This window comes from Topomyia yanbarensis, chromosome 2, assembly GCF_030247195.1.
Source record: "Topomyia yanbarensis strain Yona2022 chromosome 2, ASM3024719v1, whole genome shotgun sequence".
Classification (NCBI taxonomy): Eukaryota; Metazoa; Arthropoda; class Insecta; order Diptera; family Culicidae; genus Topomyia; species Topomyia yanbarensis.
This window is the reverse complement of record NC_080671.1, coordinates 101413145-101989860: the sequence shown is the minus strand read 5'-3', so window position 1 is coordinate 101989860 and position 576716 is coordinate 101413145. Positions and strand designations below refer to the sequence as shown.

General features: G+C 38.7%; 3 protein-coding genes across 6 annotated transcripts; 2 read left to right on the top strand and 1 right to left on the bottom strand.

The window, feature by feature from the left end:
- Positions 1–23493: 23493 nt before the first annotated feature.
- On the bottom strand, positions 23494–27274 carry LOC131679029 (protein arginine N-methyltransferase 9-like). The gene is made up of 2 exons (XM_058959550.1): positions 26701–27274; positions 23494–25614 (listed from the first exon to the last, which is right to left on the bottom strand). Exons 1-2 carry the CDS (start codon positions 27015–27017, stop codon positions 23655–23657), a joined length of 2277 nt encoding a protein of 758 aa, XP_058815533.1. The 5' UTR covers positions 27018–27274; the 3' UTR covers positions 23494–23654.
- Positions 27275–38964: 11690 nt separating this feature from the next.
- Positions 38965–83876, top strand: LOC131679028 (polycomb protein Sfmbt). Its single transcript, XM_058959549.1, has 8 exons — positions 38965–39296; positions 60894–61051; positions 61434–62190; positions 80059–80557; positions 80622–81478; positions 81539–81978; positions 82049–82355; positions 82425–83876. Exons 1-8 carry the CDS (start codon positions 39290–39292, stop codon positions 83156–83158), a joined length of 3759 nt encoding a protein of 1252 aa, XP_058815532.1. The 5' UTR covers positions 38965–39289; the 3' UTR covers positions 83159–83876.
- A 12098-nt stretch (positions 83877–95974) lies between these two features.
- LOC131679030 (uncharacterized) lies at positions 95975–569750 on the top strand. 4 transcript variants are annotated; one of them, XM_058959554.1, is made up of 4 exons: positions 95975–96116; positions 97020–97495; positions 266090–266306; positions 550202–569750. In XM_058959554.1, the coding sequence occupies exons 2-4, from the start codon at positions 97422–97424 to the stop codon at positions 551798–551800; spliced, it is 1890 nt and encodes a 629-aa protein (XP_058815537.1). In that variant the 5' UTR covers positions 95975–96116; positions 97020–97421; the 3' UTR covers positions 551801–569750. The 4 variants fall into 4 exon arrangements, with proteins under 4 accessions (XP_058815537.1, XP_058815536.1, XP_058815535.1 ...); XM_058959553.1 differs by having other exon boundaries at positions 95975–96166; XM_058959552.1 differs by having other exon boundaries at positions 95975–96331.
- The last annotated feature ends 6966 nt before the right edge of the window (positions 569751–576716 follow it).

Genomic DNA, 576716 nt, shown 5'->3' with positions numbered 1-576716 from the left:
AGGTAATTTAAAATAACAGCTTTATTCTGTGCGGCGTATGATGTGACTTTCCTGAGGCGCCAGGATGATGACAAAGGAAAATCATATGTTTCCCGAGTCGACTCACGTAATCGGGTTAGGAAAGTTACATACGGGTTAGAATGATGTGAGATTTGTAGTCACACGTATGAGTATTTTGAACGCAGTATGATTATTGGGATATATTATGTTATATTCAATATTCCTTATAGTACATGACATGACGTGACATGACGTGACATGACGCGACATGACATGACGTGACATGACGTGACGTGACGTAATTTCGGAAGAGATGCCGAGTAGGGGTAAGATGTCGCACATTCTGTATGTCGTATATGGGGTCACTTTTGTGCGCTAAAGGGTTATTGTGAGTTTGTCTTTCGAGGCGTTACAACACTGGATATGTAAAATAATTTTTATTAATGGCTCAGGAAGGTTTTATTAATGAAAATATGCAACCAGTTTCTCATGTTCTAGAGAGAATCAATCATGACAATGGAACTAGACTTAGATATAAACCTGCTGTCAGGAGTCTAAGGTTACATCTGAGAGTTTCATTTAAAGCTCATAACTTCTATAACGTATAATCATCTTTTTGTTTCACTTGTTTCCTTTCAGTCAGTCATCAACTGAACGAAAATAACCATTCTGCCACGCTCCAATCTATTTATACTTAAATACTAAAACTAGGAAATAATCACATATATTTTTTTCTCGACATAATCTTCTAAGGACAATGAAAGTTTAAAGCACAGGTGCATGCTAATGCTGATTTTATTTTTGGATCGCGGTCGCTCTAGGTTCGCTCTGAAATTCGTTTGGAGAAGAGCGAGTAAAGGCGCTTTAACCTAGGCTTAATGAGCCAGGGCAAGGTGTAAGTACCTCTGTCCCATCCCGAAGGACCAAAGAAGTGACATTAACCTTCTTAGCAAAGTCACTCCCAACGTTTTATTCTAATCCCCTATAAACTGAAACGGTCGGTACGGTTGTCCTCGTTTCTTCCTCATTCAAGTTTTAAAATGATTCGTTGGTTGAATTGTTCATTAAATGAATAATTCAATTGCCGTATAATATTGAAACATCTTCAAACCCAACTCTGCACAGTAGGCCTGGCCGTTTTAATATTTGCGACATATTGTAATATGCTTCAAATATTAATGTTGACAAGAAAAACACTAAAGAATATCTGCAGTGTTTTCCAGGATGCTTTTCAATACCGGCTGTGTAAGGGTTAGAAGAGAGTTGTTGATAATGTCATTTTAAACAATTTTTTTTGAAATATGAAATTTACATGTAGTGTAGTCGACTCCTGTACGAGACTGATGTGTTTCTCCGCCGGGCCTTCAAAATTGTGTAATTTGCGCTGATACGTACATATTAAGTGATCGAAGTGAAGTTATTAGTCAATCGGGAAATATTGTTAAATTATCAGTTGTTTTATAGAGATTCTTTTCAACGTAACACCGAAAAAAGTCATTTGCAACCTTTGCCTCTACTAGTCTATTATAGACAATAGGAACGAAACACTTCTCACTACCAAAGCCGCCCAGATGATTTGCAGAAAATGCGGCGTATGTATTACAGCGGTCGAGCACAGTATTGCGTGTGGTGGTTTCTGCTCAGACCGATACACAGATATTTTGAGCGATGTTTGTTATATCCAAGCGTTTCGTGATAAGCGTGAACTGCTGTCCGACGCTGCTGCGATTATTCCTATTCGTGCCCCGTCTATTGCTTTTCATTCACAATCCCAGACGGAAGATTCAGCATTGCTCGAGGAGCTTTGTAAATTGAAAAAGCAAATTGAAGATATTCAACAAACTGTTGCAGACATTTCTCGCTCGCACACTGATCTACGCACACGAGAGGACTCTTTTTCCGTTCAATCATCTCCATTATCGTCGACGAGACTGCTGAAAGGCACTGGAAATGGATATAACTATGGTCACTCATCAACGTCGAGTCCTTCTTTATGTTGGTTGTTCTTTACAAGAGTCAAAAATTCTACGAGTGAAAGAGATAGCTCCAATATGGCTGCTTTCGCACTTGGACCTACCGCAGTAGTAGTGAAAAAGTTAGTACCAGATTGGAAGGAAGAAACTTTGATGCCTTTTATTTCGTTCAAAGTGGGAATAGACGCTATACTAAAACACTACGCCCATCAACCTGGCCACGGGAAATTTGTTTCCGCGAATTTCACGATTATTATGGAGTTTGGAGTCCGAACGATGCACGTTAAAACAAATGTGATAAGAAACTACCAATTTTGTAAACTATTCTGTGGAGTTAACTGTTATATATTGTTTGTTTTGTGCGCCTTTGTTAACCCTTACAGTACCAGGTTAAAATTTTTCTGAAAATTGTTTAAATTTTGCTCTCATTTCGTCAATTTTTGACCGAATTGGATGGAACTGGCTTTAAAAGATCTGGAGTTTAGTCCAGTTTCTATGTACCGAATAGCGTTCAAATCCGTAGACCGGTTGCGGAATTAATCCGAATTCCCGTGGGGTATATCCGGCATCCCAGTGGGGTGACGAACGAGTTTTGAAGAAATATACCATAACTTTAAGTAATTGTGTTTTGAAATGTGCTACATATGACTATTTCCCATTGATCCTTCACAATGGACATGAATTGGACCAATCTTGGCCACCGGAGAACTGTTCCGGGAAAACCTAAGAAAATGTATATATTTTTCTACCATTCCAGCGATTTGGGTTCATAGCTTTATACGAAATACGAAGTTCTTCAAATTATACGGTTCTGCAGCTCCCTCAAGCTATGACAATTCCGGCACCGGTTCCGGACGGATGGACATTTGACGCCATTTTGAAAACCAAGATGGCGGCTTCCGGTTACCATAAAACAGTGAAAACCACCATCAATATGGGTGTTATTTGAAAGAGGACGGTCAGCAAAAGCCGTAAATTGATAATTGACGCCATTTTGAAAACAAAGATGGTGGTTTCCGGTTACCACAAAACAGTGAAAAGCATCATCAATATGGCTATCATTCGAAAGAGAGTGGTCAATAGAAGACAGAAATAGATTTTTGACGCCATTCTCAAAACCAAGATGGCGGCTTCCGCACAGTGTTTTAAAACGTCGTCGTCGTTCAAAATTAATAGCATCTAAACCGTTAACTTTAGAAGTATAGTTTGTTCGGAGAAGTTGTTGCCCGCATCTCCAAAAGTATATCGTTTAGTGATTAATTCACTTAAAAGTGATATACGAAATTTATTTTCTGAACTAATTAAGATAGAGACTTTGTGTTTTCGGCAAAGTTGTAGCAAATATTACTACAAAAGAAGTGGAGGACACCATATATCTAGCTTTAATAGTTTGCAAGTTATGGAACATTGTATATGGAAAACCCCTTAAAATGATTTTTTTCATGATAACTTTTTAAGATATTCTCCTACCTTCTTGGAATCTTTCACAAAGTTGTTTGCGGTATCGAAACACATATTTTTGCTGAACTTAGTTACTTCCTATCTGTTGCATTTAAAAAGGTATTCTAAATTTTGCTATATTTTTGGGGTAACTTCCACCTTAAATACCTCGTTAAGGAGCAAAAAGGAGCAAAGAACATCATAACATTCTGAAAGTACTAGCTTTTTACTTTCATATAGTGGCCCGATTGTTAGTCGACGCGATTCTCCCCGAGTGTTATGTTCAAAACAATATGCCATCGCAGTGATATAAAATGAAATATTGAAGCGCACTGCGACAAGCAGCTTTATCTTTTTATTCTAAATTGCATAGAACACGTTTACCAATAACATGCAATGTATAAAACATGCCTTTCTAAAATCAAAGAGTAGATTTGGATGTGTCTAATAATGTCGAAATGTTTGTTTATAAATTAGACAAACATTTTTTTTTAATAATCGTTTTCTCTGTTTTCTTCAGCGCTTTCTTTTTCCGCCAGAAGATCTTTGGCGTCTTCTGAAAATCGTTTTATACTTTTTTTGGCCATTCTCGAGGATCAGTCAAGACGGAATCCACATTGTGAACAGGTGGTGTTTATCAAGCTCCACTATAAATGTCACGAAGGACATGAATAAACTCCAAAGCACTAATTAAAATTGTTGCAAACCTGCTGGTCGGATTTTCGTCATTTTTTCAAGCTTGAGTTTCACTTGACATACTACTCCAACACACGCTAGGATACGTTTCGTACATTGATCATGATTGTGGTCAAAGATAAATTTTTTGCACATAGTATGTTATCGATGAATATGTTTTATGTAATTTACCATCAAAAGAGCTGCATATCGCAGTGCGCTTGAATATTTCATTTTAAACCACTGCGATGGCATATTGTTTTGAACATAACACTCGGGGAGAATCGCGTCGACTAACAATCGGGCCACTATATAAAAGTAAAAAGGTAGTACTTTCAGAATGTTATAATGTTGTTTGCTCCTTAACGAGTTATTTAAGGTGAAAGTTACCCCAAAAATATCGCGAAATTAAGAATATCTTTTTAAATTCAACAGATAGAAAGTAACTAATTTCGGAAAAAATATGTGTTTCGATACCGCAAACAACTTTGTGGAAGATTCCAAGAAGGTAGGAGAATATCTTAAAAAGTTATCATGAAAAATATTCATTTTAAGGGGTCTTCCATATAAAATGTTCCATAACTTGCAAACTATTAAAGCTAGATATATGGTGTCTTCAGCAATTTCTTGTGAAGTAACATTTGCTACAACTTTGCCTAAGACACAAAGTCTCTATCTTAATTAGTTCAGAAAATGAATTTCGTATATCACTTTTAGGTGAATTAATCACTAAACGATATATTTCTGGAGATGCGCAATCATAAGGGCAACAACTTCTCCGAACAAACTATACTTCTAAAGTTAACGGTTTAGACGCTATTAATTTTGAGCACGAAAACGACGTTTTAAAACACTGTGTTCCGGTTATCACAAAGCAATGCAAACCACCATCAATAATGGTGTCATTGTACAGAGCTGGTGGTCAGCAAAAGCCGGAAATTGGTTTTTTGACGCCAATTCGAAAACCAAAATGGCGGCTTCCGGTTACCACAAAACAGTGAAAACCACCACCAATATGGGTTTTATTTGAAAGAGGATGGTCAGCAAAAGCCGGAAATTGATAATTGACGCCATTTTAAAAACCAATATGGCGATTTCCGGTTATCACAAAACAGTGAAAAACATCATCAATATGGGTGTCATTCGAAAGGGAGTGGTCAATAGAAGACAGAAATTGATTTTTGACGCCATTTTCAAAATCAAGATGGCAGATTCCAGTTATCATGATGCAGTGCAAACCACCATCAATAATGGTGTCATTGTAAAACCGGAAATTGGTTTTTTGATACCAATTCGAAAACCAAAATGGCGGGTTTTTGTTCCAAAGAAACAGTGAAAACCGTCATCAATATGGGTGTCATTAGATGGTCACTTGAAAACCAAGATGGAGGCTTCCTGTTCCAAGGAACAATGAAATCCATTGCCAGTATGAGTGGCATTTGAAATGGGGTGATCAGTAGAAGACGGAAATTGATTATTGACGCCATTTTGAAAACCAAGATGGCGGCTTCCGGTTTCCACAAAACAGTGAAGACTATCATCAATATGGAAGTCATTTGTGAGTGGATGGTCGGCAGATACGGATATTGATTGACGATATTAAGTTTGAGTTCTATATTTTATGTTATAATCAGTATGCGCTTGTCGCAAAGATGAAATAAATTAAATTAAAAAATACATGAATTCAGCATATCGAGGTATAAATGAACATGCAATATTTCTTTTTAGTGGAGAAAAAATCAGGCAAAAAAAATTTTTTTTGTGCAAAGGAGAAAATTGTTTAAAACAATCATTGCGAGTTTAGAACACAAAAACTATAATTGAATTAGTTATGGAATTTACGTTTCCTCTTCAACTCATCAGAATCCGACACTAACTTAGCGACAGCACTAAACTAGCGCCGAATTGAGGGTAGCCCCAAAAAAACGGACACAAATAAATGTGTTTCTGGGCAAACCCCTACCCCTTTTAATATTTGGGATTTTTTTAAAGCCAGTTCCCTTAAATATGTCATTTTTTGAAAGCTTCACAGACTCATACCTTGAATGCAATGTGAATTTATTGTTTATTAACCCCCCAAACCAAAATTAATTGGATTGAAAAAAAAAATAATTGATGATGATTAATTTAATTAAATATTCTACTAAACATTTTTGGAAGAATATCAACCGTGTTTTAAGCATCATGAGAACTTTTGGAAAATTGTGGGAAGGTGATCATGTAACTTATCTCTTAGCCGAAATCCCATAATTGTCAATTTACTTCAATGTAAAATAAAATAACTGTCTGAATTATCATGAGCTCATTTTTGGAAAGATGCTGCAGAATATGGATTAGAGAAAGTTTTTCGAATGGGGAGATAAGTTTAAATAGGTTGATTGTCTACGAAACATAAACTTGCTCACCGAAAACTTTCATACATTTCAACATTTGCTGAAAATGTGTTTTTTAAGATTGCGTAGAGTTCAGACAAAAATTTAATATGTATTTCATGGACTTGTTGACTTTTCTCGGTGAAAATGAAAACTCCAAATTTTCCCATTACCACACGTAACGTTTCGGCTTACTGCTCTTCAGCCATCGTCGGACGCCTACAAACATTTATTTAGCATTAACGTTAACATCAATTTGTTCACAAAAAAATACAAAGCTAGCATTCACAAATTAAAGACAATTTACAATTAACTCGCATAAACTTATATCACGCATCTCCATTCACTCTCGTTCACTCTCATTTTCATCGAGAAAAGTCAACAAGTCCATGAAATAAATATGTTGCGGTGACCATAAAATCTTATAAAAATTTAATATGGTTAATAACAAGAATAACATTTCGGAAACTAGTTGGAAGATGCTGAAAAATGACGTTTACAGTTTGTCTCTACCAGGATAGGCTCGGATTTTATGAGCATTTGATTGTTGTTGTCTTGTCAATTATATGAATTAGGTACTAGGACTCGTTGTCAAGTTGTCAGCTTGAATAATGAAGAAAAGTAAAATAAATGCTCGATAAATTTTGAACGGTCACGATCACATTCATTCGAAACAGTTAAATTGTTAAGTTACATTGGAGAACTTCAAAACGTAAAACTGCTGATTCTCTAATAAAATAATTTTGGCGGTTAATCCTCCTAGAAGTAATTAAAGAGAATTTACTCTTCAAGCAAATTTAGGTCGAAACTTAATGTCTCCAGCAAAGTTTTCGAAAATGCTATTTCAAACAACTTTGTTGAAGACATAAATATCAAATACATTCAGACTATCGAAATATATTGGTAGAAAACCTTTACAGCAAGATATTTTGTTATTACTGTGTTTGAAAAATCTCTTCTGCGATTTATAAACAATAAAATTCACATTACATTCAACGTATGAGTCTCTGAAGCTCACAAAAAAATATATTTAAGTGAACTAGCTTTAAAAAAAATCCCAAATATTAAAAGGACTAAGGCTTTGCCCAGAAACACAGAGTGTTTCCGTTTTTTGGAGATAGCATCAATTCTGCGCTAGCTTAGTCGTGTCAATAAATTAGTGTCGGATTTTGATGAGAAGTCTGTCGAAACGCAAATTCCATTACTAATTTAGTTATAGTTTTTGTGTTCTCAGCCCGCAATGATGGCTTTAAACAATTTTCTTCTAAGTTCAGAAAAAACTAGAAATAAAGCATGTTGTTTTATATCTCGATATGCTGCATTCATGTAGCCTTCATATTTTCAATAAAATTGTTTAAAATGACATTATCAATAACGCCAAGTCTCTTGCTATTTTTGAAGAGGTACTTCTCCATAACTACCTCTATGCGAATTAATCGCTAAAATGTTTATATCAAAGTATGCGCTATTTTATGTTGGAAAACTTCTGACACGTGTCAAACCTTAAGTATTTTGAATTAGGTGATCTTGAACGTTAATTTTTTTTCGAACATTTATCCCACTTTGAAAGATCGCATTCTTTGACATCACTGACATATTTTGCAGAAAATAATCTATAGAGGTTTGAAGAATGTTCCATGTTGATTATCCTTGTTTGTAGCCTCGAACAACGTCTGTTAGACTACGTATGTTTCTGAATTTTCAATAATTTATCAAACTTATATTTAATTTTAGCATTTTCCAAAAAATTAAGATTCTCATCAACCCCCAATCTAAATTTCTGGCTACGCCACTAATCGCAGAAGCGATTTATCAAATACAGCAATATCAGAAGAACTTGTTGTAAAGATTTTCTACTACTATATTTCGATACTCTGAATACGTGGGATATTCATGTCTTCGACAAAGTTGTTTGAAATAGCATTTTCGAAAACTTTGCTGGAGGCATTAACAGGGTGGCGATTCCTGGACAAAACCTGGAAAATCAGGAAATTTCAGGGAATTCTATTTGACCTGGAAAACCTGGAATTATCAGGGAATTTGCATTCAAATCAGGGAGAAATTTCGACCTGGTGTTAATATTTTTTTTTTAAATGCGACTGGAAAATATTGGCTCAAATATTCGGTTGAACGCACTTACTCCCCTCAACACATTTTATACTAGGGAGAATAACAATATTCGATCCATCTCATAATTACAACTTCTCACAACAATGGTTATATGGGTCATCCCCCGCAGATTTACAACCAAAATTTGAATTCCTTCCAAATTTTTTTCTTGCATTCCTTAGCTAAAATTTTTGTTTTGGCTGAATATGATACTTTTTCCAAGTTATTAGATTTGTAACTTTTGAAGTTTATAAAATCGAACATTTTTCAATCACTGATAACTGCATGGAAAAAAATATTATTTACAAAAAGTAGTTTTTGCATGAGCTTACCGAAAAAAACATAAAAAATATTTTTTGTTATATAGCTTATGATATCTGCAATTATTATAAACAATATTAAGAATCATGTTTAATCTTTTTTTGTGAAAAAATATGGAGTGGATATCAAAATACAATGCGAGATATTACAGTTATAAACTGAAAACAAGCCAATTTCACACTAAACGACCAGTGACAGACCTGTTATAATTGTATTATCTCGTGAAGTACTTGGAGATCCATTCCGAAATTTTTATTTTTACAATATAATTATAAATGATTTCAAAAAATAATAAAATGTTTTTGGTTCAACTTAAAAAAAATTTGCTTCTAGTATTTTCAGAATACATTGTTACATAGAAAAAAAACAAATATGCATTGCAAAAACAATTTCGGTGAGCTCATGCGAAAAGGAAACTTAATAAATTATTTAATATTTTTCTACAAATTGAATAGTTTCTGAGTAGAAGATTCATTGATTCCAGCGGATACTGAGTAGGTGTAATTGCCTACGGGTCCGCTACCCTCCTTTTGGTCTTTCATACAGTGGTATGCTGAATGCAGAATTGTAACGAAATTTGTACGTACTGTTAAGTGGAGCCGCATGCAGAGCAAGACTCGAGCTAGGATGGTGGCTACCAACATACATGCATACAAATTTAATAGTTTCTGAGTTATCAGTGATTGAAAAATGTTCAATTCAATAAAATTCAAAATTTTACAAACTCATAAATTGAAGAAAATAATCATATTCAACAAAAACAAAACATAGTATGAACAATTTTCAGCTAAAGATTTCAAAAAAAAAATTTGGTTGTAAATCTGACGTGGAATTACTCATATATAATATTTTATATGGATGCCAATTGATTTATCAACGGCCTTGTTGTGATTCTTCTGACTCAAGGTAAATACATATAAGTACACTTGATGTGCACAGGCCGTTTACTTTGACACGGCTTAATGCATTAGCTTGGCCAAACCGTGGGTATTTTTTTATGCTTACAAATTGTAGACGAAAAATATGGGTCAATAATGTTAGAGATACAGAGTGGTAGAGTAATTATGCCTATTAAATCGGACATATTGTTGATAATCTAGTTGCATTTTCGAAATAATAAAGCAATTAATTCATTAAAAACTACAAGGGGCAGCCTTATGGGGTTGCACGAACTGTAAACGTAGGACTATACTACTTAATGTAAAATATTTATTTTCTTAGTACATTTAGAGTAATAATAAAACAAATATATTTCTTACGAATAGTTGAAGCACAACCAATCAACATCGAATGTTACATATTGAACCAAACCTTCTTGGTTATCAGATCATTTCATTTGTAGTAGGTGATCGAATCCGATTAAACTTATTTGAGAAGATCTGAAGAAAGAAGACAGAAAACCGTGACCGAACTAATACCTGAAACTATTGCACAAGATCAAGCTTTTAAAAATTGTAAAAACTTTTCGATTGTGTGTGGTAAAAACCCCGGACCGGCGAAGAAAAATCAAATTTTAGACAATATAATCACATTTCATGTTTAGAACAAGCTTTCTAGTTTTATTCTGTCGTCATTTTAAATTTCCTAAAGTACGTATACAAATGTAGCGAATGCAGTGGTCTTAATCATATATCTGTGCTTTCCATCGATCCGTGTAAATTTGTTGCTAAGAAAGTTTTCGTCTTTGCGCAATGAAAGCACAGATTGCTATCATACAGGTTACACATGCATCCGTTAACAAACAGAGATGCCGCATTGAAATCTGTGTTTCGGTCAAAAATATCATTTTACCATCTGTGATGACTGAAACAGGAAAAAATCTGTGATAAATTTCCGAAAAATCACAATATTTCCAAAAATCTATCCAATTTTCATCAAAATGCCAAAAATCTACCATCTGTGAAAAGGAATCTGTGATCTCTGACATTACAGAAAAATCTGTAAATATAGTAACACTGCCAACAAATTTGATATACCTACATTCGCCTCAAACATTGAACCCAAGCGAACAAAGCAAAATGAGTCAACGCTGATGATGATGGGTAGAGCGAAAGAGACAACTAGTATCACGACACTATGTTAGCCGTGTTTGCAAATGGAGCTCGAATGTACAAGCCATTTTGTGTAGGAATAACTGTATTCGAGATTGTACATAAAATTGTGCTGGAAACGAGCACAACACAAAAGAAAGCATAGCACTAGATAGCGTATCTTCACAAACAGTGTAACGGACTTCTCACTCAGCTACACTGGCTGTTAACACACACACACACAGCGCAGTGATCTGCTCCGCCTGCCGTTCAACAGGCAACTGAGCTTGTCAGGCCAAATTCGTTCTTTGAATAGTCGATGATAACGTCATTCATAGAAGCGTACCGCGCTAGGTACACAAATCTGTCGTACCGGGCTTGGGAAGCGCTATCCTCTGTGTGTAATTGCGCGATATTTGGACAAGGTGGTATATTATTTAAATTTTTAATGCCATGATATCAAAAATCTTTGGGTTTATCTATTGGAATCCATTCTTAAAAGTATTTCGGGGCGATTCGTGTAAAAAATTTGAAAATTTATCGGGACATGGCTGAATTATTTGCGTTCAAAATTGGACCACTTTTCATTACATACACTTTTTGTAGAATTTGCAAAATGCACCCCCATATCGAAAACAAAGACGTCGTCCTACGTCAAAAAATTGCCGATTCTTGAAATAAATCTTTATGACCGTATAACAGTATATCGCATCGCAGCTGATCTCTTGTTTTGCGGCAGCATATTTTTTGCTTATATGACCAATTTTGGAGTTTGTAATCAACTAATTCTCAACGGCGTAAACTTGTTTTATTTAAGTTCTTTCATGTACTAGCCATCGAGTTAATTCTAAGCGCTACTCAATTCCTCTCGTGTTCAGTGCTAGTCCATAGCGGCATTAGGTAACGCACAGCTTTCATACTTCTTATTCGCGCACGTTGGCTGTCCCTATTTTTTGTCTGCAGCTGAAGTCATTTGTCTGCTCCGCTCACTGACAGACAGAATTATTAAGCAACTAAATAAAGTTGTGACGACCGCTCCGTGGTCAAATTATCAGATAGTCCCATGACGATTGTTAACAATCTCTGTGGCAAACCCAAGAATTTTGACATCCATATTGCTAGGATTCTTTGAAATTTACAAATAGTATTTCAAAGCTGGGACACACCTCCAGGACCGGGTGTCCGGAAACAAGATTCCTTATAGCAGGTTTAAAAAAGTAGACGATTTCCTGATTCCAAACAAACTACAAATATTTGAATAAGTTTAAAATTATAATAGTAATGACCATTACCCTGTCAGTCTGCTATGCGGTAGAAACGACCAAAATGTTCGCTCAGGTCTACATCTTCAATTTTATCTCACTAAAATTTATGCCTAGTGATGTACTATGATGTCACCAAGTTTCAGGTTCTAGTTATGGAAAGCACTAAGAAAGAAATTTTAATTGAGGAAATTCATCCCCAAAAGGTCAATCCGCTTATTTTTCCAGAACACTAGCTCCTCCTTTTATACACGGTCCCATACACTCATTTGCTTGTCGGTCATCCCTCGAGCTTGGTAACAATTTTTCAGATTTGGAAATATTTAAAGACCAAAAGTGGTTTAATTGAAATGGAAGATACAAAAAGTTGAAATCTAACTAAAAATAAAAAAATGGTGTAAGCTCAAACGATAGACATTGAAAAATGTTAATTTAATTTGATTTGTTTGAGCACTCTGGAAAATTTATAAAAAGATCTGGAAAAACCTGGAAAATCAGGGAATTTCATTTTTAGAAATGAGTCGACACCCTGATTAAGTCGCGACCCAATATTGCTTGAAGAGTAAATTATCTAACCGCCTAAATGATTTTATCAGAAGATGAAAAGTTTTGTAATTATTCAATGTTACCTAACATCGAAATTTGGCAGTTTCGAATGAATGTGATCGTGATCGTTAAAAATTTATCGAAGCCTTTTCTTCATTATTCGCGCTCACAACTTGACAACGAGTCCTAGTACCTAGTACATGAAATTTCAATATGCCATTCAATTCAGCACTCAAATATACACCATTAATAGTCACTAACTTGAAATATATTGAAATATTTATTAATTCCAATCCATCTTAGAGGCTATTCATATAGTTGATAATACAACAAAAATCAAATGCTCATAAAAACCGATTCTGACCTGATAGAGACAAACTGTAAACGTTATTTTTTATATTTTTTATTTTGTTATGTTTTTAACGACATTTAATTAGCAAAGGAACTGGAATATGAAGTAATTTTTCAATATTAAGAGCCATAGTACTCAAGGAAGAGCAAGGATTAAAGGGAGAAAGTTGTAGAAAAGCGTGGTAAGGGTCACATGAGCAAGCTTAGAGTTTACCGGCGACTTATTGTAAACGTTATTTTACATCAACTTCCAACTAGTTCCCGAAACGTTATTCTTGTTATTGACCATGTTGAATTTTTATCTAAACTCTAGGCAATCCAAAAAAATACATTTTCAGCAAATGCTGAAATGTATGCAAGTTTTCGGTGAGCATTAGTGATCAGAGAATATTTTTCCAAAAATATTTTGTAGACTTTTTAATTAAATTCATCAGTATCAATTAATTTTTTTCAATCCAATTAATTTTGGTTTTCCGACCGGAAATCCAAGCTGATTTTTCAAATTCCATCAAAAGTAGTAATAGTACATCCGAAGACACTCCTCTATATGAAGGTATTCCTCGGTGACCTCGAGCAGCTACTAAAATTGATTCGAAAGACACCATTTCGAAAACAGCTTCAATATCCAGGAGGCCTTTTGAACTAGACTGCTTGGGTAAAAACTTTTCGGAAATGCTTATTTCACGTTTACCTACCTAAAAATGCGATTTTCTTATGACGTTTTCGTTTTTGACTCTGCACTACACCGGTATAGTCGGTGCTACACTCATTCAAACTTTTTTTTTGCAATACACCGGTGTAGCACCAAGAAAAAACGAAAACTCCATTAGGTAGGTCCGAATAGCCCGGGTTCCTCTACAACTTATATTCGGGGTCACCTTAATTTTTTTGCTAAAATCTGAAAATATATTACCAAAACCCCTCGCTAAGATAATCCTAGTGACGCCACTGTCCACTCTAGTTTACATATGTGTATGGAAGATGTTTCTTTTTCTCTCGCTCTTGCCTATTGCGGGGACAAATTGAGGCTAATTTTCTAAACATCTTTATCAAAATTGAATCAGTTGCAATCTGATAAGCATCGGGTTTTTCAGCAGCGCTTCGTTACCATGCTGATCAAATATTATAGCTATGAAAACACAGCGGCTCTCTACAAATCTGGTAAAGTAGGTAAGCTGGTGGTCTAGTCTAGTTGATCACGTTTGAGAACGTGCTTTGAACACACTTCGAATACCGGTCCAGGAACAGCAGGCGCAGGTGTTTATTGGCACGAGGCAATACAAGGCATTCCTCCGAGCTGGGGTATAGCAACTATAGCCTAAAAGATTGCTACCTGTTAATGTATTTTGATTATTCGACGATGCACTTTGCGAAAGATTCTATATCCCATTTTTTGTTTGAGATAATATTTTCGTAAAACTGGTGCATTATAATTATTATCTGCTTAGAGTAGGGAGACTAAGGGCCGATTTCTTCACCGTCGCTTAGCGCTTAAGCCAGGCTTAAACGTACTGGTGAACCTGGTCTAAAAGTTAAGCGAGTGCGAAGAAATCGGCCTTAAGAGAAAATTTTTTCAGAGTTGCAATCAACTCATAGAAAAAGTGAGTCGAAGACGGACACTCCGACTAAGATAGACACCCTCACAGTTTAAGTATAAAGCATGTTTTTAAAATAATTCAAACTGAGGTACGTGGCCGTTTTTCGGTATAAAAGGCCGTAGCAATGGGATTTTTTTGGACTCAGATTTTCCAGAATCAAATCGATGACATATTCAATTTGATCCTGAAAAATCTCTTAACCAGCTATATTCAACAAGTGCATCGAATTTCGCTACTTCTCCTCCGTTTGGAAGCTGGCCAAATACACAGTGATCCTCAAACCCGGGAAAGACCCCACGATACCTTCGAGTAACAGACCTATCAGCCTGCTGTTATATCTGAGCAAGATCTATGAAAAGCTTCTACTTGATCGCATCCTGGAATTCGTGAACAGAAACAACACAGATATTGAGAGTATTGCAAACATGTGCACTAGGCTTTCCCAAAATAAATTGATGTTCAAAAAGTTATGGTGCTCAACCCTATAATGAAAGATCAGCATATTTAAAGCACTTTTGTAGAACAAATCAAGTTTCTAAAAAATCATCTAGAGGTTCCGCAAATGCGATTTATGAAAAATGGTCATTTTTGAGCAAAATGGTCGTATATAAGTGGTTTTCGCAAGTTTTTCAAAGCCCAATAGTTTTTAAAATATTTATTTTATTTTTCTGTGGACCTTAGAGAATAAATCCCATTTAAAATTTTTTTTACAAAAAGTCCTTATATTAATTATAGAACTTCTTAATCTCAATCTTACAAAACATTTTCATATGTGGAATCTACCATCTTATTCTAAGGTAGTTATTGCGAGATTTTTGAAACAATTTGATATGTTATCGAATACATACGGCATGATTGAAGCTTTAGAAGATTTATTTTGGCCATTTCTGTTTTTGGCGATAGTTAGTAATAACTCGTTTGTAACAATACCATTCTTGTCTCTCCATTTGTGTCTCTCGTCAACGCAGGGGACAATTATTTCAGCCAATCGCCTGAAGAATTTCGAAAATTTGCTACGCATCGAAGTCAAAATGGCGGATTATTGAGACTGAAATATAATGAAAAGTGTCGAATACTATACAGTTTTATTGAAAAGACATTCGGCACATTTCATATGGACCACTACCCCATACATACCGCCAACTTACCCCGAGGCTGGGGTTGGCGGCTTTTCCGTGTCACATATTTTTGTCTCTAGAAATGAAGACAACGTATCAAACAATTTAATAAAATTCAGAGATGTTGCCAACAGTCTACCCTTTCATGCAACGTGTTCTATTTTGCAAGATCTACCAAAATCAAAGCGGTAAAAAAATGAAAACTGAAAACACCGCCAACTAGCCCCGGTATCCCCTACACAGCTTGCCAAATGTAAATACCGTAACACAAAGAATAACCACAAACACTAACAAATTTATTTATCCGAATATATGCTTATAAGAACTTTCTTATAGGTTAGGTTATAAATAGTGTACATAGGAGGTTAAGGTTAGGTTATAAAATCAAAACAAATAAATTCCATTATATTCGGTAAACATTTAAAAAATTATTACTAGGAACGATAAACACAAAAACAGGACGATATGCACAAAGTTGAAGAGAAAATTCTATATCACTTAGGAGACAAATTACAAGTACTATAAGAAAACAAATTAAAAGAAATAAAGTGAATTAAAACTGAAACTGAATCTTCTTTAGACTGATATGAACACTGAAGAAGACTTCACATCGTAGTCGAAATACTAGAATCTCTTGTTTGATGGTGAAAAGCAATTGCGTTTCAATATTATTATAGTGGAATGAAGCGGACGACATGTATTTTAAGAGGGTTAATTGTGATATTCCACTAAGTCGATCAAAAGATTTTGATCTTTTAAAAAAAGTTGTAGATGGAATTTCTAGTTTCTAAGAAATAAGTTATACCTAAGTTTGAGGAACACCAATAGAACTATGATTAGAGATCTATTGTAGTCAAGGCTACTAAAAATAGCTTAAAACACCTGGACAAAGGACACCAAACTTCAAGGCATCATTTGGCATTTGGCACAATGGTTCATATTTAGATTAATAATTTTAAAAGTTCTATGCCAAAAAACGGGAAGCTTTAAAACTTGATCTCCCCAGAAGCAGACAGACAATTGCTTTTTTGACGTAGGGCTACGTCTTTGTTTGCGATACGGGGATGCACTTTGCAAATTCAATGATATTGATATGTAACGAAAAGTGGTTAGGTTTTAATCAGCCAGTCATAATTCAGCAATCTCACAATAAATTTTCAAAAGTTTTACACGCACTGCTCAGAAATATTTCTAAGAACATATTCCAATAGATAAACCTATAGAGGTATGGCATTAAAAATTTCGATAATGTATAACATAGTAAATGAAGATTTCGACTGTTATGGTGTATATAAAGCTTCTTTTAACGGTTTTGTAAGTCTTATGAGAAATAATAGAACGAATTTTAATGTTTGTCCGACGTTTCGATGCTTTTTGGCATCATCATCAAGGGAAAAATATAGGCATCATCTTCAGGGGAAAATAAAGTTCAAGACTAACAAAGCCGTTAAAAGAAATTTAATTTTATATGTATAACAGAGTCAAAAAACCACACATTTGCGCTTCCCAAGTCTGGCACGACAGATTTATGTACCTAGCGCGCTGTACTTCTATTAGTGACGACATTTAAAGAACAGATTTGATCGGACAAGCTCAGCTGCCTGTTGAACGGCTGGCAGAGCAGAGCACTGCGCTTCTTTCTTCCACAGCCAGTGTAGCAAACTGATAAGTTCTTTACACTGGCTCTGGCTGTGGAGGTACGCTATGCAGTGCCATGCAACAGGCGACTTAGCTTGTCCGATCTAAAACCATGCTTTTTCTGTTATGTTGTGCTCGTTTTAAACACACTTTTGTATACAATCTCGAACGCATTAATTTGTATACAACACATGCATAAATTTGCTTGTACAGCCCAGAGATGATGTTTCCCAGTCAAAAAGGGCAAGTTGCTGGCTAATGGGGGCCTATTTGCCAACTCGGATGCGCTAATTGCCCTTCAATTTGCCAGCAAATTGCTGGCAATTAGGGGGCTATTTCAAATGCAACATTTAGGCGATTTTCCGCCGTCATTTTTCAGCCGCTCTAACCGCCCTTAAATCGCCCAGGGAATGCGCCATTTAATCGCCCTTAATTACCTGATATGAAAATTAAATATAGGGTAAGGTGGGGCAAATCCGACCGTTGGGTAAACCCGACCCCCCTCTGTTACCGAAAATCAGAAGCAATACGCAAACTAATATCAATGTTGTCGTGTAGAGCATCGAAAATAATCATAATGGTGGTATGACAGCATTTTATTAGTCTACATTAAGATGCTCATACGACAAAAAGTGTGTTTTACAATTTTTGATTTGACTTTTGTGCATCATTGACTACAGGATATTTCTGATTCTTAAAGTGATTACATAATAGATGTAAGTGGATTTAAATTCTTTGATTTAAGTCCTACAAAGTGCATAGATGAATTTAGTTCAACCTTTTTCATATATTTTTTAATTGCATCGTAATGAAAAATGACGCGGTGGGGTAAATCCGACCTCAAAATATTGGGGTAAATCCGACCGCTTTTTTGCTAAGAAAATTTTTATTCATCAAATTGAAATATATTTTTATTGTTATTATTTATTATTTTTATGCAAAATGGTTCATAATTACAAACGAAAGACACAAAAAAGTGATGATTATAGTATTCGTCGAGCAGATGCTCCGATGCAAATGGGAATATCATTACGTGCTACTGCTCGTGATTTTAGCATTCCAAGATTGATATTGAACTCCATTTTCTTCGTGTTACAATTCAATAACACTACATTATCATTGAAAAACCATAAAATTTGAGTAATATCTGCACTAAATCAACCAAAAACATAGGAGGTCGGGTTTACCCCACCATTTTTGAAAACAGCAAAAATGAACAATTTTGTAAAACGATTGTATTTCAAGATATTCCGAAGATCCAAATAAAATGCCATATACAGAGAGTTGCCCAGGAGTCTAACCTTTAATTTGGTATATAAAACGACTGGATCCGATGTAAAATGAGCATTTTACAGCCAAAACCATTGACTAGGTCGGATTTGCCCCACCTTACCCTAATAATTATTTTCGGATTCATTATCTACTCACATATACTTACCAGTATACTAGGTAATCACCACCAAATTGTAGGAAGAATCAATGGTGAAATTGGTATTGCACTTCAAAACTTATCACAATCTGACGTTCACTAAGACTTTAGGTCAGATATCTTGTTTTACTATACATACACACGATTCCACAATTTCAAAACACATTTGTTGGCTAAATGAAGTGCACTAGACAAACAAAGTAGAAGTGAATTGTTCAAAAAAAAAATTAAGCTTAAACCACAACATCTGTGCTTAAACCAAACATGAACCGCCATGTTTAAAAAACGCGAAAAACAACCAAGTTCATTTCAGCCGCCAGAAAATTTGTCTAAGTATTGAAATTGCCTTTAAATCGCATTCGCCAATTGCATTTGTTCCGGGGGGCAATTAGCACAGGCGAGTTTAATAAAACGTCAAACTTTTTGAATCGCCTGACCATGTTCGTCCGCATTTTTTTGACAGGGTTATGTAGAGCTGCGCGAAGACTGAAGCCAAAACAACGGTTCCGAACGAGCCATGTAAACAAATATGGCGGATTTAGGAAGTAACGCGTGGGAATTGTTTGTTATGAAGGACGACAAGATAAAAACGCGCCAAATCCGCGTGAGATTTTACCCGGTTGAAAAACCAAATAAATTTTGCAATAACTTGCAATGGTTTTTCTTTGGCAATTCTAGGAAACTTTTCAGGTATTGTCCACCTGAATCTTTTATTAATAGGCAAAACAAATGGCTTGCGTAAAGCCAAACCGAACTGATCGCCATATTTTTTCCTTGCATTTTTCATGTCAAAATTCATTTTTCGATAAATTACCTTTCCCTTAGAAAGTTCAAGAACACTCACTTGCTTTCGTTTGCTATTTGAGTTCCCAAAAAATAATAGATATTGGAGTTTCTAGTGTTACAGCAATGTTTGGTCCTCTTTGGCTTAGCACAGGCCAAATCGTCTTATGATTGGATGTTTGACGACTGTTCACAGTTATTTACGGCTTTCTCAGTCTGAATAATATAGGCAAACGATTTAATTGTAGATTGCCCGACGTTTCGGCCGTTTGTGGTGGCCTTTTACAAGGGAAAACTGTAGACATAGAGAGGTGACAATTACAAGAAAATGAGATACAAAAACATAGACTTTTAACATTAATATAAACATGGACATTTCACTCACTCTAGTCTTGTCGTTTTTGCCGGAGTCGTTTATTGCCAACGGTGGGAGATACAGTGGTTTTGCGCAATTCCATGTACTAGATATTATAAGGAATTTTCCCGATAAAATACATTCGATAGCACTTTTGGTCAAGGAGCTCGATGTTATCATCAACCGGTTTTGTAACGTCTGGTTTAAAGATTCTAACCTGATGGTATCTATCCACCGTGACCCAAAAGTGTGCTATCACTTGTATCTGATGTTATTGTTGTATTATTGCGATAAGTGTAGGTCGTTTTGAGTGAGTGCAAAATTCCTGCATAAATTGCGTTGAGTCCGTCCACATCAGTGCAATGATTTACGGTGTGAGCTGTGTTCGTGATATTTCCAATATTAAGAGCGCCATCGACCGATAGGTTCTGTCAATGATTTCAACTTTACTGAGATCGAAGGTATGATTGTGTTGTGCCATGTGCTAGATGAGAGCAGTTTTCTCTCCGTTGTTGCATTTATTTTTTTTTTACATGAGCGCTGTAGGATTATATGCAAAAATGCTTTTACTTAAATTTGATTTATTTGAGAAAGACAAAAAAGCGTTCTCCATTTTTTTAATATATTGTAAACAAAAGTTGGGGGGAAGGGGATCACATCGCATGCTTTGGTATTCTTAGTATGTATAACAAACATGAAGATGTGACACAAGGCGCCAAGAGCACGCTAAAATCCTGTCAATCCTATTTTTCATTGGATTGTCTGCTCTAAATATATCACCAGGGGACCATTCATAAATGATGTTGAATATTGACAATAGGGGAAGAGCTTCACGTAACGAGATAAAAACTAAAAATGAATTTTAGACGTATCAGCGGATCAGGGATAAAAAAAACGTACAACATTGTTTATGAATGGCCCCCAAACAAAGAATATTCCATAACGAATATCACGTAACATCGGTGACAAAGCATTGGGATCAAGGCCAAGTCCCCCCTGGGTCGTGCAAAACTGAGAAGCAACATCAATTTAGGCACAGATAGCAGACGTCCATTTATTTTCATTTTGTTTTGTTTTGTCTTTTCATTTGTTTCTCCTGCTATGATGTGTGCGGATCGAGCGTGACGGCCAAGGAAACGGAAAGCCAGTAGCCCAAACAGATCAGGAACAGGAGGGAGGACTACGAACAAGGGAACGGACAACAGAGGAGAAATCGTTTACTTATTTATTATAACTACGATACTAATCACAATTATTTTGCTTTTCTTGTTTCGTTTCAGCAAACCAAAATCTATACGGACTAGCACATACGAACAGTTAGGCTTTGTAGGTTCTCATCTTGACAGAGTCTAGATGGGCGGATGAACGTCTGCCAGAGGGTGGGCTGAGAAATGACAATGACACTGTACGAGATGGCGCTGGGCCTGTGGCCTTCGACTGGCATGGTCCATTCTCATTGATTCGGAAGTCTTCTAGGCTGGTTGGTAGATATGTGCTCCTACTTGCAAGTTGATAAATTCGCTTGGGTGGGGGACATGTGGATCCTACTAGTTGTCGACTCTTTTGATCGTGAGTATGAGGCTAGTTCAGGAAAGGAGTGCCGGACTGGCACCTAAGAGATAGTTAATTATTCAGGACTTGTTCTTATCATTATTATACTCGATCAAGCACTCCGGCTCTCAGAAATGATAGGCAACCCTTTCGGGTCGGTGTGGTCTGTTCGAGTCGAACCAGGCGGACATTCGTTTCGAGCAAACTTTATGTGGATAAATATTGCTTACGCCTTTATTGGCAGAGATTCTTTTTAACGAAATCCTAAAATACCTTCACTGGTATAGCTACTCAGGATAATAATAATAGAAAAATTAAGGGTTTGCCTGGTCCATAATGTAATGAATATGTATATTGACTAGAACAGGGATAATCGAGTTATGTTATAAGATAGAGAAGAAACAGCACAGTTGTAGGAAAAGTATTCGCGAGTAAGGACTAATAATACTGCTAGTATGTTTACCGTTTCAATTAATAGTCGATTGATCCGCTTCGGACCTAGGAGACAAAAAGGAGATTAGGAAGAGACAGAAGCGGATTCAATGCGAAATTTGCCAATATGACGTTGACCTCAAGGCGATGGTAGGATGATTTTCCATAGGATGACAGACTAGATGACACGACGTTACACGCTCTAAACTTGCGCCAAATAGTTTGTATGTATGTATGAATGTAAGCCCGTATGTATGCCTGTATGAACTAGAATTTGAAATAATTTCGCAGACTACTCTGTGATAATGTCTACACCTTTGACATTTTAAGGACCACCCTAAAACCATTGCAGCCAAAAGATGCAGTTTGTCACGCACAATAAATGTTTCCAAGACAGCAAATTTCTAAATCTAAAGATGAAAGCGTAATCAATTGTTTCCCGCTAATTTCGCTTCCTAGACCACTATGCAATGATTCCTTTCTGTGAAAGATTAGTATACCCAGCGATTGGAGTTATAGCTCACGTTCATCAAACAAAATGATTCAGGTCGGTCTGTGACAATCAATCTGCTCGGTTTCACATCAGTTTGCATCAATAACTTGAAAATGGGAAGCATGTCGACAAAAAATGACAAGATTGAGCATCGTGTACTTCTATATAATCTATCTAGGCTAGGTACATCGGATATAAACCTGGAATAGTTGGAGTCCTACTTGTGTGAGAGGATGTTTTGTGTTAAACCTCGTGTGGTTTGCATCAGAATGGCTCGAGAAGAAGTCCGGCGTTCCACCAGGTAGCAACAACGAGACCATTGCTATTCGCTTTGTATTTCAACGATGTTGCTGCGATGCTGTGACTTTTATTCTATAATATGCCCTTGACCCGGTACATTCGGAATTATCGCTGTTGAACAATACCGATCTATTCCATGATTCTTTGATTGGCTATTAGTTTGTGAAAATCGGTCAAAAATTCGCTGGAATATAGGTGAGAGAGCTTAAGAACTTGGCGAGTTCCTTGGGGCCTTAAGAACCGTCATAAGTGGCCAACGTGGTCAAAGCTACTTTGATTGATCATTAGTGATCTAGATCCGCAAATCCAAGTAATGTTGCACTCATTTTAATATGTATTACATCATTTGGGAATCATGGTGTTACCAGTTTCTTCGGGAATTTGCTGTGTGGACTCTGGTACCGGAAGTCGGCCAACCAAAGCAGATTACGGAAGCGTTGTACCGTTCACTCGAAACTAAGTTTGTGTAAATCGGTCCAGCCACCTCTGAGAAACTTATATAAGTTTAAATGACACACAGACAATTTCCGATCTCGACGAACTGAATCGAATGGTATATGAAACTCGGCCTCGGTTAGAACGCCTCTTTTTGGAGTGATTCAATAGTCTTTTTTATATGAAAAAGGCAACAATGCAACAATCTACTTCAACTGGTGATAAAAACATGTTCTCCGTGGGGATGTGATACTTTCACCACACCGTTGAAACGCCCCTATCTTTGCAATACTACAGGTACTCTAGGTAGGGTCCTCGGAAAGTGTGAGTGTATTCAATCTTTTCTTTTCACAGATTTCATATTTCTGATAGTAGTGCGAGCGTAATGTACGGTACTGTAAATGTACTATATAGTGTACTATGTATAGAGTATATTATTCCTCCTACGGACAGTCAAGCAGATTGCACTTAATAACACCATGATTCTGCACTACATTGATATTGACTTTGTCCACCTTCGATCGACTCTGCTGACCTCCCTCGTCATCTTGTTCGGTTATCTCTGCTTCTCCTCCTCCGTCACCACCGATGGCGACGCTCTGGAATGTGTTTTTCGGAATGATAAAAGCTGACCGCTTGGCGAAACTCTGCACCCGTTGAGTACTGAGATATCCCTTTTGCGGCATAAATTCGATCTGGTAATAATACAATATGGCATGGATATGGATAGGATCCGTTGAATCTTTGAGGAGCAATTCCTTCTCCACTTCGTAAAGTTTTCCATCGAAATGAACTTCGGCCAGTTTGCATGGTTCCGACAGGTTTTCGTAGGTGAACGGGCCGAGATCCAGATGGTTTTCCGTTTCCAACGTGGATAGATATCTGTCGATGTGGAACTGGCTAAGTTCCGGATTTTCAACACGACAACATTTAACGATCCAATCGGAATGAATGATACTGCCGTGCAGCTCTACCAACGACGGTACAATTGAACCGGTAGGCTTAAGCTTAGAGTACAGCGATTGATACTGACAGTAGTGTTCGCTGTTGATTTGACCGAACACATCCACCGGTTGCAGGATAATCAGATCCAACGTGTAATCGTTCAGAAGGAATGCTTCCGGAAGGGAACTAATCAGCATTATTGCCGACATTGGAATGTCGTTTTGATTGGCGATGAATTCGATTAAATCTTCGGCACGATCCGAACAAAAGAGTACAGACGTTTTGCCCTCTTTGAGAAGCTTTAGTCCAGCATATGGGAAAAGCGATAAATCTAGCACCTTTTCCAAGTCATCTAGCTCTTCAATATCTGCCGTCAGTTTACTGTAATATTCTGAATCGTTTAAAAATTCCAGCACGTGCTCGTCAATACTAATTTGATTATCCATAGAATTGAGATTGTGAGAAACTGACAGAGCACCGTCCTTGCAGGATATGGTCAACGGCAGACTCTGGTCTTTGGTCACCGGGAGTCTTTGATTCAGCTTGAATATAGCTTGATTCCAGCAGGTGTTGCTCGTCGGATCCGTACTGATGCTATTCTCTTCGTCCAGCATCAGATCGAACCAAACTACGAACCCATCTAGAATGCCGTCCTCCAGACAGGTCAACTCGAACTGACTCTCCTCCAATCCTTCCTGACACCGTTCCAAACAATCCAAATCGTTAAAATCAACAGTCATCGCGCAGACTGTGTCCGTCACAAAGACAAAGTCATCGTTCGCCTTAATCCTGCTGACATCCTCCGCGTCATAACACTTGATCCCTTCCTTCGAAATTAAACAGTTACTCGGTAGATTAAACTCTTGACTAAAATTTTCGTTGATGAGAATATTGCTTGCAGTTAAAGCACGGGACTTGTATCCGGTCACATGCAAAATTACTTGGCTTGGAATGATCCTTCCCTCCGGCAGCAGTAGATTCCGCTTGGCATGAATCAACGTCTCCAGAATCCCTTCCCCAAAGGCTCCCGAGTCCAGCGTCTCGGTCACAATCAGCGAAAACTTATCGCCGATCTTCAAATCCTGCGAAAAGCTCTGAAACAGACAAATCCTGTCGCTCAGCCCGTTCGCCCCGAAAACGTCCCGCGCGATCTGCACCATAATTTCCGAACCATCACAGGCGGCCACCTTCCGAATTCCCTCGCAGTTTAGCGCATACAATGACAGTAACCCGGTACCGGTCCCAATATCCAACACCTCAGCGTGACCGGCCTTGATCTGATTCTGTATAGCAGCCCGGTAGCCAGCATTCCGGACGACGTCGTTCAACATTCGAAAATGCCATCGCTCGACCAGTTCACACTTGGTGTTCTGAAGGTTCTGGTATGCCTTCAAATACTTGGGATCCTGCAGCAGGACCCTTTCAAAGCAAATCGAAGCTTCCAGCGAGCGACCGTAGCTGAACCGAGGGCGAATGGAGACAGAAAAGAAAAGAATCAAAGAGAAAACCCATCATTATCTCTCTCATTAATTTTTAGTACGGACAAAACTGTAAAAACGAAATAAAAATCGACAAGAATTTTAATAAATAATTTCAGAAAATGTGACTCATGCCGCACGGCCAATGTAAATTGTTTCAATACTAACTTAACACTTTAAACCAGAAAGTGATTGTGATATAAATTACAGTATCTTAAACTCGCACAGAGAATATATTTTTAACAGAAACACAATATAAATTAAAGTATAATAGTATGTAAACTTTTCCTAAAACTTGTAAACTCCAGCTCACAATGGGCTATTTTCTGTTTCCATAAATCCAATCGTTGTCGGACAATATCCTGGCTAGAAATAACACAACACGGAACACTAAACGAAATAGTCGGATCAAACGCCATTCCTTCTTCGACCGACAACCCTGCCTGAAACACTTCCAAAGGTATTTCTTGTAAGCAGTTCTCGTCCGATTTGGTAACATCAAACCAGTAAACAATTGGATAACCTATCAATAGACCAAAAATTGTGGGAAAACATGCTGCGTTCGGATTGAGATCTAGGTCAAGTATTTGACCAACCGTAGCATGCTCAAGCTTTGTTCGAAGCAAATTGATTAGATCGCTAACTATAAAATGTTCCTTTGAACATTTTTCTATCATTTCAGGACAAGTTAAGTGCTTGGAAACGTTTACGAAACGGAACTGTTCCTCCTTCAAACAGTTGACGAATTTTGCGTTAAACAATCCGAAATCCGTCCCAATTAGAAATACTATCAACGAACTTTCAATTAAATTGTGATATTTTAACCCTTCGACCAAGTCGATCAATTCTTCGGGACTAAAAGATCCAATGTCCCAAATAAATCCACTCTTAACCCCTATCTCAATGAAAAACAGCTGCCGTGCGAGCTGCTCAATTTTGCGCCCATTCCAAGCCCTTCCGGTGAGTGTGCTCTTGAGAAAATTTCCTATCGCTTGCATGTCACAAACTAAAAAATACGTTCAACTTAAAAAAGATGTACAAAACAAAATAACCTCGCCGGACTTACCGCTGCAGCCGTACACCGGTCTCGTTCAGCAGCTCGGGATGCTCCGGAAACAGTTCCAAACCCTGTTCGATGATCTCGAACACCTGCTGAAATTTTTCCTCCTGCTCGAGCTGATCGGCGTACTTGCTGGCCACGAACAGGAACAGTTCCTCCAGTGAATCCCTATCCTCGACGGCTTTCGGGGGCTCCGCGAGTTCCGGGGTTTTCTGCTGGAGCAGCTTCTGCAGGGCACCGAATGCTTTGTGGAACTTGGCACGCGTCACAAAATCGTACACCACTTTTAGTTCGCCAACCAATATTTCCTCATCGCTGCTCATTTTCCGCAGTGATAACGAACCAAATGTACTCGGCCGACGATAGAACTGGTAGATATAATTTGTCTTGCTATTAGTGTAGCCAAAGTTTCGGTGGGCCGTGACCTGGGGCCTGCGTTCGTTCAACTTCTAACGATCCATTAAAACTTTTGTAAACACTGTCCAGTGCGGACACCATACAAACTCGTCGTATGTCGCGCAAAACAGGAAAAATCGATTTTCCGAATCTTGCTATCGTCTGAGGCCTCGTTCGCTCTCAGCTCTTTCTCTCTCTCATCAGAAAACCAGGCAGCTGTCATACTTTTCAAGGTCGTGATCGCGGCTTCGAATATCAACAAAATACAAAACTGGGGGTTCGGACGACTTAGTCGAAAAGTGCATCGTATATCGACCATTCGGGCGAATATGGCAATGGGTCTGACCTAGGGGCTTGAAATGTATTTTTAAAATTCAACAAAATTAAATGCATTTTCTTGCCATCAAAATAGAAATTTAGAATACCTTTTGCGTTGCGTGTAAGCCGCCAAGCCTTGCAAGAAACTATCTCTAAACATTCAACAAAACATCGAACGAAGTAGATCGGCGTTTGTTGAACAGATTTGCGAGGGAGTGTAAAGTTGGTGCAAAAATGGACATCAAATTCGAAGCAAATTTGATGTATACATTTCTCGATTGGGTTTTCAATAGGTACACTGAAAATAATCGACACAATAAAACCATATGCAATTAAACATCACTTTCATGTGCGTTCTCACGCTAAAAAAAGAAATGATTTCCCTTCGAATTTCACATGAAAATCCATTTCATATGGTGTTTCAAATTAAATTCAAATAAATTCCACGTGAATACGACATATTTATCCATTGAATGTTCATTACCATGCTACCCAGGTAACCAACAAGCATTAGTGTATGCAGTAAAGTAGCGTAAAATTTGCATTTCAGATGCTTCTTGCAGTACGATAGCATTCGTTATGCATAACTGTTGTTAATCAACATTCAAAAAGCTGGTTAAAAACTTCTTGCCAGTAAGCAGTATTCTGAATGCACAACAGCAGTAAAAAAGCATTTTCATGGCACAGCAGTAATGTAGCCGTATATTTTGCCAAAAGCGATTTTTAAATAGCATTTAAAAAGACTTAAGTGCTTATCAAGTAGCCGTTAAGACGCATTCAGCATGCTTATTGGTTACCTGGGTATTGAGTTGTAATGTATGAACTTTCCACATGACTTTCGCATGATTTCACCAATTCTTCCGCATCATTTCACCAACTCTTACGTTGGTTGGGCCACAGCCTATGTCCAACTAACGAATTTAATTCGCTAATTGGACCGACTGACAAATATCAAAAACTCTCCAAAGAAGATATTAGTAGTTTAAAAGATTGTTAGATAGATTGTCAAAGTCAATTTGATATGAGATTTTGACGTTCAGATGCTTTTTAGTTGGACAATGGTCCAAATAAGAAGCGGTCCAGTTAAAAAGTGTCCAACCAGCGACTCACGACTGTAATCGAAATGGAAAAATCATCATCATTCCAGAAAACAACTTATTTTTTCTGCCGAATCTCAGCTTTTTTGCATCTTTTGCCGAAATCTCAACAGCTGATATTCAGCAAACATTATTTTTTGCTGAGATCTCAGTAAAAGTGACGTTTGAGACTCGAAAAATATTTCACCGAAAATCAGCGAACTAATCTCACGTTACTGAGATAATAGCTTCTAAATTTGCTGACTATACCGAAATTATCGAACCGAATTGAGTGTGTAAGTTCAAAAGAAGAAAAAATCTCTAAAAAGGTTGAAATTTAGTTTAGAATCAATAAGAGCCCAAAAATATGCAAGACAAGATTTAAAGGCAAATCCATTTTATTGTTTTCATTGTATTTGAATCATTAAAATTCCAAAAATTGTCCAAAAGAAGGCTAAATCACATAGAAATTTCCAACAATTAAAAATATCCGATGTCGTTTTCAAAAAACTAGTACTGTAAAATTATTACAAAGAAATAAAATCAATGACATTCCATGAATATTTTCAAAAAAGTGTACCTATTTATAAACAGGTACCATCTCAGAAAAATATATCCACATATTTAAATGCTTTAGATATTTTAGAAATGTTTATATTTTTTTACCCCTTTACTTAAGAGGGGCGTCTGATGTAGTGGGTAAAAAATCGTTTTTTTTATATTCACTTAATTGTTAGTTTTGAACCCAAGGGGCGTGACACTTGCAATAAATTATAAAATATTATACAATTATAATGTTTTTGTAAAATTATAGAGCAGCACTATAATTTTATTGACATCTTATAAACTTATAAGTTCGAATTTCCTTTCGAACTTATTCTCAGTATGCGGTGAATTCCTGGTTTACTGTCATTTCATTGTTGACATCGTCGAAGAGCATTCCAGCGAAAAACAAAAATTTAAACGTTTGCTGAGCAATAGCATCGAACGTTTTTGTATCTGTGCCACAAGTCAAGAAATCCGGAACCGACCTGATTACTCATAACGATTTCAGTCAGCTACGATCAGTTGGTATTTTCAAGGCGAGTGCGAAAACGCCGGTATGGTGGCAGGGCCATCGGGTACCAGGGTTCGGAGAATAGAGATCAATTTACATCCGAAGTGCTCCGGCGGATACGTGAAGACATCAGCATATGTTTAAAAAAAATCACTGCTGCGGCTGATCTCTCTATGATTCTAACGGATAGGTTTTGTTTCGGTTTACCGAATAGGTTTGTATACTTAGTGTACATATGATTATGATCTCTAGGACTAAATAGAGTTTGAAAGAGTTGTAAAGCGCTGTTTTATTTTTATTACTTTATTTACAACGTATGAAAAAGACCAGAGTAGTACAGTAAAAATATATTATTTACACAGATTTTGTAATTGTAAATGAAGGGTGACGGCTATTGATATTTTATACATGAAACTTTGCTCACCATCTCGGTTATTTTACAAACGAAACTTTGCAAGAACAGGACCAAATTTGCTCGGCCTCGAAAGACGACGATTTGACACGACACAACCGCGTTTGGTCAGCACAATAGCTGGTGAATTCGACGCAAGGGACGCTGAGTTTTGGAACAGTACTCGTTGCTTGGGATACTATCTCATACTCCGTTTGGAGGCTATATTCTTCCTTTATTACGTTAGCAATTAACGGAATGGAACCCTTGCCTTAGCGTCAATTATAGTGAATAGCATGAGAAAAGATGGAGGTTGTTAGAGAAATTAGAATGGGGGCAGTCATTCAACCCTTAAATACATACTGTTGCCATTTGGCAACATACCAAATTCTGTGATATAAAGCCTCAACAAGCGATGAATATTGCATCCATACCAAAAAATGAGTTTCATGCATTTAAGGGTTAAGAATCTTTACTTGAAAACACACAGCAGTGTGGTTGCTGCGTGTTGATGTTTTCTGTTTTCTCTAAATTTGTCGAAAATTAATATCCTCTATCGATCTCGGCGCCTTTGCATTCGATTCCCCGATACTGTCGCATCAGCACGGTGTGCATGTGCAATGGTGTGACCATTTTCTCGACAGACCATTTTCTGATACAGAGCGTCAACATTAATTGTAGGATTTTCCTTTCCTTAGAAGTCACCATCAACACCAACGCCATTGAATGTTTTGACCTTCAGGACGTAATGTATTTAAAAAAACTTAATAAAACGGTGACGTTAAATTACGTTCTTCACCGTTGTCGTGCTGTGGAGAGAGAGAGAGAAAGAGAGAGAGAGAGAGAGAGAGAGAGAGAGAGAGAGAGAGAGAGGTTTACATGGCGCCTTGCGCCCCACCATACTTGCCAGAATTCATTGCACACTGCTGAGATGGATCTAGCTCGCGCGTGTACTTTCGGGGCGAACTCCGTTAGCGTGATCTGCGATTTCACCAACACTAACCCTTGCGTGTCGCCTGCCTGGAGGACTTGTTCCTGTACGAAAATAACAAATGCCAAATCAGTACGGACTGATGGTTAGGTTGATTGATATTGAACTAGTATCCAGTAGAGTTCAGCCGGAAATGAACTGTAATTCTGGCTGGTTCCAGTTCGGATACCGGCTCCAGCTACACAACCGATTCTAACTCAAATCGGTTGTGTCACTGGAGCCGGAGTATGAAATGGAATCAGCCGAAATTCCGATTCATGTCCGGCTGAGCTTAACTGGGTATGCGACATTACCTGGGTCTCGTTCAGCTTCATGGTGACAACAATTTCCCGGTCAAAACATTCCGAATTTGATTCGGAATCCTGAATGGAGTCAGTATGGATTCCAGCTCAAATGCAACAACCAATTCGGAAACCGATTGAGTCGGAATCGGTTGTTGCATTTGAGTTGGATTCCATTCTGACTCCATTCAGAAATCCGAACCGGTTCCGAAATGGGTTTAACTGGGTTACAGACTAGGCCACGGATTTTTTCGGTAGCGTGCCATAGAACCGAGGATAAGTAAGTGAAACTTACTGAAAGAAATAGTCCGTTACTATTGTATTTGCCTTTGACAGGTTGTGTCCTGTCACTGCTGTTGGCTGATTTGCGGCCTATTTGGTCTGAAGGTGACGCGAAGGGTGATGTGTTCTGGTTCAGCTTTCGACCCGGATTGGTTTGGATCGTTTACCCCAGTTGCTGTTGTTTAATTAGCATCAAACCCTGTGGCAGAACCGTTGTTTGAACGTTATTACTACCGACCGGGCGGATGATGGAAAATCTCAATTAGCTGCTGCTGCTGTGATATGTTAATAGTTGTTAATAGTTAATGCAGAAATAGTGGTTATTTGCTGTAATTCTTGCTGGCACCAGTTAGTAGCTGGCTTCAGTGACACAACCGATTCCAATTAGGATTGGTTGTGTCACTGGAGCCGGATACTAACTGGGAGCAGCCAAAATTATGCACACATATTGGAGTACTTACCGTTTTTTGTTGATGCAACACCATTTTTTCGTTGTTTTTAATCACACACGTAACTAAGACTACTATGGCAACGGCTGTTCGAATTTTTTCTTCGAACTTTTAACAATTCGAATACAGTTATAACTTTTACAGCTTTTATAGACAATTATTAATAAATAAAGAGGGGTATAAAAAGTATAAAATCAGATTAAATATTTTTATAAAAGAGTGTCACGCCCTCATTTAAACCTCTAGATGCTCGCACAATCTCACACGACCTTATTTTGTTTTAAACAGACATGCGTTACTCGCGCGTAGTTGGTGTCACACTCGCATATTGAACATTCGGCGAATCCGTTTATTTTTTTCAAATTGGCGGACACGATAACTCAAAAACTACTGCCAATTGTACTTAAAAATATTCGATTTTTCGGTTTATATGATGCCATTCTCCGAAATTTAGTTCTTTCTATTTTTTAGTTCTTTTCTATTTTTTTTATTCAGTAACTGCAAGTCTTAAAAGATTCAAAAATCTTACGAAACTTCCTGTTTCAGACAATTTTATCAAGAGTTATCGTATCCGCCGTGGCACTTCTCAACATTAGCATATTAAGAGTTTAAACCACTGTAGAGCACGTAAAAATATGCATATTTCGGGGATGCATTTCTTGGTGTAATAGATTATGTAGAATGGGATTCAAAATACTACTTAAGAAGCAAATAAAAATAATATTGTTCAAGTAACTTGTTCAGCATTTTCTCTGCGACACGATTTTTTTTTTTTGAAAAGGTCCGGACCCAAAAAATTATCTCGTGTAATGTTTAACCTGAAGCCAAAAACCATATTTTTTGCTGATTCTTAGATAGCAAGTGGCTATTCTAGGATATTTTCGATATATTGATTTAACGCGAAACGCTGAAAATATCATGAAAACCGAGACCAAATCGTTTATTCAAAAAATGCCATAAAATATTTGAACAAACTACCGTGCAAGACCCATCTACTGATTATTTAACAGCCATTTTAACCTTTAGCGCGCACTAAAAATAAGAATAACAGATAAATCTAATAGTGGTACGTTTTCAACTAAAGTATTTAAACTTCTACTAAGGGAAATTACGCTAATTTACAAAAGAATTCGTGGAAAGTGAAAAATAGCCGAAACTACTCTAGAGCGCCATTCGCCAATCAATACAAATAATGAATATCCATTCACCGATCACATGGACATCCATTCTCCGATCACTTGTTATTGCTCATCATCTGGCCAATTAACAGTTTATAAATAAAAAATTTGCACAGAACTTGCAGAGAGAGCTATTATTTGGGTTTTTTCAATGTTTCGCATAAACTAATCATCCTGGTTCTTGTAAATGTTAAGTCGCTTACTTAAATCGGTGTGATTTGGTCAGGCGGAAAGCCCAGTTTGTTCAGACGGGTATACTGTTCGAACGGATTGGGTTCTTTCAGGGGAATCATCGTCCATGACATTAGCGATGATATTTACCATGTGATACTTATAAACACTTTTGCATGAGATTTTTTTTCGTTGGGATTCTTCTGTCAAAAGATAGTTAGTCTAGGTCAGTTTTTCATGGTATAAAATGTCTCCTTCTCCTACGATTTTCACATTTCTCCATTTTTATATTAAGGTAGTTTGACACCTAAAAGCTGGCTGAAAATTTAGCGCAATAAGCCACGAACTATTGAAAAACGAAAATGATATCATAACAACGATGTAGGGGGGAGGATTAATAGATACTTCAAAAACATTTTTGATTTCAAATAATTCTACGCCAAGTTACCGGGTACACCGCGCAACGTATATTTCAAAAGACGTTTTAGGAAATGCTGAATATTCTCTAGATAATGCTGCATAATTTAAAAAAAAAAGTTTGAATGCATTTGCTCTAGCTGTATCTCCGTAAAAAATCAGCGTATAAAATGTTTTTTGTTTCAAATTATCTCCAAAACTATTTTTCCGCATAGTAATAGCTTCAGAAATAATAAAGATATAGGGTAAACAACTTTGGAAAAAGAAATTCTTGAAAAAATCAATTTAGACCACGTGCTCTGATGCATTTTCCAAAGGGTAGTCTTTCAATCGTGCTAAACCCTAGAATTTTCCACAAGAAGTATATCTATAATACATCAAATTGGGGTAGAATTAGGGTAGAAATCTGAAAATGGTAGAGCTTGGAATGGAAATTGGTTGGAAAGCAACTTCGAGTAAAAATATAAACTCTCTCTCTCTCTGTATGTGTGTGTCTGAAAAGGGTAGATAATTAGTTTTCTGTGAACTCATTCGATATCGTTACTGAATTGAAGATTTTTATAGTTTTTATCCTAAGCGAGATCCTAAAAAAAGAGAAGCCAATCGCGAACTAATCTGATTTAGTCCAAACCACAATTGTAAAAATGTTTGGGGTTTGGTTTCTCTAATCTCGCACCCAGGTGCGCGAAGGAACCGACTTTTCTCATGCAGAGCTGGACACACAATTCTGTCTTACACTGAATTAATCAACGCGAGACTCCTTTAAACTGTAGTCACCGCTGCCTTCGTACAAATTCCGGGAGCAAGTTATAAGGGTCCAAATACAATCTAAGCTGGAAAATCAACGAGTTTGGTACATTTTCAAAACTCCGAACGCAAATCGTATGATTATTACTGCAAACTCTTAGAATTCCCAAATCTGTAGAACTCTCGTCAGAATGCCGTGAATGAATTTTCTGAGAAGTGACCGAACCAACACTGTTCCAAAAACTACTTGACTACTATTAACCGGGTTTTATACCAGGTTTTATATTATTTTTCTGACTTCAATTATCTAACCTAATTTCTATATTTGGTATTGAAAGGAATGAGAAAAACTACGATGCCTGTATTTCGTCTTACAACATCTTTGCTCCAATACTGATAAGAAAAGGCAAATTATTCTGGTTTATTACATTTAAATGAGAAACATTATTTCGAATTTTTAAGAGACATCAATAAAAATAAAATTCAACTTTTAAATGAGGCTAGATTTGTGAATTCCTAGCTTAGGTGCGTCTATTAAGGTACAACTTATTTCAGCAATTGTAAAAAGCATGCAAAATGAATCTGGCAATGAAGGTCGTTTGTTGTCTTCAAATTTTTTTGTTGGGCCGAATAGAGAGAATTAAGAAGAGCACGAAGGATGTGTTGGATTATCTCTTGCTTCATTTTTACTTGAAGCGATACTGACTCAGGTTCTAATGGGCTTTTCGATTGATGTGCACCGGTGTAGTGGAGTGCACTTGTTTTGCACTTTCTAGCAGAAGTGCAGAAAACTGGATATGTTCTATTGATACTTCTGCTAGAAAGTGTAAAACCAGTGCACTTCACTACACCGGTGAACAGCCATCGAAAACGGTATAGCTGAAATGACTAGATACAGGACACTAGATTATGATTGTCGCTGGCATCAGTGGTAGGAACAAAATTGTTTTGATAAAAAAAAATCAATATTAATTCTTCAAAAGGGATAAAAAGATTTTTGTAAACAATTTCGCTCATTATTCCGCTGCTGTGTTCAATTTCACGAAAAATAAGAATAAACATCTTTACCCTTGGTAGAATCAATTTCAAATGTTTTCTGTGTTGTAATTATAACAAGTTAAGAGAAATCAGCAAAAGTTTGTTTACAACTCTTATTAGCCCTATTCAAAAATGGATATAGAAATAATCCTCTATCGTCGTTTCACAGCGACTCATTTTTGTTTGTTTTAGCCAGCAAAACAGTGACCATTCTCGGCTGGTGTATTTTCAATCAAATAGTAGTGTATTATACTGAATCACGGAGAACTGAATTTTGGTAATTTTTTATTTCCTTGTGCGGTACAAACAAACACTTTCATTTCATCTATTTCATTCATATATATCAATAACAATCAAAAATTTACACGGAGTAAATTCGCTACATTGAATCTATTGGTTTTACACATGATTTTTTGCAATTTGTGATAGCACCTAAACATTATCTCTCACACATAAATATCATGTGAAAACTTGAAATTCATATGGCGTGCATCAAAATTAAAATAATAATTGTAATTTTGATTATTGGGGGCTTCAACCAAATGGTCATTCGCCCGTAATTATAATAGTATAGCACATAGAAATTGGTTCCATGTCAAATTTCTCATTATTTTTCCGTCTGCCTCTTGATAATTTTATGCATTGGACATTTTCGGTCTTTTCCTGTCAAAAAACATGCGGACGAACATGGTCAGGCGATTTAAAAAGTTTGACGTTTGACTCAACTCGCCTGTGCTAATTGCCCCTAGGAACAAATGCAATTTGCGAATGCGATTTAAAGGCAATTTCAATACTTAGACAAATTTTCTGGCGGCTGAAATGGACTTGGTTGTTTTTGCGTTTTTCAAACATGGCGATTCATGTTTGGCTTAAACTTAAAATAGTTTTTTTAAAACGATTGGCGTATTCTCGCTTGTATTTTGTTTGTCTAGTGCACTTCATTTAGCCAACGAATGTGGGAAATTGTGGAATCATGTCTAAATATAGTGGAACAAGATATCTGACCTAAACTCTTAATAAAAGTCAGATTGTGGTAAGTTTTGGTGTGCAATGCCAATTTCACCATTGATTCTTCCAATAGTTCCTAGTGTAGTGATAAGTTTATGTGAGTTGATAATGAATCCGAAAATAAGTAATATTTGTAATTTTCATATAAGGCAATTAGGGCGATTAAATGGCGCGTTCCCTGGGCGATTTGGGGGCGATTTAAGGGCGGGTAGAGCGGCTAAAAAATGACGGCGGCAAATCGCCCAAATGTTGCATTTGAAATAGCCCCCTAATTGCCAGCAATTTGCTGGAAAATTGAAGGGCAATTCGCGCTTCCGAGTTGGCAAATAGCCCCCCGTTAGCCAGCAACTTGCCCTTTTTGACTGGGTGGCGGTTCATGTTTGGCTTAAGTTTAAAATTGTTTTTTTTAAACAATTGGCGTGTTCCCGCTTGTATTTTGTTTAGTGCACTTAATTTAGCCAACGAATGTGGGAAATTGTGGAATCGTGTGTAAGTATAGTGGAACAAGATCTCTGACCTAAAGTATAAATGAAAGTCAGATTGTGGTAAGTTTTGGTGTGCAATACGAATTTCACCATCCATTCTTCCTATAGTCTGGTGGTGATTACCTAGTGTACTGATAAATTTTTGTGAGTAGAATCCGTAGAGTAGTGAATCCGAAACTAAATATTATTTTTGATTTTCATATCAGGCAATGAAGGGCGATTAAATGGCGCGTTCCCTGGGCGATTTAAGGGCGGGTAGAGCGGCAAAAAAATGACGGCGGCAAATCGCTCAAATGTTGCATTTAAAATAGCCCCCTAATTGCCAGCAAATTGCTGGCAAATTGTAGGGCAATTAGCGCATCCGAGTTGGCAAATAGCCCCCCGCTAGCCAGAAACTTGCCCTTTTTGACTGGGTAATTCATAAACATCACATCAGAATAAAAGAGACGGACATAAAAATATGCAAACTATGCATTTTACCAATCTAAAATTCAACTAAACGGTTTGTTGTTTCAAACAGGGCACATTTTTCTGCGTGTACCAAGGATGTGGACCAAAGACAGATAATATACAGAAAACCGAGGGGCAAGCACTAAATCTTCAATACGACGCAGTACCTAAAGTCATACATAATTAGTTACTTTAAGTACCATAAAGTACATTAAGTACCGCAAAGATTCCAAAAAGTACGTGTCAAATTCATTGTACTTGAATTACTGAAACGATTTTCGTACTTTAAATACGCAAAATATTTGAAGTACCATCAACATGTACTTTAATTACTTTAAGTATGTACACATCGATATTAATTACATTAAGTACCTTATTAAGTACAAAAGTAGAATACTTTCATTATTTACTTTAATTGTATTCAAAATACGCTGGTATTTTCAATACAACGCACTCACACCAGCTAGTGCTTGCCCCTCGCCGAAAACAAAACAAACATGCTTCAAAGCGAAAACAATGGGAACACCAATCCTAATCTAGTGTTCTGTATACTCTAAAAAGCGGCCCTTATAGTTCAATATTTTTGTCAATACACAGTATTCACGATATTGTTATAATATTTCAATCCCATTTGAAATCCACATCGTCAATACAACTTTTTTCCATTGCACATACAATACTTTTGGCAATACTCTCTAGTATTTACAAAAATATTGCACGTGTAAGGGTCTCAAAAAGTACACGCCGCACCAACTGCTTCCTAAATGCCGCTGTAAGGTTTCCAGTAAGTTTTTTGTGTAACTAGTACTTGTATTTGCTATTTGCGCTTGAAATTAAATAATGTAGCATCTCCCATTTCAGTTTAAATGCACGAACAATTTTTAAAACGGAATTTGATCGATTAATTTAACCAATTTTATCATAATTAGTTGCGTTTCGGCTTCGCCTCATCAGAAACCGACACTAACTTATTGTCGGAATAGATTAGCGCCGGCTTGACGCAAATCCCTTAAAACTAAAACACACTTTGTGTTTCAATTCAACCCTAGTGAGAAATTTTGGTTTTTACCAAATTTTCCTCCTTAGGGTGAAATATAGCGTAGTGCAATTTTATCAATTCTGTTATCTAAAAATATTTTTTGTATTATACTGAGCGTGGTGAATTGGGCACCACTTGAACCTGGTATAATCAACCTGAACAAAACGTTGCATAACGCAGGTCTGATTTTTGGAACAACATGTGCTCTCATTCAGCCCGTCGGTATGCAAATTCGTGATATTATGCAAGGTCATGGAGCGCGGCCGTTCCCATCAATCGGGAAAGGTCGTATGGAATTGTGGCACTAATAAATTTTGACAAAGTGAACAGGCAGACCCGTTCCATCTAGCCCCTCGGATTCGGTTTCGCCCGTTCGACCGTCGACTTCCAGACCCCGCAGCAGTCACTGGCATCGGGCAACACTGGCGCGTTCGGCGAACCATTCGAACACACGCACACCAGCGCGATTTTGTTTCACTTTTCGAACTTTCAAACTTTTGCTCGCGTTTTGTCTGCGGCCCGTCAGTCAGTGTACGATTTTGGCCTCGCGTTTCTCACGTATATCGCTTCACTCGGATAGGGAAATACAGTGGAAAAACGTACGTCGTCTGTTGGATGGTGAGAAAGAAAGCAAAGCGCACTAGCGACAGCAGAAAGAAGAAGAATCGGGAAAAGATCCTCAAAACTTTGCTAATTTTCGGTTTTTGGTGCGTGCGTGTTTCAATTATCCCGGATAATTCGTGCGCAATTTGTGCAAAAAACCTGCGGAAATCCAGCCTGAAGAGCCAGCCTTTCCCCCGATATGTGCAGCTAGTTGAAATATGAACGGTGAGTGCGTGCGTTTCCAACTTCCAGCCATCCGTCATCCGTGCGGAATTATTCTTGTTTTATTTGAGGCTCCTCCGTCCGACGATTTTTTTTATTTCCCTCCGGCTATTAGTGTAATGTGCTCTGTTTCGGATGTTGATTTTCGATAGTTCTGCGGATACTTTTACAATCGAAAACGGTCATCTGTATCCAGAACATACGATAGAATTAGATTTCCCCGATGGAAACAACTTTCTGCTGGGATGGATGGCATTTTTCCAGTAGAAAATTACCCCCTTATGATTGCAGTGGACTAGCATCATCAAAGTAGGTATCGTTTCTTTTTGTGTGTTGCAGCCTTGCGCTCTTCACCCAGGAGTGAGAAAAGTCTGCCTAACAACTTCTGGTGTACCCTTTGCCCCGTATGCGATGCGGCGTTTTTGGAATGTTTTTCATTGATCGTTTCATAGCGACAGGTTCCGCAGGAAGTTTCCGCTTGCTGTGAAATGACACAGGATGTAAATAGAGTACCTCTACCTATATGTCATCATCCGACAGCGTTGGTCTTTGTTCGTGTGAATGTTTATAATTATGTGCTCCGATGCATGAGAATATTTCGTAATCATTTGCAAACTGATTACAAGTAAATATTGCATACATTGTTCGATTTTGTTGTCAAACAATATTGCTTTGTATCATGTTTCGCATTCACAATTTGAATATTTTTTAGGTTTGAGGTTTCCAGAGACATATTGTGCCTGAACGGTCTGTTTTCAGTGGTCGTAGTCCCATGTCTACGCGTAGTTCTACCGGTTTCGCTACATACCTGGAAGATTGGGTTACTAAATCATGTTGCTTTTATCCTTTTCTGAAATAGCTCCTTTTAAAAATAGGTATCCGCGACCCTATTTGTAACTGTTATGTGCTATACGGTGAAAATCCATTTTTTATCAGTTCCTAGGTGAATTTTATGCTGATAAAACGGGGACATTGACAAAATCGGGACAATGTATTTTCCTTTCTTTTTAATAAACCGAAGCTCTTAGAGTATTCTTTAGTCCCTAGATATAGCCCCATAACCCTATATGATTATTAAGCTTGAACTTCCCTTAAGGGGATCTGAGAATGAAATTAAAAGCAAATCAAAATATTATTGTTGCATATTTTGGATCTCTACGATAAGAAAAATATGCTTAAGAAAGGATTTGCTCGAATTCAGCTTAGTTCGTCTACTAAAGCCCATCAAAATACATTCGTATGAGGCTGACAAAATCGGTCATAAAGCAGATAAAATCAGGTCTTCACTGTATTTCTCCTTAGTGGAGAACAATTTAGGTTAAAACCATTTTTCAACATTAGGAAAAAAAAAAAGGTTTAAAATCATTTTGTGCATGAAGAGCACAAAACCTGTAGCTACACTAGTTATGGAATTGGCGTTTCGACTTAGTCTCATCAGAATCCGACACTAACTTAGTGACAGAACTAAGCTAGCGCCGGATTGATGCTAGCTCCAAAAATGGAGACACAATTTGTGTTCCGGAGCAAACCCAATTATCTAGTCCTGTTACAAAGCAATTTATTAACCCTGTTGACTACATTTGCGTATCTTACGCCAAACCATAATTTTTGTACATTGTTAAAACTGCCGTTCTACGCATAATTGTCGCACATGGGACAAAAATGCTTATAACGGCAGAAAACCTATTCTATCATTTTTTATTATCTCCGTCTCAAATTTCTAATTGTAAAATTGATAATTCAATTTCAAAAAATTGTGTCTAATCATTTTATGAGTGTAGCAAGAGAAGTTAATTATTTATTCAACATCGCTGTCTTGTGGCGATACTGGACTCGCAGAACCTCTGATGTTCCCAATACTTCCGCATTCAACACTTTAAATGTGTAAAGTGCGGTAAGGAGCGTGTATCTTAGAACTACTATCCCGAGGAAATCGCAGAATGATGCTGAAATTGAAATCTTTTTGGATATAATGCTGCCAACTTCAAGGAATGTCCCTCGCGGTTAAATTTCATCTATAAAAAATAGTGTTTCTTGCCCAAATTTTGATGGTTTTTCAGCCGCCAATCTTCCTCGCAAATTTACATGAAATTCCCTCGGACCCTTCCTCGGCGGAAATAACGTCAGAAAATATTCACAACACAACCAGCTGTAGAAAAGAAGATATCTTAATTATTTCCGAGTTCGATCGTTTCAAAGGATGCACTTCCTGCACAATTTTTCGCTCTACAGGAGCGATGGCCAGTCAACTGAGAAAGAACGTTCCTGTTTCAGCAGATGGCTGCCGATATCAACAACTTAAAATATACTACCAGAATGTTAGAGGACTGCGTGCAAAAATTGATGACTTTTTCGTCGCTGTTTCGGAACATGATGTTATTGTTCTTACTGAGACATGGCCGAACGATGAAATCAACTCGCTTCAACTGTTCGGTCCAATGTATACGGTTCATCGCAACGATCGTGACACGACCGGTGCTAGAAAAAAACGGCGGTGGCGGTGTGCTTATCACAGTGTCCAATCGATTGTCGTCCGAACGGAAAACCGGTATTGTCTGCAATCTCAAACAACTTTGGGTAAACATACGTATACGTGTATAGACCTGTGCGCCGCCGCGCCACGCCGCCGCCGCCGGTGATTTTTAACGTACGCCGACGCCGAACGGTAGACCGGCGGCGCGCCGCCGATGCATTTTTCCCGCGCCGACAATTCGCGAACTCTAAAATTGTTGACTCATAATTTTATCCACAAATCTAGGAACATTGTCTATGGACCGAATATACGACGTTAACTGATTCATGATTTATCACATCTTGATCAGTATTTGATATTAGTGGTCGTCAATTGGATTACAAAATTAAAATAATCTTGATATTTTCTCGAAAACCATTATACGACACTCGTTATATAATTCAAAGATCCATTTTTGCTTCGTCAACTGGTTATGATTGTGAGCATATAAGTTTCAATTCACCATTCGTGTGCGTGAAATGATCCACAAATAAAAAAAAACTTCCACTTTCAAGATATATGTGCCTGAAATTTACGATTATATACCTGATCCTAATCTTTGCACGTAATCAATTTAACTGGAACGCAGTTGATTTTTTAACCGATTCTTAATTCCTAATATGCTACACACGATTCACCAGTTGAGCTCGTGAAACTGTTCATGATGTAATTCAGACTATTATTCATGGATTATTCGCTCTGCTTTTTGGTTTTGAAATTTCTATGTGAGCTATTGTGTACAACTGCTAGCAACCAGTCTCATAGGCACGAGCATTAGATACAAAGACATTACTAGGACCTGTAACCCTGTTATTCCTTTGTTAAAATTCAGAGAAATGTTCGGAATTAAATGAAACTGTTCTGAGCAAAATACGTGAAATAATTTAGAAAACTATAAGACACGTGACTCTGTGTAAAAAATCCAACGGTAAGCTCAAGACTAAAATATCACGATAACACGACGAGAATTTACGAAAATCGTTGCAGGTCGTTCAATTCTTGACTGTTTTAGTCAATAAAGTTAATACAAATCAATGTTTCATCGAGTTATGAATTAGAATCATTAAATTATTAAACATATTCAGACACAACCACCTACTAAACATTTGAGTATAATGTCATCTTTTTTTGCGTGAACTAGTTTTGTGAAAGCACAAAAATTATTTTCAATACCAGGTTTATTTATAATTTATTGAATCGTGACCTATTTTAAATTTTTTTTCTCGAGGAATAGTTGAGCAAAGTGATCTTGACTTTTCGCGACGCTGGTGCACAGATGTGGCGAAGCAGAGGGTAAGATTTCTAGTCTCATAAATTATTCATCGTGTGATCTAGCCCCACTCAAGAAAGATTTTCAGTGTCAGTTGCACCAGCCCGGTATCACAGACAAATAAGACGTAACACGAGATGAACTTTCATCACTCGTAGTAAAAAACGGTCGATTTCAATTACAAATCGGTGGCGTTAGTGAAGAGATTTTGACATAGAGCTAAATGCGTTACTTAGTTTCCGCACCCACCCGAAAACGTTACGGTCTTTTTAATCCCATGCAAACCAAAACAAACAATATGGGCCGGAAATGTGAAATTCATTCTTGTCGAAGTGCCCAAGGTGGGAGTTGTTCACAACCATTTCTTAAGTTACAACACGATGCCGATCGGTGAGTAAGCACATAACAGGATGTTAGTAATTTAATTGATTCGGTGTATCGAATGTATGCAATGGATTAGAATTTGTTGGTCCCCGGAACTGCTTGTTTAGTGATCAGTTTCAACCTAACGCGTCAAGTCGTGGAATGATTATGATTGATAATAACTGTATATTTAGGTTTCGTCAGGGTGTAGATCTGTATGATTCCAGCACATCGAGCATACTTTGCACTCAAGATAGAAGCAGATCGTACGTTGTAAGAAAATGTAGTGCCAGGGAATCGTATTTTTTTTATTTTTGATTATAGAGGTTTTAACCTTAAAGCCTCTTTGGGTTAGAAAAATCTCTTAAGAAAAATTTCTAACCCTATGTGCGGGGTCGGGGCTCGAACCCAGGTGCGCTGCGTACAAGGCAATCGATTTACCAACTACGCTACGCCCACCCCCCAGGGAATCGTATTCCTTATCATCGTGGCGATTTTGTACTTACAAGAAGTAAAAGTAAACACCAGCCTGGAAAATGAAGTAATGTGTCTACCTTGAAAACTGTCCTTACACGATCATTAAAAGTGACATTTCTGCGCAGTAATGCCAATAATAACGCTTCGTGTTAGGGTACCTGATATCTGCGGGATTCTAAAACAGCGACGGTAAACAACCCAGGGACAACTTGACAGATAGTGGTTGTTTCATATATGCACCACCAATTTGATGGTGGCGCTAGTATGCCTTCTCTGTATGAGTACCACGAACAACGAAACGAAAAAGTTTCAAGAGAAAAGCGTGTTTCATTACGTATGTTATGAACGCCGTCAATGCGGCTAGAACAACATTTAGAAAAAGCTTATTCCAAAATATGAATAAAGAAAACTATTATTAGAGAATAAATTTATCCCTAACTGAAAACCGTCAGCAAAGTTACATAAATCTTATTATATATTTAGCTGGGAGTCGTTGTTTTTAACAACCAGCTCTCTTCCTTCCTAAACATGTTTTGGTTTTCTTGTTGTGTGAAGTTTGAAATCGTTAAATCATTGGTGCTTTTTATCTCGAGAAATGTAAATAAAAAACATTTTGGCCCATGACCACCAAGCTTAACAATTCGTTTTGAATAGAATTTGTGTTTTTAGCAGAATTCTAGCAGCAAAAAGAAATGGTAGAAATGCTTAAATTGATTATTTTTCACAGATATGGAAAATAATAAATGGGATGCGCCTTTTTCAAATTTTGCTCCATTCGAGCCGCCATGACATCACCAAATCACCCCAAAATTTGCTAATGAATTCCATATATGGGAGCTGTCAATTGTCTCCGGGCTTACGGTAAAGATGACTAAATAGAAACAAATAACAATGAAACGACAATAACAATTAATTTCCTCAAACAAAACAAAAACTGTTTTACCGTTGCTTAATTTCTCAGATATAGAGATATAGAACAATAAATAATTATTATGGGTCATTCAAATACAGTCGTTACTCTGCATTCTTCAAATTTGTCTATTGCAATCATTATTTCATGTGAAGTTGTAGTATGCGACATCGACAATTTTTCTATTTCGTTCTTCAAATTTTACAACTGTAAAAATAGTTCCACCTTTCATTTATTATCTTGCATTTAGCAAGCAGGGTGGCTGGGAACTATTGGAGCTTCAGTTGAAAAAAAAATGTGATATGGTTGCGAGAATTACATTTTGTGCAATGTGTTCAACAGATGTCGCTAGTACATCGTGGGCGATGATTTTTTTAGATTTTCTTTACGCTGTAACGTTTGTTTGTATGTGCTGTGAAGTCTGTTACAATAGAAACCGAAAATTTGGGAAAGGAATTGTACTGTCATGATTTTTTTTAGTTACATAGGCGTCAATACTCGTCACGCCGGCGCGCCGCCGCCGATAGGGTCCAACGGCGTGACGCCGCCAACGCCGCCGCCGCCGACCAAAAATGTCGCTTACGCCGCCGCCGATTAAAAATGCATCGGCGCACACCTCTAATACGTGATACTAGAATATGTGTGGGTGTTGTTTATCTTCCTCCCGACTCAGCCGACGACATAAGCGCTACTCAGAAGCACATTGACTCCGCACTCCACATCGCAAGCTCGCTTGACTCCCAGGCTGTTCATTTACTATTTGGAGACTACAATCAACCTGGCCTGGTTTGAAGAGACACTCACTTAGGGTTTGCTGTCCCCGACGCTTGTGAATCGACGATCTCGAGGTCTAACGTAGCCTTACTAGATAGGATGTCTTTGTTAAACATACAACAAATGTCAACTGTTACTGACCATCGTAATCGAACACTGTTTGTTAACGCGGAAGCTTCACCAAACTGCACTGTTTTGGAAGCACACGAACCATTAGTTGGCATTGATTCACATCATCCTCCGCTACTAGTTTCGCAGACATGTCTACCGCAGGTTCGATTTGACGAATTGACTGAAGACAGAGAGTTAAACTTTTCAAAAACCGACTTCACTGGACTTCTTAGCTCATTGCAGACAATTGACTGGATGTCCATGTTAAATCATGCAACTGATAATGACTTTGCAGTAGAAAGATTTTCGCTTGTCTGAAAACAGCATTTCAGTGTATATGTTCTTGTCAAATCGACGACTACGAGAACTAAAACGCTCAAAGGCAGCTGCACTCCGACATTATACTAATCGACGCAATCCCATGACAAAGCGGGAGTTTACACACGCCAGTAACAACTATAAATCGTACAACCGCTTCCTTTGCTCTTGGCACGTACTGTAGACCCAATCTGACCTCAAGCGGAATCCAAAACGTTTCCGGTCATTTGTGAACGGAAAACGTAAGGAAAATGGGCTCCCCACTACTATGTTCCTTGCAAACAATGACTCAAGTACACCTGGTAGCATATGTAACCTGTTCGCGAATCATTTCTCAAATGTATTCAACGCAGCTTCGGTTGACCCCAACCAGATAGAATGCGGCCTTCGCGATGTCACGAATCTAGGAAGTATTCATTTCTCAGAAGAAGACGTTCTTGTTGCCATAAAAAAGTGCAAGTCTTCAGTGTCAGCTGGTCCAGATGGGATTCCAGCTATTATTGTAAAAAGATGCGCGAGTGCACTGTATGTCCATCTTCAGCTCATCTTTAACCAATCGCTATCTCAGGGGAAGTTTCCTGTGCATTAGAAAAAAATCAGTCATGTTTCCCGTTTTCAAAAAAGGAGACAAACAAAATGTTGCAGATTACAGAGGTATAACTTCGCTTTGTGCTGGATCGAAACTGTTCGAGATCTTAGTAGGGAATGTTCTTCTTCGCGAAACTAAGCCATACAAGTCAAGTGAGCAACATGTTTGTTTTTCCTGGTAGGTCAACAACAACTAATTTAGCTCAATTCACTTGGCATTGCATTAAAAACATAGAAAATGGTGCACAGGTTGACTCCGTCTATACTGATCTAAAAGCGTCTTTTGATTGTGCTGATCAGGTATTGTAATTCTCTCTCACTCACGCGAGAAAAAGCTTATCCGATTTCCAACTTTTTCGAGATAAGATGAGTCGCAAAATTCTCCGTCTCCACAAATAGCGTGAGAATAACTTTCCGAATAAAATTTATTTGATTTTTTCCTTCTCACCGGAAAAGGTGGTAATATTTTTTTTTGTGGAAATCAATAAAAGTGTCAACATATACATTTAATTCCAAAGAAAGGCGACAAAGAAGTACGATAAACTTGTTTTTTTTTCGTGTTTTGGAATAGCGACAGCAAGGCAGCGAGCGCAAAAAGGATACCGTGATAAACTTATTCGCTCATTCTCCGGCGGTTTTATTTATCCGGAGAAATAACACATTGTATGTATCCGGAGAAGTTGTGTGAGTGCCAATAACTTTTCATGTGGAAATGTGAGTTTTTATTGTCCCAGTAGCAAATTATCCGGACGCATTGACTCATATGAGCGATAAATGCAATGCCTGGTACTGATCATTCTCTGTTGTTGGCAAAAATTAAGCTGCTGCGAGCATCGCCTAATTTCATCGAATGGCTTGAATCGTACCTCAGAAACCGTTCTCTTTCTGTGAAATTAGGAAACAATGAGTCATATACATTCACAAATCTTTCGAGAGTGCCGCAAAGAAGCAAACCTAGGCCGTTGCTGTTTACCTTGTTCTTTAATGATGTTTGCTTTGTTATTCCGACTGGATGCAAACTTGTCTACGCTGACAAGCTCAAACTGTTTCGCACTATACGATCCACAACCTATCCTAGAGCTACAGAGACAACTAGATGCCTTCTGCAACTGGTGTACTAGGAATTTACTGACTATCAGTGTCTCTAAATGCTTTATAATTTCCTTCACTAGCAAAAGAAACCCAATTTTATGGAACTACATCATCAATGAGGAATCACTCAAAAGAGTGTCAGTTGTCAAAGATCTTGGTATTCAGTTGGATTCTCAACTATCTTTTAGAGATCACTATTCCCACATTTTAGCACAGGCAAACAGAAACCTTGGTTTCATTGTGCGAATTGCTAAAGAATTTACTGATCCATACTGCATTCGAGCGTTGCGCTTTTCGCTTGTCCGTTCTGTTCTAGAAACTAATTGTATCATCTGGTGCCCTTACGCTGAAATTTAGATGAACGGAATGGAAGCAGTACAAGCGAGGTTCATTCGTTACACTCTTAGATCTTTGCTGTGGCGTAACCCATCGGATCTGCCACCGTACGGTGATCGTTGTCGTTTATCGGATATGGATACCTTAGCCAAAAGACAAGATATATCCAGAGCCGTCATTGTTGGTAATCTTTTAACTGGTCAAATCGATGCTCACAGATCAATGTAAATCATGGGCTTTTTTGAGACTTGACTTTCATCAGCGAACTGAATATGGCCAGAACGAACCTATAAGGACAATGTGTAAGATATTTAACAGATTTTATGATTATTTCGCCTTTTTTGAATCTAATAATGCTTTTAAAAATAGACTTAAACGACTCACTTAGACTATAAAATGTGATTTGTAATGTGTTAAGTAGAAACTAAGATGCACTGATGTGTAATTTATGGCTGTGTAATTGAAGGCTAATATACTTTGTCACAATAATTTTGTAAAGCACTGGCTGTACTGTCGCAAAAGATGGCTGGGTTTTTACGCGCATTTGAGGATAGTTCCTCAAATGGGCTTTTCTCGCCCAAAAAATGGAGACCATTTTAGGTCAGATGAAAAATAAAGTAAAAAAATAAATTTGTACATTCACTATCCTGCAGATAGTGATAGTAATGAATTGGAACGGTAGGTATTTGTCACAAACTCACTTTAGACTTGCCAAATTTTATCCAAACACATAACATCGACATCACAATTCTAACGGAAATCTACTTGCAGCCAAATTCGTCTTTCGTCATTCCCGTCATTCTATATTCGAATAGACCGTCTGCACTCTGTGACTGGTGGAGGTGATGGAGTCACGATTCTTGTGAGATGTGAGGTGAAGTAATAAATTCTGGGAAACGTGAAAACTAAGGTCATTGAAACTTCTCCTATCCGCATTCAATCAGCCAACGGTTATATGAACTTAGTAGCAGCAGCAACCCACGTAAGGAAGATCTATCGAAATTCAAAAATTACATTATATCATTAATTAAACGACCGATGCACACATTATATCTGGGGATTTCAACGCAGCAGACTTCCCATGAACATCGACAGGTTTGTACCTGTATACAGAATTTCGTGCACGCGTTCAACCTCAAACATGCTTCGTTTCGATGTACAGGTTCGTCTCGAACATCGAACCCAAGCAAACGATGTACAAATTCTAATTCGTACGTACACCAGGAGCGTACACGAGAACGATTCGCTCAAGGCAAAAAGAGTCAACGCTAGTGACGATGAGAGTGAGAAACAGAAAACTGGTGCCACGACCTTATGTGTACGCACATGGGATTCGCTTGTGCAGGCGAACATGTGCACGTGTTTTGGTACGAAATAGCGTGTACGAAGTCCGTACACGAAGCGTAGGTTTAATATGAGCACAGAACCAGAGCGAACATTGTGTACGGTGTTCATTTGGGAAGTCGCTGGCATCGTTGCACTGGCAGCCCACACCAGTTATCGATTTTTTTTGTTCACGCACCGAGGATTCCAATGTACATCCAAACGGATCGACGTTCAATCTTGGATATAGTACTGTCAAATACTAAAGTAAACATGTCTCTTCTAGTAGCTCATCAAGAGCTATCATCGGATCATTTTCCAATCGTCAAACTGCAACGATCTAGAGATCCCCGTTTGGGCATGTTTGACAAATCATTAAACGACAGAATCCTGAAAAAATCCTCAAATCCGCTACAAAAACTAATGTCACTTCAAGGATGGAAGCAAGAAGAAGTGTTGGAAAATATCGAAGTTCCTAAGGAATGCAGTGAGATACAACCCAAAGACTAGACGTCCTCGATGAGCCGTTCCAGGACATTAACAGCCACAACAGCAATTGTGCGAAGTGTCAAACCGTGTGGTTTCCGACGGCTAAATTTGTGTTACACTATTTCAGCCAAGAATAGCACCACTGGGAACCTACTCCCATGTCGTAAGAGGCGACTAACAACATGCTAGGGATTCCTAGGTCAAGGTATTGCTCCGTACCGAACACCTAACCTAGACCTGAACTATAAGGTTTTCCATCATAGCCTTTATCCACTCTGTATTGAGTGAATCACTGACATATAGTCACCTTTTCTGATTCGCTATTCCCGATTGTGTACCAACGTTATAGGTTTTCTCTGGCGGTGGTACAATAGCCTGAACAGTGGTAAACATTTCAACACGCCAGAACTTCACTCTGTCAGAAAATGTAGGGCCATCGGCATCTAAAACTTAGCATAATCGCACTCCTGGTCCTTGGCCGCCCTGACAAAAGGGTCTGCCTCGCAAATAAGAACCCGAGTAGTGGTAATCTCTCCTTCGCACTCCAATGGACAGTTTTTCGAAGGCACTTGACAACCAGTTACCTGAAGCAATAGCTGTCATCTAGGGACTTCAGAATTACAACAGCCTTATCGTCCAATAAGTCTACCGAGCACGCACAGTAAAATTCTAGAACGATTGATTTTGAAGAGACTTAACCTCCATATTGACAATTCGGATTTTGGCGGTCGTACTCGACTAGTCACTAACTTGTGAGAATCACTCAAGCTATCAAAATGGTCTCGCCGGAAGAAAATTGACTGGGATGGTGCTACTTGGCGTGGAGAAGGCTTACGACACCGTTTGCAGGATGCAGTCCTCTACAAAATTGTCTACTTCCCTGACAAGAATGGTGAGTTCGTTCATTAACAAATCTTTCGGTAAATGGCGAATTATCTACAACTCATGGAACACCACTTAGTCAGTCCTAAGCCCAACACTCTATACGGTATTATGAAGATGGATGAAGAAACAAATGCATTCTTCGCTGATAACCATAAGCTACTTTGTGATTCATCGCGATCCTCAAGTCATAACGCAAAAACTTCAAGAAACCCAAGCAGCCCACCCGTTAGCTTTACCCATTGATGAAACGGCGGTCAAGATTCCAACCTCGCAACAAATTGCAGCTTTACAAATAAGTTTTTCGTGCGGTTCTCACCGATGGATCCCCTGCGTGGATGAACTACGCCAAAACGTATCAAAAGTGCGCTCAGGTGAAGCAAAACAACCATGACACGTGGTATCCAATAGAAGATCTGCACGCCGAAGCCAACCTATAAACCATTGACGAAGTCAAATGCATTCGTAACCGAGCGCTCGTTCGCTACACACGCGCGTTGTTTGGTGTAACATTACCTTGAGTTAGACGATATCGATGAATTATAAACCTGTGGTTCTCAACCTTGTTCATACCACGGACTCCCCAGAAATCACACTGGGTTGCCACGGACTTTTCCGTTATTTTCAGTTTGCTAGGAAGCAAGACCTGAAATTTCAATATGCACTCAGAAAATATATTTTTCTTCGCGGACCCCCAGCAACGACTTAGCGGCCCCCTAGGGGTCCGTAGACCCCAGGTTGAGAATCACTGTTATAAACAATAAATTGTGTCAGGCAGTGCAGTGTAGAGCGGTGCTAAACAGTTTCCTTACCTGAAAGATGGCTTTGTTTAGACGAGCTATACCAGCTCTCTACTCTGTGAAGGTCACGCGGGTGACGGATAAAACGAACGAAGGATCAATTCACCTATAAGCTCGCCAGGAAATAACTGGTGAAGTGTTTCGTTTTTAATTTTCTTATCGATTTTTTTATCATTTTTTATTTAAGTGCGGTCGAGCATGTTTCTCCTGCAACAAATGGATCAAGGAGAAGGATCTCCCTCCAAAGATTATTCTTTTGAGGAAGAGGAACATCTATTTGATTCGGAGACCAGGTTTACCAGGATGGATCCGCTGGTCCTTGGGTGGTATACCTTCGGCCCAAAAGTAAACCGTTATACAGCATAACTGCTGCGCGGGAGCTGAAAAAACGTTACTCGGTCGTAACCGAGATTAAAAAGGTTCAGTCAGATAAACTGCGCGTAGTCGTTACTGACTTGAAACAGGCCAATGATATCGTTAGCAATAGCCTCTTTACGATGGAGTATCACGTCTACATTCCTTCTCGTGATGTGGAGATTGATGGTGTGGTAAGTGATGCGGGTCTAACTGTCGATAATCTGATAATGGATGGGGTTGGCCGCTTTAAGGACCCTAACCTTCAATCAGTTAAGATTTTGAAGTGCAAGCAACTGCACTCAAAGTGCATCGAAGATGGGAATTACTATCCATCAGACTCGTTTCGCGTAACCTTCGCCGGATCTGCACACTTCCGAGCTACGTTGAAGTGGGAGGAGCTTGTCTACCTGTGCGTATGTTTGTACCGCGGGTCATGAATTGTTCCAATTGCAAGCAGCCAGGCCATACGGCCACCTACTGTAGCAGCAAGCAACGGTGCGGCAAATGTGGGGAGCCCCATGTGGATGATTCTTGCAGTAGGCCCGCTGAGAAGTGTGTTTATTGTGGGGAGCATCTGGGTGCACTTTTAACATGCCCAACGCACAAACTTCGCGCGGATAAAATGAAGCGATCCGCCAAAAATCGCTCCAGATACTTACGCAGAAATGCTTAAAAGAAAAAAAGAAAACCCATACGCTCTCTTGCCAACTGACGATAACGCCTCTAACGACCCTTGCGAGGGGCATTCTTTGGCTTCACTTGGAAACACTAGGAAAAGACCTAATCCAAACTCACCCGAAGTTCCACGTAAGGGTCTTAGATTGTCCCAAACAAGGGTATAAATTAAAAATAATCCATCAACTGGAAGTGTTGCTACAAATCCGAAGATAATACCTCCTGGTTTTGGAAAATTAAGATAAAACCAGGAGTTCCCAGCACTACCCGAAGCACCAAAAATCTCAAGTCCTCACATTTTACAGTCAGAAACTACCAAAAACGGGATCCCTTAAATTTTCTGTCATTGTGGACTGGATATTCACAGCTTTCAACATTTCCGATTCTCTGAAAAGCTTGCTGGTTGCTATTCTATCAACAGTAACATGAATAATGGCCCCTCCTTGCAGCAATCGTATCCTTCGATGGCTAACTTATTGAACGGAATCACGGATCTGATCACTGTTTTACAGTGGAACTGCAGAAGTATTATCCCCAACATTGCCCCATACGATGAGTTAAGAGTACTGGCGGGCGTCTTTCCCACTAAAAAATCGATTCTGGGACCTCTCATATCGATTGCTCATTCGATGCGATATTTTGAACCCATTGGTGATTGCAAATTGCGAAAGGCTTGTCGAGCTTAATTCTCAGACCCGATTCATGTCCTTGTACTTCGATTACATGACACAGAACATCAATTCATCTTCGTATAACGTTAACCGTGCTCATCTCTTGCATTTTTCGACACATCCATGAAGGAAGAGATTTGTGGAATCCCGGATCACATTCGCCCACAAGTGGTCCCAAGTAATTTTTATAATAAATACCATCAAGTCAACTGCAGCAAAATGTTCTACACTGACGGATCAATTCTCGACGGGTCCACAGGCTTCGGTATCTTCAACGAAAATCTTGCTGCCTCATTCAAACTCAATGATCCTGCTTCAATTTACGTCGCAGAATTAGCTGCCATTCAGTGTACTCTCGAGATCATTGACACCCTGCCCGCAGACCATTACTTCATCGCGTCGGACAGTCTCAGCTCCATTGAGGCCATCCGTGCGGCGAAACCTGGGAAGCACTCATCGTATTTTCTGGGGGGAAAATACGGGAATATCTGAGTGCTTTATTTGGTCGGCAATGACTGGGCAGTGCGTAAGCCTCTTGTACCTGAAGGCATAAAATAGACCCCACTTGCGGTCCTTAGCTTCCTGCCCAGTAACTTCTAGCCCTGCCCCCCCCCCCGTGGCGTCGATTGGGATACGAGTAACCTTAGTGAAGATCGGGTAACCAACCCCGGTGGGAACTTTGGTCGTATGCTGACAGGGAAGGGGGGGTTACCCTTCTTCGGAAGGTGTAAACCTGTCCTGGTGTCCAGATGGGACCTTAAGCAGTCCTGGCACGATGGCCCACCGGCGAGACAGGTGGTTGGCGTAGGCCCTATAAGCCGCCCCTTAAAAAACCCACATAACGAACAATACAGAAGAGAATACGACCCAGAACAATCGGCAACGACCCAGGCGACGAATAAAGGATCACGATTGGAAACTCGGAACATGGAACTGCAGATCACTCGGCTTCGCAGGATGTGACAGGATAATCTACGACGAGCTACACCCCCGCAACTTCGATATCGTGGCGCTGCAGGAACTTTGCTGGACGGGACAGAAGGTGTGGAAAAGCGGGCATCGAGCGGCTACCTTCTACTAGAGCTGTGGTACAGCCAACGAGCTGGGAACCGGCTTCATAGTGCTGGGCAAGATGCGCCAACGTGTGATCGGGTGGCAGCCGATCAACGCAAGGATGGGCAAGTTGAGGATCAAAGGCCGTTTCTTCAACTACAGCATCATCAACGTGCACTGCCCACACGAAGGGAGACCCGACGACGAGAAAGAAGCGTTCTACATGCAGCTGGAGCAGACATACGACGGTTGCCCTCTGCGAGACGTGAAAATTGTCATCGGCGACATGAACGCACAGGTAGGAAGGGAGGGAATGTACAGACTGGTGATCGGGCCTAACAGCCTGCATTCCGTATCAAATGACAACGGCCAACGATGTGTGAACTTCGCAGCCTCCCGTGGAATGGTAATCCGAAGCACATTCTTCCCTCGCAAAGATATCCACAAAGTCACCTGGAGATCACCGGACCAAGTAACAAAAAATCAAATCGACCACGTTCTTATCGACGGTAGATTCTTCTCGGACATCACAAACGTCCGCACTTATCGCAGTGCGAATATAGATTCGGACCACCACCTGGTTGCAGTATGCTTGCGCTCAAAACTTTCGACAGTGCATAGCTCTCGTCGAAGCCGAACGCCGCGGCTAAACATCGAGCGGCTACAAGATGGCAGAGTGGCTCAAGAATACGCGCAGCAGTTGGAAGTGGCACTATCAACGGAAGAGCAGCTAGGCGCAGTTGCCCTTGAAGATGGCTGGAGAGATATCCGATCCGCCATAGGTAGCACCGCAGCCACTGCACTAGGTACGGTGGGCTCGGACCGAAGAAGCGACTGGTACGACGGCGAATGCGAGCAGTTAGTCGAAGAGAAGAATGCAGCATGGGCCAGAATGCTGCAACACCGCACGAGGGCGAACGAGGCGCGATATAAACAGGCACGGAACAGGCAGAACTCGGTTTTCCGGACCAAAAAGCACCAGCAGGAAGACCGAGATCGCGAAGCGATGGAGCAGCTGTACCGCGCTAAAGACACACGGAAATTCTACGAGAAGTTGAACCGCTCGCGCAGGGGCCACGTACCACAGGCCGACATGTGCAGAGATACAAACGGGAATCTTCTCACGGACCAGTGTGAGGTGATCCAGAGGTGGCGGCAGCACTACGAAGAACACCTGAACGGCGATGCAGCAGACGACGAGGATGGCACGGTAACGCACCTGGGAGCACGCGCGGAAGACATTACACTACCGGCTCCGGATCTCCAAGAAATCCAGGAGGAGATTAGCCGGCTCAAAAATAATAAAGCCGCTGGGGTTGACCAAATACCAAGCGAGCTGCTAAAACACGGTGGCGAGCCACTGGCTAAAGCGTTGCACTGGGTGATTACCAAGATTTGGGAGGAGGAGATTTTACCGGAGGAGTGGATGGAAGGTGTCGTGTGTCCTATCTACAAAAAGGGCGACAAGCTGGATTGCTGTAATTACCGAGCAATCACCCTGCTGAACGCCGCCTACAAGGTACTCTCCCAAATACTATGCCGTCGACTATCACCAATTGCAAGAGAGTTCGTGGGACAGTACCAGGCGGGTTTCATGAGCGAACGATTTACCACGGACCAGGTGTTCGCTCTTCGTCAGGTACTGCAGAAATGCCGCGAGTACAATGTGCCCACACATCATTTGTTCATCGACTTCAAAGCCGCATACGACACTATCGATCGAGATCAGCTATGGCAGATTATGCACGAGTACGGATTCCCGGACAAACTGACGCGATTAGTGAAGGCGACGATGGATCGGGTGATGTGCGTAGTACGTGTCTCAGGGACGCTCTCGAGTCCCTTCGAATCACGCAGAGGGTTACGGCAAGGTGATGGTCTCGTGTCTGTTATTCAACATCGCGCTGGAAGGTGTAATAAGAAGAGCAGGGATCGACACGAGTGGTACGATTTTCACAAAGCCGTTCAGCTACTTGGCTTCGCCGATGACGTTGATATTATTGCACGAAACTTTGAGAAGATGGAGGAAGCCTACATCAGACTGAAAAGAGAAGCCAAGCGCGTCGGACTTGCCATCAACACGTCGAAGACAAAGTACATGATAGGAAGAGGTTCACGAGAAGAGAATGAGAACCGCCCGCTTCGAGTTTGCATCGGTGGCGACGAAATCGAGGTGGTTGAAGGGCTCACTGGTGACTACCGACAATGATACCAGCAGAGAGATTCGTAGACGCATCGTGGCAGGAAATCGTGCTTACTTTGGCCTCCGCAAGACACTTCGGTCGAACAGAGTTCGCCGTCGTACGAAGTTGACCATCTACAAGACGCCGATTAGACCGGTAGTTCTCTACGGGCACGAGACCTGGACCATGCTCGTGGGGGACCAACGCGCACTTGGTGTCTTCGAACGGAAAGTGCTGCGTACCATCTACGGTGGAGTGCAGATGGAAGACGGCACATGGAGACGGCGAATGAACCATGAGTTGCATCAGCTGTTGGGGGAGCCGCCCATCTGTCATACCGCGAAAATCGGACGACTACAATGAGCCGGGCACGTAGCCAGAATGTCGGACAATAGCCCGGTGAAAACGGTTCTCAATTGCAATCCGACCGGTACAAGAAGACGTGGCGCGCAGCGAGCACGATGGATCAACCAGGTGGAAGACGATTTGCGGACCCTTCGCAGACTGCGTGGCTGGCGACGCGCGGCCATGGACCGAGTGGAATAGAGGAATCTTTTGTATACGGCACAGGCCACTTCGGCCTTAATCTGTTAATAAATAAATAAATAACTGAGTGCTTTATCTGAAAAATCTTACCAGATTACCTTGGTTTGGGTCCCGTCACATTGCTCTATTGCGGGCAATGAGAAGGCGGACTCTTTAGCCAAGATAGGCGACGCTTACGAAAGACCAATTTGCTTCAATGAATTTTTCAGTATCTCTCGTCAGAGGACGCTCGATAGTTGGCAAACTTCATGGAGCAATGGGCACCTGGGACGGTGGCTACATTCCATTATCCCGAAGGTATCAACGAATGCTTGGTTTAAGGGCTTGGATGTGAACCGGGACTTTATCCGTACGATGTCAAGGCTCATGTCCAACCATTACACGTCTGATGCGCATCTCCGTCGTATAAGGCTTGCTGACAGTAATCATTGTGTTTATGAGAACGGATATCACGACATCGAGCACGTTGTTTGGCTGTGCGCAGAGTACTGTGTTGCCAGGTCCCAACTAATAGATTCCCTTCGGGCCCGAGGTATATCACCCTATGTGCCAGTCCGGGACGTCCTGGCAAGCCGTGACCACCCCTACATTTTCCTTATCTACATCTTTTTGAAAACTATTGATGTCCAAGTTGAATACACTTTCCCCTCTCATTCACAGTAGAACCTCGTCAACCTTTCCCTTTCACGAGTCTACGATGCATACCCTTCCGCCCATCCAGAACATCATGACACGCGTTACAAGAATATCATAACAGAATCGGAGTGCTAATAATCATCCGAAATATCGACCCTCCCCTCGCCCCTGCGATTGCAGGCTGGAAAGCACTACAATAAAGTGTGCATATCCCCCACAATCATCAACCAGCCAACGAGAATGTCAATTTTACAAAATTTTACAATATGTGTCCCACTTCCTACCTTTTTCCTTTACTAACATAAGAGGGGAGCAGGCCGCCCCTAAATACGGCTTTCTCTTTCCCCATGAACACGTCATGTACCTTAAAAAAAGAATTGTCGGCCTCGTTAAGCTACCGCATTTATCTAAGTTTAGTAATCGATTGGTTATTATTCCAAGATTTAGATTATTTAATTAGGCACTCGGCATGATACTGTACCTTTATGTGGTCTGGGGGCTTTTCCACAAATGCAGTATTACAGTGATTATATCACCTAGAAACTACGGATACGATTTTCTTTTTATCGATTTTGTTGGCTATTTTCGGCAAATTTAACTCATCATGATGAGTTATGTTCTAAATGACCATGCGGTAGACTTGCCCAACTCCTACTGAGCAGAAGGCAAAAGACTCTTCACATTTCCTTTCGATCATGTCCATATGAGCCTGCCTAGTCCTAGTTTTCCGTTCTAAGTTTATAACTGATTCACTCTAGAATACCTATCCGTCTTTCAATTTCATTGCTTTTATTTCTCTTAGTCTTAAATTTGCCGAAATAGCCAACAAAATCGATACAGTAGAACCTTGCGGCAATTAAAACATAATAATATTTTCTTTTTAGTTGAGCTACATTGTGATCCAATTTTGTACTTAACTTGGCGACCTTTATTTTACCTACTTATTTCATTGTCAAATAATGTTCAATGTGGGTTTAGGGCCAAGTTCTCTTTGGGGACACCCTTCTTTTATTGCTATATTATAAATTAGATCCATCGTTAGATGCATTTTTTAAATGATATCTATTGCATTATTTGAGCCGGGAAGGTGCATCAGGGCTTCATACTAATTGTATCATGGATTAAGGTACGTGGATTGCCTGTCTCTAGTCAGAAGATAATAATGTCTGCACTGAGTTCCCAATTGTTTGGCACTATGTAGTTTGTTGTTAATATTCTTATCTGTCACGGTACGGTGAGTTTGACGCGCTCTTCTCACACATACCATCAGTCAGTACTTTAAAGAGTATTGCAAATGTCGCTATTCAAACGTCTGGATTTTTTTGTTGGAAGAAGATACCCTGTGGAGTGCGCATAAGAACTTCTGCTTATCGATCCAATCCTTTTGGGACCTTCTTATAAATTGAAAGTCATTTGCTAGCCGCTGCCATAACCCTTGCGGTGATCACATCACATCACACCACTGTATTTTGAACAATCTGCGCTTATCATCAACTCCAGTTGTATTCTGGTCAGCTTCAGTAGCGCCACTCTTTTGTGAATCAATAATGTCATCAACGAGAAGAGACGTACATTGGACCTCTGCTTTCTAAGGCGTTCGCGATTGGGCTCCCTATTGTGCAGAAGCTTTGTGTGCGTTATCATTCCCCCACTACATTGGGTGCTCGATGGTGTCCACGATCCCTAGCTCGATTAAAAACTTCCAAACAAACTGCATAAAAGAAATTTTCACAACATAAAATACAAGACTAAGAACCACCATTCTGTTGGTGTTGATACATCAACAAATAAATAGAATTTACCAAACCATTACTGTCAATTCAACCGCGAATACAAACGCACCTTCTTCAGACACCTGCAAAACCTGGAACATCAGCTGAAATCTACGCATAAGCCGTTCTGGAAGCATGTGAATGAGCTGCGGACAAAAAATCCGGGTTATCATCTTGTGTATCATTGAATGGAGCTCTGTTTTTCGACAAGCTTTCAATCGTTTCTTTTCCGACGAGCGTTTTGCACCACAAATGTTGGTCCCAGATGCCCTTAGAAGGGCGATTCAACTATAACAACTATCGAGGCCAAACGATCCGCAATATAGCCTCTAAGCTTCTCTCCCGTATTCTGTTTAGCAGACTACGCCCGTTGGCTGAAACCTTTGTCGTCGAATACCAAAGTGAGTTTCGAGGAGAGACGAGGATCAACGATGCACCAGAGATTTACTCTGCGACAAGTTCTGGCTTGATTTCGGGAATGCAACTGGCGGACTCACGATCTGTTTGTAGATCTGTTGAACATATCGTATGACTCGAGATAACGAAACAAACTGGCCGGTAATGTTTGAACATGGATTTTCGACAAAACTGATTATGCCAAAGATTAAGCTAATTCCTATGGCGCTGAATAAACCAAAAGCAAGCGTCAAAAAAGGTGGAGAGAAAACCGACTCGCTTAGATTAGGATTAGGATTGAATTAGGACGATGCATTCTCGATTCTATTGTCCAACATAACGCTCGACAGTGCGATACGAAGGTGTGATGTGCAAAAGAACGGAACCATCATCATGAGACCCCACATGCTTGTTGGCTACGCGGACGACATTGAAATCATGAACGTTGAACGTTGCAGAGCAGTGGAAGAGGGCTTTTTACCTTTTAAGTTGTGCGCATACGAGGCGACAGGACACACGCCACAAAATATATTTACTATGGATTTAGTAGAAAATGGAGGATGGCGTAAACGCCTAACCCAGGAAGTGTAACAAGTGTACAAACATTCTGGCATCGGAAAGCTGATAAAAGACGGCGACTAGATGTAGCGCAAACTTGGAAGAGGTCGTTAACTTCTGGGCAGACTCAACACTATCTGGCTGAGAGTGGCGTCCATTTATATTAAATTTGCCTTCAAAAACATTGCTAAAAATTAATCCAGGTGTTTGCGTTTCGATTTCGTCTCTTCAGAACCACGGCACTTGACCAATACACCGGGCTGACGTTAAGTCCAAAATTGGAAACACTACTTGTGAACACATTAATAAACGACTTCTACCTTACGATATCCCGTAGGTGAAAAGATTCTGTGTGTTGATGAAATTCTTCTTAGGGAGTAATATAGCATTGTAGAAATATTCTTGCACTTATTTTTAAAATAGGCAAATCACCTAAAAAATTTGACAACTATCGCTGTACAAGAAATGACAATAAAAACTAACCCCTTACTCTTTATTCTTCTTTCAGTTTTCAACCAAGTAATACCTAGTATGAATCCGCAAGAACTAAGTACTATGGTTTGGATGGGACAGTTCGCCTCGCCACTGGATGAAAACCTGTCGAATCTGTACGGTCAACCGGTACCAGCAGTAATGGATGATATCACGCAGCAAGCTTCATCGATGGTACGTATCATTTGAAGTGAAACGATCCGAAATCAAGGCAAAATGGGAATGCCGTACTCGTATTTTTCTTCCAAAACGACAAGAACCAAACAGCTGGCTGTGTGACGACCTATGATCGAAATCGTCGTATATCAAAATGGTTCAAATTGCTCGTTTTACCCCCTCGGCAATCTCTCCCACAACCCAAACCTTCATTCACTTGCTGTCTTACGTTCAGTAGTGGTTTTTGTTTGGTTTTTCGTCTAATTTTGTTTTTTGTTTTTTTCTCTTTTTCATTTTTGGTTTTTTATTGGCCAATTTTCGTCCGGAAATATCAACATTTCACAAACACACACACACACTCCCCGAACCATCACATCCGGTCGGTTTTTGTTGTATTCAGGACATGAATCCGGCCATCGGGCCACTGATCGGTGACTACAGCGGCCATGTGACTGCGATTCCCACACCGACAGGTGGCCTGGCCACGATGCCGAACTCCGAACTAGCCATCACCAATCCGGAACTGTTCAATCTACAGCAGCAACAGTTGCAACTGCAGCAGCAGCTCAGTTTAGGGAACTATAGTTTTCTAGAGCAAAGCGGTCTTGCTGGGCAGCTGACCGGAGCTGGCGGTGTACCCGGTGGAAGTGGAATTGGAGCGCACGATTCGGATGATCCTGTCGGTGCCACTCGCATGGTTGACGACGACGACGATGACGACGGTCTGAACGACGAGGAGCACGCTATGCAAACGTACGAACAATACCAACGAATGGTGGAAGCCAACAGTGAGTTCCTGTCGGTAACTGGACAGGAAAATCTGCTGACATACAAGCTGATGAACGAAGCGCAGCTGCTGCAACCGCAGGGCAACTTTCTCGACTTCGACGGATGTGCGAACGACGATGACTCGTCCAGTCCGCCCATGCACGATGGAGTCAAAGTTTCGGGATACGCCCATCAGATAGCGGCGGCCGCTGCAGCAGCGGCAGCTGGTGGCGGTGGACACACCGGTGGTGAAACGAGTGGCGCAGCGATACGCTTTCCGAACAAGAAAATCAAACCTGTCAAACGGCCCGGGTTGGTACTGAAAACGCCGATTGCCTACAAGGGCGATATCGATCCGTCGGTGATTCCGATTCAGCGCGATGGAATGGGTAGGTTTGCGATTTTTTTTCTGTTTTTGTTTTCGTTCATTTTGCAAACTGCGGTGTTGCTAATTGACGACATCACTTTGTTGATTACATTTTTCTTTGGCTTAAGCCGCTGTATTTGGTTAAATTCTGAGGTCTTTTTATTGTATTATTCTAAGAAGAAATTTTTCAACTTCTAAGTTAGTATAAACTGAGAGTTTCATGGAACTATGAGTATTTTATAACTTTCTTAACCGACAACGCTTTGATTCATCTACCATCAGTTTCGAAATCAATGTTGCTCATATTTCCCATAACCATCGTATTCAAGGCAGTGCAGGATAATTGTTCTGAGATTATCGTTCTTTTACCATCCAGATAAATTTGTTAAAAAGATTAGAGGGTTGTGTACAAGACACGACCATTGTTACCATGAAAATGCAGCATGACTAGCGAACACCACGTGCGAATTTATTTCATCGTATCAATATTGCATCATTTTTCAGGGCACACACGCATTACGTTGTTACTTTTAATGTTATTGTCCACTGGTAAAAAATACAGAATTGTTCATTAACCAGCACACATTTAAGACAAGTTAATAAAATAAATTTGCCAATTCAATTCTTTTGTCATTATATATTCGTTCTAATAACTATCTTGTGATTAAGGACAAGAATCCTATGAAACGATTCTAACCTTGCCGTCAAAGCTCATGCACATGCTATAGAACAGCACTTTGCAATATTGCTTTTGTTGTACCATCATCGCTGGAATGTACTATTTAAAAAACCGTTCTAGTACACGCAGATTAACGCCCCTCTTTGACAGCTCATTTAAAATGACTACATGGCAAGCTCTTTTATCAACTTTGCAATATAGATGGAAGCCACGCCTTTTGTATTTTTTTCTTTTTTGTTGGAGACGAACCACTGCGACCAGTATTTGGATCTATTGTGGTATGCCCCTTCCTTAATCTAAGTGTACTATCTACTATGACATATCACTATTGATGAGTGGGGAGCACGTCGTTTGGCATAAGTTCATTTGGCATAAGTTTATTTGGCATAATGTTCATTTGGCATAACAGCAGGTGACACATGCTTTCGTTTGGCATAATGTTCATTTGGCATAATGGTCATTTGGCATAATGGTCGTTTGGCATAATGGTCATTTGGCATAATGGTCGTTTGGCATAATTTGAAATATTCATTGAAATCTCTTATATTTAATGTTGACGCCTAATGTGGCGACGCCACATCGCTTTAAGTATGGTAGTTAAACTATTTGATAGCCCCTATGTTTGAGTAACCCGAGCAAACGAGTGAGTTGCTGGTGAGAGGTAGCCACTTCTGACGGCCGGTCGATGACCACCTCGGCCCCTTGGTCTCGGTTATGCGATATTTCCAAGGGCTATTTGGTAAATTGATTCAAAGAACTGCTCATGTTTGAAAGAAGGAATCAACCCCTAAGTTTGAGCAAACGAGTGGATCACCAGTTTACTTCCGAGTGCTATTTGGTATACAAATTCAAAGAACTGCTCATGTCTTAAAGAAGGAATCAATCCTTGTTTCTGGCAAATATATACATGTATATTTGCCAGAAGGTTGATTCCTTCTTTCAGTCATGAGCTGTTCTTTAAATTTGCATATCAAATGGTCCTCGCAAGTAAACTGGTGATATACTGGTTTGCCCGTTTTACCCAAAATTAGGAGTTGATTCCTTCTTTCAAAATTGAGCAGCTCTTTTAATCTGCATGTTTAATAAGTTCGCTAGCAAAGTGTTGATTTACTCGTTTGCCCGGATTACTTAAACATAAGGGTTGATTCTTCTTTCAAATATGAGCAGTTATTTGAACCTATATACCAATTAACCCTTGGCATTGTCGCACAACTGAGACCAAGGATCCGAAGCGGGTTCCGCCGGGTTCCGATGGTGCGTCGGCGGCCCCTCGCGAGCAAACCTGTGATCACTCGTTTGCCCGGATTACTCAAACATAGGGGCTATCAACTAGTTCGACGGAGCGGAGCGATGTCGGACAGCACCGGGTTTAAAGCGATGTGGCGTAGCCACATTAGGCGTCAACGGCTAGTAACAGAAAATTCAACGTGGCATAATGGTCATTTGGCATAATGTTCGTTTGGCATAATTTAAAAATGCCAAACGAACATTATGCCAAATGACCATTATGCCAAATGACCATTATGCCAAACGACCATTATGCCAAACGACCATTATGCCAAATGACCATTATGCCAAAAGAACTTATGCCAAACAAACTTATGCCAAACGACGTGCTCCCTGATGAGTGATTGTCGGTATTGAGATACACACTCTTCCCAGTTAGGCACTCCACTTCGTATGAAGTTTATTACACCTGCTTGGGATTTGCAGTCCAAATATCAAAAGGATCCAATGTTCCTTTACCGAGGACTCTTAGCTGCGTTGTATCAATGCACTACATTCGCAGAGCAGATGCTCTGATGTTTCACTTTCAGATGATGCTTAATGCTTAGCTCTTTTTTGTTTAGTCTAAGCAACTCCAGGCATTTTTTCTCGTTGGGTGAGATAAATTTCTTTGATTGTCGTAGTCCAGGTGTGGTACTCCAATTGTTCTTCATAGCTGTGATCTCCCACTTTTTCAATTCCATTTTGAGGGCACTCGATGATACTCCACAGAATGGTTCTGGGCCGATAAAATTAGTAGAAAACCCTCTTCTTGCTAGCTCATCGGCTTTTTCATTCCCTGAAGAAAATTACTGAGCCAGAACGGAGACTAGGGCCACTTTGTTCCCAGGTTGACCGTTCAGGCTCCATAATTTCGTAAGTAGTTTCAAAGTTCGGCATCGCATGCAACCAGTCCTCATTTGCAATGACGAGGTTATTTATAGGAAAATCTTTCAGAACCGCAAGACTTTTTTCCGCCTCAAGTTGTATCACCTGATGTAGCGGACGGAGATGCAACGCTGCATCTAATGCTTTTGATGGAGTACTTCGAATGGCACCGGTTATCGCTCCACAAGCAAGCCTTTGAAGTTTACCTAGCTTTTTTGAGTTGATGTCTCTTTTGTTTTAGGCCACTAAATTAGCGAGGCATATGTTATTCTTGGTTTGACTATTGTACAGTATAACCAGTGAACCATACTTGGTATGAGACCCCATTTTTTACCAATTGTTCTACTGCACACCCAAAGAGCACTAGTTGCCTTGCTTATAACCTGCTCAATGTGCGCATTCCAGTTTAATTTTTTATCGAGTATCAATCCCAGATACTTTACCTCAGAGGACATTTCAATTACTGTTTCGTTGAGCAAAAGTGTTGATATGGAATATTTTCTTTTTCGAGTAAACGGGATTATGATTGTTTTGGAGAGATCTATGTTCAGGCCCTCCTTTTTACAGCACTTCGAAGTGAAGTTCAGTGCAGCTTGCATTCTATTTGAGATAACATAATCACATTTTCCCCTAACGAGGATTACAACACCATCTGCAAATCCAATCACTTCGTATTCCATTTCAGTTATTGATTTCAATAGCTCGTTTACAACTAATGACCACAATAAGGGTGATAGAACTCCGCTTTGAGAACATCCCTTATTTGTTTTCATAGTCAGTGACGTGTTTCCAAGGGTGCTAGTTATTTCACGGTTTGTAAGCATTGAGTTGATCCACTTTATTGTGTAAATGTCAAACCCATGTTTTCTCATAGCATTCCGCATTGAACTATGAGATGCATTGTCGAAAGCTCCTTCTATGTCTAAAAAAGCTGCAAGTGAGATTTCTTTCGTTTCAATTGAATTCTCTAGTTTTCCAATCAACATGTGTAATGCATCTATTGTTGATTTGTTGCTTTGATATGCGAAATGAAATTCGCTCAGTGGAGAGTCTTTCAAGTACTCTGCTTCAATGTGTAAGTCAATCATTTTCTCCATTATTTTCAGGAGTATAGAGGTTAGGCTGATTGGCCTAAAAGATTTTGGAAGTGATGTATCGCACTTCCCCGATTTTGGTATAAATATTACCCTTGTTTGTCTCCAGCTTGTAGGTATATAGTTTAGTATTAGACTTGCCCTAAACATTTTCGTCAGGTATGGAATTCTGTATTATTGGCAGTATTCCGTCCATCCCCGGCGATTTGAATGATTCAAAGGAGTCGATCGCCTATTCCACCTTTGCGTCTGTGATTATAGCACTGACTATTTCGTGAGCTTCGATACTAGATTCATATGAGTCAGGCTCTGCTTCAATTTGATTCTGTGTTTGTATATTATTAATGGGAAACGAACCAGGAAAATGTTTCTCCATTATGATACTAAGTGTTTCTTGGGAATCAATGGTGAGAGTTCGTTCGCCCTACTTCACACTACCTAACCCGTTTGTATGATCTTTTGAGAGAATTTTTTGTATTCTTGCAATGACGGGAGTTTGTTCAACCCGCTCGCACATCAACCTCCAACTCTTTCTTCGCGATTTCATCCCACTGTCCAGTCCGTTTAGCCCGGTTGAACAGTTTCCTAGAAACTTTCCTGAGCTTTTCTAGGGTTTTGTTCCACCATGGTGCGTCCTTATTGGATGAACGCGTTTTAGCTGGACAGCTTCTATTATAAGCATCCATCAGTTTAGATGTTACAATATTTGTGGAGATCTCCAATTCTTTTTCGGTTTGGATTTCTGCTTCAAACATGCTTTTGCGCTCAACAGTTGAAAGCAGAATGAATTCCAGTTTGTGTTTTTGGGATTTCTGTAAACTTCTGTTAGTGTTTCTCCTGCTTTATACACTCAGTTTTTTCTACGCGGTTTTTTTGCGCGGAATTTTTTACGTGTTTTTTTTACGCGGATTTTGAAATTTACGCGGTTTTCATTTACGCGGATTTTTTAATTTACGCGGTATCCATTCACGAGGTTCCCATTAACGCGGATTCTTAAATTTACACGGTATTCATTTACGCGGATTTTGAAATTTGCGCGGTTTTCATTTACGAGGATTTTGAAATTTACGCGGTTTTCATATACGCGACATGTATCCCCCGTGTAAAAAAAAACCTGAGTGTATTCGAAGAGTATATGCGTGTGGTCTGATAGAGAAATTTCATCAGACACATGCCAGTTTATGATGTTTTCAGAGAGTTTTGTACTTGACACCGTCAGATCCAGCACTTTCTCGCGTATCACATTTATAAAAGTAGGTTTGTTGCCTCTATTACATATATCAATATTGTTGGATAATATATATTCTATAAGGCACTTACCCCTTTCGTTGATATCACTACTTCCCCATACTGTATGATGGGCGTTTGCATCGCAACCAATAATGAACTGCTTATTCCTTTTCCTACAGTAGCCAACAAACTCAGTTACTTCCTGTGGAGGGGCTTCATCTGATTCCCCTGGGAAGTAAGCAGAAGCGACTATAATATCAGTCCTCCCTCTCGTTGGTGGTATATTTAACTGTATTGCCACTACGTCTCTTTTTATAAATTCGGTTATTGGTGTAAAGTTAACATTTGCACTTACCAGAATACCTGCACGTGGCATATTCACCGAGTTGTCAAATATTATCTTACCCATTTGTGTAGATATTCCTAGAATATTGTTTTTCAAAGCCACGTCTATATTCTCTTTTGTGAATCTGCGATAAAGGATTCCAGTTGCTCCTTTCGCATTATGCAGATTCGCCTGGATATTTTTTTTTGGTTTTGTCACTCATTATTTGACTCCCATGACTTACGAAGAAACAAAACGTCCACTGTGTCAGAGATTCGCTTAACACAGTAAGGGCAAGGCCCATGATACTCCGTTCGCGACTGGCATATTTTTCCCAGGCAGCCTGTTAGTCCTCGACACGGAGATACATCTTGACTTAGGGATTTCTGCTTTCAGTCGCCTCTTACGACCTGGGAGCAGAAGCCCAGTGGATCCATTCTTGGCTGAGATACTTCAACCCACCGGATGACACATGGCCTATAGGCTGTTTTTTCCAGAGAAAGGTAATAGACTTGTCAGCCTCCTAGTGGATCACATCCAACACGACAGGTTCGTCCGGACACACCGAAATTTGAAAACAGAAACCCAGCAAAACTTCAGCGAACTTCCCTCAGCTGAAAACCCTAATAAGCCCCCAAACTGTTAAAAACCCAGCAAAAATTCTGCCTAGCCTCTGCAAAGAAAATTCGGTGTGTAGTGAACAGTCACTGCATCACTGACTTAGGAACGCAGAAAGGGCTTCATACTGGGGAGTTCGCCCCGATACTTCCCAGGCTCCGTTCGCCATTAAGAAAATTTTAAACCCCTTCAATAATTTTAACCATAGCACGGGTCGCATGACACTATGGAATTGGGGTTCCCTGTTAGGGGGTTTAACCACCGGAACAGGTGGTCTGTAGTGTAATTCTTAGCCGGTTGAAACAACCACTACCGACACTACACGGCTTATCTCTAGGCTGTTCGGAGAAGAAAGCTGACATTGAAGGACAGCTTCCATAGATGGCCGAACAGCCGGCCACCTTTTGTATAATATTCTTATACAAAATTATTACGAAATTATTTTCATCATCCTTTTTGGTACGACTTTCACTTAGTGGCAGGGTTGCCACATTCACTGATTTTCTTGAAGGTGTTGCAAAACCATTCGGGTTTGTAGATTATTGATTTGAAGAATATTTGCTTATATTATGATAAATAAAAGAAATTTTCTAATTAAATTCATTTTCCATTATGTATTCGTCCTAATAAGGACGGTTTGTAGATAACTATGTTTGGTGATACAGGACGAGAATCCTTTGAAACGATTCGAACTTTGCCGGCGATTCGCTTCTGCTGCGTTCACACCGACCGGCGCAGTACGAAAGTCGTACTTAATTAGTTACTTTAAGTACCATTAAGTGCCACAAAGTACAATAATTACCACCAATATTAAAAAGTTCGTGTTAAATTCATAATAATTTAAGTACAGAAATGATTTTAATGCTCGAGTCATGAAACTCCATCAACAATTAACAAAACGTAAGCGAAAACTTTATTTTCTTACATTTTTCCAACGTTTTCACAATAATACGGAAGGGAGTGGGCGTAGCGTATTGGTAAATCGATTGCTTTGTACGCAGCGCACCTGGGTTCGAGTCTCGACCCCGCACATAGGGTTAGAAATTTTTCCTAAGAGATTTTTCTAACCCGAAGAGGCGAATGACCTTAAGGTTAAAACCTCTATAATTGAAATAAAAAAAAACAATAATACGGATTTTTGAATAGTGTACAGTTGAAATACCAATTTATAGTTGCAACCAGTTTTTAAGTTGGACTTCTTTGAATCGAGTAGTATTTAAATGGCGCAAATCCATCAATAATAAACGGCGCTACAGTAGTTTAAAATTATGCCATATTTTCGTGACGCAGTTCGAAATCAGATTTTAGTTTTACACCTAACCCCAGGTAAAGTAAAGCATTTTCAATGCTAAAATGAACGAGCATAATCACTGGTGAATTAAATGTTGCAGAAAACAATACACTCTATGGAGTGAACAACACAAATTTGGGTATTTTTACACCCAGTGCTAAATTCTCACTGACAGGTTGCAGATTCAACAGTAAAATTTGAATGCTTCATTTTTTTTTATTATGACAGCAACTTCAAAGAACCTATTCAAATTTTTAGTAAATTTAGCCCACACGTGCTTGCTTCAATTTTCGTTCATTGAATTGTTGACTTAAACATTGCTAGGATAAATTTGGTTTTTTTTTTCGAGGGTACTTTGAATTTTAAAATGATCTCGCTTTTCTTCCTTCTTTGTTTGCTACATACTGCCCCAGGAAAATTTGAAGTTTTCTAGCACACTACAAGTGTAATCTAAGTTTTAACAGTGAATTCAAGAGCACCATAAAACCTGAATTGTTACATAGGTGACCTGAAAGAAAATGTCATCTCTAACTTTTTTCGTTGTTATCATAGTTGTCAACAGGGGTGTGAGTTCGTCGTACTTTCCTTTTTTGGTTTTCGCTGCTAAGCGTCATACTGAGTTGGGTGGCTTGACACTATTTTTGTAATTTGGCCTTGTTGTTTGAGATACTTGATCTCATTGTCCTTCGCATCCCCTGTCGGTTGCTATTTGATCTGTTTCAGGTGCTTGATGTCCTTACGCAGCCTGGTGGCGGGATCAGGTTCTCCCCATTGGAAAAATACATGCCTGAGGTGTTCTAGGCTACTGTTGGTTTTGACCTTGACGACTTCTGCCTCCACGTACTTCAAGCATTTGTGGTTACAAGTGGGCTATTGTTGGCCGTAATTTACTCATTTGCTGGGTGTTAGCACAAGGGTTCTCTTTATTGGATTCGTGACCTTGGCTACAATTGAGACAGGAGCGATTGGCGTGTTCAAAGCGTCCGCAGTTGTAGCACCTCAATGGCGCTTGGTTGTAAGGGTGTATGTTGATAAATGGTAAATGCTTTCTGGGAGGTTGGAACTAGCGTTAGAGAGGACTACGAGCGACGACCGATTTGCTGATCTTATGCATTTGCGCCTTGGTCTCGCAGCTTCTTTAGTAGATCACTTGACGTTATAGATTGCTCCTTGTACTATAACAAGGATAGAGTGAGACATCATCTCAATCTTTTAACCAGCTCCTTAATGGGCAGTAAAGCATATGGAGTATAGTGGAGTGCTTCTTTGGTGGCCCTGACCGCCTTGGTAGAGTCTGCTTGAAGGGCATCTCGTATTGATCGTATGATCGTGTTCAAGAAATTCTGAGGAATTTAAACACCAGTTATGAAGTTGAAATCCAGTTTTTCCCAACATCGGTTTGAACTGATGATGCGCTTCGACGGCTTCTTGAAGTGTATCAGAGTCCGACAAAATATCGACATAGCATTCCTTTTTTATGATGTTCGCGGCAAGTTACTTGGAACGGAGCTAGTGAAGTTCTATAAGTGATTGTAGTCAACTCTAGAACATGATGTTCAGTCGGATTATCTCTCCACAAGATTCTCTGGAAACGGGTGTCCTTAAGCTGCTTGCAATTCTGTCGGTACATTTCGATATGTCGGTTGAGAAACTATATCGGTGCATCTCAGTGCGATGTCAAACAGCTCATTCTGCACAACTTGTCCGTCAACCAGTGTGTCGTTGAAGACTAAATTCGTCTCGGATGATTTCGCACTGACGTCAAACACTACTCTACATTTGGTGGTTGAGCTACCTGGTCAGAGCATTATGCGATGCGGCATGTAAAACGTTTTCTGGTTAGGCACGTTATCTCCTTTGTTCACTTCTACATTCCCGAATGAGATCGACATATTGAATTCACACGTAAAATCATTTCGTTGCTAAAGAACGACAGTTGTCTAGCTCGTCCAGATTTTCGTTGAGACGGAGTTGAACTTTAAATCAGCCGGTTGAATCTCGACAGTACGTAGATGCAAAATGTTCCTCACGTTCTTGTTCTTCGGCTGTAGTGGGTGTGGCGTTTGAACCTTCGCGCAAGCTTCCAAAATATGTGCATCGAATCCGGTGGATTGAATCGATGCCATTTGCGAATATTTCACAGGTTCGAGCTGCTGATTCAGTTGAATAGTTCCTGCAACTAACCATTCAAGTTGTGACACACGCAGCTCCGGGAGACCTTCGGTTAGAGTGAGGTGTCCTGGCTTCATTAGCTTGGAGAAAAATTCTACTCTGATCAGCATATCAATGCTCAATGCCATTGGTCCGGAAGAAGGTTGGATCGGCAAGCTGAATGCCTCGAGGAATGTCCCAGCCTGTGATGTTGATACTCTTCGATGGAATCGTACCGGTGATTCTGCCACAAGAAATCTGTGGCGCGCTGCAACAGGAAATCAGACTCACATCGATCATTCGCGCACGGTTGTTTTCAAATTGTTTATGCCAGCGATTGGAACACCACCTCTCTGCTTCGGTTGCGGAGAAGGTGGTTTCGGTTGTGTCAACGGCTGTTTCTGGGCGAAAATAGTCTTTGAGCTCGTGCCGAAATTATCAGCTTCGCATCTCCAAAAGTTGGCAATGTGACTTCAGAAATTGTTTGCTGTAATTGTAGCTCGCCAGGTTTGAGAGACTACTCCCAATGTTTTTCTGGCTGATTTATCCAATGTCACTGTCAGCCGGTAGACACGATCAGTTCACACATACCAGACATCTGGTTATGGTATTCTAAATTTTCCACGTGTTTTGTGGTCTCGTCTAAGTGATATCGCAGCTCGTTTTGATCAGGTATTGCATTTATCGTTCACATGAGTAAATGCGTCCGGATGCGATAATAAAAACTCCCATTTTTACACGAAAAGTTATCACGGTATCCTTTTTGCGCTCGTTGCCTTGCTGTCGCTATTCCGAAGCACAAAAAAGTATCGTATTTCTTTGTCGCTTTTCTTTTAATTTAAATGTATATTTTGACTTCCACGACATTTAAATATTATTATTCTCCATCGAGAAGGGAAATATCAAATAAATTTCATCCGAATTTTTTTTTCTCACGCTATTTGTGGAGAGGACGGAGAATTTCGCGACTCATCTTATCTCGGAAAAGTTGGACATCGGATAAGCTTTTTTTCTCGCGTGAGTGAGAGAGAATTACAATGCCTGGTGTTCCTGGGGAACCCCCTTGTTGGTAGAAAGCTCATTCGCTTGAAAATTGGCTGTGTCTCGAATTCGTTCTGGATGGTAATGAGCAATCGCCGCAGGAAAATATAATTTAATTCTTATATAGTCCTGAAAAGGACCCTATCGGCGATGCTCACACCTGGCTGGTTGGCGGTGTAATGAAGACTAGAGCGCTTATACTGCTAACGGTTTATTTTCTGAGGCTGGATGTGGAAATCAGACTGAACTTAAACTTGCTAGGGGTTCTCCTTTCATAGCGTTGGTGGCAATAAGTGGTACCAATTTTTTATTGGTAGGGTTACCTTTCGGTGATACCGAACACATGGTTTTGATATTCGAACGTCATTTTCTTCAAACCCAGAAGTCCACGGATATGTATTTGTACCATTTTTGTTTGCCATTTTTTGTTAACGACCTATTGAGTCAATTTGTCAACAGTTGTTACGGCATTTAATTAGCAAGGGACTGGAAGGTGAAGTATATTTTTCAATATTAAGAGCCATAGTACTCAAGGGAGAGCAAGGAGTTGAAGGGATATAGTTTAGAAAAGCGTGGAAGAATTATATATGCAAGCTTAGAGCTTACCGGCGACTTAACTTTTTGTCTTCTGCCGTAGGAGTCAAGATCTTTTGGCATTAGAAATGAGAATCACCTGAGTCTACGGCATGTCCGGACAAGCGTAAAGTTACTTGTTACTCTATGCCAGACTTCCCAAATGAACATCCAACACCATGTTCGCTCTAGTTCTGTGCTCATCTTAAACCCACAATTCGTGTGCAAACTCGAACGCGCTTATACGTACCAAAACACGTACATATGTTCGTCTGCACAACCGAACCCCATGTGCGTACGCGGTGTTCGTACACGCAGGTTCTTGACACTAGTTTTCTCTTTCTATCACTCATCATCACTATTGTTGACTCATTATGTTTTGTGCGTGCTTTTCTTGTGTACGCGTTTGTGTGTGCTTTTCTTGTACGCGTACACGGTGTTTAAACCTAAGTTTGCACATCGTTCGCTCGGGTTCGGTGTTCGAGACGAACCTGTACATAAAGGCAAAACAAGTTTAAGGTTGAACGCGTGTACGAAATTTTGTACACAGGTGCAAACTTATCGATGTTCATGGGAAGACTGCTTTATGCTGTGGGAACCGACAAAAAGTTAAGTCACGGTAAACTTCCACACTAAGCATTTGCGACGGTGAAACTCATTGAATGAGCCAGTTTTTTGTTTTTTTTTGGTTCCCTCACCTATTGCCTGCCTAAGTGTTTTTATTTTATCGACTATTGTGACTGCCTTAGCGTCTGTGATATATGGTCACATGTGTTGCTGATTCGCACGGTGTCGGCAGTTTTCACTGAAAGCTGCGACGATGGATCCCCATCACGGTAAATTCTATTTTTACCATTTTTTGTTAACGACCTATTGAGTCAATTTGTCTACAGTTGTTACGGCATTTAATTAGCAAGGGACTGGAAGGTGAACTCCTTGCTCTCCCTTAAGTACTATGGCTCTTAATATTGAAAAATATACTTCACCTTCCACGGATATGGGTTTCAATAATTACTTGCTTGTTCTCGTAGTTATCCGCCAATATCTGTTGTTCGTTGCTGAAGCCAGTAAACTCATCATCGGGTAATGGCGGTAAATATTCGGTTTGCACTTCATTTAATTGCTGTGCGGAATAACATTACTCACTTTCGCTGGTTGGATACTCTTCTTCCAATCGTTTGTCAATCTCAAACTATCGGAATGACACTCTAGAACCGTTAAAGTCGTCAAGTATACAAACATACTGTCCTTCGGTTAAAAACTAATGATCTAGCAAGGTATCTTAAGTGATTGTCGCAAAACTCCCATGCTTGAAATTATTTCTATATAAAAAATGTCAGCACAAGCGAATTCTACGGTTTCTCAACATCCACACTACCAGTACTAGCACATTTACCCCAAATAAGGTGGGATTGCTTTGCCACAGTAAACCAGTAAAAATGCAAAATCATGCTTTTCTCAAATATGAGTACACTTTTATGCGAGCGGGCCATTTGGCATAGTCTTTTGGCATAATGGACATTTGGCATAACGGTTATTTGGCATAATGGTCATTTGGCATAATTTGGAGAATTGATCACACTGAAGGTCATTTGGCATAATGGACATTTGGCATAACGGTCATTTGACATAATGTTCATTTGGTATAATTTTGGGAATCGATCACACTGAAGGTCATTTGGCATAACAGATATTTGGCATAACGGTCATTTGGCATAACGGACATTTAGCATAATGGACATTTGACGTAACGGACATTTGGCGTAGTTTTGCTAAGTGTGAGATCACTTAGCATAACATACGAATGTGTAGTTTATCAGCTGAATAACCCATAAGGTTAAAGCTGTATTAAGCAATAATAATAATAATAATGTGTTGTTATCTATTACCTAATATTGATAATTGCCTTCTTTTAAATATGAGCAGTTTTTTTGAGTTTCATTTTTGAAATTTTTGTGCTTGTTCATTCTTGCAATTATGGCTTCTTTGCTATGACATATCTTTATATCATGAGCTGTTCTATCGAATTATTTACTTTGTCATTTGTGGATTTCGTCATGTTTTTCAAACGATGATTTATTGAATGGACTTACATATATTCAACCGTCGGTTGTTACACTGCTCTAGCACTTGGGGTGAAGCCAGTGCTATGCGGCTTTGCCGCTGGACGAGGTGGCCGCCGACCCGCCGTCGGCAGCGGCGCACAGTGGGACCAATCCAAAAAAGATGGGACAAAACCTATTTGAGGCCTTAGATGTCATTTTAGAGCCAGCATTTCTTTGTAGGATATATTCAAAATATTATCTTGCAACTTTTTAAAAAGAAAATTTTTTGGTTGGACTAAAGTACCCGAGCAAAAAAAAATTTTCAAGAAATTTTTTTAGAGGGTCGATGTCTTCGACAAAGTTGTAGAACATTATGTTTTGAATAACTTCTTCTAAGATACCACAGACATCAGACCTCATTTTTGAGGCAAAATTGTTGTTTTTTTGTAAATATGACCAAAAATCAGTTTTTCGACTTTTTCATGCTAAAAACCTCGATTGATTTAATACTTTCTATAAACTTGCTGGTATCACTAAAATACAACTTTTTGTTGAAGGAACTAATAACGTAAAATCAATTTTTTGGCTTCTAAAACTATTTTTCATATAAATTTGCTGTATTTTCATCAAAGATTTTGGTTTTTTTTGTGCACTTTTGTGCAGCCAAGCTTTGGCTATTCCGGTACTATATTATTCCTAGAATACATTTAATATTACATGGAAACAGGATATAGTTGGACGCTTTGTTTGGGTTACCATTCATGTACGATGGTTTATAACAAAAAATGTGTTTATATTATTTTTAATTTATGTACATTATTAGCTATTCTCAAAATCTTATAATTCGCACGGACCTACCAGCATATAGTACATATTGAGATAATGAATTACGGTTACAATATGGAAAAGTGAAAAAATATAAATTTTGAAGTTAAACTGCCAAAGAACAACGATTGCGGCTAAAAAAATAAATCTACGGTATGTATATGGTATTTTCAACCAAATTGTTCCAAACACAATATTTGGCAACTTTGCTGAAGATCTGAACCATTTAAAAAAAATTTGATTTTTTTAGTCCGGGATTTCTACTTTAGTTTAACCAATAAGGTTAGTTCTACAAATTCATAAAAGTTGAACAATACCTATTTGAGGCTTTAGATATTATAGAACCTTGGGGTCTTTGAAAAAAAACATTCACTATATAATTCAAACATTTCTATTTTTTTAGATGGTTGAGGAGTTCAGCAAAGTTGTATAATGTTCAATTTCGAATATTTTTGTTGAAAGTATCTTACACATGCTGTCGATTTATTTTTTTAGGCCGAAATTGTTGTTCTTTGGTAGTTTAATTACAAAATTTGTATTTTTCTTAACTTTTACATGTTGTAACCGCAATTGATCAACTCAATATGTTCTACATGCTTGTAAGTGCGTGTAAAATATAAGATTCTGGGAATAGCTAATAATGTATACAAATTAAAAATAATATAAACACATTTTATGTTATAAACTGTCGTACATGAATGGTCACCCACGCAATGCGTCCAACTATATCCTGTTTCAATGTAATATTAAATGTATTCTAGGAATAATGGAGTATCGGAATAGACAAAGTTTGGCTGCACAAAAGTGCACAAAAAAACCAAAATCTTTGATGAAAATACAGCAAATTTATATGAAAAATAGTTTTAGAAGCCAAAAAAATGGTTTTACGTTATTAATTCCTTCAACAAAAAGTTGTATTTTAGTGATACCTGGAAGTTTGTGGAACATATTGAATTAAGCAATTGAGGTTTTTGGCATGGAAAAGTCGAAAAACTGATTTTTTAGTCATATTTATAAAAAACAACAATTTTGCCTCAAAAATGAGGTCTGATGTCTGTGGTATCTTAGAAGAAGTTATTCAAAACATAATGTTCTACAACTTTATCGAAGACATCGACCCTCTAAAATTTTTTTTGATTTTTTTTTTTGCACACAGTGGGACCAATCCCACCTTTTTTGGATTGGTCCCACTGTGCGGCGGCCCCTCGCAAGCAAATCTGGGATCCACTCGTTTGCCTGGATTACTCAAACATAGGGGCTATAAATTAGTTTAAGTCCGACGGAGCGACAGCAATGTCGGACAGCACGTAACTTGAAGCGATGTGGCGTAGCCACATTAGTCGTAAATTTTGTTTTATTAATTGGTAAAGAAGAATAATCTAATTAATTTTGGTTCAAGTTCAATTTTAGTACTATTGGTAAACCAACTCATTTAACCCTCCGGGACTCGCGCCAAATTTTGTAACACGAGCACTCGCGCGTTGTACTTTGTACAACACAGATAGTCTTTAGAATACTTCGTGATCCGTATCATTTGGAGCGCTACACATACTTCTGCAAAGTTGGGCAGTAGATAATGGCCTTTCGGATGGGCGAATTAACATAATAGAATTTTACCGCCAGGCGACGCTAGTGAGCATTAATTTTTTTCGATCTACTGTATCTAAAGTGTCTGATTTTTCAGCAGATATCTGTCTTCGGCAATGTTGTTCTGGTGATCAAAGCCTGCGAGGTGGTATGCAAAATAGTTAGATATTCTGCTACTACGTGGCGCTAGTGGCCATATCATTTTTGGTCTACTGTATCTCGAATTCCTGATTTGTTAGCGGGACGGTATCTTCGTTATAGTTGCACAAGAGATAAATCCCTACGAAGCAAAACACTGAATAGTTTGGGATTCTGCCACTAGGTAGCGCTAGTGAGCATGCATATTCATAATTTCTGAATCTCAAGATTGCGACTATTTAGAAGAATGATAGTAAAATTGAAGAACAATTGTGCTTGTTTAGCATTTTTCTGGACTTAGGAAGGTTGTGCCATTATTTCTGTGCATGTTATAAGCAGCCCCTTTTACAGATTACCATCGTGAGTTGGTGTTACAGAAATGCTACACATGAGTTTTACGACTTCGAAATCTTAATTTCTTTGCGTACAAATTCCAAAATTATGAATGAATAAATTAGTTTAGTTGAGTTAGAGGAACGTCATCTGACAATTTAGTAAATTTATTTTCGGAATATCATCGATTTATTCTTTCCCTTGGTGATATTCATCATTTTTGGTTTTAGTTCGAAGAAAAAATAGAACAACGACCTTCCAAAGAGACAGGAAACTGAGATACAGTGGGTCGAAAAAATTACATGCTCAAGTTCACTAGCACCTCCTAGTGGAAGAATCCCATATTATTCGATGTACCACCTCTAAGGTTTTAATCTCGTGAGCAACTTTGCCGAATGCACTTACTCGCTAAAAAATCAGGAAATTGAGATACATTAGGTTGAACAACTGACAAGCTCACTAGCGCCGCCTAACGGTAGTTTTCTGAAGCAGCCGTTATACCACCTTATAGGTTTTGATCTGCTTAGCAACTTCGTTGAAGATACTGACTTTCTAAAAAAAATCTAGATCTTGAGATATAGTAAGCTGAAAAAATAACATGCTCACTGGCGTCACCTAGCGGCAGAATTTGACATCAAACTATTTTGTCTTCCACTGACTAGCTCTTGATCTTCTGAACAAGTTTGCCGAAGGAAATAACCCTCTACATGATCGAGATCACGAGATATATTGAACAGAATATTGTTTTTTGTTCGAACTTCCCACATCGCGCGTTCTATTAGTCTGGTTTCGTCAAACAATTTTGCTTCTATTGTTGCACTTGAGGTATATGAGTGCACAAAAATTACTGTATCTTGTCTAAAACAAGATTTCTGAGGAATACATAGTGGTTTTGCGTTGATAAATGTCTTTGCAACTAAATGATAACGAAAATTCCCAAAGTGTTGTACAAGGTACAACAGCGCGAGTGCTCGAGGATTAAAGTCATTTGAATATTTAGGTAGTTGCCGTTACGCTCAAACATGTGATCAACATGTCAGCTGCTTACAACTGCATAACTAACTTTCCCTCGAACGATGAACGTTATTGTCAACATACAATCAAAATACATAATACATACAAGGAAGGATATACTCAAAGAACATCCTGGTAATCAATAACTTTATCACTACATATACCTATGCTAAACGACCGTTATGCTAAATTACTGTTTTCCTTAATATAAAAATATTTGTACGGAAACGCCCTTCAGCAGCAGCACGGCTTAAAATTATGCCGAATTACCTGCCTTCTCGAACAGTTTTATATTAAGTGTTTCCAAACGACCTCCAGTGTGATCACTTCTCAAAATTATGCCAAATGTCCGATATGCCAAATGTCCGTTATGCCAAATGACCGTTATGCCAAATATCCATTATGCCAAATGACCTGCAGTGTGATCGATTCTCAAAATTATGCCAAATGACCGTTATGCCAAATGGCATTCAGTGTAATAAATTCTCAAAATTATGCCAAATGACCATTACGCAAAATGTCCGTTATACCAAATGTCCGTTATGCCAAATGACCTTATGCCAATTGAGCCAGGCTCCATTTTTATAACTTTTTAAATAATATTGGTATACAACATTTAGACACTGTGTTGAGAAACACTGTGTTCCTTTAAAGAAACACAAAAAATCGCGAAAGCTCAATTCACATAAACCAGCATTACTGAGCATTCCCTGCTACCACCGTGCAGTTTCCGTGACCGGCCGATCCAATTCCGCTCAAATCGTTCTCCCTTCCAACCTTCTCTCCACACAGCAATTTGCGAAAAGTGCGGCGCCATCGGTGTGAAGCACTCGTTCTACACCAAGCAGCGCCGGTTCTGTAGCATGACCTGCGCCCGTTCCTTCGACGCGCTACGTTTGTACAACAGTACCAACAACAATAACAACAACAATAGCAACAGCAACCCCGGCAGCATCATCGGCAACCCATCGGCAGGTCTGATCAGCGCCAAGTCCATAGTCACATTGGAAGATAGCAGCAGTATCTCATCGCTGGCGGCTCCTTCGGCCCTGCCCCCGGAGCAGCTGATAGACGATTCAGCTGACGAGTCGGAATCAGCCAATACGGCACAAGCGGTCGGAGCGGAAATTGATAGCAAACATCTTCTGCACCAGCAGCAATTACAACTACAGCAACAGCTGGCCTTACAGCAACAGGTGCAGCAACTTCAACAACAGCAACAACAACAACAACAGCAACAGCAGCAGCAAGTACAAAATATCAGCTATAGATTCAAAATGTCTCAGATTGGGTATGTATTTGAGTTCCGATGTAGAGTCCGATTATATCCCCATTCTCCTTATTTTTCTCACCAGAAGCGACAATAGCAACCACGGTGTAAATAGCGACAAAACAATCAGTCACGAGATCGTTCCTCAGGATGAAATCCCGCAGCTCCCCAGGGGAGCCCGGTTGCCTTCACCCTGTCCGCAGGACGAACGTATCATAAGCATCCGAAGAAAGCCTTCGGAATTTATCAACTCCTTCGATTGGACACCGTCTCTGGCGGATCCTACATTTTTCGCCGCTCCGGTTACCTGCTTCCGGCACGCCCCGGGCTACGAAATGTGGCCTAACGTGGTGATTGGCATGAAAGTCGAAGTGGAAAACACCGACTGTGACATCCAGCAGGCATTGATTGGGGGGACGCCGCATTCGTTCTGGGTGGCTACTGTGCTAAGGATCTGCGGCTATAAAGCTCTCCTGCGTTACGAGGGTTTCGATACGGACTCGTCGAAAGATTTTTGGGTCAATCTCTGCTCTTCCGAGGTCCATCCGGTAGGGTGGTGTGCCACCCGGGGCAAACCTCTGATCCCACCGAAAAGCATAGCCAAACCGTACAAAGATTGGAAGGAATTTCTGGTGAAGCGGTTGTCCAATGCGAGAACGCTTCCCTCGACTTTCTACAACAAAATCAGCGAAAGCTTCAAATCCCGCTTTCGAGTGGCACTCAACCTGGAAGTGGTAGACAAGAATCGCATCAGTCAGGTCAAAGTGGCTTCGATCAACAAAATCGTGGGGAAGCGGCTCTACGTAAGATACTACGATAGTCCTCCGGACGATAATGGCTTCTGGTGTCATGAAGATTCTCCACTAATTCATCCCGTCGGTTGGGCAACGACGGTTGGCCACAATTTAGCCGCACCCGAAGAGTACATGGATCGCATGAATGGTAAGTTCAATTGTCCACTCTTGATCGCTACAAGTTAAATGATTTCCTGTATTTTAACAGCTGCCCGAGACCAGATCCTTGAGCCGAACGAAGACGACGCTACGATGGATCTGTTCAAGACCAATTTTCACTTTGAGGAGTACTATCTGGACGGCAAACAGACCGGTTTCGAAGAAGGCATGAAGTTGGAAGCCGTCGATCCGCTCAACCTGTCCTCGATCTGTGTGGCAACGGTGATGTCGGTGTTGAAATTTGGCTATATCATGATCCGCATCGATTCGTACGATCCGGATGTCAGTGGGGCGGACTGGTTCTGCTATCATGAGAAATCACCGTGCATTTTCCCCGTCGGGTTTTGCTCGTCCAATCAAATCACGCTGACTCCACCGAAGGGTTACGATTTGACTAGCTTCACCTGGGACCAGTACCTGGTAGATACCAACAGCAAGCCGGCAACGGAGGATTTGTTCCATCGGGATTTGCTTCGGCAGAAGTTTAAGGTAGGTGATAGCGACTTACCAATCATTGACCACGTCTAAAATCCATCGAACAATCTTTTACCCCCTCTAGGTTGGTATGAAGCTAGAATCAGCCGATTTGATGGACCCAAGACTGATTTGCGTGGCGACCATTTCGCGGGTTGTCGGTCGCCTGTTGAAGGTCCATTTTGACGGTTGGGATGACGAGTACGATCAGTGGCTAGACAGCGAAAGCCCGGACATTTACCCGATCGGCTGGTGTGTGCTCGTCGGTCACAAACTCGAAGGGCCTCGTGTGCTGCCCAAAATTCCGCCGGTGCAGAAAATCTCCCCCAAAATAACCAAAAAGGGAAAACGAAAGAAAAAGATTATGAAGTTCGATCTAAATACGGCAGAATGTAAGTGTACTTCCTTATCCTAGTGCCCGATCAGTTCATCATTGTTTTCTATACTTGTTTCAATTTCAGTGCACCCCGTTGCCACGACGCGTACCGCCACGATCAAGAAAGAGCAGGAGCATTTCGACCAACAAAGAATGATGGTCAGCTCCAACCCGAATAGTATCCCCTACTCGATTGCCGAATTACGAAGTGGCATGGATCAAATTCAGTACAGCACTGGACACAGTACGGTGGTCTCACTGGAATCTCGTAGTGCGAGCGGTAGCGGTACATCCTCTTCGCTTTTATCGATCAAGCACGAACCTCCACACGATCCGCTGCTGGGGCCAATCTTCGATCATTCACCGGGAAGCATCGACAGCGGTGACGAAGACATGGGTGATCTCAAAACCGAGGATGAAGATGGCGAATCGAACAGTGCCACCGGTAATCCATCGTCAGCTCCCTCGGAAATCACCGACATCGAGATGGAGAAATTCATTCCAAGGCTTATTAACGACAACGGAAGCAGTTCGCCTGATCCTTCCGGTGGCCAGATAAATCCGGACAGTTGGGATGTGAAGGATGTCGCCCTGTTTCTGACTGCGAACGATTGTTCGATGCATTGCGAAGCGTTCGTGGCTGGCGGTGTGGATGGCAAACGGCTTCTGCAGCTTAGTAAGGACGAAATTATTACCCTGCTGAACATGAAAGTTGGGCCGTCGTTGAAAATCTTTGATCTCATCCAGCAACTCAAGTGCAAAATCGATCCGAGCAAATCGCGACTACTCAAGTCGAGCCAGGGGAAGAAATATCTGTAGCGAGGGATGGTGGTGGAGTGCCGGAGCGACCGGAAGGGACAAACCCGAAGAGTATTAACTTATTTCTCTGTTCTTCATTTGCGCCACCTGCTTGGGTTTATTTAGATACTTTCGTTTTTTTACAAATAGTAGTTTTTCGTGTAGCAAAGTTTATAGGTTCTTTTTTTAAAAAAAAAACAAGTACTCTTTCTGTTGTGATTCAAGCGAAACAGTTTTTTTTATCCAATTATGTCGGACAATTCTAAAGCTTTGTGTCGTAGGTGAAGTCAGCGCCGGTATGCATATTGTTTCACGAATAAACATTTCCAGTGATAGTGGCGGGAAGTGGAAAAAAGCAATTACCAAAAACAAAAGTAACACAACACAAGATACACACAGTACACGAGAGAGCCACAGACAGAAACACAAAACAAGAAACACCATAGACAGGGTGGGATTGAGTGGAAAAATACCTGTGCGTCCGGTGTTGGAGTTGCGTGCAGCGAATTCTTGCTCGAATTGCAAAGTAGTGTCTAAACGAAAACAAAGCAAAACAATACAAACGTATAGAAAGTATACATGCAGTTGTATAAAGGTAAAAACCTAACATGCTAATGGTAGTGTAATGTTTCAGAATTTATTGGAGTATCTTTTTTATGAGGAAAGAGAAAACAAAAAGTATATTTAGAGTAGAGAAAATGGAGAAAATATAAGCAGAAAGGCAGTAACTTTTCTTGAATATCTGTAGTGTTAGAGCTTCTGTTATCCGAACCCATGTGTTTTAATTGCAAGCCTGATGGACTTCTACATCTTTGGTGGGATTTTACATTGTCTCAGTGAAATTAACAAAATTTTGTTCTGTAGATATGGTCTGGGGTGAAAATATGGTTTACCAGATTTTCTCCTTAGGTCAAAATATAGAATATTGCATACGTTATTGGCTTGTTACTAACTTAATAAGCCGAATTGTGTTTTGATTTTCCCATTCTCACAGGCAAATTGGAACATTTTTTTTACGAAGCATCACGCTTGATTAGTGGTTTACTACGGGACACAAATCAGTCTCATTGTCGACGAAAAGCGGTACTGCGTATTCTTTATTTTACAGGACATTTTTCAACAAGATTATACAAAGTCAGTTGATTTTTTGTATTTATTTGTTGTATCGTCACTAACGCCCGGGCCCCGTGGTGGTGGAGGAACGCTATGTGGGAAGCTGTGAGCTGCAAGCTGTTCTGTTTAGCGACACGTTGCGAGCTGTCGCGGTAATATTTCACGGTGGACTTTCGTTTAAGCAGCAGACACGGACTGACGACGCACTTCTCTTGGAATGTGGCTAATGTCGGATGCACAACGGAGCAGAAAAAACTGTACTTGATCGTTCGATACTTATAATTCAACTGAAGGTTTTACAAATTCATCGTAGTTGTGTGTGTGTATATTCAGGAGCGTAAGGTATGTATGAAAGCTGGGATGGGGCTTAGAGTGTACAGGGTGTTACAATAGGGCAGTAATTTATTTTCAATTTAATTTAACGTGCATGTTCAAACTCCAAACAGTCGCGATAGCAACTAGTTGTGATTTGCGACCCGAACCAGTAGCGGGGGCTGACTGCGGGTGTGGTAGGACGAGGTAGTGGGCCCTACAGTTCTAGGCCTAAATACCACATGCCCTAAAGCAGCCCTGACAAGGCGAGCCAGCGCCGCCTTTAAATAAGCGCTTAGCCCAAATCTCTCTCCTCCCGTGATCCTTCAGCGTTACTGCAAGGTTGGCGCATGCCTAGCTAGCCGCCCATGCAAATAACATGCTCAGGAAGTTCAACAAGAAATTTCGGATGAACAAAATTGGCACCGACGTACGCAACGGAAACGGACAAGAGACTGGAAACTTGGGACATGGAACTGCAGGTCGCTTAACTTTATTGGGAGCACTCGCATACTTGCCGATACAGTGAAAGACCGCAAGTTCGGCATTGTGGCGCTGCAGGAGGTGTGTAAGGTCTACGGTGTGGGTCTTTCGCGGGAACCACACCATCTACCAGAGCTGCGGAAATACACACGAGCTGGGGAACAGCTTTTATGGTGGTGGGGGAGATGCAAAAGCGTGTGATCGGATGGTGGCCGACAGAATGTGCAGGTTGAGGATCAAGGGCCGGTTCTTCAACATCAGCATAATTAACGTGCATAGTCCCCACCTCGGAAGTAGCGATGACGACAAGGACGAATTCTACGCGCAGCTGGAGTGTGAATACGATCGCTGCCCAAGACATGATGTCAAGATCGTCATCGGCCCCGAGCACTCCGACGCAGTCGTGCTACCAGCCAGCGACCAGCTTAGTCGTCCCGGCCCTGCGTTCGGAGGTCGTGAGGAGGTCTTCCCAACTCCCTTCTCAGGCGAGTATTTTGCTTTAAATGACGATCCGCTTCCTGAAAACCTTCTGGTTTCCAGCTTGCCATCGGGTACATCACGTCCTTGCAATTTGTCGGGACGCTTGGCACGTGACGACGATGGTTTGCGATTGTATTACCAAAACGTCAGAGGGCTAAGCACGAAAATCGAGGACTTGTACTTGGCTGCTCTTGACGGCGACAATGATATCTTTGTTCTAACGGAAACTTGGCTTGATGATCGTATTACATCGATGCAGCTCTTCGGGGATTCTTACGTGGTTTATCGTGCGGATCGAGGTGCTCGTAACAGTATCCATGGTCGCGGCGGGGGAGTTTTAATTGCTGTTTCTTGCCTCCTGTGAGTTTGGTGTGGATAGTTCATCAAGCATTGAAGCAGTTTGGACGAAGATTACTACGCAAAAGAAGAACTACTTTATTGGAGCTGTTGATCTCTATAATCGGTTACTCCTTGACTGTGTTGAAAAATCTGTACCAAATTATCAACCTCCCAGGAAGCCTCCCTGGTCGAACGCAATGCTTCGGAATCTGAAACGCATCCGTGCCAAAGCTCTACGTGCGTACACAAATCGACGATGCCCTATTCTCAAGCGCTTTTTCGCAATATCCAGTAATGAGTACCGCTGTTATAATAAATTGCTGTACAAAGGATATGTGAACCGCATCCAACAAAACTTACGACGAAATCCGAAGGGCTTCTGGACTTTTGTTAATACGAAGAGGAAGGAAACGGGTCTTCCGTCTAGGATGGTCTACAATGGCGAAGTAGCGACTACGACGGTGACAAAGTGCTCCCTATTTTCCAGTTACTTTTCGAGTGTCTTCACGACTGATGCGCTAACTGCCATCGAGCTCGACAACGCGTCCCGTGATGTTCCCGTTGGTGCGGTGGATATGGATGTATTCACCATTTCAGAACAATCGGTTCACTCTGCAATACAAAAAACGAAATCGTCGTATGCTCCAGGATTAAGTGCTATGCCTTCAGCTGTTCTGAAAAAATGTTCGGATATTTTAGCGATTCCACTGACGCACCTTTTCAATGTATCACTTCAGCAGCAAAAATTTCCCGATGATTGGAAGTGTTCAGTCATGTTTCCGGTACACAAGAAAGGTGACAAAAGCAACATCGAGAACTACCGGGGAATCACTTCGCTGAGAGTCGAGTCAAAAATTTTCGAATCGCTTATCAACGAGGTGCTGTTCTCTGCTAGTAAACATTACATAAGCACTTGTCAGCACGGATTCTTTCCCGGTCGATCGGTGGAAACGAACCTGGTCTCCTTCACATCCTTTTGTACGGAACAATTGTCCAAACAACTGCAGGTGGACACGATCTACACAGATCTTAAGGCTGCTTTCGACACTGTTAACCATGAGATACTGCTAACGAAGCTTGATAAACTTGGATGCACTGCCCGATTCTGCCGTTGGCTTCGATCATACCTTGTTCGCCGTAAAGTCGTTGTTCAAATTGGTGACAATGAATCTGAGTCCTTTTCCAACCATTCCGGAGTTCCTCAAGGTAGTACGCTTGGTCCGCTACTGTTTTCACTGTTCGTGAATGATGTTGTTTTCGTCTTAATGGTGGAGGGAAACTGTTCTTCGCCGACGACTTGAAAATATTTCTAATTATAAGGAAAGAAGCCGATTGCCGTGAGCTACAGTACCTCGTTGATACCTTTTATAGTTGGTGTAAAAGAAACATGATGGTTCTTAGTGTTGCTAAATGCTTTGTTATCAGCTTTCATCGAACGAGGAACATTTTTACTATCAACTACAACATTGCTGGTACTCAACTGCAACGCGGTGATCATGTAAAATATTTGGGCGTCATCCTTGATGAAAGGCTAACGTACACCCATCACTTCTCAACGATCATTGACAAAGCTAACCGTCTATTAGGTTTTATGTTCAAAATATCCAACGAATTCCGGGACCCTTTGTGCTTCAAAGCGTTGCATTGTTCACTGGTGCGCTCACAGTTGGAATTTGCAAACGTCGTCTGGTGCCCCTACCATGCAATTTGGAGCCAAAGAATTGAAGCTGTCCAGCGTAGATTCATAAGATATGCGTTACGTCAATTGCCTTGGAATGATCCGCTGAACTTGCCACCATACGAAGACCGTTGTCGATTACTAGGACTGCACACTTTAGAAGATCGTAGATACGCGTCGCAAGCTACCTTCGTATCTAAGCTTCTTCTCGCCGAATATGATGTTCCCGATCTCCTATCACAAATTAACCTCTACGCACCAACCCGTGCCCTTCGTCCTCGAACACTGCTGCAGACTGAAATGCGCAACACTGACTACGCTGCCAACAGCCCGATACTAGCAATGGTCCGTCGCTTCAACGATTTTACCGACAACTTCGACTTCGTCATTAGTTCTGCACAGTTTAGAAATCATTTGTTATCACCTTAGGTTAATTATTTTTAATTTAGTTCATTAAGACTCATTGTCAGATGGACGTAAATTGTTAAATACAAATACAAATACAAATGCTCAGGTTGGCCAAGAGGTGGAATACAGACCGGTAATTGGAAGGTTCAGCGCCACCAGCAGACGAACGAGAACGGCCTAAGACTAATCGATTTCACCACCTCCAAGAACATGGCCATAAGGGGCACGTTCTTCCAGCACCGTCTCCTGCACCGATATCACCTGGAGATCACCGCAACAAACAGAGACGCAAATTGATCATGTTCTGATTGATGGACGGCACTTCTCGGACATTATCGACGTAAGGACCTATCGGGGCGCTAACATCAACTCGGACCACTATCTGGTGTCGGTTAAACTGCGTCCAAAACTATCCGTAGTGAACAGTGTAAGATGCCGGCGCCCGCCGCGGTATAACCTGGACCAACTGAGGGAAACCGACGTACGCGCAGCATCTTGAAGCAGTGCTGCCAGCAGATCCAGGAAGCTTCACCACCGCACGAAATGCGCCATGTACAACACGCTGATTAGACCGGTGGTTCTCTACGGGCACGAAACGTGGATAATGCTCGAGGAGGATCTGCAAGCACTCGAAGTCTTCGAAAGAAGGGTGCTGAGAACAATCTTCGGTGGTGTGCAGGAGGATGGCGTGTAGAGGAGAAGGATGAACCACGAACTTGCGCGACTTTATGGTGAGCCAAGTATCCGGAAAGTAGCTCAAGCTGGAAGGGTACGGTGGGCGGGCCATGTTGTGAGGATGCCGGACAACAATCGCACCAAGTTGGTTTCACCTCCAACCCGGCAGGTACCATACAGAGAGGAGCGCAGTGTTCCCGGTGGCTGGACCAAGTGGTGCAGAACCTGGCGAGTATCGGGCACCTGAGAAGTTGGAGACAAGCACCAACTGACCGAGTGACGTGGCGGAATATTGTGGAACAGATTAAATCATGTTAATATGATGTACAATCAGGAAATATAATATATATCGCCACTAACGGATCACATATTCGAACGAATGTGGTGCGATCGAAGCAAACTCCCGTTTAGTTTTGCTGTCGTTATTGAGAATGCAAATAAAATTCGTTCGAAAAACCGATCCGTCGTAATGCAGAATACGACTGAAAAACTCTCCTGTGACTATCGATCAGGTCGCCAGACCGTTGCTACCGGACTTTAGTGTAGTTTTAACACTGTGGCGATGGTATTTGACTCCCACTTGACAAGGAACCCGATAAAAGCTAAAATAGTGTCCATCCCTAAATGCAAATCACCCACCGGTCATCGTTGATCACTCGGGCTTTTATACCATGGCGAACTTCGATAAGCACACCACCACCTGATGTCTTATGGCTGTTGAAGGCGTTGCGTTCACAGGGGTAAACATCGAATGTTGAATCAAACACCTGGCCGGACAGAGTACGGTTGTCGAGCCACTTCTTGGTCAAGGCGATGACGTAATAACAGCAGCCCGTGGTCGCGAACTAATAGCTGTCCTTTGATGAATTTAAGCCACCAACATTCTGGCAGTAAACCTAGATGTTGTTGGAGGACGGATCAGGTTCAGTAGAGAGAGAAACCCTGTGGCCGTGTGGAGTGCGTTGGAAGGTCATTAGCGCTTGAAGTGTTCGGATCAGATGTCTACTTGCCATTTGTGGCGGGTTGGAAGACCCTTTCATCCATTCCATACACAGAATCGGGACGCCTGATGATCACTGGCTGCAATTGCTCGACTGTGGCGAGGGAGATCGAGGGCTTCCATAATGCCAACCGCGTATGAGTTGAACCCCGATGGCGCGATGCGGACAGCAGGAACAGAATGATATAACTTACGGCCGGCGAGAGTCAGACGATGAGCTAGAAGCGTGAAACGGTTCAACTGTTCTACAGTTTCAATTTGTATAATAGTTGCTGAGAATGGCGGTCTGGAAGATCCTTTGCTTTTAAGGCTAGAATATAGTTCTATAAGTTCTGTTCTCATTCAAGCTGTCGTAGAAAATAAGTATACTTCAAAAGAACTAAATTAAAGAAAATACTACTTTTAAAGTTCACGTTCACTCTGCCTCAATAAAAAATTGCGTGCTATTCTGGCGCTCGTGTGGCATTGCTAGGTTAACAGACACGATTGAGCTCCACTACATTCACTATAGTGGTGTAGGATGGGGTGCCGGTTCCAACAGTCCCCTCCACGTAAAGATGGGTATCAGCCTCATGTTTATCGGTATGGTTCATCTCGAGGATCGCCAACTTGGACACAGGCCTCCGAAATACTCCAGTAGATGTCTGCACTACGCCCTACGTGTCTTATTCTGCCATCTCTACCTGGGTGGACCTCCAATACCTCACCTCGAATCCATCCATTTCCCTTTGTATCATCGATTACCACGAGCAAATCTCTCTTTTGCACAGCCCTTGAATCGCCAAACAACTTGGTTCTTCTAATTAACGTGAGTGAATATTCACGAATCCAACCGCGCCAAAAGTGGTCAAGATTATACTGGATCAAGTGCCATGTGCCCCGAACTGCTTTAGTGGCATCTGCTAGGTTAACAGTAGGCTAAGTTATGCTAGTGGAAGAAACCAGCAGAAAATGGTTCGGGGTGATCGCTTCCTGTTCTGCCGAATTTAGAGATAAATAGGGTAAATAGGTGTGTTAACAATCGCCTCTGCCTCCACGACAGCGGTGTGTAATGCGTCATCGTCCAGTTTACGATCCTGTGGAAGGTTAGTCATTGCCATCCTAATAGACCGAACTAATCGCTCCCAGGAGCATCCCATATTCGGGGTGTATGGCTGTATGCACACCCATTTTGTAAGAGCGTTAGTAAAGGACTGCGTTCTCATAGATGCTCGCGATTTGCTGCTTTAAAATGCGTTCAACCCCGAAAAAAATTCGTACATTGTCGGAGTAAATCCCATTTGGGGCACCCCGTCGAACGATGAATCTTCGAATGGAATGAATGCAGCAGTGCGTGGACAAGTCGAAGGCAACCTCTACGTTTACTGCGCGAACTGTGAGACGAGACACGTAAAAAACGCAATCCATCTTTTTGCTCTTGATCGACCAACCAGGATGCCAGCAACCCAAGTGGGTCAAACAGGGCCGTGATGCATTTCAGGATCTGTCGTTTCGGTGTTCTGGCCTCCACATCGATGAGTTTAGCGATTTCTGTAGGAAACGTCGTTAAGAACCGCAATTCGTCTACATCTGACTGCCAAATCATTCCCAACACAAGCTCTGTACTGGCATTTCCAGTCGATGTCAACTCCTTCACACCTTTCACTTTTGCTCCGCCCAGATGCTCCAATACAGCTTCACTATTTGATGCCAAATTTCGAATCTCAAATCCGCCTTTGGAATGCACCACCTTCACGCCCTCAGCAATTCTTTTCGCATCTTCGACCGTCTCATAGCTACCAAGGTGACACTTTACTATGTCGCTCGCTGCCTCGGGATACTGTGACACAAACTCCTTTGCATTTAAATTTTTTAACAAATTGCACGAATGGTGGCGAGCAAGTAGTGTGAAATATTGCCATCCATCGCGAAAATTTGTGGAGATTGGTCAGGATCATCACGCCATAAAAACACGGGGAATAGCGGTCGATTTGAATGATACCAATTTGATGGTACATTTCCTTGATGACACCAGAAACAGCAACTGGATATTGACGGAAGCGGAACAAGACGGGAGGCAATGGTGTTAACAAATCTGGTCCTGGTAGAAGAAGGCTATTCAATGAGATACCGGCCACTTGGGCCGCAGCATCCCACACGAGGCGCACTTTTCCCGGTTTGTTGGGGTTCATCACGGTGCTGATGGTCGGATACCACACGCGTTTAGCATCGACCGTGAGTTGTTCTTCGTTCGCAAGTTGATGAGCATATCCCTTCTCTTGATACTCGCGGATCTGACGACGAAGATTATCCCTCAAAACTGCGTCCTTCTGCATTCGTCGCTCCAGACATTTTAGCCGTTGCACTGCCACAGGAAAGCTATCCGGTAGGTTTATTCCGTCGTATCGCCAAATTAAGCCGGCTTGGAATCGGTTTCCAATCCTAGTTGTCGTGCCTTCAAGAAGTCTTTGAGCTCGTTTGTCTTCAGACATCCCGTGGTTCACTCGGTGCTGCTCCCATGGAATCCGCATTGAAGTACTCTCTCATCGTTGTCTCGAGATTTTCTTTTTGTTGCATTCGCAAATATGAAGACTGACGTGTTTAGGTCCGTGTTGGGAATCGAGACTTCCAGAAACACACCAACTCAAACGTGTTTTAGTCGCTATCGGTCCATGGTCAATTTCACTCATTCCTAACGGAACCGCGAACCGTAGGTTGCGAAATCCTAACAAAAGATTCATAGCTTTCTTCAGCAAGACTCACCAGGTGACGGAAGTTACTTTGCAATTGCTCAAAACGTAAAGTCTGACGGGGAAGGTTTAGAGCTTCAACAGTTCTGATATTCGAAAGATGATAACGATTCTGCTGACCTATTCCAGAAACATACAATGAAACTACTTGCGATTTTGATTCCAACCGAGACATATTTGCGGTCCAAGTCAGACAAATAGGGGATATTTATCCTGGCACTTGCTCGGCAAGGTCGTGTTCGATGAGAGTTCCATGAGAGCCTTCATCAAGAAACGCAAACACTTTAATAGATTTGGTAGTTCCGTGAAGAACAACGGGAATGATCCGAAAGAATACCGACTGGCTACAATGGTGATGAGAATGGTTTTTGATGGATGTGGTAGCGCACCGATTATTGCTGGTATTTCTCTGACGAGAAAGTGACGTATGCAACATTGGATGGTGACGAAATTCACATCCCTTGGCTCCGCACCGGCTAGTGTTCCTACAGGTTCGACGGCCATGGAAGTTCACACAAGTTGCCGCTCTTATAATCCAAAAATTGTACAAACTTATTCGCCAAAATTCTCCATTTGGATCTCCAGAACCAAGGATGCGAACGGTACCCGTAAACTACATTTTTTCCGGTACATTTACATTTGCACAAGCCGTACAGCCCGCTACAGCGACGCATCACTACTGCTCTTGACAGAACGGTAGCCAAATCGAGTACACTTTTCCGTACAGCAGTAAAATACATTTCTTGAGCGTTTTTTCAAAACGTCATATCTGCAATGAGTTACTCTCTTTGTTTACTTTCTCTTTCGATTTTTACGGCGTCACTATAACACTTTTCACTTATTTTACAGTACAGATCGAAAGACGGTGGTTTTAACTAGCATATTATGCAAAGAGCTGAGGGATAAATGTTAAAGTGACCGAATAATTAAAAGAGAAGAGAAAGAAAAACAAAGAGAGTAACTCATTGCAGATATGACATTTTGAAAAAACGCTCAAGATTTTAGTTTTGCTGCTGTACTCCGACTGCTCGGTGAGAGTGTGGCATAGTAAAGTTTGTTCTCTTGCTTTGGACACTTTTCTCTGCATAGTCAAAGAGAGAGGCCCGCACACGAAAGCGTTGATGCCGGTCGTGGCGTAAATGAACGTCGTTTGTGATTAAAAATATTGAATAGATTAAAAATTGTAAAATAAGGAAAGAGAAGCTGTACCGCTCGCGTCTGGTGGCTGTACTGGGGGCAGTATTTTTTTGTCATGTTACTGCTTTGCTTACAGGCTGCCGTACAGCGCTGGGCGTCCTGCACTAGCGAACGATAGCAGCGTCGTATGAGAAAGGAGAATGAAGGCAGAAAAATTACAGCCGTAGAAAAGGTAGGCATTTTGCATCCTTGTGTGCGAGAAAGAGAGGCAACACATAACTTTATATGAGAATATCTTTTTACTGCAAAATCGGATCAATTTACAGTCTTCGTCAATGTTGTCTTAAGGTGTACTTAAGCTATATATCTGAAGATTTTGGGATGCACAAGATGATACTGGCATTTTGTACTGAATTTATTATTTCCATTGCCTATTTTTCATATGTTTTCACATACAAACTTTTAACAGTGTTCCGTAAAAAAAGTCAAAATTGTCTAGTGAGTATGTGATCCAATTGTTTGCAATGAAGTCTGTTAATGATCTGCAGTACAAACAAACGAACCTTGTGCAAGAGGATGCAACGTGGCAAAGTGGACCCAGCGAAATTCACCCGACGAAAGTTTGATAGGGGATAAGATTTCGAATCATCCCCCGCGACTACTACAAATTGCAAACGCTTGCAATCAAGTATTTTCACCGGCTGAAGTAAGCGGTCTCTAAATCAACTAACCCCCTTATTTCACATGTCAAACTCTCATCGTTGACGACGCCTTCAAACTCTACCTTTAGAGCTGGAATATACGCCTTACTTGCCTCAAGTTGGCGAACAAGACCCTAACATTATCCGAGTGGACCATTGATATATCGGTCACAACCAAGAACCACTCTGTCAGATCCGTAGAAATCTGTAAGAGATCCAGTGATTTAGTCTGGGTAGTGTTTGAGTCGGTTGGGGGAAGAAGGAGGGGTTTCCTTAGATGTCGAGCCTTATTCGACCTCTGTTTGACCATCCGGTAAGGGAATCATCGAATCCGTTAACGCACGGGGTCAGCGCCTACACAGATGGGAAAGCAACAATAAATATGTTCAGAAACATTAAAGTTAACATCAAATCAGTTTCCAACAGCGCACCGCTAAACTGTCAAACGCATATTTTAGCTATTTGGTTTTAGCTAAATTATGCGTTTGACAGTTGTGTTAGGAAAACTTATAAGAAATAAAACCATTCTAAAAACTCTAATGGGTTTATTAGAAGTGGTCATATAAGCTGTTTGGCATACAGTTCAGCCAAATTCAAATGGACGGATACTAGAGTTCAGATGTGCTGAATAAACTGTTGTTGGTAATACAATGCAGCCAGTGTTCTATGCAGCTCTTGTAACTTTTGATCAGCTTTTTCATCATACGATTGGTCTCGTATTTCAGCTTTGTTGGGTGTATGCAAAAATTGTTGGTAATTTATGCAAAATGGAATTTTGAAATGTTTTTCACTTAGGTGCCAAGTCAAAATCTAGAATATCAGAAGCTTTTATCGGAAAATACGCTAATCAAGGATCGGTAATAATCTTCATGAACCCTAAACAGTACCAAATTTATAAACCACGTGGTTCAGCAAACTGCAACCGGTGAAGCTCCACTAAACGCACCTCCACGCTTCTGTGCGCAACGATATTGCCACCTCGCTCTTCCATACAGCCAACTGTAGCAGCTTTTGGTCGCATTGTACCTATGCATTTATGTACAATATAAATATATACCAGTGCGAAAAAAGCTCGTCTCATAAAATCTCCTTCACTCTCTCTCATACCACTTGTCGCACGGCGGGCGGAGGAAATGATGATTACGGCTGGCTGACGACGATGATCGTGCAACACAACATTGCTTATCAAGACGAATTCGTTCTGGGTTACGGCAACGTGCTAGTGTATGGGTGAAAAATAACACTCGTTACCATACTATTCTAGAGCCTTGTATGCCGGCGCGTTCGAGAATGTGTTGTGTATATGTGGTGTATGCGAGCAGTCTCGCCTAGGTACGGATGGACCTGCAAAGAAAAGGCGTAATTTATCTCAATACACTCTCACGTGCCCGTGCTACGCCGCTACCACCGACGTTGCTCAGAAAACCCGGTCTGCCAGCTTGGATGTGTGCAACACACATCCAAATCACCTCGCTACAGTGTACCAACACAATCGCAGCTGACGAACCCCGCCGACTGTTCCCCCTTCGTTTCAACCAACACTCAACGCGTCTCTACGACCGTAGCGCATTTTTTACTACGCGAGACGAAAGTAGATCCAGTGTAGTTTTACATAGGAACGGACGTTTTTCGGCAGCGTTTCTATCAAAGAGGGTTTGATTTGAGTGCTTTCCGAGCAAAACCGTCGCTTCCGGCCGGTTCCGGTAGCTTTTGCTGGTCCAGCAACCGTTTTCACCCGTTACCGCCCAAGCGCGTAGCAATACAGCAACATAGCGTCACCTACGGACTCAGCTGTTTCCCGCCACCAGAAATCGGCTGAAAGTCGGCAAAGTGTGTTGTGCGGATTTTTCGCTCTCGGTCTCTCACTATCGGGTGAGTCGAAGCTACAACTGTTCTGCTGTGTTCCCCCTTTTCATCAAGCATTGTGGGTAGTTTTTTCTGTGCATTCATCTGATTCGATTGAAACGTCAGGAGGTAAAAAAAGAAGAGTGTGTTTGCCTGGAAAAACAACATTGTCCGCACCGTGAATAGTCTCGTGTGTGATACTAGGAATCGCTGGTGATTAGTTCGAGATTAGTAGTAGTAGGGGAACCGTGCGCGAGATTGCAGCGGCAAAATCGGAAGGATACCCAGGCCGCGGTAACGTTCTGAAAGTGGAAGTGCGCGGATCACCGCGCAAATAAGAGTGTTTCTTCAAGCAGTTGAAAAAAAGTAGCATTATTCGCAATTCAAGTTAATTCCAGGGCCGGGTCATCATCGCCAGAACTGAAATTCGGTCTCGTGGTCGCGCCGTGTCGTGCCGTGCCAGTAGAAGAACGCGTGTGTGTTTATACATATACGGATGTTACGTGCGCGCGACATGCCACACGTCGTCAGTGGGGTTGCGGTGCGCGGGTGAACGTATAGAGCAGCGGTGAGTGAGCAAGAATAAATATTGTTTTGCGGTGCGACAACGACGAGACGGCCGCCCCGATTGACGGTGGGTTCAATTATTGTTTTTTTTTTGGGTTGCGAACCACCACCCTCGTGCGGTTTCCTTTCCCATATCAACGCCAGTTTCTGGTATCGGCAACAGTCCGTGTCATCAATCAGCTGCTGCTGCTGCTACATTGTAGTAAAATTAAGGTGCGCGGTGACGGTGTGATCAAAGAAGGCGCAGTTCAGCAGTAATCGCAACAACTGTTACTCAATATATTCGGGGGAGTCTGAAAACAATAACAGAAGGAGTAAGCGGAGTTAAAAGGCGCAAGTGTGAAAAATAAAGTGCTGACCAAAGTGTACGAGCAACCGGTGTTGGAGAACCAGAATAATATTTATAATTTTCTAGAGGATGTCGGCTCCGAAGTAGGGCAAAGAAAAAGTTCGAATTGAAGGCAATCAAAAAGTGATTCTGGGGAGTTAAGAAGATATCAAGTGAATTGTTTCTGCTACTGCTGGAATTAGCCACAGCAACGCACGCAGAGAGCAGTAAGCCGCAGAAAAGTGATCCCCGTTCTACTAGTGTCAGCGGTGTGGTGTGGTGGTATCACCGTGATATTTGGAAGATTTCGGTGTACGGCGCTTTTGTGCGAGGGAGCAATCAAAATCTATCCGGTTAAGCTCCAATCCAACCTGATTCAGCTACTATTAACAACTACGACTTCCGGTAGTGTTTATACAAGTGTACCTCCGGATCTGAACGGGAGTGAGTGCGCGATAGTATCGTGGGTTCCACCATCTGGATTTTACTATGTCCGTTGACGGTTGGTGTAAAAACAGCGAAGACAACATGCAGGATATCATCGTTGAGGACGATGCTGTGAGGTGAGTTGGTGCTATGCGCAAATTAATTAAAAATATTCTGTTGATAGGATTTATAAAATTTGAAAATTTATTTATTGTCAACTATTCTGCCGTTATAAGCATATTTGCCCTATGTTCTATGGGATTCCCTATATACAGGAGACATGCGTAGAACGGCAGTATTGTACACGGTATCCTGTTGTTATTATGTTAACATTGATTCAGGTCAAGGAAGAAATTAATTTAGTTTGTGCAATAATAGTAGTGAAATGCAAAAATTCCATACACCGCTCTTATGATGAAAAGATTCATGTGTCCGCGAAAGATTCCTCAAAATTCTGAAAATTCAAGATTCAAAAAATCTGAATGTAAAAAATGAAAGAATCAATAATTCAATAAATACAAGTATCAATTCGAATTTTTTTCAAGAATAACTATTTAAAAAAATCAAATATTCAAATATTAAAAATCCATATATTCGTAGTTTCGTGGGCCCATAGATTTGAAGATTCAACGATTCAAAAATTAAAAGAATGTTTCAAAGGTTCATATATTAGAAGATTCAAAGTATCAAAGATTAAAAAAGTTAGAAATTTTTGAAAATTCCAAAAATTCATGGTATTGAACCTCAAAATTCAAAGAATTAACAGCTTAATTCATGTGAAGATTCAATGTTGTAACAAAGCATAAATATAGATTGAACCATTCAAATATTCGAATACTCAAAAAGCTACACGTTCAAAAATCTCGTAACAAAGATAAATAGGTCAAAATATCTAACGATCCACAAATCCCAACATTTCAAAAATTCTATCCAAATTTGAAACGGGGTATCGATTTCCATAATATCATGAAATTTGAAGTGACCTGGGACACCGGTGATTTTTAGAACATTTACATTCAAATTAGGGTAAAATTATAAACCGAGATTGATTTTCCAAAAATTTTATTATGTAATGCATACATACCAAAACTGTCTGGAGAAGGCGAGTTTCTTTCTTATTGCTTATATTTACAATTTCCTATGGTGTCATTGCATTGCGTTGTTGGCAGGGATGCGAACGGTACCGGTAAACTACATTTTTCCGGTCCATTTACATTTGCACAAGCCGTACCAGGCTATGCAATTTTTTATCCCCATAAATGATAAAAAAAAGTGATTAGATTGGCACACAAAAGCACAGACTCTAACTTCGAAAAGTTGGATTTATGTGTGCCGTACTCTACTCGTCAGTAACTGACACCAACTTGCTAAAATCGAAGACTCCATATCAAGAAGACTGGCAACTCTGTCCAGAATCCGGAGACAGTAACAGCAACGCCACTTGCGGGTAAAGGTGGTACTTTCCATAGTGATGCACACACACATATACATTTTTACATAAAGCTTCCTCCTTTCTTCCAATAGAGGCGCTGTAACCTCTGTCGCTTCTCGTTTGTATGGGGGAAGGAAAGAGATATCAGTCTTCTTGATATGGAGTCTTCGCTAAAATCCAAGCTGACACCGAATTGGTGCCAGTTAGACACAAAATCCAAACAGTTACACAACGTATGTCAATGCCTAAAACAACTGGCTGGTCTACAGTGATGCATTTTGGTATGAGAGCCAAACGCCCGGAACTATGCAATTTTTTAATGCTTTTTAAAGGAAAATGAAAGTGATCCGATTTGTCCATGAGGGCCCAACATCTAACTTAGAAAAGTTGGATTTTTGCGTTTCGCATTCCACTTGTCAGGTCTAGGGTCAGCTTGGAATGGATTTCTCGTCTAACTGGCAGCAAGCTGACGTCAGTTACTGATGAGTAGCATACGAAACACATAAATCCAACTTTTCTAAAAACCAGAAATTTGGGTAGAATCGGGTCGCACTGTTTTTATTAATTATTTCGGTAACTTGATAAGACTCAATGTTTAACTTTACTGAGCCGTGGGTCTTTTTTCTAAAATTTATAACATGAGATCCAAAAGAAGAATGGGTGCCACCTGTAATATCGACATTTTGATACTGGCTCTCATGCTGAAATGCAAACAGCTGCAATAAATTCATCAATTAGTGTTTTGGAAGTTTTTTCTGGTTCTGAAAAGAACAGTCTGGTTAGGTTTATCTGAACTATCTTTTTCACGGTCACATTACAGTAGATCATATAGTAAAGGAATTCCACGAAGATCCGCCCGAAAATCTCCAAAATCGTGACTGACCATTTTATATTCCGATAGAACTTTACAGGTTTCATCGGCATGGAAGACTAAACATTTTCCACAGTCAATAAGATTATTTTGTCGCAAGCGCAATTTTTTAAAAAGGCGTAGACGCTTCTATATTCATTAATTTCAATTTTTTTGTCCGGTTACTCTATTTTATGCAGCAAAACTTCCTGAGAACGAGTTATAGGGAATGCATACTTCTTCACGAAAAAAAATATGCACCGAAAAAAAATGTTTTGTCATTTTTTACAAAAACAAAAATTTATATTAAAAACTTAAATAGAAAAAAAAACATTTTTCTAATTTTTTTACATTTTGTCAACAAAAACCTAAAGAGAAAAGAGACATTTTGAATGCAATTTCATGATGAAGAACTTATTGGTAAACAATCTAACAATAACTTTTTACATTTTTTTTAAATTTCATACTAATTGACACACAAAACTATAATTTTTTTTACAGAATATGATTCTAAGTATCATTTTAAATCAAAATGCATTTAACAAAAATCTTCTAAAATGCGATAGTTTTCGAGATATTTGGAATTTTGCTCCTATCAAAACCAATAATTCGCGTAATTATGCTCTTTTTAAAAGTTATTCCATCATAATATGTCAAAAATCTAGTGTTTATCATTTCAAAGACTTAATAGAACCTTTTTAGTGTATTTGGTTCATGGAGAAACTTTCAATAAAAAAGGTTTCTTAACAAGAACTTTTGACATACAGGGTGTTTGGTTCATGGTTAAGAACCTTTCGAGGGGTGATTGACTGTCATATTTGAAGAAAAAAATCGTTCTATACATACCATCAAATCTCAACCGGTACTAAGTTATTGAACTTTTGGTGTTAAAGACTTAGCTATCTTAAAATACCTCTAACTCAAAAAGTATACTTTGTATTTCAAATCTTTTAGGAATATTGGATAGGCGAGAAAATTTCACATTGGGTGATGTCCTCACATGACTCAGTTAATAAGTCTAAGTATCCTTTTTAAAGCAATTTATGTAAAATTTAACAATTTTGATTGATTTTTCGTTCATTTCTTGAAAATCTTTATAATTAACACCATCATTTTAATAATTCAGGTTGTTAGTCTTGAAGAGCTACACAATTCGTTCTTTGACATAATACGCTTATCTTTTCTTGATTTCATTGTTTGGGTTATTGAACTTGGATATTTTTAACTCGTTTTCACTAATACTAGCTCTAATTGAAAAAGTATGGCACTTATTGTACCTTTTCTTCTTTTCATTCGAAAGCCAGGAAATTTTTGCAGAGAAAATGTATTAATACCTTTTAGTTAAGTGAATTTTGTATTTTTTTAGAAGTAAATTAGGTTAGTGTTATTATTAGCATTTTTGATAGTTTTTTTAAATAGTAAATAATAAACATCACCATTATTATCATGGAATTAATGCATCTCAACAAGGTCTACAATTCTTTCTTTGACTCCATTCAATTATCTCTTTGTTTCGACGCAAAATCATTTTTATCACATCGTTTCATAAGCAAAAACAACGATTTCGAACCCATCACATTTGCGGGTGAGGTCATGCTGTGTTAACTATTAAATTGCAGCAAAATGAAAAGCGATAGGTATAAAGTTTCAAATAATAAGTTGAAGAGAATGTTAAGGAGCACCAAATGAACAATAGTTACTATAAATTTAGTTGATAATTCACTAGAATAATTACAAAACTCCAAAAAACGCTAATTTTGAGGTATTTTACTAGTTAAAAGTCATTTAGTACACTTAACTAAGAGATATTTGTACATACATCGAAAGGAAATTTTGACTGTTTTCCAATGAAACCTTGGAAATAACGATATAAAGCATATTTTTTAGATTAGGGACATTTAAGCACTTTTAAGTCGATTACAGGAAAAGTTTAGTAATGAAATTACTAAGAATCGAGAAGAGATAGGAATATGATGTTCAAGAACAAATTTTGAATCGTCCTAAAACCTAACTTTTGGATAATAGATATCGTTATAATAATAATGCATTATTTTCAGAAAATCATCAAAAACCTCATCAAAAATACTAACTTTTTACTACTTTACAACTAAAAGGTAATTAAAAGTAATTAACTGAAATATATGAGGACACCATTCAATAGGAAATTGTCTCAATTTCCAATGGAACTAAAAGATTTGAAATACGAAGTATACTTTTCGAGTTAGAGGTATTTTAAGGTATTATTTACCTTAAAATACCTCTAACTCGAAAAGTATACTTCGTATTTCGTTTTTTACACAAAAAGTTCAATAAGTCTGTAACGGTTGCGATTTGATGGTATGTGTAGAACGATTTTTTTCTCCAAATATGATAGTCAATCACTCCTTGAGAGGTTCTTAATCATGAACCAAACACCCTGTATTTTTAACCGTGATTCATAAACCGAACACAACTGCAAAGTTTCGTTCGAATCGACGATGGTCATATTTTGCAGTCAACTTCGGGGTCTGGGGCATTTCTGTAATCAATTGCAGAGAGACCTGGTTTTATTAGCCCGCAATTCTGTCGGCGACCGATTTTGTCAGCTTCATATGAAAATATGAATTTAGCGTATGCTACACCCCATGGTCTAGCATACGCTAAATTTGAGTAAATTCTTTTTTGAGTATATTTTCTTTATTTGAATGAAGCAAAAATAGAAAAATCATTTTTTTAAATTTTGCGTAACGGTAATTTATATTAAATAATCAGAAAGAGTTATGACACTACGTCAAGGGACTAAAAAAGAATACTTTAACAGCTGATGTTTATTAAAAAGGAGGTCAAAATATGTCCCGATTTTGTCAATATCCCCATTTTGTCAGCCTAAAACACACTATGAGGCTGATAAAAACGGGTCCTCACTGTACTTTATTGCTCGACTTTAGTTTATTCGGGTTATCGCATATAACAGTTCTCGCGTTGACTCTTGACTCATTAACGCGGATTCTTTAATTTACGCGGCCTACATTTACGCGGATTATTAAATTTACGCGTTTTTTTAATTTACGCGGTTTTCATTTGAGGTTTTTCATGGAGGCTTCTGTGCCTTTTCCGTAGACCGTAATATCTACATACCGTGGTATAAGGACAGCATCTGCAGCTTTTTGCGTGTCGATATATGTCAAGTTACCCGAATTGTTATGACACAAACAATGTTGGAAAAACCCGGGAAAAAAGTTTGGCTGGTTACAAACCGCACGGACTCCGTCGACATGATACTTGCAAAGAACCTAACGAAAGTATGCGATATCAGAGCATCTAATCGAAGGGTGTTTCAGTTTGATAAGAACAATAAAGCATCTTGTTGTTTCGTATAAGATGAAATTGTATAAAGGTAAGAACAATGAAGCATCTTTGTGTATAGAAGGACAGGCACGGTAATATTTGAAATCAACTGCGGCAGTGATTTATCTCTCATATGAAATCAAGGTGATTATTACTTGTCAATTGTATACGATGCTTGGGCAGCAATAGAAAGCAGACGGGTGCGCAGTATGGTCTGCTCCTATTTTTTTATTTATTCCTTATCATTTATTAATTAATTTATTTATTGACAGAAAAACCCACGGAAGTGGATTCTCGAAACTCCCTCTCCCACTTTTTCAGAGCATAGACAGTTAACAAGCAAACCCAATGATGTGAAAATTAGCGGTACTGCTACAGTACTGTACATCCATAACATTTATAAAAATCTTAGGCTAGCTCTATTAAGTATGAGAAAGGACGCAAACAAAAAAATTCTTCCGAGAACACCGAGACAAATTGAAGTCAAACTCGTTATAAAATTGGTTAAACACTCTACACATACTACTGACGGGTTCATTTTTTGCCATAATTAGTACGAAACACGGGAGGAAAACGAATGAAAAAGTAGGAACGAAAGTTACGTCGACGAATGTCGATGTTGAGAAAACGGAGTGAATCAGAACAGCGGATGCGAGACAATAACAAATCAGAAACGAAAGTCGCATTGACTACATTCCGAAGCAAAGACCGCGTTTCGAGGCCAATGAGGCTACAACGATTTTCGTATCTAGGAAAGTTATGAAGGGCGCTTCAAGGCAGGTGACGCAGTGCAAAGCATACAAATTTACGCTGAATAGATTCGATGCGTTGATTACTGTTCTGGTAAAAAGGAGCCCAAACGACTGCGTCGTACTCAAGTATAGGAACAAAAGAGCAGTACAACGTTTTTAAGTATTATACGTTTTGAAATGCTTAGTAACTCTAAACATAAATTTTAAAATTAAACGCCTTTGAAAAAATAAAAGCAATAGGATCCTTAAGAGTAAGCTTGGCATCGAGTAGAACCACAAAATCTTTAACTATTGATTCCCCTCTCAACGAAACTTGATATATCGTATAATCAAAATTTGCGACGGCATATTTTCAAACAATCGTAATCACTGAGCACTTTGAAGCATTCACATCCATCCTGTTAGTTGTGCACCAATTGGCGAACGTGTCTAAGATTGCAGAAACAAAGCATCGGGGTGACTGTTAACTCAATAAAGAAATCCAAATCGTTTAGGTATAAAAGGAAAATATAAGACCCCAAGTGGCTGCCTTGAGGTACGCCGGATGAAATGTCAAAGCTATTTAACAGACATTTTACGGCCAACCAAAGAAGATTTGAACCCTCTCTATAACATTGCCGCCGGATCCAAATCGTTTTAATTAGGCAATTGCAATTTTATGGTTAATTTTGCCGAAGGTGGCCAAAAATTCGGTGTATACTTGACATTGATCCTGTAGTGAACAAGCCATGAACGAGATGTAAGCTACTAGAATTGTGCAAGTGGATCGCTTGAGGTTGAAGCCGTGCTGAGCTAGTTGGTCTTAATGAAATGCTATGGGGATGGCGAAATGTCAATTTGAGTAAAAAATCATTTTTTTTAAAAATTGGCAAAAAACTCTGAACCTTTTAAATTACATGTGCAATACCAAGCTTAACCATAAGTGTAAAATAAAATTAATCTATAAAACAAACTAGCACAATGAAATAAACCAAAAAGTGAAAGCAGCAGCAAAAGCAGCAAATAAAAATAAGGATTAAAATGTCTGACAAGTCAAAAACTCCTCAATAGCCGGTTGAAGTTTCGTTGAATGTGGTAGACATGAAGCGGATAGGATGATCCTATCCGATTCTTATGGTTCAACAGCAAAAAGCTTCGTTTACCCTGAGGGCACGTTGCGGCACATAGATGTGGAGTGGAGTCAATAATTTCGACAAATCTGACTCTCCTGGAAGAATCTTGGCGACGAAAAGAGCTTGGGCTGATTTTCCTTTTCTTTCGAGCGTGTGAAGACCTATTACATTTGATTACGAAAAAAAAGAAAAGGGTAACCAGCGAAACATCGTTAACGAATATTGAAAACAGTAACGGTCCTATATTACTTCCTTGTGGGATACCTGGACCTCCGGCAAATCTTTAGGGCCGGTATGGTCTAAGCTTGACGATAAGTCACCGGTCGACCAAACAGGTTTCTAGCAGCAGACGAGTAAAACGTGAAGAACGTCCTAATCGGTTAATCTCTGCTAGTATCAGCTGGTACTCCGCGCAGTCTAAAGCTGCCTTGAGGGATGTATGAACTGTCCTCCATTCTCGATAGCCTTGACGCAGTGCGAAGAAAATTCAGCAAAGCAAAAAATACAAAGACCTAAAATTTCAAAGTTGAAATAGTCTTCCAAGCTTAAAAAATAGATTGTAAAGATACTCAAACATTCAAAGATCCCAAAGTAAAATAACATGATTTTCAAACACCAAAGCTCAAAATGTAGAAGGATTCAAATATTAGAAGATCCAATATTTTAATGATTCAAAACGTCAAATATCATGTGATTAAAAAAATTGAAGATTCGTTGATTCTAGAATTGAATATTTCAATAATTAAACAGTCAAAGAGGCTCTTTATTCCTCATGAGTCTCCTGGTGTCCAAACGCCTGGACACTTCTAAAAGCTTGAGCCGTGCGAGTATTCTAAGCAAAATGTTAATCGAATTCCTATCCTCAGTCTTCCCATGAACATCGACAAGTTTGCACCCGTGTACAAAATTTCGTGCACGCGTTCAACCTCAAACATGCTTTGCCTTTGTGTACAGGTTCGCATCGAACACTTAACCCACGCGAGCGATGTGCAAACTTAGGTTTAAACACCGTGTGCGTACATAAGAAAGGCACATACAAAACAGAATGAGTCAATGCTAGTGATGATGAGTGAGAGAAAGAAATAACTGGTAGCAAGAACCTGTGTGTACGACCACCGCGTACGTACATGGGGTTCGGTTGTGCAGACGAACATGTGCTCGTGTTTTGGTACGCATTAGCGCGTTCGAGTTTGCACACGAAATGAGGGTGTAGGATGAGCGCAGAACTAGAGCGAACATGGTGTTCGATGCTCATTTGGGAAGACTGCCTTTCCCTACTAACAATCTCCTTCCTCCCCTGACACTTGAGGAGTGTGCAGTAGTAGGCCTCTAGCAAAAGCAAATGTCGGACTAACTTTCCTTCCTACGATCTACGTCCAGGCCTGGCCGGCGTCGATATCGATCGATAAATAACTTTCAGCAGCCAGGGGTACTACAAGCTCCAGCCAGAGGTACTACAAGCTCCAGAATTGAAGATTCAAAGAATTAAAGTTTCAAAGATTAAAAATTCAAAGATTCAAAGATTTTTAGGGATTTTGTAGTGCACTGTTCGGATCATAGGTGAGATGCGATAAGAGCAAAAAGCTGCAGCAGGTCATGCTATTATTTTTCTAATTGGAGTCGGTGGAATTATGAAAAAACCCAAACGTTTAATAAAATTGGACTATTCACAATGATTGTAAATTATCGGATCAGATACATGAAATCAATCATTTACTTTACTTTAATATTACTTGATAATTGACTACATTGAAGACCTTGGGGATACATTGAAGACCTTACTTGGGATTTTTCCTTCTTTTGAACATGAGTAACTCCTTTAGAATTTTGATGTTGGTTCTATCCTTTTTATATACGCAAAAGACTTGCTGCGTGGATTAGGCCATCATACCACTGCCCATCTAATAAATTTATTTTGGATGTATGGATCGATTGACAGATGTTAAAGAGTAGCCCAAAGAGATGATTGAAGTGTAGAAACTAATGCAATTGTTTTTATATTAAACCATTGCTCACCTAACAAATCCAGTTTAGAAATTTTTTCAATCTATTTCTACACAGTTCCACTTTTTTACCAATTTTTAAATTGTTCTGTTATTGTGATTTAAAATAATCAATTTGAATTTGGTTATTATCTTTGCTTCATTAGAAACCCTGTTCTGCAAAACTTGCAGTTGGGTCGAATTAAAATATCGAACAACCCTTTCTATTATTTGATGTCCTTCGAAAGCACTATATGAATACAACCCTTCAATGTTAACTAAATTCGGTGAAATCGCATAATAACTTTCAGCGAAATAACTCATTTGACGAAATGGACCATTCGGATGAAATCCATTTTAAATCTGCAAAAGGGCGAATAAGATTTGTAAACAAACTTATCTTGATGGTTTCTCTTAATTTACTATAATTTCAAAGCAGAAAATAATTGAAATTACTTCTACGAAGGGTAAAAAATTACATTAACGCATATTTTCATGAAATTCCAATCTGCAGCAGATTAATGAGCGAAACAAGTTTGTTTACAAAAAACACTTTCACCCTTTTAACGAATTAATATTGAAATATCCTAGCGCTGTTTCAAACTACAGTTTATTACGAATCATTAATTAATTTCTCAAAAACATGTTAGGTTTTTTTTATCAATTTCTCTAATATCAAAAATTTTCCGAAAATTTGATTTAAATTTGGTTAAATTGGTCGTAAATATGGAACTAACTTCGACAATAATTTTTCTATCTTTTGCTAGCGAAATAGTCATCGTTTGGTCAAATTAGTTAGAAAATTTACGTAAAACTGTTATACAGTGACGACCCGATTTTGTCAGTCATTCGATTTGGTCAACCTCATATAAAAATCTGTTTGATCGGCTCTAGCAAACGAATAAAGTCATATTTGGATAAATCTTTTCTCGGGCATTATTGAAGCAGTATTTAAAAAAATATTTTTTTCTATTCGCGAAAGAAATTTGTTTTAATTTGCTCTGGAATATCCTATCTAAAGCAAGCAAATATTACTTACGACAAGCGTTTTATAAAGGGGCTACCGTGTCAACATTCCCGCCTACAGTGTAGAGATCGACGGCGTGTTCACCGACCACCGTCTTAAATGTTATTTATAAGTCGCTTTTGGCAAAATATACTGCTTTTGCTGCACCATTCGCCACGTAATGGAGACCCGCTAAAGGGCAATTTTCACTAAAGAATCAGAAAGCATAATGAGACTTAGTCTAGGGACCAAACAAGAATATTTTCCCTACTTTGATTTTTAATAAATGATTTATGGATGTAGCCTTTGTTAAATGATTAGTCGTAAAATAGATTGATTTGTTATGAATATTTACTATAAATTTATAATACATTGTCGAAATAAAACCATCAATATTTTGATAAGTTGTCAAAAGTTTTACAACAATTTATTTTTGCGAAACGTTAGTTATAGATTAGCGACTAACTTTATATATTTATATTTGATATATTTAAATTTATATATTTATATTTGATATACATTCATCGAAAACAGGTCCAAAATTGAACTACAATTGGTCATTAATCTGTTATACAATTCTCATATCATCACTATTCCTAAAATGGGAATTTAACATTACGATATTTACGATCATCAAATTTCTGACAAATCAAATTTCTGACATCTGTCTAGCACAAATAGATTAATTCTCGACAAACATATGATTACGGCTTAAAAGCCAACTGTCAAAATTCTCTTTGAAAGGAAATTCCAGACAAACCGTTACTCGTTAATCACAGATGTTGGCAGTAAACAAAAGAGACAAGTTTTTTTCTTTCATTGACTGCTATGAACTGTGTTTAGCCAGTAACGGTTTGTCCGAAATTTCCTTTCAAAGACAATTTTGACAGTTGGCTTTTAAGCCGTAATCATATGTTTGTCGAGAATTTAGCTGTACCAGTGAGTTCGCTTCTAAAATGTGATTGATATACAGTGAAAACGACAGAGGGCTTGTATTGCTTACTTGACTCATCTAAGGAATTGTAGCAGTATCAACCAGAATTACACTTGTCACATTTAAATCATTTTACGATGATACTTAAGATATCAGCGACTTTGAATACTGGTCTAAATTTTCTAAAAAACGAGCAATATAATTTCTCGCCTCCTACCAAATAATCAAGACCATCTGATGTAGGGACAGTTTACTCTACTGCAAATATTGGGTAACGTGATAAACTACAAACGGAAACCAACGAATAAGTTCTGTCAAACAAAACTAATTTTCCACCGGTACCTGCCGAGTTCATCAGCAGACTCGCCACAAAACCTCGACCCCACATTTTTCCGGTTCCGGACGGTTGGTTGTGTACCAACAGGAAAACGTGGTCAAAATCATAAAACTAACTCTGTTTCACCCCCGGCCGTGGACGGGGGCTACGTACTGGCTTACGGCGGCAGCATGCGGTGGAGGAACCCATTCCGATGATGGATTCAAAAAACGCGCGTGTTTTTCTTTATGTCTCTCGAGAAACCGGAAGACCTCTCCGCTCGCTCGCCCGTCCGTCGTTAGCCACATCGCGCACCGCAACGTCAGTCATCTCATCGCCTGAAACAAGGCTCCGTTCGCCGCCACGCTAGAAAGGAAATCTGCAGCAGGAACAACACTTCCAGTGCAGAATGAGAGCGCGAATCAATAATTCTTCGAGACTTTTTCTATGGTTTCGAGGAGGAAAAAATCCATCCCCATCCCGTGCAATAGTCAGGACTAGGAAACGTTATCATCTTCCCTGTTTTCGTCCGTGAGGAGCCGCAAAAGAGAGTGCGGGGCCAATCGGCCCCCGTAATGGGGTGAGTGTTGAGACTTGGGAGAGAGAGAGAGACTGAACGTACTATGGCAGTTTCTGTGTTTTCCGGGTTTGTGTTCTCTCGGTGTGAGACGAAAGTTTCGGGAAGTAAACGACAATGCACATTCATTTCCCATCCCGACCGTTCAGGTTCTACTACATACTTTCCCTATTCCTTCTCCCCGGCAGGCTCGAGTTTTCACCACTTCTCCTGCTGGTTACACTGCAGCCACAAAAAGAAACAGCATCAGCAGGCTGTGTACCCATCATCATATTTTACGCAAAGTTCAGCACTTGAAACTTTCCAGCTGTACCACTTCGATCGGAGTGTGCGCACATATGTAGGTGTGTGTGTGAGTGTTGGTGTCTACGCTGGCTGCTTTGCAGCTGATTGTATATATGCGCATCGTTTTTATCCTTGCTGTTCGTCCTCTTCGTCTCCGGTGCTGTTCGGCTGTCACTCGGTAGGCCGTGTAATGTGTGTGTGTGTTTTTGTGAATGTACGCCGGCGACTGTCCCGTTCTTGCGTTATTCAATCGGACGGGGAGACTTTTAAATCGCGTCGGTCTCTTTCTGGTCGATGTGTTTTGTGTGAGGATTGAAGAGTGGTGTGAACTTTTTACCATTGCATCGGTAAATTTGATGTTGGTAGAACGGGTTTCCTCCAGTCAGGTCATCAGCTAACCACAGCTGGATGTGTTTGCGCGTCGCGAACGCTCGATGGTAACATCCGGTTCTAAGCTTAATCAGTTTCAATGGCGGATCAGCTGTTTTTTCTGCTTGTGTGTTTCATGCGTTGGCTTACTATTACATGGTGAATTGACCAAAATGTAACTAATTGTTTGACTCATTTCGTCGATTTTTAAAATTATCGAAGTTAAAGCGATTTTTTTGGATTCTAACATGATATACTATAAAACTTGTTACGTTTCACATTTGGTTTGAATTCTCTGCGATTTAAAGGCATTGATTCAGAGGAATTGGTGAAGGACTTATTGGTTACGAAGCTTTTAGGGTTTCGTTGAACGAAGCATAGCTATTAGAATAACAACAAAAAATCTGATCTGAGTATTTGAATACAGATCTTCTCTTTAACAAGCTTGCATAGATACTTAGTGCCTTTCTGCATATCACATTTATCAGAATTTAAATACCTGATTATATTAGAGTTCAAAACAGATGGTAAACAGTTCAAATGAAATTCATTAGTTGAGCTTCTGAAGTGAAAATTTTGGGGTCATCCCCACAGGATTTGAGATAATACTTTACATCATTATAATAGAGAATGAATATTGGTGGTATGAGGTGGCTTCCCTGTGAAATACCCAGACCAGTTAAAAAAAAGTTGAGAGTAAGCACAGTTTTTGTTTACGCTGAATTGACAGTCAGTAAGATAAGATCGGAACGATGCTCTGATCCTAGACTTAGACAATTTGTTTAGATAAGTCGGTACGTTTAACATTTGTTTGTTGATTTGTATCGAATCCACCAGTACAATATATGAGGTTTGGTATAAAAAAGTGGTTGTCTTTGACCGGCTTGGCATAATCTTATTTTGATTTTCCTAAATAAAGTACTTCTTTTCCTAAATACATTGCTCACAGTGACTTCTGTACGGCTAACGCGAAGTGATAGAAGACGGTACATAGCGCTGAGTTCCCTCTGTAGTCGTTGATATTTTTTTATCCTTATTTTCTTTTTTGTCAACAGAAAAGATGATTTCACCATCTTAGAGCTATACTGCTCATAATTCATTTTTATTTTGTAATTGTCTTCATGAAGTGTAGTTGAGGGATTCCATGAGAAACCGGCCGACCGCAAAATATGACCATCGTCGATTCGAACGAAACTTTGCAGGTGTGTTCGCTGTATGAATCTCCATGATATTCTCTGGCAATTGGAATATTTTGATACAAGAGTAATTTTTCAAAAGGGCGTAAACGTTTCTACGTGCATGAATTTCAATTTTTTTTTTGTTCGATTACTGTATTTTATACAGCAAAACTATCTGAGAACAAGTTACAGGGAATGAATACTTCTTTCCGAAAAAAATATACACTGAAAAAAATGTTGTCATTTTTCAAAAAAACAAAAATTTATAATAAAAAATTAAATTGCGAAAAAACCCATTTTTTTAAATATTTTTGTATTTTGTTACCAAAAACCTAAAGAGAAAAGAAACATTTTGATTGTGATTGCATGATGGAGAAAAAATCGGTAAAAAAGTTTTCCTAACAATAACTTCGTACATGTTTTTAAATTTCATACTAATAGACATACAAAATTGTAATTTTATTACAGAATATAATTCTAAGCACCATTTAAAATCAAAATGCATTTAACAAAAATCTTCCAACATGCGATAGTTTTCGAGATATTTGAAATTTTGCTACTTCAAAAACAATTAATTCGTGTAATTATGCTCTTTTCAAAAGTTATTCGCGTTACCCCATGAAAAACTGTCAAAAATTTAATGTTTATCGTTTTAAAGACGTAAAAGCAACCTTTTTAGCGTATTTGGAAGCTTTCAATAAAAAAGTTTTCCTAACAACAACTTTTGACATTTTTTTATAAATACTATTTGCAGTCAAAAATATAATTTGCTTTTCGAATATGATTCTAAACGCCATTTTAAATCGAAATGCTCTTAACAAAAAATTTCTAAAATGTAGTAGTTCTCGAGATATTTTAACTTTTGTTTTAAGAACACAATTGTTTTGTTTTATTACGACCTTTTCATAAATTAGTCGCGTTTCTCCATCAACAATAATACGTTTTTCAAAAGGCTTGTAAACTTTCGTGCAACTTTCTCTTTAACATCAAGGTGATATTGTAAACCATTTGAAAGTTACATGAAAGCAACCAAAATATATTTCAACCATAGGGTCTGTTGATTAAACTATATAGCTGAATCATATGTTGGTTGTTTTCATGTAACTTTAATATGTTTCACAATATCGCCTTGATGTCAAAGAGAAAGTTGGAGAAACGCGACTAACTTATGAAAAGGTCGTAATAAAACAAAACAATTGTGTTGTTAAAACAAAAGTTAAAATATCTCGAGAACTACTACATTTTAGAAAATTTTTGTTAAGAGCATTTCGATTTAAAATGGCGTTTAGAATCATATTCGAAAAGAAAATTGTATTTTTGACTGCAAATAGTAAGAATTATAAAAAAATGTCAAAAGTTGTTGTTAGGAAAACTTTTTATTGAAAGCTTCTCCACGATCCAAATACACTAAAAAAGTTGCTTTTACGTCTTTAAAACTATAAACATTAAATTTTTGACATTTTTTGATGGGGTAACGCAAATAACTTTTAAAAAGAGCATATCTACACGAATTAATTGTTTTTGAAGGAGCAAAATTTCAAATATCTCGAAAACTATCGCATTTTGGAATATTTTTGTTAAATGCATTTTGATTTTAAATGGTGCTTAGAATTATATTCTGTAATAGAATTACAATTTTGCATGCCTATTAGTATGAAATTTAAAAACATGTACGAAGTTATTGTTAGGAAAACTTTTTTACCGATTTTTTCTCCATCATGCAATCACATTCAAAATGTTTCTTTTCTCTTTAGGTTTTCGGTAACAAAAATGGGTTTTTTCGCAATTTAAATTTTTATCATAAATTTTTGTTTTTTTGAAAAATGACATAACATTTTTTTAGTGTATATTTTTTTCAGACAGAAGTAGTAGACAGAAGTATGAAATGCAATACAATTCTCTGTAACTCGTTCTCAGATAGTTTTGCTGTATAAAATACAGTAATCGAACAAAAAAAAATTTGAAATTCATGCACGTAGAAACGTTTACGCCCTTTTGAAAAGTTGCTCTTGAGTCAAAGTAATCTTATTACCTGTGGAAAATATTTAGTCTTGCATGACGGTGAAACGTGTAAAGTTTCATTGGAATCTAAGATGGTCGGTCACGATTTTAAAGATTTTCGGACGGATCTTCGTGGAATTCCTCAGTTGGAAGATAACGCCCATTTGAAGATACATTTCATATGCTCATTAAAAACCTTACTCACTATTCAAGACACTACACCTTTTCTTATTAGCTTATTCTGGCCATACTTGTACCATATTGTTGCTGAAATGCAATACAATCTTCTATGGAAATAATTTGAGGTCGTCAAAGTGTATAAGTATGCATCCCGGTGAGACGACATAGGAAACATCTTTGAAAAACAGGAAGAATAGCAAAGGTCCTAGAATGCTTCTTTGGGGTTCAAATTGGCACGTTGATGAAACTTTCGTTGTTGAAGTTGGCGCTACACTCGTTCAAACTTGGGTGTAATCAGTCGATTTCTTTTTTATTCTACACTGGTTTAGTACAGGAGCAAAACCGAAAATGATATGCGATTCATTTTGTCAAAGCTTGTAACAGATCGACAAAATAGAATTTAGGCCATCCGGTAAAGTCAAACGACGCACCTAGCTGCTCAATCTTTGTTAGTAGAAGAGGTTCAAGGTAGATCGCAGCATTGAGTTCTGTACATCGATGTGTCAACTTGCGATCCATCGACAATATTCCGACTGCAATGTGATGTGAGTAGGTTGTCAAAAATTCTGAAAATATCTAAAAATATTTCTACATAACCATCAAAATATGCATTCTACTTCAATCCGAATCATGACTACAACCGAACAAAGTTATCTACAACAACCAATCACTCGATCTATTGTGTATTGTTTCAATGTAAAAAAATACCGCTCTTATTCTTGACACCATCTGTGGAATTTACTGGAAAAGCGTTGCTCCGGACCACAACAGCGATAGTATACTTTAAATTTTGAGAAATTCGACCGATTATCTGTTAGATGGAAATACTTCTGAAGCTGAAATTGGAGCTTAGACTTACGGAGGTCGCCTTTATGCAGTTCCATCACCTACGCCATTCAATAATGATATCATTTAACACGTTAGCCCAAGCAGAAAAACGGTAAAATCAGTGGCTTGGCTTAGAATTGAAGGTAGACTTTAGTCAAAATTTCGTTATACTTTTTCGAATAAGATGGTTTTATGTAATTTTGATACGCTGAAGTTGTTTTTCAATTATATTAAAAATATTAAAATAATTATATTAAAAAATTACTAATCGTTACTGTGGCTCAAAACTATTTATTTTGTCGAAGCAGTTCTTTCAATAATAATTATAATTATTTTCGTGCTCGGAATGGTTTTCGATATTAAAACTTATTTGTTATTCATTAGGGTGGCTAAATAAATAATTATAGTGTCTTGAAGGTTCATTTATTTTTCGGAAATGTTAATGTCACGGTACGGTAAGTTTGACGCGCACTCCCCATACAAGCCATCCGGTAGCACCTTAACGACTATTCAAACGTCTGGATTTTAATGTTGGAAGGAGATTCTTTGTCCCTGTGGAGAGCGTATTAGAACTTCTGCTTGTGGATCCAAACCTTTTTGGCCCTTCATACAGCGATCAATTGAAAGTCGTTTGACTCTGCTGTTAAAAGCAATTGTAGCCATTGGCATAGCCCGTACACTGATTTGGGTTTGCTGCATAATCATCTTCATCATCATTTTAATAAATTAAAAATTAACTTATTAGGGTGGCTCAAAAAGTATTCTGTATTTATGGGTCAGTTGAGTTTTTTACAGTAATTATGGGACACTGAATTCATTACTAATGTTGGAACGAACTGATTTACATCTCATTATAGTGCCTTAAAAATGATTATTTGGATGAACGGGTGAAATAAGACGTGTTTGAATGATCATCGAACGTTGAATTTATTTTTGGCTTAATTTATATAACAAAAAATCCATGCACTACTCGGCAGGATGGTTTGTTTCAAGTAACTTAGGATTAGGAACATATAAAATAATTCTTCAAAGCATAATTTAATATGCATTTTTGCCCATCTAGTTAATTCAAAATCGATTTATTTTGGGTTTGGGTTATATCGTTTACCATAAAGACCAATTCTGATCAAAACAATGTTACTAAATGGCTAGAATGCAGCTAGCATGGATTCAACTGTGTTTACTAAATATAACAGGTAATTTAATGACATATTTCAAGAAGCATCTACCGAATTTTAAACAATTGATACTTTTACCATCTAAGAAAGCACTCTTTCAAATCGGTTCCTCTTTTTCGTTTACTAATGAAATCCTCATAGATCATCCTCTCAATGTGATTTGAAAGTTGTGCATATATTCTTGTCTTCATTCTAGATATGATGTGATTATTCAAAATTTATATCGGTAATATCCATGTGTGTCCATTGGAAATTTCAATTTGTAAAAAAAATTGACCGCTGATAGTAAATTTTTCGTTAAGCTAGCATAAGTTCATTTCAAAGATTTAAATTAAATTAAAAGCTTTCGAAAAAGTATAGTGTGAAAGCGGGCATTCACGGGGGTTATTGTTGTTATGGCGTTTGAAGTTTCGTGTTTGATAAATGTTTGTGATAAACAGCTCTCTTAATAATAATTATAAACCATCATGTGACTTTATTGAAGTAATGTGAAAACCAATTTTTTCTTGCTGTATTACTCCCTAGGGAGAAAATTGGTTTAAAACCATCTTTATGCATGAATAGCAGAAAACCTAATTACAATTAGTCAAGGTGTTTGCATTTCAACTTCGTCTCTTCAGAGTCACGGCACTTGACCAACGCACCGGACTCTTCGAAAAATCGAAAATAACCGGGAGTATCTATGGTCAAATCATGCAAAAATACTGGAGCCTGTTTAAAGTCTGTCAAAAATTCATTTTTCGTTCAAATCATCTAAAATTTCGTGGAAATGTTCCTGAAACGCGGATAAAACGAGAAAAATAATAGTGAGAACATCTCGTAACATCCCCATGTTTGGGCTTAAGTCCGGGCTCGTCACCCTGTGCACGGGGTCGATGACGACTCGATGGGCGAATTTTGATTCAAGTTTCAAAGCAACAAATCAGCGAAAGAAGCAACTCAATACGATTACGAGATCGTGAAAAAACTACCAGGCTTGAAAACATAACACTGACTATGAAGAAGACGCACAAGGGATGCCTGCAAGGCGGAGTTTCTTCACCCTAACTGTGATCATTGTGGTGTAGACGAGCTATTGAAATAATTCACTGAAGTTGGATACGAAGTGATTTTATGTCTTTTAGACGATGGTGTAATCGTCGCGAGGGGAAAATTTGACTAATGTTATCTCAAATAGGATGCAATCTGCATTAAATTTCGTTTCGAAGTGATATAAACATGAGGGCCTGAACATAAATCTCTCTAAAACTATCATAACCCGACTTAATCGAAAAAGAAAATCTTCCTTATCAACACATGAAGTTTGACGGACCAGTGATTAGAATGTCTTCTGAGGTAAGGTAATTGAAATTAATACTAGATGAAAAACTTACCTGGAATGCACATATTGATGCAGATTGTAAGTTTAGCAACTACTGCTCTATGAATGTGCTGTCCAATAGAACAATTAATAAAAAATAAATAACATATGCCTCTCTAGTTTAGAGGCTCAAAACAGAGGAGACATCAATTCAAAAAAAAGTTAGGTGAAACTAAAGTGTGAAGTACACCATCAAAACCATTAGATGCAATGTTGCATTTCATTCCGCTTCATCAAGTGAGAAACAAAGAAACGGAAAAAATATTAACTGAAGTATTCGTCGTCCAGGCTCAGCAATTGTCTACACAGATGGGTACATTTTGAACCAGTTGACGGGATCTGGCATTGCTGAACCAGGCATAAATGGCTGCCATTGTTTTAAGCAGAAATATATGTAATTCGTGAATGGACTTGTATAGCATCAGATTCACCGTCCGCGCACGATCATTCAAGAATATACGCCACATGCTTATAAAATCGAATTTATACACGCAAGGTCACATACACTTGACAAGCACGTTAACATACAAATGCTTGAGCCCTTCGCGACCATCCACGACACCTATACCCGCGATCTCGCAAACATGATAACATCCCGGTGATAAGGTGAACGTCTCAGCGCTTATAAATTTTCAAACGCGGTCTCAAGCGTGAGCCTAAAAACTCCTGCGCTTGCACGATCATGATTCGGTCAATTCTGGAAGATTCTATCCTTGGTATCAGCAGAGTAGATCCATGCCTTCAATTGGATCAATTAAAAAAGAAAGCTCTCATATCCACTGGGCAACACGTTCCATGGCGACATGACCGGGCACTAGTGATATGGGGTAACTCACTCCCTGTCCTAATGTGAATTGCACACCGTAAACTAAATATCAGAATGACGGTCTGCGTGACCATCCAAGAACGCACGCGTATATATGAATGGTCATATGGTTACAAAATCCAGTTTTGCACGCGCGAAGTCACATGCACGCGAGCCCACGCGACAAACACGTTAACATACGAACGCTTAAGCCCTTCACGATCAACAACGCACACCTACGCCCGGGATCGCGCAAACTTGATAACACCCCGGTAGTAGGGTGAACATTTTAGCACTTACGAAGTTTCAAACGCGGTCTCAAACGCGAACCTATAAACGTCTGAAAATCATTACCCTTCGTCCTAGCAACTTAGGCCCATACATTCAGTTGGACCAATCAAACAATAAAGCACATATCCACTAGACACCTTCCATGGCGACATGACCGGGAACTCTAGTAATATGGAAGATCTCGCTTTCTTCTAGCATCTGAACCGAACATCAAAAATTAAGTATTAGATTCACGGTCCGCGCGCTATCATCTAAGAACACACGCGAATATGCACAAGGCACACGGTTATAAAATAGAATTTATACACGCGAAGTTACATACACGTTAGCACACGCGATATACAAACGCACACGCGATTGAACACGTTAACGTACAAATGCTCGCGCCTTTCGCGATAATACACTTATCCGAACCGTACAATGAACATCACATTCAGAATCACGGTCCGTTGCAATTGATCTTAAGCAGTGTTTTAGTGGGCGATATTGCCTGTCTCGTCTGCAATAGTAGTGTGTGATTCTGACGGGGAGCCCTTCCGTGAACCTAGATTTACAACTCCAGTAGGACAACTCTCGGAAAAAAAAATCGTGAATGCGCTTATGTAGCAATGTCTAAATAGAATAATTTTCAACCTTGGATCCGCGGACCCCTAGGGGGCCGTGAAGTCGTTGCTGGGGATCCGCGAAGAAAAATATATTTTCCGAGTGTATATTGAAATTTCAATAACATTCCTAATAAACTAAAAATCGATGTTTATCTATGAGGGACCGCAGCAACCCAGGGTGATTTCTAAGGAGTCCGTGGTCGCTTTCTTCAGAAAAAAACACAATTTAGTATCTTCTACCCCCGTGAACTGATTGGAAAACACATGTCGCAATACAGAGAAAGGGAGCCAGTTACATCTGATACTTGGAAAAAATTCTTCTCGGGCATTCCTGGTGGTGTTCTTGTGGTAATGATACCGGTTCGAAATGCCTTTTTACTTGTTACCTGACTATATAATTCAAAAGACATACAAATGAAATTACACAAACTACGCTTTGTACTCACCAAAGACAGATTCCTACGTGCCCGTACTGTAATCAGACGACGCACCATGAAAAACCATCTGCAGAAGCAACCAACAAAAATGAACCTGTTTCAATCAAACCTAACATACACTCTTCAATATCTTCAACTGAATCCCAAACAGTTGCTAGAATAGTAACTGCTGTACATACAATAACTTAACAATCATTGCACCTAGTCCCTCCAATCGAACAAAAAGCACCAAACCGCATCGTAATTTGGATATTAATTCCTGTACGCCTTTGCCCAAGGTTTAGCCATTGCCAGGGGCCTCTCTACCGTGTGCTTTTTGCTATGGAAGTAGAAAAGACTCGCGGCTCAGTTAAGGTGAAGCGATACTTGAATCACAACCAAACTTTAGTTGTATTCTTTAAGGGGTAATAATCATAGAAACTATATCACCAAAATAAATTGATTTATCATAATGCATTCCAGAAGACATCATTGTTTTCGCGTGAACAATTTTTCGCACGTTTTTGGCAAAAAAAATCACTGCGCAATGGTGTGGAAAAAACAGCTTGTATTGTTTTAAACGAACCATAAGCTAACGCAACGAACCGTGCCAAAAATAATGAATTAAAAAAGATCGATTAATATTTAGAAGCTTATGAAGACATTGGAAAATTCCAAAAAGATTCTCTCCCTTTCCTACTAATTGAGCTTCATTACATTTTTATAAAAATATGTCGACCGCGTCTAATGATTACGAGTGCATGAGTTCCTCTGGTTGACTTTCCAATAACATTTTAAATAGTGCGTCAAATCCTAATTTGGCATACGGGTTTTAAAATTTACCATCATTCATATTCCCATTTATCATGCTCGGAACGCGCTTACTGCGATTGAACCTCCAAGTGATCAAAAACGAAATTCAAGGATAACAAAACCCGGAACTTTCCTCTCCAGCCTACTATGCCTTACATGTTACATCGAAGCTTACAAAGTTCGCTTGTATTGGTGCCATCGCACCAAATCATGTTGGAATATTCCATTCCTGCCGCGGTGCGGTGTGCGACACTTGTTTTCTTCCAAGCATAATTTTCAAATTATGTTTCTAGTTTTTTCCTCTCACTTTCGCATCCAGAGAAAGGGACGGTTTCCCTAATGTCATATGATTATACACACATACATGCACGTTTTTTCCCGACTCCCTCCAACTCACATGTTTCCTTTCCGGTAGCCGAAACGAACGCGGAATAAGAGCTGCGTTCGTTCGTGTGCCCCGAAAACATTCGACGAATTTTGGTGATCATATGTTTGCTGCAGACGGGTATGTTTTCGTGTAGCGTTGCTTTGTCGTTACAGTATTTTTTTTGGTTACCTTCTGCCTGTGTTTGCTACACACAGTCAACACAGTGCGGGTGTCGTTTCCCATTTATTTAGCACCTAACCCGTAGCAGCTTCGAAATCCAATTGAAAACGCGTACACATTTTTATTTTCCTCCCTGTTTCTCATTTGTTTACATTTAATTTTTCCCCCTGTTCAGTGTTAACAGCTGGGTTTTGTTTTTCTACAATTTTCTCTTACATTCCCGAATGGGAGAGTGTTTTTGTTGGCCCTGTTGGATTCTTCCCGATTTCTGGTTTTGGTTCGGTCTGGTTTTTAGGTGGAGGAAATTTAACACTTATTAGATTCTATAGTCGATCAGCTGACAAACGGTATTTCAAGTGTAACTTTCAAATAGGTTTGAAAACAAAACCAAAATCGTTGATCGAAGATGGTGTGTGTGCTAAGCATTTAGTAAGAATGTAGACACTCGATCTCAAAGAAAGAAAGGATAGAAGGCGATCAGCCGAGAAATTACGCAGTGATTTTTTCGTCTGTAGTTTTTGTCAGCTTTGAAGGTGATATCCCTGTCTAGGTCCAGTTTTAGTTCAATCCTTTTTGTTGCGCGAATTCTAATAGTATGACACTTAAAAAGTAGTGGAATCTGAAAAGGAAACAATTTAGTGAATGAAGACGATTTACAGTAACCATAATTTTATTTATAGAAGTCTATTTAAGACAAATTGTTTGTAATGTAAACTCGAGGAATTTTTTTTGGTTTAAACTGAAATCAAAGGGTTGTAGGGGCGTATGAACATCCTACTGACGTGGCTATTTTGTATACCAATCTGTTAAAAATTACGTGAAAAAGCGAGAGAATTAAAAAACATTAAAAGCATAATCACAAAATTGCGCGATTCTTTAAAACCCACATACCTATTCCGATCAACCAATTTACAATAATCCTTCGATTATCCGGGTAATCGAATGTGGAAGGCGAGCAATCAATTTCAGTATAATCAAAGTCTACCTCTTTTCGATTGTAAAATATGTTCCGGGCTCTGTGAGTTAACCCACTAGACCGTGTAACTCATTCTAAATTTCTCCAACACGTGCGCCCTTCAATTTATTCCCTATTCAAGAACCCTAAAGTTCCCCTTTCTCCGTCAGCCAAATTTCTACGAATTTTCTCGCAGAAATTACACGCATCACTCCAACCCCTTTAAACGTGACAGAAACTAATAAATTTATTTGTAACCTTCCTACAGTTCTCTGTATCATTCCCGCCAGGGGTAGTCCTCATCATTCACGATGCTTCCTGACATAATGCAATTATGCACCCTCAACAGCGGTATTTTTTTTGCGATAATTTCGTCATCATTTTCTCCTGTGGCGTTCTTCTCGTGTAGTGTACCGTTTTCCCTTCCCAAAACACAATTCACAGCCAAGGAACTGCAGTAGAGTTGAGGTATGGCGGTCACGAAACATAAAATGCACAAGTGGGAATCATTTTACGTCAAATTGATTTAGGCTGGAAGCGTAGAGAAATTAAGGACGGTGCGTTTTTCCCTAGGTAGCTGTTCCCTTCCTGACTCTGTCCAATCGCTACGCGACGAAACAGGTAACAAGGGAAAAAAGGATCGTACAGAACGGCATTTATTCTACCTGCTACATTTTTGTCAGCTGTTTTTGGGAATGAATCAAACAAAAGCTAACCTTTTTCCGGCCCCGAATATGGCGACCTTCAATCCTGAAAGGCAACGTTTTCGTACTGTCTACAAGATCGCACTTAAAGTCCTATAAAGCGATGTGTGCTCGATCGTAAAATTCGTCATTTTTGGTCCACTCCCAATCCCCACGACTGTAGTAAAGAAGAATAGCTGACTGGCGCTCGACTGGTTAGAGCATACCTACCGCCAGTGCACAGTGATTTCGATTTTCGCCAAAATCGTGCGATTTATTAATTACGCCCAAATCGTTAAATTTGGATCAATGACGTCTTCGGAGGATTTTGTTGAAACTATAAGCCCTTTCATATGATGTTGTTCTTTAGTGATTAATCCTCCTAAAAGTGAAATATATTTACCAACTTTCTTGTAAGCGCATGTATCAAAATTATGTCTTCGACAAAGTTGTCAATAGCTTTTGCCAACAACTTTGTTGAAGACACTAAATCTTTATCTTTAATATCTTCGACATGATGACTGGTTGTTTGTGGATGGTCCCCTTAAAGTCAATTTAATAGTATAACTTTTTAAATCTCATTCTAACAAGTTCAGAAAACGGCCGAGTTTACGTCAATAGTGTTTTCGGACTGCTCATCAAAAATTGCAACAACGGTCAACAACTTCGAGTGTACTATAAAAGAGATTTGTGGTCTTCAGTAAAAATGTTCGCAAAAACAAGTTCTTTGACACTTAATATTTTATTTTGTTTTTCATTCTTTAAAAAAATTGTAGCAAATATCTCACTTTCAGGGGGATTAATCCCTATGAATATATCATCAAAATAAAGGTCTTGGATCATCTTAAAACATCCCAGAAGACATAATTGCTGTACGCTTTACCGTTTTCGCGTTCGGTCATTGGCTAAGAACAATAACAGAAATGTTTCCTGATGAAGAATTTTTGACTACTGAATGTCAGTCATGGATCATCAGTATCTGGCAGTGATTTAGCACCAAATCTACTCTAGATCCAAAATGAAAACTTGATATTTGTTCTAAACCCCTAAGGGCGCAATTCTGTTTCAAAACAACATTGCGAAAAGATGTCGTAGTAACGTATTGGAGCTGTAAGACAATTTTCACGAAATTTGAAAAAAATCTACTTTCGCCTTTAAGGGTTAAGCAAAACTGGTCAAGCTTATTGTTCCGCAAGACCAGCGAAATCGAAGCAAGGTACGGTCTGGCAAACCAGTGCGATATTTGCTTCTAAGAAGAATAAACCGAATCGAAATCAATTAGAACTGGGATTCGAACCGACAACCAATAACCCTCTGCTCACTGAGAACACGTGTTTACTATACCGACATACAGTTACATTGACGAAATACGCATACATAAACGTCACTATATATCACAAGCTCACCGAGTTGAGACTCGTAGTTTTTTAGATTAAGACATGTAAAATTCTATAACAGCGCCGGTGGTTGAGTGGTAAGCGTGACCGCCACTGATTCCAATTTGCCTGGGTTCAATTCCAGCCGAGGTCGTTGAGATTTTTCTGAGGTGAAAAAATCTGTGGTCACGTCTTCCTTCGGAAGGGAAGTAAAGCCGTTGGTCCCCGGTCTATGAGTTTGGTGGATCGATATCTAGTCCAGATAGTGAAGTCACCTCTCTGGCGTCGGTAAAGAAGAAGTGATCCAACTTCGATACTCTTACTAATAAAAATATCCTCCTCCTGTGATACTTGTGGAGTGCGCACAAGCTCAAGCTTAAGACATGTAAAATTCTACGATCAGCCAAAAAAATTGCGATGCGATGTTGTTTACGTCAACTGTAATATTAATATTTTTTGGTGTGTGCCCTAAGCGAAACTTGTCAAAATGTACCAATTTCTTTTAACGGTAGAAGGAAGGATAGAATGTCAATGTTGAAAGTTTGTTTTTTAGTGTTTTGGATTCTTCTCGTCAGTAACTAACACAAACTTAAGGTTAGTTTGATAAGTCTAACGCCAGATAGATATTAAAATCTAAAAAGTCACACGTCATCCGTGAACGCTTGAAAAATTGGCTAGTACCAAGTGATGTCTCGGTAGTAAGCGCAGAAGTTTATATTTGCTAATCAGGAATTTTGAATCGAAACCGTCTTTTGGGATGAGACCCAAAATCCCAATTATCCTAAAAGGGATAATTTTTTCGGCAAGACCAATTTTTTGTGCATGAGAGCGCAATACCTAACATTGAAGCTTGGGTTTTTAGTGTTTCGAATTCTCCTCGTCAGTAACTGACACAAACTTAATGCTAATTTGGTTTTGCACAAAAAATTTTCCCGCTCTGGAATTTTCGCATGTCTTGAAACTCTCTTTGGCTTAATATTATTTTGAATCAGTAGAAAAACAGGAAACAATATGCCCTCAAACCACCAAATGATAAAAAAATGTTGACTGTATCTCAGGTGCATGGGTTGCATTTATTTATTTTTTTACGCATTAGCTTTAACTTCGAAGGTCATTCGTTGACATGGATAGTATTATTTCAGATATACTTTTTTACATTTTTGGTAAAAATTTAGGCGAATTAAACGTGATAATATTAAAAATTTAACGAAATAAGCATAAGCACTCCGTTTTTGACCAAGATGAATTAAGATAGAAAAAAAATCACTTGATACAAAACGGTTGGGTGGTTAACATGATCTGTATTGATCACTGCATGCTAATCATTATCGACGCCGGCTACGTCCTATTAAAAATCTACTATGGAAAGAAGGGATTTTACCCCGATAAGTGGTGTCGCTAGACCCAACTAGAATTCTTGGCATCTCCACATATATCGAGGGATGAGAAAATTTGTTAATAAGACTGTCAACGGTTTTGTTAGTTATCGATTGCTCTGGGCAGCCGGCTGCCGAGACAGTCTTCAAAAATTTAAAATAGGTTTCATTAATTTAAAATGAAATTTCGGAAGAATCAATGAAAGAAACAGCGGATAAGCCTTGAAAGCTAGGTACTGGTGGAACCGATAGACTATTCTGAATACTTAGAAAATTTTGATACGGGGCTCCAGTATTTAAACGTTAGAGGTATTTTACTTCTAAAATTAAGTTGAGATCACTTTATCAACGAAAAATTTGTCCCGTATAATTTCTACGAAATTGAGCACGAATCAGTCAAATGTTCTTATAAAATCCTGAGATCGGATAAGAAGATTCACATCGAAATATCAGGCAAACATTAAAACTCGTTCTACTTTATTAAATGAGTGACAAATCCGTGCAACTTTATATTTAATTTAGCGTTTCAGTAAGCAAAATTTAGCGTGGCCTTCGTTACCTTAGTTCGACCTGAATAGAGAAGCATTAAATTCGAATATTAAGTTCCGTATACCGGGGTGACTTTGATCACTTTTCGAAGTATTCATTGCGTATTTTTTTATGTCTAATATGTTGAAACCTTGTTCTGATCCATGACGAACAAAACTTTCTGCAACTATCCACTTGCTACTACGTTTCAAAACTGACTGATAACCTGTGCATTCGCCCGCATCAGGTACTTGAAATCACAATTTTTCATTCTGATATGTATTAATAGCTATTCTGAGTTCAATAGGTTTCAATCTGAATTGAACAAAGCGTTTCAATATACTGTAACATTCAAGTCCAATTACAATGAATGAGATCAACTTTTTGCTATCCTTTGTAACGATTGAATGCAAATGTTTGCAATCCAAAACCTTTCGTGCTGAGTTACAGGTTTTTAACACGATCCATCCCATCCCTCAGCGTATCCTCGCAAGTGAGACCCGTCTCAGTAACCACGCCATCCAATTCCACGTTATGAGCTGGGACATAGACACGATAAACCGAACGACAAACCGATCGTCGGAGGCAGTCGCATTTGCCTGTACACGATAAGATATAATGTTCGGCAGCAGTCTTCTTTCTCATTGCTCCTGGTGAGTCATCATAAATATTGCCGAAATTAGGTCCTTAGACCGGCATCATACCTATATAAGGCTGTTTCAAAACATTGCCCAGCATTAGAAGTTTAATGAACATAACTCGCGTCGTATGTAACTGAACATTTTAACTAATCATTCGAAAATAATTGTTTTTAGAGTCTTTCATAAGCAACGTTCGAATTTATTCCCATTATTCGCTATGTGCTGACCTAAGTGGCCTAAGTCACGCCTGTGTTCATTTTTCCGTTAAATATTATTGTCCAAAGGAACGAACGCCGAATTAGTCACTATCTCTTGATTCGACTAGGGCACGTAGGGATCTGATCGTAGCTTGTGATAAGCGTTGTTTGATTTTATGTGCGATGCATTCAAAATCTGGCAAGAAGGAATATGTTTGGTCATCTGCATTCTCACGACACGAACACTGTTTGGAAATATATGGGAAACGGTTTCTTCAAATATCATTTGTAATGAATTCCACTTCTCTGTGTTGTGTTTTCAGCTTTGGTCACCATACAATTCTTTTCACAGGTTAATGTTGTTCGGTGAATATTAATAATAAAACTATTTCTGTAATTATCATTTCAGCCTACTTATTCTTCAACCAACCTCAGAAATTTCACGCTCTCACACGCTCGTTTATTGGGATAGTCCCGCGAGCGTGAAACGAGAGAGCTTCAATTTCTGAGGGTTTCTGAAGAATAAATAGGCCGAAACATTAACTGCAGAAATAGCTCTATTATCAATACTCACCGGACAACATCAACCTAAAGCTGTGAACACTTGTTCGTATTTTGACATGATACATGTACGGAACTGCACACCACCATCGGCCATGTATACGGGAATCTTGGCTCAAGCGTTGTTGTGTTCGAAGTTTTGCTGCTTGGTTTTCTTCACAATAATATTTGCTGTCTCGGTTAAACTTTTGAACGTTTACAATACCACACTACGCTTATGATGTTGCCACTTCCGCGAGGATAAGTTGTGTTTTCACCTTTAGTAACTGTTCCACCAAGCGCACTGTTGATCTAATACGTGTTTGTTTAAAGTCAATCGCAATGGCAATTCTTGTAATAGAGGCATTATTTACTTCTGTGACACGCTGAACTACGTAGCCGGGGGAACGATACTGTACTGTTTGTGCAGTGAGTAAGCAACAAAGCAGCAGGAATTGATTGCCTGCTTTATTGAATGTTATAACAGAGTATTTTTTTGCTTCTGCTCTGCGTCTGATTAGAAGGTAGACTGAAGTATGTGAATGCTTACTACTACAAGCATATTTAGTAACTTTTTCACTCTGAAGCGTTTTTCAGTCTTTTTTAACGAAAACATTCCAACATCGACATAAGACTTTTCGTTTGTTCGGGCAACCCTACTATTTCTAAATATGCTGTTGAAATAAGAAGTGCATCGATCAATGGCGCAGATACGATTAGCTTTTTAGATACGGCCGACTGTTTGGAGTTAAAATTGATTTTGTTTATAAAACATAAGTTACTCTCAGTAACCGGCTGTCCAGAAACAAAAATTAATACTTTTACTTTTCCGAGTAATCGTATACTCAATGGTTAACTAAATAATTATACTGTCAATTTCGCATGAAAAACTGATGAGTAAAGTACCATGAATTCTTAACCAATCACAATTTTTACGACCATGAACAATAGCCATTTATTTTATAATTGGGTTAAATTTTTCCTTCCATAACACCTTACGCTTTTATTTGTAAAAATATTTATTTATTTTTAGAAAAGTTGGATTTGAATGTTTCGTGTTCCACTCATCAGTAACTGACATCAATTTGCTGCCACTTGACAATCCAAACTAACTCCAAATTGGTGCCAGTTAGGGACTAAATCACGTGTGTGAACGCCTAAAGCAACTGGCTGCTTCCGAGTGATGTCTCGGTTAGCCAAGCACAGCAGCTCTGGGTCACTGACGAGTATAGAGAATCGAACTGTCATTTGGCATGAAAGCCGAACGCCTGCGAGTATGCGACATTTTTTTTTTTCCTAAGTGGAAAGCAATTTGCGCATTAGGGCACAAGACCTATCGTAGAAAAGTTGAATTTGAATGTTTCATGTTCCATTGGTCATCAAGTTGGTGTCAGTTATTGGGGAGTAGAACAAGAAACATTCAAATCCAAATTTTCTAACTTAGGTCCTGTGCTCTCACGCGCAAATTTATTTATCCAATATTTTTCTCTTGAGAACAAAAGTTTGCACTACGTATTTTTTTCTGCCCGTGAACCAGTTCTCAACTTAATGAACATTATTCATAAAGTGCTGTTTTTTCATAAATCTAGGGCCATTTTTCTCGGCCCGACTGTACGACATAAACTGATTCACGATTTGTTACATCTTGATCGTGCACTAGTTTTCGTGGTTGTGAATTAGTTTACAAAACAAAAAGTATAAATCGATTGCCTTGAACGCAGCTCACTTGGGTTCGATTCCCAACGCACATAGAGTTAGTTTTTTTTACCAAAGATGTTTTTAGCCCGAAAAAAGACGCGGTTAGGTTAAAACCCTATAAGGTTAAATCCTATATAATCAAAATAAAAAAATAGAAAATAGTTATCAAAATCGAAACATGGCTGCTTTTGTAGTTTTTCTCGGTTGAACTTTGACAGTTTCACAGAACTCAGAATATTCGTGAACTGATTCATAATTTATTATTTTAGTCATAATTCATCATTGGTGTTCGTGAAAGAGTTCAAAAGCCATAAAATACGTTTCCATTTTCATAATATAATCACGAAAAATTTAAATTTCACCTGACCAGTTTCACATAAGTCAGAATATTATTCATGAATTCGTGGTCCGATTCAGTTTACATAATCCTAAAATACTTTTCCACTTTTATTATAATTATAATGAGCAACAAGGAACGTTGTGCATGATCTTATTACTTATACGTGAACAATTTCGTAGAACTCAGAACATTATTCATGTATGCGTGAACTGGTTCTTGCGTACATGTGAATAAGTTCACCAATTTAGAAGGTATCCCTAATAATTTTCACTTACATGCAACTCTGCACATGGTCTTAAATTTTTACGTGAACTCTTTAACAAAATCACGGATCTTGTTCAATTTTATTGCGTGAAACGTTTAATGAAATATATCATATAACACTTCATTAGCTACTGGAGGAGGTCACTCGGAAACCTTTAAAAAATCAATGGAGACCCGGAACGCAGGACCGCCGGGGGTAACAGGCTTGAGCAGAGAATCCTCTCCCGCTTACGCTTTGGACACATTAAAATAACTCACTCATATCCCGAGCAAATACTCATAGGTTCAAACACCACATAGCCCCTTGAAAAGACCTTAAACATGGTCCGTGCCAAAATTCACAACCATCAAGACACCATAAAATGGTCTCAGTAACCCATAAAAATACCAACATATGGTATTTTATATGGGATCTACCGGACCATGGTGATGGTGTTTTCATGGGTTGAACTCATTTCAAACACCCATGTCAAACCCCATGAGCATGGGGGTATTGTGGGTTTTTCGTTTGCTCGGGATACGATCACTCGAACTGACCCTAACCGTGCTAATCCTGGAACATCTCCTGGTCGATTATCCAGAGATCCGATATCTCCGAAACCTCCATCAACTACCGTCTTCCGAGACATTCTGGCCAGGTGACAATTATCTCCTTCTTGAGAGATGCTGAGCTGCTCGAGAAATTATAAAAACTTGCGCAGACTCTTCGTCTCACTCGCTCCGGTGTACTCAGGGTACAAAGTACTTCAGCGACCAACAACACAATAACCTATTACTCGGCCTTTAGAATATCGCCGACGAAATTATAGAATGCAGTGTAATATCAAATTATATCACAACTATCTTTTCGGTCGAATGACCAATTAGATGAAAGTCCTTAATACACAACTAACCAAGCAACTATAACATAGTTGTGCCCAGCTTCTAGCGACCAGTTATAGATGCAAGCAGTGAACATAAGAAAATTGTTAGGACCTCGAACGTCGTTTTTCATTTCATAAGGCTCAGAATGATGTCCGGAAAGAAAAATAAAAATTGTGCTGTGTACCAAAAATATTCTGGAGTCGCAATTCGTGTTCTTGAAATAGTTCGTATGAGATACCGCTGATCTGTCACGCTTCCATGATCCAATTCATATTGTCGCGTCATTTTGTGAAAAGATCCCATTGTGTGCGTGTGTGTGTTGTGTAACCTTTCAAATCCCACTGGCCGGCAGCGGTATTATAAGAAAAAGTTTTCTGCATATGTGGTCCAATCGCCCCATGCAGACAACTTAATCTTGGGATATAGTAGGTGTTAGCTCTACCGATTTTCCAATGACCCATTTCAGAATGACCTACCGGTACATTCCGAGACCATTTTCCCATCGGCAAGCCCCGCTCATTTATAATACCTGTACTACAACACGAATGCGTGTTCAAGAAACTGACGCGTATTTTAGTTTTTAATACTAGTTTAAACAATAGGGATTGCTAAATGTATTTGTTAGGTATCTCAGTTTTTTAACTTATACGTACCTTGATTTAATATTAACAATGGCTGTTTTTTCTCTTGCTAAAATCGTTGTTTTAAATCTATAAAGTACTGTTGACTTCATCGAATTCCACTGATAGAAGCCCATTCTAATTAATATTGTTTGTTTATTCCCCCATCTGATACGTTCCGTATGTATATCGTTGGTATCGACAAATTATCGCGTTGCTTTGAAAATGCAAATTGAGGACAAGTTGAGTATCCAACAATAAGCTAAATTCTTTATCGTGTTTATCGACAATAACGAAATCCCGACGAATTACTTTAATTTGACTAGTATCGATGATCGCGGGTCAATACGCACTGAAAATTCGCCGCGTCTGTTTTAATGAATCTAATTTCAAGTTCCGTTATTGGTGGCAAGCCCGTGCATCAGGTTAACGATCCTCTGTATTTCCCTTTAATGTTCGATATAATCGTTCGTATACATGTATTTCGCAAACAATCCGATATTAGAAATAGGAAATACTTTCGTTGATTTATAACATCTCGAGCTATCATAACTCTTTGTGTGTATAACGTGTTATCACTCGGTAGTTTGCAACCCAAAAAATATATTGTGGAGAAGGTATAGCGAAATTAGTCTAAATAATGTCGCAATAAATAGTAATCCGGCCTATTATGCAGATAAGATTAGCTTTTCTAGGCAATACTCCCACGATAGGTTGTGTGGAGTTGAAATTGCTTTTGTTTAGAAAATAGGATACTCTCGGTAGCCGGCTACCCAGAGTTTAAAAAGAACCAAAAACTAAACAAGATCTTTTTCGAGCGATCGTGTTCTCGAAAACTTACCAAACTACTACCTAATAAACTATGTACAGGTCGCATCGCTTGCATGGAGCGAATCCTAGAACACCAACTTCGTGACACCTATGGAAGAGTCTGATTAACCTTCTGTATAAGATTCCTCATTTTATTCAAACGATCGCCGCACCACCGATAGAAACCACGAAAAAATTCGTCGCGTGATTGAATATTATTACGAAATATAAGCAGTGCTCCTTATAGCCGGCTTTTCGGAGTTCAAGTTGCTTATTTTGCTAATCGTATTAATACAACAAATGATAAATTTCCCAAATTCTCGGCAGCCGGCTGCCCAGAGCAATTATTACAAGATAACGCAATTGGCACACTTACTAACAACTCTCCTATTCCCGTGATACATGTGGAGATGCAGAGGATTCCTCGGTCTCTAGTAGCAACATGTATCGGACTAACATTCCTTCCTTTCCCAGAAGATCTGCATTCGGACGTGGCCGGCGTCGGTATTGATCAGCATGTAGGGATCAGAATAGATTGTACAATGTGGCTCATCATGTTATTCCCAAACATGTTGTTCCAATGAACATTTTGCAACCTAATTTGGTTCTGGTCAATAACGGAGTAGCAACTACGGGCGATCTCTTATGTTTATGTTTGTTTATGTTTAATAACGAAATCCCGACGAATTAGCATTAGTGCAGAATGCGAACAAAATTTAAACATGACAAATTCTATGACTCCTTTAATGAAATAAATATGCTTCAGTGCGATAACCATGTAATTTCTTGTTTATGGAAAACATAATTCAACGCTCGTTAATTTGGCTATTTTACAAACTATCAAATTGAAACAGGAAAGTTGGGCCAACTATAAGTGCAATGGACAATTTAATCGGACATAAAATATCACCGGAACCATCACATTATCTGCAACATTGCTACAGATGGCTCAAATTGCGATGAGATATTTTGTTTATGTTGCTCAAAAGATCCGATTGAAGCTCAAAATAAAAATATCACGATAACGTAAAAAGAAATTATGAAAATCATGTCTAACTTTCTGAAATCATGAACATGAATCACATTACTCGACTAGAAAAACCCAAATTCAAAAAATAAATATGACGATAACACGAAGGAAAATTGCGAAAATCATGACTAAGTTTCTGAAAACTTCGAGAGTGAACCCATGAATAACGCGCAGAACAATTATAAAATCGCCAATAAGCTCTTGAAATCGTGAACATAAATCACATTATTCTGCCAGAAAATCAGATGGTAGATTCATGACAGAAATATTATGAAGCAATTACATTTATCGTTGCTTACATCCTGAAATCATGACCATCGTTCAATTCTGAGCTCTTTTAGTCGATGTGAAGTTAATACAACTCAGTGTTTCCCCTAACCATGAATTAGAATCATAGAATATGAACTAAATATATTCAGGATTCAATCACGTTAACCTTACCGAACATTCCATGGCAACATTTTTTTTGGCGTGAACTAATTTTGTGGAAATACAAATATTTTCATGAAAATGAGATTTATTATTCTTGATTTTGAGAGTTTGATCACGATTTTTGTATACAGTTTTTTTACGTAACCGTTATTTTTTTTTGCAAATTCACGAACAGATTTTTTCCGTGTATTTTCGCCCACCGTAGTCTATTTAACGTGTTTGGAATTTCATAGTTCAACAGTTGACCGATCGGTTATCGAAACATTCCCTGTTCCAACTATCGTTGCCAACACATACTTATCCTCATATCGTTGCTGGAGCTGCTGCTGCTGGCTCAAACTATCATCCAGCTATTATTACAGCTGTTGAGCGGTTTTTCCCAGCTTCTCTCTTACTACACTATTCTCACTACCGATCTATCTATAGGCATTCGTAGTAGAGATAGCAGTAAACGCGACTCGGCAAAGCTAGCAACACGCGAGAGTCTATTTTTAGCTGCAAAACGATAATTACTTACACTGGAAATGCATCGGAGCAAGGGGGGCGTGCGGGGGGTTTTGCTGCGCGGCCGCAGCATCAGCAATCGTGATCGTGACGATGATTGTGCGCCGCATCGTACCCGGCTCGAACCATTAGATCAACCGAGCCCTCCAAATCGTTGGACGATGATCGTGAGGATGATGATGATGATGATGATGCCATGACTTGGAATTCCCCAAGTCCCCAAGGGAGAATTGTTGCTGTTGTTGTTGTTGTGGTGGTGTACCAGCTCTCAGCTGACTGCATGACGCGCCGATGAGTGCGCAAAGACGTGATGACGAGTCACTTAGCTCACATGACTGACTGAGCTGGGAGCGTTGGTGGCGCGCGGCAGTAGCAGAGATAAACAATTCCGGAACTGACGCGCAAATACAATCTCGCCTGGAGCGAGACGCGCAGTTCCGATCGGTTCGCGTCTGAACACCGCTACTGAGCGGAAATCGCGTGCCAAGCTACCAGGAGCTTCACCATTGTTCTACACAACTGTACACCTCTTGGCTGCCAATGCCACATGGTAATGTTTCCCCCCTTCCAGAACAGTCACTTACTTACACGTCTTTCTGGCTCCTTCCAACCCCCCCTCCGCGTAGCCCCAGTTGGAGCTTCTTTAACATCTTCGTCTTCCCAACCAGTCAGCTAGCCAGTCAGCCAACCAGCCAAGGCAACAACAATTCTCGGCTCCGCTCTTCCGTATCAGTGCACCTTGCAGCAGCTTGAACAGGCAGGCAGGCAGCCAGTCAGAGTTTTGAGTTCTTCCACTTGCTGTGGTGTGGTATTTTTTTTTTGTTAGCTGCTTCTTGATGGAATATGACAACAACAACAACAACGGCTCTCGGGAACAGAACAAAAAAGTATAGGAAGAAGATGCGTTGAAAGAGGAAATAATCCAACGCAACATACATAAATAACTTGTGCGAGGCTCGTCAGCGGGTCGGGTCCGGTCCGGTACCTCGTCCGGCCAGGGGGGAAGTGATAATAAGCCGAGATTATGATGGCCGCGTAGAACGCGGGAAGTGTACCCCTTAAAAGAGACGGTGGAAGAGAAGCAATCAGTGGAACACGAAACGAGATAGGAATGTCCGTTGCGAAGAAACCCGACCGTACTGGCGTGGTTTGGTGGAGGGAAGACGAAATCTTGTAGCTTTACGCGGGTTGGATGGAAAAAGTGTGTTTTCAATCTTCCATAATACACTCTCGTTTGATTAATAATACATTAATAAAACCACTCTAGGATAAGGCGGTGGAGCGATCGAAAAGTAACCGAGCGAAAGTTATTAAGAATATTAAATCATTCAATTGCTAATCAGGATTTACAGAGTAACTGAATTTTCATTTGGTATCAGGCATTGTCGCACTTCCCATTACTATGAAATTTTCCTCATCCTCATAAAATGCAATATGCGCTTTTCTCTTAGATTTATATTGTTCCAATTATCACAAATGTACATTTTTTTTTATCATAAGTACAAATCGCCTGCCAAATCGAACACTTTTAGACATAATTTACAACAACAAATAAACATCAAATATTGCAGAAATCAGCAGGGATATTGTCAACCACAGAAATATTCATTATTTCGAATTCCTTCCGGTATGGAAGGATCACATCCGTATTGGTACGCTGTGACAACGCTGATTTCATCACGTAACACCATATGCTCAAATCCCCGCCAAACAGCGCTGCAGTTACTAATGCTGGCATTTTTTTTGCACATTCGTGGGTGTATCAGCCTGCTGATCCCCGTATTGCTCTAGGTCAATAAACGCCTCGCGGCCCCTTCCTCGTTGTGTCGGCATTACGATGAGGTGATTTCTGCCTGATGCATCCACCACCGGCTACAATTACGGCGAATGCATAGGTGGTTTGTAGCTGTCTGTTTGAGATTGGGAAGAGGACAGCTGGGGAGAATTGCAGTTTATGGCACTGCCGCAGCAATAATAATAGCTTCAAACGCGTCATAGTGGTCAACAATCAACGTCATCGCTGCACAACCCCCTCAGTGCCTGTATTCCCACCATTCATGGTTCAATGTTTTCTGCCATTTTTCTTCGTTTTTATTTCGTTACTCGCCGAGACTTCCTCTCGTGCGCCATAAAGTTTATAAATAAATGCACCGTCGTACAATTTTATTTTTATGTCCTTCCTCTTCATTTCTCGCTTCCCGGTACTTCATCAGGGTGCAGTTGCTTTTATCATCGCATCATCGTCACCCCGTCGCGTACTTCTCGTGCAATGCTTCGCCGTTTTCATTTGGCACATCGACTCGAATGCTCCATTTATTGGTATGCTTCCCCAATTTGTTAGCCCGCTTCAAAGGAGTTAAAATTGCTGCATCGCTGCGTAGAGTAGGACACAGACAAGGGTACACCATAAGGTGGCCTTACCTTCTCCCTAACCTCCCATCTTCACAGCGGATGGCAGACAGAGGTCAATTAGGCAATCAACCATTGCTGGTTGCAAATTATGTTGTTTTAAGGAAACATAAAAATAAGTTGTGTAACATTAAGACGAGACGTGTGGGTTCATAAATGCATTGAATTCGAAAACAATTGGTGCGTCAATGTTTCCCGTAGTAGTGTGCAGTCTGATGACAGAAATGGCATGTCTTCAACTGATTTTAATAGGCAATTTTGATGCAGACTGAGTTTTGCCAAATTGTCAGGTATGACGGCATTGTCGATTTTCGAAAACAATCTTTTTGTGGGATATCACTCCTGACAAGGAGCTTGCTCTGGAACACAAATCTCCGTTTTTTTGGAGTCAGTATCAATCCGGCGCTAGCTTAGTCCTGCCACTAAGTTAATGTCGTATTCTGATGAGCAGTGGTGCAAATTTTCATTTTCAAATGCCAACTTTCATCTCAATCAAACCCAACCATGATTCAAATTCAAAGCCTCCCTTAATCATTCACTTTCAAGTTGGCGGGATTTTCATAACCGAAGCGTACGTCTTCATTTCAAATTGATGCTTTTTCATTCACAAACCAAAGTTGTCATCTGCTCTGTAGAGGCCAGTTTAGGTTAAATGTTGACATATTTTGCGTTTTCAAGCTTACATGAACAGCAAGAAGTATGTTCAGAGTAGTTTTGCTTGTAAAACCTAGTCAATATCCCAGTACAGAGATATTCACAAGGTAAATGAAATCGAAAATGAATGGAAAATGATTGAACAGCTTGGCTGTTTGAATGAATGATGTAAACGAATAACTGCGAATTGAACATAGTAGGGCATGATTTGAGAGTTGTTCTTCCTTCAAGTTCAAAACAACCTGGTGAAAATTTGCAGCTCTGCTGATGAGACGAAGTCGGAACACCATTTCCATAGCTAATTTATAATTTTTTTCAAGTGTAGTGTCTCGTTGAAAGTAGCGGAAGTTCAAGTTTGTGCCATTCGAAGTACCAAAATGTGCCATAAAAATGTTCTCATGTTTCATAGAACGAAGCTCTATGAAAGTATTTATGATCTTTATGTTGTTTTCCCACCAACACTCAAAAGCAACGGGAATTTGGCCCACGCGATTAGAAAAACCCGCTCAATAACATACAAACGCTCGAGGCTTTCGCGATAATACAAACCCGGTCGCAAACGCGATCATTCACTCATACCTACGCTCACGAGCTCGCAATCACATAAACATCCTGGCGATTAAGCCAACGTGGTAGCTCTTACGAATTTATAAACACGGTCTCATGTACCAACATACAAACGCCCGCTCTGGCGCGATGATGAATAATATTCGTGCGGGGGCTCCCACTCTAAAATATGGAATTTTTATACACCAAGCAACAAGTATCAGGGTGCCATACCTGGAGATCCCAATGGGACGAGGGAGCTGAATTCCTTCGTTGATTTGAAGCGTTTACTCAAAATTAAACATTAAAATGATGGCTCGCGTGAACATGCAAAAGATCATGCGAATATGCAAAATGCTACCCGGTTCAGAGCTGCAAATTTTCAACAGTTTGTTTTGAACTTGAAGGAGGAAAAAATCTCAAATCATGCCCTACTATGTTCAACTCGCAGTTGTTCGTTTCCACTATTCATTCAAACAGCCGACCTGCTCAATCATTTTCCATTCATTTTCAATTTCATTGACCCTGTGAATATCTCTTTACTGGGGTATTGACTAGGTTTTTCCAACAAAACTACTCTGAACATCGTTCTTACTGTCCATGTAAGCTTGAAAACGCAAAACATGTTGACATTTAACCTAAATTGGCCTCTACAGAGCAGATGACAGCTTTGGTTCGTGAATGAAAAAGCATCAATTTGAAATGAAGACGTACGATCCAGTTATGAAAATCCCGCCAAATTGAAAGTAATGATTGAGGGAGGCTTTGAGTTTGAATCATGGTTGGGTTTGATTGAACTGAAAGTTGGCATTTGAAAATGAAAATTTGCACCACTGACCCGGTTATCTAAATGAATTCAAACCCCGAAGTTATAAACACGATAACATACGCGACATAAAACGCGATTAATCACGTTAACGTAGAAACGCTCGCGTCCTTCGCGATAATTCAAATCTAGTTACGCATGTGATCTTATAATCGTGATCATTTACACCAGCCAGTGTATCATTTCGCATACATAGAAACGCCTCGGTGATCAAGTTATTATATTACCACTTATGAATTCAAGTGCGACGCCCGTTCCAACGTGAACATGAATCAATCTCGTCCGAAAGCCTCTAGCTTTGGTGCTAGCCGCCTAGGTCTATTCCTTCAATCTTGGTCTAAAAAAGAACAAAAAACTGAATATGCACTACACATTTCAGGGCGCCTGTGATATGAAAGAACTCACTATCTAGAAGCGTGCACTCAAATCCGCGGTTCGTGCGAACATTCAACGCGAATATGTAAGCAATTACAAGGGTATACAAAACGAATTTATACACGCAACGCACGTCCCCGTGGGCAAAATCGTCCTGCGCGATAATACAGCCCTAATCAAAAACTCGAACATGCAATTGCGGTGATCCGTGCAAAACTACACCCGCGGCATCTGGCAAACATTAAAACGCCCTTATGATCAAGTAAACGTTTTAACAGCTACAATTTATAAACGCGGATTCAAGTGCGATTATAAAAATGCGCGTTTCCACGCGATCAGGAATCGGTCACACTCGGAAGCTTATACCCATTGTCCAAGCACCCTAGGTCCATGCATTCAGTTCTAACATCTGAGCCGAATACTCAAAATTAAACATCAGCCTAGAAGCCCCCGCGAATATTCACGAATCCACGTACATAAGCAAATCACAACATGTTTGTTTATGCAATCGAATTTAGACACTAGCCCACGCGATCAAACACGTAACATACCATCGCTCGAATCTTCCGCAGTCACCTCGCAAGCCTAGGCTCGCGATGTCGCAAACATGAAACGCCCCTATGATTGAATGAACGTTTTAGCTCTTATAAACTTATAAAAGCGATCTGAAGAGCGAACCTACAAAGACCCGTGTTTGCTCGACCATTACGATAGCGATATCGGGGAACTCACTCTTTTCTAGCATCTAAACATTCCAGTGAAAATTAAGCATCAGATTTAGGGTTCGCGCGATCATTCAAGGTCACACGGTTAAAAAAATCGAATTTATATACGCTAATACACACCATGTACTGACGCCCACGCGATCGAGTGCACTAACGTACTAACGCCCGAGCCCTTTGCGATAATACACAAAGTCGAGTATGCAGTCGCAATCCAATACATTATCCAAAATTCCGCTACTACGTGTTTATCTTCATTCTCACAATTGTATCTGCATCAACCGAACTTGAACCCGAAATCGATCTGAGGGTCTGACTTATTTAGAAGTATTCTATTTTTGGGTTCGAGGAAGATCACTCGATGCCCCCCGCTGTGTGTTGTTTTGACAGTCCAAGGCTGTCATTTTCCGTTGGACACAAACTGCAAGCTTAGTGTTCTTCTTTTCTCTGTCATCGTTGTCCACACTTTTTGCCCTCTTTTATAAAATTTTCGTTGGCCACAAACTGCAAGCTTAGTGTTCTTTTTTTCTCTGTCATCGTTGTCCACACTTTTTGCCCTCTTTTATAAAATTTCCGTTTAAGGTGTTTAAAGTGTATATCTGGTATTCATATTCACTCCCCTCTAGTCTTAGTAGTACAATTGACCCTCCTTGTATATTCAACAGTATTTAAGATAGTCTCAAAATTGTTACTTATTTTTAACCCTCAAAAGGAAAGCTAAAATTGTGACTTCAAGAAGCATCGCTCTTAAGACCCAATGAAATCAAAAGCCTCTTTTTTGTCGTTTTATCAGAGAGAATCGAAAGCCCGAAAACACTCTATCATTCGTATTTCAAATTATAAGTTCATTGAAACTAGAGAACTGTAACTAGTCGAGACTCTAAGAGCCTTTTTGAGGGTTAAGGTAGGCTAAGAATTGTTCTTAGTTATAAATGAGGTTTCCAAATAACTTCATATCGGGGAGTCCATGGAAACGCGGCCAATCATGTAATGTTTCAATCGTCGATTCGAACGAAACCTTGTAGTTATGTTTATGAATCTCTATGATTTTCTCTGGCAATTGGAACATTTTGACACATGAGCGATTTTGTACAGCAATACTATCCAACAGTCTTCCCAAATGAACATCGTAGACAATGTTCGCTCTGGTTCTGTGCTCATATTAAATCCTCATTTTGTGTATGAACACGCTATTTTGTACCCGTTTACCTGCACAACCGAACCCCATGTACGTACACGGTGTGCGTACACATAGGTTCGTGGCTCTTTCTCACTCTCATCATCACTAGCGTTGACTCTTTTTGGCTTGTGCGGCATTCTCGTGTACGCACACAGAGTTTTGAACCAGAGTTTGTACATCGTTCGCGTGGGTTCGATGTTCGAGGCGAACCTGCACATCGAGACAAAGCGTGTTTCAGGTTGAACGCGTGTACGAAAATTTGTACACAGGTACAAACATGTCAATGTTCATGGGAAGTCTGCTATCCAAGAATAAAATAGAGGGAATAAATAGTTCTGTCCGAAAAAAATATGCAATTTTTGTTGAAAAGCCTAAATTACGAAAAAACGATTCCCTCTATTTTATTCTATCCAAGAATAAAATAGAGGGAATAAATAGTTATGCCAGAAAAAATATACAATTTATGTTAAAAAGCCTAAATTACGAAAAAACGATTCTTTTAAATTTTTCGTTTGTTGTTAACAAAACCCTTGAAAGAAAATTTACTGGTTCTTGAAGGAGGAACGCAAACAATTTGTGAAAAGTTCGCAAAAAAAATATTGCTTTCATCGGAAAAAAATTAAAAAAATTGATTTGATTTGAAATTGCATAGTTTTGACTGCAACAGTATGAATTATAAAAATATGTTAAATGTTGTTGTTAGGTGCACTAAAAAAAATTTCGTGTACAAAATGATTTCATTGACTGAATAAAATTTTTAGTCTTCCAGTTAGTCCTCCATAACGTGTAAAGTTTTATTTAAATCGAAGATGGTCACGATTTTATATATTTTCATACGGATCTTCGTGGAATTCCTTTGGTTTCGTTGAATGAATTCCACGAAGATCCATATGAATCTCTTTAAAATCGTGACCGACCATCTTTGATTCCGATAAAGCTTTACACGTTATGGAAGACTAAATGGAAGACTAAAAATTTTATACAGTCAATGAAATCATTTTGCACACGAAATTTTTTTTAGTGTACCTAACAAAAACATTTAGCATATTTTTATAATTTATACTGTTTCAGTCAAAACTACGCCATTTCAAATCAAATCAATTTTTTTTATTGCGACCTTTTCACAAATTGTTTGCGTTCCTCAATCAAGAACCAGTAAATTTTCTTTTAAGGCTTTTGTTAACAAAAAACGAAAAATTTAAAAGAATCGTGTTTTTTTTTGTAATTTAGGCTCTGTCACAAAATAAATATTATAATGAATAAACAAATTTAACAAAAAGCAGCGAATTCCTCTGGAAGCACGTATAACTTGAACCGAACAAATGTGCTTTGTCCACGACTTTATCCAAATAACGCGGAGAATCAATCGTTGAAAAGTACCCATGAAATCCAGTTCCCAAACCCTCTTCGTAGATGTTCCAGTTCGTAAATTTGAGATTACGATGTGTGACGATGTCTGGCGAGAGCTTTAAATGAAATTATGATTCGATAATGAGGGGTTCTAACTCATTCAACGTGAGTCATTTTGTCATATCATAGGTAATACTGTCAGAGCAGAGAGTTACACCTAACACCTATTCCTTGCCAGATCGTAATAATCTTGGGCGATTTACTACATTGAATATATGTGTAGATTTGTGTGGCTTCAGTATTACATTAATTCAGTCTCAAACTCTTTCTGGATTTTAATTTTGCTTTCTGATTCTGGAAAAAAAATCAGATTTTTTAATTCAGATTATGATTTTAGAAACGTAGATACTGAAGTATCCTGGCAACAAATACACTGAAAGGCTATTTTCAACTCAAAGAACTAGAAAGTTACTAGATTGACAATCAACATCCAAATAAAAACAACATTGTTTCGTCCTTTGCTGCATGATTGTTTTCGCCAATGAAAACAAATCTCACCCGTTTCTCATTTACCTGTGCGGGCGCTAGTGGAGCAAGGTGAAAAAACGTAAACAACTTCCTCCTTTCCCCAACTCCAATCCTCCACCTCACCCATCGCCACCACCAAACCGTTCAACCAAAATAGATCGATAATGTACAATACAACCAAACACCCCTCCCGTATCTCTCGCCCTCTTTCCTAAGGGCATTTCGGCGCTTGTGATCGCTGGTTGTGAACGTTGCACTAGCTTTCATTGGGCGAATCTCGATGCAGGTCTCTTCGCCGTGCCAAATCTGATAAAAAGGTTCAGCTTACATCAGACCAGAACTGATTGAGGAAGAGTTATTTTTTCCACATATTTGAATAGACTACTAGTGCTAAAAGAGGGGGTGCGAGGGCAATGGATTGAGGTAGGGTTACTTCACCTTCATTCCACTCGAAAGCATTTCGCCATGTCTCACCGTCATCGTCAGCCGGAAAGGTGCACTATTTTTACCCTACTGCTACACTACTATAGGGATCGACGACTACGACGACGACGACGGCGTCGGTGATGCCCCCAGCCCGAAACCAGACCGATAGGATCGTATGCACATGGATGGCGGCAGCATGCTGCCAGCGTATGAGCAGCGCCAGAAGCAAGACGCGCGGGTGGTTTGTTTTCATTCTCATGCAATTTAATACGAATTATTCCCCCCCCCCCCCCCGCTGTAGCAAACCCCGGACGATTCGGTCCCCGTCGTCCGGTTCCCATGCGAGAGGGTGAGAGGAACACGAAGCTCGTTTTGCACGGGGTGGGGTTCGATCATTCCATCTGTTTGTAATTCGAGGTGGATACGACTGGAAAAAGTTGCAACGTAGTAGACTAAGTGATACATACGGTCAACATTATTATTCGTTGTTGTTGTTGTTGGTGCTATTGTTGCGGAAGTTGATATGCAAGGTGATGTAAGTTCGAAGGCGAGCAGCTGTGGAAGGGTTGTGGCGAAATGGGCACGTCATTTCGTTGGAGGTTTTGATAAAAATTGATGCATTGCCGAAGAACTTGTGTAACATGGTGTAATGTTGCGGGGCACGTTTCTGTCTCTTTACTAGTTAGGGTTCATCTATATATGAAATATAAGTCTTTAAATTCGCTTGCTTAACTGTGGTCTTCCGGTCTACAAAGTTTCATTAGATTCTGAGAGAGTAAATTGCATAGCTGATTTATTGCATTGAATTGAGTTTTTCTGAAAAATTTGATAAAAAACTGATGGTTTGGCAAGCAATTTGCTCCTGTTGTAATTTTTACGGAATTTGGTCTGTAAACGTCGTTATTATTACTTGTTCATCAACATGCTAACCTTGTCATTATAAATAGGACAATCACATTTCCATCCATTGAACGATTTTCGCATCTGGTGAAAGGATTGTTTCACTAGCTGGAATGGTTTAGAAAAAAATAAACCAAATTGTCTAAAATCATTGCAAACAATTTTATACGTAAAATTTGGATGTGTCTATTGCTCGATACATAATGAAAACTTTTGCGAAAACCCCCTAAATAAACTACATCATGTGCCAACTTCTGCTCCGCAGCTCCAGAAGATAGATCAATTCCAAAGGAAGCAAGTGGTGCAGTTTGCCGGTAGCGGACGTGCGGTACCCACGGTGTGGAACAGGCGCCATCAGCTTTTCAGTTTGCTGCTGGTCCGCTTTTCGCCGCCCTACACTAAAACTACAGATTGTGCATGCAGGATCCAGTTTCCGATGTCACCTGCGCGCCCGTGCGAATCGCGTCGGGGGTACTCATTCTCTAACCACCACCACCGCCGCCATAACCGCCACCACTGTCGTCGCGCCGATAGCGTCTAGTGCACACATTATTGAGGAGTACACTTAGATGATGGTGCACCTACAGGAGTACACTCTCACTGCCGCAGTGCACCATCATCAAAGCTGTCGACACTGTCCAGAATGGTTGGGGGGGTTAGGGGGTGATTTTTACACTGCAGCTTTTCCGGTAGGGTAGGGTTGTTATTTGCTGTGAGGCGCTTGCAAATCAGCACGCGACCCGGAGGGTGATATTAACGACTACAACAGAACTTCGAGGCAGACGCCATCGTTGGCCAGTCATCCAGTCGGTGTGGTGTGTCGTTGTATACTTGCAACGTAGTACTCAGTTGGGCGCAGTATGTCGCTGTGTATGTGGAGCTGTGTTCCGTTTTATTTTGTTCCTAGGCTTCAGGGTGCACACCGGCGAATAGTGAATAACGTGGCGTCGCCATCGGCGCTCAGCTGTGTGTTTACTATTGTGAATAATTCATCATGTACATGCAGTTCCATACGATACGCGGCCCGATGTCGGTGTGTGAATCGAGTCGGCTTTTTGCGTTGTTGTTTTGTACTTTTGAACTCTTCAACCGGATTCAAGCACTTTCTGCTAGCGCCCCTGGAATGCTATATGGAGCACGACAGGCGGAGGGGTTGCGGAAACGACGAGCAGCATGGAGGAGAGGTGTATTGTTTTGTTATTGTTGATTACGTCGAATCATATCGCGATGGATTGCACTCGCGAACGAATGCACCCCATTAGAAATGGGAGGAAGGGGGGTCTATTATAGTTATTATAGGGTTCATTGTTATTGCACTTACTCTGCGTGAAGGGTCGTCGCCGGCCGTAGGTTGCGTTCGTCGCTCGTGTGTGATTCGGGGAATCACGGCCAGGCCAATTAAGGTTAGGCCAGCTGGCGCCAGTCAGCCGATAACTGCCCGTAGGGAAGAAGATACGCGTATGTTCACAATTACAAATTGGATTAAAAGCGAAAAAAAAATTGCTACGTTGACCGCCAACGGGGACTGGTGTACACTTATCAGCTAAATTCCTAACGCGTTAGGCCGTTGTCTGTGCGATTCGTTGGTCGCATAACCTTGAACACAGCTTTCTTCGGCGGGTTCGAAATAAAACCCTGGTCTACTTATCAGCACACCAGGCCACATACGGTTGCAGTTTCTTTAGCGTATTTCTCATTGTCTTAAAGCCAGAATAAATGCTCCCCTGACGCCACCCCTCAGACTGCTGGTGTCTGTTCGAGCTGTTGTGTAATAGCGGTGGCGCTATCTGCTGCGAACATTGCACACACAACTGCGCAAAGTCTATCGTTCGGTTTGTGTGGAAGCGATTCTTGCGAAAATAAAACCACCGATAAGCGAGCTGAGGTCCGTGTTGCTAGTTTTTCCGTTTTGTCCCGCACTATGTTACTTTGCGAAAAGTTTTTGTTCGCTTTTTAAGCACATATCACAGAAACTAATGATCTGGCAAGGCGTTTGCAGTTGAGAATGAAAAATCGAGATTGTCATTCGGAACGAGACTCAAAGTGAACTCTAAGGTGTACGCATAAGAGTGTAAAGAACCATTCTAATATTAGTTAACTCTCTACTGATTTTACTAATCATGGGAAATTATTTGGCTCTATTCTCACAATGAGAATCGTTAAGAGATAGCTAAAACTATTGATTCTCACAGTCGCTTATATAACTGCACTCATCCAAAATCACAATTGATAAATTGATACGTGATGCTACGATTCCAATCCAAGAGTCCTTCTGGTAACAATAGTCACTGCAATACGTATAAATAGTTGATGGAAACAAGTGTGTTTTATTTATAGAGAAAAATATTTGCAGAACTGCAAATTGGCAAATTTTGAATGAGCATGACCATGATGACCGTACAATTCGTAGTTGCTACTCTGTGATTGACCAGAACAAGCGAAATGGCACAGAGAATCAATGAATGACGCCTGTGATTAGCTAGCCATTGTAAATGTGGACGTTTTGAGAGATCTGTACTTTGAAATGTCAATAACGGCGCCGGCCACGTCCTGTTAAGTCATCGGTGAAGGAAAGGAATGTTAGTGTGACGAAAGTTGTTATGGAGAGCGTGTATAACTCTGCGCATCTCCAAGTTTGCCAAGGGAAGAGGCGTTTTTTGTAAGAACGGGTAAAGAGTTACACAAATCTGGATTCATCTGGATAAATGATACGATCTACGCAACTCTCAGTAGTGTTGTCATATGTCTATTGTTCTGGACAGCCGGCTGCCGAGAATTAACGATAGATTTAATGTTTGTTGAATTAATTTGGAAATTCTCGGTTTGTAAAAAAGCAACTTAACATAAGCAACAAGCTCCGGACAGTCGAACGTGAATGATTTTATTATTCCTTCTTCCTTTCCCCGCGAACGTTTGAATAAGGTATCGATTCCTACATTATCATTATTCGCGCGCGTTGTTATGCTAACTGAAGCTGCATACCTGAAACAACTAATTTTCTAAGTGGAATATATACCGATTTACTGGAATAAGATTGGAGACAATAAGAATGAAAGGAAACTAATTTAATTTAAAACAGCAATGTGCCCATGAAATGGAGCAAATGCAAGAAATAAAGAAAGGATTCCTGGTTTAGTCCACTTTCACGTCAATAATCAATCTATAATATTTTTATAGTCTCGAAGAAATATTTTTAACATGACAATCAATAATACAGTGCATGTGCTACTCCAAAGTATATGAAAGTACTCAATGCAATGCGATCCATTATTATAATTGATTGATGATTTAATGGACTAAAATAAACAGTCATCATTCTACTCAGACAAGACCATGCGCATTCCCTACGCACACTAAATACCCAGTGGATTAGTTCTTTAGTCGGTCAAATAAACACTAAACAACAAAGAAATTAGTTTTCTCAGTTCAAAAGTCAACCCGATTGACATCACCCAATAGATGCATGTTTCCTTACAATGCCATCAAATCCATTTATTATTACATACGATACAATATGTGCAACTCTGAATATAATAAAATCAAAACTGCTTATTTGTTGGCACTATAAAAAAATCAGAAAAAATAGCTGCATAACCAAGATGGTTTATAGGTAACGTGGATGAGTCACCAAATAAAAATGGGCGATAAGGGACATGGACGAAAACAGCTGACCCCTGCCAGAACTACAAGCTGGGAAATTTAAAAAAAAATTGCTGATCAAATCTTTTTTTTTAATTCAAGATGGTAATTTCCGCAGACTACAAAACTCTTGAATTGTCTATCATTAAGGGTGTTATTTGAGATGTAGTATTCCATAAATAACTGAACAAGATGATTGAAACCATTTTGGTATCCCTGATTGCGATTTTCGGATACCACTAGCAGTCTTCCCATGAACATCGACAAGTTTGCACCCATGCACAAAATTTCGTGCACGCGTTCAACCTCAAACATGCTTTGCCTTTGTGTACAGGTTCGTACCGAACACCGAACCCAAGCGAACGATGTGCAAACTTAGGTTTAAACACCGTGTACGTACACCGTGTGCGTACATAAGAAAGGCACACACAAAACAGAATGAGTCAATGCTAGTGATGATGGGTGAGAGAAAGAGAAAACTAGTATCAGGAACCTGTGTGTACGAACACCGCGTACGTACATGAGGTTCGGTTGTGCAGACGAACATGTGCTCGTGTTTTGGTACGCATTAGCGCGTTCGAGTTTGCACACGAATTGATGGTGTAGGATGAGTACAGAACTAGAGCGAACATGGTGTTCGATGTTCATTTGGGAAGACTTACCACTAGAAATAACACTAGCGACCATATGGTAATTAAAAAAAGTAGAATATTGCCTCTACTTATTGTATGGGATAAAAATGAGTGCCAATCCAAATATGCAAAATTTATCGTTGCGGATGAATTGTTGCTGTTGACTTCTCGAAATATTCCGTAAGACAATCGAAATGAAATTGAAGTTTAACGTGTTAGAAATTAGCACAGTGCAATTTCGCCACCTACGCCATTCGGTACTGATTATGTCCAATATCAATACCTCAGCGAATGTGGTAATGTTGTATACAAATGTATAGACGAAGACACAAATGAAGCCCGGCTTAATGACATGGCATCACCTGCCATTGTTAGCCTTATCAAAAAACTCATGTCATAATCAGGGTTACCATATTCACCGATTTTTCTGTAATGTCACAGATTATTTTCACAATTTTTGACCACAGATTCTTTTTCACAGATGACAGATTTTTGGCATTTTGATAAAAATTTCACAGATTTTCACAGATTTTTGGAAATATTGTGATTTTTCACAGATTTTTTTGGAAATTTATCACAGATTTTTTCCTGTTTTAGTCATCACAGATGGTAAAAAGATTTTTTGGGCCGAAACACAGATTTCAATGTGGCATCCCTGGTCATAATATGAAAACGTATAATCAGTAGGAATGACACTTCGAGGAACTTTTTCTCAAGCGCTTCCAATGGTGTTCCTACCTAACTATTCAATCTAAAGGGTTAAATATAGGAAGGCTGTATATTGTTCACACACCCAGGGTAGATCCCTACGTGCCAATTATGTGATCAGCCGCTACAACACGGAAAACTTTGACTGCACATCGGGTAGTAACAAATACTAACTAAGCAGCAATCGCGTCCAGTACCTCGAAACCTACTGCCAGTGCTAATAGCGAAGTATCAACTATGGCGCATAGTGTTCCCAACCTGAGCAAACGAAAGACCAATAATATCTTAATGCTGATGGTGTTTGATATGGGTGTGTGAAATGAGTTGAACTCATGAAAACCATCACCCTGCTCCGCTTGATACCATATAAAAACTATAATTTGGTGTATTTATGTGTCAATGATACCATTTTATGGTGTTTGATGGTTGTAAAATTTGGCACGGACCATTCTTGTGGTCTCCACGGCTCAGTTATGCTAACGCATTGAGCCGTGTCAAATCTTTGTAATGTTTGTATGTACGTGATTCATGGACTCCCAAACGGCTTAACCGATTGCCGTCAAAATTTATGCATAGCTGGCACTTGTTATGGAACGTGTTTGTGTGCTATAGGTAGGGGATTATCTGCCCGCTAGATGGCGGAACACATTGTGTTTTCCTCTTATTTCCATGAAAGTCGCAGTAACGATGGGTAGTAGCTAGTAAGCTTTAGTGAGTATTAGCTAGTAAACTATTAAAAAGTAAAAGTTTCATAGTTTTTTTTAGTTTGTAGTAATTATTATGAAATTCGAAGAAATTTAGTAAAACGTCCCTGAAGTTTGTCGGATTGTCGAGAATTGCTAAAATATTCTAGAATCTGTTTTGACACTCCAGAGATGCTTAAGATTTTTCTCAAGATCATAGAATTTTCTTGTATTTCAAAGAAGTTTATTAAGTTCGCCGAGCTTTTCTGAGTTTTTAATAATTTATATTTGTATTTCGCGAACACTCTGCAATTGAAAGTAATTGTCTGAGTTCATAATCCTCAGAAAAGAACAGCTTCTCTGAAATGGCTTTTCCTCATGCCTGAAAGTCTTACCTGATAGATGATTGTATAGAGATACTCTGGAGTTTGCATATAAGTCCTTGAAAATTCCTTGTCCCTAAAAATTGTAGGAATGATCTAAGTTTCGTGTAAATTATCTAAAATTTGGAAAATTTCTCTAAAATTTAGAAATCTGCAGACCCTACTTGAGCTTGAAGTTTGCAATACATTGCTGGATTTCGCATGCTCTAAGCTGCCCAAAAAATTTTGGAAAGCTTTCAGCAATTTCATTGAAGCCAATAAAATTTCATACAAACATCAAATAGAAAAAAATATCGCCAATACGTGTACATACTAACGAGGGTACGTATTACAATGTCCTCTCACATAGCCGAAAGCCGTTTGTCCGAATGTCATTTTGCCGAGTACAATGTGGCCGAACGCAATCTAGTAGTAGTATTTGTCTTAAATGGAATATATATTTATTCTTGTATTTGCAATATTTGTAGTTATTAGTTCAAATATCCTATGTATATTTTCCTTCTTCTCAACATGAGCTTTTCTTTATAATACATTTCATTAATGTATGACTACAAGTAAATGTTTAATATTTTCATGATATTGCTAAGAGTTCGATTTGAGTTTTCAGATAGAGAGAGAAGGGGAGAGAGAGGGAAAAATAGATAGAGAGGGAGAGGTAGATAGAGAGGGAGAGACAGATAGAGATGGAGAGATAGATAGAGAGGGAGAGATAGAGAGGGAGAGATAGCTAGAGAGAGAGAGAGATAGATAGAGAGGCAGAGATAGATAGAGTGGGAGAGATAGATAGTGAGGGAGAGATAGAGAGGGAGAGATAGATAGAGAGGGAGAGAGAGAAAGAGGGAGAGAAGGAAAGAGGAAGGAGACCCTCTCCTTCAGAAATGGAGAAAGAGAGAACATTTATTTATTTTCGTGGAATTTATCAATCATATATAGATAGATAGAGAGGGAGAGAAAGATAGAGAGAGAGAGAGAGAGAGAGAGGGAGTGATAGAGAGAGGGAGAGAAAGAGGGAGAGATAGAGAGAAAGAGGTAGAGATAGAGAGAAAGAGGGAGAGATAGAGAGAAAGATTGAGAGATAGAGAGAAAGATTGTGAGATTGAGAGAAAGATTGTGAGATTGAGAGAAGGATTGAGAGATAGAGAGAAAGATTGAGAGATAGAGAGAAAGATTGAGAAATAGAGAGAAAGATTGAGAGATAGAGAGAAAGAATGTGAGATAGAGAGAAAGATTGAGAGATAGAGAGAGATTGAGAGATAAAAAGGTTGAGAGATAGAGAGAAAGATTGAGAAATAGAGAGAGAGAGAGAAATAGAGAGAGAGAGAGAGAGAAGGAAAGGGGGAGGAGACCCTCTCATTCAGAAATGAAAAAAGAGAGAACATTTATTTATTTTCGTGGAATTTATCAATCATATATAGATAGATAGAGAGGGAGAGAAAGAGAGAGAGAGATAGAGAGAGGGAGTGATAGAGAGAGGAAGTGATAGAGAGAGGGAGAGATAGAGAGAAAGAGGGAGAGATAGAGAGAAAGAAAGAGAGAAAGAGGGAGAGATAGAGAGAAAGAGGGAGAGATAGAGAGAAAGATTGAGAGATAGAGAGAAAGATTGTGAGATTGAGAGAAAGATTGAGAGATAGAGAGAAAAATTGTGAAATAGAGAGAAAGATTGAGAGATAGAGAGAAAGATTGAGAGATAGAGAGAAAGATTCAGAGATAGAGAGAAAGGTTGAGAGATAGAAAGAAAGAATGTGAGATAGAGAGAAAGATTGAGAGATAGAGAGAAAGATTGAGAGATAAAAAGATTGAGAGATAGAGAGAAAGATTGAGAAATAGAGAGAGAGAGAGAGAGAGAGAAAGAGGGAGAGAAGGAAAGAGGGAGGAGACCCTCTCATTCAGAAATGAAAAAAGAGAGAACATTTATTTATTTTCGTGGAATTTATCAATCATATATAGATAGATAGAGAGGGAGAGAAAGAGAGAGGGAGTGATAGAGAGAGGAAGTGATAGAGAGAGGGAGAGATAGAGAGAAAGAAAGAGAGAAAGAGGGAGAGATAGAGAGAAAGAGGTAGAGATAGAGAGAAAGATTGAGAGATAGAGAGAAAGATTGTGAGATTGAGAGAAAGATTGAGAGATAGAGAGAAAGATTGAGAGATAGAGAGAAAAATTGTGAAATAGAGAGAAAGATTGAGAGATAGAGAGAAAGATTGAGAGATAGAGAGAAAGAATGTGAGATAGAGAGAAAGATTGAGAGATAGAGAGAAAGATTGAGAGATAAAAAGATTGAGAGATAGAGAGAAAGATTGAGAAATAGAGAGAGAGAGAGAGAGAGAAAGAAGGAGAGGAGGAAAGAGGGAGGAGACCCTCTCATTCAGAAATGAAAAAAGAGAGAACATTTATTTATTTTCGTGGAATTTATCAATCATATCATACTTTGATAAACTGTTTTTTATGCAGTAGACATAATGGCCTTTTTTGAATTTATCTACCGTTTTGGGCACAAACATTGACGCGATATAAAATGCTCAATTCAACTAAATCTGCACTCAACCTACCAAATTCCTTGCTTATGGGCAATTTGCGCACAAACAACGCTATAATCCTACGGTGATCGGATAGCGCCTTATCAATTTTGTCAGCATGCAACTCCTCGGGGACGTATTTTGTACTATCTGCGTAATCGACACCTTCTCAGAATTCAATTAGGCTTTGTGAACATGAAGGCATTATCTAACCAAACAACTTTGCAAACCCTTGTTTTTGAAAAAATGATCTAGATTGTCATTTGAAAAAGTGGTTTTCCGCTACTTTTTTTTAATTATTAAATATACTTGAAAATTGGCAAGACGCCTAGAAAAGAGACTTTTATGAACTTGTGCCCTTTTTATAAAATAAGATATAAACGCACTTCTACACTGAAAATAAAAGTCTTCGAAATTTAATTATTTTCTCAAACATTTAAAAGTTACACGATGAAGTTGTTTTTATCTTTAATTTTGAATATATGAAACTTATCGGGAAACTGAATCGCGAATTAAAAAAAACGATTTTCAAACTAAACCCTTTCGAATAACAAAAGAATTGTTTTAGTTTATGAACTGTTGTGTGTATATTTTTCTAAAGTTTGTGTAAATTGCACAAAGATTGTGAATGCTGTTCATTGGATATATTTAGAAATGAGAATAATTTTGGCAAAACAGTTTTCGTACTGCTTTGCTAAATTGTTAAAAAATCAAACCATTACATCCTCAACGTTGCATCAAAATCGCTGCTCGCAAACAAAAAACGTTTGACCACACCACTAACTGTATTTCACATAAAGGAAATTTATGCACCGGATTTTTTCTGTATTTAAATCTATTATCGGTAATTACTGAATTTGAACCGACGACCATTGACTCGCTAAAGACACCTTTTTCCTTGGGTTAAGGGGTTGTATACAAAGTTATGGCGAAAAACAACAGAAATCTAAAAACTAAAAAGATTATTGAGCTTGTTCTTGTGCGACCACCCCTGGCTGCTACTCCGTTATCGATCTGGACTAGCTGAAGTTGCAGTAAATAATTATGCCTGGGAGTAGCGAAACATCTTTCAATGTGCAACTCCTGGTAATCCTAAAGTGTTTATTGATCAATACCGGCGCCGGCCAGATCCGAACGTAGATCGCGTAAGGAAAATGAAGGGATGTTAGTCCGATACTTGGTTTTGCTAGAGGCCGTATATACTACTGCGCTTTCCACAAGTATCAAGGGAGGATATAGTATAGAAGTTGGATTCTACTTCTTCTTTACCGACACCAGAGAGGTGACTCTCCTATCTGGACTAGATTATCGGATCCATCAACTCATGGACCGGGAACCAACGGCTTTTCTTCCCTTCGGAAGGCAGACGTGACCACAGATTTTTCTCCTCAGAAACATCTCCACAACCTCGGCTGGAATTGAACCCAGGCCAACTGGAATGAGTGGCGGTCACGCTTACCACTCAACCACCGGCGCAGTCTCCAAAAACTCAAAAGATTATTGAAGAAAAATGCATTGTGGTGTACATGAACGGATCGGTTTCGCAATAGAAATTTTTTTTTTCTTACAAAAACCACGTTGACTGAAAAATTGAGCTTTGTGGTGCTCAAAATTTTAAACAAAAATTCATTGAACAGAATTGAAAATTTTTTGATGAGAAAAGAACACGAGAATGTAAATACAAACAATTCAAAAAAAAATTATGAAAATCGGATGAATGGTTTTTGACATATCACGTTCAACGCAACGTTACTTTTTAAAGAAAACTTCATACCGAGATAATTGCGTTTAAAGTTTTGTGTTTTCTTCATTCTTGTAAGAACCAGCGCGCTGCAAACGGCTGTAATTTAAAATCTAGTGCTCCGATCTGGATGAAATTTCGCACAGATACTTTTAAAAGCATGTACTTTAAGAATATTGAATAATTTTTCTTTCGATTTTTTGAGTTTTAAATTTGTATATAACCTCTTAAAGTGACTCATAGCTGCGCGGTTGTAAAGTGGCATGTGGGTATAAGCTATATTGTTGGTTGAAAGCTAAAAGAATATTGTGCAAATCTCGTGGTGAATAATGCACATTTCTTTAGTGGGTTAAAGATTTATCCGATTTTCATAATTCCTTTTATGGGCATGATACTTAGCAAACATACAAATCCGACAAGGTGTAATCCGATTTTAGTAGGTACATAACGTTGTTTGAGCGTGAAATTGGATAAAGGAATTGTGCAGGTAAAAATCATTCTCTACACCTGAACTACGCATCAGTGAGTATGTACACTGAAAAAAGTCGATAAAATTGTTGCAACTTTTGACTGGAAGTATCATCTCATCGAATACTAATTGACTGAACGCAATTTAATCTACTGTTAAAATTTTCTTCATTTTTTTCGATTTTTGACCATTTAGTTGAAATTGCGGTAACGGTAGGTTCCGAATATTTTGATTTCATAACTGATTTTAGCATGATCGATAATATCATCTTGAAAATAAAAGTACAATTGCTTCTTACGCAATAATCCCTCTCGCAGGTTGATGGGATTGACGGTATTGTAAACATCATCAAGCCACAATAGATTCAATAGAGTTATCTAAATATAAGGACCTTCGCTCTTTTTAGTTTTTATTTGCACCAAGTTCTATCCTAGAGGTTAATTAGTTCTCATGTTAATAATCCACCAAACATTATGACTACTGAGGATTTGATTTATATAAGAAGCCCGCTCCAAGATGTTGATTACAATACGCCTCGATAGTGGTGTGTCGAGGAGGCCGGGAGGGCTGATATGAGCCTTTTATCTGTTCTATACCTTTCCTCTATTTACCAGCTCATAACCAACAATCAACCAGTAACAAATAGATAATTGAGAAAGGATGTGCTATGTGTGGTGATTGGCTATTCAAGTATTAGTAGTGTTTGAAGTACAAATGTATGTCTCATGTGATGATCATAACTTCAGCTGTATCTTGTACCTATCTAATCTATTACGTCTCTCATATATTGTCTTTTATTTCTTCTTTTCGAGTCCTATACTGCCATTCTACACCCGTCTTCAGCTGGGTCAACAAAGATGGTGATAGTGAACGTCTTAATACTCACACATTCTCAAACGCGGTCTCAGCGGGAACCTACAAAAATGCCATCGTGCACGCGATTACGACTCGGTCACGTCCGAAAGTCTATCCTTGATCCTAGAAGCCTAGGTCCATGCCTTCAGCTGGACCAATTAAGAAAATACGCCCATACCTATTAGACAACACGTCTCATGGCGACATGACCGGGAACCCTATCGATATAAACGATCCCACTCTCTGCCAGAATTCTAACCGCGCACTGAAAATTTAATATCAGACTCACGGTTCGCGAAACCATTCAAGAACACACGTTACAAAATCACGTCAGCGCACAAACGTTAGAGCCCCTCGCGATTTTCCAAGCAACCTACGAACTCGCAAACATGATTACACCCCGGTGATAAGGTGAAAATCTCAGCACTCATAAACTTACCAACACGATCTCAAGCGTCAACCTACAAACTCCCGCGCTCGCGCCATCATGAATCGGGATCGTCCGGAAGTCTCTATCCTCGGTACAAACAATCTAGGTCCTTGTTAATTAATAAAAAAAAATAATAAAATTGAAAAATAACTCCCATATCCACTAGACAAAACGTTCCATGGCGACATGACCGGAAACTCTAGTGATATGGGGTAACTCTCTCTCTCTCTCTCTCTCTCTCTCTCTCTCTCTCTCTCTGTCAGAATGTGATCCGTACACCGAAAACTAAAGATCAGAATGACGGTCCGCGAATATATGAAGCGCCGCAGGGTTTCAAAATCGAATTTATACACGCGAAGTCACATACACGCGAGCACACGCGACAAACACGTCAACATACGAACGCTTAAGCCCTTCGCGATCATCTACGCACACCTATGCCCGAGATCGCGTAAACTTGATAACACTCCGGCAATTGTGTGAACGTTTTAGTACTTACGACGTTACAAACGCGGTCTCAAACGCGAACCCGCAAACGCGCGCGATCATGAATCGGTCACGTCCGGAAATCTTTAGCCTTCATTCTAGCAATTTAGGTCCATACATTCAGTTGGACCAATCAAAAAAAAAAAAAAAATAAAGCTCATACCCACTAGACCACGCGTTCTACGGCGACATGAATGGGAATTCTAATGATATGTAAGAACCCACTTTCTTCTGGAATCTGAACCGTACACCAAAAATCAAAAATTAAGTATCAGATTCACGGTCCGCGCGCGATCATTCTAGAACACACGCGAATATGCGAAAGGCACACGGTTATAAAATAGAATTTATACACGCGAAGTTCATACACGTTAGCACACGCGACATACAAACGCGCACGCGACATACAAACGCACACGCGGTCGAGCACGTTAACGTACAAATGTTCGAGCCCTTCGCGATGATACACGCGATCGCGAGCCCCTACGCCCGCACATACCTGAACCGTACAATGAATATCACATTCAGAATCACGGCCCGCTACAATTGGCCTAATGCAGTGTTTTTTTGGGCGACATTGCCTGTCTCGTCTGCAAATTGTAGTATGTGATTCTGACGGGGAGCCCTTCCGAGAACCTAGCTCTACAGCTCCAGTAGGACAACTCTCAAAAAAAAAAAAAAAAATTGCTTCTTACGCAATAGTCTACACTGTACAATTAATATTAAATCTTCCTAAAATAGGATGACGTATGAAAAACAATTCATGCTTAAGAAAAGGACAGATATAATTAGAAACCAAATAAAAACTTACTCTTGAAATATAATGACACGATAGTTTGAAAACGAAACAAAATCAGCAAGGATACCTTCAGGCGCAGATAAATGCTGCTATAAATAATTCTTTTGCTGGGAAGATTATTTAACACGCACTGGAAAACTGCATACATATAACTCTTTACCTCCATTACAGTTTTAATATATTAATTAAATAAAAAAGTTTTTCGTGTAGCCATATCTGACCTTTCCTGCCACCCCCGACAAAAAGTTCCGTTCGACCAATCACTACCTGTAAGGCATCGTTAATTCAAGTGGGGTACCCCATCCAGAACGAGTCAGTTTTGCTTTTTTTTCTTCCAGCGCAGCAAAAGCGGCATCGAAAGATTTCAAAGTACGTGTCCCGAACGTGTATGCCATGTGCACATCGTGTCCATTCTAGCTACTTCTTCAAAGGAAAGTGCAAAGGGAACAGCAATCTAATTTGAAACGTGGCTGTAGGCTATTTCCCATCGTTTTTCCCCCATTCCTAAAACGGTATTTTATTCCGATATTGAAACCAACAAGAACTGAAATCAATAGGCGAAGTTTTAAATTTAATACACTTTTAGGGGGCTTCTTTTTTATTTGACCACCCAAAGAGTCCGGTTTTATCGGCCGATTAATACCCTGCTGTAGCGTGTAGTGACCGACCACCATCACCACCACCTGGTTCGCGTGAGGAAAGTCGAAGACGACGGGGTTCACTACTAGCCGGCTGCAGTTGAATAATTTATTAGCCTTTAGAATTTTCTTAGACATGGTCGGTTTTAAACGAATACATCGAAAAAAAAGGTCAACTACACTAGCCGGGGGCCGATGCCGCCGTGGAGCAGTGACGTAGTTAGAAGTTTGAAGTTTTCTATAGTCGGAATTACTTTTCGTGATTATACCTTACTGGGGTCGAGCAGCTTAAAATGCGATTCAGCAATCTGAAGATGGGTGCGTTCAAAACAGTACGTAATAATTCGTCACTGTAACACTTTCTTTGCATTCATTCGGCTATTATCCCCTTGAAGAAATTAATGGAACTTGATCCTGTCCAGAAAACCTATATTTTTAAAGTTTAAAGATTTTATTCTAAAATGCACTAAAATCTACGATTAGGCCCACTTGCTACGCCACTGCTGCAATGGGTGGGTTTGGTATGGTATGCGAGTAATAGCGCAGGTTCCTTTGACCTGCTGCGGTCTGTCGGGTGACCACGGCGACGGCAATGGCAACGGCAACGACGACGAAACCGACGATAAAGTGACGTTCTGAGCACGGTACGGTCTGACTGGGCTGGGGTCAGGGTCAGATTATCGATAGGGCTTTTTTCCAGTGATGTGTGCGCGCGTGTGTGTGAGTCGTAAGTCGTTTAGTATGCGAATGATATAATTTATTCATCGTGAATGCGCAGCGTCATTCCAATAGGCCGCTGTTGCGTGTGAATGCCGCGGATCATTAAAAGGCGAGTGAATGGCGCTATGTGATTTAGTGGCACATTACCTTTGCGAGGCTGGCTGGTAGAAAATTGAGCTATTTCGGAGTGTGAAACATGATTGATTGAGCACTATTTAGGTCGTGTGGATGTGACTAATAGGGAGCAATCGTGCTTTTCAATTTGATCGGATAGGTTTTTTTTTCTTCAGCTGTGTGACCTGGTCTGCAGGGGGTCTGCCTGTGGGACACAATTGCGGAGAGACTGGAATTTCCTTCACGTCAACAATCGACTATGAAGTGTATCGAAAAAGAAGCTCGATCCCTGACGGGATGGAACAAGGCTTTGTTTTTCTAGAGATTGAAATTCTGTGATATTTGAAATCGTTGGTACTGAATTTGAGAGAATCTGAAACTTTGCAAAATGTTTTTCTCATTATGCAGGTCGCATATTTCTCGAAATTTTATCTAAAACTGATGTAACTGTTTTCGATCAAAGAATGTAAAAATTTAATGTAAGCGATCAAAATCATTCACCACTTTTCTGTGGAATGTTCCGTATACTAAAAAGTTAGACGCACTTTATTTCAAAATGCCGAAATCTTTGTTAAATTCAAAAGTTTTAAACAAGTCAATTAATGTTTAACTCGAGATAACGTAAGACTGAAAAATATTTTTCGCTGGAGTCAAACCCCAATTTCTTTGTAGCTTTGGGTAACGAAGTTTGTGGAAAAGTTATGCATTGGTACCTCAGTTCCGTTTCTGACTGTTAACCTTTTATTTAGACTGGTTTCTCTTTCGATTCTTAGCTTACAATAACAGGGTTAGTGCTACGAAACCATCGACAGAGTACTCGATCTCCCGAATACTCCGAATTGGCTGCTCAATACCTTCGTTCATTACCGTTGGCTGTGGTCTTATGTTCGCTCAGACAACGCTTCGCACATATTAAAATCAGATTGGCAATTGTCAGTCAGTCAGTCAGTCAATGTCGCCAAACGCAATTATTTCTAATGGATTTAATAAGCGGACCATTGCTGCTATTCTGTTGGAACGAGTGCGAATCCCATCTCAATTTGACAGCTTCGTGCTCAATTTGTGTATTGTTTAGTTGAATATATATAGCAGCCAGTCGCAATAATAATTACTATGAAAATAAAAGGCTCATACTAGTCTTTTTAATCAGTCAGGAAATTGAAAGGCTGAAAACGCTCGATCAATTCTATTTCTAATTTCATATTTATTAAAACACGAGGATTGCAACCCGCCGGACCTCTGGAACCTCTTGCTTTTTTGAGGTTTAAGAATTGATGAAAATTTTGCTATAAGCGGAGTTCTCGTTTAGTGAAATTCGAAAGTCATTGTGATTGCGGCCGTAGTTGGTTCTCCCGAAAGGTAGTCGCACGAAAGCCTTTTGTCGTAGAGCGCAAAGATCCAGGTGTACAAGAAGAGTAGAACAATTCCCTAAGACAGATCTTAGGTCCTAGAAGAACGGCGCTCGAGAACTGTCCCCCGTAGCTAGTGCGTGGTGTATTTAGATTTAGATTTAGCTCTCTCTGAGTGGATCCAGTATCCGACTAAAAATCTTCATGTCATCGGCAAAGGAAAGACGATTTTTATAATAATTGATATTCACGTCATTGAGAAAAGGAGAAACAATACTGGGACGTGATGGCTTCCTTGTGCGATACCGAATGAAGCAGATAGACTGTTCTCAATGTAAATTTGCAGAAGTCATAGATCGATATAATCGAAATTGTCATTATGTCGGGCTATGTCTCATAGAGTGCACGTCGATGTTTTTATCGAAAACCCGTTGACGAATTGGCGCTCCAAAACCACGTTTTTTGGCTTCTATCAAGTTCTTCATTGTCAATTCATTTCCAACCACCAAAGACAACAGTCATGATACTCAATGTGCTTTCTTCTTCTACGCGAGCCAGTGCGCCTACAACGATTACTATTATTTTGTGTACATAGTCTGAAGGACGAGAAAAACCGTTACTCTAATTATTGGCGTGGTGATATATCGAAATGAATGAGACGAATAAGTAAGAAGTGGTACTTAGTACTGTAGTACCTGTACCAAAAATCCCGGTTAAATCGAACCATTTTTGCTACCGCAATATCCGTACTGAACAAATAAAAGTGCCGGTATTTTCTGTACTGTGCAAAACTTTAGATGGGGAATATAACTAACTTAACCTTTCAGAAGATATCGACCAAGAACGTGGCATTACAAGATTAGCGAACATAATTCCTATTGTACGTAGCTGGATATTTTAACTATTTATTTAAAAATAATGATAACGATCTTTTCTTAAGTTATTTGATTTAGTATGAATAAAAACAATTGATTTATTTTTGGAATCTCTCACAAGCAACGTTCGCATTAGTTCCCGTTATTCGCTGTATGCTGACATAGTTATTTGTAGGCTGTCACAATTGTATCTATTTTGCTTCATTAAATAAGGAACGCCGACCTAGTACCTACCTTTGATCCGAATGCGGCACCTAGAGATCTGACCTGAGTTTGTAATCACCGTTGTTTGATTATATGAAATTTGTATTCAAAGTCAGTTAAGAAGGAATATGTTTCGTCATCTATACTCGCACAACACGAATTGTTGAAAGGTATGGGAAAAAGTTGCTCAACATTATGGATTCCACTTCTCCGCATTTCGACATGATTTTTTTGAGAACTCCGAGGTAGTGTGCGGTGCAAATGGATGTACTTCGAGTTCATTATCATTCATATATATATGGCTCAAATGTTGTTGTGTTCTTCAAGATGATGCTTTCGGCCTCGGTTAAACTTCTGAAAGTTATCAGTACGCACATGTAGCTCCGTTTTCATGTTCAGTAATTTCAATTCTCGTAGCAGAGGAACTTTTCAGCTCCGCGACTTTCCCATTTAACTGCGCAGATGGGAGAACGATACTAACTGTTTATGCAGTGAATAAGGAACAAAGTAGTATAAATTAATTGCTTGCTTTATTGGAAGCTATAAACGTAAATTTTTGTTTACCTTCTGGACGAAGTCCGTAAGTAGACTGATGCATATGAAAGTATACTAATTAAAGTATACTTCTTGTTATTTTCTTTCACTCTAATGCTCCTTAGTTTACCTTTTTTGGAAAAAAGCAATCAGTTGACGATATTTTACCCGCCTCCAGTACCGCAGAACCGGTTCTCACCACAAAGGGTCTGTACTAGGAACCCTAGTGTCTCTACTTCGGCCCAACTCTGTGGTTACCCAAGGAACAATTCAAGTTACAAGCACACTACAATTTAAGTTTGAAGACCGACTTCAGGAGTGTCATAAAACCATTATTGTTACTAGGGCATTGACTGTCGATCTTTTCACGTAATTCGTGGAACACTTTTGCTGTAAGTGTAAATGGCGCATAGGCTACCGGAACTTGCCTTTATCCAGATCGACTGTGTCAGGAATTCATTGCTGAATGCTAAAATAAAAGTCAGGTCGGCTACATAATCCAATTACACCACTTACTTGCACAGTGGCTATTAAAAGATTCAGATCGTCATTCGGAGAAATGGAATCCATTACGGAGGGCACAAGGCGGAACCACTTTCCAGGATTTTTTAAATGGTATTTTGGTGGTGAGAATGTGGGTGGACGGACCGTTTCCTTCCTGACATTATACCATTACACAGCGAACCCGTAGCATATATTAAGCCAACTCTTCTCAGAAACAGCTGAGGGAAGCTCATCTACGGAAATACATTCCGGCACAACATTAGTACATGAACCACAAACGATTGCCAAATTTGCGGCTGCTCTTCAAGTAATAATGACAAGTGCAAAAGCTGCACCAAATACCTCCAAATCAAGCACCATCAGTGATAAATCTGCAATCGGAGGATACGAAATCGTGATCAGCAAAGTCCAGCAACATGGAAGAACATTTGATCGTGAACATCAAGACAGCAACTACTATGATGACACGGACGTGTAGACTAGCGGGAGAGGAATGAACGACACCGCTTGTCGCAGGCGTAGAAACAAATGGTGCCGGCCGCATAAAAAAGGCTCCAGCCGCCGCCGTGGTGAGTTATGCCTACGACGGTCTGACGGTCAATCATTGACAATTGCTTTATTTTTTACGCCATGAAAATATAAATATACTTTCTAAAATTGACAGATGGACCGATCTGTAGGAATTTTACCAATTACTGCCCAACCTATTTTCCAACCGCTGCATAAATTGAGTTTTTCGGGTGACAAAAAATTCATTAACTAGCTGTTGTAATAATGAGCAACTGGTAAATATTTCAGAATGATCAGTTATTTGGTCCCTGAGATATCGTGGTCGCTGCAAAGGATCTTCTAAAAAACACTATTCCGAGATAATCGAGTTTAACCATTGGTACAGCGAGGCAACGGTAACGCATTTTAAACGTTACGCGCTGCCTTCAATTGTTCAACAGGTGGTGATTTAAGAGTAACTGTAATTTAAGTTGTAGGGCTTCGATTTTGATGGAATTTTGAGGACATTTTCCTCAATGTATGCGCTTTTAGAATATTTAATGTAAACAATCGATTGTGTTCACCTTAACAAAATTATGTTTCAATCAAAACAAAACAGTCTAACTTGTCCAAACGCAAGTATACACAATTTTAACTAACTAACTAATTACCAACTACGGAACGGATGATTTGGCCGACAGCCATTTAACCGAATACTATTTGGCCGACTGTCACTTGGCCGAAAAGGCCAAATATGTCGTTTGGCCGAATGTCAATTGGCTAAATGGGCTGTTTGGTCGAGAGCTGTTTAGTCGGATACTGTTTGGCCGAGTGCCGATAGGCCGAAGGCTATTGGGCCGACTGGTTCCTAATTGGTAGAATAATTATAATGGAAAAATGCATAGATATGACATAATTAATAACAAATGTGATTTTTGTCTTAAATTGAATACTGTTCATTCTCGTATTTCCAATATTTATTTTTATTGTTCTTAACATTCTGTGGATATTTTTCTTTTTTAACATGAGCTGTCAAACCCTTTAACCCTTTTAACCCTTTCGGCAAAATGACCCTTTCGACCAATTACCTTTTTGGTCAAATTACCCTTTGGGTCAAATGACCCTTTCGGCCAAATGACCCTTTCGTCCAAATGATTCTTTGGGCCAAATGACCCTTTCGTCCAAATGATTCTTTGGGTCGAATGACCCTTTCAACCAAATGACCCTTTCGCCAAATGACCCTTTCGACCAATTACCTTTTTGGTCAAATTACCCTTTCGATCAAATGACCCTTTCGGCCAAATGACTCTTTCGTTCAAATTCTTTGGGCCAAATGACCCTTTCAGCTAAATCACCCTTTCGACCAAATGACCCTTTCGGCTATGTGATTGACAGCGCTGGATTGACACTAGCTCCAAAAAACGATAACACAATTTGTATTCCAATCTAACGTGTTGTCCCGCAAGAAGCTAGTTAGCACAGTAAGTTAGTGTCGGATTCTGATGAGACGAAGTCGAAACGCATGACTAATTTAGTTATAGGTTTTGTGCCCTTTACGCGCAAATGTGGTTTTACCGAACTTTCTTCTTAGGATTTCACCCAATTTTTTCTCCTTAGGAGGAAATATATCATAGTGCATTTAACGATCCGTTTGGGTAACTAAACCGTTGGATTTCTGATATGATTGACATACGTTATACCTTCGTAGGTAGATTCCTGGTATTATCCACCGTTATTGTGTAAAGATTGAATTTATGTAATTCATTATTGCTGATACAATATTAATACAAGTCCTTTTTTCTCTTTACAGGTAAGACAAAGTTTTAGCACACACGTTACAAACGGCATTTCTTCATTCCCAAAGTAAGTTTCATTTTAAAAATTGGACTTCAGAATGTGTGATTTATCAAAAATTTGTAAGTGGCGTTCCCAATAACAAGCATTCCATCTTCATTACTGCTGACTCCCAGTCAAGAGATCAATGAAGTTCCAGCAATGAAAAAATACAGCAATCGCTCTTCGTTTTTCTAAGGTTGTTATTATAAACTGCACTTGAAAGTCCAAAAAACATGTGTTACTATAGAAGAAAGGCCACCATTCAAAACCGGTCTCTTGCATACATCGGCTGTCGTTGGTGTGCTATCTTGTTCCAAATTAAACAAGTGTCTTTCTAATCGTCACGTATGTTTCTTCTTCAAAAACTACAATTTTTATCCGCTCTCTTTTATCATTTTACCCGGTATCACAACTACTAGTATTTGCGATACCAAACGAACGACGGTATGTGAAGCTATGGCAAAAAGTAAAATCAAATATTTATCTGTCCCGACTTTCCGTGCAAAAAAAAAATCTCGTCATCGTTAAAAGATACCGAAAAATTCGCGGAAGAAATCGTCAAGCAGTTAAAGGATCGGGGGAAAAAGTTTGCATAATCAGCCGACCGAAATCTGTGTGTGTGTGTGTGCAGAAGCACGAAAAAGCAGCACTCGCTCATGCACGAGCTCCCTCGATGACGATCGGATCTGCGATGCTGATAAGTTGCCGCCGATTCCATATAGGATCTGATATGCCGCGCTGCATCAATCAACAGTTCTTCAACATTCAGCAGACAGGTTTTTTTCTCCGCAAACTTGTTCCTTTTGGTTTGATTTTTTGCGTGAAACGAAAGGATTTTCGATGTGTGCACATACACATACCCAGGGGAGACATTTGCGAAAGTGGGTCGCCGGGTTAATCTGGTTGGGATTGGGATTTTCTTTTGGTAAATATTGCGATTTTTCTCAGATAATTTTTACTAACGAATGTTGCTTTTGTTGTTATTCATTCCATCTATCAGGCGTTGTTCAATTGTATCAAAACTACATCTAGCTGTGCTCCACATCCGACCGAATGACAACCCGGTTAAATATACCGCGCACGGGTATTCGATCCACTTGTGTCCTCCTCTGTTTACTCACGCACCGTCCGTTGATCACAATCCGACATCAACAGCAGCAGCAGCAATGGCAGAGCATCGAGAAATGCTTTCACATTTTCAAGGATTTTTCCCCGCTACCGTTCGAGTTCTGCAACTCCGCCAGACCAATCCAAACGAGCCAGCCGGACGGTCGGTCGGCTGGCCGTCTTCTATATCAGCCGAAAACTAAGATAACAGCATCATACTAACCCCGGTACGATGTCGATGCGGACGAGGACGGAGACGGAACGGTCCCGGTTCTATTCTTAGCCTGCCTGCAACTGCCTAGCTCTCGTCTGGTCTGCTCTGGGTGGTGGTGGTGCGATGGTAGCCACGCCACCCCACATGTGTATCGAAAGCAAACGAGCGAAACTTTATCTCATCACTTTCGTTTTCATCGGCGAGAATCTGCCTGCCTAGCCTAGCCTGCCGACGACGACGACGCGCGTACCTACTACATACTTTGGGTCGGCTTCAAACGATGGAACTTGGTAGTAGGTAGGTACCTCTACATACCGATACACACTCTAACAGCCGCCCTTGTTTGTGTATCCTACTCAGCAGCCAGCATCATCCGACGCGCAATTTATGTTTCGATTTGGACCCAGCAGGCGGGCAGACAGGCCGCGCTTGAACGGTCAGACACAACTGATGTTCAAGGTTTTTCACGTCACCCTTTCACCCACCCCACCGTATCCGAATAGGCCACATGCGTCCTTTCCGGTGCGAAAGATCCCCTCTTTCTCCTTCTGTGATGCATCTCGAGCGCGCTACAATGTTAACCAACCAACCGACCGAGCAGCGAGCGACCATCGAACAGGAGGGGGACCGCTTCAGAAGATACACACACGAGTAGTCACACAGCCAAAGTCATGACATACCTACTCACTTTACCTAACCCAGAGGAGAGAGAGAGCGGTGGAAATGCGATGGGTGAAAGTGTTTGCGGTTGTCTTCTTTTTGCTAGGGGTGAAATTGGAGAATATTTACGTTGCGAAATATTCCACGTGTTCTGGTGTTCTTTGGGATCAAAGGAATTTGTGGCGTACGTTTAAAAAGTATTGTAAAGCACCGTACGGGAAAGGTACATTTGACTAATTAAGGATTACTAGAGTGTCATCTAGGGGGTTTATTTTCCGCATATAGAAACATACCGTTTATAAATGGAAATTCGGAACCCTTTTCATGTCGGGAATTGTTATTGACCCTTCGGAGACATGAATACAATTTCTAACATGTTTGTATAGTACTTTAAGGACGCATGCTCGGCCGACAGGGTTTTCATTTGAACACCATAACCGGGATCAGGTTTACGCTGTGGTATCACCGATAGTGTCACTTTTCCATTTTCCGTCAGTTCCTGTGTGTACATACCGAATGCGGAAACGTGTTTTTGCACCAAAATTGACAACATAAACAAACGTGCTACGCATTACGCGGAAGTTTTTGTTAATACTTTTCTGGCGAGTTTTTCATTTTAGATCGTCCGCAGAACACGTCAGTTTTTTTTGTAAAAGCGAAGATTTTTCGCAGCTGAGCCTCATGCCAAATTAATTAAGATAACTATGTTCATTTTCCTATCGTCGACTATAAATTTATTCTCACATGATGAATATAATTGGTAGAGTTTTGGTATATCACAATGCATCATCTGCTGGCTGCAAAATTGTTGTTCTAAATTTATTCGAATAGAGGGCGCCAAAATAAACTTTTCAAAAGAGAGAGAGAGAGAGAGAGAGAGAGAGAGAGAGAGAGAGAGAGATAGAACGAGGACATATTTAGAAGAGCTACTACAACTTTGTGAACATACAGTAAGATTTTTTAACACAGTTTTTTGCACGGTTTTACATTTCTTATAAAAGAAATGTATAGAATTCGCTCAAACTTTCAAGATTTTTTCCGAGGCCCGGAGGGCCGAGTCTTATATACCAATCGACTCAGCTCGACGATTTGGGACAATGTCTGTGTGTGTGTGTGTGTGTGTGTGTGTGTGTGTGTGTGTGTGTGTGTGTGTGTGTATGTAACGGACAAATTCTCATTCGTGTTTCTCAGCAATGGCTGAACCGATCTTATCCAAACCAATTTTAAATGAAAGAACTAAAAAACAGTATGAACGCTATTAATTTGTTTTTGATTCTGATGTTTAGTTTCCAAGATATGAATGTTTGAATGCGTAAAAATGGCGTTTTTTGCAGTTTTTTTGAATTATCTGCCGAAATTGACAATATAGATTAGCAATTTATATGTTTTTAGACAGCTTTAACGAATACCTTTCGAACAAGCTATAGATTGTTGAAATCGGACTATTATCAAAAGAGATATTTAACATTAAATGCGGACGAAAGATTTTTATCATTTCCCATTGCCAGAAATATGACCAAAAACATGTAATCTATTATTAACGCCAAAACGGCTTATTTTAGGTCAATAGTATCTTCGGAGAATTTAATGGAGGCAATATGCCCTTTCGTTTGGTATTGTGCTTTTGCTGATTAATCCCCCTATGAGTGAGATATTTTCACAAATTTTCTTGGAAGTGATTATATCGAAATGATGCCTTCTACAAATTTGTAGCTCTTACTTTTGCGAATAACTTTACTGAAGACTTCAAATATCTATTTTGAATACTTTAAAAGTTATGGCTTGTTGTTTGTGGATTACTCTTTGTCGCCTATTTATTGTTCAATATAGAAATAATCCATTGAAATAAGCCAAACATTATTTCGACAAATCGAATTTTGTATTTCATTTTTCTATCTACAACCGCTAGAAATAATCACCGCACCGAACACTTCCAAGTTGTCTGGAAGGAACTTGATAACTTATCAGTGCAAAAATGTTCATTTGTGCGAACCTTCTGACTGCAATTTTTCTAACTAATGACCATCGGATCGATCTGAAACATATCGGAAAATGAAAAGCCAAATAAATAACTCCAAGCAACGGCGTAGCCCAGAGAAGGTTTTGGGGTTTAACACCATACAACCCCCCCCCCATCACACCCAAAAAAAATATTGGATTGAAGTTGAAAATTTATTGATGCAGACTGATTTAATTCAATATTACAATAACAATTATCTGATCCGTAGATTGATAACCTGTTGTTGTAAACATCATGAGGACTTTTGATAAATTGTCGGAATGGGGTCCTGATATGTACCTGATCTATTGGTCTTCATTTCACAGTTGTCTAATAGCATCAATATCAAATTCCTGCCTGTAAACATTCCAATAGAAAATTACAGAGTTCTGTAATCAATCATCGTCCTCAGATTTATTTTCAAATTGATCTCGTTTTTGTAGAGATGTACTGTAATAAGGGTCTTTATTTAATAGGAAGAGAAGTTAAAATTGATTTAATGTCTATGAAACATAGAACTGCTCACCAAAAAAATGCATAACTTTCAACATTTGCTAAAAATGTTCTTGCCTTTCTCATTCACTCTAAAATTCGTCAATCTAATCCCGACCCGGAGGGCCGAGTGTCATATGCCAATCGACTGAGTTCGTCGAGATCGGAAAATGTCTGTGTGTGTATGTATGTGTGTATGTGGAAAAAATGTGACCTCTGTTTCTCAGAGATGGCTGGACCGATTTGCACAAAGTTAGTCTCAAATGAAAGGTACAACCTTCCCATCGGCTGCTATTGAATTTTTTATTGATTGGACTTCCGGTTCCGGAGTTACAAGTTGAAGAGTGCAACCACACAGCAAATTCCCATATAAACTGAAATGAAAAATTTTCAAAATCAAATTTGTATTTTGACTTTTTTTGGACTTTGGTACATTTTTGTCTTTCTCATATAGAAAGGTTATGCAATCACTCTAAAAATCGTCAATCATACCGGCCCGGAGGGAGTATGCAGTACTTTAAAATTAAAACTAGTTTAAAATTTCTTAACAAGTTGAAAATTTTCGGCAGGATCTGGAGCTCCCGGACCTTTCTCCATGATCCGCCCCTGGTTTCAAGCGACGTTTCAGTATCACATAGTATCTCAAGATCGTGGCTGTCGATCCATTGTATGTATGTGCAAATCGTACTGAACATGTAATATTCATTTCCACCATTGTATTGAACATAACCAGCCATGGAATCGTAGTCTGGACAAATGAGACAAGCACAATTGCACCACTAGGTGGATTAAGACAGGTTTTTTTGGGAATGCGTCGAGTTGAGACGAAAACGTAATATGATTAATAACGAGGATAACACTTTCCGAATGTAGAGAGAAATTTATGAAAAATAACGATTTCCATTCGATTCTAGCAGGTTCTGATCGATTTTGATGAGCATTTGATTTTTGTTGTATGACCAATTATATGTATAGGTCAAATGTTTAAAATCAGTAATTTAAGGTCAAAATAGCATCATTTTGAAACCGCCAACTTCGGAGGTTTAGTATCTTCGATGAGTTTTACAAACGTTAAACAGCGCATCATTTGATAAAATAATTTTGACGGAATATCGTCCAAGAAGTATTTATGGTGATTTTTCTCAGGTTAATATTCATCACTACAATAAAGTCTCAACAAATTCGCTAGACACGAACTCTGTTACTATTTTCTGAAAAATTAATTCTGCATAATTTTAAAACTTCAAAAATTACGGTTTCGGAATTATGCCGTTTGGACAGTATGATCGATTTTCACCAAACCCCCACCAAACCGAATTTCTGGCTACGCCGCTGACTTCAAGTAAGTAGAAACAAAGTCGTTCTACACTCGTTCACAAGAAACTTCTTCGAATGCTGAATGTCTATTATAATACATTGAAACCCTGATTTTATCAGCCAAATATGAACATATGTTGGATTTGCTCTAGCAGACGAACAAGACTGAATTCGAGTAAATTCTTTCTTGAGCATGTTTTCCTTATCATGAAGATGGAAATATGCAAAAATAAAAAGTTCATCATAATCAGAAATAGTTATCAGACTACATCAAGGGACGGGAAGAATATTTTAACAACTTCAGTTTATTATAAAGAAAAAAAAAATGCCCGATTTAGTCAATGTCCCCATTTTGTCAGCCTAAAATACACCATGAGACTGATAAAAATGGGTCTTTATTGTATGTATTATTCACTGTGTTTCACATTAATAGGTACATTTCATTTTTGGGGATTTTTTATTGTATCGAACTACAACAATTTTTAGGTAATTTTCAAGGGGTTTTTTATAGACTTCTTCCAAAATTTGGCGAACCTATTCCAATTCGTATACCAATTAATTGGTATACTTAAGGGTTAATATGTTGCAGATAGAGAAAATACTGAAATTTTCAGCTTTTTTCTTACACAATATTACGAAAGATTATTAAACAATTTTTCTTAATAAGTTTGTGAAAATTATAAACTATTTGAAATTTTTTAATAGTATAATTTTTTTTTTATTTAACCGTGATTTTTTAATAAATAGTGACCATCGCTTCACAACGTAGTCTATTTTTCATGGCTTGCGGTGAGCACGATCTCTCGAATTGCTGAACTGAAAATTATGGAATAGAAATTAATTTTTAGTATTATTTACTTTACTCGCCGCGCAGATAGCTCTGAATTAGACCCGCTGGTGCCCTAAGACGATTTCGCTAGATTTTCAGAGCACTGTGCGCACAGTGCATTAACGCAAGTGACGGAAGGTTATCGAAAAGTTTTGTGAAAATGAAAATTCCAGTAATGATGATGATTTTCCCAAACGGTTAGTTTTCGAGAGGTTTTTATTTGTTCTTTGGCATTAGGATTAGCGATAATAATTTAAATCAAGGATACTACTGGGAAGTCACCTTTAGAAAAAGTCGATGTCGAAGTAAAATTTGGAACTATGCACGCATGCACTTCAGAGATAGCGTGATATCCGGAGCTGCGATTTCATTTCAACCCTTTTTTGTGAAAAGGGCGATACTTACAAATGTAAACATAAGGCTTTTTTCATACATGCGAATGAGGGCTTTGAAACGCAACCAATTAACCTAAAAATTTTGATTCTACGATATTGCTTTCTTAAACTACAGCAAAAAATACAACGGGCGAAACTGTATTTTTGTTTGTTTATTTAAAGTTTCGCCCTCCACGCTCCATGCAAACAAACAGGGCGATACTTTTTTGCTAGCAGTTTAGAGGCGAAACTGTTATTTTCGTATTTTTTAGGATTATTAAGCTGATACCAGCTGTAAATAGTAACAATGATCGCTATTGAAAAAACACGGACGAAATCGGTGGTGTAGAACGGTAGTTATTGTAAAAAAACTTAGGAGCGATACTTCAATGCTGATAGGTGGGACCGAAAAAGTAAACAATCGCCAAAGGGTAAAGTATAAACTTCAAATCGATTAAAAAATGCGATTTTTTTGGCTCAGTACAATATATAACCCCTTTAGGAAAATTCAGTTTTCCCACCACAATTTAGATATTTTATTAACAGAGCATTAACAATAATTCGTAGCTATGTCTATTTTATGGGCCATTTTTCGCTTCCCATTGATTTGATTTGAGATTTCTAGCACTGATGTTGTCCTATGCTGATTTGAGCGATTCTCTGAGTCCTGCCACTTTCCCATGTAGTATGTGTTATCAAAAACATCGCGAAGCATAAAGTTCTAAATGTTCTCAAACGATATAATATCCGAAGAGAGTGATAAGAGTTATAAGAAATGTCTCATCACACTGTTAGGTGGATTAAAAGCGTTTTTAATACATTTTTTACAATTAGCACGTATTTATTTCACGGTTTTCGAAATTACCACGTTATTTTGCACGGATTTCTCAAATCACACGGCTTATGTATTTTGCTAAGTTCGTTTGAATGCAAAGACGGGTCTTGTCCAGTAATTTAACAATATGGGAGTTTTCGGAACAGGGTTAGCAAGCAGACACCAAATATCGATGACTGACGCCATTTTGAAAACCAATTGATTGGGTTTCAGAGAATTCCGCTAACCCGAAAGTCGCCATCCTGACTTTAACCCTCCGGAAGTCGCGCAAATGGTTTACTGAACGATCAGCCGTAGCTGTTCTAAGACGATTTCGCTAGATTTTCAGAGCAGCGTGCGCTCAGTGCACTAGCGCGACTGCCTGAAGGTTAAAAATGGGCTCAGACATCAATATTTATCGTCTACTCGTCAGGCCCGCTCCAAAACACCCATATTGATTGTGTTTCAAGGAAATCTAAACCGGAAGTCACCATCTTGATTTTCAAAGTGTTCTCAGATATGGATATTTGGCGTTTACTCGTCAAACTCGTTCTAAAAAACCCATATTGTTGGTTTCAACGAATTCCACTAAACCAGAAGTCGCCATCATGGTTTTCAAAATGGCCTCAAACATCAATAGTTGTCATCCACTCGTCAAGTTCGCTCCAAAAATACCCATATTGATTGGGTTTTCGAGAATTCCATTTAACCGGAAGTCAGCATCTTGGTTTTCAAAATGGCCTCAGACATCGATGTTTGGCATCTACTCATCAAGCCAGTTCCAAAACTACCCATATGGATTTGGTTTAGAGAATTCCGCTTAACCGGAAGTAGCCATCCTGATTTTCAAAATGGCGTCAAACATCGACATTTGGCGATTACTTATTAGTCCTGTTCCGAAAACACCGATATTGTTGAAGTGCGGAATCTCCAAAGTCCGCTTTTTCTACTTTTCCAAAAGAAAAAAATCGAAGTTCTTTGTATACACAAGGACTTAGAATAAATACAAATACCGTGTTAAAGATGGTGCCGGTGGTTGAGTGGTAAACGTGACCGCCACTCATTCCAGTTGGCCTGGGTTCAATTCGACCCGAAGTCGTTGAGATTTTTCTGAGGTGAATAAATCTGTGGTCACGTCTTCTTTCGGAAGAGAAGTAAAGCCGTTGGTCCCCGGTCCATGAGCTGATGGATCGATAGCTAGTTTAGAAAGTGCGGTCACCTCTCTGGCGTCGGTAAAGCAGAAGTAGAATCAATCCAACTTCTATACTAACTAAAAATACCCTCCTCCCGTAATACTTGTGGAGTGCGTAGTAGGATATACGGCCTCTAGTAAAAGCAAGTATCGGATTAACCATTCCTTCCCTTTCCTTCTGCGATCTACGTTCGGGCCTGGCCGGCGCCGGTATTGATCAATAAACATTTTAGGATTACCAGGAGTTGCACATTGAAAGATGTTTCACTTCAGATGGTCGCATAAGCTCAAGAATAAATGCAATGACCGCGTTAATTGCGAAATCCGCGTAAGAAAAAACTTGTTCAAAAATCGACTAGTCAAAACTTTTTCGTAAATCATGTCACAGAGCTCAGGATAATATTTATAGGTCCTTCTTTGGTTCATGAACTGGCTCTCGATTTATAGCATATTCTTCACGATCTATCTTACGTGCTAGTAAAACAGTTCACAAATTTAGAAGATATCTTAATCGTTTAAATCTTCTTGTAACTCTGCGCATAATCTTAAACATTTACACTTAAACTCTTCCACAAAATTGAATGGCTTCATTGCTGTGCCGTAAATTGGTTCATGAAATATAATGTAGTTGTGCCCAGCTGCCAAGTCAAAAATCGTACACTCAAAACGAATCGTCGGGAACGTAAATGTATCTGTTTTTTTCGCTCTCGAACTGTGAGCGAAAAGCTGTTTAAGTAATGTCGTGTGCTATTGGATGTAGTCATTCGGGCAATTTGAAGCTGGCACACTTTTGTGAGTCCTACACTTTATCGAATTATGTGATTACAGATTATATGAATAAATTAGTTCACATCAGAGTACCGTGCCCTTGGCATAATGCACTGAACCCTATTCCAGCCAGAATAGTACTAAAGCGTCATGTTTGTGGATCATGGGCACCAGACGCCGAATTAAGCATCTCGCACACGTAAATATCCGTTTTCATGGTCTCTTTTGTATCGTATCGATTGGAAAGTATTCCGCACTTACAAATCGTTTGCCGAACTTTACCTTTTTTCAGTTTTTATCGAAAATAATCGACTTATCAACATCGTCATGCTTCAAGCAGCGTGAACGGCATAGTACCGGTCATCCGAATGTACTTTGTTATCGAATTTTATGGCATAATAAACATTAGCCAGCATGGAAGTGTTTAGAAAAATGTACTAACGGCCATAAAATATCACGTTGTTGTATCACTTAAAGAAATTAATTTTCGGCGATTGTACTTTTCGAACTGGCCAAACTCGGATCAACATTTTATGCACAGTCTGTTTTAGAGATGTGGCAAACTGATTTTGTTTCGAGAACGAATCGTGTACAAATAACTCACAGCAAAGAATCTACTCTTTTGGTCGATTCAGTGACTTATTTGGGAAGCATAAAGAAATGTCTGTTTGATGTGGATTTTGAGTAGATTTTTTTTATTCCATAGATACAAATCATTGTGCTCAACGCGCTTGTTTCTTTTCATGTGATTCATAAATATTAAACTTATAAACACGTTTTCGAACGACTGGAATTATAATTCTTGGAGTTTTTTCGACGGCTGTCTCAGTGTTGTTACAAGCAAAAGACCTAAACCAAAGGCCGAAACGTCGGGCAATAAACAAATTTTCGTTTTGCTTGTAATAAGGCTGAGACAGCCGTTCGAAAAACTCCAAGACTTATAAACACGTTCACAAACAAGAATCTACAAACGCTGAACCATACACCTAAAATTAAGTATCAGATTTACGGTCCCCGCGTGATCATTCAATAATACACGCGAATATGCGAATGGCCACACGGATATAAAATCGAATTTATACACGCAAAGTTACATACACGCTAGCACACGCGACAAACACGTTTACATACAAACGCTCGAGCTCTGCGCGATCATCAACACACACCTACGTCCGCGATCGCACAAACGACAAAACATCCAGCTGAAAAAGTGAACGTTTTAGTACTTATAAATTTACAAACGCGGTCTCAAGAGTGAACCTACAAACTCCCGTGTTCGCACGATTAGGTTACGCCCGGAAGCTCCTCTTCTCGGCCCTAGTAGCCTAGGTCCATGCCTTTAGTTGGACCAATAACAAAATGACTGTCCTATCCACTGAACAACACATTCCATGGTGACATAACCGGGAGCTCTAGTGATATGGAAGAATGTACTCTCTTCAAGCACCTGAACCATAAACCGAAAATTAAGTATCAGATTCACGGTCCGCGCGCGATCAGCCAAGAATTCACGCGAATAGGCGAATGGAAACACGGCTATAAAATCGAATTTCTACACACACTTACTAGCACACGCGACATACAAACGTCCACACGATCGAACACGTTAACGTACAAACGCTTGACCCCTTGGCGATGATACACGCGATCGTGAAGTCCCCGTGCCCGCACATATCTGAACCGTACACTGAATGTCACCTTCAGAATCATGACCCGCTGCAATAGGTGGCGTTTTAGTGGGTGACATTTCCCGTCTCGTCTGAAATTGTAGAGTGTGATTCTGACGGAGAGCCCTTCCGAGACCTTATCTCTGCAGGCTCCAGTAGGACAACTCTCGAAAGAAAACGCTGTAAGGTTATATGCATACATGCATTTACTCAAATTTGATTTGGCAGAGAAAATCAAAATGCGTTCTCCATTTTTTTTCTTTTATTGTAGATTAAAGTACGACCTTTCAAATGCAATCAAAATAATTCGTTTTCGTTTACCCCCTTTCGAGATATCAACATATAAAATGGAGTATTTTTAGTGACAATTATTTATAACTTTAGAACCAGACAAGATAGCAGCATGTTTTTTTCAACAAAATTTGCTCGTGATCAAATCAAATGTTAAAAAATCAATTTTCATGAGAAAAGAAAATGTACTGTATCAGAATGAGAACGATTTGAGACATAAATTTGGCATTCTTAAAAAGGTTGTTCGGAATCTCTTATTACTCTTGAACTTGCTCAATGAAAGTATCGTTCTAATAATATTTAGATAACATCAGCATTTTAGAATTATTTTTGGTGTTTTAAACTTTGAGGACTACCCCAAAATCGTTTCCAATTTCCAATCGACAGTTTTTCACTCATAACGAGCGCTTCTAAGACATTATTACTCGTTACTTTTATTCCTTCCGTGGTGATCTATCGAAATGAGTTCTATACAGCAAGACGTGGCACAGTGGTCGGAAACCCCAAAAACCTGTTTTAATCCACCTAGCGGTGCAATTGTGCCTTTCTCATTTCTCTAAACTATGGCACGGAGGCTTTTTATGTTCAACATAATTGTGGAAATGTCCATTACATTCTTAGTACACTTTGCACTTATACACAATGGCATGCCAGCCACGAACTTGATGAGCTACGTGTCGACGGTGAAACACTTGAAACAAAAAAATATCATACTTCATTAGCCTAATCAGCATTAGATCAATGTTATCTGCTTGCTTACTTATTTTGTCATGCGGGGATGGGTATGTGAGGAGGGCGAAAGTCCCATGAACGAACGACTCCCCAGCTTAAATTGGTATGATTTGTAATATAGTGGTGGTTTAAAGATGACGGGGTTGAAAGGGAGGGGTATGAGGTGGTGGTCTGAGGGGTGATTTAAGGAGATTTTTAAAGGAGGGGAGTGAACAGTAGAGGGGGGTGTAACCCCTCTCCGTAAACCATCAACTACGCCCCTGTTAAAATCCAGAAACCTTATGCGAGTCGAAAAAACAAATTTGGCCCTCCGAAAAAAAAAAAATTGGCCGGGATTAGGTTGACGTTTTCAGAGTGATTGCATAACCTTTCTATATGAGAAAGGCAAAAATGTGCAAAATCCAAAAAAGTGAATCTTCGTCAAATTTTTTTCGTGTTTGCATCAAATCTCGACGTTTTATGCACCTTGAATACATTTAGCATCAAAAATAAAAATTCTATTTTTAATTTTTCCTATAGTTTTTATGAGAAATTTCTGTGTGGCCGCACTCTGAAACCCGTAATTCCGGAACCAGAATTCCGATCGATCCAAAATTCAATAGCAGCCGATGGGAAGGTTGCACCTTTCATTTGAGACTAAGTTTGGGCAAATCGGTCCAGCCATCTCTGAGAAAAATGAGTGACATTATTTGACACATACGCACATACATACATACACACATACACACACATACACACACACACATACACACACATACATACACACACATACAGACTTTTTCCGATCTCGACGAACTGAGTCGAATGGGATATGACACTCGGCCCTCCGGGCCGGGATTAGGTTGACGTTTTTCAGAGTGATTGCATAACCTTTCTATATGAGAAAGGCAAAACGTGTACTTAATCCACTAGAGGCCAAACTGTCGTATATATTCACAGGGTGTCTTTAGAGGAATTGTTCGTATGAATATTACCCTCATTCTGTTAAAAATTAAAATTAGGCATGGCTTACTATGATCGAACTAAAAAACACTTTTTATAATGACGAGGTAGAAAGTTGGTGTCTTCGACAAAGTGTTAGAGATGCTCGTAATGAAGAATTTTATTGAAGAACTTGAACTTGAAAAGTGAGCTTACTCTATTCATAGGGTTCTAGAGTGCCACAGATCAAACCTTCTTATTTTTATTATGCATAGTCTAGACATTGGAAACAGTGCCTGTTCCTGCATTTTGACTTGCACCTCTTTCTTTCCTTTACATGGTTGAAGTTGGCGTAAAAAAATGTTAAAATCTTCAATAAGTTTGAAACGAACGAGTGTTTTTACATACAGTCTTCAACAAAATTAGGTAGTTTTAATGCCTCCGTATTTCTCCGGAACATCGTTTTCACGAAAAGCCACAATGGAAAAAGTTATATTAAAAAAAACTAAATTTAAGGCTATATAAATCGATAATCTTTAGCCCTACAAGCTCAAGTTCTTCAACAAAACTCTTCATTACGAGCATTTCTAAAACTTTATCGAAGACACCAACTTTCTACCTCGTCAGTATGAAAAGTTAATTTTATTAGTTCGAGCGTAGTTAGCAATGCCTAATTTTAATTTTTTTATCGGATTATGGGGAATATTCATACGAACTATAGACACCTTGTGAGTATATTCGATGGTTTGGCCTCTAGTGAATTATGTTAACGTTTTTTGGGGTTTCCGACCACTGTGCGTGGTGTTACGACCAAATTTAACGGCCATTGCACTATGGTGTCAAAGCTAGGAAGACAAAACTGTTTGCGCCCAAACCTTTAGTTTTAGGTCTATAGTATCTTCGGTAAAATTTCTTAGAGATTTCTTTCCGATTTTTTTTATATTAGTTGAACTCGGGTGGTTGTTGTGGTTAGTGTTCAATGTATCAACTTTAGGTATATAAAATTCAGCTACATAATGTTCTATATACTTTTCCGAAGAAACTATAAGGCTATCTTTATTAAATTAATTTAAATATAATTAATACAGAAATAACGCAGTTTTTTCCCTAAAAATTAGAAAAGTTCCGATTTTTCAAATGAAGTTAAAACATTGAAAATCCATTTGCAATCTTGGAAGATATATAGCTTTGAAGAAAACCAGTTTTGTTTTGAATATCGCCTGTAACTATGCAAACAAAAGAGATAGTAACTTCATTGCTTCAGAAAAAATGTGCATTTACAAAAGTTCCAAAAACTTCTGGAACAAAGTATTTGCGAGAAATTAACACATGAAAAGATATTAATGGAAAACCAAATTTTCAAGAGCCATCCTATCTTAAATATTGCAAAAATCATAACACATGAACCATTAGAGATAGTAATATAGTTTCTTCGGAAAAGTTGCTTCAAATTGATTGATTTATAAATTTGTAGAGCATTATGTAGCTGAATTTTACATACCTAAAAAGTCGATACTTTGAACAGCCTAACCACATGAACCACCCTAGTTCAACTAATATAAAAAATCAGAAAGTTCTAAGAAAGTTTACAGAAGATACTATATATCTAATACCAACGGTTTGGGTGCAAACAGTTTTGTCTTCCTAAATACAGCTTTGGGACCATAGTGCATTGACTTGAGGGATCCTGGTTTTTCAATTTTGGTCATTGAACGTGACAGCGCTCGAATCACAATTTCCGCTTATATAAATGATGGAAAAACCAAAATACGTCTTTTCGATTTGGCACCACTTACTTGCAAGGTTACCATTAAAAAGTTCATGTCGCTATTAGGAGCGATGAAATTCGTATACTCAGACTACTCTTCGCACATATGAAGTGCAAATTAATACGTTCCAGTTCTGTGAGCAGGTCGCACATTACGGACAAGTCTGCGTAGAAACCGCTGAGGAAATAAATTCAAACAGACAGAAACCTGTGTTCATTATCTGAACCACAAACGGTTGCCAAATGTGAGGCTGCTATTCGGGCAACAATGACAACTGCGAAGCTGCGTCAAGTACCCCATAACCAACATCCAGTACCATCAGTGAGGAAGCTACTACCAAGGATGGAAGGTTCTGATTCGCGACTCGTAAGCGAATGAAACTAGCTAGAAAGAACATTTGATCGCGAACATCATGATAGAAATTACGATCATTACAAGGACGTGTAGGAAAACGGGAAACACACGATTGACCCTCAAAATGCAGTTGTAGAGGAATCGAATATTTCCCCGCCGCGAAGAAAAGTCTCCGCGCACAACGGCAAGTGTCGGGATGTGATAGACACTCACTAGTATAATTTTTTTTATTTTTTTATATTTTGTTAAAAGATGAAAGACTCTTGGTTTCGTTAAGCTATTGCATAGAGTCGTGTCAAATAAGCGGACAAAAAAGCATTTTAAGCTCCTTGTCCTTGTTGTAATAAAAGAAGCAGACCGAACGTTTGACATGGCGAAAATCAGCTTATTTTAATTTTCCCATATACAACCGATGCACTGCTCACTCCTCTATCAATACCTTTAAGAACAGCTCTTGAAATGAAGAATGGAAAGTGAAACTACATTTGAATTATAGCAAAAAAAAATATTCGGTTCCTCGACAATTTCTACAAACGAAAAATATGTTATCTGCTATAGTGATAACATATTTTTCGTTTGTAGAAATTATCGATTGAGGTTTTTTGGTAGTTTGAATGACATGAAACTTAGATTGCGCTTGCAACGTGCTACGAAATTTCAATTGTTACTTTGGGTAACTCCGAGTTAAAACGTTGAATTCTTTCTGTTTTACAACCCGACTAAGTTATTGACAGGATTTCGCGCGCAAAGTTGGTATTAAACTATTTTCTCCTTAACCCTTTGCGGCGCGAGTTTTTTGTTAATACTGTTATTTTTAGCTTTATATAGGTTTCCGGAGTCGCTCATTCTGATTCTAATGTCGAAAATGTAAAATTCTAAATGGCGAATCGAATATGGCGACTGTGCTTGGCTAAATTTAATGTTTTTATATTGGCCTACAACGTCTTACAAAGTTTTCAGGACCATTGATTCTGATTTTGACGTCGAAAATGTAAAATTCAAAATGGCGGATCCAATATGGCGACTGTGCTTGGCTAAATTTAGTGTTTTGTTCATATTGACCTAAACGTCTTACAATGGGGGTTTCAGGGTCGCTGATTCTGATTCTGACGTCGAAAATGTAAAATTCAAAATGGCGGATCCAATGTGGCGACTGTCTTTGGCTAAATTTCATGTTTTGTTTATATTGGCCTAAAACGTCTTACAATGGGGGTTTCGGGGTCACTAAATCTGATTTTGACATCCAAAATGTGAAATTCAATTCATGGCGGATTCAATATGACGACTGTGCTTGGCTAAATTTAAGTTTTCTTTCTATTAGCCTAAATCGGCTTACAGGGTCACTGATTCTGATTCTGATGTCGAAAATGTAAAATTCAAAATGGCGGATCTAATATGGCGACTGTGCTTGGCTAAATTTAAGTTTATTTCTATTGGTCTAAAACGTCTTTCATGGGGATTTTCGGGGTCGCTGATTCTGATGTCGAAAATGTAAAATTCAAAATGGCGGATCCAATATGGCGACTGTGCTTGGCCGAATTTCATGTTTTTATATTGGTCTAAAATGGGGGTTTAGGGGTCATTAAATCTGATTTTCACATTCAAAATGTAAAATTCAATTCATGGCGGATTCAACATGACGACTGTGCTTGGCTAAATTTAAGTTTTCTTTATATTGGTCTAAAACGGCTTACAGGCGGGTTTTCAGGGTCGCTGATTCTGATTCTGACGTCGAAAATGTAAAATTCAAAATGGCGGATCCAATATGGCGACTGTGCTTGGCTAAATTTAAGTTCCTTTCTATTGGCCTAAAACGTCTTTCATGGGGATTTTCGGGGTCGCTGATTCTGATTCTGACGTCGAAAATTTAAAGTTTAAATGGCGGATCCAATATGGTGACTGTGCTTGGCTAAATTTATTTTTTTATATTGGCCTTAAACGTCTTACAGGGGGGTTTTCGGGGTCACTGATTCTGATTCTGACGTCGAAAAAGTAAAATTCAAAATGGCGGATCCAATATGGCGACTGTGCTTGGCCAAATTTCATATTTTTATATTGGTCTAAAATGGGGGTTTCGGGGTCATTAAATCTGATTTTCACATTCAAAATGTAAAATTCAATTCATGGCGGATTCAACATGACTACTGTGCTTGGCTAAATTTAAGTTTTCTTTATATTGGTCTAAAACGGCTTACAGGCGGGTTTTCAGGGTCACTGATTCTGACGTCGAAAATGTAAAATTCAAAATAGCAGATCCAATATGGCGACTGTGCTTGGCTAAACTTAAGTTTTTTCTATTGGCCTAAAACGTCTTTCATGGGGGATTTTCGGGGTCGCTGATTCTGATTCTGACGTCGAAAATGTAAAATTCAAAATGGCGGATCCAATATGGCGACTGTGCTTGGCTAAATTTAAGTTCCTTTCTATTGGCCTAAAACGTCTTCCATAGGGATTTTCGGGGTCACTGATTCTGATTCTGACGTCGAAAACGTATAATTCAAAATGGCGGATTCAATATGGCGACTGTGCTTGGCTAAATTTAATATTTTTTTATATTGGCCTAAAACAAGGGGGTTCTCGGGGTTGCTGATTCTGACATCGAAAATGCAAAATTCAAAATGGCGGATCCGATATGGCGACTGTGCTTGGTTAAATGGTTGCTATTTTGTAGGTGTCATTTTGAATTTTCGAATGCTGACATCAGAATCGTAATCAGCGATCCCAAAAACTCGTAAATCGAATTTCATGCTCATTGTAACAGAATTCGCAAATTTCGTAAAAAAGTGGCAGCCATTGTGCAGCCGCCTTTTTGAATTTTCAAATTCTGATATCAGAATCGTAATCAGCGACCTCAGAAACCACATAATCTATTTGTATGCTAGTTGAGAGGTTTACTCTGTCTCTCACAATCTTTTGTAGATCAACATAACAATAAACTCCATTTTTGCATGTTTTGATAATTGTTTTTCGAAAAATTCTGCAAAAAATCTATTATTTAGTTCAATGTTTGAGATACCTGCAAAATTTTTTTTAGATCTCCCGGATTTTTAGTTCAGACACAGCCGAATTTATTGTAAAAAACAAGATTATTAGTATTAATTGTTTGTAACTAATAAGTAATTAACTAATTCACATAATTTTTTGTGCTAGTTGTACTCCTTTCATATCTAAGAGTTGATTAAAAGAAATAATTCATATTTATATGTCAACGCTAACTAGAAATCGAATAAAAACTTAGGAGAAGTATACGTGTACGTCCCACTGCACAGTGGGATGAGCCAGGACTTAAGTCCATATATGAATGTTATGCGATATTCTCGCTAGTATTTTTCTCCTATCAGCTGAGCCATCAGAGACATTTTTGCGAGATTTTAAGTGATTTGAACGTAAAATGAATTTTTGGCAGCTTTTTTAAGGGTATATTTCAGGTGTTTTTTGCATAATTTGACCATAGGAACTACACCCGGTTATTTTTTCGTTTCGGTCGTTTTTCAAAGAAATGGTTGATTTTATGCATTGCATTGCTTCACCAAAATTATCCGCGTGATAAAATTACATCATAAAATTGCCAAAAATAATCCACTAGTTGGTTTAGTTAGTGTTTAGATAACTGTTTGTCATAAATTTTTATTGAATTCGAACTTCTAATGCGATAACAACAACGACGCCCGTGAATGTCCGCGATCACACTATACTCATTCGAAAGCTTTCAATTTTCTCTTTAAAATGAGTATATGCTAGTTTTGCGAAAACTTGCGATAAGCAGTCAAAATTTTAAAAAACTTTGAATGGAGACGCATGGTTATTACTGATATTGAATTTGAATAATCACTTTATAGCTAGAATAATGACACGAATACATGCACAACTGTCAAATAGTATTGAGAGCATGATGAACAAGGGTAAGGAGCCGAGTGGGAAGTATGTTTTTTAAATGGTAGAAGCATTAAGAATGTTTGAAAATCAGTAAAAAAATTCAACCATATGAAATAGGTTATAAAATGTTTCTGGAACTATTTCTTGCTAACTTGCGCAATAACTGTCAAATAGAGTGAATACAGTTGAGCTCTAGTCGTTTGGTGAGAGTATTTTGATCCGAATTTGTATAGCACTGATATAGCTTAAGGGTATGCGATATTATCCAAATAAAATAACACAATTTTTAAATGAACCATGTACACGAAAAAAGGGTTTTGGATTTATTTTCATTTAAGATATGAAATAAGCAATCTAAGTAACTTAAAACACACCTATGAAAAAAAATCGTTGACCATCTTGTTGATTAGTGAATGCAATAAAACATTCCACTAAGACGCTCAAAATGTTTGTTTTGAAAATGATAGAAAATGTAGCTTTCATATCAAGTAATCCACTAATGAATTAAATGTTCCAAAATTAGTCGAACACATCTTATTTGATCCGTAAAAACAAAATAGTCATTTCTGAAGCCCCATAATGAGATCTCCATTAATTCGTTTAAATATGGAAAATAAATTCCAAAATAACTATTGAAAAAAATCATTATAAAAGACAAAATATTTACTTTTGACCCACTCTAATAAGTAGTAAAGTTAATTTCTATTTTTATAATTAAAATAGAAATTCAACGCACAAAAACTTCTTTAAACAAATTTTTGAACCTTCACAACAAAATAATTTTTTGAGCCACCCTAACGTATAATGATTTTTTTGCATGTGTTAATATCAAAAACGATTTGGCACACGAAAATTAATATACACAAATTTTTAGAACGATTTCGAAAAAAAAATATTTTTGAGACACCCTAATGATTACTAAACGCTTATTTTTGAAATGTTTTAATATCAAAAACGAATTCGTACGCGTACCAAAATTACATAAAATCGTCCTATTTGAACCAATACGCCAAAGTTTGGACTTTAGTCCACCTTTTGTTCTAAGTCGTGCCACTGTGCACTGCATCGCAAAGGGTTAATAGAACAAAAAACAATTTTTACCTGAATTTTCTCCACTAAAGAGAAATATAGAATATTGCATAGTGCATTTGCTTGCTAAGCCAAACCAAGTTTCGATTTTATTAATTCTAATCAGCTTAATCCGAACTCCTTGTCTTGTGGGATATCACGCCGGACTGGGGGTTTGCTCTGAAACACTAGCGTCAATCCTGTCACTAAGTTAGTGTCGGATTCTGATGAGACGAAGTCGAAACGCAAATTCCATAATAAAATCAGAGCATGTGGAATACTTAAAGACAAAAATACTAACAATAACAAATGACCTCTTTTGAACAAATAACGAAGATTCCCTCCAAGCAACGTATCACCTACATAACTGCATATGTCATGCAAATCAGTTACCCGCACGACCTAGAAGGGTCTTATGTTCCAACTCGAAAAAAAACCTCCAATTTGCATAGGCTTATTTGTACGACCAATACTGGGCCGGTGCAGTACCTTGGTAACCGGTCAATATTGCTAACGAGCGCCGCTTGCGGTGCGAAATAGCTTTAGGCGTAAATCAGCAAAACAAACACCATCTAAGTGTGTAGATGGACTTTCGTTTAGTATCTGTTGGCATAGGTTTGCTTCGCCGCCGCCCGGTTGGTTTGGGTGCTAATTCAAAACACATGATCTGGAGCATCGGCTGCCTCGGGGCCGCACTCTTGTTGACGCACGGTGTTAATCAGTTTGAACAACTTTTGTGCTGCCTGATGATAGTGTGTCGCCGCCGGTTACCGAGAACACCACGTGCATCTTAAGTGTAATTCCTGAGGGAAACGCTACCGCACACATATTTACTGATGTCATTCATGTTTTCAAAAAATATTTTCCACGTTTCTACTGCTAGAGCGGAAGACTCTGAATCTCGACAGTTTTGTGCATTTGATAATTTTCACAACACACACCCATCACACTGTCTATTGAACAAGCGATATCTTTGATTTAATCTCGCATTCGCAGACACTGAGTGGGTGGAACCGTACCGCAGCGTTTGTTGATTTGTTTACATCCTAAATATTATTACCGCACAGCGATTACCTAACCTTCCCGGTACCCGGTGGTCCCGATGGACAGCAACAACTGCTGTATTTATATCGTACGTACACTGCATAAGTAGGTACATCTTGCACCCAAAAAAAAATCGTAAGATTATTTTGTGATTTTCTAATGACAATAAAGTCATGGCTGTGTCTCATTAGAAACCGAAACTAACTTATTGCCGAAATAATTTAGCGCAGCCTTGCGGCTAAATCCCACTTCGAAAACGTAATTTGTGTTTCGAATCAAACCACTAGCCGAATTGACACTCAATTCGACGTTACTTTAGTCCTGTTACTAAGTTAGTGTCGGATTCTGATGAGACCAGGTCGATACGCAAATTCCACAACTAATTTTGTTATAGGTTTGGTACCCTTAAAGCGCAAATGTAGTTTTAAACAAATTTCTCTTTTGTGGAGAAAAATTAGTTTTGATTCAAATTTTGTCTCCATTAAGGAGAAATATAGTATCCCGATCAGAATGTAATAACAAGATTGTAACAGAATGCAATTTTCGTAATAAGCTGTGTTATAAATCTGGTCTCATTGGTAGTTAAAATAACAGAAAATTGTAACAAGTAACACCTCGAGATATAGTCTTGAAATATTTTTGTTATGCGTTTCTGATCGGGATAGTGCACCTTGCATTGGCTTGGTAAGCCAAACCAAATGTTCAATTTCACTTGTTCTCATCAGCTTAAAAAAAAGGCTTTTTTCTTGTGGGATATCACGCTTGACTAGACTATTTCATCTATCACCCTTAAGAATCTCGTTAATCTCGCGTTCCTAATATTTCGAACGAGTTCACATGAACTTCTGAAAGAAAAAATGAAATTCATTTTTAGAACTACGAACTGAAATCGCGAGCATAAAAACTGACTGTTACACGTTACGGGAAAAAAACTGAATACAATCTCTGAAAAAATGCTTTTCGTTTACGGTCCTGCTTTCGTGACGCAAAATTTAGTTCAGAATTTGCGAATTTAGGAACCCATTTCTTCCCGTGCCCTACAGCTGACGCTGTCCACACGGTGATGACTGGCTGATCTCCCACTTGATTTTTTCGAAGTAGGTAAGAAAACACCGGGAAAATCAGTGGCGCCTGGCAAGTAGCCAGCCAGCCAACCGACCAGCGCGCACTGACGATGCTGACCGGAACAGTGCGGATTTTGCGGTCAACCGGACGTGGCAACTCAAACCCTGCTGGCGGCTAATTAACTGTCATGCTGCCATGTCCGTACGGGGTACCGTTGGACGTTTTCAGCAGCTACTCACCGCGGCGCGTTGCATGTCCTCCAAAATATTCCAATGGCCGTGGACTATCTCCCCGAAGATAGTGTACGAGCACTTGTTAGTTTTTTTTTTGCTACAGGAACCATTGAATGAGGGGTGTTGGATTGCCTCATCGGTCGATCGGCTCCGACGCCGCGCTGCTGTCAGTGAGTGAGTCATCGTTTGCATCAGCACAGCGGCAGCATCCAACGAAGCGACAGACGGAATCAGTTGAACATTTTTGCACACCAGCAACGCAACCGCGCGGCACAAATTCTAAATTTAAAATTCGCAATGTGTCCGCCGCGCTCGGTTTAGGATGCGCACTACTATGTGTACTTCACTCTCGCTTTCGCGAAAAAGATTTTGCACACGCATCATTACTCGAGGAGGTCCTCACCGGGCGGCCTACCCCTCGTCTTTTGTATTTGTTTTCATATATTTTAAACAGATTTAGAAGCAAGTGTGAGGGAAGTTGGTTGTTTTTTCGTTTTCTCTGATGGTAGTACGTGCCTTTGATGTTGTTTTACGTGACGAATGTGGAACGAGGTCGAATCTTAAATAATATGGACATAAGAAGTAAGCGGAAAAAGTACTGCTCCCAATTTTGTTGAGAGAATTGTGACAGTTTCGAAAATACAATGTTGATGAAAATTCGCCTGAGCTAATCGGTCACTTCGACCATATAATTGTCCTCTTTTACGAAAAAATTAATTAAGGAATTCTGCTGTAGTGAAAGGTCGAGTCCAGTAAGGAGCGTATATGGTTTAGCTATTTATTATTTTGATGGAACAGCAAGGTACTTTGTTGTTTGCAAAGGGCCGTGCGTCTCCATTGGAATATCTCTAATTATCCTGGGAAGGCTAGACTCACATAATTGAATTGGAATTTCATTCTATAAATTATTCGCGCTCGGCTTTCGTTCCGTTACGCTTACGAAACGGTCAAATTTTCTAGGGCTTGTTAATTCAGTCCATAATTCTAATATTATAATTTTAATGCAGCAATTCTTGTCTTCCGGATAATAGGGAACAGCCTTCAAATAGCAAAGCAAAATATCAATCATCAGAGATGTCTCCAGATTTAGTATTTCAGATGAAGCGCAGATTTTGTGAAATTTGGACATATTTTCCGATACCAAATGGGGTAGGGAAGAGTTTTTGTCCGGTGTAACCATTGTATGACAAATTCATTTCATATACACCAAAAAGTTTTTGCATTCTGTGGGTACTTCTACAGTAAGTTCTTCAATTCGCCGGGAATCGCACTTTTCAATATCACGACAATAGGTACCTATTGCACGAAAAAAATCCGTTCATAAATTCATGAAAAAGATCACAATTTCGTGAACTGAACACACCTACAAAAAATAGTGTAAATTTACGTCTCCTGACCCTGACATATACGAGCATCAAAAATGACTTAGTTTTACGTTTTATTTTAATTTTACATGACGTTTAATTTCGTAAATCATGTAATTTTACTCCACATACAGCGTTTGTTCTGAATGGTAGGAAGTGTAATTTTATGTTATTGCGCATGTAAAGTATACTTTTCATGTAAAATTAAACGGAACACGGTAATGTTCCGTCATTTCGTAAATTACGGTTTGTTGAATTGTGTCATGTTTGCAATTACGTCAACGATAAAATTCAGATTTTTTTTTTGGTGTGAACGATTAACGAAAACCGTGATCAAGTTACTAAAATTATGAATAATAATCCTCGTATTCATGAAACTATTTATGTTTTCAAAAAAACTAGTTCACCCCATTCCCAATATATACATGGCGTTGCATTCGAATGTTTGGTTGGGTTACTGTTGTTACCTGGACATGATTTGTTTTCGTTGTGATTCTTGTTCATGATTTGAGAATAAACAGTCGACAGTCCAACGATGTTCATGAATTCAGGAGTTTATTCGCGATGTTATCAATCTCATCACGTTATCGTGCTATTTTATTCATAAGTTTACTATTGGATCATTCAGTCAGACTAGCGGGATTTATGTTCTTGATTTCAGGATCTTAATCGCGATTTTCGTAATTTCTATTCACGTTTTCGTAGAGTGATTCATTTTCATGATTTTTTGAATTTTCGTAATTTCTGTTCGCGTTGTCGTGATATTTTGTTCTGTAGCTTACCTTCGAATTTTATGCAATAATGTAATGTAACTTTTCGTTCCTTAAGCTATAGAAACCCTCAAACGTTCAAGATTTTTTTTCGAGTCCGGTTGGACTGAGTCTTGTGTCGACTTGGCTCACCAAATTGGGACAATGTTTGTTTGGGACCATCCATAAATGACGTAGCATTTTTTGAGTAATTTTTAGCACTCCCCTTCCCCATAGTAGCATTTCGTCACAAACCTCTAGATAGCCCCTGGTAATTATGTAGTTTGACGGTAACTCTCCCCGCCTGTCTCCGCAATTTTTTTTTTTAAAAATGAAAAACGATGTTAGTTAATCCCCTTTAAAAAAGCTACGTAGCCTGACATCACCCCCTACCCCCCCGTTGTCACACATCATCACAAAATGCAAAACTCCCTCATATAACGCTACGTCATTTATGGATGATCCCTTATCGAGAAGGAATCTTGATCAGACACCAATGCCTGCTAGCTCATTGCACAGTGGTCCAGAATGCAAATTTAGCAGGAATTTTGAGATTTTACTAAAACTAAACAACTTAGCCTTACTAAGTCTTTGAAGAAGTTTTCGTAGTTTATGAGCCCCCTCTTTTTGTTAAAACAACACTTAGGGTGGTTCTAATTTTACCAAGATAAAAAAATTAACTGTTTTTATCATTCTAGCTAGAGCCAAACGACCTTCAGCAAAGTTGTAGAACGACAAATTTTGGAAAAGTTTGCTGAAGACATGTAAGCTCTATCTGTCATACTTTTTTATTTTACAACAAATTTAAAGTCGGAGCTTAGGGTGTTTCTTCGAAATACAGCTTTATTCCAATAACTTTTGCTGTATTCATTTAAAACTGAAGTAGTCTTCAGACAACTTTAAGATTGTTTCAAGGCGAATAATTTGTTTCATGGCACCATATTTCCGTTGAAAAGTTATGAGCACTTTTTCGCCAAAAATGGGGTTGTTTGGAATAACAATATCACTCATTTGGGGCAAATAAATGATAATTCTATTTGGACTAAAAATAAGGTCATGATTAGAGTTATAATTGAGCAAAAAATGACGAAAACGATATTTTTTAAAATTTCATAAAATTGATTTAAAAAAATCGTTTTTTGAAATATTAATTGATTATATCTTTTGAACAATAAAAGCTAGAGTTTTGATGTATTCGAAGAAAATATTCGTCTTCAAAAACTCTGAAAGACATCTGAAGGAGAGGTTGAAAAAAAAAGAAAACTGAAACAGTTATATTAAGGTTGCACAGAGAAAGCGCAAAATTCGCAAACGAAAAAAGCAGTTTTTTTCCACACCGTATGTCAGATCTTCATAAAAATCAATCAGCGTATGTAGAATGTTGTTACAGTACTGCTGATTGATTTTTATGAAGATCTGACATACGGTGTGGAAAAAAACTGCTTTTTTCGTTTGCGAATTTTGCGCTTTCTCTGTGCAACCTTAAAAATTTGGTTTTTCATGTTTTGACTCTTTGTAATATGCTTAAATTACTTTCACGGTGAACAATATAAAAAATGTAATTTCGTTTTCATGATAAAATATTGCACTTTACAATACTTTTCTATTATTTTAAATAGTGGGTAGGGTGATTCTAATTTTTTAAAATCAGAAGATTAACTTTTTTATGGTTCGAGATAGTTTCGCTGACTTCCAGAAAATTGAAGAAAATGAAATTTTTAAAAACTTTGTCGAAGACACTAAAACTCTATGTCGTGTATTTTTCATTTTACAAGAAATTTACCAAAAAAAAAAATAGGGCGTTTCTTAAAAAATGGTTTTCTTTGTATAACTTTTGCCGTTTTGATTATTCATTAAGATCACTTTGGAGATACTTTCAGATATTTTGAAGGAGAACAATTTGTCTTAATATATTGAACCTCTAGCTTCGCTCGTTAGAAAGTTATATATACTTTTTCCTAAAAATAAACTATTTTTTGAGTAAATATTGCAAGATATAAAAAAATATCGTGTTTGCCATTTTTTGGTGATCTATTCTACAAAGCACGCTATTTCATATGAAAGCAACGGAATTTAATGTTCAGTGCCCGAATCGAAGATAATTCTATTTTAAAAAGTTATATTTTTATATAAAAGTTCTTTCAAACGAAAAAAGTTAAGTAGTCGGTAAGCAAATTATGCGCCCTAAAATAATCTTCAAGTTGTCCAAAAGGTACTTTAGCGTAAAATAAAAACTTCAAAAGTTATAGAAATAATACTGTTTTTTAAGGAACACCCTAAAGCTTACATTTGAATTTCTCGTGCAATGGAAAATATAAAAGCTAGAGCTTGCATGTCTTCAGCAAATTTGTCTAAAATGTGTTGCTCTACAACTTCATCGAAGACAGTAAAGCTCTATCTCAAACCGTTAAAAAGTTCTATTGTAAATATTGCTAAGTTTAGAACCACCCTAGCATCGGTTTAAACAAAAAGAAGTGCCTTACAAAGTACAACAACTTTGCCAAACATGTTGTAAGGCTAAGTCATTTAATTTTAGCAAAAAGTTAAAATTCCTGCTAAATTCGCATTCTGGACCACTGTGCATTGTAGTGTAGGATTCTTGCTGTGGTGGTTTGTAATAACCCTACCGACTAACCTCTTGTTCCTCCCAATCCTCATCCTTCCAGGGCCACCGTTAGGTATTACGTTTGGGTGTTGTAACGACTGGATACGGGAATTTCAACAGGTGTTTACGGCTTTCTCAGTCGATAATATTTATGCAAACGATTGGTTTTATAAATTGCCCAAGGGCATTACCGATTACTGACTGAGAAAGCCGTAAACACCTGTTAGGTATTACTTCAGAAGGAATTGCGCTCTTGTTATTTTATTTCGTCTTAATCGTTCGTGTTTTTCATAGATTTTGTTAATGCCGAGCATAACAACTTACATCTCTTTACAACCATCTTCGCAGGGTTTCTTATCCCTTTTGGCGATACTCGTTCCTAGCTGGTGCTGAGAGTTTCCCGGCGGCGGAATTTCTCCCGATACCTACGCCCGTTTTCGTGAACCATTTAATTATCAACTTCTCTAGCGCAGAGATTACCTACGATAGAATTTCTTTAGACAATGATATCCCGAATTGTTTCGAGTTCGTGTATTTCGTTCGTTATTTTTCCTGCTTAGCTGCTGTTGCTAGCTCACTAACCGACGTTTGCTGTGTAACTAATATACTCACAACTATTGTTAATATCGAACGTTGTCGAGATTTAAACCGGTCCAACGATGCCGACCAATTTTAATTGCATCCTTCTACAGCCATCCTCACCGGATTTCTTCAAAGACTTGTTTCTAGAATGGCCGAACTCAAATAACATTGTCTATCCAAACGGCTCGCAGTATAACATTTTTGTTTCCTGATCAGGAAGTTAAGAAAATTTCAAAAGTAATTCAAAATTACTTTTTTTGGTTTTGGAAACTATTTGACGAGCACGAATAATCAGACGTGACTATTATACTAGGCATCATAAACCAGTTTACGAATACATGAATACATGAATAATTGATGATTTTGTGACCTATTTCAAAAGCACGAATGGTAGGTCGTGACGATTATACTAGGTTTCATGAATCAGTTCACGAATACATGAATAATACTGTATAATTTTGATTTTTTTCACGGGAACGCATGGTCAGTTATGATTATTATACTAGGAATCATAAACTAGTTCCCGAATACGTGAATAATATTTCATGATTTTGTTGCACTATTTCACGAGTACGAATGGTCTGTTGTGATTATTCTACTAGGAATCATGAACCAGTTAACGAATACATGAACATTTTATGATTTCGTGAACTATTTCGTGAGTACGAGTGGTAAGTCGTAACTATTTATATTAGGAATCACGAACAAGTTCACGAATGTATGAATAATATTTTATGATTTTATGATCTATTTCACGGGCACGCATGATAGGGCGTGACTGTTATACTAGGAAGCATAAACCAGCTCACGAATACATAAGCAATATTTCATGATTTTGTAAACTGTTTCACGAGCACGCATATTGGATCCTGACTAATATATTAGGAATCATAAATTAGTTCATGAGGATTGAGTGGATTCATGAATAAAATTCCAAGTTTCGTGAAAAAGTTCACGAAAAAATATCCGCGATCTTTTGATTTTGTAAACTAATAATCCTAAATCTATGAATGACATCATGAGTCAACCTTTGATTTTATGAATAATGTTGATAAAGTTGAGAACTAGTTGGCATACAGAAACCGTGACTAAAGTTTACTTTTTTCTGTGTGTAATTTGCGAAAACACTGATATGCTTAATTCATTCGCCTAGCAACCATTTCCCCTCGCACAATCCGAAGTCAAAGAAGCCATCTGAATAAACAACATCGGAAAAAGAATCTAAAATAAAACTCCGCCGTTTCGCGCTTGATTATTCCTAGCAATATTTGAACATTTCGGGTGCGTTCGGATCATATGATCACACTCGCGGAAATAGCAAATATACACACATTCAGCCAAGCCTATCGGCTGATTTTCGCAAACCTCGCCTAGACCTTCTCGCGCCACCCCATGTCAACAAACGGGCGCGCGCTCGCACACACATCGTGTTCCAGCCAGTCCAACCACATGGTGGCGAGCGACGACCATGCCGCAAAACACATTAGCAGCGCAGCGTGTAGTGAATAGATGGAAGCGATACGCATATTTCCGCCAATTTTGTGAAGGGTAGGAAGGAACACCGGTGCGGGTGTGTGTTCCTCAGCTTTTAAGGTTCCCCCACACTGACGCGATTATGTCGCAGCGACTGCGAAAATTTCGCTTAGCGATTTCGTCGCGCTTCCTGCGACAGTGCGATTCGCATGTGTGCCCACACCGGCGCGAATTTCGCATTACACGCGACACAAAGTGACATTTGCAAACTATAGTAGCTAGATGGGACAACCTCAATTTTAATCTCATGGTAAACGACGTATGCTGTCCTAAAATTTCAAAAAATATTTTTCGATTGTTTTATCAGCCATTCAGTGAGAATAGTTTATCTGTCCGCGTATCTTTATATTTAAAACATCGTCTTTGGGCAAAGCAGGTCGTTTGTTCGACACAGTAATAGCGTTTTTGCTTGAACCTGAAACTGAGTCAGGTTCTAACCCCAACTGCTGTCACTTCATACATTTTGACCAACTAAAACACATAACATAACACAAACAAACACACAAACACATAACACATAAAAACCACATAAGAAAACAAACAAGAAGAGAGGATAGTAAATCAGTTGACTATAATATTGCATTATTCAATAAGCTGTTTTGAACTATAGTGTACCAAGAAGCGCAACGCTAGTTCAGCAACAGAGAAATATACCTCAGAAGAATCAACTTTCACCGCTGAACAGGTTCGTGTTCTTGTCCGCGAATGTGACATCGGAGGTCGTAAACTACTGTTTGATTCCAGTGCGGTCGAGAAAATTTCCGGTGAATACAATGCAGCAACAATGTCCACTTGCAGTACCGCAATACAAAGCCACAAAGCGATCCAACAGCGTGGGAAATTTTATCATCGCAAAATTTTATATCAGCACAACAGCTAAACCAAAAGTGATACCACGTCGATGGCCGAAATGATTTTTGGTTCTGCACCGATAGTATTCCAGGACAGCAGTTTGAAGGTACATTAATTGAAAACTCGAAAAACCATTAAGTATGCTTACGTGTTTCCTATGCCGGCACAGCATGCAGCCAACAGTAGCAGCAACAGCAGTAGAAAAGTATCCACTTTCACCTACTTGGGCTCTGAACTGCCAAGTGTCGGTCAGAGTGGACTATACAACGGCCGACATACGTCGGAAAGTGATCTTAGCTCCATAGATACAACGTCGCTACGGTCGTTTACTGTTACACGCAGAAAAATAATTTTTAATGTCAAATAATATGAGGGTTGAAATAACAAATTTACCAAGTTGTTCTGTGTTCAATAAAAAATACATGTTTATATAAATAAAACAATTGTTGAAATTACTCTGAAGAATTTATTGGATCAAACATGGAAAATAGTTGGACCAAATTTTTTTTTTGTTGATTTTATCATAACAACAATCGAAACAACAAACAACTTTGTTGAATCAATGAGCTCGTTTTGTTGAATAAAACTAATAAAATATTTGGATCAATGCATGTCAAATGTTCAATACAAAAAACAATTTTGTTAAATCAATTAATATCTTTTATTGTTTTAAATATAACAAATATTTGAATCAATGCATAGCAAATATTGAAGCTAAATCAATTTTATTGTATATTAAATATGCCTATTCTTTAATAGGAACCAAAGGCCAACTGTCATGGTGACAAATTTAGAACAAACCTAAGACAAGACGTGACAATCGGCTTCTTATTTTTCCTTCGACATTCTTCTTTTCGCACATTTTCACTCTGCCGAAATCTTCCGAACAGTGTTGCTATTTTTATTAATAAAAATGGAGTCTTGTTAATTTATTTTATACCGGAAATATTTTGTATCTTTTTTCCACTATACTGATGAAGGTTTTTCCATGTAATGGGTGTTTAGTAAGGTTTGATGAAACAATTTTCTGAAAAAATTTAGATTATGATGTGGTTTCTGTCTTATGTTTGTTAAAGTTAATCAACCACATATTCGGTAAATGCATGATAAATACTTGTTTCACTTTGCCACACAATTTCTGTTCAATTTAATCATTTTTACATTTTTAACGATAATAATTTTATTTGTCAAAGGCAATGACAATCTTTTCCTATAAATATAGCAACACTGCCAACTATCATTTCACTATCCCTGCAGTAACATTCGGTATGGTGCAAAAAGTCAGAAACAACCAATCAGGAGCTGGACCATTCTGACGTAAAATTGGAACAAAAACGCCCCCCCCCCTATTGTCACGTCTTGTCTTAGGAACAAACCATTACTCGCTGACAACAGATCACAAATTAACCTCACAAAGTAAATACTGACCGTTGACTTATTGGCCTTTCTCTAAAAATAGGCTACAAACGCATTAGTTTTACGCAGTCAAATCATTCTGGAACCGCTTCGGAATCCTGAATGGATTCAGTATGGCCCAGTCAAACTCATTCCGGGATCGGTTTGGAATTCTGAATGGATCCATTATGAGTTCCAGCTCAAAGGCAACAACCGATTCCGACTCAGTCGTTTGTTGCATTTGAGCGGGAATCCAATAGGGGTTCCAAACCTGTTCCGGAGTAGGCTTGCTTGGAATGAAATGAAATTTTATTACATGCAGCGCATACGATTCCAATCACCGTCCCTTTAGGTGGTACCTTTAGCCGTGCGCGTGGTTTATTCCAGATATGCGCTATAATGTAGTGCTTCAGAGTCTCGGCTTTTCCAAAAAGATTGCAGAAGGCGCACGAATACGCTGTGTCTTCCTGTTGGACCAGAGATGGTGAATTACAGGAAACTGCCCTCTCGAACGGGTATTATTTATCTCTGGTGCGGTGACGTGTTTTCAGTTCTGCGATTGTCGTTTTTAAGCCACACAGGGTGTTTTGTTTGAGTCCTGGAATAGAGGAAGGCACCATAAAATGCACCGTGTGCATTCGACTTAATTTATTCACTAGCCTTTGTGCGACATCATGATTATTTTCAAGCTGCACTTGCATACGTCTCCCAACCTTTGAACGGAACGGATCGTTATATTTCACAGTGGTGTTCGGTGTGTAAATTCAGTGATTCAAGGTCATCCTTTGTTCGTTCGTTAGCTACCATTCTGCTGGTGCCGGCAGTAAATCCAGTACATTGTTTTCGCTGGTGCGGAACAATCGACGTTGTTTACAGATAAGTTTTGCTTTATTTTTTTTTCCTCGTTTCCTTTCTTTCCTTTTCCCTACTTTTACTCTACCTTGTAATCAAATAATAAGACACATTCCCGTTTATATAACGCTCTGCCCTCGTGCTTAAATGGCCGAGGGCGAAATACCATCTGATGTAATCATGGAAGTCCCTGATCCCCCTAATACTCGCATTGCTCCCCGTATAAAGCAGTACCCAGAAGGTTCCTCTGGGCCATGGGTGGTATATTTTCGGACCGGAGAGAAACCGGTTAATATATTAAAACTTTCTCGAGATCTGACTGCTAATTACCCGGCCGTAACTCAGATAACACGTGTTCGGGCAAACAAGATACGTGTTCTAGTGAGTGATCTCGGCCAGGCAAACGCGATTGCTTGCTGTGAGCGCTTTACGCGGGAATTTAAAGCATACGTGCCTTGTGTGGCCTGTGAAATCGATGGGGTAGTGTCCGAACCGGGCCTGAAATGCGAAGAACTGTTGGAGCACGGGGTTGGCTGCTTTAAGGACCCCTCTCTTGAACAGATTAAGATCTTAGAATGCAAACAATTGTATACCGCAAACACCGAGGGAGGTAAGACTACCTACTCTCTATCAGGCTCGATTCGGGTGACATTCGCCGGGTCCTCTCTTCCCAACTACATCCTCCTTGACAAGGTTCGCCTACCAGTTCGCCTGTTCGTACCGCGGGTCATGAACTGCAGCAATTGCAAGCAGTTGGGCCACACAGCCACATATTGTGGAAATAAGAAACGATGCGGCAAATGCGAAGGAGAGCATGAGGATGACTCTTGCGACAAAGAAACTGAAAAGTGTATTTGCTGCGGGGGCCCTTCACATGCTCTTAAATCATGTCCTGCGTACAAGCAGCGCGGGGATAAAATTAAGCGCTCCCTTAAGGAACGCTCAAGGCGTTCTTATGCAGAAATGCTAAAGAATGCTTCGCCATCTGTCCTGTCCGAAAATCCCTATGCTGGTTTGGCTAACGTTGAGCAAGAATCTGACGACCCACGAGAGGGAACATCTTTGGTTAACCCAGGGGAATCCAGGAAGAGGAGAAATCCAGCCTCCCCTACATTGCCTCGTAAGGGTGCCAAGGTGTCGTCCACTCAGAGTGCGCCATCTACAACCAATAAATCCAACGGAAGTGATGCACAAAAGCCGAAGCAATTTGCTCCAGGACTTGGAAATATTAATTCTAACAAGGAGTACCCACCACTTCCAGGGACATCCAAAACCCCAAGTGTCCCCTTTTTTCAAACAGATACTCAGTCCAGTAGCGGACTAATGAAATTTTCTGACATAGTGGACTTAATTTTCACAGCTTTCAATGTTACTGATCCTCTTAAAAGCCTTCTGATACGTTTTCTCCCTATAGTGCAAACATTTTTGAAGCAGTTGACTACTAAATGGCCCCTCCTTGCAGCGATCGTATCCTTCGATGGCTAAGTCATCGAACGAGGTCACCGATTCGATCACTGTTCTACAGTGGAACAGCAGAAGTATCCTCCCGAAAATCGATTCCTTTAAATTTTTACTAAATAGTTTAAAATGTGATGCTTTCGCATTATGTGAAACTTGGTTAACTTCCGATATAAATCTCAACTTCCACGACTTTAATATAATTCGGCTGGATCGAGAAAACCCCTATGGAGGAGTACTTTTGGGGATCAAAAAGTGCTATTCTTTCAACCGAATTAACCTCCCTTCGACACCAGGCATTGAAATTGTCGCTTGTCAAGTTCTAATCAAAGGTAAAGACCTTTGCGTTGCTTCCATCTACATTCCTCCTAGAGCCTCGGTAGGACACCGAACGCTTTGTAATATCACGGAATCCTTACCGGCACCGCGGCTAGTTCTGGGAGACTTTAACTCGCACGGTACGGTATGGGGCTGTCTTCATGATGATAATAGATCAACATTAATCCAAGATCTTTGCGATAATTTCAACATGACCATCTTAAACACGGGAGAAATGACGCGGATTCCTACACCACCAGCACGCGCAAGCGCGTTGGATTTGTCGCTTTGCTCGACATCGCTACAGTTAGATTGCATGTGGAAGGTGATCCCTGATCCCCACGGTAGCGATCATTTGCCTATCGTGATTTCAATTGCTAACGGTTCAAGACCATCGAAAACAATCAATCTCTCGTATGACCTCACACGGAACATTGAAGAGTTACGCGACCGCGATATCCGTTAAAATCGAATCCACTCAAGAACTTCCTCCGGAGGAAGAGTACAGGTTTTTGGCTGGCTTGATTCTCGACAGTGCGAATCAAGCTCAGACTAAACCAGTACCCAGCGCGAATACCCATGGACGGTCTCCCACCCTGTGGTGGGATAAAGAGTGCTCAGAGCTGTACGCGGAAAAGTCCACTGCATATAAGGCCTTCCGGGAAGACGGGTTACCCGCTAGCTATCTACAGTACGCGTCGTTAGAAAGGCGAATGAAGAGTCTAATGAAAGCCAAAAAACGCAGTTATTGGCGCCGGTTCGTCGACGGGTTAACGAGAGAAACAGCGATGAGCACTCTTTGGGGTACGGCTCGACGTATGCGTAACCGTAATAGTACCAACGAGAATGTGGAATATTCAAACCGTTGGATATTCGCTTTCGCCAAGAAGATCTGTCCGGACTCTGTCCCGGTACAGAAAACGTGCCGCGCCGCGTCTCCTCATGATACCGCGAACGAAACACTGTTTTCGATGGTGGAGTTCTCACTTGCTCTCTTATCATGCAACAATAACACCCCAGGGTTAGACAGAATCAAATTCAACTTGCTGAAGAATCTGCCTGACACTGCAAAAAGGCGCTTGTTGAACTTATTTAACAAGTTTCTTGAGGGTAACATTGTCCCTCATGACTGGAGGCAAGTGAAGGTCATCGCCATCCAAAAACCAGGAAAACCAGCCTCCGACCACAACTCGTATCGGCCGATTGCAATGCTGTCCTGTATTCGGAAGTTGTTCGAGAAAATGATCTTGTATCGCCTCGACAATTGGGTTGAAGCAAATGGCTTACTGTCAGATACACAATTTGGCTTCCGCAAAGGCAAAGGGACGAACGATTGCCTTGCGTTGCTTTCTACAGAAATCCAAATGGCCTATGCTAACAAAGAGCAGATGGCATCAGTCTTCTTGGATATTAAGGGGGCTTTTGACTCAGTTTCTATCAACATTCTGTCAGAGAAGCTGCACCAGCATGGTCTTTCGCCAATTTTAAATAACTTTTTGCTAAACCTGTTGTCTGAAAAGCACATGCACTTTTCGCATGGCGATTTAACAACATTGCGATTTAGCTACATGGGTCTTCCCCAGGGCTCATGTCTAAGTCCCCTGCTCTACAATTTCTACGTGAATGACATTGACGATTGTCTTGCCAATTCATGCACGCTAAGGCAACTTGCAGACGACGGGGTGGTCTCTGTTACAGGGCCCAAAGCTGCCGACTTGCAAGGACCATTACAAAATACCTTGGACAATTTGTCTGCTTGGGCTCTTCAGCTGGGTATTGAGTTCTCCACGGAGAAAACTGAGTTGGTTGTTTTTTCTAGGAAGCGTGAGCCGGCGCAACTCCAGCTTCTATTAATGGGTGTAACGATCAATCAGGTTTTCACATTTAAATATCTCGGGGTATGGTTCGACTCTAAAGGTACCTGGGGATGTCACATTAGGTATCTGAAACAGAAATGCCAACAAAGGATCAATTTTCTCCGAACAATAACTGGAACATGGTGGGGTGCCCACCCAGGAGACCTGATCAGGTTATACCAAACAACGATATTGTCGGTGATGGAGTACGGGTGTTTCAGTTTTCGCTCCGCTGCGAACATACACTTCATCAAACTGGAGAGAATCCAGTATCGTTGCTTGCGCATTGCCTTGGGTTGCATGCACTCGACCCATACGATGAGTCTCGAAGTGCTGGCGGGCGTTCTTCCACTAAAAAATCGATTTTGGGAACTCTCATATCGATTGCTCATCCGATGCGACATTCTGAACCCGTTGGTGATTGAAAACTTCGAGAGGCTCGTCGAGCTTAATTCTCAAACCCGATTTATGGCCTTGTACTTCGACTACATGGCACAGAGCATTAACCCTTCTTCATATACTCCCAACCGTGTTCGTTTCCTAGATACTTCTGATTCTACTGTGTTCTTCGACACATCCATGAAGGAAGAGATTCGTGGAATCCCGGACCATATACGCCCGCAAGTGATCCCCAATATATTTTATAATAAGTTCCGAGATGTCGACTGTGACAAAATGTTCTACACTGACGGATCAAATCTCGATGGGTCCACTGGCTTCGGTATCTTCAACAATACTATCACCGCTTCATTCAAGCTCAATGATCCCGCTTCAGTTTACGTCGCAGAGTTAGCTGCAATTCAGTACACCCTTGGGATCATCGACACTCTGCCCACAGATCACTACTTTATCGTTTCGGACAGCCTCAGCTCTATCGAGGCTCTTCGTGCGGTGAAGCCAAAAAAGCAACTCCCGTATTTTCTGGGGATGATACAGGGGTCCTTGTGTACGTTATCTGAAAAATCTTATCAGATTACCTTTGTTTGGGTTCCCTCTCATTGTTCTATCCCGGGCAATGAAAAGGCCGACTCATTAGCAAAGGCGGGCGCATTAAATGGTGACATATACGAAAGACCAATCTGCTTCAACGAATTTTTTAGTATTTGTCGTCAGAGGACGCTCAACAGTTGGCAAACCTCGTGGAGCAACGGGGAACTTGGACGATGGCTACATTCGATTATCCCAAAGGTATCAACGAAGCCTTGGTTCGGGGGGATGGATGTGGGTCGGGATTTTATTCGCGTAATGTCCCGACTTATGTCCAATCACTACACCATGGATGCGCATTTGCGGCGTATTGGGCTTGCGGAGAGTAGTCTGTGCGCTTGTGACGAGGGCTATCACGACATCGAACACGTTGTCTGGGTATGCGCCGGGTATTGTGACGCCAGGTCTCAGTTAAAGGAATCCCTTCGGGCCCGAGGTAGACCACCCAATGTCCCAGTCCGAGATATGCTGGCAACTCGTGATTTCCCCTATATGTCCCTTATTTATACCTTCATAAAAACGATAAATATCCCAATTTAGCCCCTCTCTTTTATTTCTCGTTTTTAGAGTTTCCTCCTGCCTTGTGGAACCGATCAGCTCCAGAGTGCCACTATGTAACCGCCGTCGCCCTTACCACTACTCCTGCATAGAAGGAAACTGAAGCGAGAGCGACTCGAGTTCCGATGAGTTTTGAAGGATTCCCCGCGTGTCCGAAGAATACCATCCGCCAATCCGGTACTCGACGACTTACTAGACTGAGGCGCAAATTTGTTTCGCTGATCCCCCTTCCCCCCCCCCCCCCCCCCGTTCGAGCGAAAGTTGCAAGTTTTGCTCTTCTTTCCCTGTCTCTCCCCTGTCCTTGATACAACTGCTGCTACACTGATGCGGAAATAAGCCACCCTCTGAATATCTTGACCAAGCATAAGTTTTAGTTAAAAAATTCAAATTAGTATTCTGTATTCCTAGTTTTAAGATAGCTATAATTTTTACTCTTTATTGAAACTCTTGTCCTCCATCTTGTAAATAGAATTGAATCCCTAGTTTTAAGATTTCTGTGAAGTTTCTCATAAATATTTGTTCCCCCTTTTGTGTACTAAACTATATTGTTAGTTTTAAGATAACCGTAAAATATTTCGTAAAATACTATTACTCCCCCTCTTGTATATCAAAGTGAATCCCTTGTTTTAAATTTTTTCATAAAAAAATCTTTTGGCCCTCTCTTGTATATTGAATCTTATTTCTAGTCTTAAGATAGCTGTAAACTTTTTTTTTTCCTTTGTAAAAAAAATATTTCAACATTGTAACCTCCTAGTTTGATACAGGGGTCCTTGTGTACGTTATCTGAAAAATCTTATCAGATTACCTTTGTTTGGGTTCCCTCTCATTGTTCTATCCCGGGCAATGAAAAGGCCGACTCATTAGCAAAGGCGGGCGCATTAAATGGTGACATATACGAAAGACCAATCTGCTTCAACGAATTTTTTAGTATTTGTCGTCAGAGGACGCTCAACAGTTGGCAAACCTCGTGGAGCAACGGGGAACTTGGACGATGGCTACATTCGATTATCCCAAAGGTATCAACGAAGCCTTGGTTCGGGGGGATGGATGTGGGTCGGGATTTTATTCGCGTAATGTCCCGACTTATGTCCAATCACTACACCATGGATGCGCATTTGCGGCGTATTGGGCTTGCGGAGAGTAGTCTGTGCGCTTGTGACGAGGGCTATCACGACATCGAACACGTTGTCTGGGTATGCGCCGGGTATTGTGACGCCAGGTCTCAGTTAAAGGAATCCCTTCGGGCCCGAGGTAGACCACCCAATGTCCCAGTCCGAGATATGCTGGCAACTCGTGATTTCCCCTATATGTCCCTTATTTATACCTTCATAAAAACGATAAATATCCCAATTTAGCCCCTCTCTTTTATTTCTCGTTTTTAGAGTTTCCTCCTGCCTTGTGGAACCGATCAGCTCCAGAGTGCCACTATGTAACCGCCGTCGCCCTTACCACTACTCCTGCATAGAAGGAAACTGAAGCGAGAGCGACTCGAGTTCCGATGAGTTTTGAAGGATTCCCCGCGTGTCCGAAGAATACCATCCGCCAATCCGGTACTCGACGACTTACTAGACTGAGGCGCAAATTTGTTTCGCTGATCCCCCTTCCCCCCCCCCCCCCCGTTCGAGCGAAAGTTGCAAGTTTTGCTCTTCTTTCCCTGTCTCTCCCCTGTCCTTGATACAACTGCTGCTACACTGATGCGGAAATAAGCCACCCTCTGAATATCTTGACCAAGCATAAGTTTTAGTTAAAAAATTCAAATTAGTATTCTGTATTCCTAGTTTTAAGATAGCTATAATTTTTACTCTTTATTGAAACTCTTGTCCTCCATCTTGTAAATAGAATTGAATCCCTAGTTTTAAGATTTCTGTGAAGTTTCTCATAAATATTTGTTCCCCCTTTTGTGTACTAAACTATATTGTTAGTTTTAAGATAACCGTAAAATATTTCGTAAAATACTATTACTCCCCCTCTTGTATATCAAAGTGAATCCCTTGTTTTAAATTTTTTCATAAAAAAATCTTTTGGCCCTCTCTTGTATATTGAATCTTATTTCTAGTCTTAAGATAGCTGTAAACTTTTTTTTTTCCTTTGTAAAAAAAATATTTCAACATTGTAACCTCCTAGTTTTAAGATATCCAAAATGTAAAAACATAAGTATTTGGCACCGCCAAGCTAACGCATTTGTGCCTATCAAATAAACGAAATGAATAAAAAAAAAAAGCTGCACTTGCGCCCTTCGAGTCCGGAAAATCTGAGCACAATAAGAATTTACCGAAATCTGAATTCCCTGATTTAAAAATAGCGAATTTATCCAGCATTGACGCACACGGAAAAAGTTTTCTTCTTCGTAGCAACTTTTATTTTTTATTTGTTTCAATTCAAAAAGGACTGTTGATGTAATGCATTCAGTCCTTTTGAATCAATTAGCTGCATGCTTTTGTTAGAATCACTGATTTGTTTGGAACAAACAATAATTTTGTCGATCTTCGAAAAGCACAGATAACAAAACTTGTACTATTGATTCAAAAGATATTTTGGTTGATCTAACCAAAAAATTAAGTTTAGTTTAATAAATTCCTTGGTTCACAATAAAGAATTTTTATCGATTAAAAATGAAGAAATAATTTATAGAATCAAACATGCACAATTCTTTTGCGTGTACTTCGTCCACTTCGACGTAATATGATACTTCGTACAACCACAGACAAAGGTCACCACTGCCAATCGAGTTTGCGCATTTGGAGCATCTGGCAGATCTGGGACTTTCAACCAACAGTGACCTTGACTCAGAGTATGGTGGAACGGATCCTTGGGCGTTTTCATCAAGTCAACCACGCCATCGCACTGAAACAGTCTAGCATCAATTTCTAATGATTTCGAGTGTTTTCGAAGACTTAGTTTAGATACCAGTATTGATATTCCGCAGCTTCTGAATTGCACAAGTTTAGACGACTCAGACGAAGTCAGAATGGCAGCTTTCATCGAGGTGTATTGAAAAATCTTTCCATCTCATTCGAAAACCGACTCACTCTAGCCGATCACGTGGGGCATGATGACGAGCTCAATACGACCGGTTCGGTGAACATTAGCAATCAAGTGACAGCGAGCTATGGTTGCGCCGGTGGTAAAAATCGACGGTATAGTGAAACCATAGTACTTACTAGACAAAAAGCGTTTAGCGGGGAAGTTCTTTCCACTGCAACCAAATATCACGGGAGACCTTTTCACAAAAAGGCACGTCTAGGAATTGTGCTGTGCGTTCAACTAAACGATGACATGCCGCAGGAAATTGAAGCATTCAGCTCGGAACACATGAGTATATTTGAATCAATGCTGTGTCGTTTAAGAATAACTGCCGAAAACGCAAGCTACAGGTAGCCGCAGTTACTTCAGGTAGGCTTGATAGAAACCCTTCACTTACCTGTTCAACCAGATGTGTTAATTTATTGCTACAGATAATGCTGGCTGCAGGCATAACGCAGCAGTGCCCAGTGGATTTTTTTACTGTACCCAAACCGGTAAATCCCATGTGGCTAACGCTAAACTCTTGGAACTCAAAGCAATACATATACAATAAAATTGATAATAATGCTATTGCTGGCCGACATTAAGGATACAAATTTTTTCATCAGCACACTACTAACGGCGATATTAAAGTACCACCTGGGCTGGGTGAGTACCATTGCTCCTGTGAGTGGTTCCGCTGACGAAGCAGATACATATTGTGCTACAATACAGCGATAGAAGGAGAAGCGGTGCAAACTAACCACCAATCACCCGTACATCGTACTGTGGGTCCAATTGAGCGATTTGTACGGAACCGTCGGACAGCCGGTGAAACTGTCGAGAACAATGATCTGCGGAGGCCCCCTTGGAGCAATACAATGGATAAAATTCTAAATGAGCTATCTTACTTCGTAAGATGTAGCAAGATCAAGCGGGCTGTCCTCGTAGAGGCTTTCGACGAGTATAAAGCTGAGCAGGCATTCGCTGCGCAAAGGATTATAAATAATTATTTGCTCCTTATGTTAATTGTTAACTTTAATCAGAACTGCTTTTCCTTGACCTGATGTACAGTGTAAACTAACAGATTTTCGTTCGCAATAAAACTACAAAATTACGAAAAATACAGATTATAGCAACAGTGTCATAAGGTTTGGAGGAAATAACTGTGAAGAAAATAGAGGATTACACAAATCCCCCAGATTCTTGCGATCCGGATCTGCGATGGTTCGTTCGGCAACCACGACCAAAGACTAAACTTCGATGGCTGGTAATGAATAAGTCCTGCTGAGAGCGAACTGGTCGGAGTTACGCAGACCGGACTAAGTGACAATATATTGATTTAGAGAAAAACAAGTTTAAAGTTTGAATATGCTTACTTTATATTGTAATTGGAAATTAATTTTTGCCATCATTCTTGTTTATTGCTGCAAATCTGGCAAAAGTTGAATGTAGCAGAAAAAAATTCTTTATCCAGTGCTATCATTATCTCAATTTTTTTGATATTTTGCGACTTAGTCCAGTCTGACTTAACACCGACCAACTGTCCAAGCTAATGGAGAAAACGGTTATGAATGATATTCCAAACGTTCTGCTTTTTCGTGATTCAAGGTTCGCACAGTAGGAGCTTAGACTAAGACTAAGAGCACGGACACCTAGATGGAACTCTATGCAAACTAAAAGCGATTCCTGGAGATGATCTATCACATAAAGAAAGAAGTTGCAGGTTCACAGATTAGAATAATTTTGACGCAACCTGATGAGACAGTACAAGAAGCTATAGAACTGGACGTTAATGACTTGGAATGATGTGGAATATGTTCGACTGTCACGATCGATCACAGGTACCAACATAGAAGAGGGCGAACGCAGTCAAAGAATACTTGGGGTCTTGGGCGGATTAAATAAGAATTTACAATGGAGCAGATGAAGTACGTTGATGGCTTTCGAGGTGACCAGGAAGGCCACTCAGCCGATGGCGCACCGGAAGAGAAAAAACGAAATCCGGTATATTCGAGTAGGCAGCAATGCCGTGGAAAGCATTATAATGTCCCTCAGGGCAGATATTGTGCCGAAGACGGTGGAACATTTTTGAGCATTGTGCGCTGGGGAGCAAGGTTGTGACTATAAAGGGTCTACGTTTCATAGGATTATTCCGGAGTTTGCAAGTTTTTTTTGTTCTGGTAGTGCATCAAAAAAATGCCAATTTTCCGTTTTAGATGTGCCAAGGTGGGGATTTTGCTGCAAACAATGGAATGGGTGGAAAATCTATATTCGGAAAAAAGTTTGTCGATGAAAGTTTTAATTTAAAACACTTTGGGTTTTGAGTACTGTCGATGGCTAATTCCGGTCCTAATATGAATGGTTCCCAGTTGTTTATATGTGTCCGGAAAAGTAATTGAGATGCCACATATATCACTCCGAGCGTCAATTTTAACGGTATATTTCTAGAACCGATTGACTGGATAGTAAACACGTTGTGTTCGGAAATGTTATCCGTGGAGCAAATATAGTTCTTAAAATGGAAAGATGTGGCTCGAAATTTCACGGTGCGTTCTCCAAATTGCAATCTTCTTAACAATTTTTTTTTTCAAAAGTTTTTAACAAATCTCATACATTCAGTGCACTTTTGTACAAGTAAATTCCATCGTGAATACAACCGGTGGGTAGCGTTCGCAGCACCGACCCTTTTTGGCGAGAACCGGTACTACGGTACTGAAGCCCTCAGTACCGGTAGTACCGGTAAAGTACCGGTACTCGAATATTTTTTTAAAAAATTCGAAAAAAGCTTCAAACTGAAATTGAATGCTCAAACTGATGATCTTATTCTCAGATGATTGATTTGTGCTGATCAAAAAAACATGTTTATTGTTTTTAATTGCTTCGGAATGGCAAGACTCATTTCACAGAGGATGTTTTTCGTATAGGGCACCTTCTTTTATTTCGAAATCTAGACCACTTTGAAATCAATTACTGCTAAGTGGTGCGACTTTCGTCGTCTTGAACAGATGGTAAATGTATGAAACCCTATTAACAACAGTAAATCAAAGCGAGAATCGCAGTAAATCCGAGCAGGTCAATCGCATTTCCTTTCTTGCTTTTCTGAAAATTGGTTTCGACCTTTATGTCTTTGCCTACTATTCTCTAATGCATATCAAGGCTCCTTGCTTTCCTGTAAACTATGGAGTTTTGCTGAATTTTCCGATCACCAATAATTACAAATCGCCCCATCTGAAGCGGTTCACCAAGTCTAAACCTGTTAGCTACTAAATCGCTGTTCGTTCTTTTATAGATAAAGGTTTAAGAGCAAATCAAATACAGCAGACATGACTTAGACCATAGTCTTATTACGCGCCACCCAGTCAATAATGGAAACCAATCAGAATGTCGCTAATAAAACTAACTTCTAGAATTATTATGATGACCTCATTCCCACACAAAGGTGTCATCTCAACGATTTATCTAGAAGGCAAATTAATATAATTAAACGTTATCTGGCAGACCGATATTTGTCATAAAAAATTGTATAGTACCGAAAATACCGGTACTGGCTTTTGTTCAGTGCCGGTATTACGGTACCAAAAATGGGTCGGTATTCCCGGGATTTTCGGTACCGGTATTACCGGTACCACAACCCTAGTGGGAGCTTCATGAGATCGATTGAATAGCGGTCTCCAGTAGGCTGATTTGTTCACATCTAGCTGCGTCAGGAACACCCGGTTCTCTTTTGGAATATTTCCCTAGACGTTGTCCTGATTGACAAAGTAGTAAATTCTACTTAAAGGACAGTACGTATCGGAGCTGGAGTATTTTTTACCGCTGGTTGTAGATCCACAAAGTAGAAATCGTTGTTCTCTCGTATAATGACAAAAGTAATATCACCTGTTAGGAGACTGTGTCCTAAGATAAGATACACATCGTGCTCCAAAAAAATGTAAAAACAAGGTAATAAAACATCTAAATCCTTCGGCGAAGCGCACATCATATTCATGATTTCCTAAAAAAACTTGGCTGCATAAATATTGTCTATCTTTGGAACCGATTAAAAATTACTCGGTTAGTGGACCGAATTCCGCCAATGCATCCATGTTGTAGTGAAACATATCGCCTATATATCATTAGCTCCACGTTTTCATCGATCACAAAGGGAACATTGATCGGACCAAGCAGCCTTGTAACGCAGACCCTTTCGCCACTGAGCAACGTTGCTAGCGGTAGCATCCCCTCCTAGGAAACTCACTGCGGTACGCCTCTCCTCACAGATAAATACGCGCCATAGTCTGCTGCAACTCCACACACTCCAGTCCGTTGGTGCCGAACTTGGGAGTCTCCACATTCGGTTCCAGGATTATAAACAAGGAGATGTAAGTTAACTCTCGCATATGCGGCAGATTAGATCCGGTTTGTATAGAGGTGTATTCAGATGATTCGTCGAGGCTGCGCGTATATCCGACCAGAAGCAGTGGGGTTTTGATTTCGAATGTTCCCTCAATCTAGGCGGACAGATACATGTACTCTTGAGAAATTGAGCAGCTATCAGTGTGAGTATATTTTGATTTGATGTGCACTTGCTCTATTGGGTTATACCGTTAACCAACATACAGAACTTGCTCGACGAGAGGTTGCTATTTCTTCTTCCAGCTGAAGAAACATGATTATCATCTGATTGCTTGGGAATTCCGATCGATTCCGTACCCAAGATTTCATCGATTTATCTTTATTTTGTCGGTAACTTCAATCTCCCGCTCGATTTGCGGTATGAACTTTATATTCTTATATTTCAGATTGTTATGGAGTCTTTGACATAACATGTTCAACCGTTCATTGGCGTTAATTTCTTCCCTCAACTAAAATGCTAAAAGATCTTCGTTGAACAAGAAATTATCGTCCTTTTCTGGAAGGCCTTCTTTCTTATCATCTGAATTATTACCGACGTATCGTTTTTCTAATGCTTTCACTAATTCTTCTACGTTCGAATCGTTGGGATTAAGAGCCTGTTTGTCGAACTATTTTTCGATCAGCTCTTTGGAAAGATGAGTCCGCTTTGGAATATTTTTTCTTCTCGAAGGACTTGAAGCACTGGATTATAGTAAATAGCTCTAACCACCCTACTTTCAATTCAATTTTACCGCTCCAGTATTCATTTGATTTACCTGGCTTTCATACGGTATGTAATCTTCTTTTTCAAATAGTTTTGTTGGACTTGGTAGCGCCCATCAGTTTGGTTTTGAAATTTAGGCAATTTTTTTCGTATAACTATTTTCATTTTTTCCGGAATTCTGGTCAACTTGACCGAAAAAGGGATATCAAAGTCAACCAACAATCTACTTTGAAAGTATTATTATTTATGTAAAGTTGAGATGCGCCAAATGACAATAGTTGATTAGTCTGCGCCATCTTGAATATCTGGCGAACACCCAGCGACTGCGACACAATCCTCGCACGCAGCGATTGTTAAAAAATCGCTGCAATTTCGCAACAGCCGACGCGAAAAGTTCGCGTCAGTATGGGAGCGCACATCTGTCGCCATGAGCAGAGTTGCTAGCGACAAGTCGCTTCGCGAAATTTTCGCAGTCGCTGCGACAAAATCGCGTCAGTGTGGGGGAAGCTTTAAGCGGCCCCCAGAGTAGTCTTTGTGTGCCGAAAACCGAAGCGACGGAACGCACACCGTGCGACGGTTCTCGAAAAAATTCGCACAGATAGTGCTTCTCCCTGCCTTGTACTACGGCCGTCGCCGCCACCACCACCGTCGAAGAACTAACACCGCAGCTGCGCAAAGTTTCAGTAGTGGTGTGCCAAAATTCTTCCCGCGGTCTTGTTCTTTCCAGGCCCTCACGAACTCTGTGCTGTGCTGTATCACGCAGATCCGCGCGAAATAAAATTTCAGCGAGAAACCTTGAAAAACATTTGGTCTATTGCGTTTCATTCTGCACGCGGGAAGTGACAGCACGTTTCAGGCGTGTGCGGGAGGGAGGGAACGACGCACGAAATGGTCTATTTTTTTGTTATTCCATCATGTGCCGACAACACAGGCTGGTGATGATGATGATGATGGTGGGCATTTTGGGGCGGTGAGGATTGACAAGCTGTTATTGCCATGTGAGAGAGCACAATTGAGGTTAGATTTTTGAATGCGCGCGCGAGGAAATGTACCGCATGTTTTTCGATTGTTTTTTTTGTAGCCTAACATCCCAGTTCGCGCTAATTGGTGTGGTTCCTTGATCCGATTTGTTCGAAACTAGGACAGTTGGATGTGGGTGGAGATAGAGTATACGTTTTAACTGTCCTATATTGGAATTTAGAATTCCGTCCTATATTGAAATGTGGGACAATTCCGTATTTTCGGCAATTGTATTGTTACAGCCTTTTCGTGATGTTGTTTCGACAACTTTCGAACTTTTCAAATTGAAATTGATCCCGATTGAAAGATTATATCAGAAGCTATCAAAATAATATCTACGTTGTATAAATATCATTGTGGTAATGATCAGAATTATATCAATATTCTAAAACCCATTATAAACGCTATCAAACCGCAATCGTTACATCAAAAGATTACTACATTCTGTAATAATTTCAATATTTCATTTTGTTCGGGAGGCCGCGTCAAACGGCTATCTGCCTGAGCCTTAATCCTTATCTAATATAAATAAATTCAAGGTCAAATTCAAAATAGAAATTTCTATTTTGGTTCACCAGCTGCTCACATTATGTAAGCCAGCTCATTTGATTATGGAAACACTTTGATTAAACTAGCAGATTATAAGCATTCCTGTATAACATTGTAGTAATCCGGCAACGTTCAATTGCAGAGTGAGCTTACTTTCAGCTATTTAGTTGCCAGAATGCACATCGAAATGTGGCGCAATACCAGCCACTTGTTACATAACGAAACAAATCTTATCAATTAAAAGGTGTATTTCGTGACCGATGTGTGAGTAGGGTGCACACTATTTGGTAAAGCAAGTAACGCCTGTGTGTGTTGTGCTGAAAACACGATCGTTTTCATGGTCCTGCGACACCAAGCGAGACCTTCGGTTCGATAAGCATAGCATAGAGAACGAATAACAAAAAAAAATAAGCCGACGAACCGTCGAAGTGTTTGCATACTGTTTGCTTTCCACATTAACATTAACCGCACCCAACCGGCCGACCGGTGGTGGACCGGCGGCGGTGATAAACTCGACAATAAAAACATTGCAATTCGATGACTATAATCCAAAATGAAACCGACTAAATTTGAGTCATAAACATCCGTCATAACACCGGGAAATTATCAAACAAGCTTGTTTAGATCATTAGAGTCGTCGTATTTTAATATCGCATAAACTGTAGGATAGGGTAGAGGGTCCCTTATTCATCCCACTTTCTCTAATGGTGTCATTCTCTGATGACTTAAGTTCAAACAAGATATCCAATAATACTCCTTCACAGAATCAAATTGCATGATACCATTATTTACTTCAAAGTCAACAAATACCTCAAGGATGACACCTGGTACCGTTGATGTTTTTGATGTACTTGAATGATATACATACATGTAGTGCTTAAGACTTCACGACTGTCCTTCGCGTATAATCTCAAGATATTTCATCTGATTCGCTTAATTGCAGATTGAAAATTTCTCCAACATCATAATCCATTTCTTGTTGATAGGTATAGAAAGAACCGAATGTGTGTAAATCTTAAGAAGTGCTCAGTGTTTCTTACGTAAGAGTGACCCAATTTTTTATCTATCTACATAAATCGAACGCGATATTTTTCCACTACCGAATATCTGGATTGAGTAGGAAGTACCTTCAAATTGACTTCACGTCAGCGAAAAGATGGGGTCCCGAGGAGACATCACATCAGAATAATTGTTATATTTCGCTCAGTTTTGTATAAATTCGTATTTTTTCGCCAATTTTAGAAAATTTTAACAATTTTTCAACAAATCGAGTATTGGTGGAAAAAATTCGAAGAATTTACAACAAATCTAACCAGTCTCAATCCATTTGACCGAACGGGTCACTTGACCGAACGGGTCATTTGACCGAACGGGTCATTTGACCGAACGGGTCATTTGACCGAACGGGTCATTTGACCGAACGGGTCATTTGGCCGAACGGGTCATTTGGCCGAACGGGTCATTTGACCGAACGGGTCATTTGACAGAACGGGTCATTTGACAGAACGGGTCATTTGACCGAACGGGTCATTTGATCGAACGGGTCATTTGATCGAACGGGTCATTTGATCGAACGGGTCATTTGACCGAACGGGTCATTTGACCGAACGGGTCATTTGACCGAACGGGTCATTTGACCGAACGGGTCATTTGACCGAACGGGTCATTTGACCGAACGGGTCATTTGACCGAACGGGTCATTTGACCGAACGGGTCATTTGACCGAACGGGTCATTTGACCGAACGGGTCATTTGACCGAACGGGTCATTTGACCGAACGGGTCATTTGACCGAACGGGTCATTTGACCGAACGGGTCATTTGACCGAACGGGTCATTTGACCGAACGGGTCATTTGACCGAACGGGTCATTTGACCGAACGGGTCATTTGACCGAACGGGTCATTTGACCGAACGGGTCATTTGACCGAACGGGTCATTTGACCGAACGGGTCATTTGACCGAACGGGTCATTTGACCGAACGGGTCATTTGACCGAACGGGTCATTTGACCGAACGGGTCATTTGACCGAACGGGTCATTTGACCGAACGGGTCATTTGACCGAACGGGTCATTTGACCGAACGGGTCATTTGACCGAACGGGTCATTTGACCGAACGGGTCATTTGACCGAACGGGTCATTTGACCGAACGGGTCATTTGACCGAACGGGTCATTTGACCGAACGGGTCATTTGACCGAACGGGTCATTTGACCGAACGGGTCATTTGACCGAACGGGTCATTTGACCGAACGGGTCATTTGACCGAACGGGTCATTTGACCGAACGGGTCATTTGACCGAACGGGTCATTTGACCGAACGGGTCATTTGACCGAACGGGTCATTTGACCGAACGGGTCATTTGACCGAACGGGTCATTTGACCGAACGGGTCATTTGACCGAACGGGTCATTTGACCGAACGGGTCATTTGACCGAACGGGTCATTTGACCGAACGGGTTATTTGACCGAACGGGTCATTTGACCGAACGGGTCATTTGACCGAACGGGTCATTTGACCGAACGGGTCATTTGACCGAACGGGTCATTTGACCGAACGGGTCATTTGACCGAACGGGTCATTTGACCGAACGGGTCATTTGACCGAACGGGTCATTTGACCTAACGGGTCATTTGACCGAACGGGTCATTTGACCGAACGGGTCATTTGCAAAGAGAATCAACGAATGGGGCCTGGGAGTAGCTATCCATTCTCAATGATTACTGGATCACTAATTACTAGAACAAGATTGGAGACAATGAGAACGAAAAAAAAGTAACCTGTCACCTTTTACGTGAATAATCAAGCTGGAATATTTTTATATTCATGAAGAATTATAGTTAACATGACAAGTTGAAAGCATTCGATACAGTGAGAACAAATAATCAATTTGTTTTCATTAAAATAATTAATGAGACTAAAAGTAAGGCAATGAAAATGGCAATAAAACATATGGTCAGTGTTAAGGCAGACCGGACTAAGTGACATTGTATTGATTTCCAGAAAAACGAGTTTAAAGTTTGAATCGCGGCATCATTTACATTATAATTTGAAATCAATTTTGTTCTATTATTCTTGTCTATTGTAGCATATCCTAAATCAGCTAAAAGTCGAATGTGGCTGAGGAAATTCTTTATCCAGTGCTATGATTATCTCATTTTTTTAAAGGTTTTGCGGCTTAGTCCGGTCTGACTAAACAAAACCATATATTCTTCGTGCTGATATAACTGCTGCAACTTGGTAAATAGCTTCTGATTCTTCTCACGAACTGCCAATTCTCAACCCCTAATATATGAATCAATAGTCATCATTTCACCCAGACAAGACCATGCATATTCCCCAGGCACATTAAATGCCCCGTGGATTCACTTCCTAGTTGGTCAAATAAACACTAAACCACACCCTATCTTCCAAATATCTAGTAAAATGATAAAAAATGCTATGCGGGGTAAGCATGCATGCCTCATATAAGACTTTTAAAAGGAAACAAGTGACTTGAGCTGGCTATCCACGTTTCTTCGTCCAGTCCTAAATTCGTTTGATACCCAGGTGCTCCCATGACTGCGGTTTAAGGAGTTGTGTATGTGAAGGTCGCTCAAAAAATCGAATTTTTTTTTAGTCTTATATAAAGTATAGGTTTTTGAGAATGAGATCCTAAAGCAGAAGCAGTAGAATCAAAGTTATAGCGTTTTTCATCTTGCTCTATTTTAGGGGCTACTTTCGGCTAATTAACACATGAACAAAAACCAGTGTGCCTAATGACATTCGGCAAAATGGCCTTCGGCGAAACGGCATTCGTTCAAATGGCATTCGTTTAAATGGAATTCGACCAAACGGCCCGTTCGGCTAATTGGCATCCGGACAATAGGCATTCGGCCAAGAGGCAGCCGGCCAAATAGCGTTCGGCTGAACAGAGCTCGGCCAGATGACCGGATCCCAACTTATTTGTCGACGCTGTACGAAAAAAAATCTGTTCAGAAATTCATGATAAAAACAAGATTCCGTATAATGAACCGCTTACGAAAATCTTGACCAAACTTCCGAAATCATGAATAATAAATCTTATATCTATGAAACTGTAATTGGTTCACGGCGCTCAGCGAAGTTTTCGTTTTCCTTCCGGACATGACACTGTCAATATCGCTGTTCAAGGTCCTAATAGTTTACTTATATATCCACAGCTCATACCTATGGCTGGTCGCTGGAGCTGGACACAACAATGTTATTTTTATCGTTTATTGGTCAACGCAAAATTGTTATGTCTTCGGTTTGTTGATTTTTCTCGGTAAAAAATCAACAAACCGAGAACACAGCTATGTTATATTTCATGACAGTTCACTGAATAAAATTGAATCCACGAATAATATTCTAAATTCGATGAAATAGTTCACGTGAAAATTTCAAGACCATATGCAGAGTTGCATGAAGGTGAAAATGATTACAGATATCCTCTGTATTTGGTTCTAAAAATACTAATATACTACGAATGAAGAACCAGTTCACGAATCTGTAAATAGTGTTATTGTGATTTTGTGAACTATGTTACGAGCGCGAATGACGATTCGTTTCGGTAATTTACTACCAGTTCACGAATATAATATTTTGCTTCTGTGAAATATTTCACGAGCCCGAATAGTCAGTCGTGACTAATATACTAGTAATTATAAATCAGTTCACGAGGTATTACTGTATCCATGATTTTTTTACGGAAAATATCAATACTATTTTCATTTGGCGAACTATTTTATACCCATAAGAACTTGATCATGGTAATGATGTATTGAATTATGAATCAGTTTACGACGTATAGTCGGACCGTAAGCAATGTTCCTAAATGTATGGATAAAATCACCAGTAAATATTTTCTGCATTATTAATGCCTAGATGTGAACTTTGATAGCCCGATATCGGCATTACTCATGTTATTAGAAAGCCTAAATTGGCTGTCATCTTCCGTAATGTTTTTGCAACTCTTTCTTCCTATTTCGTTATGATGAACAAAGAAGAGGATTATTCAAATACTAGTTAGAACTGCAATTGAATCCCATCTAATACATTGTAATGATCGTTTTAATCTAAACGGAGTGTGGTACTCACACGATATGAATAATGTTTTACGAAAATTACCTTTAAAAATACTGAACAGAGGTACTTTGCCTTGTCCATGACAGTAGGTGCGCTGCTTCTGCTGGCTAGTGTGTATTGCATATGCTCGAATGCAATGAAATAAGCTGAATAGAAATCTCAAGAGCAGATGCATAACCAATAAACCCACAGCATATCATTGGTATTATATCGGCTTTATATTCGCTCTATAAAAGCACTAAATGCATGCTTTGAAGATATTTGAAGCATGTATGCGTTATATCAGTTGTATATACGCATGTAAAGCTTGCGATAATGGCTGTGCCTGTATGCATTAATGTTGCTAATATACAGCTTGATTGCATTGTTGTAAATGCTAAAATACAATATTAGTACAAAAGTGTAGCCAATATTGTACAATCGCTCAATTCCTATTTTTGTTTACGGTGCTGTTTTCGTATTGCAAAAACGTGATTGTTCCAAAACTTATGGTACTTCTAGTTATCTACTGCGTTCGTATCAAAAAGTTAGTAACATACAACAAATAATCGGTCCCATTTCAAAATATACGTCTTTACGACCGTGAAAAAACAGTAAATTATAAGTCTCATATTGCCAACAAAAATAGATTAGATACTTCACCGCCACGCGACACATACAAATAGAGCCAATGTTCGCATGGTTTAAGCGGTGGCGGCGCCCCCACCCACACACACTCTCGTAAGCTGTAATGTTACAGTTTTCCACTCACAATCGGAGCACGTTTTGCAAATTGATTTAAAGAGCAAATGCGTGGGACCGGTCCCGCTCCGAGCTTTTCTTCCTGCTTGCTCCCCTCCCCCACACAACAAGCTCGCTAATGAAAATGATCAGCAGCTAAACAGGCTCGGGACCTCCACTTTTCACCGCCCACACGAGCGGCGGTACCACGAGCGACCGACCACCAACCACCACCACCTACTCTGTAGCGAGCAGGCGGTTGATTATCAGTTGGTTATGTTTTACGATGCATCCGTAGGTGGATTTCGCGAAAATAGTTTACTGCTGGTAGAGAAAGAGAGAGACAGACAGAGCGAGCGATTTAACGGGGAAAAGAAGAAAATTTGCAATCAAAACCAGACGAAACATCATGCGGCAGTGCAGCTGTGGGGTGAAGATATAAAGCTGGCCTTGTGTGGGGCACATATGTTTTTCTTTTCTCCCCAAACCCGTTTATCCTGGCCAACCTCGTCGGAAGAATGGCAGGCAGGCTGGCTGGCTGGCAAACAGTATACACGCCGCCGCCCTGACCGACCGACCGGTGTGGTGAATGTGATTCGCACATCTGTTGCGGTAATTGTGCAACAATCCAAGGGGAATGAAAGCACCCGATTCACGGTGACATGATACGACGACGGTTAGCGGGCCATGGTTGTTCGCCCACCGTCCGCCAGCGCGTTCGGTTGTGGGAAAGTGCACGTGGGATTGTTCCTAATTGGAGACGTATGCGAGCAATTGGAGGTTCTGGGAAATTGGGAAAATAATATCGGTGGTGCGCAACAGTTCGAAGAATGTGACGTTTTGGATCTGGCACTGTAGGTATTGATGCGATTTCGCAGCTTTCTACGCAACTTTCTCAAAATTAAATTGTGTCCAACATCAAATTACATCACGGAAAAATGCTGTGGAAAATAACCCATTGGGTATTTTCTCTTGAAAATTTGGGTAAAAGTTAACACTGTATTTTTATCGCCGTCAGTTTTTCGAAAATTGGAAAAAATGCCATCACCCGAAAAGCAGTGTCGCGAATTAATTTTGCGCAAGCACCTGGAAAATCCTCAACTCTGTCATCCGGACATCGGAAAACAACTCGGAATCGTGCAGTCAACGGTGAGTCGTATGATTAAACCCTTCTTGTGTAGAGTTACGCGTTTGTGCGAAAGCGAGAAACAAAACAAAAAACTGAAAAAAGTCACAGCGCACGGCAATGTTAGTGTTCACACAATGATTCATTCTCCATTACATATATAGTGTTTTGAATGAAAGCAGAAAGGATCGCAAATGAATGCATTCTTTCATTCACAATGATTCATTTCAAAACATTCACCAGATCGTTCTAATAAAAAAATTGTCGCTCTTGTTTATAGACCTTTGAAATTTTCACTTGGTGATCTCTAATTGTTAAGTAAGTAGTTTGCAATGCGCTGGTGAAAAAACATTGGTTAAGAATGAAACGACGCTGTACACAGAAAAAGATTCTGTTGCAAGTTATCCAGGAGGAGGGCAGAAAATTCCACTGCAAAGCAGATGAAAATTTAAAATATAAGCAAGCACCGCTAATTCTCGAAAATTTCAAAGGGAACATTTTTAAAATGCACTCTGCTGTCTAGGCAGTAATGAATTTACTAGCACCGCCAAACGAGAAAACCTAACCGCGGAGCCGTAATATGGATTGTTTGAAAAATACGAAATTGTTATTTATTCAATTTTCATGTATGTCATGTACAAGCATGCATTTGCCCAGAAATAACTTTATAAAATGATTCCGTGCATATAACAATTTCAATTTCAAGTGGATTCTAGTGCTATATACTTCCCAATGTTGATTATAGTGTGCATTTGCAGTATTATGTTGACCTGACCCAACTGGAGAATACAATCTCACATTCATTTGTGAACTAAAAGTTGATTCACTTGTGAATGTTTACAATTCAATCTTCCAATTCAATCCGCGAATAAAGAACCACAATCTTCTTCATTCAACATAGTACGTGTCATTCTTTTACCTTGCTCATTTTTTCGGAAGTTCATCTCTACCTACGTTCAGTTGTGTTATTTGGAGAGTTTTAGTCGGATCGTGAATGAACGACTGGCTGCTGTCAAAGCAATGAACGGATTCGCCAAGAATCATGCGAATGAATGATAATTCCCATCTCTGGCGGTCAGAATGGACGATCTATTAGTGATCGAGATCACAAGCGTGCAATGAAAGGGTTTAAACGAAATCCATTGCTTCAGTCAGGGATGTGGCCAAAAAGTTGAATCTGTCCAAGTCTTTCGTTTAGAGAACCAATGACTGGGAGGGACTGCATACGTACAAAGCATAGAAGGTTCCAAATCGTGACGAATGGAAAAATACGGTGGGAAAGCCACGGGCCCGGAAATTGTATCATTATGGATGATGGGACTTGCGTCAAGGCGGCCTTCCGGTAGTGCTTCACCGCCACTGTTCTTCACCGCACAGCACAACTTTGATATTTCGAAGGAAGTATGGAAGCAGAAACTTTGCCAATAAATACATGATTCGGCAAGCGAACTGCTCATGTGGCAAACACAGTGCGCGTTCGTGACTACCGGGACTGTGAACGGAGAGATGTACCTCAGGGAATGGTAACAAAAGCGTCTGCTTTTTTTGTTGAAGCATTACGAGGGTCCTACGATCTTCTGGCCGGATCTAGCCTCGTGCCACTGTTCAAATATAGTCCTGGAATAGTACGAAGCCAACGGGGTCACTTTCATACCCAAGGACATGAACCTCCTCAACGCACCGGAACTAAAGTCCATCAACAAATGTTGGGCAATTATGAAGCAGGCAGAACGGAAGCATCCCAAGGAGATCAAATCTGAGGGAGACATTAAGAAAACGTGGATTTTCGTACAGAAGAAGCTGCAGCCAGATGTTGTACAGAATCTAATGAGTGGAGTTAAGCGTAAGGTGCGAGCGTACGGTTATGGTACAGAAGTTGAATGAAATAATGCCTAAAGCTTACTAACGGACACAAATCTCCGATAAACATGGGGAATGGGCCATTTGAGCCAGACGCTACTGATTCATACAATTCAATTTCACCATACACGGAATGTTGTGCTAATAGGACTCAACGGTACAATCGCAACAGAAATCTTCGTTTTACTTACCAATGTGAAATGCTGCAACACTGTTAGAGTCAAAACTCCCGTGTACGTTAACGATGATGCAGTTGATCTGTCTCCAGTAAAACCCAATACAGATAGTATCAACATTATTTCGCAATATGGAGAAGTTTTCTTCATCAGGAAGGAATGGAGAATTTTTTTCCAGGCTTTTTCAGCAGTTTTCGAGTTTCAGTCACACCATTCCTTCTTTCACAACCCTACAACCAGGATCTGTTTATTTTAAGATCACGCTGTGTACTTGTGACCCCGTGTAAAAAATCTGCACTCTACGGAAAACCCTACGCAAGGCACCCAAGACAGAATCATGACCACAAGGGAATCAAATTCAGAAACTCCAAAACACATTATTGTCTAATCACCGCAAACGCCAATTCAGCGACGCCATCATCCAGGACTGTAGTGGTCTATAGTGAATCAGGGTCATGCTTTTGGCGTTTCCGACCACTGTGCGATGGTTGGACTTGCTCTTAGATGACATAATTATGATGAGATTTGTTGTTCAACATAGCGCTCGAAGATACGATTTAAAAATTTGGTGCGCAAACGAACTGCACTACCATTAAGGGTTCTTACATGCTACTACGTTTCGCGTACTACGTCGACATGATTGCAGCCGATCGCTGAGTGGAAGAGCCATTTGTGTTATTTTAAAAGTAGTTTGTCTGGCTACAAATAATTAATTTAAACAAAGCTTAAACAACAAATCAACATTAGCCAAGCTACCGAATGAACGCTGAACGAAAACAAAAAGGTGTTCATTTAGCCCCTTCTTCAGATTAAACCTTAAAACCATTGGGATTTCCACAAACATTTTAGAACTTATCTTAATGGTTTAATTAATTTTCTTTTTTTGATCGTTTATTTTTTTCATACTTTTTAATATTTATTCAATTCATTTTATTCGTTTTGTTTAAACTTTAAATTCTCCATTTAAAAAATTAGATGCATTTTTCATTCCCTTTATTAATTTAGTTCACTCGGTCTTAATGTTTTTCATTTTATTAATATTATTATATTCTATTCATTTTATTATTTTAAATTATTTTGCTCAGTTCATTTATTTTCGGTATTTCACTCATTTAATTCGTTTTATTCATTTTATTATTCCATTTCATCCACGTTATTTATTTTATTCATTTAATTTATGTTATGCCTTTTATATTGTAATTCGTTTAATTAATTTATTTATTTTATTTGCATTATGCATTTCTATTTAATCCATTTATTTATTATATTAATTAAAATTATTTTATTAGGTTCCTTTTTTGATTATAGAGGTTTTAAACTTAGGGTCATTCGCCTCTTTTCGGGTTAGAGAAATCGCTTGGAAAAATCTCTAACCCTATGTGCGGGGTTGGGACTCGAACCCAGGTGAGCTGCGTACAAGGCAATCGACTGACCAACTAAGCTATGCACGTCCCCAAATAATAGGTTTCTTTATTTTCTAAGTTTAATTCATTTTGCTTGCCATTTTATTAATCTTTATAATTTGATTCGTTTTATCCATTCTACTCACTTTATTTTTTTTGTGCTTTATATTCAAAATATGCGATTTATTTGTTTTATAATAATTCATAATTCATAAATATTTTTTATTCATTTTATTTTTGCCCATTGTTTTCATTGCCATCGTCTTATACATATTTTATTATGTATCCATTTTATCAATAACACATTACTAATTTTACTAACATAAATCTGCAATTGTTTATTATCTTTATGTGTCAACTCTGTCATTCGTTCATTTACTTTTTTTTTATTAATTTTTGTTGCATTATTTATTTTATTCATTTTACCCATTTCATGCCTTTCACTCATTATATACATTTCGTACATTTTATACATTTCGTTTTATTTGTTTTAATAAAAATTTATTTTCATATGTTTTAATTTTTTATCGCATTTTGTCTACTTAATGCTTATTATTTTGGTGCTTTGTATTGATTTATTCCATTTTATTTATTCCATTGATTTTGCTCATTTCATTCGTTTTATTCAATTACATTTATTAGTTCATATTCTTCATTTTTTTGTTTATTCATATTATTTTATTTTATTTTATTTAATCATTTTAATGGTTTTATTAATTTTATAATTATAAAATTTAAAATAAAAATATTTTTAAAAAGAGTTGCTCGTTTTTCCGTTTTTTCGCTGGTGAGCCCATTGTATATATGTGCAATGTGTATTACGAATAGGTGTAATAAATATGGGTTGTTTAAACTATTCAATCAATTCACACGCATTCTTGTTCGACTAAATTTTGACAGTAACACCATGTACAGTGGATAAGTCATGTAGCGCAAATGCCGGAAAAAGACTGACTAAAGTAATATTCAGCAGAAAACTTGTAAGTGGTCGGCTACTTTCTGTACCAATAAACTAGATAGTGACGACGAATACGAAAATATAAAATAATTTTTTTTTTAATTTGGACGTAAGTGCCAATACCGTATTTGAGATTTTTTTGATGATATCTAAGGGCAAAACAGATCGAAAATCGTGTATCTCACAATAAACAAAAGCAATATTGTGAAAAAATTCCCCCCAGAAACAGGATTCGAACCTGTAACCCTTGGGACTCCGGGCCAATGCACACACACCCTTATGCTTTCCCTAGGCTATGATGAAGTTCCAGGAAGAACTCATGATTATCGCATTGACGACAGTGATTGTTGACGTTGAACTGACAACTAAAGTTCAGCAATAACAAGCGATGCAGGGGAACTGGCGGTAAGACGGACACGTTAAGGATAATTTAACATAGAAACATAGAAAAAGCTTGTTTTTGTCAACATACCCTATTTTGTAGTTCCATATGTTGGTTTTCGAATGTTCAGACTCAGAGAGATTATGTTACAAAAATCAATAAGTATATTTTTTTAAAGAAATAGAAAGCGAAGAAATTTCTGCACTTTTTTCAGACTGCGGGTGAGACGGACATATGGTGGGGATAAGACGGACATGTTTGAGATATGATCATAACACGAAGTATGCAATTTACTGTTTCTAACGGATGTTTTTGAATCAATTGTGGTTCTTCTTAATATATATGCGCGATTCGAGATGAAAAATTATGATTCGGGGTTTAACACAGAGTTGAAGCAAATGATGTATATTGAAGACCCGTTTTTATCAGCCTCTGTTTTTATCAGTTTTTTTACCCGATTTTATCGAACAACCAGTATTATGAGGCTATGCCTAGGGATTAAAGAAGAATATAGGGTGGTGGTTTTAGGCGACTACAATTTACCGTTACTACGTTGGAGCTACGATGACGAAGTTGGAGGTTTTATTCCAATTAATGCCTCTACGGAACACGAAATTTTGTTAGTTGGAAGCATGGTCGCTTCTGGTTTACCACAAGTGAACTATTTGACGAACGTGCATGGAAGGATGCTTGATCTAGTGTTCAACACAAGCGGGTGTGAAATATTGGAACCACCAGTGCCATTAATGAAATTGGATCGTCATCACAATCCACTTGTATTGAAAATCGATTTGTGTTCGCCGTGGCTGTGAATGACGATGGCGATTTATTTTACGATTTCAATCTATGCGATCATGATGAATTGAATGCGGAAATTTCACGTGTCAATTGGGCTGAGATATTAGCGACGGGCAGTTTGGATGAATCTGTGAACAGTTTTTATCGCGAACCAGATTCAATTTTCCAACAACTTGTGCATAGGAGGAAACGTATGCGCCGCCCGAATAACAAACGACCTTGGTGGACTGGAGAGCTACGGAATCTTCGGAATAGACTGAGAAAAGCTCGAAAACGTTTCTTCAGAACACGAAGCGAAGCCGACAAATTGTTCGTGCGGGATTTGGAACGCGAATTTGAACTTATGAACGCCGCTCACTTTCGCTCGTATGTCTCCCGAATTGAGTGCAGCACGAAGGATGACCCTAAGCAATTTTGGTCTTACCTGCGGAACAAAACGTCCTCCGGAGGAATCCCTGTGAACGTCAACTATCGAGACAGGACATCTACGACACCTGCAGAATCAGCAAATCTATTCTCGTCATGTTTTCAAAACGTGCTAAGTAATAACTCACCACCTTTTGTCTGAATCATACTTGAGTAGTTTGCCGATGTTCACGTTGAATTTGCCTGCAACATCATTCTCCGAACAAGAGGTATATATCAAGCTACGCGGTATTGATAGTTCGAAAGGACCGGGGTCGGACGGACTTAAACCATCGCTTATCAAGGAATGCTCTTCATCGCTTGCTCTACCGGCATCTATACTTTTCAATCGTTCCCTCGCTGAAAATAGTTTTCCTACTAAGTGGAAAGAGGCTGTGATTAGCCCTATCCACAAAACCGGTAATGTACACGATGTCACAAATTACAGAGGGATTTCTATTCCAAGCTGCCTCCCAAAAATCTTCGAGAGCATGTTGTTAGATGTTATCTATCCCGCCGTAAAACACATCATCAGTTCCGATCAGCATGGTTTTGTGAGAAAACGCTCTACAACTACTAACCTCATGAGCTATGTGTCGTCGCTGATTGACAAGATGGAAAAACGACAACAGATCGATGCGGTGTATGTTGATTTTTCGAAAGCTTTCGATCGTGTTCCTCATCAACTTGCTGTAGAAAAACTAAAGCGCAATGGATTTACGGACTGGCTGAAAAATTGGATCTCATCGTACCTTTCAAATCGCAGTGCTTCTGTGCGACTTGGAACTACACTCTCAGATCCATTCCATATTACATCGGGCGTTCCTCAAGGAAGTCATCTTGGACCTCTTCTTTTTGTACTTTTCGTGAACGACCTCTGCAGTGAATTGTCGTCATCTAAAGTCATGTTTGCAGATGATTTGAAAATGTATCGTGTTATAACAACTATGGTGGACTGTTGCGCATTGCAAATGGACCTCGAAAGGGTTATGGATTGGTGTGACAGAAACGGCATGAGTGTGAACATTCAGAAATGCAGCATAATTACTTTCTCACGAGCTCGATCGCCCATTGTTTTCGAATACCTGATGTGTTCTGCTCCTATACAACGAGTCGCATCAGTCAAAGATCTAGGTATCACTCTCGACTGTAAACTACGGTTTACCGCACATGTTTCTTCTGCCATAGCTAAATCCTATGTTGTACTCGGACTCATCAAGCGCAACACTCGTGATTTCAATGATGTTTACTGTCTTAAATCTCTATACATCGCACTGGTACGCAGTGTTCTGGAATACGGAGTTACCATTTGGGCCCCGTATCACATCGTCCACATTAATCGTCTCGAACGGGTACAGAAGAATTTCATCAGGTTTGCCCTTCGTCGGCTGCCCTGGCAAAATCGATTACTGCTACCTCCATACGAAGATCGCTGCGCTCTCATCAATCTCCCCATGCTGCGAAATAGGCGATTTTTTTCTGCAACGACTCTTCATCTTCGACTTGCTTACTGACAACATAGATTCCCCTGCGCTGCTAGCAAAGCTTTCCGGGAAGGTCTTTCCAGAGAAATGATTTTTTCCGGCGCTCAACACATCACACGCTATATGGCCAGAATAATCCGCTAGATGTTTGCTGCCAGCTTTTCAACAATGTTTATCATCTCTTTGATTTTAGTATAAGCCAAGATCCATTCAAGTTACAAATAGTTAGTTTATAGTTAGATTATAGTTATAGTAGTCTGTGCGATGTAATATTTTTAGTCAAAGACAATATACAATACAATATTTTTAGAGCTTCGGTTTATTAAATAGAAATAAACAAATATGTTTTACCATTGTCCCCATTTTTTCAATCTAACATAAACAAAGGGGGTGATTAAAACGGGTTTTCGTTGTCTAATATCGTTTTTGCCGTTGTCATAAAGAGAGCTATACAATCACTTCCGATGATCACTTACTATACAAAACTGGTAAGTTATATATTAAAAGTGCCATTGGTAACATCAGTTCCTCGATTGCACACAGCCAGAGTGGGGAACCTGCACGAAATAGTCTACCTTTTCCAAGTTGTACGAATTCCGTTTTTCGCGTACATCCTGCAGTCTACTAAATGTCACACTTTAACTAGATGGACAGTTATCCACGTTTAACGGCTAGATTTTCGTTTCCATACGCGAGACATTTTTCTATAAGGATGAATCAATCGAATTGATAAAGACTGTCCGTCTTGCCCAACAAGCACACATATTTTTTAAACGATTGTATTTATTAACTCATTAATCAACGTTGCTGTTATTTTCAACGAAGTTATCACTTAAGAGGTACATTACCGAAATAAAAGAAAAAATCCGTCAAAAAATTGATTTTTTGTGCAATAAACCGTAAAACCAAAGACTTGAATATTACATCCGCACGAAGATGCACTACTGGTAATCAATGCTTGCTTAAATTATACACGTTTGATAGTAGTCAAAGCATACTGAGTGTTTCATAAATTAAAGTTATTCATAATAATTAGGTCCACATATAAATCGTTCGAACTTTAAAAGTTATATGCCTAAAATAGCCATGTGTCCGTCATACCCCACCTGTCCGTCTTTCTCACAGTTCCCCTATGTACGTCCCCTATGTTTTATTTACGCAAAATCACGTTTTAGTAAAAAAAGGACTGAGCATGTCATAAATATTCACACAAAATCGTTTAGTGAAAAAATAGTCAATAAAAAATAAAAATCCTACCTACGTCGCTGGAGAAATCAATTTTGAAAATACCGTAAAAATTTCAAACCAATGAAAATGTTCTACAGTGGTGCAATCCCTTAAAAGAACACATTGATGGTAGAATGTTATTAAATGACTCAATATTAAATTGATTGTAGTGGTAATTCGTGAGCTACCATGAACAAAGTTGAGTTTTCCGTAGCATGTATACATAACATATGCTCAAAAAAAATTGACAACAGGACATTTTTTACCTTTTATATTCTTTGAAATCTGAATAATGTTTATATGTGTACCTAGTCCTTCGTTTCGGTACAATCTTTCAGGTATTGCCATTTCTCCCGATGGCTGAATTGCCATCCCTGGTGGTTACCTACACACGTGGCTTCAGCAGCCTTTTAACCGCAACCTACAAGACATCCCATTTCCATACAGTCACTTAGTCTGTCCCGCCGCCGGTAAGCTCGTAAATCACTTTTCGGATGGCAACCTTCCGTGCACTAGTAAATTTGTCCTACGCACACGCGATTCTCAAAAGTCATCTTTTATCGGGCACACGAACCAAGCATGAGAGCAGTCCGGTGGGGGTATTCCCTGTGAAACCGATCGCGCGCGTATATCAAACGAATCGCGACACTTCCAAATGTGTCTGCCACCCACCACCCTATCGTATGCCGGGCCGGGCCGGGCTCCCAGCTAGCTAGCAGCAGCTGTCGTGTCCACGCACATATGTGCTGCTGGCGGCTATTAAATCAGCCGAAAATGGTGGAGCTGCTTCACACCGCCAACCGACCGACCGACCACACCGACTGAATGCGGCTTTCATTTTTTGATTTTTCGTGGGGGTTGTTAAATTTTGCATATTCCAAGCAAGAAGCGAAGGTGAACACTCTCGATTGCTGCCAGGAGGTTCGAAACTGCCAATTTTGGTCCTCAAACTTGGGTTGTTTATGCACCGAAAAATTAGTCTGCCGAGTTTCGGTTTCGGTTTGGTTTGGCGGTTGTGCGATTCGGACACTTTCATCCGACACGACGCTGCCGCCCGATGAGTCAGTGCAAAACGAGTGGTCAACGAATGAACCGACGATAGATTGGAAAAGTCCTTGAAAGTTTACATTCGGTCGACTGACTGATGGCTGTTAGCTGGAATTGACTGGGCGGATTATTTGGTAACTCCAATCAGCAGTGCTTTTAATTAAATTGAATTTGAATCATTTGGTAGCGTTAATAGCTTCGTGATTCACGCTTTAGGGTGGAACGAAGTGATATGGGTTTTCGAGAAACGCCACCACCAGTTTCAGCTGTCGATGTTGTTAGCTCTTTCTGTTGCATTGGAAGTAATCATAATAAATGATGACATCCGACTCTTTTAAAAAATTCAATGATTTTTTTTTCAAATGATCAGGCCGCGAGTTGCATCTTGAGATTAGCGAATTGCATTTTTAGAAATGCCAAACCCCAAACGTAGGACTTCTCTCCCCAAAAAAGCATGTTGTCATTTATATGGTATTCCAGTAGAAGAAAGTCTTGGTACTGCGTACCGGAAGTTGACCTTTTGTTCCGACAGATAGTAAAAATTGCAGCATTCATATTAACAGGCTAAAGTGTATTCTACTTCTCAGTTATGTCTCTGACATTACCACCCACCCGTCTTAAAAAAAAATATTAGCACTGTAATTATGAAAACTGGAAAAAGATACCTCTCTTATTGAATCTTCATACTCATATCTTAAAGCCCAAATGTCAAAAAAGCTAGAAGAACGTGCTACAAATTACATTTGAAATACGTAAATTCAGAATGTCCTTTCAAATGTGAAAGAGTTCTTTCGCTATGCAAAGTGGATAGTCTGAAGTCTGCTTCATGCTAATATCAGAATGATCATTATCTCCCAAATTCCGCCCAAACACCCAAACCGTGAATCCACCAAATCGTACACCGTAGAAATGGGGATCGAATCCATTTTCCGCAGTGACCTACATTCAACAACAATACCCCGTCTTTTTTCTCGTATAAACCTACAGTCCTACCAACCCACCCAGACCGACCCAGACATCACTCGAACCTGTTCCAGTCCCGCTCGCTGGTTGGTATCTATGTACATAATCGCGTTCCTTTGTGCTTTTTGCGTTTTTCCTTTTTCGTGTGTTGTGTGATGTCGATGGATCAAGCAGAGCAAGGATCGGAAGGAAGAGGCAAGAAGAAATCGTCTGTCCTTGGGCCCAACCATCATACTGCCACTTGCAAGTGTAGAAGCTTCGATATAAATCATACGAAATCGGGTGGTTATTTGGTGGTGGGGGGGGGGGGGGGTGAGGTGCAGTCAAGGGAAACAGAAAGCGATCCATCATGGTGTGTCCTTCTGCGTGTCATCAAGTTGCAAGGTGAACCATATCCTATGTCGAGACAGTCAGTTGCTCCCTGAATCTGTTACTAGTCGGCGAGAGGTGTAAATGATGTTTAAAAAATTAGTAATATTGAAATGCCAAATTTCTAATTTATGTTTTTTTTCTTTTCTTTTCCAGGTAATTGCGTAGTTTCAACATATGAAATTTAAATGTCTTTCATCGAAAAAATAGCAACTTCAACAATCAATCAGTTCCCGATGACGTGAAACACTAATGAAAGCTTGCTGACTTCCATTTGGAAAGTAGCAAATATCGACTTACTAGAACCGTCGAGCGTATGTAGTATTCCGTAAACGTAGTAAGTAGTAACAACTGCGGGGTGCGGTAAACGTAGTACGAGGTCATCTAGACTGACCGCACTCTACAGACATATACACAAACACACACACACACTCACAAATTGACTGGACAAGGGCCTTAATTGAAATCGATCCACTATGTCATCGTCGACGGAATAATGGGCTGCCGGTCACGGTCTGCTTTTATGCAGTTAGTGAGCAGTACGCGACCAACGAAAACAAAAACACACGAGACGGTCAACAATAAGAAACAGCAATATACAGTGCATGCCGCCGCCAGTGCAGCAAGTGTGCGTTGTTACATTCGCGATGCATTGCATTTTCGTTACTCGGAAGGGTCGTCGCGATGGCGACGGAGGTGGATGAATGAACCAGGGTGGGAAGGAATGAACAATGCTCAACATCAGGAGCACTTCGGGGCCCTACAGCCAGACGAAAACGATTTTCGCGGCTGCACTGAAACTAGGTCACAGTGCACGTTAAAACGTACGGATTCCGAAGCGGCAGCCATCGCCGTCCACCGAATCGCGGATTCTCGGGTTGGCTATGGTTTTGCTGCTACATATGTATGGGCGAGAGCTGCATCGTGGATACTGTCTGCACCACTGCACTCTCCACCGGCCACCATGCCTGATTCCATTCGGCCAGACAGAACCGCTCGCATTGAGAATCCCCAAGTACGCTTGATAGACCCCAGCTCTCCCCCTCCCCGATCCGGTACGGTTCGGGAGAGCAGAAGAGTGTGATGGAGTTCGCGGCATTACATGGGCGAGCAGAATTTTGCATACTTGTTTTACCCACTCACAACGTCCACACGCCGAGCATCAATGGGATTGTACTTTCGGTCCGCCGCCGTAGTATCGCGCACTGTTTATCCCACCAAGTGTTGGCAATACATTTCGCAAGTTGTGCACCACCGAGGACGACGTCTTCGCTGCTGGTGTTCGGTGCGACAGCACCCGACTCCTCTGGCAGCATAAATCTAAAGGATTCGGAATGAATGATAATAGTCGCCCAGCTAGATAGAGGAGGGTAGCTCAAAGGCTTTCGCGACGTTTGGGCATGGTACTATACGACGATCGATGCATACATATGCTGCAGCGGAGTCGAACAGTTTTATGGTGTATGACTGTTTACTGCAGATTTCGCTTATCGGGTTCGCGCTCAATGTTACACTGCGACTGGTGGTGGACATTGCATGGTTTGCTGTAATCTTTCTGGGCTGGGTCTGATTTGTCAATGTCGGCCTATATTTTGTGGCGATAATCACTTTGAGAGTGAAAATGTAGACGGGGAAAAAACGTTCGTTTGATACTACTCGGTTTTAGCATGATATCGGAGCAGTGGCGTAACCAAGGACTTTTTGTGTAGGAAGGAAAATTTAGATAAAGACTTAAAGACAAGTAAAGTAAAAGTAAGTCAGCTGCAACTAATTTCCGGATCAGTGAACTATGAGTTGACTCGAAGTAGCTTAGTGTTAGAGCAGAGTTGGGTCAAGTAGGTCGATGGTATTTTTGCACTGATTTTGACAAAACAAGCATTCATTGGAAAGGTTATACATCTGGCAACGTTTTGGAAATAATGGTTTTAAGCCTGGCTAAATATTTTTCAAGCAATAAGGCGCAGGTACTTTTTTCGATGTTTTTAAAATCTGGGAGTACGATAGGTCACTATATTTGAGGTTAAATAAAACAATGTACACGCCTAGGAAATATATAAATACGGCAGATAATTTAAAAATTAATAACGCATATAATAAATGCAATCCATTGACGTCATTCAGGTGAGAAAATGAGGAAATGGTAAATGATGTAAAAGATCATAAAATCACGGAAGGAAATGTTGAAAAAACATGTTTTTCAGCAGCTGCGTCTGGTTTTGTACTTACGAATGACTTCTTCGGTGCCCTCGTCGTCGCCAGAGTGTAAAATTGAAGTTGTGCATTCCGGCTCACATGACTGCTTAGCTGTGCGATCATGTTTACGATTTGGAGCATTTTTTTGGATTTCCTTTGCTTTCTCTCTTTCGATCATGTTTTTTTTCGATTATCTATCGATTATCGATTATCCGGTTCCGCCGAAGGTGTCCAATGTCGGTTTGAATGAGCATCAGTGCGCTGGAGCTATAAATTCAAGCAATTTAGAATACATTTTATGAAGTTTTGTATCTTTTAGATAACATGCTGATTCCGATTTATATGGCAAATTCATGCATGACCGCACTCTTCAATCCGTATGTGCGGAACCGAAAGTCGGAATCAAATAAAATTCATTGGCAACCTATGGGAACGTTGTACCTTTTATTTGAGTTTGATAAAATCGGTTCTGCCATCTCCGAGTAACCGATGTGCCATTGACGACCTCGACGAACTGAGTCGAGGCCCTCCAAGCCTCGGTTAATTTTCAGAGTGTTTGCAAAGCCTTTCTATAGGAGAAAGGCAATAAAAGGTAGGAGAATAGAAAATGGCTACACAATAAAATTTCACCACAAAACAATAAGCAGATTGGATTTTTCACTCCCTAAGGAATAATGAACCCTACTGATAAATCCTATAGCTCTTTACCATACTGGGTTAGGAACAAAAGCATATTCTTGAGTTATAGCTTCCCGTACATAGGTCCATCTATATATGGAAGAACCAACGCAATTGCATTACTGCAAGGCAGTGACATATTAAATGATATGAATTTCCGTAATCGAATTAACAAAGATCACACGAGTAATATTCAACACATTGAATAGTAGCTATGTGATAATTGAGATTGCATTGTAAGTCAGCGCCCTGACTAGAATACTGCAATTGTGCTTGAAAAATGCAACAAATTCTTTGATTTACATCCAACAAAAAAGTTTGTGATTGAACACATATTTGCAAACCACGCCAATGGTTGGCATGTTCGGATGCAGCCCAAGAGCGAATCTTGTGCTTCATCCAATTTATCGACAATAGTTCAACTGGTTCTAGACCTACGAAATCAGTCGCTGCGCCCGCTCTAACCAATTCGAACACTCAATCATTTCCAGTAACACAGAAAAGATCTGGAACCAATAAAATGTAGATAGCATTTGAAGTGCTAAGTTATTTGATTCAAGTTCGACATGCGATACCTAATTTCGATCTCAAATCTGCCGAACTAAGTGTATTTAGGGCGACCAAACTGTCTGATCAAAAATAAATTCTTTTCTGTTGAAGTGACAATTATATGCTACACAAAGTAGCGAAGATACCTGCTTGGTATACGGTATAGGTATCTACCAGGCGAATGGGATTGGTCTGAACTCATTCCACGACAGTAGACGCTAGCACAGGCTTGGCCCTCCAACAATGAGCCGTCATTGTAACAAACTACGTATCCTTCAAGTTATCGCTCCAAACAGCCAGACAGCCATTCATCGCGAGGAAGAATTTTTACACTGAAAGGTATAAAAGGAAAACTACATATAAGCGTAAGGTCACTGGAAGCAAGGATATACCCATTCCAAGTAATCATTTAAGGCCACAATCTTGTGTGGCTTAATGCACGATCTAGTGAGTTGCTGTAGTAAAACCCAGTGGCCTTAAGACGGTATGCACAAGAAAGTCCTTCTTTTTGTCAGAAACACATACAGTGGTTTTATATTCAAAAGTGGTTCTAGAGCAGCAGTAGGCAGAGCTTAGAAAAATTGACATTCCTGTATGAATTTGAAAGGAAACGAAATTCAATTCATTCCCGCTGCGATAAATGAAATTTTTGGTTCGTTCCCCTCGTCATTCGTTCTCCCGACGCAGAGCATTCGGACATGTTCGGTTTCAGAAGCAAACTGAATTTTGTTTCTATGCTAGTTTTGAAAGGGATTATTGAGCAAAAGTGCACCAGATATAGATTACGCAGTTCACTTATGCTCCCAAAAGTAGAAGATACCAACTTCTGCCTTCAAACCGTCCACATAATAACAAATGAATGCTTTAGTTGATGAAGGACTTTATATTTCCTCTGCATTCAAGCATTCGATTCTGCATCAATTTTCAGTCAGTTGGAATGTTAATGAATGAGGGAGGCGGTGAATCTGAATGTTGGTTTCGGTAGAAGTACAAGTAGAAATAGTTAATTGATTTTTAAATTTCGCAGCACTGGCAGTAGGTGTTTTCGAAAAAGCACCAAACATCGCCATCTAGATCATCCTCTGAAGATGGTTTAACTTTGACTGAACTGTCATGACTACTCCCTTCTGCCACCACACAAGGCACTTGTATGCCAGTATTGGTCTAACAATTGTTGTGTAGATCCACTGTATGTACTTGGGTTTGAGTCCCCAAGATTTGCCGAAAGTCCGTTCTATATAGACCGAAGGTCATGCAAGTTTTCTTGATTCTGAAATCGGTGTGAGTTGTCCAATTATGTTTTGAGTCAAGACTTACCCTAACGTACTTAATTTGATCAGCGACAATAATTTCAGAGTCAAAGAACTGCAACGGACCTACGGTTGTAATCCTTCGTTACACGAAAAGCACCATTGATGTTTGGATTAACTGATAGTCCAAGCTGAAGACACCATTGTTCAACAACACCTAAGGCTTGTTGCATCAATGCAAAAAGTGTTAATGCAAATACCGGTGATCATTATATGATAATCATCGGCGACACCATATGTCGGAAACCTAAGCTCATTAAGTTCTCTCAACAAGCCTACGGCGGCAAGGTTCCATAGAAGTGGTGACAGCACACCACTTTGAGGACATCCACAGATACTCATTTTCCTTGTGGCTACTTGCCTTAACGATGAGCACAGATGTCGGTTGCTAAGCATTGCGTGTATCCAGTTCGTGATATATGAAAGCACTCCCGAAGAAATCTCGTGCTACTTCACAAAGAGGGCTCGAAAGACACGTTATTAAAAGCACCTTCAATATCAAGAAAAATTCCTAAACTGGATTCCTCTGACGAAAAAGCTTTTTCAATGTCGTAGACACAACATTGTGTAACAGGATGGTAGTAGACTTTCCCCGTTGATATGCATGTTGCATTGCATGCAGAGGGAGCTCGCCCAAGCAAACATCTCGAATGTAGTGGTCGATTAAATGTTCCACTGATTTGAGAAGAAAGGAGGTCAGACTGATCGCTCTAAACCTCTTTTGCTTTCTCATAAGTGACGTGGTCACTTTTGAATTGAATTTTACAGTTATTTCCTGCCACACTATTGGAATGTATCCTGTTGCAAGACTACAAGAAAGAACGTTTTTCAAAATACGCTTGAGGTGTTCATAACCTCTTTGAAGTAGAACTGGAATGGTTCCATCTTTTCCCGAAGATTTATACGGAAAAAAACTTTCAATAAGAAATTTGATCGATTTGGTTGACACAATTCTACGAGCAAGTGTCCAAGAATTAGAAGTACCTGAAAAAAACTGAAGCAGTCGTCAGCGATGGCTCTGTACAACCTGGAAACTGTGTGTCAAAAAGGCAGTTGAGTACTACATCTTCGTCAGACGAGTATTCACCATTAGCTGTTCTAATTGAATTGACATGAAAGTCTTTCGATTACGAAAGTAACTTTTTTAAGCTACTAGTCTACGGTTGAGACTTGAGACATTTTTGCAGAAGCCTTTTCAACCACTTCGCTTAGAGGATCGAAGGGTATTTCTGTATACTTTGCGAACTAACCTAAATGCCTCCGATCCGTCCCTGCGTCTGCGATTCAAAGCTCTTCTACATAACTTTTTAAGTCGAACAAATTCGGTATGCCACCAAGGGGTTTCTCTAGAAGCACGCATAACTCAAAGAAGAAAAGCCTCTTGGTGTGCTGCTACTGTGAATGAGCTTGTTTTATTCACGACCTCATCCAAGTCGCTTGGAGAATCAACCGTCGAAAGAAACCTACTCGCCAAGCGCTCTTCGTAGAGGTCCCAGTTCGTAGATTTGGGATTACAACATGTGGCGATATTTAGCGAGACGTTTAAATGATTAAAGATGATGTACTCATGATCAGATAACGACGGCTCGTTCGGTACGAGCCAGTTTGCCAACTCATGCGTAATACCGTCAGAGCACAAAGTTACATCTAACACTTCTTCTCTGCCTGATCGTACAAAGGTTGGGCGATTTCCTACACTAAGCATATGCAGATTTGTACTACTCAAGTATTCCATCAATTCGGTGCCTCTCGAATTGATATCTGAGCTGCCGCAAATTACATGATGGGCATTTGCATCACTGCCGATTATGAGTGGAAACCCATTTTAACCACAGTATGTTGCAACACTGTTGCAATCATCAGAAGGTGATGGTCCATTATGCGGTTAATATACCGAATAGTGGATCAATTCTTGGTTAAGATATTTCAACCCGCCGGATTCCACACGGCCTCTAGGCCGATTTTGTACGGAGAAAGATAATAGACTGTTTTCAACATCCTAGTAGACCACAGCCACATCCGTTGTTAGTAGCCTGTTGTATTTTCCAATTTCGTAATTTACGGCATATTCCATACCGAATAGACCTCTCCACATTTTGAAAAAGTTTTGAAATATGCATGGGTCAGCTCAGATTTTTGGTCTAGGTGCGAATTTAGGAACTTTCGCCAAAAATGACTTAATTTGGACATGATTTAGAGGTGTCTCCAATTAAAAATCGTGTTTTTGCTATGTTTCCATAGGAAGATCACTTACACTCTAATTTTATAGGCCCTACATGCCCACATAGCATAAAAGGTTGTTCCTTAGGCGAATCTTAACATGTTTTAACAGGTGGACATAGCTCTAATCGCAATAGAAATTTTTTTAGCTGGATTTTTATATAGAAAAGAATATCAAAACCAAGAAAAAGTATTACTAATTTTCCTTGGTTTTGATATACTTTTCTATATAAATATCCAGTTACCAAATTTTCTAATGCGATTAGAGCTATGTTCACCTGTTAAAACATGTTAAGATACGCGTAAGGAACAACTTTTGATGATATGTGGGTATGTAGGGCCTATAAAATCAGAGTGTAAGTGATCTTCCTATGGAAACGTAGCAAAAAAACGATTTTTGATTGGAGACACCTCTAAATCATGTCCAAATTAAGTCATTTTTGGCGAAAGTTCTTAAATTCACACCTAGAACAAAAATCTGAGCTGACCCATGCATATTTCAAAACTTTTTCAAAATGTGGAGAGGTCTAATACCGAAGAATATAATTACATGCCATATTTACTAAATGAAAATTAATTCCCTAAAGTGATCGAACGCATCCTAAATAATTTTAGAAAACCAATCAGGGATAAAAACAACTTTATCTTTCAACGTTCCCACTTTGAAGTGGATTACTTGTAGTTACTTGTCTACTGTGAGAAGAAATTATATTCATTTCTGAAGTACTTTTTATTGTTTTTAATCTTCGTAAATTTCAGGCATTAATCATTTTTTTTCTGTTGGTTTTTTTTATAAAAATTAACCGTCAATTTTGGAGAACTAAGTGCGCAAAGTTGCTTGATTTGACAGTCTTCCCACCCACAAACATTCATTAAATTCGGAGAGCTTCCGAGATGACGTCCGTTGTATGCCAGTATAACAATAGATTTCCAACCGTTTTCATCTGATAATAGAATCAGCAACCGAAGAAGACAACGCCAAAATTGACACACCCAAATCTCTCCCCGAGCGGTCAACGAACTCAGCATGACGGCTGAGATTAGCCATGATCATCTAAAAATAGAGAACATTTTCAATTTCGTGACCGACGACTGCAAGTTTGATAAAAAACTCAGAGATCCAAACTACCGCGAAACGGACCAACCGACTAGCAGGAATAGGCGCGAATCGACGGACGAAAAATATGTTTCCAAAATGTCTGAAACTTCATCTAGCTGGACAAGGGTTAATTGACAGCGCCATCCAGCAGCACGGCATGTGACCGCGGAATTGCCTTAAAATTTATGGTGACCGACTGACTACGTGCGTGCCGCACCACACGTTTTCGTTTAGATACATGAATATAACAAACACAGCACAAAAATAGTTTAATGTTGCACCACCAAGTCGGCCGGGCCGGCCGATCATAAAAAACCATTCATAGATAGAAATGCGTGCGCGCGCGTTGGTGACCGGCTCTAAACCCCGAACGGAAAATTACCACCGGACAGCTGAGCCGAAACTGTTCCAAAACAAGCAAGGGGCTAGGTTGTGTGCGTAAGTGCCGCCACCACTACCCCAAATCGACCAATTAATCGCCGGGCCTTTGATCAGCTGTTGGTTTAAAGGCCAGAACACATGTCACGGGCGCGTAGAGCCGCCGGATGTTAGGTAATGTTAGGAGTGGTGGATGAGTTTGGGGGGGGAGGCGTAGACTCAAGGTTGTATCCGCACTAAAGCACGCACATTTCGGCTCAGCTCAGTAAAGATCGTAAACATTTCACATGGAGCAGCATGATGATTTATGGGAAGGCGCAGTCGGACAGTTGCTGGCGGCGTTGCCACGAATTGTTGTACGGGAAGGCCACCAAACAGTTCAAAGATAAAACGTGTAAGTGTGCTGGGATTTTCTCCGATTCTCCGGCTAGAACAAGATTATTTCGGGTTTTACTACCCGAAGCGATAAAAATTTCATTGTAACCAGGGGATGGCTGTTCGGTTCGGTTACAGCGCACTACAAAAACCGATTGGATCGTAAACGTTCACGGACGGTGTACTGCCGCAAACTGAGTGAGAGAGGTACAGACTCTTCCGGAATGGAACTTTGTTGGAGAAAAATTAATATTTTTAATGGGCCATTGCGGAGATGTAAATGTTAATGGTAATCCGGTTGATTGCGAAGCTACAATTGGCAGTGTCGTAAAAGTTCACTAGAAAGTAGCGTTGTTAAAAAAGTAAACTGTTTATCGGAGCATTGTAAGATTGTTTCAACTCAAATAGCACCGTCTTGATTGGGCTGTGCTTGACCCCCTGTAATAACAATGCTGTTCCCAGCGAAGTACCCTCCAGTTGGATGTTTCGTTATCGCTACCTGCCACTTGCTAGATAGCTAGAATAAAAGCATGTTAAACTGGACGTTTTGATAGATCGGAACATTAAATGTGAAAACCGGAATAAACCTCACCCGGTATGACTGTGTAGTCAGACATTTAATTTTGAAAGCGGTTGGAGGTCTGAGTGACCTTAACCTACCATGATAGTTTTACATTACATCGGAAGTGTTGATAATCGGGTGATATGGATGTTTTTACTTCAAATATTTTAATCTCGTATTGGATGTATTTATGATGTAATAGTAATAGTTTGCTAAGTAATGCATAATTTGGTCGGAGCAGAGAGTTACATTGCACACCTCTCCCCTTCCAGATCGTGCAAATGTTAGGCGATTTTCTACATTTAGTGGATACAGAGACGTGTACTTGTGTATTCCATCAATTCAGAACCTCTGAAATTGATATCTAAGCTGCCCCAAATGATGTAATGGACATTTGAGGAATTGCACGAAGTTCCGTCCGAAATTCATTAAAACCGTGACCGACCGATTTTGATTACAATGACACTTTAAACGTTTCATCGGCATGGAAGACTAAAAATTTTCCACAATCAATTAGATCATTTTGATTTAAGAGCAATTTTTGAAAAGAAGCTTTTGCATGCCGCATCATTATCCAAAAATAATTGTTCGATAACCGTATAAAATATACAGCAAAACTGTCTGAGAAAGAGTTATATGGAGTAAAAATGTCTGCTCAAAAAAATAATCTTTGAAAAAAAAATTGTGACATTTTTCACAAAATCAAAAATTTATGTTAAAATATTAAATTACAAAAAAAAACATTTCTAAAAAAAATTCTCTATTGGCAATAAAAACCTAAAGAGAAAAGAAATATTTTAAATGTCTAAATGTCTTTCCAAATCAAAATGCATTTAACGAAAATCTTCCAAAACGCGATAGTTTGCGAGATATTTGGAATTTTGTTTCAACAAAAACAAATTCGTAATATTATGCCCTTTTTATAAGTTATTCGCATTTCTTCGTCTTGAACTATCGACAATTTAATGCTCCTCGTTGGAAAGTTTTTATAACAACAACTTTTAACATATGCTAAAAATTCATAGTATTTGCTATCAAAAATACTATTTTATTCTTGAATTTTTCTTAATGCCTTTTCATATCAAAATGCTCATAACAAGAAATTTCGAGAATCTAGTTGTTTTCGAGATATTTCGATTTTTTTACATTTCTTATAAAAGAAATGTATAGAATTCGCTCAAACTTTCAAGATTTTTTCCGAGGCCCGGAGGGCCGAGTCTTATATACCAATCGACTTAGCTCGACGATTTGGGACAATGTCTGTGTGTGTGTGTGTGTGTGTGTGTGTGTGTGTCTGTGTGTGTGTGTGTATGTAACGGACAAATTCTCATTCGTGTTTCTCGGCAATGGCTGAACCGATCTTATCCAAACCAATTTTAAATGAAAGAACTAAAAAACAGTATGAACGCTATTAATTTGTTTTTGATTCTGATGTTTAGTTTCCAAGATATGAATGTTTGAATGCGTAAAAATGGCGTTTTTTGCAGTTTTTTTAAATTATCTGCCGAAATTGACAATATAGATTAACAATTTATATGTTTTTGGACAGCTTTAACGAATACCTTTCGAACAAGCTATAGATTGTAGAAATCGGACTATTATCAAAAGAGATATTTAACATTAAATGCGGACGAAAGATTTTTATCATTTCCCATAGCCAGAAATATGACCAAAAACATATAATCTATTATTAACGCCAAAACGGCTTATTTTAGGTCAATAGTATCTTCGGAGAATTTAATGGAGGTAATATGGCCTTTCTTCTGGAATTGTGCTTTTGGTGATTAATCCCCCTATGAGTGAGATATTTTCACAAATTTTCTTGGAAGTGATTATATCGAAATGATGTCTTCAGCAAATTTGTAGCTCTTACTTTTGCGAATAACTTTACTAAAGACTTTAAATATCTATTTTGAATACTTTAAAAGTTATGGCTTGTTGTTTGTTGATTACTCTTTGTCGCCCATTTATTGTTCAATATAGTAATAATCCATTGAAATAAGCTAAACATTATTTCGATAAAACGACTTTTGTATTTCATTTTACTATCTACAACCGCTACAAATAATCACCGAACACTTCCAAGTTGTCTGGAAGGAACTTGATACCTTATCAGTACAAAAATGTTCATTTGTGCGAACCTTCTCACTGCAATTTTTCTAACTTATAACCATCGGATCGATCTGAAACATATCGGAAAATGAAAAGCGAAAAAAATAACTCCAAGCAACGGCGTAGCCAAGAGAAGGTTTTGGGGTTTAACACCGTACAACACCCCCCCCCCCCCCACAACACCCAAAAAAAATATTGGATTGAAGTTGAAAATTTATTGATGCAGACTGATTTAATTCAATATTACAATAACAATTATCTGATCCGTGGATTGATAACCTGTTGTTGTTAACATCATTAGGACTTTTGATAAATTGTCGGAATGGGGTCCTGATATGTAACTGATCTATTGGTTTTGATTTCACAGTTGTCTAATTGCATCAATATCAAATTCCTGCCTGAAAACATTCCAATAGAAAATTCCAGAGTTCTGTAATCAATCATAATCCTCAGATTTATATTCAAATTGATCTCGTTTTTGTAGAAATGTATTGTAATAAGGTTCTTTATTTAATAGGAAGCGAAGTTAAAATTGATTTAATGTCTATGAAACATAGAACTGCTCACCAAAAAAATGCATAACTTTCAACATTTGCCAAAAATGTTTTTGTCTTTCTCATTCACTCTAAAATTCGTCAATCTAATCCCGACCCGGAGGACCGAGTGTCATATGCCAATCGACTGAGTTTGTCGAGATCGGAAAATGTCTGTGTGTGTATGTATGTGTGTATGTATGTGTGTATGTGGAAAAAAATGTGACCTCAGTTTCTCAGAGATGGCAGGACCGATTTACACAAAGTTAGTCTCAAATGAAAGGTACAACCTTCCCATCGGCTGCAATTGAATTTTTTTATTGATTGGACTTCCGGTTCCGGAGTTACGAGTTGAAGAGTGCAATCACACAGCAAATTCTCATATAAACTGAAATGAAAAATTTTCAACATCAAATTTGTATTTTTGATGCCAAATGACTTTAAAATGCATGAAACATTGAGATGTTTGACAAAAATTGACTTCTTTGGACTTTGGTACATTTTTGCCTTTCTCATATAGAAAGGTTATGCAATCACTCTAAAAATCGTCAATCATACCGGCCCGGAGGGAGTATGCAGTGAGGGGTTGCTACTTTAAAATTAAAACTAATTTAAAATTTCTTAACAAGTTGAAAATTTTCGGCTGCACCTGGACCTCTCGGATCTTTCTCCATGATCCGCCGCTGGTTTCAAGCGATGTTTCAGTATCACATAGTATCTCAAGATCGTGGCTGTCGATCCATTGTATGTATGTGCAAATCGTACTGAACATGTAATATTCATTCCCACCATTGTATTGAACATAACCAGCCATGGAATCGTAGTCTGGACAAATGAGACAAGCACAATTGCACCACTAGATGGATTAAAACAGGTTTTTATTTTGGGAATGCGTCGAGTTGAGACGAAAACGTAATATGATTAATAACGAGGATAACACTTTCCGAATGTAGAGAGAAATTTATGAAAAATGACGATTTCCATTCGACTCTAGCAGGTTCTGATCGATTTTGATGAGCATTTGATTTTTGTTGTATGACCAATTGTATGTATAGGTCAAATGTTTAAAAACAGTAATTTAAGGTCAAGATAGCATCATTTTGAAACCGCCAATTTCGGAGGTTTAGTATCTTCGATGAGTTTTACAAACGTTAAACAGCGCATCATTTGATAAAACAATTTTGACGGTATATTGTCCAAGAAGTATTTATGGTGAATTTTCTCAGGTTAATATTCAGGACTACAATAAAGTCGCAATAAATTCGCTAAAGACACGAACCTTGTTACTGTTTTCTGGAAAATAATTCTGCATAATTTTAAAACTTCAAAAATTATGGTTTCGGAATTATGCCGTTTAGACAGTAAGATCGATTTTCACCAAACCCCCGCCAAACCGAATTTCTGGCTACGCCGCTGACTTCAAGTAAGTAGAAACAAAGTCGTTCTACACTCGTTCACAAGAAACTTCTTCGAATGCTGAATATCTATTACAATACATTGACACCCCAATTGTATCAGCCAAATATGTATTGCCAAATATGATTTTTTTATTGCATCGAACTACAACAATTTTTAGGTAGCTTTCAAGAGGTTATTTTTTAGACTTCTTCCAAAATTTGGCGAACCTATTCCAATTCGTATACCAATTAATTGGTATACTTAAGGGTTTATATGTTGCAGATACAGAAAATACTGAAATTTTCAGCTTTTGTCCTACACAATATTACGAAAGCTTATTAAACAATTTTTCCTAATAAGTTTGTGAAAATTATAAACTATTTGAAATTTTTTAATAGTTTAATTTTTTATTTAACCGTGATTTTTTAATAAAGAGTTACCATCGCTTCACAACGTAGTCTATTTTTCATGGCTTGCGGTGAGTACGATCTCTCGAATTGCTGAACTGAAAATTATGGAATGGAAAATAATTTTTAGTGTTCTTTACAGATTTAACTCGCCGCGCAGATAGCTCTGAATTAGACCCGCTGGTGCCCTAAGACGATTTCGCTAGATTTTCGGAGCACTGTGCACCCAGTGCATTAACGCATGTGACGGAAGGCTATCGAAAAGTTTCGTGAAAATGAAAATTCCAGTAATGATGATGATTTCCCCAAACGGTTCGTTTTCGAGAGGTTTTTATTTGTTCTTTGACATTAGGATTAGCGGTAATAATTCAAATCAAGGATACTACTGGGAAGTCACCTTTAGAAATAGTCGATGTCGAAGTAAAATTTGGAACTATGCACGCAGGCACTTCAGAGATAACGTGATATCAGGAGCTGCGATTTCATTTCAACGCTTTTTTGTGAAAAGGGCGATATTCATAAATGTAAACATAAGGCTTTTTTCATACATCCGAATGATAAATAAATAACCCCTTTAGGAAAATTCAGTTTTCCCACCACAATTTGGATATTTTATTAACAGAGCATTAACAATAATTCGTTGGAATGTCTATTTTATGGGACATTTTTTCGCTTTCCCATTGATTTGGTTTGAGATTTCTAGCACTGATGTTGTCCTATGCTGATTTGAGCGATTCTCTGAGTCCTGCCACTATCCCATGTAGTATGTGTTATCAAAAACATCGCGAAACATCAAGTTCTAAATGTTCTCAAACGATATAATATCCGAAGAGAGTGATAAGAGTTATAAGAAATGTCTCATCACACTGTTAGGTGGATTAAAAGCGTTTTTAACAAAGCAATTATTTTGTTTGATTGTGACCTTTTCATAAGTTATGCGTGTTTCTCCATCAAAGAGAAATAGGTTTATGGAATTGATCGTAAAATTTGCTGATACTTTTGTTTTTACATCAAGACGATCAGAGCTTTAACCCTCCGGCACTCGCGCGAATGGCTCCCCGAATGAACAGTAGCTGGTGCCGGAAGAAAATTTCGCTAGAGTTTTGGAAGGTGTTGTACAAAATACAACGGCGCGAGTGCGGGGGGTTAAAAAATTGACATCCCTGGCGTGAGCTTGACAGAGCAACAAAATTCAATTTGTCATTCGTTCTTTCGATATAGCGCATTCACGTTCGCTTATTTTCGGTTTCAAGCTGATTTTTTTTTCTATGTTGGCTCCGAGAATTTTGATTTTAAATGCCATTTAGAATCATGTTCAATAAGAAAATAGAATTTTTGATTGCAAACACTATGCATCAAAAAAAAATTATTAGTTGTTGTTATGAAAAAATTCTTTTTGATAGTGTCTCCATGATCCTAATACACTAAAAAATCCTTTTTTTTGTGTTTAAAACAACAAACACTTAGTTGTCGACAGATCATGATGAGGATACGCGAATAACTTATAAAAAGGGCATAGTTTTTCGGATTTATTGTCTTGTTTGAAAAAAAAATCCAAATAAAATAAAGGCTTCCAAAATTTTGGAATATTTTTGTTAAAATCATATTTCATAATAAAATTATAGGTTTGTCTGTCAACTTGAATGAAATTTAAAAACATGTTTAAAGTTATCATTAGAGCAACTTTTTATTGATAGTTTCTCTATTCCGCAATTATATTTGAAATTTTCTTTTCTCTTTATGTTTTCAATGGCAAAAGATAAATTAAAAAAATCGATTATAGAGGTTTTGACCTTATGGTCATTCGCCTCTTTCCGAGTTAGAAAAATCTATTTAGAATTTTTTTAACCCTACATGCGGGATTGGGAATCGAACCCAGATGAGCTGCGTACAAGGCAATCGATGTGCCAACTACGCTATGCCCGTCCCATTTTTGTAATTTAATTATTTATCATAAATTTTAGTTTTTGTGAAAAAAGCCACAACATTTTTTTCAGTGCGTATTTTTTTTCGTTCGTTTCGTTTTCTCTTTTGTTGTATAAAAAAACGGTAATCGAACAATAATTTTTGGAAAATACTGCATGCATTCCACGCTCTTTCAAAAATTGCTCTTCTGCCAAAATGTTCGAATTACCAGAGGAAATCATGGAGATTTATGATCCGAACTGAACTGCAAAGTTTTGTTCGAATTGGAGATGGTCATATTTTATGGACGGCCACTTTCTCATGGAATTTCTCATATGTACCATTTGTCGGCTATGAGTGCATATTCAATTTTGCCACAATATATTACAACCCTTTTGAAGTTATGCGAAGGTGACGATTGCTACACATATGCCTTTTTCCAGTCAGATGTCAGAATTACGACGAAACAAGAAGAACAGCTTATCAAAATTTATACGCGCAAAAGAAAAATCTAAAATGCTCCCACGCTGATTTCACAAAATGGTTGAAAATTGCCAAAACCTTGTAATAAACATTACTAAAGTGTACGTCTTACGACTACTGGGAAACCACTTAAAAAAAGTTAAGTAAGTTACCGTAAAAGTAAAGGTTCAAGACACGATTTTTCTAAATAAAAATACTTGTTTTGGCAAGCAATTTGCGCATGTGACTTAAACGTAAATTGTTCGTGACAACAAGCGCTGTCAAGACACTTATATCAAGAAATATATGCAAAAACGTGCATTTTTTAAGAAACACAGTTATTCCGTGCTGTTTTGACCAGACCTAGTTTTTTGCCCTGGCCTGACTAGACTAAGGAATGGTATAACTCCAAAAACATACCGTACCGTACCGAAAGACGAAAACCCTCCAAACTCACCAGAGTTGCACCCGATTGTAAAGTATCGGGCAATCGTTATCAGAATCAGAATATATTGGCTTCAATGGCACGTTCCCCGGATGTAGTCGGCGATTTGTGCTTTCAGTTCGTTAAACGATACATCAAGAAAACCAAGTATGTAAATAGTTGTAAGGACCATTCATAAATTACGTAACGCTTTTAGGGGGGAGGGGGTTCGACAAGTTGTGACATGTTGTGACATAGGGGAGAGGGAGTAAACTAGATCGTTACGTAAATGTTCTTACCGAAGAAAAAAAAAATTTCAAGGAGTTTGTTACGTAATAGAGGATGAATAAATTTGTAAAAATTTGTTACATGGGGGAGGGGGGAGTCAATTTTGGGCAATTTTTGAGTTACGTAATTTATGAATGGTCTCTAAATGAGAAACAATTGAAAGTAAATTAGCGTTCGACTTCGAATCAAGTAGATTCAAAAGCGATATAAAATCTGATGGAAGGCGTCTAACGTATAACCCGACACATAGCAATGGGGACATCGGCAGCCTAAGCAATTGATTTTTTTGAAATTTAGTGGTCACTGAACTTCAGAAAATACTATAGTTTGTCCACCATGTTTGATAAATGTTTGACCGTTTCACGCTATAGAAGAATGAATTTTTTGGCAGTGATCCAACTAGAGCTATAGAGCTTGATTCTCGGGAGGGAGCTCTGTAAGAATCGCTCACCACAATTGCGGACGAGAGTGGAAATATTACCCACAAAAACAGTTTCCAAGACCAATTGCAGCGGGTAGTGATTCTGATATTGTGATATTGGGAGTACGGTTCATATGTGGGGCGTGGAAGCTTCATGATCACACGAGGGAACGTGCGTTTATATATTAGCGATTGAGACCGCGTTTACAAAATTCGAAAGAGCTACTGCCGTGTTGTGCTAATGTTTACGAGATTGCGGGCATAGGTGTGCGTGGTTGATCGCGATTGCTTGTTTACGATTGTGACCAGATTTGTAACATTACGAAGGGCTCGAGCGTTGGTATATTATCGTGTTCGATCGCTTGTGTTAGCGTGTATAAACTCGTTTGTACAATCCGTGTCCATTTTCATCCATTCGCGGACCGCGAGAGATTAGTCCAACTGAAGACATGGCTGCTGGGATAGAAGGTAGGTGATACCGGCAGTGACCGATTCATGATCGTATTAGAACGAGAATTTATATAATTGCATTTGAGAATACGTCTATACATACGTAAGTGCTAACACGTCCATTTAATTGTCGGGGCGTTTTCATGATTGCGGGATCGTGGACATGCGTATATGCATGGATGTTTGTATTTGCAACCGGGTTCGTATTATCGCGAGGAGATCGAGCGTTTGTATGTTATTGTGCGCGTTCTTTTAATCGTGTGGACGTTTGTTTGTCGCGTATGCGTGCGCTTTTGTAATTTCGCGTGTACTAATACGTTTCTATAACCGTGTGGCTTTCGCTTATTCCAGAATGCTGTTATTAACTTGTTAACGAGACATGATAGAAAAATGGTGTCTTTGGAGAAGTTTTAAACAATGCTACTCTTAGTAACTTTTCTAGAGCAACAAATTCTGTAGGCTCTAAAGATTTTGATATAACGAGCTTTTTTTTGAAAAATTCTCGACAAACATATGATTACGGCCTAAAAGCCAACTGTCAAAATCCACTTTGATTGGAAATTCCGGACAAACCGTTACACGCCAATCACAAATGTTGGTAGTAAACGAAAGAGAAAAGTTTTCTCTTTCATAAACTCTTGTGAACTGTGTTCGATTAGTAACGGTTTGTCCGGAATTTCCATTCAAAGTGGATTTTGACAGTTGGCTTTTAGGCCGTAATCATATGTTTGTCGAGAATTATTTCAATAGTTCATTTTTACTCAAAACTTATTTAGTTTCAGTCCATTACCGTAGCTTTATTCTGCATTTTCCCGCGGTGAATCCTAGAAAAAAAAATATTTTTGACATTATCACCACTTGAACCCAGTGGAATAAAAACCTATTTTCAAAAAGGATTGATGAATTTTGGATTTATTTATGAAAAAGAAGAAAATCGGATTTTTTAAATTCAGTTTCAACCCGTTCAATTTTTGTGTTAGTGCTAGGGTGCGGATGCTGGTTATGTCGGTACCGAAAATCCCTGCAATACCGACCCATTGCTGGTATCGAAAGATCGGTACTGAATAAATGTAAGTACTACAAGTTAGTGTGCGGTGCAAATCGATGTACCTCGACTTCGTCATCATCCATATACTCAGGATTCATCTTTACAACGATGCTTCCCACTTCGGCTAAACTTCTGACGCCCTTTTTACCTTTTGGAACTGTTACCCCCATCGCACATTTGGTCTAATTTGGTCAGTCGCCATGGTAATTCTCGCAGTAGAGGTATATTTCATTTCTGTAGTTTTCTGATTTCACTGCGTAGCCGGACAATTAAACTTTTTTTAAAATGCTACGAAAATGTTATGGAATTGTTCTAAAAGTTCCGTAACAATGTCCTAAAAACACTATAACAGTACCAATTATGTACCATAAAAATACAATAAAAGTTGTATAAGAGTTGAGAAAGATCCTCCTGCCTCTCTTTCAACTTTTTTGAGTTCGTGGGAAGTCCCTTGAAATTTGCTGAAAAACCTTCAAAATTCTAGGAGTGTTCCAAATTTCGTAGATTTTCTGAAGTTAGGATCTCACTGGAATTTAAAATCTCTTTGAAGACTTGCCTTGAGCGGTACATACATTTTTGCGAGAAAAAATTTAAGAAAGTTTAAATTTTCTTAAAGGTTTGCAGCAATGATTTTATTACATCAAAGTTATGGTTTTTTGACAGAACAGGTTTCCGGTGATCACAATGAACATCCAATACATCAACTAAAATCAAAAATAAAATCCCAAAAAAGTCGAAGTTTTGAGCTTTAAAAATTAAATATTTAAAAAATATTTATTCGCGAAAATTTTTGCATAAAAATATCGTTAAGGTATCATAAAAATTAATTACGAACAATTGAGAAAAATGAAGAAGATCGGTGAATCGGTTGTCGAAAAACTTTAATCGTGATCAGGGAAAAGTCATTCTTGGAAAAAAAAAAACATTTCGATAAAATTAAGTTTCAAGGCACCGCTACTCTTGGTAGGCTATGTGCGCTTATGATATATTGCTATATGAAAATAGATATATATTTTTTAAATAAAGCAAGTATGAATCACTTTAAAGTCATTGGACAGTTTCCCAGAAGCTTCTAGGATTTTCCTGATATTCGAAAAAAATTAATTACGAGCCCGATGTTCTTCGAGCTTGATAAAAATTATGTCCAGTTTATTAAAAGCTATTCATCGCACCAGATTTTGTACGAATTGTGTGGATCAAAAGTGTACTATTTCAGTGATGCACCTAAAACCAGCCCTGTAAGAATCACTTACAATAATACGTGGATTCCTTGCAAAAACTACAAGCACTCCTGTAATTCAATATAAAAAATCTTCTTACATGACATTCAAAAAGTTTCTTGGCAGAAATTGCAAGGAAATAAAAAAATGTTATTTGGGGATTAAAATTTCAAGTGGAAGTAAACAAAAATGTTGAAACTAATGTTGTCTACAATATTGAAAAAGCTTTTTCGAAAAAGCTTAGGAGTGTTTCTCGATATTGAAAGTGTCTTTGACAACGTGTCTTTCGAATCCATTTTAGAAGTAGCACGAGGTTATAGATGAGTACCTTCATATATCATGAACTGGATACACGCGATGCTTAGCAACCGACATCTATGCTCGTCGTTAAGACAAGTAGATATAAGAAAACTGACTGTCTGCGGATGTCTTTAAGGTGGTGTGTTGTCACCACTTCTATGCAATCTTGTCGCCGATGGTTTGTTGAGGAAACTTAATGGTCTGGGGTTTCCAACATATTGTTTCGCCTATGATTTTCAGACAATGATTACCGGTATTTGCGTCAATACACTTTTTTAATTGATACAGCAAACATTATGTGTTCTTGAGCAATGGTGTCTTCAAGTCGGACTATCAGTTAATCCAAAACAAACATCAATGATGCTTTTCAGGCAACGAAGGATTACAACCGGAGCGAGCTCCGTTGCAGTTCTTTGACTCTGAAATGATTGTCGCAGATCAAGTTAAGTACGTTGGGGTAAATCTTGACTCAAAACTAAATTTATCAGGTCACATTGATTTCAGAATCAAGAGACCTTAGTCAGCTGCTTTCGTTAAATTTTTGGGACTCAAACCCAAATTCATTCAGTGGATCTACACAACAATTGTTGAGCACATACTGGCATATGGATGCTTCCGGCGGTGCCAGAAGGATAGCTACTTGTTTTTCGTTGACGGTATTTCCCTGATATCGGGGTACATTCTCGTGACGTTACAACGATTTGACGCGTCTTAATTTCGTAAATCTCTTGTAACTTTTTTCTTCAAACCCTTCCATAAAATATTCAGATTTAGATAGCTTACAAATTATATATACTTTAACCAACAAATTTTGAATTCACGCAAAAGGAATTTTGAGTATAAATCATAATTTAGGCGATAAATGTATCATAAATTATAGGCAGCCAGCTGCCTAGAGCAAAACACATACAATAGCAGTTCTAAGATGCACAAATATCACATCACTATTCTGGGTGATGGGAGCAATCCTTTTCCAAAACGAAATAGTTTAATGATAATATGTATTTTGTGATTGATATTACTTTTATAAAAGCTTCAATATTAAAGATAAATAATTTTGTAGTTTTATGGTGCGAACATTTCGATCACGCTAAACGAAGCTTGTTTTAGGTTTTTTTAGTTCCAATTGAAATGATACTGATCCCACTGCTTATGCAACGCAGAATGCCTCCCTAGAGCTCGGTACTCGACACACACGCAGCATGTTCACTCAGAATTACTTTCACTAGTCGGCGGGCGGGCAGGAAGTAATTACCCTTCTCCATTTAATGAGCGTCTACATCTACACACACACACACACACATACACACAGACACATCACAAGAGCCCTTTGCGAAAAAAGTGCATAATTAAGTCGTGCCGAGACCTTCGGGGCATATCCATCATGTAAAACAAAATTATGAAGCGCCGATGCGCGAGGTCCCTCAGCATATTTTTTTTATCTACACGCATATGTATACACACAGTAGATACCAACTCCTCCTTCGCACGACGACGTCGAGAACCTGCATGTTAAAAGAAACATTGGAGGAAAAAAAAACTTTTCCAGACGTTACGCTCTAGAAACTTTGTTGATCACCGGCCGTTGCACAGCACGTTGTTACTGCCACTGTAAGATGATCGTTACATATTATGTGTGTGTGCGCACAGGCACAAGTAGGTACAAGCACCCTTCCATGAGTGCATTTCGATCGGCGTGGCTGCCCCTGTTGGTATACCTACACGTACTAGTTAAGATTCTTCCTCTAAGCTATCGGTGCGTCGGTGGGATGGTTGGCTAAATCATAAGGGGGCAGTTCAAGCTGTCTAGCGTTAACAACATCAAACTTAACCTTGAGCTCATTAAACAATGATAGATGCATTGATAATTTGGTTCTTAACTAATCTCAAAAGCTTCTGTTCGTTGGAAAAAATATACTACCCATTACTTGCATTTGAATTAATTATATGTTGCAATAATTAAAATTTTGTGTTTTTTCTACCTCGCCGAGCATGGCAATTTTTTTTCTATGAGAACTCCATGTTTCGTATGTTACCTTAGTACAAAATCTTGATCTCGCTCTGAGAAACCCCTAGGAGTTCTTTGCCTTCAAAACACAGACAAACATTTTTCGATACACAACTTTTACTACGAGTAACGAAGCCCACAAAACCCATTGATGCATTCGTTTTCGTTGGTGTGACATTTGGGGTTCACTGAAATGTAAGCCCCCACCCTAATCGTCAAGCTTCTACTTTCTACACACATTTTAATTCAGAACGCTATTTGTCATCATTCATCTCCTGGGATTAAAGCAAAATAGGCATGAAGGTAGTTTATCAGCTCGTTCGGTGACAGTAAATCCAATCGTGCTTCATTTTTTCGTCGAAATGAAAGCAAAACAACCCCGGAATGAAAGCAACAGTGACGGAGAGTTATTCAAGGTATTTACGCACGTTTCTTTTGAGTTAGACGCGTGTGAGATTTGGAGCTTTCCTTGGTACACCTCCTCTCGGCGAGTAGTAGTCAGTGCGTATGCGCCTGGTTGTTGTGATCTGGGCGGCTCTTTAAATCGACGCGTTTCTTTTCGGTTGTTTTGCTACGGTGGTGCGGTGCTGCTGCTGCTGGTGCCGGTGTGCCGTCTAATGGTGATGAAACAGTTTCGGGGGGGATCGACCGGAGCATAGGTGAGGATGGTTGAATCATAGTTGTACACTTCCATTACGTTGTGCGACGAATTTCGGCAATATTATTGTTGCTGCCGGTAGAGCCGAATAGGTGTAAACAGAGGGGCGGGGCCGGTGAAGGATTGTATGATTCATCTTAAACGAGCCCTCGTGGGAAGGATTTTTTCTTCATCTGGAGCTGCTGTTGATGTTGAAATTGTTTGTTGGTCAGGAATATTCAAGAGAAGTTCTGCAGCATTTGGAAGTTGATATCTAGTAAATAATTTCGACATTTAATTTAATCTAATAATTCAATTTTTTTTGGTCTTTTGACTTAAGTGCCAATACCTTATTTAGGACTGGTGGTATCCAACGGGGAAAAACGATCGGAAATGGTGAGTGAAGCTAAGCAATCATGTGAAAAAAATTCCCCCCAGAGGCGAGACTCGAACTCGCAACCTTTGAGACTCCGGCCCAATGCACTAACCCTTATGCTATCTCTGGGTATGGTGACGTCCCAGAAATAACATATGGTTATCCCACTGGCGACAGTGATCGTACCCTGCCTGCAAAGCGAGAATCACACACAACGGCAGCTGATCACCACAACACATTTGATCTATTTAATTTCCCCGCTAGATACCAAGGCCCGGGTTTTTATTATCGTGTGATGTCTAATTTTTAGTTCATTACCCATCGTACTTCGGTGGGTGACAGAGCTAATGAAGACTGTCGATTTCTGGTCCCTTGCCCAGTGAACAGAGGTATGACGGGAGCGAACCCGCCCGTTCGAATTATTATAGTCAGATTGCATGTTTCTTATACATACAACGAATTGTATTCACCTTCCATAACTCAGTAAAAACTGAGATACCCTCATACCGGAACGATTTAAGTGACTTATTTGCTTTGGAAACTGCACAGTGGGGAGAAGAGTTTCAAAAACGCGATATTAGTCAATAGCGTGATAGATCGCAAAGTGCGGTTATCGAGAATGTACACTCCTTATGTAAAAATTGCAGGTATTTAAAATGACCACATTTTTTTTTATTACTGGCGATATAACTTGGAAGAAAACGGAATACAGACTACCATAGTTAGTGTTTCTTACACAAAAAAGTCCAATGATTCTATAGAAGATAGTAGGATTGTCTGCGTAAAACGTTTTAACCCATTATTGCCCAACTTATTTTTCACGCGCATCACAAATTGTGTTTTCCGATCGGAAAAAATAATGTGGTTATTCCAGTGAAATGATTTTTGTACTCAAAGTAGCTGATATAATACGGGACAACCAGTGAAAATTTCAGATTGATCTATTAATTGGTTTCTGAGATATCGTGATCGCCGCGAATGAACTTTTCAATAAAATACAACTCCGAGATAATCGGGTTTTACTGTCGGTGCAGCGAGTCAACAGTCTAGCGTATCAAACACTACGCACCGCCTACAAGTGGTCAATGGATAGCGGTCTATGAATAGATGTAACTCAAGTTGTAGTATTCCGATCTTCATGAAATTTTGAGAATATCAGAATATCTAATTTTCAAAAATTCGATTTTTTTAATCCTGACAAAAATGTGTAACCCCTTAAGGGAAAATTTAATAAAACAAAACATAAACACCGGTTTAACCACTCTAACTTCTTTAAACATATTCTGCAAGAGTATATGAACAATATTTACTCATTGATATTGCCTGTTCTGCGTTATTGATTGAGTAATAGGAGTTATTCTTAGCACCTACTATATATAGTAGGTTGGGCAATAATGGGTTAATACGTTTTTCCCCAATTCTCCCCAAATGTCGAGTTTTAATTTAACTTTACTCAACATTTATGAAGCAGGCCTCTAATGCCGCTGATCAAGGGTAGTGGTTCTTATGCAAAAAAGCCCAAGGAATCGAGTGAAGATAACTAAAACGACCGCACGGAACATATGTACACGTTTTACCCCAGTTCCCAGAGCTCAAGTTTGAAGTTCATCCTTACTCCACATTCACGAAAAAGGCTGAGTGTGGGATATCAAAAGTAATGTTTCTTGTTTATGAAAATACGAGAAATCGATTACAGATAGACCCGTTTTACCCCACTTCATAACTTGTGTTTTCAGTTAAACCTAACTACATTTAAGAAAAAGGTTGAACGCGAATTTTTTGTACATGAGAATTATTGCTTTTCATCAGCTGAGGGATTCCATGAGAAACCACAAAATATGACCATCGTCGTTTCGAACGAAACTTTGAAGTTGTCTTCGGTTTATGAATCTCCATAATTTTCTCGGACAGTTGCAATATTTTTAAACAAGAGCAATTTTTCAAAAGGGCGTAAACATTTGTACGTGCATTAATTGCAAATTTTTTTCTGTTCGATTACTGTATTTTATACAGCAAAACTTTCTGAGAGCGAGTTTCAAGGAATGAATATTTATGTACGAAAAAATATACATTGAAAAAAATGTTGTGTCATTTTTTACAAAAACAAAAATTTGTGTTAAAAATTTAAATTGCAAAAAAACCCATTTTTTCTAATTTTTTATATTTTAGAACCAAATACCTAAAGAGAAAAGAAATATTTTGAATGTAATTGTATGATGGTGAACTTATCGGTAAAAAAGTTTTTCTAACAATAACTTTATACATGTTTTTAAATTTTATACTAATTGACATACAAAACTGTAATTTTGTTACAGAATATAATTTCTGGTCTTATTTTAAATCAAAATGTATTTAACAAAAATCTTCCAAAATGCGATAGTTTCCGAGATATTTGGAATTTTGTTCCAACAAAAACAGTTAATTCGTGTGATTATGCCCTTTTTAAAAGTTATTCGTGTTACCACATCATGAAATGTCAAAAATCTAATGTTTATCTTTTTAAAGACGTAAAATAAACTTTTTCAGTGTATTTGGATCATGGAGAAGCATTCAATAAAAAAGTTTTTCTAACAACAACTTTAGACAATTTTTATAATTCATACTATTTGTAGTAAAAAATACAATTTTCTTTTTGAATATGATTTTAAACGCTATTTTAAATCAAAATGCTAATAACAAAAATTTTCTGAAACGTAGTAGTTCTCGAGATATTTCAAATTTCGTTTTAACAACACAATTCTTTTGTTTTCTTACGACCTTTTCAAAAGTTATTCGCATTTCTCCATCAACAATACTAAGTTTTTCAAAAGGCCCATAACATTTCCTGTAGCTTTCTCTTTAAGCTATACGAAAACAACCAAAATATGATCAAACTATTTAGTTTAATCATAAGACCCTTTGATTGAATAGTATTTTGATTATTTTCGTATAGCTTTCAAATGGTTTACATTATCACCTTGATGTCAAAGAGAAAGTTACAGGAAATGTTATGAGCCTTTTGAAAAAATTATTATTGTTGATAGAGAACCGCAAATAACTTCTGAAAATAAAACTTCTGAAAATAAAAGATAAATAAAACAATAGAAGTATGTTGTTAGAACAAAATTTGAAATATCTCGAGAACTACTACATTTCAGAAATTTTTTGTTATTAGCATTTTGATTTAAAATAGCGTTTAGAATTATATTTAAAAAGAAAATTGTATTTTTGACTTCAAATAGTAAGAATTATAAAAATATGTCAAAAGTTGTTGAACTTTTGAAAAGAGCATAATCACACGAATTAACTGTTTTTGTTAGAACAAAATTCCAAATATCCCGCAAACTATCGCATTTTGGAAGATTTTTGTTAAATACATTTTGATTTTAAATGAGAGTTAGAATTATATTCTGTAATAAAATTACAGTTTTGTATGTAAATTAGCATGAAATTTAAAAACATGTATATAGTTATTGTTAGAAAAACTTTTTTATTGGTGAGTTCTCCATCATACAATTACATTCAAAATGTTTCTTTTCTCTTGAGGTTTTTATTGACAAAATATAGAAAAAATAGAAAAAAATGGGTTTTTTTGCAATTTAAATTTTGAGCACAAATTTTAGTTTTTGTGAAAAATGACACAATTTTTTTTCAGTGTATTTTTTTTTCTCACATAGATATTCATTATCTCAAACTCGTCCTCACAAAGTTTTGCTGTATAAAATACAGAAATCGAACAAAAAAAATTGAAATTGATGCACGTAGGAATGTTTACGACCTTTTAAAAAATTGCTCTTGAGTCAACATAATCTTTCTGATTGTGGAAAATGTTGCCGTGAAGCCCTAAATACTGATATAATGCTGGTATTATACCAGAAAAGGCGAAATATAGTGCTATTACTGTGCAGAGATTGACAGCTCTTTTCTGCAGTACTAATGCTGTTATATAGCACCAGCGTACAAACGTCAAATTTGAAAGCCTTATATTGGCACTGCTATTAAAAAGCTTCAGTTGGCTGTCATTTTCCGCCATGGTTTTAAAACCATTTCTTATGTTTTCTTTCGGTATGATGAGCAAAAAGGAAACATTTTGAAATAAAGGTCTGTTTAAAACCGTAATTGACTCTGTTCTAATGCATTGTAATGAATATCGTTAATGGGTTTTCGTTCTCACATGATGTGAATGTTTACGAAAATTACCTTTAGTAAGTCACGAACTGCGGTACCTTGCCTCGTCCTTCACGGTAAGTGCGCTGCGTTTGCTCCCTGGACTATATTGCATATGTTCGATTGAAATGAAATATGCCGAATATAATCTTCAAGAAGAGTTGCATAACAAATAAACCCACAGCATTACAATAGCATTATATCAGCTTTTTATTTGCTCTATAATGGCATTAAATTCATTTGTAAAGCGTACATGCTTTAAAGATCTTTGAAGTGTACGCGTTATATCAGCTTTATAAATGCATATAGAGCAAGCGATAATGCTATATGTCGGCTGTGTATTTATGCATTATTGATGCTAATATAGAGCTTTATTGCGTTGTTAATGCTGTAATGGAGTTTCAATGCAACATTAGTGCAAATGTATAGCAAATATAGTGCAATGGCTTAATGCTTATGGTTACTTGGGATTCGTCAGCTGCATTCAGCCCTAACTTCACACTTGAGTTATGAGAGGGGCTTAGGGTAAAACGGGTACACATGTTTCGTACGGGCATTCTAGCTGCCTTCAATTTGTTTCCTGGACTATTTAACATAAAAACTTACTTTTTACTGCCTCTTGCTGAAATATGGCGTATTTATAATTTCACACTTGTACAAGGGAAAAAATGGGGTGAAACGGGTAAACGCGTTTCGGGCGGTTATTTTAGGTATGTTTAATCGATTCTCTGAACTGTTTTGCATAAGAAAAACTACTTCGGTGAGCCGCTTTCAGCATTTTTCAATGATGCGTAAGGTATAAATCCACATATACATTATGTGAACAATTGGGGTAAAACGGTACACGGTTTATGCGGTCATTCTAACTATCTTCGATTGAGTCCCGGAATTTTTTTACATGAGAACTGCTGCTTTTTATCAGCCACATTCTGCTTCTTTCGTAGAAGCACAGCCAGGTTAGCTTTCCACTTTAGTTATAGGAAGAATTGGAGTAAGTAAGGTATAGCTCCACACTTGTATTATGTAAAGCATTGGGGTAAAACGGCAAACGTTTCGCACGATCACTCTAACTATCTTTGATCGATTCCCCAGATTTGTTGTATGAGAATTACTACGTATCAGCTGCATTCAGCCTTTTCTGAGAAGCAGGTTTAACTACAAACTTGAGTAATGGGAGGAATAGGGGTAAAACGGGTATACACGTTTCGTGAGGTCATTCAAACTGTCTTCAATCGTTTGTACATAAGAATTACTACCTTTCATCAGCCGCATTCAGCCTCTTTTCGAGAAGTACAGCCAGGTTTAACTGCATACTTGAGTTATCGGAGGAATTTGGGGTAAAACGGGGACACATGTTTTATCCGGTCATTCTTACTGTCTTCAATCGATTCCCTGGACTACTTAACACACAATTTTTTTTTGATCTGTCGCTTTCAGTCTCTTTCTGAAATGTTAATTGCGATATATCTTTACATTTGTATTATGCGAAGAATAAGGGTAAAACGGATACAAACATTTCGAGCGGTAATTATTATTATCTGCAATCGATTCTCCGGATTTTTCTACATAAGAACTAACTTTTCATCTGCCACATTCGGTCTCTTTGCGAGAAGCACAGTCAGATTTAACTTCACACTTGAGATATGGTAAGAGTTGGGGCAAAACGGGAACACACGTTTGTTATTCTAGCTATCTTCAATCGATTCCGGGCGAACTGTTGAAAAGTTCAATTTTAAATATCGCTAGAATTGTTCTAATACCCTAGCAACTGTTTAAACAAAAATTTTAGCAAAAAGTTAAAATTCCTGCTAAATTCGCATTCTGGACCACTGTGCATTGTAACACGTATCCGTCGGGTGATGCCAATTGAGCTGACATTTCTTTGGACTGAGCAAACTAATTTCTTTGTTTGTCTGGACGATGGGCATTTAGTGTGCGTAGGGAATACGCATAGTCTTGTCCGAGTGGAATGATGACTGTTTAATCATGTATGAGGATTATGAATTTACAATTCGCGAGAAGAATCGAAAACCAGTTACCAATTTGCGGCAGTTATAACAGCACGAATAACAAATGTAGGGGAAACCGAGGAGATTTAAAACAGAGGAGAGTTGAAACAGTTAGGGATTCAACAATAATGCATTTGTTTTGTTTATATTGTGCCCACAAATCTTCCAATACATGCCAACGACGTTAAGGAATTATCTTAGTGTGAAGGTATAAAAATGACACAATTGTAACATTCGATGCTTTAGGAAAAGTTTTGATAATATATTTGAAATAATTGGTAACTTGCCTCAACACACATTGATTGCTGTTTCAACTTACCTCGGTAGGAGGTGAGTTGAAACAAAGAGAACACTGTTACAGAAATCAATATGTTGATGCTTTGTTATTGATTTGTACCATTTAATCTAGCGTAATTTGATAAAACATAAATAGTAAGAAATTTAAAAATAAGCAATCATCGAATGACAGTTTTTATCGATTTATCTAATGACAACAAAAAATTGTTTCAACACTCCTTGGTCTGCCCTATTATTATCATTTTCATTGGATTATTTTGGTCCATTAAACAATCAATCAATGTTAATATTCGTTTACATTCCATCGAGTACTCTCATATACTTTGGAGTAGTACAAGCACAATATTATTGGTTGTCATGTAAACATATTTCTTCATGAGTATAAATGCTATAGCTGTACAAGCTATGTTAGATTATTGACGTGAAAGTGGACTAAACCAGGAGTCCCTTCTTTGTTTCTTGCATTTGCAGCTTGTCGCTTATGTTAAGTTGCTTTTTAACAGACCGAACATTTCCAAATTAATTAAACAAATAATAGTTCTATCATAAATTCTTGGCAGCCGGCTGCCCAGAGCAATAAACACACGATAACACTTCTGAGAGTTATATAGATCGATTCACTTATCAAGGTGAATCCAGATTTGTATAACTCTTTCCCGATCCAACTAACAAAAATTTTCCTTGGCAAACGTGGAGATGCAGAAGCATACACGCTCTCCATAACAACGTTTGTCGCACTAGCATTCCTTTTCTTCCCCGGTGACTGTAAGGACGTGACCGGCGCCGTTATTGGCACTTCAAAGTATAGAACTCTCAAAACGTGCACAGTGAGAATAGATAGCTACTCCCAGGCCCCATTCGTTGATTCTCCGTGCAATTTCGCAAATTCTGGTCAATCACGGAGTAGCAACTAAGAATTGTACAGTCATCATGCTCATTCTCATTGCAAACATCTTCAAGCATTTTTCGTGCATCACTTTTAAAGAACTTCAAACTGACAATTGCTTTAAGATGGTTATCGCATCACGCCTCGATAGTGGTGCATCGTGGAGACCGAGATAGCTTATGAACCTTTTTTTTGTTTGGTGTTTTTTCATACTTTGCACCAGCCTAAACTAATGATCAACCATTAAAGAAATGTAAAAGTAGAGATCTATTAGTGTTAGTGTAGTAATAATCGTAGTTTTTGTTACTAGTGTTCAATTGTTATGTGATAGTCGTGTGTCTCTGTGTATGTGTACGTCTGTGTATTTGTGACAGCTGGGTCAGGGAATGGATGCAGAACTGGAGTATATGATGGAATAGTGGGTAATTGATTGTCTCGCATGTATTTTTTTCCTTCCTAGGCTTCGTTGCCCACTTCTTTCCGGTGTTCAATTCGAGCATTGCATTCCATTCATTCGGAAGATTGGATTAGATAAATCGAGATACGATTAATTTACCGACGCGCGTGAATCATCCATTCCCGGTCAGCTTAGCATGACAAAGTTCTAACAGAAGGAAATTGTCGTTGATGATAAATAAATATCACTTGCTGGCATGTGTGCTTTTCTTTACATTAGTCTGCTTTATTTCACTTCTAGTAGTTTGCTTTTTCACTACTCTTGTTTACCAAAAATAATATCAGTCAATTTATACGCGTCTAACTTAATCTGTTTGCATCTTTTTTTAAATCTTTATTCATGTAATTTTTCCTTTTTTATTATATCTTAAGTTAGATTTATACTAACAATCACTAACACAATCAATTGCTTCTTTTTCCATATACACTTCAAACGTACGAACGCTCGTGGCCTTCGAGATAAGACAAACCTTGTCACAAACACGAGCATGTAATTGCAAGCATCCACACATAGTTACGCCCACAATTGCGCCAGCATGAAAACAACCTTATAATTAACTTTTAGCACTTATAAATTTACCAATGCGATCTCAAGCATTAACCCACCGTTAACGCGATCATGAATCGGCCACGTCCGGAAGCCCCTAACCTCGGTCCTAGCATCCTAAACTCGTGTTTTCGGTTGGACCAATTAAAAAAATGTCGCTAATGTTCACTAAACAACACGTTCCATGACGACATGACTAGGAACGCTAGTGATATGACGGAACTCTTTTTTAGCATCTGAACTATACACTGAAAATTAAGTATCAAATTCATGGATCATCCAAGAGCACACGCGAATATGCATAGCGGTTATAAAATCAATTTTATTCACGTCAAGTTATACGCTAGCACACTCGACACTAAAACGTCAACGAGACATACAAACACCCACGTGTTCGAACACGTTTACTAACAAACGCCCAATCCCTTCGCGATGATGCACTAAGACGAACGAACAACTCCGCCCAAGATTTCGCAAACACAAACAAAAACGCCCCGATGATTAAGTGAACGCTATAGCATATATGATATGATAACGGCGCTCTCAAGCGCGCACAAATAAACGTTCATTTCCACGCGATCGTAGAGTCCCGACGCCCGCACATTTGAACCGTACACTCAATCAGAATCACGGTCCGCTGCAATTGACCTTAAGCAGAGGTTTTTGTGGATGATATTTCTCGTCTCGCCTGCAATTGTCGTGAGTGATTCTGACGGGGAGCCCTTCGGAGAACTCAGCTCCCGAAAAGAAACTTATACCCGCTCGCTTTGGCCGCTTTTCGTAAGCATTGTCGGATTGGTTGATGGCAGCAGACTGGGCTTTGATAGCATTTTCGCGTAGTCGTTTCTACAGCCGTTTCTACATCATAGTCGTTTTTATACTACCAATAATGCAATGAGACTGTTCGTTAAAAAACAACGAGCGTGCTTGGGCCGCATTTTTTTTTTAAATGTAGGACGAAAAAGAGGAAAAATTTCATAGAATAGGTTTTTATGAGCATAGTAAGATTTTTTGTAAACGTTGAAAACCAAGTCGAATATGATGTTATATACGGTACACATTTGAGTTCTGAATTGAATGGCATAATTATTTTGTTCTTTTAAAGTTGAAACACGTAAAATAAATTTCCAAAACCAGTTCTCTACGGTCTGCAACACGTAGTTTCGAAACTTTTTCAATTTTGGAATCTTTGTGTCTTCGAAGAAGTTTCACAGCTTAAAACAGCGTATCCTCTGATAGCATAATCTTGGTGATTAATCCTACTGGAACTTACGATGGAGAACAGACAAGTTTGTGCCTGTGTACAAAGTTTCGTGCACGCGTTTAACCTCAAACATGCTTCGTCTCGATGTGCATGTTCACCCCGAACGTCGAACCCAAACGAACGATGTTCAAACTCTAGTTCAAACAACCGTGTGAGTACACGAGAACGGTTCACACAAAGCAAAAAGATTCAACGCTAGTGATGGTGAAAGTGAGAAGGATAAAACTGATGCCGCGAACCTGTGTGTATGAGAGGTGTACGCACACCGTGTACGTATATGGAGTTCGGTTGTGCAGGCGAATATGTGCACGTGTTTTGGTACGAAATAGCGTGTTCGAGTTTGTACACGTAGGTTTAATATGAGCACAGAACCAGAGCGAACATTGTGTACGATGTTCATTTAGGAAGACTGATGGAGAATTAATTCTTTGAATTTCAATTTAGTCAGAGGTTTGATGTATTCGACAAAGTTATTTAAAATGATATTACGGACAACTTTGTTGAAGAGGTGATAGCGTTATGCATGGGGAACAATATTCTTTTCTATTGGGTATTCGTATAAGCTACATTCATCATAGTCGGCCGTTCGAAGCTCAAGTTGTAAATTTTACAAAACCCCGAATTAAAAAAAATCTAAAAAATCATGGCAGTCGCATGAATTTTTTTTAACTTTAAATTTTATTGGTTCAGATAATATTTACATTTCTGTATAATATACATTGCAAGTGATATAGCTTACTTTCTGCTTTTCATCTTTGGTAACTTATTCATTGGTGGTAGTTTAGAATATTTTGGAATACATTTTTTGTTTTGCTGTGAATAGCTATGGTATGGAATCAACGCATGAATTCGTTTGCGTTACCTGTTGACTCACTCCCCTACCACGCCTGTGAACTTTCAACACCGGAGGTTACTGTCGGACTACGATGATTTTGCAAAAAAGATCGACCTTCAGTAAGTTCACAATGCTTGCAAAAATGTATGTTGATTTGAATCCCGGCTTCTGCAGGAATGAAACGCTACGGTTAAAGAACCATATTTTTAAAAAAGGAAAATTCCATGTTGGAGAGGTATAGTCCCCGTCTTTGTTCTTTCCAACAAAAAAATTACATCACACAAATTGACGTGAAATGTTTCGTGCATGCTTAATTAGAAATAATTCAAATCAGGAGCATTCAGCCTTTTTCCTACACGTGGAGTCAGGTTTGATTGATTGAAAGCTTCTGGAAAAGGATGCGTATGACCCTGAAGTTGAAACCTCTATAATTGAAACAAAAAACTAGCTTCAATCGATTCTTTGTACTTTTGGTATATGAATTATTAAATGAGTTATGGAATTTGTGCTTCGACTTCGTCTCATCAGATTCCGACACTAACTTAGTGCCAATGCTAAGCTAATGCCGAATTGACGCTAGCTCCAAAAACTAAAACACTATTTTTGTTTCTGAGCAAACCGCTAATCCTGTGTGATGTCCCACAAGAGTTTAGTTTTGTTACTAAGTTACTGTCAGTTTCTGACGAGACAAAGTACAAACGCAAATTAGTAATTTAGTTATAGGTTTTGTGCCCTTAATATGCAAAAATGGGTTGAAACAATTTTCCCCTTATTAGTGAAAAAATAGCTTTTACCTAAATTTTTCTCCACTAAAGAGAAATATCACTTAGGAATTAGTGATTTTGGTCTGCCGCATTCAAATTTTTTCGAGATTTGGAGCCGAAATTGTTATTACAAAAACAGATTAAAAAATTTCGTGCAACCAATCTAACTTATCTGAAATCAGTTAATTGATTTTTTAGATTGGAAACACAAATATCAATCAGCTTCAACTTCTTTCTAGTTAAAATCTGTTTTGAAAATCGATTGCAAGCGAGGGTCAAAAAAGCATGATAACGTATCATGTGGACATTAGACTGCCCAGAAAAATTATGTATTTTTGAAAACTCAATCGGCCCACCCCTGAGTCGATTCCTAGTCCCACCAGGAGTACTTGCACCAAATTTTAAGCAAATCGGACAAGTCTTACTACCGGACCAACGTGCCTGAAGTTTGTATGGAATTTTTCAACAATTTGCATGGAGAAAACTCCCTAGTTCATATTTTCGCCACTAGATGGCACTGTATACATCGTATTATCACTGTAAGTGAAAATAAGAAAGATAATTTAATTGTCTACAAGTTTGTCGAAGACTGCTAGTCAATTCGGCTTTGTTGAAAGTTATTAAACTTTTAACGAAGAGATGTCTGGGTCAGTTTTGCATGGGGCCTAGCAGTGCATGGTTATGTAATGTGTATCAGTACTCGAGTCCCGCGAACTATACATTTTTGTGAAATAATGGTTAGATTTAGCTGAATAGTATGTTTACAATAATTGTATTAAATAATACAAGCTATGTTTCGGTTAGAAAATTTTAGTTCTACCTGTGACCGCATAGAGGGCGCCACCACTAACTTTTCATAGAAGAGAGATAGAGTATCAAGATGTTCGGATGAAATACTGAAAAATACCTGCTCCATAACTTTGTAGAAGACACCAAATTTCTATCTCTCTCCGTTGAAAAGTTAGTGTTGGCGCCCTCTATGTGGTAACAGCAGGAACTAAAATTTTCTAACCAAAGCATGACTCGTATTACTTACTATAATTCTTGTAAACATACCATTGAGCTAAACCTAACGATTATTTCAAAAAAATGTTTAGTTCGTGTGAATCGAGTACTGATACACAACCATGCACTGTTAGGCCCCATGCAAAACAGACTCAGACATCACTTCGTTAAAAGTTTAATAACTTCTTTTAACAAAGCCGGATTGACTAGCAGTCTTCGACAAACTTGTAGACAATTAAATTATCTTTCTTATTTTAACTTACTGTGATATTACGATGCATACAGTGCCACCTAGCGGCGAAAATGCGAGCTGGTGGGTTTTCTCCATGTAAATTGTTGAAAAAACTTCAGCCACGTTGGTCCGGTAGTTAGACTTGTCCGATTTGCTTCAAATTTGGTGCTAGTACTCCTGATGGGACTAGGAATCGACTCAGAGGTGGGCCGATAGGGGTCATTTTTTTCCTGTCACTCTAGTGGACATTCTAACCACCTGCAGTTAAATTCATCGTTAAGTGTAATACTCAGTCCTTGAAAGGTCTGAAAAAAATCTTTATAATTGGAGCAAAATTCTACACCTTCCCTACTTGAGCAGCTTACAACAGAATCTTGAATTTCGAATTCTCCGAGTGCCGACGCCGTGGGGAAAAGTCGCAACATTTTCATCAACATTGTCGACTGATTGGGACCATTTATCAGACGTGTTCCGTTGTTGTGTTTGGGTACACTTTTGCACAGATCGGTAGTTATTTTCGGATCCTTCCGACTAGAGTCGAGAGTATCGAAATAGCTGGCGGTAGACACTTCACACTTTTCACTGCAAACCCTGCCGACGAAAACAACAACACACAGTGTGACACAGTTTATCACAGTGCCGACGGCGCTAGCGAGCTATTTTCAGGCCGTCCGTCGTTCATCAGTGAAACGGAGCCGGTGTATGTTTAGAAAGTAGCGATAGCAATGAGGGGGGGGGAGGGTTGGGGGTAGGGGGTTCCCTAAAAAACTAAATGCATTGTTGTGTTTACTAAATTTAGCTAACAAAGATCCTAATTCGTAATGTTTATCCGCTTCTCGAACAGGTTCTGTCGGGTCACTACCGAGGAAGGCGGAGGTGGTGACGGTACCATCGGCAGTAACAACCCCACAGGTCACAGCATCACGATGGATAAGGATGAGAAAAGGATGCGCCGGGAGATTGCCAACAGCAACGAGAGAAGACGCATGCAGAGCATAAATGCCGGCTTCCAGAGTCTTCGGCAGATGCTGCCCCATCACGAGGGCGAGAAGTTAAGCAAGGTGAGTGATTTGAGTGTTTAGGCTTTTTTTCTTAAAGTTTGACATTCTGTCGCAAGCTTAAGGCTAAATCTATTAGCGCGTTCATTTCCATGACCCATTAGCGCCCCAAACAACTCACGACAAGCAGAACGAAATTGCTCCAACACCTAAACGTCGCACTTACTAAATGTCACAATCAAGGTTAGATCATGTACCCACGCTGTTTACGCCATTCAATCATAAATATCAATCACCTACTGAAGCAACGGTGAACCGGCGGACAAGGGCGAACCATTTTCCTGGCAACGAGTAGGTACTAAAATAGAACTGTTCAATCTGAAAGCTTGAACCAAAGACAGCCGCCGAGCCGTTATTCCAGTTCGCAACAATGTTGTCCGACATCGTCCGTCAGGTGTGCATTAACACGCCGGCAGCCGGCAATAACAATCATTCCACCCACCATTCCTCTCTTCCTTTACTCAGTTTTGCCTTTCTTCGGTTTCAGCCCGAAGAAATGTGTCGAGCTCGATTATCTACGCATTCTGTCCCCACATCGTTGATTCGATTCGATGCAATGTTCCCTTCGACGTTAATGAAGTTATCTCCACCGAGTGATCGTTATCGCTTCCAGGGATTACATTTCTTAATTGTACGGTGATTAGATTAATAGCGGATTGTTGTTGTTGTGGCTTGTTCAGTATACATACGTATTTGCATCGCCGGAATGGATCAATTAGCGAGCGATTCCGGTTCGTGCATTCGCGCGGGAGAATTTGAGGCCCTTTTCAGGGCCACCCATTCGGCGGCCGGTCGCGTTGCTATGGAGCGCGAATTATAAGGTCAATCTGTCAGCGGAGGACCGATTATAATAGAATCTTACAGGAAAGATAATCTTTTAGTATGCTAATTAAAAATAATTGACAATCGTAAAACCACCCGCTCCAGCCACACGCGAAAGGCTGGTATATTGCGTTTGCATGTATTGCATTGTGCCTGGCGCTCATCTGGAATCTCGAAGCTAATAAAAAACACGGTATTCCTCATGTTCTGATCGTAGTAGCCCGCGGGGAGAGCGCAAGGTGGTCAACAAATCTAGGGCGGCCAGCGGCGGATGGGGCGACGTTACGGTTTAGATTGAAGCTGCATGCTGCATTTACAAATTTCATATTCGCTGATAAACCTTTACGATTTGGCAAGCGATCTGCAGTTGTACATGTAATCTTTCACTTAAATTACTCAAAAAGGTAAGGAACTGTAACAGAACCGATGAATACCGACTTCATCTTTTAATTACAAGTGTGTTATCGTTAACGTAGAATGAGAAGGGCAAAACCTTTGTCACCTCTTGTAAAAGCTGAGATGGGCTCATTTTTTCAAAGCCATTTTCAAGTTTTGACGATATTTACAGTATGATTGCACCGATTTGGTTGGTATTTTAATACGTGGGTTCAGACATCAAATGTCTCTGAGGTGAAGTTAAATTTGAGTAGATCGTGTAGTCATTAGTTGGTGTTTCTAATATTTGAATGGTGTTCGGAATACAACTATTTTCTCTTTATGCCCTGAATATTTTTAACTTTCTCGCCTATCAATTATTATTTTGCCCTTCTGTGCTTCGAATGAAATAATTTTAAGGTAACGTCAATAAAAATTAGGTAAGTAATTTAAGTAATGTCTTTCTCTAATATATTGGAGTATAGGAGTTGTACGTCTATCTAACTTTACTGAACAAATCAATGTGTTGTTTCTCCTTTTGCTGTTTCTTGCTCGACGACACTCAAATGTACACGGGAATGACCACATGCGACACAAAAACGACATTAACGCTCGTGTCTTTCGCGATAATACAAACCCAGTCGCAAACGCGATTATTGACGCCCACGAGCTTGCAATCATATAAACGTCCTGGCGATTAAGTCAACGCGATAGGACGTACGAATTTATACAAGCGGTATTATTTGCGAACATACAAGCGCCTGCTCTCGCGCGATCATGAATCGTACTCGTCCAGGAGTCCCCTCTCTAAAACACGGAACGTATATACACTAGACAACAAGTCTCGCCATAGTGAGATATGGGAGCTCACTTTCTCTTTCATCTGAACCGTACACTCAACTTTAAACATCCGACAACATGACGACACGTACGAACATTCAAAATACCACGCGAACATGCAAACGGCTACTAGTCTATATAAACGAATTCAATCACGCAACGTTATACACACGGTACCATATGCGACATTAAAACGCGGTCAAATACGTTAACATATAAACGCATGTGCCTTTCGCGATAATATAAATCTCGCCATGCAATCGGGATCTTCAAAGCACTCCCGCAATCCCGCACATATAAATACACTCCGGTAATCAAGTCAGTACATATGCTGTTACTTACGAACATATAAACACTTCGTACTATCACCTGTTTCCACACTATTATATATCAACCACGTGCGGAAGTTCCTACCTTTGCTCCCAGTAGCCCAGGTCAATGCGTTCAATCGTCGTCTAAAAAAAAAACAATCAGAGATCAGATTATATTGGCTGAATTGGCACGTTCCCCATGTTATTCGGAAATTTGTACCTTACCATGTCGTCTCATTACTTTGCTGGTAGGAGAGTAAAGGGAGGTGAAAGAAAAAAGGTAGGGAAATGGAAAATTACGACACAATATAAAAACAACACAAAACAAACAGCCTCAATTCATAACTCCCTACGGAGATAACATAACTCCCTAACTCTACCGGTAAAGCATATAGCTCTTCACCACACTGGGTTAGAAACAATAGTATATCCTTGAACTTTAGCTCCCTGTACATAGGTTCATTTGTGTATGGAGAACCAAAAATCCTGATATGGAATTGTATTATTGCAAGTCAGTTACATATCAAATGATATGAAGTTCTGTAGTCAGGTTCACAAAGATCACACGAATAATACTCATCACAGGGCATAGTAACCATATGACTAGAATACTTTTTTTTATTTCGATTATTGAGGTTTTAACCTTAAGGTCATTCGCCTCTTCGGGTTAGAAAAATCTCTTATGGAAAGTTTCTAACCCTAAGTGTGGGGTCCGGACTCGAACGCTGCGTGCAAGGCAATCGATTTACCAACTACACTACGCCCACCCCCATACTAGAATACTGCAATTGCACTATATGATAATCATCGGCGAAACCATATGTCGGAAACTCAAGTTCGTTAATTTTCTCAAATACCATTCCACGACAAGTTTCCATATGAGTGGTGACAGCACAGAACATCCGCAGACACTCAGTTTCCTTATGTCTACTTCTCTTAACGACGAGCATAGATGTCGGTTGCTAAGCATTGCGTGTATGCAGTTCTTGATATATGAAAGTACTCCATGACCTCGTGCTGCTGCTATAATGGATTCAAGAGACACGTTGCTGGGAGCACCTTTAAACTGCTAAGGTTGATTGCTTTTGTGACAACATTCTGTAACAGGGTGGTAGTAGACTTCCACTGATTTGAGAAGGGAGGAGGACAGAATCTACGATCTAAAGCCGTTTGCCTCCTCCTAACGCGGTCACCTATGAGAATGAATTTTACAATTATTTCCCACCACGCTAATGAAATCCTGTTGCAAGACTACAAGTAAGAACTTTTATTCAAAGCATGCTTGAAGTGTTCATATCCTCTTTGAGGGAGAATTGGAATGATTCCATCTTTTCCCGGAAACTTATACGGAGCAAAACTTTCAATCGCTCATTTTATCGATTCGGTTGTCAGAATTCTACGAACAAATGTTCAAGAATCGGAGCAACATGAATGAAACTCAAAGACAGTCGTCGAGGTTGGTTCCGTACGGCTTGAAAAATGTGTGTCAAAAAGACAGTTGAGTACTACATCTTCGTCAAACGAGTATTCACCATTAGCAGTTCTAATCGAACTGACATGAAAGTGTTTCGATTTCAAAAGTAACTTATTTAATCTACTAGCTTCGTTGAGATTTGAAACATTTGTGCAAAGGCTTTTTCCAACCACATCGCTCAGAAGATCGAACGGCGTTTCTATATGCTTTGCGAGCCAACTTAATAGCTTTCGACTCGTCCCTGCGTCTGCGATCCCATGTTGTTCTACATAACTTTTTGAGTCGAACAAGCTCGGTATTCCTTTAAAGGTGTTCCACTAGAAGCGCACATAACTCGGAGCGGACAAGTCTTTTGGCGTGCTTCTACTATGAGTGAGTTTGTTCTATCCATGATCTCACGCAAGTTATTTGGAGATTCAATCGTTGGAAGACACATATGAAACTCAGTCGCCAAACCCTCTTCGTAGAGGTCCCAGTTCGTAGATGAGGGATTACGATATGTGACAATATCTAGTGAGACATTCAAATGATCAAAGATGATTTACTTACGATCAGATAACAACAGTTCGAAATCGTTAGGTACAAACCAGTTTGCCAACTCATGCGTAATACCATCAGAGCAGAGAGCTTCATCTAACACCTCTTCCCTGCCAGATCGTGCAAATGTTAGGCGATTTTCTACATTAAATGAAAGCAGATTTGAACTACTTAAGTATTTCATCAAGTAATTCGGTGTCTCCTAAATAGATATCTGAGCTGCCCCAAAATATGTGGCGGGTTCAGTATGATACAACCCTTTTGAATATATCAGAGGGTGATGATTCATTATGCGGCAAATATTTTGAACAATAGACCCATTTCCTGTTTATGTTATCAACTGTCATATTGATAGCACAGGTTCCTGTCTTCAACTTTCGTCTCAAAAAAACAAACTCATTTACATAATTATATGGCACCCTGGGGAGTTCATGACCTGTCATAAGGGGAAATTTACTCCCTTTCAGATCGGAACCGTATATACGTATCGTATCGATGTACTTCGCTTCTGATGAAATTTTAAGCGTTTGCTTGTGCATATGTGGGATGGACTTTGATCAAATATTAGATTCCTACTTTGCGGGAAGGTGGAGTAAAACGGGCATTGAAAATTGGCCCAAAGAAATAGGTCGAAATTTTAAAATCTCTAACTATGGTTTAACTTGACGACATCTAATTCTGTTCAGTTTTTCTGAAAGGGTTTTAGGAGGGGTTGAAAATAGGATATACCTTTTCGATTTGATATCGATGCTTCGAAAAACATTCATGTTTAATCATGAAAAAATGAGATTTAAAAACGTTGTGGCTCTTTCCAACAACATAATTGAGGGTAGGTTTGTATGGATGAATTTTATAGGAAACTTAAGACTATTAGCTGGTGGCAATAGCTTTTTGGATTGTCTTGAAATTCGCGAAATATTACATTTTTTCGAATTTTCAAAATATATTTTTACTCGGGGTTCTTTTCCAACCAATTTTTTATCCAAAATTCTATCATTTTCAGGATATCTCAGACAGTTCTACTCCATTTTGATGCATTATAGTAATAAATTTTGTGAGAAAATCTGGGGTTCAGCACGATTGAAAGACCTTTCAAAAATTGGTTGGAAAGGAACCCCGTAGTAAAAATATATTCTGAAAATATGAAGCTTCTGAAAAAATGTAATTTTAAGACACCTAAAAAAATTATTACCCCAAATCGTTAGTTTGCTCTAAAATTCGTTCATACAATCCTGTCCTCAATTAGGTTGTTGCAAAGAGTTAGAATTTTTTTAAAATTGTCATTTTTTCAAGGTAAAATATGAATACTTTTCATTGTATCGATTACAAATCGAAAGGGTATGTTCCATCTAGCGAGAAATTAAATAGATCAAATGTGTTGGGTAACAGCTGCAGTTGTATGTGATCTCGCTTTAGAGACAGGGTATGATCATGTGTTCTTCCTGGAACTTCATCATAGCCGAGGGATAGCATAAGAGGTTGTGCATACGGCCAGAGTCCCGAGGACTGCAGGTTCGAATACTGCTTATGGGGGATTTTTTCACATAATTGCTCTCGTTTAACTCGCCATTTCGATCTGTTTTTCCCATTTGATACATACCGCCAAAAATTCTTAAGGTAGGGTGATGAGCCCACTTACGCCATGTTTCTATTATCACCCTACCCATTTGAAGCCGTTGGTTAGAGCAGCGTCTGCCATCTTTGTTCAACGCATTGAATCAAATGGTAGCGCAACAATAGGGGCACTCGTTGCTGTTGTTGTCAATTTGTACGCATTCCATTGATTGTAGGCCGAGCGATTAATAAATTAGTGAGGCGTTCTCCTTAGTGTGGTGAAAATAAGCACTTCACCCTATATCCTATTTTTAAAAGCTCGCAAAGCCCTCTCAGAAAAACGGAACAGATTTATATGTGATCAGATTTGCGGTCAACGCAAACATTCTAGAACCCGCTTGAATATGCAAATGGCCACATGGTTATTGGATCGCATTTCTACACGCGTAGTTTCATATAAGTTAGCACACGCGACATCGAAAAGCCCACGCGTTAAAGCACGGTAACATACAAACTCTCGAGCTCTTCACGCTCATCCACGCACATTCACGCCTGCAATCTCGCATACATGAAATCACCCTGGTGATTAAGTGAGCGTTTTAGCATTTATACAACGTAGTCTCGACCACGAACATACAAATGCTTGTTTCCACGCGCGCGATCATGATGTGGCCCGCTTCAATTGACCTTAAGCGTTATTTTAGTGGGTCCCGTCTCGGTTTAGTGGTTTCCCGTCTCGCCTGCACTTATAGTGATGAGTGATTCTGACAGAAAGCCCTTCCGACAGCTACAGTTGGACCACCCCCAAACAATTAAATCGCAATATATAACACAAACATGCCGTTTTCGTCATAACTGTTCAAAGATTCAACTAAATTAGAAATTGTCGGTACTAGTCTAGATTTGTGTACCTTAGTGGAATAGCTTAAAATATAAATGTTTTTCAATTTAATGAGAGAGGTTTTTACTACTTTTGGATAATCCCTTGACATTAAAGAAAGAAAATACTTAAATTCTTGACGGCCAAAGTCTATAGATGTTGCTCAGAGTGAAAAATTTTCAAATTCCATCTAACCAGAATTAAGAACATTGCTCAATTTCTTATGAAAACTTCGTTAGGCATAGCGGCAAACATTTTAGCATGGAAAGTTGGATTTTAATATTCCGTGTTACACTCGTCAGTAACTGCCACCAGCTTGCTGCCAGTTAGACGATATATCCAAACCAACTCCAAATTGGCACCAGTTAGACACTAAGTCCAAACAGTTCACACAACATATGTGATCGCCTCCTAAAGCAACTAGCTGGTACCCAGTGATGTCTCGGTTAGCCAAGCACAAAAGCTCTGGGTCACTGACGAGTATAGGGAAACAAATTGTCTTTTGACATGAGAGTCAAACGCCTACAAATATGCAACCTTCTTTTTCCAAAGGGAAAACTTGGATTAACCAGTTTGCGCATAAGGGCACAAGATTTAACTTAAAAACGCTTTTAATTCACCTAACAGTGTGATGAGACATTTCTTATAACTCTTATCACTCTCTTCGGATATTGTATCGTTTGAGAACATTTAGATCTTGATGCTTCGCGATGTTTTTGATAACACATACTACATGGGATAGTGGCAGGACTCAGAGAATCGCTCAAATCAGCATAGGACAACATCAGTGCTAGAAATCTCAAACCAAATCAATGGGAAAGCGAAAAATGGCCCATAAAATAGACATACCAACGAATTATTGTTAATGCTCTGTTAATAAAATATCTAAATTGTGGTGGGAAAACTGAATTTTCCTAAAGGGGTTATATATTGTACTGAGCCAAAAAATTCGAATTTTTTTTTAATCGATTTGAAGTTTATACTTTACTCAAATTTCCAACGCGACTGAGAACTAAGAAATCAACGCTTTTTCTTGAAAACTACTAGCAGTGACACCATTCAAAGAAAATCAACAGTGAATATTTCCAGTGTTTTATATTCTAGATTGCACGATTCAGTGATCGAAACCAAAAACTTCATAAAGTATTTGAAATTATTAAATTAAAATTTGTTTTTGCTATTCAAATTGACAAAATTATAGTATCGCCCCTTTGGCGATTGTTTACATTTTCGGTCCCACCTATCAGCATTGAAGTATCGCCCTTACGTTTTTTACAATAACTACAGTTTTACACCACCGATTTCGTCCGGGTTTTTTCAATAGCAATCATTGTTACTATTTACAGCTGGTATCAGCTTGATAATCCTAAAAAATACGAAAAAACAGTTTCGCCTCTAAACTGCTAGCAAAAAAAGTATCGCCCTGTTTGTTTGCATGGAGCGTGGAGGGCGAAACTTTAAATAAACAAATAAAAATACAGTTTCGCCCGTTGTATTTTTTGCTGTAGTTTAAGAAAGCAATACCGTAGAATCAAATTTTTAGGTTAATTTGTTGCGTTTCAAAGCCCTCATTCGCATGTATGAAAAAAGCCTTATGTTTACATTTGTAAGTATCGCCCTTTTCACAAAAAAAGTGTTGAAATCAAAATCGCAGCTCCTGATATCACGTTATCTCTGAAGTGCATGCGTGCATAGTTCCAAATTTTACTTCGACATCGACTTTTTCTAAAGGTGACTTCCCAGTAGTATCCTTGATTTGAATTATTATCGCTAATCCTAATGCCAAAGAACAAATAAAAACCTCTCGAAAACGAATCATTTGGGAAAATCATCATCATTACTGGAATTTTCATTTTCACGAAACTTTTCGATAACCTTCCGTCACTTGCGTTAATGCACTGGGTGCACAGTGCTCTGAAAACCTAGCGAAATCGTCTTAGGGCAACAGCGGGTCTAATTCAGAGCTATCTGCGCGGCGAGTTAAATCTGTAAAGAATACTAAAAATTAATTTCTCTTCCACCATTTTCAGTTCAGCAATTCGAGAGATCGTGCTCACCGCAAACCATGAAAAATAGACTACGTTGTGAAGCGATGGTCACTATTTATTAAAAAATCACGGTTAAATAAAAAATTAAACTATTAAAAAATTTCAAATAGTTTTTAATTTTCACAAACTTATTAGGAAAAATTGTTTAATAAGCTTACGTAATATTGTGTAGGAAAAAAGCTGAAAGTTTCAGTATTTTCTCCATCTGCAACATATAAACCCTTAAGTATACCAATTAATTGGTATACGAATTGGAATAAGTTCGCCAAATTTTGGAAGAAGTCTATAAAAAAACCCCTTGAAAGCTACCTAAAAATTGTTGTAGCTCGATGCAACAAAAAAATCTCCAAAAAAGAAATGTACCTATTAATGTGAAACACAGCGAATAATATATACAATAAAGACCCATTTTTATCAGTCTCATGGTGTATTTTAGGCTGACAAAATGGGGACATTGACTAAATCGGGCAATTTTTTTTCTTTATAATAAACTGAAGCTGTTAAAATATTCTTCCCGTCCCTTGATGTAGTCTGATAACTATTTCTGATTATGATGAACCTTTTATTTTTACATATTTCCATCTTCATGATAAGGAAAACATGCGCAAGAAAGGATTTACTCCAATTCAGTCTTGTTCGTCTGCTAGAGCCCATCAAACATATGTTCATATTTGGCTGATAAAATCGGGGTTTCAATGTATTATAATAGATATTCAGCATTCGAAGAAGTTTCTTGTGAACGAGTGTAGAACGACTATGTTTCTACTTGCTTGCCAGAAATTCGGTTTGGTGAAAATCGATCATACTGTCGAAACAGCATAATTCTGAAACCGTAATTTTTGAAGTTTTAAAATTATGCAGAATAAATTTTTCAGAAAATATTAACAGAGTTCGTGTTGTCTTTAGCGAATTTGTTGAGACTTTATTATAATCATGAATATTAACCTGAGAAAATTCACCATAAATACGATATACCGTCAAAATTATATTATCAAATGATGCGCTGTTTAACGTTTGTAAAACTCATTGAAGATACTAACCTTAAATTACTGTTTTTAAACATTTGACCTATACATATAATTGGTCATACAACAAAAATCAAATGCTCATCAAAATCGATCAGAACCTGCTAGAGTCGAATGGAAATCGTCATTTTTCATAAATTTCTTTCTACATTCGGAAAGTGTTATCCTCGTTATTAATCATATTACGTTTTCGTCTCAACTCGACGCATTCCAAAAAAACCTGTTTTAGGTGGGTGCAATTGTGCTTTTCTCATTTGTCCAGACTACGATTCCATGGCTGGTTATGTTCAATACAATGGTGGAAATGAATATTACATGTTCAGTACGATTTGCACATACATACAACGGATCGACAGCCACGATTTTGAGATACTATGTGATACTGAAACATCGCTTGAAACCAGCGGCGGATCATGGAGAAATATCCGGAAGGTCCAGGCCCTGCGGAACATTTTCAACTTGTTAAGAAATTTTAAACTAGTTTTAATTTTAAAGTAGCAACCCCTCACTGCATACTCCCTCCGGGCCGGTATGATTACGATTTTTAGAGTGATTGCATAACCTTTCTATATTAGAAAGGCAAAAATGTACCAAAGTCCAAAAAAGTCAATTTTTGTCAAACATCTCAATGTTTCATGCATTTTAAAGTCATTCGGCATCAAAAATACAAATTTGATTTTGAAATTTTTCATTTCATTTGTGCAAATCGATCCAGCCATCTCTGATTAACAAAGGTTACATTTTTTTCCACATATACACATACACACACATACATACACACACAGACATTTTCCGATCTCGACGAACTCAGTCGATTGGCATATGACACTCGGCCCTCCCAGTCGGGATTAGATTGACGAATTTTAGAGTGAATGAGAAAAGCAAAAACATTTTTAGCAAATGTTGAAAGTTATGCATTTTTTTGGTGAGCAGTTCTATGTTTCATAGACATTAAATCAATTTGAACTTCGCTTCCTATTAACTAAAGACCCTTATTACAGTACATTTCTACAAAAGCGAGCTCAATTTGAAAATAAATCTGAGGATTATGATTGATTACAGAACTCTGGAATTTTCTATTGGAATGTTTCCAGGCAAGAATTTGATATTGATGCAATTAGACAACTGTGAAATCAAGACCAATAGATCAGTTACATATCAGGACCCCATTCCGACAATTTATCAAAAGTCCTCATGATGTTTACAACAACAGGTTATCAATGTACGGATCAAATAATTGTTATTGTAATATTGAATTAAATCAATCTGCATCAATAAATTTTCAACTTCAATCCAATATTTTTTTGGGTCTGTGGGGGGGGGGGGTGGTTGTATGGTGTTAAACCCCAAAACCTTCTCTGGGCTACGCCGTTGCTTGGAGTTATTTATTTCGCTTTTCATTTTCCGATATGTTTCAGATCGATCCGATGGTCATTAGTTAGAAAAATTGCAGTCAGAAGGTTCGCACAAATGAACATTTTTGCACTGATAAGTTATCAAGTTCCTTCCAGACAACTTGGAAGTGTTCGGTGCGGTGATTATTTCTAGCGGTTGTAGATAGAAAAATGAAATACAAAATTCGATTTGTCGAAATAATGTTTGGCTTATTTCAATGGATTATTTCTATATTGAACAATAAATAGGCGACAAAAGGTAATCCACAAACAACAAGCCATAACTTTTAAAGTATTCAAAATAGATATTTGAAGTCTTCAGTAAAGTTATTCGCAAAAGTAAGAGCTACAAATTTGCTGAAGGCATCATTTCGATATAATCACTTCCAAGAAAATTTGTGAAAATATCTCACTCATAGGGGGATTAATCAGCAAAAACACAATACCAAAAGAAAGGTCATATTGCCTCCATTAAATTCTCCGAAGATACTATTGACCTAAAATAAGCCGTTTTGGCGTTAATAATAGATTACATGTTTTTGGTCATATTTCTGGCAATGGGAAATGATAAAAATCTTTCGTCCGCATTTAATGTTAAATATCTCTTTTGATAATAGTCCGATTTCAACAATCTATAGCTTGTTCGAAAGGTATTCGTTCAACCTGTCTAAAAACATATAAATTGTTAATCTATATTGTCAATTTCGGCAGATAATTAAAAAAACTGCAAAAAACGCCATTTTTATGCATTAAAACATTCATATCTTGGAAACCAAACATCGGAATCAAAAACAAATTAATAGCGTTCATACTGTTTTTTAGTTCTTTCATTTAAAATTGGTTTGGATAAGATCGGTTCAGCCATTGCTGAGAAACACGAATGAGAATTTGTCCGTTACATACACACACACACACAGACACACACACACACACACACACACACACACACACACACACACACACACACAGACATTGTCCCAAATCGTCGAGCTGAGTCGATTGGTACATAAGACTCGGCCCTCCGGGCCTCGGAAAAAATCTTGAAAGTTTGAGCGTTTTCTATACATTTCTTTTATAAGAAATGTAAAAAGTTGGATTTGAATGTTTCGTGTTCCACTCGTCAGTAACTGACACCAACTTGCTACCAGTTAGACAATATATCCAAACCAACACTAATTTGGCGCCAGTTGGACACTAAAACTAAACTAAGCAGCAAGTTGGTGGCAGTTACTGACGAGTGGAATACGAAACATCGAAATCCAGCTTTGCCATACTATAGCAATATTTCCAGCTTCCTATCGGCAACCCTATTCTCTACCAACCAACCGAGACCGGCCGGACGGAATTCAATTGACTTGGATCGTGCCGAACCGATAAGAACTTGTAAATAAAAACAAAAGTGGGCAAAAAACCTTCCATCTGGGGGCCTATAGAACCTACTGTCGTTACTAAGCTTACCACCACTACCATACGACTGCCGCCGTCACTGCCTCTGGGGTCGACCTAAAGATTTACAACCGCGATAGTATAGTTATGATTACCTGGCAGTTTCCAGTTGGTCATTTGATTACCCACCGGTATGCATAAAGCGGGGCTCCCTCATTGGAAGCAGCGCCATCAATTGCGCTCTCTGCGAAAGCGAGAAATATTCCTTATTTGGGGTCTCGTGGAGCAACGCGTGCGGTTCGGGTACCGACGGGACGAGGTAAGGGAAAGAATCGTGTTTAATTACTTTATAGATTTATTGGCGCCCATATTTGTTCGGCGTTGCGACGACGTTCGGTCGGGGCACGGTGGTGAACTGACCACGCCAACGACCCGAACCGGAGCGGAGGTTGAATATGGTCCGTGTCTCGCCGGCAGTAGTAGGTTGGGAGTGGGAGTATCGTTGAGTAGTGAGTTGTGTGGGAACAGGTCGCCGGATGACGGGATGTTGTCGACTTCCATCTCTGGAATCAGGTATTGTACAGCTCGTTTGGCTTTGAGGGGAGAATTCACCGAGGTACGTACCGACTATAGGGTAACGCCGACGCCGACACCGACGATGGCGGAATTTAAATTGGCTGCTGCCAATAAACATCGACTATAAATAGAGATCTATAGCGGTACTCGTAGTGTGCCCGAACCGGCCGGGCCTAGGGCTTGATCCCGCGTCTTCAGCAGAAGGGAAGCATCAACAGTGCAGGAAAGGGAAAGGACTTGTAATTAAAAATTTAAATAAATGTGTTATGTTTTACGTATTTTACCCCCTGCATAGTGGTACCCTGACCTAGGGCAACTCGAAACGCGCTGCCTTATGCTCTTTCTGCTCAAGGCAGCCGGTTCGACTTTTGTAGATTCCGCCGACGCCCCGTTTCATCCTGGTGGTTGGTTGGTTGGTTGGTTAGACGGGAACAGCAGCAACGGCAAACGTCGCGGCAAAGATAGTGTAAGCTGCAAATTGGTATCGTACACATCTTTGGCTTGGGTTTGGCGCGGCGGCCTCGCCATATTAATTGGATGTAAATAATTGAAATTTAAATTCCTCGCGAGAACCGCCGACGATGAATAACGAACATGTTGCTGTAATGTTGTTAGTTAGGATCGGTTAGGTACCCTGGTAGAAAGTCCGATGCCGAGCGAAGAAACGCTCGGGTATCTGCTGCTTCCCGGCATAAGTACAGAAGTGGTGTTTGTGCGGGGCAATGGTGCGGGAGATTGTTTATGCGCTAGGAAAGAAAGGAATTTCTAAGCATTTTGCGTGTTCTTCGAACGACTGATTCCGTATGCTATGTTGGTCTTATAAATTCTTTAGCAGAGTTGGAACTGCACGTCCGTACCGGTTCGGCTACTGGCTGGCAGGTTGGCATGCATTCTTACGCCGTGTACTACTGGAATGTTGTAGATATTTCCAGCAGTGTATTGATTCCCGCTCAGTACCGTCTGCAAGTGCTTCGCTATGATGAGGTTTGGGTGATTTCCAATAACGGTTTGACTATCTAAAAGTTATTACGAAAATTTACATATACGAATCAAAAGTATATGCAACTATCTATTTGAAACACTTCGCCATCCAATAATATACAATCTTCATAGGAAATGAGAAAAACCCGCAAATATTGACTCAACGGGTCAAGCTTCAAGTGGGTTTCCCTCCCGTCTGCCATCACTGCTTCAGGTCACAGAGCAACTCGGACGGCAGCACTAAATATCACAACACAACAACGGCCCGGTCAACAATGTTTCAAATAAGACTACGACGACTCCCTTCTCGCACAGATGTACTTTTTCGTCGTGATCTACGGCAAAGCACATCGCCGGTTTCGCCGGGCAGTGCTGTTAATTACCCTACAACCCCTCTTCGGTCGACGGCAAGCAATCGGTTAATGGGAAAATTTATGATTATTTAAAAACTTGCGCGCAGAACAGGTCTGGTTGTTGTTGTTGTTGTTGTTGTTATTATTGATGATGTTGCTATTGAACCTAGACAACCTTGGCCGGTTGGTCGTTCGGTTCGCTGATATCGCCATCTGGAGGAGATTGCATTTGACGGCGGTCGGTGGCACGACGATGCAACGAATGGGCCCGGGTGGAGAGCGCGGTGTTGTTTAGGTTCCTTTTTTTTCGCCGCGACTCCATGTACCTACCATCGGCACACAGGAAGAAGCGAAAATCGTATCTATATGCAAAACAGAAACACGCGATAGTACTTTGCCTGCGGGGGACATCCTCCCAGACGTGGCGTTTATTAAGCAGCTCAATGGAAGATTCCGGTCCACTGCTTGCTGCTGCTGCTGGTGGTGCCAATTCAGCCGGTCGGTAAAAGATGGCAACAAGAATAAGCCTGATTGGAAAAAATAAACGTCATACCATATACAAGTCATGTGCCAATGTCTGTCTGTTTGGTCGGGCGGTCGCGTGTACTCATGCCGGATGATAAGACTGATCCCGGCTTTGGAACTGGTTCATCGGATTGCGCTTGCATAAATTGAGAATGGGTCGATAGATGTGTTCGATTCTGGGTGAATGAAACGGGACATATAATTTAAAACCCGTGTTACTATGTACTATTTTCAAATACTTGTTTTCGAGTAACATACGATCGGGGAGTACTAAACGTTATCGAGACAAATTCGGTTGTTCCTAGCCGGGTGAATTAAATTGTCGATCTATATATTCATTAGCTTCAGCTTTCAGCATTAGAAGATTGGCGGAACTAACGGTTTATAGCAACTTCGCACAGAGGGTAAATGTATCCATTTCGAAATAAGTTGAATCTTCATCCATATTTCAAGCATTTATCTGCAAAACATCTAAGCGTACAGATTCCAAATATATTTTTATAGGATTCCTTTTTAATTTTTTTTATTTCGACTTATGTAGTCACACTTTCACGGTATTCAATTAGCTAGAGATTACTAAGTAGGGAATGTTATGACATTTTTTGAGCCAAGTTGTGAAATATACAAATCGGAAAACTAGAAGTGGCAGGATCGTTAGAAACAGGCCTAAAATCCTACAGACTAATCTTTTGTCTTCTGCTGACAGGAGTCGAGCTTAGGCAGTGTTAATGCGAATCGCTCAAATCTACCAACATGTCTCACGGCAAAGAGACTTGTCCCTCTTTACCACAAGAACCAACAAAAGAGAGGTCACGTGTGATCACCACTGAAAACCTGTCGACGATTTCAGTGGTGATCCTATGTGACTTCTGTTTTGTCGGTTCTCATGTGAGCAGGGCCGCAGAAAGAAAATACGGGCCCGGGGGGTCCAACGTACGGGCCCCCGCCACTGTGTATTGCCTGAGTACAAAAAAAATAATGTTTGAAATCCATTGGAGTTCACTGATATTATGTATAGTACACTGAAATTTTTATTTATGTACCAGTTTTTGCTCTAGTTGTCTGTAGTGCCAATTAAGGAAAAAACGTAGAGCTTTTTATACTTTGGGAGTTTTTTTAATACCTTTTCGACAGTTTTGATGATTTTGAAAAACGTCATTTTTGTCAATAGTATTTATAAAAGTACGGAAATGGAAAGATTAAAAATGTAGTAATTACAATAATTGAAAATATCTAAACGGCGATCAACGGCAAAGGATAAAAAACAATAGGAAAACTAAATATTATAAGAATGTAAAAAGCGCTAAAAACAACAAAATTAACCAAAAAAACAAATCAATGTCAATTGTCAAAAAATGTTTAATCGAGAAAAACCAAAACAAAACCTATAAAAATTGATAAGAGAAAACAGGAAATAAGAAAAACATAATCGAACATTATTGAACAAATGTTGAAAATAATTTAAAAATCGATAAGAATGTAGGAAAAATTTTAAGAATCAATGAAAATGAAAGAAAAACTACTAAAAAGAATACAAACATTAATATAAAAAATGCATAAAACTGAAAACTCGATAAATCAAGAATAATAAAAAAAAATTAACATTTAAAACAAAGCATATTTAAAGCAATAGAAAAAGTAAATAAAACGTTAAGAATGCATAAAATTTGAGGAGTATATATAAAAGACAAGAATAAAATAACCATAGAGAAATTAAAATAAACGGACGAACCGGAAAATTTTGAAAAACTGGAAAAGTGGAATGATGAAAAGACGAAAAAGTAAAGAAAATTGGATAATGAACAAAAACGGAGCAGCAAACAAAATGGAAAACAAAAATAGTAGGAAAAAGCCAACTTGGTATACTATTGAAACACAAAAAATGGAGAAATTAACACAAAGAAAATGAATAAAATGGATTAAATTATTTAAAGAATAGAAACAACGAACTAAATGTAAAATTAAGAAAAAGCGCACATAGTGTCAAAAAAGATCGAATGTGTTTTTAGGAAAATAAAAAAAATCCATTGTAAACGTACAAGAAAATGGTCAACAGAAAAAGTACTTTCTAAATAGGTTAAATGGAAACAATGAAGAAATAACAATAACGAATAAAATCTTAAGAAAAAGGTATAAGAAATAAATAAAATTATATGAAACGATCATGGGGAAAAAATAAAACTACGAAAAACGGAAAGCTAAAAACATAAGGAAGAAAATATGAGAAAGGTAAAAAATTAAACAATAAGACAAATTGGAATGAATTTGAATAAGTAAAATTGCTTATGGAAATGCAAAAAATATGAAAAAACGGAAGTAGAAAAAGGCTATGATAAGAATAAATGTACTACATAGACAAGCTCTATAAATTAGATGGAATGACAAAAGAAACAAATAAAAAAGCAGGGTATTAAAATATGAAACAATAAGAAAAATAAAATAAAGAAAGCAGAATTTTCTCGAAAAATGGCGAATAAAATGAAATAACAGAGAAAAAAATATAAATTAAAGCAAGTGATAGTGATAGCGATAGAAAAAACCAAAAGTAAGAAACGTAAAAATATGGATGAAATAAAATATCGAAATAGATAAAAAGGCAGAATCTTAAAATTTTAGAAATACAAATACAATCCACAACTTGAAAAAATAGATAAATGAAATTTTAACAAAATTTTAAAAAAATCATGTAAGAATTAAAAAATTAAAAAAAATGAAAAACATGTATCAAATTTCTAATAAGGGTTGGGTTTGGATTTTACGCTATGCTGGTTTCGAAAACATTCATAATCCTATAAAACATGATTTATTCTTTATTTGTGTTGGTATGTTAGCACACCTTAAAATATTTTACAAAAATGTTGTAACTGATTTCTAGTAAATAGTTCAAAAATAAAAATAAAATCGTCACGTTAAGGAAGCGTCGGTCAAAATCTCACGCTCACTTCTCCAAAACGAAAAGATTTTGTATCCGAATTTAACTTGCTACATTAGTTCCCTCTCGCAGGTTGATGGGATTGACGGTATTGTAAACATCATCAAGCCACAATAGATTCATCTAAATATAAGGACCTTCGCTCTTTTCAGTTTTTATTTGCACCAAGTTCTACTACTAAAGGTTAATTAGCTCTCATGTTAATAATCCACCAAACATTATGACTACTGAGGATTTGATTTATATAAGAAGATGTTGATTACAATACGCCTCGATAGTGGTGTGTCGAGGAGGCCGGGAGGGCTGATATGAGCCATTTTTCTGTTCTATACCTTTCCTCTATTCACCAGCTCATAACCAACAATCAACCAATAACAAATAGATAATTGAGAAAGGATGTGCTATGTGTGGTGATTGGCTATTCAAGTATTAGTAGTGTTTGAAGTACTAATGTATGTCTCATGTGATGATCATAACTTCAGCTGTATCTTGTACCTATCTAATCTATTACGTCTCTCATATATTGTCTTTTATTTCTTCTTTTCGAGTCCTATACTGCCATTATACTCCCGCCTTCAGCTGTGTCAACAAAGATGGTGATAGTGAACGTCTTAACACTCACACATTCTCAAACGCGGTCTCAAGCATGAACCTATAAAAAAGCCCTCGAGCACGCGGTTACGTATCGATCACGTCCGAAAGTCTATCCTTGATCCTAGAAGCCTAGGTCCATGCCTTCAGCTGGACCAATTAAGAAAATACGCCCATACTTATTAGACAACACGTCTCATGGCGACATGACCGGGAACCCTATCGATATAAACGATCCCACTCTCTGCCAGAATTCTAACCGCGCACTGAAAATTTAATATCAGACTCACGGTTCGCGAGACCATTCAAGTACACACGTTACAAAATCACGTCAGCGCACAAACGTTAGAGCCCCTCGCGATTTTCCAAGCAACCTACGAACTCGCAAACATGATTACACCCCGGTGATATGGTGAAAATCTCAGCACTCATAAACTTACCAACACGATCTCAAGCGTCAACCATCATGAATCGGGATCGTCCGGAAGTCTCTATCCTCGGTACAAACAATCTAGGTCCTTGTTAATTAATAAAAAAAATAATAAAATTGAAAAATAACTCCCATATCCACTAGACAAAACGTTCCATGGCGACATGACCGGAAACTCTAGTGATGTGGGGTAACTCTCTCCCTGTCAGAATGTGATCCGTACACCGAAAGCTAAAGATAGGAATGACGGTCCGCGAATATATGAATGGCCGCAGGGTTTCAAAATCGAATTTATACACGCGAAGTTACATACGCGCGAGCACACGCGATGGTAAGAAGCTTAAGCCCTTTGCGATCATCTACGCACACCTATGCCCGAGATCGCGTAAACTTGATAACACTCCGGCAATTGTGTGAACGTTTTAGTACTTACGACCTTACAAACGCGGTCCCAAACGCGAACCCGCAAACGCGCGCGATCATGAATCGGTCACGTCCGGAAATCTTTAGCCTTCATTCTAGCAATTTAGGTCCATACATTCAGTTGGATCAATCAAAAAAAAATAAAGCTCATATCCACTAGACCACGCGTTCTACGGCGACATGAATGGGAATTCTAATGATATGTAAGAACCCACTTTCTTCTGGAATCTGAACCGTACACCAAAAATCAAAAATTAAGTATCAGATTCACGGTCCGTGCGCGATCATTCTAGAACACACGCGAATATGCGAAAGGCACACGGTTATCAAATAGAATTTATACACGCGAAGTTCATACACGTTAGCACACGCGACATACAAACGCGCACGCGACATACAAACGCACACGCGACATACAAACGCACACGCGATCGAGCACGTTAACGTACAAATGTTCGAGCCCTTCGCGATGATACACGCGATCGCGAGTCCCTACGCCCGCACATACCTGAACCGTACAATGAATATCACATTCAGAATCACGGCCCGCTACAATTGGCCTAATGCAGTGTTTTATTGGGCGACATTGCCTGTCTCGTCTGCAAATTGTAGTATGTGATTCTGACGGGGAGCCCTTCCAAGAACCTAGCTCTACAGCTCCAGTAGGACAACTCTCGAAAAAAAAAAGAATTTAACTTGCTACATTAGTTAGCTAATCTTGCTAACTAGTTGGTTTAGTTTGGTAGCAAAGTTAAATTTTCTCTTCGAAATCAATCAAACACAATTTAGTAATTTAGTTGAACGTATGCTTCTTAGAATCATTGGCAGCTGCAGAATTGTGAACTGAGAGATCTTCTCTTCATGCTCCATGACATATAAAATTCAAAACAAAACTATTATCACTATATTCGGCATAACAGGGGCTTGTTGTGTATGCAATTTGTTGTTATAATGAAAATGTTGATAAAAGGCCGTATTTGAAAGACTTGTAAAACGTATTTATTTTTTTCCATCCCTGGTCGCTTTGAAAGGGGAGATTGGTAGTTGAAAATCGCCGAAAAAAGCTACATCATTTGACAAAAATGGTTCGATATCATCTTGTATCTGAATATGATTTTTTATGGATTTTGTAACAATGAACGGCAAACAAAATATATTAAATCGTAAGTTTAAACTTTTGGATTATTTCGAATTATTTAGGTATATCAAGAGTATTTGATGATTCATTTGACCAATTGAGCTCTCAAATAGAGGTAGGGTTACCGCCTCTAGTGGTACTTTCACCAGTAGAGTTTTACTGAGCAGGGGATAGACTTCAAGAGACACATGGGTATCAATTACAATTTCGAATTAAAGTGATCACTCGACAGAAGTTTGGAGCGCTTCCATTGCTTTTATTGTATAAAACGCTTAAAACACATAAATAGGCACTGTTTTATTTCTTATGCAGTTCGTAGCACTAGGCACTAGGAGGAAGAATATCTTATTTTCTTCACAATCAATGCAAAGTGTAATGTTTTGCTAAAGCACTCCACCTTTCTGGGCCGTTCACATTTAGTTGTATGTTTTTTGCATTTGTTAACACTTTTGTCGATTTATGTAGTTGGGTGTAGTACTTCGCTATCCTTCTTTCCTACAAAGAATCTAAAAGCACCAGCCACTCTCGCTGTGAAGGATAACCCGAGCGAGCTTTGCTCTGCTCCTCAGTAAACAAACACAGAGTGTTAAATCACACTTCAGTTTCTTTCGAGAATCTTTGTGAGGAACAATAATCCATTAAGCGAAGGCTCAATGGGGTAAAGCTAACCCAAATGGCACTTTTAAAATAATATTATTGTCAACGCCAAGAGGCCCTCTTTAACAATTGGGGCCTGCAACCCGAGGATGATGTTTATGAGGACTGTGTGCTGGACGATTCATGGTAAAGAAAAAGGCAACGCAAAATAATCCAATGGATTCTTCCGGGCGAATTCAAATTTACCTGAACGAAGACATGGAATTCGCCTCCAAAAACCGGTGTGGCAACCCTAAGCAGGGTTTTTTCTTTCAATAATTTCTTTCGATACTAATCCAACGCTTTCGAAGATTGGAAATACAATAAATCAAAAAAATCGATTTCGTATTGGCGAAATTTGAAGACAACCTCATGACTTCTAATCAAACCATTTAATTGTTTAACCCTTACAAGTCTGATCATATTCTAGTTTCGATTATAGACATTTTAACCTTAAGGTCATTCCCTTCTTCATTCAGGTTAGGAATTTTCTTATAAAAAATCTCTATTCCTGTGTGCGGGGTTGGGATTCGAACCCAGGTGAACTGCGTACACGACATTCAATGTACAAATTTCGCTATTCTCGCTCGAGTCTGATCTTGTTTCGATGCGAGAAGTAGGTTGGTATAAAAATAGTTGATATCAAATATGCAGTAGTTTAGAATTTTCGCTATTCTAGTTACCTGATACACAAGATATTGAATTTTTAATCGCATTCTCAAAAAAGTATTTGTCAAAATTTTGGTTTCTGTTAAAAATCCGGGCCCCCTTCAGAACTCCGGGCCCGGGGGGAAACGCCCCCCCCCTCTCGACGGCCCTGCATGTGAGACATGTTGGTAGACTTGAATGATTCGTAGTAACACTGCCTAAGCTCGACTCCTGCCAGCAGAAGACAAAAGAATAGTCTGTAGGATTTTAAGCCTGTTTCTAATGACCCTACCACTTATAGTTTTCCGATCTGTGCATTTCACATCCTTGATCTCACTTGAATACTATGGTTCTGAAATTTTTACATACTTTCCCTAATTAGTAATCTCTAGCTAATTGAATGTCGTCTATAGGTTTCTTATGATTTTCTTATGCAAACCGTTAAAGAGAAAATTGAAGAATTTTTTTTTATTTTAACATTCAGTAGCCCGAGAAAAACACAATTAATCCTTTCATGCCCAACTTTTTTCTAGTGTATTTGAGATTCCAAAACTATTTCGCTTTAAAAATGATGTGGTTGAAAAACGCGAAAAACCTTTTTCATAAAGCTAGGTGCTTCCCTCATAGTGGTAGAAGCTGCTCAAATTTTACCTCCCAATGCTTAATACAATTCTCCTAGAATCTTTACAATGGTCCAATTGCGTGTAAAACGTATTCGATCACAGTCTAAATTGATAGGTTTTATCAGATTAGTTATGGAATTTCGTTTAGACTTTGTTTCATCAGAATTCGAAACTAACTTAGTGACAGGACGAAGCTAGAGCCTGATTGAAACTAGCTCCAACAAAACGAAAACACTATTTGTGTTTGACTAAGGGTTTGCTCAGATGCACTTCAATCCGGCGCTAGTTTCGTCCTGTCACTAAGTTATTTTAATGGTAGTGTTGCCAACTAAGACTAAATTCCAATCCATTTTAATTTTGATTTTCACTCAAGATAATTTTTAACCCTTTCATGCCCAACTTTTTTCTCGATCATGTAGGGTTGGAAAACTATTTTTCCTTGAACACGGTGGGGCCAAGAAACACGAAAAGCCTTTTTTCATAAAGATAGGTGCTTCCCTCGCAGTGCTAGAAGCTGCTCAATTTTTACATCCCAATGCTCAATACAATTCTCCTAGAATATGTACAATAGTCCAATTGCGTGAAAAATGTAGCCAAAGGCAGTCTAAATTGATAAGTTTTATCAATTTTCAATAATATTGCAGTATAACGAAGATGATGAATTCATTTTCCGTCGTCATGAAAAATTAATTTTCCGTCGTCAACGTAAACTGTTCCTGGCAGCACTGCTCCATCGTAATCCAATCAGACTAATTACAATAACTTCAGTTCTAGAGCTGGTCCTTGCAAGTATTAATACTCAAATGAATGACAATAGTTACATTTATTAGCCTTACTTATTTTTGTGAGCAAATTTTGTTTAAAAGCGTTGTTGTCCACAAACAACATGGGCATGAATGGGTTAAAATCGCATGTTTGGTTTTTGACATAAGTGCCAATACCTTATACAAGGCTTTTTGGTGGTATCAAAATCCAGGAAATCTCTCCAGAGGCAGGATTCGAACCTGCAACCTTTGTGACTCCTGCTCAATGCATAATAAATCAAATATGTTGGGTGGCAGCTGCGGCTGTGTGTGAACTCGCTTTAGAGACACACGCTTAATTTTTTTGCGGAATCTCAGCTTTTTTCGCATCTTTTGCCGAAATCTCAACAGATGAGATTTCAGTAAACATTTTTTTTTTGGCTGAGATCTCAGCAAAAGTGACGTTTCGAAGCTGATACTCGGAAAATATTTCACCGAAAATCAGCTAACAAATCTAACTTTACTGAGATATCAGCTTCTAAATTTGCTGATTACACGGCTGTTGGGAAATTGCCGAGCCGAATTGAGCGTGCAGGGTACGATCACTGTCGTCAATGCGATAATCATGTGTTCTTTCTGGGACGTTATCATATCCCAGGGATAGGGTTTATGCATGGCACCGGAGTCCCAAGGGTTGCAGGCTCGAATCCTGCCTCTGGGAGGATTTTTTCACATAATTGCTTTTGCTTAACTCACCATTTCGATTCGTTTTCCCGTTAGATACCAACAAAAAGTCATAGGCAAAGAACCTACCTAGGTTTGCATTTAACCTTCCGGGAGTCGCGTAAAAAAAATTACACGAGCAGTAGCGTCATACACTGAGTGAGTTATAGAGCAAGTGAAACGTCAACGATTGGAGTAATGTTAAGTTCGAAATTACCCCGTTGGGTGGCGTTGTTATATATCATACGTTCTCTGCCGTGTTCCAACGAAATTTATTGCGGTTTTTGGAAAACGATCCCAGATATCTAGTGTCTAGTTTTAGAAACCAAGGCTAGAAATTTGGAAATTACCGTGTTCTTGATATATTGTTGGTTGAACTGGGGTTATCTCCCTTTACGAAGACCAAACTACTATTTGTCGGTCCTAAACCAATGAAACTTTATGATTTGGCAAAACAAATGCATTCTTCAAACCAGAATTCACCGGGAAGGAAAGGAGAACAATTTTTGGAACCATTTGAAAACTCGTCTTGTGACATGTCAGGACCTGGCATCGAGAACGCCTAATGTCCTAATAAAAAATACACGTCCAAATACAGAGAAAAGTGGACTCTTTTGCAGGTGATACTTTAAAAAAATTCTTCCCGGGTGTTTCCAACGGCGTGCCTTCCAAGAATGATAGAGGGTTGCAGCTGAAAATATTCTCCTTTCAAAATTAGTCCATCGAAAATATCGAAGTTCTGGTAGTTCCATTAACTACATCTACAAACTGCTTGCCGAATTATTTTGTTTTGTAAATTCTAACATTATTCTTTGAAATGTTTTGGAACAGCTAGCAACACCCGACGCATGGACATTATCGGGAATTCGCTCCAAGTTTCCGGGATAATCACTTAAAGCCTAATTTGGAAAGTTCCTGGTGATTTAGGCTCGTGAGTATGTAGAAGAAAACAACAAAGCTCAGTGGGCCCTAATCGGACTCCCAAACTATAACTTGAACTGCACCCTGTAACAGAGATATTTGTTTTGGATTCAGGAATGATCGTGTTCGCTTCATCCAACTTAATTTAAGTTAGGGCTTGTGCCCTCAATGCACAAATCGGTTTAATCTATTTTTCCCTTTTGCGGATTAGCATTGCATAATGCCAGGAGTTTGCCAAAATACAAGCGCTCGTTTTCGCTTTCTCGTCAGCAAACCAGAACTTATAGCTTTGCTTCCGGAGACTTTACTCGGAACTTGCCAGTTGCTTTAGGCGTCATGTATGTCGTGGGACTGTTTTGATATAGTATCTAACTAGTGGTTATTTGGGTTTTAGTTTAGATACATCGTTCAACTTGGTCCCAAGTTGGTGCTAGCAACTGAGGAGATTAATTCACAACACAAAAATCTAACTTAATCTTTTTAGCTGCCTACACCCAATATTTTTGATACAGTAGAACAATTTCATAATCTATGTACAACTTTTCTTGAAAGGTCCGATGCACTTGTTGCTTTTTATAACTTTTTCTTTCAAGACACATTTTAAAATACTGTAAACAGGTACGTTATAAATGTTTTGTTTGATAGCCAGATTTCGCAAAGTTGGACTCGCTCCCTTGCGACTTTTACAAAACCTGAACCCAAAAGGGAGCTTACCGAACAAATACGACCGGATTGTTTACGATTCTCCTAGGAAAATGTCTGCTAGGTTACGCTCAACCTCAAAAGATTTTGAACATTTGAATATAGCGTTAAACTCATAAAATGGCGAATTTTTTTATTGAAAAATAGTAATGCTTATTTCAAATGAGTAAAAAAAACCTCTAATTGAAAAATTATCTCAAAAACAAACTTAAGGCTTAGGTTTTTTTTACATAGATACACATTCAAATTTGAAATATTTCAGTTAAGTAGTTTTGAATGGCAGTTAACAATGCAAATCGTGTTGTTTCAGAGAGTTCTACAAATGCTTCGTCACCGAGCCGCTTTTCGATATTTTTGCATAAAAAAATACAAAATGTAATTGAAATGATACATTATAATGCACGAAAGTTTTGATCAATTCGCTTCACCCAAATTTCGAAAAAAATAGTGAAAAAAGTGTTTTTTTCAACGCTGAAACCACACCCCCCTCAAAACTTAGAGGAATTTTGGGTAAAGTTGTCGCTAACTCATGTAAAATGTATAGAAAAATTACTAAAGTTTTCCAATTGCATGGGAAAGTTTATTCGAATATATTGAACACAGCGTATCGGTTTTGTCCTTCTTCACTGCATGAGTTGTTTTTCGTAACGTGGTGCTGAGGACCTTAACTCGCTGGTTGTTATTATCCAGTCTCGTATCACTGCCCATCAGGGCTAAACCATAGAACGGAACGAAAGCAAGCCGATAAAACGCGATTGCTGGAATTCGTCCTACTTTTTGGGGGAAAAGATTCACAGCGGCTTAGGCAAGCACTCTGTACACCCTAACATTGGACGATATCTCTGTCCTGGGATTCACGTCGGGCATACCTAGAACGCCACTCCATATGCTTTGTACGGACACGTATGAGTTCCAAACTCGACTTTTTGGCCAATATCTTTCTGATGCGTATAATGACACTAACTGGCTATGCTAAAATAAACAAACAACATCGTGGTTATGTGCCTTGACATAAAATATGTGTCATAATTATTAGGCTTTGCCGCACCTAAAATGGTTTACTATATTTCCAAAAACAATCTCAGCGTTCGTTGCAAAGAGTCGAAGGATTAATTAATATTTTATGAGTTATACAAAATTTAACTCCTTAATTTCCTATTGTTAAATTCGCTGCGACCCGAGATTGGTGATTTTTGGTAGAAAAAAGTCCCTATGATTTTTTTTTATTTTGATTATAGAAATTTTAACCTTGGGGTCATTCGCCTCTTTGTCGGGTTAGAGAAATCTCTTCAGAAAAATCTCTAACCCTATGTGCGGGGTTGGGAATTGAACCCAGGTGAGCTGCGTACAAAGCAATCGATTTACCAACTACGCTATCTCCACCCCATGAAAAAATTTATTGAGCTATCCACCAGGAGTATCTGCTCCAAATTTGAACCAAGTCGGACAAATTTTGCTATCGAGGCTACGTGATTGACGTTTGTACGGTATTTTTCGTCAATTTGCATGGAGAAATACCCCTTGCGAAAAAAATGGTTGTGTTTAGCTGAATAGCATGTTTGAAAAATCTTAAGTGAATGTTACCCAAGTCAACAATGCATTAGAACGTAGCCTTATATATGCCTTAGATTTACATATGGGTCATTCCACGTGAAGTGATCAAGGCACTTGTAATCGACCTTCACGGATTTGAACCAAATATGGAGGAATTGTTCATCTAGGACCAATATATAAAAACCCAAATTTTTGTGTCAATTGAACCACACCTAGGGTCATGTGAGCACGCCCCCCCCCACCCCCCCCCCTTTTTGGCAAATTATAAAAACCCTTGATTTTCTTTTGATCATATCTCCGGTTCTATTTACTCTAGAATCAAACCATAAGATGTTTGCGATTTTATATGGGAAATTGCGATTTTTCTCTTCAAAACGGTATATCTCAGGATGCGCTCATATTATATTGAGATGATAAGTGTATTTTATGTAAAAATGTCTGAGGAATGCGATGGCATTAGAATTATCAAAATTAATATATATATATATATATATATATATATATATATATATATATATATATATATATATATATATATATATATATATATATATATATATATATATATATATATATATATATATATATATATATATATATATATATATATATATATATATATATATATATATATATATATATTGAGAGAAAAATTAACTTGTCGTATTTAACTGAAAAACGATGCATAGTTGGCAGCACTTCCGCCAAAAATTAATATTTTTCTAGACTCCTTGAACAATTTTCTTCAAAAGCCATCTTATGGCCATGGGTGCCAGAAAGGCATTTTTTCTAGATTACTGTGTTGTTTATGGATTATTGATTAGTGTTTGTGGATTGTTGATTACGGTGCATTTATCATTAGATTTGAATCACCAAACCAAGTGCCAACACGACATTCCGATTATGTCCCAGACATTATCCCATCAAAAGATGCATAGGCGAGTAAAACAAAGCTGCTTTTGTAATTTTTTGCTGGCAGTTACACATACTTCGCAGAAAATCGTAGTATCCAATCATACAATAAGTGAAGATAGCAGACTACATTTTTGCTTTACTATCGCAAAGATATTCAGCCGCGACAGATGTCTAGAAAGGTCACCCAAAAAAAACTCAGAATTGTGATATTATGCCTAATACGAGCAAATTAGGTTACAGGCGACAATCCTTTTATGAAAGACTACCACGTCTACATACCCGCTCGCAAAGTTGAGATCGACGGTGTAGTAACTGATTTGAGTTAGTTTTACGGGGATCTACTGAAGCCCGGGACTGGTTATTTAAAGGACCCCTTTCTCGGCGGTGTGCAAAGATTTTGAATGGCAATCGCCTGGACGGGACAAGCATATGCCACTCACCACGACAAAACATTACGATCTGTTGGCTCAGGAGTGTGGTTTTGATGCTCTTCATCTTTTACAGCTAATAAAAACTATAGGCAGATGCGATTATTTGTAAAAGTTTAAATTGTTCTCTTGTGATCCCGCAAAATATACCAGCTCGAGGAAGCTCTTCCACAAAGGCGAAGCAACCAGCTCTTGGTCTTTGAAATTTGACATACAATTTCGTCTCGAAAATTGGGTCTGATGTCTGCGGTTATTCTAAACATAATATTCTACAACTTTGTCGAAGACAACTACACTATTTTTTAGTCAATTGTATTTACAAAGTTGCAAAATAATATTGTGAACATATCCTGCGAAGAAATACTGTGTACTGTGAGCTCCACCGCCACGAAAAAGAATCTCTGCACGGACTGGTAAATTTCGAAATAGCTAGTTCCTTCCAGTAGATACGCGACTTAGCGTAAATTCGCCACGGCAGGGAATTTGCATTTCCGTTCTGTGCACCAGCTAATTACCATCTCGCCGTCCCCGGGTGCGGGTAAGTAATCTCCGGACAAATTGCAACAAATCACTTTCCCGCAATTTGCCTCCGGAGTTGTGGGAAAGACGAGTTTACCGCTTACTTACTGACTGCAGCCGGCTGCACTTTGCCCGAGCAGGACCTTGATTATCATGTGAGTCTAGTCCCCCTTTGGAAGAGCGTCTCGGTAGGTAATGTTGTTTTGGCACGATTGTGGAGTATGTGTGATGAGCAACTATGTTTGGTCGCGCCGGAGTCGTTTCATTTTTACGATTTTCCTCCCGAGCCCGGCTCGGAGTCTTACCGAGGATGGTTGCTTGGTACCTTTCAGGTCATTACTTTATATGCGCTTCTATGGCTGGCAAAAAAATGTGCACAATTCTTGGTATGTATGTTGAAGAGAACGATGCGGGTGGTGATGATGGTGTTAAAGTAAAAATAGCTCTCCGATGCTTGACTCGGACCGAACGGTACTGGTGATGGCCAAAGTGTATGTTTGTATTTTTTTTCTGCTAGCAGCAACGATCTGCCGATGAACGTTGTTCGTACGGGTGTGTGTTTTCGTCAGGCTTAGTGCCGTCAACAAGTGTGTGCACAGCTGGGACACATTCTGGTCGGTAGTAAACCTACTTTGTTGCAGACGAGCAAATTGGAAAGCATTTGCTAGCTAAATATAATGTACAGCCTAGCCGAGCTGTCAAGCTCTCAGCAGGGATTTAACGATTAAGCATAAAATACATTGCAAAACAACGCACCAAACACCTTGCACCACTCGTTGAAGGTGTGTTGTTTAGTCATTTTGCGGGTTTCACTTTGCTAGCATGGATTTAATTGTCTTTGGGAAGTACATTGTTGAAAGTAATTTTTTTGATAAAACCTACAATTTTTACAATCTATTATTCCACCAACAACTACTTCAAACATTATTCATCTTAATTCCGTGCGTTCGATGGGGGGCCACCTCGATGCCCATCTATGGCATAATAATGCTCAGTCCGTTGTCAACCCCCCGTAGATGATTAGTATGCGGCAGATACCCATAAATCAAAAACATTTCATTGAGACTTTTGCGACTGCTGGCGATCAGCGCGGCACCACTCCGGTCATCCGGTTCCAATCCTTCCAGTTTATCATTCATGAGCTGAAGGCAACACGTTTTTCAACGTTGGCTGGCACTCACTTTCTTCCACATTACGAGACGTGCGCGCGTAGGATTCGCTCTAATCGTGCTCTCGCGGTAGCTGAGCCGAGAGATAGCCGCTGTTTCCCCATTCCTTAGATGGCAAGGGAAAGTGGTGCCTTGGCTGGCGGTGAGCCGCTTTTTATTATCACTCTACTGGACCGAAATCATAATGACGACCATGACGACGACGAAGACGACCACAGACAATCTTACGTTTAAGTGAACGGGAAGTCAGTAGTGAATGGAATCGGCAGGACAGACCAGACCACAATGTTTTAATAATCACATATTTCTATCGGCCCTTCTGTTTCTCACTTTTCTTCGAATGAAAACGCACCTCGAAGGGAAAAAAGTCCTAACGCATCCCAACCGCATACCGAGTCTATTACCTCGAGTTGACTCGAGTGTTTTTCGAAATGTAGAATCGTAAAATTTTTCTGCTCTTTGAAGTGTTTGAAGAAAAGTGGAAATCGTAGAATGAACGTATACTGAATAAATCTACTACGATCAGAGGGAATTGGAACTAACAATCCAATGTCAGGTGAACGGCAAAGATTCACTTCCTTGATACCTAGGCGACACGTGTATTGTCCAAGACTTGCGAGATCAGTTCGCAATTCTAGTTTTCGCTCACATGTACGGTTGAAACTACTGGTCGGCAAATTTGGTTCCCTAGGGAGAGTAAGCTTGATCAGATTGTTGTAGCGTGAAGCTATTTAAAATTCACCGTTCAAAGTTCAGATGGCTTCATTCTTACTTCTCCGAACTTTTGTCAGAATTGACACCACTTTTGTCAGAATTGACACCACACGCTTAAGCGTACTTGAAAAGCTAACCGGGCTTCCGCAAGGAAGTCACATAGAGCCACTTATCTTTCTCTTATTTATCAACGATCTCTGCACCTGCCTCAAGTGTGGAAAACTATTCTACGCTGATGATCTGAAAATATTTCGTTCAGTTGTCTTGGGAATCGACTCTGCTAGGCTAGGTGATAGCCATTTGATGTGTGATGTGCGTTCGACCGTTACAAGGCGTTGCGAATATATCCTGCAAGACTGTGTTTCCGAGCGGGTGGTTTCTGTCCGTGACTTGGGAGTATTATTCAACAGAAAACTTCGTTTCCCGTCCACGTGATGGCAACAACGGCGAAGGTTTTTGCAACGTTGACCTGTTTGAACCGGAACACTGTTGAACGGTTGGAACGTGTTCAAAGAAGCTTTGTGCGGTTTTTTTCTAAAAAATGCGTCGGAATGACCTTTTTATGGTCCCAGAATTTTTAATTTTTAGTCTGCAGCTAAAGATCGCTTGCCATACTAGGAACTTATTCGGGAACCACGGCCACTTTTTTATGTTGCCGTTTTCCAAGACTTTTCAGCAGATATCGAACGAGGTAGAAAAGTTCTTGTCAAGGAGTTTGTCCAAAAACGGCACTGCAGTACGTTTACTGATCCATAACAACAACTATTTCTCGTACAGCTTCGTTGAGCGTTTCTATGTCTCTAGATTTTTTTTCGTGTTCCAGACCGGTATAATTGTTGGCTTGAAGTTTTCTGACCAGACCAAACCTCTGGTTTCTTGAAATATCATTACAAAGCCCGTCCAATTTTCGTAGCGTCCCTCGATGGCATTATCAGGTTCCGTTTAATAAAAAGAGCCACCACTGTCGAATGAGTTTTAAGATCAGCGGCCTGTATTTTTCTGACACTTCCTGCCAATGGTCACACAATCATCTGATTCGTTTCACCGTGAACATGGGCTAATACAATAGTTCAGAGAACTCACGAGTTACCAGTCCGAGATTTCCATTGTAAGCGTACAGAATCGATTCGTGACGTGCTACATATGGGTCATTCCATGCGAAGTGATCAAGGTACGTGTAATCGACCTCCACGGATTTGAACAAAATTTAGAGGAATTGTTCATCTAGGGCCAATATATAAAAACCCAAATTTTTGTGACAATTTAACCACCCCTCGGGTCATGGGAGCACCCCCCGTTTTGGCAAATTGCCAAAACCCTTGATTTTCTTTTGATCATATCTCCGGTTCTATTTGCTCTAGAATTAAACCACAAGATGGCTTTTGAAGAAAATTGTTCAAGGAGTCTATAAATTTTTTTTACCGACAGTGTTGCCAACTATGCAATTTTTTCAGTTAAATATTAAAAGTTAATTTTTCTCTCAATATTTATATTTTAATTTTGAAAATTTTAATGCCATCGCGTTCCTCTGATATTTTTACATAAAAAACACTTATCATCTCTTTATAATATGAGCGCATCCTGAGTTACACCGTTTTGAAGAGAAAAAACCGCAATTTCCCATATAAAATTGCAAGCGCACAATACTAAAAAACCAACTTGAGTATTCTGAGTTCAAACATAATTTTTCGTGAAGTAGACGAGAAATGATGAAAAACTACATATTTGGTTTGCTTCTAGCAGATCAGGGTCGATTTTTATGACAGTTTGAAGATTTTCTCAATTTTGGCCAATAAAATGGATTTTTATATGAGAAAATCGGAGTTTTTCCCTTCAAAACGGTATATCTCAGGATGTGCTCATATTATATTGGGACGATAAGTGTTTTTTATGTAAAAATGTCTGAGGAACGCGATGGCATTAAAATTTTCAAAATTAAAATATACGTATTGAGAGAAAAATTAACTTTTAATATTTAACTGATAAAATTGCATAGTTGGCAACACTGTCGGCAAAAAATAATATTTTTTATAGACTCCTTGAACAATTTTCTTCAAAAGCCATCTTGTGGTTTGATTCTAGAGTAAATAGAACCGGAGATATGATCAAAAGAAAATCAAGGGTTTTGGATGGGTGGTTCAATTGACACAAAAATTTGGGTTTTTATGTATTGGCCCTAGATGAACAATTCCTCTAAATTTTGTTCAAATCCGTGAAAGTCGATTTCAAGTCTGCATCTTTTTTTGATCACTTCGCGTGGAATGACCCATATGCATACATTCTTAATGAACTTCAGCGAAATTTAGAAAATATTTACTCAATAAATAAATCAACATAAGCGTTTTTCATGAGTCCGGATTTTTTTGTATTCAACAGGTAGTTCATAACAATTTAGACACAAATCGACTTTTTGCAGTCCTTATGAAAACAATTGTATTTTTAAGAGACCCGACACAGCTAGTTTAGATATCTGTGAATGTCATGTAATTATTTCAGCAACGGCGTAAGCGATCTTGACGAAACTGGATTCTTTCGAATTGGCGTGAAAAATAACAGAAAAGTTATTAACCCTTGAAACAAATCAAGGCTTGTTATTTTCTACGTGTTCCAAAAGAAGTTTATAATCACTATAAATGTTCTGTTAAGAACGCTAAGATAAAAATGTTATCCCGAAAATTCACATTGTCTAAAAACCTCGAATTTCTCCAGGTTATGAGGTTTCCTATATAAACATATGCAAGCTGTACTGCCCATAAAAGCATAAGAGTCCCATATGGATTTTTGACGAAAATGAATTATCTGTTGGATTCTGTATCACCACTGAATCACAATGCACAAATAAGATTACCAGGTTTGTTATGAAAATACCGAAAAAAATACCAAAACATGGTTGTCCCATCCATAAGGCTCAATGAGAATGTAAATCTTCAATAGTGTATTTCTCGGCTTGCTGTTTTTCAATATGGGACTCTAATGCTTTTATGGGGAGTGTAGAAATTCATGGAATTGGAGCTTTTATTTGAAGTTTTTAGAAAATTTGTATTTTTTAGATACAATTGATTTAAATTGGAAATCTCAGTAACAGTATTTTTGCACTGAAGAAGAAGGCCTTCGAAACGTTGGTGTTAGACGATATATAGTTATTGTCGTATGAAATCCGTGACCAACACGCCATTTCTTCATATGAAAACAAAGTGGTCAAAAAATACTACACGCATCGCTCCGATATACCGTATACGTGTACACTATAGAAACAGCAAAGTCCAGTTGCTCCCAACTGTTATTGAAATGAGTGAATCGCAAAATGTATTGCGCCTATTACGCCTTAGATCTACAGTGCACGAAGTTGAACAGTTGATCAAGGTGAAAACGTTCAACTCCTTAGTCGAGGCAGAAAGCTTCGTAGTGAAGAACAATATGCAACACGAAGTAGAATATGAGAAAGTCAAAACCAAGATCCGCTTGTATATGGATAACGATCTGAAGGAAATTCGCCAACACGATTTGGCACCACACACTAGCACGGATATATTTAAAGATTCATGTCGAAGTGCGGTGAAGTGGAATCCGTCACAAACGAAACTTGGAGAAGCTTTTTCCTTGGCATTTTCAACAATGTTTGGGAGGTGCGAATGCGACCGAACTAACCTATACCTTCATACTAGAGGGCAGACGATTTCAAGGTATTAACTTCATCCAAAGAATGCACATACTCACACTTGCCAGTTCTGTAGGTAGACGGCACACTACGATAGGCCATGCGCCAAAACAACTAGAGAAAATTCAACTACTACAACTAACACCACCACCTTCGACTATTACTGATACACCACAGACAGCCGGCCAAACAATAATATTCCACGGTATCCCCAAGCCAATAGTTGACATACCTAGAGAAGAAATAAACAAAAGAAAAGATGGTTACACCAGAGTCACTCGAAAACTCAAAAAGCACTACGCATCCAACACCGAAAATCAACGCTGCTCTAGCGATATGGACACAAACAGTAAGCGAATAGGCACGCGGAACGATCAACAAGCAGCATAGGGTAAACCTGACCATGACTCCCCACCGAGAAAAAAATCAATACATGGAGCGGAAAACAGTGCGCCCAGGATAGAAGGCAGCCATATTGTTTCGTTGTTTCTTCTTTTATTTTTCATGAATTGTTTTTTTTTTGTTTCTTACCATGTATATTATTTCCCAGAAAAGGCAAATTACCTTTGAGGTTAAAACCTTAATGAATAATGATAATAATAACAAAAACTATTAAAAAACGGAGTTTTTTCTTCTGAATTTTTAGTAACAGAGATATGACCCTGATCTAGTAGTTCAGAAGGTAGGACAATGGTCGCATAAGCCAGCCAGTTGAACCTAAATCGTATTTTTTTTAGTGTTGTTCGCATCGTAGCATTGGCCCTGAAATGTTCCTGTATACTAAAACAACAGCTGCTAAGATTGTCAAAAAAGAATGTCAAGATATTTTTTATTTTACTCGTTTAATACACTTTAACGACGTTCAATTAGCTACAGATTACTGAGTAGCGCAAGTTATGAAAATTTAGAGCCATAGTACTCATAGTGAGAGCAAGGATGTGAAATATACAGATCGGGTATCTAAAAGTGGCAGGGTCATTAGAAACAGACTTAAAATCTTACGGACAAATCTTTCGTCTTCTGCTAGCAGGTGTCGAGCTTAAGCAGCATTACTACGAATCGCTCGAGTCTACCAATATGTGTTTCGCAAAGCAAAATTGTTCCTCTTTACCATGAGAACCGACGTTTGTTGTTTAATTTGTTTGTTTTGTTCGATTCATTATTTTATTCCATTTTATTATTTTCATCTGTTTCACTTATTTTCCATTTATTTGTTTGATTCCTCTTAGTTCTTTTGTTTATCGAATTTTCTTCTTTTCATTCATTTTGTTTATAAATCTTTTTCTATTTACTTCAGTTTGTGTATCCGTTTTATTTATTCTAAACATTCTATTATTTTAATAATTAAATGAATCTTATTGAATTAATTTATTTTATTATTTTAATGATGTAATCGTTTTTATATGAATTTATTCGTTTATTCAATTGCATTTGCTTTATTCATTTTGTTCTTCTTATTTATTTTATTCAGATTATTTTTTATCCATTTCACTCATTCGAATTATTTCATTCGTATCTTCATTTTATGCACTGATTTTTTAATATAGGACTACGTATTTGTTATCGATATGGAGGTAAATTTTTCAATTTCAACTCAAATTATAAGCAACGAAAAACTTTTTGAACGATAATTTTAGGAAATTTTGGCACACATCACTCAGAAATTATTCTACAAATGATTTTATTTTTTGATTTAATGGCATTAAAAATTTCAATCATGTAAAACATAGTCAAAACATCATGCATTTTCCATACAGAAAGTTGCGCACTCCAACGAATACAGTGTTGTACTACGGGCTACATTCAAGCAACCAAGCACAGAGCCCCGAAATATTGACATCCTCCGGTGAGCTTAAAAGAGATACGAATTTCAATTCATGCCCTACTGCGTTAAAGGTTGTTTGCTTCGTCGTTCTTTCATTCGGTGCAGCGCAGTTATTCTATTATTTGCGGTTCAAACTAGACTTCAATTGCAAACTGAATCCTTCTTCTTGGTTTGATTATCGAACAAATGTGCAGTATACATGAATTACGCATTGGTTAAATGTGTCAAATTCTGTCTTCAATCTGTCCACATAATAACAAATGAGCTGACTGTTTTCACTTTTAAGACGTATCGCAGTCGAGTATTTTCAGCTTCGGGCAACACCTTGGAAACTTTTGCAGCCGTATCCTACCCGAAGTTTTTTTTGTATATTCAATAAAATGATGGGTCGGTTCAATAACTAATCAAAATAATTGGTCTGGAGAGAACAAATTAATTGAATTCAATGTATTTATTTATTAGTTCAATAAAAAATATTGTTTGGTAATTATACTATATTTTAGAAATTAAGCAAAAATGTTGATACCAATTTATAGACATCTCGTCGATTGTATACCAAGAAATGAAGGAAATAGTTATTTGTATCATGCTGGTGTAATTAAAAATTAAAATAACTTTTTTAAATATTAATAAATATATTAGCATAAATTCGAATAGTACGTAAAATTGTGAAAAAATATTATTCCAGAAAAAATATTTTCTGGATACATATTTTTTTGACCTTATGTGGTTTAGATACCTCGTCTTAGGAAAGAAAATTCGTCAAAAACGTTCCTCCTAAATAGTGCTTTCTGTTGAAATTTAAGGTAAAACCGCAAGATAGCCGCATACACCTCGACCTCATGCACAACAGCTTTGAGTGTTAACTGTCTTTCACGCGTAATTTTTCTTTACTTTAACCCATTCTCCCCGTGTGATGCCATACGGCATCACTATACATGACGCATACATTTGTGTAACGTAATAGCTTGCTTCGAACCGGTTATTGTATTTAATGAACAAAGTATTGTTTTAGCTGTTTTGTTTATGTCTAAAACATTACAATTTGTTCTACTGTCGTGTGCTGATTATAAAAATGCCAAGACAAAACCACGCTATTTTTTTTGGTCGGTGTGCATTGGGTTAATTGGGATTCTGATGAATGTGTGAATCGTACCTCAGTTATACGAAAGCAATATATTCCGTTTAATTGTATACATTTAAAAATATACAAATAATTGAAAGATTAGCAAAATATTTTGTATTTAGTGGTGTAGTCCTACGTCAACAGTTCGTGCAATCCCATGTCCTTTGTAATTTTTCGTTTCATCGTATCGGTTCAAATGAAATGGTTCTATGTAATGTTGGTTCGCTGAATTCGTTTTTGTTATTAAAACGTACTAAAAATAAACATTTACTGTCCATTAGAGTCGCTTTATCATTCATTAGGGTGGTTCAAAAATAATTGTTTTGTCAAAACTGGTCGGTGTTAAGTCAGACCGGACTAAGTCGCAAAACATAAAAAAATGAGTTAATGATAGCACTGGATAAAGAATTTCTTCATCTACATTCCACTTTTACCGGATTTGAAATATGAAACAATAAACAAGAATTTTGGCAAAAATTATTTTCCAATTATAATGCAAAGGATGCTGCGATTCAAACTTTAAACGCGTTTTTCTCTAAATCAATGCACTGTCACTTAGTCCGGTCTGACCTAACACCGACCAACTGTTCTTATAATTTTTGTAATGTAATTTTCGCACGGGTAATCGTATTGATAATAAATCTTAATTCCTCACTTTATTACTCAATAGGGTGGCTCAAACATAATCATTTTTCGTGAAGTTTTTTTTAATTTTTTTGAAGAAGTGTTTATGCATTGTACATCTAATTTGGACACTTAATTATGAATATTAGAAACTAACTCTACTACTTTTTAGGGTGGCTCAAAAATAATTATTCTGTCTTTACGGGTCAAATAATTTTTAATTATTTTTTTGACAGTAAAAAAGTGATGTGATGAATTTATTTTTAATGTTGAAACGAATTAATTTACATCTCAGTATAGTGCTTCAAAAATGATTACACTGAAGAACCGATTTTATCAGCCCCCAATTTTGTCTGCCTTCGATATTGTCCGCTCCCGATTTTATCAGTTTTTTTACACGATTTTGTCAACCTCTCATGAAAATCCGTTTGATTTGACGAATCAAGTCAAATACGAGTGAATCTGTTTTTGAAAATATTTTTCTTCTCTTATAGGTGCAAAATATGCAAAAATAAAAATTCCAATTTAGATTTTTTTTTTTACGCTGAAGTACCCTTTAAGAAGAAATTTATACTAAATAAATAGAAAGATTTACGAGTTTTATTTTAGCAGCTTTGGTATATTAAAAAGAGAACAGAAAATATGTCCCCATTCTGTCAATGGTCTTATTTTGTCAGCCCAAAATACTCCACGGGGCTGAAAAATACGGCTCCTCATTGTATTTAGTTTTATCGGGTCTAATAGGATGAGGTTGAATAATTTTGGAACGTTGAATTTATTTTTGTTTTACATCACATGAACAAATACAATCACTAGTTGGTAGGATGATTAACGAATATGTTTTTCGTAATGGACTATGCTATTTTCTGGAGCATTCAAAAAATATTTTTTATCGCTCACCCTTAAGATGAATCAGTACAACAGAAATTCTGATCGCAACTGGGTTACGAAATAACTACGAAGAAGCAAGCGTGAAGTCAGTGGTGTTTACTGAATTTGACAGTTGCTGCGTACGTCATAATGAAGTAGCTCCAAAAATATTAAATCGTATATTTCAATAGGCTAAAATATTGACTGTCTTTTAAATAATCTGAAAGCATTCACCATTTAAAAAACCACGCTTTCCACTCAGCTTCTCTCCCTTGTTCACAAATGTAACCCACGTATATCATCCCTTTGATGTTTTTTGAAGGTTGTGCATATATTCTTGCCATCATTCTAGCTAGAAAGTGATTATTTAAAATTAGAGGGATTCCATGAGAAACCCGCCGACCGCAAAATATGACCATCGTCGATTCGAACGAAACTTTGCAGGTGTGTTCGCTGTATGAATCTCCATGATATTCTCTGGCAATTGGAATATTTTGATACAAGAGTAAATTTTCAAAAGGGCGTAAACGTTTCTACGTGCATGAATTTCAAATTTTTTTTGTTCGATTACTGTATTTTATACAGCAAAACTATCTGAGAACAAGTTACAGGGAATGAATACTTCTGTCCGAAAAAATATACACTGAAAAAAATGTCATTTTTCAAAAAAAACAAAAATATATGATAAAAATTTAAATTGCGAAAAAATCCATTTTTTTAAATTTTTTATATTTTGTTACCAAAAACCTAAAGAGAAAAGAAACATTTTGATTATGATTGCATGATGGAGAAAAAATTGGTAAAAAAGTTTTTCTAACAATAACTTCGTACATGTTTTTAAATTTCATACTAATTGACATACAAAATTGTAATTTTATTACAGAATATAATTCTAAGCACCATTTAAAATCAAAATGCATTTAACAAAAATCTTCCAAAATGCGCCAGTTTTCGAGATATTTGAAATTTTGCAACTTCAAAAACAGTTAATTCGTGTAATTATGCTCTTTTTAAAAGTTATTCGCGTTACCCCATCAAAAAATGTCAAAAATTTAATGTTTATCGTTTTAAAGACGTAAAAGCAATATTTTTAGTGTATTTGGATCCTGTAGAAGCTTTCAATAAAAAAGTTTTCCTAACAACAACTTTTGACATTTTTTTTATAATTCTTACTATTTGCAGTCAAAAATACATTTTTCTTTTTGAATATGATTCTAAACGCCATTTTAAATCGAAATGCTCTTAACAAAAATTTTCTAAAATGTAGTAGTTCTCGAGATATTTTAATTTTTGTTTTAACAACACATTATTTTGTTTTATTACGACCTTTTCATAAGTTAGTCAAGTCAGTTAGTTATATTTCAACCATAGGGTCTGTTGATTAAACTATATAGCTGAATCATATGTTGGTTGTTTTCATGTAACTTTCAAATGTTTCACATTATCGCCTTGATGTTAAAGAGAAAGTTGCAGGAAAGTTTACTGGCCTTTTGAAAAACCTATTATTGTTGATGGAGAAACGCGACTAACTTATGAAAAGGTCGTAATAAAACAAGGTAATTGTGTTGTTAAAACAAAAGTTAAAATATCTCGAGAACTACTACATTTTAGAAATTTTTTGTTAAGAGCATTTCGATTTAAAATGGCGTTTAGAATCATATTCAAAAAGAAAAATGTATTTTTGACTGCAAATAGTAAGAATTATAAAAAAATGTCAAAAGTTGTTGTTAGGAAAACTTTTTTATTGAAAGCTTCTCCAAGATCCAAATACACTAAAAAAGTTGCTTTTACGTCTTTAAAACGATAAACATTAAATTTTTGACATTTTTTGATGGGGTAACGCGAATAACTTTTAAAAAGAGCATAATTATACAATTTAATTGTTTTTGATGGAGCAAAATTTCAAATATCTCGAAAACTATCGCATTTTGGAAGATTTTTGTTAAATGCATTTTGATTTTAAATGGTGCTTAGAATTATATTCTGTAATAGAATTACAATTTTGTATGTCTATTAGTATGAAATTTAAAAGTATGTACGAAGTTATTGTTAGGAAAACTTTTTTACCGATTTTTTCTCCATCATGCAATCACATTCAAAATGTTTCTTTTCTCTTTAGTTTTTTGGTAACAAAATATAAAAAATTAAAACATGGGTTTTTTCACAATTTAAATTTTTATCATAAATTTTTGTTTTTTTGAAAAATGACAACATTTTTTTCAGTGCATATTTTTTTCAGACAGAAGTATTCATTCCCTGTAACTCGTTCTCAGATAGTTTTGCTGTATAAAATACAGTAATCGTACAAAAAAAATGAAATTCATACACGTTTACGCCCTTTTGAAAAATTGCTCTTGAGTCAAAATAATCTTATTACCTGTGGAAAATATTTAGTCTTGCATGACGGTGAAACGTGTAAAGTTTAATCAAAATCTAAGATGGTCGGTCACGATTTTAAAGATTTTCGGGCGGATCTTCGTGGAATTCCTCTAATGTTAGTAATAACCATGCGTCTCCATTGGTAGCGTTTTTTTTAAATTTTTGGCGGCTTATCGCAAGGTTTCACAAAACTAAGTTAGGTTTTTTTAGATAAAAACTTTCGAATGATTATAGTGTAATTCATGGCAAGCAGTTATCTAAACAATAATTAAACCAACTAGCGGTTAATTTTTGTTGTTTTATGCAAATATGCAAAAAATATAGGTGTTATATCCATACAATAAGTTATCGGAAATTAAATTTTCGTTCGAATAAAGAATGTGCGCAATAAATTTGTATCACATTCAATCACCTCTTGTTTTTTCGGTTTTTTTCTGAAATGTTAAGTGAAATTAGTTAAATATGTATTGTTTACATTGTGTAAGTTTCACTAGAAATTGCGCAACCATTGGTGTCGAAAGAATATCAGCGTTAGAAACAAATTTTGTACACATACCAAGAGTGCCACACAAAAACAAGTTTACCGAAACCTTGCACAAGATCTTATGAGGATTATTTAGAGGAAGGTAGCAGAGAAAACGATGTGTTATTTGATTCTGTACAACCTTGAACCTAAAATTTCGTTGGAATATCTCTGATAGCTCAGCTAATACGAGCAAAATACTAGCGAGAATATCGTGTAACCTTTACATTTAGACTTAAATCCGAGCTCATCCCACTGTGAGCTGGTACAGTTGAACAAAATCATAAAAGCAGGAAATTGAAAATTTGGTTACGGTCAAATTCAGTAAACACCGCTATTTGGTTACGGTACTTTGATGTCAATCTGTTGGTCGTCTATGGAAAGTTTGTAGACGAATTAATTTTTTGAAATTTTATGGAAGGTACAAAATGTCTATCTCCTAAGAGAAAAAAAAAAGTTTAGTTTGATTTGTGTGTTTCAAATTCATCTCGTCAGTAACTAGCACCAACTTGGGGCCAAAGTAGTCGATGTATTTAAACTAGACCCCAAATTAGAGCTAGTTAGACACAATGTTCCAAATAGTCACACGACACATGTGGATGCCTAATGCAGCTACTACTATTTGGGGTACTAGTTTAGATACATCGTCTAACTTGGCCCCAAGTTGGTGCTAGTTACTGATGAGATGAACTCAAAACACAAAAATCAATCCTAATTTAAGCCAGGTGTTGTAACCTTTATGTGCAAATTAATTTAATCCAATTTTTCCTTTTTGGAAATTGATATTGCATCGTTTTAGACCCTTGGTCCCCTAGCCAAAAGACAAGAGTTCGTTTTCGCTTTCTCGTTGGCAAACCAGAGTTTTCCGGGACAAGCCAGTTGCTTTAGGCTTGTGTCGTGTAACTATTTGGATTATTCAGTCTAACTAGCGCTAGTACTGCGTACTAGTTTAGATACATCGTCTAACTTGGCATCAAGTTGGTGCTAGGTACTGACGAGATGAATTCTAACTACAAAATTCAAACCGAATTTAGGTTAAGGACATTACCCCTTAATGCTCCTATTCCGGCGGATCGAATCTCACCCAAGCCAAGTTAGGCTTAACTAAAACTACAACTCACGTTACAATTTAGTCTAAGCTACCGTGCAACTTTACAGGTCACTTACCAACCGTTGATTCCACCGAGTCTGCTACACCTCCACACAAACCGATCGGTTGATCTATATCCGATTTGTTCTAGACATATCTGTTCCACCCCCACTGTGTCATTGATCGCTGAGTTCATTTCCTCGCCGGATTTGCATCAATTTTACTTTCGATTTTATAAATTGATTAAAGTACGCCACACTGACGACAGAGAGCGGCTGGGTCACAGCGACAATGTGATCAGTTGGAGATTTGCCGCGACACGATTCGACAAGGTTGCCGCGGGGGTATGCCGCCGGTTGCCGGTGGTCCGGGACGGGACAGAGGCCGGTTTGAACCAAACAACAAACAACGGCAGCAACTTCACAACAAACGCCTCGCTCTTTTCAGTTTCATTCAGTTCGTTAAAACCGAGCCGCACTGCCGGCTGGTTGATATTTTCATTCATACATTCATTCGAAAATTGTTTCATTCATAAAAATACCGTTATCTTCTCGTGTTCGCGTTCCACGCGTCTCGCGTTTTTCCTCCCCACATACTACTACAACACCGCTCAAGCACGGAGCATACGGCACAGTCGCACGTTGGTTGCTGGTTCAGCGCGATTTTTGATGTATGCCATTGCGGCCGGGTTGTGGGAGGAAACCGACAACGTTCGATATATCACTAGATCGTACGGTTCAGCTTGCAGCAACAAACCTTCGTGCGCTCAAACAGACACACACACGCCAACCTCTAATCGGTCCCTTCTAGGTCGACCATCGTTCAGAATGATCAGAACCAGAACGATTGACAGGCCTTCCTTGAGAGTGCACTGGCTACAAACAAACACCCTTCAGGGTCAACCTTGAGACGAGCGACTGCTTTGCCCTTCCACCCCTGCAACTGCATCTCCACTACGCCGTGCCGTGCAAGATCCGTTGATTGACACATCGCAGGCCACGCGCGGCTTAGATCAGTTGTACGTCTCGTAGAAGGAGGCAATGATTTATATCTTGCAATATGAGAGTGCGCTTGTTGCGTCCGTTCCGCCCCCGCACATTTAGCGATCCCGCCGCAGCAGCAAAGCACAGCGCCTAAGGCTGATAGACGAGATCTTGCTTTCGTGTGCGAAACTTGCCGGGCGGCTGTCGTCGTTACCATCGTGGGTCAGGGCAATCGGATGTAGCAAAAAGTGAGGCTTTCTTCATCAATCACTCCCCCGTCTATATTGGGGAGGGGGGGGGGGCGGTATGCACACCACACATCGGTGACGCGCACTGTCACGATTAGGTTTGCTGAACTCGTGGGAGTTTGCGTTGCCTGCCTATGCTGTACCCGTGGTAGCTAGCCGGAGAATGGATTTAATTGAGCTGTTGGAATGTAACGGCAGGAGGATGCCGTTTATGGAGTTCAGGAAAGCGCGGTGGAAGGGTTACTTGTTAATCCCAAGCTTCTGAGCGGGAACGACGCTTTCGTAGAAAGAGAAATTTTCGACACAGAAAGCTTTTAATTTTTGCAGGGTCCCTTTTATCGTGTACCTTTTTTTTACAACTTGTGTCCTAGCGACCTACTGAAATGCATAATATTCGTCCTTCACGTTCTCATTAGCACCATATGTCTTCAATTTTTCACTGTTTCACCAACGGCACACGCTTGCATACTATCAACTCCGGAAGTGGTAATTGATCTTCACCAGATTGGTGCCCCCCGTTCTTGTCACCGCTGCTACTGTTTTCTCTGGCACACCAATCAGTCCAGGAAATTCACATCCTGTGCCGGTTTCGTGTTGGCATGCGACCCGCCGACACGACACCGGCGAACAACGGTGGTGAATCGGAAATCCGGCTTCGAAGAGCTCCTAAGACTGGGTTGGGTTACTGCTACCAAGGGCCGGCCAACCTATCAACCACCGCACGCGCTCCCTATGTGGATGATGCTTTGGTGGACCGGGAAACACACAAGCGGGTGTGGGGAAGGGATCGAAGCTTCTTCATGAATTATGCATCGCGCACCCGCGAACTAACTAACGAACCGGGTGCTTTGCTGGATGCTGAAAACTGCATCCAGTAGCCACCGCGTGAAAATTAATTGGACGCCCAACGTACTGCTGCTCGCATACTTTGTAAATTGAAGCCGGTGGGGTTGTAGGAGGAGGAGGAGAAGTGGGGGGAAGGTGTACGTGGTAAAGAAAACTAGATCATCCTACCTCTAAGGCGGCAACAGTTTTTCACTATCCGCATTGCGGTGTTGCGCGCTCATCCGACTGGGTGGCTGGGGGCGGTTGGTGCCAACTAGGAGCGATGATGAATGGCTGATAATAACAGTCATAATGGTTCATCAGCTAACAGTTTAAATGACGTGTATACGAGTGGAAGGTCGTTTATTACTGTTATTATTAGCTCGTGGGCTGAAGAAGCGTCACTTTGTGCGCTAAAGTTGTCAGAATGATCCAGTAACTAGCAGCTGAAGTGGTTGTTGCATCGGATGGAGCTCCATATCGCTGTAACCAGCGGGCGTGTGCGTGGCTGTAGGTGATGATAGTTGTTCGCACTAGTTGCTCATTAATTACCTACATGCTGAACAACGTGAAAGAACGAATTATTGGGATTAATATTAGTCAGATAAGTCAGACTTTTGTCTCATCAGTAGCTGCCAGACCGACTTGGCTGCCAGCTAGACATTAAATCGTAAGATATAAAACTACCTGTGTGTATAGGCAATGCCCGATTTATTGAAGCTAGAAATTGGTCCATTTCGCTTCTTAGGGAGCAGAGTTTACAATTTTCGTGATCAGAATAAGGCGATATTTCACCTACTTCGACCAGTAATAAAAAAGCAAACATATGATGTAACATTGTTTGCTCTCCAACTTTTCACGACAAGATAGCATTGGATCTTATCTTTTCGCGGTATAATATGAGATGATATTTTCGCGCCAAATGTAAAACTGCCGAATAACTAATGGTTTCGCAAAAAAACACAAAAATGAGTAGATACAGATCCTTAGAATGAAAACACTGCAATAATTTGGGGAAATAAATTGTATATTATAATATATTAATGGTTTTTCCTGAACTTAATTTATCACGAGGTTCGAAGCTGCGAAACTATCACGCTTCCATACAGCATTGTCAGCAAATTATCGCAATTTCTTGAAAGGTGAAAAGTTGGGTCCGTGTCTACTAAGGATGCAAAAGCTGTGCGATAAACTGCTTGTCGTGAGAATGAGCGAATATTTTAACCTCTGCTAGGGAGAAACAGCATAATACCTACATTAGACTGGTTCAATTTTTGACTTTTAGCTCCACCAGGCTCTACTGATTCCTTTTATGGCCCTTAGTAATTGTGCAAATTTTGGTACCGATCGGTTCTGTCTACGGACCCTCCAAAAATTTCCAAGTGTATATGGGAGTTTGTATGGAAAATCGGTTAACATTGAAAATAAATTCTTAAAAAATCACCTCTTCAATCAATTAATCAGTACACTAGATATATTTCTAAAGGTATTCTTCTACTGAACACATTCGTGGAACATTGCAAGTTTCTTAAAATTCGTTGAAAAAAGTTATTAACTAAAGAAGCAGTATGACTTGAAAACAAGTGGATTTTATTAGTAACCATAGCAACCCTGTTTGAATAGCTACATCGTTATACAAGAGTAAACTGGACTTGCCACCCACCGCTTGCGTATGGCAGATACAGCTATTCAAACAGAGTTGCTATGGTTACTAATAAAATCCACTTGTTTTGAAGTCATACTGCTTCTTTAGTTAATAACTTTTCTCATCGAATGTTCACAAACTTGCAATGTTCCCCGAATGCGTTCAGTAGAAGAATACCTTTAGAAATATATCTAGTGTACTGATTAATTGATTGATGAGGTGATTATTTAAAAATTTATTTTCAATGTTAACCGATTTTCCATAAAAACTCCCATATAAACTTTGAAATTTTTGGAGGGTCCATAGACACAACCGATCGATACCAAAATTTGCACAATTACTAAGGGCCATAAAAGGAATCAGAAGAGCCTGGTGAAGCCAAAAGTCAAAAATTGAACCAGTCTAACCTACATCGTACGAACTGCCTTGTACCAGCCACCATCTACTCTGTTTTGTCAAAATTTAAAGTCCAATTCTCGCAGCCTTTCTGTAAAAGGCACATCGGCCTCTTTCACTCGTCCGCGATCAACGTCAATGATGTCAATGTCGTCCACGAATTCAAGAAACATGCAATATATCGCATCCGTTCCTTTGCACATCACATCATCGTATCGTACCTTCGAGCGCTATGCAGAACAATAGCTTAGAGAGTATTTCTCACTACTTCAATCTATCTAACGTCATACGTGAGTCGGATGTATCTCCGTTTATTTTGACGCTTGATTTTTTTTACCATCAGACGAATCAGCTTAATCAAGTGTACAAGTCAGAACTGCCAGTTCGTTTTGTTTCACCGAATCTTACGCCGCCTTGAAATCCATGAACAAACGGTGAGACAGCAAGTTGTGTTTCCGGAATTAATCCATAATTTGGCGCAGGGTAAACATTTGGTACGTCGTTGATGATACTTCTCGATGTCCGCTTAGATATTCGTCGGCGCCGGCAAAGGGTTCAGCCAACGGGTGCAGTCTGCTGCAGAACACGAGCCTCATAGGCGGCCATTTTGGATCATTTTATTATGTTATATTCGAATTTAGAACTCGAAACCACTTGAAGAAACATTTTAAGCCACGATGGGACACAGTCGACGTATTTTTTATTCTGTTGCTACTGATGTTAAATCCAACTGTACCGTGCATATTTATAGATTCGAGAAGTTTTGCTGTTTCGCTTGGAATCAGACAACAGCTTGAAATTAATTATACGAAAGTTGTTAATATTTAAAGTGTGTCTAGCTCAGTTCGTTTTTTACATTTTCCCGAGGAGATCACAATCAACAAGTGCACAAAATGTCTGCCAAAATATGTAACAAAGAACCTTTCGCAACAACAATTCATGCAAACAGAGACAATGTTTCGTTATTTCTACTCCTGCAAGGAAAATGAATGTTTCTCTAGGGATTTTGTCCTGCTACTTTGCCACTGTGACTACCAACCAGATTATCTTTTGGGGGTGCACCAATTCGCTATATATTTGCTAACTTAGAGACAGGACTAGGCTAACGCCGTATTGACGCTAGCTCAAAAAAACCGATAACCGAAACTATGCACTGCTAGGCCCCATACAAAACTGACTCAGACATCACTTCGTTAAAAGTTTAATAACTTCTTTTAACAAAGCCGGATTGACTAGCAGTCTTCGACAAAGTTGTAGACAATTAAATTAGCTTTCTTAATTTCACTTACAGTAATAATACGATGCATACAGTGCCACCTAGCAGCGGACATGCGAGCTAGTGGGTTTTTCCCTTGTGAATTGTCGAAAAATCCCATACAAACTTCAGGCACGTTGGTCCGGTAGCTAAACTTGTTCGATTGGCTTCAAATTTGGTGCAAGTACTCCTGCTGGTATTAGGATTCGACTCAGGGGTGGGCCGATTAAGTTTTCAAAAATTCATTAATTTTCTGGGCAGTCTAGTATACAGAGAAGCCTTATTAATCTGACGACGATAGATTAGAAGTAGGCGTAAACAATCTTAATTTTTTAAACACAGCAGTCACGAGCGATCTGTCTATCTATTATCAAGCATCTAATTTTTTAGCAAAATTTTTCGACTTTTTAAATAAATTATAGCATTTTCCGTAACTTTTTGTTGTTTTCAAAATGTTTGGTGATGATCTAACTATACACATTAAAAAGAACTTTGCAGAAAATCAGATCACCGGTTGCGGGGCTATCGTGCGTACTGCAAAAGTTACAAGAAAACATGGATATTCTTTAGGGGTAGCTTGGACTATATACTTTAAAAAATCATCTGCATTTTAGCGAGTTAAACGTTTTATCGGCAATGACTACCAACTTAAAATGATCAACGATCGAGATATTTTCCCCGAATATTCTTTGAAGAACTGAAGTTTTTTGAGAAAAATCGAATCATCTTTTCTGTTGGGATTTCTTAAGAGAACGATAATAGAAACAGGGAGCAAATCGGATCATTACCCTACTTTTCTTCTAAAAGGTTGTCTTAACTCATTAACTAAAATTTACAAGACTGCCGTTCGATAGGAAATTTTCCCAACTTTCTTATGGTTTTAAGAGAAATAAAATGCAAAGCATACTTTTTGTGTTATAGGAGTTAATGCAATCAAGTCTCACCTAACATGTCAAATGACAGTTTCTCTTTATACGTTTGTTCCTTATTATTGAAAAGTCTTATGATGACGCCGTAGTAATCGAAAGAGAAAGTGAACAAAGAGAGGCTCTCATTTGCACTTAGGATCATTTGACATGTTTGTCGAGAAGTGTCTGGCAAAGTTGTATTATCGTGGTGTTGTCATTCACCTCTGATACAGAAATCCTATCCCTTCTTTACCCGCGATGCCAACCGGTGTACAGGCCACCTTATGCTGTTTTTGCTTAAAGGGAAAAAACCACTTTTTTGCAAATTATTTTAGAACGTTGCGTGAAGCAAATTGACTCTGTAATTTTTTTTGTGCAAAAATATTGACAAACAACTCGGCGACGAAGCTTTTTGTAGAACGTCTCTGGAAAAACATGATTTGCGGTGTTACCTGCCCTTCAAAAACTACTGAACCGATTTCTTTCAAACTTTGCATACACATTCTACGTAAAAATACCTAACCCCTACGTTGAGTTTTAGCTGACAGGGAACCCGAGCAGAAGAAAATGACTGCGGAATACTAAATTTAGGTATCAATACTAATGACTGTTTACCACAATATGGTATTAATGAGCTCTACATAAGAGGTAAAATACCAAAAAAAATAACACAGACATGTTCTACAAATAACGTTTTATAATGAAATGAGTTATTGTAATACCTGAATGATAATAAAACATTCTTCAACCTTCCAACCTCCACTCTATGGAGGTATTCAATAAGGTATTAATTTGGTGTTTGTAAAAATCAGTGGAATACATAAATAATACGAAAATAAAGTATTATACCTCATTGAGATATTGAGCAGGTATTAAAAAATGTTTCTTCAATACCTGCTCAATACCTCAATGAGGTATAATAATCAATTGATACCAAGTTTTGGTCTGAATACCAAAAAAATATTATGCTCGGGTTATTGCCCAGTTATTTTCTCCTGGTCGGGAAGGGGGACAAACGACGTGAAGCTGTTAGCGTATCCGTCATGTAGAGTGAATCTTTCGGTAAAGTTAATTGTTATTTTGGGCAGCTCAAAATTATGTCTTGTTTTTTTTACTGGTTCGGTTTGTGTACAACCCTTGATTAATATTTTTTTCTCTTTTGTTAGTTTTCCTTCCGTAAAAATATTTGAAAAAAGAAATTTCAATTGTGGCATTTTCTTATAATTTACCGTGACGGTTTCAGTAATATCAGTAAGTTCAGATCAATAACTGGGTCGCATTGCATGTGGCGAATCCTAGACCTATACCGGTCCTTCAATCCAACTCCGTAATACCTATGGAAGCATCGTCAGTCTTCTTTGAGTAGATATTACATCAACATTTACTAACAGTTGTGAATTTAATAGTATGTGTAGAACACTGTTTTTATTTCGATTATAGAGGTTTTAACCTTAAGGTCATTCGCCTTTTCGGGTTAGAAAAATCTAACCCTATGTGCGGGGTTGGGATTCGAACCCAGGTGAGCTGCGTACAAGGCAATCGATATACCAACTAAGCTATGCCCGCACTGTGTAGGGCGCTATTTTCCCAAATATGATCCTCTATCTACCCTTGAGAGATTCTTAACCATGAACCAAACGTCCTATAGAAGATTTGTGGCTTTTAGCGCACGCGTACCTAACGCGCCGGGTAACTATTGCTGTTCGATTTTTTTTTTCAAAAGGTTGCTTTGAACGCCTATCGTGACCGGTGCCTTCGGTATGTGCAAGTAGACTGACTCGTGATTTCATTTTGAATGTATGTGGAATAGCTTCTACGCATTGAATTCATTGCCATTGCTCATTACAATTTTCCTAGAATATTTACAATACTCAAACTACATGGAAAAGATAGCCGAAGACAGTCTAAATTTATTGGCTTCATCGGTTTTGTTATTAAATATTGCAAAACAACAAATTTATATTAAATCATCATTTTCAATTATAACTGAAAAATTGCAATAACTTTAATTCAACTGATAATACTTTTTTATATTGTAACGACATATTATTAGCAAGGGACTGGAAGGTAAAGTATTTTTCAAATATTAGGAGCCATAGTACTCAAGGGAGAGCAAGGATTTGAAGTAAGAAAGTTTGGGAAAGCATGGAGTAGGGTCAATGAACAAGTTTAGAGTTTCCCGGCTACTTAACTCTTTGTCTTCTGCAACGCAGGAGTCAGGATCTTTTGGCATTAAATGCGAATCACCTGAGTCTGCGGCATGTCCGGACAAGCGTAAAGTCAACTTAATGACTTATGCTGTCGGAGCCGTCTCTAAGCTTGTTCATTGACCCTACTCCACGCTTTCCTAAACTTTCTTATTTCAAATCCTTGCTCTCTCTTGAGTACTATGGCTCTTAATATTTGAAAAATACTTCACCTTCCAGTCCCTTGCTAATTACATGTCGTTACAATATAAAAAAGGAAAAAGATTGACTCACTATAAATCGTTAATAAAAAAGGAAAAAACTGATAATACTAACAATTTTGAGTGCTCAAATGTAAGGTGATAGCCCCAGTTATCAAGCTCACTTGTTTTTTTGATGAAATCTTGTGAAAAACCCAAAGTTCCAGCTGTTTTAAGCGATAAACGGGAAAAGGCTAAACAGTGTATCAATTCCATGTATCTTTTGAGAAATTTATTTATTTCGTTCGTTTGAATGTCCGCGCATATTCATGTCCGCCCGACTCCGTTATTCCTGCTTTTTGGTCAAGGCACTTTTCAGCCTCAAACAATGCCATGCAATTATGAAGTTCAGATACACACGTGTTATGTCAGTAAATATACTGATAACTACGGATTACATTATACATATGCAGTTACAAAAAACTCAATGCTGAAATATTTTTAGCTGTAAATTATTTTGTTAGTTTTTCTATTACCATTTCGGTATGTATTATTTTGGAAACCTTGGGGAAAATATGCTGTGATATGCTGAAATTATTCATCTCTATGATATTTTATCATTTTCATCGAATGTACCTCTACAACTGTTTAGACGTTATACATCTGAAAACGAACGGCAGCGGACCATTTGGCATAAAGTCATTTGGCATAAGGTCATTTGGCATAAGGTCATTGGCATAATGGTCATTTGGCACTATTTTCTAGAATTGATCACACTGAAGGTCATTTGGCATAATGGACATTTGGCATAACGGACATTTGGCGTAGTTTTGCTAAGCGATCTCACTGAAAGTCATTTAGCATAACATGCGAATGTGTAGTTTATCATGTAAATGACCCATAAGGTTAAAGCTGCACTAAGCAATAATAATAATAATAATAATAATAATAATAATAATAATAATAATAATAATAATAATAATAATAATAATAATAATAATAATAATAATAATAATAATAATAATAATAATAATAATAATAATAATAATAATAATAATAATAATAATAATAATAATAATAATAATAATAATAATAATAATAATAATAATAATAATAATAATAATAATAATAATAATAATAATAATAATAATAATAATAATAATAATAATAATAATAATAATAATAATAATAATAATAATAATAATAATAATAATAATAATAATAATAATAATAATAATAATGCGTTGCTATCTATTACCTAATATTGAATTCTTTGCTTTGACATACGTTTTAGTAAAGTATAGTGTAGAGCTGCGATCCACCCGACGTACGTTTTGTTTTGGCTATTATTATTATGATCGCCAATGCGTTTTAGTTTTCCATACAATGTTACAATTATTAAAATTATCCTTATTATCTTTCTTTATATCATGAGCTGTTCTTTCGAATTATTTACTTCATCGTTTGTGGATTTCGTCATGTTTCTCAAACGATGATTTATTGATCTTACATATATTCAACCGTCGGTTGTTACACTGCTCTAGCACTTGGGACGAAGCCAGTGCAATGCGGCTTTGCCGCATAACCGAGACCAAGGACGAGATGGCCGCCGACCCACCGTCGGAAGCGGCGGCCCCTCGCAAGCAAACCTGTGATCCACTCGTTTGCCCGGATTACTCAAACATAGGGGCTATTAATTAGTTTAAGTCCGACGGAGCACCAGCGATGTCGGACAGCACACGACTTGAAACGATGGGGCGCAGCCACATAAGTCGTAAATGTTGTTTTATTAATTGATAAAGTAGGATAATCTAATTAATTTTGGTTCAAGTTCAATTTTAGTACTAAACCAACTCATTTAAAGTCATTTGAATATTTAGGTAATTGCCGTTATGCTCAAACATGTGATTAACATGTCAGCTGCTTACAACTGCATAACCAATTTTCCCTCGAACGATAAACTTTATTGTCAACTTATAATCAAAATACATAATACATACAAGAAAGGATATACTCAAAAAAATCCTGGTAATCAATAACTTTATCACTACATATACCCATGCCAAACGACCGTTATGCTAACTTACTGTTTTCGTTAAAGTAAAAATATTTGTACGGAAAGACCTTCAGCAGTAGCACGGCTTAAAACTATGCCGAATTACCTGCCTTCTCGAAGTTTTAAATTATATGTTTCCCCTGTAGTTGAAAAATGGGAAATAACCTCCAGTGTGATCACTTCTCAAAATTATGCCAAATGTCCGTTATGCCAAATGTCCGTTATGCCAAATGACCTTCAGTGTAATCAATTCTCAAAATTATGCCAAATAACCGTTATGCCAAACGACCTTATGCCAAATGACTTTATGCCCAAAACGACCGTTTTATTGAAAATGTCATTTCGAGTTGATTGTATAAAAAGGCTATTGTTAAATTATAGAGACATCACAGTTCAAAAGTGTCCGGCGGCCCGACTGATTTTAAAACCGCTCTGTCTTGAAACTAGAGTGGAAGGTGTTTATATCTTATACCTAGAATAGGTACCGCGCGTTTCCATTGTTCACGTAAGTCTCAATTCGGATGAATTATAGTTCATTACAAGAAAATTTAGAATTTTTCTACTCACAAAGATTGATACTGCAGTTCAGCACAACTCACTAAAATTCTACCAACGAGGCGCATCAGATTTGTATCGAATCGTTCGATGTGTTTTGGTGATCAGACAGTCGCTTTTAACGTCCATCAATTCAGTCAACAAACAAACTGATATTATCCGCCACTCACATCCGCTGTCGGGACTATTAGCTCGATAGGTAGACCGAATTTCCAAAGTTCGTTTCGCAAAGTGTTCATTTCTGATGAAAATTGATATTACTTGTTACAATTATTGCCCACCACCACCACCACCAGCACCGCCCCCAGCCAGCAGGTGCAGAGCAGCAGCAGCAGCAGCACACGGGCCACGGGTAGTCAGCTTAGGGCCAAAGTTTCCTTCGTTACGAGCAAATAATGCTAAACAATAATTATGGTTAATAATGGTAATCGGCAAACAGAAATAATTGTTATTACTCGTTGACATGATAGCATGATTCGGTTGAGCTGCTGATGCTATGCATTCACTGAACTACTTCGACCAAGCGCTGCTGCTGCCCTATCAGAAGAAGGGCGATTGGACGATTATAATTAAACCAATAGAGAGGAGAGAGAGAGATGCTCGTTCGGGGTCGGTGCATGGGTCCGAAACGACAGAGACGGACGCCCGTACATACAGGTACCAACCGCATAAATGTTCACTGATTCAACCAATTGCAACAGTTGTAGACCGGCGCGTCAATCAGTGGTGGTGGGCCGGGGGGAAGGCTGGTTCGGTGGTTGTGGTGGTGGGTGCGCACTATTGGTTCAGCTTGTTGTGGTTCATCCGATAAGTCCCGAGTCAAATTCGAAAGCCAACACCGGTAGCCGGTGTGTGATCAGTGTTCGGCTGTGCAATATTAAAACCATGTTCGGAACGGTCTTTAACTCTCGTAATTGGTGGGGGGAGGCTTCTAGCGCCGCAGCACACAGAATTGCGGCCTGCGGTGAGCTGAGCAAGCTTTGTTCTGGATGAAAAAGTGCTATGATTAGGCGCGTGCTGTCTGTCTGTCTGTCTGTGCGAGGTTCTGCACTAACTGAGAATTAGTGTGAAATTTGTGCTTCCGCCGTAACGTTGTGGCTTCAATATAGTCTTTGCTTGCCGTGAATATCCGGGGGAGGTTGCTTCGCTGACTGGGTCGGGAAATCAATTTAGGGGTGTTTGAGTTAATCGGTGTGCTTTGCATTTGTTCTAATTGTGCTTTTTTCGTTCTGTTTCTTTTCAGGTAAGCCACATAGTCTGTTAATACTGTTAAACGCTTGGTAGCTGATTCGGCAGATGACTTTCAAGCCAATTCCGTCCTGGAATCCAGAAACCTTAAATGGCAGTTGTGAAAACCCCGATTTACCTTCGACGATCGAAAACCAACTGGTGTCCTTCTTTGAACCGGGCCATTAATATTCAATCAGTCTCTGTTGTGCGCGGGGTTTTTGCATACAATAGACAGCGCGAACCTTACTTACTACCAGTCAGTTTGATTGTAGCAAGAAATAAGCGGAGCACCACGACCCGCGAGCTGCTCTTTAATTTATTGCTTATTGAATACCTGCTCCACTCACTCGCGAGCCCGGCAACAAAACAAGACAAATCCTGAGAAACAGTTGGACCTTGAAAATAGCGAGCTCACGTATGGGGGGCAACACTGCACCCAAAACAAGTAGCTTCACGTGGAGACTTCTTTTGTCCGTAGACGTCGTGAATATCATTCACAACAATATCTAGCACCCAAGGATCAAACAAAAAAAAAAAAAGTACACCGAAGTTGACTGCGAGTGAATTGAAACGACGTGTTTCGCCCAATCCATGTTTAGAAATGTGCTCAACCCGCCTCCCTTGGGTGTACACAAAAACAAAACAACCTGATGTCATCGATGCACATTGTTGCACAGCCACCACCGTATCACCACCACCGCCGCCGCCTGCCATTAGGTCAAACAGGTCTGAAGGAGGAGGGCACATCACATGCTTCGAATTTTGCATCCCTCCAGCTCGCTTGCGCTGACGCGGGCCGGCACAGCAGCGACGAGCAGTGGTTTGATTTGTTTACAATCGTTTCGCGTGATTGCCTAAACAAAATGCTAGAACGCTGCTGTTGCTTGGTTGGTTTGGTTGGTTGGTTGGTTGGTTGGTTGGTTGGCGCAGATCAGCGGGGATGACGTGATTCGGCCGCATACATCTGTAGCGGAGACCTAGATTTCCACACTGACTGAATTGAACGCGACGACCAGAGATCAGGCGGCCAAGTAAAGTTGCATGAAAAATAGCTCGTGCACTGTCCGGATCAGCTGCTGTATTGGCTTGCCCATTGGGTAGTCATTTGTGGAGATTAATCACTTTCGAATGGAGGGATTAGTAAGCGTTTAGTTGGTGGTAAGAGTTACTGTGCACACGTTGAACGACGAGCTGTGGGTCACCCAGCTGAACTGGGTGCATTGTTAGTCGTGCGAAACCAATTTAGCAAGGTCTGAGTTGTGAGAGACCAATAACAGTTGACCTAGTCACTAACGGCGCCGCCGGTTAGCTATTTTGAAGCGTCCGAGAGCACGTTTAGAGCGTTGCTGGCAGTGTACGCAAGTTACAGCAACGAGCGAAGAGTGGTGCGAGGATGATGGTTAATCAACGCGCTCAGTGAGCTAAATCCGCGTTCGTAGGTGCACCCAATTTGCAACCCTAAGGTGACGATTCTGCTGTCGCTGTCGAGAAACTATTTCAACACACATAGTGACAGACTTTCGTAGGCGGTGGGATTATGCGAACTGCGCAGCTGATTGAAACACGCAATTGAATGCGATATGCATTGCTGCTGCGCATTCCAAGGTACCCATTTTTCAAGGAATTGCGCACATCTCTGACAGTTCAATTGCGTCTGCGGGGAACCGGCTGTGCGGGAGAATCGTATGATTTAATTGAATCTCCCTTCCCTAGCCAGAGTTGATGATGACTGAGAATCGTGGTGCTGGGTCCGATCCAGCCCGCTTAACTGTCTACCATCAATGATAATAAATGAAGACATATTTCTTCCAGAGCACATTGTCTCGGTGCCGAAGCTGGCCGCAGAGGTAGCTGCAGCTGATAGTAAAGAATGGCGACCGTGCCGGAACAGTGTTGCAAGTAGTTGACCAGTAAAAAAATCTGGATCGAACGAAATCGTGGTCGAGTTTAATAAACTAATCATGGTCTCAACGGCCATTTGTTCCAACATCCAACCAGCGTCCTAAATCGCCTGTTCAGTTTTTTAAATGAATTTCTGAACTAACGTCGAACGGAATGTTGGACCCACATCTCGTACATGTTCGTTTATCGTTCGTTATTTTATTTTTTGCAAAAACTGCGAAATCCACCGATCCCGGCAACGAATTACAGACCCTCTCGGTATGCACACTATCCGCCAGACTATTCCGCTAGCACAATTGCGAGAAAGCTGATGCTTTTAACACTTCATTTACGTTTCTCTGCCACATTCTGCATCATATTTTTTTTTGTTTTGGTTCCCTCCTTCACAACTACCGCCAACCTGCGGTTGGTCAGTGCCGTACCATCAGCCAGCCCTCTAGCACCCTTACAAACCTTCAGCACACACGTATGCAATATTCAAATGCAACTCGGAACAACGGACGGCATAGTTGAGGGTTTCATATTTAACTCTACCCGACGCTGCTGCTGCTACTACTGCTGCTGCTCCCCATCATCAGTATGCAAACCATTGGGGCTACCATAAAACAAAAGCTGCTGCGGTGAGTGTTCACTCAAGCGCAGGAAAGTACACAGCTGTGGTGAAGAAAAGTGCATCTTCTTCTTCTTCGTCGTCGGGGAAGAGACCGCATCAGACATCAGCCGGGCACGGAAAGAGAGCTCAGGGACGTTCTCCATTGCTGAGCAGCAGCCAGCACCACCCCATCCAGATCAATATTGCAAGCGCAACACTGTTGCACTTGCAACATTGTTGCACTCGCAATTTTTCAATGGCATTCAAGTGTATCTATACGACGAACGCAGTGTCGCAGTGGGTAAGGAAAGGAACTTCAATGAATAAATAAATAAATTAGTATGTAACCTCGTAAATAATACCACCGTGTGGCCCGTTTCTCGGTCACATTGGAAATCGGTGGGAGTGATGGGCTCGGTTGGGTCGGGTAAATACATACGGAAACGCATTCGAGTAAACCGCAGACTTTCAACGGAGGTCACGGGATGGGATCAGAGGGTGAATTCGCTGCAACTGTTTTCCCAATTATTCTGTTGCATCGAACTTCTGCTTACTTATTTCTTTGGGTTGTTTGCGAAGACGGACAATTAAAACGTCATACAGAACTGGTAGCAAAAGGGCAACCAGTGCTTTTCCCATTTTGGCGAGACTTATTGGCTATGTATGGGAACTGAGCTCCAGTTGATTTGGGTTGAAGTAAACTGGGATATAATGCCAGCGATTGTGCGCGCAGCGAATTCGTCGTTCCGCTCGGTTGATTCGGTGCCTTCTTTTCGGTCTTGTTTGCCATCAGAATGGCCTGGATATTACGCAACACACCACCCTGGGAAACAGTCACGCCGGACAGCAATTTGTTCAGCTCTTCATCATTTCAAATGGCTAACTGCAGATGACGGAGGATGATTTTTCTTGTTATTACTGGTAGCATTTGCTATCAGCTCCAACACTTTGGGGTCAAGACGGGTGTTTCGGCACCGACACACTCGACGTAGTGATCCTTTCTCAGCAGACGATGTATTCGGTCGTCAGTAAGTGCTGATGTAGCGAGTACGAGTGAAAACATTAATGAAGCCGCACTCGTATGCGAGCCCCCGGTTTTGTACTTGGTTCAGTTTACGTTCGAAGCCAAGAGGGTCGGCCATTGAACATAAATAGTTTACTTCCATCGTCAAGGAGGTGGAGCTTCGAACGAAAACTAGTCTGGCTCGCTTGTCATCGAATTGTTCGGACTAATAATGGCACAGATAATAACTACTTTCACAAAATCTATTATTTCCGTCACTTTCAGTAATTGTATATTGTACAGAATTAGATGCAAAATTGTTGTACATGTTTCCAATCAGTTCTCAAAATCTAATGATTTCAGTACAACAGCAGATATTCACGTTCAAAAACTCGGGTATAATTCCGGCCAACAATTGTGAAGCGGGTTCCCATATTAAAACGTTGGAAGTATTCTACTTCATAAACGCTTTCTTCTAAAATTATTATACCTTTGATAATTGTTTGTATTTTTTGATTTTGCAAATTAGACATTTTACCTCACAAGACGTATATCAACTATTTAATAAAAATATGGTTACTTACCTTTACAAAAATTCTTGTATATTGAAAAATTATCGCAAAAACTCAACGTAGGGGTTAGATATAGAGACGTTCTACAAAAAGCTTCATCCCTTGTCGATATTTTTACATGGAAAAATTGCAAAACGTTATTGAAATGATGCATTATACTACACAAAAGTTTTGGTCAATTCGCTTCACCCAAATTTCTGAAAGAAATTTTTTTTTCTTGCTGAAACCATAAACATGACCTAAAGGGTAACTCGAAAAACAAAGTGACGAAGTCATGCTTTTATTCGAAAGACAAAAATTAATTTTCTACTAAAATATACTCGATGGCGTTTACGTCACTTTTGTATATAAGGGCAATTTTGTTTCTTTCTTACGAGTGCTCTTTATCGTTATTCAATATTTCTTTTCCTCAAGCATTTGATTAAAGGCAAAGCAATATTTTTCTTTTTTAAGAAGAGAAAAATTAGCCGAGTATTTTACAATATCCTACTATCTAAAACGATCATAGAATTAATTTTATCATTGTATTTGAAATCTCTATTCTTATAATCAATTGTTAACCGAAATGCTAAAAATGTCGGACAATCACAATTGTCTCCTTTCAACACCAGTTTGTTCGTACAAAACCGTAACGCGGGTAGCGTCGTGAAAACTGTCGAAAAGGAATAGAGAATAGCTTGAAACAACATATGATGTTATTCCAAATGTATATGCAGTCTTCCCATATACACATCGTACACAATGTTCGCTCTGGTTCTGTGCTCATATTAAACCCATACTTCGTGTACGAACTCAAACGCGCTATTTCGTACCCAAACACGTGCACATGTTCGCCTGCACAACTGAACCCCATATACGTACACGGTGTGCGTGCACATCGGTTCGTGGCACCAGTTTTCTCTTTCTCACTCTCATTGTCACTAGCGCTGACTCTTTTTGCCATGAGCGAATAGTTCTCGTGTACGCACCCGGTGTACGTACACGGATGTTTGAACTAGAGTTTGCACATCGTTCGCTTGAGTTCGATGTTCGAGGCGAACTTGTACATCGAGACAAAGCATGTTTGAAGTTGAACACGTGCACGAAATTTTGTACACAGGTACAAAATTGTACATGTTCATGGGAAGTCTGTGTATATGACTCGAGACAACATGTCTTAGATCATCTATCGAGCCTAGTTTGCAGAGATGGTCGGATTTCATTTTTTTTCGAACCCGAACCCAAACCGAACCCGAGAATTTGACAATTTAAAAAGCCCGGACTCAATCGGAACCGGACATTATGAAAATTGAACCATCCGAACCTGAGAATGTTATAATTTTAAAATCGAACTCGACTCAAATCCAAGAATAAAATTTATGGGATACCCGAACCCGTGAATTCTAAAATTGGTAAACCCAAACCCGAAAGCTTTTGAAATAATCGAACCCAAGGAGTCGAAAATTGGCAAACCCGAACCCGAAAATTTTGATTATTGAGAAACTTGGTTCGAACCAGCAATTGTTAATATGGAAAAACTAACTAAAGCGAGTAAAATCAGTATTTATATTTACCATTATTAATTTAAAATGTTCTGAGAAACACATAAATCGTCAACCTCTTAACTACGCTTATTCAAACTAAGTTGTTTTAGTGCTTGGATCGAAAACCAAATCTTCGAGAACAGTTTTATATAATTTACCACAAGATTTTTTAACTTGTTCTTGCAAGCATACGCCTTTGTAGGCTGAAGTTGCTATTATCTCCTATTTGACAGTCTTCACGATACCACCCGCGTTACGGCCAAACTGTTGTACAGGGGTGTCAATGAAGGCTCGTTTTTAGTGAAGCTTACGAAGTGTTCCCTTTATTAAGTGGACACCTGTTTGTTGTAGTTTGCTTCTCCACAACTAAATGAAAAATATTGAATTTATGCACGTCTTTTTTTAGTAGTACGCCTAAGAACTGTCAAAAAGTGCAATAGATTATTCTGGTAATCGATGCGCGAGTGGTTCAAATTCGCGAAGTGTTTGATGTCTACGGAGCATAAAATTACAAAGAAGTTAGGAGAAACCAATACCCTAGAGGATTTCCTGAAATTCCGACGAATAAACGAACTTAAAAGTTCAACATTCCCATAGAATACTGCAAAATTTAAAAAAAAAGGACATAATGACTTACAAAAAAACAAAGAGCCCCAAAAAGAATAGAAAAACAAAAAAAAATACTTTAAATAAACGATCCGAATATTTGTACAACAATGTTGATAGACCTTTCATTATTTTGATTGTTTTTTATACGTAGATAAATTTAATTTTACAACTTTAATTCAATATGTCAAAAAAGTCTCCACAGTATTTACGAACTTTACGAACGCTCAATACAATGTCTAGCAATGTCTCATTTCACTGTTAGGTGGATTAAATCGAGTATAAAAAACTTGTAAAGGATTAGAATCTTCGAAGAAGTTTCACAACATGAAAAACCGCAACTTTTTATGCGAATAATTTTGCGATTAATCCCTTTAGTTCATTTATTTAGCTAATCGGTGCCTTCGGCAAAGTTGTTCGGAATGTTTTATGAATCAATTTTATTTAAAACGTGAATGCTCTTTATGTTCAAGATATCTAGCAATAATAGTTTAGTAATTATGTTGGCGGTTCTTTTACAAATGGACAATTAACTCTTAGAACCAATTGGTTTTGTGACTCGGTGTCTTCGGCAAAGTTGTTGGAAATTCTATTACAATCTATTGTGTCGAATACACAACACTAAACCACGTGTACAGTGGTTTCGAAATGTAATAGAATATTTGCAATTTGGCCATTTAAAATCAATTATTATAACAAAACTCTTCATTCTGAAGCTCATTTGAACTTGAATGAATCCCTAAATATTATAATAAAAATACTGCATTGAAAAAGCTAGTTTGAAAGTTTAAAAGCTGCATTTCCAAACTCAAGTCTCATCTCAACTAAAAAAAAATTTCATGTCCTAGAAAGGCATTTTTTTAGATAGCACTACATTTCGACGTTTCATGGCATTTATAAGACATGCTTTTTCGATTGAGCTCAAATTTTGCATAGGGACTTTTTTCGAGGTTAACAATCGGAGGTTGTCCGTTTTGAAGATTCAGGATGATCATAAATATTGACACTCTTCGAGATAAGAAGACAAGTATATTGAGAAGACAATTTTTAAGAGCTGGTTGATGGATTGTTGATTACTGTGCGCATCATTAGATTTGGATTACAAGTTAAAGTGTCTTCATTACGGCATTGTCCTAGATATTCCCCACTCTTTTTTGCACATAATGGACTAGAACAATGACGCTTTTTTATTGTATAGCCGATGAAAGTGCCAACTGCCGGCCATATTTCTGCTTATCTATGCTCTGACTTGTCTTTCAATTTGTTATATGTCCCGCAATTTACATTACTTTTTTCGTATTCTTTTAGTTTTCACTTTGCGCCAGACTTTACGACTGTGTGTAAATAAGCTTTCCTGAAAGGCGAACTAGATGTCGAACAAGGTTCATCATCAGAAACTCCGAATTTCTGTTTAAAACCATATATGTACCTTGAACTCGGTCGGACAATATCTGATCTTCCTTCAGATCAAAGATATTCCTCTAATAATTTCGAAAGATCTGACGCAATAATATATTCTGCCGTGACAGATATTCCGAATGTTCGTCCAGATAAGCTAAAAATTGTGATATTCTGTATAAAGCAAGCAAATGACGTCACTGGTGACAAATATTTGATTAAGCACCAGCACGTCGGTATGCCCGCTCACAAAGTTGAGATCGATGGTGTAACCACCGATTCGAGTATGTCATGCGATAAACTGTAAAGTGAGCCGTAGTTTTTTTAGTAGTAGTTTTAGTTCTTTATCCGGTCCAGTGATATTTAATTCGAATCGGTTGTGTCATTGGAGCCAGCATGCTAGCTAGAACCAGCCAGCATTCCGGCATATTTTCCGGCTGAACTTACAGGGCAACTGCAGTTAACCCGAAAAAGTAGGTGGAGCGTGAGGTGTTCTCATTTCGTAATTCGCTGAATTAGGTAGATCATTCCTAATAGAACGCGTTTCAAGAAAGGGCAGACTGTTGGCTACTTCACAGAATTTTAAGAAAGTGTTAGATGATTTGTCTTTATTTCGACGGTCACGCAACTAAGCATTTTTTTTAAATGTATATCATTCGACACTTGCAGTTATTTTTCAGGCTCAATGCACCTACATTTTGACTCCGAATCGTACTTCATATTGAAAAGCAAATTTTCGAAATCCTTTAGGCGAAAGTTCGATCAATTAATTCATGTTGTTAGATTTTGACTTAAGTACCGTAAACCGATGATCACTTTTCGAAGTAATCATTACATATTTTTTGAAGTAACACATTTTTTTCAAGTTTAATATTTTTAAACCATGTACTGATGTATGAAGGACATGATTGGTTAGGTATTACCTGAAATTCCCTGTTTACTACTATTTTTTCAAAAATCATTACAATTTGCAGTCCGTTTTCATATTCCGGGGTGACTTTGATAACCTGTATGTTCACCTACATTAAGTACAATGTTTTTCATTCAAATGTTTGTTTAATCTAATTTTAAAACGATACCCATTGTTAAATAGCTGTTAATTGGCATTGTACACAGCATTTCAATATACTGTAAAATTCAACTGACCAAAATTCGTATAAATCGGGTCTAACTAGAATAAAAGTATCTAAAAACTTGTTTAACTGCTAAATTTGTTTTATTTCAGCGGTTTATCAAATAACAAAAATTTTCATCCATTTTAACATATTGGAATATTGCATATAAAAAAATATTGCGAATTTAAGCTTGAAATAATTTGAAATAATTGCTAACTAGTTTCACAAAACAATTTTTTCAAATTAAGCAAGTTCGCAGAAATCGATTTGGCACATCCGATACCAAAGAAAAATAAACACTCGCTTGTAATTTACTATTCTTGCTAAAATCTAAGATTTATTTGTTGTACAAAATTAGACACTTTACGAAGCTTCGTCAAAATAAGATAAAGTAAAAGTTCAGATTTTTGCATATTTTGTACCCAAAAATCGAATAATGTACTTAAAAAGTATAACAAATCACTACTTTACAAGTTTAGAGTGAAACTCATTACAAATTTAAATGATTAGGTAGACTATTGCTAAATATGTAATCTACGAAAAAAGTTTCGAGTGATCAAAGTCACCCCGGTTTACGGTACTAATACCATATTTAAGACTTTTTTGCTTCATGTGAAAAAAATCTTCCCAGAATCAGTATTCGAGCCCGCAGCCTTTGCGATTTTGCCCAATGCACAAACCTTTATCCTATTCCTGGGCTAAAAGGTAATAAGGTATTGGTCCGAATCCTGCCTCTGGGGAGAATTTTTGCTTTCGTTCAACTCACCATTTCGATATGTTTTTCCGGTTGGATACTACCAAAAATTACTTGAAAGTCCGAAGTAAATGTACCTTTCATTGACGAGATACTTGACACGAATACCATAACCGTGGTAAAATGTCATAAATAAACAAAAAAAATTACGAGATACACAAGAAAAAGACTCGTTAGCTTTGAACAGAATTTTAGAAATAAAAATATTTGATGACTATTTTTGCACTGTGAATACCATCGCCAACTTACACCCGCGTGTACACAAACTCTGTAAAAATTCTAAGAAAAACAACTTATGTTTGGGGTTAGATTCAATATCTTTCCGGACACTGAAATCTCTTATCATACACTATCGAAAAATATAATCATTCATGTATTCGATTGAAACTCGCCGTAAATAACACAAAATCTTTCAAATTGATAAAATTCACATGTAACGATCGAACATACAGTATCGCCCACCATTTCTACATAATAAAATGTAATGCAACATAATTAAATTGGAGACTGTATTTCACATTACCCGAATTAAACAACGAGAGACAGCGCCATTTTTATTGGTAGGCAATGTTTTTTCACTATGATATATTTCTCCCTAAGGAGAAAAGTTTTCGCTCCGTTAAGACTGTGTGTAAACCAAGCAATCAATTCTAATCAGCAATTGGTTACTTATCTACTGGATAAGCACTGTAGTATCGTACTGCGTAGTAAATTGCGCGTGCCACACAAAATAAAAGTGTTGGTACGGTACTACGAAGAAAACACAAACTGGAAATTGACCTTAAACTCAAAGAAATAACATACGTACAGCTACATCATGTCCGTAATTGTGCACTGATCACGTTTAGATAGCTTATTCCTTTAACCCTCCAGTACTTGCGCTGCTGTACATTGTACTAATATTGTGATCAGCCGCGATTGTTATCAGCCGCTACACCACGGGAAATCTTGCGCAGAGACTGCTAAGGAAATTCCACATGATACGACCAAAGCCGGTATACAGTCGTCGTATGCTAAACCACAACCGGTTGGTAAACCAACGACTGCGGACCGGGCATTCACAAACCCCAGCTCAACAACGATCGAACCCAGTACCACTAAACTAACTGCCATTACCAGATGCAGCAGACAACGCTCCTAATATTTCTCCACCAAGGAAGAGGTAATCTGTAAGTAAGATGCGTCAACAAGACCCGACGAACATGATGTAACGATATTTTTTCTATTTTTACATATTGTAAAAGCACGGAAGATCCACGGCTCAGTTGTGCTAACGCATTGGGCCAGTTCAAATATAATTAAAAAAAACGCCATATCTTAGCCTTTCTTCTCATGCGCTACTTTGCCGAATACCTTAAAAAAATCGGAAACTGGAGATAAATTTGGTTGACGAAATTGCGTGCTCACTAGCGTAGTCTAGTGGCAGAATCCAAGATTATGTATTCTCGTTAGTTTTGATCTATTGAGCAACTATGCCGAAGACACCATCCTGCCAAGATATAACAAACTCGATGTACAGTAGGTCAAACATGGCATGCTCACTAGCGCCACTTACCGGCAGCACCCCGAACTAAAGGGCGAACACGAAATTATTGCGACACATTCAACAGGGCATAACTTTTTTATCATTGGGTAAAAATCAACCAAATTTTGCACACTTTCTCATTGATGTGTATTGTTTACATGCTGTCAAACTCGAAGTCGTGTTTTTTGATTCAACGAACATGGAGGTGAACCAACGTGAGTCGAGAGAACAAATTCTTTCCAAACACCTGGAATTTCCTGACCTGTCGCACCGGCAGTTGGGAAAAATTTTGAACATTCACCAGTCTCTAGAGTGTTGAAGCGGTTCCAGGAGCGGTTGACGTTGGACCACGGCAAAGGAGCTGGAAGAAAACCGGGACCGGAGAACAAAAAGGGAAAGGTGAAGCGGATGATTAAAGCAAATCCCAACGTCTCAAGCCGTGATTTGGCTAAAAAGATCGGCATGTCGCAGAATGCAAAGAATAGAGCTGGACTACATACATACAAGGTACAGAACTTTTCAAACTGCGATGAGCGGCAACAATCGACGGCTAAAACTCGAGCGCGGAATCTCTACAAGAAGATGCTGACAAAATATGGCCGCTGTGTGATGGACGACGAAACGTATATAAAAGCCGATTTTAAGCAAATTCCGGGGTTGGAGTTTTTCACCGGCAAGAGCAAGTTCTATGTGACGACAAATTTGAAAAGAAGAAAATGTCGAAGTTCGCCTCCAAATATCTCATTTGGCAGGCCATCTGCTCTTGCGGACTGAGGAGTGATCCTTTCGTGATAAAGGGCACAGTAAATGGCGAGATCTACAAATCTGAGTGCTTCGAGAAGCGCCTTTTGCCGTTCTTGTAATAGCACGACGAAGCTCCGCTATTTTGGCCAGATTTGGCATCATGCCACTATTCTAAAAGTGTCCTGGAGTGGTATGAGGCCAATTCTGTCCTTTTTGTTCCAAAGGACATGAATCTGCCAAACTGTCCGGAGCTGCACCCGGTAGAGCAGTACTGGGCAATGATGAAGCGGGAACTTCGGAAGAGCAAGAAGACAGTCAAAGACGAGAAGGACATGTTAAGAAAATGGAAAAACATGAGAAAGTGGTACCGGATGATACTGTAAAGACTTTGATGGAGGGCATCAAGCCAAAATGCGTTCAATTTTACACTCAAGGCTCCTTCGATTAACGTTTCTTTTGATTTTTGAAGTAAATATATGTATAAAACCACCCTAAAATTTTGGTTCGATTTTAAACATTATAAGAAAATTGGCATGACATTTTCGGTGTCGCAATAATTTCATGTTCGCCCTTTATTTGGCATACCAACTAGTAGGTTTTGATCCCATGAACAACTTTGCCGATGGTACATATCTCCAAAAAAAATCTGAGATACAGTTGGTCGAAAAAATTTAATGCTCACTAGCGCCTCCTGGCAGTAGAATTCGGACATATTTATTGACTCATCCAGTAGGTCATAATCTACTGCCTAAGCATGCAGAAGAAAACAATGCTCCAAATGATAAGGATATTGGAGTAATATATAGACAAGCATTAAAACCACCTGTGTACGCACGAGTTCTCGTGTAACAAAGTTTGGCTCAAGTACCGGAGAGTTCCAAAAACAAGAAGTGTGCAAAGATAAATTGAACCTTTCAGGATTATCAACCAGGCCGTCTAAATCTGCCAGATGTCGCTCCTTCGGATTCAATTGGCTACTAGTAAGTGAAGCAAATGCGCCAATCACACGATTAATAAAATCCGGAAAGAACAGCTCATGCTTAACAAAAGGAAAAATTCAAGCTTTCAGATTTTTTTTTCGGAAACTATGAATTTTGCGATAAGAACTACAACACATTGTTTCCCATCAATATTGCTAACCCCTACGGTACTGCTGTTCCAGTGGTCTTATATAAGAAAAAATGAAGGTTTAGCTTTCTCCACTAAGGAGAAATATAGCATAGTGTACCTTGCATTGGCTTTCTAAGCCAAATTAAATGTTTCGATTTAACTGGTTCTCGTCAGCCCAAAATGAGCTCTTTTTCTTGTGGGACACCAAGCTTGACTAGGAGTTTGCTCAGGATCAATTTTTTGGAGCTAGCGTCAATGCGGCGTTAGTTTGGTCCTGTCACTAAGTTAGTGTCGGATACTGATGAGACGACGTCGAAACGCAAATTACATAACTAATAAAGCTAGTCTATTTCAGAAATTAGTACCGTAATTTGTTCAGGAATGAACCAGATCCAAAGTAAGTGCGATCTGAAAAGCTACAGTTGTCTCGTTCAAGCGTCATAACACTGAAGTTGAAAATTTAAAAGCTTCCAATTAATCAGCCTACGCGATAATATATATCCTTTCAAACTACCCGTCATAATATCACTGTATGTGTCAGGGCCGATATAGACACCAGGCAGTGCCCTACATCTGCAATTCGTTTTCCATCAATGGCTACTTTGCCACAGCTAACAAGTATGCATAAATACTTGCATATCTGCAGGTTGGTTGTCATGATTCTGCGAAGGTCAACGAACCCGCAGCGCTTGGTTTTTTTTTTTCGCAATGCTCGTCGTGACAGGACAATGCGCGCACCGAAAATCAGTTTGATCGCGGGGGGCATTGGCATTGTTGCATGCTGCGGGATGCTGAATTCCCAACCCTAACTCAAGCCTGATCGATTGTTTGCGGTTGACCTTTCCGTCCGAATAAGGGAACCAGCACGTTGTGCGTGTACGATGTTTTATTGAAGAAATTTGCGAATTAAAATGTGGATCATTGGAAAAAAAGTGTTGTAAATTTGGCCCTCAAATTGTTGAAGTAGAGAAAGAAGATAAAAGGGCCGAGGTAGCTTCCTTGTGGGATATCAAAGACCTGCAATATATTTGCGGTTTGTTTATTGAAATTATTTTTGTCATTCAACCAACAATTTTTCATTGAAAACCATTGAACTGTACTACTGAAGTACTACCATCGCTATGCAGCCATCAAATTCCAGCTCACCTGCCCCTGTTGCTAACGTTTCAAAACTTGTCTTGTTTCTAATTCGATACCAGTTGAACTCAACAAAATTAGCCTCTAATTCGCAGCCAAACTAGGTGATGCAGTCCGTCCCCCGCATCTCACACAGCAAACGAGAACAATGAAACCGTACGCTTCAAGTGATGGAGCAAATTACCGACAGTCAAAATTACCTACAATTTACGAATAAAACCTTCATCACCCCCGGCTTGCTGTTGGTGGTGGACTGCAGTGTCAAGCGCACCTGTTGATGGTACCGCTTTGCGCACAGCCGCGCTACCTCTGTATTTGCGATCTCTCTCTCGCTTCTTCACATGGAAATGATCGGCTCGTAGGCTGCCATCCCTGATGCCATAGAGCAGTAGGTGCCTTTTGCTTACCAGACGAGCAGAAGAGTGCGAACTCATTGCTGCAACTCATTCGGTCGGGAATCTAAATACCACTATCTAGTAGGCAAAGCAGACGACCAACCGAGCCCCGATGGCTTCGTTTCGTTTTCGCCGGTTCTCTAGTCTGCACACTGCATGCATCGGTTTGCATCGTCTGCCGTGTGCCGGTGATAGCAGCAGAGTCAGTGGTAAAAATGCAAAACCTGATTTTAATATCTGTTTTTTTTTTCTTCACGAGACGGTGAGAAAATATGCACCGCTCAAGGTGAGACTTCGCCGCTCTCCAATACCCCCTGCCGGGTAGTCCCGCCACGATGCCGAAACGCAAGATCTCAGCGCTCGGCTTGTTGTCAATAAGCCGGGTGTATATACAGGCTGTTGAAGCCGACAGGATTCAAAAGCTGGAATGAGACATGATATTGCGTCGGTACTGTGGCGGGGTGCCCCAACGAACGAGTAGCCTGTCTCGAGGTCTCGACAGATATGAATGGTTGATAATTGCTAATTAAAAGCAAGTCCGAACTATGAAATCTGATACATGCTGTGCAGTGAGTGGCGGGGAAAGGAGGAAGATAGGATTAATTGAGTCCCTGAGATCTGTAACACCCGCAGGTAGACGACAGACAGGTTGTGGTTTACTACTAGCTAGCTCGTCGGAGCGTTGACTCCTAACCTGATTGACTATATTCGTCAAACTGCGAAAGGCAACAACGCGTGGGAAGTATGATTGTCATCTTCCAAATCGCGGCTACCGCCGTCACCAGTTGGTTACCACTCTAAAGCCGAAATCAAATCTGTGTCAAGACCGTACTTATCGTCAGCTTCAATCCCCTCGAATGTTCAAATAACAACAAGCGAGTTTTTTTTTGCACTCAAACTGCAATTTAAAAGTTTGTTTGTTTGTGTCTATTTTTGTCCGCCGCTTTCGTGACTCTCGATTGATTACCTGATGGAGCCGAGAAAAGGATGTGTGTTTTGTATTTTCGATTTGTTGTTTTGCTGTGTCAATATACTCCCCAAGTCCGTTTGATTGCCAATTCATTTTCATGATTAAAGAATGGAACTCGTAGCATAGATGGAGGTTTATTGCCCCAACAAGCCAGCTATGGCTACAGTTTCTGCCCATTGATAGGTCATGTATCATATTTGTTTTCACGGTGTCAACCATCGTGTATAAAAATAGCAACAACAAAAACAGTAGTCATCATTCATTGATGTCTATGCCGTGATATTTCTGTTCAACACCTTCTCGCCTAGTACAACGCCACGCGGAACGGAAGGCCCTCCCGTCAATGAAAAAGCGTGATTTTCATTCATTTTTTTTCCTGCGGCCAACCAGCCACCCCGCGCGCATTGACTGGCCTGACCGGCCATATAGTAGGCAGTACTAGTAGTAGTCGCTGGCAGTGGCAGTTACTTTGAGCGCGAGAAAATGAGAGTGAATTTCCGAAGTCAGTGCAGCAAACGAAACGACCGACGGCAGCCAGCAGCAGCAGCACGTGAAATGCAGCTCTCCTCGCATACTGCAAAACGGCAGTCCTGCCTGCAGCCAGCCGGCCCGACAAAACGCAACGGCACGTCAACGAGAGGCGGGGAACAGAATCGTGTAATGAAATTAATTCTGCTTAATTACTTCGATTTTTTTTTTCGCACTCGTTCACTGCGCGCGCTCTGCATTAGAAGCGAGGGAATCGCTAATTGAATTAGATATTCAGCAATCCGAGGAATGTTAATGGCTCTATTGACGCCATCGAAGGTCTCGATTGTCGTCCGAGGTTCGTGTATGGGAACGATCGGTCGTACGAGGGATACGTTTTCGATGCGTGTGATCATAACGCGATCCCCCGCGATCTTTATCTCGATTTAGGGAATCTGTTCAAAATACTGTCAACCAGTAGATGGTGCTGGTTTTTAACTTGATTTAAGATAGAAATCATTTCTAAAAAATTCAGACATTCGAATTCGACTTCCAAAATTTATTGTTTTTTTAAATGCGATACATCTATTTGATTGTCAACTTTCTAGTAATTACTCTTGAGTCAGTCGGTCTATGGAAAATACTACGTCTACCGTAAAAAAAAAATCAACGTGAAAAGCTTGATCTGTATGCGCTCAGTCCGCCCAATTCCGTCCTTCCTGGCATTGGCTAATAATACTCAATACACAGACCACGCTGGCATTGGCTAATAATACTCCATACACAGACCACGTCGGCGGCCCACGCCACATTTATTTTCACGTTCATAATTTGGCCAACGCTAAATTATTGATATGCCTGCTTTTTACCAACGAATATCGACACAATAGGTTGTTACTTCCCAGGAAACCCATGGTAAAGAAATTTTCCGAAAAATAATAGAACGGCTTCACTGTGTAAAACTAAAGTGGAGAACTAGGGTGGTTCTATAGGATTTTTTCGTCAAAAACGTGCGAAAAAATATTCACGCGAAAACGGTAAAGCGTACAGCAATTATGGATAATAATGGATTTTATCGACTACTTCTGTAGTGCTCCACAATAATCGCTCAAATACGGGAGATACGTGAACCTCATACACGGTTGTGCATGGTATGGGTAATTCTTTCTAACTGTCATATGTGATAAATATGATCCATGTGTGGTTGTGCTAGGGCAATGGTTGACGTTATATAGTATCTTTTTAGATGGGTTGAACTTTCTGTACGCATACATTCTCATTCCATCTAGGTATTTATGAAGGCAAATAAAATCAGTGTGCGTTTCATTGGCATTAAATAACTCTATTGTTGTTTGGTGAACCTGACCGTGTGCGTCAATAGAATAACCGCACATTATTTCAATTATTAATATACATTCAAACATGCTAACAAATTGATTAATGTTCTAATTAAATATTTTTTATTTGGAGTTTAGCTCCACGTCAACGATTCGTTCAACCCCATTGTGCTGTTCCTTATTTGTTTTTGGTGATTAAACTCCCAGGAAATAGTTATGAAAAAGCAGCTCAAAATATTATTTGAAGATTTGGTATCTTCGGTAAAGTTGTTGAGAATGATATGGTCGGTGTTAAGTCAGACCGGAAAAAGTGACAATTTATTGATTTCGAGAAAAACGAGTTTAAAGTTTGCATCGCAGCATTCTTTACATTATAATTGAAAATATATTTTTATCGTAACTCTTGCTTATTTTTACGTATTTCAAATCTGGTTAAATTCGAATGTAGCTGAAGAAGTTTTTTATCCAGTGCTATCATTATCTCATTTTTTTATGTTTTGCGACTTTGTCCAGTCTGGCTTAACACCGACCATATCAGAAACAACTTTGTAGAAGGCAACGAAATTTTAAATTTTTCATATTAAACGATATTGATTTACTAGAGACAAACGTAAAACACCACTTTTTGTAATTTTTCTTCTGCTGTTCGAAAAACAATATGCGGATTCATCCAATTCAATTAAAAAAAAGTTTTAAAGGCAAATTTATTGCCTGTAACACATAAAAGTGGTCAGTGCTTGTGAAATGTGTCAACATGCACAACAGTTAGTGCATATGTGTCTCTTGTGATTGTGAATTTTATTTGTCGAATGATTAAAATGTTGGATGATGGATACCAGACTTCCCATGAACATCAACGAGTTTGCACCTGTGTACAAAATTTCGTGCACGCGGTCAACATCAAACATGATTCGTCTAAGTGTACAGGTTCGCTTCGAACATCGAACCCAAGCAAACGATGTGCAAACTGTAGTTCAAACATCCGTGTACGTACGTATATGGGGTTCGGTTGTGCGGGCGAGCATGTGGCCCGTGTTTTGGTACGAAACAGCGTGTTTGAGTTTGTACATGAAGTGTGGGTTTAATATGAGTACAGAACCAGAGCGAACATTTTGTACGGTGTTCATTTGGAAAGACTGGATAGGATACTATATTTCTTATTAGAAGCTTATTTTTTATCGAATTCGTTTATTTGACACGGTTCGTTGCGTGAACTTAAAGGAGCCGAGGGTCTTTTATATTTTTACATGAAAATAAACATAAAAGTCGTATTTAAATGATTTTTCATTAAATCTTTCGCACATCGCTAGAAGCTTATATTACTGTCAATCTGCATTGGTTTCACATCATACTTCTGTATTATTAATGCAATTTTCTGCCCACAACCAGGGACAAAAAAGAATGAAAAATGTTCATAACTTTATTGTTTCAAACAGATTCTAATTTTTCTTCAACGGAAACTTAGCTATTTGTCACACTTTTTAAGCGATATATGGTAAATGGTATTCAAATGATCGAAACGAATTTTTCAGGGAGAAAAAACCCGACCCACAACCGGGGACACTTTCCGATATGTTTTGGTCCTTGCTTCTTTTATATTTTAACTTTACCATTACATTTCTTTCCTACTTCTACATTGTTACCTATTCTTCCAATTGTTGTCCCTTCTCTGAATTATTGAATTTTTGTCTCTAGTTATCCATTTTCACTTATTAGGATATTCTGATTTTTCTGTATTTGAAGAAATACTGCCTGATTTTGAGTACTGTTTGTCTATTTTTAGTAATGGTTCTTTTTGTTACACATAATTTCGAATAGCTTTGAATATTTTATCTAAAGTCCGTAGTCAGAACGCTCATCCTAAGGTTCCGTTCTAGAGGCCGTAATCAAGGAAACGAATTTTAAGACCTGTCAATGTAGAAATCAAGCCGTCGAACCCAATCATCGAAAATGATACGATTCTTATTTAATAAAAAACGTCGGCAGTCTCTCTGTACCTTGATTTGAAAAACAATTCCAAAATTCTTCTGAAACATCGAGACAGATTTGCGGTCAAGTCGGTCTGTCATGTACTGATGCAGTCGACACCCGAAAGTCGTACTTATTAAAGTTCGATATTGTACCCTCGTGCATAAATTTGGTTTAATCTTTTTTTGGTCTCCAGGGAGAAACAGTGTCACGAAACAGACAGATAAAAATAAAAATTGAGCACATTTCTATAAATTAAAAATCATTTCATGAAAAGTTTAATTTTAATGTTTCGTGGTTCACTCGTCAGCAACTGGCTGGTACCGAGTGATGTCTCGGTTAGCCAAGCACTGTAATTCTGTGTCGCTGACGAGTATAGGGAAACGAACTGGCTTTTGGCATGAGAGCCAAACGCCTACGACCTTTTCCTTGAATTAAATAAAATGGATTAACCGATTTGTGCATAAGGGCACCAGACCTAACTTTGAAAACTTGGATTTTAATGTTTCGTGTTCCACTCGTCAGTAACTGACACCAATTTGCTGCCAGTTAGACGACATATCATATCATGTCATATTTAAGATCGTTTGTATGCTAAAATGTTCATAAGTAATATATGTTTATTGGAACAAAGTTAATTTACTAAGGATTGTTGAAGATGTCTAAATCATATATGGTTATGAAATAAAAAAAAATAGGATATACAGCTATTAGGTATGTGTACTTTGTTAATTGAAAATAATTGCAGAAGCAACGAACTACGCAATGTGTCGCTATCAGACAACATCCTTTTAACACGTAGTAACTTACCTGTGACCGCACCTAGGCCAAACGAAAAATTCTTTTCCGTTCATCAACTCCCTCAGTTTTTGATAGAACGCCACACTGCGTAACCCCGTGTGTCGAAAGCTACAGAAACTCGTCCTTCCATCCCGTATACACAGCCGAACCGAGACAAAAGTGCTAATGAATCATAAAATTGCATACATGCAACTAGCTTTCCATTTCACCCACCAGCCTACAGTAACCCAGCCCTCCACATCGATTTACCTACCAACAAGGGGGTTCAGCTCGTGTGATTTATGCTGGCTTCCCGCGCGACTGTTTGTTGGAGAGCAAGCGTTCAAAAAGAGAGCATACTCGATACAGCGCGCTAATAGGAAAATTGCAAACGTTTTGTACTATTTTGCATGGCTGCTGCTACAGCTACGTTTGCTTGCCTGGCAGCTCTAGAACCCGATTACCGGTCTGACGACACAAATAGAAGCGCAGTTACCGACGGTGTGTATATGTGGCACCAAGTCAGTGCACCCAGTGGGAATCGGATTGGAAACACGGCAGCGGCAGCGCAGTAGTCCAGCAGGAGTGCAGCGGAAAGTGCTGAGTGAGTTCGTTAAAGCTGGAGCAGACCGCAAATTAGTTGTGCCCGAGTAGTTCACTAGACAGGGTTTAGGTAATCGAACGGGGTATTTGTTGCCACACCATGACATGCCAGTCGGAGACAAAAATAAATATATGTAGGTATATTGTTGTAGTGAAACATATGTTTGCCTAGGGCCGACTGTCTATTCTGTACAGCCATTTTTCGATGATTGAACTGTGGCCAAGTTATGACGCCGACGGTTGCAATCGATGACGATCGACCGACCGACATGGGGGCCCCCGGAGAACTTAACTGGATTGCAATTAGCTTGTACGTACACGCCAGCGCTAGACAATGGTCACATATGAATAGAGACAGAAACATGTGCTCATAAAAAACGATATCTACTACTAATATTATGGGGGACGAGGGCGCGTAGCGTGCCCATGTCGTATTGTATTTTTCCGGTGGTTATTTATTTATGCGACAGCAGTCGCGACCTGTAGCCGGCAAACGTCACTGTGATGGATAGGTCAGTTTCTGTTGCTGCAAGGGAACAGACAGCTGCTGCCGTTTCCGTCCTCAGGGGCAATCGGAATGCAGATCAGTTCGATTTAGCTATGAGAAACACGTAGAAAGTGATTCATGAACATTCTTAAAAGTCTAATTCACTTAGAATTAGATTTTTCTAGGAATTGTTTTGGCCTAAAAAAAAATTAGTCATATTGAAGGTATTTTATTGTACTTCCATAAAAAATCAAAATTAATACAATGTGGTTCGGATGAACTCTCAGAACTAAATTAGTTCTGGAATTTGCGTTACGACTTCGTCTCATCAGATTCCGATACTAACTTAGTCAATGGACTAAGCTAGCGCCGGATTGAGGCTATCTCCAAAAAAAAACGGAGACACAATTTGTGTTCCTGAACCCCTAGTCAAGTGTAATGTCCCACAAGAAAAGAAACTCATTTTAAGCTGATGAGAACTAATGATATAATTTCGATTGTATTCTTCCATAATGGGCGCAATTCATTGTGTGATTCACAAACCTTCTAATGATTTCAAAAGGGTTGTATCATACTGTGGTAGAAATGGATTTCCCTTGATAATCGGCAGCGATGCATATGCTCATCACATAATTTGGGCAGCTTAGATATCAAATTGAGTGGCACTCATTAATGGGATTACTTAAGTAGCACAAATCTGCACATTCTTAATGCAGAGAACCGCCCAACATATACACGATCTGACAGGGAAGAGGTGTTAGATGCAACTGTCTCTGCTCCGACGGTATTACGCATGAGTTGGCAAACTAATTCGTACCCAACGAGCCCGAACCGTCATTATCTGATCATGAGTACATCGTCTTTGATAGTTCAAACTTCTCGGTAGATATCGAGATCCTAAATCTACGAAATGGGACCTTTACGAAGAGGGCGTGGCGACTAGGTTTCATGGGTATCTTCGGACGATTGAATCTTCAATTGAATTTGATGAGGTCGTGGATAAAATAAACTCACTCATAGTAGCAGCATACCAAGAGACTTGTCCGTCTCAAGTTATGCGTGCTTCTAGAAGAATTCCTTAGTGGAACACCGAACTTGTTCGACTGAAAAACTTTTGTTGAAAGACTTGGAATCGCAGACTCAGACAAATGCTTAAAGTCTCAACGAGACTATTAGAATAAGTAAGTTACTATCAAAATTGAAAGACTTTCACGTCAGCTCGATTAGAACTGCTAATGATGAATACTCATCTGACAAAGTTGTAATACTCAACTGCCCTTTTTGACACACACGCTTTCCAGGCTATACGGAGCCATCACCAGTGACTGTCCCGGAGTTCTTTTCAGGTAGTTCTGATTCTTGAACATTTACTCGTAGAATTGTGACAACCGAATCGATCAAATGGTCTTTCTCTGTATAAATCTCTGGGAAAAGATGAAATCATTCCGGTTCTACTTAAAAGAGGATATAAACACTGCAAGCATATTTTGAAAAGAAGTTTTTACTTGTCTTGCCACAGGATACATTCACAAAGTCACAGGATACAAAGAGCTTTAGATCGAGCAGTATGACCGCCTTCCTTCTCAAAATAGTGGAACGTTTAATCGACCACTGCATTCGGCATGTTAGCTTGGGCGAGTACCCATTGCATGCATTGCAATAGGCATATCAGCGGGGAAAGTCTACTACCACCCTGTAACACAATGCTGTCTACAACATTGAAAAGCTTTTGCGCAAAAACAATCATGTTTAGGAGTTTTGCTTGATATTGCAGATGCTTTTGACAATGTGTCTTTCGAATCCACTTTGAGGACAGCACGAGGTCACGGAAAACCTCCATATAGAACGAAGTGGATGCACGCAATGCTTAGCAAGCGACTTGCTTATCGTTAAGACAAGTAGAGATAAGGCAACTGATTATATGCGGAAGGCTTCAAGGTGGTGTGCTGTCACCACTTCTATGGAACCTTGTCGCCGAGGATTTTTTCAGGAAATTTATTGAGTCTAAGTTTCAGACATATGCTTTCACCTATGATTATCGCATAATGATTAACGGTATTTGCATTAGCACACTGTTTGATTTGATGCAGCAAGCCTTACGTGTTGTTGAGCCGTGGTGTCTTCATGTTAAACTATCAGTTAATCCATATAAAACATCAACGGTGCTTTTCACTCAACGAAGGATTACAGCCGGAACTCGTTCGTTGCAGTTCTTTGATTCTGAAATTATTGTCGCAGATCAAGTTAAGTACGTTGGGATAAATCTTGACTCAAATTTAAATTTGTCAGCTCACATCACTTTCAGAATCAAGGAAGCTTCCATGACCTTCGGCCAACGTTGACGGACTTTCGGCAAATCTTGGGGACTCAAATTCAAGGACATTCAGAGGATCTTCACAACAGTCGTTAAACCAATGTTGGCAGGCCTTTTTTGGTGGCAGAAGGGAGGAGTGACAACAATTCAATCAAAGTTAAACCCTTCTCAGAGGATGGTTGTGATAGCGATGACTAGTGCGTTTAGGACAACACCTCCCGCTCTTTCTGAAATAAGAAGCAAATTCTTGTGCATACCGTCCTAAGGTTACTGTGCTCTGGAACATTAACCCAATAGATCGTGCAACTAGCCACACAAGACTATGACCCCAAATGATTACTTGGGATGAGTACATACTTACTTTCAGCGACCTTAGACTTACATGTCGTTTTTCTTTTAAAACTTTCAGTGTGAGAATTCTCCTTCAAAAAGAATACCTGTTTGGCTGTATGAAGCAACAGCTCGAAGAATACGTTATTTGTTACACTGACTATTCGTTGTCGGAGCGCGGAATCGGTGCTGGTGTCTATTGTCGTGAAATGAGATTAGACCAGTCTTATTCGCTTGGTAGATACTGTACCGTATTCCAAGTAGAAAACTTTGCAAGTAGAAAAAATTTGCTGCACTTCAGAGTAGAGAATTTGCGGTAAAAGAATTTATTTTTGCACTGACAGACAAGCTGCTAAAAAATCACTTAGTTCGATATATACGAGATCTAAATTAGTAATCGCATGACATGGAAGCTGTTCAGGGTGCTGAGTATTATTCGTTGATCTTTGTGAATCCGATTATGAAACTTCATAGCATTTGATATGTACTTTTCTTCAGTCTTATAAATCAGAAACGGGTGTTCCTACAGTCTTATAAATCAGAAACGGGGGAAATTTATTAGCGTTATTATATTATATTATTATGATATATAAAATCGCGAACTATTTAACAAAATTCGTCTTGGAATCGTTTTTGTTCCATGCACTTTTTCATAAAATATTATATAGGTATGTCCAGCTGCTAGCGATATGTAATAGATACGAGCAGTAGATATAATAAAAGTATTAGGAAGCCGAATATCGTTATTCATTTAGTAAGTTGCAGTGTGATGTCCCGACAGAAAACGAAAACTGCGCTGAGCACCTAAAATACACGATAGAGCAACAAATCGTGTACGTGATATCGTTTACGAAAAAAGAAACCGCGAATTAGCACACTTTTAAGATCACGTTCCCATTGTCAAGTTACTCCGAGTGAAAAGTTCGATAGTATCCAAAAAATAACATATTGCGATAAGCCGAAGAGAAATTACGCATATCATGATAGAACTGCCGATATCATGAACATGAGTCACATTACTCTACATGTGGATAGTAAGCTCAAGACTAATATATCACGATAATAGGCCTATAAAATTTCGGACCCTGAAATCATGAACATTATTCACACTAATCTGCCAGAAAAATCCGATGCAAGTTTCGTGATTAAAATATAACGATTAAGTGAACAGAAACTATGAAAGCTGTGACTTAGTTCCTAAAATAACGAACATAAACCACAGTAGTCTGGCAGAAAATTCGATAGTAAGCTTATGAATAAAATATCACGATAATGTGATGAGAAATTACGAAAATCGTGACTAAGCTTCTGAAATCATGAACATCGTATAACTGTCGTCTCTTTTAGTTGATATAGTTTATACGAACCAGTATTTTCCCAACAAAGAAGAATCGTAGCAAAAACTAAACATTTCCAGTGAACAATCACAGTAACCAAACCAAAGATTCGAATGTAACACGTTGTATATTTTTGGAACGATTACTTTTTTTGGAAACACAAATAGTTTCATGAATACGAAGTTTATTGTTCATATTTTCAGAAGCTTGATCACGATTTGCGAAAATCGTTCAGTTCACGAAATCCTAATTTTTTCATGAATTTATGAACGGGTTTTTTTCACGTAGTGGAAATATCGAGCAAAAATGCACCAGACAGATTACACAGTCCACTTATGATCTAAGCAGTGATTCTCAACCTGGGGCCCGCGGACCCCTAGGAGGCCGTGAAAAGATTCCGGGGGTCCAAGAAGAGATGGATATCTTATCCGGTTGGATATTAAAATTTAAAGCTTTTTCGCAATCTACAGTAAATAACATATTGATGGCAAGCAAAATCGATCTTCACAAACAGTATTGTATATTTGCCTCCGGTTGCACAGTGAAATAAACCAGCCACAAGAAATAAGAGTGCCTACAATCATGTGCTGTGGAACTGTTACTAAAGGTATAAACTAATCGTACTATCAAGGAAGTGACATATATACAGTTACACCACGTGAGAAACTGTATAGATAACGTTAGAAAGTTTAGCCCAGGCAGAAAATTTTATTGTGAAGAGCAACATGCAACACGTCGTTGAATATGACAACGTTAAAACCAACATCCTGAATATATGGATAACGATAAAATTGAGGTGCGCCTACATGACCGAGCGCCTTAGACCAGAATGCATTAAAAGATTTATGTCGAAATACGGAGAAGTGGAATCCGTTCCAGACGATAGTTGAGAAAAAATTTCAGTGGCATTCCCAACGGCGTTCGTGTTGTTAAAATGCGGTTGGCAACTGACAGTTTTGTAACCAGACAGCTCATTACGGAAAACAGTGCTTTAAAGTCGCTAGGAAAAATCAACCTACTACAACCAATACCAACGAACAGTTTTCTACAGATGTTGAATAAATAGAATCAATATGCCAATCAATAACTGATTAGCTTTGTATATCGAAACTAATTTTCTGTACCGACAACGAAATAACAACGATTGGTCTCTAGTCTAAGCTGACCAACTCTGACGAAAAAACCTATTTTAATCCACCTAGCGGTGCAATTGTGCCTTTCTCAATCATGAATCACGAGAATGTGTGCGTTGTTTATACTCATTAAAAACTTTTAAATGCATATATTACATTTTATTATCATACATCACATGACAACTATATACAGGAAAATAAATCATTATTCGAGTTCTAAAATTTTGAAAAAGAAAAAACAGCCACGGTAATATTGAACTGAAAAAAGGTGCGAAATCGGCAAAGTCCCAAAAAGTTTTTATAAAAAAATTTTTTTCGAGATAACATTAAATCTCGACGTTTCATGCATTTTAAAGATGTTTGGCATCAAAAATACGAATTCGATTTCTGAAATTTCATGGGGTCCCCCCTTTGAAAAAAAATTTTGGCTTATATGGGAATTTCATGTGTGACCGGACCGTTCAGTCTATATTTCCGGAACCATACAAGCGATCCGTGCGAAATTTTACAGACATCTGTGGGGATAATAGAGCTATCATTTGGGACTAAGTTTGTGAAAATCGGCCCAACCATTTCCGAGAAACTGATATGAGTTTGCTAGTTATGAAAGATGGCCGCTTTTCCCGGGCACTTCTGGAACCGTCTATGATGGTCAATGTAGTCAACGAAAGTTTGTTTGGCCGTCGGTGACCTAGAACTGCAAAGTTAAGTTATTTGAGAGACATTTTAGCGAAATTTTTACCTTTTTTGCTTCCATCGGGGTATCGGTTTGAATCACAATTTGCTATGTGATCGCACGCCACAACCCGTAACTCCGGAACCGGAAGTCGGTTGGGGATAAAATTTAATAGCCATTTACGGGGACGCAACATCTTTCATTTGAGGTCAAGTTTAGTCGAATCGGTCTAGCCACCTCCGAGAAACCGATGTGACTGTTAGTCTGAATTTGGATACTTCCGCCGGGGCTTCCGGAACCGATGATGGTGGCCAATGTGACCAAAGAGACTTTGAATGGCTGTTAATGACCTAGTACTACAAATCGAAGCAGTTGTGGTCACATTTTGGAAAATTTTTCACCATTATACATTCATTGCAGAATTTCTTAAAATCGACGTTTTCTGCGTGATCGTACTCATCACCCTGTAATTCCGGAACCGGAAGTCGGATCCATTAGAAATTCAATAGCAGCCTATGGGAACGTTGCACCTTTCATTTGGGACTAAGTTTGTAAAATTCGGTTCATCCATCTCTGAGAAAAGTGAGTGAGATTGTGTTCGCGTACACACACACAGACGCACATACACACACACATACATACACACACACATACATACACACACACAGACATTTGCCGAACTCGACGAACTGAATCGAATGGTATATGTCACTCGGCCCTCCGGGCCTCCGTTAAAAAGTCGGTTTTCAGAGCAATTGCAATACCTTTCTATTGAGAAAGGCAAAACCCGTACGCTTTGAGAGCTGTTTGCCTGAGCGTGGTGAACGATTACGCTTCGTTACGGTATGGTGTACGGATTTTTTCGTCAGAGTTGGTCAGCTTAGTCTAGTCTTTCCACACCAACAATCAGCACAATAAATGCCGATAAACATGGATTTACGACAGCGACCCGTAAGAGCGAGAAACTTCGAAGATCATGAAAACTGTACCGATCAAGATATGAACCTGAACGAGAGCAAGTAAATGGCCTACTCTCAAGTTGTGGTGGACAACACTGCTCAACTGGTTCTCAATACGCAGCAGAGAGCTGCAAATTCACGAATTAGTTAAGCTAACGCATTGAGTCGTGTCGCATATAAGAAAAATAAATATAAAAATCGCTGTTAGGTCGTGGGAGTCCGCAACAACTCCGGGTGATTTCGAAGGGGTCCGTGATACAAAAAATGCTGCGAACCTCTGTTTTCAAAAGTAAAAGAGGCATCCTTCAATTTGTCTACATATAACAAATGCATACTTTTGTTGTGGAATGAATTTATATTCTTTCTGAACTGAAGGCATTCGAATCTACGTGAAACTTCAGTCAGCTCGAAAGCGAATGAATGAGGAAGGAGTCGAACCAGAATTCTGGTTTCGGCAAAGACATACTGAAATAGGCAAACGAATTTGAGATCTCGCACCACCGAAGAGAATATAAAAATAGTACACACACAACAAAACCAAAAACCAAACCACCCGCATGACCTGCAGCAACTACAAAAAAGTAAAAGTGACACAAAGCAAGCGGAAATGCAATTTATTTTCAATTTGCATCTGTAATTTTCGTCGCGTCTCCCACCCAACAGCAGCGGCCGTCGCGTGTCATCATTATCATCCACACGATGGGGCAGCCCCTTGGTCGTCGTCGTCGTCCCCCCAGTGATCTACTATGTATTATTCATTTGAAGACGGCGGATGTAGGTGTAGGTGTACAGCAACAAGACGAGAGAGAGACACTGCCAGGCCGCCGCGCCGTAAGTCAGTAAGTCATGAACGCATTCGCCAATATATAACTACATTCGCACACAAAACAAACACACGGGGGGAGGGGGTCGGATCCGCATATGAGTGCACGATTTTCATTCATAAATTTATCGCTCGTATCAAGCGTTCAGCAACAGGCAACAGCAGCATGCTTGACGGTTGGTAATAGTTTCGGCGGCTAGTTGTTCGGCGCAGTGTGGGTTGATGGTGAATTGGCGTGATGCGCAATGCTTTCCTCGTTGTAACTACGAACATATATTGCAAAAAAAAATGTTCCACAAAGCAAGCACCCTCAGGAAAGAGGTTATTTAGTATGAAAATATAAACCGTCGAATGGATCGGCTTTTTCGGAATTGAAACGTTGGCTATTTATGATGTGATCTTCGCAATTAATTATGAACTCGCAATGCTGGTAGAACCTTCGCTGGGGTAGATATTAAAAAAAAAACTGGAACCTTCTCGACGGAGTCACGCCATGCCGATGGTGGTTACATGTCGACATATAACATATATATGTATATAAAAACGCTATCAACGCTCGGTTCCCTGCATCAAGTGGCTGCTAAAAGTGCCAGTAGAGGGGAGGGGGGGGACAGTTTCGTAGTGGGAGTGGGAGAAGGGATGTAGTTGATATTTCATTTTACGGCTTCATAAACCTGAAGGCCTTTCCGTGCATATAAAACGTAATTACCTGACAGCGCAGAAGAGCTCCAGCAGCATTATTAAGTACCGAAATAATATCTCTAAACGAGTGCCCTGGCCTCGGTGCCCGCCTCCAACGATGGATGCCACTTGACGGTTTTGGATGTAATGAGTTCAACCATTGTAAAGTGATAACAGTCGAACTACAGTTAGTCATTGTTTTAAACGTCATCTAATTGGAGGGTGGAGAGTGGGCCCTTTACGAGGTATCATGAGACTTTTAGGTTTAGCATTTAAGAATGGTCCTTAGAGTGCCCAGAAAAATTAAGAATTTTTGAAAACTCGATCGGCCCACCTCTGAGTCGATTCCTAGTCACACCAGGAGTACTTACTCCAAATTTGAAGCAAATCGGACAAGTCTAGCTACCGGACCAACGTGCCTGAAGTTTGTATGGGATTTTTCAACAATTTACATGGATAAAACCCACTAACTCACATTTTTGCCGCTAGGTGGCACTATATGCATCATATTATCACTGTAAGTGAAAATAAGAAAGATAATTAAATTTCCTACAACTTTGTCGAAGACTGCTAGTCAATCCGGCTTTGGTAAAAGAAGTTATTAAACTTTTAACGAAGTGATGCCTGAGTCAGTTTTGCATGGGGCCTAGCAGTGCATGGTTGTGGATCGGTACTCGATTACCACCAACTATACATTTTTGTGAGATAATAGTTAGATTTAGCTGAATAGTATGCTTACAATAATTGTAGTACATAATACGAGTTATGTTTTGGTAAGATAATTTTAGTTCTACTTGTAACCGCATAGAGGGCGCTAACGCTAACTTTTCATAGGAGTGAGATAGAATATCAAGATGTTCGGAAGAATTATTTAGAAATGCTTGCTCTACAACTTTGTGGAAGACACCTAATCTCTATCTCTTTCCGTTGAAAAGTTAGTGTTGGCGCCATCTATGTGGTAAAATGTGGAACTAAAATTTTCTAACCAAAACATGACTCGTATTACTTACTTCAAATCTTCCGAACATACTATTGACCTAAGCCTAACCATTATTTCACAAAAATGTTTAGTTCGTGCAAATCAAGTACTGATCCACAATCATGCACTGCTAGGCCCCATGCAAAACTGACTCAGACAACAATTCGTTAAAAGTTTAATAACTTATCAAACTTGTATGTTTGATTGATTGCATGGACGTTTGTATGTCAGTTGTGCCAGCTTATAAGAAACTTCGCGTGTATAATTGCGATTGTATAATCGTGTGGCCATTTATATATTCTTGAAAGTTCGCGCAAAGCGCTAGTTCGATGTTTAATTTTGAATCTACTGCTCAGATGTTAGAAGAGTGTGAGTTCCTCCATATGCCGCCCGGAAACTTGTTGTCTAGTATAAGAGCGCATTTTTTTGATATGATAAAACTATAGACACGGACCTAGGCTGATGCGTGAGAACGAGTTACAGGGGATTAACACCTATGAACGTAAAAATATACACTGAAAAACATGTTGTCAGTTTTTATTAAACATAAAATTTATGTTAAAAATTAAAATAGCAAACAAACCTGAACCTGACCTGAAAGATGTCATTTTTTAAATTTCACAAAACTTTGGATTTAAACTACGAAGTCCCGTTCCAATTTTTTTCAAAATCTTCTTCACAATGATTTAGTTGGAACCAAATCTCTGCCATCATTTGAATTTGTTCTGCTCCCAAGCCCAGTTCTTTGATAACATTCGATGGTCAAAAATGATCATTTTCGCTTGAAAAATGTTATCTTTTAAAATTTCACAGAATTTTGGTTTTAAACTGTGAAGTTTCTTTTCAATTTTTTTTTTCAAAAATAATATCGCAATAATTTAGTTGAAGCCCTAAATCCCTACCATCGTTTGCATTTGTCCTGCTCCCAAGCCTAATTCGATGGGAAAATTCGATCAAAAATGCTTATTTTAACGCAAAAGATGTAATTTTAAAAATTTCAAGACCTTTAGTGGTGGTTTGAAGATGATGGGGTTGAAAGGGAGGGGTATGAGGGCTAGATGGGGTGGTGGTTTGAGGGGTGATTTAAGGAGATTTTTAAAGGAGGGGAGTGAACAGTAGAGGGGGGGGGGTGTAACCCCTCTCCATAAATCATCAACTACGCCCCTGTTAAAATCCAGAAACCTTATGCGAGTCGAAAAAAATTTCAGAGTGATTGCATAACCTTTCTATATGAGAAATGTGCCAAAATCCAAAAAAGTGAATCGTCGTCAAATTTTTTTTCGAGTTTGCATCAATCTCGACGTTTTATGCACCTTGAACACATTTAGCATCAAATATAAAAATTCTATTTTTAATTTTTCCTATAGTTTATATGAGAAATTTCTGTGTGGCCGCACTCTGAAACCCGTAATTCCGGAACCAGAATTCCGATCGATCCAAAATTCAATAGCAGCCGATGGGAAGGTTGCACCTTTCATTTGAAACTAAGTTTGGGCAAATCGGTCCAGCCATCTCTGAGAAAAATGAGTGACATTATCTGACACATACGCACATACATACACACATACATACACACACACACACACATACAGACTTTTTCCGATTTCGACGAACTGAGTCGAATGGGATATGACACTTGGCCCTCCGGGCCGGGATTAGGTTGACGTTTGTCAGAGTGATTGCATAACCTTTCTATATGAGAAAGGCAAAAAGGAGCGAAATCCAATGAGTCCCAAAAAGTTGATTTTTATAAAAAAAAACCTGTTTTAATCCACCTAGCGGTGCAATTGTGCCTTTCTCATTTCTCTAAACTATGGCACGGAGGCTTTTATGTTCAACATAATTGTGGAAATGTCCATTACATTCTTAGTACACTTTGCACTTATACACAATGGCATGCCAGCCACGAACTTGATGAGCTACGTGTCGACGGTGAAACACTTGAAACAAAAAAATATCATACTCCATTAGCCTAATCAGCATTAGATCAATGTTATCTGCTTGCTAACTCATTTTGTCATGCGGCGATGGGTATGTGAGGAGGGCGAAAGTCCCATGAACGAACGACTCCCCAGCTTAAATTGGTATGCTTTGTAATATAGTGATGGTTTAAAGATGATGGGGTTGAACGGGAGAGGTATGAGGTGGTGGTCTGAGGGGTGATTTAAGGAGATTTTTAAAGGAGGGGAGTGAACAGTAGAGGGGGGTGTAACCCCGCTCCGTAAACCATCAACTACGCCCCTGTTAAAATCCAGAAACCTTATTCGAGTCGAAAAAAAAATTTGGCCGGGATTAGGTTGACGTTTTTCAGAGTGATTGCATAACCTTTCTATATGAGAAAGGCAAAAATGTGCAAAATCCAAAAAAGTGAATCTTCGTCAAATTTTTTTCGTGTTTGCATCAAATTTCGACGTTTTATGCACCTTGAATACATTTAGCATCAAAAATAAAAATTCTATTTTTAATTTTTCCTATAGTTTTTATGAGAAATTTCTGTGTGGCCGCACTCTGAAACCCGTAATTCCGGAACCAGAATTCCGACCGATCCAAAATTCAATAGCAGCCGATGGGAAGGTTGCACCTTTCATTTGAGACTAAGTTTGGGCAAATCGGTCCAGCCATCTCTGAGAAAAATGAGTGACATTATTTGACACATACGCACATACATACACACACACACACATACACACATACAGACTTTTTCCGATCTCGACGAACTGAGTCGAATGGGATATGACACTCGGCCCTCCGGGCCGGGATTAGGTTGACGTTTTTCAGAGTGGTTGCATAACCTTTCTATATGAGAAAGGCAAAAAGGAGCGAAATCCAATGAGTCCCAAAAAGTCGATTTTTATAAAAAAAAATTTCGAGATAAAATAAAATCTCGACGTTTCATGCATTTTAAAGATGTTTGGCATCAAAAATGCGAATTCGATTTCTGAAATTTCATGGGGTCCCCCCTTTGAAAAAAAAATTTGAGTTCCGGATTATATGGGAATTTCATATGTGACCAGACGGTTCAGTGTATATTTCCGGAACCATATAAGCGATCCGTGCGAAATTTTATAGACATCTGTGGGGATAATATAGCTATCATTTGGGACTAAGTTTGCAAAAACCGGCCCAACCATTTTCGAGAAATTGATGTGAGTTCGTTAATTTTGAAAGATGGCCGCTTTTCCCGGGCACTTCCGGAACCGTCTATGGTTGTCAATGTAGCCAACGAAAGTTTGGTTGGCTGTCGGTGATCTAGAACTGCAAATTTAAGTAGTTTGAGAGACATTTTAGCGAAATTTTTACCTTTTTTGCTTTCATCGGAGTATTGGTTTGAATCACAATTTGCTATGTGATCGCACGCCACAACCCGTAACTCCAGAACCGGAAGTCGGATCGGGATGAAATTTAATAGCCATTTACGGGGGGCGCAACACCTTTCATTTGAGGCAAGATTAGTCGAATCGGTGTAGCCATCTCCGAGAAACCGATGTGACTGTTATTCTGAATTTAGATACTTCCGCCGGGGCTTCCGGAACCGAGGATGGTGGCCAATGTGGCCAAATAGACTTTGAATGGATGTTAGTGACCTAATACTACAAATCGAAGCAGTTGTGGTCATATTTTGGAAAAATTTTCACCTTTATACATTCATTGCAGAATTTATTAAAATCGACATTTTCTGCGTGTTCGTACTTATCACCCTGTAATTCCGGAACCGGAAGTCGGATCCATTAGAAATTCAATAGCAGCCTATGGGAACGTTGCACCTTTCATTTGAGACTAAGTTTGTCAAAATCGGTTCAGCCATCTCTGAGAAAAATGAGTGACATTTTCGGTCACATACAAACATACACACACATACATACATACACACAGACATTTGTCGAACTCGACGAACTGAATCGAATGGTATATGTCACTCGGCCCTCCGGGCCTCCGTTTAAAAGTCGGTTTTCAGAGCAATTGCAATACCTTTCTATTGAGAAAGGCAAAACCTTTATTGATATTAATATAAGCTTTTAACGATGTGCGAAAGACCCTTGGCTCCTTTAAGTTCACGCAACGAGCCGTGCCAAATAAACGAATTCAATAAAAAATAAGTTTCTAATATGCAGAAATATAGTATCCAATCCAGTCTTCACAAATGAACACCGTACAAAATGTTCGCTCTGGTTCTGTACTCATATTAAACCTACACTTCGTGTACAAACTCAAACACGCTGTTTCTTACCAAAACACGGGCACATGTTCGCCCGCACAACCGAACCCCATGTACGTACACGGTGTGTGTACACATAGGATCGTGGCGCCAGGTTTTTCTTTCTCACCGTCATCATCACTACCGTTGACTCTTTTTGCGGTGCGAATCGTTCTCGTGTGCGCACCCGGTGTACGTACACGGATGTTTGAACTTGAGTTTGCACATCGTTCGCTTGGATTCGATGTTCGAAGCAAACCTGTACACTGAGACGAATCATGTTTGATGTTGGACGCGTGCACGAAATTTGGTACACAGGTACAAACTTGTTGATGTTCATGGGAAGTCTGGTATCCATCATACAACATTTTAATCATTCAACAAATAAAATTCACAACCACAAGAGACACATTATTATTTTGACAATAAATTTGCCTTCAAAACTTTTTTTTTCAAATTGAATTGGATGAATCCGCATATTGTTTTTTGAACAGCAGAAGAAAAATTACAAAAAATGGCGTTTTGCGTTTGTCTCTAGTACATCAAGATCATTTAATATGAAAAATTGTAAATTTTGTTGTCTTCAACAAAGAAGTTTCTGATATCATTCTCAACTGGCTTTCACATATACCTAGAAGGAATGAGAATGTATGCGTACAGAAAGTTTAACCCATCTAAAAAGACACTATATAACGTCAACCATCGCACTAGCACAACCACATATGGATCACATATCACATATGACAGTTAGAAAAAATTACCCATACCATGCACAACCGTGTATGAGATTCGCGTATCTCCCGTATTTGAGCGATTATTTTGGGGGGCACTACAGAAGTAGTCGATAAAATCCGACACCATTTGACTGAATGCGACGAAAATTAGCACATAGCACACAACGTTTTGAACAACAGCTTTGGGCTATGACAAGAATCTAGCTATCAAACGGTCAAAAACTACGTACATACCAAACAAGCGTGATTTACAGGGGCGGATCCACAAGTTTTTTTTTCGGAGAAAGTCTGAAATACGTAATACGTTATAATCCCATTCAATATATTTGGTTTAAAATGGTAATTTTGAACCCCCAGGACCCTCCTTCTAGATTCGCCCTCGGTGATTTACTTATACACACAGCAAACGGGAGTAAAACCCGTCGTTGGGATACATATGCAAGTTTGAAAGTATTTCCCAAAGCTGAAAACACTCGATTGAGATGCTTTCTACATTTCAGAACAGTCGGTTTAGTATTTGCTGACGTATGTCCCACAAAAATTAATGGCTTGTAACTCTTTCGAAAATATTTATTATATTTTTATCTAAGTTTGAAACAGTTTATCTGAAAATTTTACAATAATCGGATGAAAAAAATAATTTTTAACATGTTGAAGCAAGTAATGTCGAGGATTTATATTCAATTCATTTCATATGAATTTTTTATACCTTCAAACTTCAAATAGCGATATCTTAAGAACTACACGGCCGATTGTAGTAGTTTTGAGTTCTTCAGAAAAAAGAGTGATTTTGTTAAACTATATATTTAAGTTTTCGTGCGGAAATCATTTACGTTCGTTCTGCACCAAGAAAAGGCAATTGAGAAATTGAGTGTAACATCAGCAATTTACGCAGCTTACAATTTTTGAGATGGTTTCCCATCTCGTATCATTTTATATTTGGTATTGTTTCAAGATGTACGGTTCTTATCTTGCGCATTTTCGCGTTAAAAAATTCATATCCATGTTTTTGGAAATACCATTTTGGAAACGCTCGGTAGCTCATGAATCTTCTTACAAATTAGTTTCCTAAACAACTTCCAATTGTTGAAAAAATTGTGATTTTTACTAGTTTTAGAAACTTCCTATTGTTGAAAAATTTGTGATTTTTACTAGTTTTAGAAACCATTTTTGCTAACAGGGTGACTATTTTTATAACTGATAATGCAAAAAATCTTAGTATTCTCTTAAAAACCGATTCTGAGGTCCTAGAGATACACGGAAACATCATTTTTCATCATTTACCTTTCCTTTTTCTGAAAAATGATATGCGAACTAAAAACATTTTGGTAGGTTTATTTGACGAACAGTGTTTAAATTGTTAAATAAACATGAATCCCCTTTTTTTTATAAAATACGATAATTAGATGATGTTTTATTGTTGAAAGTGCTCTTATATGCGAGAATGAATTAATGATATTTCATTTCTAGTTTATTCTATTATCGAATTCTATCTAAATCCAGCAAAAGTAAAAAGCAGCCCTCAGCTATTTTACTTATAATATTTTAAATCCCGTTTTTAGAGTCACTCAGTTTTGAAAATCTCATAATTTAAGGTGCCTTTGGTCCACTACGTTTTCCACAAGTTCATATGGCTTGCGAAATCAGGTATTTCGAAACGAATTTCGACAGCTTCATCCGTTTGAAACGGTAAACTTGTCTTTACCCGTGAAATATTCCTGTCCTGGCAACTGCTCAAAATCTAAAAATGTTAGTAGCGTCGTGTAGAGTTTTCGGGTGCGCGTTTTGGCAACACTCTACTGGTGTTCGTCCAGATTTTGGAAATTCTGCACCTTTCCGGATCGTGTATTGGCCCTCTGAACGAAACTTTCCGAAACATCTAGTTTTTGGCCAAATTCCGCGTCGAAATGTTCGGATTACGCTTGCGGAATGAGCGATCAGCGCTCTGTCGGTTTTTATGCGTTGTTCTCGGTTTTCGTCTAGCTCCTTAAATGTTCGGAGAACCTTTGAGACGGTCAAATGATGTACATTCATCAGATTTCTCAAGGCACCATGTGACAACCCAACCCAATTTTTAATGTGGGTCTTTCATTTCGACCGGAATCTCATTGACAACTGCTAGATATAGCGGATGCAAGCAATACACTTTAAAGTAAAACTGGGCAAACTTTGGTTAATTTCGGTCAAGTATAAAAAAAAATTATCACAATTATTCTCGATTCACCCTTTATTAAAGAAGGTACAATTCGTCAAAATTAGAAAAATGAAAAAAAAAGATTATTTCATTTTTACTTTCATTAAATTTTTCACCTTCTCAACTGTGGGTAGACATGTAATGACTACTTGGATGTCGCATTGTTTTCTTGTTTAATTTTTTTTCCAATCAGTGACCATTTTCAGAGGATTTAAATAGTCTTTAAAGTCAATCGAAATTGCGTCATTCCCTAGTATGGGCACTTTTGTTTCCCGAAGGTCCGAACTGGGTGAGACGCGCCTTTCTAACAAACAAACCATCAGGCGGGTTTAAGCTGGCATTGCGAAATTCTTTATTATATGGCCGGATGTTATTATTGGAAGGAGATTCTCTGTTCCCCTCGGAATGCGCGTAAATGCCTCTGTTTACGGGTCCGCCCAATCCTATTTTGACCTTTCGACAACAGCAATAATATGAAAGTTACCTGATAAATAAATTCAGTCTACTGTAAGTCTACCCACATCCACTTGTAATGCCTTGAACTGATGGGGGCTTCCTATTACATACATACATAGAGTATGGGTACTTTTGTTTCTTTTGGTTGACTTATTTCATTGCGCAGCCGGGGGCAACGATACAGTACTGTTTGTACACTGGATATCGAACAAAGCGCTTGCACGCTTCACTTGCTAGGCGATTTTTGCTTCCGCTTTGTGCGAGATCAGAAAATAGACGGGTACCATAAAATGTATAGATGGCGCACTTGCCACCTTTGACGAGGAAAGCCTCATTTACTCTGAGTATGTATCATAGAGATTTAGAGTTCTGGGCATAGTAAAATTGAACTATATTTTGTCTATGTTGCTGTTGATCTGGCCAAGTTTCAAAGGATCTAGATCAGCTCCATCCTTTGATGGTAGCTTCTTAGTAAAGAATCATTCATCTGCCAACTGGTTTGTTTTGATATTTTCGACAAATGCTCCATAGAGACGCGAAGTCTAAAATGTTTATAGATGGCGCTGTATGACGGTTAATGACAAATGTGTGCAAAAATTAATTTTCATCAAATATTTAAAAATATACAATTATAAATCAAGTAACAAAAAGTAACGCAAATTGTTAATTTATCAAATGGATTTCAAATGAAACTTTGCTCGTGAAAAACATGATTTTCATATACGTGTACGGGTATATAATGTCAGAGACATAACCGCCATGAAGTAGAACATATTTATATACTCAAGGGGATTTCGGAAAACAAATTGAAATTAATTCTTCTTTAAAATTATGTTGGTCCTGAAAAGAAGCGTTAATGTTTCAACAAATTTTGTTGCGAGCCCTATATGTGAAGTTTTGTAAATTGATCGAAGGGGGTGGGCGTAGCATAGTTGGTAAATCGATTGCCTTAAACGCAGCGCACCTGGGTTCGTATCCCGGCCCCGCACATAGGGTTAGAAATTTTTCATAAGAGATTTTTTTAACCCGAAGAGGCGAATGACCTTAATGTTAAAACCTCTATAATTGAAATAAAAAAATTGATCGAAGAAATAGTCGACCAGAGTAAGTGATGTTTTTGCCTTTCTCATATAGAAAGGTTATGCAATCACTTTGAAAAACGTCAACCTAATCCCGGCCCGGAGGGCCGAGTGTCATCCCATTCGACTCAGTTCGTCGAGATCGGAAAAAGTCTGTATGTGTGTGTGTGTTTGTGCGTATGTGTCACTAAAATGTCACTCATTTGTCTCAGAGATGGCTGAACCGATTTGCCCAAACTAGTCTCAAATGAAAGGTGCAACCTTCCCATCGGCTGCTATTGAATTTTGGATCGATCGGAATTTTGGTTCGGGATTACGGGTTCAAGAGTGCGGCCACGCAGAAATTTTCCATATAAACTATAGGAAAAATTAAAAATAGAATTTTTATTTTTGATGCTAAATGTCTTAAAGGTGCATGAAATGTCGAGATTTGATGCAAACTCGAAAATTTTTTTTGACGAAAATTCACTTTTTAGGATTTTTGTCTTTCTCATATCGAAAGCCCCCCCCCTCTCAACCCCATCATTTTTAAACCACCACTATATCACAAAGCATACCAAATTAAGCTGGGGAGTCGTTCGTTCGTGGGACTTTCGCCTTCCTTACGCACCCACCCCCGCATGACAAAATGAGTTGACAAGCAGATAACATTGATCTAATGCTGATTAGGCTAATGAAGTATGATATTTTTTTGTTTCAAGTGTTTCACCGTCGACACGTAGCTCATCAAGTTCGTGGCTGGCAAGCCATTGTGTATAAGTGCAAAGTGTACTAAGAATGTAATGAACATTTCTACAATTATGTTGAACATAAACAGCCTCCGAGCCATAGTTTAGAGAAATGAGAAAAGCACAATTGCACCGCTAACAATGAAATGCACACCACTGGGAAACGGGAGCAAGTTGTACCGGCCACTGGCATCCAGAACATTGGCCATCGTTTCAAATCACTGCATGTTAATGTAAACACTGCCTAAAATCTATTGCTTCTTCTTCATACTGCATCCTATCCAGCTCAGTCCCTAAAATCTCCAACAAATCCCCTTCTTCCAGTAGGCGCAAAACTAGTTGAGTCCGCCCGTGCACTAGAAATACCTACAGAAGCATATTGTGAAACGCGTGTTAATAAAACATAAGTACAATTGATCCCAACGCACACTCACAAGCACAGATTCTTATCTCTGAATTAAAAGAATTGAAATTATTATTTGGCATGTTTTGCTTCTTTAACCCTTTCATGTCCAACTTTTTTCTAGTGCATATAGGGTTTCAAAATTATTTTTCCTTGAAAACGGTGGGGTCAAGAAACAGTTTTTTTTCATAAAAATGGGTGCTTCCTTCGCAGTGCTAGAAGCTGCTCAATTTTTATCTTTAAATGCTCAATACAATTCTCCTAGAATATTTACAATAGTCCACTCGTGTGGAAAACGTAGCCAAAGACAGTCTAAATTGAAAAGTTTTATCAGTTTTTAGTAATGTTGAAACATAATGAAGATATATAGAAAATTCATTTTCCGTCGTCAACATACACTGCCCCTGGCAGCACTGCTCTATCGGAATCCAATTAGACTAATTGCAATAACTTCAGTTCTAGAGCTGATCCTTGTAACTGTTAATGCTCAAATGAAAGGCAATAGACACATTTATTAGCCTTACTTGTTTTTGTGGGCAAATCTTGTCTCAATCAAAAGTTATAGCTGTTTAAAAACGTTGTTGTCCACAAACAACATGGGCATGAATGGGTTAAGATAAGAAAAGTATGCTCAAGAACGGATTTACTAGTATTTGACTTGGTCCGTCTGTTACCGTCAAAAGGAATTTTTGGGAGACTAATAAAAACGAGTCAAAAAGCTGTCAAAATTGGGAGATGATGAAATTGGTTCTTCACTGTACTAGTTAGCAAGCACAAAAATATTTTTTCCAAATTATTTTTCTAAAATATGGCGATTGTGCAGCATTTCCCTGCAGCTGCGTTTTATGGAAAAAGTTCGCCGCCGAATATCTTTTCCACGTAATTTTTGAACTAGCTTTATAACCAAGTTTTTTGCGATTCCTTCTAATAATAGCAAGGAGGACGTAAGATATATTGATTTTTTTGCGAATTGCCACCGATTTTTTAGCAAAAAAAAACGCTGAAAAAAACATAAAAATCGACACAAAATTATGTATTACAAATTAATCAACCAAAAAATAAAATAATACGTACGTCGCTAGAGAAATCAATTTTCAATATATTGTGAACGACCAAAACTATTTATTCGATTTACCAACTCAGAAAATAGTTTCAAGAAAAACGCGGGTCAAATTTTTAGTCTGAAGTTATTGCAATCAGGCATTGCATTTATCGCTCATATGAGTAAATGCGTTCAGATAATTTGCTACTGCGACAGTAAAACTTACATTTTCGCACAAAAACTGCCGGAGAATGAGCGAATGAGTTTATCGCGGTATACTTTTTGCGCTCGCTGCCTTGCTGTCACTATTCCAAAACACGAAAAAACAAGTCTATCGTACTTCTTTGCCGCCTTTCTTTGAAATTAAATGTATATTTTGACGCATTTATTGATTTCCACGAAATTAAAATATTATCGCCTTCTCCGGTGAGAAGGAAAAAATCAAGTAAATTCTCACGTTATTTGTGTAGACGGAGAATTTTGCGACTCATCTTATCTCGGAAAAGTTGGACATCGGATAAGCTTCTTCTCGCGTGAGTAAGAGAGATGCCAATGCCTGATGGCAATCAACCTTATTGGAATCCTTTGGAGGAGTGTTGCCAGAGACGGTTTCAGTGACCGCTGAAAAATGACATTTTGATACATCTTCGTTGCATTACAATATTATGAAAAACTGATGACACCTATCAATTTCGACGACGAATGCTAGAAGAATTATATTGAGCCCCGTAGTGTAAAGTTTGAGTAGCTTCTAGCACTGCCCGAGAAATGCGTATCTTGATCAAAATAGGTTTTTCTTGATCTCAGCAGACTTAAGCAAAAATAGTTTTGAAACCATATATGCGCTAAAAAAGTTGTACATGAAAGGGTTAATAATGAACTCTTGTTTTGAATGAAGTTTAAACTTCTCTGCATATAGTGACTACCTCACTTCCATTCCCAAATCAGTTTTGCTCACCTAAGTGGCCGTTTCGCCGTAACTTTCAACTCCGAAGAATAGCCTTAGCAGAAAAGGTCTTGCCTTATTACATATAAGGAATTAACAACCCTTTCTGATACCGTACAATTCACACGCCTCCAAATGAGGAGTAAATTATTCACGCAGCACACAGGCAGACATCTCTCCATCAATTATGCATCGCGATTTACCGCAATTGCTGCTCGTTCGATCAGCGCGTTCCCTCAATCGGCTAACAGCAGAACCAGCGGCAGCAGCCATTGATCAATTCGATGGAAAACGACAACCTTTCACCCGTAATTACTGGCCTATCCCGGGGGCAGGTCCGTACACACACTCTACAACTGCTGCCTGGCTGCTAGTACTACGACGACTCTTCAGCTGACCTCAATTAAGTTTTAATTGTTTTTAAAATAGTTTCCACCAGTAAGCACTAGCCGGAGCGGCAGGACCCTCCGGTGCACCGTGGAGAGAAAAATTCCACACCCTATGACCTACACAAACACGCAGACAAAAGTGTCTGTGCGGCGGGGAACTGCAACTGCCGCAAATTGGCGAGAAGCCATCAAGAGCTGCAAAAGAGTAGAGTACAGCAGACAGACAACGACGATAATTATCGTATCGATTTTTCATCTCGGAATGAACGTACGATTTTTCACCGGAAAAAGGCTGCCTAGTGCCTGTGTTGATGCTGCACACTAATACCACCACGATGTCTGCGCCAGTGTGATTCCCATTAGTCATTTCCGGATTGTCGGGATGCAATTTTCCTCCCATTCTTCCGGATAAATAGTGTAGTGGCGCAAGCTTTTCCAAGCCTCTTATATAATACAACGTCGTTTTCCTCTCTCCCTTGATGCGATCATACATACCGAGCGCATGGAAAATTTGAAACAATCATCAGCATCATCACCATCATTACGATCATCAAAGTCGTCTCCTGGCATGTAATGTAAAGCTCAGTCCCCCCCAGTTCTGGGTGAAAACGGACGTATTCAAGAATATAAGTGAGGATGCTGAGGTGCTCTGGCTGGCCCCAATCACCCTTACCCTAACTGATTCGAACGTGAACGAAAATGATGTATTTGAAAGAGCGCTTGTGCCTGCCTGCCTGCCTTACGTGTGTCATTTTACGACAGATGCTCCGACAAGTCACTGGCCCCCTTGGGTTCAAGCAGATACGCTTTTAAACTTTGTAGTAAATATCAGCTGCTTTCTGCGTTTCCGTTCGCAGCGGATTGTGCATTAAGGGGCCGGGAGAGATTGTGTGATTTTTTTTTCTGCTAGATCAGAATTATGAAAATTAGGGAATTATTAATCGCAGCGCTCTCTCTTAGTTCGATTGCAGCAACCGTTGGTTGTGGCCTTTATTTTTGTATTTGATATATCAATAACTAATTGCTAAGCCGAACCAAATTTCGATTTCACTGGTTGTCTTTGCTTGTGAGACATCGCGTATGACTAGGGATTTACTCAGGAACACAAAGTGTGTGTGTCCGTCTTTAGAACTAGCGTCAATCCGGCGCTAACTTAGTCCTGGCTGTAAGTTAGTGTCGGATTCTGATCAGACAAAGTCAAAACTAATTTATTCAAAATTATCCTCGTAAACGAAGCGCATTTCTATTTAATTTTTTTTAATTTTTATTTATTTTTTTTTTTGAAACCCGAATAGTAGTGTTTTTACATGCTGTATCTAAACTTTGTTAACAGATAGCGAAACATTGCGATTTTTAGAGGACTATCACTAAAATGTTCAACATTGTGGACAAAACAAGTGAACAAGTTGTAATCTTGTCCATGTTGACCGTTGCTCGTTTGTATTATCATTAGATGTTTTGGAGCTTTCTCCGCTTAACCCTAAAGCAAAAGAATATACTATGTATTTAGAAATTCACATGACCTAAGCCAAAATAAAGTCAAGGATTCGATTGGCTGTAATTGTCCTGCTATTTCGCTACCACAATCTAACAAGTAAAAATATTTCAAAGAAATTTAACTGTATGCTGATGTATTTCAGTAAAATATGGCGCGTTTAATGTATTGATTATTTTTTGCTACGAGCAGTGCAACGTGTCTGGTGTGGTGAAACTGTATAGAGATTTACATTGTTGAAAAAAATCCAAATAAACTACACGCAACGAATTACCCTTTGAAATCAGTCGGTATTATTTTATAAACGCGAAAAAAACCTCGAGATTCGCTTATTTTCGATTCTCGCATCCCTTGATGCAAGAATAGAATTAAATGTTTTTTGTAATATTAGTTTTTTGTTGTAGCTTTTATGCTTGGTTTTTGTTGCGTATATTCCTGCAGACTTTTTGTGCCTTTATTTATTATGAACGGCTCGGGAAGATGTCGAGAACATCCCCCATTATGACGTCGGTGATAGGCACTCAGTGTGGACAGAGACCACCGGAAACTGAATTTGAATAACATCTGTTTGGAAAGTTTTTAGAGTAAATTCAGGTGTTTATTTACATAAAAATGTCACCAACCTATTTGGACGACCCAGTACAAAAGATATTCTTCAAGTGTCCAATAATAAGATAATTTCGCGTGTAATTATGTACAATGATTCAAGGGATTGCCTTTATGGCAAAAAGCCGGGTAATAAAAATAATTGCGGTCGTCCAACAAAATTAAGCGCCAGAAGGAAGAAAAAATTGCTGTCGTAAATTGGTACGACAAGCTCACTGTATCTTGAAGAAAAACGACGTCATTTATTATAAACGTGAAGGCACCAAAATATACAGCGAAACGACTTGAAAAATACCGATTTGCCGACGTACACTTCACCGTAAACACTTTGCGAATGAAAAATTCATCGTTTCGTTTGATGACTCGTACTTTTTTCATCGTAAATTAAGTAGAAACAATGGCTCTTACACTGACAACAGTGAAGAGCAGCAAGTTGATGTCCATTTTCGTATTCCGGGGTGACTTTGATAACCTGCATGTTCACCCACATTAAGTTATTGATGTCAATGTTTTTCATTCAAATGTTTGTTTAAACTAATTCTGGAAAGATACTCATTATTAAATAGATGTTAATTGGTATTATACAAAGTATTCAATGTACTGTAAAATTCGAGTAACCAAAATTCGTATAATTTGTGTCTAATTAGAATAAAAGATTCTGAAAACCTTTAAAACTGCTAAAATTGTTTTATTTCAGTGCTTTATCAATGTACAAAATGTTCCATCAATTTTAACACGTTGGAATATTGAACAATAAAAAAAGTTGCGAGTTTTAGTTTAAAAAAATTGAAATAATGCCAACTAGTTTCACAAAAAATTGTATTTAAAATAAACAAACTCTTAAATATAAATTTGGTACACCCCACTCTAAAGGAAAATAAAATCTCGCTTGTAATTTATTACTCTTGCTCAAATCTGAGATTTATTTGTTTTATAAAAAAATAGACACTTTATGAAGCTTCGTAAAAATAAGGTAAAGTCAAATTTCGGTTTTTTGTAGTTTTTGTCCTCAAAAACCGAACAAAATACTCAAAAAGTATAACAAACCAGTATTTCATAAGTTTAGAGTAAAAATAATTTCAAACTAAAATGATTCGGTAGACTATTCTGGTTTAATAAGCGATCTACGAAAAAAGTTTCGAGTGATCAAAGTTACCCCGATGATCAAAGTCACCCCGGTTTACGGTATTCTATATCTTTATTGTTAGGTTAAGTTTCAATAAAGTTGCTTGCAAAAACTTGAGTGCGCTGAGACCGTATTCTACTGAAACGACTTTGGTGATTAATTCTCTTAGAAGTTATTATGGATAATATGTTTATATGCTCTTCAAACAAATTCAAACTTCATGTCTTCTTCAAAATTATAGAGAATGTTCTTACAAACAGCTTTGATGAAACCATTACTACTCTTAGTATTCAGGGTATTGAGATATATAAACTTATTAGCGTTCCAAAATCTTTTACACAAGTTGTTTTAATATCACAGTATAATTCATAAATTTGTTTGTCTTCTGTAAAGTTTTTGAAAACAATGAAATACACATTTCTATCTAAGTTATTAGTGTCTCAAATTTATAATAAAACCGTTATATTGCATTCAAGAAAATTTCATAAACATTGTTTGGTATCTCGAAATGTTGCATACATAAAGCTTTTAAGTCTTTAACAAAGTTGTTTCAACTATCATTCTCAACAACTTTACTGAAAGCACGAAGTTTAAATTTTGTGAAGGATTATTTCTTCCTAATCACTTCGGAATCAATCGCCAAGGTTATTTTCTCAGAGGATGTGATGAAGATTCTAAACTTCTAAAATTGACGGTCTCGAAAGCACGGGATCTTGGCCGTAAAAAACAGTTTTTTCAACAGTTTTGTTATGGAATTTGCGTTTCGACGCAAGGTCTCATCAGAATCCGACACTAACTTAGTGATAGAGCTAAGCTAGCGTCGGATTGACGCTTGCTCCAGGAAAAAAGAAGAAACTATTTGTGTTTCTGAGCAAACCCCTAGTTTTGCGTGATGTCCCGCTAGAAAAAGAGTTCTGATGAAGCTCATTAGAAATAAATAAAATCAAAACTTGGTTTGGCTTAGCAAGCCCATACAATTTGCACTATGTTATATTTCTCGTCGGTGGGTAAAATTTTATATAAAAACTATTTTCTCCATTGAAAAGACAATTGTTTAAACTATTTTTGCGCATGAAGAGCACAAAACCAATATCCAAATTAGCCATGGAACTTGCATCAGAATCCGACACTAATGTAGTGACAGGACTAAACAATTCGGCGCTTTTTTATCAGCAGAAAATGAAAGTAATTATATCAGCAAAAAATGAAAACTGCAAAAGTTATTTTAAAAATTTGGCTTATCATAAAGCACCCCTTAGTAATATGTTTAAGGTACCTTCACGATAGATATTAAAGATATACAAACAAAAAAATAAGAATTTTATCTTTGACGTAATTTCAAACATGACATAATTTAGCAAACCGTAATTCACGAAATGACAAAATATAGCCGTGTTCCGTTTAATTTTACACTAAAGATGTACTTTACATACGCAGTGCTACAAAATTACACGTATGAACATTTAAAACAAACGCCATATGTGGAGTAAAATTACGCGATTTACGAATTTCAGTGTCATGTAAAATTAGAACCGAACGTAAAACTGTGTCATTTTCGACGCTCGAATTTGTCAGGGTCAAGAGACGTAATTTTATACTATTTTTTCCGGGTGTGTAGTTTCGTTCTCACAAAAAAAAATACTTTAAAAGACTCTTCTATTGAATCGAAGTGGGTAGGGTACTTCTAATTAAACTGAAATCTAAATAAGTGAATAAGCGATTTTATCAGCACCCGATTTTAGCTGCCCCCGATTTTATCATCTTTCTACTCGATTTTATCAGCTTCATATGAAAATTGATTGTTGGTAGTTTGATGGGCTCTAGCAGGCGAACCAAATTGAATTCGAGCAAATCCTTTCTTGAGCACATTTTTCTTATCTAAGAGATCCGCAAAAAAAATTTTTTTTCATTTTTTTTTAAATATTGCGCTGTCAGACCCCCTTAAGGGAAGTTTAAGCTAAATAATCAAGAAAGGTTATGATGCTATATCTGGGGACTAAAGAAGAATATTTTAAGAGCTTCTGTTTTTTTAAAAGAAAGAAAAATGTATGTCCCGATTTTATCAATGTCCCGGTTTTATCAGCCTAAAATTCACCAAGGGGCTGATAAAAACGGGTCCTTACTGTATTAACTTTTTATTGGTTCGTGATAGTGTTTCGCTGTCTTTTAGAAATTTGAAGAAAGTCATATTTTAAAAATCTTTGTCGAACAAGCCGGTGCTCTTTCTCTTGTTCTTTTCATTTTACAAGAAGTTAGCCACAAATTAGAGTGCTTATTAAAAAGGGATTTTATTTACATAAATTTTGCAGCTTTGATTTTTCGTGATAAATATTTTTAGTTATTTTGCTATTTTTTTTTCATTATTGTAAGGTCGTGGTCGATCCTTTCTTTTGTAGTCGCAAGCTGCATTGAAAATGTCCAAAACTATTGATTTATAACTGCCAAAAACTTGTCTTTTAATATAATAATCATTCCCAGAAAGTTGGAAAATTTTTCATTTTGACACATTGGCGAACCCCCATGGGCATTGAAAGTGTCCAAAACTATTAATTTTCAACTGCCACTTGCTTTGAAATATGAAATTCGTTCCCAAAATGTTGAAAAAATTTCTTTATTGACATATTGGAGTACCCTCCCCTCCACCCCCCCCCCCCTGTACATTAAAAATGTCCAAAAGAACAAAATGCCCTACAAACTAAAGCCCATTGCCATATTGTTGAAAAAATTTCCATTTCGAATGTCAAAATTTTTACTAATTCACAAGCGCCAGGTAGCCCTACACCTCAAGAATTTTGCTCAAAACATCCTTCTAATTTATCTATTTTTTAGGATATATTACAATCTACCATGTATTGAAAGCTTGTAAAGGGCGAACACGAAATTATTGCGACACCGAAAATGTCATGCCAATTTTCTTATAATGTTTAAAATCAAACCAAAATTTTAGGGTAGTTTTATACATATATTTACTTCAAAAATCAAAAGAAAAGTTAATCGATGGAGCCTTGAGTGTAAAATTGAACGCATTTTCGCTTGATGCCCTCCATCAAAGTCTTTACAGTGTCATCCGGTACCAGTTTCTCAGTTTTTTCCATTTTCTTAACATGTCCTTCTCGTCTTTGACTGTCTTCTTGCTCTTCCGAAGTTCCCGCTTCATCATTGCCCAGTACTATGTAGTCCAGCTCTCTTCTTTGCATTCTGGACGTAGCTCTGCGACATGCCGATCTTTTTAGCCAAATCACGGCTTGAGACGTTGGGATTTGCTTTAATCATCCGCTTCACCTTTCCCTTTTTGTTCTCCGGTCCCGGTTTTCTTCCAGCTCCTTTGCCGTGGTCCAACGTCTTCCGCTCCTGGAACCGCTTCAACACTCTGGAGACGGTTGACTGGTGAATGTTCAACATTTTCCCAACTGCCGGTGCGACAGGTCAGGAAATTCCAGGTGTTTGGAAAGAATTTGTTCTCTCGACTCGCGCTGGTTCACCTCCATTTTCGTTGAATCGAAAAACACGACTTCGAGTTTGACAGCATGTAAACAATACACATCAATGAGAAAGTGTGCAAAATTTGGTTGATTTTTACCCAAATGGTAAAAAAGTTATGCCCTGTTGAATGTGTCGCAATAATTTCGTGTTCGCCCTTTACGCTCACCAGCGCCGCATTGTGACCGTATCCCAAACTAATCTCTCACCATCGGGCAGTCCTTGACATCTATAGCAACTTTGCTGAAGACCTGGACATCTTGAGCTTCTTTGCTGAAGACAGCACCCTTCTAAATTGCTATCATTTGGAGAAACTGAAATAAAAAGATGTATGCTAACTAGCGCCGGCTAGTGGGTAATATCCAATTTAATTATTATATTATCAAACAGCCCTTGTGGTCCTCAGAAACTTTACAGCAAACATCATTTTCCTAAACTATTAAAATTTCGTGACAAAACATCACCTAACATGTACTGGAAGTTGCAGTCTCCCTAGCGCCGCCTAGTGGGTGAATTCTGAAGTTATCTATTCGCGTTCGGATAGCACTTGACCCGTTGCCGAAAGCACCACACTTCCAAATTATCATGATCTCGAGGTATGGAATTTAAAAAATAGTACATGCTCACTAGCGCCGCCTGACGGATCTATTTCAATTTGATTTGTCCATAATCGCGTAGCCCTTGACCTCCTCTAGAACTTTGCCGAAAACATCATCTTTCTAAGTTATTAGATTTTGGAGATGTATCCTATTCTATAATGTACTGTAAGGTGGTACGCTCACTAGCGCCACATAGTGAGAGTATCCCAAGCTAATCTGTCACCATCTGGTAATCATTGATTTCTTGAGCAATTTTTCTGAAGTACCCCTCTAAATATTCTCGTTATTGAGAAATCATTCTTTTGACATTAGCTGAACATTTTCATTCGCACTAATGCCGCCTGATGGGAAAATTCCGAATTAGTATTTCCACCATCCAGAAGCTCTTGACATTCTAGACAAATTTTCCCGAGACACCACCTTTCAAAATAAACAGTGTTTCGATATATTTCATGTTAAACCCATTCATTGATAGTCACATTCACGATGAGAGGTTCGATTTATTTACTCTCTTTTAAAGCACCCCTGGCGGCGCAGTTCTGTACTAATTGGATATCTATTTAATAAAGAGGTAGAGGGACAAGTCTGTCTTTACCAGGAGGCATTCTGGTGGACTTGAGTGATTCGTAGTTATGCTGCCTAAGCTCGACCACCACCAACAGAAGACAAAAGTTAAGATTGTAGCTTGAGCTTGTAGTACCACCCCTGGCTGCTACTCCGTTATCGGTCTGGACTAGCTGAAGTTGCACTGGGAATAAGTAGATAATTGGCCTGTGTTAAGCCAAAGAGGACCAAGCGCCATTTTGAGGTATATGCTGTAAAATCGCTATAGTATCTAATGTTAAACTGGAAACACCAATATCTACTATTTTTGGGAGGTCAAATAGCAAACGAAAGCAAGTGAGCGCTCTTTAACTTTCTATGTGAACGCTAAGTTAGCGAAAAATGAATTTTGGCACGAAAATACATGAAAAAATTTATGGCGCTCAGTTCGGTTTGGCTTAACGCAGGCCAATTATGCTTGGGAGCAGCGAAATATCTTTCAATGTGCAACTCCTGGTAATCCTAAAGTGTTTATTGATCAATACCGGCGTCGCGGCCAGGGCCGAACGTAGATCGCGGAAGGAAAGGCAAGGAATGGTTAGTCCGATACTTGCTTTTGCTGGAGGCCGAATATACTACTGCGCACTCCACAAGTATCGCGGGAGGAGGATATTTGCTAGTTGGATTCTACGTCTTCTTTACCGACGCCAGAGAGGTGACTCCACTATCTGGACTAGATATCGACCCATCAACGCATGGACCGGGGACCAACGGCTTTACTTCCCTTTCGAAGGAAGACGCGACCACAGATTTTTTCACCCCAGAAAAATCTCAACGACTTCGGCTGGAATTGAACCCAGGCAAACTGAAATGAGTGGTGAGTAAATCACGCTTACCACTCAACCACCGGCGCCGTCTGAAAACAAAAGTTAAGCCTGTAGGATATTAAGCCTGTTTCTAATAACCCTGCCACTTCTAGTTTTCGTGTCTGTATATTTCACATCCTTGCTCTCATTTAATTACTTTGGCTTTAAATTTTCATAACTTTCCCTACCCAGTAATCTCTGGCGAATTGAATGTCGTTAAAACGTGAAAAAGTACCACGTTACTTGATGCCGAAACCAGATCACTGAGGCATTTTCGAGAATAGGGCGGACGAGTGAACAGTACAGTACCTTCAGACAATGTGGATCTTTGAAGTCCTTAGAAATTCCTAGAAATAAATCTCAACTGACGTGTTGCTTTTGAAATAGTCAGCGACCGTTGCAAATCGAACGTCAGTTTCGCGTCCAATTGCGCTCCTAAATAAGACGCCTGTTTGACTCTTGTCAGAATTGTATCGTTAAATTTATAATCCAAATTCGCCGGATATTATATACACTGGAACATAATCACTTGACATGTTACCACGTTAATAACCAGTCTATTTCTGCCTCTTCAATTTACGAAAAATTGCAGTAAACGTAGGTGCCAACGCGTCTCTACAATACGAACAACTGGAACAGCTTCAAGCCGTCAGCATAAACTAGTTTACAGCCGGCTTACCAGCAGCAATGCGATATCGTTGAAAAATAGTACAAACAGCAAAGGGGCCAAGTGGCTTCCTTGTGGAACATCAGACTTGTTGTAAAATTGTGACGATTCTACTGTTATCTAATTTTACCCGTAGAATTCTTCCGGAAAGATGAATCCAACAAAGATTGTTTTTACTCAAAATAAATTGAAACTTTAATCGCAAAATTGAATTGGTTTAATACCATCCTGTCACATTTCTTGGCGGCACCAAGGCGTTGGTTTCATAAGCAACCCGTCGTCGGTTCGAGGCTCAGCCAGAAAGGATACTTAGTGGTCAGTAGGATCCTTGCACAAGTGATGCAATTGTCCTGTCCGTTGTCAAGACTTGACTGCAAAGTTTTGCTGAAACGAAACTTAGTACTAAAGATTGCGGCTAGATAGACTCATATCGGCATGATGGAAAGTTTTATGTTCTAAGTTTATAACTGATTAACTCTAGAATATCAATCCACCTTTCAATTTTTATTTCTTTCGTTTCTCTTTACTATCGATTTGTTGAAAAAGTCAAAAGAATCGATAGAGTAGAACTTTGTCGCAATTAAAGCGTCATATCGTTATTTTTTATACTAAAATCCATTGTCTATTTGTTGTTCGACTGTGACGATTTCTGCTTAATGATTGGCTTTCTAAGTCTTGTATATATAAATCAAACGAATTGGTTTTGAATTATCCGACGTTGTTTCGCCAAAAACGGCCGAAACGTCGGATAATTAAAAACAAGATTTATAAGGGAACCCGGGGCTATTCGGGCCTACTTAAGCAAATCGCCCTTTTAGGTAGATAGATGTGAAAAAAGCGACCGGTCAAAATTCCTAATTGTTAGTTTGAAACCTCAGCTACATTTTGGTGCCATAAAAGGTTTATTTGCACCACTCAATGGCAGCGCTAGGCGACGATTTGCAAATCTCTACGTTTTTTCAGCCTTTTACAATGTAGGGGTAATTCGGAATGGTGTGCGCAACCGCAAGCCGCTGAACGGTGGTTGACGGAATAGGGGGTCCGAATAGCCCCGTAAGCTCATACCGCATAAAAGAGGTGAGCGTCTCCGAAAAATCTCTGTTTTCACCCAAACAAAAATCATTCCATAAAATAGGAGCCTCAAGCTTTCCAAAACACCTACCTTTTATTTTTTCACTTTTATTTGTTGCTTTAATCACGGTTTTTCCATTATAATGATTTTTGTTTTGAGAATGGCAAAATAACGAAACACGTTGTATCTCCTTTCTACAAAGAACAAAGAATCAACTTCAGCTCTCAAAATTAATGTTTCAGCATAGCGCTTCCACGAATATGTACGATAGTTAGAAAGTCTTGCTATTTTCTGAGAAATCGAGGGTGTCCGAATTACCCCCACTGCCCCGGGTTTCCCTATATACAAGACTTAGAAAGCCAATCATTAAGCTAAAATCCTTTTTTTACGGAATGCGTTGCCAAAATACTGAGTTCTGTGTATCATACGATCAAAGTACCCCAGAAAACGTTCACTCTTAAATCCAGATCGCTTTTCTTCGCTCGATTATTTGACATGGTTCATAGCGTTAACTTAACGGGGCCGTAGGTTGTCCATGGTGTGGTCTCTGATTACGGTACTTGCACGTAGAAGTTTGCCACTCCTCGGTGCATAGAGTAGTTTTTTTGTTTAATAATTATTCCGTGAGTTCTGAGTTGTTTAGTCAAGCAGGAGGCGAAACGTCTTCTTCAAGTATTTTTGCCATTCGTCATGTAACATTACTTCTATATTGTCATATCTGTCACTTTCATCAACGTAACGTGTTTTAGATTGTTCTGTAAAACGAATCTTTCTGCTTGGCCTAACGTGTTAAATTATATCAGTACTGCATTGCGCAGGTGATGGTACTGAAGAAAGGCGACTTCCGTTAGTCTAAGTTTCATTTTCAAAAAATATTTCACTTCGCGAAAATTCCGTCATATATATCTTGATTCATTTGAATTTACAATAATATAATTATTTCCCGGTTGAAAATCACTATTATATTGCAGCTACGTTATCAGTCCTTGGCTTAGTTTGAGCAAGAAGTCGTTTCTAGTTTTCGTCAGAATCAAAAAATATCCCACTGTATTACGCCGCCGCATATGGAGTGGGATGTTTGATAATAATTCTGTGAGTTCTGAGTTGTTTAGTCAAGTAAGAGGCGAAACGTCTTCTTCAAGTATCAGGTGTAACAGATTCTACTTCTCCGTATTGCGACATGCTTTTTGTCATTAGTCATGTAACCTTGCTTCTATATTGTCATATCTCATGTACACAGGAACCTTAATTTCTACGTTGTCACTTTCAACAACGTGTTTTAGATTGTTCTGTAAAACGAATTTTTCTGTTTGGCCTAACGTGCTAAATTATAACAGTACTGCATTGCGCAGGTGATGGTACTGAAGAAAGGCGACTTCCGTTAGTCTAAGCTCCATTTTCAAAAAATATTTCGCTTCGCGAAAATTCCGTCATATAGAACATGGTTCATTTAAATTTACTCAAATATAATTATTTCCCGGTTGAAAATCACTATTATATTGTAGCTACGTTATCAGTCCTTGGCTTAGTTTTGAAACACGTAGATACAACAGCGAACATTGTACGGTTTGAGCAAGAAGTCGTTTCTACTGCTCGTCAGAATCAAAGGCATTACGCTGCCGCACCGTCACTAATTTTGGTGAACGGTGTCACACCGATACGCCGCCGCCGGTCAAAATCGCAACGCCGCCGATGTTATTTTTCATCGGCGTACACCTCTACTTTGGACGTTTTGATCTCGATGGATACGATTCAATGTGTGACTCCGAGTTACTACTAATCCATTTTTACCCACACGCGAAGCAGTTACGAACAATGGAGTGCGTCTGATATTTTGTTTTGTAATCGTGTGGCTCCTGGCCCTAATCCAGAGTGGGCCCATGCGCAAAGACGGCAGTGGCGTTAAGATCGTAACCATATGGATATGGATCCGTCGTATGCACTCTGACCATCGATCCATTACCATACATTCATTCAATTAAACCTCCAATAACCGGAATAGTCTTAAAACTTAAAAATTTTTGTATATCGTATCAGTATTTCCGGGATCCGGAGAAATGATTTTTCAGTACCCTGAATCTCTGAAAACTGAATACTGCCAATTAACAAAAGCTCGTTAGACTGTTTAAATGGCGCCGTTTAACAACACTAGATTTCAATATCTTTGAAATCACACGAGGAACTTGGTATTATATAAAAGGAACTTCCATTCAAAATATTTAAATTGTGGTGAGAATATTGCGCAACCACGAATAGACCCAATAAGTGAAGCACAAAAGTATCTGAAATGTATAGCGTTATAAATATGTCAAAAATGGCTTTAAATTCCGACATGGACTTTAATTCCAGAAAAATCATCATTTTAATAGTGAAAAGAGTCAAACAATCGAACCCACACACACATACCCCCGCAATCAATATAAAAACCGTCCAATTTAACCGAAAGAATTATGTAACCATTTACCACGATGTGATTGAACCCATTGTCCACAGAAGAAGAGTCACTGCCAGCAGCAGTAGCAGCAGCAGCAGCAAAAAATCGAATTCCCACAAAAACCCAATTTTGCGCCAACAGCATCCAACAAGGATACAGCGAACCGTAAAATTTTCGCATATGTTTTTACATCATACCCCTTCCATCGAGAGGCGAGGCGACAGCCCACAACCCTAGCACACATCTGTTCACGTTCTCATCCCTCCCACCCCCGGTCCGGGCTGGTGGCGGTGGCGACCGTAGCAGCAGTTGACGGAGGAGAGAAGCATTGCAGCATTAGGTTCTCATTCCTGCGGAGGAAACTCGGTCGGGCGCGCCAGAGTTGTAACATCGATCGATAAAATATTCCCAGTTACCGTGGTTACCGGAGAGCGCGAGAGTTCCCTGCTCAGTAACATCCCAGACCAAACGACGGCCTGACTGGTTGGCTGGCTGGCTGGCTGACTGGCTGCTGCTAGGATGAGTAGTTGCTTGGTACATAGGTTGAGAGAGAATATTATACCATCATTGCATCAGCAGCGTCCCAAGTGGGTGGTTTTCCACCAAGATGCCACAGCCGACACTACCGCACCGCTAGACTAGACGAAGCTGATGATGACCACCCCCCCTCGTCGCATTCGTTGTCATCCTTTCTCGTTGTACTAGGCGCGGGAAATTTTCCTTCCAAGCGCGCGTGCTCGTTACGCACCAACATTGCGGGTAGAAATTTTCCGATTTTCCTCAGTTATCTAGGCGGACAGACGGCGCACCCAAAAGTGCCGATAAGTATCGATATTAGCTTCAGGGAGTCCATCAAATGAAATAATCCTACAGCAGACGATTTCAGCTGCGGCCCTCCCCCCTCCAGCTCCAAACCAAGAAACACCGGAAAATTGCTAATCCTAAAAAACCGAGCGACCTCGGAAATGATTAATGAACTGTGGCGCTGTTAACAAAGTGTAAGAGAAGTGCCTTCCCAGGCCCACATTAGGTGCGTGTTTTTGATGTTTCAGCCGTGTGTACGAAATCAATAACCAGGGAAACAGCGCCGCCGTCGTCGTCGTCGTCGAATTCAATGGGAATGAGACCGCTAGACATGTTGTCGTCGTCGTCGCCGTCTTGATCGTTGATGAATAGGACACCACCCACGACGTGTGCCGCCTGTCACGTAGGAATGTTTCAGTGGTGGTCTACCAGTGGAGGATGAAGATAATATCTATTCAGCCGAAACGTTTAGTTAATGGGGAGGATGTTACTACTAGTGCAGGTTACTAAGTGAGGAGGATTTGTTTTTCTTTCAGGCACTTATTATTTTTTTTTTTTCAAAAGTTCACATGACTCGAAAAATATTTTCTGGTCAAGTAAATCTGCAATCTATGTGTCCTGTGGCAACGTAATAGATTCAATTAAAAACCCCTATCACAATTACACCACTGAACGAACGGGCGTGGGCCCATTTTTCCTCTGGGAACTAAACTTTTTTCCACCGACATCCCACTGATGTAAATTTTGTCCGCACAACATTTTTCCGGGGGGGGGGGGGGAGGGGGGGGTAGCCAACCGCAGGCACCGTCACCGCCAGTCAACACGTACCGCAGCGTACCCTGGCGCCTGTTGCCTCTCGCACGTTTGGCCGTGCGTGATGGTCGGTTGGGTGGCATTGATCACGGTGCGGTACACCAAGATCTAATCGTTTTTGGGGGTGATGTCCATTTGGTCCCTACGAAAATATTTATGAACTCCAGACTAGACAGGAAATTGAACGAAATTGTTGCGGCTAGACTGGTGGCCCCGCGGGCACTGAGGGACTGACAGTTCCGGTGCAGGAAATAGAGACTAATTAGTTTTCCGGGGCTGGAGATACTGAGAAGTGTGTTCGATGGTCGGGTTATTGAGATTCCAATGATTGAATTACCACAGTTGGGTTCAGGGCTATCTGTTTGAATGGGAACAGTATATGTAGGCAGCAGTAACAGTTGTGCTATGCTATATTTCTCCTTAGTGGAGAGAAATTTGGGTAAAAACTAATTTTTCTCCACTAAGGAGAAAATTGTTTTAAACTACATTTGCGCGTTAAGAGCACAAAATTTACCACTAAATTATTTATGTTTCTTGCGAGACATCACGTAGGATTTGCTCAGAAACACAAATAGTGTCTTCGATTTTTGGAGCTACCGTCAATCCGGCGCTACCATCGTTCTATCACTAAGTTAGTGTCGGATTCTGATGAGACAAAGTCGAAACGCAAATTCCATAACTAATTTAGTAACAGTTATATTGTATCCAGCGCGAATCAAAATTGATCTTGTCCATCTGCAGCTTTAAAAATCTGTAGGTGTGCTGGAGAGCACGATAGCATAAGATTTTTCCCAGAACACAAATGTCTTAATCAGTCAACAATAGGGACTTCAAATAAGTGCAACTTATTGGATCATTTAGAGGCACAATTTACTGATATTGGTACTGTGCGATATGTTTAAATAGTTACGCATCTGGGGGCGGGCATAGCTTGGTTCGTAAATCGATTACCTTGTACACAGCTCACCCGGTTTCGATTCCCAAATCCGCACATAGGACTGGCAATGTTTCCAAAAAGATTTCTTTAACGCACAAAAAGAGGCGAATGACCCTAAAGTAAGAACCTCTATAATCGAAATAAAAACAAAAATTTACGGATCTTTATCCGACAGTAAGAATTTCTCGACTTACGAATAATCGAATCAGCGATCAATTTGAATTAAGTTGCAAAAATTATAAAGGTTAAAGGGGGGTACTCCAAATTGTGGCAGTTTTCTTCCGGAATTGAAAAACATAGCTCAATTTTTGAAACTTATTTGTGATGATGAACAGTTTTAAGAAAAGACAATCATTTTACAATTAATGGTAGACAGTTTGTACTTTGAAAAAACAGTTTTCGCGACGCCACCCGCGTTATGACTCGGTAAGATCAAACTGGTGTCAAAGATGATCCATTGTGGTAGTTTTTGACGTATTTTTAATGTCCCATCATCACCAGTTCGGCTACACATTGGCAGACAACCTCAATTGATAATTAGAATAGATTACTGACGAATTTCGCTCTAAATCGTATTCAGAGCTGGCAAGAAATGCTCCCAAAAACAAGTGAGGCTAATAAATGTGACTATTACCTTTCATTTGAGCACTAACAGTTACAAGTATTAGCTCTAAAACTGAAGTTATTACAATTAGCCTGATTGAATTCCGACGGAGTAGTGTTGCCAGGAACAGTATATGTTGACGACAAAAACTGAACTTTTTATATATCTTTGTTATCTTGCAATATTATTAAAAACTTATAAAAACTATCAATTTGAACTGTCTTCGACTATATTATTCACGTAATTGGACTATTGTAAAAATTCTAAGAAAATTGTATGAAGCATTGGAAGGTAAAACTTGCGTAGCTACTAGCACTGCGATGGAAGCACCTATCTTTATGGAAAAATGTTTTTTGTGTTTCTTGACCCCACCATTTTCAAGGCAAAATGTCCAAAACTATAACCTGTATACACAAGAAAGAAGTTGGGCATGGAAGGGTTAACGAAACAGAAATGGTCTAGACTGTCTTTTGAAAAGGGTCAAACTTTTTTTAGAAATTTTTTTCACGTGACTGCATTCCAAAAATGATAAATCCTACAAAAATATTGTGAGAGCGATTTTCACAAAATTATTTAAATTTTTGAACAAAAATATTGAAAAAAATCTTCGACTCCTACACTGAAAAAATCGATTTAAAAAATTTAAAGTCGATTTACAAAAAAAAACCCATGTTTGATTTGGATGAAATTTTATTCCAAGATAGGTAATTATGTTCCCTACCTACCGTCAAAAATTCAAGCTGGGCACTTTCAAGCAAAAAAAGTTATTTGAAAAAAACCTTTTTCTTGTCCAAACAGAATTTTTTTCACTATATTTTTCGAAAACTAAACCAATGAAAGTCATAATCATCGCAGGATCCAATTTCCCAACTGCTAGTCGCCTGAGTGATACACGCAAAAAGTATTAGTAACGAATTTGGTATATATTCATAACAAACTTGAATGAGTGCAAAGATACTAAGTACCACTTGGCCGTGTACGAAGATGTATCTGGTCTATGTACCCGCCCGGAAAGTAGCGATTGATGGTGTAGTCTCCAACAGGGGTCTTAATAGCGAAGTATGCGGTTCGCTCCTTCAAGAACCCTTTGCTTCGGCCAATGAAAGTTCTAGTTCGCAGGAAAAATCAAAAAGTATCTGAAAACAACTTATTTTCCATCAGCCTCACTTCGAACCTTTCGCCGAATCTGCTCTTCCAAACTTTGATCTTTTGGACGGGGCTAGTCTACCTGTTCGCCTTTTTGTGCCGCGAGGCATGAACTGTCGTTGTTGCAAACAATTGGGCCTACAGTGACTTATTGTAGAAACAAAGCACGTTATGAAAAATGCGGAGAGAATCATAAAAAGTTTTCCTACTGTGGAGAGACTCCGCATTATCTCTCGACATATCGCGCATATAAATTATGTGGGGACAAAATGAAACATTCTTTTAAGGAACGCTCCGATAAGAAATGCAAAAGAGCGCTACGCCACCGACAACGACTAATTTCTACGTTTCCTTGTACACCAAAGAGCGAAAGTTTGACCATTCCATTGTGGGAACATCTTCTAATGTGCCTATATAATTTCCGAAAGAGGAAAATCAGTTTTCTATCCTAAGCTTCCTCGTAAAGGCCTAAGAGTGTCCCTTGAAGGGTGCTGTTACAAAACCTAAGTAAGTGGTTCCTGGTCTCGGTAATCTTAGAAACTTTGCACTACGATTAAAGCTCAGACAAAACAAGTACCCGAAGCGAACAACCGTGAACAGTCTCCTACTTCGTGGTGGGCAGAGATTGCTGAGAATTGTACACGAAAGGGACTTTTGAACGTCGGATCGCCCGAATTTTTTTTCCAATATAGGCGGCACTACACATACAAATGAAAAACTTGTTGAAAGCTGAAAAACACGATTATTGGCACCGGTCCGTCGACGGATTAACGGACGGATCAGGGGCTACGTTGTGTATTAGATTCATCCTGTGATTGGAATACACGGAACGTTCGTCATTTGGTGACAGCTATGCATTAGAGTGGCTCTAATATGACATTTTTCAGCACAGCACTTTTTGAGTTCCTTTTGTGGTCCCAAATGCCTGTGCAAAATTTGGTAGCGATTGGTTGCTTCCCGGGTTTGCGCATTGCGTTCAAAGTTTGCATGCACCCAAAACAAAAACCTCTTGCAATAATTGTAAGCGACAATCACTTGCAAATAATGTTAGCATCGCTTGCAATTTTGCAGTTAAAGCCGCTTGCAATGTTTGCAAGCATATAAAACACTTCATCTCTTGCTATATTTACATACGTTTCTTCAACACACTGTCACAGGATTGCCACCACATTCACGTGCCTATGCCGGTTTGTATGGCAACGCACGCCGAGTGCTTTTTATTCATTTCTCACCAATATCTTCAAACGCAATATTGTGGCTTATTCATTACACACGAGGCAGCATCGAATTCCGGGTGTGCTGATTGCACGAGTTTTAACGCTCGGCTTTTATGTGTAAGAATAGATCAGTGCCTATAGTCTGTGCTACGATACTTAATGGCATGAGTTCAAATCTGGGTGCGTGCTTTACTTTTTTCATTAATCGTGAATTCATCCAAATATTTATATATGACTTTTATCCACTTACAATTATCTGATAGCATGGTTGGATGGATAAGGTATTGATTAGTGATCTGTTCGTGCAGGGTTCGTTTTTCAATACCAGCTGTCTTTTTTATCTAACGCATATTGGTCACCAATACACATGCATCGCTAATACATAGGCAAAACTCGTTTTTTCTGTTTCTTGCATTACATGCAAGGAAGCTTCTTGCAATTTTTGCACATTACCAGAACGCTTGCAATTTTCGCACGCATTTATTGCAATAATGTAAGCGAATCTTACCGGGTATGTTTTGGGTGTGGGATTTTATATGGGGAAATCAATTATTTTGCATTTACGTTAATTAAGATCGCTATTGCACTGAATATGAAAAACCAGCTTTATAAAACTATAGTTCAAACCTTGGTTAACAACTTTGTCGAAGACAGTAACTGGCTACGAGTTTTTAAAAATAGTTATAACAAATTTAAAACTTATGGTTCAATCCAAATGCAGAAATTGATTACTTTTTCCAACACTGCCGGTGCACCACCGACATCGACATTAAAAACTAAAATAAATAAAGAGCTGAATAGTATTGGGAGAATTTTAGTATACAATATGCTTTGCGTTGCGTTGCGTAAGCACGGTATACTTCGTAGATTGCAGACTGATGACTCTCATTTCCAGCCAGACTACTTGAGGAGCATTGTTTGGGAATAACAATTGATCCAGCCCAAGCGAGAATTTCACTTGAGAGCCACCATTGCGGGCCACGACCATCTTTACCGTAACTTGGGATGAGAAAGGAAGTGTTGATGTGGTACTTACTTAACGGAAGGCCCCGACTCAGTGACACTCCCATAAGTACCACAGATTGGGTAGTGGGTAGGTTGTTAGTCAGGATTCGCTTCAAGCAAGCGATGCGACTGAGAATATACTTTCGTGCATAAGATGTTTGAATAGTTTATTGGCTGTAGGATACGTAAATGTTCTAGGCGTTTAAATTCTGGGTAATCGTTTATCGAGATTGTTTCATAAAAAACAACTTGAACTCCGGACAGCCGGCTGTCGGGAGTGTTGTCGACAATGTAAAATGGACCGAAAACAGTGAGTTGAAAAGTGGTATTGTGGAACATTCATAAATTATGTCACGCAAAGATTACCCAACGCTAACTAACCCTCTGTCATATTACCACGTTATTTTCCCCTTGGTTTAATATGAATCAAATGATTTTAGTTTTTCCTTCATTTTGTAGTAGCACATTAATGCCGCTACTCGCAAAAGTGTTCATGTCTATGGAATTTCCTATAAACATGGCGCAATCGTGCGTAAAACGGCCGATTGCGTCAGAGCACAGGATGTGCTCCCCTCCCATTTATGTCACCATTAGTCATCTCTCTTCCTCCTAATAGCGTGGCAGAATTTAGAAATGGTCCTTATTGGTATAATCACAAGCATATTGAGATCCCGTAACTTGAAATTTTCCACCTCGTTCGAGTAAACGTTGCGATATTACAATGAAGACGCGAAACAGAAAAAAATATAAATGCTGCATTCCTAAACGATATTAACATTATGCACGAATCAAACACCCCTCGTTTCCAAACAGTACGTACTTATTCTTAGCTCAGTATAATTGACTGATGAGTTAATGGACTAAAAGTATACCATTAAATATGACCATAAAACATTTGTATTTTGTGTTGAAATGATTGCCGCGAATTGGTAATTGGATTTGAATTGATCTTGCGAATTGTCATTTCTCTACCATCATACATAATTCAAAAGTCAGTCACTCAGGCAAGATCATGCGTATTTCCCACACGCATTAAAGACCCAGTGGATTCGTTTCCTAGTTGGTCAAATAAACACTAAACAAACAAATAAATTAGTTTGCTCAGTCTAAAGAAATGTCAGCTCGATTGGCATCAACCGGCGGATACGTGTTCCCTTACAATGCCATCAAATGAAAGTACATTTAAAATTACATACGACAAAATATGTGCAATTCAGAATATAAATAATAAGAAATGAAGATTGCTTAATTATTTGCATTTAAAAAAGATCGTAAAAAATTAGTTGCATAACCAACGTGGTTCATTTTCAAAGATAGCACTGCTGATGAATCACTTTTTAAAAATTGGTGATAAGGGACGCGGACGAAAATAGCTGACCACCGCCAATTTGAGTATATAATATGATTTATCTCTTAACTACAAAAATTTGGTTTTACGTTTCATCGCATCCAGGACGCTGACACAAATTTTTCAACGGAGGGAGCTATAGCTAATAGGAGTCCTCTACAAAGTTGTTGAACAGTATTTTGTTCATCTGATCATGCTCATAAACTATTTCTCTTCGTCTTCTTCTTATCAATGTAAATAATCATTTCTGGCTGTCATTTACAATCAGGAGAACATGGCTCTGCGATATGAAATCTGCGTCGGTCTGAACTAGGGTCACAAAATGACCAAGGTTAAGCACCTACAGTGGCGTAGCGTTTGTGAGGTAAGCCTCCCATCTAGAATCAACGGAATTCACACCAAACACACCAAGTTCGTCCCAAAATTTTGTTCGAAAAATTGTTGGTCATGCTCCGTACGAGAAGAGAGGCTGAACTGCTGAAAATGTCAGCAAAGTATGAAAGTGCTTTGAGTCGAGAATTACTTAAATATACTTAACTTGATCTCCGGTAGTAATTTCAGTTATCAGCGAAACCTTATGTCGGAAATCCAGAGGCATTAAATATCCTAAACAAGTCCTCAGTGACAGATTTCATAAGAGTGGCGTCAGCACGCCATCTTGAAGACATCTGCAAACACATGTTTCCTTAATCTTCACTTATTTCAACGATATATACATATGTCGGTTGCTAAGCATTGCGTGTATTTAGTTCGTGATATATAAGGTACTTCTTAGCCTCGTACTGCTTCCAAAAAGCTTTCAAAACACACTATCCATGTTCAACAATCATTCAGTCTATCCATGGCCGTTTGTCTCCTAACTCTCAGGCCATCAATACTCCCCAGTCTCCCCAGATTTAGCTACATTTGGTCCAGTCAGAATCAATTCTCAAAACTCAATGACTCTACGAAACGAGTGAGCTACCTCAAGTTGGCTGTTAAACATGGCTATACATTTCGGAAAGAGGTTGAATGCGGTTGATTAAAAGCCGCATTTAGTCTTGATTTCTCCGGATAAATAAATCCGCCGGAGTATGAGAGAATTAGCTTATCATTGTATCTCCTTTGTGCTCGCGGCCGGACTCTCATCAAAAACATGACAATACAAATCTATCTCTTCGATTTCGGTTTCCTTGATAATGAAGTGTATATTTAGACAGATTTGTTTATTTCTGAGAAAATAAAAAAAAATATCGCCTTCTTAGGTGAAAGAGAAGATAATTAGTTAAATTTTATCGGAAAATCATCCTCACGCTACTGGTGGAGACGGATAATTTTGCGCTCCTCTTATCCCGTAAAAATTTGACATCGGATAAACTCCTTCTCGCGTGTGTTAGTGAGAATTACAATGCCTGGCTGGTTTTGACCAGTCGTATTCAGCCCCCTTTGTAGATATAGGGCCAGGTTCAACTGTGAACTTAATTTATGGGGATGAATAGGAGAAAACGGAATCAGTTTTGTAATGTACGCTTCGATTTCGTCTCATCAGAATCCGACACTAATTTAGTGACAGGACTAAGCTAGCACCGGATTGACGCAGGCTCCAAAAACGAAAACACTATTTGTGTTTCTAAGAAAACCTCTAATCCTGCGTGATGTACCGCGAGAAAAAGAGCTCTGATTAACATTAATTTTTAACTAATCATGAATGTGCAATATAATTGGACTAAACCGTTTTGCGCGTTAAGGGCACAAGACCTAATATAAATTAAGTTTTGCTTTTTTGTATTTCGAATTCATCTCGTCAGTAACTAGCACCATCTGGGTGTCTAGTACCCAAATTAGCACTATTTGCTTCCCGGGACATCACTCGGGACATGTGACTAGACACCCAGATGGTGCTAGTTACTGACGAGATGAATTCGAAACACAAAAAAGCAAAACTTAATTTAATCATGAATGGCTTTTAGTTTTATCAAAACTTTTACAGCGCTCTTTTATTGGAAATCCAAATATGTCAAGTGCGAAAATAGTATTTAACTATACAAAGATTAATTAGATTCTGCGAGTGTTGCCTGCCATTGTTCGAATTGGCGCGAAATATGTGATAAATAATGCGAATATCACACATATACTCGGTTTGTAAAATTAATGCTTCCGTATTGAAAAATTGCCCCTTGCAATTTTTCTCTCAATGCCGATTATTGCGATGCTTGTGTTCTCTTATTGATTGCATCCCATCTCCGACCCCCTAGTCTGCATCCAGCTTTGTTAGTATATTTCCAATGATCGCATTTGACCTAGCTACCAATACTTTTGCGAAACCTGCCGCAAGTCACGCCGCCCAAAAAATGTAACATTCAAAAATTCCTCCATTCCTTGGCTGTAACTGACAAATACCCCGACCATCCACCCAGGGATAAAATGTTGCACCCACGACGCTCTGTGACTGATCATCCTGTCAACCAAACATTACATCATACCGAACGGCAGTAACAGAAGCTCAGCTTTGCATCGAGTTTACCCGGAAAAAGATGCCGGTGGTGGGGGGGGGGGTACTTTTGTGATGTAAAGGACCCCGGCGTCGCGCCACATCGTGTGCCCACATCGTCTGCTAGGACGAGAACCCGGTTCCTATGTACGACGTATCGTATGTTTGTGGGATTGCTCTTTTCGGGAGAGAGCGAGACTATTGGATACAATGTTGCAGTTTGCCGGAGTCGTCGTCGTCACCGGAGAGATGGGAATTACATAAGCGCCTAGGTTTTTGCTGCATCACAGGCTCCAGTGCGATGTACTTTCGAGTCAGGAGAATTAGACTGTTGCGCTACCGTATATGGGCAATCTAGTTGGGGAAATGATGTTATTATGTCAGACTGAGGGTGCAATATTCCATGTACTCTAGGACCCGTTTCGTGATGAAATCTATTTCGCCATATCTCGTTGAAAATGTAACCACAGAAAAATTGTTATTTTCGTAAAAGCGAAATCTCTCCCCAGGCTGTCACAGAAGGGGCCATTTTCATTCATTAACTTCGTCCATCAGCTGAGTCTCAAATGCTCCCCCTATAGCAGGTTGCAAAAGTCATTGTTCGTGTTAAGTTACATCGCCATCCCAAAACGGTACGTACCCGGTGTGAGAGTGGGTGGATGGAAAAGTTTACTCATGTAAGTGTGTAAGAATGTAACGGAAAAGTACCAGGCGCCCACACCTGATAACGTCACTGAGGATCTTTCGCTCTCTCTGCATCTCATTCTCTCGCTTCCGTTCAGATATAACGGACTACGACGGGCCACGACCGACCGACTAACGATCCGAACAGGTGGAAAATTTAGCAAGGGCAGGAAGGTTCGAGCGGGGTTTACACAGAGTAATAACAATCAACAGTTGAATTGAAACCATGCAACTTTGTTCCAAATTGGGTTCCGTATGTGTGGGCGTGGGCGAGGGATGATGATGTAACTAAGATAAAGTTTGATACCCAGAGGAATAGAGACAAAGTGACACACAACGTAACAGACTTGAGGATGGTTTTGATTATTTTGGGTTGACTTCGGTTTTCAATTTGAACTCAATTTTGCAATCTCCCTCCGGTCGTTATTTTTCAATTAGAGAAAAAGTACTATCTGTTCCGTAATTATTCAAGGGTTTGAAAATTACATGGAACTTGGTTACTACGTTCATGAATATATCAGAAATCTAATGTGAAAATCAAATTAATCAGAACATTCCCAGGTTTCATACTTAAAAATGATTCTCCAAAAATTTGATTAAATTTTGTTAGTGATGTATCATGACGAATAATAATACAACACGTGTACATTTTAAAAATATTACTATTATTTGATCACTTTTCACCGATGCCTTTTCACAGAAAATTTGTTTGAACATTGTATTAGTTAGCGGTACCTGGGACCATCACTGGCAGCACTGCACCAGTGTAAATTAATAGGAGTGAAAGCGATGCCCTGGAATTCCTCGATAATTTTTTTCGCGTATGATAATAGTTACTGTTCCAGCAGTGAGATCACTAATTTAGCCCCATCCACAAACTGCCTGCCAGATCAGATTTTTTTTGACAAATTTCGCCATCCTCTTATTTTAAACAGTTGAGTCGAAAAATGTATTTTTCATTTGCTAAAATCAGGTGAAGATAACGAAAGAGAAAGGCTACTTTTCAAGTAACCAGAACTTTGTGAAACCGAAAATGAAACAACGTCCTAGGACAAAGCATGTGTGTAAATTCAACGAAAAGCGTTTCCATTATTTCCTCCGCACACTCGTTTTTGCTTTGAGATTGGTACCTTAGATATTAAACTTTGTGCTGAAGAAACGAAAATACATCTTGTAATGATATCTCGCTGCTCAATTTTGTGGATTTTTGAGCTAGCGATAGTATTGGAAGACTGAAGCATGATAGAATATTTCCTGTGTTTGATGGCTTTTAGTTGTATTTTATTTTATGAAAAATGAAAGCAAAATGGAAAATTACTGAATGTGAATTAGAACGAGATTGAATATTCGGATTGTCATAGGAAAACGGAAGTCGCTATCTCGAACGTAGAATCGAAAGAGGAGGGGATTTTGTCTTTATTGTTTTATTTTGTATGCATTTAGTGAGGTGTGACGGTGTTGAATCGTTAAGTTGGATCGTTTATTGAATCGATATTGGAATTGTAGATCTTGCATTTAAGCGGCAAACATGGATTTGGCGACGAAATATTGATGTACAGACATGACCATCATGACAACTTGGTTCCTTATCAGATAAATAATGTACTGCGCGCCGTTTTGACACATAAAATGACAATCGAGTCGGTTTGGGTGATATTCATGTCAAGATTCTAGTCAAATTTTTCTCAGGATTCGGATTGTATTTGCTCAACATTCCAATGCATTTTGGTAATGTCCTTTACAGAATTGTGAAGAAAAACCTCTCAGAGTTCAGGTGGAATCCTGCTGAAGATTATGAAAACGGTTGGTATTCGCTTCGAAGTACCTGATTTGGCAGGCCATTTTCACTTGCGGCAAGCGTAGTAACCCGTTCCTGACTAAAGGCATCATAAATGGCGAGATTTGCAGAACTGAGTTCTTGTACGATCAGAAACCGTCGCTTTGACCCGATTTGGACTTATTCCACTACTCCAGAACCGCGCAGGAGTGATGTGCGGTTACTTCCGCGCATTTTGAGCCGAAAAACATGAACCAACCAAACTGTTCTGAATTTCGTCCGATCGAAACTTAATGGTGAAGCGCGAACTTTGAAAGATCGAAGGAGAGACGAAGGACTAAAAGCAAATTGTGAGGAGATGAAGTAAAATAAGAAAAACTCGTTTAAATCCACCTAGTGGTGCGATTGTACCTTTCCCATTTATCCAAACCATGATTCATAAGCTGTTAAAGGGTGTCCCTCATCAAATTGCATCACGGAAAAACGCTGTAGAAAATTACGTAGTGGATAGAATCTTTTCAAACTTTCAGACAAAATATAACTCGTTAATAAGCTTTTAGCACTCATTAGGTTCTGTACAACATCTGGCTTCCATTTCTTCTGTACGGAAACCGTCTTTTTCTTAATGTCTTCCGCAGATTTGACCTTCTTGGAATGCTTCCGTAGTGCCTGCTTCATAGTTGCCCAATATTTTTCGACGGGCCTTAGTTCCGGTGCGTAGGGGGGGGGGGGGGGGGGGTCCTTGGGTACGAAAGTGACCCCGTTGGCTTCGTTCCACTCTAGGACAACATTTAAATAGTGGCAATAAGCTAGAACCGGCCAGAAGATCGTAGAGCCTTCGTGTTGCTTCGACAGAGGAAGCAGACGCTTCTGTAGATACTCATTGAGGTAGACCTCTCCCCCATTCACAGTTTCGGTAGTGACAAACGGCACACTCCGATTGCCACATGAGCAAATCGCTTGCCAAATCATGTATTTATTGGCAAATTGGCTTTCTTACTTCCTCCCGAACATCAAACTTGTGCTAACGTATGCGGAATAAAATTTGGACAAAATTCAAAAGGCAATTTTTTGTAGAAAACCCTTTATTAAATGTTCTCTCTATATGAAAACATTTGTCAGCTTTTTAACTTAATGTAGAAAAAAAATTTGAGCTCATTCGAGAAGCTTTACGACAGTTTGCAGAAACTTTTTGCAAAGGAGTCGAAAAAATTTATGTTGGCATATTTTTAATTTCTTTCTTAATTTTGATTATCATTTTTGTTAGTTTTAGGTCGAAAATTATGACTCTCTGATTCATATTATCCCCGAAAAATCTCATTTGGACGCAGTTGTGGAACATTTGGAGGGATATCAGCCTTTTGTACAAAATATATACCATAATCCTCCAATGCGTCAAAATTTTTTTTTGGCATAATAGCTAAGTGCCAGATTGGGCGTTCGCTGCCATTTTGTTCACATGGTATCTTCTAGTGGGTCGAAATTAACACTGGATATTTGAAATGAGTGTGCCTAGAGTATGACGTTTAGTATGGTGCTTTGCGCAGGGTTGCTTTTTTGTTTTAATGCTGGAAGCGTTGTCCAAATTTCATTCCGCATACGTTAGGCGGTGAGGAACAGTAGCCCCGGAAGCTGCCAGAAGTCCGTTTTGACGTAAGTCTCTTCATCCATGATGAGACAATGAAGCTTCGTCAGCATCTGGGTGTACAGTTTCCGGGCCCGTGACTTTCTCACCGCATTTTTCCATTCATCACGAATTGAAGCCTTCTGCACTGTGTACGTCCCGGTTCTTGGTTCTCTGAACGAAACACTTGGAAAGGTTAAACTTTTTGGCCACATCCCTGACCGAGGCATTGGGATTCTGCTTAAACGCATTCACTACACGCTTGTGATCCTGATCACTAATAGAACACCCATTCTGACCGCATTTCTCCTTCCATTCGATGTTCAGAGTTTGGTAGTAACGTTTAATCACACGACTCACCGTTGACTGTACGATTCCGAGTTGTTTTCCGATGTCCCTACAAGAGAGTTGAGGGTTTTCCAGGTGCTTGAGCAAAATCAATTCTCGACGTTGCTTGTCAATTTTTTTTCCAATTTTCGAAAAAAAGTGACTGCGTTAAAAATACTGTGTAAACAATACACTTTAAACTACTTCTACCCAAATGTTCAAGAGAAAATACCCGATGGGTTATTCTCTACCGCTTTTTTAACGTTATGCAATTTAATGTGGGACACCCTTTATGTTAAATATTATTGTGGAAATGTCTATTACATTCTTATAACGCTTAGCACGCACCCCAAGCCTACCACGAAAATCGACGCTGACACACTTTAAATAAAAAAGTATAGTATTTAGGTAGCTTAATCAGCATAAGTTCAATGTTATCTGCATGTGATCATATTTTGGAATGCAGAGGGAATGGGTTTGGAAGGGGAAGGAATCAAGTCTCGATTTCATTAATTCTCATCAGCTCTAGCAGAAGTCTTTTTCTTGCAGGACATCACGCATGATTAGGGGTTTGCTCAGAAACAAAAAAAACGGCGCTAGCTTAGTCCTGTCACTAACTTAGTGTAGGATTCTGATGAGACGAAATTGAAATGCAAATTCCATAACTAATTTAGTTATAGGTTTTGTACTCCTCACGCGCAAAGATGTTTTAAAACAGTTTTCTCCTTAATGGAGAAAAAATTATTTTTACCAAAAAATTTCTCCACTAAGGAGAAATATAGCGTAGTGAGTCTTAAGTAGGTAGGAGGAGATAGTTATTGCTGGAATGATCCTACAAGCGAAAGGAAACCAAGCGAATATGGTAGTCGCTAAGAACTGACCCGACGGGCAAATGGCAATAGGATTGGGATATGTCCGAAATAGACACTCTTTCCGGTTCTTTCGATTTGGGTGAACAAGATGCATGGAGAAGTAGCCTTCTACCAGGAGGAGTTCCTGTCATGGTAATGATTGTTTCAGGTAGTAGGTATCCTCATCGGTTCGAAAACATTTTGTCACCCTTTTGCCCAGAGGGTTGAAATTCGAGCGAATGTGGCGCAACAAGGACGAAATCTCCGAATAACATGGGGAACGTTTCAATCGAGCCAATAATCTAAACTAAAAAGTGAAAGAATCTAAAACTGATCGATTTCAATTTGACGTATTTTTCCAATCGAGTATTTAAAAAATTTGAACAAACCTCATTTTGTAGGTTCATTTTTGCCATTTTTCATTCTGTTGTCAAAATGGCGCCGAGGCAAGAGGAACAGCTTCACATTGCACATTTTATGAACTAAATCATGAATGTTAAAACGTGTTTTATGATTTTGTGAACTATCACAATCACGAATCATGAATCAGTTCACAAGGCATGAATGGATGCCTGAATTACATTCTGATTTTCGTGAAATAGTTAATGAGAAAACATCAAGCCTGAAGTTTTGTGATCTAATCCAAAACCACGTTATCAAAATGTAATAAATCATGAATCAGTCACGTCGTGTAGTTGGAACGTGAACAATGCAAATTTATGGATGTAATCACGATTCAACCTTTTGTTGATGAGTAATATTCTTAGTTTGCAAAATGGTGTCAATCACCTATTTCCGTTTTCTGCTGACGACCTGCTTTACAATGACATTATTAATGATGATTTTCACTGTTTTGCGGTTACCGCAAGTTGCCATCTTGATTTAAAATTGGCGTCAAAAATCAGTTTTTGTTTTCTATAGACCACCCCCTTTCAAATGATACCCGTATTGATAAACGAAAACGCGTTTTTTTTGGTAACCAGAACTCGCCATCTTGGATTTTTGACATGACGTCAATCATCAATTTCCGGATTTTGCTGACCATCCTTTTTCAAATGACTCTTATATTGATAATGATTTCACTGTATTGTGGTTACCGGAAGCCGCCGTATTGTTTTTCAAAATGGCATCAAAAATCAATTGCTATTTTGTACAGACCCTTTCAAATGATACCCATATTCATGAACGAAAAGGCTGTTTTTTGGTAACCTGAACCCGGCTTCTTGAGTTTTAAAATGGTGTCAATCATCAATTTCCGACTTTAGCTGCCCATCCCCTTCCAAATGACATCCATAATTATGATGGTTTTCATTTTTTGTGGTAACCGTAAACCGCAATCTTGGTGTTCAAAATAGAGCCAAATGTCCTTATTTGATTTCATCCAGAACCGGTGCCGGAGCTGTCATACCGAGGTCGAGGAAGCTGTTGGAGTGTATAATTTGAAGAACTTCGCATTTCTTGTAAATCTCTGAGTCCAAGGGACACAAACTGGACTAAATTCCAGATCTTTTAAGAGCATCCTCTTATATAATTGTACAAAAAGTACCTAATGATTGATATTTTTTTAAAGAAGTAAAATGATTTAGACAAGTGCGCTACTTTGCAAAATGTGCATTAAAGTTTCATCTATGAAATAAAAATTTTCGAGCGTAAGGTGTCAAAAATGGCGTCCAAAATAGCGCCTCCAGCAAAAGGTGTTTTGAAAACCGACCTCATCTGCGGGCACAATACACTATTTACTTGTCAGATTGTATTTACTGTACAAATAACGACTCACAAATGTCATTTTTTTTAAAGAAGCATGCAAAAAAAATCCTTTTAATAGATTTGTGGAATAAAATGGTCTGATTGCCTATGGAAAACATCGGGAACACAGCTGCAAAGTTTCGTTCCCCAGAAGGTCTAATTTTATGGTCTGCCGCTTTGCCATGAATTTTATTATATGGCAACGTTTGAAACAAAATCCCCGTAAATAAAGATGACGATAAAATAGATGTACGTCTACATAATCTAGCACAGCGTACTAAATTATAGTTCGATAAAACAACCTAATCGAAATACGGAGAAGTGGAGTTCGTTACGATCAATAGTTGGCTAAATATTTCCCCCGATTTTCTCAGCGGTGTTCGTGTGAGGAGAATGTAACCCACTCAACCTAGTTCTTCCTAACGTTTTAATACAATGAAGGATAAGACGTTAACTAGACTCAAACAACGCTATGCACCTATCCTAGCCAGATCCATATGTTTCTGTCAGCAACCAAACAGCACACTATAGAGAACCATGCACCGAAGCTGCTAAGAAAAACTATTTTATTACGATCAACTCTAACAAATAGCATTCGATATCTTGGAGAAGTCGGATCAGTAACTGACACCAACTTGCTGCCAGTTAGACGAAATATCCAAAATATCACCACATTGGCGTCAGTTAGACATTGAATCCAAACAGTTCACATAACGTATGTGAACGACAAAAGCAACTGACTGGTACCGAGTGATGTCTCGGTTAGTCAAGCACAGAAACTCTGGGTCGCTGACGAGTATAGGGAACCGAACACTTGTAGACACTGAGAAATATTGAAAGCAAAAGAAAAAACTAGAATGGAACTCCATACCAGCCATGACTGAGGCGTAAATGCGTCCAACCTAGCTGATCAATGTGCTACATTATTATCCCTTCGGCAGCCGTTCTTCTATCTACATCCAGTCGACCGCCTACAACTTTAACGATTTCGCCTGAATTTCACAACGTTATGTACTCAGTGTACTGCGCGACTTTCGGAGGGTTATACTATCCATGATTGCATATTCATCCCCTTTTCTATGGGATTTGCTATCTTTATAGGATAGACTTGCGATCATAGGCATTATAGACCATCGTTATTATCCTAAAAAAATCGAAGTAGGCGAACCATCTAGTCGCGCCCATCAACGTTTATATTAGCATAGCACGCAACTCCGACGGACTGGTCACTAACGCACCCATTTGCTGTTTACCTATTTGGAACCAGTGCCCTCTACCTAGTTCATTACATTAATTTTCGAAAAATACTTTTTGCCATTTTTCTCGATGCCTGGATACCAAATACGTTACGCAAAAATAGCTCAAAATTGACTCCTCCTCTCCCCATGTAACATATTGTCACAAATTTCTTTATACCCACCTCTTTTAATACGTAACGAATTCCTTAAAAAAATTGTCTTTAGTCAAAACATGGTACGTAATGTTCTAACTTACTCATCTTCCCCCATATGTCACAATATGTCACATTTTTTAACGCCTTCCCCCTCCCTAAAAGTGTCACGTAATTTATGCATGGTCCCTATTACATGTGCGCAAGATTGAAAAGAAATCTATTAAAAAAATCAATTTCCGCTATCAATGTTAGTCGTACACTAGTCTAGCCTAGTCTAGTCTACACATACACAGCCAATTCTTGTGGGGATCCTGGAAAATTGAAAACGTTTGTCTACAATTTTTCTTGTCAATATTAGTGTTTATGGTACATATGATATACGACACAAACATTAAAGCGGCCAGACCAACTGTGTAGCGTACAAAGTGAATATGATTCAAAATTATACGGCAATTAAATTATTCATTTAATGAAGATTTTAATAAACGAACTATTTCCAACCTTGAATAAGGAAGAAACGTGGACAACCGTACCGACCGTTTCAATTTGATGGGGCTTTGATCAATCGTTGGAAGTGACTTGGCTAAGAGGGATAATGTCACTCCTTTAGTTTAAGGTTCCTGGGATGGGACAAAAGTATTTTTCCCTGTCCTGGCTAATGAGCCTAGGTTTTAGCGCCTTTACTGGCTCTTTGAAACGATAGAGAAAATTCCGCTATCAATGTTAGTCGTATATATAAAAAAAATCGATTCCAAATTCATATAATAATTTACGACCAAAATGTATAAACAATAAGTCATTTTGCTAAATACACCGGGAGGTGTTAATGTTCAAAATCTCACGCAACTTTTCGACCAAACATTTGAAATGTATAACACGTTTAAAAAGAATATGTCAAATAGTTACTACTGTCAGTAAATATTAAAAAAAATCCTAACTAATTCTATGTTTTGTTTTTATTTTCAGGTAAACACGTGTGCTCATCATTTTATTAGCAGTAATCATATCCTTAGAAGTGAGTAAACGAATTCATATAAATCTGAAAAAATTCATACAAACGACCCGGCGACCCCTCCGATTGGTTGTATGGTGCGTTTTTTTTACCCTAAACTCTCACGCTACCATCGCAACACGCAAAACAATGAACCAACGGCGAACCGGCAACCATATTGCTGCTATCGTTCCAAATCATGTGACATGTGACCTTTTCCTTATCTCTGTCAAGTGTCAACGTCGTAAAAGGAACTGTTTCATTCAACGCCAGGGGTTTCCTTTCGGTCACGATTATTATGCGATGCCCGAGACCGTCTACATTGTTACGTAATAATTCAGTTCGAATCGCACACATACACTCCCGCTGGCAGAAGTGCAAAATCTGACCACACGACGTCGAGCTAAGCTCGGCTAAAATCCGGACAGTTAAACTTGTGTCCCTCCAACCACCCACTCCGCCCACAGCTATACTCCGGCTGGGGATCGGCTCAGCTGGTGGCGGGTTTTACCTTCTGCCCTTGATGCTTGTTAGCATAAAAAAGTTACGTAATCCTTCGTTGTTGTTGCTTGTCGTTGCGCGAGCATAACATTGAATCTCCGTACGTCCGTCCGTCCGTATCAGTTCCAGTACGATGAGACCCACCATCAGGCCAGGGATCAACGTAAGAAACCCTCCTCCTCTAGAAACTTGTGCCAGGGGAAATGAAACAAAACAATAAAAGGGTACAAAACAAAGTCGAAATATTACCATTTCGAGTCCTCGAGTATCAACACTCGCCATAACAGTGAAGGAGGTAACTTTTCTAGATGGTCGGGGGTTGGTGGAATTAAAAACAGGTTGCCGTCGGAGTCGTAGAGAGAGAGCGAGAATAAAAAGAACAGAAAATATTGCGTGTGTATAACAATAGGTATAATTATATTTTTCGGTTCAATGCTAAAGGCAAAGGTCAGCCCTCGTACCGGTACACACGTACCGGAGGTACTGACTGATTCTGGAAAGCCTTTCTCCGCCATCTAACGTCCAGTCCTGTGCCATTTCTCCACTGCCTGTCGTGCCAATCAAGCACGACCCACTCACTCTCGAAGGAACTTGCACAATTTTGCACCACTACTCGAAGTGATATTATCGGCTTCAATGGGGAATGGGAACAATCTGGGTGGGGTTTGGGAACGTTCGGTTGTAGTAGTATCCTGCACCAGTAGTATGTAGTAGGATTGCAATTATAGTGCTCGAGTTTGCATTGCTATCCTGGCATGGCCTGAACAGCTGGGTTATTCTTTGCCCCGCTCGGATCGGACACGCACCATCGAGGGCTGCAATCTGTCTGGTTTGTTGGACCTGAAAGGGGTTCAACCAGAAAATGACAGACTGACTGAATAATGAATCTTTCGTGACACAGGGCAAAGGATGCTCCACGATGCACGCTTGAATTGAATTGTTAAAAATTTAAATTATAATAGAATAGAATAGGGAAAATCAGTAGAATGGGGTCAAATAGAATCAGGGGTACAAAATGTATTTGGCGTTATCTTTGCTATGTTATTGCAGAGGTCGCTCGTGTTGCGTGAATTAAATACATGGTAGAAAACATTGTTGACTACTATCATTTCAGCTGTTACCATCAGCTGTATTAGTTACGGCGTTGTTTATGTTTTCGCGTGTTTTTCTACGAAAACGCATTGTTTTTCATCCTCAGTACATTAAATTTAATCAATGAAAAAAATAAATAAAATGAAACATACGCTTGGGGGCACGATAGGTCAGCCATTTAGGGGCTACAGGTCACTACTATAATGCAAATTTGGATTATTTTGACAGAAAAATGATGTTTAATTTTACGTCAAAACGATGTAAAGAGGACAACAAGAACGCAATTGCATTTGTCAAAGCTGGCGCCTGTATTCGGTCAGCCTCTAAACAATTTAAGGTTCCGCTACAAACATTACGAGCTTGCTTGAAAGGAAAGTGCTCACCAGCAATGAAAGCGCGTCAGCTACTGCACGTGAGTTAATAATATAATAATTAAAGGTGTTGTTGAACTTGATAATTGAAAAAACAGAAGCAAAGAAATCCAACAGAAAAATGCTCCGAAACGCAAACGCGGTCATCCCACAGCTAAGCATCCACATGAGCCGGAATGCGCAACTTCCATTCCACACTCTGGCGATGACGAGGACACTGAAAAAGTAATGCGCAAGTTCAAAACCAGACGCAGCTGCTGATAAACACGGCCTATCAACATTTCCTTCAGTGGTGTCATGATTTTGCACATCATTTGCCACTTCCTCATTTTTTTGAATACGTCAATGGATTATTTGTGTTATTAATTTTTAACTAAACTGCAGTATTCATACTCTTCAAATAAAAGTTGAACCGCTGATTTTCTAGGTGTGTGCATTTTTTGTATAACCTCGAATATAGTAATCTATCTGGAGGTACGCAGATATAACCTGGAATATAGTATCTATCATACCTCCAGATATTAAAAACAGCAAAAAAAAAGTTCCTTCGCCTTATTGAATTTTACTTCAAAAAAATTTTGCCAGGTATAAAATCATTGCCGCCAAAATGTTGCGAGATGTATAACCTTTCCAACGGGTGCTCATTTGTCAAAGTCAGTGCAAAAACACCATCGCACGGACTCGCCGAAAAAACTGACCTATTTGACCCCATTCTACTCGATTGTTTTTCTTTAACTTACTCCATCACGAGGATTGAAGCGTGCTTCCATATTTTAATGTTAGGAACTTTTCGCATTTTCTTACTCAGTGAAATGTTACGCCCCGGCTTTCTAAAGAAAACAAAAATGTGCGATAAACTGCTTGTCGTTGTAATTTCAACCTACGGTTGAGATGGGTGCGCGACGTAGGGCGAAAGTACGTTAGATATAATGTACGGTTGGCATAATGTACATTGGGCATAATGAACGATTGGCATAATGTTCGTTAGGCCTAATGGACTATTGGTATAATGTACGTTAGTTATTATTCACAAAAATATAAGAGTAATCGCAAGGCTATCTTTATTGTAGAGATTGCAGCCTTAAACTCGTTTTTTCGGTTTAGAGAAAACTTCTCTTGCTATACCATACCTTCGTATAAATTTAACAGCAAAATGAAAAATGCAATGCGATATATTTATCCCTGACAAGTGTATATTTTTTTTCTATTTTTGCTACGGATGTGCTAGATGCTTTCTTCATTTAAGTGAACAATTTTTTGTTTAAGCACAGTTTAATTTTATTAGATGTATTACTAATACAATCCAAATCCAAATATTGTAAAATAAAGCAAAATAGTGAACAAACACTAAGTTTTGGAACATATGGAAACTTGCAGTGTTATGGACAGAATCAGCATTAGGCTACGGATGTTACGTTTGTGAAAATAGTTTTTTTTCGTTTCGGTAACTCGTCACAGTACACGAAAAAACTCTACTTCGTATCAGACAGTTTCAGTGGTTCTATGTTTGATAGCCTAAAGAACATAATAATTAAACTGAATAATATGGAAGATAATCAATATAGGAACAGTAATTTTCGTATATTTGTTTATTGAATAATAAAATGCATCATTCTTTCTTTCATGAGCTGTTCTTCAAGGCGTATATTTTTTTTCTTGGACAATTGCACCATGCATGTATGTAAGAACTAATCTAAGTTAATGAACCTTATTTACACCTGATTAATATAGGCTCAAGACTCTTGTTTAAAAGAAATCCCATTTGTATTAAAATGGGATATATTTTAAACAATATTCTTGAACCTATATTAATCAGGTGCAATTTATCGGTTGCACGTCGAGAAATTAAGGCCAACTGTGTTTTCGCATGCCAAGCATTCGGTCTGCTTCTTTTATTTGTGCAAAGGTTTCTTCAAGTATATACATCATACGGCATGGTATGGTGCCCCCACTTGCACAGCATACTCCAGAACACTTCTGATCAGGCCACAGAAAGTGCTTTTAGTGCAAAGAAATCATCGAAATCCGCCGTGTTCCGCTTTAAGAAGCCCAGCATTCCGTAAGCCTTAGCAGTTGTCGCGGTGATATGGTCGGAAAAGATCAACTTCCTATCGAAGAGCACTCCCAAGTCACGGATCGAGTCGACGCTTTCAATTGTTCCTCCCTGTTGGCTGTATTCATAACGTTCTGGAGTAAGCAAGCGTCCGAAACTAATTGCTTTGCATTTATTAATGTTGATTTCCATTCCCTTAAACGTGCACCATTTTCGAATAACACAGATATCTTCTTGAAGCACTACGGCATCAAGTGCCGAAGCGATAGTTCGGAAGATTTTGAGATCGTCCGCTGGTAGCAATTTCCCAGACTTGATCCGACTACAGATTGTAACCCGTCAGGGTAACAATTTAGCACTGGGTGAAAATATACCTATTTGTACGTACTCTCTCCGTAGAGTGCATTGTTTATGTAACATAATGCTCACCACTGTTCCTTATGATCGTTCACTTTTTCTCGTAAATTTTGTTTGTTTTAGCTTTTGTGAACGATTCTGTTGGTCTAGATAGGTGTAGAAAATTTTGTTTCATATTTATGTATAAATAACATAGGGCTTAGATAGGCCACCGCTCTCCTGCTGCTGAAATAAGGGTACTGGCTATGCTGCGCATAGGTGATGACAGCTATGCGGCGGTACGTTTTTTTGGTGCTGGTTTTGGTGTTTGTTTTGGGTCGAATGAGGAAGGCGGCCATCGAGTTTTTTTTAGAAAGTGACGGACCACGGCAACGAAAAGACGTCCAGAAAATTATTGTTTTTATTTCGGGACAGTTTCCCGCCACCGTAACGAACGTTCAGTGCGCGTGTGCGGCGGTCGATTTCCGTCGAAAGTGCCGGTCCGTGGTCCGGGTGCTCATTTGTTTAGTGGTGCTGGATCGCCGTCGGGGGAAGCTAATTCCCAAGGAGCTTTCGCTTCCCCGGCTAACCGTTAAGGATCCGACGCACCCGCCCCTCTCGCTGCAGAGGATAAGTCGAACGAGCCTTGCTCTCCTCTGCAGCTAACAGCCAAGGAGAGGGAAGCAGGTAGGACAACGGTTCCACCTGGGAAGAACACTGCGGTGTCTTCTGGGATTCCTTGCGGGGAGCAAGTGAATCCGGTGATTAGTCACCAACGTCGCTAGGGAGGTTCCAACAAAGGAGCCAAGCTCACCTCCCTAGCTAATTGTCAAGGACCGCTGCCGGAGCAGCCAACGTTCAAAGGAGAACGCGGCCGTTGTTGTCCCGGCCGGTCGGAGGAAACCGCCCGCCTTTCCGCCAGCAGTAGCAGATCACCAGCAGCAGCAGCAGTTGAGAGAGTAGCGGAGAATAAAAGTCGGTAAATTTAATAATTTATTTTGTTTGTTTACTTTTTTTCTTGTGAAACGAAAATCCGAAATTCTGTAGAAGCACCTAGGCCGCCCTGAAACGAAGGGTACGCCGGGCAAATAAGAACCCGAGTAGCGGGCAAACCCCTACTTACAAGATATTGTTAACCCATTATTGCCCAATTTATTTTTTACACGCAGCACAAATTGAGTTTTCCGATTGGAAAAAATGATGTGGTCATTCCAGTGAAAATAATTTCCTACTAAGAGTAGCTGATATAATAAAGAACAACCAGTGAAAATTTCAGATTGATCGATTGATTAATTCCTGAGATATCGTGGTCGCCGCGAATGAACTTTTCAACAAAATACAATTCCGAGATAATCGAGTTTTACTGTCGCTGCAGCGAGTCAATGGTCTAGCGTATTAAACACTGCGCACCGCCTACGAGTGGTCAATGGGTAGCGGTCTATGAATCGCTGTAACTCAAGTTTTAGTATTCCGATCTTAATGAAATTTTGAGAAAATTTTCCTCAGCGTATGTAGTTTGAGAATATCTAATTTACAAAAATTCGATTTTTTTCATCATGACAAAAATGTGTAACCCCTTAAAGGAAAATTGAATAAAAACAAAACATAAACACCGGTTTAACCACTCTAACTTCTCTAAACGCATTCTGTAAGAGTATATGAACAATATTAACTCATTGATAATGCCTGTTCTGCGTTATTCCTTAAGTAATAGGAGTTATTCTTAGCACCTACTATATATAGTAGGTTGGGCAATAATGGGTTAATAAACAAAATAAAAATTAGCGGGCCCAGATGACTGCCTTGCGGGACACCTGTGGGTGTTCGGAATGTGCTTGAGCGCGTGCTTTTTTAATACTCACGAATGCTGAGCGATCGGAAAGATAAGACTGCAACCAGTTAGTCAGCCAGGTGGGAAATCCTAAACGCTTTAATTTCAGGATCGCGATGTTGTGCTGTACTTTGTCGAAAGCTTTTGAAAAATCTATATAAATTGCGTCCACCTGATGACGCTTCTCGACGGCGGGAATCAACTTAGAAGTGTAAGCTATCAGGTTAGAAGTTGTTGATCGTTTCGTGACAAACCCGTGTTGATGCTCCGAGATAATGTGGGATGTAGCTGCATACGTGACGTTGTAGACCAGCTTCTCGAGAACTTTGGAGAGACGGTTTAATAATGAGATACCTCTGTAATTTTCGACGTTGTGTACGCTCCAGCCGTATGGATTGGTGCGAGAGATGATCGGGACCAGGCTCTTTCGACGAATCAACAGCAGTAGTGGTGCATCGAGGAGCCCGAGAGAGCTTATGGGTCTTTTTTATGTTTTGTGTTTTTTGTACTCTGCACCAGCCCCAACTAATGGTTAACCAACAGCCTGTGCCCACTGGCGTGACGGACTGGCTGGTCGTGTGGATTGGCTTTTTCGGTTTAGAAAATAGTTACAGAAAATAATTTACACACGAAGTTACATACAAGCTAGCACATGCGACATAAACGTTAACATACAAACACTCGAGCTCTTCGTGATAATCCATGCACACCTACGCCCGCGATCTCGCAAACAGGATAACATGCCAGTGACCAGGGATGCCGTTATGCCAGAGGCCCTATTCTCACAGTCACGTCACTTGATGACTAGAAGGAAATTTTCCTCTAGTCACTAGGTGACGTGACTGTGAGAATAGGGCCCCAGATTTATCTGGCACAGCCAGAGTTTTTTGCACCTTCCAGACAAAAAGACAAACCTCATTCTGTCAATTTTTTAAACTATTGAAGTGTTTGTACACACATTTTGGAAATTTGGGACATATTTTCCCAAATTTAGAAAAAATCGAATGATAAATTTCGATGACTTTGAGGTCGCTGTTAAGTGACAGATTGTGCCAGACATTTTTGGTTTGGTTCTTTGAAAAATTGTGGCAACCCTATCGGTGACTAAGTGAACATTTTAGCACTTATAAATTCACAAACGCGGTCTCAGGAGTGAACCCACAATCGTCCGTGTTCGCGCGATCATGAATCGGTCACGTCCTGACATCTTTACCCACCTAAAAAATCCCAAGTAGCAATTCTGGTTTTATAGCACACTACAAGTCCATTCTAAGTTTTAAAAAAGGCTTCAAGGGTGTCATAAAACCTCATTTGTTACTAGGGTTAGGTTCATACATTCAGTTGGATCTATCAAAAAATAAAGCTCATATCCACTAGACAACATAGTGATATGGAAGAACTTATTTTCTTCTACCATCTGAACCGTACACCGAAAATTAAGTACCGGATTCACGGTCCGCGCTCGTTAATCCACGGTTATAAAATAGAACTTATACACACGAGGTTACATACACGTAGGGATGCGAACAGTACCGGTAAACTACATATTCTTCGGTACATTTACATGTGCACAAGCTGTACAGCCCGAAACAGCGACACATCACTACTGCTCCTGCCAGAACGGTAGCCAATCCGAGTACACTTTTCCGTAAAGCAGTAAAACATATTTTAGTTTTGCTACGGTACTCCGACTGCTCGGTGAGAGTTTGGCGCAGCAAAATTTGCCCTCTCACTTTGTACACTGTTCTCTGCACACTGTTCAAAGGGAGAGGCCCACACACGAAAGCAATGATGCCGGTCGTGACGTAAATGAAACGCATTCTTTCTCGTTGTTTGTGATTAAATATATTAAATAGATTAAGAATATTAAAAAGTGCAATATAATGAAGGACAAGCTGTACCGCTCACGTCTGGTGGCTGTACTAGGAGCAGCATATTTTGTCATGTTACTGCGTTGCACACAGGCTGCCGAACACATTAACGTACAATTGCTCGAGCCTCTCGCGATGATACACGAGATCGCGAAGTCCCTACGCCCGCACATATCCGCATTTGACGGGGAGCCCTTCCGAGAACCTAACTCTAGGACAACACTAGCAAAAATAACATCTCCTAAGAATGTTGGATTGAATTGCTGTCTTCGACAAAGTTGTAAGCAATAAAATCAAAAATAGTTTATCAGAGAACCAGTTGGAAAAGTATTACTAAGTGTTACTGTTGGGTTGTTTATTGTTTCGGATTCTCCTCGTCAGTAACTAACACCAACTTAATGCTAGTTAGATAAGCTCAATCCATCACCAAATTGGTGCTAATTAGATACTAAAAAACACTTACTAAAAGACGGATGCAGTTCACATTCCTCGTGGGCAAACAGAACCTCTGTTCTTACTATCAAGACATCATTCGGTACTAGCCAGTTGTTTAGCGTTCACGAAAGACGTGTGACAGTTTGGATTTTAGTGTCTAACTAGCGCTAATTTGGTACTGGATTGGACTTATCTAACTAGCATTAAGTTGGTCTTAGTTACTGACGAAGAGAATCCGAAACACTATAAAACCATACATTACGTTAGGTCTTGTGTCCATATGCGCAAAAATTTGGTCTCATGCAAAAAAATTTCCGTTTGGGATTTTGCAGAGTATTACTGCCGACTCCAAATGTTTACCAATCTAGATATTTCACGATGAATTTCTTTTGAAAAACAAGTCTAAAAAAATTCGTTTCCCAGAATTTTCAAATTCCGAGAATAACAGAACGTAATCTACCGGATTTCGGGAATCTCCGGAAATGCCAAATTCCAGGGTTGCAAACTCTACTTCATAGAGTTGTCTTGTTTGTAGCTAAAACCTTGTTTTTTGTCCGCAGCTGCAAATCCCTTGCCAGTTGTAAAAATTGTAGCATTTTATCAGCGAAAAAAGCTTGTTCATCTCTACACATGGCCTCATTAAACTTTTGCCTCGAAAGCTGGTCTACATTTTTTTTCACGAATGACTCCTCATTCAAAAATAAACCTACGCGGGTTTTCGTTACTTCCTCGCTCTACAATTTTCGAGCACGTCTTTTCGCACCAAGTTCTGCTTTAGAGTGGGTTTTAGTTGTTGGCTGGCACGAAATGAATGAAAACCTTTTCGCTGATAGATTCTCCGTACTGTACTTTGACTGACCCCGCATTCTATTACAATATCATGATCTATATTTTAACTATCTCGCGCAGTTGGTTCCAGTCGAACGATAGTTTTCCTGCCCCGTATGGAAACGCTGGTGATTTTTGAATATTGCAATGTACCTAAAAACCCAAAAAAAATCCTTCTTTCGTCTCTCCCGTAACATTACTGTTTTTAAACGGCCAACCTCACGGTTGGATTCGCTTTACTAATAGCAAGTCCCGTATTTCCCAAGACCCACATTGGGCCAATCATTATCGTAGTCCACCTTCAGAACAATCACCAGTTGTGTATGGCGGCGCAAAAAGGGACCGGTTCGCCGATTTCCTCCGTACAAATAACAATCATTTTCGGGGGTTTGGCCCTTTCGTCGGCCGGTCTGTGCCCTATACTTAGCCATGTCCGAAATAAACCAGCTCACCTCCGCGCCGCATATGTGCATGCATATATCCTTTCAGTGGGTATAAAAACAAAAACTCTCCGCGTTTCACACCCCCCCCCCCTCCCCTTTCCAAACAACCAATTCGCCCAAATGAAACGACTCACAGCATCTCGTGATTTAAATTCTTGTAGGCAACTCGGACAGCAAACTGGCGGCCGTTGGATTGGAACCTGTTTTCGGTCTGGACCAGCTCAAGTTTTTGGCGCTATTTTTCCAAACTGTACCTTTGCTTCGAGAGCTCACATTATGGCGTGGACTGGACGTACGCAAAAAAAACGGACAAAAACAAAAACGTAAAGACTCAGAATAATGATTTTCTTCTCTCGAACCGTTTCCATTTTTAAACAGCACTCTTCTGGAAGAATGGAGAAAAAAAATGTTGCAACAACCAGTAGTACTGGATGTTACGCAAAAAACAACTTTGAGAAAATTGTACCCTTGCTTTTATCATTCATCTTCTGAAAAACCTGAAGTTGGTTACTGCTGTTGCTGCTGCTTACACGAAGAGGAAACATGGGGAACCTGGCAAGGCCAGAGGTGAACCTGGTGGTGGAATAGTTTTCGCAAACAACAAGAAGAAACGATTGAGAAAAAAAAACGGCCAAAAGTTGGGATTTTGAAACTTGAACTGGCCACTTTAAACATTGGGGAGAGAAGTCGGTACAGGCTGCCGCCTGCCTTCGGCCCTCTCAGCAATGGAACGAGAGCATCGCGTTGAGGGAAAATCGCAACACGGTGACCATCTGTTGTGTGCCGTGTTGATTTTACGTTGTTTGGCAACTGGCAGGCGAATTCTGGAGAAGTTTTGAGCATGCGTTGGATCCGGTTTTCATCGGTGTTTTGGAATTGTGAGGAAAAAATACGCAGCGATTTTTGGGGGTCCAACAAGATTTATAATCGATAAAGGATTATCAGGAGCTCCAAACATTATCAAAGAGTAAATTGACAGTTTTTTTTTCTATTGGTCAAAATATATTGACGGCCTGAATTCTGCCGCAACAATCAAAACAGCTCGTGTCACGTTTTGTACTGCAATAAAATATACAATATCATATATCTAGCATTATACTCATTAGTTGTCGATTTATGCTTACAGTATTGAAAATAGATAATTGATTACACATACGTGTTTGAATTGTGTACAGTCAACCCGATTTTGTCGAACAGCTCAAACAGACGGAATCTCGGAAGAGATCCTGATACGCAAAGCTCGGCTTCGATTTCTCTTAGAAAAACACACGCAAAACCGTCCTATTTCATATTTACAATTTCAACCCGTGCACATAAATTCCGTGATGATAAAATTCGAAACGTGATTGCTAAGCCATTGCACATGGACGTAAATTTTTATTATGTTTGTTCGGCGCGCTTTCCTCTCTTCAGGCAGCGCGCGGGATGTCACAGTCCGGTGCGGAACACGGGAAGCGACGACGGTGCGTTTCGCAGATGTCCACCACTGTCTTCTCAGCGTCTACACGCGTGCTGCTAGCTAGCTAGTCCTCAGTTCTAGTGCCACATTCGTGGCAGGATTGGCGCAATCTAGATAGGGCACGATTTCGATTTACATTATCCTGCGGTAGCGAGCGGTGCTGTTGTATTAGCGTCTAGTTATTGGTGGAACTAGTGGATAGAGCGAAGACGGGAGGGGGAGAGTGAGAGAGAGAGAGAGTCATGGAGAGATTTTGAAAATCCTTGGTTGGAATTATATGTCTTGAAGAAACCGCAATCGAAGCCGTTATAAGACTGAACGTGACGGTTGAATTTATACGTTCGGGGAAATGGTTGAGATTTGTTTGGAAAATGTGTGCATAGCCAAACTGTATGAAATCTAATTGAACGGAACACTTCAATTGTTATAGTTGTCAAATAAGACATTGTTGGGTGCCTTAAAATAATTGCTTTGCGCTAAGCTCTATAACCCGTTGCTTAGGAAAATTACTCAATTGCACATAATTTTCATTTATTTCCTTCTAGGAACCGCCGTTCGTACTGCCTCGTTCTCTACCTCTACCTAAGTTGTCAGTACGATTCTCTCAGATTCCTTTTTAAATTGTACAAATGCCTCTACCACAGCTCTGAGATCGACTGCAATGGTGTTCGAAGTCAAAAAGCATGCGAGTTTCGTTCCTTCGCACGTCTGATCAAGTTGATGTTGAGCAAGCGACTAATTAGAAAGTGCTTCGAGCTGATTCAGTGTTCATCTATCTTCACAGGCGCGTCGGACATTTTAACGCTCGATTTTGACCCATCCAGAGTCATACGAATAAGGTTAATCAGATTGTCATGTGCAAGCATTATCTACAACAATTTGTTTTGTTTCACTAAATCGTACGCTACCTTGAAATTCACAATCAGTTGACGAGGACGCTAGATTTATTCCCGAAATTCAGCCAGAATTTGTCGTAAGTATAAACATCTGATATAACGGATTTTGGTGTTCTCCAACAAAAGATTTAGCTTACGGACGCAGTCTGCTAAAAAGAATACGGGAGAATAGTTTATGCTTCATCATTTATTACACTCTATTTTGTTGACCATTGCACAGTGGTCCAGAATGTAAATTTAGCAGGAATTTTGAGATTTTACTAAAACTAAACAACTTAGCCTTATTAAGACTTTGGAGAAATTTTTGTAGTTTATGAGCCCCCTCTTTTTGTTAAAACAACAGGGTGGTTATAATTTTACCCAGATCCAAGAATTAACTTTTTAATCATTCTAGCTAGAGCCAAACGACCTTCAGCGAAGTTTTAGAACGACAAATTTTGGAAAAGTTTGCTGCAGACATGTAAGCTCTATCTGTCATACTTTTTATTTTACAACAAGTTTAAAGTCGGAGCTTAGGGTGTTTCTTGGAAATACAGTTTTATTCAAATAACTTTTGCTGTATTCATTTAACCAACTGAAGTAGTCTTCAGACAACTTTAAGATTATTTAAGTAGTCTGTAGACAACTTTAAGATATATCTATTTCCTTTGAAATGTTATGAACTCTTTTTCGCCAAAAATGGGGTTGTTTGAAATAACAATATCACTCATTTGGGGCAAATTAAAGATAATTCTTTTTGAACTATAAATAAGGTCATGATTAGAGTTATAATTGAACAAAAAATGGCGAATGCGATATTTTTTAAAATTTCATAAAATTGATTTAAAAAAATCTATTTTTGAAATATTAAGTGCTTATATCTTCTGAACAATAAAAGCTAGAGTTTTGATGTATTCGAAGAAAATGTTCGTCTTCAAAAACTCTGAAAAACATCTGAAGGATAGATTGGAAAAAAATGAAAACTGGAAAAGTTATATTAAAAATTTGGTTTTTCATGAATTGACTCTTTGTAATATGTTTAAATTATTTTCACAGTGAACAATATTAAAAATGTAGTTTCGTTTTCATGATAAAATATTGCACTTTACAATACTTTTATATTATTTTAAATAGTGGGTAGAGTGGCTCTAATTTTTTTAAATAAGAAAATTTACTTTTTAATGGTTCGAGATAGAGTTTCGATGTCTTCCACAAAATTGAAGAAAATGAAATTTTAAAAAAGTTAGTCGAAGACACTGAAACTCTACGTCGTGTATTTTTCATTTTACAAGAAGTTCACCAAAAAAATTTAAGGTGTTTCTTAAAAAATGGTGTTCTTTGTATAACTTTTGCAGTTTTGTTTTTTCATTAAGATCACTTTAGAAATACTTTCAGATATTTCGAAGAAGAACAATTTGTCTTAATATATTGAACCTTTAGCTTCACTCGTTAGAAAGTTATTTATACTTTTTACTAAAAAAAACTATTTTTGAGTCAATATTGCAAGATATAAAAATATCGTGTTTGCCATTTTTTGGTGATCTATACTACAAAGCATGCTATTTCATATGAAAGCAGCAGTATTTAATTTTCAGTGCCCGAATCGAAGATAATTCTATTTGAAAAAGTTATATTTTTTATATAAAAGTTCTTATAACTTTAAAACGAAAAAAGTTAAGTAGTTGAAGCGAAGATAATTCTATTTGAAAAAGTTATATTTTTTATATTAAAGTTCTTATAACTTTAAAACGAAAAAAGTTAAGTAGTTGGTGTTTTAAAGCAAATTAAGCGCCCTAAAATAATCTTCAAGTTGTCCAAAGGGTACTTTAGCGTAAAATAAAAACTTCGAAAGTTTTAGAAATAAAACCGCTTTTTTAAGGAACACCGTAAAGCTTACATTTGAATTTCTCGTGCAATGGAACGTATAAAAGCTAGAGCTTGCATGTCTTCATCAAATTGTCTAAAATGTGTTGCTCTACAACTTCATCGAAGACAGTAAAGCTCTATCTCAAACCGTTAAAAAGTTATATTTTAAATATTGCTAAATTTAGTCCCACCCTAGCATCGGTTTAAACAAAAGGAAGGGCCTTGCAAAGTACAACAACTTTGCCAAACATAAGTCATTTAATTTTAGCAAAAAGTTAAAATTCCTGCTAAATTCGCATCCTGGACCACTGTGCATTGTAGGATTCTATCAATTCAGTCCGAGGAAATTTCTTATTCCTTCCAGATCTTTCCGATCACGCAGTGGATTGCTTCAAACAGGCACTCACTTTTGATTTCTATAAGTTCGGCTGGAATTCCTTCCTTTCCAACGGACCGTTACATCGTTTTATGCTCTCGAACAGCCTTTCGGAAGAGCTTGTCAATCATCAACAATCCTTATTCTACACTTTTTGTTGATTCGGTAACAACTCCTGATTAGAGTTTCCATCCCGGGATTTTTGCATTTCCCGGGATAATCGAGAAGGGTAGTAATTTCTGATTGAACTTTTTGAACTGATACGCAGATCAATGGGTTATACATATACCGTTGAACTCGGAAGAATTCAGAATGTTTTCATGTAAAAATGGGTTAAATTGGCAATTGTTGTCTTTAAACATTTCGTTTTTATCTGAATAGGTTACGGAAATGTTGATTTCTCCAAAAAAAAAACTGACCAATATTCGTTTCAAAACTTGAGATGTTTGAACTAAAAAATGTAATTTTCATTCTAATCTAAAGCCTGATTTAGATTTAGTAAGAAAGTGCAATCGTAATCATTTAAAAGAGAAACAACTTTATTGAAAACCAATTGTCACACTGGAATGCTTAACAAGAAAAATAAATGTCAACAGCTTCAGTAGTGTATGTGTATGGGTGTATACAACCTATCTTCTACCGACCGGCAGTATTTTCATAAAATAATTTGTCAGCATCTATTAATTCATATATTCAGAACATCCATACATGTGAACATTATACGCCCTGGAGATGGAAGGTGATAGCTCAAACGCATGTCATGCGCTTCAAAACTCTTTTATTGCCGCTTTCGAGAATGTAGTATTTTTGCATGATCACGTAATCCGGACACTTGCACAAATATAAATGGAAAATCAATGGTTGAATTCTCATTGCATCATTAATACCGCTTGATTTTCATTCAATCTTCATTCGAAGAGGTGCTGAATCTATTATGACGGAAATGGATTCTGTATATTATGATTTTTCACTTGGTGGAGCAGCTGAATCATTTTATTCAATATATAATTCATCCAATGAAGGTGCTTTGCATCAAGGGGGCGTCTGGGGTAGTGGGCAAAAATCTACTTTTTTATCCGCATAATTGTTAGTGTTGAACCTCTAGAATAGTCTCCTGCAATCTCGGTATTTACTTCAACACACGCAGATTTCAATCTTACGGCAACAATTTTCGAAAAACTGACAGCGATAAAAATACAGTACAAGCACTCTAAACTACTTCTACATAAATTGTCAAGAAAAAAATCCCAATGGATAATTTTCTACAGCGTTTTTTCGTGATGCAATTTGATGTGGGACACCTTTTAATAGCGTTTTTTCTCGAAACCGCGTTTTCCAAATTGGCGAACACGATAGCTCAAAAACTAATCAACGAATTAACTTGATTTTTTATGTGTAGCCTGTCGATGAACCACAGAAAACTGAATAATCTCCCTATTATTTTGAAGAATAGTGAGCAAATTTTACTGCAAAATATGAGATTTTTCATCAGTTCATGAAGCCATTTTCCGAAGCTACAACTTTTTCTATTTTTTTTTGTTGATCGACTACAGGTCTAAGCTTTGCAAATCTTGTTGAATTTCCTATGCTAGACAATTTTATCAAGAGTTATCGTGTTCGCGACGCTCCTTGACGTGGAACTGGTTGGACGTTTACTCTTGAAACGCTCGTATGTGTGGCTCTGTGTGACTGAAAATATTTTTTTTTCGTGCACAATGAATCTATAAATAAATTTTAATATTATACGAAAGATCCATTGTTGGCTTGCCTTCATAATCGTAAAATAAAATTACTTTCGGTTTGAGCACTTTACTACACCAGACGCCCCCCTTAAATTGACCAAATACCGTTGAAATGCTCTGTCACTAAAACCAATTTTGTACATCGTGATTATTTATCCAAAGAAATTGACGATGTATAAACCGAGCGATACGTTATCAAATTATTCTGTGATCTGTAGTTCACAAATCGAAAACTTCAAATAACTCATTTTGATGCAGATATACGTGCAATCCTTCGGTTTTGAAAACTTTTCTATTAATTGTTTTGGGTTCCAAGAAAACAGTTCATTTTAAATTTTTTGCTGTATTTGCTGTACAAACTCTTGTCCACGAATTGCCACAACTCAAGCAGCGTTTCCGATGCCTGAGAAGAAGTTTCTCAATTTATTACCTCTACTGGAGAGCACTTCCTCGTATTGCGAACCGAGCTAAGAATTTTCGGTTACTTCATAAGACTTTGATGAAAATCAAATTATCGTTGTCGTCAGAAATCTATGTCGTGATATCGAGAGACAATTGCAAGACTCATCAGAAGAAGAAATAACACAGTATAACTGGGATAACTAACACTGGTCACAAGAGTAAGGTTGCTATTTTTCGTCCTCCATTTTCTGGACACTCAGAAGTATTTGTTAACTAGGTACCTCAGGAGCGACAACCAGTTTGCGAAGGATATACTGTAGGAGTAGTACACATTTGAAATGATAACAAACTCATATATGGCAAAAATAATGATTGCTTCGCATTAGGAAACCTGAGAGAACTTGAGCGGAGGGAGAATTGTTCTTACTGATATGTATGCTGTCAAACTCTCTATATGTGGAATGGCAAGTTACGAACTGAAATCCATTTTTATTTGTCGCACAGTCTTATTGTTTGATGGGAACATATTTTACCATTAATTAAATTTTTTTAGCGTATTTCGGATCTCTAGGATAAGAAAAACATGCTCAAGAAAGGATTCACTCGAATTCAACTTGGTTCGTCTGCTAGAGCCCATCAAACTACCAACTATGAATTTTCATATAAAGCTGATAAAATCGGGAGTAGATAAAATCGGGGGCTGACAACATCGGGTGCTGATAAAATCGGGTCTTCAGTGTATTTGTGTTGTTCGCGGAGCTCTAATGTATATTTGTCAAATGCTACCTTTTTCACCTTTCGTTTCTACCATCTTGTTGCCGTTCTGAGCTTACGAGTCGTATGTCCATTGAACCTTTACTGAATTAATGAGTGTTGTATTATTTCATCTTTTGTTTATTTACCTTCTTAGCGCCAATATTGATTCCTGTTACACAGCTACACCCTCACGTGAACACTTAAAAGCGCCCGAAAGTATGCAAACGACCACACGGTTACACCATCGCATTAGTACAATTTACAAACACGCTAGTATACGTGATATAGTAACGCCAACGCGATAAAAAAAACGCGCACAATATCATACAAACGTTCGAGCCTTTCGCAATGATGCAATCCCGCCCTAAAAACGCAACCATTCACGCCTATCCCGGTAGTTAAGTCAACGTGTTAGGACTTACAAATTTATAAACGCAGTTTCAGCGATCACTTCAGTGCCTGATGAATGGATTTTTTAATTTGGAAAAATATTAATAACTTTGCCAATTTTCAACCGATTTGATGATAAATAGGTCACTAGAATTAAATGTTATCTCTAAATTTTCACTAAAACCAATTAGCTTCTTTATAGAATAGCTGAGCAATTTTCATATTTTTCATGGAAAAAAATTGCAAAATAATGAGTAATGTAAGAGGTACAGTGAATTACTAGAACATGGTTTATGTTGTATTTGACCAGATCTGCAACCTTTACTATATCACTTCAAAAGTATATTTTTTTATTTTGTTGTTTTATTAACTAAACTGAAGATACTAAGTACCTAAATATTTTTACACCAATATATTAGGATATCAATTAAGGGATGAAAACGAAAATTTCAGTTTAAAATTCATTGTTTTCAAGATGTTTTTATTAAGATTATAGGAACGTATCAAACGTAAAATAGGGAAAGAATGACCGGAACGGTGAAAAATCTTCTTTTTATTGGACACACTGAGAAAAGACAGCAGGAATCGATCCTGCGATCTGCCAGTCTCTAGTTGGATGCGTTAAGCACTTCGCCATCGAGGAACTGTGATGATGTCATCACATTCTAACCGCATCGTGATCACCGCTACAACCCCAATACTTGCTAATGAACCCATCGACACCTAATGTCTCCTATAAGCAAATCGTCCAAATCGTCACCAGCACTCTCGTCGATCAGCGCGAATATACAAGCGACTACACGGTTATACAAACGAATTTATTTACGCGAAATTACACACATACTAACACACGCCCACGTCATCCTTAACGTTAACATATAAACGCTCGAGCACTTCGCGATAGTACGTAAACTTATCCTCGCAAACTTAAAAATGTCCCTATGACAAAGTTAACGCTTTAGTTTTTTCGAATCCATATGACAAAGCCCTGGAATGATTAATCGACTAATCGAATTGCATAGATTTATTCGTATAAAAATATTTGTTTTATGTATTACATCATCTAATTTTTTTATAGAACCAATTTTTAGAATAGATTAAAACTGGGCGGTGGTCAGCTATTTTCGTCCGCATCCCCTATCACCTATTTTATAAGGTGGTTCATGAACAGTTCTATCTTTAGCAAGGAATCATGTTTGAAACTATTTTTTCCAATCTAATTCTATTGTCAATAATTATTAGCTTTCATTTACCAGAGAAGATCCGTTTTTATCAGCTCCTTGGCGAATTTTAGGTTGGCAAAATCGGGACAATTTTGTTTCTTTCTTGTGAAGTAAAATGTTTCTTACGTTTCAATACAGGGGTCTTTCTGCTGAAGTATTTTCCCCAGTTTTGGAAAGCAAATTACTTCAATTTTACTGAACGAAATCACTTGATTTTCGCATTATCTAAACGTAAATATGTGCACGTATATTGCATTTGAGTTCGTAAAATGTAAGACTACTATAAATAACGAAAATAATGTATTTTGCGAAAGTAATAATTATCTGCGCCATGATTGGTCCGTGCTATTCCACTGGCATGCGACACATGTTACAGCGTTGTTAGCCACGTCCCATATCATATCCACGTTCGTTTGCTCATATCTAAAAAATGGCATGCTTACAAATTATTCAGTTCGTATTGTTGTACTGGTTGGATAAGCTCTTTGCAGCAGAGATGGTCGGGTTCTGGTTTTCGAACCCAAACCCGACGGGTTTCGGGTCGGGTTCGGGTTCTGTAAATTTAAACTTCTCGGGTTCGGGTCTGGTTCCAGGTTTTTAAATTTGAATTTCTCGGGTTCGGGTCGGGTCCGGGTTATTTAAATTTTAAGTTTTCGGGTTCGGGTCGGGTTCGGTTTTTTCGAATTTGGAATTTTTGGATTCGGGTCGGTTTCGGGTTTTGGTCAGATCATGCCCAACCGTTTCTTGACGCTGTTTACGTCTATACACTTCTCTCTTTATTTAGTATTTACCTTTACTTCGTGATACGAATTGATGACACATATAACCGTACTAAATTTTACCACCTTTGAATCGCTGGAATTCGCCATATTTGCATGATCCGGATTTCTTCATGAAAATACATACATTTCTACGCTTTTAAGGATTTGATCGTAAAAATATTGTGTAGAATACGATCCAAGAGATGAGCGAATTTGTAGAAGTTTGTAGTCGTTCCGAGAACTCCATTGCGATATCAAGAACGTGCCAGAGAATCTTGATTGAAATCCTTCGAAACAAGTTTGACCGTACCAACCAGCAACGCGGGTGAAGTCGTGTAAACTGTCGAATACGAATTGCCAATTGACATAGCTTAATTTAATACATGTAATAAATTATCCAAAACTACTCTTGCAGGAATCGTTTTCGATAAAAAAAATGGACATTTAGGTTTTGGCCTCTTGTTTCCCCATGCGTTAGCCGCCGGTTTATCCTACTTTCCGGTTAAGATATCGACAATTTATAACTCTCTCAGAACATTACAGATAATTCGACGTTCAATAATAGTAAACAGTCTTTCCATATGCACATCGCACACAATGTTCGTTCTGGTTCTGTGCTCATATTAAACTCACACTTCGTGTACGAATTCAAACCCGCTATTTCGTACCTAAACACGTGCACATGTTCGCCTGCACAACTGAACCCCATATACGTACACGGTGTGCGTACACATCGGTTTGTGCCACCAGTTTTCTCTTTCGCACTTTCCCTAGTCCCTAGCGCTGACTCTTTTTGCCGTGTGCGAATCGTTATCGTGTACGCACCCGGTGTACGTACACGGATGTTTGAACTAGAGTTTGCACATCGTTCGCTTGAGTTCGATGTTCGAGGCGAACTTGTACATCGAGACGAAGCATGTTTAAAGTTGAACGCGTGCACGAAATTTTGTACACAGGTACAAAATTGTCCATGTTCATGGGAAGTCTGATAGTAAATATAAATGCTAATTCTCGCCAGTAATTCATTTTGTCATGGGCAGATATAGCTGGGCGTTCCTTATTAAGAAGTCCGGTTCAGATCGGGTTTCTCAAATTAAAAATTTTCTGGTTCGGGTCGGGCTCGGGTTGTTAAATTTTGAAATTGTCGGGTTTGAGTCGGGCTCGGGTTTTTCAAAATATTTATTCTCGCGTTCGGGTTTTGTTATTTTGAAATGTTCGGGCTCGGATCGGGTTCGTGTTGTTTAAATTTTGAAATTTCGTGCTCGGGTCGGGTTCGGGTTTTTCAATTTTCCAGCTCTCGGGTTCGGGTCGGGTTGGGGTTCGAAAAAATTGAAACCAGACCATCTCTAGCATAGGGCGTCAGAAACGGTATATAAACAATTTGATAGGTTCCTTTTCTTTCCGATTTCCGGTTACCAAAATGAGTAGAAATTTGTTTTCCACAAAATTCTATGTGGTACATTTTTCAAACTTCGAAAATCTTCCAAAATAAATCTGTATTTGTGGTAATGCTGTTCCCATCAATGTGCCTCATCCGCATGAAGAATGGGTGAAAGAGGGAAGGGAGCCACGTTGAACAAAGAAAAAAAGGAATGGGTAGATAATATCAGAGACATAACAGAGACATAAAGTGAAGTAAAATACACTTTAGGCCGTTAATACGACTTCTGCATTTTTTACTATCTTCTGAAAGGTTTTATTGAAACCAGTTATTTCGGTATTTTTATTGAAATACCGAAATAACGGTACACATTCAAATGATAATTTCTGCGGTTGCCAAATGAATTGTTTCACTATCAATAAATGCCATTTTCAGAGTTACCATATGAGAATTAATATGTTCGAATGAGATTTCGATATACGTGTACCAATATTTCGATATTTCCATTAGAAATACCGAAATGACTGGTTTTATACAATACAACTTTTCAGAAGATGGTAAAAATTGCATCATTCTTATTAACAGCCAAAAATATATTCTATTTCATTTCGGTTATGTTTCTGACATTACCCACCCATTTTTAAAGTAAACCAAATCTGTTAGAATATTCTTCTACAGTCCCTAGATATAGCTTTATAATCCTTCCTGATTGTTTAGTATAAATTTCTCAGAGAAGAATAAAGGAAAATTTTCAATTTGGAATTTAGTCATATTTCACTTGATTCATCAGCTAGAGCCTATTGATCGGTTGTTCATAGGAGGCTGACAAAATTGGGTCAAAAATTGATAAAATCTCTACCTACAATATCCAGGGGCTGATAAAATCCGGTCTTCACTATATTACTTTAAAAATTGCACACGATTTTGAACGTTCGTTGATTTCATGGCGTTGCTAGAAAACACGTAGTCAACCGTGCTGACTGAACAAATTCATTTCCTCATTGGTTTAGTATTGATTTGACCAACTAGGGATCTACTCTAGAAAGCATTTAATATACGTGGGGAATACGCATGGTTTTGTCTGAGTGACGATTATTGTATCATGTATGAGAATTTAGCATTGACAATTTGTGAAAATTTGGGGCAGTCGTATCAGCACGAAGAATAAATGTTTTCTTGTCATATGCAATGGTTTGCTTTTAGTCCTTTAAAAAAACAATAAAAATATGATTCATATATAATTTAATCTTCAAACCATATAGTTGAGTCATATATGCACTGTTTTGGTGTAGCTTTCAAATAGTTCACAATGTAAATTCTTTATGGAGAAACGCGAATAATTTATTGATAGATCATATTAAAACAAAATAATTGCTTCTGTTGAAACAAAACTTAAAATATCTCGAGATTTGAATGTTGTAGATTTTTCAAAAGTTTTGCTGCGAGCATTTTTGATTAAAGTTACATTTAGAATCATATTTGTAGTAACCATTAAAATTATAGTTTTGTCTGTCAATTAGTATGAAATTTAGAAACATGGTGCAATGTCATTTAAAATGTTTACAAAAAAACAAAAAAATGTAAGTTTAGTTTTTTTGTAATTTGATTTTTTACATAAATTTTTGTTTTTGTAAAATATGACCAAAAAAAAAATCCACGCGCTTTTTTTCGGGCAGAACTATTTATTCTCTTTGACTTATATTCTCTTTAACCTATTATTGCTGTATGAAATACGGAATTTGATCAATTTTTATTTTATAGTCGGCCGCTTTTCTCATAAAATTGCCTAATTATGGATTAAACATGACATCGAAAACCGTAGAATCGAAATGAATCAACTGTCCGTGCAAACATATTCCATGGCCCTGAAATTAATCAATTTCATCCATCGACACGCTAAGAAAAACAACTACTCCCTTTTTCTTCCGTCTCCCCCTCAATTCAGCCAAGGTCGCTTATCAATCCGATCGCCATGATTTATCTGCTGGGCAGAGGCAGTTTATCTTGTTCTCACGTTATAACCAAGAAACATCACCACCATCAGTACCAATCCCGTAGCGTGCCACAGACAAGAAGATAGTTGAAGCCAGGTCTGGAAAATGTCAACCCACCACAGCTAGTCCTTCCATTCTTCCATATCAGAAAATCCCACTTATGTAGCAACCAACACCGACTGGTTGGTGGTCCACGTGGTAAGGGTGAGGAGTAGCATCGTAACCGCGAAGCCTCTCAACTTATTCTTCGTCACCACAGGTACTTACCAACCAGTCAGTGTATGTACCTGCACTGAGGGATTCCAAACCAATGATGATGATGATGCTGATCGTAAGTTTGCACGCTAGACCACGTGGTTGCTAGCCGCCTTGCCGCTAGGCAGACATTACAATCTTCAAGTGCGACAACTCACGATCGAATATCATCAACTCAGCTGATGGGGTTGCGAACTGGATTACCGGTAGGTAGGTAGGTAGGGTGTGATCAGCGGGCAGGGCTGGACATAAAATGAAAACAAACAAGGGCTACACGTTGACTGTGGAGTGTATAAAAACAAATGTGCACTTTTTCTGATCGCTTCGGGTATGGTGGGGTTCCGTCGCGGGGTGGTGGTGGGTCTGGTCTTAGCAAGATCAAGCGCGGTTGATTTCAAGAAAGGAATGCGGTTTAGCTATACCCACAGCGTAGTATGTACTGTTGTTGGGTCGGTCGACTGTCCTTCTATTGGTTAAAGCATGGTGTACCGAGCGAGACGAGGATAGTGCGTTTAGGGAGTATGTGAGCGGTGGTGGGTACTTGCTCTGGTATTTCTAGACCCCGACTGCTGACACTGCGCGCACTTTGGTGCGGATTGGCAAGAGAGAAAATAGAGTTCGTTGTCTTGTCACGTTGCTGTCGCCGGCTCGGTGAATAACTTGTCACAGGTGGGATTTGAAGTGGTTGCCTTTTTCCCTGCTTGAGGAATGTTATGTTTTGGTTGGTTGGATATGTGCAAATGGCATGCAAATATTTGAGATTGGCGAGGATGCTCCGGAAGGTGGTTTGTGAAAGAATTTCTGAAAGCTTTCGGAACTAGCCTATCAACTTGGTTACGAAAAATTTATTCACCCTCCTATGCCACGACTGGGCTGTATAATCAACCAGTGGTTTGGGGAAAAAATCATCACATCAACGCCAGCCTGTCATGATCACAAAAGAGTAGACCGATTGTTCGCAGCGAAATTATCTAAATTGCGCATGTCTTCAGATCGGTCAATCCGGTGGAAAACCACTGGACGCAGAACCTAACACGACAACCACTCCATAATCAACTACTCCCTTCTCTCATGCTACTGCTACAAAGTCCAAAAACCGGCTTGGGAACTTATTGCGTCTTCCCGATCATTCACACCGAATTCCTGACCATTCTTCAAATTGAAAAAAACACACTTCCCGATAGGTCATTGGACCACGAATGTCCGAGCGGAGCAAACAAAAAATCCACACCAAGTACCGCGCACAGCTTCGGCGCCCACCGCGCGGGCTCAGTGATTTTGTTTTGGACACCCATCCGTCGTGACGGAGTAAAAAAACTGGGAGACCTCATTCCGCGGGGAGCCCCGGATGCCTGGGGAATCTTTCCCAAAACAAGCGCGCTTGAAAATAAAAGAGAGCTAAAAATAGAAGAGAAACGAAATCAATCATGCAACCCGACTTAGCTGTCTATGTACGACAACAACAACGAGTACATGCACAACGCCAGCAGCAGCAGCAGCAGCTCCGATCATAAAAGGAGAAACCCGACCGATCCGAAAACAAATTTGTACACCTTGGACAGATTGTGGTGGAGTCATCGTACACTGTTGGATTACCGGGGGAGCAGCGAGTGAGATGCCGGCGAAAAAACGTTTGGTTTCATTATGTGATGGCATACGAAGAAGTACACTTGGTAGATTGGAACAGAGTTCTTCTTTCTGCATACTTTCGCTGACGAAGACGCCAGGAAGATAGTTCATTGATGGATAAAGTTGTTGGATTCCGAGCGTGAATTTTGGTGATCAGCTTGGATAGTGGGATAAAACCGATCTAAATAGCGGGTAGTAGGAATGTTTGACTTTGTGAAGTTCTTGTCGATTCTGAAAGTACTGGACACATAACATATTCAAGTATAAGGATAGGATGCCTTGTATACCAGAGGTTTATAAATAATCAGTTTAGAGTACGCAATGATCTTTGAAAAAAAGCATTTTTGAGGATAATATGTATGTCCATAATTTGCAATCTAAATTGATGCCTGCCTGTTTATAAATACCGCTCACGCCCTATAATGGAAATGTTAGCAAAGGTAGGAATGTTAGTCCGATACATGTTGTTACTGACGGATTACGTACCAAGTCGTTCTAGGATTTGACAGCACCCTCTTATAACTTATAACCTATTTTTTTCCTAAAGAAGCAAAAATAGATGACCCAATTTGCGAATGATGGCACTAAACTAAGAAAAGTTAGTTTTAGGAAAAATGTTGTATACTCGCAGGCATTTGGTTCTCATACCAAAACACAGTTCGTTTCCCCATACTCGTCAGCGACCCAGAGCTTCTGTGCTTGGCCAACCGAGACAGCATTCGATACCAACCAGGTTGATTTAGTCGTCCACACACGTTGTGTCCAACTGGCGCCAATTAGGTGTTAGTTTGGATATATCATCTAACTGGCAGCAAGTTGGTGTCAATTACTGACGAGTAGAACACGAAACATGCAAATCCCTCGTTTCTAGGTTAGGTGTCATGCGCAAATTTGTTTATCCATTTGTTTAGTTATTTTGAATATACTGAATTGTTTCATTGAATCTTTAAGGACGTCCTCTACTCTCGTGGAGCGAAATTGAGTAGTATTTTTTGGGGAATAAATTGCAATGTATCACCGAACTGATTTTGAACATATTTTTTATTTTGATGCTACATGCTTTGACTTTCGAATTTTTATTTTCAATTTAAAAAAACCTTGGCACCCTCCCCAAGGTTGACGGGTTTGACGGTATTGCAAACATCATCAGGCATATTGCGTGCATCAGCGCTACAGAACAACTGCTTTAAGATGGTTATTGCATTACGCCTCGGTAGTGGTGCATCGAGGAGACCGAGAGGGCTTATGCGCCTTTTTTATGTTCTATGTTCCTTCATACTCTGCACCTGTGCATACAAACGCTCAACCACTGGTCTGTGCGCGGTGATGTGGCCGACTGGCGGGTCGTCGTGCATTGACTTTTGCTGTGGGCCGTGTTTGCAAATACTGTTCCACAATTTGATGGTGGTGTTCGTGGACGGGGCTCACAGTGCACAGTGGTCCGAATCCACAATTTAGGAAGACAAAAATGTTTGTAGCTAAACCTTATATTTTAGAGCTACGATGTCTTCAGGACAAATAATCAGTATCAAATAGGCCGTCTCCAGATGTAGATAGTATTAGGGTGGCTCTTATTGTTAGGGTGTTTCAAAAATTATTTTCTGAATGTGGGGAGATATAATATTACAGTCTTCAGCAATATTGTAGAGAAACTTATGCCAAGCAACTTTGCCGAACACGTCATAGTTGTATCTCAAAAGGTTTTCATTTTATAGCTATTTTAATCGAGCAACTTAGGGTGTTCCTAACAAGAACTGTTTTTTTGCTGCAACGTTTTTATTTTTGATTTCTCGTAAACGGTGTCTTCAGACAACTTTTAAAGATCATTGTGACAATTTTTTTCACAATAGAAGAATTCAGAAATCACTTCCAGAACCGTAGTTATGAGCAATATTAAATAAAATATGGGTCCTTTTAAAATATTTATATCTCAAATTGGGGCAAGCGAAAAAAAGTTTCACTAGAACACTAGCGCCACTATTTATACACGGTCTCAACCACTCATTTGCAAATCCCTCCTTTGTTATTCCTCAGGCTCGGGAACAATTTTTTACTAGTGGTCAATCCTCCGTATACTTGCGCATATATCAGTGGCCCCATAACCTCAAATGCGGCCACAGTCGCAAGTAAAAATTTATTTAAAATGACCGTTAAAGCGGACGAAGAATTATTTTCGAGTGTTATGTGTGTTAGTCTGTAATAATATTGACATTTGCAGTTTTTAGCCCGTTTATTTTAAAAAAGTTACTACGGGCGACTTAATTGAATAGATAGACTAATAGACCACTAGCGAAAATTGTTCTTGAGCCTTTTGCAAATGGGTGGTTGGGACCGTGGCGCTAGTGTTCTAGTTAAATTCGCGGATCGAAACTTTTCTTAAGGAATTTCATCATAGTGTTATGTCTGTTAGTCTGTGATATTATGGCCAACAATTTTTTTTCGCAGTAGCCATCTAGATTTGGTTTTACAATACCACATACTACCAAAAAATTGGATCCTCCATCGAAATTGCGATATCACCTAATTCGGGTGGCCTGTTTGAGAAATTTTGACTACACGGGGCATTTTCAGCAGTAAAATCACAATTTTCAAACTCGATTTAAATTTTTTTAGAAATATCACCTTCGCTATTTCTTTTTTAAACATGCCTGAAAGTATTCTCTTTGAAATGCAAGAAGAAATTTATTTTTTCGTTTGCTCCAATTTCAGATAAATATTTTAAAAGGATCCATATTTTATTTAATATTGCTCATAACTACGGTTCTGGAAGTGATTTCTGAATTCTTCTATTATGAAAAAAAATTGTATCAATGAGCTTTAAAAGTTGTCTGAAGACACCGTTTACGAGAAATCAAAAATAAAAACGTTATAGCAAAAAAAAATAGTTTTTGTTAGGAACACCCTAAGTTGCTCAATTCAAATTGCTAAAAAATGAAAACCTTTTGAGATACAATTATGACGTCTTCAGCAAAGTTTCTTGGCATAAGTTTCTCTACAATATTGCTGAAGACTGTAATATTCTATCTCCCCACATTCAGAAAATAATTTTTGAAACACTCTAATAATAAGAGCCACCCTAATACCATCTACATCTGGAGATGGCCTATTTGATACTGATTATTTGACCTGAAAACAACGTAGCTCTAAAATATAAGGTTTAGCTACAAACATTTTTGTCTTCCTAAATTGTGGATTCGGTCCACTGTGCAGTGGGAGTCATTGTGTGTCCATTCATCAGTCGAATTCGTCATAGTGCACATACTAATTAAATTAATTTTATAATTGAATTAATTTAATAAATCTAGAGAAAATTTTCAATAGGACGTAAGTAACATTGAGAGCCTCTCGTTGTTTACTTTCTCTTTCGTTTATTACGACGTCATTCCAACACTTTGCACTAATTTTCCAGTACATATCGAAAGCCGACGGTTTTTACTAGAATATTATGCAAAGAGTAGAGTAGTAAATGTTAAAATGGCCGAGTAATGAACAGAAGAGAAAGACCCCAAAGAGAATCTCTCATTGTTACTTACGTCCTATTGAAAATTTTCTCTAGAAATACATAAGTAGAAACCTATTAGTTGTCGCTTTGTAATAATCCTAGTTTTTCGTACTAGTGTACAATTGTTATGTGCTAGTCGTATGTCTAGCTATGTATGTGTTCGTCTGAGTATTTGTGACAGTTGGGCCAGGGAATGGATGCAGAACTAGCGTATATGATAGAATAATGGCTATTACTTCTGGTGATCAATTTGTGCATTTGGTTCTATTCATTCGGGAAAGTCGGATTAAATAAATTAGGGTACAATGAATTTACCGACGCACGTGAGTCATCCATTCCCGGCCACCATAGCATGATGAAAGTCTAACAGCATGCAATTGTCGTTAATGGTAAATATACAACATTTGCTGCATTTGAACGAGTTTGATTGTATGTTACATGTGTTTTTCTATTTTACTTCATTAGTCTGTACTTTTGCACATCTATTAGTTTGCTTTTCCATTACTGATGTATACCAAAATAGTATCAGTCAATTCATACACTTCTAATCAAGCTCTTTGCATCTTTTTTCTGTATTCGGCATGTTATGATTCCTTTTATTGGTTTATCTCTATTATGCGGTATCTATACTCATATAAATACAAACGTTCGTGGCCTTCGCGATAACACATACCTGGCCGCAAACGCGACCATACAATTGTAGCAATCCACACATACTTACGTCCGCGATTTCGTCTACATAAAAAAAACCCGGTAGTTAAGTATACGTAGCATCTTTAAATTTTCAAACGCGGTCTCAAACCTTAACCGCGTGATCATGAAACGGTCACGTCCGGAAGTGTTACCTCGGTCCTAGCAGTCTGGACTAATGTCTTCAGTTGAACCAATCAAAAAAGTGACGCTCATATTCACTAAACAACACGTTCCATGGTGACATGACCTGAAAATTTAGGGATATGGGAAACGGACTCTCTTCTACCATTTGTAACAAACACTAAAAATTAAGCATCAGATTCACGGTTCGCGCGCGTACACATAAGAATACACGCTACATCATTATAAAATAGAAATTATACACGTGAAGTTACATACACGTGTCGAAATGCTTGAGCCCTTCGCGACCATTCACGACACCTACACCCGCGATCTCGTAAATATGATAACATCCTGGTGATAAAGTGAATGTCTCAGCTACTACAAATCTTCCAACGCGGTCTCAAGCGTGAACCTAAAAACTCCCGCGGTCGCACGATCATGAATCGGTCACTTCCGGATGTTTCTATCCTTGATATCAGCAGACTAGGTCCATGCCTTCAATTGGATCAATTAAAAAAAAGAAAGCTCTCATATCCACTGAACACCACGTTACATGGCCACATGACCGAGGACTCTAGTGATATGGCGTAACTTACTCCCTGTCAGAATGTGAATTGTACACCGAAAACTAACTATCAGAATGAAGGTCAGCGTGACCATCCAAGAACGCACGCGTATATAGGAATGGCCACACGGTTACAAAATTCAGTTTTTGTACACACGAAGTCACATGAACGCGATCACACGTGACAAACGCGTTAACATACGAACGCTTAAGCCCTTCGCGATTAACAACGCACACCTACGTTCGTGATCGCGCAAACTCAATAACACCCCGGTATTAAGGAGAACGTTTTAGCACTTACGAAGTTTCAAACGTTGTCTCAAACGCGAACCTACAAACGTCTGTTTTCGCGCGCTCATGAATCGGTCACGTCCGGAAACCATTACTCTCTGTCCTAACAGCTTAGGTCCATACATTCAGTAAGACCAATCAAAAAATAAAGCTCATATCCACTAGACAACACGTTCCATGGCGACAAAGTATTAGATTCACGGTCCGCGCTAGGGTTCGCAGTACCGACCCTTTTTAGCGAGAACCGGTACTACGGTATTGAAGCCCTCAGTACCGGTAGTACCGGTAAAGTACCGGTAAAGTACCGGTACTCGAATATTTTTTTTAAAAAATCGAAAAAAGCTTCAAACTGAAATTGAATGCTCAAACTGATGATTTTATTCTCAGATGATTGATTTGTGCTGATCAAAAAACATGTTTATTGTTTTTAATTGCTTCGGAATGGCAAGACTTATTTCACAGAAGATATTTTTCATACAGGGCACCTTCTTTTATTTCGAAATCTAGGCCACTTTGAAATCAATAACTGCTAAGTGGTGCGACTTTCGTCGATTTGAACAGATGGTAGATGTATGAAACCCAATTAACAACAGTAAATCAAAGCGAGAATGGCAGTAAATCCGAGCAGGTTAATCGCATTTCCCCTCTTGCTTTTCTGAAAATTGGTTCCGACCTTTATGTCGTTTGCCCACTATTCTCTAATGCATATCAAGGCTCCTTGCTTTCCTGTAAACTATGGAGTTTTGCTGAATTTTCCGATCACCAATAATTACAAATCGCCCCATTTGAAGCAGTTCACCAAGTCTAAACGCTGTTCGTTCTTTTATAGATAAAGGTTAAGGAGCAAACCAAATACAGACATGACTTAGACCATAGTCTTATTACGCGCCACCCCGTGAATAATGGAAACCAATCGGAATGTCGCTAATAAAACTTTAACTTCTAGAATAATTATGATGATGGCCCCACCTCATTCCCACACAAATGTGTTATCTCAACGATTTATCTAGAAAGCAAATTAATATAATTAAACGTTATCTTACAGACCGATATTTTGAAACAGATCCCCCTGCAGAGTTAACATAGTTGTCATGAAAAATTGTATAGTACCGAAAATACCGGTACTGGCTTTTGTTCAGTACCGGTATTACGGCACCAAAAATGGGTCGGTATTCCCGGGATTTTCGGTACCGGTATTACCGGTACCACAACCCTAGTCCGCGCACGATTATCCCAAGAAAACACGCGAATATGCGAAAGGCACACGGTTATAAAATAGATCTTATGCATGCGAAGTTACATACACGTTAGCATACGCGACATACAAACGCACACGCGATCGAACACGTTAACGTACAAATGCTCGAGCTCTTCGCGATGATACACGCGATCGCGAGTCCCTACGCCCGCACATACCTGAAGCGTACAATGAATATCACATTCAGAATCACGGCCCGCTATAATTGGCCTAAAGCAGTGTTTTAGTGGGCGCCATTGACTGTCTCGTCTGAAAATTGTAGTATGTGATTCTGACGGGGAGCCCTCCCGAGAACCTAGCTCTACAGCTCCAGTAGGACAACTCTCGATAAAAAAAAACTTAAAAAAAACTTTGGCAACCTTGAAACGTCATTGATTACATTGATGCTAAAACTACTGCCGAGTAAGACTTCATAAAAGTATTGGTTCGATTTCAATATTTTCTAAAATTATTCTGTAAACGTTCAATGCAAGGAACCAACCAGCATCAACTCTACCAATGGGCGTAGTTTTCAAAGATATATTTGCAGGATGAGGAAATTCGTTGCAACCATCTCTGCCGGAACTGCTTACGAAAGGGGCATCAATTGGTTTGTGGTACCGGTAGTACCGGTACCGAAAATCCCGGGCATACCGACCCATTCTTGGTACCGAAATACCGTTACTGAATAAATATAAGTACCGATATTTTCGGTACTATGCAAAGCTTTTGACAAACAATAAAGGGTTGTTATGGAACGTGTTTGTGTGCTATTGGTTGGGGATTATCTACCAACCAGATAGCGCTTCGGAACAAATTATGTTTTACTCCTATTTCATTGAAAGTCGCAGCAACGCGCGACGGGTATTATCTAGTATAAAATAAATACGACGATTTTTCATTCCTGTATTTTGAAATTTGTTTTTGGTTTTTCAACATTTGGATTATTTCCCATTACTGTATGCCGAAATAATAAGTTTTGGGCCTAAGTGACGCCTATATACATTTTGCTGTTAAATATGAATCTATAAAGGAACGAACGCCGACTTAGTACCTAACCTCGATCCTAATAGGACACCTAGGGATCTGACCTGAGTTTGCAATCAGCGTCGTTTGGTTATATGTGATTTGCATCCAAAACCAGGTAGGGATATGTTTCACAACATGAACTGTTGAAAATACATGGGAAAAAGTTTAGCAGACTAATCGATTTCAATTCTCCTTATTTCGATATGATTCCTTTAAGGAACTCCAAGTTAGTGCGCAGTGCAAATCGACGTAACTTGTATTCGTTGTATTCGATGTTGTTGAAATTTTTCACAATGACGCTTCAAGCATTGGTAAAACCTATATGAACGTTGGTAGTACCACATTACGCCCTTATTTGATCTAATACCAATTTGTTTAAAGTCAGCCGCAATGGTAATTCTTGTAGTAAAGGCACATTTCACGTTCGGTGGTTTTCTGGTTTCACTACTTAGCCGGACGAACGATTTTCTACTGTTTGTGCAGTGAATAAGCAACAAAGTAGTAGAAACTGATTGCTTGGTTTAGGGATAGCTAAAATAGTGTAATTTTTTGCCTCTGCTCTTGACGAGATTAGATGGTAGACTGAAGTATATAAAAGCCTACCAATCAAGCGGTTTTTTTGCGCGGTTTTTTTTACGCGGTTTTTGAAATTTACGCGGTTTTCATTTACGCGGTTTTCGAAATTTACGCGGTTTTCATTTACGCGGATTTTGGAATTTACGCGGTATCCATCAATGAGGTTCCCTTTATCGCGGATTCTTAAATTTAAGTGGTCTTCATTTACGCGGATTTTGAATTTTACGCGGTTTTCATTTACGCGGATTTTGAAATTTACGTGGTTTTCATTTACGCGGATTTTGAAATTTACGCGGTTTTCATTTACGCGGCTCGTATCCCCCGCGTAAAAAAACCTGAGTGTATATTTTTTAACATTTTATGTCGCACTTGTCTTTTTTCTTTTTTTGATAATTACATTCCAGCACCGGTATTTTATCGGTACTTAGAGATACAGTACCGGGAAATCGGTTCCCACCAAATGGGGTCGGTACTAGGAACCCTACTCATCAAGCGAAGGAGTGTTCGTCAACTAGTACCTGCCGGAAGAGTCGAAGCGAACATTATATTCAACTTTATTCCAGCCAACCACCAAGCGGGTCAAGTCCGAAGACAACTAACTACACAGAAGAGAAGTATGCATCCACTCAACCCACTGCATCTGTGTCAACCACCCTCGAGCCTGACAGTTTCGTTTCCGTTATTTAAGAACGGAAGGCGATTCAACTATCTACTACTGTAGTCATGCTTGTCGACGAAGGTGCCATCGAGATCACAGCACTTGCACTGCTAAATTACGCTTGCGAATTCTTCTTCGTTGCCGACTCATACTCTCAGCGAATCAAAGCGCAGAAGAAAAAGGTATTCCGATTGCTCAATCGTCGACCCATGTCCGGTACAAAGTAGTCTCTTCGATTCGCTCTCGCCTAGCATTGTATTCGACCAGTTTGGAAATTTTAGCTATTCCCAGATTTACCATCGATCTTCCGTCGACTTCCGTTGATACTACGGCCTGGGAGATTCCGCCGAGTATACAGCGAACTGCTTCGTTATTCTGCAATACCAACTCGATCGATTTCATCTTGGGATCAGAAATTTATTCCAGGTTTCTGGTCGAATCCAGCTTCGCAATAACCTTTCGGTACTCGTGAATTCAGTTATTGGCTGGGTAGTGTAGAGAAAGACTTCTCACGGTCAGTCCATTGCTCCAATCGCCGCAAATATTACCACCGTCAACGACGAGCATCATCTAATGGAAAGTTTTAGGTCTATCCAAGAAGATAAGACATCTCTGTGCTATTCCGTCGAAGAAGCTGCCTACGAGGAAAACTTCCGTCGCACGGTAACCCGCAACGCTGAAACGTGGACGTGTTGTCTAACCTCGTTTACAACCGTCACACCGATTTGCGTCGTTTTCACCAACTGAAAGGTTGTCTAGTCCCGCAATCCTGAGGTGTATCAACAGTATCGAGTCTTCTTCAAAGAGTACCACACGCTAGGACACATGCAGCGCGTAACAAACGTGTGAAACCCCCAACGGACCATCGCTGAACAATGCGCTTTTAGTTGGACCAACCGTGTAAGAAGACCTGCGATCAATCATCATACCATCCCGAACACACCCAGTCATATTGATCGCCGACATCAAGCAGATGTACCGACAAGTTCTGGTAGACGCGCAGAACACTCCGACACTTCAATGGAAAGCTTCGAGTTAAAAATCGTAACGTACGTGACAGCTAGCGCCCCATACTTTGCAACGAGAGTTCTTCAGTCCCTGGCCGATAACGAACGCGACGAGTAACCCGAAGCAACTAAAGCTCTATGGAAGGATTTCTACGTCGACGATCTGGTCTCTGATGATCGCAACGTGGCAAAAACAACCGCTTTGTGCAAATGATCATCCAACGAACAAGTAATACTGTAGAATATCTCACCTAAAAATCGTACTCTACGTAATCGAATTGACCGAGATCCATAATTCAAAACGATTGGACTTCTCTGGTCCGTCAATCGACCAGGTCCACTATAAAATTCAGCTTACGTCATCTGCGATAGACAAGAAATACCTCGCACTACCGTACATCGCCCATTTATTCGATCAGTTTGGACTCGTCGGACCCGTGGTAACAACAGCCAAAATCTTCATGCAGACTCTCTGGACCTTGTAGGATGACGATGGGAAGATTTAGAGTTGGGACAACGAACTACAGCCAGCAACCAACTGGCGCGGGTATCAATCGCAATTCCCGCTGTTGAACGACTTACGCGTCGACCATTGCGCTCTTCTTCCCAATCCCATTTCAGTCCAGCTGCCTTTGTTAACTGCTACTCATAGGTCAACTAGCAAATTCTTATCTGATCCATGCGTACATCTGTTGGAACTGTGTGTTGGTCCTTTCACTATCAAAAGTAATGCAATGAAGTTAGCTGACATCAGCTGTTCAGTCAGTATTACTTCCGACGTTTAGGTAATTTTGGCGCTCGATTACGTCGCTCAGACACACTGTAGAACAGTCTCGTTTCTCCCTACTATGAGTGAAATGAGTGAACCACAAAATAAATTCAGCCCATTACAAGAGAACACAATCGCGATTGAATTTACGTACACCCATCTTAGACCTGTAGAGCGTGAAATGGAACAAGAAGGTGAAGGTGAAAATTTAGCTTGTGCTTACAGAAGTGTCATACATACAACTGCATCATACACGTAATTTTGTACTGATATTGTTCAATTGTTTAATTGAAGCAGAAAGCTTCGTAGTGAAGAACGACATGCAATACGACATCGAATATGATAAGGTTAAGGGAGGGGGAGAGGGTAGGTCAAGATTAATTCGGTAAAAAGGACACTTTTTCTTTAGATTTGTTGTGGGGATACGGAGAGTGTTAATACATCCATTCAATTTCCATATAATAATGTCACAATTGAACAAAATTTTCTCAGAATTTTATTGCAAAATACTGAGCATTGGACGAACTTGTTAACATGTTATTTAAAAAAACATTATTAAAAATTTTGTGAAAGGCTCCCTGTAGTTACTTGAGCAGTGGAGAAACACTGTGAAAAATTTCTGAACGATCAGTAGATTTTGAGTTATGGTGTAAACAGCATTTTTTCGAGGCGCCTCCTGAAGATTCACTGTCACTCACCAAATTTTCAATATCTTGCAATGAAAATTTGGGAAAACGTGGTTCAAATAGTTACGCTCCTTGCTCTCTCTTGAGTACTATGGCTCTAAATATTGAAAAATATACTTCACCTTCCAGTCCCTTGCTAATTAAATGCCGAAACAACTGTCTCCGTCATACGGTTGACTATTATTTGATTTCTTCGCCAACCGTCAATGATCAGTGATTGTCAGCTGCGACGTTACCTACAACATCATCATCATCACCAGCCGGCAAAATCAGCTGTTACCCAGCCACTTGGTGTGAATCTTTCTCGCGTGACTTGGGTACACCGCTGACGGCAGCCGAACTCGAGTGGAAAATGTGCCCGAAAGGAAAAATTCCATTTGCAAACTTTGGCGAGTTTGCGCTTTCGCTGCACTCTCCTTCTGCATCCGCCACCCGGCAGGGCTGCGAACGCGGATAAGTAGTATTGAGCTTCTGCTTGTTCGTTTGCTCGGCTGCTGCAGCCAGCAGCAGCAGCAGCTTAAAGAGGCTAGTTGTTAGGAACCTATCTTCAATCAGCGGCTTATTCTAGTGTCTATGCCAGACTCTGCCTTTTGCGGCAATGGTGATGATGGTGTGGTGTCGCGTCTTTGCCTTTTCTTCGCCATAGGGATTGTTGTTTTGTGTTTTGTTGGGCTTTCACAGCCTGGGTCTCAGCAGCGCTGGCTGGCTGGCTCAGCTTCCTTGGAAAGCCTGCCGCTTTCGCACGCTCATTCACCACCGATTGGGATTTTATCTTGGCCGATAGCTTAATAGGGACCGTGAAAGGTTAATTTTTTATGAGGTGTCCGCGGAATGTGCCGTATCTGGAACTCGGCTCATAAATATTAATAGCGCGATCTTGCGCGACCTCGAGTTTGCTGATTTAATAGGCCAACAACTGTCGGCATTGAATTGTACTACAACTCGAGGCTAGCAATCAGTTCATAACTATGAAATTGATTGATTTTTGGAGGGAAGTTACGTACGAACGTACGTTTTAGTTGTACTTACGAGCATTCACCGCACAGTTTAAAAAGGCAACGACAAAGACATACCAAAAATCAATTTTTGTCGTTAAATAAATCTATCTGGCAGCACTGCTCCAGCGGAATCCAATTAGACAAATAGCAATAACTATAGTTCTGCGGATGATAGTAATGGTAACTGTTAGAGCTCAAATGAAAGGCAATAACCCTAGTGATTAGCTTTGTTTGCATTTTTGAGAGCAAAACTTGCCTAAACCAAAAATAATAGATTTTAAAAACCGAAGTTTGTTAAGCAACGTACCCATTTAACTTTTACTCAAATATTTCCAAGAAGATGTAGTGTTGATTGCAATTCAATATGAAACGTTCGGAGATTCCACTTCAAAACGCTGTATATCGAGGCAGACTCAAATTGAGGCTTCATGTGTTTTTGCCTGTCTTATATAGATAGGCTATGCAATCATTTTTAAAATCGATAAGCTGATTCCGGAAACCCACGCAGGACTAAGGGTTTGTTCAGAAACACAAATAGTTCTTTAGGAGCTAGCGTCAAACCGGCGCAGCGCTAGCTTAGTCCTATCACTAAGTTAGTGTCGGATTCTGATGAGACGAAATCGAAACGCAAAATCCATACCTAATTTAATTATAGATTTTTCTCCACTAAGAAAAAATATAGCATAGTCAATTCGACTATGTCGTTGAGGTGGAAAAATGTTTTTATGTAAAAACATCTTGGAAAGTCAAATATTCTAAAAAAAACATGCATTGAAACCACTATTGGTAAACTCATTTTTACGTAATATTCGATTTACGTACATAATTTATGACGTAAATTCGGAATAACGAACTCTTTCACGAACCAAACGTTTGAGCGCAGACAGTACTGTATTAAATTGTATACAACTTCACTTATTCTTTATTAACTGTTACTAACAAAAGTTAGGCATATTCGGAATGAAATTGACGAGTAGATGACGAAAATCGATGTCTGAAGCCATTTCACGTTTTCCATTTCAGCAAAAGCAACTATCGAGAATATCGCTTAACAAGAATTCGGTAGTGTCAAATATTGCTTTTTATTATCTACTTACCGAGACCGTTCCAAAAGTGTCCATATTTTTAGGGTTATCATAAAATATTGCTCATCCGGAAATCGCCATCTTGGATTAATCGTGAAACATCGATTCCCATTTCATCTGCTTGTTAATCCCATTCCAAAAATATTCATAGAGTTAAGGTTATTCAGAATCGGAAGTCACCATATCCATGATGAAATGGCTTCCCATCGATTACCGTCATTTACTTGTTAAGCACGTTACAAAAATATCTATAATATTACTCAAACGAACGTCTTGAATTTCAAAATGACCATATTAAATCTCAAAATGACGCCAAACATTAATTTCCATCATCTACTCGACAAGCTCGTTCCAAAGATACTCCTAGGCTTATCGAGAATATTGCTCAACCGGAAATCGGCATCATGGAGTTCAAACAGGTGTCAAACATCAATTTTCATCATCTACTAGCCTATGCCGAAAATACCCATATTGTTAGGGTTGTTCAGAGTATGGCTGAACCGGATGTCGTCAGCTTGGATTTTGAAACGGCGCCAACCATAGATGTCTATCATATACTCGTCATGCCCGTTGTTGGATTACATTTCCTCTAGATTGCTCTGTTGTATCTGCCAGTTCTTGCAGTGACAACACACGTAGTTCTTTAGACCTGTGCTTAAAGACGTTCCTGGTTGACCTGTAACATCCATGATGACTTTCCATGGGTATTAGGGTGGCAGTTATTTTTGTAACGTTGGAATTTTGTTCAAAAAATAAATCAAGTAGTCGAATGGGCAAATTTTGAACGAAATTGGACCATATTAACACGTGCTCTAAGCCGATTGAAGTTTTATATGGGAATTACATATATTTTTTCATACGTTTTATATTAAAATTCATAACGTTTCGCAAAGCGATCAAAAAATGTTAAAACTTGGTAGAGTTCGAGCACATTATGAAAGCAAATTTTTATAAATGAAAGAAAATAATCTTTTTTCAAGGAAAATACCCGAAGTCTGAGCATTTTTTTAATATAATATATTTTAAAGCTTTATTTAAATAAATAAATAAATGTTTAAATCCTTGCATCATGTGCTCGAACTTTACCAAGTTTCAACATGTTTGAAAAATGTTATGAATTTTCATATAAAACGTATGAGAAAAATACATGTAATTCCCCTACAAAACTTCAACCGCTTTGGGGCACGTGGTCCAATTTTGTTCAAATTTTGCCCAAATTTCATTTTTGACAACATGTTTTTTAACCGGCGATGGACAAAATTCCGACATCGCAAAAATATCTGCCACTCTAGTAAGTATGTACCGCTCCCATAAATGACAGAAAGATAATTGGTTACGCTTGTAGATCTTGGCACCTTCATTCCAGGGAGTTCTTGGAATATCTGCCACATATGTTAATATAACCCTACCGACCTACCTATTTGATAAACATATGTTTTAAGTCAAAGATTCGTTCAATTCTGTGAACTGCTTTGACGAAAGTTACATTAATAAATATGAAGAAAACTTTTCACGAGCTAAATGTCAAATTATGACCCCTTGATTTAGTTCTCAAAGAGAGAGATTCCAGCGCATTGGGATTTATATTGTTGGCACAAATAAAGTACCGCTATTGTTATAATAACGTTCTGTGCATTTTGTGAATCGATATGTTTCAACCTAAGTACCTTGAGCAATTGTTTCACAGCGGTCATTGACTTCAAAGCGTGTGGAATTCGCTCGCCCGTGCGAGAAATGGAACGCTTGTTGAAACAGAAAACGTGTTTTGCCAGATATGATGTTAAACTCATTCAACTTCATCATGTTCGAAATGTGGCGCAATTCAGTGCTCGTGTCTCACGAGATCAATTTATGTACAGCAACAACGTGGCATACTTCGTTGAACCCGATGACGTTAAGGTCAAAATCCCTGTCTGTATGGATGACAATGCAGTCAACTTAAAACTTCTTGATTTGTTTTCTGGTATACCTGATAGCGCAATCCGCAATTTCATGTCGCAATACGGCGATCTGGTCTCCATTAAATGTGATGCTTGAGGGAATTGCTACCCCGGTATTCATAATGGTGTTCGGATGGTGAGAATGCGGCTAAACCGAACTATACCTTCCTTTGTTACACTGCACCATGGCACCCTCGATGCACAGACCACACTGTGCACATATGACCAACAAACTGTCACGTGTCAGTTCTGCGAATAATCTGCACATTATGGAAAAATCGTGCCAGGGAACCCCTAAGAGATTCCAAATTCTTTATATAATCTAAAGCAGTGGTTTTCAATCGGGGGTTGATTCACCCCCAGAGGTGAATTAGACTAATGCAGGGGGTGAATTAGGTGAGGTAAATTTTAAATTGTAATTTTAACATTCCTGTAGGAAATCTTTTAATTAGTTCAGTAAGTCAAGAATAAAACTGCTGCCTGAGAGAGTTCAGCAACAGAGTTCTAATTGAAATACTATGGCGTTCATTCAATTGAAAATAATTTTTCTTTTCTGACAGGGTGGTTAGCAATTTTCACCAATGGGGTACATGATAAGGATCAAAATTCGGAAAGGGGTACATGGAATGAAATAGGTTGAAAATCACTGATCTAGAGTTTCAATTGTTTCCAATTTTTTTCTTTTTCCATTGTTTTATATTTGCTTTTTTTTGTTTCTTTTTCCATTTTATCTACGCTTTTCATTTTTTCTATTTTCTCCATTTAACCTTATTTTACTTTTATATTTTGCTTCATTTTTGCTTTTTTACTAAAATTTTTATTTGGCTCATTTTCTCAGTTTGTTCAATCTCTTCATATTTATCATTTTATCTATCGTTTTACAGTGGAAACCCGATTTTATCAGCCCCCGATTTTAGCTACTCCCGATTTTATCAGCTTTTTGACCCGATTTTATCAGCTTCATATGAAAATTGATAGTCGATAGTTTGATGGGCTCTACCAGACGAACCAAATTGAATTCGAGCAAATCCTTTCTTGAGCATATTTTTCTTATCTTAGAGATCCAAAATATGATATTTTTTTTTAAATTTTGCGCTGTCAGTCCCCCTTAATGGAAGTTTAAGCTAAATAATCAAGAAAGGTTATGAGGCTGTATCTAGGGACTAAAGAAGAATATTTTAAGAGCTTCGGTTTCTTAAAATGAAAGAAAAATATATGTCCCGATTTTTTTGCATTTTTTCACATTTTTCAATAAATTTATTTTAGTGTTTCTCAATCCACCCTTTTCCATATTTTTTGTTTTGGGTCTCTCTCATTTGCGCAAAGAAATCTTTTTTTTTTTATTTTTTCGTTTTACTTTTCTTCGTGTTGAGAATTTTTCTGTTCTCCATTTATCAGTTTCAAAATTTATGCTTTTCTTTTGTGCGAATTATTTGAATATTCTCCCATTTTACTTTATTGTTATGTTCCATTACCTTTAGAATTTTTCTTTTTTACTAATATAAACAATTTTATTTTCTATTTTGCTATTTTTTATTTGGGCATTTTTTCAATAATTTTATTTTGATCTTTTAGCGTTTTGTAAATGTTTTCTGTTTTCCATTTCATCAAATTTTAATTTTTTTCACTTTTATAAAGCAAAAGTGAAAAAAAAATTAAAATTTGATGAATGATGAATATACTTATTTATTACTAGCTAATAGAAATCGGCGTTGCTACGATTTTCAACAAAATAGAAAGAAAAGACAATTTGTGCCGAAGCGCCATCTTGCGGGCAGATAATCTCCAACCAATAGCACACAAACACGCTCCATAATAAATGCCTACTATGTACAAATTTTTACGCAATCGATTAAGCCGTTTGGGAATCCATAAATCACATACATACAAACATTGACTTTAATCTATAAAGATAGATAGATTTAGATAGACCCATTCATTTTTTCAATTTTCTCTTATTTTCTAATTTCTTCTAACATTTTAATTTCTATCCATTTAAACCATTTTGATTTTACATGTTTTCTATGACATCACTTTTATTGAGCTCCACTTGCTCCTGTTTTCTATTTTTTCTTTAACCTATTCCGTCCAATTGTTCCCATTTATTTCTATTTCTATTAGTCCATTGCACTTATTCAATTTTGAATGAGTCCATTTTAAAAAAATAACTTGTCCACTTTGTGATTTTTCGTAGTTATTTTATTTTTATACATTTATTCCATTCTTGTTTTTTGTCATTTCTTCTATTTCGAAACATTTTTGGCATTTTCCTGTTCTCATTCTTTTTATTTTTTATTTCGTTACTAATTTTTATATTTCAAACATTTTCACGTCTTACTCAGTGGTTCCATTTCATTCATTTCTATATTTGTTTATTTTTTTGTGGTTTTTTATATTATTTGTTGTATTCATTTTTCTTCCATTTGCTGTTTTCCATGTTTTAAATGCTCATGATATTTTTTTCATAGTGATGTTTGCCCGTTTTTCACTATTTTATCAATTTTGCAATATTTTCCTATTTCTTAAATTTTTCGTCTAATTCTCTTATTCGTTTCCTTCGTTTAATTCGATCGTTTCAATTGTTCAATATGGTATTTTGCCATTTCTTCAAATTGTTTACATACTTCCAAATTTTCACCTTTCCATTGTCTTCATTTTGTTAATTTTCTGTTGTTTCTGCGCTTTGGATTTTTTCTATTTTTTATATTAATAAGTTTTTGAATATTTGCATATTATTGATATTTTTCCATTATTTTGTTTATTTTATCTATTTATTAGTTTTTAGGATTGTTCCATTTTATCTTTGTTTTTCTTCGATTGTTCCTTTTCTGTTTTTCTTTCTTTAAATTTAACCTTCATTGTATTTATTTTTTGTTTTTTTTTTAATTTATTACACTTCCATTTTGCTATTATTTTTGCAATTTCTATAAGGAGTTAATCATGAGTTTCCTATTTCTTCAATTTTTCGTCTAATTCTCTTTTTCGTTTCCTTCGTTTAATTTGATTGTTTTAATTGTTCAATATGGAGCTTTGGATTTTTTCTATTTTTTATATTAATAAGTTTTTGAATATTTGCATACTATTGATGTTTTTCCATTATTTTGTTTATTTTATCTATTTATTAGTTTTTTTGCATTGTTCCATTTTATCTTTGTCTTTCTTCGATTGCTCCTTTTTTGTTTTTCTTTCTTTAAATTTAACCTCCATTGAATGTTTCTTTGTTTTTTTTTAATTTATTACACTTCCATTTTGCTACTATTTTTGCAATTTCTATAAGGAGTTAATCATGAGTTTTTCAATAATATTGTACCAAATAAATAACAGAACGACTCGCAAAAATAACTTGAATCGGTTTTTCCCGAAACCAAAAAAAGTCGTTGGTTCCGGTTCATGTGTTGATGAACCGATACCTGGTTGTGGAGTTCTTCCCTGACGTCGATGATAGGCACTTATTGCGGACAGAGATCGACGAAAAAAATTTACCGTGGCACGAAAAAATCATTGTATCTAACGGCACTAAGTTTACTCTCCTATAGTTTTCCACAAAAGTTTCTATCCACTATACATAATAACAGAGAACTAGTTTTTTACAATAGATTTCAAGTTTACCAGTTTCTGTGTTCGTAAAATCTACAATAATGGAGGCCCTCATGCTGAACTCCCCGGGCTCATAATTTCTCTCTACATCCCTGACTACATCCCTTATTTTCCCGTCTCGTCTGCAATTGTAGTGAATGATTCTGAAGGGGAGCCCTTCCAAGACCCTACCTCTACAGCTCCAGTAGGACAACTCTCGAGAAAAAGAAGAAACAACGACTACTTTCCGTACTTCTGTAACAACTAACAGCAGCGCCAAAACAAGATGCCGATAATAAAGGGGAAAGCTTCACGACCGTATTCAGACAAGTGAAGATAGTATGGACGAAAGCGAAGATCAAGGAAGCAGCGTTGCAGGCGACGCCGAAAATGCACCACCGCATAGTTAAATAGTCTCTGCTCGCAAAGGCATCTTGCGTCCGAAAGATTGAATGAAAACACATTAAAATGTCATTTTATTAATTATTGTTTGTAAATATATACAAGACCCACGACTCCTTTAAGCTAACGCATCAAGCTGTGTCCAATAAACAAATTTAGTTTTTTTTTGTTTGAAATTTTAAAAAATTTAAAAAGGTAGCTCAGCCCCGACACTAAGTTAGCGTCGGATTCTGATGAGACGAAGTTGAGACCCAAGACCCTTAACTAATTTAGTTATAGGTTTTATGTCGTTGACGCGCAAATGTTATTTTAAACAATTTTCTCCTTAGTGAAGAAAAAAAATTTTTATCTAAATGTTTTCCACTGAGAAGAAATATAGCATAGTACATCTCGCATTGGTTTGCTAATCCAAACCAAATGTTTCGATTTCACTAGTTTTCATCATCTTAAACATGAACTCCTTACCTTTCGGCACATCACGCTTGACTAGGGATTTGCGCAGGAACACAGTGTCTCCATTTGTGGAGCTAGTGTTAATCCGGCGCTACGAAGCTAGCACTCCTGTCACTAAGTTAGTGTCGGAGTCGGATGAAACGAAGTCGAAACGCAAATTCCGTAACCAATTCAAAAAATATGTCGCGAATTGTTTTTAAATTAAATAGCATTGAAAATGTTAGAAAAATAAAATAACAATTTTTGACGATTTGTTATGAAAGGGGATAGTAGCATATTAATGGACATAATATAAAAAATTTCCCGAAACGGGTAAAGATCGATGATATGTTTGCACTTTTTTCAGTCACACGGTGAAAAGCAGCAAGTGGAGAAAAACGCTATTGAAGATTTTATTTTTCATTCAGCTTAATGGATGGGACAATCTTGATTTGTTGTTTTTCTAAATATTTTCCTGTTGGAACATTATGAATCATTTGTGATTAACAATATAATACTTTTGGAACTTTATGGGCAGTGTACCCGATCATCGAAAATTTGCGATAGCAGAACCTAAACCGATCGAGTCAATTCCATACTTGCATAGATGAAGTATCTGTACCAAAGATTTTTCCCCATTTGAAGAACCCGACCCGACACACTCTACGAAAGCCGTTCAGAGCAGTTAATTCATATCTAAGTGGTCGAGAAAAACGAGTTTTCCTCAATCGGTGCACCTCTCCGGCGAATGCTTTTTCGCAGGCAGGCAAGCGCCACAAAATGAGTGGAAAAAGGGCTGCAACAATGTTGCAAATGCGTGCAAGCTTTGATTAACACCATTCAAACTAATGGCAGAGATAACATTGAAGCTGGATTGCGGCAGAACACGAAACAAAAAATAAATGAATAGCACGAAGGCGCGACCAGGACGGTGCAATTTATTATAATACCGCCCGTTGGCAGTCTCTCCAAGCCTTCTGACAGCGCTCTACAATCATTGACTGGAACCGAGCTACCTGCTGCGGTTGTTGGAGAAGCGCATTTTTGCCCCACCTCTCCTCCGGATGTTCTGAATTTGATTTACGAAAAACTTGTTAGACCGGCATTTTCCTGTGTGGTCCAAACAATCCGAAAACTCGACCAACAACAACACCTCCTCCCCGAACCAATTGGTGACCTTCAATTACCCCGCGGTACTGCAAGTCCTATTTTTCCAATCGTTGCACTTTATGGGCCACACTCAGTCTGCTATGCCCACTATGAATCGTGAGTCGGGTTGAGCTTGAACTCGGACTCGGAATGAGTGGTTTGCCCCGAGGGACCGCTATCCCGAGTGGAGCGATTGTGTATGCACAATGCAATGCATAGGTATATAACGTGCTATCCGATTCGGCCAGCCCAGTTCTCTCTGGCAATCAGCGCACAAGGTTACCATTATTGTCATGCCACCCAGAAGATAGAAGCGCCACCATCGCATCGCCACGATCCAGGTTGTTTATGGGAACCACTTCAAGCCATTTACGCGGTCGTCGAGCAAAACGTTCTTCGGCGCGTTTACTCCGGCCGGTTGGTCGATCGGTCGGTTGGTTGGACGGAGCTCTATCCCCTCGGGGTAATCATCAAAAGGCGCGAAGAAAGTGCAATCAGCGATCGGCGGAGAAGTCGGGCTAGGTACACGAGTGCGCGCGGCTAAAGAGGAAAATTGTTGAGTGCGGCTAATTAATCTCGATTCGTTTAGCTCTGTAATGGCATTTGCTGGGACCCGCCGAGGTAACGAGGTAGGAGAGACAGAAAAAAAAGACTTAAGGGACTATTTGCTGGGTCGGAATTGATTCTGCGCGGTACCAAGTCGTAGTGAACAAGCCGTAACAAATCTCGTAATGAAAGAGCTTTTGTGTACACACACGCGGGAAGGTAATTTATACACGATAATTGCCGGTTGTGGGTAGCTGCTTACTGCCATGTAACTACGCTAGAAGAACAGCTGTTCCGGTTCTGGTTTTAATACCGACGGGGCACCGACGCCGCCGAAAGCAATCAGTGAGATTAGTGTACATGTGTGTATGTATGTGTAGGTGCAGCAAAACGAGATAATGATCTGCGGAAGTATCGCCAGTCTGCGAAAGGTGTGGAATGCGGTTCCCATCTGTAGCACAATCGACAGGGAGACCAAGTCTTCCTTCGTTCGGCACAACCAACAGAAAAAAACGGGCAAGTGATTTCTCTTCTCGAGCAGCACGAGATTTAAGAGTGCACACTACCAAACATCGCAGTCACTTTCGGCACTGGGTTGGTTTCTCACGATTTCGACGCCCCGCGGCCATTTTGTGCGAATTTTTTGCGCACCAAAAATCCATCTGGTCCCCCTCTCACCCTTCCTTATCTCACTCTCTTCCATGCGTTCAATCTCTGCGCGTCCTCTAGCGTGGAGAAAATTTACTAGCACTGAACGGACCACTCGGGCTTTGGCCCAAGCTGTTACGAGCCAAAACCCAAAACAAAAACATAAACATAAACAAACGGCGGTCAAGTTTGGAGTCACGGATCGATTTTGCCAACCACGCAAGAACTTGAGCCTCGGTGGAATGCGTACCGTACTTTGGCAGTTGCGCTCAGAAATGGCAAAGATACAACCGAGCCTCACCACGAACACCACCACCAGTGACTGCAAATGGTGATGGGAACTGCGATTTCGCGAGCCACAGAATGGAATGCAAATTATAAATAAATCATGATTAGTGGCTTTTTTACGCTTCGCGGTGAATGGCTTTACGTCGTTGATTTGAGCGTCGTATCTGATGCGGGGATAGGGATTGTGGATTGCGGTTGCAGGTTCTCGGTCCAAATTTGATCGAAGAGTTGCAAAATCTAATGTTTAACCGGTTGGTTCTGCAAAATAGATACCGTAAAATGGGAGAACACTGGTAAGGGGAACATGGGGAGACTTGACCAAGCGCAAAATTCTATTTTTGGCTATGGCGTCTTCTATTCGATTCTTAATTTTTTTTTCAAAAATATTTTTATACTTGTTTCGATCCCTTAAGGTAATTTTAAAAGTTTGGAATGAAAAATCTTTTCCTTACAGAAAATATTACGTGATTAATAAATTTGCATTAAATGATGTAATTTTTTATCAAACTTTGTATGGACATATCTACTCGACTACTAATTACTATTAATGTACTAATATACCATCTTAATCCTTGTGAAACAGTGAAATGATTTTACATAAAATGGAATATTGGAATAGTTATTACTAGAATTTGCATGACATTGAACGGGGAGGCTTGATCAAGATTTTATGGGGAGACACGACCAAGTGGCAATTAGCTGAAGAAAGATACAAAATTCCTGATATTTATTATGCTGTGGTATCTACTGTTAATGTTAATTAAGCCATAAAAATCCCACCTCAAACATAAGTCTTTATATTTTAGTATTAGTAAACAGTTAGCAATAGTAGGACTGATATCGTGACGTGTGAACATGCAATGCAAGCAGTACAGTTAATCCTTAAAAAGAAATGCATTTAAAAAATCGAAATTTATCAAATCCAACCCTTTCATATTTTTTACTGCTACCTAAGGATCTCGACAATATGGAAAAATAATTACAGTATGTATTATTTCATTATTTTTTGTTATGATTTTTCAAAGTTCTCTTGGTCAAGTCTCCCCACGCCTTAGTCAAGTCTCCCCGCAGTGGGGAGACTTGACCAAAGAAAAAACGATCACAGAAAAACTTTTGTAACTTTTCAAAAATTAAATTAAAAATTCTGCAAAAAATCATGAAGACGCACAATAACTTTGCACATTATATATCAGTGACTTTTGAGAGATTGGAGGCTTTTTTAGAGATTTATGCAGTTTTAGCTGAAAACCTGGTCAAGTCTCCCCACGTTCCCCTACTTTTGCTAAAGTTTTTCGAATAACTTTCATCAAATAGATGTAACTATTTGCATTTTAAAAAAATTCTTGGCCTGATTATGACGTCTCGAAATAAATCAAAATTGGTTAGAATGATAAAGCTGGCTTTTATCGAACTTTTTCAGGAAATAGTCCAAATTAAATAGTTACCAACAAAACTCTCTTTTTTAATGAATTATTGGACAAAAATGTTTATGATTTATAAAAAATTGATCCGATCATTTAAATCGTTCTAAGTAATCCATGTGCACTGTCATTTGAGAAATTTGAAAATCATTTTTAGTTTCTTTTTCTATTAGCAATCAAAGATGACCATGGAGATAACTCCAATATTAACTGGCGTTCAAAAGACGGGTAACCCCATATTGTATCTATTTATTTGGGAGTAGGAAAAAGCCCGCTGGGGCTGAATTTTGTTTTAATTTTGTGCAAGCAGACATTAAACCTCCTCATTTTTATAGCAACAGATAACAACTATCCAAATGATACATTTCGACACTTATGACTACAATAAAAACAAACAGCGATTTTGATGTAGGACTACGTCTTTGTTTTCGATATGGGGGTGCACTTTGGTCCAATTTTAAACGCATATAATTCAGCCATCTCACGATAAATTTTCAAATCTTCTGCGCATATCGCCCTGAAATACTTCTAAGAATAGACTCCAATAGATAAACTCAAGGATTTTTGATATCATGGCATTAAAAATTTAAATAATGTGCCACCTAGTCAAAATATCGTGCATTTACACACAGAAGATAGCGCTTCCCAAGTCCGGCACGACAGATTTGTGTACCTAGCGTGCTACACTTCGATGAATTACGTCATCATCGACTATTTAAAGAACGGATTTAGCCGGACAAGCTCAGTTGCCTGTTGAACGGCAGGCGGAGCAGAACACTGCGCTGTGTGTTTTCACAGCCAGTGTGTCTGAGCTACTGGCTGTGGAGGTACGCTACCCAGTGTCGTCCAACACGCGACTGAGCCACTATGCTTTCTGTTGTGTTGTGCTCGTTTCCAGCACACTTTTATGTACAATATCGAACAAAATTATTCGTACACAAAATCGATTGTACATTCGAGCTACATTTGCAACCACGGTCAACATAGTGTTGTGGTACTTGTTGTCTCTTTTGCTCTACCCATCAACATCAGCGTTTACTCATTTTGCTTTGTGCGCTTGGGTTTAATGCTTGAGGCGAATGTAGGTATATCTAATTTGTTGGCAGGGTTACCATATTCACAGATTTTGCTGTAATGTCACAGATTTTTTTTCACAATTTTTGATCACAGATTCTTTTTCACAAATGACAGATTTTTAGCATTTTGATGAACATTTCACAGATTTTTGGAAATATTGTGATTTTTCACGGATTTTTCAGAGATTAATCACAGATTTTTTCCCTGTTTCAGTTATCACAGATGGTAAAAAGATATTTTTGACCGAAACACAGATTTCAATGCGGAATCCCTGTTTGTTAGCGGTTGCATGCGTAACCTGCATGATAGCAATGTGTGCTTTTGTTGCGCAAAGACGAAACAATACGTTCCAATGCAACAGGAGCGGGAACTCTGATTATAAGGAAGAACTCATTCTTTTCTAGCATCTGAACCCCGAAAATTAAGTATCAGATTAACGGTCCGCGCACGACAATCTAAGAACACACGCGAATATGTGAATGCATACACTGTTATAAAATCGAATGTAAACACGCGAAGTTACGCACAGGTCAGCACACGCGACATTCAAACGCACACGCGATCGAACACGTTAACGTACAAACGCTCGAGTCCGTAGCGATGATCGCGAAGTCTCTACGCTTCGCACATACCTGAACCGTAAAATGGATATCACTTTAACAATCGAGATTCTTGATTTTGTTACGATCTTAAAGGTACAAATATATTCAGCAAATAGCAAAGCTGCAAAATGAATCAGGTAGTAATGTCTTAACATTTCCCGCAGGGACTACTTGATAAAAATAAAAAGAGGAATTAGCTTTATGTCGCCTCTTCTACAGAATCGTTAATTATACCCGAACAGTCTTTGATATGGTGTTCATACTGTCAATCTATTAGAGGCCAAACTATATATTTGACAATAACATAGTGAAAAAAAGCGCAAAACAATAATTGTCGATGATCTCATCTTTCTATTTAGTTCCATTAAATAATCGATAGCAGCGCCACCCTAGCGACTGGATTTTGAATTACAAGAATTTTGCCACAGACGCCATAACAGTAAAACAACAGATAACGAAAGGATGAATCCATTCGTTCGGTGACTCTTGGACCGACGGCCGATCTTTCCAGTCCATGCAGTGTAACGATGTGAAGAATAGTGCTAATTCGCTGTCAAGGTTATCTTGCGTATTCTCCGCCTTGTCGAGGTTTCAGCATTTTTCCCTTCGTTTGTGTTTTGCGGATTTACCGTTATTCGGAACAGAAGTGCTTCTTTCTGGTAATCCGCCTCGAGTTCTGACGGAACGATATTTAGCTCTGACAAAAATATCGAGAATTCGCCCTGATAAACTTCGAGTGGTGGTAGATAGTTTGAAGTAGTCCAATGATATTACTGGCTATGGGCCTTTTACGAAGGAGTATAGAGTATATGTACCAACAATTCGGGTTCACTGTAACGGGATCGTCTCCGATTCCAGTTTGAATTGCGCGGATCTGCTGACACGTGGGGTTGGCTGTTTTAAATACTCGGCCAGAGAAAGAAACCAGCGCTGGCTTAATAGATATCTCTGATATTGTCGACCGTATTTTTACAGCTATAAATATTTCTGATCCTTCTAAAAGCATCCTAATAAGAGAAATCCCCGCATTAAAAACATTTTTGGCGCAGTTGACTGCAAATGGCGATTGTATCCTTCGATGGCAAATTCATCGAACGAAGTCACCGATTTGATCACGGTTTTACAGTGGAATTGCAGAAGCATTATGCAAAAAATCGATTCTTTTAAAATTTTGCTAAATAACTTGAAATGCGATACATTTGCATTATGCGAAACATTGACTTTATTCGTGCGAGGTCCCGACACATGTCAAACCATTACATGCTGGACGCACATCCCCGGCATATTGGGCTCGTAGATAGTGGTATCTGCACCTGTGTTGACGGTTATCACGATAACGAGCACATTGTCTGGGCATGCACCGAGTACAGTTCCGCCAGGTCTCGGCTAATGGATACCCTCCAGGCCTAAGGAAGACCACCAACGTCCCGGTTTGAGTTGTTATGGCAAGCCGCGATCAGCCATATATGTCCCTCATATATCTCTTTCTATAATCAATCAGTATAATAAATTAGTTCCTCACTGTCTCATTTTATTATTCTCAGAAGTCTCCTGTACTGCTTGTCGCGTCGACTCGCATCAAGGCGCTACTACGTGATTGTCTCCATTCTCACCTTTGCATAGTGGTTTTTTTCGCCAAAATCGTGCGATCTATTAATTGTGCCTAAATCGTTAGATTTGGGTCAATCGTGTGTTCGGAGGAATTTGTGAACATTACAAGCCCTTGCATATGATGTTATTATTTTGATGATTAATCTCCCTAAAAGTGAGATTGCATGTGCATATATTAAAATTTATGCCTGTGGCAAAGTTGTACAGCAAGCTTTTGTCAACAATTTTGCTGAAGACACAAAGTCTTCATCTTTAATATCTTCAACATTATTGCTAGTTGTTTGCCGATGCCTTTAAACCAAATTCATTACTATAACTTTTAAATATCCTTCTCACAATTTCGGTATGTTCTGTAAAAAGGTTTCCATAGTTAAAATGGACAACTTTCTATATTATAACAACGGCTTATCTCGCGTATTTTCTAAATGATGTTGAAATTAAAAAAAAAACTACAAGGGGCAGCCCTATAGGGTTGCACGAACTGTAGACGTAGGACTATACTACTTAATGTAAAATATTTATTTTCTTAGTACTTAGTGTGTGGGAAAAACACCCGGACGGTGAAGAAAAATCAAATTTTAGACAATATAATCACATCTCATGTATAGACCAAGCTTTCTAGTTGCTCTCAAGCAGATCCTAAAAGTTCAAACACCCTTGGATAACCCTAAGTTTGTAGATGTGTTTCGATGCCACAGGATTGTAAAATGGTTAATGTTACGTCATGAAAATTCAATTCTTCCGTGACATTTTTTTTGCCTGCAAAATGCCCTGTGTGTATGCAAAGCTCATGATTTGTTGGGATATTAGCATTGATCGGAGAAATGCTTTCCAACGCTGCGCATTGCATACATACAGGACATTTTGCAAGTCACCAGAAGCTGTTCATTTTACCACCGCCACATGTTCAATTTACCCACTCGCTATAAACATGTCTCATTTTTGGATACGGTTAGAAATCAAGAATCATGTTTGAAAAAATGTGTTTATGACGAACTATTTTTACCAGATATGTCTAACAAGAAACATATAAGGTGATTGTAATATCTCATTCACTTATTAGTTAGAAAATAATGACTTTGCTTAACGTGTTCATTTTACCGCCAGTTCCCCTACCTACCAACACATTCGCCCCAAACATTGAACCCAAGCGTACAATGCAAAATGAGTCAACGTTGAAGATGATGGGTAGAGCGAAAGAGACAACTAGTACCACCACGACACTATTAGCGCATTTCACCAAAATTCCACGCGGCCTTTCCCGATTGAAAGGAACGGCCGCGCTTAGCCCATCTGTCATAATATCGTGATTTTGCATAGCGAAGGCCTGAATGATAACACATTTTGTTCCAAAAAACAGCCCTGCGTTATGCAACACTTTGTGCAGGTTGATTATACCAGTTGCAAGTGGGGCCAAATTCACCAAGTTCCGTAAAATTCCTTTTAAATTACAGAATTGATAAAATTGCTGGGATGAGCTAAACTAATTAATCAAACCCTGTTTTAAAAACTGTCCTTGCGTTTAAACCAAAATGGGAAGCTTATTACTACCACTACATTACTTAATTTCAAGCGCAAATAGCAAATACATGTGCTAGTTAAACCAAAAATTTAGTGGCAACATTACAGTGGCATTTAGGAAGCAGTTGGAGCGGTCGCCTGTTGGACGACACAGTGTAGCGTCCCTCCACAGCCAGTGTAACGGACTTCTAATTCAGCTACACTGGCTGTGAAAACACACAGCGCAGTGATCTGCTCCGCCTGCCGTTCAACAGGCAACTGAGCTTGTCCGGCCAAATCCGTTCTTTAAATAGTCGATGATGATGTAATTCATAGAAGCGTAGCGCGCTTGGTACACCAATCTGTCGTACAGGGCTTGGAAGCGCTATCTTCTGTGTGTTAATGCGCGATATTTTGACAAGGTTGTATATTATTTAATTTTTTAATGCTATGATATCAAAAATCTTTGGGTTTATCTGTTGGAATCTATTCTTAGAAGTATTTCGGGGCGATTTGTGCAAAAAAATTGAAAATTTATCGTGAGATGGCTGAATTATATGCGTTTAAAATTGGACCACTTTTCGTTACATATCATTTTTGTAGAATTTGTAGAGTGCACCCCCATATCGAAAACAAAGACGTAGTCCTACGTCAAAAAGTGCTTCAAATGATGATTGGCTGTTAGCGCGGACACGGCTGAGCTTACGTCAATAGTGTTTTCGGACAACTTATCAAAAATTGCTAGGTATGTCATTTGTTGCTATGGTTTTTGTGATCAATCCTCCTATAAGTGAGATTTTTTAACTTATTTTTTTGTGCAAAAAGGAACTAACGTTTCCCCTTAGCTCCTCCATAATTCTCAATTACATTCTCATTCCCCTAAAAATTAAAACGAATGTGTATTTATAGTATTATGTTATACTTCTACATTGGTACAATTCATTGTAAATAGATTTGTAGATTTAAATGATTTTTTGCAACTTCGTCAAATACAGAACACAGATTTACAATCGTAACTAAAAAGCGACAATGTTGCAATCACAATGAGTTCTCGTAATCAGAGTCTCGCCGTTATCAGCTTATCAGCAAATCCAAGCCATCGTCTATTTCCCCGCCCAACCCGACACGGTACATAAAGTACATATCAATGAAAACAAGGCGACTCCGGCTGCTATCTACCATATTGCGGCATATTGGCAGGGGGTTATCTACTACACACTGGCCGTTACACACGACGATAACGCATTCCAGCGCACCAATCTGGGCACCTGCTGTACCTGGCTGTACCTGTACCATCAGCTGATTACAAACACGGCTGTCGGGTTTGCCGAGACGCAATTCACGGCCTGGTGGAACTCCACACCTTTACTATGCGCAGTTATTTCGCGTTGATTAGTATCGAATGGCTTTCGCGAAATCCGTTTCTGCAAGCTTCCATCCTTCTCTTCCATCATCGGCCACATTTCGGATTACACCAGATCACAGGAGAACCACTGCGTGCGTGGTGTGGCGGCACGCCGCTGGCAGCCCCCAAAACAGTTGGAAACGGTAATATTTCACTCCAATCCCCGAACATGGGGCCGATCCCCATCGAAAGTTGTACACTGGCACCGGCAAAGCAAAGGAAAACCCCGAACATTTAATGAAAAAAAACACTACCGTTCGAAATTGTGGTAGGGTAGGGGGCGCGGTATAAACCGATCGGTACCGTAACAACCCAGCATCAGTGCCAGCCGGGTCTTGAGAATTGGCAAAGTTGGCGAAAGCAACCGAAATCGGGGTGCCGGGCTATTCTTGGAATCAGCTGTTATTGCGCTGCGGCGAAGTTTGGGATTTAAATTTGCTTGGCTCTACCTCTACATCGCATTTTGCTATGATTGATGAAGCCGAGGTGCGGGGGCTTGATAGATTGACAGTAACATATTTCTAAATAGAAATCGACACCGAAAGTGTATAATTGAAAATAGGTCTCTCTCACGGATCTGAACTCTAACGTACTAACTTAGCCAACGACTAAAGCAAATTTATATGGCGCCCTAAACTCCGAACATCGTACAGGTACAGATTGGCCATGAATGCATGAATTAATTTCTGCGTCGCTCGTCGTGACACCGCTGATAGACAGCGGAAAAGCGGAGAAATTCCCCGCGCAGCAATTGGAAAGGCCATTAAATTGAGTAATAAAGCCCGGGGTTAATAATATCATTACCACCGCCCCACGGTCGTCAGTAGTTTGGTCGGCATCTTTCTACATGCGCGACCCCCGTGCTGATTGGGACAAACGAACTTACGGTCGTTATTTGAGCCTTAAGCCCGAGATAACCCCAGCCACTGGTGATGCATTCCGCCCACGCCGGGCCTTCTCGATGCGGGCACGATTCGAACGTACGGTAGTATAACGGCACACGATTTAATGTGGAACGTTGCATGGGTGAAATTTTCTGCCTTACTCCCACCCTGCCGCCGCCACTCACTCTTCTCGATTTAGAGGCCAACAACGAGCAGCTGCTCGAAAGCGCCGAGAAACGCAAAAAAAAACACCTACCCGGTTCGTCTGTGAGCCCGGTATGGATCGCAAATCCCGCTCTTTTGCTTCTTTTTGTGGCAGCAGTTGGTCGGTGGTTTTACCAGCTTCGCCCACTGCTGCATACCGCCTCACCCCACAAGCGTCATCCGAGCGAGGACTGGAAAAAGGGCGCGCTCCAAATGCAAACAGCAAACCGATTCCGATGTGCACATTACATTGTTGCTTTGAGTGTGCTGCTATCGGCTCGAGAAAGTGCGAATGATTTACACCAAACAGTGCAACTAAATTAATCTTCTTCCACCGCGAGAGAGGGAGAGAGCCGAGGGTCGGTTGGTGGCTCTTGACTTTGTTGCTTTCTTCACGAGACCGGTCACCGTGCGGGCAAGCCGGCCGGCCGGTAGACAATAATAAACGACGACGACGACAACAGTTCGAATTAAACGTGCTCGAAACAGAAATACACAATGACCGCGACATGCGTCGTTGTGCAACAACGTATGTTTATGTTTTGCCGTTTTTTTGTGTGTTAGGCTGCGGTTTCGTGCATGATTCGAGCGGCGGCATTGAGGTATTTTTAGCCGGCCGCCGCACCTCCGATTGTCGAACAAGTTGTTCAGTTCGGTGGATAGGAGAAATGACAATCGAACGTGTCGGTGTCATTTTGCTTGAAAATAAAATTTATTTGTTTAGATCCTATATTTACATGAAACATATATGGAACTGGGGAAGCTTACTAAATTCAAATCAGAAGAGAATTTAAATTTATGATTTGACAAAATATAGGTTGAAAATAGATGTGCTTCATTTTCATCACTTAACAACAAATAACAGGTATAACAACAGGTATACCTCGATAAGAACTGTATCGAAAACAAGTTATCCGCATATTTTTCTTTCAAAACATAAAAACTGATGTTTTACCCTTTCCTAGACTGATTGAATTGACGGTATTGTAAACCTATTCAATATAATATTACATGTACCAGTTTGGATAAAACTACTGCATTGATTATCAACAACTAATACTAAATTAGTTATGGAATTTGCGTTTCGACTTCGTCTCATCAGATCATCCAACACTAACTTAGTGACAGGATTCAGCTAGCACCGATTTGAGGCTAGCTCCAAAAACGAAAACACTATTTGGATTTCTGAGCAAACACCTAGTCTTGCGTGATGTCCCGTAAGAAAAGGAGTTCTAATTAAGCTGATGAAAATTAATGAAATCAAAACTTGGTTTGGTTTAGCAAGTCCATGCAATATGCAGAGAAAGTATAAATCTAAACACGCGCTCTCGTGTGCTAACATACTAACGCCCACTCTCATTTGATCAAAAAAATACTTGTCCGGGAGCTCCCATTCTAAAATAGTGAACTTATGTACTTTATACAATAAATCTCAGGTCTAGTGGGAGACCCCAGTGAGATGGGGAGCGAACATTCAAAAACCGACGCGAACATGATAACTACTCGGTTGTATAAACGAATTCAAACCCGCGAAGTTATAAACACGCTGGCATACAAAAAAACTCCCAAGCGATCAAACACGTTTACATAGAAATGCTCGTGTCCTTCGTTATAATAAAAATCTGGTCATGCATCTGCGCACACTTACACCCGCGATCTCTCATATATAGGAACAGCTCATACCATATATCATATCATATTTTTCAATTAAAAAACGCCGTCGTGCGATCATACCAACGCTCGTTTCCCAGCAAGCATCAATCAGTTACGTGCTCAATTTTTGGTCCTAGCAGTATATGTCTATGCCGTCAACTTTTGGTCTAAAAAACTCATATGCACTAGAAGTCTCAGAGCCTTGGTCGAATACTTTAGTGATATGGGGAAACACACTCCCTTCCAGATTTGAACGGTACCCTTGAATTCACGGTTCGCGTGAACATTCAAACAGAGTATGTAAGAGGTCACATGAATATACGAACGAAGTTATACATGCAAAGTAACATATACATGACACACGCCTAGGTGATCAATAAACCCGCTAACATACAAACGCTCGAGTCCTGCACGTTAATACAGCTCTGGTAACAAATTCGAACATGCAATTTTGACCATCCTCGCAAAACTACGCCCGTGATTTGGCAAACATAAAAACGCCTTTAAGGGGGGCGTCTGGTGTAGTGGGCACAAAAATCGTCTTCCTTTTTCCGCTTAATTGTTAGTATTGAGCCTCTAGAATAGTCTCTCGCAATCTCGGTGGCCACGCTGAAATCTTAAAGAGAAAATACCCATTGGGTTATTTTCTATAGCGTTTTTTCCGTGATGCAATTTGATATGACACCCTTTAATAGCGTTTTTCCCGAAACAGCGTTTTTAAAATTGGCGAATACGATAACTCAACGAATTGACTTGATTTTTTTTATGAGAATGAACGATGTGTATGTGTAGCCTGTCAGTGAACCACAGAAAACGGAAGAAAAAATTTTATCTCCCCATTATTTTGAAGAAAAGTGAGCGAATTTTATAGTAAAATATGAGACTTTTCGGTCTTCATAAAGCCATTTTCCGAAACTCGAACTTTTTTCATTTTTTGTTTTGGTTCATCGATAAACTACAAGTCTAAGCTTTACAAATCCTATGCAATTTTTTGTGTCAGACAATTTTATCAAGAGTTATCGTGTTCGCCGCGGCGCTCCTCGACATGGAAATGGTTGGACGTATACTCTTGGAACGCTCGTATGTGTGGCATGACTGAGAATTTTGTATAAATAGATCTTAATATTACACAAAAGATTCATTGCCATCCTTGCCTTCAAAATCACAAAAAAAATACTTTCTGTTTGAGCACTCTACACCAGACGCTCCCCTTAAGATCAAATGAACGCTTTAACACTACAATTTATAAACGCGGTCTGAAGTGCAATTATTGAAACGTGAATCGATCACTTCCGTAAGTTCCTACCCTTGGTCCTAGCACCCTAGGCCAATGCCTTAGGTTCTATGATCTGAGCCGTACTCTCAAAATGGAACATCGTACCCGCGATCCGCGCGAATTTGCAAATGATAACACGGTTATACAATAGCACACACGACATAAAAACTCCCACGCGATCGAACACGTTAACATACAAATGCTTGAGCCCTTCGCAATCATCCTCGCACACATAGGCTCGCGATATCGCAAACATTAAACGTTGATTACAAACATCGCCACGTTGATTAAGTAAACGTTTAAGCATTTCTAAACTTAGAAACGCGAACCTACAAGCGCCCGTGTTCCGCGATCATGAATCGGTCACGTCCGGAAGTCTCTACCTTCGGTTCTGGCAATTCAGGTACAAACCTTCAATTGGTCCAATCTAATAAAAAAACAAAAAAACAACACTGATATATCCTATACAGAACGTACCATGGCGACATGATCGGGAACTCTAGTGATATGGAGGGAGTCACTTTCGTCTAGCATCTGAACCATCAACTGAAAATTAAGTGTCAGATTTACGCTCGGCGCAATCATTCAAGAACACCCATGAATATGCCACTCGGTTATAAGAATAAATTTATTCACGTGAAGTTAGTTACACACTAGCACACACGACATACTAACTCCCACGTTAACATACAATCGCTCGGGCCCTTCACGATGATACACAAAGAGGAACGTGCGATCGCAATCATCCATACACACTAGGGCACTGCAAAAAAAAAAATTTTGGATTCTCAAAGGCCCCCCTCTCATATTGTGACAAATGTCAAAGTAAGCTCAGATGCCAAATTTCACATCATTTGGACAATTTTAGACCCCCGCCCACTTCGCTTGAAATTTTTTGAAATTGGTACTATGGGAAAAAATGGAGGAAAAATACATTAAATGCAATAACTTTTGAAGTAGCAATCAGAAAATTACAATTTATACCTCTTTTGAAAGGAAATAATCTAAGTATTTGAATAAAGATATATTTGTCTCTTGAAAAATACGGAAAAGTGGGGTACTGGGTCATATTGGCCCCAAAATCCCCTATTTTTAATGATTTTTCTGCTCCGTGAGGCAAATCATACATATTTTGTAGTTTTTCTAATGTGAAAAAATCTCAGAAATCGAACGGAACCCTTTTGACCTTAGTTCGAATACGAGAAGTTGGGGTTATAGGGCTTTTTGTCAGTCATATTAAATTTTATCATTTTCTCATGCATATATCTCCATTATTCTTCAATCAATTTTCATAAAATGTAACTTATTGAACGTGTAAAATTCTGAGGAATAAAACAAAAATAAAAACGTTAAATTAGTTAAATTCAGAAGCATCAAACTTTTTGATATTTACTCTACAAATCTCATTTTTTCATTATTTGTCCTAATACCTCAACTTCCCCTATTTTTCCAAGAATGAAACTTTTCTCATGTGATCCCTAAGCATATTTTACACTAAAAGTAGTAAATTAAATAAGAATTTTGTTGTTAAATGGAGTTAATATGTGCGATTTTATGATAAAAATGTGAAATCGACACTATATGTCAGATAATTTGATGTTCCTAAATTTTACCGGTAACGAATCTATTTTTGTTATAATCCTAAGGATTTTCCACGTTCAACAAGGTATAGTTTATAAAAAAATGAGTGAAGAATAATAGAGATATATTCACGAGAAAATGATGAAGTCTAATATGAATGTCAAAAGGCCATTTAACCCCAACTTCTCGTATTCGGACTAAGGTCAAAAGGGTTCCGTTCGATTTCTGAGATTTTTTTACATTAGAAAAACTACAAAATATGTTTGATTTGCATCACGGAGCAGAAAAATAATTAAAAATAGGGGATTTTGGGGCCAAAATGACCCATTACCCCACTTTCCCGTATTTTTCTGGAAACAAATATATCTCCATTCAAATACTTAGATTATTTTCTTCCAAAAGAGGTATAAATTTTAATTTTCTGATTGCTACTTCAAAAGTTATAGCATTTTATGTATTTTTCCTCCATATTTTCCCATAGTACCAATTTCAAAAAATTTCAAGCGAAGTGGGCGGGGATCTAACATTGTCCAAATGATGTGAAATTTGGCATCTGAGCTTACTTTGACATTTGTCACAATATGAGAGGGGGGCCGTTGAGAATTCAAAAAAAAATTTTTTTTGCGATGCCCTAATACACACACATATACGCCCACGATCTTGCAAACCTGAAAACATAAAAGTGATTAAGTGAACATTTATCACTTATAAATTTGAAACGCGGTTTCAAGTATGTATATACCCACGCCCATTCCTACGTGATCGTGAAATCTCCACGTCTCCACATCAGAACCATTCACTCAATATCACAATCAGCATCACAGCCCACTGTAATCTGCCTTAAACAGTGTGCTAGTGGGTGACATTGCCCGTTTCATCTGCAATTGTAGTCAGTGATTCTAATAGGGAGCCTTTTCAAGAACCATACTTCTAGTTGGACAACTCTCAAAAAATCATAGAATATGATATTTTATTCAAATAAACGTTTGACCATTTATTGTGCGAAATCAAACTGGAACATCATGAAAATCACATGAAATTTACAGGGTGCACTGAAAACAAAATTATTCCCAAATTTTTGAGCAAAATTACATGGATTCTGGAACATTCACCTTTTTACGGGCCAGGACCAATAAAATAAAAATTATTCACGATTCCTAGTATATTAGTCATGACTCACGGTTCATGCGCGTGAAATAGTTTACAAAATAATAAATTATTATTCATGGATTTGTGAACTGGTCTATGATTCCTATCACATTAATCACAACTCACCATTCGTGCTCATTAAATAGTTCATAAAATCATGAAATCCTATTAATGCTTTCGCGAACTAGGTCATGATTCCCAGTATATTAATCACTATTGAGCATTCGTACTCGTGAAGTATATAGCTCACAAAATCATAAAATATTCATATTTTCATGAACTAGTGCATGATTTCTGTCTTGCGAGTTCGTGATATTTAGAAAATATCTCTTCTCTAATCATTTTCAATTTCATGCAGAGTGCAGTAATGTCATGAAATTTTCACGTGAACTACTTCACAACATTTGGAATATTATTCATGGAATCATTTTTGTTCCATGAACTTTTTCATGAAATATTATAACTTTAATGGAGTACGAGTCGTTAAGAACGTAGTGGAAGAAAGGATAAGTGCCTCAGCGGGCCTGGTTTTGGTAGATTAATTGACAAAGGGGAAATTACCAGTTTTTCACCAGTGCTGCGAGTAAAATTTCCATGTCAAATTAGCCCCTTTGTATGTCATGAACCGTATCCTTATTCGAGCCCATAGAAATTAACAATATGGTAATACATGCTAAGAACTATTTTTGCCATTTTTTTTTTGTTAACCATTTTTGTTAACGACCTATTGAATCAATTTGTCAACAGTTTTTTCGGCATTTAATTAGCAAGGGACTGGAAGGTGAAGTATATTTTTCAATATTTAGAGCCATAGTACTCAAGGGAGAGCAAGGTGTTGAAAGGAGAAAGTTTAGAAAAGCGTGGAAGGATCATATATGCAAGCTTAGAGCTCACCGGCGACTTAACCTTTTGTCTGCTACCGTAGGAGTCAGGGTCTTTTGGCATTAGAAATGCGAATCACCTGAGTCTACGGCATGTCCGAACAAGCGTACAGTAACTTGTTACTTCATGCTGTCGGAACCGTTAGTGTTTATTGTTAGTGTAAAATGTGGTACTCCTAAAACCACAGGGTCATATTGCGTGCCATACTAGCACAATTTCGATCAAGTCACTCAATTTGAATCGATCTGTTCGCATTGTTTACATCCTCCCCTACGATGGTAGTATAATAATATTTGGAGCTTGGAAGGGGCTTTTAGTCCTCGTTTACATCGTCCAACAAAATGCATGCATCCGGTCGCTGCAAAACTCGCGACTGCATTTTCCGAGCCCTTGTTGCAGTTGCTTTTGTTATTTGGCTATTTGATCTTCAGGTTATTCCGTTTTTTAATACGTTGGATTATTCCGACGCTCGCTCCCACTTTATTGTCCAAATCACCCATCGACATAGATTTATTCTTCCTAACTTCCTAACTAAGGTTTGATGATCTGCGATTCTAAAACATTAATTTTGACAGCTGAATCTATTTCGTTGGTTTTTTTAGAAAGGAGATACAACGCGTTTTATTTGTTTTGCCATTCTCAAAGCAAAAATCATTATAATGGTTAAACCGTGATTCAAGTAACAAATAAAAGTAAAAAAACCTGTTTTAATCCACCTAGCGGTGCAATTGTGCCCTTCTCATTTCTCTAAACTATGGCACGGAGGCTTTTTATGTTCAACATAATTGTGGAAATGTCCATTACATTCTTAGTACACTTTGCACTCATACACAATGGCATGCCAGCCACGAACTTGATGAGCTACGTGTCGACGGTGAAACACTTGAAACAAAAAAATATCATACTCCATTAGCCTAATCAGCATTAGATCAATGTTATCTGCTTGCTAACTCATTTTGTCATGCGGGGATGGGTATGTGAGGAGGGCGAAAGTCCCATGAACGAACGACTCCCCAGCTTAAATTGGTATGCTTTGTGATATACTGGTGGTTTGAAGATGATGGGGTTGAAAGGGAGGGGTATGAGGTGGTGGTCTGAGGGGTGATTTAAGGAGATTTCTAAAGGAGGGGAGTGAACAGTAGAGGGGGGGGGGGGGTGTAACCCCTCTCTATAAACCATCAACTACGCCCCTGTTAAAATCCAGAAACCTTATGCGAGTCGAAAAAAAAATTTGGCCGGGATTAGGTTGACGTTTTTCAGAGTGATTGCATAACCTTTCTACATGAGAAAGGCAAAAATGTGCAAAATCCAAAAAGTGAATCTTCGTCAAATTTTTTTCGTGTTTGCATCAAATCTCGACGTTTTATGCACCTTGAATACATTTAGCATCAAAAATAAAAATTCTATTTTTAATTTTTCCTATAGTTTTTATGAGAAATTTCTGTGTGGCCGCACTCTGAAACCCGTAATTCCGGAACCAGAATTCCGATCGATCCAAAATTCAATAGCAGCCGATGGGAAGGTTGCACCTTTCATTTGAGACAAATCGGTCCAGCCATCTCTGAGAAAAATGAGTGACATTATTTGACACATACGCACATACATACACACACATACACACACATACACACACATACAGACTTTTTCCGATCTCGACGAACTGAGTCGAATGGGATATGACACTCGGCCCTCCTGGCCGGGATTAGGTTGACGTTTTTCAGAGTGATTGCACAACCTTTCTATATGAGAAAGGCAAAAATTACAAGTAAAAGTTTTGGAAAGCTTGAGATTCCTATTTTATGGATTGATATTTGTTTTGGTGAAATCACAGATATTTTCAAGACGCCTATCTCTTTTCTTTGAAATGAGCGTACAGAGATATTCGGACTCCCTATTCCATCAACCGCCGTTCAGTGGCTTGGCCCTATTTCTTAATTACGTTGCTTTTAATAGAAATAAAGAAAACTTTTAGATTTTTTGCTGAATATTTTGAATAGTTCAATATTACCAACGTTCAATTTGTGTGCCCATTTGCACATTTTTGCCTTTCTCATATAAAGAAAGGCTATGCAATCACTGTAAAAATCGAATTTTTAACCGAGGCCCGGAGGGCCGAGTGTCATACACCATTCGATTCAGTTCGTCGAGATCGGCAAAAGTCTGTGTGTGTCATTCAAACTCACACAATTTTCTCAGAGATGTCTGAACCGATTTTCGCAAACTTAGTTTCATCTGATAGGTATAACGCTCCCATAAGCTGCTATTGAATTTTTAGTTGATCCGACTTCCGGTTCCGGAGTTACGGGTTGAAGAGTGCGGTCACACAGCAAATTCCCATATAAACTGTTACCACCATGATGTTCAAATGATGTAAAACATATTAAAATTGATGTAACATTACTCTAGTTTACGGGTCTGGATCACTAATGATCAATCAAAGCAGCTTTGACCACATTGGCCACCTATGACGGTTCATGACGCCCCCGGGGAACCCGCCAAGTTCCTAAGCTAATATCACACCCATTCCCCAACGAATTCTCTACCAATTTTTACAAACTTGATTTCAAATGAAAGATACAGTAATACCATTGACTGCTGCTGAATTTCATTCGGTTCTGACTCTTGCTTCCGGAGTTACAGGGGTGTTAGTAAGGATACACTGGAATTTCCCATATAAATCGGTACAATCGTAATACCTCAGAGGCTAAAAACTATTGAAATGGTCACCAAATTGCTTCTAATCGCAGATCTAGATCAATCAAACATTCTTTGAATATATTGTCCACTATCGACGATTCCGGAAGTCCGGAATTCCGGGCATATTCCACAATTAAAGTCACATCAGTTTTTCGGTGATGACTGAACCGATTTTCTTAAACCAAGTCTCAAATGGAAGGAAAAATATGCAGTTGAGTATTGCGTCGCCGCCCCTTCCCCCCACCTTGCCCTTACACCTAACTCCTTCATCACTCCCCTCCCCTTGGACCACCCTCACGCCCGCATTTCCTTCATCCACCCCGTATACCGAAATAAGATGAAGGGTTTCTGACGCATCCTCCACTCCCACTCTACTAACCCCCCATTCCCTCCACTTTCAAACCCATTCCACCAATATTTCAAAATATAATCACTTGAAGATAACATTGAACTCATGCTGATTAAGCTAATTAAATATTATTCTTTTGCCTTTCTCATATAGAAAGGTTATGCAATTGCTCCAAAAACCGACTTTCTAACCGAGACCCGGAGGGCCAAGTCTCATATAACATTCGACTCAGTTCGCCGAGATCGCAAAATATCTGTGTGTATGTATGTGTGTATGTGTGTATGTATGTATGTATGCAAGTATGTATGTATGTATGTGTGTGTATGTGCGGATTTGTTAACAAAATGTCCACATCAGTTTCTCGGAGATGGCTGAACCGATTTTTATAAACTAAGATTCAAATGAAAGGTATAATATTCCCATAGGTTGCTATTGAATTTCATTTTCAACCGACATCTTGTTCCGGATTACGAGTTGAAGAGTATGGTTACAAAACAAAATTTGTTGATTTGTCCACATCGGTTTCTCAGAATTTTCTGAACCGATTTTGACAAACTTGATTTTAAATGAAAGGTCAGCTGCTGTTGAATTTTGTGTGAATCCGATTTCTGAATTTTTTTCCAAAATGTAAACACAACTGTTGGATTTGTAGATCTAGGTCACCAACAGTCATTCAAAGTCTCTTTGGCCACACTGGCCACCATCGACGGATCCGGAAGCATCCAAATTCAGAATAACGGTTATATTGGTTTCTCGAAAATGGATAGACCGATATGATCAACTTAGTCTCAAATGAAAGGTGTTGCGTCCCCGGAAACTGATATTAAATTCCATCTCCATCCGACTTCCGGCTCCGGAGTTACTGGTTGTGGAGTGCGATCACATAGAAAACTCCGATTCAAACCGATACCGCAATGAATGCAAAAAACTGCTCTTATATATACTTACCAAGTGTAATAAGAATGAAAGACATTTCCATAATGTTATATTGTACGAACCAGCTATTAAATCATAGTATGAAGAAATGAGAAAGGCACAATTGCACCTCTAGGTGGATTAAAACAGGTTTTCAATATATTATAGACTGGACAAAGCTTCAAATGAAGGCAGAACTACTACCCACCAATGCACTATTTAGTGCTGAGAATCATATTTCCCATCTTCCCGGCAAATCAAAACATGATGCACCCCACTAGCCATTGCCGTACGCCGTTGAGTGGCTGGTTGGTTGGCATCTAACAATGAATTCAGTCACGATTTTCACCGCCTTCCGCTGGACACAGTGGAGGGTCTCCACTGCCGCCTTTTTGCTGCACTACCCCACGGCCGCCGGTTTGGTACAAATTGAAGCAGCTGACGCTCTCTGCGCGAGATCCGATTAAGAGCGTTTTTCTCACCGGACTTGAATTACGCCACCCGCGCCGCGGCCCCCATCACTTAGTTCAGGAAGGAAGAACACAACAAGCTCCCCGATAAGGTTTTCTTTCTGCAGGTATAAACATATTTTCGAGGACGTCTTCATAATAAAAGCCACCGACGCTGGTTACTCATATGCATAAGATTAAGTGGCTCAGTTTTTGCTTTCCTGAATTCAGTTGCAGAAAGTAATAAGTTTTATTTTATTCCCTAACTTTAGCTGCCGTTCGAGCAGTCTGTTCTTAGGGGTGGACTACCGACTGTTATGACTGCTATCGGATGCAGTAATTAAAAAAATGGTTTATGACCGGAAAAGACGCGCTAATGATCCACTCTACGTGATTCCTATCTGATTTTTGCCTTTCTCATATAGAAAGGTTATGCCATCACTCTGGAAGCCGTCCGCTAATCTCGGCCCCTAGGGCCTACTGTCATATGCCATTTGATTCATTTTTGTGTGTATGTGGCAAAAAATGTCACCTCAGTTTCTCAGAGATGGCTGGACTGATTTGAACTAACTTAGTCTCAAATGAAAGGTATAACTTTCCCGTCGGCAGATTTTTTTTGTGGATTGGAGTTCCAGTTCCGGAGTAACGGATCGAAGAATGCAGCCACAGAGCAATTCTCCATTAAACTGGTAGCACTATGATATCAAAATTATGCTAAACTTGCACCACTAGGTGGATTAAAACAGATTTTTCACCTATAGTTAATACTTGTGAAAAAATCGCTAATTACCTTTTTTATGTGTTTTCATTTACTTACAGGTGAGTGGTTCTGCAATTTAAACTCATAACGCGGCTCAAAATTAAAACTTTAGAAGAACTGGTAAGTAATTTCAAAGATCCGAGAACCCGTGATTTTGATGCTAGATAATACTCTTTCAGCATATCTTTGTTCATAAATATGTTTATTTGTAACCCAAGTAACAATCAAAATGCTAATAGGAACTACTCATGTTTTATGATAGTTTTTATCAAAGCATGGCCGAGTATATCTGATTTTATTACTGCTTTTGCTGTATAAGTTGTCCTATGTGGCTGCCCAAGTAAACGAGAAGCCCTCAGTACCCTGCCCATGGTGTTTGACATGGGTGTTTGAAATGGGTTCAACCCACGAAGACCGAACCATATCTTGGTGTATTTATGGTCTTATGGAGGTTGTGAAAAGTGGCAGCACTGGCGAATCGCTCGGACCTGTTGTTGTTTACGTTCAATATTTTTCGAAATTTTCCATTGATATACAGTATACTCAAGAGGAAAATGAAGTCAATCGTTTAGTAGGTGTTGAGTTACGTGTTAGTAGGTTAAAATATCGCGAGAAAAGTGTGATTCTGCATAGAGATTTATCGTCACAGCTTTGCCATGGAAGTATGTGAAGCAAGCCACCAAAAATACGCCCGTTAGTTCCGCTTAGCGCCTGCAGTACTATCTGGACGTGAGTAGCTGATGCAACAATTTGACGGATGGAGGAGAATTCTTCACAGAAATCTCGTGAATTTATTCATTCAGAACTGGTGAGATCGTTTCATGTCATGCCACGTGCCAGAATCAAAAATATTTTTCATTCTGGAAGTGCGAATATATTGCAAATATCCAAATGATACGTGGATATATACGCACGGAGCTTATTGTATATGAAGGTGGCCTCAGAATGTACGTGTAGGAACAGGCATTCTTGAAATCGGTCGTTGGATGTACAGTAGGGCTATCGCCTTTCATTTCTCATTAATTTCATTTTTTTGTTCGATTACTGTATTTTATACAGCAAAACTTTATGAGGACGAGTTTGAGAGAATGAAAATATGTGCGAAAAAATATGCACTGATAAAAATTTTGTGTCATTTTTCACAAAAACAAAACTTTGTTTTAAAAATTTAAATTGCAAAATAACCCATTTTTTCTATATTTTTATATTTTGACAATAAAAACCTCAAGAGAAAAGAAACATTTTGAATGTGATTGTATCATGGAGAACTTATCGGTAAAAAAGTTTTTCTAACAATAACTTGATACATGTTTTTAAATTTAATGCTAATTGACATACAAAACTGTAATTTTATTGCAAAATACAATTCTAACTTTCATTTTAAATCAAAATGTATTTAACAAAAATCTTCCAAAATGCGATAGTTTTTGAGATATTTGGAATTTTGTTCCAATAAAAACAGTTAATTCGTGTGATTATGCTCTTTTTAAAAGTTATTCGCATTACCCAATTATAAAATGTCAAAAATCTAATGTTAATCGTTTTAAAGACGCAAAAGAAACTTTTTCAGTGTATTTGGATCATGGAGAAGCTTTCAATAAAAAAAAATTTCCTGACAACTTTTGAAATATTTTTATAATTCTTATTATTTGCAGTCAAAAATACAATTTTGTTTTTGAATATTCTAAACGCTTGTTGTTTTCGTATAGCTTTCAAATGGTTTACAATATCACCTTGATGTCAAAGAGAAAGTTACAGGAAATGTTATGGGCCTTTTGAAAAAGTTATTATTGTTGATGGAGAAACGCGAATAACTTCTGAAAAGGTCGTAATAAAGCAAAAGAATTATGTTGGTAAAACAAAATTTGAAATATCTCGAGAACTACTACTACATTTCAGAATTTTTTTGTTAATTGCATTTTTATTTAAAATAGCGTTTAAAATCATATTCAAAAAGAAAATTGTATTTTTGACTGCAAATAGTGTGAATTAGAAAAATATGTCAAAAGTTGTTGTTAGGAAAACTTTTTTATTGAAAGCTTCTCCAAATACACTGAAAAAGTTTATTTTATGTCATTAAAATGATAAACATTAGATTTTTTATTTTATGATGGGGAAACTCGAATAACTTTTAAAAAGGGTATAATCACACGAATTAACTGTTTTTGTTGGAACAAAATTCCAAATATCTCGAAAACTATCGTATTTTGGAAGATTTTTGTTAAATACATTTTGATTTAAAATGAAAGTTAGAATTATATTCTGTAATAAAATTACAGTTTTGTATGTCAATTAGTATGAAAATTAAATACATGTATAAAGAAATTGTTGTTATTGTTAGAAAAACTTTTTTACCGATAAGTTCTCCAGCATACAATCACATTCAAAATATCTCTTTTCTCTTTAGGTTTTTGTCCCTAAAACACAAAAAATTAGAAAAAATGTTTTTTTTTTGCAATTTATATTTTTAACACAAATTTTTGTTTTTGTGAAAAAATGACGCAACTTTTTTTTTTGGGTGCACATTTTTTTCGCACATAAATATTCATTCCCTAAAAATCGTTCTCAAAAAGTTTTGCAGTATAAAATACAGTAATCGAACAAAAAAAAATTGCAATTAATGCACGTACAAATGTTTACGCCCTTTTGAAAAATTTCTCTTGCATCAAAATATTGCAATTGTCAGTGAAAATATTGGAGATTCATAAACCGAACACAACTTCAAAGTTTCGTACGAATCGACGATGGTCATATTTTGTGGTCGACCGGTTTCTGATTCCATGATAACTTTTCTCAGGTAATTTTCACAAACTTACAATTTTCCACGAATGTGTTCAGTAGAAGAATACCTTTAGAAATATATAGTCTTCTCATGAATTGATTGATGAGGTGATTTTTTAAGAATTTGTTTTCAATTTAAACCGATTTTTCATACTAATTACCATATAAACTTTGAAATTTTTGGAGGGTCCGTAGACACAACCGATCGGTACCAAAATTTGCAGTCATAAAAGGAACCAGTAGAGCCTGGTGCAGCTAAAAGTCAAAAATTGAACCAGTCTAATGCCCTATCTTGAGCAGTTGTTGAAACAGTTTGTGAATTTGAACAAAAGAAATATTGCATCCTTACTAGTCACCGGGGGAGGGAAGGAATGTTAGTATAACAAACGTTGTTATGTAGACCTTGTATACATCACACTGACAAATTGTAGGATCTATGCAACTCTCAGAAGTGTTATCAAGTGTTTATTGTTCCGGGCAGCCGGCTACCGAGAATTGTTGATCGATTTATCGTTTGTTGAAATAATTTGGAAATGCTCTGTTCGTAAAAAAAGCAACTTCAATTCCGAATTGCCGACAGTCGGGAGTGTGGCATATGTTTAAATGAATCAAACGAAATGTGAACGATTTTATTATCCCTTGTTGCTTTATTCCGGCGAAACACGACGTTGTAAAAAAATACAATATCATAAAAAGCGATTATTGTTATTTATCGTGTGTAAATATTATATATTATATAAATATCGTGTATAAATTTGTATAGCAAATAAAATTACATTTATATATTGGTTTCCTTCTTTGCGAACAATCGAATAAAGTGCTGATTGTTATGTTGTCATTATTCGCGTGCGTTGTTAAGCTAACTGAAGCACATTTTATACGTTAGAAAATAAGCTCTAACGAAATACCTGAAACGTCTAGTTTTATATGTCGAAAATACAACCGATGACGCCAATTTTTACACTAATTACTAGATCCAGAATGGAGACAATAAGAACAAAAAATTAACCAGTCACCATTTACGTCACTAATCAAGCTAGAATATGCTTATACTCATGAGTAAATATAGATCAAAGCAAATAAAAGTATTCAATACAATGAGAACAATTAATTTAATTGATTATATTGATTAAATTTAATTGATTTATTGGACTGTAAGCCAATGAATATGACAATGAAACATATGTTCTTCGTACTGATATGACTGCTGCAAATTGGTAACTGGCTTCTGATTTTTCTCGCGAACTGTCAATTCTCAACCCTCATACATGATTCAACAGACAAGACCATGTGTATTACCCACACATATTAAACGCTCACTGACATAGTTTTCTAGTTGGTCAAATAAACACTAAACAAACAAAGAAATAAGTTTAATCAGTCCAAAGAAATGTCAGCTCGATTGGCATCAACCGGCTGCTCATGTTCCCTTACAATGGTATCAAATAAAAGAACATTTAAAATTTCATACGGCAACATATGTGCAATTCTGAATATAATAAAATGAAGAATACCTAATTATTTGCAATAAAATATGTTCGGGAAAAATTTTGGTGCATAACCAAGGTGGCTCATTTACAAAGATAGCGCTGTTGATGAATCACCTTATAAAATAGGTGATAAGGGACGCGGACGAAGCTAACTACAGGCAATTGTTTTTAAAAGACTATTGAAAAAGTTGTCGTGACTCAATACGTACAACTGAATACATAAAATGATTAGAATAAATCAATAGTGCAAAATGGCAGCTAAATTGGTAATTATCGGATTTCGACAAAAAATTAATTCCTTAAAATCACCTATTCTTATCTTTCACGTAGTTTTTTCTAGTTCTTTTAAAAAGAAAACATTAATTCGTGTCAAAATCGATTTTCTCAATATCGCTTCGGTGACCAGTGACTATTTTATAAATAGCTGAAATTGTACCACTTAACACGTTGATCGAATGTTAATTTATTTGATATACAACCCATAAACATTCGGCAATATTCTCTATTGCCAGTCGATTGTTAAACAAACCGATCTAAAAGGAACAACAACAAAGACAATAAAAACTCGCAACAGCATAACTGCTGAGCAGAAATCGCATTTTCTCTCGTCTACTAATAGGTGTTTATTGTGTACATATACGTGGTAAATTTGCCGCCAAAAATCAATCACAAACAAATAAGTGGCCCCCCGTCCCGGTTGGTTGGTTGGTAGCAAGGTTGGCAGAAAAACAAAACAACACCCCCTACCCTACCCACCCTTGATAATCCAACGCCTTCTTTCCATCCACTGACTGTGTCCATCCGACTTCTCGCATAAATCCCACGCGGAGTCAGTGCCATTCAACGCGCGAAGGTCTTTCGGGTTGATTGACATTTTTACGCTTTTCAATACCCCGCATACGCGTGCCTACTCCTTACCCACTTACCCTCATGACTTTTTTGTTTTGCTGCTGAACACTACATGAGTAGTCCAGCCAACCAGCGAAGGTGGTTATTACCATCGAATGAAATTTGGGCTTTCCTACACGGTAGGATGTTCGAATGGGAAAGCAGGCAGATTTGCGGAGCTTTTGAGATGTTCAACGGGTTTGTTGACCAGGACAATATAAATTAATAAAATTAAATAAAATCTAATATAAATCTAATAGGATTTTTAATTCTCTTCAGAATTTAGTACAGCAAAAATTGTATTAAAAATTAAACTCAGCGACTATCGCTGCATCCTGCTTGCACGTGTTTGGTGCGTAAAAACAGGACTTTCCATCGGCTTTTGTTTTGATTTGAACATTCAGCACAGAGTTGTTGGTGCTGCTGCTGCTGCCTGCACAGCCGGCCGACCAACCGACCGAACGATTGCGTGAACTCACAGGTGACGCGTTGGTACCGAAATCCAACTCCCCAAGCCGCATTTTTTCTTCTCTCAATCCTGCAAACAGCACCACATGCTGCTATACTAGCCATACTGCTTCCCAACCAAAGAGCTCCACCAAAAGCAAAATAAGCAGCACACGCACACTGACGGACCGGGGACGATACGGTAATCGACGCCGGCGATAAACAGCAAACCTCGAAAAAGTACAGTCGTCACAAAAACAGCCAGAGAGGTAAACACATCAGCCAGCCATCGCCATCGTTCATATGTTCCGAAGTGTTTCGGGCTGGTTTTATGTGTCTTTCCAGTTTCCGTAGCGCTCCTTCGAAGATCGGGGACCGGCTGTGTGCGGTTTGTCAGTGTGAGCTGAGCGTAACCGAAATGTGTGTGGGTAAATAAATTCACGATTGTGTGTTTTGGTGCGTGTGTACCCGGCCAGGCTCAGGTTTTTTAATGGCCTACATGTAGCAAAGGTAGCGGCGGGTGGTGGAGGCGACGAAAGGGAGCATCATGAGCAGCGGCGAAGTAAACATTAAAAGCACCGGGAAAGGAATGACAGAAAGAGGGATAGCGAAGAGAAGCAAAAAAAAATGAATCAACTGAGAGTCATTCCTCGGCTTGGTGGTGGGGGTATATATGCTTTACGACGTGTAGTCCCCTTGTTTTCGACTCAGAAAAAAAAGCGTTGGTAGCCAGTAGCCCACACACAGAAGATGCCAACACTGTACGCACCGGCCGTGAGTTGGGGTGGGTGGGTGAGTGTGTAGTAAACGCAACCTGCTGCTGATACGCGCGAATGGGTGATGCTTGAGTTAAAATAGCTGAAGCGCCTTTTCGTCAGACTGATCTCCCAGCAGTCTTGGGTTAAAACCGGGGGGTCATTCGTTGTTAATCAGAGCTACAGGATTAGCAGATGGTTGAGCGATTTGTACTAACCAGATATATTGTAGTGGCAGAATGATGGGTTATTTTTTATCGGAGTGGTCCAAAATTCAAATTTAAGGGGGTGGGGGTAAGGGTTTCGCCGTAAAAAATCAGTTTTTTTGTAAATTTTTTTAGAAAGATGGGAGAAGCGAATTGATCGAAACTTTTGTATATTATACTACACCATTTCAATAACACTCTATAATTTTTTCATGCAAAATTATTAACTAGCGACTTGATGATGAAGCTTTTTGTTAAACAAGTCTGGAAAAACACGATTCTCGGTGTTAACTGCCATTCAAAAACTACTTGATCGATTTATTACAAACTTTGCATACACATTCTGTATAAAAAATTCCTAACCCCTACGTTGAATTTTTGAGATAATTTTTCAATGAGAGGGGGTTTTTAAAAAATTTCGCCAGCTTACTAACTAGCACTAAGCTAGCACTATGCTATATTTCACCCTAAGGAGGAAAATTGGGTAAACACCAAAATTTCTCACCAGGGGGAATTTTTTTTGGTAAAACCAGTCTTTGCACTTGAAGGGCACAATTCCTTACTTATTACATGGGTGCGTTTCGGCTTCGCATCAGAAACCGACACTAACTTTTACAACAGATTAGCGCCGGATTGACGCAAATCCTCCTTAGGGTGAAATATAGCATAGTGCTTTCGCATAGTCTGCTAAGCCAAGTTTCGGCTTCACTGTGTCTCATCGGCATAAACAGAACTTCTACTCCGACGGGACATTACGTTTGATCAGTCGTTCGATTGAAACACAAAGTGTGTTTTAGTTTTTAGGGATTTGCGTCAAGCCGGCGCTAATCTATTCCGACAAAAAGTTAGTGTCGGTTTCTGATGAGGCGAAGCCGAAAGGCATCCATGTACTAAGCTAGCGCCGGAGTGACGCTAAATGCAAAAAAACGAACACTACTTGTGTTTCTGGGCAAACCCCTAGTCCTGCGTGATGTCTCGGAAGAAAAGGAGTTCTGATTAAGCTGGTTTGGCTTAGCAAGCCAATGCAGTTGGCTATAGACGAATTTCGCGCCAACTCGAACAAATGTTGGCAGCACCCTCTCAGATTTTAACGAAACTTTCTGTACATGAAGACTTTGTCACAAAAAGCCACTTTGCATACTTTGTTTTCCCAAAAATAATCTAGCCTGTCTTTTGAAAAGGGCCAAACCTTTTTTTACCAATTTGTTTCAAATGGCTCTCTAGTCTAAAAATTGACAAGTCCTCCAAAAAAATGCTGTAAGAGTGATTTTCATAAAATTAGTCAAATTTTGCAATAAAAATATTGAAAAAATTCTTCATTGACTCCTACACTGAAAAAAAATCGATCATAAAAATTTAAAATCGATTTGCAAAAAAAAACCATTTTTGATTTGGATGAAATATTCTTCCAAGATAGGTAATTATGTTTCCTACTTACCGTCAAAAATTCAAGTCGGGTACTTTCAAGGAAAAAAGTTATTTGAAAAAAACTTTTCCTTGTCCAAACTGAATTTTTTTTTCAGTGTATTTTTATCGAAAACTAAACCAATGAAAGTCATAATCATCTCAGAATCCAAAAAAACTCAGTTTGTGAGAATATATTGTCTAATTTAGCAACTAAGCATATTTTTATTAAGGAGGTAATTTTTAAAATCGATTTTTTTCAGTGTAAGAGTCAATGAAGAATTTTTTCAATATTTTTATTCGAAAATTTGACTAATTTTGTGAAAACCACTCCTACAACATTTTTTTATAAAATTTGTCATTTTTAGACTAGTTTGGCCCTTTTCAAAAGACAGTCTAGATCATTTTTGGAAAAACAAAGTATGCAAAGTGGCTTTTTGTGACAAAGACTTCATGTACAGAAAGTTTCATTAAAATCTGAGAGGGTGCTGCCAACTCTGAATACGATTTGGCGCGAAATTCGTCTAGATTTCTCCTTGGTGGAAAAAAATATTGAAAAATCTTTTTGTAATAGAAGTCTCTTCGGTGAACTAATTCTGAGATATTTAGGATTGTAACCTAGATGTTGGTTATTTTTATTTTCAGCATTATGTACATTGTGTGGAGCGTGATCTCTCAATCTGTTTACAATACATAGTGATCTAAAATGCAAACGTAGTAAGAATTTTAACTTCTTACTGAAACTAAACAACTTAGTCTTACCATGTCTTTGGGAGAGTTTTCCTTAATTGGTGAGCCACTTCTTTTTGTTTAATGAACAGTTAGGGTGGTTCTAATTTATCCGAGATCAAAAAGTTTACTTTTTATTCATTCTGGATAGAGCCCATACCATCTTCAGTTAAGTTTTAGAACGACTAATTTTGGAAAAGTTTGCTGAAGACATGTAAGCTCCGTCTACCATACCTTTCATTTCGCAGGAAAGTTAAAATTATTATGTAGGGTGTTTCCTATGAAAACGGTTTTATTCATATAACTTTTGTTGAATTGATTTTAAAGTAATCTTCAGACGACTTTAACCTTGGTTTATACTGCCCATAAAAGCATAAGAGTCCCATATGGATTTTTGTCGAAAATGAGTTATCTGTTGGATTGTATTCTGTATCACCACTCAATCACAATGCACAAATAAGATTACAAGGTTTGTTTAGAAAATATCGAAAAAATACCAAAACATGGTTGTCCCATCCATAAGGCTCAAAGAGAATATAAATGTTCAACAGCATTTTTCTCGGCTTGCTGTTTTTCAATATGGGACTCTTATGCTTTTATGGGCAGTATAGGCGGATAATTTTTCTCAAGGCATCACATATTTAACTATAATCGTTGAAAAGCTACGGCCTTTTTTGTCAAAAATGAGTTTTTTTTAAATTCCCATAGGGCGGATTGGGGAAAACAAAAGATAATTCAATTTCAATTATATAATCATTAGACTTCCCAGAAAAGTGATGAATTTTTGAAAACTCAATCGGCCCACCCCTAAGTCCCACCAGGTGTACTTGCACCAAATTTGAAGCAAATCGGATAAGTCTAACTACCGGACCAACGTGCCTCAAGTTTGTAGGGGATTTTTCAACAATTTACATGGAGAAAACCCACTAAGACGCATTTTCGCCGCTAGGTGGCACTGTATGCATCGTATTATCACTGTAAGTGAAAATAAGAAAGATAATTTAATTGTCTACAACTTTGTCCTAGACTGCTAGTCAATCCGGCTTTGTTAAAAGAAGTTATGAAACTTTTAATGAAGTGATGTGTGAGTCAGTTTTGCATGGGGCCTAGCAGTGCATAGTTATGTATCAGTACTCGAGTCCCGCGAACTATACATTTTTGTTAAATAATGGTTAGATTTAGCTGAATAGTATGTGTACAAGAATTGTAGTAAATAATACGAGTTATTTTTTGGTTAGAAAATTTTAGTTCCACCTGTGACCGCATAGAGGGCGCCAACACTAACTTTTCATAGAAGAGAGATAGAGTATCAAGATGTTCGGAAGAAATACTGAAAAATACCTGTTCTATAACTTTGTAGAAGACACCAAATTTCTATCTTTCTCCGTTGAAAAGTTAGTGTTGACGCCCTCTATGCGGCAACATGGGGAACTAAAATTTTCTAATCAAATCATGACTCGTATTATTTACTATAATTCTTCTGAACATACCATTGAGCTAAATTTAACAATTATTTCAGGAATCGACTCAGGGGTGGGCCGATAGGGGTCATTTTTTTCCTGTCACTCTAATAATTATGTATAATCTCCTAATACAAGCTAGGAAAAAATGAGATGGCAATATTTTTTTTCCAATTTTACCAAATTTGCCCTAGAAAATTTATTTTTAAAGTTAAAAGTATTTTTTTAGGCCCCCTTAATAATTTTTAAATTACTTTTACGATGAATAATGTATACGATATATTTTCCTTGTCGCACAAAATTTTTTGCTGCGCAAGATTTTTCTATTGATTTAATAGTAGTTCTAATTTTACTAAAATCGAAGAATCTACTTTTCAATGGTTCGAGAGAGTTTCGCTTTGTTGAAAACAATAGAGCATTACGCTTTGTACCTTTGTTTCCTTTTACAAGAAATTCACCAATAAATATTAATATATTGTTTCTTAAAAATTCATTTTATGAATATAACTTTTGGCGTTTTGTTTTTTGTTAAGATGGCTTTTAAAATACTATTATTATAAAAGAGGCGATTGGTCCTACGGTTAAAACCTTTATAATAAAAAAATACTATTATTATAGATATTTTGATATTTTGAAGTAGAACAGTTTGTCTCAAAATACAGAACCTTTGGTTTCTTTTGCTAGAAAGTTATAAACATTTTTGACAAAAAAGTAGACTAAAAATACCGTCATTAACATTTTTTAGTGATGTACACAAAAAGTAGGCTATTTCCCGTGGTATTTAATGTTAAGTGGCCTAGTCGAAGTTAATGTTTTTTTTGAAAAAGTTATAGTTTCCATGTAAAAATGAAGTGAAAATAGTTCAGTAGTTGGTGTTTTTTAACAAATTATGCACTAGAGTGCCCAGAAAAATAATGAATTTTTGAAAACTCACTCGGCCCGCAAGCTCTCCGTTGAAAAGTTAGTGTTGGCGCCATCTATGCGGTCACAGCTGGAACTAAAATTTTCTAACCAAAACATAACCCGTATTATGTACTACAATTCTTCCGAACACACTTGTGAGCTAAATCTAACCATTGTTTCATAAAAATGTTTAGTTTGTTAGAACCTAGTACTGATACACTACCATGCACTGCTAGGCCCCATGCAAAACTGACTCAGACATCACTTCGTTATAAGTATAATAACTTTTCTCGTTCGAGTCGGATCGCTTTGCAGTCTTCAACAAAGTTGTAGATAATAGAAATATCTTCTTAAGTTTCACTTTTGGTGATAATCAGATGTATACAGTGCCCCCTAGCGGTGAAAATGTTCGCAAGTGGGTTTTCTCCATGTTAATTGTCGTTAAATCCCATACAAACTTCAAGCACGTTGGTCCGGTAGCTAGACTTGTTCGATTTGGCTCAAATTTGGAGCAGACACTCCTGGAGGGACTAGGAATCGACTCAGGGGTGGGCCGATGGGGGTCATTTTTTTCTGTCACTCTATTATGCACTCTAAAATAATCTTGAAGTTATCTAAAAGCTACATTAGTGTATAGCGAAAACTACAAAAAATATGCGAATAAATCCGCCTCCTTCAGATTTCTTGTGGCATGGTAAGTGTAACAGATAGAATTTGCATGTCTTCAGAAAATTTGTTTAACATTGTTGTACAACTTTATTAAAGACAGCCAAACTTCATCTCGAATCGTTGAAAAGATCAGTTTTAAATTATACCAAAATTACAACCACCTTAGCTATTATTTAAGTGTAAAGAAGGACTCGCAAAGCACAACAGCTTTCCTAATCATATTATAAGATTAAATTTTAGTGAAAAGTCAAAATATCTACTCAATCCATATTTTGAATCACTGCACAGAGGAGTAACTGGGGCCAAAATTATTTTCTGCTGCTATTGCTGTTATTATGCCTTAATATGAACTAAAAATAGACAATAACTAGATTTTGAAACAATTTGGCATATATCCACCTACCAGTGCAAAGGTCAATTTTCTATATCCTTTCGAATACTAGTAATTTCGAGGAGATCGTTGTGAATACATTTGTTTTTCTAGTTGTATAAACAAATGATCAGTGAAATGAGGAGAGGGGAAGGGACGACTGTGTAAGTTTTCATAGGGATACATTTTTCCAAACATAGTATTTGGCTCTACAGTATTTCGGTGTACCTCAAATTAGTAAAAATTTCAATATTTTCAAATCGCTTGGAATTAGGGGATTGGACAAGTCCGGAAGAGTTCCTATGTTTTTAGATAGCTGGAATCTTGTATTGTAATTCTGCTTTAGAAACTTTGCCGGATCTCGGCGCATAATATATTTTTTTATTCAAGTTTGGAATAAAATGTTTAAAAAACGTATTTTTGAAACACCACTCTTTTTAGTTAATAAAAATATCCGACCATTTATCCTGTGTTCAGGGTCCCTTGCGCACGAACGGTCGGCAGTTGGCGGGGGGGGGGGAGGTACCGCCAAACATGTGACCCCAGCGCAGCCGATTTCGCCGAAAACCATAACCGAAAGCTGTTGCATGCTTGGATGTATGATTTACAACCGAAAAAGTAACCGCACACCTTTGCGCTTGTTGGTGTGAGTTTGCTGTTTTCTTGAATGTTGAATGCATGCATATTCTGCCTAGTACAGGGTGCGGACAGGATTTGCGGTGGAAGGGTGGACCCTCCTCTCCCTCTCTTAAATTAAGCTGCTCTTTCGCGGTCATTCGTTGTACCACCACGTATCAAATTTTTGCGAACTTTTTTTTGCGCTGCGCTACTCCAATACTTCATTCTCGTTTTCGGGCAAACCAAAATGAAGTATAGCGTATGTGTATTCATTCGCGGTACGTTCGTTTAAATTTTGGGGCTGGAAATAGCTGGAGGCTCTGCCGATATGTTGAGGCTGGGGGAGGGGGACTTGGGCCGTGCGCGGTTTTCGGCGGTAGTGGAGAACAACAACGGGTGGCTTGCTTGCTACAAGGCATACTTTTGTTTGGCCTTAGCTTATGCGACCTAGATAGGTGTGTGTGTGTTAGCGGTGAATGTGGAGTCATTTTTTGCCAATTCGACAGCAGAAGCATGCTTTTAGCCAGGGAGGGAGAGAGATAGAGAGGAGAAAATTACTGCGCAATTTCTTGCGGATCAATCAATTTACGGGAGATTTGATAGTGGAGAACCGCATAGCGAGGAATCTTGGAGTGTGAGAAGAGGGAAGGGGTTGCAAGAAAAGTGAAGTAAGTGAAATTAAGAAAAAAACTACAGTTGTAGTTATAAAGTAAACAAAAATAGATGAAGGTGTGGTATTGTTGTAGAGAAGATTCAAAACGGAATAATGGAATAGTTCTGTTGTAGAATACACTAACCAGTTCGGGTTGTAGAATATACTAACCAAACATGATAAGGTTGCCGAAGCACTTTAATTAAAATTATAGGTAAAATGTTAAAAAAACATTTCTGCAGAAAATTTAGATTGGGACGTAAGTAACATTGAGCGCCTCTCTTTGTTTATTTTCTCTTTTGATTGTTGTGACGTCACTATAACATTTTGCACTATTTTTTCAGTACACATTGCAAACCGACGGTTTTACTAGAATATTATGCAGAGTTGAGTAGTACATGTTGAAACGTCCGAGTAATGGACAGAACAAAAAAACCCTAAAGAGAATCTCTCATTGTTACTTACGTCTTAATTTACTTCAGTTTGCAATGAAAGCGAGTACTTATAAACAACAACAACAACAACAACACAGTCGTAATCGTAACCAAACATCGACTAACCGCTTAAACAAGCCACAAACTTGACCTCGCACTTTTTTGCATCATTTCTTCTTCAACTTGTTATAGACTTCAGATCGTTACGCTATTGCACTCGAACTACTGCTCACATCTCCATATTTAAATATTTTACATTCAAAAAAGCTCTTATTTTCGCGCTTCCTTCCTTAATCACAGTAGCAGTGACCACTCATGAGAGGTGCGGAGCAAAAAACAGAGGGCAAGCGGTAGCTAACTGGGAATGAATGAACTTTGAGGCGTCCAAAAAGAAACACAATTGTTGTTGGTGTGTGCCTTTTTTGTTTACTCCGAAGGCTTTTAAAATTTAAATCTCTACTCCACTATCGCCACTAGAGAAGAAGAACCCCGGTCGCAGCAGGTCGGAGGGAACAGAAAACTAATGGCCAACTCCCCGGAGGGAAAATCCCCCATCAGGTGAAGTGGTTGAGCTTCCTCTGGGCAGCACCCCCCTTCCCGCGCCTCCAGTACCCCGTACTTTTCTTCGATGCAATGGAACACAGAACACAACAACAAGAGGGTAGTAGCCTCTCGATCGAAGTACACTCGGTCGGTTGTTGTGAAAATTGCTTTCGTTGCTTTTAGGATAACTGAAGACCTTCGGCGGATCGGAACAAACTTCGAGCGTCTTTTTCGAGGTGTTTGTGAAGATCAATTATAATCAACTTGTGCGATACTCGAGCGAATCGAGTTGGCGCCAATTCAGTGTGGAATCAGGAAGCTGAAGAAATGGGGGGGGGGGGGGGGCAACGGCTATAGCGTTGTGATGTAATCTTTCGAGAAAAAATTGTATTTACCTATTCAGCAGTCGTTTTAGTTAATTTTAAATTATGTTTGAGAATCATAGAATACAATTAAATGCAGTCAAAAACTAACAATGCTTTCGATTTGTAATTGTGTAGACAGTTTTGAATCTAGAATATCTAAACCGATTTTTAGGAGACTAACCAAAGCAAGTTAACCCACTCGTGCCCATGTTGTTTGTGGACAACAACGTTTTTAAACAGCTATAACTTTTGATTGAGGCAATATTTGCTCACAAAAACAAGTAAGGCTAATAAATCTGACTATTGCATTTAATTTGAGTATTAACAGTTACAAGGATCAGGTCTATAACTGAAGTTATTGCAATTAGTCTGATTGGATTCCGATGGAGCAGTGCTGCCAGGGCAGTTTACGTTGATGACGTAAAATGAATTTTCCATATATCTTCGTTATGTTGCAATATTATTAAAACCTGATAAAACTTATCAATTTAGACTGTCTTTGGCTACTTTTTCCACGCAAGTGGATTATTTTAAATATTGTAGGAGAATTGTATTGACCATTGGAAGGTTAAAATTGAGCAGCTTCTAGCACTGCGAGGGAAGCACCTACGAAAATAAGCTTTTCGTGTTTCTAGACACTACCGTTTTCAAGAAAAAATAGTTTTGAAACCCTACCTGCGCTAGATAACAGTTGGGCACAAAAGGGTTAATATAGGTTTAGTTCAGTTCAGACAGTTACTTTATTTAATATTTCGTAGTATAATACATATTACAAACTTTTTAAGTAATTTTGAATTCTTCTTTTTTTCTTTGAGTTGCTTTTGTACAGTTGGTACTATTTCGATTATTATTATTTGTTTCTAGTTTACTCTTTAGAGAGATTGTTTAAATTTAAGTTAATATAGGGTAGACAAGCTCTTATTCATCTCATTAGTCAGGATGTCACACTATTTCGATTGTAATTCGACTTACAGTGATTGGATTGCGCTTAAATATGTATCAACAGGCTTACTTCATTCTCAACGAGCAGTAACTTAAACAATCTGGTTTGAAAAATGTAAAATACTCGAGTTTGAGCGAAGTGAAAAGTCGAGTACAACACACACTTATTCATCCTATCAAATGCATTGAATAGAGAGATACTGCTCTAACTAATGTTTAGAAGCTAATTGAATACTGGTGTCACCTTGAACACATGCAATTGTGTTTCTTATGTCCTCTTCACTTCATTTTGGCGTTTTACACACAAAATTGCGCATTAAATTCAATAATTTAAATTTTCATTATACAGGTCAGACTCGATTATCTGGGGATTCGATTATCCGTGATTCGATTATCCGAAAAATTATAACTGATTCGCAGTTGAATATTGCATGTTCTCCAGGCGTACCAGGAAGGTGGAGGGCTACCAACCCCCTCCCCCCGCCTCTTCCCTCCCGCTCTACCACATTATTGGACTTGTTCAAAAACAAGTTTATATGTGAATGCAAATAACGTCGCGTACCTTTTTTATTTTTCAATGATCTCTCGTGGTCGGACGTAGCTAAGGTGATAAGTGGGTTAAGGGAAAAGAGTTCTTTGATTAGACTTTGCTGAAAACTATTTCGAAGAAGAGCATTTCACCCACAGCAATATTTTTGACATACGGTATATTTCGCAAAGAACTAAAATATCGTCAAGATGAATTCATATTTATTTATTACGATTTAACTGTCTTATATAATTTGAACTTTTTTATTGACAATTTTATCTAAAATTTTTCCACGTAACTCACGTAGATAAAGCTGTGTCTCCATCGACATTCGGTTTTCTTCTGCCCATGTAATAATAGTGTCCATACTGTTCAGTTGCCGACTCATCTGAAACTGCGTGTGAATTCTCTTCGTGATCACTTACTGGGACTGCTGAAGTATCTGCGGTTTCGTCCAAAGTTGTATTTTCAGCATCGTAAAAGTCTTTATCGGGATTAAGCACAGCGTTAACAATGTCAGCATCACTCATGACGTCGAATTCTGCATTTTCATCTTCAATTATATTTTCATGCTCTTCAATCTTACGTTGAATCGATATTAGGCGATCTTTAATAACCGATAGCGGTAAGTTGTCTTCGTTATCGAATTCGGGTTCTCTGTACAACAAGTTCCACGATTTAGCAATCGATTCAGTCGGTACTGCATCCCATGCCTCTGCCACCCAGAATATAGCGTCTTTTAAATTTATGCGTTTTACGTTTTCGTCGAACTCTCCTTGGCGACCAAGAATATCTCTCATCAACTTTTGGCGGTAGTTTGCCTTCACCATTTGAATGATGTTCTGATCCATGGGTTGCAATACGGCGGTTATATTAGGAGGTAAGAAGATTGTTGAAAAAGCGCCGTCCGACGTTTTCAATTCATCACAATTGCAATGTGCCGAACAGTTATCTAGAACCAATATCGCCTTGAGTGGTAGATTGGTCGATTGCAGAAAAACTTTCACCTTCGGAACAAACTGTTGGAAAAACCAGTCTTTAAACAGTGCACGAGTTATCCAAGCATTTTTAGATGAAACGTAATACACGGGTAGTTCGTGGACATTCTTCAAAACTCTTGGTTTTTTTTGATTTGCCGATAAGCATTAGAGGCAGCTTGAATGAACCGTCAGCATTGCTACAAGGCATGAAAGTAACGCGTTCTTTATTCACTTTTCTTCCGGGTGCTGAAGTTTCGTCATGTGCAACAAACGTGGATGATGGCGTACATTTATAGTATAAACCACTTTCGTCTGCATTAAAGATCTGTGCAGCATTCAGAGCTTTCTGTCGAATTACGGTGGAAAATTTGTTGACATAAGCATCAACACTAGCAATGTCGTTTGACAATTTTTCGCCGGTTATTTTAAGAAAACGAATGTTATGTCGTTTAATAAATTTAAGAATGTAACCTTGACTGCCCAGGAACAATCCCTTACCGTATATTTGACTGAATAACTTTTTAGCTTGCATTGTCAACAAATCTTGACTGACGGGAATATGACGTTCCCGTTTCTGCAGGAACCAAATATAGAGTGCGTCATCAAGTAAGGGATACTGAGCTTTTTTAAACGTTTTTCGTTTGTCTAGAAACCATTGCAAATGAAAAATTTAACGGTTACAAAAAGTCGTCGATAAAGTAATAAGTGTCTTATTTCGCTAACTTCCGCAAGTTTCAAGAACTTACCAATTCTAATTTGACATTGTGCTATCTGATACTTCAACTTTTCTTTATTTTTCTTTAAGTCATATGCCGTTGAATCCGGAATGTTATATTTCATTTTGATTTCACTGGTGGATAATCCGTTCTCAAAATCTTCTACGATTTTTGCTTTTTCCTGAATAGTTAAAACAACTCTACGCCTTTTATGCATGACTTTTCTTTCACCAAACTTCATTTTTAAAGACATTTTTCACTAATTGCGAACGAACGAGCAAATGCTTAGTAACTTTAAGTTTGTTATTGTGTTTATGGATGACATTCCCAATTCATCAAGATCATGTACATAGGTGGACACTATTCGCTTCATTGATTATATCAGTATATGTCTAATCTTCAAAGGCTGGCGAAAAGCACGTGATGCTACCTGCGACAGAAATTAACTATCTCTTCAAAGAAGCATTTTTATCAGATTCACCTTTCATGGAAATCGTAAAAACTCTTGAGTATTTGCAAATTGTTTTTTTACTTCGAAAACTATTTTTTTCATGTTAAATAAAAATAGAGCATGTCACTTCACTCTCCTCTCTTTGATTATTACAACTGGACAACCTCACTACTACATGTTCACACCTTATATGCATCGTAATGAATGTGAATCTAAAGATGTACACTGAAATCAAAACGTAAACATCTGGTGCGTGAAAGGGGCAGTTTTTGTTCAATAGAAGGCACAGAATACATCCAGGACAGTAACTCTTCTGAATACGTCCTTATTGCCCTTATTCGAGGTGTGACAGTTTGTGGAAATCTAATTTCGGCAAGTGAAAAAGGGTCTTTTCCTCGCATAACGGGCCGTCGATTCCCGATGCAAGGACAGTAAAAGTGCACAGAAAACATCTAGAAACACAGTGTACTTTCTAAAAATAGTGAAAAACGGTTTTTCAGAAAATAAAATTCGATCCGAAAAGTGAAAAAATACGGCGATAAGAAAATTTGACATATTCAAATAATTAGTGTTTCACCAGCAACTAGCGACTACCAGGTGTCGCCCCAAAATTCTTCACCTGAAAAATAGGTGGCAAACCAGCCGATCGGTGCTCAGTTAATTTCGTCCGCGTCCCTTGTCACCTATTTTTTATTGGGTGTTTCATCGGCGATGCTATCTTTGAAAATGAGCCGCCTTGGATATTCAACTGTTTTTATTGCTTTCTTATTTTATTGCAAATGAGTAGAGGTTTTAATTCTTTTATATTCGGGATTGCAGATATTTTGTCGCATGTAAATTTTGGGCGTTCGTTGATGTGATGGCACTGTAAAAAACACGTATCCGCCGGTCGGCTAACTTTTCTTTGGACTGAGCTAACTAATTTCAATGTTTGTTTGGGGTTTGTTTTACCAACGGGGGAACTGATCCACAGAACATTCAATGTGCTTAGGGAAAACACATGGCCTTATTTGAGTGGAATGATGACTTCAATCATGTATAATGTTTGAGAATTGACAATTCGCGAGAGGGATCGGTGACCGATTGGCAATTACCTTCAGTTATGTCCGCACGAAGAATAAGTGTTTTTCTGTCATGTTCATTGGTTAGCGTTCAATTTTATCTCATGCCCCCACGCGAGTGACATTTGGTCCTTGGACAGGCGACGACTGGGTGCTGTTGGCCTTCTGCCGGTGGTGGCAGAGTGAGGGAGTGCGAGCGGATCTGGCCGGGAAGACAATACCGTAAAAACGAATTGTTGTTCGGGGGTTGGCTCCAATGGAACTTTGATTTGACTGGTGTCGATGATCGCGGGTCGATGCGTACTGAAGGTTCGTCGCATCTGTTTTGGTGATCATGCAAGTCTAATTTCAAGTTCCGTTATTGGTAACAGGCCCGTGCATCGGGTTAACGATTTCCCTTCAATGTTCGATATAATCGTTCGTATACGTGTTCACAAACAATCCAATAAGGAAAATAGGAAATACTTTCGTTGATTTATAACATCTCGAACTATCATAACTCTTTGTCTGTATAATGTGTTATCACTCGGTAGTTTGCAACCCATAAATATATCGTAGAGACGGAATAGCAAAATTAGTCCAAATAATGTCGCAATAAATAGTGAGCCGGTCCATTACGCAGATAAGATTAGCTTTTCTAGGCAATACTCCCACGGTCGGCTGTGTGGGGTTGGAAGCGAATCCTAGACCCTATTCCCTTCCAAACCACTAACTCCGCGACACCTATGGAAGAGTCTGATGAACCTTCTGTATAAGATTCCGGATTTTATTCAAGCGATCGCCGGGTAAAATCAGCACCGACACGATAGAAACCACGAACAAATTCGTCGCGTGATTGAATATTATTAAAAAATATAAGCAGTGCTCCTTATAGACGGCTATCCGGAGTTTAAGGTGCTCATTTTGCTAATCGTATTAATACAACAAATGATAAATTTCCCAAATTCTCGGCAGCCGGCTGCCCAGAGCAATTATTACATGATAACGCTACTGACACATTTACTAACAACTCTCCCCTTCCCGTGATACATGTGGAGATGCAGAGGATTCCTCGGTTTCTAGTAGCAACATGTATCGGACTAACATTCCTTCCTTTCCCAGAAGATCTGCATTCGGACGTAGCCGGCGTCGGTATTGATCAGCATGCAGGAATCAGAATAGATTGTACAATGTGGCTCATCATGTTATTCCCAAGCATGTTGTTCCAATGATCATTTTGCAACCTAATTTGGTTCTGGTCAATAACGGAGTAGCAACTACGGGCGATCTCTTATGCTTATGCTTATGCTTATGCTTAATAGAAGGCACAGAATACATCCAGTTCTTTAAGTGCCAAAATGACCGTTAATAGCGTAGTGTTCGTAATATGGCAATGGTCCTTACTTGGGCAATAGTAGATTACGCCATCCGTTCATTAAGAGGAAGTCATCCTATGCTTTCCGATTACGTTGGTTGATTGTTCAATGAACGCTCTACATTCCTAACGGGACGTTGCTGTCAAGCTGGCGTAAACAACCATTGTCAAAATAAGGGCTGTTTACGTATTACGAACAAGACAGTGTAGGTCGCCATTATGGTACGTAAATAGCTGTAATGAATGCAAGTACACTGAAGTTTTTTTTATGCGGGGGATACGTACCGCATAAAAAAATCCGCATAAAAAAAACCGCATAACTTTGAAAATCCGCATAAAAAAAAACCGCATAACTTTGAAAATCCGCATAAAATAAAACCGCATAACTTTGAAAATACGCATAAAAAACTGCAAGATTTTGAAAATCCGCATAAAAAACACATAAGGTGTGAAATATTCATTATTAAGAGCCATAGTACTCAAGGAAGAGCAAGGATTTGAAGTAAGAAAGTTTAGAGAAAAGCGTGGAGTAGGGTATCATGAGCAAGCTTAGAGTTTCATGGCTACTTAACTCTTTTTCTTCTGCAACGCAGGAGTCAGGATCTTTTGGCATTAAATGCGAATCACCTGAGTCTGCGACATGTCCAGACAAGCGTAAAGTCACTTAATGACTTATGCTATCGGAACCGTGACTCTCTGGAATCGCAAGACTGACCTCGGCACCTAACCGACCAGCATCGAGATAACGATTTCGAGAGAAATTTCAACGTCGGGAAATTTCTCCGTCGGAGTAGACTAGGCCCACCGCCGGGGACTAGTTCGAATAGATCGAGAAGTAGCTCCGGCAGATGCTCATCGGGACGCCTGTCACCTGGAAGTTACCTTCCACCTAGAATCGTAGGACCGACCTCGGCATCTGCCCGGGTAGTATCGGTTTCGGAAGATCTTCCACTGCCGGGGAACTCTTCGTCGGAGTAGGAAAGATCCACCGTCGGGGACTATTCCGAGTAGTCCGTAGTGAATCGCCGGCTTGAATCATCGGGGCACCAGTGAACCGGACGCAATCCTCCACCGGGAATCGCTGGACTGGCCTCGGCATTCTGCCGGACTGCATCTAAGGAATAATAACGCGTCCGTCAACGGTAGCGTGAGACATTCTTTCGTCGGGGAACTCTCCGCCGAGCTAGGCAAGCTCCACCGTCAGGGACTACGCCGAGTAGCACCGAACACGACAAACCACCAGGTTCGGGGCACCAGTGAACCGGAAGCCACCCCCCAACCGGAATCACCGGATCGGCCACGGCATCCAACTGGTCAACGTAGAGAGGAGGGCATGTAGGATATAATGCCGTGCAGGACTGATATGGCGGTTATTAGACAAGCGAAATCTAGCACGATCAGCTAGACCTGGAATCAAGTGAAGTGCATTAGCACGCCTCCCCCTAAGTAGTCATGTTAAATGGAATTCGGGGGATTAGGCAAATGTCGGACTTTTTGGTGGAGTTTAGAGGAATAGGGGTTCAGAGTTATCTTCTCTGTTCAGAGTCCCTGACTCTGGCACACGATGGACGAAATCGGTAGTATGGTCTAACTACTGAACGTGTGCCGGGTCGGCGTAAAAGTTTTATCACCAAGTAAAAAAAATACACGCTCAGAGACTTTTTTCCGATCTCGCCGAATTGAGTCGAATGATATAAGAGATTCGGCTCTGCGGGCCTCCGCCCGATTGCATAAGTTTTATTATGAGAAAGGTAAAAAGGTATTCAGTCATTTTCTGTTTTTATTTTCACTGCATCAAGAATGCTTCTCATATCCTTAACCCAAAGACTAGTAATTTATAACCTAAAATAAAAATATGAACATTTTATGTCTTTTGTTTAAGCATGTGCATTCATGAGGATCTATCTTTCGATAAAAGTCGCTTCAGGTGATGCCCTAGAAATTAAAAGGAAGCTGCATAAAAAGAATCGCATAACTTTGAAAATTCGCATAAAAAACTGCATAATTTTGAAAATCCGCATAAAAAAAACCGCATAACTTTGAAAATCCGCGTAAAAAAACCGCATAACTTTGAAAATCCGCATAAAAGAAACCGCATAACTTTGAAAATCCGCAATTACATGATATTACAAATACAATTCTACTTGGGACAAGAAGCTGATAAACTTATTTGCACGTATTTTTTATCTACTCGAGTATAATTACTAGTTCATGTGATTTAATGTCATGTTAAATAAAAAGCAAACATGAAACTTTGTCAATTTTGTAAGTGGCCAGATCTTTTAAATGTACATGCTTTGTTCTCAGTGTATGGGATATTTGGATAGTACATGCGATATGCTATAATGAAAGATTTATCTCAAATTTGGAAGAAAATCGGTTGGCACAACAGGTACATGACGTCTAAATGATTGGTTTAACAATTACAATGAGTTTTCATGCATTCAAAAATATATAAAAACTATTACCAAATGAAAACGAAAAGATTATTTGAAATTTCAAAAAAAAAGACTATGGCCAAAATAGGTACATTGACATTTGTCAAATAGAAAAAGCTATCTGGATCATATTATCTCCAATTTCTTCATATTTCGCATCTATAATTCATAAAATAACGAAAAAATATTTTGATTCGATTATCCGGGTGATTCGATTATCCGGGGTGAAATTTTTTTGAAATCCCCGGATAATCGAGTCCGACCTGTAGTAGTGACTTATAGTACCCCCAAACGTTTGACCTATCGTGCCCCAAGCGTATTTCTTCCTTATTTTTTTTTCTAAGCCAAAACAAAATTCGTGTTCAGCATTAATTTTTACGTAAGAAAATTAAATTAAAATCTCATTGAAGTTTAATTAAATGTGATGTACTGAGGATGAAAGAAAACGTCAAGCTAACGTAAACGTGCCATATCGAATAAACGATTTGAATAATAAATAATATACTAGAAATCATGAACCAGTTCGCCAAACAAAAATCAGTTCATAATTGGCTTAGAGACAATATATTATATATACATATTTTATGAATTAGTTAACATGAAAATTTTAGGACTACGAGCAGAGTTGTAGTAAACTGAAAATGATTACGGATTCTGTGCTTGGCTAACCGAGACATCACTCGGTGCCAGCCAGGTGCTTTAGGCGTTCACATATGCTGTGTGAGCTGTTTGGATTTAGTGTCTAACTGGCAGCATGTTTGGGGCAGCTACTGATGAGTGGAACATGAAACATTCAAATCCAACTTTTCTGAATTTTACCGATAATAAATCTACTTGTCATTTTGTTCCTGTAGATCTCCCCCGTTTAACAAGGTACATTTGTTAAAAATTGATTGAAGAATAATAGATATATACATGTGAAAATGAGAAAATATGTGAATTGATATGAATAACAAAATGTCCTAGAACGCCAACTTCTCGTATTCTGACTAAGGTCGCAAAGATTCCACTTGATTCTTGAGATTTGTTCACACAAGGGCGTATGATTTTTAATATACATTTACGCGTTTTTTTGCGCGGTATTTTTACGCGGTTTTTTACGCGGATTTTGAAATTTACGCGGTTTTCATTTACGCGGATTTTGAAATTTACGCGGTTTTCATTTACGCGGTTTTTGAAATTTACGCGGTTTTCATTTACGCGGATTTTGAAATTTATGCGGTATCCATTAACGAGGTTCCCATTGACGCGGATTCTTAAATTTACACGGTCTTCATTTACGCGGATTTTGAAATTTACGCGGTTTTCATTTACGCGGATTTTGAAATTTACGCGGTTTTTATTTACGCGGCCTGTATCCCCCTCGTAAAAAAACCCTGAGTTTACTTTCAAAAAGTACCGAGTACCTTCATTTGTTCAGCAATCCGAGAATGAGTTGCAGGTGATTAATCGTTCTTTATAAAATGTATATTGAAAATATGTTGACATCTTTCAAGAAAACTAAAATGTATGTACAAATATTGATTTATTTATTTTTTACTTTTTGACACGAAATTGTTAGTATATTCTCTCAGTGCCAACACAAATGGAAAACAAATTTAAAATCCTTGGGCATTGTTTATATGCTATAATAATAAAAAACTTGAACTATCTCAACATGATAACCTGAACGGGAATCACTTGGGGACTGGCGCGAAGTCGTTTAAAAGTACTTAATATGGAAAAGATGTGCACTTTATGATTCATCACCTTGCAAAGCCTCAATCGACCAAAGAGGTTAGCTTATTGAATGGATGTTTCTGGTTTTGGCCTTTAACGAAACAGAAACGGCGCGCATATTATCAGCAGTTTCCCAGACAGAAGACCGCGCGTTAGCCATTTAAAAGTTAAAACTGCAGGCTGACCACAGAACGAGCGGCGATGCGATGCAGTCAAAACATGTGGGGCCTGACGAAGCGGTAGATAATCAAGACGTGAACCTGTGCACCAAACCAGCATCATCACGGTTGAGGATCATTATCGACGGCTCGGTTTGAAAACTGGTTGGCTGCTACTATACCATCCCAGAACATTGAAAGCTGTTGTTGTCCTGTTGAGTACAAATTGCATAAAACTGGCAAAAAACAACAAATTTATTGGCGGTTTCTCGTCTCGCACTCCCGTACTCACCTAGACTTAGCAGTATTCTACAGTAGTTAGTTAACAAATTAACATAGGTCAATGATTTTTTCCATTATTTTTTTACTTCGCTGTAAATCGATTGAATTTTAAAGGGAATCTTGTTCCCGGTCAGAATTCATCGATCGTGCGTTCGCGGAGATAATTACATCGAATGATATCTACCCCCCTCCCAAAATACCACTTTGGGTTGGGGCCTTCGATTGATTCGTGCTGGTGTTCGGTAGCCAAACACCATGCGGTTACAGACTGTATCTACATCTACCAGATAGCAAAGCTGTGCCACAGTGCGTTGAAGCGTCGTGGCTCCTCGTACAACTACAAGAACGCTCTTTTCGTGCACACAAACGCGTGGATCAACGCGCTCAGGTGGTTATGATTATGATGATGTTGTTGAATCTTTTTTTTTCGTGTGTGATATTAAAGCCTACTCAAAGCTCCTACTCACCACCGCCAGCAAACCGGAGTAGGGAAGACCGCGTGTTGAAGAAGTTCGAGAACCACGGAAGCGCCTATCGCCACAGTCTGCGTACCTGTTACCTTAATTTTTATGGCAATAAGTTTCATTCTTTCCATTGTACTCACTTACCGGTTCCTTCGTTGCTTTTTTGTATCCCCGAAGCCCATTGACGTAAGCTGTTGATGGTTTCTCTGGGAGTTCACTGTACCCGAAAAACACGAATTCTTGTTATATTCATTCTTTTGACTACTTCGCGCCGGACGGTATGTACCGGGCAGGGGGAATATTTATTGTAGCGTTGTACCTGGTACAGCTGCGGTTGGAGTAGAACTTTAACATGCTGCGCGAATCAGAAGAGACTCGCTAAATGATTTCAACGGAAATTTGATAGTAGATGCATGCACATCTGCCTTTGAAATGTTTTTTTTTGTTTTGTTTTCGGACGACACCTACGAAAACTATCAAATGTATGATCCAAAACAAAAATCGATGACCCATCTATTCCACGAAATCGTTCTGAGAAACCTTGATCGCTGATCCAGCTGATTGATGAGAACACCCGCTAATGTATATTTGTGCTTGTTCATACGAGACACGTATTAATTTAACTTTTTTTATTTACTAAACAACAACCAGGCAATCATCCGTAGTCTGTCGTTGGATCGGTGTTTAAAATATACAAAAATAAACAAATGAATCAGCTGTTCTGTGACCACGGTGGCCATTCATAGGCGTCATAAATGTGTACAAGTTTTGTGAGTAGTATGGGATAGTGGGGCAATAGTTCTTTTCGAGCAAAAGTTTGATTTGAATCTTGTTGTGTTATCGCACGAATTTCGGGCCACGTGATGCGTTTGAAGTGACGGTAGTTTAGCTGTCCTTTTTGTTGGTACGTATCATTTAAAAATCTAGAGCCAATTAATGTTAGGGCTTGCTACTATGTTACGTGGACAATTTAGCGATTGGAGGGAGTTCATTAAAGTTCACACTTGTCAAATTAGGAGAGCGATGTGAGGAATGGTAAAAGCCCACTTTGCATAGAATGCCTAGAATAAAATCGAATTTTGAAAAACTCGCACATCCGTAGGCTCTGGAACACTAGCGGACAACGTGAACATAGAAAGTCCTTTTCGCAGCCTTAACACTGCGCTTAACCTCGCGACTAACATCGTTTCACTAGTATTCTGTGGTATATGAACTCACCGAAAACTTCGTACCGTACCTTTTTCATTTCTACCTTGGAACCAGAACCTCATTCTCTACCAGCTACCATGTAGATTGTCTTCTCAGAGTTCATTATTGATTCGATCCTACCAGTCTCTCTTTGAAAAGGCACAAACGCCTCTTCCACTGCTCTGTGATCAACACCAATGATGACGATGCCCTTCGTGGAGCAATGAAAGCATGTTATATTTCGTGAAGTTCCGTTCATTTCCACATCAGATCCTAGTATCACACATTCGAACGCTTTGTTGAACAATAAATTAGAAAGGGCATCATCATACCGGCTTGAACCTTCGTTCGAACCGGTCACAAATCTTGATAGCTCCTGATTTACCTAGATTTTTCAACAGCAACAGTCTTTCTCAAGGCTACCTATATTTTCGCTCGATCAGTCTTTCTCAAGACTACCTATATTTTTTCGACAATTAGTCTTTCTCAAGACTACCTACTTTTTCTACTCAATCAGTCTTTTTCAAGACTAAAACATTTTTCAAGAACAATTCAGCCTAAAGAAATGTTTAATTCTTCCAACATGCCTGGGCCCTCCCAGAAAGGCCGTGTGCCAAAAATTAAAGCTAAACGGAAAAGGGTATCTTCTCCACCCGAAAATTCAATTGACTGCAGCAACTCATTCGATGTTTTATCCGAATGTGAAGCTGATGAAATTTCTAAATTTCCTCGCATTCCGCATAATGCCAATGAGAAAAAAACGCAATCACCTCCGCCTATAACAGTGATGATCTCCGACTTCAAAGCCTTTCGAAATGAGCTTTCGACATTCCTTCCGGACGTGAAAGTCTCTTTTCAGCTTGGCCGAAAAGGAGAATGTCGAGTTACAGCAGAGGAATTGATTGGCCACAAACGACTACTCCAGTATCTTACGGAAAAGTTATATAAATTTTATTCATATGATTTCAAGACAGATAGACCATTCAAGGCTGTCTTGAAAGGGCTACCTCAAGGTCAAAGTTTGGATGAAATATCCGACGAATTAAAAAATTTACTTGGCTTTCCTCCTTCACAAGTTATTCTTATGAAGAGAAAGGCTAGCGGCGATAACACGCCAGTACGCTCTGAAAGTATCCATGAGCATTATTTAATTCATTTTAAACGTAATGAGGTTAATAATTTGAAAGTATTTGAAAAAGCACGTTTTATGTTCCACGTGCGAGTAAAGCGGAAACATTATAGACGACATGGGGGCAGAATTCAAAATCTGACCCAGTGTCGTAGATGCCAATGTTTTGGCCTCGGCACAAAAAATTGTCATTGGGATTCCAAATGTATGATCTGTGGTGATAAATCGCACACTAAAGATACTTGTCCGGTGAAAAAAAACCACAAAAATTTCAAATGCGTTAATTGTAGCGAAAATCATAAATGGAATTTCTGGGGTTGTCAGTTAGAGAAATAATTATAAATTCTCGTTCTAGACAACAAAAACAACAAATAAAAAATGTACCTACTTCTTCAGGTACACTTCAAGAAAAAACGTCCAAACGTGTTAATCCGATTCAAAATAGATTAACAACTTCTTCTACCTCCGTCACACCATCCTACAATGGTGTGTCATCTTGCTTCAGTGGCAGGTAACAAGGCCAAAATAACGGCTACAACTACCACGCCCTCAATCTCGTTTGCACCCAACGCTTCCTTTAGTCCAATGGATCTAGGTAGCGTAACGGAAGAAAAATTAAAATACCTGCAAGACTATGTTACCTATGATGATTGCCATGTTAAATTATACCTCCATGTTTGAAGCTTTTCAAGCGGGGTGGGAATTTGCTAACAAAAGTGTAATGAAATTTGAAGTTTAACAATGACTTTAAATAATCATTTAAATTTATTAAATTGGAATGCTCGTTCATTAAAAACGTGCGAAGACGATTTTTTCAACTTCTTGAGGATACATAATGTGCATATAGCCGTTGTGACCGAAACTTTTTTAAAACCAAATATTAAATTGAAGAGTAACTCTAATTTTGTTATTTATCGATTTGATCGAATTGGTGGATTCGGCGGAGGAATCGCAATAGCGGTTAATCGCAGGATCAAACATTCCGTTACACCGTCTCTTGACACCAAGGTGATCGAGAGTTTGGGTATCGAAGTTGAAACTGATCTTGGTATCATTTTTATTGCTGCAGCCTATTTGCCTTTTCAGTGCACTGGCGAGCAAATGAATTTCTTGAAAGGGGACTTACAAAAACTTACAAGAAATCGGTCGAAATTCTTCATAATCGGTGATTTTAACGCCAAACACCGAGCCTGAAATAATGCTCAAAGCAATTCCAATGGTAAACTACTTTTTAATGATTGCTCTTCTGGTTATTATTCAATTTTGTTCCCGAATGGTCCTACGTGCTATTCGTCTGTAAGGAATCCATCGACAATTGATTTGGTTTTGACAGATCAAAGTCACCTTTGTAGCGAATTGATTACACATGCTGACTTTGATTCTGATCATTTTCCAGTAACTTTTTCACTTTCTGAAGAAGCTGTTTCCAATCCCATTCGCTCAGCGTTCAATTATCACAAAGCGAATTGGGAAAGGTACAAAACTTATATTGAGAATAATTTTAATCATGGCCTTGATTTACAAAATAAAGCTGACATTGATACGGCATTACAAAATTTAAGTATGGGATCATCCATAAATGACGTAGCATGATATGGGGGAGTTTTGTATTTTGTGATGATGTGTGACGACAGGGGGGGTAGGGGGTCATGTCATGCTACGTAGCTTTTCTAAAGGGGAATAGAATAGAATTTTTAAAAAAATTACCGGGAAAAGGGGGGGGGGGCAGAGTTACCGTCAAGCTACGTAATTACCAGGGGGGGTATTTAGAGGTTTGTGATGAAATGCTACGATGGGGGAGGGGGGTGTTAAAAATCACTCAAAAAATGCTACGTCATTTATGGATCATCCCTATATCTATAGTTGATGCTAGAAATTTATCAGTACCAACAACACAGAAAAAATTTAATACTCCTATTATTGACGACGATCTTCAACTTCTGATTCGCTTGAAGAATGTTCGAAGACGTCAATATCAACGTTCTCGTGATCCTGCTATGAAATGTATCTATCAGGATCTACAAAAAGAAATTAAGCATAGATTCACACTCTTAAGAAATGAAAATTTCGCGAAAGAGGTTGAACAAATCAAGCCAAATTCTAAACCTTTCTGGAAACTTTCTAAGGCTCTTAAGAAACCTTAGAAACCAATTCCAGCTTTGAAGGAAGGTGATCACATACTTCTTACACACGAAGAAAAAGTTCAAAAACTTGCTCAGCAGTTTGAAAGCGTCCATAATTTTAATCTCAACGTTGTGAGTCCTATTGAAACCGAAGTCTTACAAAAATATGAAAACGTTTCAAATCAAGTATTGTCTCTATTTTCTTATAAACCATGTGATACTTGGTCAAAATATTCACAAATGTTTTGAATTAGCATACTTCCCTGAAAGATGGAAAAATGCCAAGATTATTCCTATTTTGAAGCCAAAGAAAAACCCAGCAGAAGCATCTAGCTATCGACCAATTAGGTTACTCTCTTCTATTAGTAAATTATTTGAAAAAATCATCCTAACTAGAATGATGTCTTATATCAATGAGAATTCTATTTTTCTTCCTGAGCAGTTTGGATTTCGTATTGGACATTCAACTACTCATCAACTTGTGAGAGTAACTAACATGATAAAGGCAAATATCTCAGAGGGCCTCGCTGGAGTTGCTCTTCTAGACATCGAAAAAGCTTTCGACAGTGTTTGGCACAAAGGTTTAATTGCCAAAATGTGGGATTTCAATTTTCCAATTTACATAATAAAGATAATTAAAAATCTTACTAACCGTACCCTACAGGTTTTTTATCAGAATTGTGAATCTAATAAGCTACCCGTTAAAGCAGGCGTCCCTCAAGGATCAAGCGTCGCACCAATACTATACAATATTTTTACCTCTGATCTTCCAAATCTACCTACAGGCTGTAAAAAGTCACTTTTCTGTGGTGATACTAGCATCTCAGCCACTGGTAGGAGTCTTCGTATTATCTGCAGTCGACTGCAACGAAGCTTAAATATTTTCAATGATTACCTGAAAAATGGAAAATTTTCACTAATGCGGCAAAAACACAATTGATTGTGTTTCCGCATAAGCCAAGAGCTTCTCCTCTTAAACCAAATCATAACCATATTATTAAATTTAATGGTTTGAATTTAACGTGGTCAGATCAAGTGAAATACTTGGGTTTGATTTACGATAAAAAACTCATTTTTAAGGATCACAATCTTTAATTGCTACGATTAGCTCTCTTTATAGTTTATAAGTTAGTTTATAAGATTTGTTTAGCTCCTTATTCAGAAGACAAGTAGGTTTAAACACTGAAAAAAAAGTTAACTGCGAAAGCATATTATAACTTAATAATAATGAACTGAATCATGTAAACAATACGGGTGAAAAGTCATCACTTGTGGCTGAACACCCAATATACTGAATTAGAGATGTAATGCAAACAAAACAATATAATCAAATAGAAAAAAAAGAAAGGGCATCATCTCATCTCACGCTTCAATGCATATTACGTCATAAATTGTTCAAAAGTCTTTTCAATGTTTTTAAGCATATTTAAACTTCTTTTGCCACAGTTCACTTAGTTTCACTGACTCGTACGCTGCCTTGAAAGCCACAAACAGATGATGACCTCGCAAGTTGTATTCTTGAAACTTATCCAAGGTTTGCCAAAGGATAAACATGTGATTCGTCGTTTAGTGTCCTTCTCGAAACCCGCTTTGGTTACCACAATAGATCTAGATGCTGGTAACAGTGGTTCGTTTCCTACAAAAAAAATTCCGCTTTTGGTATTAGTAGACAATACCAAATCGCTAAAACTCTTTAAGATCGACATTTACCAACACTGAAAATTTTTAAACATGTTGAGACATATACTCTTCCAGTATAACACAGAAGATTCTCAAAAGACGAAATTGTTTTGAAAGCAATTAGAAATTACGCTCTTGCCCCGGTCTACTCTGTTTCTTTAGAGTGCAAAATAATATGACTCGAAAAAATTGCTCTTTCATGGTATTTTGAGTGATAACGCTTACTTAATCCTAGGGGGCGGGCACAGCGTTGTTGGTAAATCGATTGCCTTGTACGCCTGCTCACCTGGGTTCGAATCCCAACCCCGCACATAGGGTTAGAGATTTTTCTAACCCGAAGAGGCGAATGACCTTAAGGTTAAAACTTCTATAATTGAGATCAAAAAAAATCTTACCTAATCCGAGATATACGGCGTAATCTTCTACAGTGCTTCGGGAGAAGAAACCGAACAGGGTTATAAAGGTGAAGATAGCTTCGGTTTGTTGCTAACTATCGGCACGAAAACCAAGTTTGACCAGTACGACAATTCAGAGCAACAGGATCCAAAACATGCCATTTTCCGATTGTTTGTTTCAAGTGTGCCTTTATATGTACGAACCCATTCAGATGTTTACTCACAGCATGACGCATGTTAGCCTTTGTCTCTATTTATGTATACGTTTGGCCTATATATGTTTCGCACAAATATTGGCCACAAAGTCTCCTATGAAGATAAACACACGTGTGAAGTTGGTTTGTTGAGATGCCCGCAAGGGGTGGAAAGGTCAGTTGCTGATGATGGAATAAACATTTAGCTAATTACTACATGCTTGGCGAGTTAGTTTCGCCCTAGATATTGGAAGAGGTTTACATAATGCTGTCGGAACGATCAATTGCAGGTATGCGAGTTTGACGCATTGAATTATCGTTATATTATTGAATGACCACCTGACTCCGCGTGTCAGTTTCATTTCCAAATATTTTTATTTTCAGACAACCGTAAAAATAATATCGAAAGCTAATGCAAGATTTTTTTTTTCTTTTCAGGTAACGAAGAGCGCTAATATATGCAAGCTATTTTGGTATGTCGATCAAGTTTCCAACAGAAGAAAATATTTAAACAGACTTGAACTGTACTGCGATATATCTTAGACAGGAGGAGCAAATTGCATTTATACTTCTGGGGGAAGGGGTGCACCATAGGAGTGGTTGAAGAGTTTGTGCACTGCACAATAGGAAATGACATCATGCGATGGAAGCATCTAGACACATACTATGGGACTGCCAAGCTCTCGGTAGAACTAGATTGAGCTCAGTGATCATTGGCAAAGGATTTTCCAAATTCTGAAAAGATCAGAGTGACTTAACCGTGCAAGATATTAGGGTTCTTTAAGACCCTTGATTTAACGAAAATTTTGTAGTCTCCAGTGTGAAGTTTAGGAGATTAACAATAGTTCCATGAAAGAACAAAATAATCGAATTTGCCTCCAATATTTAACAATAACCTCGGATCAATATGGCCGTTATCAAATTTCTTTTTTTTTATGGATTCTCGATATATTTGGTTCATGTGGCGGGTACGTGTTTCTAGAAAGATACATCTTTTTTTAATTGGTTCTCTCCAGTCCCCAGGATTGATTCCGAAGCAACGGAGTCTCTATACAATGTTGTTGGGATTTATTTGTTTTACGGTGCAGACACATCCGGGGCTAGTTGGCGTTGTTTTCAGTTTTCATATTTTACCGCGTTGATTTAGGAAAATTTTGTAAAACAGAACGCATTGCATGAACGGTTAGACTGTTGGCAACATCCTTGAATTTTTCTAAAGTATTTGTTGCATTGTCTTTATTTTTATAAACAAAAATATATGATGCGAAAAACCGCCAACTTACCCCGACCCCGGAGTATGCATGGATACGCCAGAAAATAAGCAATCAAATGGAGATTCGATTCAGGAGTCCTTATGGAACGTGCAGAATGTCTTCAAGAATACTGTATATTAACCGACATTTGACATTTGCTATTATAATAACCCGGCATTTTGACGCGTACTCCATGTTTAAAAGCAAATTTTTGAAATGCTTCAGGCAATTGGCTGCAGTAATTGACGAAATATACATGAAAAAGATTTTCTTACTTTGGAGTGAATTTGATTTCAAAATGGCGTCAAAAGTCAATTTCTGGCACCTACTCTTCAAGACCATTCCGAAAATACCCACATTGATTGGGTTTCAGCGAATTTCGCTAAACCGGAGGTCGCCATCTGTGATTTCAAAATGGAGTCAAATATCAATTTCTGGCACCTACTCTTCAAGATCACTCCGAAAATATCCATATTGATTGGGTAATAGCGAATTTCGCTAAGCCTAAAATCGCCATCTTTGATTTCAAAATGGCGTCAAAAATCAATTTCAGGCATCTACTCTTCAAGACCATTCCGAAAATATCCATATTAATTGGGTTATAGCGAATTTCGCTAAACCGGAAGTCGCCATCTTTGATTTCAAAATGGCGTCAAAAATCAATTTCTGGCACCTACTCTTCAATACCATTCCGAAAATATCCATATTAATTGGGTTATAGCGAGTTTCGCTAAGCCGAAAGTCGCCATCTTTGATTCCAAAATGGCGTCAAAAATCAATTTCAGGCACCTACTCTTCAAGACCATTCCGAAAATACCCACATTGATTGGGTTTCAGCGAATTTCGCTAAACCGGAGGTCGCCATCTGTGATTTCAAAATGGCGTCAAATATCAATTTCTGGCACCTACTCTTCAAGATCACTCCGAAAATATCCATATTGATTGGGTAATAGCGAATTTCGCTAAGCCTAAAATCGCCATCTTTGATTTCAAAATGGCGACAAAAATCAATTTCAGGCATCTACTCTTCAAGACCATTCCGAAAATATCCATATTAATTGGGTTATAGCGAATTTCGCTAAACCAGAAGTCGCCATCTTTGATTTCAAAATGGCGTCAAAAATCAATTTCTGGCACCTACTCTTCAATACCATTCCGAAAATATCCATATTAATTGGGTTATAGCGAGTTTCGCTAAGCCGAAAGTCGCCATCTTTGATTCCAAAATGGCGTCAAAAATCAATTTCAGGCACCTACTCTTCAAGACCATTCCGAAAATACCCACATTGATTGGGTTTCAGCGAATTTCGCTAAACCGGAGGTCGCCATCTGTGATTTCAAAATGGCGTCAAATATCAATTTCTGGCACCTACTCTTCAAGATCACTCCGAAAATATCCATATTGATTGGGTAATAGCGAATTTCGCTAAGCCTAAAATCGCCATCTTTGATTTCAAAATGGCGACAAAAATCAATTTCAGGCATCTACTCTTCAAGACCATTCCGAAAATATCCATATTAATTGGGTTATAGCGAATTTCGCTAAACCGGAAGTCGCCATCTTTGATTTCAAAATGGCGTCAAAAATCAATTTCTGGCACCTACTCTTCAATACCATTCCGAAAATATCCATATTAATTGGGTTATAGCGAGTTTCGCTAAGCCGAAAGTCGCCATCTTTGATTCCAAAATGGCGTCAAAAATCAATTTCAGGCACCTACTCTTCAAGACCATTCCGAAAATATCCATATTAATTGAGTTATAGCGAATTTCGCTAAACCGGAAGTCGCCATCTTTGATTTCAAAATGGCGTCAAAAATCAATTTCTGGCACCTACTCTTCAATACCATTCCGAAAATATCCATATTAATTGGGTTATAGCGAATTTCGCTAAGCTGGAAGTCGTCAGCTTAGATTTCAAAATAGCCATCTTGGATGTCAAAATGGCGTCAAAAATTTTATTTCTGGCACCTACTCGTCAAGACCATTCCGAAAATACCCATATTGTTGAGGTGCGGGCCATCGGGAGTCCAGACCCGTCTCTTCCATCTTTCCGAAAATCTACCAAGTCTTTTGCATTCAAAAGGACTTGAAATATTTTTTGCATGGACTTAGAACTTTTTTCAGAAAAATGTCTAAGTATTTTGCATTCAAAAGCTTTTTTGAATTAATTGCGAAATCCGTGCAAAAAAAAAACTTCCAAAAATATTCTTTTGCTGAGAGTTTTTTACGCGGCTTTTACGCGGATTTTCGAAATAACGCGTTTTTTACGCCGTTTTTTTACGAGGTACGTATCCCCCGCGTTAAAAAAAACCTGGGTGTAACGCAACTTTTAATAACATAATCTTGCTGAATAATTCTCCCAGTTGGATTTATGGAGAATCGAATCTTCAACCACATTTTGTTAGAGACTTAGTGTATTTAGTAAAGTTCATTATAACTTTTAGTAATAATTTAGGTTAGCTTTGGAGACTCCCACCTTCAATGAACCTACACAGTGAAGACCCGATTTTATCAGCACCCGGTTTTATCAGCCCCCGATTTTATCAGCTTTTTGACCCCATTTTATCAGCTTTTTGACCCCATTTTATCAGCTTCATATGAAAATTGATAGTTGGCAGTTTGATGGGCTCTAGCAGACGAACCAAGTTGAATTCGAGTAAATCCTTTCTTGAGCATATTTTTCTTATCTTAGAGACCCGAAATATGCAAAAAAAAATTTTATTTTCATTTTGCAGTCGACTTGGTGGCAATTTTTATAATTGGTTGTAGCACAAAAAAATTTCAAATGCTCACAACAACCGGTCAACAACAACAACAAACAAAAACAAAAAGCTATATTTCTTCTTAGTGGAGAAAAATTTTGGTAAAAACTATTTTTTCGCCTTTAAGGAGAAAATTGTTTAAAACCATCTTTGCGCGATAAGAGCACAAAACCTATAACTAGATTAGTTATGGCATTTTTTTTCGACTTCGTCTCATCAGAGACCGACCCTGACTTAGTGACAGGATTAAGCTAACGTCGGTTTGACGCTAGCTCCAAAAAACGAAAACGCTTTTTGTGTTTCTGAGCAAACCCCTAGATCTCGCGAGAAATTGTGTTTTCGTTTTTTGGAGCTAGCGCCAATCCAGCGCTAGCTAAGTTCTGTCACTAAGTTAGTATCGGATTCCGATGAGACGAAGTCGAAACGAAAAATCCTTAACTAATTTAAACCAAAAGCAGCATTTTTCTTATACTTTCCGAAAAACGATCTCAGTATACTCCCGTTGCTTTGTGTTCGTCGAGTTAGGCAAATGTCTGTGCGTATGTGTGTGTGTATGAAAGGTACAACGTTCCCATAGGCTGCTATTGAATTTCATTTAATTCCGACTTCCGGTTCCGGAGTTACAGGTTGAACAGTGGGGTCACGCGTGAAATTTCCATATAAATTGTAATCAGCGTGGTATCTAAAAGATGCAAAACATCATAAAATGTGTTCGAAAATGTTTGGATTTATGGTTTCAGCTCACTGATGCCCAATCAAACCCACGTTGACCACATTGGACAACTTCGGCGGAATCGGAAGCTTCGGGAAAGTGATTATGTTCCTGAGTTGAATTAACATCTGCTTCTCAGAAATGTCTGACTCGATTTTCACAAAATCAGTCTCAAATGAAAGCTAGAATATTCCTATTGAATGCTATTAAATTTTCTTTGAATCGGAGTTCTGGTTCCTGTGTTACGGGTTGAAGTATGCGGCCACATGCGAAATTTCCATATAAACCGGTAATCAACATATGCATGAATGATGCAAAAATAATTAAAATGAGTTACAAATTGTTTGAAATTGTTGGCCGACACTCTTATACCATTCGACTCACTTCATTAAATTCGAAAAACGTGTGTATTCGTATGTGTGTATGTCTGTGCGTATGTGTGTTACTAACAATTGCGCATCGGTTACAAATTACGGAGATGACCGAACCGATTTTCTCCAATCTCCAATCGAAGGTATAATATGCAGTTTGGTGTAGTATCGCCCCTCCCCCCCACTTACCCTAATACCAACACCTTTCATCAACCCCCCCCCCCCCCCTTCTTGGTCACCCTCGCACCCGCATTAGGACATTACAAAAAAACATTTTTGAAATCTCAAAGGCCTCCTATTGTGACAAATAGCAAAGTAGCTCAGACGCCAAATTTCACATCATTTGGACGCCCGCTTTGCTTGAAGTTTTTGACATTGGTTTCATGGGAAAATACTGTGTGTCCCACATTTATACGTTCACCCTAATTTTTCAGACCTTTTTCTATTCAAACAAACTGCACCAATTCTTTAGCGTTTGTTTTGAAGCTTAATGAACGATGTTTCTCGAAATTTGGAAGTCCTGGTGCGTTTTGATCGTCTGTTATGGTAGTTTAAGTGAAAAAGTGATGTCCCATATTTATAAGTTCACCCTACTTTTTTGTCTTTCTCATATACAAAGGTTATGCAATCAATATGAACATCGTCAATCTAATCCCGGTTTATCCCCACATCACACACCAGCCTTCCCTAAACCCACCTTCCCTCATCAATTATTATCCCCCCCCCGGATGAAATTTCCTAGTTCCTCCTATATAAATTTCCCTAGTAGGTCTGTAAAACCAGTGAAAAAATTGTTTGAAATAATTTTGAGTTTGAAAACTACTTTAAATTTTAAACTAATTTAAAATTTGTTAACAAGTTGAAACTTTTTGGTGGAGTCCAGACCACACGAACCCTTCTCCTGAATCCGCTACTGGGTTCAAGTTAGAGGTGTGCGCCGATGCATTTTTAATCGGCGGCGGCGTAAGCGACATATTTGGCCGGCGGCGGCGGCGTTGGCGGCGTCACGCCGTTGGACCCCATCGGCGGCGGCGCGCCGGCGTGTATCGGCGTGACGAATATTGACTCCTATGTAACTAAAAAAAATCTTGGCAGTACAATTCCTTTCCCAAATATTCGGTTTTTATTGTAACAGGCACATACAAACAGACGTTACAGCTTGAAGAAAATTCTAAAAAAAATTATCGCCTACAATGTATTAGCGACATCTGTTGAACACATTGCACAAAATGTAATTCTCGTAACCACATCAATTTTTTTTAACTGAAGCTCTAATAGTGCCCACTCTGCTTGCGAAATGCAAGATAATAAATGAAAGGTGGAACTATTTTTACAGTTGTAAAATTTGAAGAACGAAATAGAAAAATTGACGATGTCGCATACTACGACTGCGCATGAAATAATGATTGCAATGGACAAATTTGAAGAATGCAGAGTAACGACTGTATTTCAATGACCATAATAATTATTTATTGTTCTATATTTGAAAAATTAAGCAACGGTTAAACAGATTTTGTTTTGTTTGAGGAAATTAATTCTTGTTGTCGTTTCATTGTTTTTTGTTTCTATTTAGTCTTCTTTACCGTCGCTCTTTTAGAATCCCGCAGATATCAGGTACCCTAACACGAGGCGTTATTAATGGCGTTACCGACCTTTCAAGGTAGACACATCCCAGTTAAGCTCAGCCGAAAATGAACCGGAATTCTGGCTGGTTCCAGTTCGTATTCCTGCTCCAGTAACACAACCGATTCTAGTTAGAATCGGTTGTGCCACTGGATCCCGTGTACGAACTGGAACCAGCCAGATTTTCAGTTCAATTCCGGCTGAACTTCACTGGGATTACTTCATTTTCCAGGCTGGCGTTTACTTTTACTTCTTGTAAGAACAAAATCGCCGCGATGATAAAGTACATACGATTCCATGGCACTACATTTTCTATCAACGTAAGATTTGCTTCTATCTTGAATGCAAAGTATGCTCGATGTGCTGGAATCATACAGATCTACACCCTGACGAAACCTAAATATACAGTTACTATCATTCATAATAATTCCACGACTTGATGTTTTAGCCCCTTTTGGGTTAAAACAGATCACTAAACAAGTCTGATTGAAAATGGTGTGAGCGTATCTCTAGTTTTCGTTGCACCTGCACACCGTCAATTTCTCCAGCAGTTCCGGGGATCAACAAATTCTAATCCATTGCATACATCTAGTTAGATTCGATACACCGAATCAATTAATTTACTAACATCCTATTATGTGCTTACTCACACATCGGAATCGTGTTGTAACTTAAGAAATGATTGTAAACAACTCCCGCCTTGGGCACTACAACAAGAATGAATTTCACATTTCTGGCCCATTTTGTTTGTTTTGGTTTGCGTGAGATTAAAAAGACGGTAACGTTTTCGGGTGGGTGCAGAACGTGCTATTTGAGCCAATATATTCTGATTCCTGGGTGCAGAAACTAAGTAACGCATTTAGCTCTGTGTCAAAATCTTTTCACTAACGCCACGCTCGCTGATATATATGTCTGTGATACGATGAATAATTTATGAGACCAGAAATCGTGCCCTCTGCATCGCTACATCAGTGCACCAACGTCGCGAAAAGTCAAGATCACTCTGCCCAACTATTCTTCAAGAAAAAAAATTCTAAATAAGTCACGATTCAATCAATGATAAATAAACCCCGTATTGAAAATATTTTTTGTATTTTTACAAAACTTTACAAAAAAAAAAGATTTCATTATACTCAAATGTTTAGTATGTGGTTGTATCTGAATATGTTTAATATTTTTATGATTCTAGTTCATAACTTGATGATACATTGATTTATATTAACTTTATTGACTAAAAAAGTCAAGAATTGAACGATGTGCACTAGGGGCAGATCACTTGTGATGCATTTTTAAAAATCAGCTAAATTAAATGCATTTCTTTCCATCAAAATAGAGATTCATAATGTACTTTGCGTTGCGTGTAAGACGTCAAAACCCTACAAAAAATTAGCCCTACATTCAACAAAACGTCGGACAAAGTGAATCAGCGTAGGACGTTTGTTAAACAAACTTTTCTGCGAGGAAGTGCAAAGTTGATGCAAAAATGAATATTAAAGGCATTTTTTCTAATTTGATTCAAATTTGTTATACATTTCTAGAGTGATCTGCCCCTAGGATGTGTAACGATTTTCGTAAATTCTCGTCGTGTTATCGTGATATTTTAGTCTTGATCTTACCATCGGATTTTTTACACAGTCACGTGTCTTATAGTTTTCTTCTTTATCTCACGGACATGAATTATGGCTAGGTAATGTATTTTTGGTGCTCAGCGCAGTTTCATTTAATTTCGAAAATTACACTGAATCTTAACAAAAGAATAACAGGGTTACAGGTCCTAGTAGTTTCCTTGTATCTAATGCTCGCGCCTATGAGACTGGTTGCTAGCAGTTTTACACAAGAGCTCACATAAAAATTTCAAAACCAAAGAGTAGACCGTATAATCCATGAATAATTGTCTGAGTTCCTTGTAATTGTTTACGTAAGTATATTAAGATTATGTGAAAGATTTATTACTTTATGAACTATATCATGAACAGTTTCACGAGCTCGACTGGTGAATCGTGTCTAACATATTAGGAATCAACTATGTCTTTAAAGTGGAATCATAACCAGTTGACGAAGCAAGAATGGATCCATGAATTATATTCCGAGTGTCGTGTAATGATTTTCGAGAAAATATCAAGTAGACTTTGTTAATTTTGTGATCTTATTCACAACCACTAATACCAAATAAAGATCAATATGTGGTAAATCAGGAATCAGTTAACGTCGTATATTCGGACCGTAGACAATGTTCATAGATTTGTAGATAAAATTATGAGTCAATGATTTTCGAGTTCGCGAATTGTCAGCGTGAGAAAAAAGCGTCGGCGGCGCGCCGCCGGTTTACCTTTCGGCGTCGGCGTTTGTTGAAATTTACCGGCGGCGGCGGCGTGGCGCGGCGGCGCACAGGTCTAGTTCAAGTGTTTCAGCTACGACATATAGCTTCTCAAGTTCGTGACTGTCGATCCAATCGTACTGACTATGTAATGGACGTTTCCATCATTACACTCAAGTTTTTTTTTACGCGGGGGATACGAGCCGCGTAAATGAAAACCGCGTAAATGAAAACCGCGTAAATGAAAACCGCGTAAATTTCAAAATCCGCGTAAATGAAAACCGCGTAAATTTCAAAATCCGCGTAAATGAAAACCGCGTAAATTTCAAAATCCGCGTAAATGAAAACCGCGTAAATTTCAAAATCCGCGTAAATGAAAACCGCGTAAATTTCAAAATCCGCGTAAATGAAGACCACTTAAATTTAAGAATCCGCGATAAAGGGAACCTCATTGATCGATACCGCGTAAATTTCAAAATCCGCGTAAATGAAAACCGCGTAAATTTCAAAAATCGCGTAAATGAAAACCGCGTAAATTTCAAAAACCGCGTAAATGAAAACCGCGTAAATTTCAAAATCCGCGTAAATGAAAACCGCGTAAATTTCAAAATCCGCGTAAAAAAAAACCGCGTAAAAAAATACCGCGCAAAAAAAAACCGCGTAAAAAAAAACTTGAGTGTATATTGAACATAACCAGCCATGGAATCGTATACGAAAAAAACAGTCATTAATTCATGAACAAAAGGTCACGATTTCGTGAACTGAACATTTTACGAAAACCATCACCACGTTCCTGAAATTATGAATAATAAACCTCGCATTCATGAAACTATTTGTGTTTTCAAAAAACTAGTTCGCCCCGAATATATACATGGCCCTAAATATAAACATATATCAAGAGCTTATTCGCGATTCTTGTGATTTCTCATCACGTTATTGTGCTATCTTATTCATGAGTTTACTATAGCATTTTTTTTGTCAGACTAACGGGATTAAAATTCATTATTTCAGGATTTTAGTCGCGATTTTTGTAATTTATATTCACGTTATCGTGATATTTTAGTTATGAGTAGAGTGATTCATGTTCATGATTTTAGGATCTAAGTCACGATTTTTGTAACTACTGTTCATGTTATCGCAATATTTTAGTCATAAATAGAGTAACTTATGTTCATAATTTCAGAACCTTAGTCAAGATTTTCGCAATTTCTGTTCAAGTTTTCGTAATGTTTTATTTTAAAACCTACTTCCAAATTTGACACGAATAGTAATATGACTAATGTTCATGATATCAGCAGTTCTACCATGGTATTCGTAAATTCTATTCGCCTAATTGTGATCTATTAATTTTTGGTTACAATCGGTTTTTTTATTTGGAATAACGTGACAATATGAACTGGATCATAAAAATATGACTGATTCGCGATATCTTGTTCTGTGAATTATATCACGCACACTATTTGGGATTCTTAGCGTAGTTTTCGTTTTCTATCCAGACATCGAATAACGATGCTCGTGTCTATTACTATGGTCGCTAGCAGCTGGACATTTCATAAAACAGTTCATGGAATAAAAATGGTTCCACGAATAATTCTCCAAATTTTTTAAAAAAGTTCACGGGAAAATTTCATTATTATGTTTCATGAAATTGTCAATGATTAGCGGTATCTTCTAAATATCACTAGGCATACTGAACCAGTTCACGAATACATGAGTAATATTTAATGATTTCGTTAACTATTTCACAAAAATGAAGGTGAATTGTGACTTATACCAGATATCATGAACCAGTTCACGAAAACATGAAAAATATTTGATGATTTTGTGAACTAATTCACGAGCACGGATATTGGATCGTACATAAGATATAAGAGATCACGAATTAGTTCATGAGAATTAAATGGATTCATGAATATAATTTTAATTTCGCGAAATAGTTCACGAGAACATATCCAGAATATTTTAATTTTGTGAACTAAGGCTATATATAACTATATCTATGAACATCATCATGCGTCAACCTTTGGTTTTATGAATAATGTTCATAAAGTTGTGAACTAGTTCACGTACTGAAAATCGTATTAGAAATGAGATGGTGGAAACCGTGACTGAAGTTCACAAAACAAAACAAATAGTTCCACTAAAATAAGCGTTCTGCGAGCGTTACTGCAGGGAAATTGAACATAATTATAAAACACATGATTTTTGTTCATGGTCCTGTTTTCATAACGTAAAAACGTGATTTTTCCAGGATTCATGGCACTTTATTCCTTAAAGGCGCAAACCATTTTTTTTAAATTTTTGTGAAAATTGTCTCACAGCTTTAATACGTTACTATGATAATTTTGAGATGGTTTTCGCAATGTTGTTTTAAAACAACATTGCGCATTTAAGGGTTATGCACGATTTTGGGAACTTTTTTTCCGTGTAGTTTGGATTAATAAGAAGGGCACAATTGCACCGCTAGGTGGATTAAAACAGGTTTTTAATTTTTGTGAAACAGTGTAATTTTACACCGAATGGCGGTACCTAGCCCGTAGTAACGACATCTCTGCATTCTTTCATTACTGGCACACTTTTCTAGTACAACAGTCTGGTGAAATGACGCTATTTTGCCTAACCGCAAAATCGTTCATCTTCTACATACTAATTCAGTTGACATTGAAGACACACTGGCATCGTGAACCCTCCCACTGAGAAGCCCAAAAAATAATCTTGCCAATCATTTTTCTGTCACGTCTTTATGACGATGCGATAAAAATCCAATCAAATCAAAATAGTGATGCAATATGTCACATCGATTGATTTTAAAGTTTAGAACGACGGCCACTCCCGTATAGTAGAGTAGAACATTTTCAATTCCAAAAACAAATGAATTTTGAAACGAGCTAACAGATATAGACATTTATTGTGCAAACGTGCCAATCTTCCATTGCAACGATTCCCAGAACCAAAAAAAAACCTCAAACAATTTCATTCATTTCCACCTGAAGCAACGCACTGGGAACGTGCAAAATCGCGTCTTTTTGTATACGCACCTAGCGGCGCATTTCTATCCAAGAGCCCGCCGACGCCAAACGGATCGATATGCACCCATTCCCCGACCCGCTTTTCATTACACCGTTTTGGCGCGTTTCTACTCAGTGGTTACAACGTGAATCAACCAGTCAGTCAGTCAGCCAGCCAGCCAGCCAGTTCAGTTCAGTTCACCTCAGCTGGTGAACCAGCCGGGAAAAGCGCGCGCGTCATTTTCCCACCCTGCTGGTAGATTCTAGCTTTCCACTTCCTGCCTTCCGTCGTCGTCGTCGGGACGGATCCTTGGGCACACATCTATACATTCATTGTAGATGTACGCAAAATAAAAAAAAAACGAACGGGTGGTTGGGGATGGGTGCTCTTTTGGTGGTGGCAAAGTATCGATCGTCTAGATGCGCCCCCCTCCTTGGGATTTGGGCTCGGCCGTTTTCAGTTATCAGTACGTGGCTCTCTGTATTGGTGAAAGAGGACATCTATTTTGCGCAACACTAGCAAACACGAAGCAGGTCACAAACGGAGTACCCTTTTCCTTGGTGGGTGGTGTTTTCCGTCCCATTCTAGCAGACGCACGCACCGTACTGGTCCAGTATGTATGTGTGGAAAGCGAAGGAAGAAAAATCCTGCTCAATATGTGTATACATAGCTAGCTACTAACGAGCGAACAGATGATTCCGTAGTAGTAGTACCGGCCGCCTTCATTAGCAGGCGAATTCTGTGTTGCTCTCGACTGCGGTTGTACGACGCGACGGGAACTTACAAGGCCTTTTACGATATTCGCTCAAGTGTATTCTTTTGGAGTCCGGGAACGGCGCACTGCATATTCCTTACTGCTGCAGTACACACAAGCCGACATTCATGCGCGGAAGATTCGTTTATGAATGATGACGTACTTTTCTGGCGTTGTCTCTCTGCACACCCATGTGTATGTGTGCAGGAAACACATAAAGGGCGAAGTGGAGGATTCTACTTGATTTTCTGTGAAATGGGAATGCGCATTCGAGCACAGATTGTAATGCCAATGACACGGCGGTGAAGCTTTTCATTCCACTATACATGTTGCGTTGGCAACGACGATGATTCCGATGACGACAATGATGACCGTCCGAGCAACAACCCCCCCCCCCCCCCCCTGGATTTCAAACTCATCCCACCGTGAGAACAACAGCATTTGTCGGTCGACTGTTCGTTCCGTTCGGCTTGTTGGCTCGACAACTGCTGCTGGTAGATTTTCCGAGCCGAAAACAGCTGTAACTGCGGCGACACAGACATGACGCCACACAATTTCACTGCATAGCGGCTGGTCGACGAGGGGCCAAGGACCGAAATTGGTATTCGCATTATTCCCTGTCTCTGCGATGCTCTCCACTCAACAACGAACCGGCTGGATGGTGCATTATCTTTGTGGTAGTGGTGGTGGTGGTGGTGGGTAAAACCTTTCCCTGCCCCAACAACTTACCCGTGCTCCCGCTGTTTTGACCACCCGAAGATTCCAGCGAGCTGGAAAAAAAGACAACGCCCTGTTTTACAAAAAAATTACGAATTTTTGTTCCACGTGCTCCAGGATAGTTTATTACTAACTCGATTCATTAGGAGCAATTTCCTAAACATCTTGGAATCACTTGTTACTGTTTCCGGTGGTGAGTTGGGGTTTCGCAAAGTTGAGTGCTGCTCAAGGAAGCAAACAAGCCGAAACTTCGCCTAAACGAAATTTGTTGAACCTGTTCACAGTGGGGAATTTAGCCTGATTGCATACATGATGCTGGATGAGGCTTGGGGTGGCAATCGATTCTATTCACTGAGTGCCGTTTTGAGTTTCACAGTTTTTCAATGAACTTAACTTTTAAATTTAGGATAACTTCTGAAAGGAAGGAAGGATCATCACTACAGTAGCTTCCTTCATGGCACGGTCTCATATATTGCTTCCGAGTAGCGATTGTAAAGGGTTTACGGAATCGAATTACGTCACAAGGAAAGGTTCGTCAAAATTCATACATTCAGCCGATCGTTTTCGAACTTTTAGGGAATAAAATGAAACATATTATTAAACTTTTTCCATCTTCGTTTTATTCAATTTCATAGCCCCATACCATCCTTGCAACACTCCTCGTTAGGTCCTGTACAACATTTGGCCCATCTTGTTTTAGTGTGGAAATCCAATTTTGCCGCATTCGTGCTTCCGATTCCACTTTGGATGCTTCCGGAGTGCCTACTTCGTCATGGCTTAGTATTTCTTAATTAGCCGAAATTCCGTTGCGCAGGATTAAAATCCTTAGCCTTGTACCACTCCAGAACATCTCTCGAGTAATGGCATGAGGTTAGACACTTTTGGAGGTATTCTTTCAAGTATACCGTTCCGACTGTCATTAGAGCTTCCTTTCCGGGAATTCGTTTCCCGGGACTCCCGGGATTTTTGCATATCCCGAGAATCTCGAATCACGGGAATATATAAAGTATGGTTCTTTTTTTGTGTTTCGGATTCTCCTCGTCAGTAGCTAACACCAACTTAATACTAGTTAGGGAAGTCCAAACCAGCACCGAATTGGCGCTAATTACACAATAAAGTCCAAAAAGTCACACGTCTTGCGTGAACGCCAAACAACTGGCTTATATCGAGTGATTTCTCGATAGTGAACACAGAGGTTCTGTTTACCGACAAGGACTGTGAACCGAAACTGTCTTTGGGTATAAGAACCAAACGCCTGGTACTATGCAAAATTCCCAAATATTTGGGAAAATTTTGGGCTAGACCAAATTTTTGTACATAAGGACTTAACATAAAGTATGTTTTTTAGTGTTTTGGATTCTCCTCGTCAGTAACTGACACCATACCAACCAACTTATACCAGTGATGTAGGAATCTTCGGAAAAAAGATTCTTAAATTTCTTACAAAAGAAATTCAGTTGGAAATAACAATCATTTCGAAAAGAAGATCCAGGTTTCAAATCGAAATGGATAAATTTGTAATACACACAGATTTCAATCCATCGGCAACAATGTTCGAAAAACTGACATCGATAAAAAAAACAGTGTAAAGAATACACTCTAAACTACTTCTACCCGAATTTTCAAGAGAAAATACACAATGGGTCACTTTTTACAGCGTTTTTTCCGTGATGCAATTTGATGTGGGACACCCTTTGGAAGCGTTTTTCACGAAACCGCATTTTTCAAATTGCCGAACACGATAACTCAAAAACTAATCAACCAATTGACTTGAGCCTGTCGATGAACGCCAAAAAACTAAATAAATTTTGTTTTCTCCCTATTATTTTGAAGAAAAGAGAGCGAATTTTACAGTAAATTTTGAGATTTTTCGGTTTTTATGAAGCCATATTCCGAAGCTTGAATTTTTTTCCTACTTTTTGAGTTTGTCAAGTAACTACAAGCCTAAGCTTTACAAATCTTATTGAATTTCATGTGTCAGACAATTTTATCAAGAGTTATCATGTTCGTCGCAGCGCTCCTCGATGTGGAAATGGTTGGACGTCTACTCTTGGAACGCTCGTATGTGTGGCCCTGCGTGGCTGAATTTTTTTTCGAGCGCAATGAATGTATAAATAGATCTTAACATTACACAAAAGATCCATTGTTGCCTTCAAAATCACAAAACAAAATAACTTTTGGTTTGAGCACTTTACACCAGGCGCCTCTCTAAAAAAGTCGACTAATTTTGCTTAAAAAATAAAATGTTTGATGAAATAATACAATTTTTTCAAATCGAAATTCTGAAAAAAATATCGATCAGTGGATAGATTCTAGAGGTAGCGTGCTAAACGCACACATCAAAACAACAGGGACAGAGGCATTATTCTTTTGAAAATCACAAAAAATACTGAATTATACCAACACATTAATGTTTGATTGTGATTTAGTTTCAAAGGGAAATTCTAATAATTTACATAAGAAACAATCCGTCAATAAGTAATAAGGACTTGTATGCACTTTAACTGAATAAATATTTTCATTTGTCAGTGTGACATGTGGAAGCGCTTATAAAACAGCAGTTTTCGCCAAGCAATTTTACCAAGAAATTAGATGGCTAAGTTTGACTAGTGTATGTTCATGTGTGTATACAACCTGTCTTCTACAGCTATGGAAAAAAATTACCTGTATCTATTTATACATATATTTATTACCTCCATAAAGGTAAATATTATTGGCCCTGGAGATGGAAGGTGATAGCTCTAACGAAGTCCAACGACGCAATATAAGAATACCACTAATACTCAAGGTCGCCTTCGTAAACAATAAGCAGCGACTGCAGTTAGAACATATGCTGTAATATTTGATCGATTTATCGAATGCATATTTTGACTACAGTGAAGAAGACCTGAAATGAACCATCAATATTATCATGAATGATGTAGGTAAAGATTATTAAATTATTGGATGTATGACACGTTCTAAGAGAGGTACAGAAAGCTGAATTTGTCCAAATTTCAAGCTCTTACTGTCTATTTTAAAGGACATAGTATCAGTTCACTTTCTACTTCTGCCGGTGTCCGACCTACAATCGAGCCAAATCAACGACAACTAGCAGCCTCGATCTAGTGTGCATTGTTTCGAAAACAAAGGAAACATTGTATTATTCTTGCCATTCTAAATAAAGTAGACGTAAAAGCTCTGCTCCGACCGTTGTTGTTGACATTCCATTTTGTTCAATACGACCGAGTTTACAATATCAATACTTGAACAAAAAACGGTGGCCAAATTTGCGGCAAAAACAGCATCCCAACATCTATTGCAAGCAACATCAACAAGAAAGTTATTGACGACAGGTTTACACTGGTCACCCGCAAGTGCAAGAAGCAGGAAAGAACATTTGATCGCGGGCTCGAAGACAGCTTTAACGACGATGATCTGGAGTTGAGAGATAGAAGAGAATTAAATGACCCCATGACGCAATAGGCGTGCAGACAACTGTTTTCCCGCCGCGAAAGAAAGTCTCCGCACGCATTAGAAAGTTGTGTGCAAAAGATCCAACGGATAATCAATAGGACCTCTTACATGTTGTAAACATAACAAAGACGCACGACTCCGTTAAGCTAAGCGCTCCGAGTCGTATCAAATAAATTTAAAAAGGGCGTAGTGTTTTGAATGACCCCAAGGTTGCCTTATCCGGAGTTCTTGCTCTATCCGCTTAATTGTGCATCTGGAATTGTCCAAATACCATCGAAATGCTCTCAAAATTGACCAAATACCATCGAAATGCTCTGTCATAAATTCCAATTTTGGACAGCAACTGAAGTAGCTGCGGTCGGTATATCGTCTCAGTCATAATCGTGACTACCACAATTTAAGTTATTCAAGAATAAGTATTCTGAAAAAGTTGACATGAAATCAAATGATCAAATGATTTGTAGTCCACCAAATCAACATTTTCTGATTACTCCGTGCGTTTTCAAAGTCCGTTTTTAAAACATTTCTATTGCTTCTTTTGTTTACAAGAAAAATGTTTGTTTTATACTTTTTTCCGTATTCCCGTGACTCCGGGATTTTTTTGGGGGAATCATTCATTTATTTCTTGAATCCCGGGAAGCAGAAGACTATCGGGAAATGGAAGCTCTAGTTGTCACGAACGGGTTGCTCATTTCCCAAACGAGTACATGGCCTGCCAAATCGTGTATTTTTTTGTAAACTTTGACATCTTCTGATTTCTAACTTCCTAGAAGCTGCCGGGAATCTGCTTTCGAAAAAGTCTCTTCATCTATGACGAGGACAATGTGTTTCGTCAACTGCTTCAGCGTACGATATTTTCCTACTGTATTGTGTCGTTCATTGCGATTCAGCGCCTTTTGAACTTTGTACGTGTGTAAATATTTTTTATATTGTTCAAAAGTTTTACTGAATTGCAGTTTCTTCGCCACATCTTGAACTGAACTATGTATTGAAATTCCTCTTGAAAGTTTCGACTACCCAATTATGATCCTTCATACTATAGGGAGATCCATTTTTGCCACTGTTTTCCTTCCTATCAACGGTCAAACGTTCGTAGTACCGTTTCGAAACACAACATGGCCCGTTTTCTGCTTCTTCCTAATGGCACAGTTAGAGAGATCCGGATTTTCTCGGTGCGTGCGCAACATTTTCCTAGAAGATACCTAATAGAAGAAAAGTTACAACAATTTGAAAGTGATGCATTGTGATTCCTTGCACCCTTTACAAGCTATCCTTAATAAAAACTTGAAGGCTACCCTGTCTGTGCTCTAGAGTGGCTAAACATATGCTATTTTTCAGCACAGCACTTTTTGAGTTTCTTTTGTGGTACCAAACGATAGTGTAAGTTTTTGGGGCGATTGGTTGCTCCCGGGATATGCAATGCGCACTTTGTCTTTTTAATTTGTATGGAAATTAGTATGGGAAACACTACTTTCTTGTATCTCAGCACGTTCAGATCGCCATTTCACTCGAACTGAAAAACTAACCCTATAAAATGTTTGTCCAGAATGTAGTTTACAAATTTGCCGAAAACTGTAACTAACTAGGTATTTTATCATAAAAATATAGTTACGATTTTTAGATAGATGGGTTAAATTAATTACAGAAATTTATTAATTCTGTCAACACTGCTAATGTACCACCAACACCCACGTTTCAATCCTAAATATCTCAGAATTTGTTTATCGCGACGACTTGGTGTCTTCGACAGAATTATTCAGAATAAAAGAAGCCAAAAAACCCATTAAATTCACCTAGCTGTGAGATTGAACCATTCTAATATCATTTATCACATTTTCATTACATGTGCCCAATCAATTGCCATTGGTTGATGATAGATACAAGACACCGAAATAAGCAATCATTTGTGCGAATCTCGATCAGAAATTCAGATTTTCTGTGTCAGCATAAGTAGTTTAAATTTACATTAGAATTATTATCTCGTGTCAGGTATCTTCTCGAAAAATGGTTGGAAGGCACCCGAGCAGAGTCTGATAACAAATTGACAACTAAACTTGATGTTGTGATGTAGTAGGGAATGATTGCTCAGGTTGTTATCATTTTGGTCGTTTTAACGGTTAAAAGATCGAAATCGAAAGCAGAAAAATTGCACTATGACATCAAACAGAAAACTATTTATGCTATCAGTAAAAGCAAATTGAAAACTCATTGAGATGGTGAAATATTTCATTGATAACAAAATAAGTAATCAATTTGATGTTTGTCAAAGAAATAGAAACAAACATTTTTTTTCTAAAATTAAGCACATTAAAATGAGATCAAAATATGATGTCATATCTGAAAAAGTTTAAACTGATATCAAAATAAGATTTCAAATTGATGCTTGATATCAAAATATGTTGTCTATTTGCTGTAATTTTGATGTTGGACTTTGCTCGGGCATCGGATAACATTTACACTTCGCAGAATGATTCCCCACCAACTTTCGGGCTTTACAAGATTAATACAATGCTTCCAGTCATACTAGAAATGATTCTCAATTAGATTTCGATCAAATAACGGCTTATGTATCAGACTTGCACCTCCAGACCTTGGCGATTGATTGAGTGTGAATGTGATGAATAGTATCGGAATAGTTCGATCTCACTGTTAGGTGAATCGAATCGGTTTTTTGATTTCCTAGTTATCTTTATGTAATTCAAAAAAATTCTTTCGAAAATTATAAGTATCAGCGAGGAACAGGCTCAGAGTTGAAACGTAGGTGTTGGTAATACGTTTGCTGTGTTGCCAGAATTTACAGTATTTGTAAGAATTAGAAGTAAGAGGTTCAACCGTTCTGTTTTAAAATCGTAATAACATTTTTCTAACAGATAACAAGTTACGTTTTTCGGCAAAGTTGTTAACACCATTCTGGACTACACTTTTATTTCCTTGGTTTTGTAATTTGAATTAAGTAGTGATCTGTATGAGTGGAGATGCAGAAAAGTGCATTTTCCCATACTAATTTCAAAACAAATTATAACCCGTTCATGCCCATGTTGTTCATAAACAACAACGGTTAAAGGCAATGCGCAAATCCGAGGGTCAATTAATCACTCCCATATTTTGCACAGTCATTCGGATACACACACCTCAACAAACGCTGTGTTCGCTAATTAGGATCATTTTAAACTTTTTCCTGGCTACCTCGAGCCAGTCTATGTAACCATCAGGCGGGTTTAAGCTGGTACTGCGAAATTCTTTATTATGTGGACGGATGTTATTGTTGGAAGGAGATTTTCTGTTTCCCGCGGAATGCTTCTGTAAATGCCTTTGTTTACGGGTCCGCCCAACCTTATTTTGGCCCTTCGTTAACAGCAATCATATGAAAGTTACCTGATAAACAAATTCAGTCTATTGTAGGTCTACCCGCATCCACTGGTATTGCCTTGAACTGATGGTGGTTTGCTACTACATACATACATACATAAAACCTCCAACCAGTCTACGGCGCATTTTAAAATCACCAGGAATGTGTTTAACATTTAGCACTGCCGAAGAGAATATTAAAAAGCTCGTAGTATTCCAGTCACAAAAAATAAATTCGGTCACTGCAATCAGCCCGGTAGCTAGCGGTTGACACATGGCAAGGGTCTTAGCGGGAGGGGGCGCTGAAATCGTGATCTAATTTATAAAATAAGTCAGGATAAGTGTACCATTTCCAGGGACACACTAAATCATTGTTCGAAAGTTGATCTGAAAATGAAAAGCAATTTAAACAATACACGGGTTTCCAAAGGGGGACCCATCAAAAGCACCAGAATACCACGCTATGGTCCTGTCAGTCTCTTTCAAATTTATTTTCAATAGAAGTTGTTCTGAAATGTGAAGTAGATAAAAGAGTAAATAACGAACGTGTTGGAGTTACACAACACGAAAAAGTCTCCTCAGTGCCAGGAGTTCCGCTATATCTCAAAGTTGCCGATACCCAACCTAGGCCCAAACAGTTCTGCATTAAGATGAATCTCTGGTTAACAAATGTCACATGAGGATTTTGGTGTTCTTGGAAGCGCTGGAAATATCTTATTTGATCACAAATTCCTAAGAACAGGAGCTGTTTTCTTCGGCTTTGTTTAGGAGGTTCTTCGAGCTGTTATATTTGGCGGTCTCTCTATTCTATTCTATTCTATTCTAACCCTTAAACAGCCAGTATTGAAAAGCATCCTGGAAAACACCACAGTTAGTCTGTAGTGTTTTTCTTGTCAACATTAATATTTGAAGCATATTTTCATATGTCGCAAATATTAAAACGGCCAGGCCTACTGTGCAGAGTTGGAAGATGTTTCAAAATTAGACGGCAATTAAATTATTCATTTAGTGAATAATTTAATTAACGAATTGTTTTGAATCTTAAAGGAGGAAGAAACGAGGACAATTATATTTGGCGGTCTCTCAAGAAAAAAAGTTAAGCCTTTACAATAAATCGCCTCCGCCTATAGTTTTTAGGAACAGTAAAAGATTGAAGGAAACGCTTCGAGCTCCTCGGGTTCCATTTATACGCGGGACATGGTAATAAATCATCTGGATTTTACCCACAATAGGCACATTTTTCAGCATTCCCAACGTAACAGTCGCCTATGTGATTCTTTGTGTAATTGTCACACCGAGCCTTATTGTCACAACAGCCCATTTGCTTGCATTTAGTGTAATGCTGCAATACATGGTGTACAAGACAAACAGGCGTAAAGGAACTGTGTTTAAAACGGACACCTTAAGGTTTGGGATATTTTTCCAAGAGTTTTAAGCTATTTTAGTATCTTTATCTGGCTCAGTTGAAACACAAATATGCCATAACTTTTAAGAATGTTCAGTATTAATTTCAAGGAATTCGTAACACAGTTTAACATGGCTGCTTCAATGGACCATATTGTTAATTTTGTAACTTTTAGTCGGATTTATACGAAATCTGAAGGTCCTATTGATTGCTATCGCTGGCAGCAGGTTACGATATGTTTACTGTTGCCAACAATGGGATGTCCATCTTGTTCGCAATGAACACCCTTATTAATTAAATTGACTTACGTACTTCGAGGTTGCGTAGAGCATCAGATAAATCAACGAGATATAGAAATACTCGTCCCTGGATTCGCCAAAACCTTAAGAGAAACGGACAAAAATTAGCTCTACCAGCACTTTATTAGGCTTTTTTTTTAAATTCTTTATACCAAAACTCTGAGTGTGTCCATTTTACTCGGGGTGTCCGTCTTCGGCGCATTTTCCCTAATAAGGTAATGCAGTACCGCCAAGCTTTCGAGGATACGAGTTTGAAGGGGCACACAATGTTGTCCCGTCTAGTGCGATTGTCATTCCAAATCTTAGCTCACTGAAAATAGCTAACACCCTGCTTTAGTACATCCACGCATGACAAACGCGAATTGATGACCACACCGTCGATCTCAACATTGTGAGCGGGTAGGCAAATACCTGGCAGGGCTGAATATTTCGGTGTCAGTTTTTTCCAAATCTTTAGAATTTAGAATTAGCGGCTGACAGAAGATCAGATATGGTCTAACCGAGTTCAATTGTTTTAAACGGGAAGTCCGAGTCTTTTAAGAGTGAATCTTGTTTGACAACATTTTTTGCAGTCAGCTGGGTGTTCGCAGGAGTTTTGTAGCCCGACGCGTCATTAAAGCACGAGCAAAAAAAAATGGATGGGTAATGTCTGAGACATAACCGGAATAATAATTGAAATTATTATCAAAATTATCGCTTATCATGTGTACAGACGGAAATTTTTCCCAGTAACCCATTTTCAAGTTGCAAACAAATCTTAATCGATGAAAAGTGTAACCAAGTTTGGTTGTTTGCATTCGTTCCATTCATTCCTTCAATGGAAAAAAATCCAATCTGCCTATGTTACTTTATTTTCAATCCTGAAACATTCAGAATAGAGGCACGCACTCTGAAATATTTTCCACGTTCAATAAAAGTGATTGAGACAGAAGCTCTAATCCATAGTTACGAGAAGTTATGGAACTAGAACCTCGACTAGAACTAGTCATGCCTAATTATCCTCATTTTCACCCTAAAAATGTGTACAATGAATGCTCCTTAATTCAGCCATCGCCATCGAAAGTTATCGATTGCGATGAAAAAATATCCATGTTGGCACGTTCTTCACTCAATGCGGAGTTGGCTCTAACAATACATAATACAGCATTTTTTGACGAATAAAAAATTATATTTTTCGTGGGTTTTATACCTACTACACTAAAAAAACAAATTCGTAAATAGAATGAAAATGATCATACGAATGCACGTTTTCTGCAACGACGCATTTTCGTGCATTGTAAATAGTTGGTTTCACTCATTTCAGGAACTGAAAAAAATTTAACGAAAATTTTCGTTATTTTACATATTAATGGCGCATCGCATGAAAATTATCGTCAATGACGAAACGAAATCTTTGTACATATTACAAATATTTTTGGAAAGGGCATATTTATTATTAGTCGTTTTCGTCCATCGAACCAAAGTTTTCGTATTTTCACATATTATTATTTCATCCGATCTCTTAGGATCGATGTTTGACAACATCGATTTTTTTAGAATTAATTAGATCGACCAGACAAAATCGAATTGATTTCAAAGGGTACGCCACTATTGAGTACTATGCTAGAATTGCTCATAACATTGACGGAAAATGTTTACGAAAGTTAAATGCACTTTCGTAGTAACTATTTTTTGTTTGTTTATAAATATTGTGGAGAAAACCGGCAAAAACCGTGAATAGCGCAGAACATATTAGTTGGGTTGATGATGAATTTATTTAGTTGATAACAAGAATTGTTCATTATAATACACGAAAAACTTTCGTAGTGATGGGCATTTTGAATACCAGATCGATATATTAATCGGCGGATGAAATCGGTGACTACGGTTGACTGCGAATCTAATTCGTTGATAGTAGGAACATTATTCGTAATATTTATGAAAATCGAAGTTCTTTTCAGGTTCTTTTCATGTTCATTGCGTGCTACTAGTAAAAAAATAAATTTCGTGGATGATAACGAACTAATTTTGGAAACTGTTCAAATTATTTGATGGAATAAACCTAAAAAATATTTAATTTTCGACCATTACTCGTACATATTACAAACGATTCTCGATCACGAGCAACAAATTTAAATAAACTTCCTTCCTTTAACTTCCTCTGAAAACATGAAAAATATTCGTATATTATAGTATATCATACGAAAATTGATTTCATGAAACCTATTCGTAGAAGATTTACGAAAAAATTCGTTCAGTAAGATGATTTTTTTGTGCCTGAATATTCTGGGGATTCTTCGGAAAAATATCGTTTATATTACGAAAGTTGCTCGTAAACATCAGTGAGACTTTCGTATTTTTCATCAAACAATATGTTTAACTAATGAAACTGATTCGTAATAAGCCTATGAAAGTCGTTTCGTGGTTTTTACGAAGAACTCATAATAAAAATATTGAAAGGCACTATAATTAACAATTCATAAACCAGGTCATAAAAATTGTCTACTGGTGTACTGGTTTGAATGTACCGTGTTCTGCATAGATACTCCGTCCGTCGCCTCCAAACACCAAAAACTGATTTCACAAATATAAAAGATTTGCGATTGGAATTTACATGAAATTGTCGAAAATCAAACACGAACGAGCATAGGTAGAATCGTTTGAAAATCTGGTTTTTCGGTGTTATTACAAGTTTTTAGTCATCTCCATTGATTCAACCATTTTTGAAGAAACAAATTTTCAAATAAATTCCCCGGGTTATTGTATGGTATAAGCCCGTTGAATTCCTTACCGGTTCGTAACCATTTTATACTACTTAGGCTTGAAAAATAGTTCTACGCGATTTGAGCTACAATACATGTTCATGATTTGACAGATTTAGTTAAAACAAACAAGCAATATTACGTTTCAGTGTTTTACCCTGCTGCGTCTATGTGTGTATGTGACGAATTTTTAAAGATTTCTATTTCCATAGTTTCTGTTGAGAAATAGCATAATAAATAGACTCTTGAGTCTGTTGCTCGTAAATCTTAGACTTCTAGTTTACTAGATATAAAACGTCGATTGCTACTTGGGTACAGTACGAGAAGCACATACTATAAAAATACGAAATTTTGTAATTTGTATCTTCTATGTTGGTTTAATGCTTAGGTTTACCAGCATAAATAAATTACGATTTCTGAACCACGGGACATCAACCTTAGTGGTTACTTTGTTGACAGGCCTGGCGAGGCCTGTCTTTCAAATTCTTTCGCACTACAAACTTGAATTAAAATTTAAAATACCAACTGTGGTGCAATGACTGAACATAGTAAGTCTGTCGTTGACTTATGCCATGACAACTTACCCACAGACACAGAAGGTTCGGTGCAGAATTTACGAATCAAAGCTTTTTCAGGCAACGTGACGCGCACTCTTGTGTGTGCATCGTCCGTCCATTACCGTTTAATTTACAATTCAATATTTGTTTTTAATTACTCTGACCGGCCGGCCGGCCGACGAAGTCCGTACCACCGCCGAGTGGCGGACAGTTGTCCTACGGTCTGTCTATCACACTCGTAGGGGTGTGTAGCGCACAGAAGTAGCAGGGTAGTGCGTAGCGAGCGGATACATTTATTACCGGTAGGACACAATGTTACATTGCCGTAGGTACGCGGATCTACAACACTGTGTGGCACGAGTCAATGATTGTAGCGTTTGCCATCGTAGGCTGCAGCAAAAACGCAGCGTACACGGCGGTGACGGCATGGTGCGATTGAAAAGTGTCAACATATGATTATTGCATTAGGCTTTGGAAATGCCAACGGAGCGGGCTTTTATGAAATCGGAACGCTTAATGGAATTTCCGTTTGTGCGTAATAAGCGCAATATCGGCGTGGATGCCAAGACGGTAATTTTATCTCGGTCGTCCCCGTGCACAATAAAATGAATGGAATTTCCGTTTGTGCGTAATAAGCGCAATATCGGCGTGGATGCCAAGACGGTAATTTTATCTCGGTCGTCCCCGTGCACAATAAAATGAAAAAACCTCAGCGTTTCAGCTGATTTTTGAAAATCAATGTTTGCCAGTACAGCTCTAACCGGGACAATGGGTAATTTTCCTCGGGCCCAAAATGAATCTAATAACTTAGACCTGGCAGAACAATACTCGGTGCATGCCCAGACTATATGCTCGATATCGTGAATTGAGTTCGCAAGCCTCTCTCAATTTGCAGTTACTAACGGGTTCTAGGTACACCTTTTCTGTTGTGAGTATAAAAAAAAAATAGAATAGGCGGCTAAGACGGCGATAACAATATCTGTCTGTTTACAGTACTATATTAGCGGTTGTGAGACCGGGTAAGGATTACCCCGAAATTTTACTATTTACTTTTTAAAGCTTGGGTCACCTTCATGATCGAAACTGCACTTTCTTATTTTCTCGTCCTATTCTACAGATAATATTCTGCGAAATTATAATGCGTTAAAAACCATACCTTCACAGTATGTGTGTCACACATCTCATCATAGCCGGCCAATGTGTATCCAGCGCTTTCAGCCGGTTGTTGACTAACACCTTGAACTGACTTCACGACGTGACAGTGTCATATTTATTCACATTACCGGAAGAGAATGATTTGTGCCATGTTCAATTATTGCTGCTCAAATTGCTGTGCTCCTTATGCTGATTTAAGTGATCAAAATCTGTTGAATAAAAATATGGGGCTCTACTCCGACGAAGGGAAATCAGAACAATCCCATGTTGCCTACTATATTTATTTCGTCTCAATAGATCCTGTAGGATGATGATGATTCATTATGGCTGTAATACGTTTTTCGCCTAACTGAAGAGCGAACTGGACCTGTCAGTTTCCTAAACCACTTAACTTTGCACAATTCGAGAGAACCCAAAATTAATCTTTCTAACAATGTGCTGCAAGATTTTCCATTCCTCCAGTGACTTGCAGATATTACCAAACAAAAGCAAAACAGCTGGTAGATATTTCCATAAAAGCAAACCATTGAAAACATTTTCACAAATTTGATCCTAATCAATCATAAAAATAAAAGAAAAGAAAGCTCATCCTTGGACCACACAAAAGAACGAAATCATCTTGATCATCGACAAAAAAAAACCAACACCTGGTGGAACATAGCTTCATTTTAGCTTCAAGTCCGAAGGCCACGAATCTCATTAACAACTGTTGACCGAATTTTTAAGCAGTTAACTGTATAATTTTATTCATTCACTGCAACGACGAGCAAAGTTGTGGTTATTCGGTTTTCAATTTATTATTTTCCCCCTAGGTCTTCGACTGTCGGGAGTGTGAGAACTCTTCCAAAGTGAATTAACATAACAGTCTATATTTTAATTTCAATATTTCAATATTTTTTTTAAAAAACGACCTGCCATCCATTCATTTTCCCGAATTTTACAACCGATTCTTGTAAACAAAATCAGCTTCCCCAAAAACTATCACAAGCTCCATTAAAAATTGGTAGCATCCACTCACCTATCATCTTTTCCCCTTCGGCTCCTGGTAGTCAAATTTAGTTACTACATATAGAAAGTGAAATGCTTGCATCACTTTGGGGAAGAAAAAATCCAGCATCCCAGCCAGCTTCCCACCGAAAACTCGAACCGTACATCATCGACCCAAAAATGACAGGGGGAGCCGTTTTCAAATTTTACCCGACCAGGCGAGCAGCCAAATCGGGTGCCGCCCCAACCGTTTGTTTTTATTTTTCGGTCCATTTAAATTTTTAAACCCCGGCCCAACCGAACCTACGCAACAATGAACGACGGGTGAATGCGAGCAGCCGGACCGCCGGGCTGGTTACGAGTGTGCGCGTATACGCACTGCTCCGGATGGATGGCAAACATTCAGCTTTGGCCTCCCCAAGCAGCAGTGAAAACTGGAAGCGGCAGTCAGTCAGTCAGCCAGCCAGCCTCCTTTACTACTTCTCTTGGTTGATTGTGATGGCGGAGATGCCCGGGATGGAACACGCGGGATAAACACGCATCAAACACGCATCTAAGCCTCTGGATGATGCGGGGATATGAGGGATGCGAGAGACAGGTTCAATGTTTTGAGTTACCTTGTTGTGTCTGGTGCTTCTAAACAACACGCACCTTCGTTGGGATGCGGATGGGTGCGGCGAACTAGGAAGACAGGGAGGGACTGGTCTGTGTGTGTGGGGCATTAAACCGTGCGTAAACAACGTGATGACCGGCTTTGAGGTGCGTAAGGTGTTGGAATAGCGTGCGATCATAAACCTACTACTTTTAGGTGAACTTCAAATTTCACACAGCGGGATTGGGGTGGGAATAGTTTTGGTCAAAATCAAAGAACCTGGTGTATGAGTTGTTTTTTGATTGAATATAGTACTTGTGTTCCTGAAGTAAACAACTGGTACCGGGTGAGACCTGATAGAAAAGACAAAAAAAACATGTCTTCAACGTGTTCGACAAGCCCCGAAAAGGACAATTTTTTTCCGTCTATCGAACATTCATTTTCCGCAGCAGTCCGCGAACGTTTTATTTTCGTAGAACTCAAGAGCAATTTAATAAAATTCTGATAACAGGATACATTACTACATTATTTCTGGAGCCAAGAATTTTTTTCATGCTGCATTCGTCGGCAACTGCTTCAACAATAGTGGTAAGTCGAATTAACACTACATTTCTAGCTACCAGTCCAGGTGAACAAATTCAGTCTGATTAACAATATTTATGTTAAGTGGGTCTTTGGTGCCATCGAAAAACATCCATCCTTGAGTGATAATAAGCATTCTAAATAGTGATTCAAAATATATAAATGCGAAAGTCGTTTCCAAAATATACAAACGGAAAAAATCCGTTTACAAATTCATGAAAAAATCACGATCTCGTGAACTGAACACGATTTACGAAAATCGTGACCGAGTTTCTGAAATTAAGAATAATAAAACTCGTATTCATGAAACTATGTGTTTTCCAAAAACTAGTTCGCGCCAAAGATATACATGGCGTTACATCACAATGATTGGTTGGGTTACTGTTGTTATTCCCTGGACATGTTTAGTTTTAGTTTTGATTCTTGTTCATAATTTGCCGATACACTGGATTGTATAAACTATATCAACTATAAGAAACGACAGTTTAACGATATTTATGATTTCAGAAGCTTTATCGCGATTTTCGCCATTTCCCCTCACATTATTTTATTCATGAGTTTACCATTGGATTTTTCTGGCACAGTAGCACGGTTTATGGTTTCAGGACCATATTCACGATTTTCATAATTTATATTCATGATATTTTATTCACAAGTTTTGTATCGGAATTTTCTAGTAGAGTAGTGCTCTCGGCATGATACTGTACCTTGATGTGGTCCGGGGGCTTTTCCACCAAAGCAGTATTACAGTAATTATATCACAGAAACTTGGGATACAATTATTTTCTTTTTAGTTAAGCTACATTGTGATCAATTGTAGTACTTAACTTGGCGACCTTTATTATCCACTGCCATGGTCAAATAATATACAATGTGCGTCTCTCTGCAGGCACCCTTCTTTTGTTGCTATATTTTCGATTAGATCCATGCTGGCACTCACTAACGCGAATTGCTTATTCTCTCATATACACTAACAATCTCTCATTCCAAACGTACAAACGTGGCCTACGCGATAACACAAACCTGGTCACAAATACGAACGCCCGCGATCTCGCCAATATTCAAGCACCTCGATTGATTAGGTGATCGTTGGAACCTAAGAACCTAAGCTCGCGCAATCATGAATCGGTCACGTCCGGAAGTCTCCACCCTTGATCCTAGCAGCCCAAATTCCTTTAGTTGGACCAATAGAAAGAAATGCGAATGGTCACACGCTCATAAAAATAATGTGTCCCCGCGAAGTTACATACTAGCACACGCGACAAAAACGTCCACATACAAACGCTCGAGTCCTTCGCGATCATCCACGCACGACCACACCCACGATCTACTAAAAAGTATAACACCCCGGTGACTAAGTGAATGGTTTAGCACTTATAAATTAACAACCCCGGTCTCGAGAGTGAACCTCCAAATGCCCGAGTTCGCGCGATCATGAATCGATTTCGTCCGGAACCCCCTATTCTCGGGCGTAGTAGCATAAGTCCAATTTCTTCAGGTGGACCAATCAAAAATATAATGCTCATATCCACTAAACAACATAAAAATCGAATGTATACACACAAAATCACACACTCGCGACAAACAAATATAAAATGCTTGAGCCCTTCGCGACCATCCACGCAACCTATACCCGCGCTCTTCCAGATATTATAACATCCCGGTGATAATATGAACGTATCAGCACTTGTAATCACTCAAACGCAGTCTCAAGTGTGAACCTACAGTCCCCCGCACTCACGCGATCATGAATCGTTCACGTCCGGAAGTCTATCCTCGATTCCAGAAGTCTAGGTCCATGCCTTGAATTGAATCAATTAAAAAGAAAACTCATATACACTGGACAACACTGTCCATGGAGACATGACCGTGAAATCTAGTGATACGGAGTAACTCACTCCCTGTCAGAATGTGATCCGTACACCGAAAACTAAATATCAGAATGACGGTCCGCGTGGTACATACACACGAGCACACGAGACAAACACGTCCACAAACGATACTTTAGCTCTTCGTGATCATCTACGCACACCTACATTCGCGATCGCAACACTCCGGTAAAAACGTGAACGATTTAGTACTTACGAAGATACAAACGCGGTCTCAAACGCGAACCCGCAAACGCGCGCGATCATGAATCGGTCACGTCCGGAAATCTTTATCCTCCATTCTAGTAACTTAGGTCCATACATTCAATTATACCAATCGAAAAATAAAGCTCATATCCACAAGGTAACACGTTCCTTGGCGACATGACTGAGAACTATAGTGATATGTAAGAACCCACTTTTTTCTAGAATCTGAACCGCACACGAAAAATCATATCAATATCAGATTCACGGTCCGCGTGCGATTATTCTAGAATAGACGCGAATATGCGAAAGCAAACGGCATTTATATAGAATTTATGCACGCGAAGTTATATACATGTTAGCACACGCGACATACAAAGGCACACGCGATCGAACACGTTAACGTACAAATGCTCTAGCTCTTCGCGATGATACACGCGATCGCGAGTCTCTACGCCCGCACATACCTAAACCGTACAATGAACATTCAGAATCACGGCCCGCTACAATTGGAATAAAGCAGTGTTTTAGTGGGCGACATTGCCTGTCTCGTCTGCAAATTGTAGTAGGGTGATGAGCCTATTTTGGCACCATTAGGGAGAGGGTCCCACTATTTTTTTAACAACTTCAAAAGAAGCCATATTATCTATAACCTTTCACAGAATAAAGTATCAGTGTACTGTTTCTTAAATATCTATATAATGCTTATTTAGCAGAATTGCCTCAATTTTCAGCATAAATGAAAATAAATGTTCCATTTTGTGCATCTATTCCCACCTCAACGATCCAATTATCGCCTCATGGGTGTGCCCATTTCCACCTCATCGAAAAACAATCTAGTTGAAACGCAATGCCTCATAATCCATTTGCGTCGATTCTAACTAGGTATCCAGATCATGGACGCCAACGTGTGATTTGTAAAACGAATCATTCTGCTTTTTTCAGCCGATCAAAACAAACGTAAACATCACGCACATCAATGAAACTCATCAGCTGTTAGTAGAAGAGCACCCAGAATTGCGCACGCAGAAAAAAACCATTCGAAGGTTAGCAACTGGAATAACAAGTTTCAAATCACACATTGCTTTCTCTCGATCCGAATTGTATGTGCAGATAAAAATAAAATATCTGCAATCAACAATTAGTTGAATAACTTGAAATAATTGATTACTTATACCTGAAATTGCATTACATTATATTTACAAGTTCATGTTTTGGTTTGGCCGCACTGGTGATTCTTTTCTGTATGATGGATGCCAAAAGTTGGTTTTGATTGTGGTAGTGTATCAGCAAAACATGCCAATAATAGGAACCCCCGTATTTAGTTTTATCCTATTATAACACTAGGCCTATTCTAGTGTTTGACGAGTGATTTTAAAGTGAAATTACCGTAAAAAGGTTCTCCAGCTAAAATAAAGGTATGTATCAGTGCAATGTTTAGTATATTTGTGCCGGAATAACGAGATATGAGGCGGTAAATGCTGGCTCGTAAGTGTTTATTTTGCTAAGCGCCGTTGCATCCAATGTCGGTTCACTACGTGAGTGAGGCGGATTAGTTGATATTTCAATAAGGTGATTTTGTTTTAATTAAAAGTTGGATTTAGAGGATAGTTCTAAATACATATGTGCACAACAAATGAAGAATATAACTTGAGCTTACTTTTTCTCACCTGTTTTAGCCAAATCGATAGTGTCATTATCTCATATGTTTGGTTCGAAACCAAGGGGTACGAAACAGGGTCACAATAGGCTCTACTGCCATAATAGGCACATCACCCTATGTGATTCAGACGGGGAGCCCTTCCGAGAACCTAGCTCTACAGCTCCAGTAGGACAACTCTAAAAAAAAATAAAAAAAAGAGTAGAGTGATTTGTGTTCACGGCTCGAAATCACCATTTTCGTAATTCGTAATTCACGTTATCGTGATATTTCCGTCACAAGTAGGGTGATTTGTGTTCATGATTTCAGCATCTTAGTCGCGAATTTTGATATGTTAGTCACGAGTAATGTGAGTTATGTTCATGATTTCAGGATCTTAGTCATGCAAGTAATCGTGATACTTTATTCTTGAGCTCATTTTCGAATTTGACATTTTGAGTAATGTGACTTATGTTCATGATATCAGCAGTTTTATCATGATATTTGTAATTTCTCTATGCCTTATCGTGGCATGCTAATTTTTAATTTCTATCGCAATTTTTACTCGGAATAACGTGACAATGTGAACTGGATCATAAAAGTGTGACTGATTCACGGTGTCTTGTTTTGTGATCTATATCCCGAGCACGATTTGCGGCTCTATTACGTATTTTTGGTGCTCAACGCAGTTTTCGTTTTCTGTCCGGGACATCACAATGAACCTTATCAAATGAATAACTTTCGAGCTCCTAATAGTTTTACAATATCTACAGCCCGTATCTATTGTTGATCGCTACCTAGATGATATCTCATAAAAAAATGCATGGAACAAAAACGATTCCATGTATAATATACCAAATTTTGTGAAATGATTCACGTGAAAAATTCCTGACCATGTGCTGGATTGCGTGAAATTGAAAATGATTAAGTATATCTTCTAAAGCACACTAGATAAATTATGAACCATGTACTAGGAATCAGCTGACGAACCCATGAATATTTTATGATTGTGTGAACAATTTCACGAGCACGAATGGTTAGTTGTGACGAACCTGTTCACGAACACATGAATAATATAATATGTGTTGTTTCTTATCTTCACTTCAATAATCATTCCCAGATTTTTTTGGTTTTCGTTAAGCTTGAATAGCGAGCAAATGTCTTGAAATATAGGCAATCGACATTTGTTCTTCAAATATGTTTTACAGAAGGAAAACTTGTAAAAAAAGGAATGAGAAAAACTAATCGACTCGCAAAAACTAATCGAGGGGAGTACATAAACCGAAGCTACAAAGGTTAATCCAATTTTTTTGTGAAGAGAATATGAAATAATTTTGAGCGGCCCAAAATATGCAGTAATTGTACCGAAAGTTTTACTTTCTACGACGGTTACATTTTTACAATTTCACGGGCGTGTCGTTCGTTCTCCTTCCCTGTCAACATACGACTGCCAGATTTTCACTAATGCAGCTCCTGTCCGAAGCGAAGCTGAGTCAGGCTCCAATCCCAACAACTGTAAAAATGTATTAACTGACAGCGGTTGGGGCCAGAACCCAAGCCTCCCACGGGTTCAAGCAAAAACGACATAAGGTGGTTCGTAGTAGTGTCGTATCAGAGGTGAATGGCGACATAGTTTGGCCTCAGGTTGCACAATAGAACTTTGTTAACCTTCCAGAAGTCGCGCTAGTGTACTGAGTGCACGCTGCTCTGAAAATCTAGCAAAATCGTCTTGGGGCACTAGCGGCTGCTCGTTCAGTGGGCCGTAAGCGCGACTTCCGGAGGGTTAACCTCACAATCAACACAGAAGATTTCTGTAGAAAACAGTAAATACAAACATTCTACAAAATCTCCGCAAATCAGATTTCAGATCATTTCCGATGGCTTGAGAATGCTTCAGCATATTTTAAAAAAAATCAAAAGAACTTAGAACTCAGATGATTTCGTACTAGAATAAAAAAATCCGATAATTTCGATTCATGACGATTGTAGAACGTTTAAAACTCAGATGAAGAACAGAAGAATATTTCAGAAAATTTCAGATGATCTCAGAGGAAGATTTCTGAGACTTTCCGAATGTATCATAACGTTTCAAATGAAAAAATCAGTAAAATTCAGCACATTTTGGGAGAATTCAGAAGATTTTATGATTTCAGAACACTTTAGTTGATTCCAGAAAATTTTAAACGATTCGAAAAAATACACTATATTCCACTATATCCAATGATATAAACGATTCAAAAAGTTTCTGGCGGTTTTATAAGAATTTCAGAAGATTTTAGCAAAACTTAAACAATTTCGTAAGTGTTCATTAAATTTGAAAAAAAAATCTGACAATTTTGGTAATTTCTTGGAAAAGAGTTATCTCGAATTTACTGGACTTTAGAAAATTCAAGGCTTTAAAAAAATGCAAAATGTTCACGAACAGATCATGAGTTCTTGAAATTTTTTATGTAATATCGGTGGATTAAAAAATATTAAGAAGTTTTCGGAAAATTTGATATGATTTCTTGAAATTTTGCATGATTTCACCAGATTTTGGATGACTTCCAATTACTGACAAACTTTCAAAAGATTCTAGGAATCCACAGATAAGTTCAGTAGAAGATTTGTGAAGATTTCAGTTGACTTAAGAAGAATGAAATTGGTTTCAAATTCCGGAAATTTCAAACATGTTTATGGAATTCCAAAATCTAGAAACTTCCGAAAAAATCAGAAGATTTCAAAAAATCCCAGACAATTTTAAAATGATTCAGAAGATTTGAGAAGATATCAGAAGATTTCGAAAAGATTCGTGTGATCTGAGAAAAAATTGAAGTGTAGAAAGGTTCGTTTTCATTCAAATTTTTCTCCTTAGTTAGATATAGGGTTACTGCTCCCTAATTCATCTTAGCTCCTTTATTCATCTCACCCATTTGAACACGTTAGTTAGAGCAGTATCTGCTATCTCTATTCAACGCATTAGCTTAAATGGTAGGATGAATAAGGGTACGTTGTACTCGACTTTTCGCTTCGCTCAAACGGGAGCATTTTACATTTTACAGGCAAATTTTTTAACTGTACTTCTTCTTAGGTACGTAGCAAAGATGATGATACCTATTTAAGCGCAATCCAGTCACTATAAGTCGAGTTATCAATTAAATAATGTGACATACTGACTAATGAGATGAATAAGGGCACGTCTACCCTATAGCATAGAAAATCAGAAGGTTTATTATGATTTCAGTTGACTTCAGATAATTTAAAACATTTTTCGAAATTTAAATAGCCTTATATTGTTCAATTGACTTCAGACGATGTAACAGTATTTCAAACGATTTTGGGGAATATTAGCAGCTTTCGAAAGATTCCAGAAGATTTCGGGTGTTTTGAGTAAACTCCGAAATTCTTCAGAACATTTTAGAAGAATTCAGAAGATGTCTAAAATCTCTTAAAATCGCAGAGAATTTCAGACATTTTCAAAAAATTTCAGAAAATTTTATTAACTTTGAAAATTTCAGAAAGTTTATGAAGATATCAGTTGGTATACTTGATACACGTATATTAACAAAAGTGTGCCACTAGGACATTTAAAAAATGGTTCGATTAACATACTGCCCATAAAAGCATAAGAGTCCCATATGGATTTTTGTCGAAAATGAGTTATCTGTTGGATTGTTTTCTGTATCACCACTGAATCACAATGCACGAATACGAGGTTTGTTTAGAAAATATCGAAAAAAATACGAAAAGATGGTTGTCCCATCCATGAGGCTCAATAAAAATATAAATCTTCAACAGCGTTTTTCTCGGCTTGCTGTTTTTCAATACGGGACTCTTATGCTTTAATGGGCAGCATAGAATCAATGTAATGAAGAAACCAGCTCAAGCCCTTGATCTGAGCAATTTTAGAAGAAAAGTTGGATTTTAATGTTTAGTGTTCCACTCGTCAGTAACCGACATCAACTTACTGCCAGTTAGACGATATAACTATCCAAACTAGCACTAAATTGGTGCCAGTTAGACAATAGTGATGAGTATAACGAGCAGTCTTTTGGCATGAGAGCCAAAACGCCTGTGAGTATGCAACCTTTAGATGTCCGAAGATTTCTGATAATGTTAGAAGGATTCAGAAAATTTCCGAAAACTTGATATAATTAATTCTCATCAGCTTAATCAAAACTCCTTTTCTTGCGGAACATCACGTAAGGACAAATAAACAAAAATTCCATAACTAATCTAATTGATGTCAGATTGATTTCAGTAAATTTCAGAAGAGTTCAGAATATTTCGGAAGACTTCAGATAATTTTAGTAGAAAATTTTAAACAATATCAGAATATTTCAGGAAAATTCAGCAAAATTCAGTAGTGTTCAGAAGGTTTAAAAAAATTCCAAGATTTTGAAAACTTTTGTATATTGCAGAGTATTTGTATCAGTAGATTTTATAAGACCTCTGTAAATCTGTAATCCAAAAATCAGAAAACAATAAATGGTTTCGAAAGATTTTAGAACGATTCGAAAGGGATTGGAAAAATCAGAAAATTTTGTGAAAACTCAAACTAAATCAAACGATTCCAGAGGATTACATAAGATATCAGAAGGTTTCTGAATATCCATATAATTTTAAAGAATTTAAATGATTTTTAACTATTTAATGAGTTCAAGGAAAAATATGTAGGATTTTTGGAGTTTTGCTTTTTTCCATTATCCCATTCCTATCTAATTTACAACCATATTTTTTATTAGTCAAACAAATTAGACAAGGGACAACCCTTCTATATGTCAATTTTAAGACACCTTGAAACAACACGCACTAATGGACATCAATTGATTCCTAATGATACAACTGATCAAATAAAAAGATACAATTAATTATCGATATATGTCTCAACATAGATTTTTTTTGGTTTCGCGCCAACTAATTTGGTGAGCCCTCAAGTTTAAGCTGCTGATTGTTCTCGTTCGTATCAATAAACTACTGTAGTACGCAGCTCGAGGTTCCGAAAACAAATCGAACCGTTGCTCATTTCGAGCAACACGGAAGTAAAAGGAAATAATTTGTGCCTCCAACACCGTAGCCGTAGCCAATATCCGATCATCACAAATCGAACGATTAAAAAAGCGTTAAACCTACTTGCCTAGGATTGTCGTGAATTCAATGAACTTTTTGTTCAATCGAAGCAAGGCAGCAATAAATTGCCGTCCAAAAATTAGTGCTTTCGTGGCCGCTCTCTCCCTCCTATGGTTAGGGTTGTTCTCGGCCCCAAGCAAAAACCAAAGAAAATAATTAACCTTGAACTCGTCGAGTTCGCGAATTTTTTCGCGCTGTTCGCCTTTGCCGCCTTCTTCCGCTTCGCTGCTCCTGCGAAGCGTGAAGTGTATCTACATATAGAAGCGTAAAATAAACAGCGCGCATAGATTTTTCCTAGGAGACGAAGGGAGCTGGTCCACACACCCGCCCTCCGATCGTCGCCGCTTGATCATTTTCGTTGTTGTTGGTGTGTTGAGTGGTGGCAGCTGGAGCGACGATGGAGATTTTGCGCACACACCCCCCCCCCCCTCCTCCGTTTACGTAGTTCGTCGAGAGACTTGGATCGTTGCGGCCGGCCAGCTGTGATTAACTATGCTCTCGGGCCGATTGAAGGACAAAAGTTTCTTCACCTGCCCGATGCTTACTAGATATATCGTCACATCTGGCCGCTTTGGATCGGATTTTGGTATGTGTGTGTGTGTGGTTTGACGATGAATGAATATTGAACAGAAGGTATAATGTACGTGTAAAGTTTACGCACGCCGTTCACGAGATCGGTTGATGTGGTCTACGTTAACGCGATCAGCATTATTGATTGTACGTAAGATAGCTTGATCGTGATTGAGGAATGCGAAAGTGCGTAGATTACTTATACATTCTTGTCGATGTTGTGAGTCATGCACGAGTCGATACGAGTTCCTAGGCTCAAAGTTGTTGTTTACGCGAATAGATAGCCACATTTCTGGGAATTGTATGACAACAACCACTTGCAAAATTTGCTTGGCATTTAATGAAGCCACACGTAACATTTTCGCAAGATATTGCAAACTCACATCTAACGAACTTCGAAATGTTCTAGAAGTATTTTGAGGATTTATACGTAAAAAGACTCAAGAATTATAGTGTTTACCTTTAACTAATAGGATAAAAGAAAAAGGTAGTAAATCAAAGGTAAAATAAGAACAATGCCCATTCGAATGCAAACGGTTCATTGGTTACTACTAGCCAGTAATCTGACATGCGGTGCACTGCCCATTAAAGCATAAGAGTCCCATATTGAAAAACAGCAAGCCGAGAAAAACGCTGTTTAAGATTTACATTTTCATTGAGCCTTATGGATGGGACAACCATGTTTTGGTATTTTTGACGTAGGACTACGTCTTTGTTTTCGATATAGAGGTACACGTTGCAAATTCAACAAAAATGGTATGTAACGAAAAGTGGTCCAATTTTAAACGCATATAATTCAGCCATCTCACGATAAATTTTCAAATTTTTTGCGCATGTCGCCCCGAAATACTTCTAAGAATAGATTCCAATAGATAAACCCAAAGATTTTTGATGTCATGGCATTAAAAATTTAAATAATGAACAACCTAGTCAAAATATCGCGCATTTACACACAGAAGATAGCGCTTCCCTAGTCCAGCACGACAGATTTGTGTACCTAGCGCGCTACGCTTCTATGAATGACGTTATCATCGACTATTTAAACGGACGGATTTCGCCGAACACGCTCAGTAACCTGTTGAGCGGCAGGCGAAGCAGATCACTGCGCTGTGTGTTTTCACAGCCAGTAGCTGAGTTAGAAGTCCGTTACACTGCTTGTGGAGGTACGCTACCCAGTGAATGCGACTCCGTTCAAACACTATGCTATCTTCTGTGTTGTGCTCGTTTCCAGCACACTTTTATGTATAGTACACAAAATAGTTTGTACATGCGAGCTCCATTTGCAAACACGGTTAACATAGTGTCGTGGTATTAGTTGTCTCTTTCGCTCTACCCATCATCATCAGCGTTGATTCATTTTGCTTTGTGCGCTTGGGTTTAATGTTTGAGGGAATGTGTAGGTAGGTAGATCTAATTTGTTACTAAATTGCACAACGAAAGTTTATTATTTACGTTCGATCAATTCATTGATTCATTTCCCCATCACGTGATTCATTTCCACTCAGCCTATAGTATTTTGATTCTACTAATAGGTATATACTACAAAGCCTATTTATAAATGAATACACTGCCACTTTAAAAACCGTTGCAAAAACGCATCTTGTCCATATATAAAATTGTTTTCGATTCTTGTATATTTAATAGTTTCGATATATGATTAAGACCACTGCATTCGCTATATTTGTATGCGTACTTTAGGAAAGTTACAATAATGGCAAAATATAACTAGAATGCTTGGTCTATACATGAAATGTGATTATATTGTCTAAAATTTGGTTTTTCTTCACTGGTCCCGGTTTTTTACCAAACACAATCGAAAGGTTTTTACAAGCTAATCTTATGCTATAAAGATTTAGCTCCAGATATTAGTTCGGTCACAGTTTTCTGTCTTCTTTCTTCAGATCTTCTTAAATAAGTTTAATCGGATTCGATCACCTACTACAAATGAAATGACCTGATAACCAAGAAGGTTTGGTTCAATATGTAATATTCGATGTTGATTGGTTATGATTAAACCATACGTAAGATACATGTTTGATTTATTATTACTATAAAGGTACTAATAAAATAAATATTTTACATTAAGTAGTATAGTCCTACGTCTACAGCTCGTGCAACCCCATAGGGCTGCCCCTTGTAGTTTTTCGACATTTTCTAAACAAACCCGGTAATTTTATTTGTGCGTAGTAATTCAGTGGTGACACGGAATGCAATCCATCATTTTCGACAAAAATCCATATGGGACTCTTATGCTTTTATGGGCAGTGCAGGTCACTATCGTTTGAATGTTAATCTGTTCATTCTTTCACAACTACTCTACAACCGATTATTCCACTAGAGAGTTGAGTGGAGATCGTTTGTAGAGTATTCAAGGAATAAAAATTAGAAGCAGTTTCCTGTAATTCAATTATTTACCTTTAAATTCACAACGCTTACCTGTTACATCCTTCATTTCAGTAAATTTCTTCAGTATCTATAAAGAAAAACAATTATTATGTTTGCTCTGTATTTTCGTGAGAAAGATTTTCTCGCATACGAAATGCTCTTTTTGCTATAATATTTAAAGAATATCAATATCAGATGAAATACATATGCATGAGAAATTTTTTAAGAAGATTGCATTTATAACCACCAAAGACAATGTTCACGATGTTCAGTGTGCTTCATGCCTCTGATCCAGCGCGAAGCGAACGACAAAGTCAGTTACTTTCATCTTGTGTGCATTGTCTGAAGTACAAATCTAATTATTACTTTTATTCTAGCCGTGGTGATCTACCGAAATGAGTGAGTCGCAGAAGCAAAAAGTGGTGCTCCGGTACAAATACGGTGACTCTTGACTTCCAGTCTGTTCGCATATGATCAAACATTTGTGCTGTGGAACATTTGCTAAGAGTGAAAACGGAGCATAGACTTACGGAAGTCGACTTTACCGCTGACTAATTTAATTAAATATTGTACAATAATAATTTTGGAAGTGGTTTGTCCAATCACTACATTGAGAACCTATTGTTTCAAGCATAATGGGGACTTTTGGAAAATTGTGGGAATGGGATCCTGTGACGGATCTCTTAGCCGAGTTTCTATAGTTGTCAAATCATGTCAATATTAAATAATATACCAGTATGAAGTATTGTGAGCTCTGTTTGGAAGAGCCGCAATATGGAGGTAATCACAGAAGGCGACTAAAATGTTGCGACTGGTTGAATCTATAACTTAATAAGTTGGGTATTGCGCTCTGATCCTTTTATTCCGGTTTGAGTAAAATGACACTTTCGAAAGCATCTTCTCCGCTGCTCGTACGACTTTGATGCGTTAGATGCAACAATTTTAACATAAACGCTCGGGTTGGGATTTTGGCAGAATTCTGTTTTTAAATTCATAACTATTGATAGAGTTGACTAATTATTTATACGTCAAAAGAACCTGATATTCTTGCTGATATATACTGATGAAGTCTGGACCGCTATGGTCCAAAAACATCGGAGTTATTCCGTATTGCGTTGGGGTATGTCAATTTTGCCATTTAGGGTTTTTTGCCTTTCTCAATAGAAAGGTATTGCAATTGCTCTGAAAACCGACTTTTTAGCGGAGTCCCGGAGGGCCGAGTGACATATACCATTCGATTCAGCTCGTCGAGTTCGGCAAATGTCTCTGTGTGTGTATGTGTGTATGTGCGTCTGTGTGTGTACGCGAACACAATCTCACTCACTTTTCTCAGAGATGGCTGAACCGATTTTCACAAACTTAGTCCCAAATGAAAGGTGCAACGGCTGCTATTGAATTTCTAATGGATCCGACTTCCGGTTCCGGAATTACGGGTTGTGGGGTGCGCGATCATATAGCAAATTGTGATTCAAACCGATACTCCGATGAAAGCAAAAAAGGTAAAAATTTCGCTAAAATGTCTCTCAAACAACTTAAATTTGCAGTTCTAGGTCACCGACGGCCAAACAAATTTTCGTTGACTCCATTGACCACCATAGACGGTTCCGGAAGTGCCAGGGAAAAGCGGCCATCTTTCAAAATTAGCAAACTCATATCAGTTTCTCGGAAATGGTTGGGCCGATTTTCGCAAACTTACAAAACAACATGATAGCTATATTATCCCCACAGATGTCTGTAAAATTTCGCATATATGGTTCTGGAAGTATAGACTGAACCGTCCGGTCACATATTACTCAAACTTTTTTTTTAGTGGGGGACCCCATGAAATTTCAGAAATCGAATTCGTATTTTTGATGCCAAACATCTTTAAAATGCATGAAACGTCGAGATTTTATGTTACCACGAATTTTTTTTTTAAATCGACTTTTTGGGACTTTGCCGATTTCCTTTTTTCAGTTCAATATTACCGTGGCTCTTTTTTTCTTTTACAAAATTTTAGAACTCGAATAATGATTTCTTTTCTTGTATATTTGTCATGTCATGTATAATAATAAAATGTAAAATATGCATTTGAAAGCTTTTAATGAATATAAACAACGCAAACATTCTCGTGATTCATGATTGAGAAAGGCACAATTGCACCGCTAGGTGGATTAAAACAGGTTTTTATTAATGACATAGAAATTTTCTATGGGACTAACGTTGAACTGTTTTAAAAGGATTTACTAAAAGATATCATAATAAAGTAATCTCTCTCCAAGAGGGCCCTGGATCGGTCACAAGACGCCAATAATGAATGCTGGATTGGATCCATTGAATAAAACGACTCCAAAAATGACTATGCGTAAGAACTATTTCAACCATTTTCAAATTACGAGGGCACTTGACCACACTTGATTTACCGGTGAATTCTGAATATGGTTTGAGGGAGTAACTTTCATTCACTTGCAAACCTTCATCATGCTACATATCCAAAACATGTACTGAGCTTCACAAGACGGTTGAAGTCATTCAAAACAAGTTTGGAGGCCGCGTTTTGAAGAGCCAAAATATGCAGAAGGGATAATTTTTCGAATGGGAAATGAAGTTTGAATAATTTGATTGCCTATGAAACACACCGAATAATCATATTCATTTCAATATTTGCTGTTTCAAACAATTTTTTAAAGACATGGATACTCCGTGTATTTAGCGTACCGAAATATATTGGACTATATTAGAAAGAAAACCTTTAAACAAGTTATTTTGAAATTAATTATGAACAATAAAATTGAGTCTCTGAAGCTCGCACTAAGAAGTCAAAAAAGAAATAAAACTTCCCGACTATCGTTTTACATCACGACGTGCTGCATTTCAACAAATTTGTTGAAAATGACATTACCAACAACTTTGCCGAAGACTTCAACTCTCTAATCATTTTTGAAAAGTTATTTCTAGGAGAATTAATCACTATAATAATTATATCAAAGATGCACTGTTTCATTTTGATCGACGTTCTTAAACCATCAAAGCTGTTGATTTCGAAATTTTGTGATCTTTAGCGTCAGAAAAGTTTACGAACATCAATTCCACTATAAAAGTGCACATTTTTTAACTTCATTAAAATATTATAAATGTAAATAATTTATGCAGGTTTGAAAGCTGTTCTATATTGGTTCATCTTGTTTGTTGACTCGAACGGCAACTGTTAGATTGCGTATGTTTCTGAACTTTCAATATCATGTCGCTACAGTGGTTTTGTACTTTTCAAGTAACCTAGTCTAGTTCAGTTCTCATCAAATGAAATACAATACAATGTTTGAAAAATGTTGTATGTCCTCAAAATATTGATTCATGGCAAAAAAAAATATTTTTTGGGACTCACGCCACTGAAATATTTTTTGCGTTATCTTTTATCAACCAATTTTCCATTTTTATTGTTCTGTAAAGAAGAAGAGAAATTACCTTTCCGACGTTATGTTACAATATATTCATTTGCTAAAAATACAATGCAGTTTTGGGGCAACAATATAAAAATTACCCTTATTTTACAATTTTTCCATGATGAATGAAAATTGCTCTGAATTTTTATAAAGAAAAAAGTTAAAAGAAATTTACTGAGAACAAATCAAACAAAACGTTAATGATTTTTAATTGTCAATAATCACGGAGAGCGACTAAAATGTTGCGACTGGTTGAATATATAGGTTAACAAGTTGGGAATTGTGCTCTGATCCTGTTATTTAGGTTTGAGTAAAACGACATTTTCGAAAGCATCTTCGCTGTCCGTACGACTTTGGTTCGTTAGATGCAGCAATTTTAATGGAAACTATTTCCCAAACTACGGGACAACAAATCAGCATACAAACAAAAAAATACTACACGCGCGTGCACGCATAACATACAGACACAACAAAGTTCCGCAGTTCCCAACTGCGAGTGGAATGAGTGAACCACAAAATAAATTTCGTCCATTGCGGGAGAACACAATCGCGATTCTTTTTCGTAGACCCGTCTAAGACCTATACTGCCGCTATACGCATATTTGACCCATGTTCTATGGGATTCCCTATATACATGGGACAATTATGTGTATAACGGTAGTCTAGTGCGCGAGGTGAAGCAGTTGATCAAGGTGAAAATGGATTTTTTTCTAAAGGTTTATTTGACATGTCTCAATGCTTGCACAACTGCACAACTGAGTTTAAGTTCTTAGAAAAAGTAAAAATTAAAATACTAAAAATGTCTATCTGCCAGATCTTGTTGACGCAGTTTACTGCTGGGTGTTCAGATCCTTTCCTTGGTGGTGAAGCATTAGTTACCATACCCGTCGCAGCTTGGGCGTCATTCAGTCCGCCTTCTCTCGCGTTATCATTCACGTCCATGTAATCATTGGTATTGCTTCATTGCTGTTCGCCGTCAGAGGTTCTTATTTGTTTCTTGTTCTTACGGGTCGCTGTTGTAAATCCTGACTGCGCCGGTGGTTGAGTGGTATGCGTGACCGCCACTCATTCCAGTTGGTCTGGGTTCAATTCCAGCCGAGGTCGTTGAGATTTTTCTGAGGTGACAATATCTGTCGTCACGTCTTCCTCCGGAAGGAAGTAAAGCCGTTGGTCTCCGGTCCATGAGTTGATGGATCGATATCTAGTCCAGATAGTTGAGTCACCTCTCTAGCGTCGGTAATGAAGGAGTAGAATCCAACTTCTATACCTACTAACAAATATCCTCCTCCCGTGGTACTTGTGGAATGCGCAGTAGTATATACGGCATCTAGCAAAAGCGGTACTAACATTCCTTCCCTGTCCTTCCGCGATCTACGTACGGGCCTGGCCGGCGTCGTTATTGATTAATAAACACTTTAGGATTACCAGGAGTTGCACATTGAAAGATGTTTCGCTACTCCCAAGCATAATTATCTACTAATTTCCTGTGCAACGTCAGCTAGTCCAGATCGATAACAGAGTAGCAGCCACGGGTGGGCGCACAAGCTCAAGCTTACGGGTCGCTGTTGTAAATCCATCTTCTTCGGTATTTGCTTCTTTATTGGTGATTCTAGTTTACGCCATCTCCGATTGTATTCGATAGTCATGTTAGAAGGTTTAATCACTTGCATCCTCACAATACGAACGCCGTTGGGAAAACCAGTGAAAAAAATTTCTCCAAGTGTCATTCGTAATCGATTCCACTTCTCCGTATTGCGACGTATTTCGTTTGATATAATCTTCTTTGGTACGCGGTGCCAAATCATGGATACGAACGTTCACTATGTCGTTTCCATATACACGGGAATCTGGTGTTATTAAATTCGTCCTCGTGTTGCATGTCGTTCTTTGTAATGCTGTTTTCTGCCTGTACTAAACTTCTAAACGTAATTAAAACACAGTTTTGGACATGATTGTAGCTGAATGTACGTAACTTCCGCGAGATTACACTCCATTTTAACTTTAAGTAGTTGTTCCACCTCCTGAACTGTAGATCTAACACGAATTTTCTCAAAGTCGATCGAAATGGTGTTATTTCTGGATAAAATATTTTTATTGCCAAATATGTTTGAATGCCTAGAAGATTAATTTGCCCAAAAATATCACTTGAATAATCTAGGTGATCTTATCAAGCTCCAACGATTTTGCGAGATTGTTCAAAGTCAATAGAGCTAAGGTTCTTATTTTTGTTTCGTAGATATATCAGTGTGGTTCGTGCGCACACTTTGGAATATACCGGAAATTTTATTGAATGTGACAATGCAAATTGCTGGGCTGCTTTTTGCCATTGTTTCAGAGTTCGAAAAAGTCTTCTGAACGAGAAAAAATCAATCTTCAATATGTTTAATTCAGTTATATATAAGCGATTAATTTCATGAATCTATTAGGATTTCTGTATGCATCTGAATGTTTAAATTCTAGCTTGTAACTTGATAAATTACAAAAATAAGCAGTTATTCTCACTTGTCTGACAATATTATCGAACATATTATGTGCAAATATACACAAGCCTTGAATGCAATTGCATGTAAATTGAGAATATCATAAAATTGAGTTAGCGCTGAATTTGCATGCCATAGCACAGACCAAGAAAATAATTATTAAACTGTTTTCCACTTCTACAAATTGCCTGCCAGATCAGAAATTTTATAGGAAATTTTGACAATCTCTTCTCTCGAACATTCTCTGGAACAGTAAACGTGGATTTGACACTGGTATGTATAAAGAAAAACAAAATTTTCGTCCTCCATCACGCTGGAATAGGATTTGATTGATTACCGTAAACCGGGGTGACATTGATCATTTTTCGAAGTAATGATTACATATTTTTAGACGCAACACATTTTCTTCAAGTTTACTGTTTTTAAACCATGTACTGATGTATGGAGAAAAAGATTGGATGGTTTTACCTAAAATTGTCCACTTACAGCTATTTTTCCAAAAATGATTTCAAGTTGAAGTGCGTTTTCGTATTCCGGGGTGACTTTGATAACCTGCATGTTCACCCACATTAAGTTATTGATGTCAATGTTTTTCATTCAAATGTTTGTTTAAAATAATTCTGGAAAGATACTCATTGCTAAATAGATGTTAATTGGTATTATGCAAAGTATTTCAATGTACTGTAAAATTCGAGTAACCAAAATTCGCATAATTTGTGTTCAACTAGAATAAAAGATTTTGAAAACCTCTAAAACTGCTAAAATTGTTTATTTCAGTGCTTTATCAATATACAAAATGTTTCATCCATTTTAAACACGTTGTAATATTGAACAATAAAAAAAGGTTTCGAATTTTATTTTAAAATAATTTGAAATAATTGCCAACTAGTTTCACAGAAATTGTATTTAAAATAAACAAACTCTTAAAAGTAAATTTGACACATCCCACTCTAAAGGAAAAAAACTCGCTTGTAATGTATTACTCTTGCTCAAATCTGAGATTTATTTGTTTTATAAAAAATAGACATTTTGCGAAGCTTCGTAAACATAAGGTAAAGTTAAATTTCTGTTTTTTGTAGTTTTTGTACCCAAAAACCGAACAACATACTCAAAAATTATAACAAATCCGTATTTTATAAATTTAGAGTAAAAATCATTTCAAATTAAAATGATTCGGTAGACTATTCTGATTTAATAAGCGATCTACGAAAAATGTTTCGAGTGATCAAAGTCACCCCGACGATCAAAGTCACCCCGGTTTACGGTAACTGCGTTTAATCGTAAGACCGATTTTTCGGATGGCATTTTACGACTTATTCCGATTTGATGCCTTCTACGGCTTGTAAACGTGCATACTAGAATACCATGCCTTTTCTATCCCCATCGGGGATTGCCATATTCGGTTAGTGTGTAAATACTGCAAATTCAAACTCAATAACTCGACGCTATACCACAGACTAACAGACATAACACTCGAAAAAAATGCTTCACCCGCTTTAACGGTCATTTCAAATATATTTGTAGTTGGGACTGTGGCCACATTTGAAATTATGGTATCACTGACATACAGGGTGTTTGACTGTCGTATTTGGAGAAAAAAATCGTTCTGCACATACCATCAAATCTCAATCATTACAAAGTTCTTGAACTTTTTGTGTTAAAAACTCATTTGTCTTAAAATACCTCTAACTCAAAAAGTATACTTTGTATTTCAAATATTTTAGGTCCATTGGATAGGTGAGAAAATTTTGTGTTACTGTGTTACTTAAACTTTTCAAAGTAATTTATTGAAAATTGAACAATTTTAATCGATTTTCCGTTCATTTCGTGAAAATCCTAATAGTTAACCTCATCATTTTAATAATCCAGATTGTTAGTCTTAAAGAGCTGAATAATTCGTTCTTTGACATGATACACTTACCTTTTCTTATTTTCATGAGTTTGGGTTATTTAACTTGGATATTTTTATCTCATTTTCACTAATACCAGCTCTAATTGAAAAAGTATGGCACTTATTGTACTTTTTTTTCTTTTTATTCGAAAGCCATGAAAATTCTACAGGGAAAAATGTATTAATACCTTTCAGTTAAGTGAATTTAGTATTCTTTTAGAAGTAAATTAGTTTAAAGTTAGTGTTATTATTAGCATTTTCGTTAATTTTCTTAAAATAGTGAATAATAAACATAACCATTATTATTATGAAAATAATGCATCTCGGCAAGTTTTACAGTTCTTTCTTTGACTCCATTCAATTATCTCTTTTGGTTTCGTCGCAAAATCGTTTTTATCACATTGTTTCATATGCAAAAATAACGATTTCGAACACACTACATTTGTGGCGAGGTCATGCTGTGTTAACTATTAAATAGCAGCAAAATGAAAAGAGATATAGACAAAGTGTCTGATAAAAAGTTATAGAGAACATTAAGGGGCATCAAATGAACAATAGTAAAGATAAATTTTGTTGATTAATAATTAGAATAATTACAAAACTCCAAAAAACGCAAATTTTGAGTTATTTCGTTAGTAAAAAGTCATTTAGTACCCTTAACTAAAAGATATTTGTACATACACTGATATGACATTTTCTTAGCTTTCCAATGAAATCTTGTAAATAACGATATAAAGCATATTTTTTAGATTAGAGTCTTTTAAGCATTTTAAGCAAGTCGGTTACAGGAAAAGTATAGTAATGAAATTACAAAGAAATGTGAAGAGATAGGAATATGACGTCCAAGAACAAATTATGAATCGTCCTAAAACCTAACTTTTGGATAATGGATATTGCTATAATCATACTTCATTATTTCGAGAAAATTAGCAAAAACCTCCTCAAAAACACTAACTTTTATCTACTTTGCAGCTAAAAGGTAATTAAAACTAATTAATAAAAAGATACGGCGAACACGAAATTATTGCGACACCGAAAATGTCATGCCAATTTTCTTATAATGTTTAAAATCAAACCAAAATTTTAGGGTAGTTTTATACATATATTTACTTCAAAAATCAAAAGAAAAGTTAATCGAAGGAGCCTTTAGTGTAAAATTGAACGCATTTTCGCTTGATGCCCTCCATCAAAGTCTTTACAGTGTCATCCGGTACCAGTTTCTCAGTTTTTTCCATTTTCTTAACATGTCATTCTCGTCTTTGACTGTCTTCTTGCTCTTCCGAAGTTCCCGCTTCATCATTGCCCAGTACTGCTCGACCGGGCGCAGCTCCGGACAGTTTGTCGGATTCATGTCCTTTGGAACAAAATGGACAGAATTGGCCTCATAGCACTCCAGGACACTTTTAGAATAGTGGCATGATGCCAAATCTGGCCAAAATAGCGGAGCTTCGTCGTGCTGCTGCAAGAACGGCAAAAGGCGCTTCTCGAGGCACTCAGATTTGTAGATCTCGCCATTTACTGTGCCCTTTATCACGAAAGGCTCACTCCTGAGTCCGCAAGAGCAGATGGCCTGCCAAATGAGATATTTGGAGGCGAACTTCGACATTTTCTTCTTCTTAAATTTGTCGTCCACATAGAACTTGCTCTTGCCGGTGAAAAACTCCAACCCCGGAATTTGCTTAAAATCGGCTTTTATATACGTTTCGTCGTCCATCACACAGCAGCCATATTTTGTCAGCATCTTCACGTAGAGCTTCCGTGCCTTAGTTGTAGCCATCGATTGTTGCCGCTCATCGTGGTTTGGGAAGTTCTGTACCTTGTATGTATGTAGTCCAGCTCTCTTCTTTGCATTCTGGACGTAGCTCTGCGACATGCCGATCTTTTTAGCCAAATCACGGCTTGAGGCGTTGGGATTTGCTTTAATCATCCGCTTCACCTTTCCCTCCGCCTTTTTGTTCTCCGGTCCCGGTTTTCTTCCAGCTCCTTTGCCGTGGTCCAACGTCAACCGCTCCTGGAACCGCTTCAACACTCTGGAGACGGTTGAATGGTGAATGTTCAACATTTTTCCCAACTGCCGGTGCGACAGGTCAGGAAATTTCAGGTGTTTGGAAATAATTTGTTCTCTCGACTCGCGTTGGTTCACCTTCATTTTCGCTGAATCGAAAAACACGACTTCGAGTTTGACAGCATGTAAACAATACACATCAATGAGAAAGTGTGCAAAATTTGGTTGATTTTTACCCAATGGTAAAAAAGTTATGCCCTGTTGAATGTATCGCAATAATTTCGTGTTCGCCCTTTACTGCCGTTATAAGCTTATTTGTCCCATGTTCTATGGGATTCCCTATACACATGGGACAATTATACGTAGAACGGCAGTTTATGTGTAGAACAATTTTTTTCTCCAAATATGAGTCTATCACTCCCCGAGATGCTCTTAACCATAAACCAAACACCCTGTATGAACAAGCATATGGGGGATAGACCACTAATGAAAAATTGTTCCCAATCCTGAGGGGTAACCCATCAGCAAATGAGTGTTTGGGACTGTGAATAAAAGGTGGAGCTAGTGTTCTGGGAAAATTGCCGGATCGATGTTTTTGTGGGAATTCCCTCATAGTGTTATGTCTGTTAGTCTGTAGCTATAATATAGCCTCTATTGTAACTGAGAAAGTTTCTAGCGGCCTAAACCAAATAGAAATTTGAAATTTTGAAATGGTTTTGACTAAGAATTTTCGTTCAGTTTTTAGTAATTATCTCAAATCATAAGAATAAGTGCATTTATGCATCTGATCCCCTCCCGAAACAAAACTCTGACTACGGGTCTGACGGATGAGCAGTTAAAAGTAATTCTATTTAGAGCATTCATTAACCTCAATGGGCTAGATAGCTTATGGATTGAAAAAACCTCTTGCCAAGATAACAACGCATATTGCATTCAATGCGAAATGAGAGTATGTCATATACGTATTTCATTCCCGATTTGAAGGTGATCTGCCCGTTCGAAGGTTACCCGAAACACAATCCACCATAAAATTATCCCCTTCCCACATGTTTTCCAATTACGTACCGAATCTATTCATCCGCTACCTTGAACTAAACAACAACCAACGAATGTTAAAGCGCATTTTTATGCAACAGTCTATTTTGAGGAAACATTTCTCCACATACACATTAACCCAACATTCGACTTAGATCCACTTCGTAACGCATCCAAAGTCATCATGCAAGCCTGTGAGATGCGACTCCATTCGGGTACGGTGCGACATTCTTGGCGCTTTACGAACTCTCCGTTCGACGCACACTTCAATCGCGGCCTGTGCATTTGCATTGGCTGTGGTCATGGTCGTCTGCTATGTGCTCCTCATGGTGGGCTGGATGGATGGAGGGTACACTTTGCTCCCACCACTCTGGCACTGGCACTGCTGTTTTGGCGCGACATTCTCCGAGTCTTCGGGAATGTTTTCGATAATAACGCACAGTGCGCAGTAGTGTAATAAACATGTTCGGGAAGGTAACAAACGTCGACATGCATTTTTCATACTCAGTACATATGACGACGAGTTGACAGGGAGCCCGCAAATACAGTGCACTTTGCAGATAGTAAATAAAAATACCATCCGAAGAGAGGAGTCGCAGTCACACGCGGTGGAGAAATGCATTTATGCGGTTGCGATATTTTTACAACCTTTTTGTTTTGCTCACGTCTTTAAATGATGCGTAGACTATGTGAGTTGATGGCTGCTGGCGGGACCGGGGACAATGATCCTTGCGCATATCGCTCCAGTCACCACCACCACCCCACTGCCGTCATCAACGTCGTCTGTTTATATGACACAGAGCCGATTGGCAGTAAACATCGCCTCCCGCGAAGCCAGTTGCCGTCTGACCGAGGGGTCATTAGCAAAAGTTTCACGTCTTATTAACGTAACAGTAACTTTCTAACCCAATACTATGCGTCTCCACTCGCCGGATCGGATTGGAAAAAAATTGATGTACCAAAGACCTTGATGGTGAACCCCTCGCGATCATAATGCATTAATTCTTTTACATACAGAGGCAGATGGTGATACGAGGAGGCGTGCATTTATTTGCATAAACCAATCTACACTCTAGAACTCAGCAAAGCCCACCCGAACCCTTCCCCCGGTGTGTCTGGGACCAGTAATCCTCACTCAAACTCTGTCATACGCGGGGACTGGTTTACCGACGCTCGCCTGGTATGCATCGAAGAGCGTCACCCTGTTGGTTAATGTATTAATAAACATTGCAGTTTTATTCGAGAGGCGAGCATAAATAAATTTTATCGTCTTCAATGTTTATACACTGCACTTTCTGTCGCCTGGGGTTTGGTGCTTGTTGATTGCACTCGCAGCTGAAGCATGGCTGTGCGAATGGCTCACTGATGCTGTGCGGATTCAGATTTGTAGAGATATTTACAACGGAAAGTTTACCGTTGGGCGTTGGATTGTTCCAATCCGCGATCAAACAGGATCCCCGGATAGGTTTTTGATCGAATTTTCGGGCTACAAACCAACTACTACTTGTCACTAAGTTAGAGTCGGATTCGATGAATTATCTAAAAATTAATTACCGTGCGATCGTTAAGCGGACCCTACACAGCAAGAAATATTGACAATAAACCAACGGCCCTATTCTCCGCGGCGTGTGACGACTAATCTCACCTCACTTTACGTGACTTTTCTCATCCTACTCTGAGAGTCGACTCGGGTGATGTGAGATTCCCCATTGCGGTTAAATGGGTGTCTCACGTCACCCGAAGTGACTCTTCAGAATTGGGTGAAAAAAGTCACTTAGAGTGAGGTAAGATTAGTCGTCTCACGTCACACGCCGCGCAGAATAGGGCCGCAAATATTGATGGTGTGAGGGCATCTTGAAAAGATTGATGCTGTAGGATTGATGTATTAAGGTAGGCTTGTCAATATTTTAATTACAATATTCTTGTTTCATGTAGCGTCTGCTTTAGTCCATTCAAATAGTTTTACTTCATAACTAAATTTCTAAATCTGAAAAACGCTTCGACGGGAAGCCTCTAAAATCGGAACCTCTGGCTCGAACTTAACGGCTCCATTCATAAGGACGCTTTGTTGAAAAAATTCTAACCTGTCAATAACAACTCCCTACAACACACCAGAAAATATCGACCATTAATTCCGTTATTTTCCTTCTTCTCTCAACAGGCTGCGATCCTTCAACAAACAGCCGAGTACATCTACGCTCTGGAGCAAGAGAAGACGCGTCTCCTGTCGCAAAACTGTCAGCTAAAGCGATTGCTCGATCAGCAAGACCACAATGGAGCGGTTGCGGCTGCTGAACTCCAACAAGCGACAACCCAAACTGTTCCGGGAGCTACCACTGTACTGACAACAGCAACAGTACCGGCAGCAGCAGCAGCAGCAACAGCAACGGCAACGGTAGCCAATACGACGGTTGCTCTTCCTCCTGCTCCTCCAGGAACAGTTGCGACGGGAGGAGGAACAAACCAGGGGCAAGTTCTGGTGGCCACGGTTGCCAAGAAACGTAAAATTGACGCCATCATGACGGTTCAACCGGTGTCGGATTCATCCGATGAAGGGTTGGGTTCCATGTCACCGGAACCGGTTAGTCTCATGCAGGTCGTGAACAATGCTACCGGACAAACCCTCGTTGCAACCACGGTAAACGGCCGGGCTTGTGGCACTTTCAACGTCTCAGCCAAGGATTATTTGGACATGAAGCACCAGCTGGAAATCGAGCGACGGCAGAAGGCTGTTTTTGAAGATAGGTTGAAGGCCTTGGAACGGCAGATCTACCCGGCCCGGGTACTATACCAGGACCATCCGGATATGTCTGACGCGAGAGAAACTTACGAGGAAATTACTGTGTCCACCATCCAAAAGCCAATGACTGGAAAAGTTGGTAAGGAAATTGAAAACGTCCAATTGATCGAATTGGATGCTGTGGTGCTAGGCAAGAAGCAGCTGGTTGTCTGCACTCCGGAAATCATCGAAGAAATGATGCCGAACCCCATTCAAAAGTCAACGATCGTTCCAATAAAAGAAGAAAAGGTGTTCATCAAACGATCACGGTCACGATCACCAACAATTGAAACAGTTGTAACGCTCCCTCCGAAAAAGAATCGCTACCCAACCATCCTTGAGGCAGCAATCAAAGCCGAACCGAAGGTAGAAGTTGAACGCATAGATTCGCCCTCATCCATCGTTGTCAGCGATGATCATCTGTCCCATCTATCGAGCAGTAAGCTGGTAACCTCACAGCAGCAACAGGCAGCATCACGCATCAACACCTGTCGTCACAATCTGGAAACGATAGTCGAAGCTATCAGGCATCTCGAGGGAGATGCATTTGATGCCGTCGTTCCCGGTGGTCATCAACAGCAAAGTCAAGCTTCAACTGCCCATCCCCGTCAAGTGCAGGAAGTTCCTCTTGCTCTCACAACCTCTAGCAAACATCAGCAGAAGGAACGCGATCAGCGCCAAAGCCAACTGGAGCCCTACCTGAAGTTCCGAACGGCACCCCCGGTTGGTACCTGTTCCCCGTCAGTCACCTCCATTACCTCCTCCTCCGCAGCTGCTGCTACTGCTGCTTCATCATCTTCGAACAGTGCGAACAATGCCAGCACTATCAGCAATCCTGCGATCGTTTCCGTTTCAATCACCCCAACAATCAGTTGCAGTTCATCCCCTTCATCCGCATCTGCTCAACAGACCGCATCCCAAATCCTCCAGCAGCATCAACAAAGTCGACCGGGTGTGATCGTGGTTAAGCAGAACTCATGATCAGTATCCAGCAACAATGCTTCATCTTCTTCTTCAGCAGCAGCAGCAGCATCATCAACATTATCGTCTTCGTCGTCGTCATCATCGTCAGTGGTAGCCGTGTCTGGAACGTCGTCAGCTGCTGTCGGTGCGATTGTAATCAACAACGGCAAGCAAGTTAAGATCGTCAACTGTAAGAGCGGCACAACTAGCGGCTGCAGCAGCCCCAACACCAACACCAACGCCATTGTCGGAGGAGGAGGAGGAGGCGGTGGTACCTCAAACGTGATCATTAAATACCACCATCATCAACAGAATCAATCGACGAACCACGAGGATAAGCAACAACTAGGCAGATAAGACTCGCGCTCAAGGGACGCAAACAAAGGAAAAGGAACCATTTTTGTTGATTATTTTTTATACATATTTTTTCGCTTCTGCAACGTTTATATTCGAGCCCAGTTTTCCTTCGTTACCCCCAGAACCCCAGTTCCTGACAGGTTGCCCATTCTTCCGGTATTTTGCGTATACTAAGATGTGATTTTTATAGCAATCTATATTTTCATATTTCTCCCCTAGTTGTAGAAGACAGTTTTTAAGTTTTTTTTTTAGACAAACAAAAGGAAAGCTAGGATGACCATAACCAGAATTGATAGTTCCGATAACAGACAACCAGAACACACAATGTTTGATTTAAACGCTGAGTGAATGACGAAAAGAGAGGATTATTCATAGTACCTAAGCATCCTTAACCCGCGTTGACCAACCCGTTGATTTTTTTTATCCGTGTTGTGCATCCTTGAAATGCATACATACAAGAAACAGAACTAAAGGAAATAAAATCGGATGACAAAAGCTGCAACAACGTAGTGTTAGCAATGCAGGATTGTATCGTAATTCGATGGGCTACTGACAGTTACACTAAACACTGGGGGTCCGAATCCCTTACCCGACTTTGCTATGCTCCATGATGGAACAATTGTCTGTTTCTGATATTTCTACTCTAATACCTACACAACAAACGTTCTGGGAGTGCATCCAAATTGCTTTCAGATAGGTATATTATTGGACCAAACACGATATTTTCTTCACTCAGCTTATATATGCATGAACCTGTTCATTGTCTATAGTCCACCAGATAAGTTGAAATATCGTTGACAACGATATTCACCGGAAACTGAGGAAGAAAACATCGTGTTGCTGCGTCTCGTGTCTGATAGGTCGTCCGTCAGAGCGAAATATGGGTCGATTAAGAGATGGAGAAACAGAACGAGATAAAGGTGTCAAGCGCCGGGAAATACTAATTAAGATAAAACTATAGGTTAGGGTAGGGATAGGTTCGTTGAATGCTAAATTGAAATATTGATACAGTCACATAAACATAACTAATAGATAATGCCACTGATAACGCATAGCAGGGTCTGGAAAGGGAGCGGATGAGGATACCCCGATTTTCGCGAATTTAAGTTTTTTGGGGTGTGCCTCAACACAAAATTCTGTGGACTATCGCGGAGCAGTATGAGCTGGTATCAATTGAATGTTATTTGCGAAAAGAATTCCGGTGAGCATGGTCGAGAGTTAGGATTCGAAATATTTTGGCTGGTAATAATTATAGTTTCTTCCGATTTGTTGAAATTCACAAGTTTGAAAATCGTGTTTCATTACGACATGAAAATCAATAGTTTATTTAATAACCATAGAATACAATGTTATTTGAGGACTACGTTCGATGTAAGTCATTTATATTTCTTGAAAAATTGCCAAACATTTCTCTTGGTGCTATTCATGAGATTCTTCACAATATTAGTGGTTACGTTTTGGATGGAATAGACTGCTCTCCTAACGTTACTCAAATACCGTTTAATTATTGCTCAGTACCTTTGAATGAGGTGCAGCTCGGGGCAGTAGAGAGGATTATGTCATTTTTTCGACAAAATCAACGTTTTCGGAGCTAGTAATCTTTACCATTGACTATTGTGAAAAACAATGCCCTTTTGATACCACATGAACGGATCGCTTGCCACACCGAATTTTTCTATCGGGGATAGCTACTTAAATCGATGCATTTTTTCAACTTCTATCCTGAATATATTCGGGTTGCCCTGTATCGTTGTTTTAAGAAGTACGTTTCGGATTCAGTATAGTCCTGTGGCCATCTTCACACTCCTGACTTTCGCTATCTCGATCTGTTCTTTGTTAGCTATTGGCTTCTTCTTCATAATCATCCTCCTTAGTGTACAGTGGAAGCGACCAAATCGCAAGCTCATGCTACGATAAAAGTCAACCTTCATTTGCTCTAAGCTGGCAAGCATCTTTTAAGTCGCACAGCTGGGGCCTTTATCTTCGCCATGGCGACTGTGTAGTGTAGGCGTTTCCCTTGGATTCGCGTTGGCTTTGTGGTAAAGCTCCTCAATGCAGGTTTTCTTGCATAGCTTGATTGTTTTGTTGAGAGCGGTTGTTGCAGCTCGTTCCCCTCGTTCGGTGACTCTCTAACTGCTTCTCTAAGTTTGGAGGCAACTTATACGTAGATCGGCAATCGTCGTATTGCACCGGGAGCCCTTTTTTCAGTTTCGGTCGAATCGCAAACTCTTGTTAGTACTGAGCAGTAAAGTTGAAGAAGATGCTCTCAAATTTATGTTCTTTGACGAACACGTCCTTGTGAAAGAGCGCCGTTTTACATCTTCAATCGTTCCTCGCACGTGAGCGTTGTTATCAATGTTGTTCCGAATAATTTGATGGTTGCTGTGGGTATCTCGCGTCGTTTTCTTGGTTTCTATCTCCTCCCGCCTCGCAACCTGCCAAGCGGCCGCATCGGGGCTTTCAATAGCTGCGGAGTAGCTTTGGGGTTCTTCGCTTGCATGCTTCCTCACGCCAGTGACATGACGATATCGTACAGGGGGAATATCTTTCGTTTGACGTGTCGATTTTCTCGGTTCGGTCGACTCAATATCACCTTCGCCGAGGAGGGGTGGCTCATTGTCTCTAAAACCTTCAAACTCATCATTCACGTTCTCGACGGCTGAATCATGATCTTTGGCATCCTCCGCTTCCGGTTAAGCATATGGTAAGGTTGGATTGCTTTTGAAACCAATATCGAACGGAATTTCCTCACCTCTCTTACCATCGGTGGGCTCCTCCGTTGAATCGCTTGTCGTATCATTTTCGACGAACTTGGCCTCTCAGTTCACGTAGACTTTTCGGACCCTATTCTCACAGCCCCGTGACTTAGTGACTAGAGGGAAATTTTCTTCTAGTCACTAGGTGACGTGACTGTAAGAATAGGACATATGGACTTGTCCAGGAAGCGATAAGCTTTATGCTCCGATGAAACCACAAATGCCAACTTTTATGCTGTGGCTTCCAGTTTCTTCCTCTTTAGGTGATCGACCTTACCCAGTAAACTAAAAGGCGGCTAGGCGGGTTAAACTAGATGCTGGCGATCGGTAGGCTATTGAAACTTTGTTCTAGGCTATCCGCCGTAACTTTCCCTTTACTGTATAAGTGGTGAGGGCAGGATGAACGCTAGTCCTAAACTCGAACGGCGTAACATCGACGGGTTTCGTTGGCAACACGTTCTGGAGGTATGCTGCCGTGTTTAGAGTTTCTGTCCAATAACGTTGATCTGGCTGTGCATCAAAAGCATTCTACGCTCCATTTCCACAAGGTAACGATTTTTTTTGATCCGCGATGCCGTTTTGCTCAGGGCTGTATTCCACGGTACATTGAGCTGAAACCCCCTCTCGCTTATAGAACATACGCAGTTGCTTTCCGCTATATGCACCGCCCTGATCAGAGCGGATTTTCTTTGGTTTCGCCCAAAGAGTTTTGACGTACTGACCATACTCTTCGATCTTCGCGGCAACTTCCGACTTCTCTGTCAAGAGCTATATCACCAGCTATGATCATAGTCATAAAGTATCGGTAACCACTAACCGACGACACTTCTACCGTATGATGTTTAATCTGGTACAAACCCCCTCTTTTAAACGCGCCACAGCAATGGTAGTGTTTCCACGAAGAATCCTACAACCGGATGTGTCAAAAACAGCTGTAGCTTGTTCCTGGACTAGTGCCGGTACAGACAACAGATTCGCCAAACTAATGTTCATTTCATGACGATGTCCTTCTTCATCAACGCACTCGACGACACAGGAACCTTCTCCGCAAACATTCGCTTGTTTACCGTCCAGTAAGTTAACAAAAATTTTACTTTCGCGCAGCTCTCGGAAATGTCTTTTGCTGATTTCGTTTTTAGATTCTAAAACCGAAAACAGCATTTGATCTGTCACTGTGTGCCTAGTAGCACCGGAATCGACGACCCACGGCTTTGCTGTGCCGCCATTCATTACTCCTCCTGTAGCGACTGCGAATGAAACTGTCTCCTTCTTGTTTGTAGTTTTTTCGAGATTTTGTTTCCTTCTCCGAATAGCGGATCATCTTACAACTTGCTTTTGCTTTTTGTTGTTTTTGTCGCTGCCGACCAGGGTGGCCAGAACGAATTCCATAATATCGGTAAGGTCACTAAAAGTTTATCGGTAGTTATCGGTAGGCAGGGTTGTTGTCCCAAAAACGTAGTGTTGACATAGAATTGTAAAATAAAATAAAAATGCAGATCTCAGACTAAATCCAACTCAAAAATGAATGTTGAGTAGGATGTGTCCAAAATCAATAAAAATCGGTAGTTTTCGGTAGGAATAAGAAAATATCGGTAGTTTTCCCTTGCTCTTCTGTGAATCGGTAGGGAAGACCAAAATCAGCTTTCTTTTGACGAGCTCCATTGTGAGGTCGTCATCCGATCGGCTTCCGAGTGCCGTAGTAAGGGTATCGTACGAGCCGGGGGGACTTTTTAAAATCATCGCGACAGTAAGATTCTTCTTGAGCTCCTGACTGGCGTTGATCAAACGAGACCAACAGCTCCTCCTTCTCAAATAGATTTTCCGCCACATCGTTGCCGTCTCCGAAACGTTTATCGCAAATCGGTTTTTGGCCATGACACTTTCGACATGAGGCTCGTCTTTTGGTGATAATTTTGCAGCGCTGTCCAGGCTTCTTTGGCCGATCGTGATGTACGAATTAGTCCGTGCTGATTGTCTTCGATCAATAATCTGATCGTGGCCCTTGCGCCAGAGCTCCTCACGAACGAGCAACAATTCGACCGTAAAGCGCCAGGTCAACTTCTGCAGGGAACAATGATTTGGCACGCGTCAAATGAAAATAACGCCTACACTACGATTTCGAGACGAATGTATCACGATATAAAAAAATTTCGTTTTTTCTTTGCTGGACTCATAGCCAGACGCAGATTAGTGATTAGGGCAGAATAAAGAGAATACGTGCTTCTTGTTGAAGTGATGAAAACGCAATTTTCCATGCAAGATGACGTCATCTGAGTAAAATGCTCGAAAAAATGACAGTTCATCGAGCTTGTTTACATGGTGTTAGAATTAAAATCAATTCGAACTAAGTTTTTTGTACTGGGTGAAATCCAAAATTTTGTTAGTCCATGTAAACAAGATCTCTGAACTGTTAGAAATGTGAGGTTACACATTTTCCTGCAATGTGCTATAGCGGTACTTTCCGAGCCCCAGCTCAACTGAAATGACATTTGGGGCGCTCTTTGTTTACTTGGCTGAGCAGCTGTTCACAGGTTTTCTAAGGGACAGCTGATCAGCCAAGTAAACAAAGAGCGCACCAAATATCATTCCGGTCAAGCAGCGGCTCGGAAAGTACCGCTATATAACACAGCATATTTTGTTTGGTGGAGTTTATTAATTTTAGTTACATTAAATCAAATGTTAAAACGTGTAGCTCTTAGTATGCGAAAATCTTAATTAATTCTGTAGCAATGGTCTCTACTGATGATCAGATTTGGAAAGTTCTAAGGCCGATGACATGCTTACGCGATTTGCGAAGCGGTAGCGGTAAGCGAAGCGAATGCGTTTGACCTATCTCTTTGGTGTGTGCATGTAGAACGCGTAATACTGTCATAGTAAAAGCGGGGCGAACGCGGAAACACCATGTAAAGTGATCAGACGCGTCCGCAAACGCTTCGCTTTTCGCTTCAGCTTGTCATCGGCCTAACAGCGAGCTGCATGGAAAATACACGTTTATCAGTGGGAAAAGTTTCGTCCTGATACGATCAGTCAAAACTTGTGCTAGATGGAAGACGAGAAAAAAAGGATGGGTGGGTAATGCCAGCGAAATAACCGCAATGAAGTAGAATACATTTGTCTTTTCCTACTAACTTCTGCCGTAAATTATCATCGGAAAGTTTAAGTAAGTTGATGGGATTTTTTTTTAGATTTGGTAAACCAAATTATCAATCTTTGTTCATCGAATTCGAAAAAAGACATGCAGTGTTTTGGAATGTGCAAGTACTTCAAAACAAAAATTTTCTCCAAAGTGATATTTGCAAGAACTGTTATTACTTTAATAGTAAATTATTTACTACAAAAAATGTAGAACTAAATCTTTCCTGTACGGGTTCTTCGGTCATTATCGAGTTCAGAAATTATTTTCCCCAGTCAATCGAATTTGAGTGTAGTGTGCTGAATACTCTTTATGCGAAACATAAAATAATACATCAAAGCGCTTTCCTGGGGATGTGATGGTTTCCATTCCTATTCCATCTTGAAACTCCTATAAAAAAAATTCGAGCTGTTGTATATGCCCCCCCCGCTTTTAAGTAAGCACAAACAAAGTGCGCCCATGCTTTAGAAATACTTACAGAAGGCCTTTTTCGCTCCAACTAACCAATCACTAGTTAGTCGTGCCCGTCGTCTGTTGCTCGGTGCGCCAAATTCCCTGTAGCCTACAGGCAATCTAGGTGGTTGCAGTCGAGACTGCGTTTCACTTCTCCACCGATTGTCACATCCGTTGAATAAGGGTATCAGGGGTTGTGTCCCAGCCGCAGACGTCGAGCATTGCTCTTCTTTCGACTTTGAAACGAGGACATACGAACAGTATGTGTTCGGCAGTTTTGTCTGCACCTGGGCAGTCAGGGCAGGCGGGGACCTCCGCGACTGTCGGAAGCAGCCATGGCCTGACAGGAATTGTGTCAGATGGAAGTGAACTTCCCCATGGGGTCTGCCCACCAAGCTCGATATGCTAGGTATCAGCCGATGGGTCCACCTACCTTTCGTGGAGTTATCCCACTCACGCTGTCATCTGGCGACCGAGGCCACCCTGGTGCGCTCGCGGGCTCCTCTAGTTCCACGTAGCTCGAAGCACTCCTCGTCTTCCCGGAACGCCCGGAGCCCGACTGGCATCATGCTCGCTATAACGCAGGATGCATCGTGTGATACCGTGCGGTAAGCAGATATCACTCTGAGGCACATGACGCGGTAGGTGCTGTCCACTTTCCGTAGGTGACTGGTTACCCTCAGTGCTCTTGACCATGACGGGCCGCCATACCTGAGGATAGATACGGCAGCGCCTGCCAGTAGCCTACGTCTACTGGCGCACAGCTTTGAGCTGTTGGACATCATCCTCGATAGTGCCGCAACAGCAGTCGACGCTCTCTTGCATGTATAGTCGACGTGGCTGCCGAAGGTCAGCTTGTCGTCTATAATGACTCCGAGACACTTCAGACTCCGCTGTGAGGTGATCACGACTTCTCCCAAATGGATAACTGCATGTTGTGCCGACTTGCGGTTGTTGACGATAACTACCTCCGTCTTATGCTGAGCGAGCTCCAGGCCTCTCGCGCTCATCCATTCCTCCACCGTGTTGATCGCGTGTTCTGCAGTTAGTTATACCTCAGGGATTGACTCCCCATAGACCTCCAAGGTTACGTCATCGACAAAGCCGACAATTTTGCCCCCAGGAGGGAACTTCAGTCTCAGAGCCCCGTCATACATGAGGTTTCATAGCACCGGGCCTAGGATCGAACCCTACGGGACTCCGGCGGTAATAGGAACCCTTTTCTGATCGGCATCGGTCTCGTATAGCAGTACGCGGTTCTGGAAGTAGCTTTCCAGGATCCGGTACAGACCCACCGGTAGGCTAAGCCGGTGTAACGAGATGGCATCACAGCACATGAATGCGTTCTTCACGTCAAGTGTCACTAACGCACAGTATCGAATGCCTCGCCTTTTAGTCATCGAGTGTACACGACTCGAACCATACCATAGCATTACTATACTCGTTCGTTTTCACTATACTCGCGCGCAATAAGCTTTGCCCACAGCAAAGTAACGAATACAAATTCGAACATGGTTAACGGTGTTCAACCGCTTATTGTGCCGTCCGGACGTTATAGCCGTGATGCTGCTCGTTTGGCAGGCGAGCAACGAATAATACAAACGGACACGCGGCACTTCTATTTATAAATTCACGTATTCGATTGAGTCTCTCAGATGACATCCCCCCATATTGACGACTCTAGCTAAGCAACGCACAATCTGCGTTTGATGGGCAATGCTCAGTAAACTGATGAATTTTTCTACTGGATTATACCTTATTCGTGCAGTTCATTTGACGACAAAGAAGCCCTGCTAACAACGCTAGCTCGCTCGGTCGAATAGTACTTAATTACTTCTTTCACAAAATCCATTATTTTCGTTATTTGCACTAACTGTTCATTCTACAGAATTAGTTGAAACGGGACACCAGTATTGAAATGTTAGAAGTATTCTACTTCCAAAATTGATCCTGCACACACCCATGTAGAAAACTCATGTCTGCATGCTCCCGGAGAAAAGTTTTATCTGGCTACAGTACAAGGTGCCCAGCAAATTCTAGATTGTTTACGACGATAAATTTGCCCAGAAATTCAACTAGCAATTAGGAAAGCTCAAAAAATTAGCGGACTCAAAACTGCCCGCAAATCTGCCAAATTCAAAAGTATTGGGCAATTATCAAGCGGAAGGTAAAGAAAACTGGAAAGACAACTCAGGACGCTGCACAAGTAGCTCGATGTTGGAACAAAATGCGCCTAAGGTTGACAGGTCATTGTCGGATTTTTCGAAGTGAGTGTGTAGGAATAATTTTGTTTTTCGTCTTCCATCTTGAAAAACTTTTCAAAGACTGCACCTATCGAGTCGAAACTTTCACAACTGAATCAAGTGCATTTGATCCAGATAATTCGCTATCACAACATTCCGAATCACCCCGTGTTGCATTCTTTCGGAATTGACTTGATTTGTTTTGAAATATGTCTAACGCTGATTTCCTTTTTAGGTACTGTCACTTTAGTATAAATTTTGTAAACATTCGAGTGAACAGAGGGCGACTCGATTCTAAAACCGAAAACAGTGTAAGTTCGAGATTAAAATTAAGGACATTTGGGGTAAAATAAAGAACGCTTCCTAAGCTCGTCAAAATTAAGGTCATGTCCTTTGAAATAAAAGGACGATTGGTAAACCTAGTGGAGGAGTAATAATATACATTGAGTCAAATCATGGAGGATTGGTAAGGGTGCTACATGGTTTGCTCCAAAGTTTAAAAAATTCATGTGCACATGACAGCTTCGAGCGAATCGAGAGCAGCGACTATGATGTAAAATTAAATCGGCATTAGGTACGACATAACTATAACGAGATCTCAGATAACACAAAAATGAAATTTGGCGGAAACGATGGGAGATTAAGGGGCCAACTTTGTATGAAACTCAAAAAATCGGAAAAAAATATTGAATATTCTGAAAGTACATGCTTTTGAAAGTATCTGTGCGAAATTTCATCCACCAAATTTCAAATTACAGCCATTTACAGCGAGCTGGTTCTTCCACGAAAAAAAGTTTCTGTCACACAAAACTTTAAACTCATTTATCGCGGAATGAATTTTTTTTTTGAAAAGTACCTTTGCGGTGAAAAATTATTCATCCGATCTTCATATTTTTTTTTTTGAATTGTTTGTATTTACATTTTCGTGTACTTGAACGGTTACTTTTTCATAAAAAAAATTCGATTCTTCGCAATGAATTTTTGTTTAAAATTTGGAACTCCAAAAAACTTAACACTTTAACAAAAGCACTGTTTTGAGCGACTTAGTAAAAGTAACGGTAAAAGTGTTTAACAAAAAACTTAATTTTTTGGTCAACATGTTTTTTTTGCAAGAAAATAATTTTCTATTGGGAACCGATTTGTTTAAGTACATCACAATACATTTTTTTTCAATAATCTTTTTAGTTTTTGGATTTCAGTTGAGCGGTTCGGCTTGGAGAGCGTTCATCGCAAACCTCTGCCAAAAACACGCTTCGGGGATGGGCCATAACTCCGACAACCTTGAATTTTTTTAATTCAACTTGGTTTTTCTATATTCGATAGTACTACCAATGAACTGTCTTTCGCTTTTTCAAATAAAATTTGTATGACGCACTTTAAAAAATCACGAACTTAGCTCACTTTTTCGCCACAACTTTGTATATAACCCCTTAAATATAAAAGTATAACAAGAATGACAAGACTAGGTACGATAATTTAGTATCAACAAAAATTAATTTATTTTATGCGGATTTCACTTTTAGATTTAAGTCGCTCTAGCCCAAGCAACAATTCACGCGTTTTTTTAAAGGGCCAATAAGCATACTGTCAAAATTCACTTTGGGAGGAAATTCTAGAAAAACGAATTATCGCCGATTATAAATCACAGCAGGAAACGAAAGAGAAAACTTCTCTTTCATAAAACGTTAACATCCAGTCTCGACGAGTTACGGTTTGTCTGGAATTTTCTCTCAAAGTGAATTTTGACAGTATGCTTATTGGCCGTTTACAAAAAAACACGCGATAATTGAAGTTTTATAGCACGCTAGAAGTGCAATTCTCGACAAACATACCCAGTCAAAAAGGGCAAGTTGCTGGCTAACGGGGGGCTATTTGTCAACTCGGATTCGCTAATTGCCCTTCAATTTGCCAGCAAATTGCTGGCAATTAGGGGGCTATTTCAAATGCAATGCAACATTTGGGCGATTTGCCGCCGTCATTTTTTAGCCGCTCTACCCGCCCTTTAATCGCCCCTAAATCGCCCAGGGAACGCGCCATTTAATCGCCCTTAATTGCCTAATATGAAAATTATAAATAATACTTATTTTCGGATTCATTATCTACTCACATAAACTTATCACTACACTAGGTAATCACCACCAAACTATAGGAAGGATCAATGGTGAAATTGGCATTGCACACCAAAACTTACCACAATCTGACTTTTATTAAGAGTTTAGGTCAGAGATCTTGTTCCACTATATTTACACACGATTCCACAATTTCCCACATTCGTTGGCTAAATGAAGTGCACTAGACAAACAAAATACAAGCGAGAACACGCCAATTCACGCGTGTTTTTTTGTAAACGGCCAATAAGCATGCTGTCAAAATTCACTTTGAGAGAAAATTGCGGCCAAACCGTAACTCTCCGAGAACGGATGTTAATATTGTATGGAAGAAAAAAGTTTTCTCTTTCGTCTACTGCTAAGATTTATAGTCTGCGGCTAATGGTTTGTCCGGAATTTCCCCTCAAAGTGAATTTTGACAGCATGCCTATTGGCCCTTTTCAAAAAACACGCGAGAATTGTTTAAAAAAAACTATTTTAAGCTTAAGCCAAAAATGAACCGCCATGTTTGAAAAACGCGAAAAACAACCAAGTCCTTTTCAGCCGCCAGAAAATTTGTCTAAGTGTTGAAATCGCCTTTAAATCGCATTCGCAAATTGCATTTGTTCCTAGGGGCTATTAGCTCAGGCGAGTTGAGTTAAACGTCAAACTGTTTAAATCGCCTGACCATGTTCGTCCGCATTTTTTTTGACAGGGTATGATTACGGCCTAAAAGCCAACTGTCAAAATCCACTTTTAATGGAAATTCCGGACAAACCGTTACTAGCCGAACACAGTTCACAACGGTTTATGAAAGAGAAAACTTTTCTCTTTCGTTTACGACCAACATCTGTGATTGGCATGTAACGGTTTATCCGGAATTTCCATGCAAAGTGGTGGTTGACAGTAGGCTTTTAGGCCGTAATCATATGTTTGTCGAGAATTTATGTTTTATCAGTGGCTATAAAACTATCATAAAACCACAATTGCTACTAGGGAGGTTCGCGCCAATAATCGCTAAATCCATATAAAAATGACAGTTTCGAGCGGGCCTAGGGCGACTCTAAAGCTGATTTCGTTTTTAAATCAGTGTTGCTCTAGGTTCGCTCTGAGCTGTCACCTTTCTATGGACCTAGGGCGACTCGATTCTAAAATCGAAAAGAACATCATTTAAAAACTGAAAACAGTATTAGTTCAACCCCCCGTTGTCATGGTGCCACTGGTGTGCCTCTTGCTGTAGTGACAGCAGAACAAAGTTTTACAAATCAGTCTTGTGGTTTAACAACAGAAAGAATACGTTTTTCCATGTACTCCTTCTTACCATTTCCCTACCGATAATTGTCTTGCAATTTGGCCGCAGCTACAAACCACTTGTTAAATCAGAAGTTTTCTAGCAAATGGATCAGCGAAAGCAATTCGAGAACTCGTTGGACACATCTCGAGCTGTGTGTGGCCAAGTGCAAATTTTACTCAGAAAACTACGCAAAAATAATTACATACCTTGCTCTATAATTTGATTCTGCTTCAGAGTGTTGTTTAAATTGGTTGATGGCGCGAAAAGAACGATAATATTCTCCGGAGAGGCACCGTATTTCAGGATAACACCGCGATCCGGGAGTTCTGATTTTACCGTAATGGATTTCAATACCGATTTCCTGAAAAATTACTTCTTATCCCAGTTTACAGGTGATTGTTTCTTCACAGAACAATTTTATCACAATTGAAATATTTTCGCTACACAACTATTTGCTATTTTACTTAATTTGAACGCTCAATTTCAAATAAGCTTCTCGAACGATTGTTCTATGCGTTCAGAGTGAAAAAATATTCTAAATTTTCATCCTCGCCTACTATGATATGTTTTTACTGTTTTTACTGTTTCCATAGCTGTAGCGTCACACCAGGACAGTTAACATTGAGCGCTTGCGGTGCCCGAGCCGAAATGTTTCACGTTACATGTAGTGTCGGTAACACCAGATAGCACACTGATCGACCATACTTCAAGATGGCCATATTCATTGAAAGCCTTGCGGGAAATCGCTGAAAAAAGAAATTACAGGATTGTGTATGAGACTTGGTATGAGATGGTCATGCTGGTGACATTAAAAATGCAACAATTTTCACACGCGAACTACACCATCCGCGAATAAATTTTAACCGGTAAATACTATCTATTTATGGCAGGATCCATGTAGTCCTGCAAATGGATAGTTTTTATGGTTGGCCACATTTTTATTATCACTATTATTCACTAATCTCATATCTCCATTTTTCTGATTTTTACTTTTTCGATTCCGGAAGTAGAAAAATCTCCTCTTATTACAAAATTCGAGACACGAATTTTATTCTAACCCTTACACAGCCAGTATCGGAAACCATCCTGGAAAACACTGCAGTTATTCTTGAGTGAAAGAAGACACGAAGACAGAAAACTAGCAAATTTATTCAAATGGCTTAGATACACAAATTAGAGCCTCAAATTGTTTACTTTTTCTTTCGTTTATAGCTCATTTGCTTTTACGTTTGCTGCTTAACTTTTTGAATAATATACTAGTTGAAATTATTGACCAGTGTTAAAGTGTCGTCGTTATAATCTTTTTGCTTTTATCTTCAGTTTCATAGAAATATTGCTCTACCAGCTTACTTCGAATATCGTCTATCAAATTCAAGCAACAAATTTATTTAATTTGATAAATTCAATTTGTCATATTGTAACTGTCGGGTAACCCATCGAATCAGAACTACAAAAACAACCAGTCCCTTCGAAGTAACAAACAGTCGTGCGGTTCTGGAATGATCGCTGATCGATTCACGTCCTCCTCATTTTCTACGTTAGTAAATAGTAAGAACACTCAAAATCTGCAAAACACTTTAGCCAATCGTTGTATAGCAATCCTAAAACAAAATATGAACTAAATTATCAGCTCGGAAATCCTTTCAAAAAGGTCTCCCTTCCGAGGTAGCTGCAAAAATTTAAAACAATTAATAAAATAAACAAAAAATAAAAACCGTCCCTCGGTCACGTCACGTGACCGACCGGGTGTGCGGTACTCTCGAATCAAATTCGGCCCCTGCAGATATACGATCATGATTTTTTTTTGGTTAGGCAATGTAAGACAAAAAGCAACGGATCATTTTCCCTAGGATAATTATCTTCGGTTTTAGAGCTTTCTAGTAGTGAAAATTAATTAGTTCGTTCAGTTTTCTCGTATTAGCGCGTGTAGAGGGAAGTCGACAAGTCACGCTTCAAGTAGTCGCTTGAGTTTGTGTGATGTCGACGATTGGCGATCATTTGGGGGGGAGAAATTCGGGAAACATGTTTCGTTAACGGAATGGTTTGATTTGACTAGTTATTCACCCTAGTAACAATATAGGTTTTATGGTAGTTTTATAGCTACTTATAAAACTTAGATTGCACTTGTAGTATGCTATAAAACTTCAATTGTTACTTGGGCAGTTACTTTACATTTAGCGGTGTAGTGATTTAAGTACACAAATAAACGATGATCAAATGTCATTGGATTGGAAACGATAGGGCGGAAAAGAATATCCGACTTAGTAAATCAATTGTATGATTTAATTGCATTTAAAAGTGAAAGTGTAACAGAGGGTGAGAAAAAAAGGAAAACGCAAGCGTTAGAATATAACAGTAAAGATAATGATATATTTAAGTATTTAAAAAAGCATTAATATAAAAAGTGGAAAAGCTAAATATATTCTACAATATAGCTCGAATCTCTTTTTTTGATAAAACATAATAATTAGTACTATTATTATTACTATTATTACAACAAACCAAGTACGTTTGCGAGTTCAGAATTAAGGTAAAACAAATAAAAAAGGCGAAAAAAAACAAAAGCTGCATGTATTGAATTGATTTTTTTCTAATAATCTAAATGCACTATTGTACACGTCGATTAAAACGAGTGGAGAATTAACAAATCTATTGTGGTACGATAGAACAGATACTATACTCTTATTCTCTCTCAAACACAAACACACGCAAGTCTGCTATTTAGCTGAAAAGATTTTGGAAGCGCATGGCACCGAAAAGCAGATAAGTGTGCAGTACAAGTGAAGGATTCGTTTTCCGTGTCCTCCCACCTCAACCCATTGCAAACACAGAAAAAAAACGAAATGAAGAAAACATACAATGCGCGGCGTGGTTACAGAATTGTTAAGGAACGAAGGAAAGCGATATCGTAATATTAATAATAATAATGTTATCAAATATTATTGTTTTTATTGAGAAGATGAAAATACAACAACCACAAAAATAAACAAAAAAAAAAGGAACACGAAAAAGGTTGATTGATAGTGAAAGTTCACGCATTCGTATGCGTTTTGGAGAACGATTCAAAAATGCATTCAACCGTTTGCATAAACCTTGACGTCGGATCGGCAAAAGTAGTAACTTGTACAAATAGAATAGAGCGATCGGTCTGTGAACCGTAGGTTGCTATTTTTTCGAACATTGAACATTTTTTCGAAACGTGTATATTACCTTTTTTGACCCTAGGCGATAGGCGATAATTCAGCAGAAAATTATCTTTGATTACATAAGAGTACGGTATTGCATTTGAAATCACAAGTAAACGAAAAACATTGAGAAGCTCATAAACGATAAGGAAAAGATTAACACTACTATGGGCTAACAAAGAGTTAGGAAGTAACGTGACAACTGCCCATGAAATGCCTGAAATCTATTCGTTCTGAGCCAGTTTTACCGAGCAAAAGTTGTGAGCTGTAGAATTTTGAACTAGACAGCGAGAACGAGACGGGTGATGATGATGATGAATAACACACACACACACACTCACGTAACACATATTAAGTTCAATGCCAACTAACTAAAGATATGTCAAACTAAAATTAAAGTCAAAATTGTCTACAAACTGAAAGTTACTTCCCTTTCGTATTAATCGAACTGATGCCGCAAGCATGAAAGAAAACACTCGATAACAACAATATAATCAACCAATACAAATTTGAAATTTTCGTTCCAAATTATTCCGAAATTAATGAAAGAGAGAAAATATCCTAGGAATAAGTAATATTTAAAGCTATATGTTGTTAATTTCCTTCCAAAATAGTCACGTTGGGAAAAGAATAACTAAACGGATAGCGAAAAAGCAATTCAGTTTGAAATTAAAATTTAATTTCTGTGAAATTGTGCGAAATATTATTTCTTTTTATTTAAAAAGCCCAACTTCAACGATTTCGGCGTCCGACATCTACTTAAAAACGAGATACCAACGAAGTGAATATTAAACGATACTATCTCTTTCCAACATTTGGCAACTGATACTAATGTAAATTTCTCCCAATAATTATTTTTTTCCTGGAAGAACGTCTCGGCTCTAACAGTTAATTTTTGGTTTGACATACCGCAATAAAATAAGAGTCATAAGAAGCTTGGAAAATATGAAGAAAAAAAAATCTACAACTATTAAATCTAAGAGTACCAACATTTACCTACGCATAATGAAAAACAAACACAGTGAAAACAGGCAAACAAAATAAAAACGAATGTAATGAATTTGACACTTATACTTACATTTACATACTGATGATGAAGTGTTTATTGGGAGTCAAGAGTCCGATGCGCGTGGTTTGTGTTAATGAATAACAACATGTTGTAGATCGAACAGTAGGCTCTGAGTTTTGCAGCATACAGACAGACAGACTGATAGTGTTCCCCGCCAGAAACAAAAAATTGGTTGTAGAATCCCCTCCAGCATCAAAGTTACTGTGTTGAGAGGCTGAACGCACGAAACACGGATCCCGGAGGGTTGTTTGGCATATGTCCGGCATCGATCGTCTGTGTCTCCTAAGTCAACTTGATAATTGTCCCCAAGATACAATGTCACTTTCCTAGTTCTGAGATTACTTGCCATATATTCACGAAATCGAACTAAGAAGCGCGAATTTGGCTAACTCAACCTTTGCACCGGATATGATTGTTATATTAACGATTATGTTGTTGGTGTCTAAACAAACCGCCCCCTCCGGTATTGGTGTTTCGAACGTTCGCACCGTAGAACATAACTCCAAAACCTAGACACCACCCCGCTAAGTTATGCCGGATCTCGGATCCAAAATCATCCTAATAGAATCGTAGCTATGTAGCAGGTAGAAGGTTTGAAGTTTAAGTACAAACGGAACGTTTTGATGGTAGAAATAACAGTTTGTGATTAAAAGTTTACTAATTTTGAAACACACCCTCTCGAGAACCCTATACAAGCCAGCAAACAACCACACAACAGTTTTAGTCCAACCGAGCGCATCGCGTACACAACCAAGACTTCGTCGAGATATTACATATAAACAGTTTGCATTCAGGACGGATGATACCCGCAATTCAACACGGTGAGGAGCAAAGTTTCGCATTACATACATATATACACATATATAGCTCCGGCCTGTGCGTATCATCGTATCTGTAAGGAGAATCATTTACCTTTCTTATCTGGCTTCAGTTTCCAGAGTTCTCATCCGATAAGGGGTTGCATTTCATCCTTGGGCTCATTTCAGAAGGGGTTTTTCATACTTTCCTTTCCATTTCGAATTCATTGCATCTACAATATCATTAATATAGTTTTTATGGTGAAGATTTACGTTATTTTTTGTATATTATGTATAAATATAAGCAACATAAACATTGTTCCTTTAATGAAGAGAAATACAAACACTGGAGAGTGAAATTTATTTGAAGCAAAAAAAGCGAATATTTGCGTGAGAAAAATGCAAAAAAAAACTGAACTACTGTACATTTGAATTGCTTTAATTAATGGTGGAGAGAGAACGGAAACATAAACGCGAGAAATAGATTTTTTTAAATAATTTGATATATTTTATGTTTTAGCTTTTAAGTTCTTTTTATTAATTATTTTATTGTGTAACAACATTATTTTGGAATGTTTCTTGAGAAAAGATAAATATATATGCTTAAGAGTATGTTTAAAAAAAAGAATGCCTTTCAAATGTGTGAAAGAAATTCCTCAGCGTTCGTTGTAAATATACATTGCGTTGCGAAGCCCGCACCTATTCTCCGTGTAACTTAAGATATCTCAATCTAGGTGGTCTTCTTCGCCCGATTCTTAAAGCGTAAGGTTCGAATCTAACCTCATGAAATATTCTCTTAGAGCATGTTCAGGAGTGTTTCAGTTGTAGATTCATAATTTTGACAGGTCCATAAAATAAAACTGAAAATTTTAAAACTAGAACTTGCTTTCCCCAGCAGGAGTTTTAGGGCATGTTCAGGAGTGTTTTATTTTGTATAGGAGTTTCAAAGTAGAATTGGAACTGAAACATTCACATCCCCAGCAGAGCGTTTTGTTTTATAATTTCGAACAGTTTAGTTTTAAAATTTAAAACTGTTATACGATGCCGTACTATTCGTTGCTGATTTTAAAACACGTGTAGCAAAGAGAATAGGGAAAGAGACGAAGAGTGAAAATCAGTCAAAACGGCAACACGCCCTTTATGATGATTTCAACACTAGAATTTTGGCAACCGCTTCTATAGGCAGCACTTTAAATGACTCCTATTATATTTTGAAAACAAACCGTATGTCGATCGATGGATTTGTTTATCAAACGATGTGCATTTCGAAACAAAGAGATGAAATAATTCTAAAGCTTATTTTTACTCATACATATACTCTAGAATGCACCTTACAATCACGATTGAACTAAATTCTAACGAAAATTCAAATTTCTTTTTTGATAGAAGTACAATACTTATCTCCTCCAACTCAGGCATGAGTAATGTTTATTTACATTGCACGATTGGTCTGCTCAATAAGGTATTTTTGGCTTCACACTATTCGTCTCTTTCCCTATTCTCTTTGACGTGTAGAACTGTGTTTTAAATACATGCAAAGCTTTCAGCACAGACACTTAGACCCGATAGACTGGGGAAAAATAAATTTGAATGTAGTAACGCTGAAGGCATGGCGAGGCTTGAATTTTAAACTGAATAGAACATCCGCTAAAACTCCTGCTGGGGAAAGCAAGTTCTAGTTTTAAAATTTTCAGTTTTATTTTATGGAACTGTCAAAATTATGAATCTACAACCGAAACACTCCTGAACATGCTCTTAGCGGATGTTCTATTCAGTTAAAAATTCAAGCCTCGCCATGCCTTCAGCGTTACTACATTCAAATTTATTTTTCCCCAGTCTATCGGGTCTAAGTGTCTGTGCTGAAAGCTTTGCATGTATTTAAAACACAGTTCTAAACGTGTTTTAAAATCAGCAACGAATAGAACGGCATCGTATAACAGTTTTAAATTTTAAAACTAAACTGTTCGAAATTATAAAACAAAACGCTCTGCTGGGGATGTGAATGTTTCAGTTCCAATTCTACTTTGAAACTCCTATTCGTGATCTAACGCTAGATGTCGACCGCCAGAGGCCACGGAAGTTCAATGATGATGTTTTTATTTTCATCTGTCAAAACGCATTGGAAAGTAAATTCTGATTTTTTAAAATTCAATCAATATTATAATTAAACGTTATTTCTTCTAATGAAAAGTAATATTGGTGAAGAAAATATGTTTCCTACCTCTGAAAAATATCCAGATGGTAAATTTCTTGTTACTTCACTCACATTTGTTCTTCCGGTTTCAATTTATACTAAAATGAAAATCAGAGATTGAAATTTCGATAGAAAACACGAAGGTGGGCAAAAATCACTGGATTAAAGAGTGTAGTTGTTGGTAGTCGAGGTTATCCACTGATAAGTCCAATTTCTAGATAAACATTTTCCATATCTAAAACAACCAACCTAACCTCAACAATACAAAAATAATTCCGGATCTCAATAATTCGTAATAAAATATTGAGTTCAACTGAATGTTTTGGTGTCAAACGAAAGAACGAGTGTTTTCTTATCACCTGTAATCAACATTTTGTGAAATTATGTGATATTTATTTTAAAACAATTAAAATAGAACAACCATCCTATACCATCAATGCAAGAAAATGTTTTCATCATCATTTGACTAGTACCGAAAATGAAATCCAGTTGGCGCATCGAGCGAAAAAGTTTCACGTTTGAGAGCCAATACAAAATAAAACACTCCTGAACATGCCCTTAGGTTCGCCACAAATAAATCGGTTCCGATCGTTTAAGTCGTCAGACTTCTGAAATGAAATATTAGAGTAAAGTCCCTATTTTCACCCTATTAACGAGGGTACCTATTGATGGAATACGCATAAATTGACATCAACAGCTTTGCTGCGTTGTTAAGAACCAATCAAATAACACAAGGGCTCTGAAAACGATGAGTCGTGTTTGAGTGCAACGATAACTCGAATGGAGTGCCCGAATTGTCGCCCTACTATTTGACCCAATGCATTGAACAAAGATGGCAGATACTGCCCTAATCAACGGCTTCAAATGGGTAGGGTGATAGAAACATGGTGAAAGTAGGCTCATTACTCTATTTAATATTGAATATTATTTTTTTCGAGAGCTGTCCTGCTGGAGCTGTACAGCTAGGTTCTCGGAAGGGCTTCCCGTCAGAATCACTCACTACAATTGCAGACGAGACTGGCAATGTCGCCCACTAAAACACTGCTTAAGGCCAATTGCAGTGGGCCGTGATTTTGAATGCGGTATTCATTGTACGGTTCTGATATGTACGGGGTAGGGACTTCGCGATTGCGTGTATCATCGCGAAGGACACATTTGTACGCTAACGTGGTCGATCGCATGGCCTGTGTATGTCGCGTTTGCTAACGTGTATGTAACTTCGCTTGTATAAATTTTGTGTTATAACCGTGTGCCTTTCGCATATTCGCGTGTGTTCTGGAATGATCGCGCGCAGGCCGTGAATCTGATACATGATTTCTGGTGTACGGCTCAGATTCTAGAAGGAAGTGGGTTCTTCCATATCACTATAGAGTTCCCAGACATGTCCAATGTAGTATATACAGGTATCGCGAAGATGGCATTTTAGTATTCGTAACATGTATCTTACATGAGTGGTGTGAGTGATCACAGAATAAATCGACTTGCTTTCGTCATACCGTTCGTTCCACTCCCATTGAATCGTGTGAACGCTATGACGTCGACCCGTTGTGCTTCTGGATTGTTTACATGTTTTAAGTTGCCAACACTAGCAAACCGTGTGTACTGCCACACCTATATATATATATATATATATATATATATATATATATATATATATATATATATATATATATATATATATATATATATATATATATATATATATATATATATATATATATATATATATATATATATATATATATATATATATATATATATATATATATATATATATATATATATATATATATATATATATATATATATATATATATATATATATATATATATATATATATATATATATATATATATATATATATATACAGGGTGTTTGGTTCATGGTTAAGAATCTCTCGGGGGGTGACAGACTGCCATATTTGGAGAAAAAAATTGTTCTACACATACCATCAAATCTCAACCGTTACAGAGTTATTGAACTTTTTGTGTAAAAAACTTATTTGTCTTAAAATACCTCTAACTTTGAAAGTATACTTTGTATTTTAAATGTTTCAGTTCCATTTGAAAGGTGAGAAAATTTCCTATTGAATCGTGTTCTCATATCTTTTAAGTAATTAGTTTTAATTACCTTTTAACTGTAAAGTAGTTAAAAGTTAGTGTTTTTGAGGAGGTTTTTGCTAATTTTCTCGAAATAATGAAGTATGATTATAGCAATATCCAGTATCCAAAAGTTGAGTTTTGGGACGATTCATAATTTGTTCTTGGACGTCATATTTCTATCTCTTCTCATTTCTTAGTAATTTCATTACTATACTTTTCCCGTAACCGACTTGCAAGTGCTTAAAAGACTCTAATCTAAAAAATATGCTTTATATCATTATTTACAAGATTTCATTGGAAAGCTGAGAAAATTTCCTATCAATGTATGTACAAATGTCTTTTAGTTAAGTGTACTAAATGATTTTTTACTAACGAAATATCTCAAAATTTGTGTTTTTTGGAGAGTTTTTTAATTATTCTAATTATTAATCAACAAAATTTATCGTTACTATTGTTCATTTGATGCCCCTTAATGTTCTCTATAACTTTTAATTTGACACTTTATCTACATCTCTTTTCATTTTGCTGCTATTTAATAGTTAACACAGCATGAGCTCGCCACAAATGTAGTGGGTTCGAAATCGTTATTTTTGCATATGAAACGATGTGATAAAAACGATTTTGCGTCGAAACCAAAAGAGATAATTGAATGGAGTCAAAGAAAGAACTGTAGAGCTTGCTGAGATGCATTATTTCCATGATAATAATGGTGATGTTTATAATTTACTATTTTAAGAAAATTAACGAAAATGCTAATAATAGCACTAACTTTAAACTAATTTACTTTTAAAAGAATACTAAATTCACTTAACTGAAAGGTATTAATACATTTTTCACTGTAAAATTTTCCTGGCTTTCGAATAAAAAGAAAAAAAGTACAATAAGTGCCGTAATTTTTCAATTAGAGCTGGTACTAGTGAAAATAACATAAAAATATCCAAGTTGAATAACCCAAAATCATGAAAATAAGAAAAGGTAAGTGTATCATGTCAAAGAACAAATTAAGCAGCTCATCAAGACTAACAATCTGAATTATTAAAATGATGAGGTTAACTATTATGATTTTCAAGAAATGAACGAAAAATCGTCTGAAATTGTTTAATTTTCAATAAATTACTTTGAAAAGGCTATTTAAAATCATTAGCTGAAACATGTGAGGGCATTACTCAATGCGAAATTTTCTCACCTTTCGAATGGAACTAAAACATTTAAAATACAAAGTATACTTTTAAAGTTAGAGGTATTTTAAGACAAATAAGTTTTTTACACTAAAAGTTCAATAACTCTGTAACGGTTGAGATTTGATGGTATGTGTAGAACAATTTTTTTCTCCAAATATGGCAGTCTATCACCCCCCGAGAGATTCTTAACCATGAACCAAACACCCTGTATATATATATATATATATATATATATATATATATATATATATATATATATATATATATATATATATATATATATATATATATATATATATATATATATATATATATATATATATATATATATATATATATATATATATATATATATATATATATATATATATATATATATATATATATATATATATATATATATATATATATATATATATATATATATATATATATATATATATATATATATATATATATATATATATATATATATATATATATATATATATATATATATATATATATATATATATATATATATATATATATATATATATATATATATATATAAGTCATATATACATTAAGTCATTTCGCCATGGAACGTGTTTTCTAGTGGATGTGAGCTTTATTTTTTGATCGGTCCAACTGAATGTATGGACCTAAGTTGCTAGGACGGAGGGTAAAGATTTCCCGACATGACCGATTCTGGATCGCGCGAACGCGGACGTTTACGGGTTTGCGTTTGACACCGCGTTTGTAACTTCGTAAGTACTATAACGTTTGCCTTATTACCGGAGTGTTATCAAGTTTGCGCGATCACGGGGGTAGGTGTGCGTTGATGATCGCGAAGGGCTTAAGCTTTTGTATGTTGACGTATTTGTTCTTGGATGGTTACGCGGACCGGCATTATGATATTCAGTTTTCGATATTTATTGTAGGGGAGACTGAGGAGACTTGATCCCCGGGGGAAACTTGATCCCATCATTGTAACTCAAAGGCGGATCAGAATACATTAATCGAATATCCTAGAAAGTTGCGTAGTTTTATCTAAACACAAATTTATTTACTCAAAAAAAAAAAAGAAATTGCACATATATAACCGAATTTTTACCGATTTAATAAAAAAATCTCAGAAGAACTGAAGAAGATTTATTTTATAAATAGGGACCTTTAGGGGTGTGCGGGTTAAGGCATATTCTGATGCAGATTAGTACCGTGAGTTAATATCTCAGTCCTTTTCCAATTTTTTGGCCCGAAACTATTGAAAAAAAAAACATTTTTTAGTTTGTTTCCTTTTAGGCCAATAACACATCCAAACCCATGCGACTTGCACGACTCTATAGGTTGCCTTATCAAATCTATCATAGTTTGCAGATGAAACTTGGGATGGCAGGCTGTTAGCGGATTGACAAAGTACCAGATCATGCTGTGTGGGGTGCTGTCCCGGTTAACAATGAGGCGAACGAGATATTTGCAGATATGTCATTTAGTCGGACAACTGTCAGTTTGTTGGTTGAATTTAATTTGGCTCTTTTAAATTTAAAAATCAGAAAAGAATAATTAAGGTTTAAGAATGATATGAGTGCACTCGTAAGGACACCTGCTATCAATAAATATGAAAAACTGGCACAATTTTTCCAAATTAAAGATTCCTAATGGCTGTAATTTCAGAATAATTGCAAATAAAACTAAATTTCTTACTCGTTTCATTCGTATTTTGGCAGTAGTAGTGTATCACTTTGCCAGTTCATGAGCTGAATCATAGGTGTCGCATGACTAATTTTGGTTTTGCTGCAAATCGCCAATTGGAATCCGTTTTTGATATCTCTGCCGCAAAGATGGATTCTAATTTTGCTCGACTTTTTTTGGTTTCACTCTCTGCACACTCTTTGCGTACCTTTATACTAAGGGCAAGTCAGGAGAGTTTCAGTTATAGATTCATAATTTTGACAGTTCTATAATGTAAAACTGAAAATTTTAAAACTAGTGCTTGCTGTCCCCAGTTTGAAGTTTTAAAACAAAACTGTTCGAAATTATAGAACAAAATGCTTTGCTGGGGATGTGAATGTTTCAGTTCCAGTTCTATTTTGAAAGTCC

Coding starts and splice junctions, on each gene's coding strand:
- LOC131679029 (XM_058959550.1), bottom strand. CDS start 27,017: ATGAGCAGCGATGAGGAAATATTGGTTGGCGAACTAAAAGTGGTGTAC. Junction 25,615..26,700: donor ACCGGTGTACGGCTGCAGCG/GTAAGTCCGGCG, acceptor CCCTCGGTTCAG/CTACGGTCGCTCGCTGGAAG.
- LOC131679028 (XM_058959549.1), top strand. Junction 80,558..80,621: donor TTCAAAATGTCTCAGATTGG/GTATGTATTTGA, acceptor TTTTCTCACCAG/AAGCGACAATAGCAACCACG. Junction 81,979..82,048: donor TGCTTCGGCAGAAGTTTAAG/GTAGGTGATAGC, acceptor TACCCCCTCTAG/GTTGGTATGAAGCTAGAATC.
- LOC131679030 (XM_058959554.1), top strand. CDS start 97,422: ATGTCCGTTGACGGTTGGTGTAAAAACAGCGAAGACAACATGCAGGAT. Junction 97,496..266,089: donor GTTGAGGACGATGCTGTGAG/GTGAGTTGGTGC, acceptor CTTCTCGAACAG/GTTCTGTCGGGTCACTACCG. Junction 266,307..550,201: donor AGGGCGAGAAGTTAAGCAAG/GTGAGTGATTTG, acceptor TTCTCTCAACAG/GCTGCGATCCTTCAACAAAC.